At 36.8% G+C, this 532,563-nt stretch overlaps 13 protein-coding genes and 3 long non-coding RNA genes across 21 annotated transcripts in view; 12 read left to right on the top strand and 4 right to left on the bottom strand.

Annotated features, from left to right (window-relative positions):
* LOC132121705 (disintegrin and metalloproteinase domain-containing protein 12-like) overlaps positions 1-93,801 on the bottom strand; it is a 104,169-nt gene extending 10,368 nt beyond the window's left edge. Inside the window, exons 1-17 of the mRNA XM_059531416.1 lie at positions 93,410-93,801; positions 64,904-64,989; positions 59,550-59,623; positions 33,396-33,474; positions 29,449-29,525; positions 23,312-23,498; positions 22,297-22,362; positions 21,346-21,417; positions 20,324-20,493; positions 20,005-20,089; positions 16,898-17,046; positions 4,884-5,061; positions 4,003-4,092; positions 3,196-3,391; positions 2,982-3,090; positions 1,345-1,543; positions 531-608 (exon numbers count right to left, since the gene is read on the bottom strand). Of these exons, the coding sequence (XP_059387399.1) occupies positions 531-608; positions 1,345-1,543; positions 2,982-3,090; positions 3,196-3,391; positions 4,003-4,092; positions 4,884-5,061; positions 16,898-17,046; positions 20,005-20,089; positions 20,324-20,493; positions 21,346-21,417; positions 22,297-22,362; positions 23,312-23,498; positions 29,449-29,525; positions 33,396-33,474; positions 59,550-59,623; positions 64,904-64,989; positions 93,410-93,512 (1,998 nt within the window). The 5' untranslated portion in view covers positions 93,513-93,801. The remainder of the gene's footprint in view (positions 1-530; positions 609-1,344; positions 1,544-2,981; positions 3,091-3,195; positions 3,392-4,002; positions 4,093-4,883; positions 5,062-16,897; positions 17,047-20,004; positions 20,090-20,323; positions 20,494-21,345; positions 21,418-22,296; positions 22,363-23,311; positions 23,499-29,448; positions 29,526-33,395; positions 33,475-59,549; positions 59,624-64,903; positions 64,990-93,409) is intronic.
* A 4,445-nt stretch (positions 93,802-98,246) lies between these two features.
* Positions 98,247-104,082, bottom strand: LOC132121699 (uncharacterized). The gene is made up of 3 exons (XR_009426297.1): positions 104,017-104,082; positions 103,437-103,557; positions 98,247-98,674 (listed from the first exon to the last, which is right to left on the bottom strand). It is a non-coding gene; the product is annotated as an uncharacterized LOC132121699 (long non-coding RNA).
* Positions 104,083-105,312: 1,230 nt separating this feature from the next.
* On the bottom strand, positions 105,313-108,702 carry LOC132121168 (uncharacterized). The gene is made up of 5 exons (XM_059530352.1): positions 107,746-108,702; positions 106,935-107,051; positions 106,519-106,688; positions 105,535-105,658; positions 105,313-105,398 (listed from the first exon to the last, which is right to left on the bottom strand). The coding sequence occupies exons 1-5, from the start codon at positions 108,563-108,565 to the stop codon at positions 105,313-105,315; spliced, it is 1,317 nt and encodes a 438-aa protein (XP_059386335.1). The 5' UTR covers positions 108,566-108,702.
* An 18,768-nt stretch (positions 108,703-127,470) lies between these two features.
* LOC132121715 (dedicator of cytokinesis protein 1-like) lies at positions 127,471-343,914 on the top strand. 3 transcript variants are annotated; one of them, XM_059531438.1, is made up of 52 exons: positions 127,471-127,714; positions 155,187-155,270; positions 156,241-156,281; positions 156,361-156,416; positions 158,453-158,549; positions 158,899-159,047; positions 161,690-161,825; positions 163,214-163,371; positions 163,704-163,785; positions 165,620-165,755; positions 168,533-168,605; positions 170,979-171,058; positions 173,318-173,443; positions 173,902-174,026; positions 175,346-175,444; positions 175,979-176,051; positions 178,333-178,436; positions 178,928-179,108; positions 185,707-185,804; positions 191,803-191,892; positions 192,167-192,267; positions 192,350-192,478; positions 194,906-195,014; positions 203,146-203,216; positions 205,314-205,420; positions 209,689-209,816; positions 212,944-213,039; positions 271,979-272,080; positions 272,624-272,718; positions 297,864-297,942; positions 299,086-299,186; positions 303,037-303,095; positions 304,151-304,299; positions 309,087-309,172; positions 310,147-310,303; positions 310,948-310,988; positions 311,684-311,774; positions 314,423-314,542; positions 317,112-317,201; positions 317,834-317,938; positions 320,724-320,865; positions 320,969-321,050; positions 323,334-323,418; positions 323,820-323,906; positions 326,596-326,772; positions 327,060-327,143; positions 334,068-334,205; positions 336,139-336,284; positions 339,063-339,261; positions 340,612-340,777; positions 342,305-342,456; positions 343,714-343,914. In XM_059531438.1, the coding sequence occupies exons 1-52, from the start codon at positions 127,486-127,488 to the stop codon at positions 343,807-343,809; spliced, it is 5,787 nt and encodes a 1,928-aa protein (XP_059387421.1). In that variant the 5' UTR covers positions 127,471-127,485; the 3' UTR covers positions 343,810-343,914. The 3 variants fall into 3 exon arrangements, with proteins under 3 accessions (XP_059387421.1, XP_059387420.1, XP_059387419.1); XM_059531437.1 differs by having other exon boundaries at positions 170,919-171,058; positions 336,139-336,275; XM_059531436.1 differs by having other exon boundaries at positions 170,919-171,058.
* On the bottom strand, positions 222,278-260,983 carry LOC132121112 (inhibitory synaptic factor 2A-like). Its single transcript, XM_059530285.1, has 4 exons — positions 260,539-260,983; positions 249,243-250,464; positions 235,573-235,644; positions 222,278-223,431 (listed from the first exon to the last, which is right to left on the bottom strand). The coding sequence occupies exons 2-4, from the start codon at positions 250,457-250,459 to the stop codon at positions 223,248-223,250; spliced, it is 1,473 nt and encodes a 490-aa protein (XP_059386268.1). The 5' UTR covers positions 250,460-250,464; positions 260,539-260,983; the 3' UTR covers positions 222,278-223,247.
* A 14,874-nt stretch (positions 343,915-358,788) lies between the features above and the next one.
* Positions 358,789-361,717, top strand: LOC132121111 (uncharacterized). The gene is made up of 4 exons (XR_009426243.1): positions 358,789-359,568; positions 359,763-359,840; positions 361,487-361,538; positions 361,618-361,717. It is a non-coding gene; the product is annotated as an uncharacterized LOC132121111 (long non-coding RNA).
* Positions 361,718-365,508: 3,791 nt separating this feature from the next.
* On the top strand, positions 365,509-368,427 carry LOC132121167 (sushi, nidogen and EGF-like domain-containing protein 1). The gene is made up of 6 exons (XM_059530351.1): positions 365,509-365,670; positions 365,775-366,053; positions 366,197-366,292; positions 366,407-366,563; positions 367,960-368,042; positions 368,134-368,427. Exons 1-6 carry the CDS (start codon positions 365,509-365,511, stop codon positions 368,212-368,214), a joined length of 858 nt encoding a protein of 285 aa, XP_059386334.1. The 3' UTR covers positions 368,215-368,427.
* Positions 368,428-380,423: 11,996 nt separating this feature from the next.
* LOC132121166 (uncharacterized) lies at positions 380,424-389,609 on the top strand. Its single transcript, XM_059530350.1, has 15 exons — positions 380,424-380,783; positions 381,633-381,734; positions 381,841-381,861; positions 383,310-383,437; positions 383,542-383,820; positions 384,772-384,867; positions 384,955-385,105; positions 386,441-386,476; positions 386,589-386,615; positions 386,988-387,121; positions 387,219-387,497; positions 387,605-387,700; positions 387,814-387,967; positions 389,130-389,206; positions 389,303-389,609. Exons 2-15 carry the CDS (start codon positions 381,677-381,679, stop codon positions 389,381-389,383), a joined length of 1,617 nt encoding a protein of 538 aa, XP_059386333.1. The 5' UTR covers positions 380,424-380,783; positions 381,633-381,676; the 3' UTR covers positions 389,384-389,609.
* A 3,210-nt stretch (positions 389,610-392,819) lies between these two features.
* On the top strand, positions 392,820-444,994 carry LOC132121165 (uncharacterized). The gene is made up of 15 exons (XM_059530349.1): positions 392,820-392,984; positions 405,715-405,816; positions 412,174-412,200; positions 413,197-413,330; positions 413,470-413,748; positions 413,893-413,988; positions 414,103-414,259; positions 431,371-431,571; positions 432,115-432,519; positions 441,346-441,479; positions 441,582-441,860; positions 442,624-442,719; positions 442,836-442,986; positions 444,639-444,721; positions 444,811-444,994. The coding sequence occupies exons 2-15, from the start codon at positions 405,759-405,761 to the stop codon at positions 444,889-444,891; spliced, it is 2,181 nt and encodes a 726-aa protein (XP_059386332.1). The 5' UTR covers positions 392,820-392,984; positions 405,715-405,758; the 3' UTR covers positions 444,892-444,994.
* LOC132121717 (uncharacterized) lies at positions 418,350-431,475 on the top strand. Its single transcript, XR_009426300.1, has 3 exons — positions 418,350-418,446; positions 431,105-431,254; positions 431,371-431,475. It is a non-coding gene; the product is annotated as an uncharacterized LOC132121717 (long non-coding RNA).
* A 5,129-nt stretch (positions 444,995-450,123) lies between the features above and the next one.
* Positions 450,124-451,781, top strand: LOC132121164 (sushi, nidogen and EGF-like domain-containing protein 1; the record flags this gene model as incomplete). Its single annotated transcript, XM_059530348.1, has 7 exons — positions 450,124-450,160; positions 450,269-450,402; positions 450,498-450,797; positions 450,881-450,976; positions 451,062-451,197; positions 451,277-451,359; positions 451,438-451,781. Coding segments are annotated over 7 exons (867 nt in total), but the record flags the coding sequence as incomplete, so codon positions are not given.
* Positions 451,782-468,975: 17,194 nt separating this feature from the next.
* On the top strand, positions 468,976-473,006 carry LOC132121698 (sushi, nidogen and EGF-like domain-containing protein 1). The gene is made up of 9 exons (XM_059531409.1): positions 468,976-469,105; positions 469,735-469,855; positions 469,954-469,977; positions 470,083-470,216; positions 470,295-470,573; positions 470,667-470,762; positions 470,845-471,001; positions 472,714-472,796; positions 472,889-473,006. The coding sequence occupies exons 2-9, from the start codon at positions 469,804-469,806 to the stop codon at positions 472,967-472,969; spliced, it is 906 nt and encodes a 301-aa protein (XP_059387392.1). The 5' UTR covers positions 468,976-469,105; positions 469,735-469,803; the 3' UTR covers positions 472,970-473,006.
* A 1,560-nt stretch (positions 473,007-474,566) lies between these two features.
* On the top strand, positions 474,567-476,963 carry LOC132121697 (serine/threonine-protein kinase pim-2-like). Of its 2 annotated transcripts, XR_009426296.1 has the most exons (8): positions 474,567-474,731; positions 474,889-474,983; positions 475,108-475,158; positions 475,250-475,628; positions 475,711-475,887; positions 476,027-476,115; positions 476,197-476,436; positions 476,578-476,963. XR_009426296.1 is itself a non-coding variant. In XM_059531408.1 (7 exons), the coding sequence occupies exons 1-7, from the start codon at positions 474,593-474,595 to the stop codon at positions 476,206-476,208; spliced, it is 942 nt and encodes a 313-aa protein (XP_059387391.1). In that variant the 5' UTR covers positions 474,567-474,592; the 3' UTR covers positions 476,209-476,963. The 2 variants fall into 2 exon arrangements, 1 of the variants encoding a protein (XP_059387391.1); XM_059531408.1 differs by having other exon boundaries at positions 476,197-476,963.
* Positions 476,964-488,687: 11,724 nt separating this feature from the next.
* LOC132121696 (serine/threonine-protein kinase pim-2-like) lies at positions 488,688-491,565 on the top strand. Its single transcript, XM_059531406.1, has 7 exons — positions 488,688-489,230; positions 489,371-489,465; positions 489,590-489,640; positions 489,732-490,110; positions 490,193-490,369; positions 490,509-490,597; positions 491,038-491,565. The coding sequence occupies exons 1-7, from the start codon at positions 488,888-488,890 to the stop codon at positions 491,296-491,298; spliced, it is 1,395 nt and encodes a 464-aa protein (XP_059387389.1). The 5' UTR covers positions 488,688-488,887; the 3' UTR covers positions 491,299-491,565.
* An 8,645-nt stretch (positions 491,566-500,210) lies between these two features.
* LOC132121693 (serine/threonine-protein kinase pim-2-like) lies at positions 500,211-503,118 on the top strand. Of its 3 annotated transcripts, XR_009426295.1 has the most exons (8): positions 500,211-500,753; positions 500,893-500,987; positions 501,112-501,162; positions 501,254-501,632; positions 501,715-501,891; positions 502,031-502,119; positions 502,201-502,456; positions 502,603-502,697. XR_009426295.1 is itself a non-coding variant. In XM_059531403.1 (7 exons), the coding sequence occupies exons 1-7, from the start codon at positions 500,411-500,413 to the stop codon at positions 502,861-502,863; spliced, it is 1,395 nt and encodes a 464-aa protein (XP_059387386.1). In that variant the 5' UTR covers positions 500,211-500,410; the 3' UTR covers positions 502,864-503,118. The 3 variants fall into 3 exon arrangements, 2 of the variants coding, with proteins under 2 accessions (XP_059387386.1, XP_059387387.1); XM_059531403.1 differs by lacking the exon at positions 502,201-502,456 and having other exon boundaries at positions 502,603-503,118; XM_059531404.1 differs by having other exon boundaries at positions 502,201-502,732.
* Positions 503,119-504,752: 1,634 nt separating this feature from the next.
* LOC132121695 (forkhead box protein I2-like) lies at positions 504,753-506,446 on the top strand. Its single transcript, XM_059531405.1, has 2 exons — positions 504,753-505,488; positions 505,605-506,446. The coding sequence occupies exons 1-2, from the start codon at positions 504,864-504,866 to the stop codon at positions 506,117-506,119; spliced, it is 1,140 nt and encodes a 379-aa protein (XP_059387388.1). The 5' UTR covers positions 504,753-504,863; the 3' UTR covers positions 506,120-506,446.
* Positions 506,447-532,563: the final 26,117 nt, after the last annotated feature.

Genomic DNA, 532,563 nt, shown 5'->3' with positions numbered 1-532,563 from the left:
GCATCTACGGTAGGCGATATGTACCAAAAAGCTTTGACAGGATGTCTTCTAATAGCACTTCGTTTTGGCGACGATGTTTTCTTCTCCTGTGGCGCGGCATATGTATGGTCCATAATAAGAATGCAATCCAGACTTTTAAACTTGCCGGTGCAGTTTCAAGCGCCTCTCACTGCTCTGCACCTGCGTTTCTGGCTCTGACCGAAAACGCGTTGGCTTAGTACTTTTTGTCCCTCTCTGCTATTATAGTTTTGCAAGATGGCGAAACTACATGGAAGCCTCCGTCGACCTACCCGTCCCATGTATATAAAGATAATAAATTCTTCATTTACGAGGATTAGTTTAAACATTGGCATAGGTATTTGTACACCATTGAGGGCATATTTATGAATAAAAATATTGATTTTAGATAATAAAATACCTAAAAAGTTACTTATTGACCCTTTAAAGTCGACATGAAACGCTATTCACCGAGCATTCAGATATATTATATGAGTGAAACTGTAAAGACAGTCAGACAGGTGCAAACTCACCCCATGTCCGCTGCACTTGGCCGAACACTCATGAACCCCGAGCACACTGATATTCTGACACTGTCTGTTTATACACATCTACACACACACACACAGAGAGAGAGAGAGAGAGAGAGAGAGAGACTTCATTTAGTTCTGTCAGTCAGAGATGATTGACAGCTCAACGCTCATCAAACACACTGACGTGATCCATCCAAATCTCCTCACAGCAGCAAACGGCATGGAAAAGTGTCTCATGCTGTGTGTGCATCAGACGCAATTCAGCTTTATTTATGACTTTGTTTTATTAATAATGTGATGTCAGGGTAATTTCCAATCATGTCAGGCTGTAACCAATGAGGCCATTCTTTCCTTAGTTAACATCCCTGATTTCATTCATGACTCAGTTCTGACTAAACATTATTGAATTTTGCCTTTGCATAGCACCAGTGACTTCTATAGATTTTGATTTAGAAATGAATTAAAAGACATCAGATCAGGGTCAGAAATATGGATTGCGGCAAAATGCCAACAGTGTGAACTCCATGAGTTTTGTGACATGCTTGCAACATCCGAACAGTATTTTTTTTCCCTACAGTGGAAGTCAATGGTGCCCATCAACTGTTTGGACACAACGTTTTTCAAAATATATTCTTTTGTATTCCACGGCAAAAAGAAACTCATACAGTTTTGGAACAAGTGGAGGGTGAATAAATGATGACAGAATTGTCATTCAGGAAGTGAACTTCTCCTTATAATCCACACATACGCTCTAGTTTCACTCGAAATACCCTTGTGTTAAATAAGCAATCTTCTCTTTATTTACTCTCTTTACCATGTTTTCACCACATTTGGTGCCGGTGAGCACGAGGCCCGGATCCGGCATGTCGTCTCCCAGGTACACATGAGTCCCACGGCAGAGGATACGCCCTCCTTCCTGGAGTGGGATGTTGGTTTCTATGGAGACAGCATTGGTGCCAATCACCGGCCGGTTGGCTCCGCCCTGACACTGCATTTTCCCACATTTAGCATCTCTGGAAAACAAGAGGAAGAAACCATTTAAAAATATGGGTCAAACTTTATTTTAGGGTCCAATTCTCACTATTAACTAATCATTAACTATGACTTTTGCCTCAATTAACTCCTTATTTGATGCTTATTAATAGTTTATAAGGTAGTTGTTAAGTTTAGGGTATTGGGTAGGATTATGGATGTCATGCATTATATGTACTTTATAAGCACTAATAAACAGCCAATATGTAATAGACATGCTAATAAGCAACTAGTTATTAGTGTGAATTGGACCCTATACTAAAATGTTACCATATGACTTCTAATAATAATAAATATAATGATTGATAAATTAATAGTTAATTAGTAATTTATTTGTATTAAAAATATATTACAAAGATTTTCAATTAACATACATTTTTATTATATTTTTTGCATTTTTTTTTTAGTTGAGGTAAAAATAATAATTATATAGTAAAAATAATAAAATAAATATAACAATTTATATTTGTAAATTGATGTGTTTGTGTGTGTGTTTTATATTTGTATTTTATTTTTTACATTTAGCCTTGCTTTCATCTTTTTATTGATTTGATATAATAATAATATAGAAATGTTAAAAAATATATATATATACTGTATACATATATATATATATTGTATTGAGGCATCCTCTCCACTAAAGACCAATTACTGCATTCAGAGGGCAGATTCTCATGCAGCTGCATCCAAAAAAAGAAAGAAGGGGACAGACAGACAGACAGAACATGGCTCGAGTCCCTTTGGCCAAAATAAAGAGTCATTAGCGGCTGAAACCGTTTCTTTCTCCGTCTGTTCACCTCAGTCATTAAAGTAATTACTACATCGAGGATGTGATCCGTGAAGCCCTTAATAAAGCAGCCAATCTGAGCTGAATTAAAACAAAATTTATGAGAGGTGTAACCTACAAATTACTGTCACTTTTTCAATAGTCTTCTGTTCTCTTTCTTTTAAAGAATTGTGTTGTTATTCTTCTGTGTGTGTGTGTGTGTGTGTGTGTGTGTGTGTGTGTGTTAGAGAGAGAGAGAGAGACAGTCAGTCAATAAAGAACAAAATGGAAAGAACCTAACGAGAGAAATTCATTTAAGATTTAAACCCTAAACTGTAATTTTAAGTGAAAAACACTTTTAGTAAATAAACATTTAAAGTCCTTGGAGGTTTTTGAAGGTACAATTGATTTTCTGTCTTCCTGAAGTGCACCAACTAAAAGCTACATTCTTCCAAAAATCGGTAAGATACAAGAATTAATTTTGCAACAAATCAACAAACATCTGCTCAAATCAGGGTGCTATTTGTAAGCAAACCAAGTGTTTATTTTTTTTTTACATTTCTTTAAATAGAATAGAACCATAATTTCTTAACGACGATCCATCAGTCAATATTACGTGACTGATCTTTGTCATTTTTGATATTTTGTCTTACCGTGCTTCACATTTGGCGAATGATCCCTTTGCGTCTTTTCCACAGTTTCCATACGGATCTCCCGCTGAGTTGACTCTTTCGAAACAGATTCCTGGAGCTGGCTTTGCACCTGTTAAACACAAACACAAAGTTTTCACGTACACTGAACACACAGATGAGGTATAGACCGATGCAGTAGCTGTTCCTCCAGGCCTGCGGGTGGCGCTGTCCTCACCCTGTCCCCACAGTGTGATGCACTGCTGCTCGTGTGTCTGGCAGATGCCGTTGTAACAGTGTCCATCCACACCTTGACAGGCGTGTCCGTCGTGCAGGTAGACATTAGCGGGACAGTGAGGATCGGCGCCTGTGCAAAACTCCGGCAGGTCACAGGAGTTACCGGTCTCACGGCACGGAGTCCCTGCAGGCTTCAGCTACACAACAAACACATCATGAAATTTGGCAAATATATTAATGAGACAATATTTTAATATTAATAAGGCAATAACACAATGAAGTCCTTTCAGTCAATACAAATTAACTGTTTACTTTTATCTTAATTTATTTATGTTCCTGGTTTTATTGTGAATGATTCCTCAGTCCATGTCCATGTTCTAAAGAATAAAAAAAATTGATTACTTTAGAATAATAAGCACTTTTACTTACTAATTTTGGTTGCTTATTTCGGCATATAGTGTTTTAATAGCCAACTTCTGATAAGATTATTACTATTTACAAACACGGAAAAAAATAAGCATAGTGAAAACAGACATGATTTAAGAAAATATTAACTTAAAATTTTAAAAGTTAATATTTAATTTAATATTTTGTATAATATTTTACATTATATTAAATAACATTATCTATTATATATTAAATTATTATAAAATAATGCAACATTTAATAAATGTTTCTGAATAAATGGCATCCTTAAGTTAAATTCATAAATTAATTTTGCTGCACATTTTTAATTTAAGTACATAAAATTAGCAAGGTATAAAAGAATCAACAAATAAAGTGAATTAGGCTGAAGGTCAAAAGTTACCTGACAGTCTTCACAACACTGTCCATGTGCACAAACGGCCTCCTGTTTCAGTGTGCATGAACTGGCATTACAGCAGGGATTCAGACACTCCTACAGAGACAGAGATTTAACACTCATAACAGCAGAAATATTTCTAGAGCAGCATATTAGAATGATTTCTGAAGATCACGTGACACTGAAGACTGGAGTAATGATGCTGAAAATACAGCGGCGGATCACAGGAATAAATTATATTATACAATATATTCAAATAGAACACACTTATTTTAAATAACAATAATATTTCATAATTTTACTGTTTTTACTGTATTTTTGACCAAATAAATGCAGCCATGGTGAGCAGAAAAGACATCCTAATTTTTTATTTTTTTTTTCTAATAGAGATGTGACTCTATATTTGCTTAAGCATACAAATCATGTATTAATTTCCCAGATGTTTTTCTCTGACTGCTGGCTGGGTGGAATTTCATAAATTGTACATGAGCATTGTTGTTGGACGCTGAGACACAAACAATGTACTTTACAGCACTGCCAGCAACTTTTCAGCAAAGACATCATTGAACAGATTTAAACCCTCAGGAAACACCTGAAGCATTCAGACACTAACAAAAGCTTTTCTCTGCGGTCCTCGCAAAATCTCCTGGTCCAACGTGACAGATGCTTCTCATTCTTGTGCTTCCTCTCACAACGTGGTTGCAGAAAACACTCGGTTGTTTATTTCGCTCTTGTCACAGATTTGGAGGAGCGACTGCTAATGATGCACGACTCACTGGAGAGTGTGAAAATCGCAGCACATATGCAGCACTTAATTGAATCATGTAAATGTCTGCATGAAATATGTTTGCAAAAAGCGAAACATACACACACGAGCTCCGACGTACCTCCACATCTCCGCAATCGCATTGCTCTCCCTCCTCGACATATCCGTTTCCACATTTCTGGCCTCCGTAGAGCACCTTCACCTCCGGCATGTTGAACAAACACATGCCCACACCCTTCTCCAAACTCGCAGCGAGATCCTTCTTGCTGCATGTACTGAAGACTGTAGGGAAAGGGTACCTGAAAGAAATAAGATATATTACCTCAGTAATGATTTTTAAGAAAACAGACTGTTCAGTTTTGTGACATTCAACATATGGACATATAAATGGACCAATCAGGCAGAGAAAGTCTTGCCAAGGAAATGACATCACCCTGTAAGTGCAGACTGGCTTAAGGACCAATGAAATGAGTCCCAGAGGAAAGAACAGCAACAGATAAGATATATTTACAAGTTCTGTGTCTGTAAGAAATCACACTGACTGGATTCACCAGACTGTAAATTGGAGGCAGCGGGAAGTCAAGTGTGTGTGCAGGATGACACAGTATATTAAACATGGTTTCACTTGGACCAAATTATCCAACAAACCAAGATTCTAATAGAGTGGTTTGTGTTCATTTGTAGTTTTTGCTTATGCAAATATCACTATTACAACCTAGAAACTAAACAGCAATGCACACACAAAAACAATTAGGAGAAGACTTTAGCAGTTGTCACGCAACACCCTAACACAATTCCCTAGAAACCACCAATAGCACACAAAAAAAAAAAAAAAAAAAAACACCCTCCAAAACATGCGCAAGCAGCCAAGTATAAAAAAACAAAAACAAAATAAAAACCCTTAGAACACCATAGCAACCTCCAAACCAACATTCTAAAAACCACTATAGCAACCACTCATAATTTCCTCACAATGGTATATCAACATGTTAAAAAACACTCAGAACGCCATAGCAATCACAAAGAAACACACCAGTAACCACCAGTGTTGCCAACTTAGCAATTCTGTTTCTAAATTTAGCAACTTTTCAGACTACCATAGCAACTTTTTCGTCCAAAAACACCTGGCAACACATATAGCAATTTCAACAATTTATTTGGCAACTTTTAGCAACTTTTGATATGTGACTCAGACAATAAAAAGGCACACATTTTTCATCCAAATTACACAAAAAGAGGAAGCCAAAGATGCCTAGCAGTACACATCATGTAAATTGAGTTAGCTGCTGTATGCAGTTGTCCAATTTAATAATAATAATTTAATAATTGTTAATTTACACTTTGTTAGTACCTTATAACTGTGATTGTTGATCAGTTGATCTGTAACCCCAAAACACAATGAATAATTTAAAATGCAGGTATAAAACCAATACGGAAAATTATTTCATTCAGCAACAAACATAACATGTAAAAATTAAGCTAGAACACCAAAGCAACTCCCTTGCAACCACCCACGTGTTAAAAACAAGCAATCGTATAACATTACCCTGTAATTAATAGCAACATGCTAAAAGCATTTTAAATGCAATAGCAACTTCCCTAAACACCTACACAACATAGTTAACACCCACAATGCTAAGGAACATACAGTCATGGCCAAAAATAGGGACACCCTTGGTAAATATGATCAAAAAAGTCTGAAGATGTATCTGCATTGTTAATCCTTTTGATCTTTTATTTAAAAAAAAAAATCACAAATATCTAACCTTTCATTGGATAATGATAATTTAAAATGGGGGGGGGGGGGGGGGGGGGGGCGGGTATCATCATGAAATAAATGTTTTTCTCTAATACACATTGGCCACAATTAACAGCACCCTTTTATTCAATACTTTTGGAAACCTCCATTTGACATTTTAACAGCTCAAAATGTTCTAATATAATGCCTGATGAGGTTAGAGAACACCTCACAAGAGATCAGAGACCATTCCTGCATCCAGAAACACTCCAGACCCTTTAGATTCCCAGCTCCATGTTGGTGCTTCTTCTCTTCAGTTCACTCCTCTAATTCTCTGCAGGATTCAGGTCAGAGGACTGGATTGGCTTTAGCAGAGGCTTGGTTTTGAGGTCAGTGACCCATTTCTGTATTGTTTTTGAGGTTTGTGTTTGGATTATTGTATGGTTGGAAGATCCAAACATGGACCATTATAAGATTTCTAACAGAAAGTCACTTACTGATTTTTTTATCTGTTGGCATTTGATAGAATCAATGATGCCATGGATCTAAACAAGATGTCCAGGACCTCCAGCAGAAATATAGGCCCACAACATAAAGAAAACTGCAGTATATTTCATTGTACACAAGGGGTACTTTTTATCTCTGTGTTCACCAAACCCATCTTGAGTGTTTGCTGCTAAAAAGCTCATTTTTTTGTTTCATCTGACCATAGAAGCCAGTCCCATTTGAAGTTCCAGTTATGTCTGATAACTGAATATGCTTTAGTTTGTTTTTGGATGAGCTAGGAGAATTTTTCTTGAAACCCTCCCAAACAACATGTGGTGATGTAGGTTCTGTTTGACTATTGTTTTAAGGTTTTCTGAACCTGAGACTCAACTATTTTCTGCAATTCTCCAGCTCTGATCCTTGGAGAGTCTTTAGCTACTCAAACTCTCCTCCTCACCGCACATTAGGATGATATTGGCACACGTCCTCTTACAGGCAATGTTTCGTAACATTTTCTGTTGATTGGAAATTCTTAATTATTGCCCTGATGGTGGAAATGGAAATTTTCACTGGTCTAACTCTTTTCTTAAAGCCACTTCACTAATTTGTGAAGCTCAATTATCTTTTGCTGCACATTAGAAATATATTCTTTGGTTTTTTCTCATTGTGATGGATGATTCAGGAAATTTGGGCTTTGTTTTCCCTCCTATTTATATTTCTGTGAATCAGGAAACCATTGCTGGATAATTTCATGTACATAATCACCCTGGAGTGCTCAAAACTGTGAACATAAGAACTCATAAGATTTTCTAGGGGTGCAAACAATTGTGTCCAACGTGTATTTGAAAAAAACATTTATTTCATAATGATATTTCCCCCCATTTTAAATTCGTATTATGCAATGAAAGGTTAGATTTTTGTGATTTATTTTACATAAAAGAACAAAAGGATTAACAACACAGATTAATTTTCACAGCCACCTTTGATCATATTTACCAAGGGTAAATGGTTGTGGGTGCAGAATGCAACAACAACCAAATAACAACTGCCTAGTAACCACCCATAAACATTCTAAAAATCACATAGCAACCACCAACCCTGTTAAAAAATAAAACCGCATATGCTGGTTGGGTATGTTTTGAAACATGGTTTAAGCTGGTCATTAGTTGGTTTAAGCTGGTTGAGCAACTAGCTCCTGCTCAGGGCCAGCACATAACTAGCTCAGGACCAGCTTAAACATACCTAACCAGCATATGCTGTTTTATTCAACAGCATTGTAGAGGAGAGTTTTGAATGCACAAACATTTTATTTTCTTCTAATTCTTAAGTACTTTAGTTCTCCGTTTCCAACACACACACACACAGTAAAAGTGGCCCACAAATCCACTCTGAATAGCATTGCTCCCCCGTGGAGTGTAACACAATGTTTTGCCGTAGCATCTACATGACAAAATCCCAAGTTTATAAACATCCCAAGAGTCAGAGAAATTACATCCCTCGTTTCTGACAGACAGCGACGTGAGAGATCCAAGAGAGAAGCATATGGCACATATTACGAGTCTGGCAGATGAGCTCATGATCATGAACACCATCTGTGATCAGGGAGGGTTTTTAGGAGGATTTAATGATGGTAATCGTAAAACTCTTGCAGGTGTGAATCATTACATTCATCTGATTTCATTAACACACTGAACGCTACATCACTAAACATCCTAATGAATTAAATCAGTACGATTGGTTGAGTTACAACATACAAAGTATTTAACGCAGACATTCTTACAACATATTATAAGAATATTTAACTATTTGCAAAGCATGTTATGCAAAACAAATTACATTTGAAAATATATTACAATATGAATGAATGAATGAGGCATTTATATAGTGCTTTATTATGCATTGCTGTATACCCAAAGTGCTTAAAAATCAAATGAGGGGTCAACCACCACCAGTGTCCCGCATCCACCTGAATGATGCGACGGCAGCCACAGTACAACAGCTACAGGTGAAGAGGATTGAGAGAGATTCAGTGGATGGGGATTATTAGGAGGCCGTGATTGACAAGGGCCAGTGGAGGGAATTTGGCCAGGGCACTGGGGATGCTCCCCCACTCTTTAAGAGAAGTGCCATGGGAGTCAGGCACTCAGTTTAGCGTCTCATCCGAAAGACAACAGAAGACAGTCATTTTGAATAATAATAATTTTTAGCAAAATGACCATTTTTACTGTATGAAATAAATGCATCCTTAGGAGCACAAGGGACTTCCTTACATATTTAATAAATAAATTTATAAAAGACAGACTGGAGTCCCAGCATGCCCTAGTTGAACTTCTGCATGAACAGTAACACAACCAGAGCTCATCTTCAGACCGCACTGCTTTATTAAACTGTCACGCAACATCATGCTTAACTGGCTAAAAATGAAGCACAGCCTAGAAACTTTAATGTGTGTTCTTCAGACGGAAACTCATAACACGCCTGTTGTTGCTTGTTTTTCTTCTGGAGGTTGAAGATTCCTCGAGTCCTGTGTGACTGTGATGAGTTTGTTTTTGAGAATAGCTCTTGAATTACTGAAATTGTTTGGCACAGATGGCTTTGATTGGATCTGATGTGATGGGAAGTGTGTACACATATATATAAACACACACAATCTGAAAATTCATGCAGTTTTATGCAAATTAATATAATATACATAATAAAATATAAATACAAATAAAGAAAATATAGAAAAAGATAAATAGAAAACAGTCTTCAATAAACTTTTTCACAATCATTTCCCTGCTAAATAATTTGAATAATAAATAAAACTTGAAAAAATAATAAAATTACTAGTTAATTATTTTATTATAATTAATAATAATGAAAATAATTAATTTGATGAATTAGTTATTATAATAGTTATTGTATCATATTATTATATATGTGGGAACATTACTTTAACGTGAAGATCGATCCTCTCGATAAAACATTATTATCAAAAAAATTAATTCCATTTTTCGCTGCTGAACAGAACAGCTGTGCTTGTTTACCAGGTAGACCAACTGAAAGCCAGTGCTAAACCAGCACGGACAAGCATGGCAATTCAAACTGGGTTTGTAAAACCAGCTAAATAGCAGCAGAATTTTACACTTCTGTAGATAAAAGTATGTAAAACTCACTGCCACAATGCTAGGATGACTTTTCTTTTCTCCTGCTTAACCGGTATTAACAACAAATGATGGCAGATTTTCCCTTATTGGGTGAGCTATTTCTTTAAACTAAACGAGTAAGAAGTGTTCAATAAATTCACGTTCTAAGCTCTAACTTTGGCAACCATCAGGTAAAGCACTGGGCAGCGTTTACCTCCTACATCCTCAGATCTACAGCTTATCTTTTCAGCATGGACCAGCATTTGGTTCAGAATCCAGTTGGCTTTGCTGTGGCCATTAGTATGCAGCAGAGCCGCCAAATGCTGTGATGTTCACTGTGTTTCTGGCACACATACTGAGACAACAGGGCAAACGCAAGCAAGGAAATCTGGCTCGTGTCAGCCCTCATGCTTGCTGGACCAACTGTACCAGCGACGACCAGTGCCAGTGTGGTATAAGCCTGCGGGAGGGTGAGAGATAAGCAGATGCTTCTTCCTGCCTCCTGATGCCAACCCAGAGATCAGCGCTCAGCGACAAGCCCCAGCGACTCGAGTGTGTCTAAGCTCTCAAACACATCCTCTGGATTGGGCTCAACAGGAGGCCCACACAATAGAGATGCTGCCAGGGGGCACAGAGATCTCACTGTGAGTGGGGTTTGTTCTCTATGAGGGTATGAGGAGCTTCCAAAGACACTATAGTTGCACAGGAACAAATATAGCAGCATTAGGAGCCACAGAAGCTGGGGGCTCAGTGGAGAGAGTCGCCTACAGAGTCCTGCTGTAACACTATCAGGATGTTGTGGCCTAGTGGTTAGAGAGATTGACTCCTAACCCTGAGGTTGTGGGTTTGAGTCTTGGGCTGGCAATTCCATGACTGAGGTGTCCTTGAGCATAAATGGCTGCCCACTGCTCCGTGTGTGTGTGCACTTTGGTTGGGTTAAATGCAGAGCAGAAATTCTGAGTATGGTTCACCATACTTGGCTTTATGACATGTCTCTTTCATTTACTCTTCCTCATGTTGTTCTGAACATGCATGAACAGTAAAAAAAAATATATTTTAAAGAACACTGGGGTCCAGACAACATTGGACCCCATTGTATTTCGCAAGTAACTTTTGTAAGTTTTGATTGTAACGTAAAAATTTGTCTTTGGCCTCTGGCAATTTTTTTTTGTTTCTTACCACAAATTGAAATGTACTTAAAATGAATCTAATGTATATTTTGAAATGAATTGAAATGAGATAAACATACTGCAATTAATTTCTTAAATACTAAATTAATTTGAAGTGAGGTAGCAATCAGGAAGCAGAATTGAAAAAAGTAGAGTTTAAATACCAGAAATGTAGAACCTATAGAAATGTTTAAATGTATATATGTCCAAAGAAATTCAACGCAGGAAATGCATTGTGGGAAATGTTGTTTTCCAGCCTGAAACACAAACATGTATTTATAAAATAAATAAACAATTTATATATCTCAGAATTATTTATATTATTAAATTTCGTGTAATCGTGTATATTTATTTAAAAACAAACATTTGTACTTTACTAAGATGAGGTATGTTTGTACTTTAATATATATGTATGTATGTAATATATATATATATATATAAAAGTACAAAAATACCTCATATTTATTATATATATATATAATAGGGTACAAAATACCCTATATTTATTATATATATATATATATATATATATATATATATATATATATATATATATATATATACATACAACTTAATACATTTAAAAATTTGTTGAATTGTTGAAAGTCTGAATGTTTTTTTATTTATTTTTTCCTAATTTGGATCCTGGGAATACTTAACTACAGGTTTATTTTTTATTTTTAGTTTATGCATTTATGACCTATATGTATATACCCAATATATATATATATATATATATATATATATATATATATATATATATATATATATATATATAAATTATTTATATTTATGCATAATAATTTATTCATAATGCATAATTTATTATTATTATTCATAATAAATTTATAATTTATTCATAATCGTTAAAAAAAAAAAAAAAAAATTAACTTTCCCAGAATGCATTACCTTAAGGTTAAAGGTCTTCAAATTACAATTCAGGAAATTTCTGTTCTTGTCATCCCAATTCAAGTAAATCTATTAAATTCAAATTCACAATCATAAATTCAAAGGAGTCATTGCATATCTACCAGCTCCAAAACATCACATGAAAAACATGAAAATCAGACTGGTGGCTTGAGCTGTCAATCAAACAGTCTCTTCCTGTCTAGGTGGGCAGTGCTTGTTCAGAATAAGCCTTTGATCACACGCTGTGGTGATAAAATCTGGCTACTTGAGATTACATTCATCAAACCTGTAGGAGTGAAGGAGCTGCTTCAAACCTCAGAGGGATCTTCACCCCTCAGGTCTTAATTAACACAATTATATAGATGTGAAGCTCCTAAACGAGCACCTGCTGCGATGTTAAATTCATTTACGCTTTGATCTATGAAAGCTCTGTGAGAGGAGACGCATACTAATGCACTGTAAAGGAAAAAATATCCGTCTTAATTGTCTGATTCAAGATTCTGATTTGTACAAATATGTGACCAATATGTTTCTTTTTTCGGTCTCTCTGCATCAGATCTGTTTTTCTCGCCTGGTCCTTCATGACACCTCTTTATGAGCCCCTCATCGAGCGTCACGTTATGGGTTTTTCGTGGGTGCAGTCCAGCTAAAACACTCATGCGGATGAACTGATACACACTAGAGGATGCTGGGATTGAGTTGGCCGGTGCGCAACCATCTGCCTCATCAGAAATCTAATGCGGCCCGCAGATATGTGATTTACTTGCTGGAATCACACAAGACAACTTTTACAGACTCAAAACTGCTGCCAATCATTTCTTGGGAATGAATGTCTCTACACCTGAAATAGGTGTCATGAGAAATCACATCTGTTTCCATGACAGTACTGCCTCTTAGCCAATCAGAAAGGCCCTCTGCCTGTCAATCATTGTGCATGTTGAGTCTCCTGACCCCATTTCCCATCTCTCTTCTCAATTTCCTGTCAATCACTGCTGTTTCTGTCCAACAAAAAGCCAAAATTTCAACAATAAAGTTGAAAATCTATAAGCTTTTTAGTCTTTTTTAATAGTAGGTTTTATATTTATGCTGTATGTTATTTTTAAGTAACAAAAACTTTTTTGGTTTTGGTTTTAGTTTCAATTAACTATAATATCACTGATATATAAAAAAATATCATTTTTTCTGATGTGTAAATATGTGCTGTTAAACAAGTGACACAGTTTATTCCTAAAAAGAGCTTGATCAAACTTTTAATGTCTCATGAATTTAGTCAATATGTGCTAAAACTGTCTCCATGTTTAGTACGAATAAGTTTAATTCATCACAGGTCTCAGAACATCTGACCATAAAGCCAGCCATCTCGTCTAACAGATGACAGAATGAATTAGCAACAAGTTGCACAAGCTCTGATGTTTTTAAGAAATGAGTCCCAGATGGTTTGTGTGACAGACGTCATGAACCAGCGGGGTCAACTGAAAGCATGCTAATGAGCATGTGGCTAAAGGCTAAAAGCTAACGCTGCCCGCAGGGTGGGGTGTTAAAGTGTGCTGTTGTGCAGATGAGCAAATGGAGCTCATTATGGAGTAATGAGGCAGAAAGAAAGCGAACCACTAACAAACAGACAGAGCCGTCATGTGCCGAGCAGACAGAAACTTTACTGCTGGTAAAGCAAAAATTATCTTATATATACAGTCAGGTCCATAAATATTGGGACATCGACACAATTCTAATCTTTTTGGCTCTATACACCACCACAATGGATTTGAAATGAAACGAACAAGATGTGCTTTAAAGGTCCTATGACATGAAAATTTTACTTTCTGAGGTTTTTTAACATTAATATGACTTCCCCTAGCATTTATGTGGTCCCCAAGTTTCAAAAAATTTTAATCGGTGTAAATCGAGATTTTGCTATCTTTCTCTGCCTTTGAGAAAATGGAATCTCAAACGGTCTGATCTGGAATCTCCTCTTTGTGACGTTGTAAAGAGAAATGTTACCTCCCCTTTCTCTGCTTTGCCCGCCCAAATATTTACATATAATTCAGTCGCAATGTCAGCACAGGCGTTACAAACAGACTTTTATGATATGGATTCGACAGCACCGGCACAAACAGTGAGTAACAGTGTTCATTAATGCCTGATCTGTGATCAGTGATTTCTGATGTGTAGCTAATTATTCAAGTTCACACAGACTTTCTTTCTAAATCGTTTAATACTGTTTATGCATCAGTGAATCAAGCCAGTGACTAAACGATCAACTTCACGTTGTTTCTCTTAGTAGCATGAAACAAATCTGTTATTTAAATTGTGATTTAACTACAGAGAGCGATCAAAGAACGCTCCCTTTTTTCTCCGGAGCTCTCACACATCGCGAGTACATCTGCACACTTGCCCAAACTGCCGTTACAATGAATGACGCTGTTATGCTGCACAACAAAGCTTTTACTGTATTCATGTGTTTGCTGTTAGTTGTGGTGAAAGCATTTTGTGAGAGAAAACGTGTTGCAATAATGACGAGATCACTGCATTCACGCGATAAACAGACTCTGTCTACTCAGCTCATCACTGCAGCCTTTCATGTGATGGGAAAAGATCGAAAAAATAATTATAAATCAACAAATCCACGATTCGTTAATCTCGACAGCTGTAGATATATTTATTTGAGAGGGGTTCCACATGTAATACGCATTTCGAATGCAAAGATGTCAGCCAATCACAACAGTTGTCGTTTACTCGGAGTTTCACAGCAGACACGCCCCTTCAAACAGAGCATTCAAGCCAGAGGGCTAATATCAGGATATAAAAAATGCTTTTTATTTCTAAATTTTAAATGTAAAAATCATATTAACAATATAAGTACACCTAAGGAAACATTAAAAAGCATTTAAAGAAAAGGAAATAATCCATGTCATGGGACCTTTAACTGCAGACTTTCAGCTTTAATTTGAGGGTATTTACATCCAAATCAGGTGAATGGTGTAGGAATTACAACAGTTTGTTTATGTGCCTCCCACTTTTCAAGGGACCAAAACTAATGGGACAGATTAACAATCATAAAATCAAACTTACACTTTTTAATACTTGGTTGCAAATCCTTTGCATTCAATTATAGCCTGAAGTCTGGAACGCATAGACATCACCAGACGTTGGTTTTCATCCATGGTGATGCTCTGCCAGGCCTCTTCTGCAACTGTCTTCAGTTCCTGCTTGTTCTTGGGGCATTTTCCCAAGTGAAATGCATGCTCAATCGGATTCGGGTCAGGTGATTGACTTGGCCATTGCATAACATTGCACTTCTTTCCCTTAAAAAAACTCTTTGGTTGCTTTCTTAGTATGTTTCGGGTCATTGTCCACCTGCACTGTGAAGCGCCGTCCAATGAGTTCTGAAGCATTTGGCTGAATATGAGCAGATAATATTGCCCGAAACACTTCAGAATTCATCCTGCTGCTTTTGTCAGCAGTCACATCATCAATAAATACAAGAGAACCAGTTCCATTGGCAGCCATACATGCCCATGCCATGACACTACCACCACCATGCTTTACTGATGAGGTGGTATGCTTTGTATCATGAGCAGTTCCTTTCCTTCTCCATACTCTTCTCTTCCCATCACTCTGGTACAAGTTGATCTTGGTCTCATCTGTCAATAGGATGTTGTTCCAGAACTGTGAAGGCTTTTTTAGATGTTGTTTGGCAAACTCTAATCTGGCCTTCCTGTTTTGAGGCTCACCAATGGCTTACATTTTGTGGTGAACCCTCTGCATTCACTCTGGTGAAGTCTTCTCTTGATTGTTGACTTTGACACACATACACCTACCTCCTGGAGAGTGTTCTTGATCTGGCCAAACTGTTGTGAAGGGTGTTTTCTTCACCAGGGAAAGAATTCTTCGGTCATCCACCACAGTTGTTTTCCGTGGTCTTCCGGGTCTTTTGGTGTTGCTGAGCTCACCGGTTCGTTCTTTCTTTAGAAGAATGTTCCAAACAGTTGATTTGGCCACACCTAATGTTTTAGCTATCTCTCTGATGGGTTTGTTTTGTTTTTTTTTCAGCCTAATGATGGCTTGCTTCACTGCTAGTGACAGCTCTTTGGATCTCATATTGAGAGTTGACAGCAACAGATTACAAATGCAAATAGCACATTTGAAATGAACTCTGGACCTTTTATCTGCTCCTTGTAAATGGGATAATGAGGGAATAACACACACCTGGCCATGGAACAGCTGAGCAGCCAATTGTCCCATTACTTTTGGTCCCTTAAAAAGTGGGAGGTACATATACAAACTGTTGTAATTCCTGCACCGTTCACCTGATTTGGATGTAAATACCTTCAAATTAAAGCTGAAAGTCTGCAGTTAAAGCACATCTTGTTCTTTTCATTTCAAATCCATTGTGGTGGTGTATAGAGCCAAAAAGATTAGAATTGTGTCGATGTCCCAATATTTATGGACCTGACTGTATATATATATCTTAATGATGTTTTCCAAACCAAAAGGTTTCTGAATATGTCTGTCAACAGACAGTTTTGTCTCAAACTCACACCATTGGTTAAAACCAGAACAGATTAAAGTTCTGAAAGCATCACAGAGCTTCAGTGAAACAAACCTGCGAATGGCCTCATCATAGCACTTTAAACCAATATAAGAATATTTGAACATAAAAACAGCTTTAAGAATCTCATTTGCAGATCTGATGCAGTTTTCTCACCCAGTGGAGGGGGTCATGATACACCCGCCGCGGTCCACGGTGGCCCTGCAGCCGCAGCCGCGCTCCGGAGTGTCGTGGTTCATGCCAAAGTTGTGTCCGAGCTCATGGGCCAAAGTAACCGCAGCGCCGAGAGGGTTATCAGAGTGATCCTTAAAGACAGAGAGAGTGAGAATCAGAATAAGCAATCAATTTTAACTTAATGCAAACAAGAGCAATTTCTTCCTCCGCGAACCCAGAGACTCGAGAGGCGTTATCTGCCCTGTTCCACCTTCCCTCCCCAGATTACATTTATCCCCACATCTCTCGTCTTGCGTGTTTGTATTTCTCTCAGAAAACAGTTTCACATGAGTTCTATAAGGAGCAGACACTAACGGCCTTTCTAATTACTTTTCCACAAATCCATCAGAGCTGCATAACTGGAGATCCGCTGCTGTAATTGCTCGAGCACTGCCAGAACACCATCAGACCGTTCGGCAGGCTTTGTTTGAGGGAGGGTGTGTGCTGATGAGGCAGGACAGACACAATTACAGTCGCTTTGGTGAGGACTTGTCTGCCAAACATGTGAAAATCAAATTAAAACGAAGGAAAACGGCCAGATTCACTTCAGTTCTGAGTGATTACTCGTGTCATAAAATGAGCATGAGGAAAGTTTTATTGCTCAGAATGTGCTCTTTCGGAACTAGAGAGACTTGGAAACCAAATACTGGAACAAAATGATTTTAAAAAGTTTGGGGTCAGTTGGAAATTAATGCTTTTATTCATTAAGGAAGCATTAAATTGATCAAAAATGACGGTTAAAACTTTTATAAAATTTTCAAAAGATTAAATGCTTCTTTTGTCCTTTCTATTCATAAAAAATCCTAAAATAAATAATGGTTTCCACAAAAATAAAGTTATAATAAAACAGATCCTGGAGTAGGTTTGACAAGAAAATACTGTTTCAGTCTTTAAAATTTCATTTAAATTATTTGTGTTACTTTCAGTTTCTTAATTAATTTTTGGTGATTTCTACACCATTTTATTTCCAGTAAATGAATCAATATTGATAATAATAATTTTTTTTATTGAGCAGCAAATCAGTATATTAGAATGATTTCTGAAGATCATGTGACACTGAAGACTGGAGTAATGATGCTCAAAATTCAGCTGCGCATCACAGGAATAAATTACACTTTAAAATATATAATTAAACAGAAAACAGATATTTTAGATTGCAAAAATATTTCACAATATTCCTTTTTGCACAGCATTTTTTATATAAACAAAATGCAGACTTGGTGATCAAAAGAGTCCTTTTTAAAATATATTTTAACCTACCTAAAACTTTTAAATGGTAGTTTATATTGCATGTAAAGTATACATTTAATCAAAAACCCTTTACGATTATTGCTGGCATGATCACGTGGAACTTTTTACTTCTTTAAGCTTTCAATGGACATTTATTACTGTATAAATGTTTATGAATCCAGCACATTCTATAATGAGCTGCATTTGCATAGAAATGATGTGTGTTTGTCAAAAGAATTACTTAATTTAAATATGCATGATGCAATTTGCCTTCACAATAGATCAGCGTTTGACGGACAGGAGTGTGTAAAGCCCATTTAGAGGGTGTTAAAAGAACCAGATCAAGCAGGAATACAGCAAAATGCATTGATTTGGATAAGGGATGCTTATGTCCGAACGCAATGTGGCAAAAGATGTAATTTTCTCACTCGGGGTGTGAGGTTTTTTATTTTGAGTGATGAACAAGACTCGAGCAAAAGTCTCCATTTGCACTCCATTTAATCTCTTTTCGTGTCATTTTGTGAATTTTCTTTCCGCTGGATGTGTGATCGGAGAATTCTGACGGTCCGGGGACCTGAACACAATCATCTATAATCTGCTGCTGTCTGTGTATCTCATTGCATTTTTTAAGAAAGCTTGGGAACTGGTCAAATGAGGACAAAACCTCATCACAACACAAGATGTCATGAGATCGTGCCTTGTTTTCTGTGAAATACTGTGGCTTTTATGGTGGCAACTCCGCTCAGTCAAACGGCGGCCAAAGGAAACAAAACACATCCGATGAATGAGTCAATGAAGAAAACATGCATGTCTGCTGTTTTGACTGACAAAGTTAAAACGTTTTGAAAGAAACCACATGTGACTATAATGATCTATAATGGAGAATCTTCATATAATGGGATCCTTGATCATTTGAGATGGTCCAGTTTACTTCAAAATAGAAGCCAGAAACACAGTCTATTCAAGCAGAAATGATAGCAACAGGTTCAAATGTCTATGCTATGAAGCCAGAGGTCTTATTAGTAAGGAAGCTGGCTATAAATACGTCAAGAGTTTAACTAAATTCAGCTCATTTGCTGAGTAAGAACACATCCAGCGCTTTCCCTCGATCTGTTTCTCAGCGAGCTGTTTGATTTTGTGTCTCAGTACTAGATGTTATGGTGGAGTGCTGTGTGATCAATGTGTTGGGCTGATTTAGAGAAAACATCTCTAGACGGCCGTGCGGAGTGAGTTACTGTCCTCATCAGACAAAGTAAAGAAGGAGATGATCATCTAAAAGTTAGAACCGCAGCAACCACAAGTAACCTCTGTATTCAAGAACTAACGGATGTCTGCAATGAGACTCAAATAAAATACATATAACATAGACATATGACAAAACACACACACACACACACACACACACACATGATTACATCATTACATTTACTGCAGATTTGCTGAAGTTGCATAAGATTTATTTTTTATCCTCAATTTATATATATATATATATATATATATATATAGTACGTACTGTGCAAAATTCTAAGACCATTTGTATTTTCACCACCAACTACAACAACAAAATCTTTTTTTAAGGCAGTTATTTTTAGGTCTTTTGTTGTAGTGTGTCAGAAGAAAACTGTGGCATTGTCTTCAAGATGTTTGAAGAAATGTATAAAATATATAACACTATTTCATATATAACATATATAAATATATAAAATTATTTCATAATATATAAAATTAATATAATTCCTGTATTATGTAAAAGTATAAAATCAAGTACCTTTTTTTGCACTTTCAAAGCAAAACACAAATGATTGACAGATGTCACTCACCATGACGATGCCCCCTGACTGCTCCGCAGTACACATGCTCATAATAGGAGCCATGCCGATGGTGGTGCCCTGGAAGTAAACGCCACTGAAGAGGAAAAACAGGAAGTCGTGTGACACACATGTTCATCTACAGCAGGCTGGGTAAACTTTCAATAGAAACAAAGCATTTTTTATGTGAATAAAACCTTTCTAAATAATAAATAGTGAAGCAATTCTTCCCAGAAGAATCAGCATTTATTTGCACTGATTCTCATGCTGAACAGCGTGCTGTGTTTTCCACCTGCCGACCCTCAGCAGTAAACACGTTTAGCAGTCAAACCTGATGAGCTGAGCGTTATCGTGGGGTCTCTGCGGGAGCAGCTTGAGTTTTCTCCAGTCCAGGAACTCGTGGAGCGATGTGAACGGATCCTGTGTGATGGAGCATTTGTCCTCGTCACTCCACACCTCCAGCCCCACCAGAGCCACACGGATATTCAGAGATCTGTAAAACTAAAACACGCAGCGCTTGCTGTCAGCAAATCAACTTAAAGCAGATTTTTCAAGGGGGAAAACCTTACAAATATTCACACAAGTTACACAAATATTTACCTAGGAATCATTTTCTAGCCGCTTTATTGCAAAATTTTGTAAAGATAAAGATAAATTCAGTATAGATAAGCAGGAAATTGCTGTTTATATATTCAGGATTTTTAAATGTGTATTTCAATTTACACTTATATGTTCAGAGTTATAACTTATTATATTCTTGCATATTCAAGATTAAAAAAATACATCTGAATGTACAATTAAATATGCAGAATCATAACTACATATATTCACAATTTATTTTATAATTATAGTTAAAATATATTTAAGTTTCAACAACATTTTAGGATTTATCTAAATATATTCAGACTTGCAACTAAACTATATATATATATATATATATATATATATATATATATATATGATTTATATGTATTTATTCAGATGTATAAGAATACATTGATTTACTTCTATATTTTCATATTCTGATTTACATATACATATGTTATGTAAACAAAAACTTAGATTTTGTATGTGATTATTCATGATTAATAATTTGACAGCACTAGTATATATGTATAGTATACAACACAGTTCAAACACACACACACACACACACACACACACACACACACACACACACACACACACACACACACACACACACCACACCACACACACACACACATGTTCTTGATGCTTTATTTCATCAAGTCTGGTTAAAATAAGTGCATTTTCCTAAAAAAAAATCTGTTTCGTGAAATTATTATTCATTCATTCTTTCATTAAGCATGTTGTCATGCTTTCCAAGTTTACCTTGTCCACATAGTTTGCTATTTCAGCAAGCCTCTGTTTTACTTTCTCCACATCTTTCCCCTGTCTCTGATACTGAAATGAAAAGAGGACAAAAAAAGTCTTTAAACTGCAGCCAAATGTGCCATTCATTGGCCTGCTGTGGTAAATGTCACATGAGGTAATTCATTTTCCATGGGCAGCGGCACACAGATGTCGAACGAAACACGACCAGCAGTGTTTGAAGTGCAGACTGTCAGTTTTACAACATAAATGCAGACTGGAAATGTGTCACCCATGATTGCTGTGGCTGTTGTATGAGTGACAAAAATCAGGATGAAAGCTTGATTGCTGTAAAATTAGCAAGAGAACAAATGCACTTTTTCTAACTCCTTCTCTAACATCCACCTGGTTTCAGTAGGTGTTTGTTTGTTTGTTTCAGTTTGTTTCAGTAGTAACAAACAATGACCCTCTAATCGCCTTTGGTGAGAATGATTCAAAAGATACACATTTCAATAGGAAAAAGACATGGAAAACTTAAATTCAAATCCCAAAAGCACCATGCACATTTCTGGTTATAAACGAAAGGCTATCAACAGATTCCCTCCCGACTCAAGAATTAAATGTCACCCATGTGTTTAGACATTTGGTTTCTAAATGCTTTTTGTAAATTGATGGTTTCATGCACTTGGCAGCCAATAAATCAGCTTATAAAACACCACTTTGCATGTGAATATATATTTCATGTTGTCTGGAACTCATTTTCTTTTACCTTTTGTAGTTTTGTTCTGGTTTTTGAGGATGAGCGCCATTATATGGTTAGCTATCATTTGTGCTGAGCATCGTTGATGTCTGTGACCCAAGTAAAACAGATCTGCGTTTCATTTTTGGGTCACGACCCACTAGTTTAGAGCCGCTGAATTAGATGATTGAAGGTTGGAGATGTGTGTGAGGTCAAGAGCGTCTCTTCATTACCTCGCGGTTGTCTGCAACGATTATCAACTCCACATGCTTGGTACTGCTCTGGGCGTCTCTTTTAAGCTGCAGAGAGAAGAAAAAAATGAGAGAAAGAACATGATTAAGAGAGAATTTCACCCACTTCTTCTGAAGGACACAGTTAATAGAGCCTGCACTCAAGCAGCTTTTATAAAATCTTCCAAGGCCCATTTTGCTATGAGGCCTTTAAGACACTGAGGTGACGTCTTCAGCTCTCTTCCGGATGTGCCCTTTATTAACAGAGCACTGTGTGATTGAACATCCACTTCTGGGTTCAGCAATGCCCTTAAACTACATCTGATCTACCACAATGTGCTTTCCAGGAGACCGTTCACTTTAACAGGTTTAGGATTGCCTGGCAATCTCATTTACTCAAGTGAAAGACCCACTTGTCTTTTATAGATATTATAAATGTCTCTTTTCAAATGAAGAGTATTTCAAGTAATTCTCACTTAGTCATTCTTCGTTTTCACTATATTCCACATTGTAGGATTATACCGAAGTCATCAATGAATGAAATGACACCAATAGACATATGGGAATTAGTGAAAGCAAATGTTATATAAATGAAAACTAACTTCTAGGTCTTGCTGACTGATTTTCCTATCAAATCTGATGCATCAAAAAAAAAAAAAAAAAGTTATATATATATATATATATATATATATATATTTAAAAAAAAAATATTAAATAAAAAAACAATAATGAAGCAAAAAGATAATATACTGTAGACTGGATAGTGTAAATATTTATTTACATTATGTGATTATTTCACAGGAAGCAGGAAATTCAATAAGTATGAATGAGGAACATTTTTTACACTTAATGTTCATTTGCTAATTTGAGTTGGATGGATAAAAGCCCAGCCATACATGGTTTACAGCTAAATAGTCAGTTTTATTCAAAAATATGTCACATTAGTTAAGCAGATTGCATATGTGTCTGCATGTAAAAAAATAATATTGGATGCTGTTTGAGGTTTTTTCGCGCTCACCCTCCTGCTGTGAGAGTTGAAGACAGTTTCTGTAGTGTTCCTCATCTCTGTAGGGTATGAAATGTTGTGACCGTGTCCGCAGGTTCCCTGGGTGACTTTAAGATGTTCTCCTCTGTAAAGCCGGTGTGTGTTTCCCTCTTCCATTGGCTCCAGTATATATACTTCATGTTCAAGTGAAATCAGTCCCCTGTTGAACGAGACAATGAACAGCATTCAGTTGACATCTAGATTAGTTCATATTACCATTATGCATGTGCCATGTAAACAAAAGAATAAATAATTAGAAATAGCAATAAAATAGAACATTCATGTATTATTTGACATGTAAAAAAAAAAAAATTCGTCATATTTTCATAATTTGTCTGGACAGTGAAAAAATTATTTTATCAATAAACAAAATAATATTAAAATAGTCAGAATTACAATATATATATATATATATATATATATATATATATATATATATATATATATATATATATATATATATATATATATATATATATATATATATATATATATATATCAATTTCATCCTGTCTCATCATTAACAGTGAAATATCTATATTCAAAATGTGGAGAAAAATAATATTTAAATATATCTCATTCATCCATTTTTGATCTATTGTCTGGAAAATGCACATATTGCATTAAACATTTAAGTAATCTACAATATTTTGTCAAAAAGTCTCACACAATCCATTTCTAAATGAGCATCTCCTGGAAATGTTGCTAATCAGAAAGTAAATATGGTGTTTTCAAGCTGTTAAGTTTGAAAGCATAACAATTTTACCTCCTGTTATGAATTAAATTTGTAGCATTTCTGAACCGCATTTCTACTCTCATTATTGTGCTTGCAGATTTCATGGCCTCATATTAATTTAGAGACCATGTGAAATATTTGCACTTGTTTGAACAGCACTTTTCCCAAAATGTGCTTTCAAATGCTGAGATGCACTAATAAATTATGATTATTTGGAACTGCAGACACAGAAAAGGAGCGAGACAGAAGAAGCTTTCACAACATTAACACAAAACGGCGAGAGAAACTCTTCTCTGAGAGGAAGTGGTTTCTCTTTTCCCACAAAATAAGACAGCGTGACGTTTTGGAAAGCAACTTAGTTCAACATCCAAGCCACTGTTGGTCAGCAGACGATCCATTTTGTAGGATATTTGGCTGAATAAATCTTCCCCTGAGCTCTAATATTACCACTCTGTGGTTCTTGGATCAGCATTTGCAAACCTTTCTCACACTTTGGAGTCGTACGCTGAATTTAAGTGACATTCTCCTCAGCTGGGAAACGGCCAGATCTTTGGGCTTTACCAGAAGTTTCAAAACTACATTCTCCACCGCATGAGATCCTCGTGGAAACCCTGGACGCTGCCAAACTAAAGCAGAAGCAATTTGTTTTGGCCGCTTCTGTTGGAGGAGACCTGTGCTGTGCTGTGTCTGTCTGCCAGGTGGAGAGAGACAGGTTACTGCGCCACAAAAACTGAGTCAAGATCAAAGAAAGAGCTGAACAATAAGCGCCATTACTCTAGGGACGCTTTATCACAGTCAAAAATCCTGTATGCCAGGGCCACGCTTTTTCTGTGGTGCATGATCAGTTAATATAAAATTATGATGGTGATGCTCTAACAGAAGCTATTATATGACAATCACTTTCCTCATTTAGAGCGGAATCGAATTTGTTTCGGAATTGATGAGCTTTGCAACATCAACACTGTTACTGAACACCAATCTGACTGTTTTCTGTAGAGCTTCTTTACAGCTGAATTGAGCTTGTTTCTTAATTTGATGAACTTTGCAATATTATTGAACTAAACTGAATCAACACTGAACTGTTGAAGTGAGTTTGCTTTATAATCGCTGCACACTGTTGTTGAACTAAACTGAACCAACTTAACTAACCTGTAAAATTGAAAATAATATTTTCAAATATAATTGTAAATATATTTCAAAATCTACAGAAAAACGGGGAAAAAATTCATTTGCAAAAATTTTTTATATTTGGCTACTTTTTGGTTATTTTTGAAATAATAAAACGGCCTTAGAGGTTTTTGTATCTGAAGTCTTCACATACATATATACATATATATAGCTTCACTGTTTACAACATATATTTAGAATATATTTATGTCACAAAAATATATTTGTTGATGTAATTAGGACACTATTGGCATTTTAGAGCTGCTTTACCACTGACACTTGATTTTTGTTTTATAATTGAAGAACATTCAAACTGGTTCTGGCTTATCTGAAGGACATCACTGGACCCTTACTGGACCCCCTCCAGTTTGCTTACCGAGCAAACAGGTCCGTGGATGATGCAATCAACATGGGATTGCACTTCATCCTGCAACATCTGGACCAAACAGGGACTTATGTGAGGATCCTGTTTGTGGACTTTAGTTCGGCTTTCAACACCATCATCCCAACAACCCTCCAGACCAAACTGACCCAGCTCTCTGTTCCTAGCTCTATCTGTCAGTGGATCACCAGCTTTCTGACAGATAGGCAACAGTTAGTGAGACTGGGGAAATTCATGTCAAACAGCTGCTCCACCAACACTGGTGCCCCTCAGGGATGTGTTCTCTCACCTCTGCTCTTCTCCCTGTACACCAACGACTGCAGCTCTAAAAACCCCTCTGTCAAGCTCCTGAAGTTTGCAGATGACACTACAGTCATCGGCCCCATCCAGGACGGTGACGAGTCTGCTTACAGAAAAAAGGTTGAGCAGCTGGCTGTCTGGTGCAGTCTTAACAACCTGGAGCTGAACACGCTCAAAACAGTGGAGATGACTGTGGACTTTAGGAGAAGCCCCCCTGCACTTTCCCCACTCACCATCATGAACAGCACTGTGGCTGCAGTGGAGTCATTCAGATTCCTGGGAACCACCATCTCTCAGGACCTGAAGTGGGACAATCACATTGACTCCATTGTGAAAAAGGCCCAACAAAGGTTGTACTTCCTTCGCCAGCTGAGGAAGTTTAACCTGCCACAGGAGATGCTGAAGCAGTTCTACTCAGCCATCATTGAGTCTGTACTGTGTACTTCAATAACTGTCTGGTTTGGTTCAGCAACAAAAACAGACATCAGAAGACTACAGAGAACTGTTCGGACTGCCGAAAGGATTATTGGTGCTCCCCTGCCCACCCTTCAAGAACTGTATACATTCAGAGTAAGGAAAAGGGCTCAGAAAATCACTCTGGATCCCTCACATCCAAGTCACCCCATCTTTGAACTTTTGCCATCTGGCTGGCGCCTCAGAGCCGCAAATACCAGAACAGTAAGGCACAAGAACAGTTTCTTCCCCCAGGCAATCTACCTCATGAACAGTTAAATGTTCCCCACTTATGCTTATGCAAAAAAATGTGCAATATCCTTATATTTATTTGTTACCCCTCCTTTCTCACACTTTGGAGTCGTACGCTGAATTTAAGTGACATTCTCCTCAGCTGGGAAACGGCCAGATCTTTGGGCTTTACCAGAAGTTTCAAAACTACATTCTCCACCGCATGAGATCCTCGTGGAAACCCTGGACGCTGCCAAACTAAAGCAGAAGCAATTTGTTTTGGCCGCTTCTGTTGGAGGAGACCTGTGCTGTGCTGTGTCTGTCTGCCAGGTGGAGAGAGACAGGTTACTGCGCCACAAAAACTGAGTCAAGATCAAAGAAAGAGCTGAACAATAAGCGCCATTACTCTAGGGACGCTTTATCACAGTCAAAAATCCTGTATGCCAGGGCCACGCTTTTTCTGTGGTGCATGATCAGTTAATATAAAATTATGATGGTGATGCTCTAACAGAAGCTATTATATGACAATCACTTTCCTCATTTAGAGCGGAATCGAATTTGTTTCGGAATTGATGAGCTTTGCAACATCAACACTGTTACTGAACACCAATCTGACTGTTTTCTGTAGAGCTTCTTTACAGCTGAATTGAGCTTGTTTCTTAATTTGATGAACTTTGCAATATTATTGAACTAAACTGAATCAACACTGAACTGTTGAAGTGAGTTTGCTTTATAATCGCTGCACACTGTTGTTGAACTAAACTGAACCAACTTAACTAACCTGTAAAATTGAAAATAATATTTTCAAATATAATTGTAAATATATTTCAAAATCTACAGAAAAACGGGGAAAAAATTCATTTGCAAAAATTTTTTATATTTGGCTACTTTTTGGTTATTTTTGAAATAATAAAACGGCCTTAGAGGTTTTTGTATCTGAAGTCTTCACATACATATATACATATATATAGCTTCACTGTTTACAACATATATTTAGAATATATTTATGTCACAAAAATATATTTGTTGATGTAATTAGGACACTATTGGCATTTTAGAGCTGCTTTACCACTGACACTTGATTTTTGTTTTATAATTGAAGAACATTCAAACTGGTTCTGGCTTATCTGAAGGACATCACTGGACCCTTACTGGACCCCCTCCAGTTTGCTTACCGAGCAAACAGGTCCGTGGATGATGCAATCAACATGGGATTGCACTTCATCCTGCAACATCTGGACCAAACAGGGACTTATGTGAGGATCCTGTTTGTGGACTTTAGTTCGGCTTTCAACACCATCATCCCAACAACCCTCCAGACCAAACTGACCCAGCTCTCTGTTCCTAGCTCTATCTGTCAGTGGATCACCAGCTTTCTGACAGATAGGCAACAGTTAGTGAGACTGGGGAAATTCATGTCAAACAGCTGCTCCACCAACACTGGTGCCCCTCAGGGATGTGTTCTCTCACCTCTGCTCTTCTCCCTGTACACCAACGACTGCAGCTCTAAAAACCCCTCTGTCAAGCTCCTGAAGTTTGCAGATGACACTACAGTCATCGGCCCCATCCAGGACGGTGACGAGTCTGCTTACAGAAAAAAGGTTGAGCAGCTGGCTGTCTGGTGCAGTCTTAACAACCTGGAGCTGAACACGCTCAAAACAGTGGAGATGACTGTGGACTTTAGGAGAAGCCCCCCTGCACTTTCCCCACTCACCATCATGAACAGCACTGTGGCTGCAGTGGAGTCATTCAGATTCCTGGGAACCACCATCTCTCAGGACCTGAAGTGGGACAATCACATTGACTCCATTGTGAAAAAGGCCCAACAAAGGTTGTACTTCCTTCGCCAGCTGAGGAAGTTTAACCTGCCACAGGAGATGCTGAAGCAGTTCTACTCAGCCATCATTGAGTCTGTACTGTGTACTTCAATAACTGTCTGGTTTGGTTCAGCAACAAAAACAGACATCAGAAGACTACAGAGAACTGTTCGGACTGCCGAAAGGATTATTGGTGCTCCCCTGCCCACCCTTCAAGAACTGTATACATTCAGAGTAAGGAAAAGGGCTCAGAAAATCACTCTGGATCCCTCACATCCAAGTCACCCCATCTTTGAACTTTTGCCATCTGGCTGGCGCCTCAGAGCCGCAAATACCAGAACAGTAAGGCACAAGAACAGTTTCTTCCCCCAGGCAATCTACCTCATGAACAGTTAAATGTTCCCCACTTATGCTTATGCAAAAAAATGTGCAATATCCTTATATTTATTTGTTACCCCTCCATCCTTGTACATCCCTGCATCTTATTCAATCCTATTCCATTATCATTTATAGCACAATTGTTTATACACTTTATTTGCCTACACTTAATTTATTTGCCTAATTTGTTTTTTTTTTTTGGTCTGTGTGTTGTTGTCTCTGTTTACTGGAAGCTTATGTCACTAAAACAAATTCCTTGTATGCGCAAGCATACTTGGCAATAAAGCTCTTTCTGATTCTGATTAATACTGTAATTTTTTACTGCTTTGAAACAATCTGTCTTTTATAGAGCGCTATAGAAGTAAATGTGACTGGACTAGCAGTGTTCCCATGTGACATCACACTCCTTACATCTGAATGTCCCTTCTTGGGTAATGAATCAAACCTAAGCATGCTTTTTCATAATTAAAACATGAAGCGTATCGTGTCTCTTGAGGATGCTGAACTTCACACGCCGTGATTAAAATGCCCTTTCCTCAGGCGCTTCCTGATGTGACTTTGGTTCCCGAGCTCAGTGCACCATGGGAAGGCGGTGAGGTTAACGTACAGATTGTCCCGTACAGAGCAGGTGTGACCGCTAACTCACCTGAGTCCTGTGCAGGTGCTGAGGCTGACCTCTGACCCCGAGTGACCCTCCACCTCGCCATGATAGTAGCAGTGAATCTGAGACAAGAAAGACAGGAAGTTACGAGGTTACATCAGCACACCAATTTTTTTTTAATGCAAATTCGGAACAAATTATCAAATTGACTGCTGATACTCATAAAACAAAAATACAGTATGTTTCTGTTGGCTAACACAATAGATTAAAAAGGAACAGTTTCTGTATTTTCATCATTCTGTATTTCTATTGTTCACATTTTGTCATTAAATATCCCATTAACACTGTAAAGCCTGACATATGAAATAATAGTCTGATTTTTTTTTTAATGGAACAATTTTTATTTAATTCATTTTGATCCACCACATATTTAATATATTGATAAATGAATGAATGAATGAATGAATGAATGAATAATCCTTCAACAAAGTCTATCCACTTCTGTTAACTTATTTAATATAATTCTAAATAAATAAATAAAACATTAACTATTATCAGTTTATTAAAAGTCTTCATTTTTACTCTCTTAATGCTAATTAAAGCTAAAGCTATCGAGTAAGAACATATAGAAATGTCTAGTTTTCTCACCCATATTGTTTTGATTCATATTTGCCAACTGAGATGTAAGCTATTTGTGATCTAAAGCTGAATTTGGATTTCACAATCTCTAGCAGAGCAAATGAGCAGCGAGTCCATGAGGTTTAACAAATAAAAACTTGTCTCACGATCTAAAATGAGTTTGACACTGTTGTTCTAATCGCTTTAGTATGCAGGAGTCCATGAGCGAGTCCAAATGGGCCTCAGAGGAGTTCTGCTTCAGAATAAAATAACGGCAGCACACACACAACCGTAAAACAGACATAATAAAATGCGGAGGAGGTCTGGGAACACAGACACACTCCTCTAGTCTTTCTGGAACAGAACTCCTGTGAATGTATACACTCCATCTGGGCCCTGGATCCCATCAGATTTGCACAATTCATCCTGTTTACAGCTCAAAACATGCCGTCCTGTTGCCTACTGCACAACTGATTGGATGGAGCAAATGCATTAATTAATGTAAAATTTTATCAGTGCTGTTAAATGCTGTATCATGCAATGGTAGAAATGAGTCAAACTCTACATGGCTGATCCTTGGTCTGAGCTGTCGACACGACAGATCTCGTCACAGTTGTTGTTGTTGGTGCGTCCTACGATGTGAATAGAGGACGATCCTTGACGCACATGACCGGCCACAGGTGTCGCACACAAACTGGCTAGATGTTGTTCTAGATGTTAAGGCATTGTGCTTTCTGCGTCTTCGTTTGTCTACAGCAGTAACAATACGGCTGAGCTCAAAGGAGTGTATGGCAGTGTGGCACTGTGCTCGCCATGATGTCCTGTCTGCAACCATCTCTTCAAGGTCATTTGGGTCCATATTGCACAGTTTCAAATTGGCTTTGAGGCCGTCCTTGTAGCGTTTTAGTTGCCCTCCTTGAGAGCGCATGCCACTCTGGAGCTGTCCATAAAAAACCTGCTTCGGTAGGCGTGAGTCTGCCATACGTTCAACATGTCCAGACCAGCGAAACTGCGCAGCAAGCAGGAAGGCCTCAATACCAGTGATGCCACAGGTCTGAAGTACCTCAGTATTTGGGGCCTTGTCCTGCCATTTAACATGTGCAATACGACGGAGACAGCGCATATGGAACTGATCAAGTTTTGTAATCTGCCGGCGATAAATGGTCCAGGACTCAGATCCATACAACAGCACAGTGAGGATGACTGCCTTATATACTGCCACCTTTGTGTCCAGTCGAATGCCGTGCTCATCCCATACTCTCTTGGACAGTCGACCGAAGGCAAAACTAGCTTTTGCGATGCGGGCACTGATGTCGGAGTCCGCTGTTGTATCAGCTGCAAGAATGCTACCAAGGTAGCAGAATTTGTCAACGGCCGCCAGCACTGTCTTACCTGCAGTGATTACCGGTGGATTGGAGTTTGACTTGTTCACCGCTTGAAGCATGACTTCTGTCTTCTTTAGACTGACAGTAAGCCCAAACCTAGAAGCTGCAGTTCTAAAACGATCGAATAGTGACTGAGCTTCGGTAAGGGTGTGCGCCATCAGTGCACAATCATCTGCATATAGGAGGTCACGCAGAATTGCTGAATGTGTCTTTGTATGAGCCTGGAGCCTGCGTAGATTGAAGACACAGCCATCTGTACGGAACTGGATTGGAATGCCCATGTCGCAGTTCTTAAAAGCCACGGACAGCACCATGGAAAAGAAGATGCTGAATAACAGTGGGGCAAGCACACAGCCTTGTTTGGTGCCAGTGGAGATGCCAAATGGGTCAGACAGTTTGCCATCATCCAGAACCTGACCAAGCATGCCATCATGAAATGAACGGACGATATAACAATGTGAAAATACAAATCTGAATGCTTCTGAGTCCCAGTCACTAGGTTTGATTCCCAGTTAATGCATGGACCTTCAATGCAATAGATGTTAATTTGGATAAATGCATCTGACAATTGAAAAATAATAACAAAAACAACAATAATAAACATTTGATATACATTTAGTCATTTGATGCTATATATATATATATATATATATATATATATATATATATATATACACACATATACACACATAGGCAGACTTTTTTATCCACATTAACTTAATTTGCATCAAAAGTATACATTTTAAATGCACAAATGAATGCAAAAATAAATAAATACCTCACTAGAATTCAGAATACTCTGACTTTGTCTATGTACCTCTTTTGAACAATCTCTCAAAACCTACAAAAAAAAAAACTGGAATTTGTCTTTATGTGTATGTGAGAAACATCAATTTCTGCACTCAGGTTGACAGAGCATCAGTCTGATTTTGTGTTCCAAAATCCCAAATCAGTTTATGAAGCCCAAACTCAGCAATGCTCCCTCTGATGACATCCAGGTTGAGGAGTGCTGATGTTTCTGGATGACCTTAACTCTCTTTTCCCATCCAAACAAAGCAGGGGTGCACACTGCTGAGAAAATCTGCTGAATATGCTGAAGAAGTTACAATGGTTAATGAAATCTCACCCTCCGGTGTTGTGAAGTATCTAGTGTTTAACTATTATATCATTACGGAGGTGCTCTGAGTGGTTTAGACCATTGCTATGATGTTGCTTGTTGCTCTGAGTGGCTTAAGATAGTTGCTATGCCATTGCTGGTTTGCTCTGAGCTAAAGTGAAATAACAGCACACCTTTCTTTAGATACCAGCAAAAGCTCAATAAAACAGGTTCAAACTTTGTTTAAATCTCTAATCCTAACTAGCAGCAACAGTAAGATATAATTGCCTTGCCTATTTTCTTGAGCTGTATTTCTAATAGCGCATGTTTTCTTTTCATAAAGAGTTTGGCTCAAATTGTCTGGCGAGGGAAGCCAGCAGTCCACTGGAGAGCAGACTGAGGAAAACAGGTTCAGTGACCCAGAGGTGCTCTCCAGAGGTTTGCTCTTACAAGCCTTCAGGCCTCAATGTGTCTTTTACTCGAAATAGTAATCTGAGCTGCAATCTAAACACTTAAAACACACAGAGGTGCATCATGGGTGGTTTCTGCACTCCCGGTGGCCCTCGCTTGACCACCTCTTCTCTAAAGATTTTGACAGAAGATCATCCAGATGTCGTGAGGGCGGAGATCAGTGATAAGATATTTTAGGTGGGATCTTAACTGCAGGTTTGGTTTAGATAAAATAGAAGGTCTGAAATGAGCACATACAGGAAAGAAATATGGGCTTTGCATCATGAGTTTAAAATATATGCTATGATATGTCTCAAACACACACACACACACACACACACACACACACACACATACACACACACACACATATATATATATATACATATAGGAAGTGCAAATTGTCAAATTTGGATGGAAGCAGCGGTTGCTTGTGCTCTTACCATGACATTCGGTGATGTGGTGATGGCACTTCCATCCTCCAGGTAATGTGTTTCTGTGTAGTGACTAGCAAACAGCCCTCTGCAATACAAATACACACAAAACTTTGTTACTTTCACTAGTTTTTACCAACAATATTTGATAAAGCTCAAAAATATTAAAAGTTATAGACACTAAAGTGCCTTGAATTTTTTTTTTACCACACTGAATTTGTATTTATTTTTTTAGATTAAAAAAATACATGATATCAGTCCTGGAGCAATCTAGAAAAGTAATGGGTTGAAAGCCACATGTCTCATGAGTTTCTATTTCAAATCTGAAGAAGATATCATGAAAAATGAGATTCCTGCAACCATTTTTCTGAGACTATGTCTAGACCCCCACACCCCCCCAAATATAAAAAAATATTTACAAACTGTACTGACGGCTTCTATAAACTATTTTATTCATTAAACATACCACTTCATATTTTTTTCAATTATAAAACACTAGACAGAAACTTGGACATCATATAAGTGATTTATTTGAGCACTAGAAAAATACCATAAGAATAATTTCAATAAGAAAAATAAAAAAGATTTAACTTTGTACGCCAATTACAGAACATCCTGAGATTGCTAGAAATGCAGCAATTACAATGAATTACAATGAAAATATGTGCTGATGTGCTGATGGCCACTTATACAGATGGTAATAACACAAATACGCCATAAAGTCAATAATCCACTTCTCTATTCATATAGATGGAGTTCATCTATAGCCGTGAGAGATGTGCATACACAGTAATAGCGAGCTGATTTGGGCTGATTTGCACTCAAACAGATGGTAATCATGCAGATACATTCACATTCAACATAAAACACACTCTCACATATATGAAAACTGTTGGAAAATAAAACAAATAAAGAAAAAGGCGATCGAAGTTCTGTTTTAGCATATATTTTTTGACTTTTTTGACATCACTTCCTGTTTGTTGTTGGTGGCTGTACTGCGTTTGAGCTCCGTCACTATATTCTTTTCATTGACTATTTTTAACTCAAAAATCAATTTTATACATCATCGTTTCCGTTTATATAACGTGTGAATATATCCTCTATTGTATTCTGCAACAAAAACAATCAGAGCGCCTCGCTATCACTAGTTTTATTTTGATCTCCCGGGTCCGCTATTAGCTTTTAGCCCGTTAGCATCAGCAAGCGTGGTTGCAGCTAACTGCGCTTACATTGCTAATACTCTATTCACACACATTACCACTGCTGTACTCACTGTTACGTGCTTTAATGGTGGATGAATGTCTCCACTCTGTGCAGCTCGAGCTCGAGGCCGTGGGAAAGCAGATTCGTGACCTGGAGGTGAGGCAGGCCCAGCTGAGAGAGCGGAGAGCCGCGCTGGAATCATCCCGGGCTGACGCTCACAAGTCCGGGGTAAGTATACCGCGTGCTGCTAACAGTCCCACCACGTCTACACCGTGTGTTTCTCTGCACAGGCCCGGTGCACCCAGGACGCGATCTTCCCAGATGTCCTTCACTGCGACGCCGGGACACCACGGACTCTGGGTGCATCCCGGGCGACGACTTCTCCCCCTCCTGCCTTCGACATCTCCATCCGGAACCGCTTCGCTCCCCTCCGCGAGACAGGACGCGACGCTGTGATCATCGGAGACTCCATCGTCCGACACGTAAGTGCTACGTTAGCCGAAGGTAAAGTGCACACTCATTGTTTGCCTGGTGCTCGTGTTCTCGATGTTTCTGCGCAGATACCCGCGATCCTGAAGGCCGACGAGAGCCCCAGAGCGGTCGTGCTTCACGCCGGGGTTAACTACACCACGCTGCGGCAGACGGAGACGCTGAAGAGGGACTTCAGCAGCCTGATCGAGACTGTTCGCAGCACGACGCCCGCGGCGACGATCGTCGTGTCAGGACCACTGCCCACGTATCGACGAGGACACGAAAGGTTCAGTAGACTTTTTGCTTTAAATGAATGGTTGTTATCATGGTGTAAAGAACAGAAACTGCTATTTGTTAATAACTGGAATCTTTTCTGGGAGCGTCCTAGGCTGTTTCGCGCTGATGGATTACACCCCAGCAGAATCGGAGCGGAGCTGCTCTCTGACAACATCTCCAGGACACTTCGCTCCATGTGACTGGTAAGACAATTCTCTAATAACTATTATGATGAGTTTTGTTCCACCCGCTTAAATGATAAAAGTACTTGCGCTGTAAAAACTATTAAGACTGTGTCTGTTCCTCGAATAGTGAGGTCAAAATGTAATGTAGGATCTAGAAAAATCTTATCGTAATTAAACCAGAAAAATGTAAAGTAAATGAACAAAAACAGTTTTTAAAGTTTGGGCTCATAAATATTAGATCACTCACACCCAAAGCAGTTATTGTAAATGAAATGATCACAGATAATAGTTTTGATGTACTCTGCTTGACTGAAACCTGGCTAAAACCAAATGAATATTTTGGTCTAAATGAGTCTACTCCACCGAACTACTGTTATAAGCATGAGCCCCGTCAGACTGGTCGTGGCGGAGGTGTCGCAACAATATATAGTGATATTCTCAATGTTACCCAGAAAACAGGATACAGGTTTAACTCTTTTGAAATACTTCTGCTAAATGTTACACTGTCAGACATGCAAAAGAAATCTAATGTATCTCTTGCTCTGGCTACTGTGTATAGACCACCAGGGCCGTATACAGAATTCCTAAAAGAATTTGCAGATTTCCTCTCAGACCTTCTAGTTACAGTTGATAAGGCGCTAATCATGGGAGATTTTAATATTCACGTTGATAATGCAAATGATACATTAGGATGTTTACTGACCTAATAAACTCCTTTGGAGTCAAGCAAAATGTCACCGGGCCCACTCATCGTTTTAATCATACACTAGATCTAATTATATCGCATGGAATCGATCTTACTGCTATAGATGTTGTACCCCAAAGTGATGATATTACAGACCATTTCCTTGTATGGTGCATGCTGCGTATAACTGATATTAACTATATGTCTCAGCGTTACCGTCTGGGCAGAACTATTGTTCCAGCCACCAAAGAAAGATTCGCAAATAACCTGCCTGATCTATCTCAACTGCTATTTGTACCCAAAAATACACATGAATTAGACGAAATTACTGACAACATGGGCACTATTTTCTCTAATACATTAGAAGCTGTTGCCCCCATCAAATTGAAAAAGGTTAGAGAAAAACGTACTGTGCCATGGTATAACAGTAATACTCACTCTCTCAAGAAAGTAACTTCTAGTCTTGAACGCAAATGGAGAAAAACTAACTTGGAAGTTTTTAGAATTGCATGGAAAAACAGTATGTCCAGCTATAGACAGGCTCTAAAAACTGCTAGGGCAGAGCATATCCACAAACTCATTGAAAATAACCAAAACAATCCAAGGTTTTTATTTAGCACAGTGGCTAAATTAACAAATTACCAGACGCCACCTGATTCAAATATTCCACCAACGTTAAATAGTAATGACTTTATGAATTTCTTCACTGATAAAATAGATAACATTAGAAATACAATAGCGAATGTAGATTCTACAGCGTCTAACACTTCAGTTTCATCCGTCGCATCCAAAGATAAACTGCAGTGCTTTACAAATATAGGACAGAAGAGCTAAATAAACTTATCACTGTATCTAAACCAACAAGATGTTTATTAGATCCTGTACCCACTAAATTACTAAAAGAGCTGTTACCTGTAGCCGAAGAACCGCTTCTCAATATCATTAACTCGTCGTTATCTTTAGGTCACGTCCCAAAACCATTCAAGCTGGCGGTTATCAAGCCTCTTATTAAGAAACCAAAACTAGATCCTAGTGTACTGGCAAATTATAGGCCTATTTCAAATCTTCCATTTATGTCTAAAATTTTAGAAAAAGTTGTGTCTGCTCAATTGAGCACCTTCCTGCATAAAAATGATCTGTATGAAGAATTTCAGTCAGGTTTTAGGCCCTACCATAGCACAGAAACTGCACTTGTTAAAATTACAAATGACCTGCTCTTTGCGTCAGATCAAGGCTGCATCTCATTTCTAGTCTTACTTGATCTTAGTGCAGCATTCGACACCATAGATCATGACATACTCATAGATCGATTACAAAACTATACAGGTATTCAAGGGCAGGCTCTAAGATGGTTTAGATCCTACCTGTCCGATCGCTACCATTTTGTTTATTTAAATGGGGTGTCATCTCATTTATCATCAGTAAAATATGGAGTGCCACAAGGATCCGTCCTAGGTCCCCTTCTATTTTCAATATACATGTTGCCCCTTGGTAATATTATTAGAAAATACGGAATTAGCTTCCACTGTTATGCTGATGATACTAAGCTATATATCTCAACGAGACCAGATGAAACTTCCCAATTATCTAAGCTAACAGAGTGTGTTAAAAATGTAAAAGATTGGATGACAAATAATTTTCTCCAATTAAATTCGGATAAGACAGAGATATTAATTATTGGACCAAAAAACACCACACAGAATCTTGTAGATTACAATTTGCAACTAGACGGATGTACTGTTACTTCCTCTACAGTCAGAAATCTGGGTGTTATATTGGACAGCAAATTGTCTTTTGAAAATCATATTTCCAATGTTACAAAAACTGCATTCTTCCATCTTAGAAACATTGCCAAGCTACGAAACATGTTATCTGTTTCTGATGCAGAAAAGCTAGTTCATGCATTTATGACCTCTAGACTGGACTATTGTAATGCACTTCTAGGTGGTTGTCCTGCTTCATCAATAAACAAGCTACAGATAGTCCAAAATGCAGCAGCTAAAGTCCTTACGAGGTCAAGAAAATATGATCATATTACCCCAATTTTACAGTCTCTGCACTGGCTACCTATTAAGTTCCGTATCAGTTACAAATTATCATTACTTACCTATAAGGCCCTAAATGGTTTAGCTCCTGCGTACCTAACTAGCCTTCTACCACGCTACAACCCATCACGCACCCTAAGGTCAGAAAACGCTGGACTTTTGGTAGTTCCTAGGATAGCAAAGTCCACTAAAGGAGGTAGAGCTTTTTCACATTTGGCTCCCAAACTCTGGAATAGCCTTCCTGATAATGTTCGGGGTTCAGACACACTCTCTCTGTTTAAATCTAGATTAAAAACGCATCTCTTTCACCAAGCATTCGAATAATGTATCTCTTAAATTGTGAGTATAGTTGCATCTGCATTTTTATTCTTTAGCTTGGGTTAAACTAATTTTACTTTGTTGGATCAGCAGCTATGCTAATGATGTCTCTATTTTGTTTCTATGTTTTGCCACGGGATTTACATCCCGTGGTAACTAGAATTTACACAAGCTCCAGTCTGGATCCAGAACACCTGAGAAGAGATGATGCTGACCCTCAGAGGACGCCAGATGATCCTAACCTTGAATCAACAAACAGAACTAACAATTATTGCTACATGTGTGACTGCATCATATAATTACTATTAATTAATAATATTGATAGTTCATCGTCTAGCTGACTACGTCTTGTATTATTATTATTTTTTTTTATTTTTTCTAAAATCCTGTCAAACGTGCACAAACTACTAGCTACTACTAAATATTGTAGAAACGTAATTTTCTGTAAAGTTGCTTTGTAACGATTTGTATTGTAAAAAGCGCTATACAAATAAACTTGAATTGAATCTATCAGTTGACAGGTGCGTCAAAGCGTGTCACGAGAGAGCGCCAAAATTCAAATAAACACTTTCACTTTTTTTTTTTTTTGTGGATCGTCTCATTCTGTGTGTGACACTGTACGCTATAAAACCATGCTGTCACACAGATCACCCTATCAACTGCATAGCATCAGTCTAAAATCACTCAGATCACCCTAGCAACTGCATAGCAACAGTCTAAAATCACTCAGAGCACTCTAGCAACAGCATAGCGACAGCGTAAAGCCACTGTATCTTAACGTGCAAAAACTCTTTATTTTCACTAAAAAGTGATTTTCAGCTACAGACACCACAGACACCAGCAGGGAGTTTTACAGTCAGTCCCAGTGTTTTGTATTGCTCCTCTTTTTTGTTTTTTTATAATCGTATTTAGCACGATTCAGCTGCAAATGATCGTGGATCAAAGACAGGTGGCAGAGATCCCTCAGCCTGTAAAAGCATGCCCTATTTCTCTCTCTTCCTCGTCTCCCTGCTGAGATAATATTCTGATCAGACCATTACCAACATCTGCACCCGATCGCTCCTCATGCAGCTGTGCTTTCTTAAGCAGAACCTGAACATGACCAACTCATGAATAGGATTACAGCACTGCTGAGTCAGAGAATAACAACCCCCGGTAAAAACACACACACACACACACACACACAAACACAGACAGGCTTCTGACGGTAGAAAGTCTTGGTCACTTTACTCAGACCATCCACTTCATCAAGAAAAGACCGTCTGATTGGCATGTTTAGGGTGGGTGATGACATTACACTAATTACAATAAAATCTTTTCAGTTTGTGGTCTGCATGTAATGTATATTGTGGAATAAAGTGTGAAATTAATTCTTCTTACTGCATACTGCACATGACATACTAGTTTTCAGCTTCCAGGAGAAACTTGTCCATCTTTCTCTCACCAAACTTCACCCTTTTTCCCTTGAACCTGTACTCTCTTAAATTGAATTAGATTATCTTAAAGCCCACAGTGGGGCTTCATGTGGAAAAATCAATGCAACCCTGCAGCGAATTTACAACAGAGAACAAACATTTGAAACCAAAAAGAGCTTTTCAGATCTAAAGAAAATCGCATAGAGTTATGTCTGAACTATATGCCATGAACCAGAATATGACGGTGATTTAATTGATTTTCAAAAGATTAGACGGCCCTATAATTGAATGTATTGTTCTGACAGCAAGAAAATTAATTTCTGATTAATGTTTATCATAAAAAACAATATATTCTGTCCTGGTTCCCATCCCGAATTCTGATTGGTCACTAGAAATCTTTTGTAACATTATAAATGTCACTGTCACTTTTGATCAATTTAAAGCATCCCCGCTGAATAAAAGTATTAATTATTATCAAAAAACGGATTCAGATAACAATTATGAACTTTAGTTTAAGGAATAAATCAAGGAATCTTAATGAATTTACTCAGTAAAATAGCGTTTGTGTTTCACAATATGCATTCATTGTTTTTTTAAGCAATAATAGGATATGAATATGGGATTTTTAAAGGAGGTGCAGAAACTCCATGACTCATTAATTCTGTAGCCTGACCTCTCATCCCTTTCCATTTATTTACAATGGCCGGCTGTTTAATTGGTCCCACCTCACACTGTTTCACTATGTTTCACATAGTAAATGTGATTAACAACACATGTAACTGCAAAACAGCATTCGGCAGGGGCTTAGTAGTGTCTTAAAACCCAGGAAGGGACAAGATGTCTTAAAATCTGCTGCTTGATCACAGACGTACTGACAGATGAAGCTCTTGTAATCACACATGCAGCAAAAGCAGACTTACAAGCACAAACTTTTAAATCAAAAGAAGCAGAAAATCAAAGTCCGAACTACAATTTGAGGTCCGAACAACTTCCAGAATGATTCTCAAAGGTGTATTTGTAGGCACATGGTTGATTCAGCAGGTTCAACTCAACCTATGCTATATCGTCTACAGGCCAAAAATAGGATTTATCTTTCTTTTTGATCTCTATTTTGGGTTTGGGCTTAGAAACAAAACTGCACAGGGTTTGCATTCCTTTGGAACAATTAACTTCCATGACTTTTCTAGGACTCTTACTGTAATCTTTTTTTTTTTTTTAAAGGATTTAATAGAGAATGCATTTACCAAGAAAAAAAATATATGTACATATATATAGTTAATATAATTTTAACCAAGAGTAACTGGAAAAAATATACTATATAAATTGCATGACCTTTTAAGTCTTTTACAGGCCTTAAAAACCGAAAATGTTAACATTTTGAATGACTGTGGGACCTCTGTTTATAACTATCAAAATCAGCAGTGCATTTCCACTGAAAGGATCATCTAATGCCTTCCAGAAACTACTAAACTAAACTGAATCAGTCATTAATAACGTATAACCATTAAACTGAAGAAGCCGATGAAGACCATGTGTGCATCCTTCATTTGTGGCAGATTTATTCATTTAGCAGATGCATTTATTCAAATCAGCTTATAAATGAGTACAAATACAAACACATTAATCATGAGGAAACTGTGGGAAAACGTCCAAAAGAAACATCCAAATCAGCAAGACAAATACTAAATGCATTCTGCATTTACAAATGGAAAATACATTTTCTGTCATTATATATTCACGCTTGAGGAATATAGTAAATTAGTCATATGGCCCACTCACGGTTCCTTTTTTTACCTTTCTGAACATTACATTACATGTTGGGTGAAGTTAAACCACTACATAACATCTCATCATTAACATCCCAAATCCTCATTACGTCTCAATAGCTCGTCCATTAGCTAGTTCCAAAACAACATACATTCAGTCAAGAAACTGGCTAAAATAGAGGTTACGATTACAAACAACTATAAATATTTCCTCACTGACACAGTATTACAATGTTTCTCTGACCATTTTCTAATTTATTTTTCAATTATTCATATGAGAAGAGACCAAACAGAGCAAAAGATTAGCAATACTTTGTACGAAAAAGAAAAAAAGATAAATAATTCTACCTTTCATGCTGTGGAAAGATGATTGCAGCAAAGCCACAAGCAAAAAAAAACCCTAATCAAATCATCAGTCACTAGGGAAAAAAAGACACAGCAGGGTGCTGTTCATTCCCTATGTCACTTAATGCTTTGTGTTTCTTGCAAGATAGAAAACTAGAAAGGGACACGGCAGGGGTGGACAGAGGAAAAACAATAGCACAGGTTCTCTTAAAGGAATAGTTCAGCCTAATATGAAAATTAGGCATAATTAGGTCCTAATTTACTCACCCTCACGTTATTTTAAAAATACAACAACACCTCAGAATCAACCAAAGAGGACGAAAAACACACCATAAAAGCATTACAAAAGCAGTCCGCACAATGTGTGCTATATTCCTAGTCTTAAATCACTTTAAGACAACATTATGTGATGAACAGACTGAAAAGTACATCTATATTCACTGATAATCTTAAAGCTTGGAATGTTTTGCCTGAATTCATGTCCAACGATTTTTTTGTGCATAATTTTTTTATAATAATAATATATATATATAATATTATAAATAAGATATTTAATAATAATAATTATTATTATTATTTAAATAAAAAGTGGTAATTTATAAATTATTTAATTAATAAAAACTAAAAATTATATTATAATTTTTGTTATTATACAATAATTATTATAAAATAATATTATAATGTATTTAACTTAATTATATAAAATATGTTATATTATTGTATTTAATGTTTTCATGAATAAAAATCAATAACATTTTCATATAAATTATTCTAAAGTATTTAATGATTTCATTTTAAATAATTACAATTACAAATGATTTAAATTACAAATATTTAATACTTTTCACTTAAGTGACATTTACACAAATAAGTATTTGTATAAAAATGTTAAATATGCATTTAAATGATTTTTCAAAATTGTTTAATGTGAGTAAATAAAAATTACTTTGTTTATATATATATATATATATATATATATATATATATATATATATATATATATATATATAAATTAGTCACTAACTCACCTAAGTTACTTCAGAAGACTTGTAATATTGAACATGATAGTTTGTCTGTCTTTGAACTAAAGATCTGTTCACAATGAATGTTTGAAAGAAACTGGAGCTGTGTAAAGATGCTTAAAGAAAATATTCTTCTTTTGTGTTCTGCATAAAAGAAAACAGCATGAAATATCAGTTCGGAACAACATGAGGATGAATCATCACAGAATCAATGATTTCTTTAACACTGCAGCTCTGCCAGCTTTAAATGAAGAGCAAACACACTGGAACACGTGAGCCTGATTTTATTTTCATGGTGAGGTAAGACACATCCAGGCAGGAGTCCAGCCCTTCACTAGAGATAGAAGGATAGACAAAAGAGAGGAACGAATGACAAGGGGGGCTGGACCAAATTATTTTCCAGGCCTTGGCTGACTAAATGTGAATTCAGCTGGAAGTAACTTGTGCCCATCTTGTCAAGGACAAAGCACAGTTTTCTCATGCTTCTTGGGAGAAATCAGGTCACGGCTCGCTCCAGAGCGTCTCCTCTCACGCAGAAATTAGTTCCTCTTTATCATCCTGCACATCTGGTTGTCCTCTTATCTGATAATTGGAAGATGGATTAGTAATGCAGAGTCTGTATTAAAGACCTCCATTTAGCATTCTCCATTGATAATACCTCAAATCATGCAGCCAATGAGGAAAGGTGTGCTGTTACTTTTAGAAGCAATTAGACTTGTGCCAGGTGAAAGATAAAAGAGATGATAAAAATCCCAAAGATTTACATCTAGAGATCAGAATATCCTAAAGCCTTAAGGCTTTTGGATTTGGGCTAATAAGAAAGTGCACACACACCTCAAAGCAATGAAGTAAAAGCTACTCTGAAATGAGTGAGCATCTGCATAACAATGTCCTGGAAACCACCTAAAACAGTGAGAAGATGCATAAGCACAGGTGAGAAGCACATACTGTACATTTTATTCAGCAAATATAAAAAATGTCGTGACGTGAATCAAATACCTTCAAAGTCCACTAAGAGGTCATTTCATCTCCTGTATCAAACATCTGCTCTGGAACTAATGGAAAATCATCAGCCAATGGACCATAAAATAGAAACCAGCACTCATACCAAAACCAGAATTTACATGGAAAATCAATTATTTAAAGTTAAATATTCTTCTGTCTGGACCCTGAGACTCAATACACTGCCAACATCATTTCAGCAATTATAGAATCTATTTTAAGAATTTATAAGCTTTAAAAGAATGTTCTGGGCTCAGTACATGTCAAACACCAGATACATCAATTCAGAAAATAGAAAACTGATGTTACAGCATCAGAAACCAGAGCACACTTTCAGCTTAAAGAGATGGAAAATTCTGCCATCATTGACTCACCCTCATGTCATCCCAAACCTGTAAGAATGTTGGTAACCAAACAGTTGATGGAAGTCAATGTCCACCATTAACTGTTTGCTTACCAACATTCTTCAGAATATCTTCTTTTGTGTAAATGATGACATATATTTCTGGATATATATTTTTGGGTAAACCATCCCTTTAAATGTGATAATGTAATACATTTAGCTATTTTCTAAATTATTTGAACTCAATAATTGAGTTCCGCCATTAACGGAATTTTCCACCATTTATGAATTAACGTTTCCTGCTACTGACTGAAATTTCTGGCTTTCCATGTTTTAACTGATATACAATAGGAGGTGCTGTTACACATCTTCTGAATGAGTATTGAACATCTGGATCAAAAAACGGTGAAGAAGAAGCAGAAACTAGCAATCGATGTTAGCGGATGCATATGAAAATAACTCAGTCATTGCTTCTGAAAGAAATGTCGATGCATGGAAACTTTGGAGGTGTTGATGGAAGCGATATACTCCATCTATTCTCTGTTTATAATTTTAATAATTTTCCCAGCTTTTTGTTCAAAATGTTTTTATTTAATCTGTGCACATTTAAGTGTTGATAAAAAAAGCATGCATGAAGCTAGAATAAAAGCTATAAAAGCAGAGATTTGCTTCTCTGACACTTGCGCAATGAACATCACATACAATGGAAATCAAAAAGCCTTTTTAATGAGTCCAACTTTATGAGGCCTGAATGTCAAGCCGAGGCTTAAACCCCTGTGATGCATGTTATCACCTCAGTCCCAATCCAGATCCTGGAAGATCTTTCATCTGCTTCTTGTATTTTAAAACTATTGTTGTTCTCCCTTCGGGGCTCTGTGTGTTCATTACATCTGTTTGACAGAGCATTAGGATGGTCTACATTTCAAACGGCCTCACATCTGCTAAAAGTAGCAAGAATATGATGAAAATAATCCTGCTGCATGAGCCAGTCACAAGTATCTGGGAATACTTTATTTACTGATCCATTTGAAGAGCATACAAGACACGCCAGTCTTGTCACAACTGTTCATCTGGTGTCTAATAAATACAGAATAAAAAAATATATATCTATTTTTTGAAGTGGTAAATAACACAAAGATTACTGTATGTTTTACAGGAAAATATTTCAATCTTTTTACTTCAAACTTTAATGTTTAATATAATGTGTCATTTGCCAATTCTCTGTCATTTTATGGTAAATTTACTAGCAATTTCTGAGTGAAAATTATTTCTACACCCATTTTTTTTATAATTCTGACTAAAAAGATATATATAAAAAAAATCTAATAAATTAAATAAAATTCTATTTATAAGATTAAGATATAATAAATATTTATATTATTTTGTTATATTTTAATGTATAATATATCCTTATATTATATACTGCTACAATAATACTAATAATTGTAAAACTAACTTTTATGTTATGTTTTTTACATTTTTCGAAATTGAGATTTATACATCATCTGAAAGCTGAATAAATAAGCTTTCATCCATTGATGCATGTTATGTTATGTTATGTTATGTTATGTTATGTTATGTTATGTTATGTTATGTTCATTAAATATGTTGAATCAAAATTTCACGTTTAATTCACTTGTGTCACTTGCTGATTTTCTGAAATTGTTTTTGCAATTTGCTAGCAATTTCTAAGTAAAAATTGTTTCCTGGAAATTGTTTCCTTGATTCCTGGAAACCCCTTTAGAGTGCTGTCTAAACAAGACCTTCGCCTCAGCTGGAAAAATTGTGTTTTGTCCTCATAATTCACCAGAAGCCAAATGAACAATGCATCGTGTCCAGAAGCACTCGAGTGACCTTCACTCCGGCCCTCAAACTAAATTTCATTTGCACTCAAGGAGTCTGTGTTTGTGTCTAAATTACAAATCTTTCTATAAATGCAAACACGTATTTATCACAGCATCTTTATTAATGAAAACGCTACACTGGGAATAATTGCTTCAAACCTTCAGCCTCATTATTCTTCGGATGCAGCAAATGCAGCATGCATAGGATAATGATCTCTAAATAAAAGTATTAATAAAACACCCATGTGTACGGTGGCCGAGAAAGCTCAACACGCTGCAACTTAAGAAAACACATGCAAATTGAAAAACGTCAGCAAATGAAGAAAACATCTTCATCAGCTTAACAACACAAGTGTTGCAAATCATCACAACACATGCAAATTAAGAATCAATTAATGAAGCATTGCAAATGTATTTTCATTAACCTTGAAATTATATTTAGCTGAGGATAATAAAGTTAGCCATCTTAAGTAAAGTTTTACATGTAATCATGTAATTATTCATCTTATTCAGGCTAATAATATCCAAAAGATAAAGGAATCATGGTGAAAAAAACTCATCTTTCAGTTCACCAACAACTCCCTGACCAGTAGCCACTGCACGATAAGCAAATCCCAGCCGGGTCCGACACTTTTTGAGGTTTCCTCGAAACATTTCCATTGTGGTCAGTGCTATTTGCAGCGCGTTTGTTAATTACATGTGATGTGAGGATTTGCAGCACGTTTCGTTATATGCATGTGTTGTGAGGATTTGCAGCACTTGTGTTGTCAAACCGATGATGTTTTTTTTATTTGCACATTTATTGATATATATATATATATATATATATATATATATATATATATATATATATATATATATATATATATATATATATATATAAAAGTATAATATTCATATTATTTTATTACTATATTATATTATGCTAAATAAATATATAATTGAATGCATAGAACAATACTGAACTAATTACCATACATATTAGATTATATACAAATAAATAATAATAATACTGTACCTCTTACAGCTTCCATAAAACACACACACATTGTATTTTACTCAAATGCAAAATCATTCTTAAATACCAACAGTACATCATCTCTACAACTCTACATTTAGATCTATTTAATTTCCTCTCAAACTGTCTTTCTCAGCTCCACACATCCAGCACTTCCTGCAGCTCGAGTCTCTGTAGTTCAGCTTTCATCGGCGTCCCTGTAGGGAACTCTCACAGTCATCCGTCTGAAGCCAAACCCCAGACTCATGCTCATCACCACACGGCTGAACATCTGCTTTCTGCATGAGCACGAGGGAAAGGCTCCCACAATTCCCTGCTCCTCTTTTATTGTGCTTTAAAGAGCACGAGCGGTGGAAATGCTTCTCGAGAGCAACACGCCGCCTCAAACCGAATCCCCTGAAATTAGCCAACAAAAGGAAAATCACTAAAGCAGGATTCGATTTCCTCAGCAGATCTTCAGGACTCATGGGTGAACGCTGGTCAGATGAGGCGGATGCAAGAGGTTTTGTTTGCTTGGTGTTTTTTTGTAATCTGCACAGGATAAACCCCTCCAGACCGGCCCAAGACAGACTGTCTCTTTCAAACACTTATTCAGCACAGGCTGTCAGACCGACGGGCCACTGCACCAAGGTCAAAAGTCAAGAGTCTCTGCTGAGCAACAGGATGCTCGGACTGAGGTCAAGCTGAGTGTCAGAACGAAGACAGGATGTGGGATGAGCAAGTGAGGAAAACAACAACACACTCAAACACCTCCACAAATACAGCTAAAGACACAAGCAAATAAAAACAGGCAGATATAATTGAAATATTTCTTTGTGGTAGACGGAACATGAAACATTTATGAATTTAGCAGCCATTTACATTCATGCATTTATTTCAAAGTGATTTAAAAAGAGGAACAAAAGCAATCCATCAAACAATGACAGTATTTGTAATATACAATGCCAGGTTTATTAGACTACAGAAGACTTTGCTGTATATTTTAAACAATAATTCACCACCAAATAAATAAATAAATAAAATTGCCATCTTATTTATTTTAACATAACTAATAATTTTTATTTTATTTTATATCCTTGGTTCAATGGGGCTTTTTTTCTCAGCATGTAAAAATATTTCAATTTAGTAATCTATTTATTTTAACATTTATTTTTTTTAAATAAAATGTTTAATTGTAATACAAATATAATAATACTAATAAACCCGGAAGTAAACGGCCACTGCAGAGTCGGTGGGCGGAGCTAAACAGGCAGTAATGTATAATTGGTGGGCGTGGCTAAACAGGTAGGGATGCTAGAAGCAGGCGTTGATTTTCTTCAGTGAAGGCAGGGTTTACCCACACTATTACATCATAAAGTGTCACAATCTGTCGTCTTGGCAGATTTGCTTCAATATAAGCTGTTTTTAGACTAACAAGAATTTTTTTTAATTCTGAAACTCACATAATGCTTTTATGGTACAAACAAAGTACCAATGTCGTAAAAAGATCAAAAAATTTAGATTTCTTAGTTCATGAACCCTTTAAAAAAAATGCAAAATCTAATTTCATTGGCGGTAAGAGCAATTCATGGGCAGTGGTTTTTCTGGATTCCCTCACTCACACCAAATATGTGCAGATCACTAGGCTTTGAAACAGAGCTAATATTTTTGTCTATTACACTGATGACTCATTATACGGAACAATGTACATGGATCCATTTCAACTCTCAAAATCCATCTTTTGATTCGACTGGTTCATGCGTCCACCTTATAAGGACAAAGAACTCGAGCTGGTCAGTAAAACATGAAGTCACTGTACAGAACATAAATATGGAGAAATGGTAATAAAATCTGTATAACGGCCAACTGACATGAGTAATGCCTGAATGCCATTCTATTCAAGTAATTTAATGCTTTTAAAATGAAATCTATTATCAAAAGAACAATACTGTGTTGTCTCTATGGACCTCTGTGTCTTGAATAAAAAGTTGATTGAATTCTGCACATCTGTAATTCTGCCAGCATATTTAGTGCTAAATAAAAGAAGAAAATGCAACTGAGGCACGCACACCACATCAATTAACCCAGTTTGCAACAACTCCAGCTGTTCCTTTTATGCACAAGTCTAGCACTAGAATATAATATCGCACAGTGAAATAGTCAAATTACTACAAACCCTTCAAATTAATAAAGTACATTGTGCACTATATTTACAGTTTCTTTAGAGAGTAGATAGATAGAAACATGGATATATATATATATGTATTCTTAATACATAAAAAACATTATTAATTTTACATAAACAATTATCATAATGCATTAATAATAATTTAAAATAAAAAAGTTATGTGTATATTTATAAAAAATATATTTATAATGACAATAACTATATATATATATATATATATATATATATATATATATATATATATATATATATATATATATATATTATAATATTTGTGTATTAATAATGATTTAATACAATTATATATTTTTTCCACATCTTTGAAAACCTGAAAGTTTTCCCTTACGTTACTTCATTACAGGCAAGTGATCTGATTGTGGTAATAAAGTCTTTTGTACCCTTACCACTGCTAGCAAATGATGCAGGACATGACTCCAGCTCTTTATTAGTGCAGATGAGTCTGGAAAAACAAGACCTTCAAGTGCTGAGTCTCATAACAGTGTTTCAGACGGCCTAATCAAGAGCTCCAGTTATCTACAGCTCACAGCGGTCATTATCGCAGGGAACCGGCTCCTTGACATTACAAATTAATTAGAGGGGAAATGCAGAAAACATCTCACAAACCCTCAGGAGGAGGTGTGTTTGTCGCAGTCTTCGGTCTCTTTAAGCATCATTTTCTTGTCTTTTGTATGGATGTCTTACAAACACACTCTCTCCCTCAATCTCTATTACACCACGAGCCTCATTGTGCTGCTCTCTTGTCTTTCCAGCTCTGCACTTGCTTTTTCAGAGTTTTTTCGAGTGCCAAATGCTTTTATCCGTGCCCGATTCGGTCAGAAAGTCATATTGCAGTTTTAGTTGTGACATGATTAACATTCAGCATCGCATGATGCTGCTGCTCAGATATCAAGGCTAATGTCTTACTGAAACATCAGCTATTACAACAATGAGTGAAAACTATTCACACTTGATTTCTTTAAAGGAACCAAACTCACACTTTTTTTGTCGACTAAAAAATTTGTGCAAAATAACTCAGTTCATATTCAATTCACAGTAGATCCACTTAAAAGTCGAATCAGGTCTCTTTTGTGTAACAGTCTCAGTTGACTGCTATTTAACACAGATATTTTTTGGATCCAGGTCAACATGAATCACGGCCTGTCCGCTCTTCTCCTCTTCTCTCTGTTCATCACATTACAGCTCCAGTTATGTTGAAACTCTTTTCCAGATGAGTCCGCTTGTCTCTGTGGACGTGCTGCTATAAGCATCTTTCAGTCTGTGCAATTGAGTGGGTTTGTAAGATTATAATAGAAATGGCATTGCTGGATTAAAGTCATAGTCTGTATTTAACCTCATGTTCTTCCAAACCTGTATGATTTATTTGAAGTGTGTTTTTACTGCTTTTTCGGATAAAAATTACATCATTTACTGAGCAGAGACGTTCGGTCTCAAAAAAAAAAAAAAAATTAAGTAGTCGATGTGACAAAGTATTTTGAAGAGATATGATTTGTATGAGAAACAGGTCATTGTTATTTAATAAATATTTAAAATAATAATAATAATAATGAAAGACCTTCATCTAGGGTCAGAAAATAATCAGGGCTTGATATATATATATATATATATATATATATATATATATTACATTTACATTTATTCACTTAGCTGACGCTTTTATCCAAAGCGACTTACAATTGCCACATATGTCAGAGGTCGCACACCTCTGGAGCAACTAGGGGTTAAGTGTCTTGCTCAGGGACACATTGGTGTCTCACAGTGGATTCGAACCCGGGTCTCTCACACCAAAGACATGTGTCTTATCCACTGCGCTAGCACCACCCCTATACCAAACCAAACCACACTTATATATATATATATATATATATATATATATATATATATATATATATATATATATATATATATATATATATATATATATATATATATATATGAAAAAAATATTTATAATGCAAAAAATATTTTAGTTTTTATCATATATATATATAGATATCAATTATTATTCAAAACATATATATATACATATAATTAAAAAAAAAATTGCAACAAAATTCCTAATACAGTAAAATTGTTCAAAACTATTCCAGTGATTGTTTTGTATAGTAAAAGTGTTATTGAATTACTAAATATATATTTTTAAATATAGTTTTGGTATGGTGTTTGGTTGCCACTTGTAAAATCACATAAAAACTGTGCCCTAGAGAAAAATTCAATTGAGAACCACCGGCCAGGGTTTTTTTTTTTTTTGAACTCTTGAATTGTATCTTCTCTTCTCTTCTCTTCTCTTCTCTTCTCTTCTCTTCTCTTCTCTTCTCTTCTCTTCTCTTCTCTTCTCTTCTCTTCTTATGTTCCTCTGAATTAGACTCTGTGCTCCATCTGAAACACTTTCCAGGAGTCTGTGTTAAACATCCGCTTGGGTTTATCGCTTCATGATAATGTGAGAAGGTGTGGAGATCTTGTTTTCCTGTCTGGCACATGGAAGGGTCATGTCTCTAATAATAACACGTCTCCAGCGCTCATGAGAGGTGGTCTCCTCTCAACCCCTCTGTCTCTCTCTCTCACACGCCCCTCACATTACCATGGGAACAGTTCAAAAATCACTTCCGCTCATCCTGAGCATAGCAGGCTTTGATTTTGCTTAAAAATATATATGTTACAGGTCCAATAAAGATTGCAACATGACTATGTTGAAAGCGTTAGCACTCGTTAGCTTGTCATTAGCGTTTTCATTCGAACCTATAGCTGTTTTCTTTTCTCCTCTCGCTCCAGTTTTTCACAAGTTCATCAAACAACCGCAGTAAGAATATTTAATCAAGCACGGTGAGTAATGGCTTCTCTCATCATTGTTACTTGCACCTCTTGCCACATGTACAGTTTATCTATCTCTGTCGCTGATGAGGGATTCACATGTGATAAATGAAGGGAAATAGTTAGGCTGACAGAGAAGATTTCAGAATTAGAGACACGCATCCAAACTTTAATTGAGGACAGTAAGAATGTTAGGGCTCTAGATACGGCTTTGGATGGGATTCCTGTACATTGTTCGGCTCCGGAAACAGAGCCCCTGCAGCAGGGCAACTGGGTGACGGTGAGGCAGCGTAGTCGTGGGTCAAAACACCGTTCTTCTGTTCCGATCAAAACATTAAAAAGGTTCTCCCCACTCAGTGATGCACCCACTGAGAAACCTGATGAAAGTGCTCTAGTTATTGGTGATTCTATTGTACGGAACGTGAATATAGAGACACCAGCCACCATAGTCAAATGTTTACCGGGAGCCAGAGCGCCTGACATCTTGGCAAATTTAAAAGTGCTGGCTAATGCTAAACGTAAATACAGTAAGATTGTTATTCATGCCGGCGCTAATGATGTTCGACTTCGCCAGTCGGAGATCACTAAAAATAACATTAAAGAGGTGTGTGAACTTGCAAGCACGATGTCAGACACTGTAATATGCTCTGGTCCCCTCCCTGCTTACCGTGGTGATGAGATGCATAGCAGATTGTCATCACTCAATGGCTGGATGTCTAAGTGGTGCCCACAGAATAGCATAGGTTTCATAGACAATTGGACGAGCTTTTGGGGCAGACCTGACCTGTTGAAAAGAGATGGTCTTCATCCCTCCTGGGGTGGCGCCACTCTTCTCTCTAGAAATATGGCAAATAGTCTTAGTGTTTATACTTGACTAACTGGGGCTCAGGTCAGGAAGCAGACAGACTGGCTAAACCGACCGTCTGCTAGCTGCCTCCCATCACAGAGGTCAGTTAATTCTCAGCACATAGAGACTCTTTCACCTAGATATCACACTATAGAGACTGTGTCTGTTCCCCGAACTAGAAAAAACAAAAAACGTTTAAAAAAAATTATAACAACGTTTTCAGGATTTCTCAGAGGGCAGGCTTCAAGTATAACTCGTTTGAAGTAATGGTGCTTCATATAACATTATCCAGAGAAACAAATGTTAATGATAAATCCCCTGTTATGTTTGTACTGGCTACTGTATACAGGCCACCAGGGCACCATACAGACTTTATTAAAGAGTTTGGTGATTTTACATCTGAGTTAGTTCTGGCTGCAGATAAAGTTCTAATAGTTGGTGATTTTAATATCCATGTTGATAATGAAAAAGATGCATTGGGATCAGCATTTATAGACACTCTGAACTCTATTGGGGTTAGACAACGCGTTTCAGGACCTACTCATTGTCGAAATCATACTCTAGATTTAATACTGTCACATGGAATTGATGTTGATGGTGTTGAAATTATTCAGCCAAGTGATGATATCTCAGATCATTATTTAGTTCTGTGCAAACTTCATATAGCCAAAATTGTAAATTCTACTTTTTGTTACAAGTATGGAAGAACCATCACTTCTAACACAAAAGACTGCTTTTTAAGTTATCTTCCTGATGTAACCAAATTCCTTAGCATATCCACAACCTCAGAACAACTTGATGATGTAACAGAAACTATGGACTCTCTCTTTTCTAGCACTTTAAATAAAGTTGCTCCTTTACGCTTAAGGAAGGTTAAGGAAAACAGTTTGACACCATGGTATAATGAGCATACTCGCACCCTAAAGAGAGCAGCCTGAAAAATGGAGCGTAGCTCGAGGAAAACAAAACTAGAGGTATTTCGTATTGCTTGGGGGGAAAGTAACATATCCTACAGAAAAGCATTAAAAACTGCTAGATCTGATTACTTTTCTTCTCTTTTAGAAGAAAACAAACATAACCCCAGGTATTTATTCAATACAGTGGCTAAATTAATGAAAAATAAAGCCTCAACAAGTCTTGACATTTCCCAACACCACAGCAGTAATGACTTTATGAACTACTTTACTTCTAAAATCGATACTATTAGCGATAAAATTGCAACCATTCAGCCGTCAGCTACAGTATCACATCAGACAGTGCACTATAGACCCCCCGAGGAGCAGTTCCACTCATTCTCTACCATAGGAGAGGAAGAATTGTATAAACTTGTTAAATCATCTAAACCAACAACATGTATGTTAGACCCTATACCATCTAAGCTCCTAAAAGAGATGCTTCCAGAAGTCATAGATCCTCTTCTGACTATTATTAATTCCTCATTGTCATTAGGATATGTCCCCAAAACCTTCAAACTGGCTGTTTTTAATCCTCTCATCAAAAAACCACAACTTGACCCCAAAGAACTAGTTAATTATAGACCAATCTCGAATCTCCCTTTTCTGTCCAAGATACTAGAAAAGCTGGTATCCTCACAATTATATTCCTTCTTAGAGAAAAATGGTATATGTGAGGATTTCCAGTCAGGATTTAGACCGTATCATAGTACTGAGACTGCTCTACTTAGAGTTACAAATGATCTGCTCTTATCATCTGATCATGGGTGTATCTCTCTATTAGTTTTATTGGATATTAGTGCTGCGTTTGACACAATTGACCACAACATTCTTTTGCATAGACTTGAACACTTTGTTGGCATCAGTGGAAGTGCATTAGCATGGTTTAAATCGTACTTATATGACCGCCATCAGTTCGTAGCAGTGAATGAAGATGTATCCTATCGATCACAAGTGCAGTATGGAGTAGCTCAAGGCTCAGTACTAGGGCCGCTACTCTTCACGCTTTATATGTTACCCTTGGGAGATATCATCAGGAAACATGGTGTTAGCTTTCACTGTTATGCTGATGATACTCAGCTCTATATTTCTTCGCAGCCCGGTGAAACACACCAATTTGAAAAACTAATGGATTGCATAGTCGATATAAAAAACTGGATGACGAGTAATTTCATACTGCTAAATTCTGAAAAAACAGAGTTGTTAATTATAGGACCTAAAAACTCCGCTTGTAATAACCTAGAACACTGTCTAAGACTTGATGGTTGCTCTGTCAATTCTTCGTCATCAGTTAGGAACATAGGTGTGCTATTTGATCGCAATCTTTCCTTAGAAAGCCACGTTTCTAGCATTTGTAAAACTGCATTTTTCCATCTCAAAAATATATCTAAATTACGGCCTATGCTCTCAATGTCAAATGCAGAAATGTTAATCCATGCATTTATGACCTCAAGGTTAGATTATTGTAATGCTTTATTGGGTGGTTGTTCTGCACGCTTAGTAAACAAACTACAGCTAGTCCAAAATGCAGCAGCAAGAGTCCTTACTAGAACCAGGAAGTATGACCATATTAGCCCGGTCCTGTCAACACTGCACTGGCTCCCTATCAAGCATCGTATAGATTTTAAAATATTGCTTATTACTTATAAAGCCCTGAATGGTTTAGCACCTCAGTATTTGAATGAGCTCCTTTTACATTATAATCCTCTACGTCCGCTACGTTCTCAAAACTCAGGCAATTTGATAATACCTAGAATATCAAAATCAACTGCAGGCGGCAGATCCTTTTCATATTTGGCGCCTAAACTCTGGAATAACTTACCTAACATTGTTCGGGAGGCAGACACACTCTTGCAGTTTAAATCTTGATTAAATACCCATCTCTTTAACCTGGCATACACATAACATACTATGTGTGGTACATACATACTACATTCTTTTAATATCCAAATCCGTTAAAGGATTTTTAGGCTGCATTAATTAGGTAAACCGGAACCGGAAACACTTCCCATAACACCCTATGTACTTGCTACATCATTAGAAGAATGGCATCTCACTAATATTTGTCTGTTTCTCTCTTATTCCGAGGTCACCGTAGCCACCAGATCCAGTCTGTGTCCAGATCAGAGGGTCACTGCAGTCACACGGATCCAGTACGTATCCAAACCAGATGGTGGATCAGCACCTAGAAAGGACCTCTACATCCATGAAAGACAGCGGAGACCAGGACAACTAGAGCCCCAGATACAGATCCCCTGTAAAGACCTGTCTCAGAGGAGCACCAGGACAAGACCACAGGAAACACAATCTTCTGCACAATCTGACTTTGCTGCAACCTGGAATTGAACTACTGGTTTCGTCTGGTCAGAGGAGAACTGGCCCCCCAACTGAGCCTGGTTTCTCCCAAGGATTTTTCTCCATTCTGTCATCGATGGAGTTTCGGTTCCTTGCCGCTGTCGCCTCTGGCTTGCTTAGTTGGGGTCACTTCATCTACAGCGATATTGTTGACTTGATTGCAAATAAATGCATAGACACTATTTAACTGAACAGAGATGACATCACTGAATTCAATGATGAACTTCCTTTAACTGTCATTTTGCATTATTGACACTGTTTTCCTAATGAATGTTGTTCAGTTGCTTTGACGCAATGTATTTTGTTTATAGCGCTATATAAATATAGAAGACTTTGACTTTGACTTTATGCAGGAAAATAATGCACTAAATAACCTGCATACTAATATACCAACATACTGAACATCCCGATGCACCCTAGTCAGTGCAGCATCTTAACACAACCGCAGAAACTACAGCAGTGATGCCACCCCACTGTTTGCTAAATTATACTTCTGTATTTGACTAGGCAGAAGAATAATGCACTGTGTTCTGACTGTGAAGAGAGAAAAAAAGAACCAATTTTACCTCCATTTCCACTTCAGGGTTATTCACAGAAATTAAATTTACTCGTACAACTTAATTAGGGGCTTTGATTAAAATCAAGAAGATTAAATTGAATTCATGTTGTTATATAAATGAACAAAGACCATTTAATTTAGCTTCATGTCTTGTTACTTTTCTGCCGAACACACACACACACACACACAAAAATATGTTTTGAAGATTTACCGGTAGCCATTGAACTGCATAGTATTTTTTCCCTACAGTGGAAGTCATGGTCTACCGGCAACTATTTATTACTGTATTTCTTACAGAAAACATGCATTGATATATTTCAGTGCACATCTACTGCTTTGACTTGGTCATAGTCTTACAGTTACTAAACTGTGATCAAGCATTCATAGATTAAAAGACTAGGAACATAAAGAACATAAACTGGTCATCATGTGTTTCACTGCTGCTTATGAAAGGAATAAAAATCTTTGACCTTGTAAATCAGTGTGCTGAGCACCTCCCACAACATTTTGAACTCCTTGTGCTGAAATCAGAGTTTGAAAAAAAAAATCCAAGCTTTCAACTTTGATAATTTCATTTGATGAATGTTTTTTCTACTCCACTCTGCTTCATCCAGTTTCAACAACTGGAATTCATCAGCTTCACTGGAGCGGGAGACTCACACGAGATCTCTCTCACTCTCTTACTTATACAGTATAACAAATGCTGGATTTAATTTCCACATGACACTGTCTGACCACCACAGCCTCAGCCAAAAGCCACAATAACAGTGAAGCTGAGGTTTTCTGGAAAACAGGCTCTATGGCAATACTGGTGTTCTGTCTATAAAACATTTATATATAATGCTTTTCAAAACTTTGGGGCCAGACATTTTTTTTTCATTAATTGCTCATTTAGTAAGAATGTAACTGATCAGAAGTGACATTTATAATATTACAAAATAATTATATTTCAAATAAATGCTGTTCTTTTGAACTTTCTATTCAACAAAGAATCCTGAAAAAATTAAATGTATCATGGTTTCCACAAAAATATGAAGCAGCACAACGGTTTTCAACACTAATAATAATTAAATGTTACTAAAATAACAGCAAATCAACATCTTAGAATAATTTCTAAAGGATCATATGACACTGAAGAGTAATGATGCTTAAAATTCAGCTTTACATCACAGAAATAAATTACTTTTACATTCAATAGAAAACAGTTATTTTTAATCGTAATAATATTTCACAATATTACCGTTTTTTTTTTTTTTGATCAAATAAATGCAGCCTTGGTGAGCAGAAAACACTTTTTGTGTTTCCTGTCTCATATCAAGATCTGGGCCGCATTTAGCAGCACTGTGTATGTAGCCTACAAGAAATCTATAACGTCAAGGTCACTTACGCCGCAACTTTAAATGCGCCACAAATTTTGAATGTTTTTTTTAATTCTTCACGCTCTGGTTCACATTCACACATGCTCTGTTACCAGAGACCTGAATATAAAATCAGAAGCTCACGCAATGAAGTTACTCTCCCACCCTCTCGCTCTCTGGATGATATACAGCAAAACAAATGAAGAGCATGGAAATCAGCAGATTCAGTAATTAGACTCTGTTTTGTTGCCTCCGGCATGAAGCTGTCAGAGCGATTGTTCATTTGCATTCAAAAACAGCACAGGCAAGGGTTCGTTTGACAGGAGCTTCGTTACGCCGACCTGATTGACTGCGTCACACTGGTCTAACACTTCTGAAACACAGAACATCAGCTCAGCCTTCAAACGCAAAAAATAAAGATATACTACAATGCCTCATGTAGAAATCAAACACCAACCGAAAATATGGACTGAATGAATAGCTTCTCTGCTATTCTATACAATATAGACAATGATGCGAGAATGGACAAACCCATTAAATATATACTCTAAATAAGCAACTAACTGTGGCTACATAGCATGTCCTATTTAAGTAACAAAACACAGCTTTTACGCTCTTACAAACATATCACTTAAAAACATATCACTACAAAATATGTTTTAGGTTTATTAAAAGTCAAAACACCCGATATTACAAATAAATATTGATAAAAATATTAATAATAAACTGTTGGACAAAAGAAACTGCCAACACAGATGTCATGCATAGAAGCGCTAGAGAGTCTGTAAAAATGAGTAACTAATAATTATAATAAAAAGTGAACTAAAACTAGAATGAACGAACAAACAGTATATTGGGGGTTAAAAAAAAAACTTAATGTAATAGGAAAAAATAATTTCCAAACAATATTTTTCACATATTACATTAGTTTATATAAAATACAAACTAGGTATTTATGCATACAAACACATAGCTCTTTTTTTAATTTTATGATGGGTTCCTTCACAAGAGGATGATCATATTTGGGGTCCGTGGCATTTAAAAGACTAAAAACCCCTGCCATAGTATATCAGCGTGCCATGGTTTTACTTATTGTTACCATCATTGTTCTGTGGTACCTTGTATGTGGTAAAGTGCCAGAATAAAGACGGATTTACTCATTTTTCTGCAGATCAAGTAGCAGCTGCTCTCCATCCACTTCTATTAGCACCTTCAGTGATCCAGGATGACCCTAAAACCAGACAAAAGAGAATGAAGAAATGCATGATCTCCTAAACTGAAAACAAATGTATTAAAACAGAAGACACACAATTCACATTTTCTAAAATCACTCCCCATAGTCTCCACATTAATGGATGGTGAAAAAAAACAAATAAAAAAGAAAGTGAGTTCAAAAATGACGTTTTACACCAAATTAAATAGATGTTCAGAATCATGGCAGATACTGATCATCCATCAAAATGGTCACAATAAGTGCATTGCATTGTGGACTGCATCGTGGGATACAGCTGGCAAGTGTTCAGTGGAGTAGTACAGTAGTAATATGCTGTTACGAACACAGTGAGAAACTTTTTATTTTTATTGAACACAGAAACCAGAGGTTGTCTTTCGATAGGGAGATAAGAGGGTCTGTATTACTTACAATTGGAGAAAGTGTAACAGTAAACTTGCATCATTAACTTGGAATATAAAACTGCATTTTTTTTTCAGTGTAAACTCTTAAAAAAGTATTGTTTAATGTAAAACATATTGAAGATTATCTGATAGGCTGTCGATTCATTAAACAATAAGCACTTTCCTCTAAAAAGCTATTTATTCAGCATAGTGAATCCATACCTCCATTGACATCAATTTAAAAAAAATTATGCTTTTTAATAATTATGCCATTATGCTTAAGGTTGCAGGCTTGCCTTCTAGTGGCTTCGCAAGAAACAAAATTAATGATCAACCTATGAAGATTTGAAAAATTAGACCAAATCCTCTCATTAGACACCTGTAGTTTTATTAGCATTTCATCTGCATCCACCCATATACTCTAGTACAGGTGTGCCCAACCCTGCTCCTGGCAATCAACTGTCTTGTGAAGTTCAGCTCCAGTCATAATCAAGCACACCTGAAGCAACTAATTAAGGTCTTCAGGATCACTTAAAAATTAAAGGCAGGTGTGTTTGATTTGGGTTTGACCCCTGCTTTGGTAAATATAACTGGTTGATTGCCACTTGAAGAGATGACAGCTGATTGATTGATTACATTATTACACACACCTGTGCCAAATCTGGACCCTCCATAACCACATACCACACTATGATTGCAAACCTATCTCATCACACTTCAATCCGTCTGAATGCTTTTACTTGGTTTTGATTTACGGATAATAATTTGAAATGTTATGTTAGAGTTTATGATTGCATGACATAAGTAAATAAATTGCTGGTTTATTCATACAAGTCAACTATTAACTGGTTAATTGAACATATTATTAGTGGTTAGTACAAAAACACATATTCCCAATGGATTGAAGAATTGTAATGTGGTCGCACATCTTTATTTGCGTTAAGTATTACGGTTCATCCCGAATGCATCAAATTATGAAAGTAAAATGGGTTGCAATAGCTGTTTCTTGTTTGCTTAACTTATGTTAGTGGTTATATTCATGGAAGACGAAGTTCTAACCACTGTATTTAAGACAATGTAAGTCCTCAGACCAATAGACAGCGAGAGAAAGCATATTTCCAGATTTGAGTGGGCTTTTGTACAGGATAAAATTAATCCACCATTGTGTCGTAAGTCTGTAGCTGTCAGGATTAGTTTTATGTTTCAATTCTCTCTGACAGTAATTCACTTCACGCTCTGTAAGTCTGAAAGTTCGGCAGATTTACTCCAAGGCTCTAAGGGAAATGGATTTAAATCAGCCAGGCGTTGACAAAATACAGCAGAAATAAGCATGAATCATCTGTCAAACATGAAGAGGCCCATGCATCATTGCATATGCGTGCTAATGCATGGCTACGACCGTGACACATACACACTGAGGTAGACGGTGGGAAAGTTAAATCTTTAGCACAAATTTGACCTAGAATATGGGCTGACCTTCATCCAAGTGATGGAAAAAAAGAAAAGCAGATTAAACAAAAGCCAACCCTTACAAAAAAGAAGTTTATTCAAGTGTACGATTAGTATACTTCTTGTAAACTTAAAAGAGGAAAGTATGCTTTCATTCTACTTTTTAAGTACTTCTCAGAAATATACTTTAAGTCACATTTAAGTATGCCTGACTTATACTTAGAAGAAGTCTAAATATATTTGAGCTATACTTGTGCTCCGGGAATCCATGGTTTCATTGTTATCAGGTAGGGGGCGCTATAACACATTTTCTGTACAGAATTTCCAAAACATAAACAAAGAAGAAACCGAAACAACAGATGCATAAAGCAGCATCAAAACTGTGTAACATTATGGAATAAAATTTCGACCCATGAAGAGCTTTGGGGTGTTGATCGACTCCATCTACATTTTGATTATCATTCTGAATCCAACTCATAGTCTTTTTTCAGCTTTTTTTCACAAAATATAATGTATTTATTTATTTATCTTTAATGTTTTCATAAAAAAGAATGCATGAAGCTAGAATATAATGTTTTTTTGTTTGTTTGTTTGTTTACCAGCAGATACCTTGTTCCTTCTTTTGATGTTTTGTATGTTCAGATATTCATATAACAAAAATACAAATTAATATCTAAATATGGACATAGTATACTGAGTATGGAGTAGTATACTTAAAGTTATGATGTAAAGTTCACTTAAAGAAAATTAACAAGTATATTTGCAGTTTAAAACTACTAAACTAGTAGTTTACTGAGACTATACTACAAAGTGTACTAAAAATACTAAGTTCACTTTTAGTATAGTTGAAGTACAAACTAAAAACATAGTTGTGTACTCAAAGTTTGCTACTGTTATTCTTAAAGTATACTTAAAAGTATATACTAGAAAGTGGGCCAATTTAGTCCCAATGAGTATTGAAATAGTACACTTACAAGTATACTACTAGAACAGTGATTTTTGTATACTTAAAATATTTTTGAAATTTACTTAAGTATACTTAAGTAATACTTAAGGGAAATGAAAATACATGGTTTCCCATGGTAAAATCACTGTAACATACGTCAGCCTGTGGCCTATTACTTTATTAAATGCATGGATGTAGCATTCACTGTATTTGTTTGAAAAACTATTAAACCGCATGGGGTACATTGAGAGTTTGTGGGTTTGTGGGAGTGCATTTATAAATCTCTGATGAAAAGACATTTAGGGGTTGATGCTCTTATGGATGTAACTTGGTTAAAAAACAGCGCTAACACCTTTGACCTCCACTAATCCACAGTAAAGCAAACAAATGGAGCAAATGTAACACCCTTGTAAGGGTTCTGCAGGGACATTTCAAAGTGACATCACTGCAAGAGTGTAAAACAAAAGTGTCAAAGCAAGAAGTATGAAAGAACTTTGTGAAGCTCCCAGAGGTCTTCAAAAGTAACTGGCATTGACTTTTGTCGGCTTTCAGGTATTAATTCGCCCCTACTGGTGAAAGAGTCACTGAACGAATCAGTCAACTAATCTTTTTGGTCATAATCTCCATCTCTAGTTCATAAATCTATTGAAAAGGAACAAGAGAGACTTGCATTGCCGAATAATCTCTGGTCTCCAACAATAATATTACCTCCCATTTCGATTTTATCAAAGACCACCTGGAGGATCCAAACAGCCATTGCTGCATTGGAGCAAAAGAAGCCAAGTGTCAGTATCAATTATTAATGTCCCACAAAAAAGAAACACAGCATTTCGGTTGAAGAGCTTCATCCCAGGCTTGACATGTGGTGTTGGGAGTATTAAGGGATGACCTTTCGCTGCTCCAGGAAACTTTACAGGAGAATGTCATTGTGTCAGACAGTGTGCCTGTGCAAACTGGGTAATAAAGAAGAACAGTGGTCTGAAAAACAGATGTAAAGAGATGTGGCACGGCAGGTAAAGCATGTGCTCATTTTTTGATGATGTGAGTCCAGCTAATACAGTTCCTCCACTATATTCCCAGAGTTACACCCTCCATTGACTGTCCAGACTGTACAGTGTTAATTTTGGTAGCAAATTTTGATTATAAAATTAGTCATAGTCTTTTGACTAAAATGCCATTTAGTTTAGTCATATTTTAGTAATCTGAATTGTTTTTAGTTTAAGTCTAGTTTTAGTTGACTAAATATCATAAGACTTTAGTCTACAGTATATCTACAGTAAATCTACAGTAATTTTACAAAACACTTTTAACTTTCAAAGGCCAAGTGGACACTGTAAAGTTTCACTGTAAACCCAGCCATATTTAAATACTTGAGTTAATGCCCTAAATTACAGTTTTGTGTGTGAACAGAACTGAACTTACTATCGAAACGGCAAAGATTGACACCGTGGTAACCATAGCAACAGTATGCCATCTTGCACATTTGGTATCCGCAATTTGTGTTGTCTAATAAGTAATATTACAACAACCAAAACCTTTTTATGTTAGGTGTTGCCAGGTCTGCATGCAAAAGTAGCCAAATGACCATATCCCAAATATCAAAATATGCAATTCCCATACCTAAAGTTCATATTTTACAGACACTGTTATGCTATTTGAAAACCAATATCGTTGTGATCATAAACACAACACAAAGGCTTTACACCAGTGGCTTTCCTTCACAAAATAGAACATTTAGCATCTAACACAGTTTTATCATTGGTAGAATATAACATATTTGGTACAAGCATTTCAGTCAAATGTAATTTATGGATTATGTCAAACCATAAACCTGCAGGGGGAAAAAATTTACCCACGGCAGCCATTTAAAAGTAGCTAAATTCCGCGGGAAAACAGCAGACTTGGCAACCCTATGCATTATGTGTGCTTGAAGGGTTGCCATGTCCACTTATTATAATTGTGGCTTATTAAGCATCTTTAAGTTTGATGTTTGGGCTCTGCTCTTGAAACAATACAAATTATGGAGTAAATAAAGTAGGCATTATGGAGTAGGCATATGCAGGTCACTATATTTTTGTATGTGTCTCACTTCCAAGATAACACGTTTGGATATGAGCTTATTATGGGCTTGTTCTTATTGTTTGTTTGTTTTTGTTTTTCAGGCAAGCTCCGACAACACTAAGGAGTCAAAAATTTACCCCTGTGATTTTCTGCACTGCACATATATAAAAAAAACTCTTTAAAAACAGCATTAACAACCAATTATTCAAGTTGGTATGAATAGTGCATATAATTTCTTTAAATGCGGTTGTCAATTCCTGCATTGTTCGGGAGTCAGTGGTTGTAGAATGCAGTTTTCACTCCCATGAATTACTGAACTATGTATACAACAGGACTAAGCACTAAAAGGTGAACTGACAACTGAATTTAGCTGCAATGTGTATGTGGCCATAATGTGTTTCTGAGAGAAAAACTGGGAACTTGACTTTACCAGTGACTTACCATTGACTTTATTAGACTGACCGGTCTCTGCTGTCCTCCGATGAGCAGGTGTGGTTCAATTACGTCATAATGCTCCAGCGTGTCAGCTGAAAGAAGGAAAAACAAGTAAGTGAAATCTCCACAATAGCACAGACCAGTGATCTTTGTTCTAGACATTTCATTGACTGACGACATCACTAAAACACTGACTAAGCCTGCTGAGCATTACTTTTTTAAAATCACTCACAGATAGTCTTTCTTCAACCCATGCTATTTATAAATCTCTTTTGCATTCGCAGCCTGCTGAGGTGACGGCATGAACACAACATTGCTAATCAATGCTTTTAAACAGGCTTGCCGTGACAACTGTCTCCCTGGAAACTGCATCTATTTCAGGTCTGATTCGATTTAAATCAGACCTTTATAAAGACCCTAATGAAGCTCTTTCTTGTGGCCCCGTCTGTTCTATATGCTATAACAGTGATATCATATGTACATATCATACATTCATATCTGTATAGTGCAGCTTATCTCAAGCAGATAGCATGAAACCACATGCAGACTTTAAATTAAAATAGTTATTTTATGTTATATTAAAACTAAACTGCAATATTTTTTTCCATTCAACATTCATTTACAATTTCTTTCCCATGTCAAAATGACATACTGTAATTATATATATATATTTATTTTAATGTATAGAGACAGAATACCACCCAAAAAAATCCAGAAAAAAAGCACATTATATAAAGGTTAGAAATTGATTTGCATTTCAGTGAGTGAAACAAGTATTTGATCCCCAAGCAAAACACGACTTAAAGGGATAGTTCACCCAAAAATGAAAATTCCCTTGCGAAAGGAAAATATATTTACCAATATATTTCTTAAAATATATTGTGATATATTGTAATATATTATTTTCCATTTTTATTTTCTAATATATTATATATTTGAATACACTGAATAATATATTGATGATACATATATTATATTATATATTGCAAAATATACAAATGATTGCCGCTTTCAGTATATTGCAATATATTGGAAAAAATAAATATATATATATAAGAATATATGCCTAATATATTACATGATATTTTCCAATATACTGCAATATATTTTTGTTCCATAAGGGTTATGTCATTAATAACTCACCCTCAAGTCGTTCCAAACCAGTAAGACCTCCATTTATCTTTGGAACACAGTTTAAGATATTTTAGATTTAGTCCGAGAGCTCTCAGTCCCTACATTGAAGCTGTGTGTACGGTATACTGTCCATGTCCAGAAAGGTAAGAAAAACATCATCAAAGTAGTCCATGTGACATCAGAGGGTCAGTTAGAATTTTTTGATGCATCGAAAATACATTTTGGTCAAAAAATAGCAAAAACTATGACTTTATTCAGCATTGTCTTCTCTTCCGTGTCTGTTGTAAGACAGTTCAAAACAAAGCAGTTTGTGATATCCGGTTCGCGAACAAATCATTCGATGTAACCGGATCTTTTTGAACCAGTTCACCAAATCGAACTGAATCATTTTAAACGGTTTCGCGTCTCCAATACGCATTAATCCACAAATGTGTTAAGCTGTTAACTTTTTTTATGTGGCTTACACTCCCTCTGAATTCAAACAAACCAATATCCCGGAGTAATTCATTTACTCAAACAGTACACTGACTGAACTGCTGTGAAGAGAGAGATGAACACCGAGCCGAGCCAGATAATGACTCGTTCACGATTCAAGAACCGGTTGCATCGGTTTTCGGATCACCAGAAGTTCTTTCTGACAGTTTGATTCAATAAACCGGTTGAAGAAAATGGTTCACCGGTTCTATTGCGCTCGACGTAATGACGTCAATGGCGATGATTGCAAGCCTTCGGTTTTCCTGGGCTCATAACATTAGCACAGAATCAGTTCAGAATCAATCACCAAAAGAATCAGTTCGGTTCAGACGCTCTGTGTGTCGGTTTGCTTCACGGTGAATCACACATGCGCAGTATCATCAGCTCCTCGGTTCTCGAATCAGACACGTCTGACAGAAACGGTTCTTGACTCGTGAACGAGTCATTATCTGGCTCGGCTCGGTGTTCATCTTCAGTTCTCTCTTCACAGCAGTTCAGTCAGTGTACTGTTTGAGTGCATGAATTACTCCGAGATATTGGTTTGTTTTAACTCAGAGGGAGTGTCAGCCACATTAAAAAAGTTAACAGCTTAAGTCATTTGTGGATTAATGCGTATTGGAGATGCAAACTGTTTAAAATGATTCAGTTCGATTTGGTGAACTGGTTCAAAAAGTTCCGGTTACATCGACACGGAAGAGAAGACAATGCTGAATAAAGTCTTTGCTATAAATAAAGTTTTTGCTATTTTTGGACCAAAATGTATTTTCGATGCTTCAAAAAATTCTAACTGACCCCTCTGATGTCACATGGACTACTTTGATGATGTTTTTATTACCTTTCTGGATACGGACAGTATACCGTACACACAGCTTCAATGGAGGGAATGAGAGCTCTCGGACTAAATCTAAAATATCTTAAACTGTGTTCCAAAAATAAACGGAGGTCTCACGGGTTTGGAACAACATGAGGGTAAGTTATTAATGACATAATTTTGCAAATTGGGCGAACTAACCCTTTAATACTTGGTGCAGAAACCCTTGTTGACAAGCACTGAGGTAATAAGTTTTTTGTAGTCCCCAGGTTTACACACATCTCAGGATTGATTTTAATCCACTCCTCTTTACAGATCCTCTCTGAATCGTTAAGGTTTCATTTTAGGTTAACGTTTGGCAACTCAAAGTTTCATTTAAGGTTAACGTTTGGCAACTCAAAGTTTCAGCTTCCTCCACAGATTTTCTAATGGATTGAGGTCTGGAGACTGGCTAGGCCACTCCATGAACTTAATGTGCTTCTTCTTGAGCCACTCCAATGTCTCCTTGGCAGTATGGTTAGTGCCATTGTCGTGCTGGAAGACCCATCCATGACCCATCTTCAGTGTTTTGGGCTGAGGGAAGGACGTTTTCGTCCAAGATTTTACAGTACATGGCCCCGTCAATTTGTCCCTCATTGTGTTGAAGTCGTCCTGTACCCTTAGCAGAAAAACAGCCCAAAACATAATGTTTCCTCCTCCGTGCTTGACTGTAGGGAGGGTGTTCTTGGGGTCATTAATTTCTCTCCCTCCAAACACGGCGAGTCGATTTAATGCCAAAGAGCTCAATTTTGGTCTCATCTGACCACAGCACTTTCTCCCAAACCTTCTGTGAATCATTACATGTTCTTTGGCAAACTTTAAACAGGCCTGCACATGTGCCTTCTTGACCAGGGGGACCTTGTGGGCTCTGCAGGATTTCAGTCCATTGCGGTGTAGTGTGTTACCAATGTTTTGCTGGGTGACTGTGGTCCAACTGCCTTAAGATCATTAACAAGCTCCACCCGTGTAGTTTTGGGCTGATCCCTCACCTTTCTCATGATCATCCTCAGCCCATGAGGTGAGATCTTGCACAGAGCTCCAGACCGAGGCAGATTGATGGTTATTTTGTTATTTCTTCCAATTCCGAATAATCGTACCAGCTCTCTCCTTCTCACCAAGCTTCTTGCTGATGGTCTTGTAGCCCATTCAAGCCTTGTACAGATCTACAATCTTGTCTCTGACATCCTTTGACAGCTCTCTGGTTTTGTCCATGGTGGTGGGAAAGGTTGGAATGGAAGATATAGATGGGAGCCAGAGTTCTTGCTGGTTGGCAAGGGATCAAATAATTATTTCACTCACTGAAATGCAAATCAATCTCTAACCTTTATATAATGTGGGGTTTTTTCTGGATTTTTGGTTGGTTTTCTGTCTCTGTCCATTAAAATAATCCTACTACAACCCGAATTACGAAAAAGTTGGGACGTTTTTTAAATTTTAATAAAATGAAAACTAAAGGAATTTCAAATCACATGAGCCAATATTTTATTCACAATAGAACATAGATAACGTAGCAAATGTTTAAACTGAGAAATTTTACACTTTTATCCACTTAATTAGCTCATTTAAAATTTAATGCCTGCTACAGGTCTCAAAAAAGTTGGAACGGGGGCAACAAATGGCTAAAAAAGCAAGCAGTTTTGAAAAGATTCAGCTGGGAGAACATCTAGTGATTAATTTGGTTAATTGATATCAGGTCTGTAACATGATTAGCTATAAAAGCTTTGTCTTAGAGAAGCAGAGTCTCTCAGAAGTAAAGATGGGCAAAGGCTCTCCAATCTGTGAAAGACTGCGTAAAAAAATTGTGGAAAACTTTAAAAACAATGTTCCTCAACGTCAAATTGCAAAGGCTTTGCAAATCTCATCATCTACAGTGCATAACATCATCAAAAGATTCAGAGAAACTGGAGAAATCTCTGTGCGTAAGGGACAAGGCCGGAGACCTTTATTGGATGCCCGTGGTCTTCGGGCTCTCAGACGACACTGCATCACTCATCGGCATGATTGTGTCAATGACATTACTACAACCCGAATTCCGGAAAAGTTGGGACGTTTTTTTAAATTTTAATAAAATGAAAACTAAAGGAATTTCAAATCACATGAGCCAATATTTTATTCACAATAGAACATAGATAACGTAGCAAATGTTTAAACTGAGAAATGTTACACTTTTATCCACTTAATTAGCTCATTTAAAATTTAATGCCTGCTACAGGTCTCAAAAAAGTTGGCACGGGGGCAACAAATGGCTAAAAAAGCAAGCAGTTTTGAAAAGATTCAGCTGGGAGAACATCTAGTGATTAATTAAGTTAATTGATATCAGGTCTGTAACATGATTAGCTATAAAAGCTTTGTCTTAGAGAAGCAGAGTCTCTCAGAAGTAAAGATGGGCAGAGGCTCTCCAATCTGTGAAAGACTGCGTAAAAAAATTGTGGAAATCTTTAAAAACAATGTTCCTCAACGTCAAATTGCAAAGGCTTTGCAAATCTCATGATCTACAGTACATAACATCATCAAAAGATTCAGAGAAACTGGAGAAATCTCTGTGCGTAAGGGACAAGGCCGGAGACCTTTATTGGATGCCCGTGGTCTTCGGGCTCTCAGACGACACTGCATCACTCATCGGCATGATTGTGTCAATGACATTAGTAAATGGGCCCAGGAATACTTTCAGAAACCACTGTCGTTAAACACAATCCGCCGTGCCATCAGCAGATGCCAACTAAAGCTCTATCATGCAAAAAGGAAGCCATATGTGAACATGGTCCAGAAGCGCCGTCGTGTCCTGTGGGCCAAGGCTCATTTAAAATGGACTATTTCAAAGTGGAATAGTGTTTTATGGTCAGACGAGTCCACATTTGACATTCTTGTTGGAAATCACGGACGCCGTGTCCTCCGGGCTAAAGAGGAGGGAGACCTTCCAGCATGTTATCAGCGTTCAGTTCAAAAGCCAGCATCTCTGATGGTATGGGGGTGCATAAGTGCATACGGTATGGGCAGCTTGCATGTTTTGGAAGGCTCTGTGAATGCTGAAAGGTATATAAAGGTTTTAGAGCAACATATGCTTCCCTCCAAACAACGTCTATTTCAGGGAAGGCCTTGTTTATTTCAGCAGGACAATGCAAAACCACATACTGCAGCTATAACAACAGCATGGCTTCATCGTAGAAGAGTCCGGGTGCTAACCTGGCCTGCCTGCAGTCCAGATCTTTCACCTATAGAGAACATTTGGCGCATCATTAAACGAAAAATACGTCAAAGACGACCACGAACTCTTCAGCAGCTGGAAATCTATATAAGGCAAGAATGGGACCAAATTCCAACAGCAAAACTCCAGCAACTCATAGCCTCAATGCCCAGACGTCTTCAAACTGTTTTGAAAAGAAAAGGAGATGCTACACCATGGTAAACATGCCCCGTCCCAACTATTTTGAGACCTGTAGCAGAAATCAAAATTGAAATGAGCTCATTTTGTGCATAAAATTGTAAGCTTTCTCAGTTTAAACATTTGCTATGTTATCTATGTTCTATTGTGAATAAAATATTGGCTCATGTGATTTGAAAGTCTTTTAGTTTTCATTTTATTAAAATGTAAAAAACGTCCCAACTTTTCCGGAATTCGGGTTGTAAATGGGCCCAGGAATACTTTCAGAAACCACTGTCAGTAAACACAATCCGCCGTGCCATCAGCAGATGCTAACTAAAGCTCTATCATGCAAAAAGGAAGCCATATGTGAACATGGTCCAGAAGCGCCGTCGTGTCCTGTGGGCCAAGGCTCATTTAAAATGGACTATTTCAAAGTGGAATAGTGTTTTATGGTCAGACGAGTCCAAATTTGACATTCTTGTTGGAAATCACGGACGCCGTGTCCTCCGGGCTAAAGAGGAGGGAGACCTTCCAGCATGTTATCAGCGTTCAGTTCAAAAGCCAGCATCTCTGATGGTATGGGGGTGCATAAGTGCATATGGTATGGGCAGCTTGCATGTTTTGGAAGGCTCTGTGAATGCTGAAAGGTATATAAAGGTTTTAGAGCAACATATGTTTCCCTCCAAACAACGTCTATTTCAGGGAAGGCCTTGTTTATTTCAGCAGGACAATGCAAAACCACATACTGCAGCTATAACAACAGCATGGCTTCGTCGTAGAAGAGTCCGGGTGCTAACCTGGCCTGCCTGCAGTCCAGATCTTTCACCTATAGAGAACATTTGGCGCATCATTAAATGAAAAATACGTCAAAGACGACCACGAACTCTTCAGCAGCTGGAAATCTATATAAGGCAAGAATGGGACCAAATTCCAACAGCAAAACTCCAGCAACTCATAGCCTCAATGCCCAGACGTCTTCAAACTGTTTTGAAAAGAAAAGGAGATGCTACACCATGGTAAACATGCCCCGTCCCAACTATTTTGAGACCTGTAGCAGAAATCAAAATTGAAATGAGCTCATTTTGTGCATAAAATTGTGAACTTTCTCAGTTTAAACATTTGCTATGTTATCTATGTTCTATTGTGAATAAAATATTGGCTCATGTGATTTGAAAGTCTTTTAGGTTTCATTTTATTCAAATTTAAAAAACGTCCCAACTTTTCCGGAATTCGGGTTGTATAACAATTATAAATAAATAAACAATAAGGAAAAATTACGCATTAAGGGGTGAAAACTTTTGAACAGGATGAAAAGTCAACATTTTATTTGCATCCTGGAAGACAAATTAAGTACAATATACCTTGTTCTTCAAATTCAAAAAGTTTTCACCCCCAGTCACTACTGGAAGGGGTCAAATATGCAAAAGATGCTGGAAAACTGATGAATCTGCAGGAGCTGGAGCATTTTTCTGAAGAAATAGTGCTCAGTTTAACTGTTCAGAACAAACAAGGAACCCATTAACAACCATCACAGAACAAAAAACAGTCGTGGATCATCCAGGTAACCACACACAGTATTAAGAACCAAGGGTTCCCAAACTTTTGAATCAGGTTAATTTAATAATTTCAGCTATTTTTTTCTTGTGGACTAAATTTAAACATAGTTTATGTAAAATATCTTAGGACAGAACTAAATAAAAAAGAACATGCATTTTGAAAGACCGCTCTTTTTTTGCTAAAATTATTTAAATTTTTTACAGGGGTTCCCAAACATCCGCATGCCACTGTATGTCATATAATATTTTAATTATTATTATTATTTAGTTAAAAAAAAAAAAAAAAAAAAAATATATATATATATATATATATATATATATATATATATATATATATATATATATATATATATATATATATTAAGGAGAGTCACTCAGTCCCTTTCCTGCTCTTCCACATTTGTATTCATATGAATTTAAGACAAAAAAACCACAAAGTTTAGTGACTTCAGCTTTCACCAAACCACTCCAGTACACAGCTTAGGCTGTATATCTGCAGGGACGTGCGGTCAGGGTAGGCAGGGTAGGCAGTGCCTCACCAAAGGAAATGTTGACATTACATTTATTAATTCCAAGAGCTTTATTAATTCACCACATTATTAATTGCATTAATTTTATTCCAAATATTATTTTTTGTAACAAACATTTTCAGGAATACACATAATATACTCATTTTGCCATTGTTTGCTCCTAAAAACCGTTGTTTCATGCAGGAAATTCAAAAGCCATGGCCATTGAGGCAGAGGTGAGCGGTGCCTCTTTGGTCCATAGAACGTAGTTTATGTAGATTTGCGCATGCGCAGTCAGTTCTCATGCTGTCTTGAATTATCAACATTGAGGCAGAGACCGAGCTTGCTTCATGTCACGTGATCTACTCGCTCTCACTCAATCCGCGCGCTTCCCGAATACTAGCATCTAGTATTGCGTGTCGGTGTGTGCGCCTAGCAGTTTGTAGGAGCGAATAAGCTGTTTTTGTACTTTAAAGCTGTACTGCTGACGCAATGTTTTCTGACTGTAGCCTGGTGCGCCGTCACCAGACCAAAAGTGTGTGTGTGTGTGTGTGTGTGTGTGTGCGCCGTGGCTGTCTGTGCGCGTTTGCGCATTTTGATGGAGTGACTAGGCTGTCGCGCCGCCTCCTTCTCTGTGTCCCGCACAAAACATTTGTTTGTTGTATAAGTCATAAGATAGATGTGTCCATTAATTTGATTATTATATTTGATTGTGCATTAGCCTCACATGACTGACTTTGCTGAATGCAGGCAGCGATCTGATGATGCCTGATATGAACTTGGGTTGCTAAATTAACTGAATGAATATATGAACATATATTCCACACATTGATAGGTCACAGCCTACCCATGACAAGATTTCACCGCACGTTACTGAACGGCTGATATAGAATTAGCCATAATTTCCATGGCAATAAAACTGATCCTAAATAATCAAGACCAGAGCCTGACAGATCTGGCTCCTGAAAGAGGCCTAATCCCGGCAGAACGGAGGTTTTGAGGTTAGTTTGGGTGACGGAATGGCCGGGTCTGTGCTGACATCACCTTTTTACGACCGCGGCCGATACACACATGGAATCACCATCACGTTTGTAGCAGTTTCATTTTGTTGGGCCTTTGAAGACGCCGCACACCTCTATGAACGACAGCTGAGGGTGAATAGATGATATTGTTAGCAGTGCTTTTAATGTTCACTTGTAAACGGGGTAACAGAGGGAGAACTGGAGCCAAAAACAAGCAATAATTGTTCATTTTAGAAACTCTTGCCTGTGTGGTGGAGCCGTTTAACAGAGTCAGTAAATAATAAAGTTACAGGAGATGCGGTGAAGGAGTGAGGCTCCAGTGCTTATTTACATGCTCAATAAAGCAGAGCGAGAAACTTTAGCTATTACACTCTTCACCCGCGCTGTTATTTATACATCTGCAGTCAAGTCAATAAAGCAAGCGTGCAGTTGAGAGTGTCGATGTTATATGTGTTTGTTCTTTATTGGCTGATCTTTTGTACTAGATTTATGAGAGTAAATTATTGAATAATAAAGGTATAAAACTTTGAAGCGGTGGCTCAGAAATCACGTGTCATCGCCAGATGCAAATCAAATCAATCCTTTTTTCAATATTTGAAGCGCTGTGGTAAACGTACACACTGGGTTTGTGTGAATAAGGAACAGTTTTCTGCTTTGATCTGTGAAACACCATCAGAAACTGTAAAATCTCTCTATATAGATGCTCTAGATTTCATTACTTAACTGATCTCCCAATCTGGTCAGGCTGAAATATTGATGGTTTTAAAGAGATTTTGGACACATTTTAGGCTGCAAAATCAGCTAAACTTAAAAAATAAGTAAATAAAATAACCATGAAAACCATGAATTACAATTATAATCATAAATGTTATTAAAATATAATAAATTATATGTGTGTGTGTGTGTGTGTGTGTGTGTGTGTGTGTGTGTGTGTGTGTGATTGTAAATTGCTCAATTGATTGTAAAGACATTTATTAGTTGAAGACCAGCTCAGCCTAGCTATACACTCTAACATCCCTGAGTTATTTTTCAACACAAATCCTGGGTCGAGCCTTTTGGATCAGTTTTTTGGGGTATTTTTTCAGTGTTTGGGTAGTTTTTGTGTAACTCATCTCCTGGGTCAGACGTAATCCAGTGGTTGAGTTATTGCGGTTTTTGCGTCCTCTTAGGAGACAGCGAATTTATGCATTTCTTGAATAAAATACAGGTTTGTGTACATTTTATTTGATCTATAAAATTGTAGCTGTGCTGTATAATGTTTAAAATAGGCAATAAGATAAAGGAAGTTATCATGCAAATCAGTGGTTTACAAAAGTTTTAGGATTTAAGTTAATCTGTAAACATTAATTCATGTATGAAGTAAAAAAAGAAGCTAGTGTTATAGTTAAAATGAATAAACCTATTATACTGGGTTAAATAAACAACCCAGTTTGCTGGGTAAAATTAAACCAACGTGTGTTCCGTCCTATATTTACCCAGCCCTTGGGATAAACATTACCCAAATTGGGTTGTTTTTAACCCATGGTTTTAGAATGTAGCAGAGCAGTTTAGCCAAGACCATCTCAAAGAAGATTTCCCAGAATGCCTAAGTTGTTTAAAGTCAGCATCCATCAGATCTTGTGTTTCAGTCTCAAGATTTTTGAACATTTTGTTGGTCAGAGAACTTCACGACATCAAGATGCAACAAACAGCTAATCTAATATAATCTCCAGTGGGAGTCTGAAGTAAAGTTCACATGCAGCATCTTTGTCTGACATCTGGACCTGAGGGGATGTCAGGGAAAACATCTCCAAAAATTAATCATTTTTGGCCCACAACCACTTCAATATAAAAACCACAAACCCTTTCTAAAGCCTCGGCAATACATCGCAAGCAAGCTCCCCCCACACTCCTCCTGAACACCCACCGGCCTGTTTTCTGTCTTACACAAGCCCTCGATGTGACAGCCTGTGCAATATGAACCATTTCCTCACAGTCTTGGAGCACCAAATCTTTCATCCACCGCTGATAAAAGACCAGTTTTACTCAGAGCAGAGTCTTTCCTTCATCTAAAGCAGACAGATCCTTCTTTTGTCTCTCTTCCTGCTGAAAAAACAACCATATGTTGACATTTGGATGCTATGCTAGTTTGACCTAACTAAACCAGACAGACTACCTTACTTGACCTGCTTAACTATCTGTAAGAGCATGTCAGATTTTGTTATGATCTGACCTCTTGAGACCATAACATTTCAAATAAAAAATAGGTCTCAGGCCCAATGTCAGATGGGGTCTCACTCATAAATGTGCATTTAAGGCATGACAAGTATAAACTAGCCAGTAAATGAAGGTCTTAGCTGGTCTTTCCAGGAAGGCTTCACTGTCCTTCTACTACAGTAAGTTGTTATCCAGCATGCAACCTTAGTATCCAGGTAAACACTAATGGTTGTCTATAAAAAACACCTGTGGCTCAGTGACAGCATCTCTCTGTGAGAAAACCACTGAGCATGTTCACATCCCGCTGCTGTACTGTATTTGATGAAATATGAAAAACACGGCCGCAGGCGACATGCTGATGACTCTTCACATGAACAAAGAGAAAAATAGAAGAAAGTTCAAACAGACACTGTGTAGAAAACATGGGCCGCGGTCCAGATAGAGAGTGAGAGGAAGATGGAGGAGAGAAAAACACGGTTTGCGCCTCAAGCGGTTTTAGAAAACTTACTCAATGAGAGCATGAAGGTCCCAGCGCTACACTAAAAACTATCCTTACATTGGAAACAAATGTGTGACAGAAGAAAACACAGGTTTTGAGGGGAAAGAGTAAAGCAGGGATTTCATCAGAATTCAAGTTAATCTGAGACAGATGATGAGGAATACCCAATGACAGGCCCGCCTCTATCTTTACTGGGACAAAACAGGAAATTGTCCGTCGGGTCGGTGAGTGCAGGCTGAATAATGAAATAATCCACTGATACAGATGAATGTAATCAGTGGTGCTGCTCACATCATGTTGAGATAAAGAAGGAAAATCTGCAGTGAAAACACACTGGGATTTACTGAAATACCACCCAAGAGCCTTGTGTTTCTTTGAAAGGGTTCATGTCAGTTTGAGGTTACAGATCTTACAAAGCAAAGATATCTTAGTAAAGACAAACATGTTAAATATAGGCAATACGCTTCAGAAATAAAACCTTTAAAAGAAACAGAGAATGGAAATAAGAAACTGTTATTTCCAAAAAGAGAAAAAGAGAGAAGGTTTAGAAGAAGAAATGACTGAACTGCCATAAATAAATCAATAACTAAACACACAAGCAAACACAAGTAATACAGTCTGGCAGATGAAGTGTTTATACATCCTGTTCCACAAAAGCTAACTTGTTAAAAATGAAGAAATACATTAACTAAATACAAATGTATAAAGGGGACAATTCAAATATGTCTCTATCCATATTGTTCAATTCTTTTAGTGAAAATTCTCTTTGCTCCAACCTGACAAATGTTTTGTGAAGCCAATATTCAATGTTTGCCTAGATAAGTTTTGCTTTTCTAGTAAAAAAAGACAGTTGCATTAACTTCTTTGTATTTCTGCTTCTTCATATTTAAATTCAAAATGCAATTCTGCATCCTGTTTGCCACCTTTATTCAAATTAATAAATTGAACTGGAGTTTAAAGTCATTCTCAATATAATTCAAATGGTGCAAAGGAGTATTCACATCTCCACGTTCAGTATGAGAGATAAGAGTGATGCTGACTCTGCAGCAGAGCACTATAAATCATCTCTGAGCATCATTCTTATCTCTTATCCCGCCTTCTTATCTTATCTAGCTCAGACGACACTAAACAAACACACAAAGGGCTCCGCTGGTGACATCAGGGTCTGATGAAAGACTCAGAAAATCAGCCTACAGGACTTGTGATTTCTGTTTGCAGAAAAGTAGTAGGTTACTCTTAACAGCCTATTTCAACTGAGAGAGAATCAAAAGAGTATATGAGGAGTAATAGAAGGTTACTCCTCTTAAAGGGATAGTCCACCTAAAAATGATTTACTCACTCTCAAGCCATCCAAGCTGTTAATGAACAACTTATTTTCAGGCAAAAACAATAAGAGTTGTATTAAAAAGTTTACTGACTCTTCCAAACTTTATAATGACAGTGAATTGTGGCATTTATACTCAAAAAGTGCATCCATCCATCATAAAAAGTGCTCCAAAGTGCTCTAAAGGCCTTCTGAAGCAAAGTGATGCATTTGTGTAAGAAACATTTCTATATTTCAAACTTTATCAACCGTAATCTCTAGCTTCCACTAACTGTCATCCGCTCGTTCACAAGACAGTGGCGTTCCAGCAGATGATGTAGGAAGTGGGCGTAGCATAATTATATTTTGAAACATATTTTAACAAATATACATTTGGGCATTTTTGTATATTTTGAAATATATTTAACCTATTTGAAAATAGTTTTTTTTTTTTTTTTTTGCTGTATGGTTGGAACTGACTGTAGGCCTCATCGATCTGAGTTTATTTAGTCATAATATAGCATAGAGCATGAGAGACTTACAAGAAATGTTTAAAAAGCTGGTTGTTTTTTACACCAAATTAAATGAATTTTCAGGACTTTTAAGGAATAATATATATTATTGGTCTTATTGTGCACAACTAGTGCACATCACTACAAAAAGATAAATGTTTGCCATCATAATCTTTCATCAACATAACTTTTCGAACTCCCTCAAGGCTCAGATCTAACACACAACATCCACTATTCACACAATTTCAGGATCAAAATCAAAAAACAAATCAAGCCCTGTTCTATTTTTTCTAATTGAATATCTTGTTTTGCTCAGAAATGCGTCAGATTGCAGAAGTAAATAGGGTTGCAAATGTTTTATTTTGATCTTAAAACGTTCTTGATGTTATGGTAGAGATTCTTCAGAACCATGCATTTGCTACTGGCATCATCTGTTAACACAAAAAAAGCTTTAAGATCTTTGAAGAACCAGGATGTAGATGTTTTATAAAGAAAAAGTGCCTCCTAAGGCATCAAGACATAGAAAATACTTTTTCTGTTCCAGCTGAAACCTTTATCATGACAAAACTTTAAAACTCCCGCATGCTCTTCAGTGCATAAAAGTGCTGCACCATGCAAAAAAAGTGCTGATAGATCAGAAAGAACAGAGAATAGAGAGCTGATGTCTTCTTATGTTTTCCCTTTGCGCAGGACATGTCAACATCCCCGGGCAGGACGTAGTGAAAGTGACGCCCCCTGCTAGGCGGTCAGTGTGACCTCTGTGCCTGCTGGCTGTTATACTGTGCATTTGTGTGTAATTTTAGCATATGCCAGCTGTTTCACATGTGTGCCACATGCTCAAACAAGAAGCAGAGGAAGAGTAGGCCTCCACAGCCCCATTTAAAGTTCACAGTTGTGGGTCCATATCACCATGGCGGATCCACAGCTGATGTTTCTATACTCAGATCCTAAATGGACTTCCTGGGCACTTAAAGGGATAGTTCAACCACAAATGAAAATTCTCTCTTCATTTACTCACCCTCAAGTTCTTCCCAAGCTGTATGACTTTATTTTGGTGAACACAATAGAAGATCATTTGAACATGCAATGTCATTTACAACCTTTTTTACTTCTAATATGGCATGCAACAGGATATTCAACAAACAAACTGAATATTAGAATGTTAAAATTAAAATTAAGACAAAATATGCTGGCTTATGGCCAATATAAAGACATCACACTATTTCATTTAAAGTAAAAAGTAAAAACAAATGCATATCAAATGCTGAAATAAAATGTAAATATATTTTTTTTAAATTAGAAATAATATAATATATATTATTAGAAATAATATAAATTTTATAAATATTAAAAAAATGGAAAATTAAATCTGTAAATATCTCAGCGTGATTCTGACTCTTTAATCCCAGTATAGTGGAAATAAAGAAATTGCTAAAAAAAAATCCTAAACCAAATAAATCTGGTATGTGTGCACTCAAAAAAAAGAGAAGGTACAGCTAATTTTACACACAGTACACAGTGAATGTGACATGAATACAATGCAGTGACAATGCAGCATAGCTTGAAATAATTTTTTTCAATTGTGTATTTCCAGTGACAGCTGAATACTCAAGTTTGCTTTTACTAGTAATAGAAAAGCAAGTGTTGTAATAATTGTTCTCTGAACACTGTCAAAATACAAGTTCCTTTTCTGACATATCAGCCAAACAAACAAACAAGCAAAAAAAAATAAATAATAATTTATTAGTCTATGCCGATAATGGAAAAAATTGCCAAAATATAAAATCTTGGCCGATATATCGGCCTTGGGAATATGTATCGGTTGATCACTAAACCTTGTACTTTTGGAAATCTACCGACTGTTGACCATATTTTTGCCTTTGAGAAGTATCTACACGCAGTAGAAGTTATCAGGTTTTTTGACAGGAAGTCTGGTGGGCTTTCTGTATTTCTGAGAGCTCCAGAGCCACCTGTTCTTGGCAAACTGATCTACCAGCATATGCCCATTGAGAGGATCCAGAGCCACGCAGAGAAACTCATGTGACCTTTATACAAGGCCAGGTCACATGGTCAGCTCTGATGCCCAAACACATCATGACATCATCTCTACAGAATCAACACGATCCATTGCTCCTTAAAAACAAATACAGAGCCCACATGTCAAGCACTGATGTCTGTTGCTTTTCTCTGATTTTCAATAGTAAGGTTGAGAAAAATAATTTCAATCATTTCATACTCATTCATTTTAAGCAATCCCTCCATGAAAAAGACATCACCGTTTTTGTTCCAGTGTTTCCTTTCCATCCCTATAAAAGGATGGTTCACACAAAATATTTCTGACAAATATTTTTGTGTTCTATGCAGACTCACTCCAACAAAATCACCCTAATCATTCTAGAATTAATTATTTTCAAATTAAAGTTATCTATTTAGTTGTGAAAATACCTGTATTCTTTGATATTGCAGAAAAGAAAAATACTGCAACGTTTTTTTCCCCAACATCGTGAAGCCCTAAAAGACTGCAGATTTTACATGCATATATTTCCTGCTTTTAAGAGTGCTCTAGCATATTAGCTTAAAACAAATGGACTAAAAGCCAGAAAATGTGATTTCAGGGGTCTGTAGTGCATTACTACGTCCCTGCTGTGCAACTGCTCTACTAAAGATGTTCAAGACCGCACATGACGGATTGGTCATGCACTGGATTAAGCTCACTCTCAGTCCGTGATGGATCACCAGCACTGGCTCCATGGTCACACCTGTGTACGTCGTGAGCTTCACTCGTGCATGAAGACCCCCTGAGACTGACTAAACCGAGAGCAACAGACCTCAGCATCACAGGATCCAATGATCCGTGATTCCAGACACAACTTCACGGACGGCTCAAGGAAGCCAGGGGAAATTAGCCATGCCGAAGCCTCAGTTTAGGTATGTGATGTGGCGATGAGACTGATCTCCTTCAAAATGGGGCAGACGTCGTATTAGGGTGTTTAATCCCAGAGCGGGTCCCTAATGAAGGGTGAACATGCACAAACTACATGATTCATCACATCACAGGCCTTGATTCTCCACATCAAGGGCACCACAACTACATCTTGAAAAATCTGGGATGAAACGCAATTATTTCCATCAGATGCCACAAAATGTTTATTGCAGCACTAACAGTTGTTGAGTTTGAATCACAGTAGAGCATATGAAGGAGCCAAATGTACACTTATAGACTACTAAAGGTCAGTGTGATCTGAAGAGTCTTCATACCTTTAAGGAAGTCATTTAATGATGTGTTAATGGCGCTGTAAAAACAGGGGGTTCAATGCAGGGTTCAGGGACTCATGGAAAATGTCAGTCAAAAAAAGGAGTCAAACTTTTGAATTTAGTGAATTTGACGCTGTGTTCCATTCTGTTTTAAATGTAAGGAATTATTATTATTATTGTTGTTGTTTTATTCCATAGACAATAGGAAATAAAAATAAACAAAATTGCTTTACCCTGCCTCTGAAATCATAAGATAATAAAGACAAATATTTGTTAATATTAATTAAATAAATAGTAGTATTTTAATTCTATAGTTGTGCTATACAATTATCCAATTATATATAGGCCTATATATATATATATATATATATATATATATATATATATATATATATATATTATAATGTTTTTACTTAATAATCATAATAAAATATTATTATTATTATTTGTCACAGTGTCTGGGTTGTGTCCCTGGGTTTCCACTAGATGTCCTCCTTTCTCACGGTGTCTGTCACCTTATCACTTCCTGTCTCCTTATTTGGTCACCTTCCTCCTTGTTTAGGTAATTGATTGTTCCCCACCTGTCTCCTGTTTCCCCATCATCCTTTTGTGTATTTATACCCGGTCTGTCTGAGTCTGTGTCACGGAGTCCTTGTGTATGTTTCATGCTTTCCGTAGTCTTGCCCTTGCCGTGTGTTATTGTCTGTTTTCATGTTGTTTGGATATTCTGGTTTTGACCCTGCCTGGACTGTTTATGCTTTTTGGATTGCCCCTAAATAAACCGCATACCTGCATTTGGATCTCTCCGTGTTTCTTGTATCACCGTACGTGACAGAAGGACTCCGTCACCTTGAGATCCAGCGGTATGTCGATTAACGCTTCTTCCCCAGCCACAGAGCGGGAGAGGAGCAATCGGTTTGAGGGAACCCGCCTGGTCGTGTTTCGCGGGACCAGGGGAGGTCGCCGAGGAGGAGGTGGGCGAGAGGAAGCTCAGCATCGCTCTCCACCATGGCCCCTCTTCGACTCGGGGCTCACGTGGGAGGGACCAGAGCCGCCGTTTCACCAGGGCAGAAGAAAGAAGCCAGCGACACTGCCCATGATGGCCGCTGGTCCAGCACCACAGCACAAGATGGCCGCCAACCCAGCGCCGCTGCGGTGCATGGCCACCAACCCCGCACCACGAGGCCAGATGGAAGGCCTCACACCACAGTGCAAGATGGCTGCCAGCTCAACACGAACGCCTAAGATGGCCGCTGACACCTTTCTCGATTACTTCGAGATGTTATCTAAGATCCTAGAGATTCCCAAGACTGTTCATGTCATGGCTGCTGAGCCAGCACCACAGCACAAGATGGCCGCCAGCCCAGAGCCACAGCACAAGATGGCCGCCAGCCCAGAGCCACAGCACAAGATGGCCGCCAGCCCAGAGCCACAGCACAAGATGGCCGCCAGCCCAGAGCCACAGCACAAGATGGTCGCCAGCCCAGCGCCACAGCACAAGATGGCCGACTCAACGCCTGAGTCTCCAGACAAGGTATCACCGGTTCGCCAACATAGAGGGCGGAGGAGGAGGAGACAGGCGTCTACCGTTCCTCAAGGCCCAGAGGACGTTCCCGAGGCGGTGCCCGATGCTGTTCCGGAGGCCGAGGCGGTGCCCGATGCTGTTCCGGAGGCCGAGGCGGTGCCCGATGCTGTTCCGGAGGCCGAGGCGGTGCCCGATGCCGAGGCGGTGCCCGATGCCGAGGCGGTGCCCGATGCCGAGGCGGTGCCCGATGCTGAGGCGGTGCCCGATGCTGTTCCGGAGACCGAGGCGGTGCCCGATGCTGTTCCGGAGGCCGAGGCGGTGCCCGATGCTGTTCCGGAGGCCAAAGCGGTGCCCGGAGACCGAGGCGGTGCCCGATGCTGTTCCGGAGGCCAAGGCGGTGCCCGAAGCCGAGGCGGTGGCCGATGCTGTTCCGGAGGCCGAGGTGGTGCCCGATGCTGTTCCGGAGGCCGAGGCGGTGCCCGATGCCGAGGCGATGCCCGATGCTGTTCCGGAGGCCGAGGCGGTGCCCGATGCCGAGGCGGTGCCCGATGCTGTTCCGGAGGCCGAGGCGGTGCCCGATGCCGAGGCGGTGCCCGATGCTGTTCCGGAGGCCGAGGCGGTGCCCGATGCCGAGGCGGTGCCCGATGCTGTTCCGGAGGCCGAGGCGGTGCCCGATGCCGAGGCGGTGCCCGATGCTGTTCCGGAGGCCGAGGCGGTGCCCGATGCTGAGGCGGTGCCCGATGCCGTTCCGGAGGCCGAGGCGGTGCCCGATGCCGTTCCGGAGGCCGAGGCGGTGCCCGATGCCGTTCCGGAGGCCGAGGCGGTGCCCGATGCCGTTCCGGAGGCCGAGGCGGTGCCCGATGCCGTTCCGGAGGCCGAGGCGGTGCCCGATGCCGTTCCGGAGGCCGAGGCGGTGCCCGATGCCGTTCCGGAGGCCGAGGCGGTGCCCGATGCCGTTCCGGAGGCCGAGGCGGTGCCCGATGCCGTTCCGGAGGCGGTGCCCGATGCCGAGGCGGTGCCCGATACTGTTCCGGAGGCCGAGGCGGTGCCCGATGCCGAGGCGGTGCCCGAGGCCGATGCTGTTCCGGAGGCCGAGGCGGTGCCCGAGGCCGATGCTGTTCCGGAGGCCGAGGCGGTGCCCGAGGCCGATGCTGTTCCGGAGGCCGAGGCGGTGCCCGAGGCCGATGCTGTTCCGGAGGGCGAGGCGGTGCCCGAGGCCGATGCTGTTCCGGAGGGCGAGGCGGTGCCCGAGGCCGATGCTGTTCCGGAGGGCGAGGCGGTGCCCGAGGCCGATGCTGTTCCGGAGGGCGAGGCGGTGCCCGATGCCGTTCCCGAGGCCGAGGCGGTGCCCGATGCCGTTCCCGATTCGGTGCCCAAGACCGGTCTAGAGTCAGGGCTAGTTCCTGTTGACCGTCCAGAGTCGAGTCAGGTCCCAGTGGACTCTCCAGAGTCAGGGCCAGTCACTGATGACCTTCCAGAGTCAGGGCGGGTCACCGTTGGACGTTCAGAGTCAAGTCAAGTCACTGGGTGGGCTGCTGCTCGGGCCTGTTGGACTCCGGCATCGACCACAGGGGGGTGGTGGTCTTCTGCTCCGCCCTGGGGGACTCTGGCGTCGACCACGAGGACGTGGTGGTCCTCCGCTCCGCCCTGGGGGGCTTCCGCTCTGACCACGAGGACATGGTGGTCCTCTGCTCCGCCCTGGGGGGCTTCCGTTCTGACCACACGGACGTGGTGGTCTTCCATTCCGCCCTGGGGGGCGTACGCTCTGACCACGAGGATGTGGTGGTCTTCTGCTCCGCCCTGGGGGGCTTCTGCTCTGACCACACGGACATGGTGGTCTTCTGCTCCGCCCTGGGGGGCGCTTGCCCTGACTACACGGTTGTGGTGGTCTTCTGCCCCGCCCTGGAGGACTCTGGCCTCGACCACAAGGACGTGGTGGTCTTCTGCCCCGCCCTGGGGGGCTTCATGTTGTTTTTTGTTTGTTGTTTTTGTATTTACTCCTGTCCCTGTTCCTCTCTGTAGTCTGGCCCTCCATCCCTCCCCCTGAACCTCCTCCAGTCCTCCTCCCTCCTGGTCTTCCTGTTTTGTGGTTACTTTCTGGTGCCTGTTTCCAATGTCTTTCTTTTCTGGCCCTCCATCCCTCCCCCTGAGCCTCCACCTGTCCGCCTCCCTCCTGGTCTGTTTTGTGTCTGTCGTGGAGCGTCTGGGAGCCGCTCCGTAGAGGGGGGGGTTCTGTCACAGTGTCTGGGTTGTGTCCCTGGGTTTCCACTAGATGTCCTCCTTTCTCACGGTGTCTGTCACCTTATCACTTCCTGTCTCCTTATTTGGTCACCTTCCTCCTTGTTTAGGTAATTGATTGTTCCCCACCTGTCTCCTGTTTCCCCATCATCCTTTTGTGTATTTATACCCGGTCTGTCTGAGTCTGTGTCACGGAGTCCTTGTGTATGTTTCATGCTTTCCGTAGTCTTGCCCTTGCCGTGTGTTATTGTCTGTTTTCATGTTGTTTGGATATTCTGGTTTTGACCCTGCCTGGACTGTTTATGCTTTTTGGATTGCCCCTAAATAAACCGCATACCTGCATTTGGATCTCTCCGTGTTTCTTGTATCACCGTACGTGACATTATTATTATATAAAACATTATACTTACAGAGAGACACTGACTGTTTTATTCTGCTTTCTAAAGACTTGAAATATATATATATATATATATATATATATATATATATATATATACAACCCGAATTCCGGAAAAGTTGGGACGTTTTTTAAATTTGAATAAAATGAAAACTAAAAGACTTTCAAATATCATGAGCCAATATTTTATTCACAATAGAACACAGATAACATAGCAAATGTTTAAACTGAGAAAGTTTACAATTTTATGCACAAAATGAGCTCATTTCAATTTTGATTTCTGCTACAGGTCTCAAAATAGTTGGGACGGGGCATGTTTACCATGGTGTAGCATCTCCTTTTCTTTTCAAAACAGTTTGAAGACGTCTGGGCATTGAGGCTATGAGTTGCTGGAGTTTTGCTGTTGGAATTTGGTCCCATTCTTGCCTTATATAGATTTCCAGCTGCTGAAGAGTTCGTGGTCGTCTTTGACGTATTTTTCGTTTAATGATGCACCAAATGTTCTCTATAGGTGAAATATCTGGACTGCAGGCAGGCCAGGTTAGCACCCGGACTCTTCTACGATGAAGCCATGCTGTTGTTATAGCTGCAGTATGTGGTTTTGCATTGTCCTGCTGAAATAAACAAGGCCTTCCCTGAAATAGATGTTGTTTGGAGGGAAGCATATGTTGCTCTAAAACCTTTATATACCTTTCAGCATTCACAGAGCCTTCCAAAACATGCAAGCTGCCCATACTGTATCCACTTATGCACCCCCATACCATCAGAGATGCTGGCTTTTGAACTGAACGCTGATAACATGCTGGAAGGTCTCCCTCCTCTTTAGCCCGGAGGACACGGCGTCCGTGATTTCCAACAAGAATGTCAAATTTGGACTCGTCTGACCATAAAACACTATTCCACTTTGAAATAGTCCATTTTAAATGAGCCTTGGCCCACAGGACACGACGCCGCTTCTGGACCATGTTCACATATGGCTTCCTTTTTGCATGATAGAGCTTTAGTTGGCATCTGCTGATGGCACGGCGGATTGTGTTTACCGACAGTGGTTTCTGAAAGTATTCCTGGGCCCATTTAGTAATGTCATTGACACAATCATGCCGATGAGTGATGCAGTGTCGTCTGAGAGCCCGAAGACCACGGGCATCCAATAAAGGTCTCCGGCCTTGTCCCTTACGCACAGAGATTTCTCCAGTTTCTCTGAATCTTTTGATGATGTTATGCACTGTAGATGATGAGATTTGCAAAGCCTTTGCAATTTGACGTTGAGGAACATTGTTTTTAAAGTTTTCCACAATTTTTTTACGCAGTCTTTCACAGATTGGAGAGCCTCTGCCCATCTTTACTTCTGAGAGACTCTGCTTCTCTAAGACAAAGCTTTTATAGCTAATCATGTTACAGACCTGATATCAATTAACTTAATTAATCACTAGATGTTCTCCCAGCTGAATCTTTTCAAAACTGCTTGCTTTTTTAGCCATTTGTTGCCCCCGTGCCAACTTTTTTGAGCCTGTAGCAGGCATTAAATTTTAAATGAGCTAATTAAGTGGATAAAAGTGTAAAATTTCTCAGTTTAAACATTTGCTACGTTATCTATGTTCTATTGTGAATAAAATATTGGCTCATGTGATTTTAAATTCCTTTAGTTTTCATTTTATTAAAATTTAAAAAACGTCCCAACTTTTCCAGAATTCGGGTTGTATATATATATATATATATATATATATATATATATATATATATATATATACACAAGAAGAAGAAGAATTAAAAGAGATCAAAGTCAAATGTTTATTTATATTACATTTTTGCGCTGATGATTAAAAAAATGCATTAAAAAGGAAATAAATAATATCATGCTGATTTCATGCTGACTCTCCATTAACAAGTGGGAAAAAATGACTTTTGCTTCTCAGAAATGTGAATTCGTAATGTTTCTTTGAAACACATTGAACATTTATAATTAAAACCAAGAGCCAGTTCAAAAATATTCATAATTACTTCATGAAAGATCCCACAGAAATGTCAGTGATGCTTAAACTGACTTTTAGGACAGAGGTTAAACAAGTTAAATTCTCATCCACTTTCTCCACAAATAAAGTATTTTTTCAATCAATAATATATAAACCATCCAACACAGACCTACTTTAGTAATGATATGCTTCTGTAGAAGCCACAAATCAACAAGATTTCATCTTAATTTCTACAAAAAAATTTAATTACCAAATTATAGGACCTCAGCAGCCACTACTCTGCCCTAAAATACAAGCCACAATGAATATATTACAGTATTTTGCTATTTAAATCTTATAATCAATGACTTAAAGTCAATATTCATCTATTTTTAATTAATTTATACAAGTTAATGGCATTCCTGTAGCTCAATCATGGCACTAGCAATGACAAGGTCATGGGTACGATTCCAAGCTAATGCATGGACTGATTAAATGCAAAACTTGAATGCAAAAAAAAAAAGTCAGTTTGGATAAAAGTGCTTGAATAGTACGTACATTCTCTCGATATGCAAACAGTTTTATACTTTTGTCTTTTTCTCCACATTTCTTCAAAATTCCAAATAATTAAAACTTTAAATAAAAAAATGAGCATTTATATTTATTCATTTAGCAGATGAAATATGGCGATTCATCTCAGAGCTGGCTGGTTTGCTTTAAGTCTTTAAATTCCCTGTGGAGAAAATGAATGAGAAAATCAGGGCTGTTCAAGAGGTGGGCTGCCACTGTTGAGCTTTATTGAGAACATAATCGCCTCTGTCCTTCATATTTAGAGGGTGAAAGGTTCTGGATGGGGTCAGTTGAGTTTAAACTCTCTCTCTCGCTCTCATGCATGCAGACGTCTTCTGTAGTGTTTAACCTACATGTGTGCAACTGTCTGTCACTGCACAGGATCTGTCTCTCTCTTGTCCTCTCCGTCTGTCTTTCATCAACCCCCTACACCTTAAACAGTTTGTTTTTCCAGGGTGTCTCTTGCTTTCTCTCTCTCAACAGTCCAGTGGCATATGAACAGCTGCCGGTTCGCCTGAAACTTTTTCTGTCCGTCATGCATTCACAAGCAGATACTCAATCCGATTCAGCTGTTTTCAGCTTTGCTGATATATTGCTGGCAGTGTGGATAAGCGCGTACTGTACACTTAAACTGTCATGTGAAGACATGAGGGGACAGAATGAATATTAAACTCTACATGGAATGCATTCAGAATGCATTTTGCCATTGTATTGTGACTGAAAATATGATTAAACAAAGTGGATGTTCCATGTATCAAATCAGAACTTTACTTGAATGGAAATTCTACATTACTGTTGTATTAAATGTTAAAATTAATAACAGAGATATTATATTAACTGCTATTTGTTTTCAGATATCATAATTACACTCAAATAAAAACTGAATTCTCTGTGCACAACTCAGTTGCACATATTGTTTTCATAAACAACTGTCTTCATGCCAGATTTATATATAATTAAATGTAAATGAGCTCCTTTTTAGTGTTTATGTGAACAGTTGATTACTTTGCTGAGGTAAATGCAACGTTAAGTGACATTGCTCACAAGCTGTTTTATTGGGGTCATTCCATGTTTGAAATGCTGAATGAGTGATTACATGAGATGTGATACATGTTCCATAAGATGTACTGTATCTTTCAACATACCTTTATTTTGCACTATAACTTGTGTTACAGTGGAAGAGACTCCACTTGAAATGAAGATGCTACACAGTGATCCGTCATGGCATATTAAAAAGCATCAAAATGGAATTTATTGTATGCATTTCGGGACAGGAGTTGAAAAATTAGACTTTGTAACAAAGCACAAAACTCTTTGTGCATCATTTTCATCATCAGTACTCCAGTCTCCAGTGTCACATGATCCTTTAGAAATCATTCTTATATGCAGATTTGTCAATGTAAAATGTAAATGAGATTTGCTGCTCAAGAAACATTTATGATTATTATCAATGTTGAAAACAGTTGTGCTGCTTCATATGTTTGGTAACAGTGATTTCCAGGATTCTTTAATGAATAGAAAGTTCAAATGTTTTAACAATTGATCTGGAACAGAATGTTTTTTGTAAAATTATGAATGTATTTACTTTGACTTTTGAGCAATTAAATGCGTCTTTGCTGAATAAAAGTATTACTTTCCTACAAAATAAAATTTTATTGACCCCAACCTTTCAAACTGAATGGGAAACAAGGAATTTTCTTCATTACGACAGTGAGAAGTGGATGTTTCACATCAGAATGGAACCAAAATGGAAAGAAAGTTAGACAAAACATTGTCTAAACAGCCATTTACAGCTTTTTAGTATTCAGCCAATACCTACAAATTCTTAAAATGCCAAAAATAATCCAAATCTCAACCACTAAATGACATAGAACCATTCATTTGGTTACTGGCCTCTCTGCTCTCTAGATATCTTCATCTACATCGGCTAATGAAATGAACAAACAACATATTGTCTGACGAAGAATAGTATGCAATGATGAATCATATACAACAAGACTAGAAATATGCAAGAAGGAAGCAAATAGGGTCAGTCAAGATTTCCTGTTAACTTTAATAATGTGAAATAACAGATGCTTCTGAACGGCATCTCCACGACCCTCATGCATTTAACAACTGATCATACCCATAAACCGAACAATCTCTGCAGACGCCTGCTCATAAAACCATGCCATTAAGGATTTCCAGTCATTTTCAGCCTCCAGTGCCCTTTATGCAGGACCACATGCTGGACTCTGAGAACAGCCGCGTGGATGCATTCAGACCTCGTCAGACCGCGGGGAGGCACCTGTTCTGATAAACTCTCTCATTAGCCTTTAACAATCGCAGCCAAGTAACCACTTCCTGTCACAGACGCGCTGTGTTTCGCAACAGGGGGGAATTGTGGGAAGATGAGTTGCTGTGTTTTTTCTCCAGAGCAAGAGAATGCATGAAAATCTTAAAGCTACAGTTCACCCAAAATGTATTTTCTTTCTTCTCTGACACTTTTGTTGTCCATGCATTGAATGTGTATGTAAAAAAAAAGCAGCACAGAAGTAGTTTATACAACTCGTGAACAATGTTTCCAGACTTCTGAAGTGTTGCGCTACTGGTTTTCACATGTCATTACATACACTATCATTATGAAGGTTTAAGATTTTTCAATGTTTTTGAAAGTTATGTTCACCTAGGCTGCATTGCTTTGATCAAAGATACATTAAAAAGGACAAAAATGTTAAATATTACAATTAAAAAATGACTGTTTTCTATTTGAAAATATACTTCAATCTAATTTATTCCTGTGACGCAAAGATACATTTTCAGCATCATTACTCCAGTCTTCAGAGTCTTAAGAAATCAATCTAATATGCAGATTTCTTGCTTAAGAAACATTTCTGATTAATATCAGTTTTGAAAACCATGATTTTCATAAATCTTTGATGAATAGAAAGCTCAAAAGAATAGCATTTTTTTTTAAAAGATAAATCTTTTGTACCATTCACCATTAACTTTTTACTGTCAATTTTGATCAATTTAATGCATAAACGTATTCATTTCTTAAACTTTTTAATGATAGTATGTAATACGGACTACTTCTATAATATTCTAAAATTTGGATATTTTGCTAAACATCTGCTTTTGTGTTCCACAGCAGAAAGAAAACCAGGCACATTTGTAATAACATGAGGGTGAGTAAATAATGAGAGTTTACATCTTCTGTTGAACTTTAACTTCAAACAGGCCACACGCTCACAGAAGTGGGAATGAACTCTCTGGTTTTCCCATACACTGTGTCTGGAGGGAACGGGAGTGTTTGTGGCAGACTCAGGGACAGTGTTCACACGCAGTAGTCGACATCCTCTCTCAAACACATGTTGGGGATCGGCGCTGCTTTGATCGCGTGTCTCGGTAACCTTGTAGTCACATCAACTGGTTTCTGGTTTTACACCTTGCAGTGACGGGCTCATTTCTTCCTCATGTCTTCCTCTCTGTTCTTTCTCCTCACATCTTTCCAAACTAATTTTTCTGGGTTCATCTTCCCTTCCTTGCCTATGTCTCCCTTTAATGACTCACACATGACTGAGAGACTCTTCTTTTTAACACATCAAACAAAAATAGAATCATTCTGGAGATCAACAATTACTCAGTGCTTTAAGTGGCCCAAAAGAGGTGCCGGTTCTCTATTATAGCCTATATATATATATATATATATATATATATATATATATATATATATATATATATATATATATATATATATATATATATATATATATATATATATATACATACATACATATATTTACATATATATATACATACATATACATACATATATATACATACATATATATACATACATATATATACATATATATATACATACTTATATATATTTTTTTTTTTGAAGATGACTCCCCTTATCCCCTGAGGTAACAATAACTATATTGAAGGGGTTTTGGCGGAGTGGCGGTACTGAGTACCGGTGCGTACCGGCCCACTTAAAGCACTGCAATTCGCCTACTGATATAAATCGATTTTAGCGTTTCTTGAGAATAAAAAAAGTAACTTTTTACATCTCATCTGAATAAATCTACATGCTGCATTTATCCAATGTTAACAAATTATACTGTAAATGACGATGTTACATAATGCTCCACATCTCGCACCCCCCTCTAGCACACCTGTTTTGTATAAGTGCTCTGATTTAATGAGAGTATCTGTGGCTGATCAAGTACCATGTTGCTGTAAACGCTGCTTCATTTATCAAATCTGCCTGAGTTGCATGCAGCAGGTTTGTTTCATTAGCGCTTGCATCATATAAATCATAGTGACTGCGTCCACCAGACCAGCATGGGTCTCATTTTATATCAGTAACCAGCTCTATGATGAATGAGCCTGCTATTAATCATCATCTGCATGCAATGAACTCAGCAGAGCACACACTAACATAATCATCACTCGCTCACACAAATACATTTAGCATCAGGAGGCAAAGAGAGACTGATTGTTTTCTGTATTAATTAAAAGCACTTTACCAATGATGATGTGTTCAGAGACACATACACACACACACACACAGAAAGAGAGAGAGAGAGAGAGTAAAACCTCAGTTGTTCAGGTTTAGTCTCACACTGAATTGATACAAACTCTATGTGGGTGAATAACGCAAAAACGAACCCATCATATCTTATCCCCAAATTTTAAGAAAAAACAAAAACGTTTTTTGCAGGAATTTTACATTATGGTATTATTTTTATGTCAATTAAACATATTTACCCCAACAACTATCATTTTTCTAATGCATCTGGGCATGGCGAGATGTAAAAATTCTCTACAATTAAAAAAACTGCATATACCATTACTGAAATCAGAGTACAAAAACATAACGAAAATGTAGGAGAAAAATTTACAAATGTTTCTAAAAAAAATAATTCAGACAATGCAATAGGCTAAATAGGTGTGCAAAATACCTAAATTACCTGTGCAATCAAAACATTTGGATTGAAGTTTCAGATCAGACAGAAACCCTGATTTAAATAAATAACTGTGCAGTTTTACTTTTGCTTGTCCAAAAAGCTGTTTGCCTAAGTAGGCAGCGTAGGTTTTGAGCCGCAGCCGCACAGTCATGTGAAAGTTGTAAGTGCACAAAGCAATTCTAGTAAAATGTGTCTTACCGGCTGTAAAGAGCCCCCCGGCGCAGCAGACAGTCAGCACGGACACAACATGCGCGCAGACCGCGGGCAGGAGCGCACGCCTCGAGCTGTACCGGGTGGACATGGTGCCCGACCGGAGATCCACACGGACGATCCACGCGGATCACGGCTGCGCGATCATAATATAGCGCACGGCAGACGGACAGCAGCTGAGGACTTCCGACACTTCCTGAAATGTGAGAGACTCTCAAAAGCGTTTGGACGCGCTCGCCACACATCAACTCTCCACGAGCGCACGAGCCATTTGAACTCAAGCAACGGTTAGCGCGCGCCGCTGACCAGACAAGACACCGGGTTAACAGCTAATAACAACGTTCATTAACATTCGCTATCAAACAGTATGGTTTAACAGACAATCCTTGCCCGGTTTACAACGTTAATTTGAAGATTAAAAAAAAGTATACAGTGCATGCCGTAATATATATGTAGGTTATATGCACACAGTTTATTTATTTTTTCCAAATTACCAGAATATAAATACCTGTGGTTAGATTTATAAACTTTAAATCTTCTATTAAAAAAAATCTACTTTTCAGCTTTATGCATGTCTTAACCCATGATAAGATGTATGACTATAAGATAAGAGTATAATAAAATATTATAAAAAATATACATATATATCAGAAAATCATTGATTCCAATGATTCCAATGACTCTAGTTTTGTAATTTTTGGTGGCATTTTTCCCCATAGCCATGATTACTTGTATTAAGTCTTGTAGCTGGCCTCTTGTGACCTCTCATGATATCAATAAAGAAGTAAATTAATAATGCAAATGGTCTACCCTGTTTATGCCACGATAGAGTTGAGTCTTTATGTGCAGTGCATGCTGGTCCGAAACTACTGCACTGTGAATCTGCCCTGATTTACTGTAGCACAAGAGCAATAGAGCAGGAGTGAAATCACCACAACCATGATGAACCTGTGCATTACTCAAAAGCTGAAACCCATAAAGAACATGCAAAAGGAGAGATCTGAGCACAATCACAACATGAGTGAAAACTCGTTTCGAAAGAGCAATATACTGTGATTTCATCATTCTGTTCTTGCATTACCCCAATTTCAAAACAGCAGACAGGAATGGATCCAACTTAAAGAAACAGCAGAGATCCATTTGAAACATGTCCTCGTTTCAAAGACTGTCCTGCTGCATCGAACATAGAACCCCCATTTAAACAGCGATTAGCTTTTCCTCCAAGAACGATTGAATGAAATATGAATGCATGAATGAGTGTCTGATTGAGAGAATGAGTCACAGAAAGGATTTTACTAAATGTACGTCACTGCTCACAAGGATTCTTTTCATGAGTGATATGAGTTCATCACTCTTTACAATGAGTGATAGATTTTTACAAAACAATCATGATAACGGGGTTAAAAACAACCTACTAAAGCATCACATAAATAATACAAATTAACATAAAGTAACTCGATTTCCGTGTGTTTAGGGAAACCTCAGTAACAGCACATACTGTAGGTAAAGTCTATAGTCATTTGGTAGAATGGTCCTCCTCGTGGACCCCGAGCTCTTTGATGTAATTCAGAGGCCTGGGATCGTCCTGGAGTCATGTTCCAGCTGTCTCCAGGTGTGAAACAGACTTCAGACGAGCTCCTGTGATAAAGCAGGGTCAGTTTTCATCATATACATGTCCTTTAAACCTCACTGCATGCTTTCACCTGTGCTGGCCATTACTGCAGTGGGGAAAAAAACAAGAAATGCTTTATGATCAATTAGCTGTGGCATCTCCGTTTCACTTGATGAAGTTATCCTTCAGTTCTGCTATCAAAGAAGGTGTTTGGTTCATATATCTCCAGGTACGGACCCATCTTTAGCCCCTCAGCAGGGGTGATCAGATCCAAACTATCAGAACAGACTCTCCAGTCCCAGACAACAGGGTTTCCAGTTTCACGAATGCCTTTGAGAGATCCTATTCCTCATTCAGCATGTCTTTTAAAAGTTTGTAAAAACCCTTTTGTATCTAAGGAACCACAATAATTCTCAGAGAAAGGGGCGGTTTATTGGTTTATGCGGTTCGCTCTGATTCTAGGTCAGTATTTTGCTTGTAGTAATCAACATCCCGCTATGATTCATCACGGCTATTCATCCGAGGCCAGAAGAAGTTTCTCAAGAGCAGTATTCATCCATCCATCCATCCAGCCCAAATGCATTCGATTTCCTGTTATTTAGGACTGTGCTTTTAGGATTCTGTCATTTTTATTAGCATCAAACTCAGAGCCCAGAATACTGAGAATAGCCTCTTGCAAAAACACATCAATCTATTCGTCATGACAGTAGGAACAGACTCTAAATGTATATGGCCTAGAAGACAAAATCTGCTGAGATTTGTGCTAAAGGTTTAGAAGAGAAATAAGAAGGTATAAAACAGGGTTTTTTTTTGAAGCACAAAGCTGAATTGTCAACACTGACATATAAAAGACTCTCGGGGGCCTTTTGAGCAGGAAATGTTCAAGTGTAATGTTTGCTCTGTTTTCTGTACCCATACATCAGATGGATGTCTCTGTCTTGTGGAGGAACCAGGGTTATTACAGTTAATTAAAACTACATCCATAAAAAAGAGAGAAAGAAACTTTTGTTATATATATATATATATATATATATATATATATATATGATAGGTAAAAATTGATAGCCTGAATGCACTGTAAGTCGCTTTGGATAAAAGCATCTGCTAAATGCATAAATTTAATTTTTAATTTAATTTAATATATATATATATATATATATATATATATATACACTTTATTTCAGCTACCAAATAAAATAAACATTTTCATTTAGTTTAACTTGTACTAACCTAAAATAAACTACAAATGAATAAAACAAAATATTTCAAAATGTATACATATTTTGTATATTTTATTTCAGCTAGTTACCAATGCAACATTTCTCATTTGTATTTGGTTTAACTTGATGTACTAAAACTACTCAAATTGAAATAAAAAGTAATATTAAATCAAATGAATAAAAAAAAAATGTCAAAATTTTTTTTGACAAAACTTTAACTAAAAAAAAAAGAATTGAATGAAAATTCACAATAAAAACTCATTCAAAATAGTATAGTAAAATCTATAAAATAATATGATCTGATGTGATGAATGTTTGCTTTTTAAGATGGGCATGTCAAGTTAAAAAGGGTTTCCCAAAATGTGGGGATTTTTGAGTTTATGAAAAGACAATAATTATTAAATTGTTTATTAATTTTTAAAGTAATGAAACATAATAAATAATAAAAAATATAAAAAAATGCAAAAAAAAAAAAGATTAAATATTTTATTTTGTTTAGTACCGTGTCATATGACTATTAACTGTCATTAGAGAACTGTGAACATCCAATTGTATTGTTAAATTATTAAAATATCAGGTAGACTTCAAGCAATTATATATTTAATATTTCAAGTATATATAATTTATGATATTTTAGGTCAAACGGTTTCAGTTTACAAAAAAGTTTAAAGTCTTTAAAGCCAACATATTTATAGCTATTTCCCTAAATAACATATCCAGAAGGAAATTCGAATGCACCCTGAGTAACCCTGTAAATGCACGTATAAGAGCAGACATTTGTATTAAACCAAAGACCTTAGCAAATGCTTTAGATCAGAAATGTCAAAGTCAATTCCTAGGGGGCCGGAGACCTGTAGATTTTAGATTCAATCCTAATTAAACACACCTGATCCAACTAATCAAGCCCTTCAGGCTTATTTGAAAACTACAGTACATGGAATGTGTGTGGGAACAAAACTCTGCAGGGCTCCAGCGCTCCAGGAATTGAGTCTGACACCCCTGTTTTAGATATACAAAGAATCTAAATTTTGAGACAGTTGTCAGATTTCATTGGTGATGTCAAAAATGAAATTTAATACGAAGTATGCTGCACCGTTTCACATGCATTACTGGCGTGAAATGACGTCTTACAGGGATTTTGATCATTCGTAGTTGGTTGAGCATTTTTGTGCCTACATTTCTATTCTGGGTTTTTCTATTCTAGTCTGGCCTAAACTGCATAATTTTATCATATTCACAAAGCTACGTTATGAGACTCCACTCTACATCTATTAATTTATTTATTTTTATCTTCTGGCCCATTGTTCTGATTCAAAAATGTAAAGTAGTTAATATACCAAACACAATAAAAGGACATAATAGAAAGTTATTTGAATCAAGTTTTACTGCAAGACTTGGGTTTATAACTCGTCGACTATTGCACAGTCATGTCCTGTCTAAGCAGGCACATGTGGGACAGCTTCGGCTTGGTCGGAGAGAGGACAAAAGCCTCTTTCACCCCGCGCAAACGCTCAGCTCCATTAGTGATGCATTCCCATTCAGACGAGGTCAAATTCCTTTTGCTCCTGGCTAATGGCTCGGAGAGACACGGACAGAGGAAGGCTACTGATGTCATAATGAGCACTACGACTGCATGAGAGCGGGACCAGGCCCTTAGTGTGACATGGATGTCTTCAAATGTTGGATTTTAGGCTTTTACAGATGAGGACCGGAGGCACTGTGTGCTCTTTTATGTTTTTCTCTTACATAATGTAATATGACTGGGGCAGAGGCAGGGCAAACAATCTGTCTTTATGGCAACTGAAACAACTCTAAGAAGCTAAAAGACTATCCTGTGATTATCAGTGTCATTCAATACTGTTCAGAGGATTGGCAACACTGAAATGCAAAGCTTCCACAAAAATATGAATCATCACAACTGTTTCAACATTGATAATAATCAGAAATGTTTATTGAGTAGCAAATCAGCATATTATAATGATTTCTGAAGATCATGCGACACTAAAGACTGGAGGAATAATGCTGAAAATACAGCTGCGCATCACTGGAATAAAGTACACGCTAAAATATATTCAAAGACAAAACAGTTATTTTAAATTGTAGTAATGTTTCACTGTTTTTCTGTAATTTTGAGCAAATACATGCAGCCTAGCTTAACATTAAAAAACTTTAATTATTCCAAACTTTTGACCAGTCTTGCATGTATAGAGAGAGAAGATGTAATCCAGAGCCACAGAAATAAGGCTGCAGTCCATGTTTAAGAGCACATTCAATCTGAAAGGAAATATTTTATATCATTTCTAACTAATGTCAAGTCGTGTTTTTCAAGGGACGGCATGAGAACTGTGGAGTGAGAAGAAACACGGTTCCAAGGCAGTATCATTGATTTCCTCCTCTCTGCAAAATCTGCTCCAGAAGTTTCTGCAAAAAAAAAAAAAAAATGTAAAAGCCTTTGGTCAGTTTTATTCCAAACGTCCATCATTTGTGGTCAGGAAGAGTTGGACTCACTGAATGTTATTGTTGAAACCCATCATAATTAATACTAGATGTCTGGGTGATTCTTTAATCCCAAACGGTGTTTTAAAGAAAAAATGCTGCATAAAAAACAATCACTAATTTTAAGAAAGAGATTGAAAGTAGCTTTAAACATTTATTGTTTCTCATGAGTGTGACAAGTTTTTTTTTTTTCAGCATTTTCTCTATGGCTAGTTCCTCAGCAGGATTTCCTTTTCTGTAACATTGACAAAATGTGTTAAAGGAATAGTTTACCCAAAAAGAGAATCCTCTGGAACAGGACATCCAAGATGTAGAAGTGTTTCTTCATCAAATTTGGAGAAATGTAGCATTGCATCACTTGCTCATAAATGGATGCTCTGCAGTGAATGGGTGCCGTCAGAATTAGTGATCCACACCACTCCAGTCCATAGTTAACATCCTGTGAAGTGAAGAGCTGCATGTTTCTAAGAAACAAATCCAATAAGACAATTTTAACTTCAAACCATCACTTTCAGCTGAAATGAGCCCATAATAACGCTTTCTCCATTGTAAAAGTCATCTTGTCTGAATCAGGAAAGAAATCTGCACAGATCAAGCACCTTTTACAAGCCAAAACAGCTCTAAACAAATATGTCAGTTGATTTTGATGTGAAAGAAGATGGACTTTCTCACCGGAGGAAGCGATATTATGGACAGAGGGCTCATATTTTACTTTGAAGTTAAAAGCTTCTTAATGATGGTTTTGTTTCTTACAAACACCCTTTGCTTCTCAAGACATTAACTGATGGACTGGAGTGCTGTGGATTATTGTGATGTTTTTATCAGCTGTTTGTACTCTAATTCTGACGGCACCCATTCACTGCAGAGGAGCCATAGATGAGCAAGTGATGCAAACTGCATTTCTCCAAAATTGATGAAGAAACAAACTCATCTAGATTTAACCTATCCTTAGGGTAAGTCAGTTTTCCAAATGTATTTGATCAAGGACAGGCTCAGATTTTCCAGTGTGTGAGATAAATGTTCATCTCAACAGATGCATGATGAAGAATCACCCATATAAAGAGAGGCGGAAACAGAGAGGAAATATTTGAAAAATCTCCAGCCTCATGACAGACACACACATACGGGCAGGCAATGATTACATAGTCTATATTTGTGTGCGTGTGTGTGTGTGTGTGTGTGTGTGTGTGTGTGTGTGTGTGTGTGTGTGATTGTGTTACCGTGTGCATGTGCAGTGGTTTGATTGGCAATGGATGGGTGTTGGTTCCTGTGAACAGTGGCTCTATACACACACAGCACAATGAAGCTCTTTACAGCACAGCCAACCAGACAGCATTCACAACACACACACACACACACACACACACACAGAGAATATTTTCCTATTATTCGTCTCTCACATGCATACCTACATACACACACCCCCATCATCATCAATAACTGAATGTGATCAATACATAATGATGTTAGAACAAGAAATATCTAAATAAAGGATGAAACTTTTGCCATGTTCAGAACAGCATACTATCATAACTAACCTCATAATGAAACTGATGAAAGAGTTTATGATGAAACTGTTGAAAGAGTTGCCATATGACAAGAATGCAGAATACATGCACATTTCCGTGTGTATGTGAATATGTTGGAGTAAGTTTCAGTGATGATTTTTTTGACGAACCTACACTGATATTCTGGCCTATAGCGACATCTGGTGGCCAGAAAGTATGACATGTACCCTGATTGTAGCATTATACAAATCTAAATATATAATATTTTATACATGTAACAATTTAAATTTAAAATGAAATCTTAATATCGAGATTTTTAACAATGTGGTCCATCGATATTTATCAGATTTTATAAATTGTTGCACCGGTTTTTTTTTTTTGTTGGTTTTTTTTGCACTTACTTTTTTATGGTAGTGAATGATCATGACTATTTTCTTGGCATTATATATCATGGTATTATAGTACTATGTCCAAAACCATGATACTTTCAGCATTCAGAATAAAGTATTCCTGATAACACACACACACACAACTCTGTTTCACTTTAATCAAAAGCCCAGAGGTTTTAATTAACCCCAGGATCTCATCAGAAATATCACACTATAATGCGGTGTCAGCAGGAGTCTGACATGGCTCAGCTCTCTCAGAATAATGACTCACGACAGACACAGGTGTGTCTCCCATTAATGCTCACAGCACTGGACTCTGACCCTGACGATTTGGGTTTCAGGTCTGCTCTCAAGCCTTCAGCCTTCACAACTGAGAGACTTTCAAAAGAGTGTCACAGATTCACACAAATGTCATGCCATTGTGTGGAGAACAGGGTTTATGAATCAAAACAACATGAACCAGCGTTTCCCTAACTGGAGTGCAAGAGTTGATAAAAAAGCTATTAATTAAATCACAAAAATAGAAATAATTTAAAGAATAATAAGTGAATAATAAAATGCAAATAATTAATTAAAAAATCTAAATAAATAAAAATATTACATGAATTTATATATAAAATTGAATTAATAATATTTTATTTGTTTTCCTGCATGCCATGTGATCATCAGATAACTGTGAATATGTAGATATGTTGTTATAATATTAAAACAGTAATGTGAAATGTCAAGAGGTACTTCAGGGAAATATTTTAGGTCAAAGTGGTTTGGCTGACAAAAGTTTAGGATCTATTCATCTATTCAAGTACAGTCAAAGCTGTTATCTTAACCATAAACTGACAAACAGCATGACATTTTGTTGATTGGTTACTATTATTATCATGAACAAAAACATTTTTATGAATTGAAATAAAGCTGAAATATATATACACATAACTGTTAATTTTTTTCTAAATAGCACTAAAAGGAGCAACTTTTTATTAGAAAAAAAAAATTAAATACAACTAAATTACAACTAAAGTTACATTCAAATATACAGTACAGACCAAAAGTTTGGAAACATAACTATTTTTAATGTTTTTAAAAGAAGTTTCTTCTGTTTATCAAGCCTGCATTTATTTGATCAAAAATACAGAAAAAAATGTAATATTGTGATATATTATTACAATTTAAAATAATTGCTTTGAAATGTATTATACCTTAAATTATAATTTATTTCTGTGATGCAAAGCTGAATTTTTTAGGCTCATTATCACATGATCCTTTAGAAATCATTCTAATATGACGATTCATTATCAAAGTTGGAAACAGTTCTGCTGCTTAATATTTTTTCAGAACATGTGATACTTTTTTAGGATACTTTGATGAATAAAAAGTAAAAAAAAAAAAAAAGAAAAAAAGAAGCTATGTTTTTAAAATATAAATATTTTGTAATAACAATATACACTACTGGTCAGTTATTTGGGGTCAGTCATTTTTTTTCTTCCTTTTTTTAAAATAAAATCAATACTTTTATTCAGCAAGGATGTGTTAAATTGATAAAAAGTGATAGTAAAGAAAATATATTATTAGAATATATATTATTAGAATTTTTTTTAATTTTGAATAAATGCAGTTCTTTTTAACCTTTTATTCATCAAATATATTAGACAGCAGAACTGTTTCCAACACTCATAATAAATCAGAATATTAGAATGATTTCTAAATGATCATGTGATAGACTGGATGTTACATGTGACACTGAAGGCTGGAGGAATGGTGCTGAAAATACAGCTTTGCATCACAGGAATATATATATTTTAAGTATATTCAAATAGAAAACTATTATTTTAAGTTGTAATAATATTTCACAATATTACGTTTTTTTCTGTATTTTTGATCAAATAAATGCAGGCTTGATGAGCAGAAGAAACTTCTTTCAAAAACATTAAAAATAGTAATGTTTCCAAACTTTTGGTCTGTACTGTATATAAAAAATATTATAAAAAAAAAATAACAAAAGCACATAATTGCTAAAAATGAAAACTGAAAATACAAAAAAGGCTAATTCAAAATCTTAAAAGCTATTATAGTATATAAGTAAAATAACACTGCTGTGACATCACACTGGGTAGCCCCGCCCATTGTTAAATCTCATTAGGTTATAATCTTATTCCTCATGAATATATTAAACAGCAAATATACTGTGATTGACTGTGTGAGCCTGGTTTGGACATGGTCAGGATTTATTAAACTCACTAAAAGTATGAACAGCATTAATAGTGATGCTTGACACCACAAATAATATCATAAACAACCTTAAACAAGCTGCTATTTGAAAGCAACATTCTGAGCAGAGATGATTGTTACCAGTCGCTATGATGTGTGTGATGTGAAGACAGGCCTTGAAATGTGTTGAATATCACTCTCCGCGCTCTGTATCAGGTACTAGTCTATATTTGGGGTGAGTAAGACGTGTTTAGAAACAAAATGCATTGGCCAAAATCTATTTCTTCTGCAAAAGCAGTGGAATGGGTTTAGAGAAGGCGTCCTTATCCGGTCCCATTGAATTAGGGGAATTTTGATAAGATAACAGAACACCTTGCAAAGGCGTATTGGAAAAGCTTCACTTTCAGGATTAATGCTGAGAATGAATCTAATTTGTTGAACCAGTTAACGACGACTCAAAAATCCAATCCCACACCGCGAGAGAGAGCCTCTGCTGTAATGATTACCGATGGATCTCAGAGCTGATCTGAACTCCTCTAAACTGCTCTCAGATCAGTCTTACATGTCTGAAAAATATACGTCTACCTTTTTAAAGAGCTCTGCCCGCAGCCTGTTGGTCCGAGAGGCCAGTTTTTTTTTCTCTTCTTCTTTTTTCCTCTTTTCTTCCTCTCTCCTCTTCCTCACTTCAGGGAGCTGGTTATAACTCCTGTCAATCAAAGCTCACGGTCAGCATGTGTGACATACTGTACTAGCTGCAGTTTATAAAGGAGCATTGATGCACAGAGTAGCTGGAATATATCAGAATATATTCAGAGTCAGAATTAAGAGATAAAACGTGATTTTTTTACGCCGTTATCTGACATAACCGCCCGTGTTTTTCAGTCACACAACACATCAGAGGCTTAAATCCAACTTCTGAACACAGGCTCTCACAGAATCCATGCAGTCGTGCATCAGGGAGCTTTAATTCACAAGCACAGTGAGACCAGATCTAATCGGAATAGGTTTCATTCAGAGGCAGCAAAACAAACAAGCAGTGAAAAGCACAGACACACACAACACCTTCAATACAGATAGAGCTGATACATCTATCTGTGTGTGTGTCTGAAAGACAAATAAAGCAGGAAAGGTGTTTCTCAACACAGGAACTGGCATGTTCTTTTACCTCCTGGACCACAGCTGTAGACTCTTTCCCATGATGCTCCTGTCTTTGGATTTCACAAGGCATTCTGCAGTACAAACATACACACAATAAATGGGGTTCCTGCAAAGGTAAACTCTAATTTGATGCCAAAATCATATTAAAGGAACAGCAGAATCTATGATTAACTATCATAGAACATCAGCTTGCTATGGATCCCCAAAAATCAGAAATTAATTTGATGCACCCTTTTTATCATTAATCTCATTTTGAAAAATGACAAGAAGCAAGCTTTCTGTCTACAGTATGTCCTCGCAGTGAAATACAGGAATAATCATGCCCAAGCTGAATTTATGCATGCAAAACGTGCCACAGATTTTCGACATCTGTTATTTAAGATACAGACATACCTTTGCATGTTTATGTAATATTTTGTCTAATCTGATTATGCATTCAGCTGTCCATGTTTACAGTTATTCAGATTCTGTCTGTGTGCCACGTTAAATAATGAGAGGCCATGTGTTACAGTGATTTTATCACAATTAAGAACCCTTAAACCAGCCTAATGTGGTTTGCTGTTCTCAGCTGGGCGTCAAACTGATTTCTACTGGTCAGGTTTGAGGGTTTTAGATATTTGGACCACAAGCAGAGAAACAGCAGCTAGACATACAGTTAAACTACTTTTCTTTTTTTTTCACTTTGATAATATCAGTGTATGTTATCACCTTGAGTGAATAGTTCTCTAAGAAAGCAGCTTTAAAAATATGGAAATTATTTATATGCAATAATAATAATAATAATAATAATAATATTGTGACAATGATGCAAATTTTATATATATATATATTTTTTATAATTGTTTATAATTTATAATTTAATATATATTTTTTATAATTTGGTATATATCAATATGTTTTATATTTTTAATAATAATAATATAGAAAAATAAATAAAACAAAATAAAAAATGTATTTGAAAAGTGCTTATCTATTTACTTGTAATAATCATAAATATGATTGTTGATTGAAAAATATATACAAATAAAATATATAAGTGTCTTTTTACTTTGTATACATTTGGTATATAATATATTTTACTATATATTTTATTTTTTTAAATAATAATAATAGTAATCATAATAGCTAATCTATATATATATATATATATATATATATATATATTTAATTGAAAAAAAAATAGTAATTTTACAACATCTTTAAACATGACTCACCAAATAAATTCAGAGTCAGTAATGAATTTTATAATGTTGCTAAAACACCTAAAGCAAGTCTAATGTTAGTGATGAAGTTTTAGCAGTGTTCAGATGGGGGCGATATTTCCTGTCTTTAAACAGCCACTGATCTTCTCTCCAGTGTTCTGAACGATCCCTGCTCTCATTTCAGATGCTGAATTGATAAACAGAGTCTGTCTGAATATTAGGGACCTGAAAGTGTTGTTTATTTCGACTGCATCTGAACGTGTGTGAATGTCATGATAGTTTTACAGCCGCCTGCCGCTGAGAGTGTGTGCCGCTCGGCTCACCTCCGCTCTCAGATGTCTGCAGTGAGCTGTGGGAGTTCTGCCTCTCCTGTGACCTCCTCTCCAGGGCTCGAACTCTGGCCTGAGAGCGCTGGATGAAACCAGGCCGTCTGATCGCTAAAGCCTCCTGCACACACAGCAGCTTTCAATAAAGAACCAGAAGAGCTGTTCAATTCAAAGTTGAGATTTAAAATCTGACTCAGAAATCAAGATGTTCATAGCTGTGTCAGTAAAATCACAAATTACATTTCTTTGACATTGTATTTGTGGTTTATGGGGACTTTTCATAAGCATAATGGGTTTTATATTATACTCACTTTCTCCTGGGAAAAAAAAATATTCAAATTTTTACTGAAGTAAAAAATATATTATTAAAATATTATATGGATTTTGTATTATTAAGTATACATTTAATTATTAATTAATTTGTAACATATATATATATATAATTTTTCAAGTGTTAATCTAACATTCCTATCCATTTATAATTTATAAATGGATAGGAATGTTAGATTAACACTTGAAAAATTATATATATATATATATATATATATATATATATATATATATATATATATATATATATATATATATATATAAACCACAAAATTAATCACAAATGTAAGTTTTTTATTTCCTACTTTTACTAAATATATGGATTTGATAATACAATTGTCATTATTTCCAACTTTAGAATTCTGCAAATTATAAAAAATAAATTAAAAATATATTATTTTAAAAATCCTGAAATCCTTAACTACCCTGAAATGTACTAAATGATCAAACTAATTTTTTGAAGTGAAAAATTTCCTTTTTAAATTATAAAAACATTTTCTTTTAGAGGTAGGGTTAAGCATGAGTTGGTTCACAGTAATTATAAATGGCTTCATTTGTAGACATCTATTGCATGTCCCCGTTTACATAACAACTAATATTATTTTGGTGCAGAAGTACCTGCAAACAACAGAAGAGAGAAGAGTAACTCACGCTAAGGGACAGTGGAGCCAAAGCAGTTTCACTGAGGTCATTTTGGGACTCAAATGGGACAAAATCCACACATTGTTCTGCTGGACATATTTTGTCCTTTCCATTAGCACCAGCAGCCTCTTCTTTGAGCTCTCTGTGTTCACTTTGCCCTCTAACCTCTGTTAAACACACTGATAAAGAGCAACAATATTCAGTCATGACACCTCAAGGGTATAGGCAGATATTCTGCAGCTCACGAATGGAAGAAAAACTCCAACTGTGTGTTGAGCTGCACTAATGCCAGCATGTCCAGAGTGTAAAGACATCAATCTCTGTCTGTTGTCTATATAAAATCCCCTTCATCTTGCTAAAAGTCAGTGTGTTTCAAGTGAAGTTTTTATTTGAGGATGCCAAAAGTCAGGAGAGATCAGGTGTACCTGCTGTTGCTGTGTGGGATGTAGTTCGTCTCTGCTGGGCCCGTAGCTTTATGTTGGCGATAACTGCAGCGGTGTTCAGGGCCAGGACGGTGTCTGCGCTCAGATCAGCCGAGTTATCTGAGAACAAAGAGACTGTGCATCATCCAGAGTCTTTACTAGTCCTGAAACACACTGCACACAAGTGTCAGACTGCAAACGCTTCTGGCTATGCAAGTGGGATTTTTTTCATTCTAAAATCCTAAATTGAAGGGGAAAATGCCTATAAAATGTCCTAAAAAATAAAAATGAACAAAGCATAAGCATATAAAGTAAATAGCTTTTTTTTCATGTAAAAAATCTATGTGTTTACTTTCAGAGGTGTGAATTAGTCTGACTCTGAACTAACTATAAATGACTTTATTTGAAACAATATTCATCTCTGAATGTCCTCAGATAATTAAACCTGTGTGTATGCATGTATTTCGGTGGCTGTCAGATTTCTTTCTGTGTGTAGCAGCTCTAAATTCCCACGGAAGCTCAAAAACCGGTATTGAAAGCAGGGTAGAAATAGATTATGCATGCAAAGAGATGTGTGGGAAAATGAAAAGATGAGAAAACGTGAGACAGAGAGAGAGAGACAGCAGAGAAATCTCTCATTTCAGGGCCGTCCACTGCTACTGTGCGTATCTGCCGTGAAAAGCTTCAATTAAAAACCTCCGGTCTCTCACACGATCATACTCATCCATTATACATCAAAGCAGCACAGCGCGGCCTCAGCCTGCAGTATGTTCTTGTACATCTACCGCCGAATATCCAGAGGTTCTGCTATTACCTGCTGCTTTTAGTAGCATGAGAGGTTTGATTGCTGAAATAGGCTCCTCAGGCCTTCGATCCCACTCCAATCCCTCTTTCCTTGCGCTCCTGTCCTCACCACTGGAGGCTGAGCACCTTCTTGCTTCGCTGCTGAAGGAAAGAACAAGGTCAATATTTGTCTTCTGGGGAGCAGGAGAGATCTTGTTGTGAAACGCTGGATGTGTAACTGCTTTAGTGCAGTTAAACAAGCTTGTGTCGCAGCTGAGAGGCCTTCGAGGTGGCTTGTATTTTTGGGTGTTTTTCTCCCCTGCTGTGCTGCTTGTATTTAGGTTGTTAAGGTAAAGAGACAGGCTAGATCTGTGCTGGGACCTCCACTGGTTTCCTCCTGGCTCTAAAGATATAGTGAGTGTTTGGTTCAATGGTGAGGGATTGAATTTAGACTCATTGGTTAACTGTGCTTGGTTGATTCCTTCAGTGTAGCTGTGTCTGTATTGTGATGGACTGAAACGCTCTCTCTGTTCGGTCATTTTCACAATGGTTGCCTTTCTCCTCAGTACCACACCGTGGTCGATCTCTTCATGATCAGAGCCAGAGTTCGAGACGATGGGACGGCTGGTGGTGCTTTTCGTCCTCTGTTCGATGACTTTGACCACTAAGGCTTTTCTTCGTCCATCGGCGAGGTCAATCATCGTCGGACACAAAGGCTTGGAAATCTGTGTGACCTTCCTGGAAGTGATAGTGATGGATGATATTGAGGAGCTGAAGGAGTCCGGTGCACTTTCACGCCTGCGTGTGGGATCTCTCAACACGGGATGAGGTCCAGCATGGCCAGTGTCCATCTCGGCTTTTGGATCCCAGGCTTGCGGTCCATTTTGTCCTCCCTCGGAGCTCACAGATCCTGAAGCCTGGAAACAAACAAATGAAATCTCTCGAATTGTGCTTTGTGTGGATGAAAGAGGTCTTCTCTGCCTCCTGCATGCACAGTTATTCTTTCGGAATCCACATTGTAACAGCTCGCATCATTCTGAACTGGTGCATTCCACCGTTTCCATAGCAACCATATCAGTTTTGGGGGCAATTCGGTTAAGTTGGGATTCGAGGCACTTCTTTATTATATTAGGAGAATCACAGAAGTTTTTTAATCTTTTAAAAATAAACACCTTACTTTCAAAAAGCCTCAATGGATAAAATAGAGATTTGTGCATATGAACATGGCCCCATGGAATGACACTCATAGCCAATTTAACTATAACTTTAAATATTTCATTTCAATGTCTGAGTGTAAATTTGGATCTTTAAACTATAAAAAAATGTAGATGATTCGATATATCGGTACAAATCTAATAGATATAAGACCAGAAACATGCATTAAAATTTTTTATAATTTTGAATTTCATGTTGTTTTTAGAATAGAGAGAAAAACAGTAAAAACTAAAGCAAAAAGACAGAATAAAACTGATTTCAAAAACTTTGATATCAAAGGTCTTTCCTGACTTCAAACTATAAAGAGATCAGTATCTGATGTATGATTTGTATTTATTTATTTTTTTACTTAACTTTACTTAAATTTTAGGAATACAAAATATTATTTTTTCTTATCTTTTTCTTCTTATCTGATGTATATATATATCAAGTACTGTACCTTCACTTTGCTGTTGTACCTCCATGAACTAGCATTCATAAACAATATTCCTTCTGCACTATCTCATATTTGAGAGTAAAACTGGATTTTTAAATAGAAAAAAACATAGGTGAGTGCTTGATTTTATACATCTGTATAAATCCAATTGATATACGACCAGGAACATGCATTAAGATAAAATAGAGTCAGTTGTGGTTTTATTTTGTCTTGGAAAAAAGGGAGCATTTCTGTAGATACTAAAACAGTTTATACTTTCTTCAGGCCCACAATTTCCCATCGGGTGGCATAAAATGATAAAAAGTTAAACAAAAGGACAGAATAAAAATAGAGAGATGCAGAAAAGCTGCCTGGAGCAAATATCATAAGCAGCACATCAACAGACTCAGAAAAAGATTTATTTAGAGAACACCTTTATCTGATAGAAACGATCCATACAGTGTTCATTTGTGTGTAGGTCATCTGGAATTATGCATGTAAATGATTACAAGATGCTTTTAAAGAGCATTTACAGTTTTTCTAAATGAAAGACTGCTGAGGAACAGAAGCACAGTGCAGACAAACTATTTGTTTAGTTCTTCATGAACATTACCACTTCAGATCTGCACAACTTACACTATACTTACATTTACATTTATTCATTTAGCAGATGCTTTTATCCAAAGCAACTTACAAATGAGGACAGTGGAAGCAGTCAAATTCAACAAAAGAGCAATGATATAGAAGTGCTATAACAAGTCTCAGTTAGGTTAACACAGTACACGCACGGTTTTTTAAAATATAATAAATAAAAAGAAAATAGATAGAATAGAAAAAGAATAGAGCAAGCTTAGATAATAATCAGAAATGTTTCTTGAGTTCAAATCAGCACCTTAGAATGATTTCTGAAGATCATGTGACACTGAAAAATCAGCTTTGATCACAGGAGTAAATTACATTTTAAAATATATTACAATAGAAAGCAATTATTTCAAATGGCAATAATATTTAAATATATGACTATACTGACTGTATTTTTGAACAAATAATTGGATCCTTGATGAGCAGAAAAGACCTCCTTAAAACAATTTGAATGTTTTCATATTATTTAAACATTTTAAAAGAATAATGATAATACAAAATTGCATTTGTACAAAATTAAATATCTAAGAAATACGGGTGGAGTTAGTGAAAATATCCTTTGTCCACAAGGTTGGCTATTTGCACTCAGTGTATATAGACACTGACATTATTCAAACCATGTGCTTTTGAATCACAAGTTTCTATCAAGAGCAGCAAGGCTTTATGAACCATATAATCATACAAATCTATATTAGCAGTGTCTTTTGGGTCAATTTTGTATTTATAATATGTAGGGCAACAAACAGGCATCTCTCTCAACAGACCCAATGCACAGTCTAACAGCGTGGAGAATATTTAACTTTAAAGCATCAGGCTCATACTTGTTGACATTTTCTGATTTTAAGCAAAATTACAACATAACTCATTTTATGTGGCCAAAAATATTACATTATTTCTGTTTTGGCTGTCAGAGACCCGAGATATAAAACATGAATACATGCAATGGATTTATTTTACTGTATCGTTCTGCAATAGTTTCTGCTGGTGTCAAATTGACCAAAAACAGAAACTGTACTGTATAATAATCATTTTTTCTGAAAGGTGCATCATGCATAGTTTATGATACATGAGCTTGTTGAAACTTTAATAACACCTGCCTACTGGCCTTTGAGTATTTCAGACAAACATACATTATTTGAATGATTAGTAATTAAGACACTGAGAACAAAACATAAAGCAAACTAGTCTCACCTGATGGAGGACGGATGGTGTGTTTTCAGGTGTCCTCCAGTATCTGAAGCCAACAGGTTCAGGCCTCGCAGCTTCCCTGTCTGAATAAAACAAGAAAAGTCCACGTTGAGATGCATTTTCCATGTTTTTCATTGAGAAATGGAACTTAAAGCCAATTAAAGAGTGTATTTGTGCGTGTGATATGAATCCAGCGGCGTTTCCTGCCACTCCTGTGTAAGGCCGATCTTCCTGTTGTGTGTGTTTACACTGTCAACAGAGGTCTGCTTAGACCTGAATCACTTACAGGTGTCAGGAAGACAGAGATTTTAATCTGACAGTCGTGCGCCACCCGGGTGTGATGGACCATTCTCTGTCAGCGTTGTCATGGAGACACGGTCATGGCATCGTCTGACAGCTAAGGTGCAAGCTAACTATTTCTTGCAGTCGTTTTTTTAGCACTTCACACTGGCAGCTTAAACCTGACAGGCAGTTATTTTCCCAGCATGCTCCTGGTTCACGGGACATTGCGGCACGCACTCTTGTCAACCGCTCAGGTGTTGTGTGTCAGCCAGGTTCTGAATATCTTAGAACAGCATATGACTGATAAAATAAATTATTATTAATATACTAATATTATTTGGAAACACAACGTGCACCCTGCAGTTTTCCACGAAAAAAAAAAAAAACATAAAGAAATTAAGACTGAAAAAAAGTTCCTAAATACTCAATTTATTTTACAGTGAAATATTGCAATAGTAATATTACTCATTCATCATAATTTAATTTAGAAATAATAATAATAATAATAAATTAAAATATAATAATAGCTATAGTTATAATTGTATTTTATAACCGTTGTAAATGTTATTATTAGTTTATAACATGCTGATTTACAATTTTACTGTAAAATATCACTATTTAAATTTTTCTAATTTTTAAAATATTTTAATAATAATAATAACTGAATGATTTTACAATACTACTACTACTACTTATAATAACAATAATAATAAACATCATTTTAAATCCCAATCACAATTCTCATATTAAAAATTTTACAAATGAAAAAGAGAGGCTGGAAAATTTATTTTCCCAACGCTTTTCTTTAAATCCCTTCAAAATCATGCAATTGTCTCCAGAATCAAAGAAGAATTCATCTCTTTTTTCCATCACTTATTTTGGGATTCTGGCAACACAGTGTGATCCAGAATGACAGGCAGCAAGTGTCTGTCATTGACCCTTTGAATGAGAACCAGTCACTCATTCTGTGTTTACAACCGAAGAACGGCCTTCACACACACACACACACACACACACACTGATCAGCATTGCACTCATGTCCTGTCAGAGTCTCACACCATCTGAAGCTGGTCAGACAAAAAAAAAAAAAAAAGAGAGAGAGATAAATTCCCAAAGATTTCTGTTGTAAACACTTATGGACGAGTAAGTGCTCCGTGTTCCTGCACTGCTGCCTCCCTCCTCCTCCTCCTTCCCCTCGACTCGGTCCTGCTCTCACGGCTGTAATTACAGTGACGCTGCGCAGCATCATTATACGCTCATCACCTGCTGACAGACCCCAGAGAAAAGATCCCTGCAGCAGCAGGAGCGCTGAGAGGATGACAGCACTGAGGGAACCACCGCATGAGACTGAAAACCTAATACTGCTCTGTCCCTGACTCCAACCAATCTGCTTCTGAACCAAAACCATCCGTTTCTGAGTCCAGACAGTCTTTCCTTGACTCCAAACAATCTGTCCCTGGCTCTAAACAATATGCACGACTACAAAAACTCATCCCAGACTCCAAAAACTCATATTTGACTATAGAAACGCTACAGTAAAAGAATGACATTTAATCAAACTATTGTTACAAATGGGTGTAGTGCTAAACGAAAGAAAGTGCTAGAGGAGGATCGGGATGAAAAGATGAGTTTACTGACGATAACGAAGAAGATTAAGTTACATTTACATACAAGTCACATTTACATACATTCAGGTTTACATAACGATAATCACGGACAAGGGAGAACTAAACAGACCAGGTATTTAAACACACAGGTGATGAGGGAACTGGAGACAGGTGGGGATCATCAATTAACTAAAACAAGAAAAGGAAGGGGACCAAATAAGGAAACAAAAGTTCATAAATGTGACAACTATAAAGAGATCAGAATTTGATGTATGTTTTTTGTTGTTTTTGATTTATACTGAAGCACAATAATAAAAAAGAACTAATTAAGAGACAGAATATATAAATAATAAATATTATCTCACTTTCTCAGTGTTTCTTTTTACAGAGTTACTTGGCCCATACAAGGGCCGGACAAAAATCTTCTTAACTGGCATTTTCTTTTTATTTTCTAACTAAGAAGATTTTGTATATCACCAAAAAAACTTCTTAATAAATGTCTTAAGTCTGTTCTTAAGACAAAACTCCAAAAAAGACCTCAAATCTTGAAGTTGCAAAAAACTTTCAAGAACTTTCAAGTTTTTTTTTTCAGCTTTCAAATAGACACATTTGAACATATATATTTGAATGCACATATATATATATCATAAAAAATAATTAAGTAAATAATTAAGAAGTTTCCTTAGGAATGAAATGTTTTATTCTTCTTAGGAACACTTTTGTAAAAATCAAAGGCCTCTCAAAATTGCATCACCCTCTTTTCTAAACCAATGGACATGAGGCAATCATACATAATGAATAGGATATCCCTATCCGACCCAAATCCAACCCAAACTACTCCTGATATAAATCATTATTGTATCATACCATAGAGTATCACAGAACACTGATTGTTTCATGTACTCATTCAATAATGCCATTTATAAAAATATATTACCCCAAAAATGTTTCATAGTGCAACTTTAGAAACATTAATTATATACACAACTTGGATTTCTGCATGAAGCAATTCACTGAATTTACTGAAAACTGTATTTAATACAGCTGAGTTAAGCTCAAACCTCCAAACATATTTCACCAGTGGCCCCTTTTCAGAAATTTCATATGCTGTCTTAGTTAGTACGCACCATTTGGTCTTGGTCCTTTAAGTTTGGCAGGAGTGCTGAGCAACACTGGAGTGATGGGAGACTTCAGTTTCTGCTAAAACAACACACACAGACATTAGATGTAGGTAAAGACTGATAACATCAATGTCCTGAAGTCTTTCCAAGCACGTGCCACTCTGTTTGATATCTTCTGATCTAATCAATGCCATTCAGACATTTCAAGTTTGACTTAAAGGAATAATTCACCCAAAAATATAAGAAAGTTGGCTGAAAAGGTATTCGCTGTCCAGTCCTCTAAGATGTAGATGAGTTTGTTTCTAGATCACAACAGATTCGGAGAAATGTAGCATTCCATCACTTGCTCATTATTGGCTCCTCTGCAGTGAATGGCTGCCGTCAGAATGAGAGTCCAAACAGCTGTTAAAACATCACAATAATCCACAAATAATGCACACAAGTTAACATTTTGCGATACCAAAAGCTGCGTGTTTGTAAAAGACAAATCCATATTTTTTTATATCAAATTGTTTTTTCTGATAAAATATGAGTCCTCTATCCATAATATTGCTTTCTCCTGTTAAAAAGAAATTTAGTCTGAATCAGGAGAGAAATATGCAGAGATCAAGCACCATTTAAAAGCAAAAACAGTCTAAAACAGGTCTTAACGAATATGCGGGTGGATTTTGATGTGAGACGACAACAGGAGATGGACTTTTTCACTGGAGGAAGTGATTTTTTAGTCAGAAGCAATGGTTTAAATTTAAAAACATCTTAATAATGGATTTTTTTCTTATAAACATGCAGCTTTTCTCTTCACAAAACATTAACTGATGGACTGGAGTGCTGTGGATTATTGTGATGTTTTTATCAGCTGTTTGGACTCTAATTCTGACGGCACCCATTCACTGCAGAGGATCCACTGTTGAGCAAGTGATGGAATGCTACATTTCTCCAAATCTGATGAACAAACAAAATCATCTTGGATGGCCTGAAGGTGAGTCAATGATCAGTCAGTTTTCATTTTCTGATGAACTATTCCAAGTTATCAAATACTACTAAAGCTTAAACATAAAATGACTGAAGTGAAAAGACAGAGAGATTTGAGTATTCACAAATGCTTTTGGATTCGTTTCTCTCCTCTGGGCCCTGCGGCACTGTTGTGATCCTGTTGTTGGCTCAGATACGGTTGGATCTATTTGTTCCTAAATCTGTTCCGAATGGATCCAAGCTCCTGCTGACAGAGTGGTTTTATTTTGACTTCGTGCAGCACCCAAACAGCCACTGAAGTTCACATACTTGACAGTCATCCAAAGATTTCTCTCTTTCCCTCCTTTCAGTTTTCTCTTGCTCTCTCTCTCTCTTTCTGGCATCAGCTGGCACTGAGGTAAATCAGGTCTGTGGTTTGCTCTCAGCAGAGGTGAGAGTGATTGTTGTGTGGTGTACAGCGGTGGCAGAAAGTCTGGGACTCTGAAGGCTTTTATCTCCAGTCTGAATGACTCAATCAATCTGAACTTCTGGGCAAACAAAAAGTTTTATACTGTACACTCTGTGGGATACAGTGAAGCAGTCTTATGAAACTCTAACAGATCTTTTTTTTATTACATTTTCTATCTTATTTTCATTTAAAAACTGAAATGTAAAAAAATGAAGGCTGAATCTAAATGATTTAGTGGATATCTGATAGTCGGATTACTATGCAAGAACAATTTTCCTCTCCAAAAAGAAGAGAAGCCATTATCCATGGACACTTTAAAATGATTTAGAAAGTAATTAATAACTCTCTGTCAGAGAACGTGATTGGGAACCACTGGGTTTGAGAAGTAACAGCACATCTCTTCCAAAAAGACACATGATTTGAGGAATCATTCAGCTCTTTATCCATAAATATGAGCAGTAGTCAGTAATGATTGTTTTAGAAAGCACCATTAATGATATAATATGTTAATACAGTAGTATATTGTTCTCACATGACCTCATTAAGTTGCATGTGTAATTCTGCAAGTAGCATCCAGTCTTGGAAATTTATTTTGAATTTTTTATTTAATTTTGAGCAAATATGTCTTTAGTCCAGGCTAATAAAATAATCTGGCAAATTAAATTAAAATAAGACAAGTAAATAAAAAAATAAATAAAAAGACTACAAATAACTAATAAAAATATTATTAAAAATACTTCAAATGCATTAGAACTCTTACAGCACTATTAATAATAAATTAAATATGTAAATAAATAAAATATATATTATTGTACAATACATAAATAAAAACCAAAATAATTCAATACAATTTTAAAATGCTTCCAATACATTAGAAAAATCTGAAAAAATTGTCTGAAAATAGTACACTACTCTGAACTTCCTGGTGTGACATCACTTCCCTTTTCTATTACTCTTTCTTACCTGGCACCTGCTGTTGTCATGGCTGTTGTTAGAGATGTCTGTCAGCATCACATGTCTTTGTATGGGTAACCAGCCGAAGCGAACCGGAGCGAGAGTGCAGAACTGAGCTCTTTCTCCAGCGGGAGCAGCTTTAATGTGAACAGACTCCAGGCTGCTCAAGGAGCTTTCACACATACTGGGACAGACGCTAGGGGTCTGATTCCTCCTGCAGAGAGAGGAAGCATCAGGACACAGAGGGTTACTTCCCGTCGTCTCATTTGTGAGAACCGGCAGCGATACCGTCCTGTCCACAAACTGAGGTATTTGATTCTGAAGTCGATGTGATTGGAGTCTCTCCAGTGTCTGAAGCCATTTGTCCATCCTGCCACCCTCTATGCAGCTCAGTGGACGAGCTCTGCGAAGGGGCTCATTCATCTGCACCGCAGGGCCCTCGTAATAACCCTGTTCTCCAGGTCTCCTCCATGATGAGGACCTGCGAAGGAGACTCGTGCTGTTTTTACCAGCTGCACCATGGGGCTGAAGTAGCTGGCGCCAGCCCTCAGGCTTCACATCCTCCATCATAAACTCTCTGAGAAAGACATTGAAAATGGATCTTAAAGGCATAGTTCAGCCAAAAACGAAAATGTGCTGTTCATTTACTCACACACAAACCAAAACATTGGTGAATTATTTACTTGAGTAGAACAGTAAAGACGTTTTTAGCTGAAACTGTGGTCCTTGGTGATTCATAAAATATTCTCCCGTTTTTGAGAATAAAAAAGCATATCAAGTAAATCAAAATTAATACCTGTGGCTTCTAATGATATATGAAGTGAAACGATTAGTCTGTGCAAGAAACTGACCATTATTTACTCTTTATTTAACATTAACATTACAATCTGTATTCCAGTGTCTCAGGCAAATGGGGAAATCTGATTCAAACTGGTTCTTTTGGACAGTTCATTTCAATGAACTGGTTCAGTTCAATCATTTATTTATGTAATCATGCAATGACGTAATAATATATACACAATTATATTATGAAAGCACCAAATAATGATCTAAATGTCTAAAGCATATAAAGTGTCTTTATCAGCTCATCTTTTTGCATAAACCATGAGAAACCATAAAAACGTTCCTTTCACCCCTTCATGTCTCATTTCGAGTCAGATGTCTGAAAGTAAGTTTTGATTGAGTGACTTGTAGATCTGTGCTGCTCAAGCCGTGAACTGGTTTAGAAGAGTCCAATTTGATGAACTGGTTCATTCAGTTCTCTAAAAAGAACCAGTTCAAAAGAATGGTTCATTGTGAACCGAACATCTCTCCGGACTGTTTACCTAAACTATGGATTATAGGAAATAATATTGTAATGTTCAGTTTCTTGCACAGTCCGATCATTTTGTTTCAGAAGACACCAAAACACCTCTAAATTCTCTGAGCGGTTCAGATCTTTCTATTGCTTTTGCCAAATAGTTTCATAGATTTTTTTAAAGGGACATCCTAATTGAGCTCAGACTGCTTAGTCAATACAATCCTACACAAACACACTTAAAATCTCCAATGCTCAACAAGTTGACATGATAGCATCCACAATTAGCAGAATACTTTACCTGCGTCACACGGCTCTGAAGAGGATGACACAATCTGACTTCAAGAGGCAATAGCACTGAGACAATCCAAGCTTTCCTTCCATGTCTCTTTCTCTTGTGGTGTGAAGAAGAGCCACTGGTGCCGTCTCCTCTCAGCCATGACTATAAATGTGTGTGCTAGTCTGAACGAACAAAAGACTTACAGAACAACTTCTGTTTCACTGAAAGAGACATGTGTGTGTGTGTGTGTGTGTGTGCGTTGCTTGGAGCCAGCAAATACCCCGTTTTTCAACCTGGACATGTTGGCTTGGAGTTATTTTGTTTACTCACAGAGATGCTTTTAACATTCATCTTGTGGTCACAAAGAACTGTTTAGTTTAACACAGATAACCTGAAGTGAAACTGCATTATCTGGATAAAATCCTCACTTTGTACCACTTGCATTTTCTTCTCTTTCAGTATTTTTGAGAAAACTAACATTTTCTCAGAACTGCATAAATAGTGCAAAACTCACTGCCGCAATGGATTTTGTGGGTGGTGTTAATGAGCTAATGAGTGGGTTGTTGCTCACTTAGCCAAGTCAAAACCTCCAACTTTTAAATTTCTGTGGTGTAATATTTTGGTCTCTAGATATGGCTCGGTTATCTCCTTCAAAATGATTGATTGGATTGTTTCCAATTATCCACCAGGCAAGAAACTTTGAAAATCACCCAGAAAAGTAAATGCAACACTTTGTTAAACAAGCTGCAAAATATAAACAATCAATTAATGTATTTAGCACAAACTTAGCATAGCAACATACTAAAAACAGGACACCATAGCAAGTGCATAGCAACACACTAAAACCCCAAAAGGACACCATAGCAACTGCACAGATGTCTATGTCAGTGAGTTTTTCACATGCACACAGAAAATCTTCAGAAACTGTGAAAATCAAAGTGAGATCTTAGTTAGAAGTGTATCGTGTACACACTCGGAGCTGCTGCTGTCCCGTGGTTTGGAGCAGGACATGTGATTGCCTTCAGGCGATTAGCACTTCAGGGAGTTGAAATAGATAATGAGGCTGTTCATGTTTGTGTCGGGACACCCACATGATCTCCCAAGTCCACAAAACACAATCTCCGGTGTGAGGACACATGTGAAATATTATTATACCAATGGACTATATGCACAGAGCGTTCTGAAGATATTTCAGCGGTTTCTGTAAACAACCCATCAGTTCTGCTGCATCAGGGTCATCTGCAAAGTTCAAAACAGCCCTTTGACTTGTTAGAAAGAGAAATCGCAAGTGAGATATCTGTGAAGGTGCTGCTGTGTGTATTTTGGACTGAAATGTTGTTGCAATCATTTTGTTTCTCAGTTTCTTAAAATAACAAGGCAGGAGATGTTTCTATGAGTGTCTCAAGAGTCTCTTCCTATTCACACCACAACATCAAGTGATGCTTCACTGGAAGGTTACGAGCTGGCTTTTCTTAATGCGGAAGATCTACAGAACACTCTGTGCATAGAGTCCATTGTTTCTCTGACAAATAAATAACATTAATAGGTTTTGTTCAGTAACACTTTTTACTTCAGATGTTCCTCCCAAGTAAAAGACATATAAATTAATGTCTCAGTAATGTCTCCAACTGTGCTCAGATTTGTGACCCTGGAGCACAAAAGCAGTCTTAAGTCTCTGGGGTATATTTGTAGAAATAGCCAAAAAACATTGTATGGGTCAAAAATATAGATTCTTCTTTTATGCAAAAATTATTCGGACATTAAGTAAAGATCATATTCCATGAAAATATTTTGTAAATTTTCTACCGTAACTATATTAAAACTTAATTTTGCATTAGTAATATGCATTGCTAAGAACTTCATTTGGACAACTTCAAAGGTGATTTTCTCAATATTTAGATTTTTTTGCACCCTCAGATTCCAGATTTTCAAATAGTTGTATCTCGGCTTAATATTGTCATATCCTAACAAACCATACATCAACGGAAAGCTTATTTATTCAGCTTTCAGATGATGTATAAATCTTAATTTCGAAAAATGTACCCTTATGACTGGTTTTGTGGTCCAGGGTCACATTTGTCTATTATCAACTATCAGTACGATATAATATGATATATGATAATATAATATATATACAGTACAGACCAAAAGTTTGGACACACCTTCTCATTCAAAGAGTTTTCTTTATTTTCATGACTATGAAAATTGTAGATTCACACTGAAGGCATCAAAACTATGAATAAACACATGTGGAATTATATATGGAATTATATACATAACAAAAAAAGTGTGAAACAACTGAAAATATGTCGTATTTTAGGTTCTTCAAAGTAGCCACCTTTTGCTTTGATTACTGCTTTGCACACTCTTGGCATTCTCTTGATGAGCTTCAAGAGGTAGTCACCTGAAATGGTCTTGCAACAGTCTTGAAGGAGTTCCCAGAGAGATGCTTAGCACTTGTTGGCCCTTTTGCCTTCTGTCTGCGATCCAGCTCACCCCTAAACCATCTCGATTGGGTTCAGGTCCGGAGACTGTGGAGGCCAGGTCATCTGGCGCAGCACCCCATCACTCTCCTTCACTCACCTTTATTTATATAGCGCTTTAAACAAAATACATTGCGTCAAAGCAACTGAACAACATCCATTAGGAAAACAGTGTGTCAATAATGTTAAATGATAGTTAAAGGCTGTTCATCATTGAATTCAGTGATGTCATCTCTGTTCAGTTAAATAGTGTCTGTGCATTTATTTGCAATCAAGTCAACGATATCGCTGTAGATGAAGTGACCCCAACTAAGCAAGCCAGAGGCGACAGCGGCAAGGAACCGAAACTCCATCGGTGACAGAATGGAGAAAAAAACCTTGGGAGAAACCAGACTCAGTTGGGGGGCCAGTTCTCCTCTGACCAGACGAAAACAGCAGTTCAGTTCCAGGCTGCAGCAAAGTCAGAAGAAAAAGCAAAAGAATCATCTGTTTCCTGTGGTCTTGTCCTGGTGGTCGTCTGAGACAAGGCCTTGACAGGGGATCTGTATCTGGGGCTCTAGTTGTCCTGGTCTCCGCTGTTTTTCAGGGCAGTAGAAGTCCTTTCTAGGTGCTGATCCACCATCTGGTCTGGATACGTACTGGATCCGGGTGACTGCAGTGACCCTCTGATCTGGATACAGACTGGATCTGGTGGCTACGGTGACCTCGGAATAAGAGAGAAACAGACAAATATTAGCGTAAATGCCATTCTCCTAATGATGTATCAAGTACATCGGGTGTTATGGGAAGTGTTCCCGGTTCTGGTTTACCTAATTAATGCAGCCTAAAAATCCTTTAATGGATTTGGATATTAAAAGCATATTAGTATTTTATGTGTAAGCCAGGTTAAAGAGATGGGTCTTTAATCTAGATTTAAACTGCAAGAGTGTGTCTGCCTCCCGAACAATGTTAGGTAGGTTATTCCAGAGTTTAGGCGCTAAATATGAAAAGGATCTGCCGCCCGCAGTTGATTTTGATATTCTAGGTATTATCAAATTGCCTGAGTTTTGCGAACATAGCGGACATAGAGGATTATAATGTAAAAGGAGCTCATTCAAATACTGAGGTGCTAAACCATTCAGGGCTTTATAAGTAATAAGCAATATTTTAAAATCTATGCGATGCTTGATAGGGAGCCAGTTCAGTGTTGACAGGACCGGGCTAATATGGTCATACTTCCTGGTTCTAGTAAGAACTCTAGCTGCTGCATTCTGGAGTAGCTGTAGTTTGTTTACTAAGCGTGCAGAACAACCACCCAATAAAGCATTACAATAATCTAACCTTGAGGTCATAAATGCATGGATTAACATTTCTGCATTTGACATTGAGAGCATAGGCCGTAATTTAGATATATTTTTGAGATGGAAAAATGCAGTTTTACAAATGCTAGAAACGTGGCTTTCTAAGGAAAGATTGCGATCAAATAGCACACCTAGGTTCCTAGCTGATGACGAAGAATTGACAGAGCAACCATCAAGTCTTAGACAGTGTTCTAGGTTATTACAAGCGGAGTTTTTAGGTCCTATAATTAACACCTCTGTTTTTTCAGAATTTAGCAGTAAGAAATTACTCGTCATCCAGTTTTTTATATCGACTATGCATTCCATTAGTTTTTAAATTGTTGTGTTTCACCGGGCCGCGAAGAAATATAGAGCTGAGTATCATCAGCATAACAGTGAAAGCTAACACCATGTTTCCTGATGAGATCTCCCAAGGGTAACATATAAAGCGTTAAGAGTAACGGCCCTAGTATTGAGCCTTGAGGTACTCCATACTGCACTTGTGATCGATATTATACATCTTCATTCACTGCTATGAACTGATGGCGGTCATATAAGTACGATTTAAACCATGCTAATGCACTTCCATTAATGCCAACAAAGTGTTCAAGTCTATGCAAAAGAATGTTGTGGTCAATTGTGTCAAAATTGACCACAACACAAAATTGACCACTCTACAATTTTCATAGTCATGAAAATAAAGAAAACTCTTTGAATGAGAAGGTGTGTCCAAACTTTTGGTCTGTACTGTATATCTTATCAAATTCTTCTTAAACCAAATGACCTGAACTGCTATTGTATAATTGTATTGCTCTGTATCACCAATCTGTGCTCTGTACACAAATGCTGATCCACAAACAATACATCCGGCCAATTTTAACATTGATTTAAATATTCAGCTCAGCTTTAATTCACCATTAACATTATGTTTACATTCATCTGTAAAATCATATACTGAGGATTCATCTTTGCTGCGTGAATTGGGACAAACCGTTTTCTTCTCAGTCTGAATATAGACTATATTTTTTATTTCATGTGAGACACAGAAATGCAGCTTTTGCTTTAGGTGACTGCACCTAACTTACATCATTATTGTAATTATGATGGCTCTTGTGTTTCCTGTCGGGCCCTATGGACTAGCAAAGAAAAATTATGTTCAGAATAGTATACAGTACTACCATACTGCTCTTACATTTCTGTAGTATGCATAGTGTGCATACTGTGTTTATATAAATCTTTTCGTCACATGGCACCTTGGAAATAAATAATTTTAGTTTGCATTTTCAGTACAAATGTCTTTAACATATCATGCATTTAAGATATATGCATCCTATTTAGAGTACATAATACTCTTACTATGTTTGCATTATGTATACTATGCACAATGTGTAGTTTTTACTGAAATGTCACTATAAATTTTATCGCATGGCATCTTGGAAATAAAAATGTGTCTTTTTAGTAAAAAAAAAAGTATTTAAAAGATGCATGGAATAAACAATATAGGCATATTATACACTGTACTATGTTTGAAATAGTATACTACTGTACCTAACTATTATATTTGCAGTATGCACATTGTGCAAAGTGTGTATTTTTTTCCGAAATGTTCTTTTCTAAATATTTTCATTACTTGACACCTTGAAAATAAAAAAAAAGTTAGTATTTTTAGTAAAACAAAGTCTTAAAAATATAAATGTTGCACGCATAAGAAATAGGCTGCATGCATACTATATACATACTGTTTTTATTATTTTTGCAGAATGCATACTGTGTGTGCGCAGTGTTTAATTTCTACTAAAATGTTTCTATAAATATTCTCATCATATGGCACCTTGGAAATACAAATTAGTATTTTTAATCTTAATTTAAGTCTTGGGATCAATGTTGCTTGCATAAAGAATATATTCATACTATACATCTTATATATAGCCTACTATGATCAGTGTACTACCAAACTGTCCTTACTATTTTTGCAGTATGCATACTGTGCACAGGGTTTAATGTCTTCTAAAATGTTTCTATACATCTCATTGCAGGGCACCTTGGAAATAAAGATTTATTTATCATTTAAATAAAGTATTAAAAAGGTCAATATTCAATGTATAAGCAATTAATGCATACTATACAGAGTATGCATAATGCAGAAATAGTAAGTATGATCGTATTTCATTCTGAACTCAACGAGCAGAACTAGCAGCGCCCCCTGCAGGCAGATGATGTAACTGAGTGAAAGTGCCCTGCGTTCTAATTAGGGGAAGACTGATTTGAAGTATAAATAAACATGTTAAGGCAGATTGGTGTGTGTCTGGTCCATTTCTCTGATGTTGGGACATGTCAGCATTCTTCTGCTGGTAATAAGACATCTCTTTATCATTAGAGAAGAGAGATAAAGAAAAGATAAATAAAAGCTTGTATGACTTGGACAATCAAAGCAGTCCTGTCCTGCTCTGTACATCTATTTCATGTTTATTCCCTGTCATTATTTTCCTGTGATCGATTTGGCATTTGTTTTTAATTTTAAGTGGGTAATTTGCTGTTTTGTTCTCTGTGCTTTGGGCCGTGACTCATGCCAAAGCATGGCTTACTCTCTGTATATACGGAGGGATTTCCTAATTAAAGCTGTCAAATGTCTCAGAGCTTTAGCACAAACAAATAAGAAAGACACAGGAGAATAATTAAAGGAATAATTTACCCTGAAACAAAACTTCTGTCAGCATTTACTCAACTCATGTCATTCCAAACCCATTTAATGCTACTTACTCTCTAGGAGATATTAGGATGAGATGTTCATGATGCTCTTTGAAGCTCAAAAAAGCAACAGACGGTATCATAACATCACTTTTTCATCTCTGAAATTTAGGAAAAAAAGCTTTTTCTTTTAAGTATGTTCACACATATGTACATATTTACATTTAAAATTGGAGAAAACGTTCAGGTACCTGTTATTGGTGTTATCTGGCACCTCGTGCTTATTTCCTTAATCATCTGAAAAATCCTATTTAAATCAACTAATAATAAATAATCATACATAAAAACCTAAATAATGTGAAAAGTGACAAAATAAATTAAGAATATATTTTTAATGCTACCTTCATATAAAAAACAATACAAAAATAAATCTGCTTAACAATAGTAATAATGGTACTTGGGTAAGCAAACACCAATAAAAAGCCAAAGAAAAAAATTCTCTTTCAGATGGGCATTTCACTGGGTAATGATGATGAAGTGTTTGAGCTCTATTCTTCAGGCTGAGAGAACGAGAGAGAGGTGTTTAATGTGACAGAGTCCACACTAAACTAACAGACCTCGGATATACACACTGATTAATAGTAAACAGCCTCTTTTACTCTGCTGTGGGGCCAGAAAGTGCTTACACTTGGAGAATAAATCATTCATTTCTCATAAAGGAATGTATCTGTGGGCTAACAATGAAAGCACATTTCTGTAACATTTAAACCGAAGCTTCAGATGAACACACAGGATGAAGGAGCTTCTTTTAATGTTGTTTTAGTCAAATTCTTAAAACATTAACTGCAGGCTACAAAACACAACAACAAATGAACAACGAAACTTTGCATGCATACATGTCATCTAAAAGGCTCATTCGTTGTTTTGTATAGAAATGTCTTTGTTCCACAGAGCAGCTTTAAATTGCAAACATCTGGGGATGGTTTGTGTGCAAAGTAACATACTCTTACAGAAACAACAATTAACCTCAAACGGAGTAATAATTTTGCTGGAAAAGCAGGAATTAAGTGAAGTTGGTGGCTACGAGACAGTATCCCAGAGCAATCTTTTCTAATTGGTCCCCATAATCAAATTTTCAGCAGTTGTCACAGTCTGCAGCTATTTATGACAGTGAAAATTGTCTCGTTATGTGCATTAGAGGATTCATAATGTATTATGGTGTGTTGTTAATTTTGTTTTCCATATTTTGATTAAAAATCTTTTTTACTTGAAAAATGGAACAGAACCAGCAGTGGAAAAACAGATTAGTCAGTCCATTTAAACCCCAGTTATATATACATATATATATATATATATTTATATAAACATTATAAGACACTGACCATATGAAAACGACATTACAAGCAGTTTCATCATGCTCAGTTTAAACTGCAAAAGATCTGGACTTCTCCATCACAATAAGCCACCATAAAGTGGCTTTAGGATCTCTGTTCAGATTCAGATTTTATATAAATATGCATGCATACGCACACACACACACACACACACACACACACACACACACACACACACACACACACGCAGACATGTATATATATATATATTTATATATATATATATATATATATATATATATATATATATATATATATATATATATATATATATATATATATATATACTCACACATCTTGTGATATGTATCAAATGATAATGTATAATGTATCATGGTTCATGGTAATGAATTTGAAGCTACACAACTGATTTTAACATTGATAACAATCATTGTTTCTTGATCAGCAAATCAGCATATCAAAATAATTTATGAAGGATCATGCGACACTGAAGACTGGAGTAATTATATTGAACTGTACATTGTATTTTTTATTCAATATGACAATATTACAAATTGATTACAAATTATGTAAAAACTATTCGATACATACTACAATTGTTGGTCACATAAGGAATGATGGCACAATTAAGGGACAGTCGTGTCTTCAGAAAAAAATTAGCAATTTTCATACAAAATATACCAGCATTGTTTATTTCACGTCTTTAGATTATAATTTAAAACACATACCCCAAGTTTCACAGACAATGCTTAAGCCTAGTCTCAGACTAAAATGCATGTCTGGGCTGTTTTAACTGAAAGAAACTTGAACTGACTGATCTTAAAATATGTCAGTGCCCTTGTTTTGTCCCGAGATGAACACAAGTAATGTTATTTTCTAAGGCAAGTTTATAAATGATAATTAAATGTCCTTATTGACCTATGGCATCATCCGCCCGGAGAAGCTTCCATGTACAACAGTGAGCGCAAGCTAGATTAAATTGATTAGTGCATTTTAAATATGCTTATTTTTCTTACAAAACACATCGACTGGCTACAGGAGGACTTTGTTCTACCCCCAGAGCTGTGTGAGACACTTTTTTTTATTAAGAATGGGCACTTTTTATTTAACTTCTTTTGGATTGGTGCACTACAACACACTTAATATACAACACACTACAATACACATAGAATGACTTGAGGGTGAGTAATTTATGGGCTATTTTTTTTTTTTTTTTTTTGGTGAATTAACCCTTTAACCTAAACCCTGTCTGTGAAACCAGGCCATAATGATTCATATTTACTAACTAACTAACTAACTAACTAACTAACTAACTAACTAACTAAGAAAAGTAACAAAAATAAATTCTAAAGACATGTCAAGTTCATATAATAATTATCTCGACACATTCTATAATACCGTCAGTGCTTTTACTTTACTCCGGTATATTGGTACATTGGTAAATTGTAGTTCTCATGGTATATTTGTGAGGGACGGCCGGTCGTCCGGTGACGCTGGTGTCCCACATGACAGAAAGTTTCTCATATCTCCCCCTCGCGGTTCATGAGTTCAGTGATGGTGGAAAATGGCGGCTAGATGAGTCTCTCCACTCCTACAGAGAAAAGAAAAAGTGTGTGGAAAAACTCTGGTTACATCTTTGGAATATCGACAGCAACACTCAAGGGCGTCTCACAACTCTTTCATCAGTGACGATGTCGCGCTGGGTGCCCACGAAGAAGGAGAAGTATGGAGTCGGTGAGTACAGAACAACCAAACTTCTTCATGTCCCATTACAAAAGTTTTGGGAGAAATTGTGATTCCAGTTTCTATGTTTCCCGGCTGGCTTGGCTTATTTAAGGAGGTTTGTGCTGATGTGTTTTTATGATTGTGGGTCAGTGTGTATTCATTGCGCTGTTGTGTGTTTGAGATATATATATGTGTGTGTGTGTGATTGACACACAGACGCGCCTAGTTCCAGTGTTTCCTGCGCTGCGGCCTGAATGGAGCTTATGGATACATTGTTGCTCCTTGTTAATCGCGCGCTGATACTTTGTAACAACTTTTCGCGCCGATACGTTCTAAAGATTCGTTGTCTATGTGTTTCGCGCGGAAGATTCTGAACGGGCTTCATTATACCAGCCCCTGCTGCTTTCAGTCGCCCGATTGTTTTGTGTGTGTCTCAGGGATCCCACTGTCATGAAAACCTGGAACTGTTAGTATATTTAAAAACCGTGATTTTCATTCACACAGGTTTCTGTAGTGAATATCCATGGCCTAAAATAGGACACTCAGTGAACTGATGTGCTTTATTAAATCCGCATCAACCCTAATGACTGGAAAACTCATGCAAAGTTATTGGTCGAAAGGCGTGTGAAGCCTGATGTAAACAAACTCGTTTTATTGGGCTACTATATATGTGTGTTTGCTCCTATCTGGTTTTTTTTTTAAGAATTTAGCGAATTTTGCGTAAATATTTTGTAAAATCATTAGTATTTTGTGCTCCTATCGCATTCAACTCTCTGAAATACTTCAGTCTGATTGGTTTGCTTCATTGGCCAGCATGTTTGTGTCATGATTTCAGGCGCTGCTTACCTACATATCTGAGCAAGTTTCATTCCTCTCCTTCCACCTGACTTACTTTAAATCATAATAAAAAACTACTGTTTCTATAATGTGTCCAAATATGTTTAGAACTAGTTTTTAATCAAACACATCAGCTGTAAATGAAAGTTGAACTCTTTTCCTGCCGTTTCTTCCTTCTGGTGTGTAATGATAAACTGGATTGTTTTCATGCTATTGGTTGTGTTGCGTCATTCCTCCAGCTGTGATTGACATGGCATGATTAGGAGAGAAGTATTGCACTGGATTATGTGGAAGCTTGTTCTTATTATCAATGGGACAAAATGTTATATGAAGTCAGAATTCTGAATAAAATAAAATTGTGAAATAAAATTAATATTTAGAAAAAAAATTGAAGTGTGAGAGAAAAAGTCCCAATTTTGATATTATTATTATTATTATTATTGTTGTTGTTATTTCTATTTTATTTATTGTATTTCCTGGCAGAAACCTTCTCAGGCAGATGCTGTTGTTGTTTTCTAACTGAACTGTTTCAATGAATACCCATAGTAGTAGTTAATATATCTAAAGTTCACATAGAAAGTCCCTGAGAAGATCTGGTTTTAAATGATTGAAGGATATAAAAGAATCTTAATTCCATCTCAACTGGACAAGAACTTTATTAGTTGCATTAAACGTTGGATCAGTAGAATCTTCTATTGGCAGTAAACTCAGTCTATCCCATAATTCTGGTTTTATCTGCTCTCCTTGATGGAGACTCAAAATATCTCCATCATTCATGTTGGATAATGTGTGTTCTGCTCGCAGGAGGAGAAAAGAGTTGCTCAGCTCTTTTGAAATATTGTGGTTAACTCATTGAGTTTGTGAGTGAAAGGTTGCTCTGTTTGTGTTGCTCAGTACTTCCACTCTGAGCTAAAAGGAGCACGAGGCGGTGTGAGAAATGTCTGGTCTGTGTTGTGTGTATTTTTACCTTGAGGGTGGTTCATTTTTACTCTGTAATATTGAAATAGTTTTGCCTCTGTATTGGTGTAATTTAAATTCTCAAGTGCACTAGACTGAGGTGAAGCCTTTTCTGACTACGGCAGGTAAAAGAGGAACATGTTCAAACACATTTGTGTGTGCTGCTTCCTTGATAGTCTAGCTGTTGAAAGGGGCATACTTTTCTGATTGTTTTCAGATTAAATATAGCATTGATGGATATGCATAATTGCATTCTTGAATACATAGTCTTATCTTTGTACCTTGTTCTTTAATACACATGTACGTTCAGAGTGGGCAGATTTTGTAGTTGTGTGTGTGTGTATATGTATGTATGTATGTATATATGTGTGTGTATGTGTGTATGTATATATGTGTGTGTATGTGTGTAATATATATATATATATATATATATATATATATATATATATATATTATAAATAAACTTATTTCATCTAGTCGCCGAGTCAATAATATTTTTCATTTTGTTTAGTTTTTACTTGAACTAAAATAACTAGGAATAAATATCCTAATAAAATTCAATTTAGATATTGCTGCTTATATGTAAATTGAATTATGCAGTGATTAATATACTATTAATACTAATACTATTAATATTACTAATATTAATATATTTTAAATAAAACCAAGATTATTGGAGTATGTTTTATAAGATAATGTTTAATTCAATGTAGTGTTGTCACGGTACTAAAATTTCAGTATTCGGTACCGATACCAGTGAAAATCCACGGTTCTCGGTACCAATTTCGGTACCAAAGCAAAACACAAAAATATGCTAATTAAAAATAAAAATAACTTTTTAGCACTAAAAATAAAACCAATGCCATTCTTTATACTTATTTACAACTGTGTTTAAAGTTTTTCTACAAGTTATATAATTATGAAAAACAGTAAACAAGTTTCACCCAAATTTAATTTGTCTTTTATTTTTTTTAAATTTAAACACATTTTATTTTTGGTAAATAAAGGGGATTTGCTACTAAAATTAAAACATGGAAGAAATATTGTGATTTATTTCTTTAAAAAATAAAGTATTATAATTTTTTTCAACAGTAGTAGCAGTATCACATACATTTTACTAAATAATAGTAATATTTCTAGCACAATGCCTTGATGTAAAAATTAACTTTTAGGCCTAGCTAATGAATGCATATTTGTCATTTTAACTGAACTTAAGACTGGTGGTGATGCTTAAGATATTTTTGGTCATTGAGGGTTTCTGTAAAAAATTGTAATAGATCATATTAATTATTATTAAAAGACAATACTACTACTAATTCTACTACCATACTAATGTATATACAATGCACTATGAATTGATGAGGTGCTGGGTTCATGAATATTAATCACGTTGTCTGCGTTCGGTCAAAAATGATTTGCTGAAATCAAAACAGGGACGGTAAGAAATCAGCGCCAGCCAATGAAATTGCCATTTGCGCATTAGCTCCGCCCACTACCGGAGAAACCGGTATGTCTTCTGCTTGTTCGAAAATAAATTTGAATAATTCTATATGAACTCCATTATTTTGACTGGAGAAGACAACAAAGAATAGTTTACATATAGCGTGTCGATTCAGCGTGGTAAGACTCTCGCTCTCTCTCTCTTTGCATGTGTGAGAAACAGCGCTATCAGCAAAGCGACGGTGAGTCGTGCGTCTTCACAAAGAGTTTACAGAGCATCAAATACAGGTGCGCTGTGCGTCCATTGAGATGAACTGAAAAGTTCAGATCGCTTGATGGAGAGAGAACTCTGAAGCTCAGATGCTGAAATTAATGCAAGCGTCATGCGCTTCGGTCTATGTAGTAAACAAACCCGCACGTCTCTGCCATTCATTAATTCACACAGAGACGCGCAGAACACATAGCGCGGAAATCATAGCGCTGAACCGGGTTTGAACGGGACCTCGGTACTACCGGTACTTAAAGAAACCTGGTACCGTCACATAAATTTTTTTTTTAGTACCGACTTGGTACCGAAGTACCGGGTCTTTTGACAACACTAATTCAATGTGTTACTTGACATTTTGTAATCAACTGTGGAATTTACTAGCAGTTAGTAAATAGTTAAATCGTAAAAATAGTTCTCAAACTTTATTTTGGTTTGAATGATGCATGTAGTCCCAAAATCATAGTCTCTCCACTCAAAATCGGATCTCAAGCACTCAAAGGAGACACATTTAAGATGCTTGGTAATAATGTTTAAACGGTGAATCGTTTCGACCAGCTTCTTCTGAGCAGACCGCCTGAAATATTTGAATGAACAGGGCCTGAGAGTCTGGTGAGAAGGGGTTTTGTGTCTGTCTGGATCAAAGATTTCATGACCCCAAAAATCAGTTATAACTCTGTGAACAGCTCTGTGGTTTCAAAGTCTTTCATTGATGCTGCAATCAAATAACTTATACTAGAATGGAGACAGTGACTCTGAGATAATTAAAACGAGCGTTGGATTTGTAATCCAAATTGAACTGTATAAATCAAAACACACTAGCTGTAGTTAATGCTCACCCATGTCTTCTCAGCATAATTCTGCATTCATCATGCTTAAAACACAAACCAGTCACATCTGTCAGTTTACGGTTTTACGGACAGCAATGTGTTCATTTTCATGTCCTCTTTTTTTGGATCCTCCGCACACCTCTGTCTCTCTGCATGAGTAAGTCTTGTGGTATTTGAGGAAGTGTTCTCTGAAAGAGGTGCGCTGCTTACGCACTGCCGTCCCATCAAAGTTTCCAAAGCAACTTTAATAGGCTTTGTGTGTGTAGTTTGTTCCGTTCATTCAGGCCTTGAGCAGAACAGCAGTGAAGTTTGCTTTGAGAGCTCTGCACAAAGATGACTGGCTGAGAGAGACGAAGGCATTGTGTTGTTGGATGAACAATAAAATTACTATTGTTCATTAAAATTACTATTTCCCACATTAAATTTCTCAGATATGCATGCATGCATATTCATCATTATAATAATCATAGTATTTTTCAGATTTTTTGGATCTGCAGTCGGTCTTGTCATTTATATATTTTGCTCAGCACAGTTACTATTTAATTAAACATTGATGTGTACAATTTAAGTGAATCTATATAATGAATACTCATTATTTTCATGCATTATGTTTGCTGCATGAATCATTTCTGGGGTCCTGTTTCCTTCTCTTGTTGTGGTTAGTCATTTTAATAACCTGATTCCTAATTTAAAACCAGTAAAGCTGTAACCTCTTTTCTCAGGTTTGGGTTGTGCCTGGCAACATTTGCATGTGAACCATTACGTTATAATGTGCTTGCCAACAAATTAATGCTTGTGTGTTAATTTGGATGATTATATGCCTTTCTGAAGGTGTGGAAATAAACATTTGTGGATAGATTTAATGAAAATCAGCCGTTTGGAATTGCATCCTGGAAGGCACCTTGGAAAAGGTGCCAGCTCTGCACTTCCATAAGAAGTTTGGCACATGCTGAAATTCAGTTTTTCAGTGTTTTTGTGATTTGTCTTTTGAAAGGTCGTCTCTGATCTGGAGCTTTTTTGCTGTCAGGCGAGATGCTCAGCTGAACTTCCTGCATCCTGTAAATATTCTGGCATTTCACAGACATTTTTGGAATATTTGCATGGCGCACCAAAAGACGAGACTCCTCAGTCACCCACAGGTCATCTCAACAGCAACATGCACTTAAAGGGACAGCTTTTTTATTTCTCTTTTCATCACAATAATCCACAAGTAATTATAGCACTGTCACAATGAAGGAATTTCCCTTGAGATAATTTTGAGTGGCTCAATAGCGCAGTATGTGGTTTTATATCTCTCTCTCTCTCTCTCTCTCTCTATATATATATATATATATACACGTGTGTGTTAGTATATAACGAGGTCATATTCAGAAACCACCAGCATGTTCTAGACTGCTGTCAGTCAGTCTTTAATTAATTCAACTACAGGGTCAAAAACGCTGATTCAAGAGAGATGTAACCAGCAGCCATATCACCCTGAAGACCGTGACCGGTTGCCCACTGAAGCTAAGCAGGGTTGAGCCTGGTCAGTACTAAAAAAACTAGGTTACTGCTGGAAGAGTGAGGCCTGCAGGGGGCGCAAACCCTGGGGTCTGTGTGGGTCCTAGTGCCCCAGTATAGTGAACTTATTCAGTACACATGCACTAAGTGTAAAACGAGAAGGGCATAAGACTATGAAAAAAGAAAACATGAAAAAAATCACGGTTGCAGCGGTTCTTGCATTCCTCTTCGGTTTGCTTGCCAATAGTGCGTTATTGTGATATTGCAGTTATCGCAGCAGTCTTTAGTAATCCACATCACTCCAGTCCATCAAATTGCTTTGTGTTTGTAAGAAACAAATCCATCATTAAGACATTTTTAACTAACCATTGCTTCTGGTTAAAATAGAAGTCGTCTATCGATAATATTGCTTGCTCCAGTAAAAAAAAAAAAAAAGCTTTCTTTTCTGAACCAGGAGAGAAATCTGCACCAAAATGGCTCTAAACAAATATGTGGGTGAATTTTGATGTGAGAGACAACAGGTGTTGGACTTTTTCACTGGATTGTGGCTTATTATGGTATTATGGATAATAAACTTGTATTTTGGCCCAAAACTACATTTTGAAGTTTAAAATGTCTTAATGGTGGATTTGTTTCTTAAAAAGATTCACAAGATGTTAACTGATGAACTGGAGTGGTGTGTATTATTGTGATGTTTTTATCAGCTGTTTGGACTCTCATTCTGATGGCACCCATTCACTCCAGAGGAGCCATTTGTGAGCAAGTAATGCGATTCTACATTTCTCAAAAAATCTGTTCAGATGAAGAAACAAACTCATCTACATTTTGGATTGCCTGGGGGTACATTTTTATAAAATTTTAATTTTTGGATGAACTTCTTTTTAAAAACCTTGCAAAGCAACTGCTTTGCAACAAGCAATGGGTCTTTTCCAAAATGTAAATTTTTTATTTTTGTGCTTGTTTTTCTTTTTATTCCTTGTTTTGTTCTTTCTCTTTTATTCTTTCTATCATAACTTCAGATATGTCATCTGGCATAATAACACATCATTTGATTGGTGACATTCTCACATTTGTAGATTTATTCTTCATGCTGCTTGTCTTCACATAACAATCTTGAAGACAGAAGCATGCAAATGTCATATCTGGTACCCCATATTTGCAGTCACAATCAAACAAGTGTTTGGAGTTTGACTCTGCTCATTGTGTGCATATGAGATGTGCTGAGCTGCAGGGAGATGCCACCGCTGTTCTCCTGTCCTCATGTTGTCACTCTAATCCCTTTTGATTAAAGCTGAAGTGTTGTGTTGTTAACGCAGCAGCATTAATATGCCATAACACATAGATGAGAGGGATTCCTTGAATTTGGAGAGGAGGATGAAAGACTTCTCTTCCGCTTCTTACTGTTTGTCAGTCCTTTGAGACTTTAGCTAAATAACAGCTGAAAGATTTTTCTTGCTTTATGAAAGATTTATTTTTGTGTGCCTCTGTAAAGTCGGCATGTGCTTTTTTCATATTGACAAGCCTAAATCAATTCAGCTCAGAGAAACAAGAGATTAGTCCAAGAAGTAGATTTTCTGAACAGCTGTAGCCTGTCCAAAACTTTATAGGGTGTAGTCACTTTGTTTTTGTGGTTACTCAGGTTTTGTGGATATTTGCTTGGCCATTGCCCTGCTTAAGGTGTTGTGGGTAGTTTCTAGGGCTTTGCTATGGTGTTGCTATGTTAATAATAATAATAACAACAACAACAACCAAATAAATTTCACTATTGCAATATTTCAATGTATAATGAAATCAAAGAAAATATGTGATAAACATGAAAGTTGACTTAATGTAAGTTTATCCTAAGTAAATGTGCTAGATCTTATTGTGAACGATTCATTAATACGTGCAAATCTTTTTTTGTTTTTAACTTACTGTAAATTTTAATCAATGTCATAACTGGACCTTCTGGTGATGTCTCTAATCATTTACTCCACTTAAACCCCACCCTGTGCAAGCTCACATTCATCTCTTTTCAAATTCAAATTATGTTTGTCACATGCATAACCATACATCTGCCTCCATTTTTGATTCCCACACCCACATCTCAAAATACAATCAACAACTGATGCATAGAACCAAGTCCCACCCTACAGTCGTGGCCAAAAGTTTTGAGAATTACAAAAATATTGGAAATTGGAAAAGTTGCTGCTTAAGTTTTTATAATAGCAATTTGCATATACTCCAGAATGTTATGAAGAGTGATGAATGATGAATTGCATAGTCCTTCTTTGCCATGAAAATTAACTTAATCCCCAAAAAACCTTTCCACTGCATTTCATTGCTGTCATTAAAGGACCTGCTGAGATCATTTCAGTAATCGTCTTGTTAACTCAGGTGAGAATGTTGACGAGCACAAGGCTGGAGATCATTATGTCAGGCTGATTGGGTTAGAATGGCAGACTTGACATGTTAAAAGGAGGGTGATGCTTGAAATCATTGTTCTTCCATTGTTAACCATGGTGACCTGCAAAGAAATGCGTGCAGCCATCATTGTCTTGAATAAAAATAGCTTCACAGGCAAGGATATTGTGGCTACTAAGATTGCACCTAAATCAACAATTTATAGGATCATCAAGAACTTCAAGGAAAGAGGTTCAATTCTTGTAAAGAAGGCTTCAGGGCGTCCAAGAAAGTCCAGCAAGCGCAAGGATCGTCTCCTAAAGAGGATTCAGCTGCGGGATCGAAGTGTCATCAGTGCAGAGCTTGCTCAGGAATGGCAGCAGGCAGGTGTGAGCGCATCTGCATGCACAGTGAGGCCAAGACTTTTGGAAGATGGCCTGGTGTCAAGAAGGGCAGCAAAGAAGCCAATTCTCTCCAAAAAAAAACCATCAGGGACAGATTGTTCTTCTGCACAAAGTTTAGTTAATGGACTGCTGAGTACTGGGGCAAAGTCATATTCTCCGATGAAGCCCCTTTCCGATTGTTTGAGGCATCTGGAAAAAGGCTTGTCCAGAGAAGAAAAGGTGAGCGCTACCATCAGTCCTGTGTCATGCCAACAGTAAAGCATCCTGACACCATTCATGTGTGGGGTTGCTTCTCATCCAAGGGAGTGGGCTTGCTCACAATTCTGCCCAAAAACACAGCCATGAATAAAGAATGGTACCAAAACACCCTCCAACAGCAACTTCTTCCAACAATCCAACAACAGTTTGGTGAAGAACAATGCATTTTCCAGCACGATGGAGCACTGTGCCATAAGGCAAAAGTGATAACTAAGTGGCTCGGGGACCAGAATGTTGAAATTTTGGGTCCATGGCCTGGAAACTACCCAGATCTTAATCCCATTGAGAACTTGTGGTCAATCCTCAAGAGGCGGGTGGACAAACAAAAACCCACTAATTCTGACAAACTCCAAGAAGTGATTATGAAAGAATGGGTTGCTATCAGTCAGGATTTGGCCCAGAAGTTGATTGAGAGCATGCCCAGTCGAATTGCAGAGGTCCTGAAAAAGAAGGGCCAACACTGCAAATACTGACTCTTTGCATAAATGTCATGTAATTGTCGATAAAAGCCTTTGAAACGTATGAAGTGCTTGTAATTATATTTCAGTACATCAGAGATACAACTGAAACAAAGATCTAAAAGCAGTTTCGCAGCAAACTTTTTGAAAACTAATATTTATGTAATTCTCAAAACTTTTGGCCACGACTGTACACTACTTCTTCAATAATCCATTACTTTTGGATGTATATGAAAATAACCTGTATTAAGACTCCACTGAAAATTAGTGCTCGACTGATGTGTTTTTTGATAGCTGATGCTGATATCTTGAAAAGCAGGGGGCTGATAGACGATATAAAGCCGATATATAAAAAAAAAAATATATATATATATATATATATATTATTAATATTTAAGTCCCACCTCAAACACATCGACCAAGCAGAAAAACTTATCGGCCGATATTTGAAAAAATGGCAAATATCAACCGATATATCGGTCGACAACTACTGAAAATGAACCGTACTGTTCTGAAGAGAATGAGAGCTGAAAATGACTGGCTGACTTGAGTCCTCACAAACGAATACTTACCTCTGTTGTTATCACTCTTTCTCCGGCAGTAGACAGTTTTGTTTACATGGGTATTCTGGCGGTTTCTGCAGCGGTGGACCGGATTGCTGTCCCCAACACGTTGTCTCCCCAGATTAGGAAATGCCACTTCCTTTGGCTTCAGTAAAACCGCCAGTGAGAAGTGCAGCTTGACTGAAGACAATAGTTCTGTTTGTACTCTCACACACAAGCGTATAATCTCTCATTATCTCCAGTGTGCTCCTGATTAACCTCAACCATAGACTGGTCTGTGTTTGGACCCTTTCGGGTGAGAAGTGTCAGGACGACGGGGCGGGAGATGAGTGTGAGTGCTCAAGTACAGTGACAGCAATGATCAATCATGATGACACAATTTTGTGGCTTTACTGCTTTTTTAACTTTGAAATATTTCACACCAATCAAAGTTTATAAGATGTGCCAACCAGATTGGATGCAGCATAATTTCCGGCACTGTAATTTGTCAACTCTGTACACTAAAGTTGTGTGCTGTAAAGATACTAAATTTAACATTTAATTTAGTAATTAATCTATATATCATTGAATAAATAGAATTTAATTTTGATTGAAACCTGCTGAGTATTAATGTATTTGTGGTGAGCATCATTGTGAAGTTTATACAGCAACATAAACTTAAGTAAAGCAGTAAGTAAACAAGTAAAGCAGTCAGGAAAGTGAATGACATTTTTAATTACATTTTATTTTATTTATCATGGCAATGTGGCATTGTACATATATCGTATTGAATAGTTAACTTTTTTTTTGTAATTTCTTTTAAATTAAATCATGATAAAAATGAGCTTTTTTATTTAGTTATTTTGTCTTGGTTGTGTGACATTGCACATATATGGTATAGAATATGTCACTTATTAATCTAGCTGATCATATATTTAAATATTATTATTTAATTTTATATTCTAATTTTCTTTCTTGGCTTGTTGCATTTTTATGCAGTTTGAGATGCAACAATTTTTTATTAATTATTTTGTCGATTTATCTTAAAAACGGTTTTAGGTTCCCAGTCCATGTTTGAACTGCTGGAATCCAAAGGGTAATAAAAGAGGTGTTAAAAGCTCATCTCCTGTTGAATGTGTTGCTCTTATAAATCTGTACATCTCCCTTTACAGTCTGACTAGTTCAGCATCATTTTGTCATTTCATCTTTGTTGTTTTTTTGAGCAGAGGACAACTTCTCTGAGCAGGGTTGATAAGGAGCCTGTTTTAGCCAATTAATATTTTTGTGTAGTTTGGCAGTTCTTTAAAAAATTTATAGCAGTGCTTGTTGGTTAACTAACTACTTTCAGTTGTTTAAGTTAACTGTAGTTTATGTACTTCAGGATCAGATTATGTGTAACTTGGCGAACTACATTTTGAAAGCTTCCTCTGCATTGATGTTAGTATTGTGTTTGGCAGGAAATATTCTGTGGTGTCACACGTCCTTGAAGGACATTTCCACAACCATTTCAATGAACACACTCACTCATCTGAAGATAAACTTCTCAAATGCACTATATGCTCTATTTTAAAGTCTATTTTTATAGAAGCAGTACAGAAATGCATCACTCCAGACTGTTTGTCTGAGACTCTGGATTACAGGTAATAATGTCGTAAATAATTTTCAGACCTATTGTTTCACAAAATGCTAGCGGGACATTTTTTACATTTCAGTTGGTACTTCCTACACTAATATATATATACAGTATATTATAGGGATGCTGCGAGCATGATTTTTGAGGCAGATCCCTGATCACAGAATGTAGTATCTGCCGATACGATCACCGATACCGATCACCGATACCGATCACCAATATCAATCTTTTTAAAGGCTTCTTTTTATGATTTATAACTATATATACTGCATATATATTGATACTCCAATTAGGATTTTTAGAAGTGTATTCAGGGCCTGAATTTCATTTTTGAAAATGGGGTAATTCCTCTCTTAGGGACTCTTGTGAGAGCGGAAGCAGCACGGACTGTGCTTTCACAGAAGAGTCCACTACTGATACGTGGCTGTTTACTACAAAGGCACAAACACAACATTTATCCTTTATTTTGATTTCAAATTCCAACATGGTTACTGAAAATGCTTTTCCAGCATTGCAGGTTTTTTTTACACAGTACAGTAATACAATCTTTAACTGACATGTTTAAACACAATAAATATAAGCAACACATTATTCAATACTTTTGCATTTACTTCTAGATTTATATATAAATTTGCTCAAGCAAGTGGCAAAACATTAAAACTTATTTTTCTTACGTTATCACAAACTTGCATTGACAGAAATAGTCAGCTCTTCTGCCTTTTCTTTTTTTATATTTATTACAAGCAATCCTTACTTTCATACATAACTTTTTTTCTTCCTCCACAAGTGCCATCTTATTGCCTTGTTTATCTAAAAGTGCTCTTTCCCTTTAAACCTAACCAAAAAGACACAAGTGTTGACTGTGAAGACTTGCGAGAGAGAAAGAGAGAGCGCGTGCGGTGATTCACTTCCCACACAAGGTTTTCATATTACTTTAGAAGTTATTTAATGAAGAAATATAGCTTTATAATTACTTCACCTGTGCCAGACCGATACTGAGACGCTGCTGCTGCACGTCATGCCAAACCTCACTTGATGTCACGTCATCTGCTTGAGATCGTTTTTTTGCGATTTACCTTTTTAGAGACCGCCGATCAATCGGAGCACCCCTAGTATATTAGTGCTAGTCACATATTATGAATCACCAAGTACAACAGTTTCAACTGAAAAACAAAAACTTTTCCATTAAGTCATTTGTGGTGGTTTATATCGAGGTTTATATCATAGCTGATTAGTTTTTAAGGCACTGCATCAAGTTAAAAGTGATTTAACATTGAAAATGTGTGCTTTTAAGAAGTTGATCTTGATAAATTTGTTTAGAAGTACAATATTAAGTAGTGACATATGTTCTGTATTAGTTCTTTAGAGCATATCTTTCCCTTCCTCTTTCTTCTTCAGTATCTTGAATGAAGATATTATCGGCCGATATAAGCTAATTGCATTTAAATCGGCATCGGCATTTATAACGGCCGATGAAACATGAGAAACAGAGTCTCATGCTTCACTCATGTTATGAGTGTTGCATAGTGTGCCCACCAGAGGGAGCTCTGCAGCTCCGGAGTTAACAACAGCGCCAGAAGTCCACTACAGAAGAAAGCGATCAACTGTTTTGACGGTGAGTCTGTCGTTCACTTACAGCCGCTAATGCATTGCTATATTAGATTAGCCACAAAGCTAATACCATGTTTATCAGTGGAAGAGCGCGAACGTTAATAGGAGGTCAAACTATAACGTTAGCGTTTAACTTATTCTTATTCTATTGCGGTGTGTTTCCCACATAATGACCGCGTAATTGGGCCTTTCACACAGGACGCGGTATGCACGGCGCTTGCCGCTGGGCTCAGCGTTGCCCTTCAGATACAACGCGATTTGCGCTGCGCTATGGCATAGGCGGAGTTTTAAAAACGTTTAGCGGGAGCTCTTTCATAGTCTGTTCCTCCTCCTTTCGGTCAGCAGCCAACATGTATCTGTCCCGTTGTAAGAAGCGAGCGATAGCGCTAGTCCTGCTGATGAGAATTAAGAGAGAAGCAAGGAAGAAGAGGCTACCCTCAGGTCCAGAGAACAATTTGGTGAATTCAGGCTGGTTACGTTACTCTAACGCTAATAGCTTCCTTTTTAGCAGGCCCCCTTAAATGCTTGCTATTAACTTTTTTGAAGGTGGTTCTTCTCAAAATTGACAGCGGTGTGTTCATGACACTAACGTTAACCATTCAACTTCGAATTGATTCCGTAATCTTCCGGTAATAGTAGGCAAGACGATGTTTTGATTCAGACTGCACAAAGAGAAGAGGAGAAGATATACGGGTCTGTTGTGAATGTGTCTGTGAGAGCAAATATAGTGTAGTTACAGTAACTACAGTAGGTGCGTCAGAAATGATTAAACCAGAGGGGACATGTAAATAAATGTGAGCTGAACGAGCGCTTTTTTTTCAAAGCAGCTTTACAGACATAACAGGAAAATGTTGAAATAATATTGTTAAATATAAGTAGGTACTTTAAGAAAGTAAAAGTGTTAAATGTTTTAAACCAGACTGTTTTTTGATCATTAAAATATATATACTTTTGATGTGCAATTGTTTAGTCATTGAGATTGTAATCTAAGGCTTTTTTTTTTAACATAGTCCATTCTGGAAAATGGTTTATACAGCCCACATACATAGAACAGGCAGATATTTTGCTATTGAATGTTGTGTAAATGCAGTTTATAGGAAATGGGTCTAATATCCAGATTATTTTTAAAATCAAAATATCGGCTCTTTTCGAGTTAATATCGGCATCGGCATCGGCCCCCCAAAAATCCATATCGGTCGGGCTCTAGTTTCAACCTAAACCAGTGTGTATGTCCTAAATCCAGGTCTCAGGTGTATGTGGATGTGTGTTATCATTTTTAAACGTGCTTCTGGATGGTGTTTGTGATGTAATACCTCTTTAGAGTTGTATTTCTCAGTCTGAGGCAAGTCAGTGCATGATGCTGGTCTGGAGATTAGTCTCCTTTAGAGACGTTTGAGTTATTCTTAATAGATTTTCAACTTGAATTTTAAATAATCTGGGGATTATGGAATCGAGTCACTGTATGTGATATTATGAGCTTTGGTCTGAGAAGATGTGATAACTGGATTTCTCAGAGGGGAAACGCTCGGGGTTTAGGGTGCAGGAATATTGCTCAAATATAAAATCCCTCCCATTTAAAATCTTTTTAATACATGTGTAGTGATCCAATAAAATGTGTAATGCATCTCTCTCTTTTTATTATTTTTTATTTTTCTCAGTCACATGGGGGGAAATTACAGCGGTCTGTAGAGCACAAACAAAAACATGAAAACATAATGAAAATTTTGTTATTTCTGCTGTTTCGTGGCTTAATCTTGTTGTAGAATATTATGCATTGAATTTAAGGTTATTTGGTTGTGATACAAATAGCTTTCAATAAGGCCTCATTGCTGTTTTCACTCCATTTTCAATTTAGTTCTATAATCTAGGTATTATGGAAGCGTATGGGTAGCAATATTCAATTTGGGATGTAATATGCAAAATGACAATGCAATATGTAAAATGACAATGCATTTCTGTATTTACATTTACATTTTCCAATACATTTGTGCAACGTTTGGTGCAAAATTAAAAATGAAAATTAAATTACATAATTTTCATTTGCCATTTCATACACCAGTTTTAATATGTAAAATGAATACTAATTTTAAAATGAATCATCTATTTTAAACCTGTGGTATTGACTGAGTTTTAATGTTGATCTATTTATCACACTCAGCATTTTTTCAGAAAGCGTGTGTGTGTGTGTGTATTGATTGTTTTTTAAAGGCCTCAGTTGTCCTGCTGGTGTCTGATCTAAGTCTCTCCTCTGGACAGATGGTTGATGCTGTGCTATTGACTGTGAAATAAAGGGTCATTACCCTGCAGGACACACACACACACACACACACGGTTAAGAAGGCTGTTCTTACCCCATTCATTGTGACAGATGGGCAGATATGAACATCATCTCGCTGTCATATTTAACACGCCCCATCCTGTCAGCAGAGATGACTCTGTGGTCTTTGTTTGGATCCAGTTCAGCTACTTCAGAGACCAGACAGAGCAGAATTAAAGTGAAAACCATGTCAGACCATTAGGTCAGACGTAAAAGTGCAAATGTCCTGGAGACTTTCAGCACTGAATTCATAAATCTGTACATTAACAGTTGGGAACAGATATCTTTGTGTCCATCTGTCATGTGAGTACAGAAGAATATAGCACAGAAGTTACATGGATCAATGTTATGGTATTTTTTTGTCATGTTTGATGTTCAGCAGCACCTTTAAGTTTCTTTGTATGGATAAAGAGCAGGATGAAGAATAAAAGTCATAAAGCCTAGGTTTGGAAAGACATGAGGGTGAGCAAATGCCAGTTGTCAGACTGGGATGCTGTCGGTCATTTTGAATGTATAATCAACTGTGCTTCTGTTATTTTGAACTAATGTTTCACTGGCTAAACAATGAGGCCCCCGTGAGACCCCTGATAGCATCCTCTATCAAACATGCTCCAGCTTTGGGCCTGTCAGAAAGCACCATGCAAGTAAATGTCAAAAGTGACATGACTGTGTTGGCGTCTTCATGACTGACAGAGACTAATGAGTCCTCTCTGGGCTTCAGAGGCGGCTCGTTCTCGTACCTGTCAGAGACCGAGCAAACAGGGATGTGCTGTAATAGTGCTGTTTTAGTGAGATTTGTTGAGTGAGTGTGTGTTTTGTGTGGTTGATTTGAGACTCGTCCTGTCAGTGGTGTTTCATGAATTGGTCTATTGTGTGTGTGTGTGTGTGTGTGTGTGTGTGTGTAGATGCAGCAGACCTGTGACGTCTCTTATAGCTGCCCAACAGAGCTATTGTTCCTACCTTCATCCTGATTAACATATGATACACTGCCACATCAGCTTTATTTTGACATTTACCTGTTAAATTTGTTTGCTTATTTATATAATGTTTATTTATTTTTATTAAATTCATTTTACTTTAGTTTTCTTACTATTATTAATTGACTTAATTATTATCAAACGATTGTCTTTATTTTTACATTTATTCATTTTGTTCGTTTATTATTTATGAAATGATACATTTTTACTAATTATTTGTAATTAAACAAACACTTTTTATATAAATATGAATTATTTAGTAAATATATTTATCAATATATTTTATCAATATTCTTTCAGTTAATTAAATAAATTCCTTAAATTACAAGATTTTATATATATATATTTTTATTTTTTTTTACTTATTGTTTATGTAATGATTATTTACTTTCATTTTAGCCTTTAAATAAAGAAAAGGGTCAAGTCAAAATGATAAATGATTAATAAATGATCATATGCATTTTATATGCTCTATAATTAATTCTAGATACCTTTTCTGAATTGTTTAAATGTGTAGAATTAAAATCATCTTGGTTTACATCAACCAGTCAAAATTTACAGCAGAGCATGCAAATTCAGTCAGTTTTTTTTGCCAGACAAAAAGTGCACACAGGCTTCATGATGCTTTTATGCTGGGTTTTGCAGATGGTGGTTGATAGTTGTGGTCACTACTGGTTTGAAATGAAGGTGAGCAACTTCCAGAATGATCATTTTTATGAGACTGTAGCTTTAAAATGAGTGGGTCTATTATGAGATTGTGACGTTGTTTTATTGTGTGCAGGCCTGAACTGAACTCTTTGTTGTGCACTGAACAACGATTGCTGATGACTCAGGGCTTTGAGCGAATCATCAAAATGTGTGCTTTACCTCCCCATGTGCAAAACAGAGCTGCAGCTCGCACAAATACACTGCTGTTTAGACCAGATTTCATGACCAGGAGGGTTAACAGTCTTATTATGTGTGAAATATCGATCAGAGATTCTGTTTGTGAGTGTTTGGGTCAGGATTTTCAGTTCCACGCTTTCTTTTTTGCCCCTTTGACTTTTAAAGAGGCTCTTGAAAATGTCCGAGGGCTGTTCAGAAGTGTTTGGCCTCAAGAGCCTTTGTTTGCTGCTGCTGCTTTTGAACGGTTGTTTGTGTTTTGTGACTTCAGCTTTTTATGAAAGTTTTGAGTAAAAAAAATAAATAAATAAAAATCTCAATTTATTTTGTTTACTTGAAAATATTCTTGTTTTTTATATTGATTGACATATAAATAATATCATCATGGCCTGATTTTCATGATCTATTCAAAAGCTGATATTCAGTTTCCCTCAAGATATGTTGCATTATGGTTAGTTAGTTAAATATAAGTTTTACAGTTTTAATGCTTTGAGTGCGATGTGTGTCTACATCAGTTTGTGTGTCTAGCACTAGTTTCCAACAAATTTTTTAATTAAAAAAAAAAAAAAAAAAATCATTTTCTGCGTTTATTTGCGCATCATCTCCGTTAACAACGGCTCTGTGTAGTAACAGCTGCTCTATGTGAAATCACGCACCTGAGGGAATTTACCGCTTATTAGAGAATCGCTTTACTGACGAGATGCGCATCGGCCGATCGTGACCGGAGCACCCCTAGTGTTATCTTTTGTTATTGGGCGCGCCAGAAAATACATCAGCAGCGTCGTGAACGCACTCTGTAGGAGACTCCAGACAGATTTATTCATTAATATGTAATTTTTATTTTTAATTTTTAAATGGACTATGAAAACTTAAACACAAGGAGCTCAAAAAGACTTTTAGATTTTTTTTTTTTTTTAAACAGCTCTTTTGCTTAAGACCATCTAGTAATGTTAAATCCACAAATAAAATGTTAAGGTTTTATTATTTTTTTTCCATTTAAAAAAAAAAAAAGAACTTCTGGAATTCAAATATTTATTTTATTTTTCGCTAAAAACTAACCAAGATGAACATTTATGTGTATATAATTTTTGCACAGGACAGTCTTGTTTTAAAACAAAATGAAATATCCGTCCATCCGCCCGCCAAAATATTGGGTTATCGAATCAAAAATCTAGTATTGTGTATCTCTAATAAAAAATATTATTTATTTATTTGATATAAAATAAAAATAATAAATAAATAAATACAATAATTTAATTGACTTATTTACTGTATGCTTTTTTAAAAATTGTTCATTTAAATAAATTAAAATACTGCCAGTACCTTAATTGACCTGAAATTGAAAACTAGTTGTAGATGAATAGTTATATGCTAACGTTCACTATCGTGCTTGATAAGAACACACTGCTCGTTCGCCATACGTTACATGTTTCGTAAAGGAGTGACGTGTGAAACCTTTATTTACCGAGTGACAGTGAAGCTCATTATCTCCCAGACTTCCCTGAGCTCATTAAAAATGTGCTTTTGATTGGCTGACATGATGATAAATGTCCAGTATTAACCCCTTCCTCTGCCTCTCTTCATCCTTCTTTTAAAATTCTACTTGCTGCTTAACTGGGATCCAGGGGCCAGAATCCATTAAGAGAGTTTAAGAGAGAGTGGCGCACTGTGAGGATATTGTTCTGGTCAGGATGGTCACTCGCTCTCAGCCAGGGGGTTTTCTCATGTGGCATTTACACACGCTGCTATAAAAAGACAAGGTTAATTAGTATCATCGGTGTTTCGCTCCCGTCTCATTAATGCAGGATATTCTGGAGAGACTGCCAGTAGGAGTCCACAATTACCTCTTCTGAATTGTTTTTCTTTGTATAATGCAATTTTTGTCTTTACACGTGTTGACCTTTGATTGACCTTTTCATACCATACACATAATTTAATGTACAGGGACAATAAGTGGATTTACCTGCCTTAACAGTGTAATGATTTCAGTGTAAAGGTGTATTCGTTCTATTTTATGATGTTTTCTCTTCTGCTCACCAAAGCTGCATTTATTTAATGAAAAAAACACTGTAAAATTATGAAAAAGTATCACAATTTAAAATGTCAGTTTTCTATGTGAATATATCGTAAAATGTGTTTTATTCCTGTGATCAAAGCTGAATTTTCAGCATCATTACTCTAGTCTTCAGTGTCACATGATCATTATAGATGATCCTGTGGTCCCTGACACTGTCTGCATGATCTGAAACCTGAAATGTAACTGTAACTGTAACCACAGTATAAATATGTGGCTATAAAGAATCATGACTGCATGCTAGCATACCTATTGTATATTTCTCAGACACTTTTTGCTAACTTCTCATAAGTAAATCTCAAGTACAAGTCATTTTATATCAATGACATTAGCTTGGCTGCTAAGAAAGCATACTACAGATCAGTGTTAGAAATATGCTCAAAATGCTTTCTGTTATGAAATGTCATCAGGTGGATGAAAGTGTAGTGTTGAAAAAGCAATTTGTAGCATCTTATTGTCAAAAAAAATGAAGCTATACGAACTGATGTTTCACACAAGAGTTACGAACTGTGATGAGAGCATCTGTTAACCCAATAATAATAGAGCAGCTCACCTTTGCAAACACCGATGAAATAAAGAAAGATTGTTTATGGGCTAACGTTTTGATCAGGTTTTGCTGTATGCATTAATGAAACCGATCATTTTGCTTGGCTGATATTGAGCTGTGAGGAAGCAGCGTGGTCTCTCTGCTGGTGTTATTAGCGTGGGCGTTTGCTGCTGTCTGGGCCCTCTACATTATACCCACAATCCTCTCTGCCTCAGTAGCGCTGACCCTCTCGTTCAGGGAGATTCCTGCTGTTTCTCACCTCCGCCGACCTTCTCTTCACTCATCTCATTATCCTCGGCCCACACAGAAACCTGCACAGGACACCGTCTTTAAGCACACATTGTACACACCGCGGTATAAATGCGTGGCTAATTGCGTGTCTCCACTTCAGAAGGAATCGATCAGAACTGCACATGGTATTTTAAGATGATGGATGTTTTCTCCTTGTTGACTGTGATTTGAAGCTGTTTACACACTGATTTCGATTGCACAATTTGATTCGGCCCCTCTTTTCTCTTTTTTTTACATTGTATTAGCAGTGGGTGGAATGAGTAAAAGTAATTTCACAACTACTTTTTGTTAGAAATTCAGCCCAAAAAAATGTACATATATTGTGAATGTCCAGAAATGTTCTTCCTTCCTTCCAAATTCACCTATTTTGTTTTTAGTTTAAGCTAATTTATTTTTCAGTTTATTTGAATATTTCATTAATTTAAATGTATCTTTTAAAATGTAATTGACAATTGTGTTATTTCTAATTATTTAAATTCACCAATTTCAATTTCTAAATTTTCAGTTTATTTATATTTATTAAAAATGTTTTTAATCAAGTGTTAATTTAAATTTACCTGTTTAAATGTAATCATATTTAAGTGTATTTTCATTTATTTAAATGTATCATTCAAATTTATTTTAACATTTTATAAAAAATAATTATTAATATAAATAAATTTACCTAATTTTAATTTCAATAATCTGATGTTAAATGTTCCATATTTTGTTTGATATGAATTAATTTATTCAAATAATTGAAATTTTAATATAGATTTTAAAAAATATATTTAATTAAATCATTCATTTATTAGTTTTTTTTAATCTGTGAATTACATTTCATTGGAGTTGATTTTTCCAGCAAATATGAGTGTACTGACGTTTACATTAATGTATAAAAATTTGATCCGATTTTTTTATGCAATATAATTAATTGGTGCAATTTGAGTCTGATGTTGCACTTGATGACTTCTTACATATTTCCTACATGTGTTCGAGTTTACTTGACTCTATTATACTAATTCTCCAAACAGTCTGGAGAAATAATTTTCCCATTATTAAATTTGGGGCCTGCAGAAGTTCAAGTGTACTTGGCCAATTAAAATGAAGCAATTAGACAGCAGGACTCTAGGTATGTTGGCATCACGGACGCTGACCCGCTGCTGTGTGATGATGATGATGAACGGCGTGCATCTGACCCGCTTCTGATTGGACATGACAGAAACAGTCTCCGGGTCGGGTTTTCAGCAGGTTTCAGCGGCGTCGCTGTGTGCTGGCGGATCTGTGCTAGATGCAAACAAGATAATTAGTGCAAGTTTTCCTCCCTTCATGATTGTCCTCCCATCAGAATAATGAAGATCTTTAGAAACACTTTGTGGAAATGTGCCTGGGTAATAATTAGTGTGATATGAAGGCGTTGCGATATGAGTGTTACCAAAACAAAGTTCACAAACAGTTGAAGATGGTTTATTGATGAATGGTATTGATGAATAAAAAGCAGATGGGTTTGTTTTGTTTTTTGTTCAGAAAATGTTGAAAGCTGCTTGAAACATTTTTGAACTATAATACAGGAATACATACAGAGCAAATATAGTCTCACCACACACAAAGCATCATAAAGGCTGATTTATTCACTTGGTGAATTGTGCTTGTGACAGACATTAATGTATGTGTTTTTAAATATATATTTGTATCAAAATATACTGGATATATGAGCACGGAACTCAATTCAAATGTGTTAAGTCAGTCACTGAATTTCAGGCCATCATTACAGATGTTGTTTTAATGCAATGTTGTGGTATGTTTTTTGTCTGTAGTTATCTTCAGCTTCATCAGGCTTGTTTCTACCTGTTAGCTGAATTCGTAGTAGACAAACTGTCTCACCATGATGATATCTCATCTCTTCATCAGTCTCTTTTCCGCATTCTCCACTTCTACAGTATATTTTAAACACTTCTCTTTCTTTATTTCTCTCTCTCTCTCTATTTTATGTGATACTACTTTCAGATAACCATAGTATGTATGCTAGTTCTGCAATATGCATTCATTTCCTGTATGCATGTAGTATTCAGATAACCTAATACTTTGTTTTAGGTTGTGTTAGATGTGCTGTATTCAACCAGTGCACACTGCATAAAAATAATGTATCCCATAATACAATGCACGTAACTTCACCTTTTATAGGTTTTTATTGTCTTGGTTAACTAAAACATCCCTGATATGCAAATAATAAGGTGAAATATAATTCAGCAAATATTAAAATATTTAGTGTCTGTGTTAAATTGCAGGATAATTGTAGTCTAAGTGCACAACACCCTGTCTTCTAATTGAAAGACTCATGTGCACTCTGGTGTAAACAAGCATGCATGAGAAGCGCATGAGAAAACACGTGAGATGAGCTGAATGAAAGCACATTCACTCTCTGACAGCCGATGGCGCTAAACTGCAAAAAAAGCCTTTACTCTGGAAACCCCATAAATAGAGCAGCTGTGCTACTTTCTTAAATGTATTTAAATATCCATTCAGATTTGTGTATTTGATATGAAGTTCACAGTGCCAAATACTTAAATATTTAGAGTTAATATGCTATTTATTTTCAAATCTTTTTTTCGGTTTAATCTGGCCTACAACATACCCTAGATATTGTTTAAGTGTTTTGATTCTTTATTGTTCATTCACACTTTACCTTAGGGCTTCATTAGTTAATTCATTAGTTAACATAAGATTAATGAATATTCAGAAGAATTATTCACTGGCAGTTTTAAGTATTCCAATATTTAATAACACGTTGTTAAAATCTAAAATTGCAGCTGTGTTATTTAATGAGCTTACTTGAACGAAGACTTGTATTTTATTAACAAAGATTAATAACTTCTGTAGCAAATGTAGCTATTGCTCATTGTGAAAGCTTTTTTTGTTATTAAAAAATATATTTAACCTATTATACTGTATTGTGACCACTTAATTTCTAAACCACTGAATTTCAATACCGTTTTAATCGCAACAGGAAAATTCGATACCGTCATAATCCTAGGTGGAAACTGTTATTTCTGTATCACTCAATTAAATTGGGAGTCTCTTTTGTTTCAGCCCTGTCTAAACGAGTGTGATCAGAGCGCGAATCCCAATTAAACATTGTTACAGGAAAAGAAGCTCATGCTGGTTTGGCAGTACTTTTGCTTAAGTTACCAGGAAACCCCAGTCCCATGTCTCTGCCTTACTAGACCCTCCTTCAGTTGTAGGTTTATGAGCTGTGATTTTTAATAAGGTGAAAAATGTAAGTTCAGTTGTTTAGAAGCAATAATAGTAAACTAGACCTTTTGGTCTTTAGCACAAATGGTTTGGAGCAAGATGCGTGGTGAAGTTTAATACTCAGGGTTCAGGGTTTGTCCAAACACCGCTAATAAACTGCAATATGGACCAGACTTTATAGCGACACTGAAATGTCTGTCTAAGTGAGACAATAAAACCCTTTATTACTCTTCCAGACCTCAAAGAGAAGCTGTCAACCCACTCTTATTTTATAAAACCTTTCTGGCTCTCTGGAATTGATTGAAGTTTTGCTCGAGCACCTTTGTTGTGCCATCTGTTCTGTTAGAAATGGTTCAACTTCTGCCTTATTCTCGCCGTCGTGAAGTATACCAGCTCTCCATGCTATGGGCGGCTCACACAATCTGGCTGTAATGGCTGGTTATTTTCCGGCTGGAGTAACACCTCATCACCTACAACCAGATATCTAAGATTATTTTAGCATTCTTTTTGCGTGCTTCTGTGCACATCATTCAATCATAGCATGCTTGAAAATGCCCATGCTTTAGCCCTTAGGACTGTTCAGACCGTTTTTAAAAGCGTTTCTGCAGCTCTGCTGTGAACCACAGTAAAAGGTCTCGCTGATTAGTTTTACCGTTTCATATTTCAGTGATCATTTAAACCAGATTTGATTAGAAAAACTCTGTTTTCTTCACGATAAAGCACATGAATGCTGAATCCAACAGTTTTGTGTATCACTGCACATCACCCTTAACAAGATGATGATAATAATAATAATAATAATAATAATAATAATAATAATAATAATAATGCATAAGAAAATCAAATAATCAATATGAAATCATATGCTGCGAATCGGTCTCTTTTAAACTAAAACTTCTATATAAAACTTCTTATTCTCTGTTTGTATTTGAGCCACAAGATGAGGCATGTTACACTGGAACATTCACTTCCCATTTACAGTCAGGAACAAATTTTTAGCATAAGACTGGCAAAGAAGTAACATATCAGTACATACATTGATGGTTGTAATAACTCTTTAATTACAGCAGTAAGGTGGTCAAAGCGTGCTGCATTGTGACTTGCCTACGCCCCTTCAGCCATGACTTTATTCACAATTCGGCACAGATGACAGACTTAGAGAAATTATATGAATGTATGAATTCCATGAATGCATAAAGCCTTCAGAAAAGCCTAATGAAGCAGTGTTTATGAGCACAGTGCTTTGTTTACAGTGGTTACCATGGAAACCTCTCTATTTCTGCAGTTCCATAAGCGCCACTTGCTGCCAGAAACTGGAATTACATTTTCATTCAGCCTGTCGACTGTTTTTTTTTTTTCTCGACTAATTCGGAAACCATATATTTTTGTATATATACATTTTCAAATTTCATAACATTTCAGCCTTTTACTAAATTTTAGGATAACATGTTCCCAGTGTTTCATCTCTAGCCTGTGGTGTAGATACAGGTGTGGAGTTGAGGCGAGTGACTGCTGCAGCTGGTGTCCGTGTCCAGCTCAATGGGCTCCATTCACTCAGAGCCAGGCTGGAAGAGAGGCGACTGAAGCGTCTGCTTTCTCTCTCGGGGGACACGGGCATCTCTAGGGGCCTGAACTTCCTGTCAGAGTCTCTCTCACACACGGGTTTTAAACACTGCTCTGATCCTCTTTGTGTGTCTCCCTTCCTCTCTTCCTCTCTCTGTTTAGTCTCCTTCCTTCAGCTCTGATCTGAAACCTAGTGAGCTGCACAACTGAAGAATGTTTTTATGCATCACATGCACATGAAAGCTGTTACAAACAACTGGCAGTGAAATCATTCTGCTTTATACCTTGTTTTAGTCAGCATCACATTTCATTTAGTTTCATCACAAGGCTGCCAGGAATTATTTTTATTTATTGATTGATTGCTCAATTGGTTATTTCAGTGGCATCAAGATGGTAATATTCATTTTATATTTATATAAAAAAATAAAATAAATGTATTGATATTTGTATTTTATTTGCTCAAGTGGTTATAAGAGTAGCATCAGAATGGTAATATTGAATTTATTTGATATTTTTCTTTATACATTTGATATTTTTTATTTTATATGGTTTTTATTTGTCCACATGGTTATCACGATATCATTTTTTATTTATTTATTTGCTTGCTTGTTTTTCTCAATAGCATAGAATCAGGGTGGTAATATTAATTTTATAATTTTTTTTTTTTTTTTTTTAAATATGAATTTTATACATCTTTTTTTTACATGTTATTTTACTTGCCCAATTTATTCCTGTAGTTTCAGGGCACTAATATATATATTTATTTGTCTGTTTATTTTTTATTTATAGTTTTATTTTATTTACTCACTTCTCAATAGAGTCAGGATTATTATTATTATTTTATTGCTAATGTTTTAATTTAATATTTATTTGTTTGTTTTTCCTCTGTTCCTCTCTTTCACATTCTAAAGTTCTGTTATATAATTAATAACCTGTAGCGGTTTATTATGGTGTTTAGCCACCTGTTTAGACCAGGCTTTGAAATTCCAATCACAGCAGACTGAGCTGAGCTCCTGTGATCATTTCCTCGAGTGTGTGTGTGAGAGAGAGCTCAGAACGATGTCATCTGGTAAAGTGTACTTCCTACTAAGATAAGAGCTGGATCTGTGGCAGTTTGTTACTCGTATGCTCATTAGGGACGTATTCTCAACCATTTCCTTTTCCTCTTTTCTCTAGGCATTGCTCTGCTCTGCTATCATGGCTCTCTCTCCATGTATTTTTTTTTTTTTTTTTTGTGTAATTGGATTGGCTTCTTGTGGGACTATCAGTGAATCATCTCATGTGCAGACGTGATGTAGGCTGAACAAGAGATTCATTGAGTAGTTTTTAGAGCTTCATTGATTCTAACAGAACTTTGTGAAATCATTATGAACTGAAATGAGTGATGCATTTAGTGATGATAATGGGAATGCAGTTTGCTTGATTTCTAGACTATAATCCATTCCGAATTTGCATGAAAGTTTTGTTTTTCAGACATATACATGCTGCAATGTTTCGAATTACATTGGCATATTTATTAGTAAAAAGTAAATGAATTCTAAATAGTATATAAAATTAAAAACCAAATTAAGAAATATATAAAAACAAATAATAATGAAAACGAATTACTAAAACTTAAAAAAATTTAATGATTAAATAAATAAAAAGAAATGTAAGTCACAAAAAGTAAAGGCTAATTCAATTTGAATAAATAGTCATATTCTTAGTGTAGGAGCTCTTTTAAACAGTTGATTTAATATTCAAATCTGAAATGTCATGTGGCAATTTTTTGCTTGTGTTTTATCTGGTGTTTTTTTTAATAACATTTGATTGTTGGTTTGCATGCGTGTTATTGCAGGTACACAGAGTGCCATCTACAAGGATGTACATTGAAATGTTTTTGTCATGTAGTGCTGCAGAGGTGTTTAATCCAGGTTCAGGGAAAGAGAGAAATGACTGCTTTGTGTGTTTGGGTGTGTGTGTTTGGTATCACAAAGGCCTTGGAATATTGTGTAATTACACTCTCTCTCTGCCGAGAGACTCTGTGTTAGCAGACAATCAGCATGTGTGAGACCGAAATAGAGACAGTAATTAACCCTCACAGGTCTCGCTCCCTTCTCGTCCTCTGCTGTCTCTCGGTCACTGGGTCATTCAGGGTCATTCAGGGTCACTGAGAAACCCTGTGTGGAACGTCATGGGCAGCGGCCAGAGCAAAGCCAGAAAAATACATTCAAGTACCATTACAGTAATTAAAGTGGTTCTTCACTGAAAATGTAGATTTGAAAACATTCAAACACTTCTGGGTTCAGTCATGATCTTTTGGGTGCGTGTGTGTGTCAGAGTGGAGCCGCTGTTTGTTGCTGAGCTGCTGCTACTGTTGTGTAGTCAGTTAATGCATTGCTGCAGCATCTATAACTCTCTCTCTCTCTCTCTCACACACACACAGCAAGCAGAAATTGATTCCATGTGTCTCAGTAAAGTGTTTTATGTTCTCTGTCTGCAGCAATCTATAACTACGATGCTCGCAGTGATGAAGAGCTGTCCTTACAGATCGGAGACACCGTACACATTCAGGAGACTTACGAAGGTGACACACACACACACACACACACACACACACACACACACACACACACACACACACACACACACACACACACACAGATTCTTATGTTGTAACTAGATGTGACACAGCAAAGCATTAATATGAAAAGAAAATTATTTAAGCCTTCACCAAAGCTATTTTAAGAAAAATATTTATCAATAAGGATTTATTTAAATTATGGAAAAAATATAAATAACTACAAAGCAAAAAAAAAAAGTTTTAAATGTAATTTATTTTTTAATTTAATTAAATATATTTTTTAATTTAAATATATTTTTAAATTTAATAAAATATATTTTATTTATATATTTTTTTATTTTACTGTATTTGATCATCGTTTTATTTTTTATTAAATCTTTTTTATCTAATTTTAGTTTTATCTTATTTAATTTATTTAGTTTTCTCTTATTATTTAGTTGTATCTTTTATTTATTATATTATCTTTTGTTTTATTTCATGTGGAATGTCTCTTTTTATTTTTGAATGTTTATTTCATGTTTACTCCTTGAATATTACAAAATCACACACAGTATTTTTTAATTGTATTTCAGTTTGAGAGTTGCAATAATTGCAAACCTCATTTAAAAGAAACCTAAAACAGTTCATATTATTAATATGAATTAATTAATATTTAAATTATCCTTGATATTTTCTAAAGGTTAAGTACCACATCTTAGTTTCACACACTACATAGTACCCCATTTCTGTGAAATCCTCTGTGTTGCCCATTCATTTCAGTCACCTTTCACCTTTTTAGGACACAGATGTGTCATCATCAGAGCTTTCCTCTCTCTGATCTCAATAACACATGTTGAATGATTTGTTTGTACCTTGCAGACACCTCACTTCATTTCAATCTCAGAATATTGTTTTCTAGATGTGCTATAGGACACAGTGGCGTCTCTTTGTGATCTAACCGTTTGACTGCTGTGATATTTCGTTCTCTTCTCAGGATGGTATCGAGGGTATCGGCTGAGGAGAAAATCGAAGAAGGTGAGTTACTTTATGAAACGCTTCCAGAGTACAGTCAGTTTTCTTCTTCAATACACTCATTTGTTTCCTCTATGTACAGGGTGTGTTTCCAGCTTGTTACATACATCTGAAGGAGGCCTCGGTTGAAGGCAATGGGTCAGTATGTTCATTTAGATTCCTGAAAGTTTGCAGTTAGTTGAATATGAAATAAAGCATTAGCAACATCTTAGCAGACATTAGCTCCAGATTGCAAATTCTTCATGGAGAAAGCAATCCTAGGATTTGTTGTGACGAGCTCAACGGGAGAAATGTTGACTATAAATCTGCTTATGTTTCATTCACTACTCAAACGTATCAGAGCTAGATGTAGTTTGTTTGTCCAATTAAACATGGATTAATGACCAGTGCAGAGCAGTGCAGATTTAGAGTATTGTGACATTAGCTTATTAGCTTAACCACTGTGAGTCTCCCATGTGCAAAGTAAAGCATATTTGTGAATTATTTAATTTAATTTTTTAATTTTGTTTTTTAATTTATTTTTATTTTTTTTGTGTTTTTATTTAGTTTTGTTTTATTTAATATTATTTTTTTTGTTTATACTTTTTGTCAAAAAATTTTATCATTGCTAAAAAAAAAAAGATAAATTCATGCAAATAATGATTTTAAAATAATATGTTGGAATAATGGCAAACTTCGTATAAAATGAGTATTTATATAATATTTAATTTATCCAAAAGTTTCTTAAAGTTACGTAGCATTTCTCAGTGATCATTTGTTAAAAATGTTCCTCTCTTATATAATTCATCATTTTTTAAATATCGTACATTTTTTTTAATAATTGTTTATTTTGTTGTAGATTATATTTTGTTTGTTTTATGCTTATAATATTTTTTTTCTATATCTTTTTATATGTTTTTGTTTGTTTGTTTGTTTGTTTAATGTTGCTAAAAAAGGAATGCAAACCATGGTTTTAAACTGTCATGAAATTAATTTTATATGAGGGTTGCCATTTCTTTTCATATTCAATATTTATATAATATTTAATTTGCACTTGACATTTTCTGAAGATTAAGTGCTATCTCTTAAGTGCTCATTTGCTAAGAAAAAAAGTATTTTTAAGAGTTTCACACTCTATTCCTGTAAAGACCCTTAAACTCCCTGCTCCCCCTCCATTTCTGTCACCTCTCACCATTTTAAGACCTTTAAACCAAGATATTTTCTTACCTGCCCTTCTGAGATTCTATGACGTTTAGGATGCAGTTTTTGAAGGAAGTTCACTATGTAGGTATAGCTTACTACCGCATTTTCCGGACTATAAGTCACACTTTTTTTCATAGTTTGGCTGGTCCTGCGACTTATAGTCAGGTGCGACTTATTTATCAAAATTAATTTGACATGAACAGTGAAAAATGAACCAAGAGAAATGAACCAAGAGAAAACAATACCGTCTCCAGCCGCGAGAGGGCGCTCTATGCTGCTCAGTGCTCCTGTAGTCTACACTGAAGACATAGAGCGCCCTCTCGCGGCTGGAGACGGTAATGTTTTCTCTTGGTTCTAAATAAATGCGACTTATAGTCCAGTGCCACTTATGTTTTTTTTCTCATCATGACGTATTTTTGGACTGATGCGACTTATACTCAGGTGCGACTTCTAGTCCGAAAAATACAGTATGTTTTGGAACATCTTCATTAAACTTTACTCTCCTTTGCTGCATCTGAAGATCCTGTTACTTCTGTTATTCTTCTAATTTGATCAGCGTCGCTCCCTGAAACCAGCCTGAGTGTAGTTAACAGTATTTTTCCCTAGACGTCTTACCAAGTTAGCGCCCCAGCAGCCCGTTCCTAGCCTAATGGGAGATTTTGGAGTTTGAAATGGATTTTCAAGCGTGGTTCAGGAATATAATACGCACGAGTGAGTGCTGGTTTGGTGTGCGTGTGTGAGTAATTGGAATCGTGAGCAAAGCCCAGCTCAGATTCCATAACAGCTCTTTTGATGACTGATGCTAGTAATTAGTTTTCATTGGCATGAAGGGATCTGAATGACTCTGGGTGCTCAGGAGCTTGGAGTAAGCAGGAATTACTGACGCGAATGCAGTTAAACAGTATATTGTTTCCCCACACAAGCAATATTCTTGGAAAACTCCTTCACTTATTGTGCTTTTTCTGTTTTGCACTATATCACTGTTCATTTAGACAAAAGGAGACGGTCATTCCTTTTGAGATTCCGCTCATTCATGAGGTCACCACTACTTTGCGAGAATGGGCGTCAATATGGAGGGACCTATATGTGGTAAGCTTGTTTTCATTCCAAATTTAACTGTTGCTTCCCAAAAGTTGCACACACTTCTTCTGCACAAAGAGTACACTGTTATAAAGCATGTAATAAGTGGACAAATCAGGACAAGATTTTGAAAAGATCTGACATGACATAATTAAAAAGTAAAGTTTGTTTTCAAACCTTTTTGAAAAGCATCTAACTGAAAGTTTGTAAACCCTTTTAGTTACATTATCCAGCGATATGACCCTCTGGGGCTGTATGTCTACAGAGATTAAGAGCATCCTTTATGCTGCAGCATGTGCTTTAACTAATTAATTGACACGCATAGCAGGGTTTTAACCAGACTTTGTGTTTCCAACAGGGCGACAAGCGTGAGATGTTCAACACGGTCCGAGACATGATCTACGACTTGATCGAATGGCGTTCCCAGATCCTGTCCGGCACGCTCCCGCAGGACGAGATGTCCGAGCTCAAACAGAAAGTCACCTCTAAGATGGACTACGGGAACAAGTATGAACACACACACACACACGAGCTGCTGACTCGTGCTGATCAGGTCGAGTTGGAACAGAGAGAGCGTGAACTAGAAGTCACGACTGCAGTCAGTTTCATAAAATCAGTCTTTTAATGAGAGCGTTTTATTGCTCTTCATTTTGATTCGTGATCTGTTTTTGCTATGAAGGGTCATTGTGAAAGACTTTGGATTTCAGCACTTTATCCGCTTTCATTTGGGGAAGAAAATAAAAATAAAAGATGTTCTTAATCAGCAGTGTGTGCTGTTATTTGGGGTTAAAAGTTTAAATTCCTTAACCCCAAGTATTAAATGGTGATGCTATTAGATAATTCTCATCTGGCAAGCAATAAAACAAAAGTAGACTTGCATTGAAGGACCAGTAAGTATATGCCTAGCAACTGCATAGCACCTCCCTGGCAACCATCCACAATGTTATTTTAGCATGTGCACTTAAGGCATTTTCTGAAAATCTTCAGGAAACTCACAAAAAAACAACAAACCTAATTTAAATGGATAGATCACCCAAACATGAAGACTGGCGGTTTAATTTACCCTCAGGCCATCCAAGATGTAGGTGACTCTTCTCTTCAGTAGAACAGTAAAGAAGTTTTTAGCTGAATCTGTGGTGCTTGGGGATTCATAAAATGCAAGTCAATTGCTTCTTGCACTTTGAGAGTCAAAGAATACATATCAAGCAACACAAAATGAATACTCGTGGCTCCTGATGATATGTTGAGGTCTTATGAAGCACAACAATCGGTCTGTGGCAGAAACTCAATATTATTTACAACATTATTACCTGCAATCCAGACTCTCAGGCAAACAGTCTTCGTTCTGCAAAAAAAGTCTTTGTTAAAGTGTTATAAGCCATGAACCAAACCATCCAGCTACAAGGTCAATCACAACGTTAGTGTTTTATTTGAAGTAAAAGAGTATTTTAAAAGTATTTTAAAATCAGCCAACAAAGTAAAAGGTACAAGTCTGTGTAATGAGGGAAAGAACTATCCCAATCCCATGATGCATTGCAAATAAAGTAATTGAATTTAAAATGGAGAAAAATTCTTATCAATAGAATTATATCTGTAGAAACAATGTATTTTTTAAAGTTGATTGCTAACCATGCATTCATGTAGAAATATTAAAATATTTTGTCTTTACCTGATTTGCTTGCTGCATCTCTCTGATTGGTGGGATTTCATGTACAGCATCATGGATAATGTCATTCAGTTGTTACATTTTTTTGTTTTCTTTTGAAATGATGTGAACTGACACTGTGACAAAAGCAGATACCATAATTTAATTACATCAGAACTCAACAGTTGTGTATGTGTATATATATATATATATATATATATATGTATATATGTGTGTGTGTGTGTGTGTATATGTGTATATATATATACAGTACAGACCAAAAGTTTGGACTCATTTAGGGATGGGATGGTATGAAAATTTAATATCACGATTATAGGGACTAAAATTATCACGATTATCAATATTATCATGGTTTTGTTGAAACGAGATGAAAGTGTTCAAAAATAGTTGATGCTCACACTGAAAACATTTCAGCAAGTTTTATATTTAATAATCAACAAACAACTAATAAAACAAGCAACTCTATGCACTTAATTTAAAGAAAGATTAAATTCTGTGGCATTTCCTTCCTTACAATGAAAAGTGTAGAAGCATAGAAAAGTCACTGACTTTCGCCATTCCTTCTCGGGGAAAAAAAACAAAAAACCATTGTGCGATGCGCTTGTGTCAGACTGTTGCTGGCTGGAAATGATTTAATGGCGAGTTATTAAAACCGCAATAATCAAACATGGTTTTAATGATAATTCATTTTTAAACAATATTACTAACCTTCAGCACATTTTATCACGGTTATCGATAAAACCGGTTATCGTCCCATCCCTAGACTCATTCAAAGAGTTTTCTTTATTTTCATGACTATGAAAATTGTAGAGTCACACTGAAGGCATCAAGGGCTATTTGACCAAGAAGGAGAGTGATATATATATATGTATAAAAAAACCAAGCCCTGCATGTGTATAGATATACATATAGATACATGCAGGGCTTATTGTTCAGCTGCTCAAAGGAAGACATGGAAACCAGTTTGAATGTTTTACAGTTAGTTATTCTATTTGCACACTTACAGACTTTATTTCTGCTCATTGAACACATTCAAAATCGTCTAATAGCAGCAGGTTTATTATTACCTCTCTCTCAGAGCGTTTTAGTGTTACTGTTAACTTCAGCAGAAGGAAGTGAGCATACAGTGGGATGATAGAGCAGCTTAGGTGAAAAAGTCACTTGTGACACACACACACACACGTACAACTCTCACTTCTCAGTTCTCTGTCTTTGTCAACTTTAAGTGAAGTTTTTTTTTTTCTCGATAGAAATCCAGAATGCCCATAGTAACCGCATAGCAACATGCTTGAAACCATTGATAACACCTGCTGTTATTTCTTGAAAATCAGTGTAATCGGTCTTATTATTTTTCTCTTATGCTCATTTTCATTTAGCAGGTAATGTCCAAATAAAAGTATTAATTTGGATTAGTAGAACACAGATCTTCATCTCTTTCAAACAACTGTGTGTTTTTCCTACACTGTTTTTGTGTGTTTGCCAGGTATTTAGATCTGGATCTGGTGGTGAGAGATAGAGATGGGAATATTCTGGATCCTGACCTGACCAGCACCGTCAATCTGTTCCGAGCGCATGAAACCGCATCCAAGCAGATTGATGCTCGCATCCAAGAGGAGAGGGTAAACCATATTAGACTGTTTTATCCATCATGGCACTGATGTCAACATGCTGCTTTTTTTGTCTGTAATTCATTTGGATTGAAATATTTGAATGGGTTTGTAGGTGTTACTGGATTGTGAATGTGCGAGGCCCGAGAGCCGACGGCAAACTCACGTTTTCTCATCACACACTTGCTGTGATGTTTAATAAACTCCTTGAATGTTAACTTCATATTTATATTTGGATGTGACTAGCACAACCTCTAAACCACATGAAAAGTCCCTGACCGCTGTTCTGAAACGCCACCGCTGATGTGTGAGAGGTTACACAGGAACAGAGAGAGCGTGAGAGCGCACCATCTCACTTCCCATCTTAACTGTGAGACGCAATGTGACACATGGCTGGGTGATGGTCTCAATCAGAAGAACCATTGCTTTCAAACAGCCATTGGAAAGGCACACGTTTTGTGCAATAAATAAAACACAGCAAAAAACTTCAAAGATTGAAAAAAGCAATGAAATGTATGTATTTTAATATATAAATAATATAAAAAACTATTTAGTTTACTGTCCAGTTCTCTTTATTTACTATTTGTTTGTTAGCATGCATATTACTAGGATATTGGCTGTTAATTAGTACTTATAAAGCACATATTAGTGCCTTCTGCATGACATTAATCCTCCCCATACCTAAACTTAACTACCTCACTAACTAGTAATAATTAAGAGATTGAGGCAAAAGTCATAGTTAACAGTGAGAATTGGACCCTGAAGTGTGACCAAACAAAAAAACTATTGTTCATATACATATTTATATAAACAATAATTAAAGCACGTTTTCCATGCTGTTTTCACTAAATGAAGAGCGAGAGGGCGCTCTATGCTGCTCAGTGCTCCTGTAGTCTACACTGAAAACATAGAGCGCCCTCTCACGGCTGGAGATGTTAATGTTTTCTCTTGGTTCTTGTTCCTAAATAAATGCGACTTATAGTCCAGTGCGATTTATGTTTTTTTCCTCGTCATGACGTATTTTTGGGCTGATGCGACTTATACTCAGGTGTGACTTATAGTCCAAAAAAATACGGTACTGTGTGTCATTTCCTGGATTATCCACAACTGTTTTTATGTTTCGTAGTGGTTGTTCATGAGTCCTTGTATGTCCTGAACAGTTCAACTTCCTGCTGTTCTTCTGGAAAATCATCCAGCTGCTGCACATTCTTTGGTTTTCCAGCATCTTCTGACCCTACCCAGATGTTCACTGTCCTTGAGTCTCTTAGGTTTTATAGATTGTCGGTAAAAAGAATCTATAGTTACTAACACCTGTGAAATTAGTCTTGCTGACTGTAAGACTCAAGTTTGAAAGAGTGTGTTCTCAGATGCCATCATTTTTTATGTATTTATATTTTCAGTCTCAGAAGCAGAACATGGATTTGAGCCGGCAGGCCAAGTTTGCCTCCACACCCTCGTTCGCCCTGTTCGTCACACTCAAGAACGTTGTGTGCAAAATCGGAGAAGATGCTGAGGTGCTGATGTCACTATACGATCCGATTGAGTCCAAGTTTATCAGGTCAGTGCACACACAAACTCAAACTTATAGATGTGAATTCACATCCTAAACATTCCTGCTGAACTTTGTTCAGAGATTACGATTGTCACTGCCTCAGTGACCAGTAACTCTGATGTTCCACATCCTCAGTAGTAAGTCAACCACAGCGTTTGTACCATGCACACAGATCTCAGTGGTTTGTTTCAGCAGTAAATGATCTCGTTGTTATACTCAAGTATACTTGTTATACTTGAATATGTGTTCATTGGGAATCAGTCCTATGTTCTTGACATTGCTGCTGTGATGTAAAAATACTGCCATTTTTAATATCTGTTGTTTTTACTTTCTTGCAGTGAAAACTATCTTGTGCGCTGGTCCAGTTCAGGTTTGGCGAAAGACATTGATCAGCTTCATAACCTGCGTGCTGTATTCACTGTATGTATTATTTTGGGCTTTACTTTTGACACTTTATATACAGAATTATCATAGATGGGGAAATGATATTGGGACATGATGCAGACCTGTATTACCCACATGACCACCATGACTCATTGATAACTACTTTTTAATCTGGAACTCAAATGCAACTACATAAATGATTGATTTAAAACTCTACATAAGTATTAATACCAGTAAGGTGTGCATCACATAATAATAATAATAATAATAATCACATGTGAGATGACCAATGCTAACTTGATGATTGTAGTTCTAGCGGGACAAATTCAGTACATGTAACATTTTAACAAATATTGGGTTAAATAGTTAGTTAAAATATTTGTATCTTTTCATTTTTTTCAGTGTTATAGTTTTATTAATATAACATTATATTTTTTAATTCACCCCCCCACTCCAGATTTTAATTTAATAATTATATATATATATATATATATATATATATATATAATTTTTTTTTTAATTTTAATTTTTTAGTTTGGGCTAAATTTGTGTTGTTATTTTTCCAGTTAGTTATTATAGTGCTTTAACTTAACGTTATTTCAGTGAGTTTCAAACGCAGCATTTTTTAATTTTAATCCCTTTAATTTTTTCATCTAATACTTATATAATTTTATTTCACCTTTATTATTAAATGACCACTAAAATGTTTTAATAGTTTTCGTTAACGATAGCAATCCTGTTCTCTGCTAAAAATGCGTGCAGTGCTGTATTAAAAGTTGGCTGAAAATGTGAGAGGCTGATAATGAGATGTTTTAAAAATGGTATCTAGGTTATCAGCTAACTAGGTTTCTAACTGTGCTCATTTGTGCCACCTGTACAAACCACGGGACCACACAAAATCCTTTACATGCATGACCTTATTGTTTGATTTGAACACTTAAATATTTCCTCCAATGCTTCAGTACCAGCTCGTTCCTAGAAACAGTGTCATGTAAATGACTCATTTACGGCTTGATTCCGTTCATCTGTTCCTGTCTCTCGCTTTGTTCCTTAATGAGTAATCACGGTATTATTGGGTGACACTGTAATTCGTGTTCATCAGTCGTATTGCAGAATTGGTAATTAAAGTGTTAGAGAAAGCAGCAGCATCATTAAAGCTGTAAAGGGTAACGAGCTAACGGTTGTTAGAGGAGGAAGCTCAACAGAGACGCCGCTTGGTTTGCATTCTTACATGTATTGTGTGCATCCATGTACCTGTGTTGGTGTCTATAGGTCATTTAACACAGAAAAAATAATTATCCGTGCCGCGAAAAACACATAATGAATGTGAATTGTGTTGAAGTTATTGTGTTTCTCACACACACTGTTAGCTTTATCTGTTTGTTTTTAATTGCATGCATTTTGTGTATTTGCATGTGCGTGCTTTCATTTTAGAGCATATGCACTGGTTTGTTTGTTACGAGTTGGTGCTTGTTTGCACCCATACGTTCTCATTTGCTAGAGGTCATTTCTTTAATAGATCCTGGGCTGGTGAGGGTCAATTTATTTCCTCAGAATCCTCTGCTCTTTGCAAAAAACCCCAGCGGGGAATGAGTTGCTGCCCCTAATCAAAAGCTGCTTCAGCAATTTATCCTTCATTCAGACAGTGTACTAACAGTTTGTGTACACCAAACCAATCCATGCATCATTCGTTGCCTTCCTGGATAGTTGCTCAACTAACGAGTTTGAGTTTAACTTGATGATTGCAGGCAGAAACACCTGGTGCATGGCCGGTGGTTCTTGAGGGCTCATAATAATATCTGCTGTTTGAGTTCATGATTGTGCATGCTTTTTTACACTCTTGCGTGTGTGTTGGTGCGTTTCTCTCCAGGATCTGGGGAGTGAAGACCTGAAGAGGGAGAAAATCAGTTTTGTTTGTCAGATCGTTCGAGTGGGCCGGATGGAGCTCAGAGATAACAACACTAAGAAATTAACGTCTGGCCTCCGCAGACCCTTCGGTGTGGCAGGTAGAGCCTCACACAGAACACCATGCACACTTAGCATGGAAACCATAGTGTCCATTAAAATACCACCTGGAATTTACATGGATGCATTTGGTGGATGCTTATATCCAGAGTGATTATAAATGACCCATTCATCTACGGAAACCAACCATACAGCCATTCTTATTACTGTACATATAATAAGAACTAGATATTTTTATTAGATAAAACTGAATTTAACATTCACATTCACTGTTTTTTTTACTTACTTTTTTAGCATTTATATTTTGTTTATATTTTATTTTTTGAGTGTTTTTGTTATTTTTATTTTACTTATTTTTATTCTGTTGTTATTTTTTATATTTAATTATTTTATTCTTTTATATTATTTCATTTCATTTCAGTATTAATACTGTAAACCCATAAGGATCACATATTTATTAGACGATGCTTTTTTTATTTAGTCTTTTTTTATGTGTTTTTTTTAGTGTATGTCATATTATTTTTATTTTTGTTTAGCTTATTTTAGTTTATTGACAATGACAGCTAATACTAAGTTGCCACAATTTTGCTGAAAAATGTATGGGTCTTTTTCTTGTTTTAAATTACAAGTGGCAGGTGTTCTGTGTTTTTTATTTGTAATATGTATTTGAGTGATTGCATATACCTTCAAGTAGTTTAAGCCTTGTGTGAAATCAGCTGTAATAATATATTGCATATGATCTTTGCTTAGTTTGCTATATGCGATACAGAAGGTGGTGCTACAATCATACTGCGTTCATGCATTTTTAATGACATCAAAACAAACATGGCCTTTGCACTGATTTTGTCTGCCTGGAGTTAAACCTCATTACATCTACAACCACAGTATACATTAAAAGCCTTGATCTGGTTGGAGTGAAGCGACCCTAACAGTTGTGTCTTCTGTTGGCACTGTTACTGTTGCTAAATCCTGATGCTAAGGATGATTATTGTGCAAGTTTGTTGTCTGTGGTTGTGCACAAAGGGGTTCTCCCTTAGTTTCATGGAAAAACGAAAATCTGTTCTTCAGTTGTAAATAAATAAATAAAGAAGGCCGAACAGGAGAATGAGGGCAGACATGCAGCCTTTGGTTTGAACATCAAACGGGTTTTGAAGTTGGAAAGCATCTGTCTCTCTCTCTCTCTCGCTCCCTCTCTCTCTCTCTCTCTCTCTCTCTCTCTCTCTCTTGCCCCCCCCCCCGCCTCTCTCTCTCTCTGTCTCTCTGTGTCTCCCTCTCTCTGTCTCTCTCTCTCCCTCTCTCGCCCCCCCCACTCTCCCTCTCTCTCTCCCCCTCTCGCCCCCCCCACTCTCCCTCTCTCTCTCCCCCTCTCTCTCTCTCTCTGTCTCTGTCTCTGTCTCTGTCTCTCTGTGTCTCCCTCTCTCTCTCTCTCTCTCTCTCTCTCCCTCTCTCGCCCCCCCCCACTCTCCCTCTCTCTCTCCCCCTCTCTCTCTCTCTCTCTCTCTCTCTCTCTCTCTCTCCCTTTCTCTCTTTCTCCCTCTCTCTCCCTCTCCCTCTCTCGCTCTCCCCCCTCCCCCCCACTCTTTCTCTCTCTCCCTCTCTCGCTCCCCCCCACTCTCCCTCTCTCTCTCCCTCTCTCTCTCTCTCCCCCTCTCTCTCTCTCCCTCTCTCTCTCTCTCCCTTTCTCTCTTTCTCCCTCTCTCTCCCTCTCCCTCCCTCTCTCTCTCTCTCTCTCTCCCCCCTCCCCCCCACTCTCTCTCTCTCTCTCTCCCCCCCTCTCTCTCTCTTTCCCCCCCCCTCTCTCTCTCTCTCTCTTCCCCCTCTGTCTCTCCCCCCTCTCTCTCTCTCCCTCTCTCTCTTTCTCACTCTCTCTCTCTCTCTCTCTCCCTCTCTTGTTCTCCCCCTCTCTCTCCCTCTCTCTCTCTCTTTCTTTCTCCCCCCCCCCCCCTCTCTCTCCCTCTCTCGCCCCCCCCCCCATATATATTAGCGGTATGTCTATATGTGGGTCAGGTCAGGCGGGTAGAGGCAGAACCTGTATGTGCGGTGTCACCTTTAATGCGTCACATTCAGAGACAAGCTAACGCTTCCATTATGGCTCATCAGTTTCCTGTTGCCTGCCGTAAACCCAATCTCACACCAGGCCAAATGGCCATTTAGAGACGATGTTTATGTGTTCAGTCAGTAACAGCTGCTGCTTGACAGCTTATCTCAAAAGTTTTGCCTGCTCTCACCCTTATAAACCACAAATTTAAACTTCCAGGAGTTTCTCTTACCAAATTACACCCCAAAATAAAATAAGAATAAATTCAATTTAATAAATATTTTCATGACAGATATAATATATATATATAATTGTATTTATTTTAAATATGCATAATACATTGCAAGTAATATATCACTTTTTGCATCATAGTGGGAATCTGGACACAGTGATTATTAATCCGCATATATTTAAGTAAATTGAATTACATTTTTGCATGATTATATTATTAATAAATAAATAATATTCATATAATACAATATTCATATTTATTTTAATGTTATTTAATAATTTAGTTTTATTACTGTATATCAAATAGAATAGATTACATAATATACTTTTATTACACCTTTTTTATAATTACTTATTTGAGGTGTATGAAAAGGTATCATGCATTAAAAATGTGAATTTGCTCAGACCGTCTGTAAAGTAAATGGGAAAAACTGTTAGAATACAATGGTCATCTGGGATGGGTTATTCTTCATGAGATTCATCCACAGTTGCTGAGATATTATGTGTGATTGTGCAGACATTATTCTCATCTCATTCTTCTCTCTGCAGTAATGGACGTCACAGACATCATCACGGGCAAGATGGACGACGAGGACAAGCAGCACTTCATTCCCTTCCAGCCGTAAGTATGACTTCATGACCTCAACACAACAGCCTTCATGATGGTTATGACGAAAAGGACAGTTTTGACCTTCAGTCAGGTGCATCAGACACTTGTAGTTTGTTAGGTATTGTGTAGTCATGCATATGAATGTCTGTTTTTTCTGATTTCTGCTGTATCAGCTCAATAATCAGTGTATTTATTCATTAAAGACAACAGCACACAAACTCACTCTTACTCTGTAGGGGATGCACATGTGCCTCACAGTCACTCCCTCGTTCATTCTGTCACTCAGTAAGACTACACTTCAGTCTTTCTGTGCTTTGCCGCTCTCACAGCCCAGCCGGGTCACTCAGAGAGGAGTCCAGGGGTTTGCTGGAAATTGTGGGGTGTTTAAGATGCGAGTTCTCGCTTCAGGGAGGTTTTTACTTTGTAGCAGCTTATTTGTGACTTTAGATTAGCTCTGGTCCAAAACCTAGGGTACTGTCTTGCTGTCTGCTGCTGTCTGCTGCTGCCTACATAGGTAGCTACATTTTAAGACAACATCCTCAACTCAAGTAGAACCTTGTGACTGATTTGAATGCTTCTTATGGGCAGCAACAAATAGCAAGTCAATAGTAGTAATAGTAGTAGTAGTAATAATAATAATAATAATAATAATAATTATTATTATTATTATTTATAAATTAAACAGTATATATTATTATTAAAAATAGATTTCTATTACAGTTTGTACATATATATATATATATATATATATATATATATATATATATATATATATAATATAAAATATTTTAATAAGAATTTTTTCTTCTAGTTGAATTATTTGATCAACAATAATATAGAAATGGTTAAATAATAATAATAAAATATATATTTTTTTACATTATAATATGCAAACGTAAATATCTAAATAATAAATGATGATAAAAATTAAAAATGGTGTATATATATATATATATTACTTAAAAATTACATTAAATGTGTATGTTCTATATAATAATACTAATATAAAAAGTTTTTATATATTTTATAGGTGCAAATATATTTTAATATTAATATTATGCAATAATATTAAATGGGCCAGACAACTATAATAAATTAATATTTTAAAACATTTTTTATATTATAAGTAAAAACATTTTCATATAATTAGGGCTGGGATAAACGATTATTTTTTTAAACGATTAATCTAGCGATTATTTTTTCAATGCATCGATTAATCTAACGATTAATTTTTTCAGACCGATTCGATTTCGATTATCTCCCCATTAATTGACTACTAACAATTTATACATGTTGATTTACATATCTGAATGAAAAAAAACATGAATTCCTTAACATTGCAATATATATTTATTGCTCTTAAAATTACAAAATAAAAGACTGACTAAGAATGCATTACTTTGCACTTGTATAGAGATAGCATTCAATAAAACTTTGAAACCTTGAAAACACATAGCTTACTGAAACAAGCTTACTGAACACATAGGGCCTAGCTTACTGAAAAAAAGTTCTTCTTTCAGATGAAAATAACAACAACTTGATGTCTATCATTCAATAAAAAAGGTCACCCAAAATACTTGTTTAGAGCAATTGAAAGAATACAGTAACCAATGTAAACTTTAGGGCTTTAAGCTAATACAGAGAGAGAGAGCAAGAAGCGCTCGTGTTGTTTGAAGACTGTGAGTGCGCGCGCACAGCTCGGGGCGTCGACGTATTCCCGACGAATCGATGCGCATATTTTATGTCGACGTTGTCCCAGCCCTACTTATAATACAATAATCATCTAATATTTGTTATTTCATTGTACTATATCAAATGTAAGTACAAATGTATTTTTAAACTACATTTTATTTATAATCCATACATTTGACCCTGTCCATCATCAATTATGTACTAGAAGTACTTAGCTTTATTATAATTACTATTGTAATTAGGCATCATTCATCTGTAGTGCGCCTTTTTCTGTCTTTGTTATTAAGGCAGCTCACTAGGTTTTGTGTCTTTTATAGAGGCAGTGGCTTCATCTGTGTTTGGGTGAGATGAGGGTCATTTCTGAAATTACAGCATCTCTCTGTGTCTCTCCTGTCACCCATCCCGCATCACTGTTTGCTAACAAAATGGCTTTTGTCCCTGTCATGGTATCTGTATCACTGTTTGGTGTCTTCCCTCTCACTTTCTTCATTCTTCTGTCTTTTCCTTCTGCTCATGTCCACTCTTATCTGGCTCTCTGTGGCTACTACTCTTCTCTCTTTCTCTTCCTTCTCTCTCTCTCTCTCTCTCTCTCTCCTCTCCGTTGGCGTGTTGCCTGTCGCGTGTGAACTCCAGGCTAGCGTTGGATGACGCCATTCGCCACAGGCAGCTGAACATCTCCCGTTTTTCACCCAGGGTGGCGGGCGAGAACGACTTCCTCCAGACCGTCATCAACAAGGTCATCGCCGCCAAAGAGGTCAATCACAAAGGTCAAGGTAAAGGTCACAGGGTTAAACACCTTTCATCTCCAAAGCTGCTTTGAGAGTCACTTAACCAAAAGAAAAACCCTATTATCATGTATATTATGCTGTTTCATAAAGGTCTCCGCACCAACCCGTCAAAATAAAAGTTTGGTTCAGCGTCTAGAAATTGCAACAAATATATGACTATTGTTCAGTAGAATGTTCTTCTTGTAGTAATTATAAAATAGCTCAAAGATTTTTTCAAGGAATATTGCGTTAAGTTTTCTTTTCATGCTTTTATTTTAACCAATTTGTTTGTCAAAAATAAACTTAATTGAATAGTTTAAAGATCAATTCAATTTATTTGATTAGACATGCTTTTTAAATTATTGATATGCAATTAAACCATTAAAATGTAATCCAAATAAATGAAAACTGAAAATGCAAAATAAAATGGAATGTTGAAAAAAAGTACAACCGATTTCATAGGGCTCAAAAATAATTTCGGTTAAATTTTTATCATTGTTATTAAATTGTATAAGTTTCATGAGTTCAGTAAACTAGACACAACACTACTACATTTTTAAATAACTAAATCAGAATCATTGGGCCCTATTATTTAAATAAATTATTAAATTGTTAAAGTTTCATGAATTCAATTTATTCGACGTTTTTCATTATCAAAATTTAATTAGACAATTAAAACATGCAACACAGAATTTGGGGAAAAAAAAAATCAAAGCTGATTTCACAGGGCCCTAAAAATGTAACTTAATAAATTGTTGTGGTATTATTGTATGTGTCATTTCAATTAATTAGACATGCTTTTTTAATTAATTTTTTTATAAAAATAAAATAAAAAACTATTTGGGAAATATAAAATTTCCAGAGGGTTTCTCTAATGGCGAGTCTTAACCTAGAGTAAAAATGAAATCTGTAAGGTGAAGAAATGTTCCTGATTTGAGTTATTTGGCTTGAGTTAATGATCTGCAGCTTCGTTTTGTAGCCTAGTTAAAGTGTGGGAAGTTAAAAATACAGGAAGATAAAACTGATGTGAGGAGATGGAGAGCCACACTGTCCCAGATACGATCAAACGGAGTTCCTGCCAAGAGACTTTCACAATTTAAAGGGGCCTGAATCTTACAAATGACAGAGTTAATGAACAAAATTAGTTCAAGTTGAATTGGGTTTAACAAGCATGAGAATTGGTTCATGCCGAGGAGAATGGGAAGCGAACATGTCTGGTTGCACTGCTGTCAGATCACATCACAATCCATCACCACAGACATAATCCATCTTTCCTGTGATTCCTAGCATTAGAAAACCTGCTATCACCAGTTCAATATAACCTGAGACCAGTCAGATATGACCAGGTCCTTCTCGTTTATGAACAAGGTTAATCAGGAACAGTGAAGGTTGAAATGGCAATTAAACACATATCAGCCTCAGATTTCTCTTTATTTATTCATTTTAAAATGGCACAGCTTAAATTAATACAATAAACACGATCATAATGTATACTTAACATTTATTAATTATTCGTTTATTTGTTTGATTGTCCTTTTTTGTCCTTGCTGTTTTTATTATTATGGAAATAACTTGATATACACTTAATGTAAAATATGTATTTTTATGCCATCAAAGCAAGCATAACTCAAATTCAGCACAACAAATCACGATGTAAACTTTATTTATTTTACCTTTTATTATACAAATTTAATATACACTTAATGTAAATATTAATATTAAAAATATGAATTATAAAAATTTGCATAAAATAAGCATCACTTAAATTAAGCACAACAAATACATTCATGATGTCTACTTCAAGTTTTTATTCTGATTTCAATAGGATTTATTTTGCATTACAACAATGAGAACTTGGAGATAATATAGAAAATGTATATATAATATAAAAATGCTAAAACAACATTTATGTATTTACGGATTTTGGGGTGAAATTGCTCTTGAGTGTTTTGTAAGTTCATCTGCAGACACATTTTTCTTCATTTGTTTTGAACTGCTCATGTTATTGGCTCAGATTGCTCAATTGAATCTTAAGTGTATTAGTATGAAATATTCACAGCACGATTCATCTGTAAACTTTGAATAACACAGTCGTTCTGCTTCCTGCGGGTATTTTCTCAGCAATTAAATTAATCCGGTGTTCTTAATTATTTTTTGTAGATCACTAATAATGAGATATTAAAATGAGCTAAGTTCCTGTGAGCTGTAAAGCACAAATAGGAAGTGTGTGTGTGTTTAACTGCAGTCTGTTCCTCCGGTCCTCAGGTTTGTGGGTTACACTGAAGTTGCTTCCAGGTGATATTCATCAGATCCGTAAAGATTTCCCTCACCTGGTGGACCGCTCCACTGCTGTCGCTCGCAAAATGGGCTTCCCAGAAATCATCATGCCAGGTATGCATCATCAAACTGAATGTATTTACAATAAAAACAGGATTTTATTGCTCCTCTTTGAATTATAGTTAACATACAACAGTGACAATGAAAAGTTCAACCAGACCATTCATGAAAACTACACTGCAGTAATGAGGAACTCATCATGAATGACATTAAAATACGACTTTCCACATTCACATATCAACATCCTCTCTGTTACATCCTGATATTCATTTCACATGCAGAAATAATCAAATCACAACATTTAGATTTAAAACTCTTAAAGGTACAGCAGCTATTTTTTTTCTCCACGTATAATCAACCCTCTAAATACTGATTGTGAACTATGGATGTGCAAGCAGCACTCGCCTGAGCTGTTTTTGTGTGTTTTCCTAATTAAAAGCTAAGGTCTGTACTGCAAACAGTCTATTTTTAGCTCTAGATCACACATGGAGACCTTGTGCATGTTTTTGTAGGTGATGTTCGGAATGACATTTACGTGACGCTGGTTCAGGGGGATTTCGATAAAGGAAGTAAGACGACACCTAAAAACGTAGAGGTCACCATGTCTGTACATGATGAAGATGGAAAGAAACTGGAGGTAATCTATAGTGTGACACACATTTGAATGAATGATCCAGATTTTTTTCTGTATAAATGTATATGGCTATATTAAATTAGCAATGTAGGGGTTGTTAAAGTAGTTTTTTTATTTTTAAGAGAAGCCTCTCCAGGGACCTGAGATGCAAATTATCTTATGCTGTACTCTCTATGTATAAAGCATATTATTTATGTTTTTCTGGGGGGGCTATAATTATTTCTACTTTTTTTTTTTTTTTTTTGTACTGTCCCCTTGTAAATAAACCAATACAAATATATTAATAAAAAAAAATCAAAGGCTGTAGTTTAAATAAGTTACTGTATATTCATGCAGCACATTTTATTATTATGATTGTCAAATATTATTTTTTACAGTAAATTTGTAATAAGCAACAATATTATTATATATAATTAAATGCATTACAGTAATAATGGTAATAATTATAACAATAAGAAAATGATCATTTAAATTTTCTAAATCATCAAGGAAATATTTTATGTGTAAGGGATTCGGTTGCCAACATTTTTGGGAGCTGCTCGTGCTTTTTTTTTTAATAATTTTTTTTTTTAACCTTTTTATTGAAAAAAAGCAAAAATAATTAATACATAATTTAATAAAAGACACAAGACAAGTAGTTGCCCGTCAGAAGGAAGATTTAGACACAGCTCTAAATATATAAATATAATAATTGAAGCTGCCTTGATGTATTCACTTTTTAAGTAACATAATAAATACTAATATCCATTATATCAGTCATTATATTATTAGCAAGTTGACATGTATTTTTTTTGTTGCTTTTTTGGTTTACTCCCCACCTTCAAACCCTTCTTTGTGCTTTTGTTTTTTACTGCCCACCTAATCTTTCTTTCTCTCATTTATTCACTCACTCAGTCCTGTTCCTGTAGGGTAGCTGGTCACTTATTGCTCATAATTGGTGGCTGTCAGCTGTAGCATGCATGTGTGTTCGTCAGGGTTTGACAGACCAGCTGTGTGTTGAATGCATGACCCTCACTTTGTGCAATGAAAAGAAAGAAATAAAAAATACAATAAAGCATGCCAGTTTCTCCTCACAGCATATGGGCACCTTATGGTTTCCAGCAGGTAGAACAGAGTTTGTCATTTAATATTTCATATCTCGTATCTTGTCATCTTAATTAGTTTCTGAATTTAGCATGGAGTCAGATTACATGAATCTGTGCAACAGATTGTGTTTGACTGGTCAGTATGAGGGTGCAATGACAAAATGATCAATATTGTAGCCTCAGGCTCTTCTAATGTTTTAATAGTATTTTTTATATGTTTTTATTTTTGCCATCTAGAATGTGATATTTCCAGGAGCTGGTGATGAAGGTATTCTGGAGTACAAATCAGTAATTTACTACCAGGTCAAACAGCCTCGCTGGTTTGAAACCATCAAGGTGAGCAACACTTACACACTGTCAGATGTAATGTCTACTACATTAAGCAAAGAGTCAAGCAAGTAGAGGCATAATACTCAGGACAAATATATTCTGGGAAAGTTTAGCGGTGCAATTTCTTCCAAAGTCCATATTTTACTTCGGACACTATAAACATTTTTAGGTGTCTGAAGACCACACATTTTAATTTTTGTTTTGTTTTATGCTAATATTGGTTTTTTTTAAAAATGAGCTTTAGTGGGGTATTTTTGGCATTAAAATACCATATATTAACATTAAACAATAATCAAGCCTCAAAGGGGGAAAATGAATGATTTGACCCTTTTAAATATTTAAAGTCTTAAAAGAGGGTTACACGGTTGAAACTGTTTAAACAGTTTAAATAAGAATAAAGTTCAGTGTAAAGGTCACAAGGATTGCACCCTTTGGATCCATATTCATGTCTTTATTAATATTCAAGACCTTTAAGGTGTTTGCTAGTCTTAGTTTATTTCTAGGCTAATTTCATCTTTTTTGCGATATGCTGTGTTGCAGGTTGCGATCCCGATTGAAGACGTCAACAGGAGTCACCTGCGGTTCACCTTCAAGCACCGATCGTCTCAGGACTGTGAGTTGAGCACACCTTCACACAGGAGAGCACTTTCAGCGCCGGTCTGGAAACTCTCTCTAGTAAACCTGAAGTGTCGTTGAGGTCACAGCATGTGTGAAGAAAAGCACATTTCACTGGTGCCGTTGTGCTTCACACCTCTTAAATAATATCAAGCGTTCTTTATCTTGGTATCTCAGTGGGTTATCAAAATATCTTTCGACTATGATAGTCATTTGCATCTGAATGAGTTTGCAGTGATTGGATAGACTGTCAAGTGTGCATTAGTGCTGCTTGGTTTTACTGTTGCCCATACATGGGGTTACTTATTTAAAGACATGCTTTGATACACAGCTCACCGCTTACCATTTGTGCTACAGACATGGAATTAGACCTCAAATCATCCTAGCAACTGCTCAGAATTCCCTAGCAATGAACAGGAAACATTATTAACACATTACTAACTGCATAGCAGCACCCTGACAACCACCCCGAATGCCAAAACAAACATCTTATTAGTTTTTTATTTTTAATTTGTTAATTTTAGCTTATTTCTTTATTTAGTATCTTATTTAATTTTATTTCATTGCATCTTTAATGTTAATATTGTGATTAAATACCATTATTTTAACATTAAAACCCAAACAAAACTCCAAGGAAATAATGCGTAGTTTGTAAATTAAATTAAATATTTTTTTTATAAAAATAATATTATTCTATTTGTTTTTTCTCAGTTTGTTTTTATTTGTTTATTTTTTTTTTAAATAAACAATACTAATTATTTTAGTTATCTGAAAACCAATATTCATAATATTTTATTTTATGCTTGTTTCATAAATTGTTTTACACATTTTTGTACATTTATTTATTAAAAAAAATTCTAACCAATACTAAATATTTTAGCAATCTGAACATTTGAATTGGTGAATATTCTGCTCTTGGAAGACTAGTATTACACAATACACGCAGTGGTTTATTTAACCCTTTATACTGGCAGTATACACTCATCCAAGACTTGTTTAATGTGAAACATTCCTGTGCCCAAGCGACCACCCACAATTCCCTGCACACTGTAATATTTTGAATACCTTAAGTAACCTCATGAAATGGCATGACAGCCACCCAAAATACGTTAGCATTGTGATGAGTTTACCATGAGGAAACACCAGTTATACATTTTGAATAACTGGAGTTTATTTTGCAGTTCTGAAGTTGTTTACTAGCTGATTCAGTTTCTGAATCACATTGGCGTGTTTGTGAAGCCTGAGAGGTTGTTTATGGGCCAAGAGGCGTCTGGCGTTCGGCTGCGGTCATCACACTTGTTCAACTTTATCCTGGCAGTCGCGCTGCTCCATCTGCCCACCACATGGTCTCGTTGTCAGGCTCTGGTTGCCAGGCACTGGGTGGAGGATGTAAAACAAATCAGTTAGCACAAGCAGACAAGGGGAAATAAACATCTCATCAGGTGATCTGAGAAGAAACGTTATGACAGTATGAAAGTTTCACACGCCGGCTGCTGATCTCAGCACAGTTGTTGTCTATAAAGTGCTGAAATGTCACTTTTTTTAAACAAGCTGTCATTTTGAAGTGTGTTTCTGTGGCAGATCTGGACTCGGCTAGTGTGTTCAACAAAAGAGTTAGCCCACAGTTCGATACATAGCTCTTGGTTTGGAGCAGGTTACGTTCAGTTGCTGTAGCTACTTACATAGCCTGAAAGTTACCTTCATCTTTGGAACCGGATGCTGAGTTTATCCACTTACTTACCCTTAAACACACCCGGGTTTGTCACACAACCTGCTTTCTGGAAAACCCCCAGATCGCAAAAGGAAGTTATTTCAGTAAGTTAGCTAGTTTGTGTTTGGTAAGATTTTTTTCTTTTTTTTTTTTAAGAAATTAATTGTTTCATTAAGCAAGGACTCATTCGATTGGTAGAAAGAGGTATTAAAGGAATATATCATATCACAAAATATTTAAAATCCAAATAAATGCTGTTCTTTTATACACTCTATTCTGTTTCTGTTGAAAAGACCCCGAACTTTTAGCACATTTGAAGTTGTTTGCCTATTTAATGCGGTTCTCCACGTAAATGTGAACGAGAGAAGGAAGTAAATGTAAAACTTACAGATCTCTATGGTCACCTGACCCTCATGTCCAGTCTTAGTTCAGTTCAGATTCAAAACAGTTTTTGGTTATTATATAGGCATGACTCTCTTTTCAATGCATTATAGAACAAAAGAACATTATAAAGAGGTCAACTATTAAAAATTATGAATTCTAAATATGCAATGTTCTTTCTCTACAGGCAAGGATAAATCAGAGAAGAACTTTGCTCTGTCATTTGTGAAGCTGATGAGGTACGACGGCACGACGCTGAGGGACGGAGAACATGATCTCATCGTCTATAAGGTGAAACCAACACAATTGCCAGTAATCTCGAAACACACACACACACACACACACACACACACACACACATATATGTGAGTTGTGTACTGATGCTGCTTGTCCTCATTTGTCCCATTTAACCTCTGACCCCACATCACAGTGTAATAATTATGCAATTAAGCTTTGTTCATGTATTCAGTCTTTCTTATCTGCATATGAAAGAGCTTCATTAATGCAGAACGTTGCCTGGTCAAGTCCTTTCTGAGCAATTCAAATTAATCTTTATACAAATCATCGCTTCATAACTGATCTGATGTTGGTTTTACTGCTTGTGCAAAACTGTCTATAAAAGTCAAATCAAATGTATTTAAAAATGCAACATTAAAGAAAATTCGAATATAAACAAGCATTAAGAATGTGTTTACTGATTGACGGCTGTCAGTCACTGAATGCATTCTTCGGTCTCATGCAAACAGGTGTTGTTCTCACGATGTGTGTTTCTCTATTTGTAGGCCGAAGCCAAGAAACTGGAGGACTCCAGCATGTACCTGAGCTTGGCCTCCACCAAACCTGAGATGGAGGAAAGAAATCCGTCGTCCGGGAAGAACGCACAGAATCTCGGCAGCTTCTCCATCAGTAAAGACTCGTTTCAGATCTTGACGCTTGTTTGCTCCACCAAACTCACGCAGAACGGTGAGACACGTCCAATTCCATCATGTCCTCTTGTTTCTCTGTCCTTCTGTCAGTAAAAGTGACCACAAAAAGAATCATTGTCATTGTTTGCAACCAGTTTACTGCGGCGTAATGTGGGGTATTTCAGACTCAATCTATATTTTTAACTTTATCCAAAAATGTATCACATTTTAAAATGTAGTTTTTATGATTTAGTTGAAAAGTAAGAGCTTGCTGATGTCAACCAGTGTTATTTTAGTATCACTGAGATGCTATTATAATTTGAATCAGGTTTTGTTTTTATACATCCTGTTTTCATATTAATTTGTTTTTATCAAACAGTTATTCATCAAGTTAACATAAATGATAAACTAGCTGCAATAAAATGTAACTTTTTCTATTGGATTTAAAAAAACAAAACAATTTAACATTTATTTTAGTTCAAGTAACAATTAGAAATTTTTAAGGTTTTAGTTTTAGCAAACTAGCATTTTTAAAAGATTTTAGTTTAGGTAGTTTTTACATTTTTATAAAGATTTTCAATTTGAACAACAAGCATAAGGATTGTTCAACCAGGAACGTCTAGTATTTCTTTATTTTTTTATGTCTAGTGTAGTTTTCATCGCTTAGTTATTTCAGATGGCAAATATATATATATATATATATATATATATATATATATATATATATATAAACAGTATTTTCATTGGGAATAACAATCTTCAGGGTTAAACAAAAAGAAATGTGTAGTAAGCAAGTGAATGGTCTGTTTTGATTGATGCCATCTGTTAGTTTAGTGTGAGATGTTGTGTGCAGATCATTACAGTCGGATCACATACTGGATGCAGTGAAGTCCACCGCAGTCCTGACGCAATCTCTCCTTTACACCCTCCTCTCCTCTTTAAGCATGTGTGTGTTGCTCTATGAATCTCACAGAAACTGCTTACCCATCAGCCTTTGGGCAGGCGTTAGTATGTACGGCCTGCGGTCGTAGATCTGAGGAGAGGGTTTCAAATGCTAAAGTCAGAGATGTATATCACAGGGAGAAAGTGCAGTCATCCAAGCGTAGGACAATGAAAATATATGATAACAAATAAAAGACAGAAATGAACCAGTGTTTCGTTTTCCACAGCGCCATTGCAAACAGCATCGCATCGGAGTTGTGATTTTTAGATGACAGTCAATAGACAACACTGTTTTAAATTACGTTGTCTTCTAGTGTCAAATGATTCATTTGAGCCATTTTTAATGAATCTTTGAAAAAGACTCACAAGTTTGAATCAGTTGGAAGAATGGATACTGAATTAACATCAGACTCGTTCTGATACGTTCATATGACAATGTGTATTTGGGAGCATCCTGATACAACAACATTAGCATGAGTTTGGGGGCGGGGCTACATGTTTATCCAACCAATGACAGACAGAGGGAGAGTCAGGAAACTTGAAATCAGTTATTAGTTTATTAGTTATTGCATGTTCTCCAGCTCACACACTGGCGAGTTAAATCTAAGAATTTATTAGCAAATGTCTAATACCCCCCTAGTATTGGTAGGTTTAGGATACAGTGTGGGGGAGGGGTTAGGATTAAGCAATCAGGAAGTGACTTCAGTGAGGGGGATCGAAATTGGGCAAAACACCAGAAATGAAGATGGAGATGCATGAAGTCACATCAGAGAGCGTGCTGGCCTTGCCACCGCAATGATGAAGACAAAATAGCTTTGGTTAGTGGTCGGCATTTGTGCTTTAGACCAGAGGAGGTCTGAGGACGAGACGGACCACTGAAAAATGAACAAGAGAACGTGCAGAGGTCATTACGAATGCTTTTTGATGTCCTGTGTACGACTGGAACTGCCCCCATTTTACAGCACAGATATCATTGAGATACTGTTATAGTTTTTAGTAAAGTTAAAAATCTAGTTTTATTTCTAGTTTGAATTCGTTTTTGTTTTTAGATTTATAATGTTCACTTGTTCATTTTAATTTTTGACTTTGGTGAAAGGTTTATTTTGTTTGTGCGATTTTATGTACATCTGTGTAGTTTTTAATTTGTTTCAGTTTTAGTGTTGTTGTAGTTTAGGTTTATTATGTTTAGTGTTATTTAGTACAAATGAAACCAAATGCAAATTAGAAATTCTTTGAAAACTAGCTAAAATAAAATGTTTCATTTAAAAATGTATAAAAATAATAATAATAATAATTCACGTAACAGTTTAGTTTTAGTTAATTATAATAACTCTGAAATACACTCAGGGATGCAAACTCATCATGAATGAAACATTTTGACAAAGATGAGCCTAAAATTTGATAATCAATTTGCCTTTTTAATATTAAAATATATTTACAGTTTGTGAAAATTAGAACATTACGTATAGAAAATATTTAAAATATATGTGACCCTGGAGCACAAAGCCAGTCTTAAGTCTCTGTGGTATATTTTTAGCAATAGCCAAAAAAAACATTGTATGGGTCAAAATTATCGTTTTTTTCTGTTATGCCAAAAATCATTAGGATATTAAATAAAGATCATGTTCCATGAATATATTTTGTAAATGTCCTACTTTAAATATATCAAAACCTATTTTAAATTGGTACAAATTTCAAAGGCAATTTTCTCTTTTTATTTTTTTTTGCACCCTCAGATTCCAGAATTTCAAATAGTTGTGTATCTGCAAAATATTGTCATCCTAATACACCACACAGCAATGGAAAGCTTATTTATTCAGCTTTCAGATGATGTGTAAATCTCAATTTTGAAAAATTTATACTTAAGACTGCTATTGTGGTCCAAGGTCACAGATTTATCTTATATTCTCTTCAGGGTTATTATTATAGTTGACTAAAACAAAAACTGTAAAAAAGAATAAACTGAAATAAAATGTAAAAACACTATATATAATAAAAGTAATGCAAATATCAAAATTACTAAAACTTTTACAAAAAAAATCTAAACAAAAAAAACTGACCTAGGAAATGTGTCGGGTTTCCATTTCAGAAATCTGGTCACATTTTTCACACCTGACTTGCAACAAGTCCCATTCCCAGACTCTAATAAGTGGTGAGAAATAAGTGCGATATCACTCTACTTCACAACAGTTGCTGATCTTTGATGTAAATCAGCTTGTGCTTCAGAGACACTCCAACCTGGAGCTTGTAAACACTTCATTGCTGTCAGAATGCCAAGATGTTTTCTACTCTAATCTCAAAGTGCGATCTGAGCGGTTGAAAGTCTGTTTATCCCCGCCGGACGACAGCATAATTCCCCTCACATCGCGTGTTATGAGGTCGGTCGTGCTTGTGAATCGATTACAGAGGTGACCTGCGTTACTAGAAGCGTGTTTCAGACGCTGCTTTAATGAAGACCTTTGTCAAAAATCAGTGTTTGGCAGGTAGCAGACGCAGTAATGAGGTCGCTGAGGATTCCTCAGATCAAGGCATTAGCATATAAACACAGGTTTTTATTGTTGTGTAGGCTGTTTTTGTCCCTTGTGAGACCTTGTCCATCAATGCCAGTGTGTTTTCTGTCTCAAAAGTGAAATAGAGGCTCTTTATCGCACAGAAAATTAGCATATTGAGCTGTGGATTCCCGCTGTTCCTCTACACCAACTATTTCTGGTATCTGTGTCAGAAACGCAGGTGGAAATCGATGTGACATGCAGGAGTGCTGTTTGTGACTCAGGTTTTGTTTAGATATTTTATTTTTGCATCCCGTTTTTGTGAAGCACATTTCCTGGATGATCAAGCGCTTCTCGACCAATAGGACCGAGAGATGAGGGGTTTTTAATAAAGAATGACAGCGCCGCTCTCCTCACTCGTGGCCTGACGGCTCTTTCTGTCTCTCTGACGTGGTTTTTATTAAACCCACAGGCTTGGCTCGTAAGTGTCGGGATCTTTAACTCTGAATCGTCTCTCCCACACAGGCACACTTCCTGCTGATGTGATACGATGATATGAAATCACAGCCTACGCTCTTCTTCTGCTCACATTCTCTGCCTTAGTTATGTATTATGCAGCTCTCTGGAATACTTGATTCTGATTGGTCAGTCGTGGCATTTTATTTTTTGTTTCATTTGTTTAACCACATAATTGATCAGGAAGCAGTAAGTGTCAGGGTCCTGATCACGTTTTGGGGTTTGTTTTGCGAGTACGACCGGTCGACTGTACATTTTGTCTTGGCCAAATAACATTAAATCAGTTCAGTGTATGGTTTCTTTTTGATTCGTTTAAATAATTTAGAAAATGTTAATAGATTTACATAAAGGTTATGTATTTCCATTGATTATTCAAATCTACAATAATCACAACACAATCTACAAATAATGTTAGATATAAATATTGTGTATGCAATGATGTATGTATGTATATAAATGTATGAAAAGCTATTATTATTATTATTATTATTATTATTATATATTTATATAATATATATTATTACTATATATTTATACTTATCATTAAAATTTATGCAATGTATAATTGTTCAAATTTTATATATATATATATATATATATATATATATATATATATATATATATATATATATATATATATATATATATATATATATATATATATATATATATATATATATATATATATATATATATATATATATATATTAGTGCTGTCAACGTTAACGCGTTAACGCATGCGATTAATTTTTGTCTGGTTTAACGTGTCAAAATATTTAACGCAATTAACGCAGCATCCGTATTTTCTGCCATCCGTTGGCTAGCTTTACATTATATGATCACGCTCTTATTCATTTAAATGCTTTTAAACATTTCAAGCGCGGCAAGACAAAAGAGAATGCGTTGTCTGTGAATGCCCTTATGTGACACATACACACGTACACACACGTACACACACACACACACACACACACAGACACACACACACACACGCACACAATGCATAGACAGGGCACCAGAATCCAGTTCTCTTAAGCGCTTGAACTAACAATAAACATACCAAAGTGCCAGTTTTGTCGATTATCCTCATAAGAGCAATCTTAAATGATTTATATAAAGTCTAAAATGAACAAAAAGAGTTGTGAGAGAATGAGGCGAGATCCATAGACAGTATATAAACGGTTTAGATCCGCGTGTCTGTCTGCTCTTAAAGGGACAGCAGCCAATAAAGCTTCCTGTCAGTAAAGTTAAAGAACAAAGGGAACAGAGAAAATGACTCGCTGCTCTTGACTAAATAACTTTTGTAGCTTTAATAAGGATTAACTATTTAATTTATAGTTTATGCAGTGCAGACTGCATATAACTTTGATAACTTTATTAAATTTCTGTATATTTCCTAACTGTTAAGACAGGAAGGGCAGGAGTAAACATGACATTTATTATGGGTTTATGTTAGCATTGTTTTAAGTTTACTTAAATTAAAAACTGTTATATTTTTGAAGCCTAATAATAAATGTAAAAAAAATCAGTAGCTGTATTAATATCAGTAATACTGGCCTTCATTCATAAAACGATGTCATTTAAACAAGTATTTAAATTTAACTGTGAAATTATTACACTAAAAAATATATTAAAAATGTACAAAAACATTTCTTTTTTTATTGCGATTAATTGCGATTAATCACAGAAAAATGTGTGATTAATCTAGTTAAAGTTTTTAATCGATTGACAGCACTAATATATATATATATATATGGCCCTTCGAGAAACTCTTCACTCACCAGGTTACGTCATTTCACTTTGGTTTGTTTCCAGGTGATTGTTGGAAACCTTGTTTCAGGTTAAAAAGTCAGCCGCTCATGTTGTCATGAGTAAGGGTGGCCATATGCGCCGTTCATACGGGACACGTCCCAGCCAGGATCTTAATAATGCCTAAAATATCCAGGTTTTGGCTATTTGCACTGTGCAGGTTGATCGTTGTGTAACATTCATGAGAGCTATAAAGAGCAGAGCAGACGGCTCCTTATGCTTTCGAATCTCTTTCACGTGTTTGTTCGTTCGTTTGACTTGAAGCATTGTGGCGCACTTTGGTTTTTTGGGGATTTGTGCGCAGCAAAGCTTCAAGTCAGTTGAACGAACAAACACGTGCGCATATTTTCATCGCTTTGATAGTTTCTCTAGATCTCACCTTCTCACACGCAGCCCACGATTGGTCGATTGTGTACAATACCTGCATGTTATTGGTCAAACTATTCTGGATGTTTTAGGCAATATTAAAATCCTGGTCGGGACGTGTCCTGTATGAATGGCCACCCTACCGTGACTATCACAATGGGAGCCGCTCAGGCGGTGATGTGAGTCCTAGAGGGAACTCTCCGTATCCTCCAGTCCTCAAGAGTGTTTTCCAGAGTTCCTCCATTTGACAGTCTGATTCATCAAATCGTTTAAAGAGTGTTTGTTGCCTCATGAATTATTGTGGTTGAATCTGATTGAACACTGATTGATAAAGTGCTTAATAGCTTCATATTTGTGCAGATTTTCATTTTCTTCTATTATATCAACTGCAGTGAAATCCATTCCTCTCATGGCTTAAGGTTTGAGCAGTCAGACTGAGAGCTCCTGTTACTCCTATGTCTCTGTATAATGAATGTTTCATGCGCAGGATGGAGAGGTGAATGTGTTAATGTGGTTTCCTCTGCTCTCCTGTAGTTGATCTCCTGGGGCTGCTGAAGTGGAGATCCAACACCAGTTTGCTCCAACAGAACCTCCGTCACCTGATGAAAGTGGAGGGAGGTGAGGTGGTCAAGGTACGTGTGAATCTTCTGACGGACAGAAACACAAACTTGCAGTTTTCCTCTGTTACCTCCGTTTGGATTCATGCAGGCGTTCATGCTGCTAATGTGAATGTTTGAAGTTGGTGTGAAGACTTGCGCTTCGATTTACGATATGTAATTGTGAATGAACTCTCTGATGCACTTCAAAAGCTTTTTGCTTATTAGGTTTTTTTGGAAGGCAACAGCAAAACATCCCAAGATATTTTTTAGAAATTGCATTTCTGTAAGTGCTGCAGTATGGTGAATGGTTAAGGCCTCTGAAATTATAGAAATTTTCAAAATATGCTTAACTCTAAATAAGCGTTGCAATTTAAACGTTCAGAAATTTTTTTAATTGTGTTCTCCTAGATTGAAATAAAATAAAATAAAAGTTGTTGAACGATTTGAACAAATAACTCACATTGACTGTTTTTATTTAATTTTTTTTGTCGTTAATAGGATAGAAAGTGTCAAGAATAAGTCTGTTATCACTTTAAATGATCTCACTCACTAAATCGGTGAACTCAAGTCATTACTTTCATCATATCTAACTCAAAATAAGCTTACTAAGGTTTGAAAATAAAATGTTCAGGAAATGTTTCAATTGTTTTGCAGGCCTGGAAGTCAGATTATTGTAAATACAATTCATTGAATGAACCAATGAACTGGTTGTGCATATAACCAATTTGCTGGTTGTTCTTGTAATTAAAACTACACATTGAGAATTTAGTGATTTTCGTTGTAGTAATTTCTGTAATGAGGAAGTGGAATTGGAACCACATTCATTGAACGTCTAGTGATTTCTGTCTGTTGTAGAGTGTTATATTCACATGGCTAATATAATGTGGCATATGGTTTAAAAGCCCTTCTGAGATAAGGCCGATGTGTTTGAATGGCAGTTTGCTCCTGAAGGCGGTGTGTCTCATGCAGTGATTTCTCTGGCCGTGTTTGAAGGCAAACACACTCGAGCTGTCAGCTTTGAGAGAGAAAGATAGAGGCAGAGACATGTGTGCTGTAAATGTCCCCTCACCTCTCTCTTTAACAGATTCTGTAGCCTCTCTGTCATGTCTCTGCCACATAAATATAAAACAGCCAAGCAGAACCTTATGGCAGGTGTGTTTCAGATAGCTGCTGAAGACCTTCACCGCTTTACCTCTTAGTGTATGTGGCAAAGGTCTGGCAAATGTTTCAAGTTGACATCCATCCACCCACCCACCCATACATCTATCCATCCATCCACCCACCCACCCACCTATCCACCCATTCACCCACCCATCCACCCATTCACCCACCCATCCACCCATTCACCCACCCATCCACCCATTCATCCATCCATCCATCCACCCATCATCCACCCACCCATCCATCCATCCATCCACCCATCATCCACCCACCCATCCACCCATTCATCCATCCACCCATCCATCAGCCCATCCATCCACCCAACCAACCACCCATCCATCCACCCAAACACCCATCCATCCACCCTTCCATCTATTTTTTATACAACATTTAAAATAACGTGTAAAATAAATAAGAAAATATCTAAAATAAATGTTAACTTTTAAAATATTTCCAAATAATTTACAATAATTCATTGGAGGAACCCTGATGCAAAGTCATTGTTTGTTCAAATTATTAGACTGGATTTGTTGTAATAAATACTGTAATCAGTATGTGGAATTGGATCGGTGATCTTTTTACAGTATGTGTAAAAAGTAGATTTAATTTGGGACAAGGCACCATCACAGATATACTGCAATTTTCCTCAACCACACGAATACTATTGAAATCTGAGTTGTGTTTAAGCTTGAAAGTAGTCTCTGGGTGGCCTGAAGGAAGATGTTAATTCAAACAGCTGTTAATATGCAGAACACACACTCACAGGACGACCTACAATTACAGTCGTGGCCAAAAGTTTTGAGAATTACATAAATTTCAAAAAGTTTGCTGCAAAACTGCTTTTAGATCTTTGTTTCAGTTGTTTCTGTGATGTACTGAAATATAATTACAAGCACTTAATACGTTTCAAAGGCTTTTATCGACAATTACATGACATTTATGCAAAGAGTCAGTATTTGCAGTGTTGGCCCTTCTTTTTCAGGACCTCTGCAATTCGACTGGGCATGCTCTCAATCAACTTCTGGGCCAAATCCTGACTGATAGCAACCCATTCTTTCATAATCACTTCTTGGAGTTTGTCAGAATTAGTGGGTTTTTGTTTGTCCACTCGCCTCTTGAGGATTGACCACAAGTTCTCAATGGGATTAAGATCTGGGGAGTTTCCAGGCCACGGACCCAAAATTTAAACATTCTGGTCCCCGAGCCACTTAGTTATCACTTTTGCCTTATGGCACGGTGCTCCATCGTGCTGGAAAATGCATTGTTCTTCACCAAACTGTTGTTGGATTGTTGGAAGAAGTTGCTGTTGGAGGGTGTTTTGGTACCATTCTTTATTCATGGCTGTGTTTTTGGGCAGAATTGTGAGTGAGCCCACTCCCTTGGATGAGAAGCAACCCCACACATGAATGGTGTCAGGATGCTTTACTGTTGGCATGACACAGGACTGATGGTAGCGCTCACCTTTTCTTCTCTGGACAAGCCTTTTTCCAGATGCCCCAAACAATCGGAAAGGGGCTTCATCTTAGCTGCCCTTCTTGACACCAGGCCATCTTCCAAAAGTCTTGGCCTCACTGTGCGTGCAGATGCGCTCACACCTTCCTGCTGCCATTCCTGAGCAAGCTCTCTGATCCCGCAGCTGAATCCTCTTTAGGAGACGATCCTGACGCTTGCTGGACTTTCTTGGACGCCCTGAAGCCTTCTTTACAAGAATTGAACCTCTTTCCTTGAATTTCTTGATGATCCTATAAATTGTTGATTTAGGTGCAATCTTAGTAGCCACAATATCCTTGCCTGTGCAGCCATTTTTATGCAACGCAATGATGGCTGCACACGTTTCTTTGCAGGTCACCATGGTTAACAATGGAAGAACAATGATTTCAAGCATCACCCTCCTTTTAACATGTCAAGTCTGCCATTCTAACCCAATCAGCCTGACATAATGATCTCCAGCCTTGTGCTCGTCAACATTCTCACCTGAGTTAACAAGACGATTACTGAAATGATCTCAGCAGGTCCTTTAATGACAGCAATGAAATGCAGTGGAAAGGTTTTTTTGGGATTAAGTTAATTTTCATGGCAAAGAAGGACTATGCAATTCATCTGATCACTCTTCATAACATTCTGGAGTATATGCAAATTGCTTTTATAAAAACTTAAACAGCAACTTTTCCAATTTCCAATATTTATGTAATTCTCAAAACTTTTGGCCACGACTGTACAGTATGTGTGTTTCTCTCTCTCACTCACACAGACACACACACACACACACACACACACACACACACACACACACACACACACACACACACACACGTGCTTCTTTTGGCCAGACACAGAGTGAATGATTCAGCGCTCACCACCCAGAGCGATAGACACACAGACTTCTCTTAATGTTTCCTGCAGGCGTCCCACTCAACATGATTATCTACTTTCCTCACGCTGTGTACTAAAACACCTTCCTGCACTGCCAAGTTTGGAATTGGATTTCAGCGGACGACGCAGGTGTGCTGCATAAAAGCTGTGAATGTCGTAATAATGCCGCAGAATGGCTTTTGTGTTCCTGATAGGGGTTTCTTCAGGAATCTGCCCAGATCACGCTCTTCACTATAAACACACTGGAGAAAACATCTGTGGAGTGATTCAAGGGCACCGCAACTTTGAAAAGAACTGGCAACTTTTACTCCCGGTTTATTTGTTATCTGGCATCTGGAGGATGAAACCTTCTTTCAGAACACCTGAGGAGGAACTTGACATGACTTTGAGACACATTTAATAAAACTATATAAATAATACTTAAAATAATATAGAAAACAAACAAAATGCATATATACTTAAAATGTTGAAAGAACGAAACATAAATAATAAATTGTTTTTTTAAATTACTGTTTTATACTGTATACCGTTTTATTTTTTAAAACGATAAATAAATACATATTTTAAATGTGTAAATATTTATTTATTCATTAAATATTTGTTTCTATAATTAGTGATGCATTTGTTATGCAATACAAATGAAATGACTTGTCGTTCTTTTCACCACTGAATCATTTAGTTTTATTTTAGCTGATTTGTCTGAATTGAATGTGAGAAGCAAAGCCATGAAATAATATAGGAATACTTGACAACATTTTTAAATTCCAATGTCCTCAAACGTTCATGCAAGAATGAACATAACAAAGTTCACATTGTACAGTGTGACTCACGAACAAATGATTCAAATGAATCAAGACTCTCCCACTCGGAGTTGATGCAGTTTTAAATATTGTAGACATTAATTTTCTGTAAAGTTGCTTTGCAATGATTTGTATCGTAAAAAGCGCTATGCAAATAAAATTGAGTTGAGTTGAATTTTAGAAAATAATAAAATGTTGTCATAAAGCATTATTGCTTTTTAGTGTATTTAAATATTCTTAAAGAAGAATCATCAACCTTAAGTCCAGAACCTGAATCATTAAATTCGACATTGGCATTCGTTCACATTTCCATTGCCTGCAGCTCGGTGAACAAATATCCTGATAGATATAGAAAACTGACTCTTCTCAGGAAGAATCATCTCCACCATGTCCTTTCATCAGAATAATGTTCTCTTCCTCCATCTCTTGCAGTTTATTTATTTTTTGATTGCTTTCTGAGGTGTGTGTACACCTGATGTGAGCGAGGCACCTTTAACACTCAGACTGAGGACAGATTGATGACTGTTATTGACTTAGACTTTCGTATCTGTTGTGACCTGTTCTGTCCTGAATATACGGGGCAGCCTGAACGCCGTAAGTGTGAGCAGTTATTTATTTCCCCTCAAGGACACATTCTTCCTCTCCTCGCAGCAGATGTGCCAAACATAAACACTCATCCTCAGGTTGAGCTTTTCAGTTTTTAAATTAGTTTTCACACTGAACATTTGTAAGTGCAGAAATGGAGCAAATGTGCGAACAATCTTATTTATAAACCTCAAAGTGTGTGTGTGAAATGTGCTTTAACAAGATCCTTGGCAACACTTTCTAGAAACATGAATCATGCATTTGTTTTCATAATGCAATATAATACACTTTGCTTTTAGATGAATACAGTATGTGGTTCTCAGGGAAAATTTATCATGTTCATCATTTTGTGGTTACACATTAGTGATGTTTCAGTGTATAAATAAATAAAATTAACATTTCTTTGTTCCAAATGTTTTTAGTTTGTTCATTGGTTTTATTTATTTTTTTTCACTCGTATAATTATTTTTTTTTTGCTTCATTTGTATAATTTCTTATTTTTTTGAAAAAAAAAAAAAATATTTAAACTTTTCATTTTTTAATTTGTTTGTTTTTGTGTTTAATTATTTTACATTTTGTTATCTTGTATCTTCGTCACCTTAGTATTGTCAGTCTCATTTTAAATGAGAATAATTAGTTCTCACATAGTTATTATTCTTGGCACTTGAAGGGACCATAATCTATTTATAATCCTTAAAAAAAATCTTTGCATGCTCTATGGCATTGAGAACTAATCTAGGTATCACACAGATACATTCAGTTAAAGTGAGCCGAGAGAATGAAAGGGCTGCTCCTGTATCTGAATTGTGGCACATCTAGGTCTGTGGAGCTCGATTCAAGCTCTAATTTTCTTCCTGCTGTGATGTCCTTGGTGGATTGTCACTGAGCATCAACTGAATGACGGCAGACATAAAAGTGGACGGCATGTGCTTTAGACTGACAGTCCATGAAGCTGACAGCGTATCGGTTTACACATTTATGCTTTTTCAGTAATTGATTCAGAGCAAAGCACAGAGCTTTTAAAATCATCCTGTTACACTGACCATCACACTATGTTGTGTGTATTCCTGTTTCGTTTTATAATCTGTGTGTGTGTATGTGTGTGTGTTTAGTTTCTGCAGGACACTTTGGATGCCCTCTTCAACATTATGATGGAGAACTCGGACAGTGAGACCTTTGATACTCTAGTGTTTGATGCTCTGGTAAGATAATCATGGCCTGTGCTTTAATAAATCTGCACAAATGTAAAAAAAAAATAATAAAAAATAAATATATATATATATTTGTTTGTTTCAATCTAAACAGCTCAGTATGAGTATTGTGTGTTGTGTTTAATTATAGTAATAGCATAGTTATCTGTACTGCTACTCAATAATAATTAAAAGTCGAAATAATATAAAAATAATAATAATATGCATGTTTAATTTTCTGATTTTCTTTATTTTTTTTAATAATTTTTTTTTCTGGTTCTGAAAGGTCTTCATAATCGGACTGATCGCAGACAGGAAGTTCCATCATTTCAATCCGGTTCTGGAGACTTACATCCGCAAGCACTTCAGTGCCACCCTGGCCTACACGTGAGGGGCAAACTCTGCCGTCTCAGTGTTAGTATGTGCCTTGTTTTGATTTGTAACACCCTGTGTGTGGATATGTTTTCAGAAAGCTGACAAAAGTCCTGAAGAACTATGTGGATAACGCCGAGAAGCTGACAGAGCAGCTGCTGAAAGCTCTGAAGGCTTTGGAGTACATCTTCAAGTTCATCGTGAGATCCCGCGTTCTCTTCAACCAGTATGTTCTTCGTTCATATTCAGAGCTCTCAGATCTTTTATTCATCTCACAGCTGAGCTTTAAGCATGTCATGCCCAAATCCGAGGAGTTGTGCTTGAAGTCTGAACCAGGGAATGAAGGTTAGCTTGACTTGCTTTGGCAGTAGAGACTTTGGGGGCTAGAGGCACCATTATCCATTGAAGTCATTGATGACCATAAGAAATATATAATGAATATGTTGTGATTTTATATTGGTGCTAGCAAAAAAAATTAAAAATATAACAGGGACTGTGTTTTTTGTGTCTTTGTGTTATTATTTTTAAATTATTTTTTTATTTTATTTTACAGTGAAGTATGACAATAATAATTTTTTTAGTGCTTAATTAGTTATTGTTTAGTCATGATTTATTTATTATAATACTTATTTGCATTTATGCGTTCACTTAAAAAAAGAGGAACACAGCAATTTGACAGAGCCAACAATATTCGTATTATAGCCAACAATATTAGTTATTTTATAGCCATATTGATATATGATCTCAACTTTTTGGCCAAGTTGTGCTGCCTTACAAAAAAAAAAAAAACGGATAAATTATTATAATTTTTTTTTAATCGCTCAGCTTTAATATCTGTATTGTGAAGTAGGTGATGAGTGGCAGAAAGCTAGCAGATAATAAATGTTGGCGTATCCAGCATATTCTCTAAAACGTATTTCTTTTCCTCTTTCGTGATATGTGTTTTTCAGCCAATAAGCTGCAGTTAAGGCTAAGAGATGTGATTGGTTGATTTACTGGGCAGATCTGAAATGCCACACCTTCAGCAAACTGAAGTACCCTTGTTTCCTGACGGATGGAGGATGTGTTTGAGGCAGACAGGAAGTGGAATGAGCAGCGGGGCTGATTTAGGGAGACGGTGGACATGTTGAGTAATGAGTTAGCCTAAATGAAGTTCAGCGCTGGTGATTAGCTTGTTGTCTGCAGGTGAAGTATATGATGGTCTTTCACGGCCTGAGCGCTCCGAGCGTCTGACACCGCAGACCGCTGTGAAAGACACTAATGAGCAGAGTCTGATCTGATTGACTTAGCCCAACCCGACCGCACACGTCCTGAGTCAGAGATCAGCTAGACAGGGCTGCACACCGCCATGGAAATGATGAGAAATATGGCAAAAAATAACAATTATCATAAGTTTAAATAGCTATCAGTGTCAGACATTAAAACTGAGTCGATATGTGGTTTCAACAAATGTTCATCAATTTCAATGTTTACTGCAGCCCTGCTCAGGATCTTTCTATTGCATTATTCTCATTCAAATGAATCTGATGACAACGCATATGTATGTATGTGTGTGTATGTATACAGTATGTAAGATGATCTAGATCATGTTCCATGAAGATTTTTGGTAAATATCCTACCGTAAATATTTCAAAACTTAATTTTCGATAATATGTAATATGCATTGCTAAGAATTCATTTGGACAACTTCAAATGGGTTTTTCTCAGTATTTCAATTTTTTTACATCCTCAGATTCCAGATTTTCAAATAGTTGTATCTCAGCCAAATATTGTCAGATTCTAATAAACCATGCATAAAAAGGAAAGCTTATTTATTCATCTTATAGATGATGTATAAATCTTAATTTAAAAAAAAATTATACTTAAGACTGGTTTTGTGGTCCATGGACACACACACACACATTATTATATTATTATTTTATTATTTTAGCGAAATATAATTTATTTTTCTTTTTGATTTTGAGGTTAAGACCTCAAAATTTCTTATAATATCTTTTTGTGTTTTTTTGATTGACTTGAGTTTTGCAAAATATAATTTCTTATTTTTCATTTGATTTTGGAGTTACATATGACAGAGAAACTGTAAAATAAAAAGAATAAAATTCTACCATATCTCCCCTTAACTGTAGTAATGAATGGTCAGCTGGAGCGTGAAGAATACAGTTTTTCGGTATATTTGACAGTCCATTAGCTAAGCGTGTGTTTGTGTTGATGGAGGGCCGGTCTAATGTAAACGCTCTGGATGAGGTGGAGAATGTCTGACCCTCACCAGAACCAGAGCACAGAAAACCAGCTGGCACTAATCTCATCAGCAAAGGCCGCTGGTGAGCATTTAATGAAAGCGTGAGCGCGGGAATCCTCCTGGTGTTTGTGTGGCTCTTTGGAGCAGAGCCGAGACGGCCCGTCAGCTCTCTGCCCTTCAAACTAGATTACAAAGCAATTCATCAATCTGATCAGCCTGTGATCAGGAGCTAGTTTAGAGGTGCCAGTGAACAGGTGTGTGTGTGTTTGTGTCTGGAGTTTGAGACATTGCTTTTGATGTGGATTTATGTGGCTCTGGCTATTTTGGTGTCATGGAGCTGCTTCCTCTCTGATGATTTAGATGAAATGATTCGAGCCCCTGATCATCTGCTGTTTGTGTGTTTTCCGTCAGGCTCTACGAGAACAAAGGCGAGAGTGATTTCATGGAGTCCCTGAGGATTCTCTTTGCTTCGTTTAACGGCATGATGAACAGCAGTGCTGAAGGGAGCAGCGGGGTGAAGGTGAGAACGCTCTAGGAGCCGCTTTCTGATGAGCTGGACGTTTAAGCGCTGCGCTAATAGAGCAATACGTTTTTCTAAACTAAAACATTTACACATTTGTGCCTGGTGTGACTTCAGTCCACACATGCAGCACAAAAGGAGATGTTTCTCAAAATGTTCATGCTGTTCTTTTACGTATAACAAAGGCCGAAAAAGGACATTAGACATAGGATATATTCCAATTCTTGTAAAGTAGTATGATGCTTTATGAGAGGAACAATCTGATTTGACTGCTATAAAAGCCCCTCTCAAAATGAATTTGCACACCTATATGTTGTATATTACCATTTAAAAGTTTTGGATCAGTGAGATTGATTTATTGATTGAAGAAAATAATGCTTTTATTCATCAGGGATGCTTAAAAAAGGTCAAAAGTTAAATTGAAACATTTATGATGTTACAAAATATATTTTTTCAAATAAATGCTATTCTGTTCATCAGTTCTAGTAAAAAATATATCATGGTTTCTGCAAAAATATGAATCGGCACAACTGTGTTCAATATTGATGATAATCAGAAATGTTTCTTCTGAAGGATCATGTGACACTGAAGACTGCAGCAATGATGCTGAAAATTCAGATTTGCATAACAGGGATAAATTATATTTTTTAATATATATTAAAAATAAAACAGTTCAATTTAAATTCACAATTGTACTATTACTGTATTTTTGAGCAAATAAATGCAGCCTTGATGAGCAATAAGAGACATCTTTAAAAAAACATGAAAAAGTTGAACCAAAATCAACTTTTTGAATGGTAGTGTACAGCAAAAAGTGTCTCTGGAGGCTCTGTGTCTCAGGACGTCTTCCCAGAATGCTGCTCTGTTTCTTCTGTTGGACATGAATCTGTATATTTCTGTCTTTGATGTGTTGAAGTGTGTGTTTGTGTGTCTCTCTCGTCACCTGACCTCCTCCTCTGTCCACTGTGGCTCTGGCTTCACAATCTTTAGCTTCTCCTCAAGGTACTCTATCTGTCCTCCTCTCCTTCCGTCTGTTTCTCCGCTCCACCTCCATTTGTGTGCAGTTATTTATTTATTTTTGTCCCTGACCTTTCCTGTCACTCCTTTTTTTGCATTAACACACCTCTGTTCCATCACACACATGCTCAGCGGCCTTGTGGACGGGTCATGAGTCGGCCTGGAGCGATGCAGGTCTGTCGCTGACTCAGATCTTAGTGGTTTTGTCAGAAAGTTAAAAATTGATCTTAAGACGCACTGTCAAGGGAAGGAATGTGCTTTTCTCTCCGCTGGCCTTGTTGAAACAGGAAAGCTAGAGACGACGTGAGTGAAACGGCGTGTCAGCTCGAAGTACATTGTGTTCACATGCCCTCACACTTATTATTTAAACAGTATGACAGTTTCAGCTTGTGCTGCTCTGTTTTTACTGCACATGTCGGGCTTGTTTTTCTCTTTTCTGCTTTGTTGAGTTGTTTTAGGGGGAAATGAAGCTCAAGTGTATCATTTTTTTCACCATTTATGTTAACAAACTAAATTGAAAATAACATCTGTCTGTCAGTTTGTCTCTTTATTTCACATTCTGACACATTTATTACATTTGTATATTTTTTTTTGTAAATTTTTTTTATTAATTAGTTTATTAATTCATCTATTTTTAGAAAATATTTTTTCCACACTGAAACTAATTAGTTGATTTTTTTACATTATGAAACGTTTTAATTTATTTATGCATTTATAATTCTGACTGATGGAACTTTTCGAGGCTTTAATACTTTTTTCGTATATTTTATATATATATATATATAATTTTTTTTTTTTTTTTTTTTTTTTTTTTTTTTTTACATTTATTTATTTAGCAGACGCTTTTATCCAAAGCGACTTACAGATGAGGACAGTGGAAGCAATCAAAAACAACAAAAAGAGCAATGATATATAAGTGCTATAACAAGTCTCAGTTAGGTTAACACAGTACATGTAGCATGGGATTTTAAATAATATAATATAAAGAAAACAGATAGAATAAAAAAAGAATAGAGCAAGCTAGTGTTCGAGGTATTTACACATACACACACACACATACAATTGCATAATTAATGAAAAGAAAATAGAATATAAAAAGATTAGAAAGGTAGTTAGATTTGTTTAAAGAATAGAATTAGAATAGTGAGTGTTAAAGTTAGAGGGTCAAATAAAGATGGAAGAGATGTGTTTTAAGCCGATACTTGAAGATGGCTAAGGACTCAGCTGCTCGGATTGAGTTGGGGAGGTCATTCCACCAGGAGGGAACATTTAATTTAAAAGTCCGTAAAAATGACTTTGTGCTTCTTTGGGATGGCACAATCAAGCGACGTTCACTTGCAGAACGCAAGCTTCTAGAGGCACATAAGTCTGAAGTAACAAATTTAGGTAAATGGGTGCAGAGCCAGTGGTAGTTTTGTAGGCAAACATCAATGCCTTGAATTTTATACGAGCAGCTATTGGAAGCCAGTGCAAATTGATAAACAGAGGTGTGACATGAATTCTTTTTGGCTCATTAAAAATTAATCTTGCTGCTGCGTTCTGAATTAATTGTAAAGGTTTGATAGAATTGGCTGGAAGACCTGCCAAGAGGGCATTGCAATAGTCCAGCCTGGACAGAACAAGAGCTTGAACAAGGAGTTGTGCAGCATGTTCCGAAAGAAAGGGCTTGATCTTCTTGATGTTGAATAAAGCAAATCTGCAGGATCGGACAGTTTTAGCAATGTGGTCTGAGAAAGTCAGCTGATCATCAATCATAACTCCAAGGGTTCTAGCTGTTTTTGAAGGAGTTATGGTTGATGTGCCTAACTTGATGGTGAAATTGTGATGAAACAATGGGTTTGCTGGAATCACAAGCAGTTCTGTCTTGGCAAGGTTGAGTTGAAGGTGATGGTCCATCATCCAGGAAGAAATGTCTGTTAGACAAGCTGAGATGTGAATAGCTACCGTCGGATCATCAGGATGGAATGAGAGGTAGAGTTGAGTGTCATCAGCATAGCAGTGGTATGAAAAGCCATGTTTCTGAATGACAGAACCTAATGATGCCATGTAGACAGAGAAGAGAAGTGGTCCAAGAACTGAGCCCTGATGCACCCCAGTAGTTAGATGTTGTGACTTGGACACCTCACCTCTCCAAGATACTTTGAAGGACCTATCTAATAGGTAAGACTCAAACCATTGAAGTGTGGTTCCTGAGATGCCTTTTGCCAGTGGGGTTGATAGGAGGATCTGGTGGTTAACCGTGTCAAAAGCAGCGGACAGATCAAGCAGGATAAGTACTGAAGATTTGGATTCCGCTCTTGCCAGTCTTAGAGCTTCAACAATTGAGAGCAAGGCCATCTCAGTTGAATGTCCACTTCTGAAGCCAGATTGGTTGCTGTCAAGGAGGTTTTGTGTGTGAGAAATGTAGACTTGGTTGAACACAGCTCATTCTAGTGTTTTTGCAATGAAAGGAAGAAGGGAAACTGGTCTGTAGTTCTCTAAAAGAGATGGATTGAGGTTGGGTTTTTTAAGTAGTGGAATTATACGTGCCTGTCTAAATGATGAGGGAAAAACACCAGTGTGGAGGGATGTGTTGATGATGTGAGTGAGTGCAGGTACAACTAGAGCCCGACCGATATGGATTTTTGGGGGCCGATGCCGATATTAACTCGAAAAGAGCCGATTTATAAGCCGATATTTTGATTTTAAAAATAATCTGGATATTAGACCCATTTTCTATAAACTGCACTTACACAACATTCAATAGCAAAATATCTGCCTGTTCTATGTATGTGGGCTGTATAAACCATTTCCCAGAATGGACTATGTTAAAAAAAAAGCCTTCGATTACAGTCTCAATGACTAAACAATTGCACATCAAAAGTATATATTTTTTTAATGATCAAAAAACAGTCTGGTTTTAAACATTTAACACTTTTACTTTCTTCCAGTTGAAGCTGGTTTTAACAGTCTGTGTGTTTACTGTAAATAAATTATAATACTAAAGTTAAAGTATTTGCAGAAGTAGTCCCACACTTTGCTGCTACAGCATTCACCTTTTTCAGCCATCTGTAGGCAGAAAGAGAGACAGAGAAAGAATAAGTATGTGTATTAATAATATCACCATGTATCATTACTCATGTCATCATTAGAATTATAATAATAATAAACTGGGATCTCCTACATAGGCAAAAATGAGAAATATATATATTTTTTTATTTGTCAAGTAATAGGTATTACCTACTTATATTTAACAATATTATTTCAACATTTTCCTGTTATGTCTGTAAAGCTGCTTTGAAACAATATGTAAAAAAAAAAAGTGCTTGTTCAGCTCACATTTATTTACATTTCCCTTCTGGTTTAATCATTTCTGACGCACCTACTGTAGTTACTGTAACTACACTATATTTGCTCTCACAGAACATCGTCTTGCCTACTATTACCGGAAGATTACGGAATCAATTCGAAGTTGAATGGTTAACGTTAGTGTCATGAACACACCGCTGTCAATTTTGAGAAGAACCACCTTCAAACAAGTTAATAGCAAGCATTTAAGGGGCCTGCTAAAAAGGAAGCTATTAGCGTTAGAGTAACCAGCCTGAATTCACCAAATTGTTCTCTGGACCTGAGGGTAGCCTCTTCTTCCTTGCTTCTCTCTTAATTCTCATCAGCAGGACTAGCGCTATCGCTCGCTTCTTACAACGAGACGGATACATGTTGGCTGCTGACCGAAAGGAGGAGGAACAGACTATGAAAGAGCTCCCGCTAAACGTTTTTAAAACTCCGCCTATGCCATAGCACAGCGCAAATCGCGTTGTATCTGAAGGGCAACGCTGAACCCAGCGGCAAGCGCCGTGCATACCGCGTCCTGTGTGAAAGGCCCAATTACGCGGTTATTATGTGGGAAACACACCGCAATAGAATAAGAATAAGTTAAACGCTAACGTTATAGTTTGACCTCCTATTAACGTTCGCGCTCTTCCACTGATAAACATGGTATTAGCTTTGTGGCTAATCTAATATAGCAATGCATTAGCGGCTGTAAGTGATGTTACAGAATATTTAGAAGTGATAATGATAGGACCGTTAGCTAGAACTACCACACAGTTTTTATATACAGGGTATGAACTAAATCTACAATCATTTCACAGGACGAACGACAGACTCACCGTCAAAACAGTAAGTTACATCTCCGTGGCTTGGCTAATCGCTTTCTTCTGTAGTGGACTTCTGGCGCTGTTGTTAACTCTGGAGCTGCAGAGCTCCCTCTGGTGGGCACACTATGCAACACTCATAACATGAGTGAAGCATGAGACTCTGTTTCTCATGTTTCATCGGCCGTTATAAATGCCGATGCCGATTTAAATGCAATTAGCTTATATCGGCCGATAATATCGGCCGGCCGATATATCGGTCGGGCTCTAGGTACAACTGCAGGAGAAATGGCTTGAAGGAGATGAGATGGAATAGGATCAAGCGGGCAAGTTGTAGGGTGATTAGAAAGGATGAGTTTTGAGACTTCTGCCTCAGAGAGTGAAGAGAAGGATGTAAATGAGTGTAAGTTTGCTGGTGATATGAGCTTGACTGATTGTGGTGTGGAAAATTGTGCACTAATGTGTTTAATTTTATTAATGAAAAACGTTGCAAAGTCGTCAGCTATTAGAGATGAAGCAGGAGGGGGAGGAGGAGGACAAAGAAGTGAGGAAATGTTTTAAAAAGCATGCGAGAGTTAGACGAATTGTTAATTTTGTTATGGTAGTATGTCATTTTAGCAGTGGAGACATTAGCAGAGAAAGAATATAGGAGTGACTGATACATATTAAGGTCAGTAGTATTTCTGGATTTGCGCCACACCCTTTCAGCAGCTCTAAGCTTAGAACGGTGTTCGCGTAGAACATCAAATAACCAAGGGGCAGAAGGGGTGTTATGGGCTGGCCTGGAAGATAAGGGGCAAACAGTGTCTAAACAAGCTGTAAGAGTGGGGCAGAAAGTATCAGTAGCACTGTTAGCATCCAAAGATGCAAACAGTTTAGGGGAAGGAAGTGAAGATGAAACCATTGCAGATAGCCGGGAGGGTGAAAGTGTGCGTAGGTTACGTCGAAAGATGACATGTGGAGGGGTAAGTGAAGTGTCAGGGACCATGTTGAGGTTAAGAGTGAGGAGGAAGTGATCTGACTTGTGCAGTGGAGTAACCAGAACATGATCAGTAGAGCAGTGTCGTGTATATATATAAAAAAATAATAAAAATTTTTATTTAATGCATCATGCATTTATTACACATACATACAAATATACATACATATGTCTTGGTATTATTATCATCTTCCATCTTACAGTTCTTAGCCATAACTTAAGAACTCCAGAGGTTTTTGTTTCCTTGTGTTGCTTGTGCGCTCCTTTTGAAAATATGTGTAACTGGGATCCAGACTTTCCAGCTTTCTAAAATGTGGGCAGTCGATGTGATGTATTCCAGCAAACTGACAAACTTTCAGTGAAGCCACTGCTGTAAAAGTCTTGGCCTGACTGGTGTTACAATTTCAAAACACATCAAATCTAAAGCAAGTCATGGCCTCAGATATTCACTGTCTTAGTGAACACTTGAACTCCAACAGCTCATTTTGCAGCGAACTCTCAGGTTAAATCAGACGCTATGTGGGCTGCTGGGAAGAGAATATTTATCAAATGGGAAACTTCATAACCCATCCATCACTGCCTGTGTTGACTCTTGTTTCACTCTGCTTTCAGATGCTTTCTTTTTTCTTTTAAATGATTTCAAAGTACGTCAGAATTTGACACCATGATGAGGATCAAACAGGAAGGAGCCGCTTTAAATCCAGATCTGTAAACTCTCAGGACTCACACATCTTCAGGTGTGACTAGAATAAAACCAGGCATTTATCAGCTGAACAGCAGTAAAGCTGTTATAGATAGAAGCTGCGAGTTGAGTCTTTCCTTAAACAAGGTTCTTAAAGCTTCCCAACATTTTCCTGTTGTTGATTGTGTAACACGATTCCTGTCAAACTTCATCAAAGACAATTGTAGCTACCAATACAAACCAGAAGGCTGTTGAAGCCCCAGCCCTACAATGTGACCCTGGACCACAAAACCAGTCATAACGGTACATTTTTAATATATAAAAAAAAAGCGATCAGTAGACATTCCCATTAGTGACCGATTGTCAACACTGACCTGTCACTCTCACAGATTCTAGATATTTGACTAGTTTCATAGAAGAAATGTTTTTATTTGTTTAACATTCTTAAATTTTTATTATTATTTTTTTTATTTTATTTATAATTTTTTTTTTTTTTTTTGAAAGGCTGTATTTCACATTCTGAAACTTGTTTGTTTGTATTTATATTTTATTAACCGTTTGGTTGGTTTTATTTATTATTTAGACATTGTAATTAACATTCTTAAACTTTTTTTTTTTTCATTTTTTACATTTTATTTTGCATACTGAAACGTTATCTAAATTTTTTCTTTTTACAGACTTATGTTTTTCACTTTCATATTATTTCATATTATTTATATGTCAGGCAATGAACAATTTCTATAGTTTGTTGTGTTTTATTTATTTATTCGTTTATTTATATCATTACATTGCATTATGATGAGTGTTAGTTGCTTGTTTGGAGAGTAAGTTAGTTTGTCAGTGTTAAGTGTTTACAGAAGCAGTTAGAGGAGGAAAAAAGCGTGTTCATGGCTCATCTGTGCTCTCTTTATTGATCGGTGTGCTGGAGAGTATTTTAGTATTTGTGTTTTGTGACCATCTTCTCTGCTTGAGGTGCATCTTTCATTGACCGTTTGCTTAGCACATCTGGATTTGCTCTGAGCGCAGAGGGACTGATGAATTATCAGCAGCCAGCGTCTCCGATGATCATCAATTGAGGCTCTTGACACCTTCATGTCAGTCCTTAAACAATGTGAAGTCACTCCGATTCCTCATTGTTCATCCTTACAGAGTTTGAACAGCACAATTCAGCAGAAATTAACACAATCCTCTAAAATGCTTCTTTTTTTTAATGCTGCCTAACTCTTGATTTTCCCATCTTTTTCCATTTATTCAACAGTGTTTTAAAGTATTTTTAGAGCATTGATTATGCTTATCTATATTTCTTGTGAATTCTAGGGTGCTGCACTGAAATATGTCCCAACTATCGTCAATGATCTGAAACTGGTCTTTGATCCGAAGGAGCTCAGGTGAGTTTATCAGACATTGTTCATATTTATATCTTTTTGGAATAAAGACTTTTATTAACTGTTGTTGTCAGTAGCATGTTTTAAAACTGGCATGTTTGCACATGGGCAAAAGTAAATAATGAGTTTAAGGAAAAGTGAGTGTTTTTCAGTGTTGTGTCATTGAAGAATGAGCAACAAATTGAAAACCTTTTTATTTTATTTAGTTTATTATTTTTATTTTGGTTTCATTTTGAATTGTATTTTATGTTTATTTTTATAATCACATGAGTCAACGTCTATGAAATTTTAACCCACAATTTCAATTCTGAAATCAATTAAAATAAATGAATAAACACACATGCCCTTCATCTCCTCCGGTGTCCGTCTCCATCTAAGTGACTCTGAGAGGCTGCTAATGAAATCAGGTCTGAGTATAGTGGAGCTCTTCACACAAACACATCATCATCATCTTTCTGCCTGATGGAGTTCTGTTCATATGTCATTACAGTTACTTTATCACTTTGCCGTTCAATTCTTTCTCGCACGCTTTAGATTCAATACACAATCGGTGCAAAGTGACTCGTTGCTGTGGAGATGCGGCGGTCACTCGCCCGTCCTATCTGTTGGTCTGGATAATGTGTTCCTCCCTGAGTGGCATTATAATGGAGTTAGGCGGCTCATGTGATGGCACACACACACACACACACACACACACACACACACTTACATGTGGTGAGAGATGATGGCAAGAATCCTGCTGCTTCTCAGAAGTTTAGCTGACAAAAGCCTTTCCACACCAAGCCAATTTTCCTAGACGTGACATTTTGTAACAGCGGGATTCTTGTTAGATTCCCAGAGTAATTTGTGATGTGCTTGTGTTTGGCTGCAGATGTTGCTGTGTAAGTGATGTTTCAGACTGAGAGCTGTTGAATGATTGTGTGCATGCATATAAAGTAGTTACAGCCAAGTACAGCTAGTGGTCAGCTGATATGGGTTGGTCAGTAGCTGATGGTGTGTTTAGTTTAGTGGTGTATTTAACAGATGTGCCAGATAAACACTTCTGTGTGCTGACTGAAGTGACCTCTCGCTGTAATTGTCTTCGTTCTGTTCTTCTCTTCATCGCTTGTTCTTTAATCCTGCTGTTGGAGAGCTTGGTGTGGTTAAGAGGATTTCAGCTCCTCCTGTGCTCGCTTCAGACTCCTGCGCTTCTCTTCACTTCCAGAGAATAAACCTGGCCTCTTTTTCCCACTGTCATTTTTCCTCATCTTGTCTTTTCCCTTTCTGTTCTTTTCCCTTTTTTCACCGTCTTTTCTCCTTCATCTTTCTCTTTCTGTTTGCTTTCCTTCCTATTTACATTCTTGTGATTGCAGTGATGGGTAAAAGGCACTGTTGGGCATGACAAGCATCACATAATCTTTTTTTCACAGTTTAATATGCAAAGACGAAAGTAAGGAAGTCATTTATCTGTTGATTCTCCTAAAAAGTTAAACCACAGATTCTGAACAGGAAGCATCCTGAGCAGTATTTGGGGACGGGACTTTTGTTTGGCTGACCAATGATGGAAGAGCCAGTTCAGGTGCTTCAGGAAATGTGTTTGCCACTTTTGACTATGATTGAGTGAAGATTGAAAAAATGACTGGAGGCCTGGTTGGCACACACCGTGCAAGCATTGTGTTGTTTGCTCCGAGTTCATTGTCACGGAAGAGTGTTTGCCCAGCAGAGAGGTTGCGAGTTCCACACACACACACACACTCAGACCAAACAAATGCTGAATGAGGCCATCTCTGAATTCTGTCATCGTCTGCCAGACCTCTCTCATCCCGCTTTCTTCAAGTGCCAGTTCTTTCCACAAAAAGAGCCGCTGCCGTCCTGTTGTACCCTGGGCTCAAGCGCGTGTGTGTGTGTGTGTGTGTGTTGAGATGAGGACAGAGAGGTGTAGCCCTTGGCACTTAGCATGTTTTAGAAATGAGCTGTCACTTCAACAGCAAGTAGAGATGAGAAGAGAGGCATGCACAAACACTCTCACACACCTGTTAGTGTTAACTAAGTTCTAGTTGTGCAGTGCTGACCCCCCCTCTCTCTCTCTCTCTGTCTCTCTCTCTCTCTCTCTCTCTGCAGTAAGCTGTTCAGTGAGTTTATTCTCAAAGTTCCTCTGGGGCGTCTGGTGAAGCAGAAGTTGAACTGCATGATTGATGTCGTCCACAGCGACCTGTTTACTCAGCATGGTACGTACACACACACACACACACACACACATTCTCTCTAAAGGTCACTTCATGCTGTGAGCTGCATGAGACGCTGCGATTGGTGCGTTTGGTGGAAGTGCATCTCTTCTGATATTTCTGATGGTAAAATGAGGCCTTATGTTTACAGTGCAGTGGTAGAACCTTTTTATTTTATTTTACTTTGACTTTGACTAAAAAATTATCAGTACCCATATTGGTCTCAATTTTCCCATTTAAACTTTAGTAAAATAAAATAATTTAGTTAACTTTAAATGACCTGGTCAGTATGAATTTCATTGTATTGCATTAAGTATTAGCATGAATGAAAATTAAATGATACAACATTTTGATTGATAGTTAAGAATAAAAAAAATATATGATCAGTTAGTAACCTTTGTCAACTTATGTTTTTACATCACTTACAGCAGTTTCAACTTTTTTTTTAAGTTACATGAGATTCAACTTGATAATTAAAGTCAATTTAATATAAGTTAAGTTGAAATAACTTAAATTTGATCATACCCTGAAATTTAATGCAGCAGATCAACTTCATTTTTGTAAGCTTTAAATAAGTTTGTTTTTTTGCTGCTTGCAATAAGTTGAAACTGACTTTGCACTCATTTTTGGGTTGCAGCTTACTAGTTAAGAATCATTTCATTAACGTCTGATTTAAGAAGCTCATGTAATTGCTTAAGCACTCTTTGATGTGATACAGTTGTCAACAGAAAGTTCTGCATTGGGGCATTTCTTGCGGAAATCCAGGTAATACTCATGAATGTTTGTCAATGGCATGTATGATGCAGTGTGTGTGTGTGTGTGTGTGTGTGTGTGTGTTAAAGCAGTGACATATGGCAGCTCTGTGGGTAGATTGTAAGAAGATGCACGTCATTCAGCAGTAATTATCTGTGGATGTGTCTCCTGTTCTGATTTAATTAAATCACTCATCACTCGTCCTTGCGCTCTGTCATGCGCTTCAGTCTCTCTCGCTCTCGTAAGGAACGACAGAAAGAAATCAGGATTTAATGAATGAGACCAATAAATACTATGATTAATTTCCAAATAATCTGATTATTTGGTAAATAATCCACAAGTGTAACTTGTTTGTTAAATTATAATGAATATTATTTTTGTAAATTATTACTCTTTTTTTGGAGTTCCCATGTACAGTGAATTATTATGATATAATATAATAGAAGTTATTTTTGTAAGCTGGTTAAATAATAGTTGATCCGATTTTTTCTGCGTTTGTCTTTTCTTCAGAGCTCTGTCGCAGTGCTTTGAATGCAGCTGCTGCTCTTTCTAACTCTGCCAGTGTGTTTGGCACCAGTAGTAGTGGTAAACTGAGATTTGAGAAGTTGTTGAGCTGTAGTTCTTTTTTTCGGGTCTCACTGAAGGCCGGCTCGTCTCAGAGTGTGTTTGTGGCTGCTGATTCCTCCAACACACGCTTTCCAGTGCCAACAGATCCACTGGAATAAATTGCCCTCAGATGGGCCTGTCTAACCTGAACAGAAGTGTTGAGCGCTCGCGGCTGGTGTCACTTGTTGTTTTTCTGAGCAATGTGTGTGTGAGTGACTGTGTGTGGTTCATTGCACTACAGCACAAATTTGTCAACTTCCATTTATTCATTTATAACAGATTTAGCTAATGTAAACTACACATGATTGTTGACGCAAATGACGTGTTTCCAGAGGATTTCACTTTTCATTTCTGTCTAATGAGCGTTATTCTGAAGTTAATTTCTGAATTCAGTTTGACAGCATGCTAATATGCATTTTTAATGGTTGTTTTTCCAAGCAGAGTGAGCGTGACTATTACTAATGCTCATTCTTGAGGTCAAGCACCACTCACGTTTTCTTCAGAAAATGTCAAATGTGGTGTTGGTGCCACACATCAATATGAAATCATGGACAGCATGTGATTAAATGCTTTCCACTTCTGTAAACACAGACTGATGATTGGTTTCATCATCATCCAATTCATGAAGACTGTGCCTTTTGACTTGGAGCATAAAGACTTTATTTATATTAATGTTTATGGATTTATTTCTGCCCTTATTCATGCATTCATATAAGGATTTATTTATTTTAATTTATTTTAAAGCATTTGTACATTAATGCATTTATACATTAATTTATTCGTTTAATGCATTTATGCATGCATGCATTTGTATGAGGAAAAAATGTATGCATGCATTATTTTATTTTATTATTTTTATTTATATATTATACATTTTTATTTTTGTAAAGTGAGTAATAACTCTGATGAAACAAATTAAACTTTCCCCCTGGTTTTCTGTCTCTTTGGTGTCGCGTGGAGCTGACCGTCTCTGAGATCGGCAAAACACATTTTTAAATAGGCGCTGTCTTTATAAATAAACCACAGATTTGAGTTTTAAACAACTACATTCTGAAATACTTTTTAAATTACATTTCATGACACAATAACAGTAATATTTTGAAAATGTTGATCCGAATAAATGGTGGTTGAACTCAACCAATGCTGCGTGAACTCAACCAATCAGGATGTTTAGCGGCCAAGTCCCGCCCCCGAAAGTTCCGGTACTTTGGAAAATACCACCTCGCCAGCAGGGACTTTCTGAGGGGCATTTTTTTACCCAGAACTTTTAGTTCCAGGCCAAAGTCCCTAGTTCCTGGGTAAAGTTCCTGCGTTGGAAACGGGGCATTTGACTTTGTTGAGTGAAATGAAGTAAAGCAGAAGTCAGGACTCATTTAAGGAATGCCGTCTCGCTGCTGATGTCGGACGCTGTGATTAATTCTGCCTGGTAAAGTGCCGTCTCAAAGTTCACGGCCAGGTCAGTTATTTAATGCAAAAGCGTATTGTAAAAGGATAGTGTGGATTTATTTGTACGAGTTTAAACTGGCCTGAACAGCATGATAAATGAGCTCTCAGGAAGGCCAGCGGGAGTTTCTGTGTGTGTTTGCTCCAGTAATGAGTCATAGAAGAAAAACTGATTTACATTGATTCAGCTCTCACACAGAGACTCACCAAACCCCGCCTTCCATGCGGATTGACAGATTGTGTGCCACGCCCACTTCCTGTTTTATTGGATTTATGGCATTTGCTTTCTTTCCTTTATGGAGCAGATGTCAATCTGCACTTTCAAGTTTTGTGTGTGTGTGTGTGTGTGTGTGTGTGTGTGTGTGTGAGAGAGATAGGGATATTAGAATAGAGATATTTTGTTGAGGCTTTTTAATCAGAAAATATTTGGCCATTTGGTTCCTTGACAATTCATAGCACACACACTGTATTTTTAATAAAATATAGTTGGTTCTTTTAATTTTAGCATTTTCACATCTATTTTCATTTACTTTCTTTTATTATAACAAATTATTGTTATAATCAAAGATACTCATTATACTCTCATTTGGTGAGATGTTAATACCATTTATTTGTTTTGCCTTTTTTATTTAAATCTTGATTTTATGGTTTTAAAAAGATTTAGATTTTCACATTTTCAGTATGATCTATTCATTAGTTTTTTTTAATTTTCTATTTATTTTGAATTTTGAATAAAACGGTTTTCTTCAGTGCTTTCAACATTTTGATTTTTTTAATTAGTCATCTATAAATGGAGAAGAAGCTTAAATATTTCTTTTTTTTTTGCTTTAACTTGATTTTGTGGTTTTAAAAAGATTTAGATTTTCACATTTTCAGTATGATCTGTCCATTTAATTTATTTGTTCTTTTTTAATTTTAGAGCTTTCTAATAAAATAATTCTGTCATTTTAAATGCAGCTTTATTTTTATTACATATTTTCTTTATAATCATTGATGCTTATTTACTTGCATTTGTTTAGTCACCTACATTTTTTATTTATTTAGAATTTTTAATAAAAATAAACTTCTTTTAAGTTCAGAATTTACAAATCTTTTATTTTATATAAATTATCATGATGGATATAGATTTTCATTAACTCATTGGCTTACATTGGTTTAGTTGTAGTGCAGAAGATTCTTTCTTGTTTTTTTTATGTAATACAATTTATTTGTTAAAATATTTGTTTTTTAACAATGTAACGAAATGTTTTGTTAAAACATTTTTAAAAACATATTAAAAATGTAAATCTAGATTTTGTGGTTTTGATAAGATTTTCATTTCCATGTCTTCACTGTGTTATATAGTTATTTATTTAAAAACCGCTTGGCTTGTAGGCTGATATATTTAATATTTCAGGTCAACGAGGTTGCTCACTTCAGCTTGTAAAGAGATTATGTCACCTGTTGTGTGTGTGTGTGTGTGTGTGTAGACTGCAGAGAGATCCTGTTGCCTTTGATGACGGAGCAGCTCAAACTTCACCTGGAGAATCATGAGGAGCTGGACTCCTGCTGTCAGCTGCTCAGCAACATCCTGGAGGTGCTTTACAGGAAGGATGTGGTGAGAAACACACACACACACACACACAAACACACACAGGTCTCTGCTTCTTAAAGGAGTATTTCACCCAAAAATGGAAAAGCAAAGTCTCCTAAAGTGAAGTATTCACTGAAAGGCAAATCTCTTTATGTTTATCTCCTGTCACAACCTTCATCTTTCATGACCTGTATGTGACCCGCTCAGAGATGTGAGTTTATTGAAGTACAATTAATTAATTTTTGGCTCATGTTCTGACTGTTAATTGGATTCTATGACGCACGACTGCAATTTACCCGGGCAGATATCCAGATGCACTGTTCTCACTGTTCTCCGTCATTTGATCAATTACTGCCGTCGTGATCAATAGAAAACTTCATTAACGTCTCTGTTAAAGGAAATGTCTATTAGCACTACTTTTAGAATATGTGCTTTTTCATAAATGAAAAGTAATTAACTATAAAAACCTTAACTAAACCTAAACTAATTTTCATTTAGTTTAATTTGATGTACTAAGTTAAATAAGAATTAAAACAGAAGTAAAATTTATAAAAACTATACAGAAAACTAAAACTATATAGACTAAAATCTAAACTTTATACACTTAGTTAAAAAGAGGAATAAAAGTGACAAAACAACTAACATTTAAAAAGCAGGAAATATAACAATAAAAATAACTAAAACGGATAAAAATTTATGCAAACGATAGACATTAAAACCACTAATAAAAATGACAAAAACGCAACAAAATGACTAAAACTTAAAATGACATAACTAACAAACTAAAATAACTAAAAGTGAAAAAGCTGTATACATAAACTAATAAAAAAGACAAACAAAATTAGTAAAATTAACAAAATTGAATAAAATCTGAAAATGTAAAAACATGTACTAAAATAACTAAAACTGAAATTAAAAGTTAAAAAAAAATAATAATAATATAGATACATTAAAACTAGTGTTTTTTTTATGAAAAACAACAACAAAATTACTCATTAAACCCACTAAAATTAAAAAGAAAATCAAAAAGCAAGAACTAATTAAAAATATTAATAAACACTATAATAGTATCTTGAAGATACTAAAATAACACTGCTTTACACACGTATGTATGTACATCACTGATGTCCTCACTTCCCGGTGTTGTGGGTGACACTTTGAACCATTGTGCGAGTGTGTGTTACATAATCACATCAAAGTCTACAGCTCTCTCTCGCTCTCTCGCTCTCTCTCGCTTTCTCGCTCTCTCTCTCTCCCTCTCTCTCTCGCTCTGTCTCTCTCGCTCTCTCTCTCTCTCGCTCTGTCTCTCTCTCTCCCCCTGTCTCTCTCTCTCCCCCTCTCTCTCGCTCTCTCGCTCTCTCTCTCCCCCTGTCTCTCTCTCTCCCCCTCTCTCTCGCTCTCTCGCTCTCTCTCTCTCTCTCTCTCTCTCTCTCTCTCTGTCTCTCTCTGTCTCTCTCTGTCTCTCTCTCTCTGTCTCTCTCTGTGTCTCTCTCTCTCTCTCTCTCTCGCTCTCTTTTTCTCTCTCCCCCTCTCTCTCGCTCTGTCTCTCTCTCTTTCTCTCGCTCTCATTGGAGATCAGCAGCATCCTTTGAGGAGGATCTTGGAAAAGATTGTTTAATAATTGATGATCTGCTGTGAGTGTATCAGGATGCCCTCTAACAAACATACACACAGCTCGCAGTGGTGGATCTGATGCAGATTGCTTTTACACTAGTGAAATTTGAAGAAATCTGTTATCTGTGCTGACTAATATATTATATATCTGTCCTTGTCTAGTACACATGACTCCAGCAGCGTTCACACACCACGATCACACATTCCCTGCAGTGATGCAATTTTTCTACTCAACATTTCACATTCACAAGTCATCGAATAGACCAAATACATTTAAAAGTGAATTTGTTTATTTTATAAACACAAGGTCATGTTCAGCGTGTCTGAAATTGACAATTTAATAAAAAGAAAAATATGCATTACAGTCACTCATGTCACTTATTTCAGAGAGGTTAAGATTATCATTCATGCTGCTTGATATAAATTATGTAATATGTTGCCATCCTAGATAAATGGTAAGAAACGCATGATATTTTTTTTAGACCAATTAAAGGTACAGATTGTTGGACCTGCCACTAGAGGGTGCACTACCAAAACAATAACAATCGCGTGGCTTGATGACGCTAAGGAGGAGCGTGGAATGATGGGATTTGTTGTCTTCTACCCAACCGCTGACGGCCATCAATCAGATGATATGAAAACGATTACCACTTGTTCAACAAATATATAGACTCATGTACATTCAAACACAATAATTGGGCTTACATAGCACACGCGAGTTCAGCGATTTGCGCGAGTAGATTACATACAAAGTCAATGCAAAGATCAGACTATGAAGCAGACGCGTCCTCGTGCGGGTCTAGCGACGCGATGCCCCACTTTTGGCGTGTATGCCCCATAATACTAATCTTGTTGATCGTTATAATAGCATACGTTTTCTGTAAAGAAACAAATCAAAACAACTCACCTGTCGAGTAAAACACAAGCGAGATCAGCATCTCTTTCTAGTTGAAGTTTGTCGCAAAGCTCTCTCCATCTAGAAAATGCAACACAGATATTGATCATCGCTCTTTCTCTCCTCTTGTCCTCTATGTTTACGGGAGCTGTACTTGTCGACAGAACCAGCGGCAGATGGTAAACCGCAATTATGTTCCATAAATAAGTAACACAATCCACCATAAAACATGCAAGTAGTAGTAAATAAGAAACTGGTTGAAGCAAGCTAGTGGTTTGCTGGATGCTAGACACTACTTACGCATTTGTCCACAACACTGTTGTCATGTGGTTTCTACGTCAGTAAAGGCGGTATCAAAGGGTAACTAACGTCATTGACAGGCGACTGCACTGCCCCGTGTCACTGTTTAGAATGGGAATTTTCTCATAATTTACAAGTAGTTGAAAACATTAGAGATATTGTTAGTAATCAGCTGGACAAAATATATAACACTAGCCTAGTGGTTTTTGGATATTTTACTGCAAATATCTTACAAATTGTACCTTTAAGGCCACTGAAATGGCGTTTGTCAATGTTTGTTCTGAAAATGTTGTCTTATGTGGATAAATCATTTATTAGTGGTGTATTTCTGTGTGGTTTTAGGGCCCGACGCAGTGGCATGTTCAGATCATAATGGAGAAGCTACTGAGGACGGTAAACAGGACTGTGATCTCCATGGGCCGAGATTCTCCTCTCATAGTAAGTGTTTCTCTCTCTGTCACAGGTTTGTTCCTCTGGGATGTGCTGAGATTTGGGCTTTCCTGTGTCTGTGGTTAGTAACAGTGTGTTCTACCACAGCAGTGCAGTTGGGCTGCTGTCTGCAATCCTCTAATATCTCCACACACACACACACATACACACTCACAGCCTGGCTTTGTTCAGGCAGGCAGAAAAAAATCAGATTTCAGATTTTTTGGCATATCCAACTCAAATCCTTGTGGTCTTTGTGATCCAAACAGAAAAATAACACATTAAAGCTGAAATGTGTCATTTCTGACTGTTTTCAAAAAGGTTTCCCCAAACTCTCTCATCCTCATTGGTCATCAGCTCATAGCCCCTCCCCCTAACTCACACCTTTGGTTGAGCCAGTGCATATATTTGTACAAAGCCGCTCCACCTGATGTGTTTGTAAATATTTTTCAGTATTTTGTTCACTGTTGGTTTGTTGGTGTCTGTGTTTGTGTTCATTTGATTTTGAGCAGATGGCGGAAACTCAAAGCGTCTTTTGGCACTGCTTTTACAGCTCCTGTGATCACAGAAGCACACATTGCTTTAGTTTGCAGTCCTCCTGTCCGAGCTGATTTGAGATCAGGTGTTAGGATGTAGTTTAATCAGAGAGCTCCAGGCTGCCAGAAGTGCAGAGATGCTGATAGTGGCCGTCCTTGACTTTTACATCTCTCCATATGCATGCTAAACATCTCTTTTCCTCGCCCTCTATACTCAGTCTTCATTTTTTCCAAACCCTTTATGCAATTATAGTTAATGAAGAATAGAGCTTTCAATTGTTCAAAAATATGCAAAAGCACCAAAGATGGACCATGAATTTTGCGAATGCACCAATATTGAAATTCTATTATATAATTTATATTAAATAGATTTTAAAATATAAACCTACTATTCCATTTTATTTATCCATGGCACATGCATTTTTATATGTAGCCTAAATAATGTTGTCCAATGACTTGTTTGCATTTTTTAGGCATTGTTTTATTGTATTTCATTTTTTTGCAAGGCAATATATTTTTTTTTGGTAATACATTTTATAAAGCAACAATTTTTAAAGTCCCTTATTTCTTAGAGTAATATTTAACGTGAACTAACAGAGAGCAATTAAGTTAAAAGTAGTGCTGTCAACCGATTAATTGCATTCAACATAAATGTTTTCGTTTACATAACATATATACTTTATTGTCCTTAACTGGAAATTTGTCTTGGACTCAAAAGCTGCAGACACACGCGCACACACACACACACACACACACACACACACACACACACACACACACACACACACACACACGTGGATGTTTGTGTATTTATATATTTATAATAAATATACACAGTACACACACATATATATTTTGTAAACAAAAACTTTTATTTTGGGTGTGATCAATCATCATTAATTGTTTGACAGCACTAGTTAAAAGTGAATCTAGTATTCTTTAGCATTGCTGGTGCCATGTCATGAACCCTGCCCTGACAGCGAACCGAACCGGACCGAACTGTGGCATTGGTGTAGCGTTACACCTCTAACATTCATGAGACTTTGTAAAGGTCTCTAGTGACTGACGTTTGAACATGTATATGCCACTGAAGTACTTTCCTGCCTTTCTCAGTTATTACCCCTCTATCATTCTCTCTCCTGTAGAGTTCAGGAAGTAGCTCTGCGCTGTGGTGTTACTATAGAACGAACCTCTGATTTATGCCTCTTCTTTCTACTGAGCTTATGTTAAAAGGGTTCTAAACTCCAGATGCTCAAGTCCTGATGGTCGAGTCACATAATGCCCATTCATCACTCTCAGGGTACACATACTGTACTCTTTGCTGACCTTTGCAGTAAATCCCTCTGTCTTATGCGGTGCAATCGTACGCCAACTGAGCACATCTGCCAGCAAGAGGGTTGGGCGAAATATCCAACATTAATGAGAACAGAGTATTAGACTGCTATTAAACTAGTTTCATTCTGACTGGAGAATGAGAGAATTAAGACTTTTTAATATCTTTTTTATTATCTTTTATAAAAAAAAAAAACCCAGACCCTGCTTTTAATTATGCAAACATGTCATTATTTAATGATGCATTTCAATACTTGAAGTTCTCAGATTTAGAGATTTGACTGCTTGTGATTTGAAGCTATGTCTGTGTATGATTTTTTTATGTATAAGTATGTTTAAGAATGCATGTGCTGCAGATTCAGTTGAATTGTGTGTAGATTAGTGTGTGTGTGTGTGTGTGTGTATTTTCTCTCTGTGGGCTGCTCTTTCACGCTGACCTTGTTCGTCAGGGCTCTGTTGCTTGGATTCAGATTTATGCATTAACTTTTCTCTGTGGTTATGCTGGATGTGAGTGTAGAATTTAAATGAGACTGATCAGTGTGCGCACACACACACACACACACACACACACGCCATGTGCATGCAGATGTGTCTTACAGTTAAGAAAGTCTTCTTAAATTTCAAAAAGTCTGAATCCTACAGATTGTATTGGATTATTAACTGTGGATGACACATCTCATCATGCAGTGGTTGAGGAGAGGCTTGTATGTACTATTTAACAATGACATAAGAGTCTAAAGATCCCATGGATAAAGGAGGAACCCGATTATGAATTAACTTTGAGATCTGAGGGAGCTATTTGGCTATTTTTCTCCTAATGTACTGTACGTAAGCAACCATTTAGAAATGCAATGTTAACCATCTAGTGCATCTAACACATTGAGTGCATAGCAATATGCTAAACCTTCTCCGAGCAACCTCTGTAGCATCATATGTTGCATATATAATGAGTTTTTTCATGATCAGACAAAAAGATTTGGAGGATCATCACTCCAGTATTTTATGATTTGCTGTTAGTGTTTTAGTCTTTTCTCTGCCTGTCTTGTATTTAAGAGCCTTATAAACCTCAACTATACCATACAGGAGGCTTTTTTCTTTGTCAGGATCAGTGCTTGTCTATATTCAGAGTTTTTAGGCCCCTCCCATTCCTCTGCAGTAGGAGGGGCAAGGTGGAGTAAGTAGGCTTTTGATTGGCTGCTCTGTTTGATTGACAATGCATGCCTTACGTCAGGTGCGGTCTGCAGCATCAGTGCAGCAATATCCTCTTAGATTTACATTCTCACCACATTCTCTGTGCATTAAATATACATTTGTGATGATAGAGAGGCTCTTCAGATTGATTTTTTTCTCTCTGTAGGTTTTTGCTGACTGTCCGCCTTTAAGTGCTTTTCAGATGAGTTTTTCAAACTCTCGCATGGGAAATACCGAACGTTTCCCTCTGCAAGCCTGCGTGGGAATTCCCTGCTTAATAAACATGGAAATGCACACACACTCCTTCACTGTGACCTGGAGAAATGTAATAACTCTTAGTCTCTTTTGATTTGCTGCTGGGAATGAGAGGGAGGTATCAGTTATTTCTTTTTTATTGTTATTATTAAATAATATATTTGCTCCAAAACAGTTTTATTCATTTTGTTTTATTTTATTTAAAATTAAGGTTGCACAAATACATCAATATCCACATAAACTATTTTTTCCCACTCAAACTAATGAAAAAAAAAAAAAAAAAAAAAAAAAAAATATATATATATATATATATATATATATATATATATATATATAAATTCTTTTTATTTTTATTTTTTATGTAATTATTGACAGTTATTTTTAACAGTCTGAACTTATTATTTATTAAAATTACAATATAACACAAAGCTACTTTTAATTTATTTCATTTAGGTTTTTTATTAATTTATTATTGTAGGTTATTTTTATTTAATTTAGTTTTGATGGTTATTCCGCCTCAAATGCTCTTCTGAAACTCTCTTCCTCTACACTGTTATCATGATCCTCAGAGCAGGCTTTGTACTAATATTAAATCATCCCACAGAATCAATCCCATGATCTTGCTGTTGCCATCTGGAGTGAATCGTAGTCATCGGGTCTGTATTTGTACTTGATTGATTTATTTTCTCCCTGTTGCTCCCAGATCACTGCAGTAGGTTTATTCTTGTCCAGTGTAATCTGATGATAGGGAACAGATCTCACATCCTTTCGAATCTAAAGCTGCTATTCACACATAATTACACATTCCAACAATTAGCATCTGCACCGCCACAGTAGGGTTCCTGATATCAAAACTGCCAATTTTCCAGTGAAATATGACATTACACAATTCTGATACGAGACCACCATTGAAAACTCACCCTCAGGCTAGTTGAGCTTAGTAAATGTCAGCTAACTCTCATTTATTTACCTCATTTACAGTGATTTAGGATTATTTTTTCTTTCCCTCATAAAATTTGATAAATACGTTTTATGTTTTATGTGTGTAACATTAATTTTAGGGGTGTGCACGGATAGTCGAACATTCGAATATTCGTTCTGCTCTAATTATTCGATAAATAAAAATGATATTCGAATTTCGCAAAAAAAAAATTCACAATAAAACCTAATTTGGTCACTTTCTGTGATTCTCCACATCATATTTGAAGATGTATGCAAGCAAAATTTGTGCTCTCTCCATGAAGACGTGGAAATTTCAGCAAAGGATAAATGGATTTGCAGCACAAAAAAATCGCTTTCAGTAGCGCTGCTACTAAATTTATTTCAAAATGGCAATACATATGCAGCTATGATCAGCTGTTCCTTCATCTTGGCTGAGCTTTCAACGTTGTTACGGGAAAGGATGAAGCTCAATGTTTAGTTCTTGTCACATGACCTGCGGTGCGCTTGCGGCATTCTGAAAAGTTGAGATGTTTTTAACTCAATTCGGTGCCGGCGTGCCTGGGAAAAACGGGCGCATCGCACCGCGTCGCTTCCATTATGAGGGCTCATACCGCACGCCTCCATTGGAAATAACAAACTTGAGAGCGCAAAAGACGCGATATATGAACGGCCCCTAAGAACTGCGGTCTTCTACAGTACTTCAAATATGCCTTGGAGAATCACAGAAAGTGATCCAAGAACATTGTTGCAGCATCTCTCAAGCAACGAATAAACACTGCTAACTTGGAGAATGCAGTGAAAACTCCTCTTCTCGCGTCTGCCCTAGACCCTCGGCACAAACATCTCAGGTTTCTCGATGAAAACATGAGAGAAGTAAGAAAAAAAAACTTTTTTGAACATTATCAGAACATTTTCCTTGATGCGAGTGGTGTGGATGCAGTCGCCGTCACCAACGATGAAGAGGATGCAATGCACACTCGTCGGAAAAGGCTGAGCCAGTTCTTCAGCGATGATTACAGAGTCCAGCCAAGACGAGTGGGAACAGTTCTTGCTGGAGCCATGTATTCCATGTATTCCACCAGATGAGGATCCCATTCAGTGGTGAAACGAAAACACGAAGCGCTTCACAAAACTTATTCACTTAGCACACCGTTATTTGTGAGTCCCACCAACATCTGTGCCTTCAGAGCGTGTTTTCTCCGTGGCCGGCCTTATTGTTCACAGACAAAAAAAGATTTGCTGACAGTTTAAAAGTTTCAAAGTTAAGTGTAGGCTACTTTCTACAATAGCCTAATTGCTACAGGCTGCTTTGTTTTTCGGAAATGACGGAAACAATAAATTTTGCTGAAAAATAACGTCTGTCTCATTAAACTTAATTTAAATAAACGAATATACGAATATTCATTTTTTTGTGAGCTCAAATATTCGAATGTGATATTTGCGGAAAACGCCCATCCCTAATTCATTTATCATTTGTTTTTAGCCAAATACTATTTTTGCATTGAATAAAATGAATGTAAAATGTATTTTACTCGTATATTTATTTTTAATGCCTGTGGATAAAATAAAGCTGTGAAATGCATGATCCAAGAAGTGTCAGAAAGACTCAGATAACGGAGCCACTCTTTGTATTTTTTATGTTTTATTTTGTATAGTAAATAGTTTTAAAAACTGTATAAAATACACAATATTGCACATAATCAATTGCACTTTTTTTAAAGAACAGAAAACAAGTAATGGTCTCTTTAGGCTACAGTAGAGCTATTGAGAATCACAGCCGTGGTGAAACGAGAGGAGTTTGAATTGTGTTTCTTAATTTGCCAGCAGGGAGAGAGTTAATTCAGTGGAGATGTTGTGTTTTTTATCAGTCAAGTGGATTATTTTGCCCTTTCTTAAAAGACTTTGGCATGTATGGACGGGGTGCTGCGTTTGGCCTCTGCTGTCACATTCCCAGAATGCTTTGCTCTTGTGATGTCATGAAATCTGTATCACTGGAGATGATTTAAACCCGGTTTTGTTAGATATTTTGGTCACTGAAATGTTCTTTCATCTAAAACCATCTTTGATGTTTGATCAGTATGGCTTTCGCTCTGGTTCTGGACACACACAGGGTTCTTTTCATTGCATTTCACTCCAGACTAACCAACTAGTTAATGCATCTGAGATGTGCGTCTGGCTTTTCTAGATGCAGTGGTAGTAAGTCACGCAGATGGCAGTACGTGTCTAGATTAATTTGATGAATAAACGCGTGTCATTTTGCGGTGTGTACTGTATGTGGCCTAGGGTTGGGCTGACTGACAGTGACAGATGATCCTGATTCCAGCCCCAAGCTTTCAGTTTCCACAGTTACATCAAATCATTTCAACATAACATAATGAACTTGTTCCCGATCACAATACCAATTATAACACAATTTAACCATTAATGATTGTATTGTGTAAAAAACACCAAACTAATTATAGACTAGATGTTTTACACAAACTACACAAAGCATACAAAAACAGCAACAAAATTCTTACGTTTTTAAATTAGATTAGGCGAGAACATTTGGGTCAGATCATGAGTGTTGGATAATAAATATATTTCATTAAAATAATAATTCAGTTTAATGTTTTAATGCTCTCCGCACAGTGTTTAAATTATACTCAAGCGTGGATGGATGAGCTCGACACAAGTGCTTGATTTGCTCTGTCTCGACATTTACCAGGTGGTCACAAATGTTGGGCTGCACTCCACGGACACTTCTGATGCCGAAATCCACCCCCCCCCCCCCACCCCATCATCCATCGTGATGTTTCACTTTAGGCATCATCCGATGGGAATTTTTTTTGGTAGACATCGCCCAACCCTAATGCGGCCTGTATGTTGTCAGGAAAGAACGAGATGTTTTCTCGCTGTGGACTGTTGGTGTGTGAGATGTTTAAGCATCGCAGTGCTTGTAGAAATGACTTTAGGTTGTGTGGGATTCCTTTTTCATCTCTCTCTGTGTTTGGCTATATGAGTGAATTTGAATGACAAAACACATGTAATATTCTCTCCAAAATCAAGTAAAAAAAAAGTATATTTTGCTTAAAGAAAATGTAACCTTTTGTATGTTCAAGATTTTTTATACCGACACTTATTTTACAAGTTAAGTATATTGCCCCATTCAATACTCATTACCATAATGCAAATAACTCTCTTCATTATTTCATCACTATAATGTTGAAATAGATATTCTAATAAAATAGAATTAAAATAAATAAAAAAAATATATTAATGTGTATACACACACATATTTTTATTCTATTTTATTTTAATATCTATTTCTATGTGTGCATGTATGTAATAATAATTGAATAAATAAATTAGACTATATATATATATATATATATATATATATATATATATATATATATATATATATATATATATATATATATATATATATATATATATATATAATTATACAATTATACAATTATATTTTTAATTACTAATATTATTTTGTAATTTAATTAGTATATTTGTGTGTGTGTATTATTAGATATGATTAATTAGATTAATTTGTTCCATTTTATTAATTAGGGTAATAAGAATTCGGAGCATTACATTACATTTACATTTATTCATTTAGCTGACGCTTTTATCCAAAGCGACTTACAATTGCTATATATGTCAGAGGTCGCACACCTCTGGAGCAACTAGGGGTTAAGTGTCTTGCTCAGGGACACATTGGTGTCTCACAGTGGATTCGAACCCGGGTCTCTCACACCAAAGACGTGTGTCTTATCCACTGCGCCAACACCACCCAGGAAGGAGCAAAATCTGTTTAATTGTCGTAAAATAATGTCATAAAAAATTGGTTCTGAGAGCCATTTCATTTACATTTTTCACCTTTTCAATTTTCTTTATGCAGTATATCTTTTCTTTTTCTCATGTTTTCCTTCACTTGTGACTATATTTCTTCTCTCCGTTTTCAACGGTCTTTCTGAATGCTGGCACTGCTCTCATTCCTCTCTCAGACCTGTGACACACACACACACACACACACGCACGCACACACACACACACACACACACACACACACGCACACACATGCTCCAGGATATCTTATTTGCTCTGATGTTCCTTGTCATTTTCATAACAGGAACATTGTTTGATTCAGTGCAGGTGTAGAGAGTGCGGTCGCACTAGACAGGATGTGATGTCACACTCTAGGTTTTTAAGTAAAAATAGATTTAAAATCAATAAAATATTAATGTAATCTACATTCCTGCAACAGCTTATTTTATATTGGACCACCAGCTCAGTCTATGAAATATGTTGCTCCTGTACTGGCTAAACATCTTTTTCCATATGCAGATCAGAGTTCATCAAGTCTAGTGTGACTGCAGCTTTATGGTGACTGTATCACATGGTGAGTGTTTACAGTTGTTTCCGTGGTTACACCTGTAGTTGTAATAGTGTGCAACAGTCGGGTTCCGGAATGCCATTTATTTTCTCCATAGGGAAGTGCATTTTTTAGCTAGAACTGACCTACTGTAAACGCCGAGGTTGTAAATAGGTGAAATATGCTTTTGAGCCATCAGTCTGCAGAATTTCAACTTATGTTTTAAATAATCATGGTAAAAAGTGGAGATTTCTGGTATGTGTATATATATATATATATATATATATAAAAAACTACATTATCCATGATGCTTTACAGAAAATTCCAATCATAGAATCACAACGAGCAAATCTCGCCAGAAGATTGCAGACTATATTATATTGTATATTAAAATATATTATTTCTTATCAACAACTTCAAGTGGATAGTTATTTATTTTCCATTTTAATTTGATTATCTAATTCACAATGCTTCATGGGATTGTAGTCCTTTCCCTCACTAAAGCCATTAAGTACACACATCTTTGCCTTTTTGTCCGATTTTCAAATATTTTATTTTTTCAAATCAGAGTTTGTAATGTTGTGATTCTTCTCGTAGCTTGATGGTTTGTTTCATGACTTGCAATGTTTTAACAGACTTTTTTTTAAATCCCTATGGGAAAATGAATGGAAAAATTGCTTCCAGAACCAACATTGCTGAAAAAGTGGATGACACTAATGCACTCTATAGAAGAACATTAATTGGAATTAAATGATTTCAAATTAACAGAGTTGAAAATGCTTCCTAAAATTCCAATAATCCAATAAGTGAGAGAAGTTTATACATATAGTGCATCTAGAAAATCTTTAAATATGATTATTACGAATCTACAAAAATAAGTCACACTTTTCTTCCTTATTTTTTTTCCTGGTAATAATAGTTAATGAAAGTTTATATGAATTCACAGAGGCTAGTAAGATTATTTCTGTATAAATCCTCTATAATGCGTTTGTTGTGACTTCACCGGTTTGGGCTGTGGATATTCACATCCTCGAGGAAGTTTTCCGTTCTTGATATCCGGTAAGATCCATAAAGTCCTCTGTGAGAAACATCATCCAGTGCATCTGAAGAGTTGTGCTTCCATTTAATGCTGTGATTTCCGTGAGGAAGAGAAGACTGAAATGAAAAAAAAAAAGTTTGTGTCCTGTTTGTGTTTTAAATCCATCTGATTTTCCAAACCTTTAGCAGGATAAAAAAAAAAAAAACTTTTGCAAAGCAAGATTTGTTATCGATCCAGTTTCCATGAGAGAAATAGTCTCATTATTCCTTTTTTTCCAGGAGAAAATTCCATTATTCTGTTAAATAAACATATATATATATATATATATTTTTTTTTTATTAATACTAGCTGCAATATTTCCAAACTTAGTTCAGTACTTGCATCCATAAAGTACCAAAGGGTCAAAAACCAAAATCAATCTGACAGGATTTTCCTGAATCATCCTGATCGGAAAACAAAGCAAGTGAACAGATGCTCCTGTAGTGATGCATTCTGTTGCTGAACTCCTGTACTGAAAATATGATGGGAAGTTGTGTATGTAATCCAACGGTCACAGAAACCAGAGTTTCCAGCACGCGTGTTTCTTGGCCTCCGCTTTGGACTTGCGTTTGGGCGTGGAGCCGATGGTCTCCTGAGGATACGTCAGAGGGGGAAACGGGGACTCCTCGGCGGGACACAGTCTCTTCATCAGAGGCTGGAGCTTATCTTCCTGCAGTTTAAAGTCCAGCTCCACGCTGCAGCACAGAGACAAAAGAAATGCAGATTCACAACAATAATACATGCATACTACAGAGAGAGTGAGTCAGATGCCCTGAACGACACAGAATACATCTTGAGATCAGTCTAAAAGTATCTTCACTGTTTGCATCTGTATTATGTAAATTCTGAGGCAATCGGGATATTTAATCAGTAAAATGCATGGTTTTGGACCTAGAGTTTTATCCACTGAGAATTTGTTGCATCACAAAAAGTAGCTTTTGCATAAAAGAATTGAGGCAAAACTGAATGCAAGTCTGCTGAATCTGTGTCTAAATCGATACTTGGTTATTATTTAATATGAACTTTTTAATGAGATACACAGGTGGCTTGTGCACAGTAAACCAAGAATGTGTTTTTACAAGTAATTGAAGACTATGTTTATTAGACTGATGAACAGTCATACTGACTTAAAGATAGATAATTAAATAAATAATACAAAATAATAAAATTCTATAAAATACCTTCTCATTTCACCCCAATATCCAAGCATAAATATGTATGCATTTCAGAAAAAAACTAATAATTTAGACAACAAAGGTATTATTATTATTATTATATTCCTTATTATTATTATTAGTAGTACCACTATCATTCATTTTCAAGAAAATTTCTTAAATCTAGCATAAATGTATATATTTCATAAAGAAAATTAAACCCATTTTAGACCATAAAGGTGGTATTATTATTATTATTATTATTATTATTATTATAAATAATCGTAATAATAATTGTATTACTATTAGTCATTTTTATAAAAAATAGTCTTACATTTAGGCTTCATTCTCTAATTTACTTTTGATTTTGGTGTGAAAAAAAAGAAAGTTATGAGCCATATTTTTTTTTTTACTTCCATGCTTTGGGCTTTACTGCTGACAGCTTTTCTCAAGCATTTTTGTTTATAATCTTCATATTTATGGGTTGAAGGAAGGTAGCGGTGACACAACCGAGTTTCCAGATGATCTAAAGCCTCTATTTTGTTGTACTTTCCTTCGAGGTAAAGCAGTGAATTAAGAGCTTCAGGTTCAACAGATGAGAAGCTTAATGATCTGTGATGCATTTTTATGCTTTTTAAGAGTATAGTTTGTGGAGTTGATGTTGCTGACTGTGTAAAGATGAGTGTGGAAGTGTTCGGTCTCTGCGGGTGTTGCATTGTAGGATTTATCCTCTGGAGCCTCCGTCTTATGTGCCAGAGATAATCCAGTGTCCTCAACACATCTGATTCCCGAGATCAGTCACATTAAACTCCACCATTAGAGAGCAGAGATGGAGAGATGAGGGTGAAAGAGTGAAAGTGTTGGAGAGAGGGATTATTTCACTCTAGCTGACTGGACAAACGTCAGAGTGTTTGTGTACTCACAGACCTGTACACTGGATTTGATCTGCTCTGTTTAGTTGTAGTTCAGGATGAGCCATTTTCAAAGGCCTTGGAAAAATAGTTGTCAACTAATATGAGTTTTCCAAAACTCCATAAGTTAGCTTGAGCTGATTGTGGCTGATGGTTGGTATAATGCTGATATCTGTGTAACTTTTACACGATATTTAATCATTTTGCATTTGCATTATCCAGTGTTGGTAGATTTTAGAAGTGAACTGAACAAGGGAGTATGAAAAATACCGGATAAATGTAGAATATATTTTATTTTTGATATTTTATATATATATATATATATGTGTGTGTGTGTGTGTTCCTGTAGCTCAACTGGTAGAGCGTTGCGTTATCAAGCGCAATGTTGGGGGTTTCGATTCCCAGGGAACACATGATAGGTAAAAATTGATAGGCTTAATGCACTGTAAGTCGCTTTGGATAAAAGCGTCTGCTAAATGCATAAGTTAACAGGCTTGAGAGTGGAAGGTTATGTAAGGTGTCTCTGTGTGTGTGTGTGTGTGTGTGTGTGTGTGTTATTGAAGACTCAGTGTGTTTGTTCATTGTGTGTCTGGCCTTTGCATTTAGGCATACTGCAATGCAGCAATTAGCAAATTAATCGCACGGCACAGCCTGCTAATTATGCCCTTATCAATATGACCATGTTCTCACTACAGACAGACACGTACAAATCACTCATCTCAATAAGTCTCAAGAAGCGCTGCTTTGAGTTTCTCTGAGAGCGACTAATAATTTGGTGGTAAAGTTTATTGCACTTTGTAGTTCAGTAGTGCATGAGAGTTGCTGTTGATATGTGAAAGTGTCAATCAGTGTGCCATCACAACAAATGTTTATTATTTATTTAATGCATTTTATTTTTTATGTGTTTTTGTGGATTTGATATGCAAAAATAACAATTATAAATAAATGTAATTATATATATATATATATATATATATATATATGTATATTATATCTTAGAGCTGACACTCTAGATCTGAAGAATTAAACCCATTTTCGACTCCATAAGATAGCAGTAATTTAGTTCTCTGAATTGACGTGCAGTTCTTTTTCTGCCGAGGCATGATACATTTCAATGCTCAGTATTTTTAGCTTTCAAATCACAAATCAATGTTTAATATTTCGCTCTGGATCAATACAGTCCTCCATAAAATAAACCAGAGCATCATTAGGAACGCAGTGAAGTGGCTGTCCGAAGAGTGTCAATGTTTCATTTGCATGAGCGAGCCGAGCGCGTCGCAAGCACAGCTTGAGCCAAACATGACATTGTTGTCATCTGACAGGCCTAGATCTCTCTCTCTCTGCCGTCTCCTGATTGTCTCCTGCTCTCCACCCACAACTGTTGTCAGTCCTGACGCTTTTCTCTGTTTCTGAGCTGCTAATTAGAAACTGAAAGCTGTTGATAATCCCCACTCATTGCCCCCGCGTGCAGCTCAGCGCTGTTTTCTTTCATGTGATATACGCTTTCCTTCCCTTCATCCCTGAGGATGAGGAGTGGTTTGATCTGGCTCTGCTCCTCCTGTTTAAGCTCATTAACGTCGGAGGTCTTCTCATCTCAGCGTTTACACAGGAAACGCATCACTGTGTTGGTTAAGTGCTCGCAGTGACCCGATGTTTTTATGTATGTGTGTGTGTGTGTGTGTGTGTGTGTGTGTGTGTGTCTGAGAGGTAATGAAATCAGAAAATACTGGAGAAACATCTCACCCACATCTCCAGCTCATTGGTGTCAGTTTCCACCGTGTCTTGTCTGTTTTCATGTTGATGTCTGATCATTTAAAAAGTCTCGGAACTCTTTTTGTTTTCTTGACCCACTTTCAACTTTTGGTTGTAAAAAACAAAAAAAAACAAAAGATACATAAGAAGTGTTGCTGGTTTAAATTTCTTCCACTTTAAGAACAACACCTTAAGCTTGAGTTTGAGTCTAAATCAGTCAATGCATCTGTTTCTTTCCTAACTAGCAACTTTATCCCCCTGTAAGAGCAATATATCAACTGATTGTTTGTATCTTTTTTTGCCATATTTTTAAAGAATCAAAAAATGCATCAATTAATTTCCTTCTTTCAGTTTCATTGATGCGTCTGCAATGCATTTTCCTTTTTTTTTTTTTTTTTTTTACATTTCAATAATGGATTTTTTTTTTAATTAAGGTATATATGACTTCATACTGGTGTATGCATGAATGAATTAATATATTTTACATGTATATTTAATATATGTTTTTAATCATTCATTTTTATATATGTTCCTGAAACATAACTTCTTTCAGTGACAATATTTGGTGGCTTGAATGTTTGAGCATGTTTGATTTGAAACAGTCTTTCAGTGATCAAAAATAAGCAATGATTCATTTGTATTTTTAGTAGATACTTTTTGTTATGCATGAATTAATCAATAATCTTTTTCTTTATATGTATATTAAATATATATATTCTCAAATATATTTATTTGCTGCATTGCCCAGCCTTGTTGCCTCTTGTGTATTTTAGTATAATGTTTTCTTAGCTGTGAAAGTTTGTTAGCTTAATTAGTTGGCTTGTGTCTTGAGAGATTTGGAAGGATTTGTAAACGTGTTGTGTTTGTGTCTGTGTGCGACTCTCGCTTTAGAAAGGAAACACGTCCGTGCCAGAGACAACAGACTGACACCCCAGTGAAAGTGTATGTGTCTCTCATTAGTAGCAGATGCCCTCTCATCACTCACACCAGCGCCGATCTGTGAGTCAACAGCGTTTGATGCCGACCGCTGGGGGATTCATGAATGCACCAAATGCTTTTCTGAGACGCTGTGCCGTCTGTCATGTTTCTCAGCGCTCATCCGACCAGATCCTGCAGGCTTGCCGCGCGTCACTGACACTCGTTAGAATGGAGAGGAACATGCAAACACACGCCGAGATGAAGAGCCCAGGTCGAGGCCTTTCAGCTCGTATCTCAGCCTCATTAGCAGAGCCCAGATAATCATCTGAATGAGAGAAAACGACTCAGAAGAGCTTTAATGAAACATTCATTATTCTTTTTCTCGCTCTCTGTCTGTTGAGATGCCATGCACTTATAACACACCTTAAACATGCTCCTTTCATTTGTTGTTGCCACAAAGCAAGACCTGAAAATGAAGACGGTTTCTTTTCCGTTTTTTTGCATCGGTTACGTCACTTTCATCTGTAGTTGAGACTGGTTGTTTTAGAGAGACTCACTCAAACTACAGTGTGTTTGTACTCCGAAAACACTGAGAAACCTTTCATACTGATAGTCTAGCTGCTAATTAGTGTTTGACAAAACAAGTGTCACTTTTCCTTGCACTTAGACCAGAAACTAATTTTATGCAAGTAGGCAGATGTTTGATCAATACATTGGAAGTTATTTAATTTTTTAATATACACATTTTTTTTATTTACTTGCTTTTACTTACATACTAAATGTATATAATGAATTATTTTATTCATTCTAAATAATAATGTATTTAGTTATTTGTTAATTTCATTTTTAAATAATAATCATTATTATTGTAAACTGTTTAATTAAACGTTTATTATTGAATTTATTTTTAAATGTGTATACTAGACAAGTGCCGGTATTCGGTAATGTGATATATCATGGTAATGAATATGTTCAATATTGTTCTCGTGGGCATTTATTATGAATAATTATATATTACAAATTATTCAGAATTTGGAATGCATTTTAAGAATATTATTCTCATAAACTGGTCAAAATGCACAACACCTGTATGCTGAGAGAATGAAAGCACATTCACTCCCTGACAGCAGATGGCGCTAAACTGCAGAAAATGCAGCCCTTACCCTGGAAATCCCATAAATGAAGCAGCTGCTCTTCTAAAACATATTTATATCATTTTAAATAGCCATTCAGATTTGTGTATTCACTATGATGTCCATCACAGTGCAAATACTTAAGTATTTAGACTTAAAAGGCTATTTATTTTCAAACTTTTCATATTAATCTGGACTACAACATTCCTTAGATGATATTTGAAAGTGTTTTGATTCTTTATTGTAAATTCACACTTTACATTAGAGCTTCATTAGTTAACATTAGTTAATTCATTAGTTAATAAACTGTGAATGAAAAATTCTTCTGAACATTCATTAATCTTAGGTATTCCAATATTTAATAATATTGTTAAAATCTAAAGTTGCAACTGTTTTATTTAATGAGCTAACATGAACTAAGACTTGTATTTTTTAACATAGATTAATAACTTCTGAGCAAATATAGCTATTGCTCCTTGTGAATGTTAATGGTTAACTAATGAGGTCTTATTGTAAAGTGATACCTATGGGTCTTTATAGTTCTTTTGCACTTTAATCTGTGTAAAACTTTTAACTTTATATATTTTTCATATCTTTATATAGCTTTATTGTATTTAAATGTTCAGTTACTTTTGTTATAAGAAAAAAGTTATTTAAGCTTTTATACTGTATTATGACAATTTTTTTTTTTAAAACTAAATTTCAATACCATGATAACACAGTATACCGTGATAAAAGCATTAGCAATTAATCGCAACAGGAAATTTGATACCGGCATATCCCTAGTGTATACATTTATTTACATTTGTTTTTACTTAATGGGTGTATACTATTAACATTTATTAATTATTTTTTAAATATTGTTTTGCTGTTGTTTATTGAAATGTTTTAATTATTTTTTATTTATTTTTATTTATTAATTCATATAATTGTTAAACAATAATTAGTATTGTACTATTAATTACATTTTGAAATATTATTTATTTGTTTTTATTTATTTATTTATTTATGAATGAAAAGGCAGGTACTTTTATTCTAAAGAATGGAACTACAGTTTTCCATCAGAATGCTTTATCAGCTGCCTAGCAACAGCCTAGAAACCAGTCAGCACATTTTATTCTAGCCTCATGGTGCTGCGTTTTGCACATTTGTAACGTAAAGCTGTTTTAGATTTGAAAACCAACAAGATGTATATATGAGGGTGTATAAAAATAATAATTATATATATATATATATATACTCAGTTATAAATGAAAATAACAAAATATTAATATTGCTGATAGTGATGTATATCCAGCAAATCCTGTTTTGCATTCTCTCTCTCTCTCTCTCTCTCTCTCTCTCTCTCTCTCTCTCTCTCTCTCTCTCTCTCTCTCTCTCTCTCTCTCTGTCTCTCTGTCTCTCTCTCTCTCTCTCTCTCTCTCTCTCTCTCTCTCTCTCTCTCTCTCTCTCTGTATGGTATTAATACAGCTGTCCATCATACTTTGCTTTGCTCTATCTACAGATTAATCCGCATTTCTCGAAAGAGCACACACACACACTCTCACAATACACTCTCAATGCCCGCCAGCTTCACCGTGGTATCACTGTAGTATCTATAGCAACCAGCGGCTTTGTATGAAGCCAGAGTTTGAGTGTTAGCATGGAGAACGTCATTAGTCCAGCAGAGAGAGAGATCTGCAAGTGTCTCTCCACTGAGTGCTTAAACATCTCTATAATGTCATCAGCTGTATGTTCCTGCTGGTACTGAGACTCGAACCTGCGACCTTCGGGTTAAAAGTCTTACCATTAGGCTATGACTATAGCATAAGACTGTAATGTTCGTGTGAAGCACTCAAATTCAGTGAAGAACTCAAATCATTGTGTGATTTAATCTAGTTTAAAGCTGGATGAAACAGACAGACAGGAGAACCATACAGTCAGAAGTCTCTTCAATCTACAGATCGCAATCATTTACTATGGATTTACCTTAGTAACACTAATTGTGGCAGAAATGTGGGATATCCGTATTGAATTTTATTATATTATTAATGAAGACATATTAATTATTAAAGGAGTAATGGAATATAATTACAGTATTTTTCTATGATTAAGCTATGGTGTTTATGCATTTATACTAAATTTAAAATATTGTTTTTCAGATAAATACCAGATCACATAGTTAAATTTTTAGCTTAGTATTGAGGTGCTTTATGTCTGGTTTTACCCTTGGTTGTCTTGATCTAAATGTTTGCTACTGTGGAAGACCAATGATTAAAAAAAAAGAATAAAAAGAATAATTCTACTTCACCTTAGAAAAATGAGGTTGGTACAATTTTTACAGATGTTGCTGCTTTTGGTAATGAACAGAAATGTACATCTGCATCATAACTCAAACTTCTGTCAAATGTGCATTTCTAAGAGACAAAAATACGTCTTAATATTGAATCCTGCACTGCAGACTGTGCTGAAGATAGACATTTAAAGTCAGGCAACACGTGATTTGAAACCACATCACACATAGAACATGCTGAAACAAAGTTTTTTTTCTTTGTTCTGTCATGTTTGTGTTCTATCTTTCACTTGGACTTAAGTTGCACTGAACAAATACAGCTGGATAAAAGAAAAACTTTATATGAGTGAAACAATATCTTAATGGTAAGAATCAATACTATTGTTGAATATTTTCATTGTTATTTTTATACAAATGAGTGTGAAAGTGAAGCAGAAACCCTTCAAGCACTGACTATTAAACCGTTATCTGTCACCAAATAGACTCTAGAGATCTGTATCCCGTGTGGACGGTCACATTAGGGAACGCAGTCTAGTGAGATGAACACGATGACATGGTCACCGGGAGAACAAAGATGTATTTATATTGTATCTCTTCCTTTTCATGAGTTTAACCATCACCCCAGGGAGGGAAAAAAAAAGAAAAGTAATAAATTGAAATTATCTGTGTGTATTTTTTATATGAATAACATAAAATGAATGGTCTGGGCTGAATAGAGATAATTTGCACCCCTCCGAAAAAAGTTTGCAGGTACAGTAGGGCAATATGGATATTATCTAAACAAATTTACTGCTGAAATACACACACACACACACACACACACACACACTATTTTTTCATTTGTCATTTTCATTAATGTCAAATCATATATAACAAAAATGTGATTTCTTCCTTTAAACTCTGTAAGTTTACTTTAGGTTTTATCTATTTTGGTACTACTTTTTGTATCTTGTCATTGTATTATTTTGTTAAATATTTCTATTTAGATTTATTTTTGTTATTTATTAGGTTATATATATATATATATATATATATATATATATATATATATATATATCAGTATTGTAATCCCATTTCTGAGCTCAGATGGGAAAGACTGTATACCTATTGTTGGTTTTTATATAGATTACTTTATCAAAGAATATTTGTTTTTTGAAGATTTGTTGTTCTTTATTTAAAAGACACTTCAGTCTTTCTGTAGATATGTTTGTCACGTCTGTGTGTGAAGCATTCGCTCCATATTTTACGGAGGAGTGAAAGCATCTGGAAAGGGGTGGAATGGGACACAATATATATAAAACTATTATTGTGACCCATTCCACACCGTTCCAGTTTTCATAATCGTTGGAAGCTGAAATTCAACTTAAACCTATTTATTTCTCAATAAACTGATTTAAATTAACTAAAAAAAATAAAGCTTCATATTTCAGCCTGTAAGCTCTCTGGATGCTGGTGACATGCACAATATACGTCAAAATTATGGAAAAACCGACTTCATGGTGCAAATGCTGTCGATTGAGCTTTACTCGTATTGATCTGGGAACGTTCTTTAAGAAAGTCAGCCTTGGGAAGATCCTTCAGAGAGACTGAATGCCCATCAGAGGAGTAATGCGGAGTGATGGAGGGATAGTGATGCAGGAAATGAGAGGTGGAGAGATGCAGAAGGTTAAACTGAGAAACTGCTGTTGGATAGGTGAAATACACCCTCATGAGCAACCGCACACTGTGTTTAAAACGCTTGCTGTGCATTAATCTGTTTCCTTGGAATCAAGATATTGCAAGAAAAGTCAGTGTTTTTGTTGATTTGTAACGCTCTGCATAGGCTGCATCTCTGGACGCCACACAAATAGTGCACTGCATACGAACCTCGCTTCACAGTTAATTATAATAGAGTTTGACATTAGATGATTAATGCGCGATTCTCTACTACATACAAGCAGAAAAAGAAACGCATGAAACATAGTCATGTTAATTAGATTTAACTTGTTTTTAGAATAATGCATATTCAGTTATTACAGAATATTAATAATCAGCATTTCTCTCTACTTGTCTGCCATATTAGATGACTGATTGATTGATTTACATTTTTTTGGTAAAGTGTCCACACAGTCGTGCCAGATTTATTTGAGCATTTCTATGAAATTATAGTATTTATTCATTTTTAGTTCTTTTGTCCACTAATTACTTTTCTTTTGTATTATATTTATATTATATTATTATTTTGTTTATATAGTTTTCTATTTAGCTTTAAATAATTGTATTGTTCAGCTGATATATTTTAGTTAGCTGCTAAGGCAACATTTTTCATTTTCAAGCTTCTCAAGTGTACATTTTGCATTCAATATTCTGGTTTATTTCATTAACAAAAATATTTTTGGTTAACATTATTGTCTTGTGCATCATTATTTTTTAAAAATATTATTATTTTTTAATATCTTTATAATACAACTTTGTTTAAAATTGTATTACATTTTATTTCTGTTGTCAAATTTTTTTTAATAATTTTAGGTAACACTGCCTTTTTCTAAATTCAGTTAATTTCTGTTCACAACAAATCATTTTTTGTGAATCATTTGGCTTCAGTTTGTTCAGAAGTGCTTCATGTTGCACTCACTGAAGAGCAGTGATCTGAGCTCATGAGATTTCTCCTCCCTAACATATTATGCTAAGTAGAACACTTTAGCTCCTTCAGACTGAACTCTATTAGCATGATTTATGTGGATGGGAAGCCATTCTGGAGATCATCGTGTAAACGAGAAAAACACATGCACACAAGAGACACAGATAGCAGTGTTTGACAAGCAACTTTACATTTGAGACTGTTCAGCTTTACACATGTGAGGTTGTCATCAAAGATGAGCATCAAAATATAATAATAATATCAAATGCATCAAAAACATAAATAGAAATAACAGTGATACATTTAAATAACAATTATAAAAATATATGATTATAAAGTCAAAAAAGTGTATTAATATGAATATACTGTAAATCAATAAAATATGAATACGATATTAATCAATTTTATAATTAAAATATTATACTATACATTTTATAATGTAGTATTTCATTGTATTTTAATATGTATTAATGTGCGTGTAATTATATTAATTTATATTATATTAAAACATGAATTAAGTTAATGAATTACAATACAATATTATTAAATATAATTACATTAATTGTAATTTCACTCACACACACACACATACAATTTCAATATTTAATATCAATATTTATTATATATATATATATATATAATATTATATTACATATAATATATTATATTATATATATATAAATTATTTAAAATGTATTTATCATAAATGTTATTTATGTTTCTATATATTTAGAGTTTTGTCTCAGATACATTTTGCCTATATAATATAGCGCTATATTTGATTATACCTATTATCTAAAATTGAAAGTGAAAGTGAAGTGACATTCAGCCAAGTATGGTGACCCATACTCCGAATTTGTGCTCTGCATTTAACCCATCCGAAGTGCACACACACACACACACACACACACACTGTGAGCACACACCCGGAGCAGTGGGCAGCCATGAGCAGTTGGGGGTTCGATGCCTTGCTCAAGGACACCTAAGTCGTGGTATTGAAGATGGAGAGAGAACTGTACATGCGCTCCCCCCACCTACAATTCCTGCCGGCCCGGGACTCGAACTCACAACCTTTCTATTGGGAGTCCGACTCTCTAACCATTAGGCCACGACTTCCCCTTAATTAATAACTAACTAATAAACATGATATGAACTATCCCAAACTCACCGGTTCACTGACATGAACTGAACTGCTAGCTGAAGTAATGATGTGTCCGGCGTGTTTTCACTGGGGTGTGTGTCCTTCCCTGTGCTTCAGATACAGCTGCTCAGTTTGATTGTTTGAGTCTCGTTCTGTCTCCAGCACTGCTTAGCTGTCCTCTGAGACGCTTCTCACGTTGATTGTCTTATACATGACGTCACAATGAAACCGCTCTTTTTTTCTTTTTTTTTTTTCAGCTTTGCATGCATGTTAAATGGCTAATTCTCCCAAAAACAGAACAACAGGCATCATGTAAGTCGATCGCGTGACTCATGTGCTTTCAAGTTTTGTGAAACCTCGCATAACACATTTTTGCTTTCCACACAAGAAGCTCTCTTGGCGATTGCTACCTGTCAATTACCCAGAATCCCTCATGCACGAACTTCAGCTATCATTGCTCCTTTAGAGACAAAAACACAGCCTGACCTTCACACACTCACACATACTTTTCAGCTGTGATTCCTTGGTCTCTACAGGTGACTCAGATGCTTTGAACTGATAGGATGGTGCTCGCTGATTATTGTTGGCGTGTGAGTGAGTGTCCAGACTCCCGTTTGTTCAGGATCTTTAAGAACTAAACTATACCTTTAAGATCTGCAGGTGTGGAGTGTGAGTAAATAATGACTGCATTTGAATATTCAGATGAACTCTTCCTATTCCACATCCAGATAATGTTGTTCCGGGCTCTGTGATGAGGGTGTCCCACTAAGGTCCTTTGTTGAATAGCCTACACCTTCCTGTCAGCAGGAGTATTTCCTCTCTTTATCTCGCTCATTACTCACACAATCTGTGATCAGGCTGCAGTTGAGCTTTATTAGCGCAGCATGCTTGTGTATCTCACTCGCTTGGGCTGGAAACAAAATACATCAACCAACCTGTAAATAATGCATGCGCTGTTCCGACACGTGTCGCAGTTGGCCGTGTCCTGTCCGGTCCGATACGAGAGCCTGTGAGGAGATAAAGAGAGAGAGGACGAGTTAGTACACAGGCGGTTTAGCCGCTCCGCCTCCCCGTTCACCCTGTCGGCCCTCATTATCAGCTCACGGTCAATACACGCGACAGGAAAGATATGTTAGCATTCCTCACACCGGCGTTCTGCAGAGGACACGCGGGACACCGGCTGTGTTTGTGAGTGTAATCAGAAACCAGAGAACAGAACGGCCTTGAAATCCTGGTGTTTTTTTGCACGGCAACGCTGCAGAAATGTCAAATCGTGCTGCTTTTGATGCTGTTTCTGTCTGCTTATAGGAGCTAAAATGTGCTGATAGATGTTGCATATAGCTCTGCTCCTTTGCACTTTGCCGTCTATATAGGCAGCTGCCCTTTAAGGTAGCACCCTGGTTGAAATAAATACTGAACAAAAGACTGAATTTTACAATGAAATTCCAATAGTTCATGCCAGCTAATTATGTACTAACAATAGATTGTTAGTGATTGTTGATATTTACTCTCTAGATTTCAATATTGGCTTTTTTTTTTTTTTGTGGCAAATATAATGTCGAGACAACAGGTCTTTTTATTGAGCTTTCTTTGGGTCGGTAAGATTTTTTAAATGTTTTTGCTAAATAATACATTGGTATATAATAAATTTTCTTCTCCCTTATTTGCAATATTGATTGTAATTTTATTTATTTTATTTTTATTTTTTTCCCCCAAGTATTAGTTTTCTTATTATAATTATTGTTATTATTTTCATTCAACATAGACTGTAAAAAAAAAAAAACTATTTTACTGTTACTTTTCGGCCAAGACATTTTTCATTAATTTTATAGAAATTTCTGTTGAATTCCTTCATTTCAGGTGTCTCCTCTTGTCTTTTAACCCTGTACAGAGTGCGCAGGAACATAATTAGACATTGCCCAACAAGAGAAAAATGCAGCTGTGTCCATTGTACATGTAGTCTGTGTTCACACGAGCCTCCGGCCAGCAGTGAACAAGGAATATGACCAGATAGGAGAGTTCATGTGTGAATTTAGACCAGTGGAGACTAATTCCTTCCCAAAATCCACTGGGTTCGTCCAGACGGGCGTGATATCATTTCTGCTGATTTGATCATCCTCACCTAAAATAGACTGAGCTCAGGGGGACAAGGGAAGTTCATTAACTAAACCAGAGCTTGATTTCAGAGGTTTCTCATTCGTGAGATCTTCTCGGTTGTTGTCCTCTAATTTTTGGCATTCACTTTTATCCCTCTTTTTTTTTCAGCTGTAGAACTTTGTATGTAAATATTTGATTCACGCAAATTATGTAATGTGTAATGTTTGTTGAAGCGCAGAGCTGTGTGTTCCTGAATTACTTCATCACTGTTTTGTAAATCAGCAATCAGCTTCACGTCGGCGCTCTTAACAGCATGAAAAACACAACTGTTATTCAAATACTGAATAAATTATACATATACTAGAATGCATCTCATTATAGTCACTTAACTGTCAATCACTGGAGGTTTGCTCTGTTTCAATTGACCGTTTGAGCCTTGTTTTTCAGTGCGAGCTCACTGACTTTAGCATCATGGTAAAATCTGTATTTTCTCTAAGATTACTCTGAGTTTGCAGTGTAATTTAGAAATGATGACACGAAGTGATTGCATGCAAAAACACACAGGCAAATTTTAAATCTTAGGATGAATTGCCTTGTATTCCTCATTTAGATAAAAGCATCTGCAAAATGAATGCATGTTCTCCACTGCTGAAAAATTAATTTGAAAGAACTGCTCAGCAAGGCTGCATTTATTTGATCAGAAATACAGTAAAAACAATTAAAGTTTTAAATAACTAATTTCTATTTGAATATATCGTAAAGTATAATTTATTCATGTGATCAAAGCTGAATTTTCACATGATCCTTAAGAAATCATTCAGATTATATTTAGTGTTGAAACTAGTTGTGCTGCTCAATATTTTATTTTTTAATAAATGTCGTTACTGTCACTTTTGATCAGTTTAATGCACCCTTGCTGAATATAAGAATGCATTTGATAAGACTGAGCGTTTCCTTAACATCTCCTTCACTTACTAAATTGCTAGTTATTAATCTTTGTGATTTATGTCTCTGAAATGAATAATTAGAGTTTTGCGTATTGAAGGTTTGTCAGACTCAAATGGTTTATGCAAACATCATGACAGTGTAGCAAGAGTATAAATCTTATTTACATCATATTTAATTGAAAATACCAAACTTTGAAGCTCTATAATGTCTGCAGTTTGGGGATCTTTCGCTCTGAAGCCAGTCTCAGTGTACAGTATTCTGTGTTTACATCGGATTCCTAGTCTCTCGTATGTGTTTGTTCGGTAGCTTTGACGTTGTCCTGTTTACTCCCTCCAGCAGGATTATGCTATAGTCTCTAAGATGAATATTTCTAACATAAATGCTAAAACAAATAGCATTAATCTCCTTTCGTCAACAAGTGTTCACTGCAAGTGTCCACAAATGAGAAGCTTTATTTTCACTGTTGGCTGTCATTAGTAATTACTGCCTGTCGTCGTAATGATTGCTTTGCTGGCAGGAAAGAGGCGACCCGTTGCCCCGTCCGACGGTCCTGCGATGGAGGGCCAATGTCAGACTGACGGGAAACCAACGGAGTGATCGATAGCTCTGATGATCTGTCTGTCGATCTGAATCTCCAGCTAAACTCTGTCCGTCTCTCAATGCTGGAGTATTAGGGGTTGAATAGAAGTTAAGCTGTATTGACAGCATCTCTGGCATCCTGTTGATTAGTACAGAAAATAGTTTCAATTCATATCACAGTTTTCTTAAACATACAAAATTGTTTTTGGGCATAAAACAATGACTAGACTTCCGTTAAAAGAGCTACATTTCAAGACAGAGTTATATAGTTTGGTAAATGTTGGTAGTTAAACCACTGTTTTGCTCTTGGTTGTTTAAAGGGTTACTCCACCCCAAAATATACATTTTGTTAATAATCGCTTACCCCCATGTTGTTCCAAACCCGTAAAATCTTTGTTCAACTTCAGAACACAATTTATGATATTTTTGATGAAAACCCGGAAAGCTTGTGACTGTCCCATAGACTGCCAAGTAAATAACAGTCTCAAAGTCCAGAATAGTATAAAAGACATCGTCAGAATAGTCCATCTGCCATCAGTGGTTCAACTGTAACGTTATGAAGCGACAAGAATACTTTTTGTTTGTGAAGGAAACAAAAATAAGGACTTTATTCAACAATTCGTCTCCACTGTGTCTCTCCGCATCACATTTTTGCACAATATGAGCTGAACGCAGGCAGCGTATGCTCTTCTGTGTCAGCCACGCCACAAGGATGTACTGTTTTCTTTCAAATCAAAGAGTAAATAAATGTAGAAAACACATTCTTGTGGCACAGCTGAAACAGAAGAGCGTTCACTGCCTGCCTTCAATTTCAGCTCATATTCTCCATGTGGCTCATATGGCACTACGCTGATGTGGAGAGAGACCGAGGAGACGAATGGTTGATTAAAGCCATTATTTTTGTTTTCTTCATGTACAAACCATATACTCATCACTTCATAACGTAACGGTTGAACCACTGATGACAGATGGAGTATTCTGATGACGTCTTTTATACTTCTCTGGACCTTGACAGTGTATTTTAGTTGGCAGTCTATGGGACAGTCACAAGCTTCCCGGATTTCATCCAAAATATCTTCAATTCTTTTCCGAAGACAAACAAAGCTTTAACGGGTTTGGAACGACATGGGGTTAAGGGATTAATGACAAAATTTTCATTTTGGGGTGGTGTTATCCCTTTGACCCAAAATAATCCCTTCTTCAACACTTTTAGTGCTGGGCAATGACACATTTTAAATTGCATGATTTTTCTGTTGTTAATTTTTTTTTTAATGAGCAAAATTCAATAATTAATTCAAAAGTAGTCTATTGTGCAATTTTATTTTTAAAATACAGCTGTATGATCAAAAGCGCAATAACATTTGGTTTGCAAACACATTAAACAAGGTGCTTTTTGTATTCCCTGTACATAGTAGCAGTTTAAATATTTCTTGTAAATCTCAACTTAAACATTAATGTAAAATTCAAATTCAAATCTCCTTTTCATTAATCTCGTGGATTCTTTTTTTATGATAGTGCTTCTTGTGATGGTGCATGAGAGAGGCTCATACATTTTCCCAGGAGGTCTCCCATCCAGGTACTGACCAGGCTCGACCCTGCTTAGCTTCAGTGGGTGATTTTGAATAACCAATCACCGGTCGCCCAATGTTTCTTCATTTTGTTTATTTTGTGTTTGTGTTTTTTTGGCTATTCAGTAATACTTATTTTTAATAATCCAGTGATATCTGAAATGTATATGTTTTTGAAATATATAAAGCACACAATTTCATTTGCAACGAACTATTTAATTGTGCCTGGACTGTGCAGCGAATGGTTCAGTGTGAGAACGGTCTGCTTCTCTGATACTCAGAGAGACTCTGACTCAGTTTTTTTGGTCCGTAACTACAGTCCAGAGCTCATTTTGGGCAGTCAACAGCGGTCTATCTGCATCTCAGCACCACCTCTCCTGAGCTCTGCACCGGCCTCCTTAAAAGGTCAAACTGCGTGTAAAAGAGCAGCACACCAACAGCCATTTTGGCTCTAATGAGAGCATGTGATGTGCTGTTTGCTGATGCGTGGGGTTCGTCTGAGGCTAGTTCCCGTGCCTAATGGGGACAGTGATGTATAGCACAGTTGCTGGGAGCCTGAGGTTGGACAGGAGGGCAGGAGGAAGGCAGAATAATGTCTGTCACAAGGCTCTGGCTGCCGGCGGTGATCAGGCCGAACCCTCCGGAGCAGCTGGCACTGCACGGGAGGTGATGTGTTGGAATGTAAAAAGGAAGTCAATTATGTTGTATCCCAAAAGAGAGAGAGAAAGAAGACCTTTCGGACAGAAGTTGAATTCTCCCACGAAGGACCCTCTGTTACTGGGCTGCATATCATTTGTGCAGATTTAAACAGATGCACAGAGAAACAGTTATTGTCAGAAGTAATTATTCTAAATAACAAATGTTTTAATGTCTAATTTTCAGTATGGATGAGTTCTGCCCGAATGTATTTTTTTATTTTTTGTAGGACTCAAAGTATTAATTTTATTTTTCACATTTTAAAAAAATAATGAGGGTTTTTAGAAATGTCAACCGGCTGAGATTTTGCTGCAAAATAGATATTTCAAATGTTCTGTAACATAATTTTTTTACCAAATTTTTAAATAACAATAACTTTTAATAACAATTATACCTATTTTTATATCCCTTTGAATCAAATATTTGTGAATAAATGTTGTTGTTATTGTAATCAGTTAATTCATATATTTTTATATATTCATATATATATATATATATATATATATATATATATATATATATATATATATATATATATATATATATATATATATATATATATATATATATATGTATGTATATGTGTGTGTATGTTTATTTTATTTTTATGACTATTTTGAATATATTGTAATGCCTATATCTATTTTTTGATAATCCAGTTACTTAAATATTGTCTAATTCTTTATTTCTTAATTTCATTTTTAGTTTGGATTATATATTTACAATTTAGAATTTCCAATTGTAAAACAATTCTGTTTGTTTTACCTCGTTATGTCTGAAAGTATTATTAATATTGCATATATTTACCACATTTATTTATTTATTTAATTTTTTTATTGAATGTTTTAATGCTTTTGATAATCTAGTGAGTTAAATGTTATTGAATTGATTTAATTCTTGAAATTAACGATTTCAAATATATTATGGATTAAATATGCAGTATAAAATGTTTAATTTCTTGTAAAACTAAATTGGGATGGATACCTTGACTTATACCTTCATAGCTATATATCATTGAGGAAAGAACTTTCTCTCCTTTGAATAATAACAATATAATATTTGATATTTTATTTAGAACTCATGACCAAGACCATGTCTAAAAGTATGTTTTATGTATTGAAAATTATAATTATTATTTTTTTTTTTTAATAAAGAAATGATTAGGTTGGTTTGTTTCCACAAATCACTCCATGTTTGTTTTTGATCATTATCTACTGCACACCACACTTTTTACTGTGATTAGCTACACCACCACATGTTTTTGAGTCAAACGCCTCTGTGTATACGTCTTTGTCTGAAGCATGCTTTTGAACATATTGAAAAGTAACATCACGCCGGCGGTAATGTAGCAGATGTAATTATGAATACATTCACCTACGTCCTCTAGTCTTTTGTCATGCGAAAGACATTTCTGAGTGTGTGGAATGAGACTAATGTTGCGTATCCACACAAGCATTAACTCTTTCTGCGCTGAATACAGGAAAATACACTTTCTCAAACTTGAGCTGGGGAATTGAAAACTCACTGCATTGCCTTGAGAACACATTAAAATATGACTTGAAGTGTAATATCTGGAAAAACAGTATTCATACGGAACCTCTGTGGCGTTTACTCGGGCAATGCTTGAAAATTCCCTCTCTGCAACCTAGGGTGAGTATCATTTGTTTTTGTGTCATGGCTTTTGTGTAAAGCGGGCCATTAGATGTGTAGATGAGCGCTTTATAATATCAGGCTAAAATTAATAATTCACTGGATAATGCCACTCTATTATGTGGTTCTTTGTCCCATGATTCTCAGAGTTTGTGCTTGAGCGGATCTCTAATCATCCTCGTGATGATGATGTCTAGTTTCCTGATCATCCTCTGGATCAGTTATTTACTGTTCTTGTATATATTCAGCTGTTATGTATGTAAATATCCTGCTTGTGTAAATTAGTCAGTGTCTATTTTATCTAAATATACTGCGGAATGTTCTCCTCTGTGGGTTCCTTGTACATTTTATCGCCTTTATCTACTCTCTTAAAAAAGGTTTGTCATTGCTTAATGTCTCTGCCCTGATTTGGAGTGGGTTCAATTGTTAGATTAAATCGGTGCTCTTGAAAGTATAAGGCTTTTGGCATCATTAAATAAACAGTATTTAGAAGGCCTCCAGCAAATTTCCCAGGTTGAGTCCGTGGGGATGAAAGTCAATATGAAAAAATATGCTGCCCTGAAAGTCTCGCTAACCAACCAAAAATGCACTTATTTATCCTAATTAGACCTACTATAGCAGTAGGACTGGGTGATTTTTCCAATTTTATTGATTCATTTGAATGTAATGTTTTACCAGGATTTTTTTTTTTTTTTTAAATCGAGTAATTACAATTTTGAATAGAAATATTACCAAACGTTAGAATTAGACATTTTGAAAATATGCCAGTGTTTACAGAAATAAGAAAACAATGATCCATCCGCATGTCAGTGCATGTGATTAACCTCTCACGTTACACGCTCACACAGAATGATGCTACCTGAGCAGTGGAATAGGGAAAAAAATACCTAGAAGATATCTAGAAGTGGCGCCGATACAGGATGGCTGCCTCCGTGACGTGCTCTGCAGTTGTTTTTGTGTTTTTGTTAGTTTGTCCTGTCTTTAGTTATATTCCTGCAATCAGTTTCACCAGGGACGAATTGCTGGATATTCGGCAACACACATCTCCCGATATTTCACCGGTTTTCGACTATTCTGATGTTTTGCTGGACATTCTTGTCGGCGGAGCGGCTGCGCTGATCACACGCTTCAAGAGGACGCGCAGGCGGGGAAAGCGAGCGGGAGCGCTCGTGAGACTCAGAAAACGCGGATTTCGAACGCCGTTGCCTAGCATCCATCTGGCAAATCTCCGCTCTCTACCCAACAAAACGGACGAACTGCTTCTGCTCTCTCGGACAAATAAAGATTTCTCCCACTCTGCTGCTCTGTGTTTCACGGAAACTTGGCTGAATGACACCATACCGGACAGCGCGCTCCATCTGCCGGACTTTCAGCTGTTTAGAGCGGATCGCGACGCAGAATCAACGGGGAAATCGCGCGGCGGCGGGACATGCTTTTACATCAGTGAACGGTGGTGTACAGATGTAACTGTGTTAAAGAAGACGTGCTGCTCAAATCTCGAAACGCTCTTCATTAACTGCAAGCCGTTCTATTCGCCGCGGGAGTTTCATTCGTTCATTCTGGTGAGTGTTTACATCCCTCCTCAAGCGCACGTGAGCTCAGCTTTACAGAAACTCGCTGAGCAGATCACAGAGACAGAACAACAACACCCAGACTCTGTTTTAATCATTCTTGGGGACTTTAATAAAGCCAATCTCTCCCGTGAACTGCCAAAATACAGACAGCATGTTACTTGTCCCACAAGAGACAGTAATATATTGGATCACTGTTACACAACAATAAAGGATGCATTTCACTCTGTTCCACGAGCAGCTTTGGGACATTCTGATCACCTTCTGGTTCATCTTATACCGACCTACAGGCAGAAACTAAAATCAGCTAAACCTGTATTAAGGACTGTAAAAAGATGGACTAATGAAGCAGAGCAGGATTTACAATCTTGTTTTGACCTCACTGATTGGAGTGTTTTTGAAGCTGCTGCCACTGATCTGGACGAACTCACAGAGACGGTAACATCATATATCAGTTTCTGTGAGGATATGTGTATTCCTACCAAGACTCAACTAAATTACAACAATGACAAACCGTGGTTCACTGCAAAACTCAGACAGCTCCGTCAGGCCAAAGAAGATGCTTACGTGAAGGGGGACAATGTCTTGTATAAACAGGCTAAATACACACTGGAAAAGGAGATCAAAGTGGCAAAGAGGAATTATTCTGAAAAAATAAGGACTCAGTTCACTTCGAACGACTCCGCATCAGTGTGGAAAAGCCTAAAGAAGATCACCAATTACAAGACACCACCCCCCAGCACTGTGGAAAATCAACGACTGGCAGACGATCTGAACGAGTTTTACTGCAGGTCTGAAAGAACACCCATCACCTGCCCTGAACACCTCACCACACAACCGTTCACACCAATAACAACTCCTGCAACCAACCCTGAATGCCTCTCCAAACAAACGTTCACACCATTCACAGCTCCTGCAACCAACCCTGAATGCCTCTCCACACAACCGTTCACACCATTAACAGCTCCTGCAACCCATCCTGATCACCTCTCCAATCAACCGCTCTCACCATTCACAACTCCTGCAACCAACCCTGAATGCCTCTCCAAACAACTGTTCACACCACTCACAACTCCTGCAACCCACCCTGAACACCTCTCCAATCAAGCGCTCTCACCATTCACACCTCCTGCATCCCCCCTCTCCCCCACACCTGCAATACAGATCAGCGAGGATGCGGTGCGCCAGGTCTTCAGGAAGCAGAAAAGGAAAAAAGCACCAGGCCCAGATTGTGTTACACCAGCCTGTCTGAAATCCTGTGCTGACCAGCTGGCCCCCATCTTCACAAAGATCTTCAACAGATCGCTGGAGCTGTGCGAAGTCCCTTCATGCTTCAAACGCTCCACCATCATCCCCATCCCAAAGAAATCCAAAATTACAGGACTAAATGACTACAGGCCTGTGGCTCTAACGTCTGTAGTCATGAAGTCATTTGAAAAACTGGTGCTGGCCCACCTGAAGGACATCACTGGACCCTTGCTGGATCCTCTTCAGTTTGCCTACAGAGCAAACAGGTCTGTGGACGATGCAGTAAACATCGGACTGCATTATGTTCTGCAACACCTAGACAGACCGGGGACCTATGTGAGGATCCTGTTTGTGGACTTCAGCTCTGCCTTCAACACGATCATCCCAAACCTCCTCCTGCCCAAACTAACTCAGCTCTCCGTGCCCACCTCCGTCTGTCAGTGGATCAACAGCTTCCTGACAGACAGGCAGCAGCTAGTGAGGCTGGGAAAATACACATCCAGCACCCGTACAATCAGCACCGGAGCTCCCCAGGGCTGTGTTCTCTCCCCACTGCTCTTCTCCCTGTACACTAACGATTGCACATCTAAGGACCCCTCTGTCAAGCTCCTGAAGTTTGCAGATGACACCACACTCATCGGCCTCATTCAGGACGGTGACGAGTCTGCTTACAGACAGGAGGTTAAAGAGCTGGCTGTCTGGTGCAGTCTCAACAACCTGGAGCTTAACACGCTCAAAACAGTGGAGATGATCGTGGACTTCAGGAGAAACCCCCCTGCACTCCCCCCACTCACCATCATGAACAGCACTGTGACTGCAGTGGAGTCATTCAGGTTCCTGGGCACCACTATCTCTCAGGACCTGAAGTGGGACATTCACATTGACTCCATTGTGAAAAAGGCCCAGCAGAGGTTGTACTTCCTTCGCCAGCTGAGGAAGTTTAACCTGCCACAGGATCTGCTGAAACAGTTCTACTCCACCATCATCGAATCCATCCTCTGCACTTCAGTAACTGTCTGGTTCAGCTCAGCTTCTAAATCGGACCTCAGAAGACTACAGAGGGTAGTCCGGACTGCTGAGCGAATTATCGGTACAACCCTCCCATCTATTCAAGAACTGTACTTATCCAGAGTGAGAAAAAGGGCTGTTAAAATCACTCTGGACCCCTCACATCCAGCACACTCCCTCTTTGAACTGTTGCCATCTGGTCGACGCTACAGAGCACTGAGCACCAGAACGACCAGACACAGGAACAGTTTCTTCCCTCAGGCAATCCATCTTATGAACAGCTGATAATAACTGTGGGACACACTACACTATTTATATTTATATACACTACACTTTTTATCCAACACACATACTTAGCGTACACGTAAATCTTTTGCACATAATATACATGTACATACATGGAACACACTATACTACTTATATTTATATTTATATAGACATACACTTATTTATCCAAACACACATACTTAGCGTACAGTTACAATTTTTCCACATAATATACATGTACATACATAAATGCTCTTTTTAATATACCTGCCATACATTGTCAATTTGTATATTGTCAATCCTTACCCACCTATTTGTATTTTTTTGTATTTTTTATTCCTTATTGTGTTTTTTTTGTTCTGTCGCTGTTATGTTGCACTGCGGAGCTCTGTCACGAAAACAAATTCCTCGTATGTGTGAACATACCTGGCAATAAAGCTCATTCTGATTCTGATTCTGATTCTGATACAGGAAGATGGGAGTTGAACTTTTAATTTTAGGTTTTTAGAATGCTGTTTCCTGTATGAGGCGCTGCAAGAGACGCGAGCTGTTTACTTAGATAATACAATGGAAAAACAGTGCAATCGAATAAATACATGTAAAGTACAACTACTGTGTGTCTGAAATTTCATGTTTGCATCATGCTGTCAGGCTGAAAGCTGTTGTTCATTGTTTTTACAGAACATTTACTCTACTGGTGTATTTACTACCTTCAGTGGTTTTGAACTTGAATTACCTTGTCTTGAGATTTTTTTAAAAAAAAAATTCTGGTATTTCTGAACATATAATATGTATAAGTCAAGTTTGTACAAGATGTAGTTGTAGTTCATGCATCTTTTTGCAAATATATTTAACAAGTGATTTGTTTAACATTTACATCATGTTAACTTCATGTCTGGTGCACTTGGAATAGAACCCGGAATTTCTTTAACTAGAGGGTTAATAATGAAAGTTACACAAATCATGATGTAGTAACATTTTCAAGTCGACTAGTTAAAAATTGTAAAATCTAGAATCGGTCAAACATTCTGAAAAAAAAAATACAGTTCTGACATTCAGTTCTGCTTGGTGCAGTTCTGTTGGCACAAAAATCTATTCTTATTCTTTTGTGATTGCTGCTCTTAAAATCTTACTAACCAACCACAGATGCACTGATCTATCCTAATTAAACCTACAATATCTATAGACCCAAACGGTGGTTCTCAAACTGATGTCATGCTTTTGTTGTTGGAATAGTTTTTTTTTTATCCTATGCATAAATGCATAGAAACAACCAAGGTAATCCGTCTTTAAGTCAACTTTCCAAACACTGTGCTTTGTGATTCATTGGCGTTTTCAACACATTGTAGTTGGCGTGCATTGGTGTGTGGATGTTTGGGGAAACCTGTGTGGAATTTCAATTGTTGTCACAGAATTTTATATTTATGAATCTGAGTGCTCCCCTTCTTACTAACCAACCAAAAGTCTTAATAACCAACCAAAGCTGTATTCATCTATCCAAATTAGGCCTACTATGGAGTTTGAGAACCAAACAATAGGTCAGACTGAAGTAATGTTTTCTGTGTTGAAATGGTTTATTTTATGCATTAACGCACAGAGACAACCAAATTAATCCATATTTAGGTCAGCTTTCCCGAAAAATTTACATTGTGGTTTGTTGGTGCATTCAAAACATTGCAGTTGGCATGAGTTGTGAATGTCTGGGGAAATGCAATTGTACTTGGTGCAATTGTTTTGGCACAGAAATTGAGTCTTGCTAACCAAGCAAATATGCATCCATCCTAACTGCACCTGCTATTGCACTTTGAGAACCAAACAATGCACGGGACTGACGTAATGTTCAATGTGTTGGAAATAGTTTCTTGTATCCCATGCATAAACGCATAGAGATAACCAAAGTAATCCATCTTTAGGTCAACTTTGTGAACAACGTGCATCATGGCTTGTTGGTGCTTTCAACAAATTTGTTGGAAGCCTGTGGGGAAGTGAGGAACTCCTTGGTGCAGTTCTGTTTGCAGAGAATTGTATTTATATGAAATCGAGTACTTCCCTTAAAGGGGTCATATGCGATTTAAATTTTTCCTTTCTCTTTAGTGTGTGACAAGATCTTGGTGCATGAAAAAGATCTGTAAAGTTGCGAAGACTAAAGTCTCAAATCCAAAGAGATTCTTTAAAAGTTTTTAAAAAGTTTGATAAAGATAAATTTAAGACTTTGCCACACACCCCTAAAATGGCTCATTCAAACATGCACCCACGTGTCTACGTCACCATGTGGAAATATTTGTGTAATGCCGCCAAAATGTTCACGCAAAGAAAGAAAGCTTCATCACTGTGACTGTCACGCCACTCTGTTCCCCTTCTGGGCTTGAACTGATGGGAAAACTAAGGACTAAGGTCTTTACATTTATTTTGAAAGATGAAGCTCGCGATTATGGAAATGGGCGTTACATTTCTAAAGAGTGCTTGCGGTGTTCGGCCAGTCACAATGCACTGGGTCAGTTGGCCAATCAGAGCAGACTGCGCTTGACGTAATGAGTTTTTTTTATAGAAAATTATGTGTTTGAGAGAGGCGGGGGATAGAGGACCTACAATAATGTAAATTATTTGAAAAATGTGTGTTTTTTAACATTAAAGCATGTCAACATATTCTGTCACACCAAATACACAAAATAATGATCTTTAAAAAAAGCATCATATGAACCCTTTGAAGTCTTGCTAACCAAACAAAGCTGTACTCATCCATCCTAATTAGAACTACTATAGCAGTTTGTGAACCAAACAGTATGTGGGACTGAGGTCATGATTTCTGTCTTGGAATAGTTTCCTGAATGTCATGCATAAATACACAGAAACAAGCAAAGTAATCAATTGTGGTTCAACACATTGCATTTGTTGCAATTCTGCTTGATGCAGTTCTTTTGGCACATAATTTTATTGTACACATTGCATGCTGGTTAATGTACTTCTTCTTACCCTTCTCGATGAGCTTCTCCTTTTTCCAGCTCCTGAATGACACCCAGCAGCACTTTGATGGTTTCCTGGCTGGAGCTGATCATGTTTTCCATGGCTTGGAGCTGCGCTTTAACTTCCCCATCCTGATTGACAGGCACTATCTGCTTGCACACCTCATTATCCGTCTGTAGAGTTCCTGATCCTGTGCCGCCCCTGCATGGAGGCACTGGCATGGGAACGGCTGTCGTAGAGGCTGGGGTCAATGGCACTGCCGCCTCCACGGCCCCCAGCGGTCGAGCGGACAGCGTGCCCACGTGACACTGGACCTGCGTAGTGCAACTGGTCCGTGGCAGTGTCTGTGACTGCAGACCATTGAGCTGAAGAGTCTTCTTGCGTTTGATCCGCTCGGATGGACTCTCCAGGCACTCCACCTGCGTGAGGGAGTTCCATGCGATGGGTCCTGTCACTTTGGAGGAGGAATCCTCTAGAATATTCCCACCACTCTCCCCAGAGTTCAGCAAATGCAGCTTGCCTGAGCGATCAAGAGTTTCAGAGTCTCTCTGAAAGCCCTTACTGTGTTTACTTCTAACGCTACAGATCTGATAGTCCGAGTTGTCCGTACTTGCTGTGGACCCATCTGTCGGACAAGGGAGAACCAGAGTGTCCGAGCAAGGCCCGTCTGTTCTCTTCAGATAGTCCCTGGCTTGTGGATGCTGCTCTATGGTTGCGTCGCACTTGCTGGTGTGCATTAATGCTCTGGTTTTCCTCACATTTTGAGTGGGTACACACTCCCTACCTGCCTCGGTAGCTTTCGCCCTCTTTACATCAATTACAAACCCATCATCCTGATCCTTACAGCTCTCCACCACAGCGGCATGCTTGACCGTATGTCCTTTCTTCCTCTCAAATGGAAAAGTCTGGTAACGCTTCCTAAGGTCCGGTGATGTTTGCACTCCGGTGCTTTTGGTGACATTGGGGATTGATCTACGAGCTGGGACAGTCATGTACTTGCGGTATGCCACCTTGTAGACCGGCTTCCCCCCTCGGGCCGCAGCAGCCTGTTCATTCTGCGCCTCGCAGATGTCCTTGAAGCGCACCTGAAGGGCTTTGTTGCGCTTGCGCACCTGCCGGCTTTCATCCAATGATCCTTTGACCTCCAGGGCCATGGATGCTGCCGTTGCCTCCGAGTCTGACTCAGAGTTGGTGAGCGTGCATTTACCAGCGTCCTTGCTCACCATGGTTCCTGCGAAACACAACCGGTTGAGATTTTATTAGTTGGGAAAAAAAGCTTGCTTTTAGCAACTGTATCTTGCATGTAATTGTATTAGTAGATTAGATTTATGTGCTTAAATGAACTGACACAAATGTGAAAATAATCAGTCATGGAACCAGAAAAGGGAACAGCTGCAACATCCTTGATCCTCTGTTTCTATAAACGTTTCATAAAGTCAATTAGTCTCCTTTCCTCCACTAACCTGCTTGGCTTGTTTGCGGTGAAATGTATGGAGCAATCTCATGAGTGTTGTCTTAGCCAATGACTTGTTTGTCTTTGACAGTTAATTGCATTTCTTGATCTTGTGTGTTCCTGTAGTGACGGCATGCAGGGAGAATGATAGGAGTGAAAGCGCATCATCTGTCTACCTCCCTGGAGTTCACCATCTCTCAGCTAACTAATAGAAAGAGTGACACTGTCTGCCCTGTGATTCAGCATCATCACCCTGACAAACACTCCCAGCTTCCCTCTGAGGCCTTTGTGTCAAATTGCCTTTCTTAGTGTTTTGAAATGTGCGTCCTTTTCTGGAAATCTAGGAGTGTGTTTGATGCTCTGCTTTTTGAGATTATCCATTTTATTCTAGAAAAAAAATATTTACTTGTTGTTTGTAGATATATAGATAAATATATAGATAGGCATCATGACTCCACTTGTGTAAAAAATTCACAGCTTTCACCGATATATTTTAAGACCGTTCCTTTTGAACTTCTCTGTGATTGCCATCTGTTGTGCATAAGGTCTGGTTTTTGTGTGGTCTGTGATGATTTTGTGTAGTTAAAGGATAGCCTTTTGTGCACTTTATAAAAAAAGCTTTAAAAATAGTAAAAAAAAAAAAATGCATTTTGAGACTTGCTCTGTTCTGTTGTGCTTCATTGAGCTGTTATTGAACTCAAAAATGTGTCATAATGCTGTGTGTTGGACATGAGTCAACCTCATTATACGAGGCTTCCTTAAAACCAACTAGACTTTCACACAATCCACCAACATGTCCATTATGGCAAGATGTACTTTTGCACATCTGTAGGTTTTTTTTTTTTTTGACTCTGTTATAGATTTTCTTCTTCCACAGAAAGGGAAAGACTGTTATGAAATGAGTTACAAACAGAAGAATGACTCTTTCTTTAAGGTCTCAAAGTGATTTTTGTGAAGTTTTCAGTGACGGCTAACATTATTGAAGCTGGGTGATATCCAAACATGGTAGCCCAGAACTCTTGAACCAAATCTGATTTCTGCTTCAGTAATCTTGTCTTTCAAATATGAAAGATTCACAACAACTGATACGAACCGTCTGGGGCAGCAGCTGTAAATCTTTATTGTGGCACAGGACATCTTTTGTCTTGTCTTGCAGAACAACCTTCTGGTCTTGTGTTCCCTTCTTCACTATTCAACAGTTAGTCCTACAATCTTCCCTATGTTTTCCCTCAAGTTTCTGCAATTGTCTTGTCTTTCCTTCAATTTATTATTATTATTTAGTTTTATAAGAAATGCATTCTTTTATTCAGCAAGGCACATTAAATTGATCACAAGTGACAGTAAAGACTTTTATGATGTTACAAAAGATTTCTATTCCTTGTATGTGTGTATATATATATATATATATATATATATATATATATATATATATATATATATATATATGTACGTATGTATACATGTATATGTATGTATATATGTATTACAATTTAAATTGTAATGTAAATAAAGTGGTTGTAATTTAATTATTATTTGTTTTAAGTCACTGATCCTATGTATAAGCCTTATGTAACACCACTAAAATAGTCTCACACTAGTTTTCTTCTGCACATGTGTAGACAGCATGGAATAACAATCCATACAGGAGTGGCATATGTTCTCAAAATCTAATAATAATAATGTGTAATCTAATGGATTCTGGATTCCTCTGTGGTTTAGAAGCAGGCTGATCTCAGAGTTACTTAGCTGCACTTCTGTAGGCGTGTCATGTTGAGTATCTCTAACGCTCTCTGCTCTATTGTATTATGTCTATTACTCTAAATCATTTGTTAAGGATCTTTATGAAGGAAAGATAAACTAGTGGTGACAGACCCTCGGCGACAAACCGTCTTCAAGACCCATTTGGGATCGATGTGAACTGCAGACAACATTACAAACCTTCAATACGGCAGCCAAACACATGCTGTCTGAACAACACGCAACAAGATCGATACCACTGCTAAGAATCATGGGATTGTATTAATACTTTAAATCAAGTCGGTTGAACATTGTAGGTATCTCTCCTCCTCCCCGTACCCACTCACTTCTGAGTGTGATGTATTACTAGTGTAACCCGGTTGTCAGGGAAAGCCCATCCCAAATGCATTTCCAACTCATTAATCAGAAAGGGTACTGCCGACGGCTCAAGTCCCCCAAAGAAGCATTAGCAGCCCTGGGATTATGTAAACAGCAAAGCGCGACTTTATTTACATAAGACTCTAAAGAATTAAATGATCAAATTATATTTTCACAGTTGCCTGGTGTTTGATATTGTGGTATCATAGCAACAGCTGAGTGGTTTTCTCTTCCTGGTCTTGGTCAACCTGAGCTCTTGAAAATCATCTTTATCTTTGAAGACCCTGAAATGAACGGTGGAAGATGGTGAACTAAATAAAGTGCTTTTATTTGCACACTGCTTTCATTAGTGCTGCTTTATATGGCCAGACTAACTATTGCTATTGGGCATGTTTTGAATAAGCCTTGCTGTTTAGTTTTATATATGAGTGGGACCTCAAATCATGCAACTTGAGTGACGGAAGTTTTGGATGGAAAAACTGTCTAGCGACATATAAAAATGTAGTAAAAGAAAGTAAACCCATTTTTGTAAATTGTCCAAGCACAAGTGTTGCTGCTGTTTATGTGTCTTCAATTAAAGAGCCACATCTGTTCAGTCACACATGTGTCTCAGCAGGCTTTGGTTATAAGACGGTCCTTGGCTATGAATCGTAACTCATCAACAGTGCCTGAACTGATAGTACCTCGCTCAGGTGAAGCGTTACAGCAAGGTCTTCTTTTTCTTGGTGACAAGTTCATCTGCCTCACACTGCTATTTTCTCATGCCAGCACTAACATACAGTCTTCTGAGAGATCACACTCTGATGGATGAATGCACATCCTGTCCTCCTTCCTCTTCAGTCCTGAAAACATCATGTAAACTTGCTTCTGAGACCCTAGCCTCTCTCCATGCCTTAATTTTCTCTTCCTACTATCCTAGATGCACTTGTCTTTTAAATGGGGAAAAAATGTATAGAGATTTTTTATTTATTGTTATTTCTTATATTATTACTAATAAATTAGTGTGATTGCACCACATTTGATGCAATTTGACCACTCATTGGTTGTTGTAGTATTACATCTAATGAATCACTTCAGAAGGTTGCACCACATTTGATGCCTTTGACCAAAATTGTAATTGAATTAATAAAATTGAATTGAATTTATTTTTCATTGAACTTTTAAATTTAGGTCATTTCTTCACCTGAATATTAAAATTGTAATTTTTATATTGTTATTACAAATTTAGTTAAACACTGACCTTCTGTTTGTTTTTTTGTTGTTTTTTTTAGTCAAAAAATATTATATTATTACATTTGCACTTAGATGTAATGTAGTGTGCCACATTTGATGCCACTGACCATTTGAATGATTTCCTTGAATAACAACCTTTAGTTATTTTCTTCAGATTTGACCTGTGGGCTACTTTTAGGATGCTTTGTGTCATTTTTACACATTTCAGAAATGAATGGAAAGAGCAGCTTGGAGATTCTTCTGTTGCTTTGTTTCTTTTGTATACTGAATACTTTTATATGGTCCTCTCAGCTTGTGTGTGGTTTCTGATTGAGCCGTTTAATGTGTTCTGACTCTTTTCCACAAGTGCAGTCAGGATGAGGTGTTTTAACATGGCCATCTATTAATGTGCATGTAAAGAATGCGCTTTCGGGTTTGATAACAGATCAAATTAAATGTGTTAATACTAATAACATTGTACAGGAACCTGGGGTCATATTTCATATTCATCCTCCTACATCTGCGGGCTTTAATAAAACAGAAGATCCCTCCACTGGTTGATGTGTCTTTATTTGCTGACAGGAGTGCGGTGGTGTTTGAGCACAGGGTGTCTTAAAACACTGCAGGAACAAATGAAAGTGTGGCACTTGTAGAGAGCATGTGGAGGCCGAGAGCTCACCCTAATCCGGCTTTAGCTGCTGTCTTTATTTATTTATCTGGTTTGTCTGCTGGGTTTTCTCCTGGTGATTTCCCCTGCAGGATATTATTAGTGTGCTTTCTCAGAATGTGGTCTGTTCACATACGACACAGAAAAGCATTCATATGCATGTGTAATATGACCAGGATATTACTTTTGTCAATCGTTTCAACCAAACCATCAATTTCTTCTCTTGTGTCTAATATCGAGATTTTTTAATAGCAGATGAATCTGTTCATTACTAGTCTTCATGTGGCATTTTTATTTGCATTAAAATGTTTTTGTAAATGTATGTGTGGTAAATATTGTTAATTATTTTTGTGGTGCAGTAATTGTATTATCTACAGTCGATATGACTCTACATTTAATGAAAACAAGCAAATGTCATTAAGTTCATTAAATGTAAAAAGGGGGGGGGTATGCTTTGATAATTTTTAATAGTTTGCATCTTTTGAATTTTAAACGGTTGTCTTTTTGAAATTTTCTATTTAAGATTCAGATCATAAGTCTTTTTTGTTGTTGTTGTTCATCTATGCTACTTTGAATGTTTTTGATTCAGTAAAAATAACTGAGATGGATAAAAATAGATAGATTTGATAGATATTCTGAAGTGGCATGATAATTTATCAGTAAACCTTCTGTCCCAAATCCTAAAACTAGTTAGGAGAAGAGAAAGTCACAGGCATTTTACCCATTTCCTTTTTGCAAGATCTCTTTAAGGAAGTGGTTTGGCAGGGTCTCGGATGTATCTGATTCATTTAAAGAGAACAAGGTGGAGGTCTAAACATTGACAGTTTTCCATACCACCACAATTGCAAAAATGACTGTACTAAATTGAATGCATGAATGTTTTAAAGAAATTGAAATTATTTTTTGTGCATTAGAATGCATTTGTATGCACACTGGACTATAAATTTGTATGACGCTATGTTTGTGATGGTCCGGAGGATATTTTGTGTTTGATCACTGCTGCATTAAAGCCAGTGTATGGAGTCAAATCCTTTGTCTGTTAATCGTTTCTCTAATGCCATAAGATGAGGCCGTCCATCTGACAGCTGCTATTAGAGGATTGTGCTTCTAATAACTGTGGCTCTCTGATGCTAGAATGTTTTAATGATGCATCGCTGTCATTTCATCTAGAGTTAGTGAGCTTGCTGTCCTTCCATTAGATGCGTCTCTTTAGCCGGTCTGTAAAGCGTCACGCTCCGGTAGAGAGAGGACTCTTTAAACGGCAGCTTTACTGCTGCGAGAGCTCCGAGATCATCACATCTGCCCTGCTAGTTAGTCCTTTAAATGCACATTCATCAAGCATTAGAGCCGGCCACCTCACTGAAACTCTGATGAAGAACCATTATGATATTTCTGACTACTGCTGTGAACATTTACTAATGATAGCATAGTTGGACGGCTCGCTTTCAGTCATTTACAAATTGTAGATCATGTACATTCAAACATGAAAAAAATTATTTGCTGTGAAGGATTCATTTGACTAATTGTTTCAGGATGGTAATTGATTTTGTGAGTCTTTTGATATGTTACTTAAAAGAATCAGTTCATAAGAGCCATTTGTGATATGGATTGTGTTTAATTCGCTAAAGAATAAACTCTGATTGCCCTGAATAATTTTTTTTTATTTTTTTTATTTACTAAAACGAATGGACTCAGAGTCAGTAGATGGTTAGATAGATAGATAGATGATAGACTGATAGATAATAGATAGATAGTTGGATAGATAGCTAGATCTAGATGGATAGTGGAGTCATTTGTTTGTGATAGATAGCTCACAAAAAGAGTAAAGATTCAACAGTGTGATGCAGAAAAACACGCATTTCTATAATATCAGATCACTGTACATCCAGATGTGCTAATTTATGAAGCAAAGAGTAAAGCAATTTACACTAAGTTTTATAAGAACTATATGATCTAATAACATGAATAATGAACGTTTCAGATGAAAGTGTCAGTTGACTGGAAATGAATGATCTGCGCCGCTGACCCTGAACAGATTTCTTCTCTGGCTTTTACTCTATTTAGTATTCAGCTCTGATAGACCTGCAGTATTTTGAGGAAGTGGCTGTACTCATACTCTGAACTGTATCTGACTCGACGCCGAGTACCGTAGTAAAACATCTCACCCCAGAGCTTTACACAAACACACACATGCAAAGCCAAAGTTCTTAAACGTTTCTGAATAAGGTTCTTGTAGATGTTTACCAGAGACTTGCTCAGGTTAATACTGAATGATTTTTAACTCTTCTGCAGTGTATTATCTATATCTCTGTCTCTCAGTTAATGTCATGGAGAGGCTCTCTGTGGCTTTCAGACAGCGGGGGGCAGCTTCTATTACCCACACCACTCTTATTTCCCAGAAAAGCAGAGAATTGAGAATGAGTGGAGAGAAGCATTGTCTGTCTGTCCTCCAGCTATACATCCAAACAAGACTAATTCAGCAAGCAAGCATTAGTGCTGATGTTTAATGTGCAGTGTGGTTTATGTAGGCGTGCAGTGGTGCAAAGGTGGCGTCTATAAATTGGTTGCTCCTGGAGACCAACTAGGCAGAACACACACACACACACAAACAAACACACACTGCACCCAACACACGTGTGTTTGTTCATGTGTGAGATTGTTGTTGGATGTGCACAAGATGTCCTTGGTAAATACTTTATCTTTGAGGTGTTTGTGCTCTCCTTTTTGTACTGAGAAAAAAATAAGATGTAGTGTTTACTTTGAAACAATTTGCACTCAGAAATTAATAGTAAATTTCAATAAACAATAAATATTGTTAAATGATATTGTGAGTGGATGGATGTCTGGATGGCAAGAAATAAAAGATGGATAGATGGATGGCAGTAAAGCGAAAGATGGATGTATTAATGGATGGATGGATGGATGAATTGAGGGAAAGAAAAAAGATGGATGATGGATGGATGTCATGAAAGAGAAGGATGGATGGGGAGGGAAAGAAAAATGGATGGAGGGAGGAAAAGATAGAAGGATAGATGTACATATGAACTGAAAGACGAATGGAGGGAAAGAAAGAAAGATGGATGTATGATGGATGGATGGATGGAAATAAAAATAAATGGAAGGATGGATTGATTGATGATTGTGAGAAATAAAGAAAGATTGATGGCAAGAAATAAAGATGGATGCATGGATGGATGGCAGCAAAGAAAAATGGATGGATGGATGTCAGGAAAGAGAAAAATGATTGATGGATGTCAGGAAAGAAAGACAAATATATGAATGGATGGAAAAATGGATGAAAGGAAAGAAAGACAAATGGATGCCAAAGAAAGATAAATGGTTGGATGAAAGTAAGAAAGATGGATGAATGGATGGACGGAAAGGGGAAAAGATGGAGGAAAGAAAGATGAAGAATGTGTGGATGGATGGATGGATGGATGGAAGGAAGGAAAGAAAGATGGACTGATGATGAAAGGGAGAAAGAAAGATTGGTGGGTAAAGAAATCTTATTAACAGGCTTTATGCATTTCTCAGACTCATGTTTCCAGGCTGATTATTGAGTGTTCTGAGGATGAACCAGGTACGAAACACAGTTTGGATTAAAGTTCAGATGTACAGAATGGAAATCAGAATTTAGTTTGAGGCACCTAACAGCATGTAAATTAGATGCCTGTACAGTATGTTCAGGGTCTGAGATTCCTCTTAGTTGCTCATTTTTACATCGGTCAGATGCTTCTTCTTAAGTGGGTGATTCTTGGCCAGAAGAGCTCCAGTGTGGACCAGAGATTTTCATTTCAAATACCTTGTCTCATGTGACTCTGTGAATCTTTTCAATATTCCAGGCATGATGTGATCTCTCTTCTTCTCTGCATTTGACTCGTAATAAACCCATTACCACATGAAAGACAACACCTGGCTTCCTCACGGCCGGGGCCGCTGTTACTGTGTGTGGACAGGTGAAGAGCAAGACAGTGTCACGATCCGATTCCAAAATGATTTCTAATGCATCTCAAGTGTTTAGCTGCAGCATAGGGTTCGCTTTCTTTGCCAAGTTCTGTGACCTTAAACTTTGTCACTCAGCATATATTGATGCAGAACTGCCTTTACTGCTGCTGCATGCTTTAGTGTTAGTGCCTTAAACTACTGTATGACTTGTTCTTGACTTCTGAATGAAGTAACATGCATTTATTAAATAATAAATATCTGTAAATAAGTATTTATTTTAATAATGATGCATTTATTCCTACAAATCTAGTTGATAAATATTTATTTATTTTGACCCAGATATTTCTGTGTGCTCCACCCAGTTATACTGTAGCAGTCTGACCATCATAATGCCGGTCAGCATGCAGTATGCATCTCTCTCTGTTTCTGCTGGTATCTGGTTAAGGAGATCAACTGAGTGTGGGAGTGTTTCAGATGGAGATGACGTGTTCACAAACCAGCCAATTAAAAGACAGTCATGATACTTCAGGTAGAACCCAGATAAAGTCTCTCCCTTTTTCTTCTCATGCTCAGTCTCTCTCTCACAAACACTCGTGCAGTGTTAGTCTGAGCAGAGTGTGTGCTAGTGAGTGTTTTCTTCACGTGTGTTGGATTGGTCTCTAGCAGGCAGTATTTATCTTTATTATGCTCTTGCTACGGGTCTTTCATCAGGTCAATTGAGCCTATGACACATCACCTAACAATCAACATCCTGTCATCGTTTACTCGCCTTGTTGGAAACCTGTATGACTTTGCTTTCTGAAACATCATGCAGAATGTGTACACAACTCTTTCTACAATGAAAGTGCAGTGACCGCTGTAGCTCTCAAACCTGATTTGTGTTAGAAAGCATGCAGTTTGTCACACACCGAGTCTTGATATCTGGTACATGAAATATATTTCAGTACTACTCTAAGATTTTGTAGTGCTTTTATCTTATATGCTCACCAATGCTGCATTTGTTTGGTTAAAAAAAAAAGTTTTCAGCATTATAAGAAAGAAATATTTCTTGAGCAGCAAATCAGCATGTTAGAATGAGCATATTTCTGAAGGATCATGTGACACTGAAGACCGCAGTAATGATGCTGAAAATTATTTCTATCACTGGAATAAATTACATTTAAAATATAGTCAAATAGAAAATAGTTAATTTAAATTGTAAGAATATTTCATAATTTTCCTGTTTTTGCTATTTTGTTTTGTTCAGAATCACATTTTTTACTGATATTGTACAGTAAAGGGAATGACTTTTAGTAAATAAGTTTAAAGGTGGGTCACAAAAAAATTACATTTGACTTCAGAAGACTTTTATAGTATAACACAGACCACAACAAGCTTAACGACTTCTGTTCCTGTTCATTTTCATTGTATGGAATAGAGCTGAGTTGACATTCCGCTAAACATCTCATTTTTTGTTATTTACAGAAAATAGGAATTTGAACGGGTTTGAATCGACATGAGGCAGAGAAAATGATCCACAAATGTACATTTTTCACCAAACTAGTCCTGATTTAACCTACGGCCTGAAAACACAGTTTCTAAACTCAGTGTCAAGCCAATCACATAAGCTCTCTCTCTCTGCGTGGGTTGAAAATAAAAGATTATTATAATGCTAAACGAAGCATTGCGATGGCCGGTTGAAACACCACAGGATCAGATGATCTCGGTGTGTTTGTTCTGATGAGCTTCTTCAATGCAGCACTCGCCGTTTTGCCTCAAGTCAACTTTGGTGTTCAAGTTTCTCGTGTATTTGTATGTTTTCTCAGCATTAAGATTGAGAATTTGCCAGCTGAAATGACTAAAAGTACATTTCCGGAAGGTTAAAGGTGATCACGAGTCCAAACATGAGCTCAAATGAAGAGGAAGAGACTCACCTCCAGACACGGATCAGTGGTGATGATGATGATGATGAAGGGGAGGGAGAGATGACCAGCACATGTCTTCCCTCTCAGTGCAGCTGGGGTCCGTCAGGGCGCGAGAACTGATGTGAGTCTGGAGAGAGGGTCTGCCATGCTGGAAGTTTCTCCGTGTAACACGCGTACGGTCAGTCAGTCCTGCTGTGATCCTTACACATCCAGAGTGAGAGATTCCAATGAGATCAGCCCCAGAACACACACACACGCGCAAACTCACATGCGTCTTTACATGACCGGTGCTCCCCCGCAACTCTCACTCACACAACACACACACACACACACACGCATGCACGCATGCACGCACACTCACACACTCACGCGCACACTGCTGACAGGATACAGCGGGGTCCGGAGCTCAGCGATGGCATGTGTGCATATGAGACATCCATCCTGAACCAGCCGCTCCAAGAACTGAGAGACCTGAGAGCCACACACACACACACACAGAGAGAGAGAGAGAGAGAGAGAGAGAGAGAGAGAGAGAGAGAGAGAGAGAGAGAGAGGAGGCGGGGTGGAAGACAGCAAACCAGAGCGAGAGAGAGAGAGAGAGAGAGTGAAAGAGAAGGGGAATTGCCAGGAAAATCCAGCTTTAGGTCATGTGATGACCTACTGATGTACATAGTAGCCGTCAGATCTCTTTTTTTTTTTTTTCTATATAGACATTATTATATGATTTTTTTCCAATCATTATTTAAATATTAAAAATAAATTACATTTATTCATTTAGCAGACGCCTTTATCAAAAGCGACTTACGAATGAAGACAGTGTATAACATAATAATAATATTTATTATTTAAATAATAAACGTATTAAATGCATATACAGTCGTGGCCAAAAGTTTTGAGAATTACATAAATATTGGAAATTGGAAAAGTTGCTGCTTAAGTTTTTATAATAGCAATTTGCATATACTCCAGAATGTTATGAAGAGTGATGAATGATGAATTGCATAGTCCTTCTTTGCCATGAAAATTAACTTAATCCCAAAAAAACCTTTCCACTGCATTTCATTGCTGTCATTAAAGGACCTGCTGAGATCATTTCAGTAATCGTCTTGTTAACTCAGGTGAGAATGTTGACGAGCACAAAGCTGGAGATCATTATGTCAGGCTGATTGGGTTAGAATGGCAGACTTGACATGTTAAAAGGAGGGTGATGCTTGAAATCATTGTTCTTCCATTGTTAACCATGGTGACCTGCAAAGAAACGTGTGCAGCCATCATTGCGTTGCATAAAAATGGCTTCACAGGCAAGGATATTGTGGCTACTAAGATTGCACCTAAATCAACCATTTATAGGATCATCAAGAACTTCAAGGAAAGAGGTTCAATTCTTGTAAAGAAGGCTTCAGGGCATCCAAGAAAGTCCAGCAAACGCCAGGATCGTCTCCTAAAGAGGATTCAGCTGCGGGATCAGAGAGCTTGCTCAGGAATGGCAGCAGGCAGGTGTGAGCGCATCTGCACGCACAGTGAGGCCAAGACTTTTGGAAGATGGCCTGGTGTCAAGAAGGGCAGCAAAGAAGACACTTCTCTCCAAAAAAAAACATCAGGGACAGATTGATCTTCTGTAGAAAGTATAGTGAATGGACTGCTGAGGACTGGGGCAAAGTCATATTCTCCAATGAAGCCCCTTTCCGATTGTTTGAGGCATCTGGAAAAAGGCTTGTCCAGAGAAGAAAAGGTGAGCGCTACCATCAGTCCTGTGTCATGCCAACAGTAAAGCATCCTGACACCATTCATGTGTGGGGTTGCTTCTCATCCAAGGGAGTGGGCTCACTCACAATTCTGCCCAAAAACACAGCCATGAATAAAGAATGGTACCAAAACACCCTCCAACAGCAACTTCTTCCAACAATCCAACAACAGTTTGGTGAAGAACAATGCATTTTCCAGCACGATGGAGCACCGTGCCATAAGGCAAAAGTGATAACTAAGTGGCTCGGGGACCAGAATGTTGAAATTTTGGGTCCATGGCCTGGAAACTCCCCAGATCTTAATCCCATTGAGAACTTGTGGTCAATCCTCAAGAGGCGGGTGGACAAACAAAAACCCGCTAATTCTGACAAACTCCAAGAAGTGATTATGAAAGAATGGGTTGCTATCAGTCAGGATTTGGCCCAGAAGTTGATTGAGAGCATGCCCAGTCGAATTGCAGAGGTCCTGAAAAAGAAGGGCCAACACTGCAAATACTGACTCTTTGCATAAATGTCATGTAATTGTCGATAAAAGCCTTTGAAACGTATGAAGTGCTTGTAATTATATTTCAGTACATCAGAGATACAACTGAAACAAAGATCTAAAAGCAGTTTCGCAGCAAACTTTTTGAAAACTAATATTTATGTAATTCTCAAAACTTTTGGCCACGACTGTATAATGAAATCCATTTTTATTATATAATTTGTTTGATAAAATGCTAAATGAAATATGTGTGTGTGTTTATGATACTCTCATTGGTCAGTTGTGGTTTGACATTATGGCATGACGATGTTGAATGCTTGATTCTGATTGGCTGTCACACATTCTAAGATTATTATATTTCTGCCACTGAATGACTGAAGTAGTTCCAAGCTCGCATTATAGTTTCACTTCACATCCCCACATTTTTTTCAGTTATTTCAGATAAACTTACCCTGTGACTGCAAAAGAAAATGTTTTATCAGTCTACTGGGAAACAAAGTTGCTTCAGAGCACAAACTGGTATTTGAGGAAGTTTATGAAATAGATTCAAAGTTAGTGTTTTTTGAGACATTCAAGCCAGAACTCCTTGAGAACATCTACTCACCCTCACGTCCTATCAAACCTACATGACGACCACTCCTTGAACACAAAAGAAGAAATTTTGAAGTGCGTTTGGGTCGAACAGCTTCTAAGACATCCATCTTTTGCATTTCAGACCATCAGTTCGTCATTAATGTCTTCTGTTTTTCCCTGTATTTTCTGTTTATCTTTGTTCTGTCTGCTCTCATAAGAGGAAAGTAGTTTCTGCTGATTTGATTGTCCTAGTTGCTAGTAAGGCCACAGCATCTCGTGGCGTCCTCCAGAGGGACATCTGTTGACTCAGCATCCAGAGTTATTATTTTCTTCAGGTTCTTTTGCTCTGTTATCCAGTACGTACGCACACGTGACTTTTATTTTCACACTTTGTGTAACCCGCAGGATCTGTCAGCCTTTATTCCCACAGGTTTTGTCCAACTATCATGACTGAAATCAAACGTGTGAGTCTCAGTTCCCCAAACAAACGGCTTTGAACTTCCATCTCCTGAGACACACTGCAGAAACACTCCGAGTTTCATACTCTCAACACTCGCACCTGTCAGCACCGCTGTGTTATCTGTGCTGATGCTGAGATCCTCACTTTTCTGTGCCTGCAGAATTCACGTTCTCTCCGCCTTCTCCTCATGTTTCTGTACCTGCGTCATCTCCTTTTTGTTGGTTTATTAAACCGTTTGGCTAATTTGATTCAGCTTTCAGTGTGTAATACTCTACACTTATACCTTTGACTTTGTTTTTTTCCTTAAAATCAGCAATGAAAATCGAGATGAGTCAGCAGATTGCACTAGCACTAGCTTGCTCTATTCTTTTTCTATTCTATAGGTTTTCTTTTTGTTATATTAAAAAAAAAACGAAAACTAGCTTGGAAGCCAGTAATTTGTGATGAATTGTCTGGTCTTTCCCATTAGTTGGTTGAACTGGTTCACAGATTGGTTCAAATGATTTGTTAAAGCAGAGGAGAGATCCTTGGAAAGATGGCTTATTGAGCCTCTTCAGTGTTATCATAGTTAACATACATTTTTTTACTTGAAATATGTTAACTCATATTTTTCATGTAATTGCCAAGGCAACATTTCTTATTTAGTTTAATTTGAGAAAAAAAAAAATTAAATGAATAAAACTGTTATATTGCCAAAAAAGAATAAAGATGGCACAAATACAATAAATAAATAAATTACAAATTAACACGAAAAACTTAAAGAGAAATGAAAAATACAAATAAAAATACATATTAGAAATACTAAAAACTATAATAGTATTTCAGTCATAATAAAATATCATTGGATGTATGCTCCATCACTGTTGTGCACTTGAGTAAGACACTTAGCATCTGTGAGTTATTGTGCTTATAGTAAGTGTTCTGGAAGTCACTTTAGATAAAAGCATGCGCTAATGAAATTAGGCTTTTAGATGTGTCAATAGTAAGCTAACACCGTATGGGTGTGATGTAATAATGTAAAGTCTGCAGAATGGGACTGGATACATGAGAATCTCTCTCAGCTCTGTATCCCTGCTGGTTTAATTAAGACCTTAAAACACCAGCTGCTGAGATCTGTCCTCATGCCAGGCATCTTTCCTCTCTCTGTCCGTCTCTGTTTGAGCGAGTGTCCGCACGTCTTTCATTCAGCCTTGTGTCTGTAGTGTACTAATGAAGCATTTATTAAATATTATTTTAGTTAGATTTTTAATTATTCCTGAATTAGTTTATTTTAATGTATTCCAATCATGTTTTATGTTATTTTGAACAAAAGTACATAAGGACAAAGACATCCACAGGTTTGCTAATAAAAGCATGAACTTTCTCTGAGCTGTAGCTGTAATCAAGTTGAAATGCTGCCAGTAAGTACACCGATTACACTCCCTTATAGCTGGCAGTGTGTTGAACTGCTTTGTCTGTGGTAATAAACTTCATTAAGCTGAACACCAACTCACACACATGCAAATGTCTGAAGGACTCTGGAGCAGTTCTGGCTGGACTTGATGAACTCGCACAAGACTCGGTCACATGTAGTCATGCAGAGACTCACAAATGAGTTAGTCTGTAGTTTCTGTAGATACGCTGTGATGTTCCATCTAGATTATTTAGCTGAATATTTTGGTCGATACAGCCATAAGATGCTGCTGTATACACACCAAATGTGCATTACAAATTCAGTACCTCATATTCTACATTAACATTATTTGTTTTCCCCCTGAAGTCCAATTATAGTAATGTAATGGCTTCTTGCACCAAAACAGGCATCATTTTTATTGTTCATGACCATTTTTCCATCCTTTTTCAATCTGTTATATTCATTCAATGAGAATTCTAGTAGCAAAGTATTAATCTGTTTTAATGAGCTGGTTCAAAAAACTGATTCACTAGATGATGTAATCACGCAATGTATTGATGTGCAGTTATTTATATTAGTAAAGCACCAACTGAAGATGTGAAACGTGAATGTTTTACTTGTCTAAAGGATATAAAGTGAATTAACTCCTCTTCACCAGCTCATATTTTTACATAAACCATGAGTAAACATTCAAACTTGAATTTGCCCCCTTCATTCAAGCTCTCGGTTCACACATGTGCATATCAGCGGCTCATCGGTCTGAGTCGAGCTGTTTCTTCAGTTCTTCGAGTGACTGTCAGATGTCTGGAAGTCAGTTTTGATTGAGTTACTTGTAGATCTGAGCTGATCGAGCTGCAAACATATACCCGTAACAGGCAAAAGATTCAAAAATATAACGACTCGTTTAGGTGATTCAGAACTGACCCTCTCTTTTGAGAGACACTATTTTTATTTATCATGCACTTTTTTGATTAACGACTTTGCAGATTGTTTTTATTTAAGGATGGCTACATTATAAACTGCAAAAGAGATATTTTTCAAAAATCCATATGACCTGCTCTCTCTAAGACCTCCATATATCATCAGGAGCCATGGGTATTCATTTTGTGTTCCTTGAAATTATTATTTGACTCTCAAAGTGAAGGTAGCCACGGACTTGAACTTTATGAATTACTTATCTTCTGACTGTTTTACACACACACACACACACACACACACACACACACACACAAAGTCACCTGCATCTTAGATGACCTAAGGGTGAGCTAACAGCAAATTTTCATTTTTGGCTGAACAATCCCTTCAAGTTTGCTATTGTTCTTGCAGCGCTGCATTTCTCCTGCTGCTGCTCCAGATGTTTCCAGGCTCCTGCTGGTGTCTCTTTTCTTCTGTTATGCAGACAGGGATTCGTTCTTAGCGGCTCCATTTGTAACTGACAGAGCCATTATTTAATTAGTGTGATTTAGCTGTAAATGAACACGCTCCAGCGCTGTAATAAAACTGACTCGACCTGAAGCAAGAATACGAAACCATTAGATGTGAAAGATGTTCAGCCAGGCGCATGTTCTTTTCTCTTGTTTTTTTTTTCTTCTCTCTCTCTCTCCATTCTTTCTTTTTTCCCTGCTATTGCATCTTGAAAGCCAGATTGCATTTGCATTGCAGTTGAAGTCTGCATGCAGTATATATGCTTTTTTGGGCTGATACTGCATTCAAAGGCCGGTTTTCCTACTTGATATTCAACTTCTGACCGTATAAGCTGCAACATTAATTGACAGACATTTGCCCTGCAGGTGTTCGGTTGACAGCAAAGCACATCACAAGTGATGCTTACAGTGCCAGTTTTTGCTCCGCAGGTGTGCGCTAATCACCAGCGGAGGTCATTTATTTGTGTTTTTGTAACGGTTTCTGCAAAAAAAAAAAAAAAATGACACTTAAGACTGGTTTTGTGGTCCAGGGTCACATATTAGAATGATTCTAGAATAATCACGTGACACTGAAGACTGGAGTGATGATCTTAAGCCCTATTCGGACGGAATTAGTTTAACATAGGGACGTAGGGTAAAGCAATTTTTATCAGAGCTTCTCAGTGATTTTAGTCCCGTCCGAATGCTCCATGTCAGTAATCATTACGGACAATGTCAGTAAAGATTACGGCGACTTTTACCTTCTGTAAAAAGGTCCGGAGAAATTACCTCAGGTAATACTAGTCCTGTGCGAATAGACCATCTGAAAATATACACGGTAGTATTTCGTCATTTGCTGTAATTTTGCGCGTTTTTTTAAATATGGAAGCGCTTGAAGAAGCATTCACTTGCTATCTAGGCGGTGGAACAAATCAATGGCAAACCTCAAGTTTATCCTGCATACGACGACACAGACCATTAAAGAAAAGGTCACAAGCAGTTCTCAGAAGCACGGAACTTCTGTTTGTATTAAGTTAATTTCCAATTACCAACAGAATCCAATCATCAGAATGTAATGAATTGCATTAATAAATCGTTTAACTGGACCCAAATCTTTGTTTATATATCTTTATTAATATTATATAATATATATCTATTATTATTATTATTATATAATGTATAAGGTACGTGTGTGTGTGTGTGTTTTATATATATATATATATATATATATATATATATATATATATATATATATATATATATATATATATAGTCAACCTTAAAAAAAATCAGACACCACCATCAGGGGCGTCGCTAGGCACGTGCAAGTTTAAATTTTAACAATTTACTGTAATTGTTGGTGTATTCATTTACATTGATTGAATGTGTATGCATTGCAGCATAGTATTAACATTAGAAAAACTTTTGCTGAGAACACAAAACTGACGGAGAAATCAATGTCGCACGCGACTGTGTGTTGCCAGGTCCGCGGCCTTCAGGCGGAGTTAATAATTGTGCTACTTTAAAACGACTTTTTGTGACTTGATTTTTTCAGTGGATTAAAGATGGAAGGATTTCGCTCATTATTTGTTGGTATTTGGGCTGTGGGTGGCCATTGGGATGGTTTTGGGATAGTTTTTAATGACCATTTGGCTAGTTTGGTTACGCGGATCTGGCAACCAAAGCAGCGCACACAAGTGTAGGTGCGTGTTTGAGACGAGGGAGGTGACTGCGCTGCGTAATAGTGTTACCCCTCCCACTTCTGACTGTTTTACGGAGACTTTCTAATCCAGTCCGAATAGGACATCAATATTACATACGTCCTGTGGTAAAGTTACATTACTCCATCTACCCCCGTAAAACTAATCCCGTCCGAATAGGGCTTTAGTGGTGTGCTGGATTATTTGCTGTTGTTGTGCAGAATGAAGCCGCTGCTGGATGGAACAGACTGACCTAGAGGAATCTCTGGAGCTGAAGGCAGGGAAACTTTTGAGAAAGATCTCATTCTTTCTCTCTGACTTTTATTTGATCGACCTCCTTAAGAAAACAGTTTCCATGGCAACGGGTTGAGGAGCACAACACAGATGAGATGAACCTTAGAGGATGCAGCCTTTGTCTCTGTCTGCTGAGGTGAGAGTGAATCGGCTGCAGGATTCCCGGCCGCTCGGAGAGAGAACCTGAACCAGCACATGATCTAAATGAAAAGCCTTTTCCATCAGATCACTGTTCATTCATGATGTTCATTTCAAAGTCTGAGAGCTGCACATCTACATCCTTTCAGTTTCATCTATCCATCCATCCCTCTATTGTTTTCCTTCCTTCCTTCCTTATTTCATCCATCTTTTTCTTCCAATCCTTCCATTTATTATTTTATTTTATTCTATTTGATTGTCTGTTTTTTCTTTCCTTCCTTTCCATGCATCCATCCATCTGTTTCTAATTTACTTGCACTTAGCAATCCAGCCATTTTTCCATTTGTTTTTTCCTTCCTTCCTTCCGTCCTCTTAACTTTCTCCCATCCATCCATCTGTCCATCCATTTATAGATTTTTTTCCCCATCCGTCCATTTGAGTTTCTAACCATCCTCTCATCCATCCATCTATTTGTGTTTTCTCTTTTCATCCACCCATCCATTTGTTTTTCTTACCATCCATCCATCCACCCACCTACCCATCCATCCATCCATCCATTTTGCTTTCATTCTCCATTTATTTTTATTTTCCTTGCAACAATTCATTGCTCTTTTTTTGATTCCAACCATTTTTTTCTTTTTTGTTTCCATGAATTTCTCATTTTTTTATTCATTCATTTTCCTTTATTCATTCATCCATCCATCTTTTCTTTGATTCTTTTTATTTTCTCTCCATCTATTCATTGTTAATGTAGCTATTTTTCCCCTTTCAGTCTGAGTGAGATTGGAAAGCTTGTACTGTATGTAGTTTTCTCTGGCGTCAGGTCATCTTCAGTTCATCCCGTCTCATCCTGACACATTTCTGAAGTGACGATGGGGTCTCCATGTGTTCAGGTGATTTGAAGGACTCCACTGCAGAGCAACTCAATCATGTGTAATTCCTGCATGAGCAATACACAGCAGGAGTCTGTTATCTTCTTGTAAAAAACAGGATCCTTCATCAGGAGTAATGGCACGCCTCCACGTGCAGAATGAGTGAGTGAGTTATTACTCCTCCCTTCAGATCTCTCAGCAGGAAACCGTATCTGTACGTCACTCATTTCAGACGTGAACGGCTGCTGGTTTGGGCTCATTTGAAGCCAGCGTTTACTGGCACTTTCAGATTTGGCTTTGTGCAGAAGAAACATTTCTGTCTCTGAATTACTGAGGCGTTCAGCCAGCACTTCAATTCATGAATTTCATCTGTCCATCACCCAAATCACTTGTTTAATCCTCAATTACTCTTTAAATATTAATATAAGAAGAACTGAACTGTCACTTGTCCTTCACGTCATTATATCTTCTCTGCTTTTAGGTATCAGTATAAGCTGTCAGCACTCTTTTGCTGTAAAAGGTATCATATTCGCAATTTGAGTCTGAAATGCACTTCATGTTTTTAGGAATATAAATTCTGAGAATAGTTCACTCAATAATAACAGTCTTTCCTCATCGTCATTTTTGATTATGAAGTTAATAGTTAGATGAGTACATGATATTAGTTATCTTGACTTCACGGCATTGACATTGTGTTGTGTGTGTGTATATGTGATGACAGTGTTGTCTGTCATTATGAGTCCTGTTCAAACACAAATACTCAGATTGGATGTTCAGTAAACATAAATATTAGCTATTGAACCGCATTAGCAAAAGCACGAGGCGCTAATCTCTCTCTCCAGGCTAACTGTGTTTGCTGTGTCTTTACCCAGCCAGGAAAATAAACTGTGTCTTCAGCTGACAAACGTGTTGAAGAGCATGAATATTTCACTGAAGACCTCAGTTGTTCCTCTTCAGTCTCAGCCTCTCCAGTGTTTTCTTCATAAGGTGAGACGGAGAGAGAGAAAGAGGGGAGTTTGTCTGGAACATGCGCTGCGTTGTGTTTCTGCTGAGTTATGTAGGCCAGACCTAATTAGCGCTGCAGGAAAGACTTGCAAATGAAAATCAAGGCGAACGTGGAATGGCCCCGGTCACACTTTCAAAGTGCAAAGGCTTCGCGTGCGACTGGTTTCTATTCGCAGTGTTTGCTCATGTGGAATCTGATGGAAATTTCCTTCCTGCTTTCAGATGGCTGCAAATTAACGAAGATGAATGAAGTGGCTTTTAAACTAATAGGACTCCTACGCACTGTCGTATTTAATTATTCTTTTTTTCTCCCTCAAGTCCACTCATAATGTCAGTCAAGGTTTCTTCCATCAAAAACGTAATTTTCATTTCTTCTTTTCTTTCTGACCCTTTTTATTGAACTGTTTTTGGAAAAGGCTATTTTTGCAAGACAAGATAGAGAGGGAAAATGGATAATGCTTGAGGACATTTGAGGTGTTTTGCTGTAATAGCAATACAAATCATTAGAAGAAAAATGCTGCATACTTTAAATTGCACTTTACAAATGTTCTTCATAATTTGGTTTTATATTATAGTTTATATATTTCTATATAATCATATTTGTTTTTAAAGATCACAATGTGGTATTAAGAAATTGGTGATTAATGGTCTTAAAAATAAGTATAAATTCATTTAAAACACGTAAAAAAAAAAATCTAATGTTTGATTTAAATTTTGCATTAAAATTACTAAATATGTGAATCTATTTTACCTATGTAAAATGTCCTCCGTAATAATAATAATAAAAACTATGACTTATTTTCAAGTTTTATAGTGAAAGAGTCGTTACACTATAAGTTATGCATGAGTTATTAACTTTCTCTGTAATGTTACATAAATGCCATTTCAATAGCTTCTTCAGCAGGTAATGTGAAATTTTTCTAATACGCTGCACAGATTTGATTCACACTACTTGTTCGAGGTGTTTCACTGCCTTTTTGTTGTGTTTTGAATCTTAAATGAGTTTTCCCCTCTGTTTCATTTCTTTAGCAATTGGTTTCTGGTTAATTGCATGTTAAATTGGTCTCAATTCCCATATGTGGGAAAGTGAAAGTATCATTAGATTCCTTCAGTGTGTCTCTCACTGCTTTAAATATTAATATCAAACGCTCACTGTTCACCACATTACTCTGTCAGAAATGCTGTTAATGGAATTGCTGCACGTCTTCATGTTGTTCGGTCTCTCGGGTGAAATTTCTCGTGGAGTGGCTTTGTGCGGTTCAAGGCTTTGAAGGGTTTGTGGCCCTTTAACAGCAGCTCTTAGCTCCTGTCAGTGTTTGATTGACAGGTGCTCGAGGTGTTCTGCTGTCACTGATCAGCTGTCTGTCTGTCTGTGTTTGCAGGGCAGTTTTGTGGCGTGTATGACCGGCACTCTGCGGCAGATGGACGACTATCACTACACCCACCTCATCAGCACCTTTGGGAAGATGCGCACAGACGTGGTGGTAAGTGTCCCGCTCAATGCCAAGACACTTTACTCCCACATCTCTGAACCTGTATTCTAGCGGGACAAACAACATGTATGGGTCAAAGATGAGACGTCCCATTTTGTGTCTACATCAAATTAGTGTTTTTATGTACACAGAAGCAAATATTTCATGCAAGTAAAGTGTCTACTTTAATGTTTCAAATAACTTTAATAAAAATACAATGTCAAAATATGGGCGAATTAATGTTGCTTCGTCATTCAGCGTAACTTATTTGGGTAAAAATGAAAGGACATACTTGTTCTGATCTGCACTTATCAAAATATTAATATTAATGAAATGAATGAAAAAGTGAGCTTATTAAATTTGATTATTTAAAATGACTAAAAACGTCTTGCAGACATATGGGTAAAATGTATACAAAGATTATGTAGGCAAAGATATACATATTTATAATCATAAAATCTATTAAAATTGTATAAATGTATTAAATGTTGGTTACATCAACCTGCATGTTGTTGTCATGTCTGGTTCATCCCAAACATTGTGACTCTCCTTTAGGATTTCCTCATGGAGACGTTTATCATGTTTAAGGATCTCATTGGGAAGAACGTGTATCCTGCCGACTGGGTCATAATGAACATGATGCAGAATAAGTAAGTAGACGTGCTCAGTGCTGTTTGCCAACTACTGTTCACTATAATGCAATGTTTCTATAGGTCAATCACCAGAGCAGAAACCAGTCTGTGTCATCTGTTAACATGATAGTTACTGATCAAACTGGAAGTACTGATGCTTCTTAATGTTAACTTGTTTGGTTAGGGCAACTTTTTGCCAGCACTGTTTTCTGGAAGTCAAATGAGTTGCCGAGGAGGGTTCATGTTGACTTCTAATGAACTGATTGAAATGCTGTTCGTTCATTTAGCAAGTTTATTTCCACGCTGTGCTTTGAGTCAGCCTTCTGTGCAGTTTTTCTGTTTTTGGTTTTGCGCTGGAGCAGCATCAGAAATGTGCAGTCGTGTAGAGCGAGCATCGATTACATTAACTCTCTGTCCCTTTAACACACGCTGCTGTTGCTTAGAAACAGCAGTCAGAAATGGCCAAGAATGTTTGCAAAAACATTTTTTCTTCCATCAGTGCAACATCAGTTTGTGCATGTGTTGGGCATTTAGCGTTTCTCTGTGCACCTGCGTGTATTCGCTCAGTTCTCGCTCTATCAGAAGTGTGGCGGCTGCTGAAATGAAAGCCATGAATTATGAATCCAGAGAGGTGTGTGTGTGTGTGTGTCTCTTGTTGTGTTTTGTTTTATTCATGCCTCTCTTCTCAACTCCTCTGCCAAACCACGTCCAGCGTGACTGTGAAGATGAAGGTTTAGCACGCTTTCACAGCCAGCAGGAAGTCAGACCTGAGTTTCCTGTCGCAGACTTGGAGAGTTTTCTGAGAGTCCCTGATCTGAGCCAACTGTTTTCTTGTTTCACAGCGTTATTGTCATTTTTATGTTGAGGTAGGAACAGTGCTGGGAAGTAACTGATTACAAAAGTGAAGTACTTTTAAAATACTTGTAATCAGACTACAGTTACTTTTGTATTGCACATGATTAGTCTTTGTCTTTGGAAGGCTTGTGTCTCTCAAACACATTAAAATGCAAAAATTCACGTTATTTCTTATTTGCATGTAAAGCAGGTATGCAAAAACGTTTTTTTAAGCTAACAAGTTAAAAACACATTTGCAAGTTCATGATTCTCTGACATTGGTTAATGATCATATAACATGCAGTTAAACAAAATATTGAAGATTTTTTAGTGTTTTATTTTGATTGTTGTTATTTTAAAATTGACATTTTTATGATTTCATTCATTATCAGCATTTCATTAAACTCACAAACCCCCTGACATATCAAATGTTTAAACTGAAAAAAAAATTAATTTTAAGGGAAAAATAAGTTGATTTGAAATTTCATGGCATCAACACATCTCAAGAAAGTTGGGACAAGGCCATGTTTACCACTGTATGGCATCCGCTCTTCTTTTTATAACAGTCTGCAAACGTCTGGGGACTGAGGAGACAAGTTGAGGAATAGGAATGTTGTCCCATTCTTGTCTAATACAGGCGTCTAGTTTCTCAACTGTCTTAGGTCTTCTTTGTCACATCTTCCTCTTTATGATGCGGCAAATGTTTTCTATGGGTGAAAGATCTGGAGTGCAGGCTGGCCATTTCAGTGCCCGGATCCTTCTTCTACGCAGCCATGATGATGTAAATGATGCAGTATGTGGCCTGGCATTGTCATGTTCGAAAATGCAAGGCCTTCCCTGAAAGAGACTACGTCTGGATGGGAGCATATGTTGTTCTAGAACTCGGATATACCTTTCAGCATTGATGGTGCCTTTCCAGATGTGTAAGCTGCCCATGACACACACACTCATGCAACCCCATACCATCAGAGATGCAGGCTTCTGAACTGAGCGCTGATAACAACTTGGGTTGTCCTTGTCCTCTTTAGTCCAGATGACATGGTGTCAAAGTTTTCCAAAAAGAACTTCAAATTTTGATTGGTCTGACCACAGAACAGATTTCCACTTTGTCACAGTTCATTTTAAATGATCCTTGGCCCAGAGAAAACGCCTGCACTTCTGGATCATGTTTAGATATGTTTAGATATTTAGGGGAAGTCGTGGCCTAAAGGTTAGCGAGTCGGACTCACAATCGAAAGGTTGTGAGTTTGAGTCTCGGGCCGGCAGGAATTGTAGGTGGGGGGAACGCATGTACAGTTCTCTCTCCACCCTCAATACCACGACTTAGGTGCCCTTGAGCAAGTCATCGAACCCCCAACTGCTCCCCGGGCGTCGCAGCATAAATGGCTGCCTACTGCTCCAGGTGTGTGTTCACAGTGTGTGTGTGTGTGTGTGTTCACTGCTCTGTGTGTGTGAACTTCGGATAGGTTAAATGCAGAGCACGAATTCTGAGTATGGGTCACCATAGTTGGCTGTCAGATATGGCTTCTTTTTTGACCTATAGAGTTTTAACTGCAACGTCGAATGACATTGTGGATTGTGTTCACCGACAATGTTTTCTGGAAGTATTCCTGAGCCCATGATGTGATTTCCATTACAGTAGCATTCCTGTATGTGATGCAGTGTCGTCTAATGGCCCGAAGATCACGGGCATCCAGTATGGTTTTTCGGCCTTGACCTTGCGCACAGAGATTGTTCCAGATTCTCTGAATCGTTGGATGACATTATGCACTGTAGATAATGTTAACTTTAAACTCTTTGCAATTTTTCTCTGAGAAACTCCTTTCTGATATTGCTCCACTATTTTTCGCCACAGCATTGGGGGAATTGGTGATCCTCTGGCCATCTTGACTTCTGAGAGACACTGCCACCCTGAGAGGCTCTTTTTATACCCAATCATGTTGGCCAGCAGCCATATCACCCTGGAGCCCAAGACCGGTTTCCCACTGAAGCTAAGTAGGGCTGAGCCTGGTCAGTACCTGGATGGGAGACCTCCTGAGAAAACTAGGTTGCTGCTGGAAGAGGTGCTAGTGAGGCCAGTAGGGGGTGCTTACCCTGTGGTCTGTGTGGGTCCTAGCGCCCCAGTGTAGTGATGGGGACACTATACTGTCAACAAGCACCGTCCTTCGGATGAGACGTTAAACCGAGGTCCTGACTCTCTGTGGTCAGTAAAAATCCCAGGATGTCTTTCGAAAAGAGTAGAGGTGTGACCTCTGCATCCTGGCTAAATTCGCCCTTTGGCCTCTGACCATCATGGCCTCCTAACAATCCCCATATCTGCTGATTGGCTTCATCACTCTGTCTCCTCTTCACCAGTAAGCTGGTGTGTGGTGGGCGTTCTAGCGCAATATGGCTGCCGTCGCATCATCCAGGTGGATGCTGCACACTGGTGGTGGATGAGGAGATACCCCCAGACTATGTAAAGCGCTTTGAGTGCCTAGAAAAGCGCTATATAAATGTAATGAATTATTATTATTATTATGTTGCCAATTGACCTAATAAGTTGCAAATTGGTCTTCCAGCTGTTCCTTATATGTACATTTAACTTTTCCGGCCACTTATTGCTACCTGTCTACTCTTTTGCAACTCTTTTGAAATGTGTAGCTCTCATGAAATCCAAAATGAGCCAATATGTGGCATTTCAAAATGTCTCACTTTCAACATTTGATATGTTATCTATATTCTATTGTGAATAAAAAAAAGTAGGCTCCAGCTCTTCAGAGGAGCAAATGTGAGGAGATGTTCTGGTGCTCAAAGAAAGTGAGTTATTTCCCGTCTGTCTGTGCCAGTATTGTAGACATGTGGCAGGATTAAATGCTCGGATTCTGGAGGAATCACTCTGGAGGAACACTGCTGAGATTGTGTGTTGGGGTCTGATTGACGCAGAGGTCATGGGTCAGACTTTCATATTGGAATTCAGACATAGTCTTTCAGCAGCCACCTGCGTGCTAGAGACCCTTCACCAGCAGGTGCACGAGAGCCCAGGAACACACTGTGCAGTCTCCCTCTCTGTAACACACTCAGTGGGCGTCTCTTATGGAGGCTGATAAGTGCTTGTTTGATGTGCCCTACTGTTGTTGTTATATGCTACATATTGTTTATATGCTACAGTATATATTGTAGTATTGTATGCTGTAACTGATTTTTTTTTCTGGGTGTTTGGATGTACAAACCACACTGTGAAACTGATTGAAAAATGTGCCACTTTCTCCACATTTAGCACGTGGCACTTTGAATATTCACGCTCTGGATGTGTTTCTGGGTGGGTGAATCTGTTTTGGTATAATATCTCGTCATGGTATAAATATATGCTCTTTATGATCAGGCCTGTACAGTCTACTGCTGGGAATCAGTCTAACGTTCCTGAAATAGTGTTTCTATTTCTTCCAGATTGCGATTAACAGCTTCAGTCACATTCATCACAGAATGCAGGCGATGCTGAATGAAGACATTTGTGCTCCGTTAAAGTGCAGTGCTAGATTAGATGTCACTTGATGCTGATGTGTTTATGCAGGTGCATTAACACTTATGTTAATAAAGTGGCTGGATATGGTAGAGTCCCATTATAACAAGTGCAATATTGAAAATGGTGTGAAATGCCAAAATCAACCAGTTGCATAAATACAGTGATGATCTGTGGATTTCAGATTTTTTTGGTGTGAATGTGGATGCAGTTTTCGAGCGATCAGTACATTGCTTTGTTTGATCTGGCTTGCATAAAATCTAAAGATGATGCCGTCTTCACACATCACAAGATCTCTCGTTTCCCGTCTCGATTAACTTTGCCAACTCTGAATTCATTTTAAAATCAGTTGATGTTTGAGCTGTCATCTTTGATGTGTCTTTGATAATCTGTGTTTCATAAAAGAGTCCCAAAGTAGTCTGAAATGTACACATTTTTTAACCCAAAAACCATCTTTCCAGCACATCTCTCGTTGGGAATGAACCGCACCTGCTGATAGTGTTGTCTTTGCACCCAATTAATTATAGTAATTATGCAAATCAGGTAATGCCATAGTCACACCCACAAATTCACTTGATATTCATAGAACTCTGCCAAGACATTTGTATAGTTATATCTTTATATATAACTGACCACATTTCTATGACTATCATGTGAATTTGATAATGTAATGTGAATTATATATTAAAATATCAAACTTTGTACTACCTTTCAAAAGTTTGGAGTCAATAAGATCCTATATCCTATTTCTTATGTATTTTATTAATGTGATGGCAAAGCTAATTTTTCAGCAACCAATTTAATGCACATTAATGAATCCTTGCTGTATAAAAAGAATAAAAATGTAATTATTATATATACATATATACATACACACACACACACACACAAACACACACATACACACACATATATATACATACATGTATACATATGAATCGGAATGTATTCATAATTAAAAAAATATATACTTAAACTAAAACGGAGATGATAAAAAAAAAATTAAGAATGCTGAATAAAATTAAAAATAAATAAGAATGAAATAAAATAATTTTCATATAAAATAAATAGTTTTTTAATGTAATGTTAAATAAGTGAATTATGCTTAATTGAATGTATTTTTCTGTGTGTAAAAGACAGTTTGGAGCAGTGAAGTGCTGAAGTTGTGTGATTGTTTTGTAAATTCGTTTTCTCTCGTGGTGAGAGAAAGAAACGTAGCTCAGGATAGTATTTTATTATAATTTTTTTTTAAACCTGCTAGATTAAATCTGGTCCTCTAGAGAGCTGGAGGGGCTTTCGTTGTAAACTGCAGTTTTTATGAGTTTGGTTTCGGTGTAAAAGTTAGCAATGCATTATTAAGAGCACGTCTCTGCCCTGCATAAAGTCTCCTAAAGTTTGTGATTTTTCCCTCCAGAGATTGGCTTTTGTGATGTCAGCGTTTCATCTGCTTCTAAAACGGTTGGGCTGCTTCTCCTCGTGCTGCCCGAGGACATCATGTCTCTCTGATAGGAGCTGATTCTTGCTCTTGTTTCTCAGTCTCTCTGTGTAGTCTGGTGTGCGTGACCTTTGTCAGGCTGAGAGCTGCTCTCCATTCAGCCAGTGCGACTCAATTTGCACATGACATTTGTTGTTCACTTGTGCTTGCTGTTGTTGCAAGCCTCTTGTAAGTCAGAATGAACTTTATTTAAAAAGAAAAGAAACAGGGTGCAAAAGGTCCCTTAAGATGCTCCATTCTGTGCGTGATTTCAGGGTTGACCTGTTTGAATGAGTGAATCACGTGGTCTGAAGTGTTTTGAATGAGCTGTTCCTCATGCCCCTTTTGTAAAATCAATAAAGAGTTCTGGGCTGTGTTTCTCAGACGCATCGTAAGTCTAAGTAGATCACTGAACCATTGCCACCAGTGGTTTCTGCAAAGCCCCGATTTTTGTCAGAATGGAATTTTTTTTTTTTTTTTCATTTTACTTACAATTTGAGTGATTTTGAGTATTATTTATTTTATTTTTTTAAAGTGTGTATATTTTTTTTTTTTTTTTTTTTTTTTTAATTTTTGTTTATTTCAAGTAATTATATATATATATATATATATATATATATATATATATATATATATAAAAGGGATGTCAAATTCCGATTATTTTCATGATCGATCGTCGTTTAAATTAACAATCAATTAATCGATTAATCATTAACAATTCTGTTGCAGAATGCATCTATTGCAGGCAGCAGTCACCGGCATGACAGGAAGTGCAAAAGCCACACACACACACAAAATCAGGTCATTTACTTTGTTAACTTTCCTATCCCGCACGGAGACCGCTGAACGAGCCTCTTTAAATGGTTTTGTGGTGCTCGTTGTATTTTAAAACACAATTGCAATGTTTTCAACTGACATTTTGATATTTAAAATAAAATGATCCCAAACGTAGCTGTTTAATTTAACACATTAATTTGATCCTGCTGGATTCTGTTCTAGAAAATGTCAGATTTAGAATTTTTGCATTCCGGTAGGCATATTTGTTTTAAAAAATCCGGCATACAGTGCATTAGCTCGTTACAGTGCATACCAGGACGAGTGAACGTGGCTTTGACTAAATTTGTTTGGAGGTTATTGCTCATGTCTCATTCGGCACAAATCCAAATGTTTCCATATTCACAATGTATTTGAATGTTAAACTGTTATTTATAATGTAAACTAGGCTTGTACTTACCATGCATTCACATATAGAGAACCTGTGCCCTAGTTAGGTCCATGCAGAAACCTGAACGATAGCGTCACCGTTTAGGGACATCACTGAATGCTCCGGGAAAAAGTATTGTCAGGGTCAGTTATAGCTCCCATCAATTGCTGTTTTGAATCCAGTGATTATTTACACATTATAAGCTCTGATTATGACGAGTGTGGTATAAAAGCTTTGTTTATTAGAGGAATAAGTTAACTGGACAATGTTTGATCGTGACCATGCCTCTGGATAACCTTAGAGATATAGGCTTCATTTATGTGTCTTTTGTTCTGGTTCGCCGGGTGGTCATGAATTTCAAATTCAATAACATTTAGGCATACTTTTTGTCCCTAATTCTTCAGTCTAACCCTCTCATTTCCCAGGTTTATTTTATTATCTTTCACTTTTAATCACTGTTTTCACATCTCTTACTGTGGTAAACATGGGAAGGGAAATGAAAGATTTCATGAATTAAGATTTCCTTTCGATTTATTCATTTGTTCCCTTATTTGTGTTAAATCATGGGTTATTCAGGGAACAAAATTAATGAAACATGGACAATTGCCACAAATGAATTAGTCGTAGGAATGAATAGTCTATCTGTCCTGTGTCCCGCAGCCCTGCAGAGCGCAGTTATCTGATCAAATGACTTAGTTACTACCTTTCTATTGCTTTTCATGTTGAAGAACTTTTGTGTTGTTCATGTACTTTAAAGTTTAAATCACAATAAAAGCTTGATTTGTACACTGTGAATGAATGATGATGCATTTATATACCGTCACCGTCACTCACAGCCGCTCGCACGTGTTCTGCTCATGAGCCGCACGCAGCCCAACATTACATCAGTTAACTGACCTTCGACAGCCTCAATCTCTTATTGATAATTAACCGATAATAGATTAATCGTTGACATCCCTAAATATATATATACAACTATAATAACCCTGGTGTTATTATCTTGTGTTTTATACTTTTCACACTTTTTGTGTACTATTTAATTCAAATTGTATTTAATTTTATTTTGACCATTGCTACTGCCATTTCATTGTATTGTTTTATTTATGTATTACCTTTATTTTTTAATTTTATTGATCGTTTTAGTCTAGACCAACCCTGAATCAGAAATTAAACTGTCTCCCATAAGAAAAGGATTGGCAAGATTTAGTTATTTTCATTTTTGTATTACATTTGTTTTATTTCTGTACTTTTATTAAGAATTCACACACACACACACACACACACACACACACACACACACACACACACACACACATCTGTTATTATATGTATATATGTAAAGGTTTTTTCTTTTCTACTAGTTGCCAGTGAGAAGCATGAAGAGCACACAGAGCTGTGCTGAAATGTGAAGCATTTATTGATGAGCTGAAAACAGAAGAGGAGTGATTCTCTGACCCCATGACCCTGATCATCGGTTTCTCCCAGTCTCATGAATATTTCTTGGGCACATCACTAGGACTGGCCTGACGTCAGTAGCCGTGTTTCCACTGTCAGGCTTAAAGCGGGCGTGCTAGTGCGTGCCAGGGCCAGTCGTGTTTCCACTGTCACTTCCGGGGCTTGATTGTGCCTCGTCGAGGCTTCTTCGGGGCCAACGGCCAGGGTTTTTTGGCCCGACGAAAACCTTGGGCCAAAGCGGGCCAGCTGGGGCTAGAGGAGGGGTTATGAACAAAGGCGGAGTTTTTCCGTGTCTGGAGAGCGTCAGCCGCGGATCATTACAGAAAGATTACAGCTTTAACACCAGCATTAAAGACTTTTTAAAAGTCAAAACTCACTCTTAGTCAGCAGCGAGTGTTTGAATAACTCGATCCAATGTGGATTACAATCACTAAACAAGGCAGAAATATTTATAAGCGATGCAAAATACTATGCACGATAAACATTAACATTACCATAGTAAACATGGTAAATGCAACCACTTGGAGAAATCAGACGTCAGCTTCTTATTCTCTATCACAATTTTTTTTATTTATTTATAACACATTTTATCTGTCGTCTTGTCTGAGAGTTTAGCTCCACGTAGCATAGCCTATCATCAAAATATAATAGCCTAATGATTTTTGTTTCGGGAGCTTTTGTAAAAATAAGAGAGTCTGCACTGCAGATCATTTCAGAAAGATAACAGCTATAACACCAGCAATAAACACTTTATTTATTTATTTTTTTTTTTTTTTATAAATAAGTTGAGCTCAAAACTCACTTTCAGTCAGCAGGAGTCTTTGCATAACTTGATCTGATGTGAATTATAATCACCATACAAGGCAGAAATATTTATAAACGATGCATTAACATTACCATAGTAAACATGGTAAATATGACCGCTTGAAGAAATCAGATGTCAGCTTCTTATTCTCCATCACGATTGTGTAATTATTTAGTAACTTGTATTTTGTAAGTTTAGCTCACGTTGCCTATCATAGAAATATAATAATGTTTTATGTTCGTGAGCTTTTATAAAAATAGAGATATTATCATTCATTCTAAATGTGACTACAAATAAACAGGAACAGACTCGACTGAATAAGCAGGCTATTTTCATAAGCGTTAAAAATAAATAAATAAAATATAAATACATTTATTTCTGTGTGATTAATTTTGAGTCCTGATAAATTAATTCATTACGATCAATGTGTCACGTATTCTATAGTAAAACATCAATGCTTTTGAATTTAAATATTTAACAAAGCATGCAAACAAACGGCCGCTTTTATTATGTTCGTTTTGTGATCGCGCATGTTCCAGTGATTTATTTATTTTCTGAAAACTTCTCTTTGTTGGTGAAATGATTTCGTGACGTTGTTCTGAGAGGTGTGTAAAGGGCGTGTATTAGAGATGCGCAGCGGAGCTTCAGTTCCTGACTGTGGAAACCCTGCGCTATTCTGGCCTCGGTGCTACTGGCCCGAGGCTATGAGCCCCACCAGGCCCGCTTTAAGCCCTGGCTCGCACTGGCCCGAAAGTGGAAATGTGGCTAGTGTCATTGTTTTGCTCTCTCTCTGTCCCTGAATGAGCAGAGAAGGCCCTGCACAGCTCAAAGAGACCTCTTCACACCTAGCTGCTCATTTCTAATGCAGGTAGTGACATGAGTTGCTCTGTCAACTTCTCTGACAGTTTTGAACTTGAGATATGTGGTTTCATATAAGAAAAAAATAACACATCAGAATCAGACAAACACAAAGCTGATGTGTGAAATCGATCCTATGTAGCTAGAAGCGCCACATTCACACACACACATAGAATATGTGTCCAGCGCTCGCTCTGTCTCTCTCATGCTTGAGTAAGTGTTGCTTGTGTATTGTTGTGCTGTTTATCTTCCGTGTGGTAGAGTGCTGAAGTTATTCACTTGTAGTGATTGAAAGGCTCTGAGGTGTAATGTCTTAGATGCCAATCTTATTATGAGCCAGAGAGCTCTGGCAGTGTGAAGATGCTCTCCATCAGCTGGGCCAAACCGGCTCGCACCTAAGACATCTCCAGCTGTGGATCAAATGAACCTTTCAGGCCTCTCAGATTCATGAGTATCAGAACATCGGCCCTTTAATCTCAGCGAGTCGTGTTTGCTTTTCAAAGCTCTGATAGGCTGATGGTATCAGCCGTAATCTCAGTGTTGCTCCTCTGCGTGATTGTTCATCTTTCCCTCCATCAGCTCTCTAGCTTTGAGCCGTATTGTTCTGAAATAAACTCTTCCAAATAAGAATCAGAATTTTTGATTCTGGTGTTTGAGTTTTTTTTAGAGTGTTATTATGGTGTTTGGGTGTTGCTATGCGGTTGCTAGGGTGTTTCAAGTGTTTTAGAGTGTTGGAAAGCAGTTGCTTTTTGCAGAGTTTGCAGAGCAGAGTTTTTGATTGTTTTTAGTGTTGTTAGGGTGTTTTGAGTGTTGCTGAGCAGTTGCTAGGGTGTTTTAAATGTTGTTAAGCAGCTTTTATGAGGTTTTGAGTGTTTTTAGAGTGTTGCTATGCAGTTTCCAAGGTGATTTTAATGTTTTAATGCTGTTGCTAAGGTGTTTTAGATTTCAGAGTATTTTTAGATGCTACTATGGTACTGGGATGTTTTACAGTGTTTCTATGCAGTTGATAGGGTGTTCCGACTGTTTTAGGGTGTTGTTGGGTTGTTTTGTGTGTTTTGAGAGTGTTTCTATGCAGATGCTAAGGTTTGATGAGTGTTTTTAGAGTCAAATGTGTAACAGAGCAAACATGCTAGCATCAAACTCCACTGAAGTTGATTGCTATATGTACAGTATGATGCCGGTTCTGAGCCTGTTAGCATGCCTATGTAGGCCTTTGACATCACGGCAGCTCAGTATGTTTTGGAGTGGAGTCTGAGAACTGTTGTATTCCAGTGATGTAACCCAACAGCTGGACAGATGAGTTCCACTCACAGAAGAACAGTAGAGGAGACTGCATCTTCTGAGCTAGAACATAACTTATGCTCTCTTCTGTTCTGTCCACCAATGGATTGCTGATGTCTGTAGAGCTGTAAGAGATCATCATGGAGATGCTGTTACTTTTCTCAGTAAACTATATTCAGACATGATTCATTCTCAGTAGGTTGTACAGTCAGGGCTGAATTCACTAAATTAATGATTATTTACAGCTTTAGATGCCTAGAAATCCATGGAATGGTTGTATCAAAATGCATTTATGTAACTTATCAATCACAGAATTTATACAGCTGTGATAATTATGCTGGGGATAATGATGAGCATGTTAATATTAGTCAGCCTGTAATCCTATAATACACTGGTGAATTGAAAAAGCAGGCAATCCATTCATGTTTCATGATTTTATTCGCCTTTATTCTCTCTTTTTTTTTTCATTCTGGGAAAACTGTTTAAAACGGCTGAATCACAAAATTACGTGCTTGAGTACTTTCATCACTTTCCTAACCAGAAGAGAACACCATCATGTGTTGCTCTTTTACATGAGTAACAAATGTCATATTAATTAAAGAACAACATCTCTCTCATTTAACAGCTGTTTTAGGTTCATGGTCACTGTGAAATATTCTTACTATTTAAAATAAAAGTTTTCTGTGTGAATGTATTTTAACGTGTATTTTATAGAAATGTATTCCACTCCAGTCTTAAGTTTCACATGATCCTTCAGAAATCATTCTAATATGCGGAGTTGGTGCTCAAAAACACATGATTATTAATGGAAAACTGTATGTGTCTCACTGTGTTTTTTTCAGTCTCATGTGTTTGGTTTACTGGACTCTACGGTGTACGCAGTATTAGCTGTGACTCCTGGGTAAATTAAAAGGTTCGGCAGATTTAATTATGAGCTGTTCTTCAATTTTCTGGATTATTACATGGCTGCTTTATGTCTTGTGGAAGGTGGGATGTGTGATGGAGTCTCAGCTCTCGTTCCTCTGAGCCCAATTACCCATAATCCAGAGCTTCTCCTCCAGAGACGTTGTGTAAGGTCTCAGTCAGAGAGGTGAAGCATCAGTAGAAGAACAAACTGAAGTATAGCACAGTATATCAAACACATGCAGACATGTCTGTGGTTGAAGCTCTGCTGTAGAATTACGTCACATTTATCAGAGTTTTTTATGAAAATGTGATTGCACTTGCCAAACTAGCCATCACAATGCTGAGGTTTGCTAAGGCCTTGCTATGTGGTTGCTAAGGTGTTTTGAGTGTGATTTAGAGTAGGGATGCACTATTGGCTATTGGTTATATCCTGTATAATTATATCCTGTCAATCTAAATGGGGTGGAAAAACATGTCAGACAGCAATGTATCAGAGTAGATTTTTTTTTCTTGGGTTGAATTAAGGGCTCTCCATGTTTAAGCAATAATAACAAATTAATGCAGTGCTGTTAATGCGGTTCTATTTTGGATTCTATGAATCACCCGTAGTTCAAACCAGGGTTGCCAGAGCCACAGTTTTCCCTTCAGCATGCATTATTTGTAGCACATTTCCCATCCAATAATCTCAAAGAGCTTTGTTGCTTCTCATAAGAAACAAAGACTCAGCTTTCAAATTATGTACATTTCATCACAAAATTAAAACACTAAATCCATTTTGGCTCTCTTAAATGTGGTGTAACCGATCTCTCTGTAGATGCTCCAGGTCGATGCACTTTAATAAATAAGTTATCCACCTTATTCTTTAACACGGAAGTAGAGGGCTCGCTGTATAGTTTATAGCATTAGTTGGGAGAGATTTTTTTTTTTCCTTAAGAAAACGACATTTTCGGATCGGCAGATATCAGTCTGATCTGCTATTAGTATCGGCTGGGGAATTTAGTATCAGTGCATCTTTGATTTAGAGTTTTGTTAGGGTGTTTTGAGTGTTATTTAAAGGGTTGCTAGGATGTTTTGAGTTTTTTTTTTTTCTCAACATGTTGCTATGCTGTTGTTGCTAAGCAATAGCAAGCTAGCTTAGAAAGCATGGGATCCCATCCTCCCTGCAAATCACTCTCCAAAGCCACACCTCCTCCAAAACACATGAACGTTCACCGAGCAGAGGCTAACCGTTGAGAGATGCCGTTGGTGGAGGATTGAATGCAATGCTGTCAGAATTACCTCATGTTTCATTCACCGGTGAGAAAACATTACCGTATAAAGGGGCTGATATTACAGTGTCTGCTGTTATTTAGTTTTACTCACTTGTCTGTCACATTTTGCCCTTCGGTTCTGCTGTATTTACTCAGAGACAGACAGTTATGCTATCAAAGTTCCCTTTTGTACCATTTTTGTGAGTCCTGGACCTCTATCTGGGCTTGGTGACCTCTGAAATGCACATGACGGCTCTGTCGTTCAGGTAAAGGTCGAGTTATTTCCATCCCATGACATGTCATCTCTGCTGTCATTTAGTGCTTTATTTTGGTATTTCAGAGTGAGAGGGCCTTAAAACCAGACGCTGAGAATTCATTTAGAGAGCATTTCAACTAAGTCACTAAAGGTTAAAGGAGGAAGTCATCCCTAAAGAAAGATGGAAATACTCTGTGCTGTGTCATTCTCAGCGGTCAGTTTAATTATGGCAGCACGTTTGATATGAAGAGCTGGCACTGATCTCAGATGAGTGTGTGTTGTTGATTATTTCATGTTTGTTCTTTCTTATTTAATGCTCCTCTGAGGTAGTGTAGATTCCTGGTTCATTATTTTCATGTACTACATCGGTAGACATCATCTGACTTTCTATGCTCGAGTTTTGCAGTCTTCTCCGAGTTTACTTTTCTTCTATTTAGATTTATTTCAAAGTTTTATTTCCTTTATTTTTCAGTCTAAAGAAATAGACCCTTTTATAATGGAAACTCTCAGAAACTCTTTTTCAGAAAATAGGACTTTAATTTTTGTCAGATTTATACTGTGAAAATGTAAAAATACAATTTATACTGTAAAAAATGATTTTTTTTTGTACTCACTATAGTACTTTAGTGTTAGATTTAGTATTATTATTGTTCTCATTAAATGTATGTAAAATATTATTTATAAAAACCTTTATTTTGAATTGCATTACATTCTTACAATTTTGTTGTGCTCTCTATGGTATTGTAGCATTAGATCCTTTAAATTAAATCCATTAAATCCTTTTTCCAGTTTTTTTTCTTCCTCAAAACCCTTAGTAGACTAGTCAGTCTTCTTAAGCAAGCCTTGTATGATCAGGTTTAGGTTGACCAGCCTGACTATCTTTATGAGTAGTGTTAACTGGATTGCTAACATTATGTCTGAACGGTAGCATGGGACATTTCTAGTGGATTCTAGCATTCAGGTGATGAATTTCCTTCATGCTTTATCTGCAAAGGTAATTATTTATCAGATCACAAATGCTAAATTGCAGTGATATGAAGATTAATCGGTCCGGCGGTGGAGGGTTTGACCTCTTTTATCTTTATGCACAAAAATGAGCTGGAGTCTATTCATGCTAGCATGCTAATAGATGCCGATCGCTATCGCTGCCGCTTTCTGAACTCAATTAGCAGCGTGATTGTGTGATAAACTCTCATTAGCATTAAAGCTAGATGAGCGTGCAGATCATCCAGCATCCAGAGAGCGGCTACGGGCTAAATGAAGACTGAGAAATGCATAAATTTAGTCGTTAATCAGAAAGAACAGGCTTATTCGTTTGAGGGTGACAAATTCATCATGATTGACTTAGCATAATGTGGCATGATGAGGTTTCCAAAAGCTTAAATTTAGCGAAAGTTGGGAACATTTTCTTAGCGCTATTTATGCAGCTTGTATCATTAATATTTTTTCCCTTGCTCAAATCTGAATGACTTTTGTGTGCTGTTTTCAATTCAGGACTGAGAATGAGAAAAGAATAGTGCCCTATGTAGGGCAGAAGGTGTTGTGGATCAGTGTGGATGTGTGCGGCTCTCTAATGGGTTTACTGGAATCACTTTAGGAAGGGTTTTATCCCGTGTGCCGTTCTGACCCATCTATCCCACACACCCAATCCACCACTGACACCGCAAACACTAATTAAGAACCATTTAGCAAGTGTGTGTGTTTTTCAGCTTTAGAGAGCTGGCTGGAAACCAGCAGTGTAGGACCTAGTGTGATACTGTATTAAACTTCTTCGACTTCACTCATGTTTATGTGAAGTTTTGTCTTAAAAGTTATTATTTAGTGCCTAAAACTTGTTTTACGTAATATAACATTCCCTGAATAATATTAAAAGTCTAGTTTTAAACTAAGTGTATTGTATTTTATTTATTTGACATTTTATGTAAATGGACTGCATTTATATAGCGCTTTCAACAGACCCCATGGCCATCCAAAGCGCTTTACAATTTGCCTCACATTCACCCATTCACACACACATTCACACACCAACTGCGGTGTCAGCCATTCAAGGCGCCATCCAGCTCGTCGGGAGCAGCTGGGGTTAGGTGTCTTGCTCAAGGACACCTCGACACTTGGTCAGGTGGAGCCAGGGATTGAACCACCAACCTTCCGGTTTGTAGACAACCTACATGAGCCTACAATCACTGAGCCACTGCCGCCCCACTGTATTTATTTATCCATCCATCCATCCATCCAGAATTCATGCAAGACTGGAAAAGTGTGTAAATAAAAAAAAAAGCTTTAGTTTATTGATTTTATGCTACAGCAATGTGATGAAAACATTAATAGGTGATTAATAGTTAACATTAATAATGAAAACTTTTTTTTTTTTTAACTTTTAGTTAGTCTAAGGTTTTTTAGGGCTTTTATTCCTAGCAACATGAAGTATTAATATAGCATGTCTGTTTATTGGCATCTTACAGTATGTGGGAATCAATAGATACGTTTACCTGGAGCATTGTGTTCCAATTACAATTGGTTTAAAAGTCCAGTCTGAATGAAAATGCAATGACATAGAAATGGCATAATGACACATGGAAGTAGCCAATATTGTTTTCATTGCATATAATAAATGACCTTTCGTCTAAAATTATTTTCCCACTCATCTTCTGTGAAGTGGTGCATGATAACCTTGTGCCACGAGGGCTTGCTTTGAGCTCTCATCTTGTTTTAGGTGAGAATTCATGTTTGTACTCCTTGATTAATACAAGCATCATTGCACAAAACATTGTGTGCTTGTCGTCTCCTAATTAGGATCCGACAGATAAATATTAAGTCTAAAACAAAGAAAAGGAGGATGGTTAGTAGGGCTGGGCGAGATATATATATATATATATATATATATATATATATATATATATATATATATATATATAAATTATATCTCAATATTGTCAATTTTTATGATATTCAATATATATCTTGATATGTTTGCATTTTCATTTAAATAATAAAAAACATGATTTTCTTTTGCCCATTAAAAAAAAAAAAAAAAAAAACTTGTTTAAACTGCTTAAACGGTTAAAAAAAAATCTACACCAAGTGAACACTTACTGCTTTTTATTAAATGAACACATGTAGGCCTATGTGTAACTGAAGCAGTGCAAAACAAGTACAGAAAGTGCATTCTGTCAACTTTTTAGTGCATGCAATTCACAATTTTAACTATGCAACTGTGATAATTATATTTTTAAGTTTTTTTTTTTTTTTTTTTTTAAGTCAACTGTCTGCGGTTTTAAGAGAAGCTCTGTGGCATGAAACTGTTCCCACTGACACTAAAAACTCTCTTAGATGGGGAGCTAGTTGCTGAAGCACATAGCTATTTCTTATATATAAATATATATAAATGAATACCAGAGACTTTTGCACTCTCTCTGTCTATATTATGAAAACTGGTAAATATAATAGTGAAATTCCCTAATAGTAATTCCAAATGACCATAGTCTGTTTCTCTATTCAAACATCAGCGTTCGAGTAAGTGTGAACACAATCACAAATAATCCAGTCGAGATCCCATGACAGAACACAGACCGGCTGAACGACGCTTTCATCAGATCGCTAAACTCCAGCTTGTTAGTGTTTTCAGATCATCATCGGCATCAATCCGATCACTTTACTTAGTGTTCGTATAAACTGAAAGTTCAGATTCATCAGTTGAAATGATTTCAATCTGACTGAAACAAAAAATGTCCATATAAGTGTGTCTATAGGCTGTTTCTGTACTTCCCACAGTGTCTCGTCCTAAGTCTTGCTATGGCCATCTCCAGGGTTTTTGGGGAAGTGAACACTGTGTTTCTTTGTGTATTCTCTGTGGTGTTCCTTTTGGAGAACGTCTTTCCTCAGCACCGAACGAATCCTCTAAAGAACCAGAGCTCTGTGTGTGTGTGCGTGCGTGCGTGCGTCACGCGTCCAGCTCTTCACTGGATCATGGTGCTGTGTGTTCACTGCTGCAGAAAATTGCCTGAGATGAGGAGAGTGAAAACCAGGAGTTTAAGAAACTGACAATTTGCTCTCCTGAAGGGATGAGGAGCAGCAGGTGAAGCGCTTACTGCAATTAGTGCTGTTTGCTAAGGCTGTGATTTTATTGTATTTGATATTTTATTTTATATTTTTACATTTTGTGTTAGAAATTGTTTTATCTAAAATATCTGTATTTTAGATTTTATTTATATTTATTAAAAAAGTTAATAAACTTAAGCTTTTAACTTTTAACTAATTAAATTAAAGTTAATTTAATTTAACTAATTAAAAAAAAATTTAACATCATTGATTTATTTTTTGATATTTAAGTTATTTTTAGTTTAAGTTATTTATATAACATTTGTTAGTTATGTATAAATGTTTATTCATTCAATCATTCATTTATTCCCAGTCAAAAGTTTAGAATTTTTTTATTAATTCATTCATTACTAGTCAAAAGCTTAGAAAAAAAAATCTATAATGTATTGGTTAAAAACCTTGGATTCCTTGGAATCACTCTGAACACCTTAGTAACATTTTTTTTTTTTTTTTTTTTTTGTAATTTAAATGTAATTTTAATACTTTTTCCCAGGCAGGACTTAAAGAAAAATCAGTAATTGATTGATTAAAAAGCACAGAATCCCTGAAATCACTTGGAATACCTTAGCAGCCACATAGCAACCACTTTAAACACAGCATATGGGCAACTCCACTCACACTTCCATTTATAATGTGCAAAAATCTATTTTAGCAATCATTATTACTCATTATTGCTGCATATTTGAGTCGGTTCCATTTTGGCGGTCGTCATGTTTTGTCTGGAATATTTTCCCTGCGGATGTTTAAGCGCCGTTACAGAGATTCTTCAGTAACAGAAAGCGTGACTCAGGGACAAAGCAGAAATGTGAACGGTGAAGTAGTCTCTCTCTGTAAATGCAGCATCGGCGCAGGCCAAATCTCTGTAACTGACAATCACACTGCTCGCTAAAAGCCCCCCACCGCTCTTAATTATTAATATTCATTTCCTGTTAGACAGAACTACCTCATCTTCCCGACTCACGCTAGAATCATCGTCTTCTCGTCTCCCGCGTTCTCTCATCAGTCAGCTCTGTCTAGCCATGTTTAAAGACACACACCGTTTGCAGGAGACATTAGCAGACAGAGCCGAACCGAGGTTTAGCAGAGGAGCTCTTAGACCTGAAACAAGCTTCTCTCTTTCTCTCTCTCTCTCTCTCTCTCTCTCTCTCTCTCTCAAGACTCAGAGCAGCATTATTTTAAATAAAACCTTCGTGAAGTTGTGTTGCACGACTGCACACTTCTGATGGTGAAAATGGGAAATTTCAGCTTAGCTTGCCAGTTAACAGATCTACATTTCATCATTTCAACTTTGGCTTGCTTAGTGGGTTTGTGCAAACTAAAAAATGGAATTGAATTAATTATGTATGAATTTGTACTGCACAAAGCAGTACAGTTTTGGAGAGACTCCTTTGACTGTTCACAATTTATTTGTTATTTCTTTTATGGTATATTATGTCTGCCAACTGCAACAGTTTAACTGTTACTCAAGTGCGCATTTCTTATTTAATTTTATTTTCATAGTCATGCACCATATTAACTTGTGAAACACTAAGTTTTGATTGTTCAGAAGAAAGTGAAGCCCTTTGGAAAGTTCATCTGATCCCTCTGAGCTGGAGATTTATGAGGGGCATAAACTAGAAGAGAGCTGAGATTTCACTTCATAACGGCCATACGGAGGCCCGCTGTGGCCAAGCATAATTATTTGTCTTAAAGAGTTAGTTCACCCAGATAGCAAAATTATGTCATTAATAACTTACCCTCATGTTGTTTCAAACCCGTAAGACCTCCGTTTATCTTTGGAACACAGTGTAAGATATTTTAGATTTAGTCCGAGAGCTCTCAGTCCCTCCATTGAAGCTGTGTGTACGGTATACTGTCCATGTCCAGAAAGGTAATAAAAACATCATCAAAGTAGTCCATGTGACATCAGATGGTCAATTTTTTGAAGCATCGAAAATACATTTTGGTCCAAAAATAGCGAAAACGACGACTTAATTCAGCATTGTCTGCTCTTCCGGGTCTGATGTGTGAGAGAGTTCAAATCAAAGCAGTCTGGATATCCGGTTCGCGAACGAATCATTCAGTTCACCAAATCGACCTGAATCGTTTTAAACGGTTCGCGTCTCCAAGACGCATTAATCCACAAATGACTTAAGCTGTTAACTTTTTTAATGTGGCTGACACTCCCTCTGAGTTAAAACAAACCAATATCTCGGAGTAATTCATGCACTCAAACAGTACACTGACTGAACTGCTGTGAAGAGAGAACTGGAGATGAACACCGAGCCGAGCCAGAGAAGGCAGAACATTGATGTAATGTATTATAAAAAAATTTGAGATAATAATGGTGTGAGTCTCATCTGTCACATCTGTGCATGTGAAGTTTACATAAACACAAATTTATAGTTAATAATAAAAAAATAAAATAAAAAAATAACACACAGATATGATAAAAATATAGTCTGACTACTTTTTGATTACTTTTAGACTACTTTTGACCTTACTCAGTATATTATGAATAATATGTAATCATACTTAACTCATAAAAAAGTAACTGCAATCCGATCATGGGCATTTTATAACATACTGTAATCTAATTACAAGTAATTATTTTTTAGAATCTGATTACAGAATGCAGATTGCTTTTAATCAGTTACTACCCAAAACTATATGTATGCTATGTATGTTTATTTATTTGCATGTCAATATTTGTTTGAAAGTTCTGTATACAGTTGCAGCATGCAGTATCATGTTCATGCGATGCGATTTTAGCGGCCTGATCTCAGTTTTCTGCTAGAAAGATGTAGTAAATTGATGTTTAGAGTCATTAGATCTGACTGCAACACAAACACATGCATCTGTTACTGAATCTATGAAATCTGAATGTGTGAAATCTGTTGGCGTTTCTAGTGTTTGCCCTGCCGTGCTCAAGCGTGCTGACTGATTGGCTTTAATTGTGACGGGATGTTCGACTCTTGGTGAAAATCAGGCTTGTCTTTGCTCCGGAGATCAGAGCTCAGCTGCTGTTTGTGTTTGGCTCTCATCACTGCGTCTGCATGCATTGATTCCTCATGTCAGAGCGCTTGAGGGATACAGGGGTCATTAAAGTGGGATCCGTTTGACCTCGTGGCCTCATATTGAGCAGCTGCTGCATTAGAGGAATTGTTTGGTCTTCTGATGAACAGATAACTGTGCATTGCTGGAATCACAGAGCAGTTCATCAGCACTCAAACACAGTCACATTCATCAGTGCTACTCATGTTAGAGACCAACAGAATGTGCTGGTGCTGTTTTTCTTGGATTGTTGACCCAGTTTATTTATAGAGTCCAAATGAATTGATGAAACGGATTGAGTTTGACTGAAATTGATTGGGTGATCTACATTCTAAGGCGTCTTGAAGCCTCTGTATAAAGTCCCATGTGTATTTGATTTTAAAAATAGCCTAAATGTGTTAATACAAAACTGTCATTTACAGACACCTATGACGGAGGTGTCTCTGAATTTATTTAATTTAATTTATTATTTCACTTTAATTTTATTCTATTTGAATTTTATTTTTAATTTTATTCTGTTATTGTATTTTGTTTTATTTTGTTTTATTTTTTATATTTTGCTTTAATGTTATTTATTATTTTTTTTATGAAAGTTTTTTCCTTTATCAGTTACTCTCATTTACACACATCAATAATAGAAGTTTCCATGACCTTATTTGATCACACACAACAAAACAATTAATAATAAATAAAATAAATAAAATAAAATAAATCAAAGTCAAATTTACTAAATAAAATGAAATAAAATAAGATCAAATAAGGTCATGGAAACTTCTATTATTGATGTGTGTAAATATGAGTAACTGATAAAGGAAAAAACTTTCATTCTGTCAGATCTAATGACTCTAAACATGCATTTACATATATATATATATATATATATATATATATGTGTGTGTGTGTGTGTGTATTTTAGTTTTTGTTTGTTAAAATTGCAGTCTTAGCATCTTAGCAATCACTCTATCCTTATATTGATGATGATGATGATGATGATTTTTGCCATAATGGCAAATAATGCAAATGCATGAACTGTGTTTAATATATGTAATTAGTCCGGTGAGTTAGAGGAGTAGTTCATCCTAAATTTGTCATTTACTGATCTGTATGAGCTTTTCTCCAGGAGTCTGAGATGTGCTTTACAATGAGACGCAGTAAATCTTTAGTGTTCAGTAGACTAGAATACACATCTCCTGTCGATCTGTAGCAGTCTGTCCTGATCCTGCAGATCCTGGCAACAGTTTGTTTTGAAAGAAATTGATGCTTTTATTCAGTAAGGATGCCTTGAATTCATCAAAAGGAATTCAGCAGCAAATCAGCATATCAGAATGATTTCTGAAGGATCATGTGACACTGAAGACTGAAGTAATGATTCTGAAAATTCAGCTGCACATCACAGGAATAAATTTTTACAATTCATTTAAACCGAAAGCAATTATTTAAAATTGTAATAATATTTCACAATATTACTGCTTTTACTGTATTTTTGACCAAATAAATACAGCCTTCGAGAGCAGTCGAGTTTTCCTTCAAAAAAAAAAATCTTCCCCCGAACTTTTGAATGCTAATGTAGATTGACAAACTGATGTCTGTCAGTTGATGACAGACAGAGTGATGTTTAATGTCACAAAGTACTACAATATTACACTGTTACTTACAGTTGGCATACTTACAGTTGTTTCTGCATATTAAACTGAGATGGAAATTATATAAAACAAAAAATTCTGCTCAGGAAACGATAACTTATTTGCCTTCCAGAAGATGACGTTAAGCAGTGATTTGTGTTATAATGTCAGGCGCGGCATTGAGCAATCTATCATTTTGACACAAAATGTTTTTTTGACTGTAGAAAAGAATATTCAATCAATGAAACTCAATGTATGTTATGAGCTGCTGTTGCATTTCTATTTTCTTCCCTGTTCTTCACAGAGAGTTTTGTACTGCATGTTTGGAAGCTCATTTCTGATGTTAAAATGACTTCAAATGTCACTGTACTTCAATATTCTAGATCAGTTATTATGAAAGGCGTTGTGCTCTCGTGTGCATCAAATTTCCACAACATTAGTACAGAAACATGGGTAATGTTGAGGATGAGTAATTTAATATCACAGTAACGGTTAGCTGTTTTTCATGGAAAAGTAATTAATGTATAAATAACCCTGTGTTTTAATGCTTAATTACACTACTAATTTGTTTGTTTTTGGAAGTGATTTTTGCTCAGCAAGGCTGCATTTATTTGTTAAAAAGTATAATAAAAACAGTAATAATGTGAAATATTATTACTGTTTTAAATAACTGGTTTCCGTTTGAATATATTGTAAAATGTCATTTATTTCTGAGATTAAAGCTGTATTTTCAGCACCATTCCTCCTGTCTTCAGTGTCACATGATCTTCAGAAATCAGTATAATATACTTATCTGCTGCTCAAGAAACATTTCTGATTATTATTAATGTTGAGCACAGTTGTGCTGCTTGCACATGAAACATATTTTTAGGATTCTTTGAAAGAATATAACGTTTAAAAGAATAGCATTTATTTGAAATATTTCATCATTTCTGAATGAAAGTATTAATATCTTCAAAAAAAAAAATCTTGCTGACCCCAAAGCGTATGTATTATCCAGTTAATTATCGCAATAATACATATTTTATTTTATGCAATGCTATGCACACAAACCAACAGATCAGACACATCCCACTCTATATTTTCATATCTCTCTGTTTTCATGTTCAGTCTCACATTTAAACATTAAAAAGCAGTTCTACCCATTGAAAGCAGTGCATATACCGCGGTATCAACAATATAATAAAGGTTTCTACAGCATCATATTGAAGCGACTGCTGCTTTCATACACATGCTCATTTTCATGCGTGTCAGATTCAATCTGCCGTCGGCTGTGACTAAAGTCTGTCGTCAGTCTGTCTGTCCATCTGTTGATTCAGTTAAGCTCACTTACATTATTAATATCTCCAGTCTCATTAAGCAGCTATTTTTCAGCAGCTCATTATAAACAGATTGTATCGGTTGGCCCTGATGAGAAACTCTCCGTCTCTCCGTTACAATGATGGAGTCAAATGTCCTCCAGATCCGTGATGTTAGCGCTCGCTCACACTCTTTATCTTCGTCAAGCAGATATTCATTCAGCTCGTATCTCCCCAACCGTTCGAGATTAAAGGATGATTAATAAGACTTCTGATGCGTTTACACAGCCAGAGCCTTTTAAGACGACTTACAATTCAGTCGCTGATATGCAGTGGTGCTAATGAGATGTCAAACATCTGACGGACACTCACACACACGAGAGGTCAGACGTTAACATCGCTTTCATGTTGGAAATTAATAATCCAATCTACTTCAGCTGGTGACTTTGACACTTGATACTGAAGCACTGGCCGATGTTTCTCGAGTGTGTCCGCGTCACAGTTTGATGATGTTGGACATTGGACCACCTAGTAGAACAAGTCAAGTCAACATGAAATAAAAATTGATTTTTATGTATTTTCAATTATTTCGATTCTTAATACACGTTCCTGGTGATGCTGATGTTAAATGTTTTTTTTTTTTTTAGAAGTCACTATAGATTGATTGCATTATTTGCATCTTATGCATCTTGAGACTCCTGTTGGGAAATGTTAGGGGAAAATGTCAAATCTGACAGAGCAGAGAGTGAACATGACTGCTACTCACATTACTGTACTGTATGTCACATTACGGATGTGAATTGATCTGGACATGCAATGCTTTGAATCTGTTCATCTCGATTTGATTGCTGTTTGTCATTGTGCAGTGATTTGAGTCTCTCTGCTCTGTTCTTCCTCTCCATTTGCTCTTTTCTTTTCTTCAGCAGTGACACAGTTAGATAAATTTCTTGTTCTCTCTCATAGTTCATTAGCAATGGCCTTTATTGAGCTAAGTGAATAGAGCGTCTTTAAAGCTCTCTAATATCCTCCTAATGTGGTCTCAGTGTGCGGAGTTAAAGACCTGTGATTAAGTTTATCATCTCTAGTTCATGTGCTTCTTTGCTGCACGCTGAACGTAGCTTTAGTTCTGTGTCAGGAACACTAGCTGTGTTAATGCTTCATTTACAGGCTGTGGTTAAGAACAAACATGCTCTTTAAATATGATAATAAATGAAAATGAATGGATAGAGTATGGATATGATCTCATTGCACTAGTTTTCATTGAATTTAATTTTTCTCTGATTTCAGAGTCTTCCTGCGAGCCATCAATCAGTACGCCGCTGTACTCAGCAAGAAGTTTCTTGATCAAACCAACTTTGAGCTGCAGGTGAGACTTCAACAAATCTGTTTGACTTTACTGCTTGGAACAAACAAGGAGACAGTCCCCATCCACTGTCATTATATAAATCCAAGTTGATGTATTCCTGTTGCATGTGCATTTTTATATATATATATATATATATATATACTGCAGTATTTATTGAATGTATTTATTTTATAAATGCATGTTATTCATTTATTTTCCTGTTTGTTTGTTTTCTTAATTATACAGTATTTGTTTAATGTTTTTTTTTTTTTTATATTTTCAATTTCCATAATATAAGATAATATTCACTGGCTGTGATGTTTATAATCTGTTTATATTGGGTTTTATATTGTAGTATATTGCAGTATTTATTGATTTAATTTATTTTATACAATTCATTTTCTTAATACATGTTCCTGGTCATACGCTTGTTGTGTAATTAATATGTAATTGATTTAAAATAATGTATTTTAATATAATTAATATATTTAATATAATATATTAAACAATCATGATTATCGTGAAGTGTTTACATCTTCGATGCTTTCAGAATTTTATTTGTTGTCATTTAATTATATTACTTTGTAAATACTGGAATAGTACCAGCTAAATTGAGTCTAATTTTGTGTTCAATGCCAGAAAGAATATCAGTTTGAATATTTGTAGGTGAACTGTTCATTTAATATCTGTATAATGCATGAAGACTTAAAGTGCTACTGAAAAGCAATGAAATCGGATGTATAGTTTATTTATGAAAAGCATGTTTTTAATCGTCACTTTCGGCCTTGAGTTAGAGGAAGTTCCAGCAGGGATCATTCCATTTCTCTCATGACAGCCTAATATATTTGAATATTTGAAGCGGCTCTTCTCTGAGCGTTGTGCTCGTGTTGGTTGTTGGCGTTTGGTGGTTATTCTTATCCCAGTCCTCGTTTTACCTACATATGAACCTCTGGTGATGCACACTTTGGCTTTCAAGAGACAATGAATTCATTTGAAATAATTGAGTTCTTCTTGAGCTCTTCTATAGTAGTGTGTGCACAGACTGTTCCTCATACTTTCTGTTCATACATCGCTCAAATCTTTCACAACAATTATTAAGCTAGTCTGCATAACCCATCCCTCTTTCTTTGTGTTTTCCACCTCTTTCTCCTTTTTTTCTCTCAGCTGTGGAATAACTACTTCCATCTCGCTGTGGCGTTCCTTACCCAGGAGTCTTTGCAGCTGGAGAACTTTTCGAGTGACAAACGGGCCAAGATCTTTCAAAAGTAAGCATTGATATCACATACACCTACCCACAATTGAAGGCATCGTTCATTCACCCTCAGGCCATCCAAGACGTAGATGAGTTTGTTTCTTCATCAGATTTGGAGAAATGTAGCACTGCATCACTTGCTCAACAATGACTCCTCTGCAGTGAATGGGTGCCGTCAGGTTGAGAGTCCAAACAGCTGATAAACACATCACAGTAACCCACACCACTCCAGTCCATCAGTTAATGTCTTGTGACGTGAAAAGCTGCGTGTTTGCATGAAACAAATCCAGCAATAAGACGTTTTTGAGAACATTTTCAGCAAATGTTCATGCTTGGGTGAACTGTGCCTTTAAGGAGAACAGTAACACGAGAAAAGTCAGTAATACAAAGTTGTAATAAATAAAGAATGCCTAGAAGTTTCGTCTGGTGGGGCTGAGAAGGTGAAGGAAATTGGCATGCTGTTTAAAGGCTTGGAGAGCATGAGACAGCAGGACTGAGTGATGGAGAGCAGTGAAGAGCCTGTTATCAGCTCCAGGAGCTTCCGTCTGTGTGTGCCTGTGGCCTGAGCTCATCTCCTGTAGAAAGTCTGTCAGGATTCTTCGGCCTCTCCAGCAGCTTCTTCTCAGGAACACGAGCAAACGTTTCCAAAACCATCCCTTTCTCAGGACATGCGGTGCTCTTTCACTTTACTGTTGTGGGTGAATTCACAGGAATTGAATAACCAGCGACCAAATTATTATTTTTCTCAAGGGGGAAAATATCATTACATATACAGTATTTTTCAGATAAATGGAAGTCATACAGTATTAGATCGGATGATAACAGCCTGATAGCAGTCGTTTTCATATCCAATTATTGGATATGGATTATTATTATAATTGTTATTGCTTATTTCCCATCATCTAGCACAAACTTAAAAAGGGAAATTGAAAGAAGTAAACTTTAAAGAGTGTCTCTTAAAACAGTCTTGTCTAGTAAGAGCATATTTGAGGGATTTGCTAAGAACACACAGTGTAGTGAGGGATTAAAGTGTTTTTATTTTTTTTAAACATCAAATTTTAAACAATTAATTTATTATGCCACTAATTTTAATCAACCAAAAACAATTTATGGTATCTTTTAGTAATGTATGGTGCATTTTTTTTTATTAAAAATAGTTATTAGAAAGTAAACTCTTAAAGGGCATCTCTAGAAAAACGTGAGCATCGTGTGTGTATGTATATATATGTTTTTCATACATTTATTTGTAACTGTTCCATTTATTGTTCTATTTATTTATTTGCTCCTTTTTTATTATTGTGCATTCATTTATAATTAAGAATCATAGATTTTAAAGCAAGTCATTGGTTAATAATAGTCCATAGCATGAAAATAATTTAAAAAGAAAAAAATAGTTCACTGAAATATATAATTTGTGGCACGGAAATGTCAACTCGAAATATTCTAATATTCTACTCTTCTTCAAACGAAAACTGTTTTGAGGATGAACAGCTGATATTTTTGGCTGAACTGTTTAATTTTAATACCAAACTTGTGCAAAAAGCGCACAGAGCTCAACACACTGTCAGCTGTAATGGAGTTTAATTTGTTGACTTGCTGACAGCATTTCAACCTGACTGCACTTCATGTCCCAAAAAGTAAAGCAGCACAACGTTGGCATTTTGAGGGCTTTCATCAGGAAAAAGTGCTGATGTCTTGAGGACGCTGTATAACAGTGTTGCGCTGTTCTGTCTTTGTTCTTCTGTGCTGTTTGCCCCCCGTCGGGCCTCTTTCAGAGGGCTGGTTTGATTGGTTCAGAGCCGGAGCCGGAGCTTTCATCTCTGCGTTCTCGCTGCATTCTGCTGGAGGTGTCATGCTGACCTGAGAGAAGCTGCTGCTGCTCACTCTTCTTTCACTGGCTTCACAGAAGAGGAGCACCAGGCCGCTCACTTCAGTCTCTCAGAAACACTGTTTCCTGGAGAACCTGTGAGCCGTGTCTTTCTGAAACGCAGCAGCAGATGCTGGAGTGCTGTGGATTTGTCAAACCATTGTTATACTGTTGCTAAGCTGTTTAGGTCTTCTGTATGGTTTCTGGGTGGTTCTAGTGTGTTGCTAGGGGGAGTGGCTGTTGGGTGTTGCTACACTGCCAATAGGTTCTACTACGAGTGCTTGCTTGGTATTTTGGGTGGTTGCCAGGGTGTTCTGAGTGTTTTTATGCAGTTGCTAAGTGGTCTCTGACCTAATTTAAACAAGCCCACCCTTGAGTCCATATAACAATAGTCTGCTCTGTAGTTCTGATGGATGCTTTGCTCAGTGTCTCGAGTATGAGCTGGAGTCCACAGCACTAATCGTACAGGAGCGGGTGTCCCTCTGTCACTGTGTTCTGTTAGCGTCTCTTTCAGCGATCTCGCCATGGCCTGACAAGGGTGAGTGTTAACAGACTCTGCTTCCTCTTCTGTATGAGTGTGAGGACACGCAGCCTCGCTGTCTGTCTGTCTGTCTGTCTCACTCGTTCTGTCACCGCGGACACTACAGACACAAATTATAGAGCATGAAGGAAGGAGGAGAAATAATTAAGAGAGCAGTTCTCAATGACACTATAATAACACTGGCTGTTACAGAAATGCACTGGGTTCAGTACTAGTTAAGCTAGTTAATCAACAGTATTTGAAATAATAATAATAAAAATAATAATGCTCTTTGTGTACAATATGGTTCAAAATAGGGCTGCTCTGATCACGATCGGCCGATTGTTAATGCGCATCTCGTCAGTGTAGCCGTGTAGTAACAGCCGCTCTATGTGAAATCACGCACCTGATGGAATTTACCGCTGATTAGAGAACCGGCTTTACTGATGAGATGCGCATAACGATCGGCCGATCGTGATCGGAGCAGCCCTAGTTCAAAAGTTGGGGGTTGGTGAGATTTTTAAAGATTTGTTTAAAAGAAGTGTCTTTTGCTCACAGAAGCGGTTTATTTGACCCCCCCCCCCCCCAAAAAACTGTAAAAAAAAAAAAAAGTGATGATGTGAAATATTATTACTGTTTTAAATAACTGGCTTCTATTTGATTTTTCTTTTTTAATTTATCTAATTTATTCCTGTGATGCACAGCTGTATTTTCAGCATCATTCCTCCAGTCTTCAGTGTCACATGATCTTCAGAAATCATTCAAAGATGCTGATTTGCTGCTCAAGAAACATTTCTGATTGTTATCGATTTTAACAGACAATGCGGTTTCATATTTATGTGAAATGCTGTTTAAATCAGGTCCTGGTCAGACTCGAGGTGAAGTCACATGATGTGCTAGCACGATCTGTCACAAAACTGATTAAACCTCAGTAACGAGGGTCAAACTGAAGGAATGAAGACAAGAGTTGTGAGCGGCTTTACTGAGTGTTAACTGTGCTCCAACGAGCCTCGTCCTTGTCATCATAAATTGCGACTGGGTGAGAGGATATTGAAAAAGCAATCAATAGTGGCTCAGAATTCAGCCGAGGGCCACAGGCATCCCAAAATGTCGGCGTGTGATGCCAGCGCTAATGAATGGGCGTCAGGTCTGTGGAGGGATCCGTCGTCATGCTGCTTACTTCACACTTTCTTTGAATTAGAGCACCGATTCGGGACGAGCCTGCACTCTCATCTTCTGTCAGTTTCCTAAACTCATTTGACATTGATTCTGAACAGCTTCTGCTCCTCTTTCTGAATCACAGATCATCCATCCGGTCCTGTTAAAACAGTATTATGAAAGTTTGCAAGCTGAGACTATCAGTATCAGGAATCATTTAAATGTTCTGTCAGATATTTTGTGGTTTCATACCTCTCTGCCTTTATGAAGTCATCTTTCTAAAGTCTTTTCTAATATCTTCCTATTTCTGTTTTACAGATATCAAGACATGAGGCGACAGATTGGTTTCGAGATCCGAGACATGTGGTACAACCTGGGTGAGCCGATCATTATTAAATCAGACAAAAATAGATGTGAAGTACACAAGGGTATGTCTATCTGTAAGTTCTTAACACAGCGAGGAGTTTATTATTGCACAACTTTCTCAAATGCTTTTATGGTTTAGCAAAATCTGCTTGTTTTTGGATCATTTTATATACAATGTAATGCCTAAGATTTTTTGATACATAATTATAAGAACATAATTTATTTGAAATAGAAATCTTCTGTAAAATTGTAAATGTCTTTACTGTCACTTTTGATCAACTGAATGCATCCTTGCTGAATGAAAGCAGTAATTTATAAAGAAAAAATCAAATCAAATCAAAACACATTTAAAATATGTAGTTTTTATGCAACCCTTGTGCGTCCCGAAACAAAAAAAAAAACACCAAGAAAGGTATCATTTCTTTTTGTAAGGCTTATGTCTGGCACATTTGTATTGCTTACAGCTTTAGCACTGATTTAGGTGGGTTATTTTCCAACCGAGACACCTTGCGGTTATTTTGAGTCGTGCAAATGGAAATGCTCTGAAAGTGAAGGTGCTAATTAGTGGCAGGACAGTTGAGGAAGAACCGCTGTGAAAGTATTTTCAGCTACCACGTTCCTCTTTGAAGGAGTTTTTGCCACCTCACGCTAGACGTGGTTCTCAGCCGCCTTTGGATGTTGATTAGCTGGCAGCGTTTGATAGCGGGTTTAGTCACAAACACCAGAGATTCAGAGATGTTTGGCTGCATTCAGCGCTGTGATTGCGCGAAACTCTGAAGATTAGCGGAGCTCAGATGAAAGTCTGTCTTTGGAGAGCTGTAGAAATCGTGCCTCTGAAATAGAAGTTTTACACAGCTCACAAAAATACATAAAAGTTGTTGTTAGACACAAACAGGCAGTGCAAGGAAGTAGCTGAGAGTTGATATTCCCTGTGCTGTTGCACCTGCTGGCAAAAATATCACAAACAAATCTTATTTGTACTTCACAAAACACACAGAAAAGATCTTAAATAAACTTAAGAATTCAGGCATGCTAACTTGAGAATTTTCTTCTCAACATCCTGCAGGTCCACACAAAATCAAGTTTATCCCTGAGATGGTGGGTCCGATTCTGGAGATGACGCTGGTTCCTGAGATCGAGCTGCGTAAAGCCACCATTCCCATCTTCTTTGACATGATGCAGTGCGAGTTTCACTTCAGACGCTGCTTCCAGACGGTCAGTTCTCACAGACATCAGTAGCTGTGTGATTTCTGTGATCATTGCATCCTAATTTGCATACTAATAGTACAGTTCATGGGAACGTACTGTATGCTGCCATTCAAAAGTTTGGGGTCAGTTGGATTATTATTATTTTTGTTATGTTTATTTCTCTTGTGCACACAAAAGATGAATTTATTTGATTAAAAATACAGTAAAAACTTTGAAATATTATTATAATTTAAAACAACTGGTTTCTATTTAAAACTGTTTTATAATGTAATATATATCACTGTGATCAAAGATATTTATTTTTAGCATCATTACTCCAGTCTTCAGTGTCACATGATCCTTCAGAAATCATTCTAATATTCTGATTTGCTGCTAAAAAAATCAACAACAGTTTTGTTTTTATTATTAATGTTGAGCACAGTTGTGTTTCTCAATTTTGTTATTTATTTGTTTGGTTTTATGTGGAAAAGGTGATACTTTTTCTGCATTTTTTTAATGAATAGAAATAATACATTTGAAAAATATTTTGTAAAATTATAAATATATTTACTTTGATTATTACTATTACTATTTTGATATTACTGATATATTACTGATTGATTAATGCACCATTGCTGAATGAAAGTATATATATATACACAGTACAGACCAAAAGTTTGGACACACCTTCTCATTCAAAAAGTTTTTTTTTTATTTTCATGACTATGAAAATTGTAGATTCACACTGAAGGCATCAAAACTATGAATTAACCCATGTGGAATTATATATGGAATTATATACATAACAAAAAAGTGTGAAACAACTGAAAATATGTCATATTCTAGGTTCTTCAAAGTAGCCACCTTTTGCTTTGATTACTGCTTTGCACACTCTTGGCATTCTCTTGATGAGCTTCAAGAGGTAGTCACCTGAAATGGTCTTCCAACAGTCTTGAAGGAGTTCCCCGAGAGATGCTTAGCACTTGTTGGCCCTTTTGCCTTCTGTCTGCGGTCCAGCTCACCCCTAAACCATCTGGATTGGGTTCAGGTCCAGTGACTGTGGAGGCCAGGTCATCTGGCGCAGCACCCCATCACTCTCCTTCTTGGTCAAATAGCCCTTCAGTGTGACTCTACAATTTTCATAGTCATGAAAATAAAGAAAACTCTTTGAATGAAAAGGTGTGTCCAAACTTTTGGTCTGTACTGTACATATGTGTATATATATATATATATATTAGAGCTGAAGATCTTTGCCCGAACCCGATGGGTCCCGACGTGTTCGGTCGGGTTCGGGCTTAATTTATATCATCTTACGCGGGCTCGGGTCGGGCTCGGGCTTGCGCTCCGGTTTGCGAGGTAATCGAGCGGTCATGTGATGTGTTTCAATTAGCGCGAGAAAGATGCGAAAATATATGCAGAGAAGGTGTAACGGAGGCTTGCCTTTGGTGATTACGTTTTGGTGGCACCAGCAACTAAAGCAAAGTCTGAGGTGTGGAAAAGTTTTGACCGTGTTTATAATGAGAATAATGAGTGAATAATGACGCCCCATCAGTGAGCGCAGGAACGCGCTGAAGACATCTACAGTGGATTCAATCATTTTCCTCCACAAAAACATGTAGACCTAGCCTAATCTCTGTGAGTAAAGGTTTTTCAAATGATAACTAAATATTAATTGAGGCTTAAATGCATAATGTGGACAGAGTATTTACGCTAATGTTGGCATTATTCTTTTATTAAATGTCATCTGCTAGTGCGAAGCAAATCCGGTGGAGCCTTTATCTTAATTTCGTTATTGCCAAATAGCCATCTTAATTTTAAATTTATCTTAATTTAATTTGTTAAAAATGACTCGTCTTTATTGGTGCGTTGGTCTATTTATAGGTTAAATGAGCCTATGTCTAGAATTCTGAGATGTTAGGATCTCACAGAGGACTTATTTTATTTCTTTATTCCAACTTCCAAGTGGTCTAGTCTACGTTAGTTAGGAATAAATTGTTAAAGCATGTATAAATGACTCATTCTTGACAAAAGGCAAAAGAGCTGTGTGTGTGCGCACATTTGAATAATGTCGGGCTGTAAATGGGTTCGGGCTTTTAAAAAGCTGTCAATCAAAATGTACTTGTCGGGCTCGGGCCGAAACCTGTCGGGTTCGGGTCCTGTTGGGCCTAACTTTTAAGGCCCGATTACAGCTCTAATACATATATATATATATATATATATATATATATATATATATATATATATATATATATATATATATATTAAAAAAGAATATAAGTATATATATATATATATATATATATATATATAGAATTTTTTAATTTTTTTTTATGACCCCAATACAGGGTTGGATTGGTTGTAATGGTAATTGTAAGTAGTAATGTCACGGGACCAACATTTCAATAGTAAATACTAAATGCTTTTAAATACAAAAAAATAAAAAAAGATAATGTCTCTTTATTACCACATGTGCTTTTTAAATTTTAAAACCATGTTTAAATATTAAAATACTAACATATTAAACTGAAAATGGTCTTCAGGTGTTTCTCAGTAATTAAACATTGCTTGATTGCTTTTTAAAGTAATTATTGAAGTGAACAGGCTGTTGAAGAGCTCTTTCCAGAGCATGTGTGCAAATACACATGTGCACAATCAAACACAGCCGTTCATGATGTTTAAAAACCGCTGCTTTATGTTCTTATTTTTGTCTGATGGACAATCGCAAATGCAGTGTATTGTGGAAATATTAGTCCAAAAAAGCAGGCATGGGCACACATTTTTAAAGTTCATTTGCATTATTTTTAACATACTGTAGTTTGTAGGATTTGCTAGTTCTAATCTTGCATCGGATCTAGCTTTTTAACAAACACTCCAGTCAGGGCAGTCAAAGCAAACTTTGTAAATCCCACTCTGCTTCAACAGTCCATCTTTTAACAGTTCTTAAAACAGGTTGAGCTGATTTTAGTTTCTGCCTGTAGGTCGGTATAAGATGAACCATGCAGTGATCAGAGAGTCCCAAAGCTGCCCCGTGGGACAGAGTGATATGCATCCTTTATTGTGGTGTAGTAGTGATCCAATAAATTACTGTCTCTGGTGGGACATGTGATGTGCTGTCTGTATTTTGGCAGTTCACGGGAGAGATTTGCTTTATTAAAGTCGAAAATGATTAAAACGAAGTCCGGGTGTTTATGATGCAGTCCATGTTCCACATCCCACAGAGATCTTCATCTACCTCAAAGTTCACTGCTGGAAGGTTACGGATTCATTGCTTCCTCTCATATGCTTTGCTTTTATGATAATCTACATACAGTATGTGAGAGTATCTTTCAAATACATAATACTGCAGTAGAGCAAACTGCAGCTTTAATCTGATCTAAAATCTCTCTCACAGAATCAGATTCTCAAAGGTGTATTTGACGGACTGCATGTTCAGATATGCCAGTCCTATGGGATGCACTAGTACTCCATTTATATGAGACGTGTATTGAACATTAATACAAGTAATAGCATACAGAATGTCACTCACATCCGTTGAGAGTTCAGTTCATTTATGCATCAGAGAACCACACTTGAGTCTATATGAAAAGGTAATTGCTGTTCTGACTGGTTGATCAGGAAAACTGGCAGACAGGCATCCTGTGTGTATAAATCCGGTCATTTCCTCATGCTTTGGTCTCGTTCATCAGGTGTTGGTCTGGTCTTGTAGTTTGAGAAAACATTTCATCAATGTCAAACATTTCATGTTGTTATTATATGCAATGCAATGAAATTTAATGTGGCAAACCTTGGAAAACCAAACAATAAATTATTACATACTTTATTTTATTTTATCTTTAAAATATAAGTTAAAAAAAGCTGCAAATGTATATTCCACATTTACTATAGATCAGCTTTTCACATTTGTGTTTTATCAATTCTCTGTATTTTATTTATTTTTCATTCATTTAAAATAAAACTGAAATGATCTGTGAATGTATATTGCACATTTAACAGATACAGTGTACCATCTGCTTTTCACGTTTTTGTTTTTGAAATAAAATATATTTGTGCTAATTCCGCTGTATTGAGATTGTAGCAAAGACAGTCCAGTCTAAAGCATGGAAGTGAAGCACTATTAATGATGTCTGAGATTACGGAGTGTTATCCTTCACCAGGCGGCAATTGCATCAAACTTAATGTAGTTAGGGATTTTTTAAGTAGTAAAATTGATGCTAATTATGACATCTACAGTAAGTCGCCGCAAAGCTTCGTTGCAATTTCTTTCTAGGAATGAAATGCTTTCTCTGATTCTTTAAAGCCTCTCTGCGAGGAGCAGATATATTTGTGCCAGCTCAGCTATTCGACACTCCAGTGTATTCAGGAGATGCTGTTCTGTGCTCGGACCTCCATAGACCTCACGCTTTTTCGAACTGCAGAAAAAAAATTCAAAATGAACTTCGTTTCGGCCTGATTTTGTTCGAAATGACGTCATATGAGTTCGTTCTTTGATTTCATTTGAAGTATATCGGGGCCTTTATTCCTGATGGGTAGGTTTTAGGGTAAGGAGCTAGAGATTGCACCGTGTCAATGAATGTCCTCCCAAAGATAGCTATGCAGAGGTGTGTGTGTCTCCAGTGAAGCGCAGTGATGGTAATGAGCAGATAAAGTTGAGCTCACAGTCGGTGTGACTGATAACGGCTGATTACACTCTTGACACAGCACAAGAGAGCGAGAAAACCCAGGAGGAGGAGAGAGAGGAGGGCTGGGAGAAATGACGCTAATGAAAAGAAAAATTAGCCACACTCGTTATTTATGGCCGCTGTGTGTAATTGCAGTTTGAGAACGAGATCATCACCAAGCTGGATCATGAGGTGGAAGGCGGCCGAGGAGACGAACAGTACAAGATCCTCTTCCAGAAGATGTGAGCGCAAATCACACACACACGCATGTTAATATAATTGCTACATGATGCTACATGAACCGAGGAGAAGATATTTGTGACAACAAACAAACAAAACAAAAATCAAAACTGACCCTAATTTGTTTTTAATATTAAATATTTGTATTCAATATTTAAAGATTGTGTGTGTGTGTGTGTGTGTGTATAAATAACTGTCCATATTTAATATTTGTGTTATTACCATTAACAAACAAAATAGGCTTTAACTAAACTAAAATACTATAATATATATATATAGCCAATATATATAGCTAATAGCCAAGGCTACATTTATAATTGAGTGCTAAAATAACTAAAACTAAATAAGCGAAAACTAATAAATACAAATTAATAAAAACTAAAGGGACATATAAAAAACACTTATAAAAATGACTGTAAAATTCAAGTGAAAAAAAAGTCTCAAAATAAAATCTAAATATTACCAAAAATTATGACAATAAACACTGGTATTTAATATTAAATATTAATATAAAATGTTTAATATTATTAATTATAATATTATTATTAATATTATTATTTTTTTTGTTGCATATAATTGTTCTTAGTCTTATTGAGCTTCTTATTGAAAATTTTCAGTGCATTTTGTATGAAATGTTTATTTTTACTGGAAATAATTTACTGGAAATATTTTAATGGAACTTACTCTGATTCTCAAATAATTTTTTCTTCCTTTCAATGTAATCATTGGCACATGCGCAGATCATTAACCAATTACATAATGTCTAACTTGTCAAGTCTTTACATTAAAAAGTGAATTTTGCTTCGATATTTTATTATGGTCATTTATGTTGACTTTCGTAAGGAGTTTAGGGACATTTAAGTTGAGCATGAAATCAGATTTGCTTTGGTGTTGACTCTACATACATTGCATATGCTGTTTCATGTCTCAAACAGCAGTGTGACTTTCACTATTAATGTATATATGTCTGTGATAGTCTGTTGGAGCACTGCAGGAAGCACAAGTATCTGGCTAAGTCAGGCGAAACCTTCGTAACTCTGGTGGTCCGTCTGTTGGAGAGACTTCTGGACTACAGGACCATAATGCACGACGAGAACAAGGAGAACCGCATGAGCTGCACAGTTAACGTGCTGGTGAGGAGAACATTTAATTTCTCGATGGAGCATTAATGCAGCAAACCCTTGAGTTTCTACAGTGCATCTTCACTTACATAAATGCATCCAGTATTTCCTGAAGGAGCACGCTCTAGGTGGACTGTGTAGGCGTCCTGATGGCGTGGAGTAATTGCATCAGCTCCTTTGTAACTTTATAATTGGCTCAAACTCTTTATACATGCCCACAAGCATTAAAGTTACAGCTTTCTTCAAACGCTGCTTCAATGAAGAACGTGAATCTGACAGTACTGCATATCAAAAATGATCTCTCACTGAAACAATGCTATTAACTCCACGTCGGAAGACTAGGTTTGTGTGATTGGCACATATAATTTTCACACATATAATCACTAGTTTTACAAACGAACTGAACATTGTTTTGGTAGACACGAGTGCACATTAAATCTGAACATGCTGTTGGAGTCCTCGTGTTAAACATGACTCTCACTTCGTCTCATTGGTCGGTGCACGAGTGCACAGGGGCAGAAGACATCACAGGGATAGTGATGGATTCTTCTACAGCCCATTATCTCTGAAACACAGATTTGTAGGTCTTTGTGAACTGAGGCCAGGAAGTGTTTAGCATGAATAAGTGATCTTGTATGTGCCTGTTTCTCTTGCAGAATTTCTACAAGGAGATCGAGAGAGAAGAGATGTACATCAGGTGAGTGCCTTATCTCTCTCTCTCTCTCTCTCTCTCTCTCTCTCTCTCTCTCTCTCTCTCTCTCTCTCTCTCTCTCTCTCTCTCTCTCTCTCTCTCTCTCTCTCTCTCTCTCTCTCTCTCTCTCTCTCTCTCTCTCTCTCTATATATATATATATATATATATATATATATATATATATATGTGTGTGTGTGTGTGTGTGTAAGAACATGGAAAAATGAAAGAAGAAAAGAAAAAGAAAAAAGATTAAGCTGTGAGAATTCCAGATGCAGGTCAAGTCGTACTTTTGGAAGGAAGGAAAGATAAAGCCTACCATCTTTTCAAATGTTTTTTCAAAGAAAGTTATGCTTTTGTTTAGCTAAGACACACTAAATTAACCCAAAGTGACAGTAAAGATAATTATAATTGTATTTCAGATACAGTAAATGCTGCTCTTTAGCATTTATCTTACCAAAACAACTTAAACAAAAAACAAACTAAAACAAAAAAAACACAAGAAAATGACTTGCTGCATAGCTAAAATTAAAATAAAAAGTTATATATATAAAAAAAAAAATATATATATATATATTGTGAGTCTGTTGTTAAAGTTTTTTTGTTTTGTTTTTTTGTAATGGAGTTTGTGTTCAGATTGTTAATGTCAGTGTGTGTGTGTGTGTGTGTGTGTGTGTGTGTGTGTGTGTGTGTGTGTGTGTAGGTACCTGTATAAGCTGTGTGACCTGCATAAGGAGTGTGATAACTACACCGAGGCCGGATACACACTACTGCTGCACGCTAAACTCCTCAAGGTAACTCCACACACGTTTATCTCACTAGGTATGACTGTTATCTTGGAAGATGTCTCCAGTAAACACTACATTGATTCTTACTCATGTCAATAAATGAAGGTTCAGAGTACATGTTATAGTGATGATCATACACTCGTTCAATGGCAGGATCTATAGTATCTGGTATGATTTAATTAGAAATCTCACTGTTGAAGGCTCAGACAGGAATAATTCATGCACATTTACATTTCTGAGTGCTGATGTTCTGCAGAAGGATGTTTTTTTCTCTGCTAAGGTGAACAAGTGTGTGCCGCTCTCACCTGACATTTAGAAAGTCACCTCAAGTGCAGATTTGAGAACAAATCTCTGGTAGAAAGACACTTAAACTTTGCCAAAGACATGATTGCGGAGCTTGCCAGGCTTGAAGTATTAAAATTCATCAGTATTTAGCATAAAACTTATGAAACTTAAGGTATTACATTTAATACCCAAGTAATAAAACTTCTGTAATTAATTCATCCAGAATCACTTAACGTACAGGCGCCCTTTTTGGTTTTTGTATAAACTGACAGTGATATTTGCATAATAAATTGCGACTGATTAATTAATTTGCATTTTATATCTGTTTAAAATATAGTTCACCCAATATTTGCTTAAAATGTACTCCCCCTTAGGCCATCCAAGATGTAGATGAGCTTGTTTATTCATCAGATTTGGAGAAATGTAGAATTCCATCACTTGCTCACCATTGGCTCCTCTGCAGTGAATGGGTGCCGTCAGAATGAGAGTCCAAACAAGCACAAAGCATAGTCATATAGCCAGTCTGCATTTCTACGCACATCAGATGCGTTTCATGACAAGTGCAAAGCTCTGATGTGTCATTTAATTGGCACATTTGCATGACCGAGAACCTAACCTTTCCCAAAGCATTAACATTGTATTATGAGGCTGCTTTGCTAGCATTGCTGTGTCCTTTAGGAAATGCAAATTTATTCTAGTCAATCTTGGGAGTTAGTCTTGATAATTGGCATTAACTGTTAGTTGAGCAAATGGATTAATATGTATATTGGCTTGCTGTTTAATCACATCTGCGTTTGGGCTCAGCGTGTGTTCTGTAGTGAATCTCGGCTTTACAGAAGTAATTCGATGAGGGAATTGGCTGTCATTGTGAGCGAGGGAACACCACGTTCTCTCGAACCCACGCAGCTTGTTTTCATAAATAGCTGCCATCGTTCGGTTTGCTCCTACGTGCAATCTAGTTACTTATTAAAAACATGCGTTTTCAAAAATGAAAATACCTGCTTAGAAATTTGTGTTTTGTGTATGGATGCTTGTTATTTACATTGTAGAACAAAACATAAAATATCCTCAAGTTATGTTTACCACAGGCTTTACTTGACTCATTAATTGAAAAAACCCCATAGGGAAATCTGTAAGGAACCCGTGGTGAATTAGACTTCAGGATTCTGATGTCATAGTTCCACCACTCTATTGATGATGATGATGACAGAGTGCTGAACAACTAGTCCAACAACCTTCTGGTTAAATGCCCCAGAACCACACATGCTGAAGAACGGACACGTGGCTCGGATTCTGTTCATCCTCACACCGATGATGCACTTCCTGAGGTGCTTGACCTCCGCTGTTAGCATAGCTCCATGAAATGTCAATTACGTTCATACTACAGTGAATCATTCCTGACAGAGCCTTTAGCACAATACAGTAGCTCAGTGTGACAGCCAATCGCAGAGCAGGACAGTCAGCTGACCCGCTCTAGCCAATAAGATCGCTCATTTCCCTGTGTGTGTGTTTTTATTCCAACTTTGAACTGAGTAGTCCACAAAAAAAACCAAGAGTTCTTAATCTGCACAGTTTCTCCCTATAATCACTTGTTTAGAGGATCAGGCAGCATCTGTAATGAATATTACAGTGTGGCCACATAAATCAGCGTTATCAGATGGGCTCTAGACGCTGGCACAGGAATACAGCCAAAACCTTTCAGATTCTCAGCACAACAAAATTAATATCGCCAGCAGCTGCGATCTGAAAGTGGGCCACACTGCTCTATAAGTGTGTGTGTGTTTGTGCACCTGCATATTGCAGATTTTCATTTATTGTTCAGTGGGGTCACATAATTTTTTGTTTCTTTCATTTAGTTTTTTCCCTGTGGTCCACTTATAATGCTTATAATAAAGTTTTTTTGCACTAAAAACAGTCAGTTTTTCATAACCACTCTCTCTGGAGCTTTGAACATGGGCTTTTTATATCACATTGCTTGAATGTGTCATTCAAACTGTTCAGATGAGACTGAAATCATCAGGGATATTGTTCTGAAGTAGTATTATCTTTATTACCTCACCTTGACTGGACAAACAGGTGCCTTTAATGTATATATGTGGGCGGTTGTGTTAATGAATTCACATATTGTCACTTTGATGGATGTTTTGCAGCTTTGCTTCTCACTTGTGTGGGAAGGTTTGAGTTTCATTAGGTTTTCATCATATAATAACTTTCTTATTTCAAAAGATGAAGGAAAATATAATTATACACGACTCCTTTAAAGTTTCATGTTGAGTCGTGGTTGTATTAATGTATATAGACTCTCGGCAGGTCAGTGGCAGGTTAATGTGGTGTATTTGAAGAGTGTAATTGTGCTGTTGTTTTGTCAGTGGTCTGAAGAGGCCTGTGCCGCCCACCTGACGCAGAGAGAGGGTTACCAGGCGAGCACTCAGTGTCAACTCAAAGACCAGCTGTACCAGGAGATCATCAATTACTTCGACAAGGGCAAGGTAACGGCTACTAACAATATTTACTTTCACAACACCTGCTTTAGTCATGTTGATCAGTTATGAACTTCAGGAAGTGTGACTGTTTTTAGAATAATGGAGCTTTTTAGCTGTATTGTGTTTCAACTAATAATAAGCTGGTGAGATGCAACTCTATGATGAATTGATTAAAAAAACAAACAACAATTATTCAGATGTTCAGATGTCACAAATGGCCTGCATGAACCTCTTAAGATGCATCCTGCATCTGCAGTACTGAGAGAATCTGCAGCTGTCTGTGTAACGGACAGGTGACCTGCAGAGAGGCAGATTATTGGCTGCTACATCTCTATTAGTCTGACGGGCTGGACAGAAGAGCCGAGGGGATTTGAGGGTTGTAAGGGTCCATGCCAAGATCTGTTCCCAGCCTAGAGGTCTCTCAGTGGGGGACTCTTAGCGAATCTGCTGCCCTGGACTGGACCCCATTACTGGGCTCAGCAGCTCAAAATCTTGACCCAGTGTGTCAAATAGAGAGAGAACACAAGAGAATCGAACCGGAAAGTGTGTGTGTATGTATGTGTGTGTGTGTTTGAAGGAGAGCGGCAGGCAGGAGGCTGTCAGTCCTGGAAAGCGAGCTGAGGAGCAGCTCTGGGCCGTAGTTCTTCTGTTCTACACATTTTATGGGAAATAATTCCAGCTTTTCAGAGAGTCTATTTTGAACTGGCTCAGACTGCTGGGACATACCCACATGTCACGACTGAACGTCTCCTGAGAGCTGAGACTGGAAGACGTAGTCACATAAACTGCTCCTGTTTTCCCTGCCTGCTCTCTCTGTACTTAATTCAAAGGGAAAACAAGATTATTTTCACTATAGTAACTATAATATAGCATGACCACAATTTGGTTAATTTCAGACTATTTTGTGCTTGTAAACACAGTCAGTGATTGCAATTGATGCAAAAAAGACAATGGTTCTTATGTTTGGAGTAACCAAATTTTAAATCTAGATTCAAAGATGGACTCGAATTTATTTGGAGGAATGGAGAATTATCAGTGCATAACTAAATGTAAATTTAAGTCTGTTTATCACAGGCTTCAGATGACTGGGAATTCAAGCACATAACGTCATGTGGACTAGGCTTATAATGTAGTTTTGTAGTCTTATTTGGTGTTTTAAAAGCCTTTTGTATGGAAAGAGATGCTTCAAAATGTTCTCCTTTGTTTTTCCACAACCGCGTGCGGTTTGAGACGTCGTGAGGCTGTGTAAATAATTCTCATTCTGAGGTGAACTATTTTTTTAGTGCTCTGCAGTCTTGACAGGAAAATTGAGGAAAGTAATTTTCATGCTGAACATGTGGTCCAATCTTACAGTGCAAGTTTCACTTTATGCACCGTACTTGCTTTATTCTTCCTCCGGTCTGAATAACTAATCCATGTCGTCTCCTACAGACCGCAGATACTATTACTGGCAGCTTTCTCAATAATAATGCACTGCAGATATTGATATATAATCGCAGTCTCTCTCTCTCTCTCAGTGCCGCCAGGATGCACTCAGAGTTTCATTTGAAGAAGAATTAGTTATATATCAAATCCTGTGCATCAAGAGTGTGATGCTAGCTTGGGTTTTTATTTACACTTGGCATTTGAAGTTATAAGTTTGATATGAGAGAATGTCAGAGTCGTGGAATATCCATATTACTGTTTAAAGTTTAGATGAGGTCATGGAGTGTGTGTGTGTGTGTGTGTGTGTGTGTGTGTGTGTGTGTGTGTGTGTGTGTGTGTGTGTGTGTGTGTGTGTGTGTGTGTGTGTGTGTGTTGACAATTTAAGGCCTTCAAAGGTGATGGTATTAAATGTAAGTCAAATGCAATAAAAATACATTTTGACTTGTTTTCCAGTGCAAATATGAAAACGTTCTTATCTCAAGATACATTCACTTGAGATGCAAAATGAAGATATCAAATCTTGTTTCTTTGAGAAATTGCCCAACATGTTTATGCTTAATACCTAGAACAGAAAATGTACAGTGTAGGACACAATGCATAGTAAATTTATTTCCGTGTTCTAGTTAATTTATATATTGAAGTATAAAATAAGTTTGAAAGTAATTAAGATCGGCTGGAAGTTGTGACTCATTGTGTGTTCTCCTTAGACGGGGTCTTAAAAAGTCTAAAATTTACCTTCATAAAAATTGCATGAAGCCTGATTTAATATTTCACTTTTCTGTACAAAACAATGCATTAAAAATGCAAGCATTTTCAGCCTTCAGTTTAGCCCCATTGACTTCCAGTGGGACGTGCATTACACAATTGTTTTTACAGAGGTATGGGTCATAATAATATTCTATCTTAAAGTTCTATCCCGGAACATTCTTTTAATGATCTCTTCAATATTTAACGCGATCAGCATGCTGCAGCTGCATAATCTTTGCATCCGTTTCAACATAAATCTCAGAAAGCACCTTTTTTTTTTTTGACAGTCAACTCCCAGCGCATTGTTCACAGATGGTTAGAAGGATATCACACCACTGTGTTTTGACATAATAAGCTCCAAGGATGACGTCTGATTTGATGTGTGTCGGTGCTCTGTGTTCAGATGTGGGAAGAGGCCATTATCCTGGGGAAAGAGTTAGCCGAACAGTACGAGAACGAGATGTTTGACTTTGAGCAGCTGAGCGCTTTACTGGTACGTACAAACTTTCTCTCTCAAGCTTTTACAGTGAAACAAACAACTGATGAGTCATTCAGACTGTTAAAGTTCACCAAAGTAGCTAAATTGGCCTAATATAAATGGTCAGAGTTGAATGATTTTCTGTATTTTGTTCATTAATTGGGTTTGGTTTAATTGCCAACACATTGATCCGTTCAGACAAACAACCATTTGTGGTCTGATTTGATTTGAAATCAACCTTTGGCACCTTTTGCACAGTCCTGAACAAAAGTTTGAGACAAACTTTTATTGGATCCCTTCACATATTAATCTCGACCTGTTTTTATAAATGGTTTGCCTTTCCAAAAATGTGAATGTGTTTTATTTAAACGAATGTATATACAGTACATATAAATGTATCTGATTTATTTTTTTATGTAATATAAATAATATTTACATATATAGTAATACATACAATTAGTTGAGCTAATCATCAGTGCATTTGTGAAAAAGTACAATTATTTTGCTTTTTATTAATAATAAACAACCCATACTAGCAACACCCTGGCAACCATCCATAACAAATATCAGCATGGCAACAACTGTTGTACAGGAATTGTATTTTTGTAACGGAGCACTGATGATCTGATCGTCTCTGTGTCTCTCAGAGGAAGCAGGCTCAGTTTTATGAGAACATCGTGAAAGTGATCAGACCAAAGCCGGACTACTTCGCTGTGGGTTATTATGGGCTGGGCTTCCCCTCGTTCCTGCGGGTGAGAATTCCTCTTAGAATTGTGAATCTTATCATATTTCATATTTGTCTGTTTTTCTGTGTAAATGCATTGCATTGTGAATTTGTCTGATATGTATCGAAAGTCCTGGAAATCAGTTTCTGGTGTTTTTGTGTCAGTGGTGTCTCTGAACTCATCAACGGCTGTCCTCAGTACTGCAGAAACCTGCACTCAAACATTTTCATGTTCCAGGGCTTGATTTTTATTCAAACTAACAGATTTATTTTCCTTTTGAGATAGGAAGGTCAATTTTTACCATGCCTTCACCGTTATACTTTTCACTTTTGTGTATTTATTCTTTTCACCTTTTTGTCCCAGACATAGACATCCAATCTCTAAATATAATCATCAATTTCAAATTTCAGTTCTATTATTAGTATTAGTGTTAGCATTAGTATTGTTATTAGCTTATTCCCAAATCTATTTCAGTTCCACTTTGCCCGCTCAAAGCCAATGTTTTCAAGGCTTTTAAAAACTATATAAAAACATTTTATTAAATATTATTTGTTGAATTCATTAATTTATTTATATTTTTGATTCAATTCTAATCTTCAGTTCAATTATTCTATTATAATTTGTTTTTAAATTATTTTACTACCAAATCTAATTCAGTTATTAATTATTAAACAAAGGTATTTATTTAAATTCAATTTACTTATATTATTCATTTTTTTAGTATTATTATTATTTCAGTCTTTATTCTTTTTTTTACCAAATCTTTTTTTTTTTTTTTTTTTTTTTACTTTGCTCATGTTTTTAAGGTCGCTATTTGTTTTTTTTTTATAAAACCAAAAACAACCTCAATATTTACTAAATATTTATTATATTCATGATTTTTTTTGTTCAATTCAGTTATACTGTTCAATTAATTCCAATTAATTAATATATATATATATATATATATATATATATATATATATAGCTATATATCATGCTTATATGCAGTAAAAATGCAAAGTTGATCAAGTTTAAAGGTCCGACAGAAAAAGAATTACAGGAAAATATCAATGTTCTGTGGACTTTGTGTGACTGTGGAAGTGTTTGCATTCATTTTTTATTTTTTATATATATATATATATTTCCCTGCCAAAATCTGTCATTCATGATGAAACAGAATCATTCACCTTCCACAGATCATGTGTGTTTAAGCCTGTGTTTGTGGCACTGAATCACCTCAGATATATTTGTAATTCTGTTAATACTCTTCCAGCCGCCTGCAGTCACACGTCTCCCATCAGCCATCCTGGGAACAAAAAATGAATCGGCCAGTCGCCTCCTGCTAGTGTTGACATGTTGCTCCGTGGAGAGAAGCTTTGCCTTTTAAAACACAAAACGTCTTGCAATCTCCTCTTTCTCCTTAAAGTGGCACTTCTGTATGCGTGCAGAGTCATGCGAACACAGCCGGTTTATTCCACCGTGCTTGGAATCACCAGCAGTGTGAAAACACCCGTCGAGAGCTCAGTCCAATTTGTCACCTTATCGCTCAAAGCAGATTTGAAAACAGCCCTGGGCATATTTCACCTCCGGTTCACATTTCACTAATTGAGCAGCTGAAATGTGTGTGTGTGTGTGTGTGTGTGTGTGTGTGTGCACCAGTGCATCTCCCAGCCTGTTTTCAGATCGAATACAAGCATGCTGCTTTCTACTATTGTTAAATATTAAATGTGAGCATGCATTGTTCAGCAATAAACACTTCAATTCCACACATATTGACAATTTAGTGTGTGTTTGGTTGTAGTTGTTCACACAGACGCTGTGAGTGGAAACATATTGACGGAGTTGTAGGTGGGCGCAGATGATTGACAGTGTCTTTATGGGAAAGTGCAATAATCGAGCGTTTCCAGACTGCCAAACGCATCTGAATTACAGTCACAGTGGCTATTCTGAGATTTTTAACGTTAAAACTCTTATGAAATACAGAATGAGCTTCTCTGATGATGAGATGCGTTTTTCTGTGGCATTTTACTGTTATATATCATAAAATCCCTGGATTCATAGATAATGATGATGATAATTGAACAATCTAGATTTGTGGTTCTCAACTGGTTTTCCTCAAGGAATCCCAACATGCTACCAAGTCTTTATTACTGTATTAATAGCTTTATAAACTCACAATTCTAAGAAAAAAGTCAGAATTGCAAGTTTGTAACTCTGAGTTTATATCTCGCAATGCTGCCATTTCAAAACACTGTGGAGTTTGTGTGGACACACAGCCTTTGACATTGACAGCAAAGCATTTTGTTTAAATATTTCATAAGTCTGTTTATTTTACTAGCTGAACTGCATGATTACGTATGTAGTTGCATTTTATTATTCGGCAATGCTAAAACTAAAATGACCCCGAGAACCCTAATCATATTTCTATTGGCTGTTTAATGCATTATAATAATATGATATTTTTTCATTATTGTTTAATGTTAAGTTCTTGTAGACATGCTTCACTGATAGATGCTCCAGAAAACCTTTAGTTATTTATTTTTTGGCCTGTTTTTCCATGTAAACTGCTGCTGTGAATCACATCTGGATTTGTTAGTACTTACAGTATCTGTGGCCTTTGTGTATTAGATTTTTTTTTGTTATATTTCTGTGCATTCATTTAATCTGATGTGTTAATTAAATAGTACTGTTTTTAGAAAACGTGATGCTTTGAAATTCATAACATGCTAATAATATTCATTAGGACGGTGAGCGCAGAGAAGTCATCAAATAAATCCGAAAAGGACTGTTTGCTCTCAAGATGTGAATGTCTGTTGCGGGTGTTTTTCAGAATAAGATGTTCATCTATCGAGGGAAGGAGTATGAGCGGCGGGAGGACTTTGAGGCCAGACTGCTCACTCAGTTCCCCAACGCTGAGAAGATGAAGACCACGACGCCTCCCAGCGAGGACATCAGGAGCTCCTCTGGACAGTGTATCCTCCAGACGCACTCACAGCACACGCATAAAACTGTGTTTAGTTTGACTTCAGATCTCCAGATTGTTCCTGTTATTGTTTCTTAGTTTGCTTCCACCAGACATTCAGTGTTTCACAGTGAAGCCCATCCTAGAGCTGCCACCAAAGTTCCAGAACAAACCTGTGTCAGAGCAGATCGTCAGGTGAGAGCCTCTGTCTCTCTGACTGTCAGTCTGGCTCTCACTCTATATGTCTGTTTTTGTTCTGTCTGTCTGTCTAGTTACTTGTCTGTTGGTTTATCTTCTGTTCTAATTACGTCTATCAATCTTTCTCATGTTCTAAAGATGTTCTATATCTTCTGTTTTTCTGAATCTGTCATTCTATCGGTCTATCTAGATCATTCTGTTCTATCTTTAGTCTTACTGTAAGATCATTTGTTTATTTGTCTCACATTATTTTCCATCTGTCTGTTGACCTGTGTATGTGTGTGTGTCTGTGTGTGTGTGATGGGTCAGTAAACGGTAGCAGGCAGATCTCTGGGGTTTGTGTGTTTCAGAGCGACTGATTCAAATGGAAATGTGCAGTGAGCAAACAGTGTTTGACCTTACTACACTCCTCTGTGCTTTAATAAATCACATGCACACACACCTGCAGCGGAAGCATAATTCTGTTTCAGGCTAAATTCTGTGCCATGGGGTAAACACTGTTATCACCGATCTTGATAAAGCGTCAGAGGCGGCTTACCAAAGCCAATCAGAGCTGCCAGTGAGCATGACAAGCAATTAAAACTCACTATTTACCCACAATTCTGAGTAAATAAGCATCAGAGCCAAAGGTCACATTTCTATGAGCTTACAGGAGCGTGCATGTGTAGAGGAGCTTAAGGGGTGGATAACTTCAGTGATTGAACATTGGCCTGATCCTTCATGTCACAGTTGAGGTTAATTTTTGTGTCTCTCCTCTCATGCCCCGGGCTGGATCTCTCTCCCCTGCAGCTGATACATTTGTAAATATTGTAATTGGATATCTGTGTCTTTTTAAATCCGATTTAAATCTATTGATAGCCCAGTCCAGAGGCATGACTCTAAGCATGCTCATATAAGGTGCGTTGCACAAGTCTGACTGAACCTGGAATATATGTTGATTTGTGAACTGGGAAGGTCAAATGGTCTAAATTCTCACCTTATTCCCTCTCTATCTTTTGCTTGTAATAGCAAAGCAGATATTTTTTGTGTTCAGGCATAACAGAGCCGAGAAAGAGGACACCATGGTTTGGCTTCTCTGTTGACGAGTTTGTGGTTTCTTTGATAAAGTTGGTGGTGTAGTTAGGAAATCTAACTCACGTAACCAGATCTTTGACTAAAAAGCAGTAGGTCTGGTCCATTGCAGCTTGTTCTTACCAAGAACCAACAGAAAGAGACTAAATGACTGATATGTAAAGCAACTATGTTCCACTTAAGAATGGGTTTATTTAAAATGCATGACACGTTTTTTTTTTTTGGTTGTTGTTGTTTTTTTTTTCTAGAAAGTTGTTAACCAACCAGTTTTGGCTCCAATTTTATGGTTAAAACTGAAAATGTCTCTGTTATGATCTACAGTAGAAAGAACTATCCTTTAAGGATCCGTTCATTGGTTCGTTCCTTGACTTTGTGTAGCAGTTGAAAAGTACATGACTTCATGTATTGTTGTTATTCAGTTGTTAATATAGTTTGTGAGCTGCTTCACTCAATCATTTTTCTCAACAGGAGCACCACCGAAATTGGCCTTATTAACTTTTATTATATTTCAAATGTATGCTGGTCTACTGAGAGTCTCAAAAGAGAGTCATGTTAAGGGTTTTCTGTTCTCAATTTTCCTTAATTTTGTCAAATGTTTACATTTTCATGTCCTTCATTTTGTCAGATTGGCAAAAATAAATAAATTATGAGTTTCACTTCCACTGCTAGGAAAGCTACTTATCTGTTTTGTTCAGTTTGCACAAAAGCAGTGCAATGCCATCAGGCTGCTCTCAACTGATGTCATGTTAATTGTGTATAGTCATCAGTCATCAGTCATTTACACTCTCACTCAGCATCTTGTTCAGACTAAAAACAGCATTTCGTTCAATGGCAAGCGTATTTGTTCAGTAAATGTGTCCAGTCAATGATATAAAGTTGTGTAGTCGTGTTATTGTCAGTCTTGAAATGCACAAAATCTGCAAAGCTGTCAAGTTTTTTTTGCGGGAAATTTGCACTTTGTACTTTTTGTGACCAAATTAGCCCAACATATCCAAGAATGATCAGCATTCAAAGATTAATTTAAAAAAGCTTGTCCAGTGTTTCAATTTCCTCTTTTCAAGCACGTCCTTGAATGGTTCATGATTGTTGTTCATGGTCAAGGCCGCTTTTAGAAGCATGCTCATGTATCTCCAGCCTCTTGACCCAATGCAACACTCTCAAAACCACCAAACGTTCTGGGAATGAATCATTCACATTTTATTTTTTCAGCTTTTACACCGTGAATGAAGTACAGAAATTCCAGTATTCACGGCCGGTCCGGAAGGGAGAGAAAGATCCGGACAATGAGTTTGCAGTAAGTTTCCTTTTGCTTTTCTGTGACTAAGGCGTTTCTCCTTTTGTTATTTCACTCAGTGCTTGTGCTCTGCAGTTCCTCATTTAGAAGAACTTTTCAAATGGCTAGATGTCTAAAAACCTTTTAAGATGGTTTCACGTGGAGTTATTATAGCATACATCAAACCTGAGAACACGGGACCTTTATACTAAAATACAAAGTCTGTCCCACCTCCATGGCTTCCTCTTACATCTGCTATTGGTAAACATCAATTAAAATTCAGTAAATGGAGGCTTAAATTGAAGAAGAAGAAAAAAAGCACCACCCAGGAATAAATTGTGGCCGCTCTTTACCTAAAATGTGTCCCTTTGCTAAAAGCCTTCATTCTGCTAACTGTTCTCTTTTTCCCATTTTTCCAAAAGAACATGTGGATTGAAAGGACGACTTTCGTAACTGCCTATAAGCTTCCCGGCATCCTGCGCTGGTTTGAAGTGCTGTCCGTCTCAACGGTGAGTACAACAGCTTTAGCATCTGCAGTGATTCATTATATCAGCCATTCTTGATGGTTTGAAGGAAAATGAGCAGCCTTTACCTGTCTCACTTCACCTTGAATGAACTCTGATTCAGTAGATTCGACCCGTCTCAACCTCTTCTACAGTCTGAAGTAGAACTAACCTGTTTCACTCTCACCATATTCTAATGAAGCATGGGCATTTATTAAAGAGTGGAGAAGCTCCAAAGTGTCAGTATTGTAGCACCAGCTTGTCCATAAAACATATGGTCTTGGTCTTTCTGATTTAAAAGTTCATTTAAAGAATCTTTTATAGAATTGTTTGTGCAAATTCTTGTATTTTTTGTTCTAAGTTGAATTTTATAGGATGTTTTGTTTTTGTTATATTGTATTTATTATATAGTTGAATTTAAGATTCAGTGAAGAATGCATTTAAATACAAGCAAACAGCACCACATTCACTAAATTCTTCTAAAGAAAAAGGTACATATTGAGAAAATATGTGAAAATTGAGAAGAAGGTAAGAAAGTCCCTAAGTGCAATTTTTGAAAAGTTCTTAAGTTCTCAAAATATTTTCTTAAGAAAATCTTATGTAAAGAAGAAAAAGACAGTCTTTGGTGTTATTTGATGGTATTTCCAAAGACTTGCTGATCAAGATGAAAAGCTTCAAAAGCTTTTTGTTTTGTATTGTTTTGTTTTGTTTTTGAACTGCATGATGGGAGTTGCTTGACAGGAGTTCAGGACTCAATGTTCAATTTTAATGCATTTTGTGTTTTAAGTAGATATTTTTTAAGGAGCTTGTCTCAAGATGTGATCTGTTGCAGTAAATTTGCAATGTCTTTCTTGCACTCTCTACACGTCTTTTTGTTGCAAAATTAATCAATTACAGAATTCAGTTCAGCTATAAACCGCTCTACAGAAGACAATAGCATCATTACTCAGCTGAATTTAGTTCAGTGTTGATTCAGTTGTGATGTTGCAGAGTTCAGAGGGTGACCCTTAGCCCTCTTTGTTCTAGATGGGATTTATATATTGCCTAAATGTCCAAGTTTTAGCTTTGTTTTTCTATTGACAGTCTCTCTACAGTCCTCATTTTATTCATATGTGTATTTGCATTGCTTTCACCAATCTCAGTAGATCCTGCCTTCTCGATTATGTACAATGCCTGCATGCTATTGGTCAAACTACTTGTCAGCCATTACCTTACCCCAGCAAGTATAAAAACAATCGAAAAACAAATACTAGTAATAAACTTTATTTTATATAGTGCCTTTAAAGTAGCTTCTCAAGGCACTTTAAACAGAAAACAGAGGAATAAAAAACATGCAAAGGAAAAACGGTAACCTTTGGTAACCTAAAAACGTATTTTTTTATATACCTTTTTTTTGGACTATAAGTCACACTTTTTTTCATAGTTTGGCTGGTCCTGCGACTTATAGTCAGGTGCGACTTATTTATCAAAATTAATTTGACATGAACTGAGAGAAATGAACCAAGAGAAAACATTACCGTCTACAGCCGCCAGAGGGCGCTCTATGCTGCTCAGTGCTCCTGTAGTCTACACTGAAAACATAGAGCGCCCTCTGGTGGCTGTAGACGGTAATGTTTTATCTTGGGTCTTGGTTCTAAATAAATGCGACTTATAGTCCGGTGCGAATTATATATGTATTTTTTCCTCATCATGACGTATTTTTGGACTGATGCGACTTATACTCAGGTGAGACTTATAGTCTGAAAAATACGGTAAACGCTTTCCTTGTCATGGGAAGGGAGTGTATTTCAGAGTCTATTCTGGACAAAGCCAAAACCTGGACATTTTAAGCTGTTTAGAAATCCCAGAAAGGAAAAAGAGGAAGTTTGGTGACCCTAAGAGTTTGAGTCATCTATAAAGCGACTCTACAGAAGACATATCATTACTTCAAGTGTTGTTCTTATCCAATATCATCAGTGCAGTCAAATAAGGAATATTACTGAATACTTAGTTTTTTAAACCCCAAAACGAAAATAGACCTGTCTCACTCTTACCACACTGCGTTATAGCAGACGTGACCTATCTCTCTCTCTCTCTTTCTCTCTCTCTCTCTCTCTCTCTCTCGATCATGCTATTCTGATCATGTCGTCCTGAATCCGTCCTGCGCTGAGGGAATAGGCTGCGTGTGCTGGCACGCTGCATGCAGATATTTGACTGCAGACCGGCTCTAGCATCATGTGATACCCAGACTGCATGCCTTGGTGTTTGTGTTCTAATGTGTCTCTTTTTAGCTCTCCTTCTCATGGTCTCTCCACACACTCAGATGCGATTGTTTTCTCTGACGCTTCAAGTGTGCTTTCGTTCTCATTAGCCTCGCTGGCACGAGTTTCCAGAGATAGATGCATTGATTTCAGATCCCATCACAGATGCATTAGGGGAGCCAGATATTCAAAGAGAACACGTTAACCCGTTCATTAGTACTTCAGTAAATGGTTCAGTGTAGGATGTGACACACAGTTTGACCTGCTCTTGTTGTTTCGCTGCTCATTAGTGGAGTTGGTTTGTTGGATTGCAGCTTTGGTTGTTGAGTAACAGTAACATGTAGACAACCAGTTAAAGTAAGAGTCATCATCTGCTAGTAAATTTCTGTAAATGTATTCTGCTTGTTTTTTTTTGTTACATTGTTACATAAATATGTTTTTGCTTCTGTATGCAGGAGGAAATCAGTCCGCTGGAAAATGCTATGGAGACAATGCAACTGACCAATGAGAAAATCAACAACATGGTCCAGCGCCATTTAAGCGACCCCAGCCTTCCCATCAACCCCCTCTCTATGCTCCTCAACGGCATCGTGGACCCAGCTGTCATGGGCGGCTTTACTAATTATGAGAAGGTATGAGATTATTCTGGTAATTATTGCCAAACTGTGTCAAGATTAAACACCGTGAAGCAACAGAAGTTGATTGCATGAACAATTTAAACCATTTTATATTATGAAAATATTTTATCATGCTCATCAAGTCTGCATTTATGTGATCAAAATAATTGATAATAATTGTAATTTTTCCTGTGATGCGCAGCTGAATTTCAGGCATCATTCCTCCAGTCTATATATATATATATATATATATATATATATATATATATATATACTTATAGTTGTTGTTTTGTCATCTTTAGGCATTTTTCACTGAGAAATACATCCAGGAACATCCAAGTGACCAGGAGAAGATTGAAAAGTTAAAGGATCTGATTGCCTGGCAGGTAATAATATAATCATGCATGTCTAAACAGCAGTGCTGGAGGATATATTGAATATTCATGAGGTATTTGTCATTATTTTGTTGGAAATATACAAATAATAGCAATAATTCCGAATCACACAAGTATTGCTGCATTAAGTTTCAGTATTTTAATAGAATATTTTATTTAAAATTCAGTAGCAACTTGCTGTTAGTATAATATATATATATACATATATTTTTTTTTATCAATTCAAGCTGTCCTTTCTTCAAAGAATTGATTCAAAAAATCAAAAGCTGTATATAACTTTTTTGTCCAAAGTTTTCTGACTAGCATGAGCGATGTGAGATCTGAGTTTTTCAGAAGATCTTAAAGCATCTGTCATGCTGTATAAATATCCAGTGTGAGGTTTTATTTAAAGCAGAGTCTTCTGGGGATTCACTGATGTACATCCACATGTTTGGGTGAAGCAGCACGTGTCTGCTGCTGCAAACTGACTTTATCATCAAATCTAAACGCTTTTATCTCTCTCTACTCAGTCAAAACAGAGATGATGGTTACAGGGCAGAGCAGCACATCAACTCCTCCTGCTGTCTTGCTCGTGAGATTGTGTATGTGTGTGAGATAGAGATCTACAGAAGATGATCTTAACGCTGATGAAGCTTAATTTATAGCTGTTTAGTGGGAAATATTTCCCATGCCAATGACAAATACGTTTTTTTCTCTCTGAAAACGACATCTGCTGTGTGTCATTCAGCACAATAACATCTCTCGCTGACGGCTCTTTTTTCTTTTCTTTTTTTGTGATGTGCTGAAACTCCTTTACTAAACTGCTTGTTAATCCCCCATTATACTTTATTATCACCAATTCCTGGATTTGATCTTTTTGTCAACTTGTTTTCTTTCGGTTAGCATAGCTGTCTTTGTCTAGAGATGGAAAACAAACCTGTTAAACTCTCTCGGCTACAGAAAAGTTCTAGATTCACACATCTGCTGATGTGTGTGTTTGCTGGATAAACTTGATTCTGTATCTTGCTGCATGTCAGTAATGTGTGGGGATTCATGGTTGTCTCATCTTGAGAGAGTTGACAGCAAGTTGTGATGCTTCTGATTAGCTGTCACCTACAAAATACTAATGGGTCAATAAACCGGTGCCTTTCATGTTCAAAAAGATTTTAAATATTATACAATACCAAGCATATTATATTACATTAGGTCATATTTTTGGTGCAGTTTGTGAACAATTAATGCATTAGCAATCACAAGGTAAAACAAACAACAGCTATTTACTCTTTTTATTTATCTAGATTAATTAAGTGATAATGGTAATTTATAAAAACACAATAATTTATCGTTAGCACTAATACAGAAAATGTCTTTGTAAGTGTGTTTTTAGTATGTTTAATGCAGCAGTTATTATAGTTAAAACCATTAAAAAAAACATTGTTGTTACTTCTAATAAAATAAACATTAACTGAAATAAAATATCTATATATATTTTTTTCAGTTAGTTTCAACATTTCTTATTTAATGTAGTTTAACGTGATTTACTAAAATAAACTAAAATTAATAAAAAAAACTAAATAGCCATTAAAAAATAAAAACTACAAAAAATAGCAAACATTCACAGCAAATTAATACATTTTCATTAAAATTGAAATGAAAATGGAACATATAAAATTAAAACCAATTTAAAATATTAATTCATCAACTAAATAAACATTAATAAACTAATACGCCATCTCAGTGATACTAAAATAACACACAGCTACAGAAGTTAGAGAACAACATATTCAAAACCAAACAAGCATTTTTGATATTCAGTTTAGAAAAAATGCTTTTGCTGATGGTAAAAGTCATTATTCACACATTAAAGAGAGACCATTTTGTAAAACAACCCGAATGCATTTCTGACGTGATATGAAGGCTGTTTGATGCTATTTGTTGAATGCATCAATCTTGTATTATTATTATTATTTTTTTACTGTAGCTTTTAATGTTTAGTTTTTTCTCACGTATTCATGTCAGGTCAGGACATTTGCATGAGATGAGTTACAGCAGCTGTCATCCTGTCAGAGAATATCTTACATTTTAAAGACGTGTTCCTCCACAAAGCCGATGACAAGCTGAGTCGCACAAATCAAGTGTGGAGAAACGCATGAAACGCAGTTCAGAAAAGCTCTGTCTTTATTATATAGACAGAGAAATGGTTATGAAATCCTGTTTTCTCAGACACATGTTGACGCAATCTTAAATGTTCAGTTGTTATAGATTTGTCAGTGTCCAGTGTTTTTTTATGCAATGTGTATTGTTTATGCAATGACAGGCAAAGAGACAGAGTTTGTGTTTGAACCCAAAGCCACTTTTTCTGTTAGATATGGCGATCGATACATCTCTTGTCCTGAAGGTAGAACAGGCCACGTGTACATTTTTCACACGCCTCTATCAATGCTCTGTCAAACCGGCTGACACTGAAATCCTGTAAACAGCGGTGAAAAGGCAGGACAATCCCCCTGCAGATTTCAGCTTTTGATTACGTTTGCTTTGTGCCGTTTGGTCTCAGAGCGCCGCCGGGACTCGGCTGATCTGTGTGAATGTGCTGCTCTCTCGCAGAGCCAGAGCTGTTATTCACACAAATCAGGTGCTTTTGTTTGCTCCGCTTCGTTCATGTTAGCCTGAATCTTTTGCACTGAGAAAAACACTTACCTCAAGCAAGTACAGAAGCTTCAGCTGGTAACGTAGCATGAGGATCTGGTGAGTTTATTGTATGTTAATGACAAGCAATTCATCCAGCACTGTGTTGATGGACTGTGTGATGGAGCATATGAAAAATCAAAGCATGCATATCTCTCTGCCACCTTGCATTGTCATAAATGGTGCAAAAACATTAGTCCCACTCACTTTTAGAGCCTTTAGTCTATCTGATACTTAGTTTCAGGGCAGATCACAAGAATTTAGACTCCAGATGAACTCGGATGTCACTTCACTCATAAGTGCTCCAGTTTAACTTTTTTGTAACCTTTAGAAAATGGTACAAAAACAACCGTAAGCAGATTTGTGGACAATTTCTTCCTGGTTAATTACTAGTTTTTATTTTATATTTTACTAGAAACTTTGTCTTACTCATGACCTTGGGTGATTTTAACCGCACATTCAACCATTTATAAGAGGAAGTATTCTTCATTCTGTGTCCATATATGCTTATCTGTTTTATTTTCAATCAGAGTTCACTGATGAGGTGTATGAGTAGTTGTCTTTGTGTGATTTTAAAGCAGATTTATTGCTCTGCCACCTACCCAGAATTGGCTCACTCTGATCATGTTATAAAGCTCTGGGTTTCCCTGGAGACACGAGTGTGCTGCTCTATCTGTCTGTATCTCTGACTCTTTCAGAAATTCCCTGCAGTGCTAACAGCCCTTATTAAAGCAGGAATCCTCTCTGTCTCTCGCTCTGCTGTAGTGTCACGACTGTTGGACTGCAGGAGGATCCGCTCACTCTGTGTCTGAGCAAACCCTGCATTATTTCTAGACAGATTATACATTTGTATAATTAAATGGTAAAGTTGGAGAGATCGTGCTACAGTACAGTGTGAATGTAATCAGAGCTAAAGGGCGCTTTAGAGTAAATTAGCAATAATTTTGTTAATATACAATTGTTTTTGTCTTTCAGGTCAACTGTGTTCATGGTAATGAAACTGTTCACATGTATACATTTTTAAATGATTAAATATTAAAAGGTAAGCATTTAAAATATTGAAATATTTAAACTAATTATTAAAAATGAAAACTATTTCAACATTTAAAATATGTATACGTTAAAATATAAACGCATTTTAAATATTTAAATACATAATTAAACATAAAAAATGTTAAATATTTTAAATATTTGTTAAATTAGTAAATATTTCAAATATTTAAATAATTAAACATTAAAATTTTAAAATGCTTTAAATATTTAAACAAATAGTTAAAACATTAAAAATATAAATATTGTATTTATACATGACAAATATGTAAAGATGTTTCATATTTATACATAATTCAACAATAAAAATAATTCAGATTTGCACATCTTTAAACATATGCATTTAAAACATTTTAACATTTTAAATATTTAAAGTTTAAAATACTTAAATATTTAAACTATTTTAACAAGTGCTTAAACATTCAGAAATGAAGATTTAGAATAGAATGAGATTTATTTCACCAAGTGTGTGCACAAACACACAGGGAATTTGTTTTTTTTTCAGGAGCTCTGCTTTTTTTTCTGGCATATATTCTTGTTTTTAGCATAAACTCACTTAATTTTGATCAGTTTCTCTGAGTTCAAAACTTCTTATTTCATTTTGCATCTCAATTAAATGCCTCATCATGAACATATTTGTATTAGAAACCAAGACAAAAATACTGAGGTAGAAAATTGTTCTTTCAGAGATAAAACAAAAGTTAGTTGTTGTTGTTTTTTTTGAGTGATTGCTTAAAGTCTGAAGAGAAGCTTGATGTTTTAGGCTCATGGTTGATGACCATTTCGACGTGAACATGTCAAAGAAAGTGCTCCTCTCCATCGCATTGCACTGCATTGCATCAGTTAACGGGAAGCTTGTTGGAGTTTATTTGGTTAAGAAATACTTCATCTTTGTAGTGCTCTGTTTTACTCTCATAATGTAAGCTCTCCTTACAATTAGCTGAGCAGTTCAGAATGTGTGTGTTTGTGTATCATTCTGATGCATTATACATTATTCTGTACATTCAGATCAGCAGGAGACTCTGAGAGAACACAGTGCCTTGTGTGATGCATGCTTGTGCACAAAGGTTTGTTTTTAATCCTGTGTAACAGGAGCCGTCTTTCACAGTAGCTTGCAAATAAACCCAGCGCTGGTGCTTTAGTGGCTGTGGCCAGAGGTTTTACATAGAAAACAGAAAATTGAACCTCCTCGTGATATTTCAGGCCGAGGTGAATCACTGCACTTGAGGCTTCAGTAAATCAGTCCAGAAGAGCTGCAGGTTACATCTCACTCCAACAGCAGAAAGACATCATGGGTCAGATGTTCTACAGAGACTGTTACACCACAATAAAGGATGCATATCATGCTGCGTTCATGCCATGTTGTAATTACCAACAGTCAGCAAAATGAACCTGCTTGAAAGAATGTTGTAGGCTGCTGTAAAACACAACATTATATTACACTTGTATGCTACTACTACATATTGCAGAACACAGAAAGCACATCAAGTAAAAATAATTACTAAACATTTGTTTGTTTGTTTTTTGGTTATTACTAACAACGACAATGTAGATATGTTATTGCCAACATTAAAAAAATAGTATGAACACTTACGTAACACTTAGACTTACATTTATATTAAAGTACATTATAGTATCTATATATACATCTGTATTCCCCTTTTTTAGAGCAGCAATAGCTTTCTTTGAAAATAAAAGGGCATTACCAGCAGTGCTGAAATCAGGCTCTGCGTGGATGCCAATTCTTGACAGGAGCCCGAGGATGTTCCAGAAACACCTGTGATTTACAAGAACACAGTTTGAGCAGTGTAGTGAGCTTTTGAGACAGCAAGGGCTGGGTGAGGAACCTGGCACTGCTGAAAGAATACCTTTAATCCAAAAAGTTGTGCTCTTTCTTTGGTGTATGGAAACCAGAATTCAGTCACAGAAACTGCAGACAGACTCAACCGCTCTCAACGTGGCGCCCACAAAACACTTTTACAAGTCTTAAAAGCAATGTGAACTGGCAAAAACTATATGACACAATTAGAAAATGCATTTCTAGAGAATAATGACATAGTAGACTTCAAGATTTTATTTTTCTGTATTATTTTGCAACCAAAATTCTTTATATTTTTCAAAACCGTTTTAGAAGTTAGAGTTTAGAAGTTTAGAAGAAGAAAAAAAACAGTAACACTTTAGAATAATGGTCCATTAGTTAATGTTAGTTAATTCATTACTTAACATGACCAAACAATGAACAATACATTTATTACAGTATTTATTCATCTTTGTTAATGTTAGTTAATGAAAATACAGTTATTCATTGTTAGTTCATGCTAATTCACAGTGCATTAGCTAATGTTAACAAGCTCAACTTTTGATCTGAATGATGCATTAGTAAATGTTGAAATTAACAACTAATATTAATAAATGCCATAGGAGGATTGTTCTTGCTTAGATCATGTTAACTAAAGTAACTAACATTAACAAATGGACCATTATTCTAAAGTGTTACCAAAAAAACTATTGAAAACCCATTTAAAGTTAGGGTAGGTAAAGTACATTTTTGGGGTTGGATTTAGAAAAATGACAAATTCTATAGTAAAAGTCATTATTTACACATTAAAGATTGAATTTCAGGTTGAATGTTTGGGGGTAAATGCTTCATGATTTTTTATTTAATGTTTTATTTGGTTTGTTAATGCAGCATTAGTTAATACATAATGCATAATAAATAATACATAATACAGTTTTTCATTGTTGTCCTTGATTTTATGTTTTATTTTTATATATTTTATTTTAATTTATAGAATTTAACTACATGGCTACATATAAAAAAATTCATTTATAGGGAATAAAGACATAAGACTTTTAATTTGCTATATTGTTTTGTAACAAAGAATGTGTATATTTATTAATACAGCAATAGAAGTTGTAGAAGAAACTAGATGTAAAAATACATTTAAAGTTATTTTATTTAGGTACATGTTTTTGTACTGGCTTTAGATAAATGCTTGACCTACCACATAATAAAAGTCATTATTTACACTTTGGTTTATTTGATGCCGTTTGCTGAATGTTTCTTTTTTTTCTCACATATTCATGTCAGGTTGATATTTGGGGTGAATGCATAATGGGTTTTTTTCGCAAGTTTCAACTAACTTTGTAGCATTTTTATGTAGTTTAATTCCTTTGCTTATGTTTGTGTGTCTCATTAAGATCCCGAACCTGGCTGAAGGAGTTCGTATCCACGGCGAGAAGGTGACGGAGGCTCTTCGTCCGTTTCACGAGCGTCTGGAGGCATGTTTCAGACAGCTGAAAGAGAAGGTGGAGAAGCAGTACGGCGTCAGAACACTAGTGAGTCCCTGCAGACACTCACTTTCCAAACACACTGAGCCTGAATCATCACTCACTCAGCCATAACCATCAGCTTTCATGCATTCATCTCTCATTCTTCACAGCTCGCTTGCATGCATCACATTGCCTCTGGATGGACTCTTACCTCACAATACAAACAGATCACTATGAACTAATACACATTCTCTCTCATATTCTCTGATTTGTGTGTTGCATGTTTGTTGGATCTTGGTTTCCTCTCTTGGTTTCTTCTTCACTATCTTGGGACCTTGTTTTGTCTTGCTCACTGGGGAATGTAATGCATTATTATTTAAATATGCTGCTTTATAAAGAGAAGCTGCTTTAGAATATATCCTGTGAAAGCACTACAGAAACTGTGAACTGAATAAAGTCATGGCAGCTGTTCGATGTTTATGGAGCTGATTTTTCAGTCAACTATAAAAATCTTAACAGTCACTCATAGTATTATCAGGCTGAATACTTTTTTCTTTCCCGCTACACCATGATAATATGCATGCATGCAAAAAAAAAATAATAATAAATAAATAAATAAATATATATATAAATATATATATATATATATATATATATATATATATATATATATATATATATATATATATATATATATATATATATATATATATATATATATATATATATATATATATATATAATATTTTTTTTTTTTTTTTTTTTTGTAAAACAGAATCTTTAACAACCTTATGTTCAAAATTAAGTCAATTATTTTTAATAACATGAATAAAATGACACCATTTGGGTGATAAACTTTTTTTGTAGAAGAAAGATTACTTATGACCTTACTTCATGCAGCATAGTTTTAATATATGATTGAGTCTCGCTTTCATAAAACTTTAGTTTGAAATGCTTTTGCAATTGTAGTTTAAAACATCTCATCTTTTCCTTTACATCTGGTTGCTGTGGAAAATCATGTGTGTAGCACTAACAAATATATTTTTAATTGTGTTAAAGGTATTAATAATTGATACATTTAAATAGTTTTAAATTATGATTTGACTGCAGAGCAAATAAATGTTTATACATTTATATATATATATATATATATATATATATATATATATATATGCAAATTTTTACTGCATTTGGTGCCAAAAACCTTAACCTACATGAATGTAGTCTGGCATTACATTGTCTTAAGTGAAAAAAAAAATTCCAGTTTCCTCAGCTGTATTTTGAGACGCCCAGAGTCAGTGCGAGTTTTATAACCGTGGGAGAGACGTTCCCAAACACACTTGTAGTTTTCACACCTGAGATCCCTGACAGGAATGAGAGATGGGGACAAAAGAGTACGGCAGACAGGTAGAGAAAGAGAGCAAACGTGTGTGAGTGAGAGAGAGAGAGAGAGAGAGAGACAGTTGCTGTAGCTGGCATGTATTGATCGGCACACTCTGAGAAGGCGCTAGAATTAACAGCGAAGCCTCCTATAGTGTGTGAAAGTCTGAGAACGTCGTCTGTGCTGCATATCTGTTTCAATCACAGCTCAGGACTGTGTGATCGAGAGGAAGAGGATAAGGAAGGTATGAGTGATTCATACAGTGTATTCACACACATGAGATTCACACACAGAAAGCAAGAACTGTACTAAAGCAATGGGAATAAGCAAAAACACACTCACACTGTGAGTTTGGCCTTTGCAGCAGGAATCTACTATTATATTGCTGTCTGTCGAGTCAGTGAGTGGTCTGAACTCTTAAGGGCATCTGAAAATGAGTAAATTAACATATACTGTGACTGATTTCAGACGGACAGAGATTAGGCAATCACAAGACTGTGTCAGAGAGAGGGGGAATGGCCATCAAAACTTAATTCAGACTATTTTGGGTGCAAGAAAGTGTTAAATATGGCCTCTTTTAAAGAACTGAATGTTGTGATGTGTTCCTGTGTGTTTCAGCCTCCCACGTCAGACGAGCGACGGGGCAGTCGGCCGCGGTCAATGATTCGCTCCTTCACCATGCCGTCATCTCAGAGACCGCTGTCTGTCGTGTCTGTGACCTCCGTATCATCAGACAACTCTCCCTCCAGACCGGGGTCAGACGGGTAATCACACACACACACACACACCATCCAGACTACTGCTAGAGCAATACATCTGCAGATATTTCACCCTTCTTTCTTTATACTGTTTATACACATTTTTGGGAAATAAATAAATGCTTAGAATTTTTTATTTATTTTCTGCCCGTCCAAGATTCCTGAAGAATGTCACTGTTTCTACAAAAATATTAAGCAGCACAAATGTTTTCAACATTGCTAATAACCAGAAATGTTTCTTGAGCAGTAAATCAGCATATCAGAATGATTTCTGAAGATCATGTGACACTGAAGACTGGAGGAATGATGCTGAAAATACGCATCACAGAAATAAATTACATTTGTAAAGATTTCAAATAGAAAAGTTATTTTAAATTGTAATAATACTTCACAAAAATACTATTTTTAATTTATTTTTAATCAAATAAATGAAGCCTTGGTGAGCAATAAGAGACTTCTATCAAAAACATGAATCTCACTGATCCCAGACTGTTAAACAGTAGCATAAACACATAGTATTTCATATTCATATTAAATAATGTTTAATGAAAAGCATATGAAACATATTTTACGATGTGTTTAAAGCTCAAATAATAGTAATTTTCATTCTATATTTATAATATATAATTGTTTTTTTTTTTTTACTATTGCAAAGTGTAGAACTTGTTTAATGAAAGAACTAAATGTAAATGTTTAATCAAAAATATAGATATAAAGTATGTTTTTGAAATATTTTACAAATGCAACACATTTTATTTAAACTATATATTCATATTTATACATCTAAAATAAGAAAAATGTTAATTGTTAATTTAAAATAAATATTTTAACGGTTAATTGAGCTAATAAGTACAACTAATGTCTGAATGTAAATCTCTCTCTTGTGATATCAGCATGATCACTGGAACAGCAGTATTAGTGAGCACTGATGCAGACCTCTGTTGACACTGATGTATTTTCTTCTTATAGCCGTTGGAGGACTAGTACAGAACATTTCCTCGGTTAGAGTGACTTTTCTGGTTTCCATAATGCAGCTCTTTGTCATTTCCATCTCGTCTCTCTGTGGGTGTTCTGTTCCCATTCACACTCTTACAGCCGTAATGCACCGAATCACCTGCTGTTTCTCCAAGAAGATCGTCTTATTGCACTTTGAGAAGTTCCTTCAGTTCAGACAGAATCAGCTGATCCAGTCAGATGGGTTTAGATGTGTAAAATGGATATAAATCCACTGTAAAGCACGTTGTGCTTACCCTGTCTGTCAGGTTAGTGGCACAGATGCCAGCCAGAAGCATCATGTTTGAAGAAAGTGATTGATTGTAGCAGCGATGCCCTCCGCTGGTGTTTTAATGTGAAGGGCAGCACTTCATGAGAGCTTTCATTTGATTACTTAATCCAGCTCATTAAAGTGCTTTGATTCGCTTGAGCCAGAGATTCTGCTTCGCTTTTTCATTGCTTCGCACTTTACAAAACTGCCTGCGAGTCTGATTATCGGCCAGGTCAGCAGATATGAAAACACACTCTCACACACTTTAAATGCAGCGATATTCACTTTTACCGGCGTGTGTTTTTGCATGGATGATGTAAGATTTCTCTCCAGCATCGCTGCGTTTTTAAGAAACTAGTTTGTTCTGAGCTTTGGACCAGAAATCCAATAGTGATGACAGTTTTTCTGTGCAGAGGCGAGCTGTCTGGGTTCTAACAAATACACTTACTGTGGTTTTCATTTACTTTCTGAAATGGCAGATAAGGATGGATTTGGTGTGAGAGCGTTTCGAGTCAGTGCTGCTGCATCTTACCTTCATCTATCATGTGCTGCTGTGCTTTGCAAACTTGAACATTTGGTTTCCTGTGATTTATTAAACACTGTTATTGCAGATTTTTGTGGATTTAAATGTTACTTGAGTATCATTAGCTTGGTTTGCACAATGTTTTCCCAAAAAAGGAAAATTTATAATTGTGTGTTAATGCATCATTTAGACTAAAAAAACTTGTTTAATGGAAAAAATGTATAAATATTTTATGAAAAACATTAAATAAAACATACTAAAAATATTTCTGCCGATTTTATTTATTATTAAATTATTTTGTTTTAATTACTTTAATATTACTATATTCAAATTACGAAATTCTTTCTTCAGAAAATGTGTTTAAAGAAAAAAGAAAATATAAATGGTATATTAAAAATATATAAAATATATTTCAGACATATTTTAAAAATGCAAAGAATTTAATTTCAGTATAAATATATATAATTAATTTTGTTATACTAATAAAATGCATATGAAAAACTGTTGTATAAAACTAGAAAATGAAGATTTTCTTATATAAAGTTATTTAATAAGTAAATAAGTTTATTTAAATTTGAAATGTATTTTCATTTGAATGTTTTTATTACTCTTTTTCATTGATTGGTTGATTTACGGTGAGGCCTGTGAAAACATTAGCTAAGTACAAATATGAACAGCTCATCTGACCAAGCCAGCAGAAAAAAATAATATCCCTAAGATTGAGCCCTGATCTCTGAAATAACATGTTATAAAAATAGAATGTATCATTTTCAGTTAATAATCACGGTTGGTTGCCATGACACTTCAGACTGTACACCAGAAACCTGCTTTTGAGTTTAAAGTTGGAGCTAAATGTCAAATGAGTGCTAATATTTGCTCAAGACCTCATAAGAGCTTCTCTGTGATATTAAAGAGCCCAGCAGTCTTCTCCAACACAACACAGTTTTCTCTGTCCTCCTCTCCTCCTCTGATTCTTCTTCTCTCTCTCATCTGATAGATTTGCCCTGGAGCCTCTCTTACCAAAGAAGCTGCACTCCAAGTCTCAGGATAAACTGGATCGAGACGAACCTGAGAAAGACAGGAAGGAGAAGAAGAAAGAGAAGAGGAACAGCAAACACCAGGAGCTGTTTGATAAGGAGCTGAAGACGGCTGAGATCCCGCTGCAGCCCAGCGAGGCGGTCATTCTGTCAGAGACCGTGAGTATCTGTCCACACAAACACAAGTAAAGACTTGACTCCAGAATCAGTCACTGAAAGTAGACCTACTGCATCAAACATCCAGTCACAACCAGAAGTAGAAACCGAAGACAAAATGTTTGCTTTTGCAACATATCTGGCTCGCATTTAATATTAATATTTACTAAAATTAAAATGAAAACAGAAAATGTCAAAACAAAAGCTAATTCCAAATCTTAATAAATACTATAATATTAATAGTAAATATGATAAAACAGTAAAATGACACTGATTTCCTGAAACGTGATGGTGTTCTTGACAGTGTGTGATGTTCACATGATTTGATGCAGTGTAAACTGAAAGACTCATTTGTGTGCTTTCCATTTGAATGAATCCTTCCTGGAGCAGTTCTTCTCATCTTTTAGTTTCTGTGTTTGAGGCTGTGTGTGAAATGAGGCACGCGTCTGAATCAGCACTTCAAGCTCTTTGATTATGAATACAGAATGTGCTCTTGAACAAACAGCACATAAGAAGAACCAGTTGACCCATTAAGAGCCTCTCTGAACTGTGTAACCCCACCGCTCTGAATAAAGAAAAAACTAGCCCTGGACCTTCTGCATAGTTTGTCTTGTATAAATCATCATAATGACCTTGACCCTTTCTATAGTCTGCTGACCTCTTGGATTCACATTCAGCCGATAAAACACGAGCTAAATAATCTGATTTACTGCCCGATTAATCTGTCATATGGATTACAAGCCCACCTTCTTCATATTTGACATCTTTAACAAGCGTTTTTTATTTGTTAATGTCTTGATCTGATGAAGGACAAAGAATATAAATGTTTAAATAAATGTATGTTGTTGTTTTGTTTTTTTTACATTTGTTAATATTTTATTTTCCTATTGCAAATGATTTTTTTTTGTATAAAACTTCCTTAATGAGAAAACTAAATAGAAATGTTTAATACAAAATATATATGAAGTATATTTCTGACATATTAAAATATTTATTTTAATTTCATTAGCGATTCTGAGCAGCAGTTTACACTGCAGAGGGGTTTCTAAATGTTCCAAATTTGTAAGAATGTAGAATTGGATGTTACATTTTAATGCACATTTAATGCACAACTGTAATAATTCATAAGCCTGCTGAATCATGCATTAGATAAACCTGTATGCTCATGGAACAGGACCTGAACAGTTTGAATTGCTGTTCTTTACTCGTTACGCCTTATTATTGTATCCATCCATTTCACTTTCTATTTCCATGGTCACGTTTAGTCTTGATTCATGGAAACATTTCATTAGTGATCCTCAGAAAGCGCGGTTCTCTCTGTAATGTTTATCGGTCATGTTTTCCTCTCTCCAGATCAGTCCGTTGAGGCCCCAGAGGCCCAAGAGTCAGGTGATCAACTTGCTGGGTGAGAAAAGGCTCTCTGTGTCTCCAGCAGCTCCTGCCAACCCGTCTGTGCCCAGCGTCCCACCTCCCATCACGCCCCGGGCCAAACTGCACTTCAGCTTACTGTCTGGATCCAGTATGTCATACTTCACACTGATCTGCCATTTCCCCCTCGAGTTTTATTTCGAAACATGATGAAACTAGGCCAGTTTTACTAAAGCAAGCAGGGATAAATAGTTGACAAGTTGATAGCTGATAAATTTACAACATTAACTTAAATGTACAAAAAGATCTGCCTATTTTGGGAAGAAAGCCACTCCAAAACATTCATATATAATTGAAGATCCAGAGCTGACGTTTGAATAAATGAAGCTGGAAGACTGCTGTAAATAGGAGAAAATCTGCATGGAGATATCTAATCAATCACACATCTGCTCACCTGCATGCCTACAGCAGTCGGCATATCTGAAATAATAATAAATAAAAACAACTGTAATGCAGCAGAAGTAGTTTTGGCATCACATATTGTCCTCTGGTGTTGTTTCATCAACAACAACAACAATTCATTATATTTTAGCTTCTGGAACAAATAGAGCTCTTGATAATTATCCAAGACCTTCAGTCTGATTCACATTTATCATTTAAAAGTTTGGGGTCGATAAGATTCTTTACACGTCTTTGGGAGAACTTACTTATGCTTACCAATTAATTTGATTCTTAATACAGTAAAACGATAATATTGTGAAATACTAGCATTTAAAAAAAAGTTTTGTATTTGAATACATTTTTAAAATGTATTTTAAAACTTTCTCTGATGAATAGATAGTCCAAAAGAACATAAATTATTCTACATTTCTTTACTTTCATTTTTGATTGACTAAATACATCATTTCTATTAATTTCTATAGAAACATCTTCCTGATATATATATATATATAGTTTAATTTGCATACTATTTATTTTCATTTTAATTTTAGTTCTGTTTATGACTTTATTTAATTTGTAAACAAAAACAAAGAGTATTTCTCTTTCTATAAATTTTTTTTCTTCATTTTCCCCATGGAAATGAAAGGCTTGCTGTGATCATTTATTTCTCCCACATTACCGACTTGTCTATAAAACATATATCAGGACAAACTTTCAAGGACTTATGGACCCAGAAAAACCTTTACCATTTTTATCATGTAAAGAATCTCTTCTAGAACTGTACTCAATCTTGTCTTTTGTTTAAGTTGAATTTGATCAATTGTTTAATTTGTGTCTGCCATTTAAATACAACCAAACATTCTTGCACAGTAAAGCACTCCCTGAGAATCCGCGATCTGCTCTGTAGTGTGATGACACACAAGCGTAACGCAGCGGTGTGAAGCGCAGGACTCTGGGAGGCTGCAGAGGTGTTAAAGAACGCATGAAAGCATGTCTGAACAGATCTCCCACTCGCCGCGTGTGAAGATGTGTAATGGATTCAGGCTTTGCGAGGCATTTGCTCTCCCATGGGTTCACCCACTGTCTGGATTAGGAGTTTGCATCGCATGTCGTCATCTGTGCTCGAATCACTGCGCAGGCCTCCTCAAACAACAGATTGAAGTGTTTTAAAAAGATTGTAACAATGTCAGGCATCATAATATTGATCTCAACAGAGCTTTGTCTTGTTTCTAAACAGATCTGGAGCTGAATGGGACGGGTTATGTAAATAAGGGCGAAACTCCGCCTCCACTTCCTGTCAAGAGCAGCATGGGTGACTATGGAAACCTGATGGACAACTCAGACCTGGCCAGTCCGACCACGCCCCCTCCTCCACTGCCACACCAGCGGGTATAACACATCACCCATATCCATCAAAGACCGTCATACATATTCCTGAAGCGGTTTACTGCTTGATCTTCATTTCCATTATCTGTACATGATCATTAGTGCTTAAAAATCCATTAAGAAGACGTAAGATTAGGATCGTCAGGTGCCTTCAGAGGCCAAACAAGCAGAAGTGTAGTATTATATTGAGGCTGTTTGTCAGTGTTCTGAATGCTGCCAGTGTGAGACTCTTCTCATCATGAATGGACAGTGTGTGAAGAGGGCAGGATGTGTGTGACGGTCCAACAGAGCTTGATCAGCTGCTCGTCTCTGTTCTCTCTGCTGGCTTTTGCTTTTTCAAGAAATCCCAGACACGGTTTAATGACTCATAACCTGAACTTCTCTGCAGCTGCTGGAAGTTCTGTCAAATGACAGAAGATCTTTGCTCTATGACTACTATTTTATGATACACTTATTGTTCAAAAGTTTAGGTCAGTAAGATTTTGTTAATGTTTCTGAAAGAAGTCTCTTATACTGTTATTGATCACATAAACAGTAAAAAAAAATTATATAAAAAATAATATTGCTCTTTCTATTTGAATATACTTTAAAATGTCATTTATTCCTGTGATGCATAGTTTAGTTTTCAGAAATCCTTCTGATGTGCTGATTGGGTGCACAAGAGACATTTTTTAATAATTTTATGGAAACCAAGAACAGCATTTATTTGAAACAGAAATCCTTTCATGTCTTTCAATGCATCCTTGCTGAATTTAAATAATAATTTCTTTAAAAAAAATACTGAACCCAAACGGTAGTTTATACAAAATGTTTCAATTTTCCTACTTTTTTCTCTTTATTTTATTTTCTTAGTATTAGGTCTTCTGTATTATTAATTCAATCATTTATTATCATTGCTCATAGTTACTTAAAGTTGAAGATTAGACAGATATTTAATAAAATAAATCTTTTACATTGATAATTTATTAAAAATAACTATATATTTGTGTGTGTGTGTGTGTATATATATATATATATATATATATATATATATATACACACTTATTTCATTCATTCATTGTTGCTTTCATATATCAGTCATATCATAGAGACTTTATTTTACTTTTATTGTTACTGCTTAAAGTTAGAAAATATAACTTTATTAACATTTTTCTATACAAATAAAGTATTTTATATTTATATTTTTCTATGTATTTATAATAAAATATAAAAATCACTCAAGTGTTTTAAAAACGTATTCTCTTTTCCTCATGTTTCCAGAACCTTCCGCCTCCGTTACCCAGCAAGACCCCTCCTCCTCCCCCTCCAAAGACCACTCGAAAGCAGACCTCCATTGATTCGGGAATTTTCCAATAAGCAAGAAGACGGCATTGTCAAACGGAGACATCCGCATCGGCCCTCTTCCAACGATTTTCCGTCAACCTCCCTGACAGTATGGCATGATGAATACCTGACCTCAGCCCGATCTGACCTCTGAGCCTCCACCCCGGTGACAGTACACGCTCACCGCAGAGAAGCAGACCTCTGCACACATAGATGCAGAGGAACTGGAGTCAGGGAATTCTGGGTATTTTTGGCAGATGGTGCATGTTTAACTAAACCTCCACTTGAGATGAATCGAGGGTTTTCTCTCTTTAGGCAGGAATGCACATTATCTTTGAGACACGTGACCAATTCAAACCATTTTGGTGACGCGTAATTTCCTCTTTCTCTCATTTTTACATGATATTTTTATCCTCAATATATACACATTTATGTACAGAGGTTTGTATATATGATTTTATTTTATTGTTTTCTTGAAAGTAAATTTTATCCTTTAATCGTTTTAATTCACCGTTTATAAAAATTGGCATTTTTATCCAAAAAGGAAAATCATTTAGTTTTTTTTTTTTTTAAAAGAGGGACAGTAAAGATATTCTTCCATGCATCTTTTATTGTTTTTATATTGTTGTTGTTGTTCATTCTCATTTGGAGTGATAAATGTCATTGTACCAATCAAGCATATAAACCACATAAAAGTATATCGATAACATTGACTGCTCCAAATCCACTACTGACTTCTGAATAAACCCAATCTATTTGTAAAGTGCCTCTCGTTTGATAGTAATTTAATCCAGTGCAATGTAGACATTTAGCAGATATCAAGTAATGTGATGTTAACCAGTGCAAAACTGCTCAACGCTGTCTGGATAGTCAGGTAAGTTGAGTTGAGTTCATTTATTAAATCACTGCTTGTTGAAACTGACTCATCAGCTCAGTGATCAAGTCCTTGAAACATGAAAATCTATGTTTTCCAATTAGGATTTCCAACTGGACTCTCATTCTGACGGCACCCATTCACTGCAAAGGATCCATTGGTGATCCAATCACATTTGTGAATGGGACATGCTAATGTAGTGCACGGCAGGAACGACCCGTGTGTGTTTATGTAAATGTGTGTTTGAGATGGTGCTGTTGGGTCACTGGGAACTGAAGAACGTGTGAAATGATCGAGAACGAGATAAACAGTCTCACGGTGTCTTTAATACCCGACTGAGCCAGTTTGCCACGATTCATCCCTGATTCATCCAGCTGAAGACTTCCTTTGAAAGGAAAGGACAAATTCAGGCGTTTCATGATCAAATCCAATCAGACTCTCAAGGCTGTGCTTCATATAAGTAGCTTAGTTTTTTCTTCAAAAGATATTTTCTGTTCTTTTTTTGTACTTAGTATCATTTTAGTCACACTGCTGTCAGAACTGAAATAAACCCAAAGTTATATTTTACGCTTCATTGAGCAGTAGAGCTGCATTCATTTAGAAGATGGTGCTTCCATGAAACAAATGACTTTGTTTTTATTTATTAGAGGATGCTGGGAAAATATCCTGCTGGACTGGCAGTTGTTTTTCCTTCATGTTAATTACAGAGTTATTGAGGCCTAATACAACAGCGGCAGCAAATTAAATTTAACTTTCTATTTAAACCAGAGGCAGAAAATAACTTAACTCAGTTATTCCCAAAAGATTTCCTTCTAAGTGAGAACTAATGTGATTTGCTCCTTGAATAGTCCAGTGAAACAAATTGCATGTCTTTACAAGTTTTTAAGAAGTTAATAATATTTTCTCATTTTCGTTTAGTTTAACTTGATCTAGGCCTACTAAAATAACCAAAACTGAAATTGAATGTATATAGATGTTAAAAAATAACTAATATAAATTACCCCCCTCCAAAAAAAATGAAATTACTCAAACATCAACAAAAATAAAAATGAAAAATATTAAAACAAATTCAAAATATTAATAAAAAAAACATAAAAATGCATTTTGTTGCTTGAATTAATTGTTAAGAATAAATAAAACTTATTTTATTTTTATTCTTCATTTAGTATAAATTGATGTACAAAAAATAGCTTAAATGAATTACATAGATATAGCTAACAACAAAACAGTGTTAATTTAAAATCAACTAAAATGAAAATGAAAAATATCAAATTAAAAACATTCAAAAATATTAATGAAAATTATAATATCTCCATGATAGAAAACAATGCTGGTGCAACTTTGATTTAAATGAACTAGAGCAATCTTGTTTTCTTGTGCCAAATATCGTGATTGTACAGTATTTGTTATTTTGTCTGGATCCACCATTGTTTAATGTTCTCTATAGACCGTTCTTAAAGCTCAAATGTTGACCGAATCTTGTGCCTGACATCCATATCGGTTCATCTTCAGAAATCTTTAGTGCCTCATTTTAAGTGTGTTTGATATACGTGTCAGATCCCAGGTGATGAAACCATCACCTTGCGAGAAAAGCTGATTACATTTGCTTAAGCAATTTACAAGGCCAGCAGTGAAATAGACATGGAGAACAAACCCAGTGTCATTTATGTGCTGAAATATCATCTCTGGTCAAGAAATCAATAACAGGCCGTAAGTCAGTGTGAAATGATGTCCTGGCACGGCTGATTGAGTATGCCACGTGTAATGTATTGCCTTCACTTCTGATTGACAATAAACAATAGTTGTAATGCAAAAGCAGAGCTTAGTCCAAAGCTGCACGCTAACCGTTTCAGACGTCGACCCGTATAAACATCTTATTACTGACAGATGCTTCGAGTCTCCTTTATTGAAATTCTTTTGCTGTTCTATGAATCACTTTGTGCTATTCTGATTTTAATATAACTGATATATATTCATACAGGAGGGGCCGAAGGCTAAATTGAATCCATATTTCACTGTGATTGTGTTTGGTCTCTGTGGTGTGGTGTATCACAGCCGGCTCTGATTGGAGGGGAACATCCTCCATTGAACCTCATCCGCAGCGTTCTCATAAACCTCGTCTGTGTACAGATACAGATACAAAAATTGGCTCGCTTGTGTAATCCTGGGGTGAATTTAGGTTGGCTTTTTGCCAACCGTCTCAATAAATCACTCACAGACCCAAATTCACCTTTCTCTAAATCACGAAAAAATCTGTTCAGCTCATATTTCTCCATGAAATTAATCCATTGATTGACTGGATGACATGCATGTTTTCTTCATTTATTGATGTATGCGTTTATGTATTATCATTATAATGTAAGTAATAATTGATGAGGGGCTGTTGAATTATTAGAAAATAATGCACAGCCCAGGTGATTCTTTTTCTTCATTATTCTAATAATGCACCTACCCGTCATCCGTTACTATTCTTTCTCTTATCGTTATTTTTTTATACATATTTGGGATTTGAAAGAAACATTTCTTATTCAAAAACTTTTTATTTACTATTTAATTTTTATTATATTTTAGATATATTAGTAAACACTGTCAAACTTCTTTTTTTGTGCACTGTTCTTTTAACAGGGTTTTCAGTGAAGTATGTCATTTTGGATAAATATTGTTTATGATTTTATTAATACTCTGAGTTAAGCCATTTGTGCTCACTCAGTTTTCTTCTGTATCAGTGCTGAATTATGAACGTCTGACATGGTAGATTTTCTCTTGTCTTGCAGGTATTGATCACCTCGTGGTGTTTTATGCAGGTCCCTTTACAGCAGCAGATCAGTGAGAAAAGCAAAGACAGACTCGTTTCCACAGCAGATCTCACTGTCTCAGCCGGTGGACTGAGTCCTTGGAGGGCCGAGGCCTATTTCTGAGTCATCTGTCCATTCTCTCATTTCCAGCAAGAGCTCAGCTTGAGCCTGAGGTTTGGAGAGCTTGAAGATCCCAGGGTACAGAAATAAAGGCCGAAACAATCCCACACAATCGTTTGTGGAATTTACCCAGAAAAAAATGTCTTAACGTCTGCGTTTTCAGAAGCTCTGCTACAAAACCTATTGAGCTGACTCGGTGCATACTGCCAACAGATGTTTTCTTAAAGGAGTAGTGCATTCAAAACCTAAATTTATTAAAAATATACTCACCCTCAGGCCATCCAAGATGTAGATCAGATTTGGAGAAATGTAGCGTTTTATCATTTGCTCCCCAATGGATCCTCTGCAGTGTATGGGTGCCATCAGAATAAGATTCCAAACAGTTGATAAAAACATCAAATACATTTTTTTTGGCTGTACTGTTCCTTTAAATGGAATGTAACCTCATAAATGAGTGATTTGTAATGTTTTATATTGGCAGTATTAACATCAATATACAGTATAGGTGACAAAATAGGAAGAATCGATGATTAAGGTGCATGCATTTACATCCTAAAAGTTAGCTAACTAGGTTTTAGAACAGCTCTAATGTTAGGCGTTCTGGCTGCCATAGTAGTTTATTTATAGTGTGATTCTGTTCTCAGGGATATTAATGCCATTTTTAATTTCTGTGGCATTTAAAGGGATTGTGTTTATTTAGCAAATTGCTCTTGGTGGTTCTATTGCAGTGATTAATAGCTTAAAGCAAACACTCATCCCACAGAATTCAAGAACAAATGTAATGTTTAAGTTGTGTAATGTTTATTAAATTGTGAGCAGAACTTCATGCTCGTGTCCACACATGCTTCTCAAGTTTAACTAACGAAAGGCTTCTGCTCGAGGCTCAGATGTCTGGAGACCTTGAGGCCCAAAGCCAGAATGACATGATAAAACTGTCTCCCGCTGCCTGGCTTGTGTTGTCATCTTTTCTTTACAGTTTATCATGATGTGCAACAAAACACAAAAGGTATTAATGATCAAAAAGTAAAATAAAAAAAATGCATAATCATCCCTACACATATCAAGTTTCTCAGCTAATTTCACTTGGGTTCAACTGGAATTATTATAAACTTGATTATATAAACTATGAACTTAGTATTTGAATTCCATTTTTTAGTTCTAGCATTTATCATTTTTGTTTGTTTTTATTTATTACATATTTCTAATTAGAAGTTTTTTATTTCAGTTTTAGTAATTTTATTTAATGAATTGTGAAATGTTATCAATTTAAATGTATAAGATTTCAATTGAAGAACATAATGTTTAATAGTCATAGTTTACAATACACTTTTAAAAATAAAGGTGCTTCACGATGCCATAGAAGAACCTTCAACATCTGAAAAACCTTTATGTTTCTCAAAGGATTCTTTGTGGCAAAAGAAGGTTCTTCAGATTATAAAAAGGTAAGAAAGAGATGGTTCCTCTAGAGAACCTTTGACTGAATGGTTCTTTGTGGAACCCAAAAAATGGTTCTTCTATGGCATCACTTGAAGCACCTTTATTTTAAAGAATGTAGTTTTAATTCACAGTAACATCACTGATTAGAATGGAATGGGATTGAAAGGAATATTAGGTTTTGTTTACTGTTTTATATATATTTTATGTAATACTCCAATGTTTTCGCAAGTCAATGTATTTATTGATTGATTTTTTTTTTTTTTAGTAGGGCAATAAGTGACCCACTGAAAATGGAAATATTTTAATAGGACCAGATGTCCCAGCCTAAACTGGTTGGCTGGTTTAAGAGGGGGTTTGGACACATTTCAGCTTGAGAAATAAGACTTAAACCAGCTATCAAACCATCTTAGGCTGAATTAGGCATTTTCAGTGGGGTATTAATATATACAATTATATCCCCTTTATCTGTTAGCACTGTGCAAATGAAGATCCACTTTGTCTCCCCGCACATTTTGACAAAAGAGAAGCCTTTTTCATAGGGTTAACTTACTTTCTCACATGACTGTATCATTTTTACACATTTTCTGTGTATAATTTAATAAGACTGTATTATGTTTTCCTACAAATTTCCATTATAGATCCTGCTGTGGCTGAATCTGAAAACATTGTATATGTGGGAACTGATAAGACTGCATCGATTTGCTGCGTTATAAAGTCGTCCAATTACCATCCCAAACTAGGTGTGTGTTTCTGATCGATTTTATGTAAATGTTGTGGGCAAGCCTGCCAGTGAGACAAATATACAGAGGAAAATCATCCTTGTCCTATTGATCCTGGCTCATATAATCACTAATCTATGGTCGCAGTCGAACACATCGATCAGGGCACTCGAGTGACACGGTGAACAAACACAAGTGGGTGATCAGTCTCTCTTGGATTCCTGTATCAATATTAGTCAGTTGCTTTAGCTCTGGCTTTCTTGTGTTGATGTCTTTTCTAAACAGATACAGTAGTTGGGGCAATTTTAAAATGGCAAGCAGCCTTTAGTTTTACACAAAAGTCATGAATCACGATTTGTTTCTTGCTGTTGAAAGTCAGAGTCTGGTGTCTATTACTTAATGTGTAAAATGCATCACGGTTTCCACGAAAATATGAAGCAGCACAACTGTTTTCAACACTGATAATACAAAAAGGCATATCTTTCGCATCAAATCAGAATATTATAATGATTTCTGAAGGATCATGTGACACTGAAGACTGGAGGAATGATGCTGAATAATCGAAAATAATTTTAAATGTATTTAAATAGAAAACAGTTGTTTTAAATTGTACTGTTATTATACAATTTTACTTTGCTAAACATTAGCTTCAAAAACATTTAAAATTGGTCAAAAGTGCTGTATTGTAGCCAGAAATTAGCTGTGGACCAGGCTTTATGCTAATAGTCAAACTACTATTTCAGTAAATCTAGAAAGCGATTAGGTCAAATAAAAGTGTGATGTTGAAGAACAGAAGCTCGCCAAATATTGAACTGCTTGAAAAATACTTTAGTTCTCTCTCAATCCATTTTAGCATGCGCAGAAATACTTCACTTTATTAAAACCAAAGAGTTTCTGTAACTCAGAGGCACATTGATATTCGGTTCATATCGCACACATCAGACATTTCACAACTGATTTCAGTAAGATTAGCGGTGGCAAGCTGCTAAAAGCATTCAAATGCACTTTACAGACAAATACTGTGTAAGAGAGTTGATTTTTAAGTAGACAATTAACTGTTTTCTTTTATAGTAAGTACAGTATCTGACTATTTAGCTATTTTCTCAGTGTTTATCAAAATCAGTCAGTTAAACAGCTGATAAAAACATCACAATAATCCACAGCACTCACTCCATCAGTTAACGTCTTGAGAAGCCGGAAGCTGCATGTTGGGTTTTATTTTAAACCGTCATTCAGGTGTTTTACTTTAAACCATTCCTTGTGACCAAAATATGAGTCCATAATCCATAACACCACTTCCTCCAGTGAAAAAGTCCATCTCCTGTTGTCTCGCACATCAAAATCCACCAACATGTTTGTTTAGAGCTGTTTTGAACCGTTTTCATTTGTAAACGGTGCTTTAACAGTGCCATATTTCTCTCCTGATTCAGACTTTTTCACTGGAGAGAGTAATATTATAGATAGAGGACTCATATATTAGCTGGAAGCAACAGTTGAAAACATCTTGATGGATTTGTTTCTAACAAACACGCTGCTTTTTACTTCACAAGACATTGATGGAGGATGGACAGTTACTTGTGGATTATTGTGATGTTTTTATCAGCTGTTTGACTCCCATTCTGATGGCACCCATTCACTGCAGAGCATCCATTGTGTGGCATCTACATCTTGGATGGCCTGAGGGTGAGAAAAGTTTAAGGACATTTTCATTTTTGGGTGAACTTTTCCAGTAAAATAGAGCATATAGGCCACTGACTGGGTTTTGAGCAGTGAAATGTGTTTACAGCATGTGACATGCCACTTTCATTTATCAAGCAGGCTGTGCATTAGTGCCGTGTGTGTGTGTGTGTTTCCTATTAATACATTTTGGTTTGTGTGACTGTGTGAAATGAACGGGGTTTCATCTTTTAACGCCTCTCTTCACGTAAGCGCACACACTGGCTGACATGAATTATTTGTCAGACAGTTAAATTCACTCTCGCTGCACAGGCTTTCCTAGTTCAGAAATGTCACAGTTGAAAAATTCACTAAAGATCTTTCGTACATAATTCAGTGATACTGGATGTTTCATGGAAATAACCTGTTTGTACATACAAGAATGTGAAACTTTTTGTCTTGTTCAGATAGGTGGCAAAATACAATTTATTTATATATGTTGATATATCAGACTAAAATCACAATTTTTCTGCAGCCCAGACACACATGAAATTTAATGTTTACAAATCAGATCCAAACCTGATTCCAAACTTAACATTTGCAGTTTAGAATCTGATATATATATATATATAGATTTTATTATATTGTTATATAATTATGCATGCTTACGTTTGTTTTCTGATTATTATATATTATTATTTAGTGGATATATGAATGCACAGGTGTCCTATTTCAAAAAGTATGTTGTTTCATGGTTTAAAATTGACATGAATTGTTGCAAAACTTTTTTTTTTTTAATCCTAATATGCTGTATATATATATATATATTAGCAAAAGTTCTGGTTTACCCTCAGTGATGGGATTTATTAAATACTGTAACAGATGCATTGTATTATTGTCATTAAGTCTCATCTCTTTCACATTTCTCAGCACCCATCCAGATACTCTGATGGTCTGTTTAATAAGACAAGTTTAGCAGCCGTGATAATCATGTATTCATTCTATAGTTTTGCTGATTACTTGGAATGCAAGGTGTGTTTGCGTACATGTTTGGTGTGTGTATTTTGGGGGGTATTTTTAGCTGATTTTTGGTGCCACAAGTAATGCAATGGAAATTACACACTTCATCTTTAAACTACAATGTAAAAATATTTTTCAAAGTCGTATATAGATTATTGTAGTACATTTTATTTATATACTGTGTGTGTATATATATATATATATATATAATATGAAGGAAGGAAGCTTTTGAATCAATTCGGGTCAGGCAACAAAAGTCAGTTTAAGTCTTCCAAATTTTGACATATTTTACAGAGCCATCAGGGCTTTACAAATCTCTCAGCACATGTATTATTTGCACTGTAATTTCCTCTGTTTGTATTTCTGTCTTCACACACATACTGATGTATTTGGCATCATCTATCACTCCTTTTCTTGGAGGTTTTTCATTCTGCTTTAGTCTGTGACCTTATCACACTTTCCATGTGTGTTTGTTTCTCTCTCTCAGTATCCAGAGACTACAGTAACATAATGGAGAGGGCAAAGTCATTTCCAGTCCTTGAGCAGGTCTGAAGAGGTTTATAAAGACCAAACAAACAAACAAAAGCCACTTGAGCGGCGGTCGGGATGGAGGATGTGGGTCGGGCCCTGATAATCTCTCCTCTTCCACTTCCTTTCTGGCAGAGGTTACCAAGGCAACCATCAGCACATCGATCACTCCATGCTCATGATTAAGGAATGCGAATCAGAATCACAGTGCATTTACCGTACAGCGCAGGTCTGTGGAGTCATTTGTAATACACTGCGGTTTATGTGCACTCATACGGCAGAAGGGCTGGTGGTATGTGTATCAAAGAGCCTGTTCGAGATCACTCACCCTTCTGGGATTCGGCTGGAGGCGAGTGCTGAGGTTGCGTTTCTGCTGTGTTACCATTGTGTCCTTAAGCGAGAGACTTTCTGCTACAGCGGCCCATGCTTTCAAGCGCTTCAGTGCCTTTCTGCTTAAAGCATCTGCAAAATTAGATGCTTTTGAATAGGCTGCACATGATATTAAAGAATTTTAGAAGATAAAAGTTTGCTCATTTTACACTGCATGCTCCACAGCTTCCATTCCAGAAGAGAAGAAACACTCACATTAAGCATTAATTCTTAACCTTGCTTTTGTAAAATCATGGTTTGATATTTTTATTGCTTCTTTTAAGAGGAATTTTAAGGAAGAGTTTTCTGAGGGTTTACATGATTGACGAATCGAGAAAAAACAAAAACAACAACAAAAAAACAACAACGTCTTTTTCCTTATGTAGGCACTTGCCAGCAGAATATGGTTTTATAGAATGCGACGGTTTCAAAATTAATTTTTTATATTCTTATTTCATTTTATATAGGTGTTATACTAATTGTCTTTCTGTTGTATTAAAACAAATATTTCAGAGCATGAAAAAAACGTCATATTCTTATTTCAGAAAGAACAAAAAGAGATTCTTTTCACAAAAGTGATTTGTGGTGTTTCCGTTATGTTAGTTAACTTTATAAAAAATTATATGACATTTTAAAATGTTTAAGATCATGCAAAACTCAAATTTCATATTGCTAATTTTAGAAAAAAAATCTGTATTGTTACATTGTATTAAATTAGTGAAATATATTGTATATAATCTATTTTTGTTAATATTTATATATTTTCTTTAAATATAAATATGAACAAAACAACAAATTTCAAATCCATATAACTCATTTCAGAAAGAAATAAAAAAGTGTTTTTATATAAACAGCTGTAATTTGTGCAATTTGTTAGTATAATATAATTTTTTACAAATATATTTAAGATCACAAAAAAAAAGAAATTTCAAGTTTACATTTTTAATCAAAATGTAATAATAAAATGTAATGTTAAACCATGCAAATTAATATTTTACAAGATGTTTTTGGATTAACAAAATAAAAATAATAATGATAATGCTACTTAATTTAACTAAAATCTCAGACATTTGCTCAGCTGGTTTGTCCATCTGAAAAATACATCTCCAGTCTGACAAAAACATTCATCTGTATTTATGAGAGAAACGGGATATTCAACCAAAATTCAACAATGTATGCACCTAAAGTTGATTGGATGGTGAAAAGTGAATCTTACCCAGCTGACTGAAAGGAAGAGGTTGAAAATTAGTTTCAGACTCTAAAAGTCATTTCAGCTGTGGATTAAATAATTACATTTTGATAAAATAAATTATTTTCATTGGAATAACGTGATGAATCATTCATTATAAGACCAGAAATGTTAATAGGGTCCATTCTGATTTCATCTTCAAAACATTTTTTTAAGTATAGTGTGTGCTACATCAGTCTGTGCAGTGCTGAGTGTGTAGACTTATTCACTCAGTGTGTCTCTGACTGCAGAAGCACGGACAGTGATGCTAATTCCTCCATGCTCTGATTAAAGGAATTCCACATTTGCATCAGTACCGGCATCATTAGAAACCACAGGTGCTTCCAGAGCAATAACACGCCGTGGAGCGTTGCTAGGAGACCGGCCATAGACACGAGATGTAAAGATGAGAGCTGAGATACAGCGGCAACTGCAGCTCAAAATGTAGTTTAGTCAAAAAAGTCTTTACTGTAAGTTAATAAATAAATCTTACCCTAAACTGCTGAATGGTACCATATAATGCTTTCCAAAAAAATATGAATCAGCACAACTGTTTTCAATATTGATAATCAGAAATGTTTCTTAAGCAGCAAATCATCTTATTAGAATGATTTCTGGAGATTGTGACACTGAAGACTGGAGTCATGATGCTGAAATTTCAGCTACGCACCACAGAAATAAATTACAGTTTAAAACAATCAAATAGACAACAATTCTTTTAAATTGTAGTAATTTTTCCCAATATTTTTACTGTATTTTATTTTTAATGATTGATTAATTGATTAATCAAAGAAATGCAGCCTTGGTGAGCAAAAGAGACTTCTTTTAAAAACAATCATAATTATTCCAAACCTTTGACTGGTAATGCACCTGACCTTCAAACTAATTGTTTATTACAGTGTGCAGGATGCACACCAACTATTCCCTAAATGTAGATGTTGAGACTGTTTGCTCTACAGATGAGAGAACATTATGAATCTCCTGACGTGAGCGTTTAGACATCTGACATTACACCAATCTGATCTGGACAGCATCTGACTGACCTTTGAAGAACAGAATACATTTCCTTCCAGGCAGCCGGCAGACAGATACGTTCATTAATCTAATGTTAATTACGGGCCAAAGTCACAAAATAATGAGAATATTGTTATTCCCGGCATGAAAAAAGACGAGAGATAAAAGTTCTTGACAGTGGCTCGCTTATTAGAGCCATTTACAGATAACACAACATTTCTCATTGTGCTGAGGACGTGTTTCTCTATAGATGTGTTGAAGGGTCTCTCTGAATACTGTTCCCAATTAATTAAACTTTTACTGCTTATATTATAAAGTGATGAAGTCCCCACTGGTCCTGAAGTGTTTCTGTTTCATCTCTACGCCCTTCAGGAGGGTAAGTATCAATAACTCTCATCGGTCATCTTTCCTCTGTGATCACAGGGCATTTCCTAATAGTCCGACTCCCGCTCATCTGAGCTTAAAGCAGGGAAGCGATGAAGCCCGCCAGTTAAGAGCCCTGGATACATGTTAAGGGAAATCATGAATCATCCTTTGATGTGTTTCTCTGGTTCAGACCTCAGCTGCTTTTGCCTGGAGAAGTGGCCTACAAAACACAAGCATACTGGATATGGAGTAACACTGACCCAGTCTGGTGGCTCATTGCAGGTGCCTTTTACCAAAAAAAGCTCATAGAAATTAACAAAATAACGCTTGGCCTTAGCCATACTGATGCTTGACTAATATATAGCAGATCATTACTGATTAATGTTAAAGTGGTATATGGTTTTTCTAAACATATAATCTAGTAATGTAATGAAATGTCTGAATTGTGAGCATATAGTTGGAATGACTTCTGAAGGAGCATGTGGCAATGCGAATTTAATTTGTTTTGAAATTATATAAGATTACGGTGGCACTTTCAATGATTATATTTTATCCCAGACATATATTGTCTTTTATGTGTGTATTTGCATATTTGCAATATTGTTTGTAAATCACACAATCGCACAAAGTACGACAAGCCCTCAAAATCTTATAGTCTGTTTTCCTCATAAGAGATAGAATGTCAGAATGAGGAAACAACAGACATAAACATCCACCTAGTGAATGAAGGTACTTCCCCTGAATGCTGACACAAGAGTTAAATGCTTTACCATTGTGTGTGAAAAATTCCAGACACGCAGTTGTCAAAAGTTAACATGCAGCTTGCAGAATCTGCAAAATGTTAATTTTATGATTTGGATCATACAAAATGCATTTTCATTTTTATTTAGTACTTTAAGGCAATTCTTCAAATTTTCACAATTTTCACTCAACTTTTTTTGCACAAAGAATAGAGGACATCCCAGTTGAGGATTTGTACCATGGGTGAGGTGTCTAAATGATGTTTCTGGATGACCTATTGCTTTAATGTTTTGCTCTCAGGTTAAGAAGTGCATATAATGTTGACTGCATATTTGTGGGGGGGGAAATATGAAAGATTGTTTACGTGTTTGAAAGAAGTGTTTACTGATAAATATGCCACTCAACAGGAAAGGAAAGTCCCTTTCTGTCTCTGGCACAAATAGATACAAACACACACACACAAACATGCATTCATGCATGTTATCCATTTTAGTATAGGGTCCAATTCACACTAATAACTAGTTCCTTATTAGCATGTCTATTATTAACATATTGGCTGTTTATTAGTGCTTATAAAGTACAAATAATGCATGACATCCATAATCCTACCCAATACCCTAAACTTAACAACTACCTTATAAACTATTAATAAGCAGCAAATAAGGAGTTAATTGAGGCAAAAGTCATAGTTAATGGTTAGTTAATAGTGAGAATTGGACCCTAAAATAAAGTGTGACCAAATATTTTAATAAGAATGAATTTGTATTTAACCTGATCACGTTTAATAAAAAGACATTGTAAGTTAAATTAGGCTATAACACCGCATGCCTACCATTATTCAAACAATGAACAAATTATACAGCAGCAGAGAACATTTACATTATCAAAGAATAGCCGATCACTGAATTCAGTCTAGCGTGAGTGTAAGAACTCTAAAAAAGCTATGTTATAATCAGTGATGTTGTCTGATGAGATGTGTGATGAATGAATCTCTTTTTACACTGTTCGTTTTACACAGATATGTTTTGTTAAAACAACACAAGTATATTTAGTTTTCCGCCAAAACACAATTGTATTGTGCTTAATCAACTTAAAATGTTTCATTTTCAATTCTACTTAATTATCAATCGTTAAACTAACGTAAAGTGTTTAATTTTGTAATACAAAAAAAAAAATGGAAGTGACGATTTCCAACGCATTTGATGACGGTGCGAAGGAGAGCAAGAGGTACCAGTCAGGTAAGAAAATCTAAAGTTTTTCTTGTGTTAAGTCAAAGTCTTTAATTTCTCTTAGAGTTTCTGTTTTGGGGTGCTTTTGTTTTGCAGTCTAGTATTGTGTAATCGGTTTACTGCACCATTAATAGATGATTTTGAGCGGTTGGGAGATGTGAAAGCGCACGACTCTCTGTAAGGTATTGACTTGAGTATATATATATATATATCGAACGATAAAAAAAATTGTCGGCAAATGTTTTTGAGTAACGTTAGTTGTTTGATCTCGTATGCCTAATGTGAAAGCCTCCAATAATGCAGTTTGACCAGTGTGGCGCTGTAGAGCAAGATTGTAATACACTCTCCTGATTCAATTCAAAAGAAGAAGATAGCACTTCAGTTTGAGCAAACCGAGTCGATCCGAACCTTAAATGAATATGTAAATATATACTGCACGCCTTGCTCTCAATAACTGCATAAACATAACAAAAACTAACCGCGATGTAAAAGCAGCTCTTAAGAACATATTTGATTACAGCGATGTGGATGTTTGCACGAACTCTGAGGTTCTCCAGCCACTCCAGTAAAGAAATGTCCAGTCACGTTTATTTATATAACAGTCCTTATGCAATAGATAGCTTTTCAATATTAAACATGAAAATACAGAGTCAGTGTCGCTAGAATTATAACTTGATTTCCTGTTATAAAGCAGCTCTCCAGTGTGGAGCTAGCTAATCATACATTTAATTTATTATTGTGGGAAATATTTCATTAAAGTTTTAGTTCTGCGCTAGATCAAACCAAACTGTTTTAAATATCATAACCCAATAAGGTATTTTAACCACATCAACTCTGGGGACCCACCGGTGGGTCCAATATTGCATATGCCTAATTCTCAAAAAATCAAAATAACAGCTGAAGTGGTTAAGAGAGATTGTATTTATTAGTAAAATGTTTATCCAAAAATAAAACGTCCTATCACTTACCTTTACTTTTATTATACATATGGCTTACAATAAGAGATGTTAAGAGGCAGAATGATTTGTCATTCAGCTACTTCCTCCTATAGCTAATCAAATGGTGAATAGGAGTTTCTCTCTTTTCTCATTTTGTGAGCAAAATATATTTATTTGTATAAATTAATTGTATACTAGTAATACATAATGACTTTCAAAAGCGGAAGTAATTCCCTTTATTTGTTAGAATATGTATATTTTAACTAATTGCAAAAGCTAAATAATAAATAAATGTCTAACCATGTAATGTGACCGAGTTTGGAGAGCCCTGGCTCAGCACAGTGGAAGTATTTGAAGCTTTGTTTATGAACATGGCGGTGTGGTCATACAATGACTTTAAACCGGACACTACTCTGAGCTGTTCACATTATACAAATGCTCCAGATGTGTAATCAGGTTCACCCTTTTGGAATGGTAAACATGACACTATTCATCACTCACACAAATAAATAACTTAATATTTTGATAATTGAATTGGTTTTTGCTGTTAAAACGTTTTTTTTTTTTTTTGTAACACATTGCACTTCATGTGTTTACAGATTTGTGCAGAATTTGAGACATACAGAATTACCATAGGCCCATTAGAATCAACAGTCTTTGCCAAACTGGATCCGCACTACAGAACTTATGAAGATGTTTGCATACTGAAGAAGAGTGCTTGGACAAATACTGAAACCCTCTTGGTGCCCACTACACAGGTAAGAACAACTGCACTCAACACAACCTTGTATTAAAACATTATTCTCTCACTGGCCACTGGAAATTGACAAAAAAAGACAGATGGATTAAGATTAGGTTTATTAATACAATAAATACAAAATATGTGGTATTACCATAAACTGACAGATTATGAATGAATTTGCCTCCCAAAAACAATTCATTTTGATGCAAGGCAGGGGTGTCCAGACCTGCTCTAGGAAAGCCAGTGTTCTGTGGAGTTTAGCTCTAACTCACCTGCCTGGAACTTCTAGTAATACTTTATTGTTTTAAAATTCCCAAGAACGTTGATTAGCTGGTTCAGGTGTGTTTAACTGGCTAGGTCACCCAAAAATAAACATCTCATTAATTACTAGGGCTGTCACTTTTAGTTCGAAAATCGATTGCACAATCGATCGGACCAACCAAAAAAAGTTTCGAAAATGAAAATAGGGAATCGATTTTAACCATGTACACTATTCATTTTAAAATAATTAAACAATGGAAAATATAGATGTAACAAAACTCACAAACAAGCAGAAAAAGAAAATAAAGAATTCCGAAAGTGCAGTATGCGTTGCGAAAGCTAGACAAAAAATACCAGCAATTTTCGCGCCTATAAGACCCAGTGACGTCGAAAGCGACCTCTTATGCTGCGTTCACACCAAACGCAAATAGAGCGTCTGGAGGTCTCGCGGCGCGGTAGACGCGAATTCGCCTCATTCGCGCTTCTAGTTACAGGAGATTCTGAGTCATGATATAGCAAGCTGACAGTGACCGGCTTCTGTGGTGGAGAATTGCGCAGCTGTACCTGAGTGTACCTGGGACATCAGTGCGGGGACATCAGTTAAATTTTTTTGAACAGTTGTTTGAAATGGATTGAATCATTATTTAAAATAATCTTGGAGATTTTTGAATTGCCTAAATCATAAATGCAGCCGGGTTGAAGCCTGCACTGATGTTTTTCTTTTGTCATGGCAGCCGTCCCCTCTGCACATATATTTTTTGCTGTTTGTTATTCTGCACGAAACTTCATGCCAATAAATAAGAAATATTGCTGCCTTGTGCGTTTCCAGCACTCTCTTTACGTTCGTCTGTTATTTGACGTTGAAACGTTGATTGATGGCGGGTCAATCGGTGCATCCCTAATATTTTTATGAAAATGTGAGAGATTTCTGAACCTCCATAAAGGCTGCAATGCAACTGAAATGTTCCCAGAGTCATAGTAAGGACATCAGTAAAACAGTTCATGTGACATCAATGCTTCAACCACACTTTTACAAAGCTACAAGAATACGTTTTTGTGCAAAGACAACAAAAATAGCGATTTTATTCAACAATTCTTCTCCAAATCACATATGCCGCCATTATGGAGAGTAACAATATATAAATCATTGCTCTTTTTGTTGTTTTTGACTGCTTCCACTGTCCTCATCTGTAAGTCGCTTTGGATAAAAGTGTCTGCTAAATGAATAAATGTAAATGTAATGTAAATGTAACAAGAGGCATGAACATTGCTTTCCTCTGTGTGTAATCAAGGCTCAGCGCATGCGTGTTCTAGGTCAGCAGCACCATGCGCATGAATTATTTACGTGCTGTTGATAATGGTGGAAGATGCGATTTGGAGAAGAATTGTTGAATAAAGTCGCTGTTTTGGTTTTGTTTGCACAAAAAAGTATTCTTGTAGCTTTGTAAAATTATGGTTGAACCACTGATGTCACATGACTGTTTTACTAATGTCTTTACTATGTTTCTGGGTCTGGGAACATTCCAGTTCTGTTGCTTACCGTGCAGGGTCCAGATGTGTGTACCATTTTCTGCTTGCCTGTATTTCCCATAAGGAGATGAATGACTGACTTTTTTTTCATGTAATTTTAGGGGGAAAAAACAAAGGCTGAATTTTGTTGTTTTCATCTTCAGACTAATGAAATTGAAGTATCCAAATGAAGACCCTAGCAGTATGGAGTATATGGTGAGTTCAAGGTTAATAAATGATTTTTTAAAGTTAATACACAAGAATTTGAGTTCTCCATCCTTTTAAATACTTCTAGGATACAGACGTTGGCAGCAATCAGGAGGTGATCCAGAAGACTCGTGGGAATCTATTTGAAGCTGCATCATTGAAGACAGTTCAGCAGAAGTTGGAGTTTTAAAGGTCAGTTCCTGTTCCTGGAATAAGGTTTGATTGGTTACCCATGAATGCCAATTAGAAAATGAGTAGTTTGATATTTCTGCTATTTTGTGTAATTTTTTTGTAATTCTGTAATGTGGTTTAAACTGTATTTACTGTAACTGTGTGTAATTATTTATTGCTTGTTTAACAAATACACTTTGATCATTTGTGACATCTTGTCTTTTGACTTATTACAAGACAAATCACACAAAAAATGCTTTGTTGAAGGGGGTAACTTTAAATAGAAAATATTTAGTTAAAGTAACTAGAACTAATTGTGTGGAACCACTGTCAATAATTGAAATGAGTAATTTGAAACAAACCTCCTTATGTTGATAGAGTGAAACAAAATTAGCTAGATTGTAATAAACCAAAACATGTTGAGTTAACTTAACCGGTTTAAGTTGAAGCAACGTGAATAAATTGATTTGGTTGGACATTACTATTTCAGATAGATTCTACCTCATTCAATTGTGTTGTCACAACACAAGGAGTTTGCGTATATTCAACAAATTCCATTAATGTTATCAAAACACAATTTTGTTGTGTAGAACCACTGTCCATAATTGACTTAAGTTTTGAGTGTACATCGCATGCTCATCTGCACTTTGTTGTTTCTGATGAATTCAGGGAAATTGGCAAAGTGCACTGACCAATAATTTTGCATATTACAATGTTAATGTTTAATAAAATCCCTTTAAATAATAGAAATATTAAAGAAAAAATGATTGAACTAAAATCACACAAGCACAAATATATATTAGTTTGCATATAACTCTGTCTTCGTGTGTATGTTAATCTAGAAAAGTCTGGGCTGTTTAATATTAGGATTTTGGCAAAAATCCCCCACCATGGCCCTGCCCTGCAACATCAAGCCCCGCCCCCTGCATCCCTCAGATAAAATATGTTCCCACGGCTATGCAAACACACACATATAAGTACAAAGAATTAACAATTTAAAAACCAATAAAAGCATCTTAAATGGAAATTGTGCAATTCTTTAAAAAAATGATGAACATTTCTCTTGGTCACAATCTAGACATCTTCATTTAAAGTCGGTTTTAAATGTTATATTGCACTTTGTCTGTTTTAAAGCAGTTTCACAGAAATTCAGGATGTTGTAATATTTATATCTTATGCATTATTGTCCACTCTTAGAAGAGCTGGGAAAAAGCATCGTTTGTTGAGATATGTAAATTAGTATTATGAATTCTATATAAATAATTCATAGGACTTTTAGATTAAGATTGTTTGAATGTAACTAACTCTAAACCAAATCTGAACCCCAATGCTATGTTGGTATTACTCTGTACTATATATTTAATTACATTTATATGAAATATTTAGGTATCTTAATATTTGACTTGGTAAGTGGATCAAAATAGGACATTAATTTTGTTATATAAGATTGTTATATATTAACTAGTTTAACTCTTTGCTGATATTTGCAGTGGACAGATTAGTAACATTATAATTAGGCAAAATGTGTTGCCGTCACTTTGTCATCTGATTCATGTAAATTAAAGCTGGTATTATTACACTGCCATTACTGTTCTGTCTCAGCTCACTGAAGGGTTTGTGACGGACACTTGTCATGTCACCTAATCTAAAGTCTGAATGTAAGATCTGAAGTGAAGCACTTTTCTATTTTGTAACTTACTGGAGGTGTTCCAAAAAATAAATTAAAAAATAAATAATAATCATTCCAGGGGATGTTCTGCCTTTTCTATTTTGTAACTTTCTGGAGGTGTTCCAAAAAAGAAATTAAAAAATAAATAATAATCATTCCAGGGGATGTTCTGCCCTTGAGCAAAGGCAGGGACAGATTAAAAACCAGTGCAAACTTCCTGCTAACCCACTGCAGGTGAAAAAGTGTCTGAGGTAAGTGAAATTATTATCTTTAATGTAATGCTCCATGAGCTATGGGCTGATACTCTTGGGTCTTACTTGTGTAAGGAATTAGTAATGAACTAAAACATTACATTATAATGGGGTATCTTTTATCTCTAAAGCAAGTTATCTAACCTTTTAATCCACTAGATTTTATAAAACATATTATTTATCATTATTTCAAACTAAAGAAATCTGAACCCGCTCTGAGGCTACTGAATTTTTCTTTTGAGACAATTCTGTCAAATTTGATTCACTCTAATCCAGTTGAATGATTCTTTCGCAAATTGGACTGATACGTTTGCAGCTGTTTTTTTGAGTATACAAAGCGGTCACATTTGACACAAAAAAGCAGCCTCAAAATCAAATAAAAAAAAATAATAATAAATTGATAAGTGTAACTTGAGTAAGTGACAAAAGGGTAATACTAGTGTCAAATTGTACTATTGATTATTGTAGATGAAAAGCATATTAAGACTGACTTTGTTGTTTGTAAAATAATTATTAAATGTGAATAAAATGAAAATGAGTTCTTTTATGAGTAAACCATGTTGGTTTATCACGTATCCTCAATTATAATGGTATATGTTACTATATACATTAGAATGCAAATGAATTTGCATATTTACAATATATCAGTGTAACACATATATTTACACTATATCACATAGTAGAAATAAAGGAAGACCTGAAATGTTTCAGTGGCTTTGAATGACTCTAGTAACATTTGGCTGTCATCTGATAAAGGGTTTTTGTAAAAGACTTTGGTTTACCTGTATTTATAATAATGCATGATGCTCTAAAAACGCTGTTTGATTACAGAAGAAGGACTCCTAAATTCTGGTTTTATCTCTGACGTCATCATCATGAGATTGTCTCCAGTTTCACAACATCTGCTGGTGTTCATATCAGTCCTGTCACTTGGTAAGGTTTTGTTTACCATCTGTTTGATCTTAATGTGGCAAAGACAGCATAAATATGCAAATGTGTGTTTCTGGACTACATTTCCCATAAACCCTTGCCTAGGAACTCATTATTGAACCTCACCTGTTTCCTATCAGTGACACTATAAAGGTTGCACTCATCCACACTCACATGGTGAAATCTTGTTTAGATCTGTCTGGCATTTCCGAGTGTTTTCCCTGTGTTTGTCCCCTCCGTGTCTGATCTTGGATTGTTTATACCAACTGTGATTCTCTGCAGCCTGCCCCGACCTCTGCTTGTTTCTGTTGCTGATTCTGGATATCTCTGACATACTTGATGCTGTGCTCTGATTACTGCCTGTCTGACCATTCTCTTTATTAAACCACTGGGTAAGGATCTGAACGTCTGTGACTCCCAGTTACAGTTCTACACTTGCTGTCACATTCTGGATTAGTTGCAGAGTTTTGATAGAATTGGCTGGAAAACCTGAAAAGAGAGTTTTGCAATAGTCCAGACTGGACAGATCAAGAGCTTGAAGAACAAGAGCTTGAGTTGTGTAGCATGTTGTGTAGCTGATCTTTCTAATGTAGTATAAGGCATATCTGAAGGACCAGGCAGTTTAAGCAATGTGGTCTGTGAAACTCAGCTTATCAACAGTCACAACTCCAAGGTTCCTGACTGTCCTGGAAGTTGCTTTGGTTGATGTGCCTACCCTTAGCTTGCTGGAGAAAATGGCCTATCTTCAATACTGAAGGCAAACAAATATGCATTATTTCATCAAAAAACAAACAAACAAACAAACAAAAAACATTTATTTCATAAGATTTCCCCCATTTTCAGTTGTTTTGCTTTACTACTGTAACATCCACATGAGTTGGCCACCAAAGGGCATCACTATCTTGCTACTGATCACAGCCGCATTCAAATATGAGCCCCCCTAAATCTGTGAGAAATAATGTCCGAATTTTTTTTTCTTTTGGTAGCACAAGCAATATTCTACCCATTTGGCTCAGCAGCAGGAGACACAATAAATGCTGCTGTTGATGATGGGAGCTCCTCAGTTATTCCGCTGTCAAATCCATTTCTGTTCTTTGGCCGCACATACCAGCAGATTTATGTAAGAATTTGATTCCATCTTCATTCTAAGTCTTAATGTGAGTGGTGTATGCTTTATAAACTCATCTGTGATCAGTGATTTTCACAATATTTCTCATGTTGCAGGTTAATAATAATGGATACCTCACATTTAACCAGCCTTCATCACAATTTGTCCCCTACTCATTCCCCGCTAGCAGAAGCCAAGATGTAATTGCTGGTCTCTGGACTGATCTTGATAACCGTCTGAGAGGTGTAGTTTCATATCAACAGTACACCAGTGGAAATGTTCTCACACGGGCCACTCAGGATATAAACACACATTTCTCAAATCTGTACTTAAATTCTTCTTGGGTCTTTGTTGCAACATGGAATAAAGTCGCTTACTTCAACTTAAACAACACAGTAAGATTGATGTTCTTCTGAATGCGACTGTTTTCACTTTGTTCATGATTCATTTTCTGAATACTAGGCCAAATGAATACAGTAGACCATAAAGACAGCAACCAAAATATAAGCTTAAAGTGTTTATCTTTTAATTTTTGCAGGAAACATCGTTTCAAGTGGTTTTAATTTCAGGCCGTAATTTTTCATTTATTCTGATGAATTATGGTGACATTGCTGTAACAGGACATCCAGTGCAGGTGAAAGAAACTTGTTTTCTGTATTGAAAACACAATGTTACTATTCACTACTCTATAAAAGTTCATGTTCTCTATATATACTGTTCATATGAATAATGTTTTACACACTTTCAGGCTGGTTATGACACGATAAACTCCACACACTACTTTGTGATTCCTGGATCAATCAATGGCAGCTTCGTCTCAAACCTCAGGAACTCCAGTAATGTTAATGTTCCCGGTCAGTGGGCCTTCAGGGTGGACGGTGGACCAGGAAACAGCAAAAGTAAAAGTCTTATCTATAGATAACGTTTTGATCAATTTCATATAATACCATTGTAATGATAAAAGACTTCCTAGTCATCGGGAAGAAGGAGGCGGGAACCGGCGGACAATCAAAACAACATTTTAATACAAAATAAACACAAAACAGCGCACCAACCCCTCACGGACGACTGGTGCGCATAAAATGAAACCAAAACACAACTAAAAGCCCAGGCCTGGTCCTCTCTCGTCCTTCACTGTCGTCGCTCCAGTTTTATATCCTTCCATCTCCTACGTGGGACTCGAGACCGGCGGTGGGCCGCAGGTGCCACTGATTTGCCCAATCACTGCCGGCCTCACTCGTGTTCCCACGTCCCTCGGCCCCGCCCCACTCGCCACATACCCCCATCGCCCCTCGCAGGCCGGGGGGTACCCACGAGACTGCGCTCTACTTCCCCCCCCCTCCCTCAGGGGGGAACCGCTCACGGGAACCTGGGGGCAGGACAGACGAGGCGAGAGAAAAGGAGATGGAAGGAGGAGCGACAGAGATGAGAGAGGGGAGAGAGAGAAAAAAAAAAAATTCCGGTTCCCAGACACACTGCTGCTCGGCCCTCCACCAGCTGGGCGATCTCCTCCGCGGTGCCTGGCGGTGGCACTGGACGGCCCTCGGCGGACGGCACGACACTCCTCCTCCGCCCGGTGGACGGCGACGGCTCCTCCGGTTTTGGGCAGCCGGCAGGAGTCCCCTGTTCCCTGCTCCTCCGGATACCTTCACGGAGGCAGCAGGCTCCGGCTCCCTGGCGAACGGCGCCGACTCCTCCGCTCCCTCACGGAGGCAGCCTCCCCTCCCTATCGTGGGCAGTCGGCAGCGAGCTCGCCCGTCCCCGGCAACTCGCTCCAGTCCACCGCCTCGAGCGTACATGGCGGCACACTCCTCGCCAGCTCGATGGCACCGCGGATTCACCACAGCGGCGAGGGATCTTCAGCAGCGCGTCCCTCCTTCTCCCGGGCTTCGGCACCACTGTAATGATAAAAGACTTCCTAGTCATCGGGAAGAAGGAGGCGGGAACCGGCGGACAATCAAAACAACATTTTAATACAAAATAAACACAAAACAGCGCACCAGCCCCTCACGGACGACTGGTGCGCATAAAATGAAACCAAAACACAACTAAAAGCCCAGGCCTGGTCCTCTCTCGTCCTTCACTGTCGTCGCTCCAGTTTTATATCCTTCCATCTCCTACGTGGGACTCGAGACTGGCGGTGGGCCGCAGGTGCCACTGATTTGCCCAATCACTGCCGGCCTCACACGTGTTCCCACGTCCCTCGGCCCCGCCCCACTCGCCACAACCATATTGTGTTTGTATGATTAGTGTCAACAAATACAAATTAGTATTTAGGTGTTCCTGTGTGTTTCCCTTTAGACAATGTCGTTGGATTACGAGTGAGACTTTCCTCATTTATGGACTTGACACAGAATGGCAGCACTGAAATAGTTTTACAGCAAGTACGTCACGCTTACTATGAATATTTAAACCGAATACGGTTCAAATAGATCACATGGGGAAATTCGTTCTGTTTGTCCATCTGTGTTTCAGATCAAGCAGGAGCTGGTCAAATACGGTCTGCCAAACAGCATCGAACTGAAGTTAAGAAAACTGCAAAAGGCAAAGCCGTAATTTCATCTTCTTTCAGGAAAAGAAGTAAAACCAGTTTGTTTAGCATCTGACAACAAATGTCACTGACAACTGATGATGTAATAGCTTCAGTTTTTCATTAAGGTAGTTTAATATAAAGGATTACAAAGGACTCTAACCAGCATAAAAGTACAATAGAACAGGTCCAATGGATTGGTATTAGTCATGTGTGTGTCAAATGTCAGCTTCATAAGTTTAAACTAACTAGAGCTTTACTGAAAGTAGAACTGAAAGTTTTTCCTCATTTATCTTCATTAGAACTATATCTTATTAGGATACAAACACTTGTCTAGGACAATGTAGAGTGTTTGTATAGTTTGAATGTATGTTGCTTTGAATAAAAGTGTCTCCCAAATGCATTAATGTCATATCCCATCTCAGTACATGATTCTTCCTGCTCATTTCTGTCTGTAAAATCACTTAAGCATTTTTAATATGGGCATCTAAATTTGAGGTTTAATAAATATAATAATGTTTGACTGTATCTCAAGTCACCTTTATTATTTCTATACAGCAGAGATTCTTTCAACGCAGCTTCCCGGTTATAAACAGGAAAAAATTCATGGAAACAAGACAGTAGTGTGATTGTTCATCTCAATTCAGTTTAGTGTTAATTTAGTTCAATTCAATAACTGTCAAGTTCATCAATTATGAAACGAGTTCAGCAATAAGCAGTTCTACAGAAGGCAGCAATGCAATAACCGGTTTAAATGTCTGACAGTAAATATCCCAGTGATTAAAGATTTCAAATGACCAGTTTTCATTAAGTTTCATTTAAAAGATTTAACCTTAAGGTCACAAAACACCATAAAAGTGGTCAGTGCAATTTTACAAACCCGATTCCAAACAAGTTGGGACACTGTACAAATTGTAAGTAAAAAAGGAATGGAATAATTTACAAATCTCAAACTTATAGAATCTAACATATCAAATGTTGAAAGTGAGACATTTTGAAATGCCACATATTGGCTCATTTTGAATTTCATGAGAGCTACGCATTTCAAAAAAGTTGGGACAGGTAGCAATAAGAGGCCGGAAAAGTTAAATGTACATATAACGAACGGCTGGAGGAACAATTTGCAACTTATAAGGTCAATTGGTAACATGATTGGGTATAAAAAGAGCCTTTCAGAGTGGCAGTGTCTCTCAGAAGTCAAGATGGGTAGAGGATCACCAATTTCCACCTTTACTGACGTAGAAACCACATGACAACAGTGTTGTGGACAAATGCGCAAGTAGCTTCGCGGCGAACTTCAACTAGAAAGAGATGCCGATCTCGCTTGTGTTTTACTCGACGGGTGAGTTGTTTTGATTTGTATCTTTACAGAAAACGTATGCTATTATAACGATCAACAAGATTTGTATTATGGGGCAAACATGCCAAACACGGGGCATCGCGTCTCTAGAGCCGCACAAGGATGCATTTGATCCATAGTCTGATCGCGTTAAATCCATGATTTATCTTTTCGTCTGATTGATGGCCGTCAGCGGTTGGGTAGAAGACAACAAATCCCATCATTCCATGCTCCTCCTCAGCGTGATCAGACCATGCGATTGTTATTGTTTTGGTAGTGCGCCCTCTAGTGGCAGGTCCTACAACCTGTACCTTTAAGGGTCAAGGCCAGAAATCCATACTGGATGCCCGTGATCTTCGGGCCTTTAGACGGCACTGCATCACATACAGGAATGCTACTGTAATGGAAATCACAAGATGGGCTCAGGTATACTTCCAAAAAACATTGTCAGTGAACACAATCCACAAGCCATTCGCCGTTGCCAGCTGAAACTCTATAGGTCAAAAAAGAAGCCATATCTAAACATGATCCAGAACTGTAGGCGTTTTCTCTGGGCCAAGGCTCATTTAAAATGGACTGTGGCAAAGTGGAAAACTGTGGTCAGATGAATCAAAATTTGAAGTTCTTTTTGGAAAACTGGGACGTCATGTCATCCGGACTAAAGAGGAGAAGGAGAAAAACCCAAGTTGTTATCAGCGCTCAGTTCAGAAGCCTGCATCCCTGATAGTATGGGGTTGTATGAGTGCGTTTGGCATGGGCAGCTTACACATCTGGAAAGGCACCATCAATGCTGAAAGGTATATCCGAGTTCTAGAACAACATATGCTCCCATCCAGACGTTGTCTCTTTCAGGGAAGACCTTGCATTTTCCAACATGACAATGCCAGGCCACATACTGCATCATTTACAACATCATGGCTGCATAGAAGAAGGATCCGGGAACTGAAATGGCCAGCCTGCACTCCAGATCTTTCACCCATAGAAAACATTTGGCACATCATACATCATAAAGAGAAAGATGTGACAAAGAAGACCTAAGACAGTTGAGCAACTAGACGCCTGTATTAGACAAGAATTGGACAACATTCCTATTCCTAAACTTAAACAACTTGTCTCCTCAGTCCCCAGACCTTTGCAGACTGTTATAAAAAGAAGAGGGGATGCCATACAATAAACATGGCCTTGTCCCAACATTTTTGAGATGTGTTGATGCCATGAAATTTAAAATTAACTTGTATTTCCCTTAAAATGATACGTTTTCTCAGTTTAAACATTTGATATATCATCTATGTTGTATTCTTTATAAAATATTGAAATTTGAAACTCCCACATCATTGCATTCTGTTTTTATTCACAATTTGTACAGTGTCCCAACTTTTTTGGAATCGGGTTTTGTATCTTTTATTTTTATTTTATTTTTTTATGAGACTTATGATAATTTTGTGTGGTGAATAAACTAAAATGTATATTGTGATTGACTTAAAAACTTGTAAACTTTCTTGCACATTCATGACATTATCATTATATCATCAATATGGTCAAGTCATTTATGAACGAATCGTTTTTTTGAACGAGAACTTTTCAATGAATCCTTGATTCTGTAAACAAACCTGGTCAGACTGATCCAATCCTTCAGTTCAATTCATTAATTCAGTCTCTGTAAATTTCTGTCTTTTCCTCATGTAAAGCTATCACTGTTACTGATGCCGTGACAACGGAGCAGCAGATCCACGTTCAGGCTTTATTAAACAGATATTGGCAACACAGGCAGGGCCTAACACCAGCAAACAATAACATCCAAGACAAGACAAGGATAACAAGGGTAACAATGATAGAAGGAAACGCTTAGAATAGCTAACGCAAACACAGAGGGTAATGACGGAGACCCAGGTGGAGCAAAACATAGACACGGGAATGTCCTTTGGTGGTCTTGGGCACACCAGCTGATGACATCTGCAACAACAACACTGGCAGGTAATACACACATTTATTAGAACCAGAACCCAAATTTTCACAAATTGTTTATCCATTTGTGTGGGCCAGTATAACATCTTCAGCTGATTTAAACTTTAGGGAATTCAATTATTGAATTAAAAATGGAAAATTCTGCTACTTTCTTTTTGCCATTTCCTAATTTGTGTAGCTCAACAATCTTTTGTCACTCATAATTCCTGTATTCTCAGTCATTAGGAATATTTTGAATGTTGAAGATTACATTGTCACTCTGGAATTGCTTTAATGACTATTACAATGGCATGGTCTTTTATCAGCAGTACACAAATGGAAGTGTTCTCGCTCGTGTCACTCAGTATATAAATCAGTATTTCCCTCAGAAGAGCTTCACTGCTTCTTGGGTATTTTTTTGTCACTTGGAAGCAAGGACCTCAGCAAAGCTTGGTATTTTTGTATTTTTTATGTATTCAGGCCACACACTGTATAGACTATGAATCAAGATCTTGTTTCTTTTCTTTTCAGACAATCCTGTTACAAGTGGTTTTAATTTTAAATGGCAATCGTTCTTTCTTTCTGGTGAATTATGGTGACTGCGCTGTGCTATATGGTGGAGTGGAGGTAAAACAAACATCACAGGATTGAAGTAGTATTATATTTTGGGATTTCTATTTTGGGAGTGTGTAAATTTGCAAAATACAGACAAATTTTGGGCACAGCTTATGAAATAGTTCCGTAAGCTCAACATTTTACAACAAAATAGTGTTGTTGTCAATCTTTTATTAGTACTTCATGTGTTTACGTACATGCTTATTGTGAAAATAAAATGGAATTTAATGCTATTTTAGCTCACAAAATAGTTTTACATTGTATTCATTAGCCTACTCATGACATGTTTCAGTTTTTGGATACTGTTAATGGTTGTTATGGTTTTTGGATGTTTGGTTTATTTTATCAATTTCATTTGACAGTGATAAACAAAAGTTTCTGTGGAAACCTTAGTAATCAGACATTAATACTATTACCACTGACTAACTCCTCTGTTCATTTTGTTAGTGTCATATGCTAACGTCATTTTCTAGCCCTAAAGTGATGGTTAAACTATTGAATATCTATAAATCCATATAAAAATCTTTAGGCTATAGAATGATTGTCTTTCCATGTCTAAACTAAATGTCATTTCATTCACTTGAACAGCAGGTGACCATAAAGTCTGTCGCAATAGAGACACATTATTTGTGATTCTCATTAAAGGGATACTCCATCCCAAAATGAAAATGTTGTCATTAATCCCTTATCCCCATATCATTCCAAACCCGTAAAAGCTTTGTTCATCTTCGGAACACAATTTAAGATATTTTGGATGAAAACCGATAGGCTTGTGACTGTCCCATAGACTTCAGAATAAATAACAGTGTCAAGGTCCAGGAATGTATGAAAAGCATTGTCAGAATAGTCCATCTGCCATCAGTGATTCAACCGTAATTTTATGAAGCGATGAGAATACTTTTTTTTACCTTTGTGTCTCTCCAAATCAGCATAACGCCATTTTGACAAATCAGAGCTGTATGCAGCATGCAGATACACAATTTAAATATCTTAAATTGTGTTCCAAAGACGAACAAAGCTTTTACGGGTTTGGAACGACATGGGGGTAAGTGATCAATGAAAAAATGTTCATTTTGGGATGGAGTATCCCTTAAAGGACATTATTTGCATATTTAATTTTTCCATTCCCATTACCTGAAACAGCAAAAGAAAAAAAAACACTATTAGGTTTACAAAGCTTTCAAGAGGGGGAAAAAAGATTATGGCAGTCAGAAGATAAAAATTATATTACAAATAACAATCACTCCCTCATCAGCTGAATTAAAACCCCCAATTTTGGAATTTAATACAACAGTATATTTGTTATAAATGTACGTAAGCATTTTTGTGAAATGATAATTTGCCAAATGTATGTTTCTATTATTTTTGCAGAAATGTTTCATTATAATGCATGTGTGAAAAGAGTCCACTGGAGCTCTAGGAAAGTAACAGGACCTGGGGCATCAAATCCATGTGCATAAATAATTATTACTAAAGTAATAATATTGTGCTAATAAATAGGTGACAGAATTACATTGCCATAGCTGAATTCCCTTAAGGAATATTCTGTTCAGATACATTTGTAAAAACCCAGAGTAAAGAGTGCTGTGGTATAATGAAAATGGGTAAAAATGTTATTTGAGATATAAGATATGGTACTGAATCTTGCACCATAGTACTTTTTATAAGATTTTTTTTAAGTGAGACCTATATAGTTCTTTATGTAAGGTATACAATATGTGTGTGTGTGTGTGTGTACATATATATATATATATATATATATATATATATATATATATATATGATAAGTGTAAATTGATAGCCTGAATGCACTGTAAGTCGCTTTGGATAAAAGCGTCTGTTAAATGCATAAATTTAATTTATATATATATTACATTTACATTTATTCTTTTAGCAGACGCTTTTATCCAAAGCGACTTACAGATGAGGACAGTGGAAGCAATCAAAAACAACAAAAAGAGCAATGATATATAAGTGCTATAACAAGTCTCAGTTAGGTTAACACAGTACACGTAGCATGGGATTTTAAATAATATAATAAATAAAAAGAAAACAGATAGAATAAAAAATAAAAATAAAAAAGAATAGAGCAAGCTAGTTAGAGGTCTTTGCACATACACACATACACATACACATACAATTGCATAATGAATGAAAAGAAAATAGAATATAAAGAGATTAGAAAGGTAGTTAGATTTTTTTAAGAATAGAATTAGAATAGTGAGTGTTAAAGTTAGAGGGTCAAATAAAGATGGAAGAGATGTGTTTTAAGCCGATTCTTGAAGATGGCTAAGGACTCAGCTGCTCGGATTGAGTTGGGGAGGTCATTCCACCAGGAGGGAACATTTAATTTAAAAGTCCGTAAAAGTGACTTTGTGCTTCTTTGGGATGGCACAATCAAGCAACGTTCACTTGCAGAACGCAAGCTTCTAAAGGGCACATAAGTCTGAAGTAACAAATTTAGGTAAATGGGTGCAGAGCCAGTGGTAGTTTTGTAGGCAAACATCAATGCCTTGAATTTTATGCGAGCAGCTATTGGAAGCCAGTGCAAATTGATAAACAGAGGTGTGACGTGTATTCTTTTTGGCTTTAAAATTATTTAAAAATAATCTTGCTGCCGCGTTCTGAATTAATTGTAAAGGTTTGATAGAATTGGCTGGAAGACCTGCCAAGAGGGCATTGCAATAGTCCAGCCTGGACAGAACAAGAGCTTGAACAAGGAGTTGTGCAGCATGTTCCGAAAGAAAGGGCTTGATCTTCTTGATGTTGAATAAAGCAAATCTGCAGGATCGGACAGTTTTAGCAATGTGGTCTGAAAAAGTCAGCTGATCATCAATCATAACTCCAAGGCTTCTAGCTGTTTTTGAAGGAGTTATGGTTGATGTGCCTAACTTGATGGTGAAATTGTGATGGAACGATGGGTTTGCTGGAATCATAAGCAGTTCTGTCTTGGCAAGGTTGAGTTGAAGGTGATGGTCCATCATCCAGGAAGAAATGTCTGTTAGACAAGCTGAGATGCGAATAGCTACCGTCGGATCATCAGGATGGAATGAGAGGTAGAGTTGAGTGTCATCAGCATAGCAGTGGTATGAAAAGCCATGTTTCTGAATGACAGAACCTAATTATGCCATGTAGACAGAGAAGAGAAGTGGTCCAAGAACTTAGCCCTGAGGCACCCCAGTAGATAGATGTTGAGACTTGGACACCTCACCTCTCCAAGATACTTTGAAGGACCTATCTGATAGGTAAGACTCAAACCATTGAAGTGTGGTTCCTGAGATGCCTTTTGCCAGTGGGGTTGATAGGAGGATCTGGTGGTTAACCGTGTCAAAAGCAGCGGACAGATCAAGCAGGATAAGTACTGAAGATTTGGATTCTGCTCTTGCCAGTCTTAGAGCTTCAACAACTGAGAGCAAGGCCGTCTCAGTTGAATGTCCACTTCTGGAGCCAGATTGGTTGCTGTCAAGGAGATTGTTGTGTGTGAGAAATGTAGAGACTTGTTTGAACACAGCTTGTGCAAGTGTTTTTGCAATAAAAGGAAGAAGGGAAACTGGTCTGTAGTTCTCTAAAAGAGATGGATTGAGGTTGAGTTTCTTAAGTGGTGGAGTTATACGTGCCTGTCTAAATGATGAGGGAAAAACACCAGTGTGGAGGGATGTGTTGATGATGTGAGTGAGTGCAGGTACAACTGCAGGAGAAATGGCTTGAAGGAGATGAGATGGAATAGGATCAAGCGGGCAAGTTGTAGGGTGATTAGAAAGGATGAGTTTTGAGACTTCAGCCTCAGAGAGTGAAGAGAAGGATGTAAATGAGTGTAAGTTTGCTGGTGATATGAGCTTGACTGATTGGGGTGTGGAAAATTGTATATATATATATATATATATATAGTCATGTGAAAATGTTAGGATACCTTATTGAATTCCATGGTGTTCTGTATCAGGACATCATAAAAATTATCTGGTCCGTGGCAGGCCTCGAATTTAGGGGAAAAAAAACCTCAGCTGAAGAACAAAACTGCGCTGTGTCATTGTTTATGTAACAAAAAATGGAAAAGCCATATGTGACAAAGTTAGATTAGGATTGTTTGAATAATGTGACAAGCCTATCATTAGTATTTCAAGTCAACTTTATACAATACTAGTTGTGTCAAAGCAAAGGAAAATAATTTGTTAATAATGAAAGAATAACAGAGTTGTTTTTTCCAGCTAAAGTCAGTTCACTGATGATTCAGTGATGTGAAATGATTTGTATCACTGCCACAAATCAATGACGTATGCAAATGATAATATTTTGGTCCTATCTCTGTCACGTTCGGGATCCAATGAGGCACGGAGATAGAACCAATTGCAGGTATGATATTTATTATGGGGTAATCCAAAAGGGGTAAACAGTCCAGGCAGGGTCAAAACCAGAATATCCAAATCCAACATAAACAAGACACGAAGACAAGGCAAAGCAAGGCAAGAAGCGACGGACATGAATTAACTCTCAAACATTAAACAAGGACTCCGTAACACAGACTCAGACAGACCGGGTATAAATACACAGAAGGATAATGAGGGAACAGGAGACAGGTGGGGAACAATCAATTACTCAACAAGGAGGAAGGTGACCAAAAAAGGGAACAGGAAGTGATAAGGTGACAGACACCGTGAGAAAGGGGGACATCTAGTGGAAACCCAGGGACACAACCCAGACACTGTGACAGTACCCCCCCTCTACGGAGCGGCTCCCAGACGCTCCACGACAGACACAAAACAGAGACCAGGAGGGAGGCGGACAGGTGGAGGCTCAGGGGGAGGGACGGAGGGCCAGAAAAGAAAAACATGGGGAACAGACACCGGAAGTGTGAACACCAAACAGGGAGACCAGGAGGGAGGAGGACCGGAGGAGGTTCAGGGGGAGGGACGGAGGGCCAGACTGACAGAGAGGAACAGGGACAGGAGTGAACACAAGAACAAAAAACAAAAAACAACATGAAGCCCCCCAGGGCAGAGCAGAAGACCACCACGTCCTTGTGGTCGAGGCCAGAGTCCTCCAGGGTGGGGCAGAAGACCACCACAACAGTGTAGTCAGGGCGAGAACCCCCCAGGGCGGAGCAAAAGACCACCACGTCCTTGTGGTCGAAGCCAGAGTCCTCCAGGGCGGAGCGGAAGACCACCACAACCGTGTGGTCAGGGCGGAAGGCCCCCAGGGCGGGGCAGAAAACCACCACAGCCATGTGGTCAGGACCAGAGCCCCCCAAGGTGGAGCAGACGGCCGTGTGGCCGGACCAATGGGATGACTAAACTCTGGTAAACCCCTGGTGTCCTTACTGGACTCCAGAAGATCGGTGCTGGCCTGACTCTGCTCTCGAAGATCATTGGTGACTGGCCTTTGTTCATGAAGACCATCGGTGACTTGCACTTGTACCTGAAGATCATTGGTGACTTGCCCTTGTTCATGAAGATCACCGGTGACTTGACTCAATCCTTGAAAATCACCAGAGACTTGACTCAGTCCTTGAAAATCACCAGTGACTTGACTCAGTCCTTGAAAATCACCAGTGACTTGACTTGACTCTGAAAGGTCAACGGTGTCCAGCCTAGTCTCTGGAAAGTCCATGGTGACTAGCCCTGACTCTGGAAGATCAGCGGTGACTAGCCCTGACTCTGGAAGATCAGCGGTGACTAGCCCTGACTCTGGAAGATCAGCGGTGACTAGCCCTGACTCTGGAGGATCAGCGGTGACTAGCCCTGACTCTGGAGGATCAGCGGTGACTAGCCCTGACTCTGGAGGATCAGCGGTGACTAGCCCTGACTCTGGAGGATCAGCGGTGACTAGCCCTGACTCTGGGGGGTCTTCGGTGACTAGCCCTGACTCTGGAGGGTCTTCGGTGACTAGCCCTGACTCTGGAGGGTCATCGGTGACTAGCCCTGACTCCGGAGGGTCATCGGTGACTAGCCCTGACTCCGGAGGGTCATCGGTGACTAGCCCTGACTCCGGAGGGTCATCGGTGACTAGCCCTGACTCAGAAGAGTCCACTGGGACCTGACTCGACTCTGGAGAGTCCACTGGGACCTGACTCGACTCTGGAGAGTCCACTGGGACCTGACTCGAGTCCACTGGCACCTGACTCGACTCTGGAGAGTCCACTGGCACCTGACTCGACTCTGGAGAGTCCACTGGCACCTGACTCGACTCTGCAGAGTCCACTGGCACCTGACTCGACTCTGGAGAGTCCACTGGCACCTGACTCGACTCTGGAGAGTCCACTGGCACCTGACTCGACTCTGGAGAGTCCACTGGCACCTGACTCGACTCTGGAGAGTCCACTGGCACCTGACTCGGCTCTGGAGAGTCCACTGGCACCTGACTCGGCTCTGGAGAGTCCACTGGCACCTGACTCGGCTCTGGAGAGTCCACTGGCACCTGACTCGGCTCTGGAGAGTCCACTGGCACCTGACTCGGCTCTGGAGAGTCCACTGGCACCTGACTCGGCTCTGGAGAGTCCACTGGCACCTGACTCGGCTCTGGAGAGTTCACTGGCACCTGACTCGGCTCTGGAGGGTCAACAGGAACCTGACTCGGCTCCGGAGGGTCAACTGGAACCTGACTCAACTCCAGAGGGTCAACTGGAACCTGACTCAACTCCAGAGGGTCAGCTGTGACTCTCATCCTGTGCAGCGGCGCTGGACAAGCAGCCATCTTGGGCCATGACTCTGGACAGGCGGCCATCTTGTACTGTGGTGCTGGGCTGGCGGCCATCTTGGGTTGTGGCGCTGGACTGGCGGCCATCTTGCACTGTGGTGCTGGACCGGTGGCCAATTTGGGCTGTGGCGCTGAACCGGTGGCCAATTTGGGCATTGGCGCTGGGCTGGCGGCCATCTTGGGCTGTGGCGCTGGAACGGTGGCCAATTTGGGCATTGGCGCTGGGTTAGCGGCCCTCTTGTGCTGTGGCGCTTGGCTGTTAGCCATCCTGGGCAGTGGTGCTGGACTGGTGGCCATCTTGGGTTGTGGCACTTGGCTGGTTGCCATCCTGGGCAGTGGTGCTGGGCTGACGACCACCCCGCCGGAAGAGACAGAAGTGGCTGGGGCATCCCACCGAAGCCGATGCTGAAGGTAGCGCACGAATTCCCAGAATTCCAGTGTCTCTAACTGCGCCATCTCCTCATGAGACACTGGATCATCCAGCCCGCCATTGAAATAGTCCTTGAGGGCCACATCGTTGTAGCCCATGCCATCGGCCAGGGACCAGAACACCTGAGCCAGGGCACCCACTTCATTGCCCTCTTGGCGGAGGGCGGTCAACCGCAGGTACTTGGTTCGCCGCTCCGCCATCTTGGCTGGGGAACGGAAAAATGACATACCGCTGGTTCCTACTGTGACGGAGTCCTTCTGTCACGTTCGGGATCCAATGAGGCACGGAGATAGAACCAATTGCAGGTATGATATTTATTATGGGGTAATCCAAAAGGGGTAAACAGTCCAGGCAGGGTCAAAACCAGAATATCCAAATCCAACATAAACAAGACACGAAGACAAGGCAAAGCAAGGCAAGAAGCGACGGACATGAATTAACTCTCAAACATTAAACAAGGACTCCGTAACACAGACTCAGACAGACCGGGTATAAATACACAGAAGGATAATGAGGGAACAGGAGACAGGTGGGGAACAATCAATTACTCAACAAGGAGGAAGGTGACCAAAAAAGGGAACAGGAAGTGATAAGGTGACAGACACCGTGAGAAAGGGGGACATCTAGTGGAAACCCAGGGACACAACCCAGACACTGTGACAGTAACAAGGACTCCGTAACACAGACTCAGACAGACCGGGTATAAATACACAGAAGGATAATGAGGGAACAGGAGACAGGTGGGGAACAATCAATTACTCAACAAGGAGGAAGGTGACCAAAAAAGGGAACAGGAAGTGATAAGGTGACAGACACCGTGAGAAAGGGGGACATCTAGTGGAAACCCAGGGACACAACCCAGACACTGTGACAATCTCCACATCTCTGAAAACATTTGTTTTAAGAAAGCTGAAAAAATGAGGTATGACACCTAACCCTAACCCTTATTAATTACTACTAACATTTTTTGGTAACACCTTATTTTAGTTTCTTTGTTATGCATAGCCCTTAACCAAATCTTAAACCTATACATTTTGTTAAAATACTACTATGTACTTAAATATATAATTACAATCATATGACATATTTAAGCATCTTAACATTTGACTCTGTAAGTGGATAAAAAATAGAAAATTCAGTTTTGAGCACTGAAGTTATATTAAAGGTTTGCTGATTTTTGCAGTAGACAGACAAGTGTTGTATAGTAGCTTTGGCATCTGATATAAATTAATTGGTGAAGAATTACAGGAGCAGTGGCATTAAATCCATTGAATCCTATTATTATTCAACTAATGAATATGTGAGAGTACAACACTCCCATTGCTGTTCTTTTTGAGTTCACTGAAGGAATGTGTGTACGTACTGTACCTGTTATCTAATCTAAAATCTAAATGAAAGGTCTGAAGTGAAACCATCTTCTTTTTTAGGAGTTACTGGTGATTTTCCTAAAACAAAATAAAATCTTTCATTACAGGGGGCGTTCTGCCCTGAAGCAAAGACACACAGGCTAAAAACCAGTGCAAACTTCCTGCTAACCCACAGCAGGTGAAAGAGTGTCGCCGGAGCAGCTGTCTGAGGTAAGAGAAATTATTATCTTTAAAGTAATGCTCTGGTTCTCTAGGGCCTTACTTTTGTAATTAATTTAACTAAAGCATTACATTAGAAGGGTGTATCTTTTATTTTCAAAACAAAATATCTTACCTTTTACTTCACTAAATTTGATAAAACCATATGATTTATTTCAAACTGAAGAAATCGGGACCTACCCTAAAGTGATTTTTATTTTTTATTTTGAGATAATTCTGTCAAATTTTGGTTTACAAATCCTGCTGAATGATTCATTAGCAAATTGGACTGATCTGTTTGCAATTAACAACGTGGTCATATTGGACTGAAAAAAAGGCAGACTTAAAGTAAATGTAAAGTAAAAGCTATTAGCAAAACTCAAGTGAGTGACAGAAGAGTTACTAGTGCTGAATTTTACTATTGATTTTTATAAATGAAAAGCATATTGAGAATGTGCATGACTTCATTGTTTTTAAACTAATTTTAAAGGATGAGTACTTTAAGCTTAATTTAAGTGCTTGAATGTGGATAAAAAGGAAATGAGTACATTTAAAACTGTGTTTGTATATCATGTATCACTAATTATAATGGCATATGTTACTATACATACTGAAATGCACATTTCTATAGCATACAGTTTAATATGTATTTACACATATGCTCACTATAGTCAATCTTAAAGTAATCACATAGAAATAAAAAACCTGGAATTTTTCTGTGTTCCAGCGGCTTTGAATGACTCCAGTGAGATTTGATTGAGTTACCTGAGTTTTAATAAGTGTGTTTTGTAAGAGACATTCCAGAGACGTTGGTATAGACTGTGTTTATGATAATGCATGATGTTTTAATAATGCTCTAAGATTACAAAAGGAGGATTCCTGGTTTTATCTCTGACGTCATCATCATGAGATTGTCTCCAGTTTTCCAACATCTGCTGGTGTTCATATCAGTCATGTCACTCGGTAAGCTTTTTTTTACTGTTTGATTATCAGTCTTAATGTGTCAAAGGCAATAGAAATATACAAATGTGTGCTGGTGAATTTAATCATTTCTCTTTCTACTTGATAGCCAGAGTACAAACAACAGCAGGTAATACATTTATTATTATTATTATTATTATTTTACTGGAACCACATGTATTTTTCTCACAACCTGAATACGCTACTTTGGTGTGAAATGAACAAATGTCTTCTCAAGCCATCCTCATCACATTGTGTGATTGTTAAAGGGATAGTTCACCCAAAAATGAAAATTGTCATTAATAACGCACCCTCATGTCGTTCCAAACCTCCGTTTATCTTTGGAACACAGTGTAAGATATTTTAGATTTAGTCCGAGAGCTCTCAGTCCCTCCATTGAAGCTGTGTGTACGGTATACTGTCCATGTCCAGAAAGGTAAGAAAAACATCATCAAAGTAGTCCATGTGACATCAGAGGGGTCAGTTAGAATTTTTTGGAGCATCGAAAATACATTTTGGTCCAAAAATGGCAAAAACTACGACTTTATTCAGCATTGTCTTTTCTTCCGGGCCTGTTGTGAGCGCGTGAGCACGATTTATTAAACATTATTGCTCTGATAGTAAAATATTACCATTTACCAAATATTACCAACATGTCCTGATTTGAGCAGCTCAACAGCCTTTTGTCACACATCATGACTGGATTCTCATGTCTTTACAATCATGTACATCTTCAGGAAGTAAAATTATGTGTCATCCTCTTCACATAAAAAAACATTTAGTACAAATGAAATATACTTCAGTTAGATTTTACTATAACTGTCAGCATGAAATGAAAATGTATTTATTTCAGGTTTATTTGACAGGGACAATGTAAACCAATAATACATAAATGTACAATGTGCCAGAATTAGTCAAAAGGTTTTATCATCTGCAGGCCCCTGATTAATCTGTGAATTTGCATGTTATTGATAGCCTATTGCTGTGAATTGTTAATTCATATATATTTTTTCTTTTTTAAAAATTATTATTATTATCATCATTAGTATTATTTAATTTGTTAATCAAAATGGCATAAATTGATGCATAGAACCAAGTTCCTGTCATACGTTTGGATTATCTTTTCAATAATCCATAACAGGATGTTATCTGATGTTACTTCCTTTTCGTTGCAATGAATTTACTGTCAATAACTGTAACAAATGTTATGGAGAAATATTTATTTAATTTATTTTACATCATTTGACTCTATTCTGATTGGCTGGAAGGTGTGTGTTTAAGCAGTAATGGGTAATTAATTAAAATGATTTGCAGTTCCACTGTTAACAGAAGTTCACAGACATGGAAAATTAACATGTGCAATCTCTCTCTCTCACACACATTAATTTAAATAAATGTAATCTTACTACACTGCGTTATCTCTGTCTCTGATTTAAAGCAGAGAGAATGCTACTAACTACTAATCACAACCAGATTCCCAACACGAGTCATGTCTTAACAAACATGAGAGGAAACCAATCAGAAATGTAAATGTCAAATCTTTTGTATTTTTTTTCTTTACTCTCTCATCACCACCAGAAATATTCTACCCATTCGGCTCAGCAGCAGGAGACACAAACAATACTGCTCAAGATGATGGAAGCTCTCCAGTTATTCAGCTGTTGAGTCCATTTCTGTTCTTTGGCCGCACTTACCAGCAGATTTATGTAAGAGTCTGATTCCATCTTCATTCTGAGTTTAAATGTGACTGGTAAATGCTTTATAAACTCATCTGTGATCAGTGATTTTCACAATATTTCTCATGTTGTAGGTTAATAATAATGGATACCTCACATTTAACCAGCCTTCATCACAATTTGTCCCCTACTCATTCCCCGCTAGCAGAAGCCAAGATGTAATTGCTGGTCTCTGGACTGATCTTGATAACCGTCTGAGAGGTGTAGTTTCATATCATCAGTACACCAGTGGAAATGTTCTCATACGAGCCACTCGGGATATAAACACACATTTCCCAAATCTGAACTTCACCGCTTCTTGGGTCTTTGTTGCAACATGGGATAAAGTCGCTTACTTCAGCTTAACCAACACAGTGAGTTTGTTTTCCCCTTTATTCTTGACTCAATTCTATTTAAAAAATATCTAATTTACATGATAATAATGATAATAAATCAATTTCCACATTCCCAGTTCCTGGCTAAAAATTGTTGCATTGTATTGAAGAAGGACATGAAGAACCAATCTCTAAACAGATATTAGGTTATCTTTAGTGCTACCTGAGTTACAGTTATTTTTTCTATTTTTTTTTTATGGTTATCATTTCCATTTCCATTTAATCATTTAGCAGACACTTTTATCCAAAGTGACTTACAAATAAGGACAATAGTAGCAATTATACCACAAAAGAGCAATAATATGGAAGTCCAGTGACAAAACCTGGTCAGTCTAACTTCACACAGCAAGGTTATGTATATAATAAGAACAAAACAGTAGCTAAAATAGATAGAGCTAGTATACAAGGGGAATACAATAAATATTAATAAAGAGTATAATAAATAGAATAGAAAAACAATAGAGAATGCTAGTGTTAATAAAAAGATAAAAAGATCAGTAGATAGAATAAAAATAGAATAGTGTTAGTGTTAGAGGGTCAAGTTATTTTATAATAAATAAAAAGTAAACGTGGATAGAATTGAAAAAGATTAGAGAGCACTATTGTTAGAGGGTCAAAATGTTCTTTTTAATAAATAAAAAGATAAGTAGATAGACTAGAAAAGAATTGAGAGTTTTAGAGGATCAAGTTTTTTTTTTTTTTTTTCATATATGATATGGCCTTTGGTCACTATTTTTAGTTTGTCTTTCATCATAAAAAAAATAGTAACAAAATCAAAACTTTGAGCCAGGAAAGTTTCTGAAATTTGGTTGATTTGAATGACCCAACAACATTTAATAAAATAAAAAAAATTGTAAAATAGAGCAAATACACAAAACATTCAACAATGATCAGTTTAAGGTAATTACATTTTATTTCTGATCTTTGCAGGAAACATCCTTTCAAGTGATTTTAATTGCAGACAGTAATTTTTCATTTATTCTGATGAATTATGGTGAAATTGCTGTAACAGGACATCCAGTGCAGGTGAAAGAAACTTGCTTTCTGTGTGTATTGTGTATTTTATATATGTATATATGTATGTGTGTGTGTAATTCTCTCTTGGTTGTACAGGCTGGTTATGACACAATAAGCTCCACACACTACACAGTGATCAATGGATCAAACAAAGGCAGCTCCATCTCAAACCTCAGGAACTCCAGTAATGTCGGTGTTTCAGGACGATGGGCCTTCAGGGTGGATGGTGGACTACAAATCTCTGAAGGTAAAGTTTTTACCTTTTCTTAAATACAACCGCAATTCCAGAAAAGTTGGCATGTTTTGTGAAATTCCATAAAATCAAGAATAAGTTATGTTATACTTAAATTTTGATTTTGATGGCTGCAACACACTCCAAACAAGTTGGGACATATCCACATTTAACATTGTCACATAAACTTTCCTTTTAATTAAAATGTTTAATTGTTGAAGTTTTGCAAGCAAAATATTTGTCATATCTCGCTTGATACAACACTCAGCAGTCTGTGATCGTAATTGTCCGTTGATGATGAAAGTCACATGGTCATGGTTTTTTGGGACTGAGAACTTGATGCCCATTTTTCCCAGAAACAAGATGAAATGTGAACTCATTTAACAACAGCACACATTTTCACTATCTTTCTGAGATGAGCTCGCAGTGATTTGCATAACTGCCCAAATGTTCACACAAAGAAAGGAGGCATAGCTTTGATTCTCACAGTAGTATTGTTATGCAGTGCCACCTGAGGGCTCAAAAGTCCTGTTCCTGGATTTCTCTGGATTACCTGAATATTCACACAATATTATACATGGTAGTTGCTAGTTGGTAAAAATTAAGTTATTTGCAATCTTGCAGTGAGAAAAGTGATTTTGATTTGTTAGACACTTATCTCATGAAAAGTGATGAGCCATGATCCAGCTTTGCTTGCAAAGACTGAGATGCTCCTTTTATACCCAAACTTGATACCCTCACCTTTTACCAATTCAGCTGCTTTCTCTTTTATTTGGTCTCTGTCCCAACTTTTTTTGTGTGTGTTGCAAAAATGTATACATTTAAGTTGGTCAGTGAAAACTTTGAAAATATTTTCTTAGTACTTTTTGTCAATTGAATAAAAGTTAAAGAGAATTAACAAATCACAGATTCTTGATTTTATTGCATTTTACAAAATGTCCCATGTTTTCTGGAATCGGGGTTGTATATTAAATAAATAGGTTTTGTTTTACAAGCCAGTGTTTTGATAACTATAAATATTACATAACCCCATATAATGTATTTGCATAATTAGTTTAAAACATGTCATTTCATAAATCCAAGTGAGTGTCACAGTATCAGTTTAACTAGTCTACTCCTAAAAGTAAACACAAAATAATCTTCTAGCAGATATACACATTCAAAATGACACTCTTTCTCAAAAATATTTTAGAAAATCTTGTACTCGTGTATAATTATGGATCAATGCATGGTTCAGTTGGTTGCCGCAGTATGTGCTGCCATAATTTCCCTTTTCAGTAGAAAATATGTAAACAGAACAAGAAACCTGTAAGAAAAAGTATTTAATGGTGTTTGTGTTCATTCTCCCAGTAAACCTCACATTGTCAACCACCACAGTCTCAACAGGTAATAATGCTGTGAAGACTATAAGATATATATATATATATATATATATATATATATATATATATATATATATATATATATTGTTTTCTTATCTCTTGATATTTTTTTACAGCCATTCTCCCAGTGACTGCAAAGCCAGGTAATTTTGAATGAAGAATATGTTTATGTCAGAAACATGCTATTACAAAGTTCATGTTATGTACAGTATAGATGCATATCTTCCTGTATAGATGCATATCTTCCTCCAGTATGATTGTTGCCATCATAAACTTCTTAATTATTGACCTGATAGAAGAAAAAGTGTCAATTTTCAGCACTTTATTTTCTTACAGCCACTTCTTGACTTGTGCAGCTCTTGAGCTTTTTGTCACACGTCATTACAGTATTATTTGGTCTTTTCCACACTTTCTATTGGTGCTAATTATTGTGATGCATATCTTGAAATATAAACATCAGTCTGTTTTTTTATTATTATTTTTTTTTTTAATTTGTATTTTTATTCTCTTGACAGCACCAGCAATATTCTACCCATTCGGCTCAACAGTAGGAGACAAAAGCAGTCCTGTTGATGATGAAGGGAGCTCTTCAGTTATTCAGCTGTTGAGTCCATTTCTGTTCTTTGGCCGCACATACCAGCAGATTTATGTAAGAATTTGACTCCATCTTAATTCTAAGTCTAAATGTGAGTGAAGGGTCTGTCATCAGTCGAACCTGTAATTTTGACTGATGTCTCTTATTACAGGTTAATAACAATGGACATCTCACATTTGACAAGCCTTCATCACTATATACTCCTTACTCATTTCCTGCTAATAGAAGCCAAGATATAATTGCAGGTCTCTGGACAAACCTTAACAACAATGTGAGAGGTGTCATTTCATACCAGCAGTACACTTACGGAAATGTACTTACACGTGCCTCTCAGGATATAAACACACATTTCCCAAATCTGACTTCCAACGCTTCTTGGGTCTTTGTAGCAACTTGGGATAAAGTCGCTTACTTCAACTTAAGCAGTACAGTACGTATGATATACTGTTTTACTCTTTGATATACTGTTTTCACTTCATGAATGATAGAACACTAAGAGATTTTTTTCTTCTTTCTCTTTTTTCTCAATATTTTCAGGAAACATCTTTTCAAGTGGTTTTAATTTCAGATGGAAATTTTTCATTTATTCTGATTAATTATGGTGACATTGCTGTAACAGAACATCAAGTGCAGGTGAAAGAAACTTGTTTCTGTCCTAGGAAGAAAATGTTAGTATCCAGTACCATAGAACAGTATATGTATGTGTCCTGTCTAAATTTTCATTTGCTTTTACATATTTTGGACAGGCTGGTTATGACACAGTAAACTCCACACACTACTTTGTAATTCCTGGATCAAACAATGGGAGCATCATCTCAAACCTCAGGAACTCCAGTAATGTTAATGTTACAGGCCGATGGGCCTTCAGGGTGGACAGTGGACAACACAACATCTCTAAAGGTAAACACTCTCTAGATTGGGGTTTTTCTACAACCAATGTTTTAATCAGTTTTTATAACCCTGTGTGATGTTTAAAACAAATAAAAAATGTAATTAAAGTGAATATTTTATTTGTGTGGCTTCACACAAGGAATCACACAAGGAATTTGTTTTTCAGGAGCTCTTGATACATGCATATATTTACATGAATACCAAAACCCAAACCAAAACAACAGCAAAAGAGAAAGCACAGGACAGAATATTGCACCTCTATTTTATTTTAATATTGCAGGAATTTGTTTTTCAGGAGCTCTTGATACATGCATATATTTACATGAATACCAAAACCCAAACCAAAACAACAGCAAAAGAGAAAGCACAGGACAGAATATTGCACCTCTCGAGTTCATGAGGTGTTTAACGGTGTTTGTGTTCATCCTTTCAGAAACAGCCACCACAAACTCAACAGGCAATAATGCTGTGACTGACTGAAGATGCACTTATTACCATTGTAAATCCTGATGTGAAATAATAGTCTAGTTAATAAAAAAAAAAGAAGTTTATTAAACCTAGACAAAAACTAAAAATATATGTACACATGTATTTTAAATGTTATTTCATCATATGATGCATCTGGCTTTAATGGCTTATATAGTCTGATATTGTGAGAATATGACGCTCATACACCTCAATTTTAGTCTAAAGCAGAGTATATGAATTTTGGTGCAGATGCTTATATTTATATGGCCAAAAACTTTAGAAAATTCTGATAGCATCCAATGTAAATCATCTGATTATTATAAATGTATAGCAGATACTTACATAAAACTAATGCAAATATCACTATAAATCTCCCAATAATTTGTCTTGGTAAGATATTTAAATGCTTAATTTCTTTTTTTTTTTTTTTTGTGGGGAGCAAAACATAAAATGCAATGCAATTCATTGATAATTGAGAGATATAGAAAACAAATAAACATTCGTCAAAAAACTGATGATCACTTTTGTTACACACATTTGAAAAGGATTTTTCTAAATAATTATGTATGGATAATCAATTAAACCTAAGTTGCTTCAGTCCAGTAAATGTTCATCTTGAAATATAATTAACAATATACAAGTTAATCTTATAAAATAATTAACGATTTCACAGTTTCACATTTTGAGTGTGTTTTCTCTTTAGTTATTGGATTTCGAGTAAGACTTAAATCATTACTTGATCTAACAAACAGTACAAACACCAATACAGTTTTACAGCAAGTAAGCTACACATACAGCTCTTTATACATTCAGTCTATATTGCTATTGGAGGACGACTACTGAAAAGTCTGATCTGTTTGTCCATCTGTGTTTCAGATAAAACAGGAGCTGGTCAAGTACGGTCTGCCAAACAACGTCGAGTTGAAATTAAGAAAAGTGCAAAGGATAAAGCCATAATACCGGTCTCCTTCAGGAAAATAAATAAAACCAGTTAATTTCTTAAATGTGCTCAGCGAATATCCCAATAATCATGTACAGATTTAAAGACACCAGTTTTCATTGAGATGATTAAACACAACATCAGCCAGTCTACATTTCTGTATTAATCAGCACTGATTTTGATACAGCCTTCATGTAGCCATAAAATTTTTTAAAGTTAAATTCCCAGGTAATGCATGAACTGAAAAAAGGGGAAAAAAAGAATAGAAAAATAATGTATCAATTGAATGCAATGTACAGGAAGTTTCTCTTGAATAAAAGCTTCTGCTAAATGCATTAATTCAGTATATATGATATATGAAAATCAGTATATATATACATACATACATACATACACGCACGCACGCACGCACACACACACACACACACACACATATACATATATATATATATATATATATATACACACACACACACACACATACATACGTCTGTGTGTGTGTGTGTGTGTGTGTTTGTATGTATGTATGTATGTATGTGTACAGAATCATATATACATGATTCTGTCTGCTGCTTTCTGTCTGTAAAGTATTTAAATACAGGCAGACCTTAATCAGGTTAAACATCATATTGAATTTTACATGAATGAAAAAGGGGCTGTTGGGGATACATTTAATGTTTTTACAATAGCATTATCATCATAGCTTTATAAAGGTACTAAAACGTGTAATTTTCAAAACTCCCAACTATTAAAACTGTTTTATGTAGTTCTTGTCTACTGAAAGTTATTTACAGAACTATGTTTTTTGTGAGCTGAACAATCTTTATGTTCACAAACAACAGTACAATCCATTGAATGCACTGTACTACTGCTATACTGCACTGTAGCTTTGATTTCATTTTCGTAAAAAAATAAATAGGCTATGGCACTATGACTATGTATAGAAAATGTATGACAATAACATTCAAGGATAAATGTATTAATATTAAAACTGCAGTGTAGCAAAGACAGTTATATTCAAACCATTTTAAGGCAAATAAAATACTTTCATGGGGAAAAATTGTCAATGGTGTCTTCAGGGGACTTTAAGGAGAAAATGCTCAGCAATGACATTAATGATGAATATCCCCATGTTTATTTTATACGTTTTATCTGTCCAAATATTTGTTTTAATTGTGCTTCATAATCTTTATTTATATAACTCCCTCTCCCTCTTGGAGCGACATTTCTTTTCTTCTCTAATGTTCAGACAGGACAACCTGTCACTCTCGTGAGATCAACCAATAGCAAACCACAACCATCCAGTCAATTCTGGATAAACCCATTGAAGTCCCGTCCTACATTATTTTCTTGTTCGAAAATCCATTTCACTTGGACAAAGACTATTACAACGTTTGTTCATGCTGCCTTTAAATAGAGAACAAGAATTAAAAATTGCAAATTCGTTGAATATGCCATGTTGATGCTTATTGCTCATTATTGATTAGTTTATGTTAAATATAATGGATTTTGCAATTCAGGACCCATGTTTCTAATCAGTCTTACAAAATGATGACTAACTGGTCATAAATTAGCTGTACATTACTGAAAGATGGTTAGCAGAAGTTAATACGTTGAGGATGGCACAAAGTGGGAATCCTTGAACAATGGTCAAAATCACTGCAACACAAGGTCTTATTGATTTTATTACAGTGTCGACAAAAGCAATATGATAAAATACATTTGCATTTATTAAAGTTAATAACATGCAGAATTCTTCAGCCAAGTAATATAAAATTATGGCAGCAGTTTACAATTTAGAGGAACATATTCATCCTGACATCATTAGATAGCAAGTTATCAAATCTGACAGTAAAATAGAAAAACACTGTCATGTGACGTAGATGTGTGGGGGCGTGTTTAAACAAGGCTTTTTAAGGGGGTGTGGTTGACTATTAACTTTTGTAAAGAATATCTCTTTGGATTTGAGACTTTAGTCTTTGCAACTTTACAGATCATCTTTATGCACCAAGAGTTTGTAAAACTCCAAAGACAAAGAAAAAATTTAAATCGCAGCAAATGACTCCTTTTTAGTTGATGGTCTGTAATGGTATTTGTAGTGGAAGCCATTACAATTTCTGTGATGGTTTCTATTGTTTGTTGTTGTTTTTTCAGTAGGGAAATATTACTTAATGGTAAAACATTTTACATAAAAAAAGATTTGATGTTGATGTTAATCATTCAGGGGAAGAACATACAGTACATTCACTTAGTGAATGTTTCTTTCTGTTGTATCCTCATTCTTTACATGCTTGGTTTTTTTTATCTGCTGTTCTCAGTTTATTCCTATGAATACAGCTACATCATTCTGTTATCCATTATTCAGTTCAGTAACTTGAGCAGAAAGCAATATTATGGATAGGGGACTCATATTTAACTGAGATGTTAACTGATTGACTGGAGTGGTGTGGATTACTTGCTATTTCTACATAATAAAATTGTGCCAGGGTTCACAAATCGAACCAGTGTTTTTTTTATGAGACCAGGTTTGGTGTAATGCTACATCTGTCCCCCAAATCTTTTTTCTTATAAAGAAACAAACTCATCCACATCTGATGGACTGAGGGTGAGGGAATTTTAGCAAATTTTAATTTTTGGATGAACTATTCCTTTACCTGAGTTTATGGCAGTTTGGCAATTTCTTTTATTTTTTTAAAGCCAATCTAAAAAAGCTGAAAAATAGCTGCTCGCATAAAATTCAAGGCATTGATGTTTGCCTACAAAACTACCACTGGCTCTACATCCATTTACCTAAATTTGTTACTTCAGACTTATGTGCCTCTAGAAGCTTGCGTTCTGCAAGTGAACGTCGCTTGATTGTGCCATCCCAAAGAAGCACAAAGTCACTTTTACGGACTTTTAAATTAAATGTTCCCTCCTGGTGGAATGACCTCCCCAACTCAATCCGGACAGCTGAGTCCTTAGCCATCTTCAAGAATCTCTTCCATCTTTATTTGACCCTCTAACTTTAACACTCACTATTCTAATTCTATTCTTTAAACAAATCTAACTACCTTTCTAATCTTTTTGTATTCTATTTTCTTTTCATTTATTATGCAATTTTATGTGTATGTGTGTATGTGTAAAGATCTCTAACACTAGCTTGCTCTAATCTTTTTTTTATTCTATCTGTTTTCTTTTTATTTATTATATTATTTAAAATCCCATGCTACTGTAGGTGTACTGTGTTAACCTAACTGAGACTTGTTATAGCACTTATATATCATTGCTCTTTTTGTTGTTTTTGATTGCTTCCACTGTCCTCATCTGTAAGTCGCTTTGGATAAAAGCATCTGCTAAATGAATAAATGTAAATGTAAATGTAAAAACAGCTGTTCTGTCACACTGACTTGCACAATCATGTGTTGTAGTTTAGTTTACATGTCAACAACAACAAAAAATGTTTGGCTCTGGTCATATCATGCTGTGATCATACAGTGTAAATGTTCTGTGTAAATTCTTTTTTCCCCATTCCAGTGGATGTTTCCTCTTAAACGCAGGTCTGGGACACATTTAAAACCAATGCCAAGTTCCTACTAACCCACAGCAGGTACAAGAGTCTGTTAGAAGCTGTCTGAGGTAAGTCAGATCTTTTTCTGTTAAGCTACATAAGCTTTATTCTAGGTTTTATATTTTATTTTAGTCAATTAAATGAGTCCTTCCTGAATAAAAGTATTAATTTATTAAAAACAAAAAATTATTCGTTACGAAGAATATTATCAAAGTATCCACCAGATCCTCGAGTGAGTAGATCATTTGACTGATGGCATGAAAGGTTCCTTAAAATAGTGTATGTATATGTACACACTGAAAAAATGGCAATGGGCAGATTGTTGAATTTGCACAAATGCATTTCGTATTTACTACATGATTATTTTATGTTTCTCATCTAAACATATTTTAGTCTTGTGCCATTCATTTAATGCTGAAGGATGTTCAACCTTTTAGAAATAATCATGTTTAAATGAAAGAAATTAGTTATGTTTTCTCTGGAAACTCCGCCCCCTGCGAACACGTCACGCAAAGGTAACTGCTCTTCTGCTTGCCAGTCCACCATTTTCTCTCTCGCTTTGGAAGGTGGAATCTGCAAGTTATCGTGGTGGAACGTTAAACCCTGAAGGTAATTAATATTTTGAACTGAAATGTCATTTTAGAAACAGTTAGTAGTCCGTTTGAACGTATTTTCACTTGGGTAAACGTTTTTATGTAGTTACCTTACTGATTTTATGGAAAGGCAAAAGTTAGTGCGAATGTTAAACGCTGGTTCGCGTTAACGGTAACAGCAACCCCTGTTTTACATCATGACTTGTATGAACGTTTTTCAAATTGTGCAAGTTACAGTCCTTAAGGCATATGTTTTCGTTTTTTATTCTGTGTATGACAACTAATTCGCGTCAGGGAGGGATGGCGCCAAATACTTTTGGGTGGGGGAGGGAGGGGATACTTACAGAACGTTAAAAGGCCGTTTGGCTGAACTGTATAATATTTTAAACTTGATCAAAAAAGAAAATAATTGTTATTCTCCGTTTATTGCGAATTCTCCTTCAAAGAAAGTAATTTCACTTGACGCCTTAATTGCAACGAATGGAAAAATCCTGTCAGGGAGTGAGTTGAGCCAAAGGGGTGGGGGAGGGGATGTTACAGAACGTAATCGACTTAAATTGGGAAATACTGAAATCTCATAAAATGCTTTCCACACTCAAATTTATTGTCATATTTCAAATCCTCACAAAAAATCTTACATGGTCTTAAAATTGTGTTTTATGCTGGGAAAAAAGTAAAATGTAAAAAAAAAAATGCTTCAGGTTGGCCCAACCAATACCCATGCGTGACTCAGGACACTGTTTCTATGGCAAATGAAGCCTCTAGCTCCAGTTGCAGTGACATGCTTGGCTCTCTAATGCTGCCTTCACGTGCTATCGAAATTGAAATAAATAATAATAATCATAATTTTGTGTGTCACATCTATGTGTGTGCGCCTCTGCGGCTGTGCGCGCGAGTATTAGGAGGCGAATTCTCTTTTGCCTCTTCCAGCCCAGGAAGGGTTTAAAATCTATTGAATGTGTAATCTATCAAAACAAAACTGGCGGTTAAAATTGCAATTAATCCGCAAATCACATGCGTGCTGAAAGCCTAGTCAGTACGAATCACGGATAGACTACGATCTGTTAAAAACTAATGAAAGCTCATTTTAAGACTTATTGTCAACACTGTTACAATAAGAATTTATCAGTTTTTTTTTTAAGTTAAGAAGGAAATTGCTCAATTCTCTAAAATCCTTAACTAGCCTACCTCTGGGGAGATGTTATTGCTTTAAAACTAATGCATTATTTTTTATATTTTACAGAGATCAGATTCATCTAGTCAAGTGCAATTTGACTGGCAAATGCTCTATAGAAGTGGTGAGTATTTTTGTAAATCTACTGCAAGTATATTTGATTGCTTTTTTCTATTTTCAGTATTTCTCTCTATTAGGGCTGGGTAAAAAATATCGATTTCTTGATTTTAATTGATTCTAATTTTTACGAACCGATATCGATTCCTAAATACCAGGATTCCTGTTTTCAGTTGACGAATGAATGGAACATTGTAGCGCACATCCCATCCAATAACTCACAATAATCTTTGTGCTTTGTTATTATTGATATAAAAAAAAAGTCTCAGATTTCAAATACGTCCGTCTTCTTACGAAACCGCACCCCGAGCCTCCGCTGACTGCGCGTGCATTTCCCCAAACGGACAAGGCATTGACACGCTCGCCATTGTACTATTCTTTGAAACGACAGGGGGCAACTCAAGTAATTGTCCTCTAAACCACCAGGAATCAGCGGTGCGGTGAGAAGTAAGAACACGCGTGACAATGTTTATTTTAGTACATCCACAAATATCACACTAGAAAAGAATCGTGCAAAAGTAAAACCCAGTAAACCTTGAGATTATTAGTAGAACAAAATATATGGATATGAGAACATGTACAGCTAATAACAATCTGTTAAATGTTTTCTTATTTCACTAAACATTTCGTTAAGTTTCGTGAACGTTTTTATTAATATGTTAATTAAAAAGACTTATAATGCTATTGTAGGCACATTTTGTAAATATAAGCAACTGATTTAGATGTGCGAACTGGGTGCCGGTGTGATGTAAATATATGCACCATATTAAATATTCATTATAATTATTTATGTTCTTCAATATTTAATGCATGTTTGAATAAATCTGGCAAGTTTTTATGACCGCCACCAATGCAGAAAAGTTGCCATGTATTGTACCTGATGTCCAAAATAATCGATATTGAATCGAATCGAATTGAAAGCTTGTGAATCGAATTTTGAAATTTGTGTCAATACCCAGCCCTACTCTCTATGCAAATGTTAAAATTGATTATTATTATTTTTTTGTCTCTCTCTCTCTCTCCAGTGAATGTGGCAGTGTAAAAGGTGCTCAGTAGCAGTTCCAAGTAGATTGGCATTACTAAACCATTATAAACTCAAACATCCACACTTTGGACGTACAAGCCATTATCCATGTACGTATTCAGAATGCCCATGCACATTTAAGACATGGAATGCTTTAATTGTACATCAAAGTAGAGTGCATTCTACACAAGAAAGTCAGACACTAAAAGATTTGTCTATATTCAGCTGCCACTTATGTTCATGCAATAACCTAGCAAATGAAAGGGAGTACTTTGTCCATATCAACTCGCATCTGAAGAAAAATGTAAATGTTAGTTGTATGTTTTCTGGTTGTAGTTTTCAGACCTGTATTTATGGAACTTTTAAAGCTCACAAGAGTCGCAGACATACACCTCACACCCTAGCTGATTTTAAACCAGGTATAGTGAAAACAACTACAGTAGCATCTCTGTCAGTAGATCATTCCCTTCCTGATGGTCTAGATGAGGACTGTATTGAGGAGGACTCATCTGGTACATCCGTTAACTGGAATGAGGACAAGGCATTCTCAGGTGCAATTGAGCAGCAGTTTGCAGCAGCCTTACTGAAGTTGGAATATTTGGTTCATGTGCCAGGCACAGCTATTGATGAATTCTTACAGGAAGTTTACCACTTAATAAGCTCTGCATCAGTCCCAGTATCTAGAAGTTTTGTAACTGATATCTTAAAGCGCAACAACATCCAAGTTGCAGATTCTGTAGTTGAAGAAATTACTACTGCAATTTGTGCATCTAACCCTGTTCCAAAAGCAATTGAAAAAGGAGGCCCTCTTGCTACTTCATATCAACGCAAACAATATTACAAAGAAAAATTTAGTGTTGTGGAACCAATTACCTACATACTTGATCATAAAAAGAAACGATCCTTTCAGTATGTCCCAGTGTTAAAATCATTACAGCAAATTTTAAATAGAAAAATCATTCTTGACAAGGTAATTGAAAATCATAGAGGGAAGGAAGACATTAATTTTGATCCATCTTTTGAATACACGTCCCCTAAAGATGGTTGGCATTTTAAAAATAACTGCTTCTTGAATGCTGATGAGTTACGAATATCACTTTGTCTGTATGTGGATGATTTCGAGACTTGCAATCCGCTAGGCACCTCTAGGAAAAAACACAAACTTTGTGGTGTATATTGGATATTAGCAAACCTTCCACCAGGATCTCACTCATCTTTATCATCTATTTATCTAGCTGTGCTTTGCAAAAGTGATGATGTAAAAACATTTGGTTATGACAAAGTTTTCGAACCTCTTCTGAAAGATCTTAAAACTCTGGAGGATCACGGTGTGTATGTCCCTTTATTAGGTGCATCTCTTAAAGGTACAGTGCATAGTGTTGTGGCTGATAACTTAGGAGCGCACAGTATTGCTGGCTTTACTGAGAGTTTTTCTGGTGATTACGTATGTCGGTTTTGCACAGCAAAAAGTTGTGATATTAGGTTTCACTGTGTTGCATCTGGGTTTTTTAGCCCGAGAACTCAAGAGGTCCACTCAGACCATGTTAAAATAGCTTATGAGAACAGCAAACAGTGTTTTGGAGTTAAACGAGAGTGTGTTTTTACCAAAAATCTGACTCATTTTCATGTTGTCTCTGGTTTTCCCCCTGACATTGCTCACGACATATTTGAGGGTGTTGTGCCGGTTGAACTTGCTTACTGCTTGGCGTTACTGATATCAAAGAATTTTTTTACACTTGATGACCTAAATAAAGCTATATTGTCATTCCCCTATAAATGGTCAGACAAAACAAATAAGCCACATGTTGTACCAAAGAGTTTCTCAGGTCGGAAGACTATTGGAGGCAATGCCCATGAAAATTGGAGCTTGCTGAGGTTGCTCCCATTTCTGATTGGACATTGTGTGCCAGAAAATGAACCAGCATGGCTTGTATTGATGGATTTAAAAGATATTGTTGAGCTAGTAGTTGCTCCTGTGCATAATGATGAATCCATCTCATACCTTGAAAGTAAAATAGTGGAACACCGACAGAGGTACTTAGAGCTGTTCCCTGATGTGAGACTTCTACCAAAACACCACTATCTTGAACACTACCCTCAGATGTTAAGGTATTTTGGCCCTCTAACGGCTGTCTGGACAATGCGATTCGAAGCCAAGCATGGTTTCTTTAAGAAGATTGTGAAACACACCAGTTGCTTCAAGAATATACCTTTGACTTTGGCTTCAAAACATCAGCTGATGATCGCTTTCCACATCAACTCACCATCCTATGGTAAATCTAGCCTAGATGTACCTAATGTGTCCACAGTCCCAGTTGATGTGCTGAAAGATGAAGTGGCTTTGGCTATTAAGTCTAAATGCCCTAATACATGTGAAGTGCATCTTGCAAAGAATGCAAAAATTTGTGGCATAACCTACAGCAAAGGTATGATAGTTGCTCATGGATCAGCAAGTGGCTTAGCGGAATTTGCTGAAATTATTCAGATGTGTATCATCAATGAGAACTTGTTCTTCATCGTGAAAGTGCTGTTGGGGTGGTACAATGAACACTATAGAGCCTTTGAACTGAACCTGTCGCCTTCAAGAGAAGTCAAGCTTTTGGCACTCAGTGAACTCACTGACACCTATCCTTTGGCCGATTACATGGTGGGATCAGACCGTATGGTGACCTTGAAAAGGCATATCCTCTTAAAAGGTTGGTTAATTAACCTAGTGGCAATTAATTTGTTTTCATGTATTTTTGGTATATGCATGCAATATGTTGGTTAAGTTTGGCCTTGAAGAGATACAAAGTCATAGTGTGCATGCTGACAACTAATTTCAAGGGCTCTGTCTTAGTCTGTCATTGACTTGCTAGACTTGTATGAGCATGCCACTTTATATTCTCAGTATATTTGTTGTTGCATATTGAATTTAGGAGTTATTGTGTAACAAATCAATTTAACTTTAATTTACTAACTTCCATGTGGGCCATGTTTTTTTGTCTTTTTCAGGCACCAATGTAAATTTTCAGGTTGAATTTGAAATGATGTAGAGCTACAACTAGTCATCTGTTTGGATGTAAATGGTATTGTTTTAATGGTTTTAAGAAAGAAAAAAAAAGATATAGGGGTTTTCCCCCACAATATTTGACCTCTTTGGTAGTAAACAACAAATTGGTAAAATAATAATCAGTTTAATGAAAATAATCATTAGTTGCAGTCCTAAAATTATTACTGTTTGATTTCCCGTTCTATATAGCTTAGTTATTTGAATTGACAAACCTGCTATCTCTACATACATGTTAACATTAGAAGAAAAAATGAAGATCAACAAATTAATAGGCCTTTATCACAGTGTGCGTCGTCACTTCCAACGGCGAATAGTAGCATAAACCGACTCACGGTCTAGTCGCAATGTAGCAATGGCAGCGAGTACAGTGAGGAATTGTTGTTGCATTCCTAAATGTTGTAATAGTTTGTTTTCGGTTGCGGGCAACACTTCACAAAATCCGACTTACGATTGGCTGTTGACGAGTAGTCAGATTTTGTGAAGTGTTGCCCGCATACGTACTCCCTTTTAAAACTGCAAAACGTTTGCCTTCATCCCGCCGAATAGCATGAATCCACATTTTCTTCGCTTTTTCATCAGTCGGAAAAGAATGCAAACTGAGATATGACTGTTTTGTAGAACTATTACAACATTTAGGAACAAAACAATTCCTCGCTGTGCTCGCCACCATTGCTACAGACTAGACCAGAAGTCCGTTTACCCTACTATTCGCCATTGGAAGTGACGACACATGCACTGTGATAAATATATATATATATATATATATGCAAAAAAAATTTAAAACCTAAATCTTTTTTTCATCTTCACAGATTGAGACAGACAATGACGGCCCCAGCCATTCTTAAAGTGATCCTTGGAGACAACAGCAGTCAAAGAATGAACTTTCAAAATGGACTTCCAGGTTCTCTCAGTGAACTTGTTACCGAGGTACAAAGACAATGTGGCGTTAAAACTAACTTTAGGCTTCAGTTTATGGATGCACTATTTGGAAACGAGTTCATGAACCTCATTTCAATTGATGAAGTTCAGGACAGAGGAACAATCAGAATTATTCCCATGACAGAGGCCTCAGCTCCACAGTGTGCTGATATCCCTTCAACTTCAGAGACTGCTTTCTGCCATCCCTCTTTGGATGAATCCTTATCCATGTCTAGTATGTGCCTTGAAACTGACACACTCTCCACAACAGAGTTAGAGACATCCAGTTCTAGACAATTTTGGCCCACTGTCTTCCGTGTCCCTCAGTTGTCCTTTGATGCAGAGCTGAAACTTGAGCGAGGCAATGCAGCATACAAAGAGAAGGGTACATTTCTTATTCCCGATCCTAAACTGAAGTCGAACATTCTTGAAGGCCTGGTTCAAGAAATTGTGAAATATAAAGTTTATGTCACTGATAAAGAGTTTAACGCCGTTGGGGAGGCCCTCACCTCGAAACATCCTTGTTTAACCGAAAAAGGCTCCCTGACAGGATATGCTGGTTGGAAAGCTAGCTTAAAGAATAAACTTGCAATTTACCGCACTCACTTGAGGAAACTGGGATGCCCTGAGGTAGTTGTAAACTCTGTTAAGCATAAGCCAGAGGGCAAAACAAGTGCTGCTTCTGCCATCAAAAGACCACGGCGATCGGAAGTTAACTACTGCCCCCCTCATCCCACCGGAGAATCTGATGAGAGCCTTGAGAATCTGAGAGTGGCGCTTCTTTCAGATGTGAAGAAAACCAACAACAGGAAGGTGATTGGGATAAAAATGGACAAGACATTTTCATGTAGAAGATTTGAGGTGGTTCGTGACACACCCATGATCCAAGACTTCAGGGCAAGATGGCCAGCTCTTTTTGATGTAAGCGAGGTATGTCTTTAATGAAAACTGTTAATGCTAATAGTTTTTAACCCTTTTTCAGTGTATAGCTTTACAAATTGCGTTTCAACTGTATTTTGAAATGCATTTATTTATTTATTCTCTTTTCAGATAAATGCTGAATTTAAGCGTATTACCACCATATCCCTACAGTCCAGATTTTTGTCACAAATTGATTTGCTGTCTGACAAACTTCTAAAAGTCTTTCAAAAGCGAGGAGGGCAGATGGGAAGAAGACTGCAGACCATCATGGAACCCATGGCTCAAGTATGTCAGGATTTGCTTTGTGTATACACATTTTATTGGGGAAAACACTGATATATAATGGAGAACTGGGGCTGGTTGCACCATCTGGATGCACACCCAGTTGTAAGACTAGGTTGTACGTAAAAGCATATTAAGTCAGTTGGGAATAGCAATATGGCCACTCGAACACTTCGGGTGGCTTAACATCGTGCTTTTTTTGAGTTTAGGATTCCATGAGCAATCCAGTCATTTGTATAGATCAGTGGGGGTAAAAATGTATTAAAAAAAACCTCTGCTCTGCTTGTCACCCATGGCCAGGATGATGATGTCGATATAGGCCGAGAGTGTATTATCAAGGGGCTCTGCGTATACCTCAACGAGGACCCAGACAATTTAGTGAAAGAGTATGTGGTAAGTTCAATTTATCTTAAAAAAAAAAAAAAGCTCATTAATCAACCTGCTAGTTAGATAATTGATCAGTCCCTTTCACAGGATTTTTTTTTCACGGTTTAAAATGACTGAATTTGCTATGAAAATATACCACAGATAACACGTTATTACTTTTATTAACCATTGCAAGTAGGGATGTTCCGATCAGGATTAATAAGTAATACTTAAGTGCTCTGTTGAATGTCAATGCTCTGTTTTTTTTTTTTCCTCAAACAAGTAATACTACATTTTATTTACAGTAATGCTATAGATTGTGGTTTTAATTGAGAATCAAATAAAAAAGCACTACAAATATTTTTACAATTTAATAGGCCTTTAAAAACAGGCCTTATGGAGAACACTATCCATATTATGATTAGGGCTTTGACTTTTGCCCAAAAATCATATTCGAAGTTCGTTTGTATATTAAAACGAATATCCGAATATATTCGAATATTTATTAATAATATTTTGACCATTAAAATGCCTTCTAACACAGTCACGACTTTTTTTTTTATTTATTTTGATAAAAAATCAGACCCTGGATTAAACACAAACAGTATGCTTTCGACAGGTTTTATCCACTATTCTTATCAAAAATAAATAAAATAAGCCAGTCAGGCTAAGTAGGCTACTGAAAAGACAAAATAAATAAAGTTATGTCCTATTCGGTAGACCTCAAAACAAGCACATCCCACCAGCCATTATGGCCCATTAACAGATTGTTTCCCTCACATATTCTACCAGCCAGCCATTACCATAGAGGCCATTACTGACACATTGTTCAGCGATCTGACAGCAATTACCAAGAGTAGATTTCGAACTCCTCGTCAGACGCGATTGTCGTAGGCGCTGGTGCGCGACCATTGTTTTTTTGTTTTGTTTTTTATATATATATATATACAAAATAGGCGCTAATGTCTGTTTGTGGAGGTGCGCGCCATAGACGGTGCGTGCCGCAGTCTGCAGATCTAGGCGAAAGTATAAACAAGGCTTCACGTCACCTACTGGAGCCCAGATGGCCAATAATAGCCTTGCTAATGAGCTCGCGATTCACAACTTCACCATGCGTGAAAAAGCCTCGCAATCTGAATCGAAAACAACGTTTACAAGCAAACACATTTACATAAAATAATGCCCATAAAAGGATTGAATATTAAAGGCTGCCTAATATTCGTTCAAATATCATAATTTTTTTAAATATTCGAATTATATTCGAATAACGAAGTTCGAAGTCTAAGCCCTAATTAGGATACTCTGGCTTATTAAAGAGCCTACAAGATTTAATGTCAAGCTGAACTAGGGGTGTGCAATATGACAATTTTTGATCGTGGATGATTAAAATGTCTCCACAATCTGCTTCTGAAGAAATATCGTAGTGTCGTGCATGCTGCTGGCGCCTCTGTCCCAACATACTGAACAACACAACGTATATTCACATTAAATGTTAACGCAGAGGAACGGAACACTGCAGTTCACAAAAGTTCATAATTTGCATGTGCTTTAATGCCTTGTCGGTTAAACATTTAATTTGCGCACTGATGCACTGTTCTAACGTGTGAAGCTCACGCACTAACAGCCTGTCTAATAGCGCCTGGATACTTGACTAAGTTATCTTTCGAGTCTTTATTGTGCTAATACGGTCAAATACACACAAGGTTAGTTCAATTGCATCCTCAATTTTCAATTTTACTTCACAAAGTGATTTGTGTGTGCTTGTGTTCACCTGTTCAGGAAGTCGCAGTGACATAGACAGTTACATTGCAGTTTAAGTTTCAAGGGTGTAAAGCCTGTTTATGCCATTAGGAAATTAAATTTGGTCAAATAAATGTTGTTTTAAAATAAATTTTCGTTTAAAAACAGTGCTCATTCATCAGTGTATTACGTTACCATTAGAGATGCACACAAAGGTTGAATTTCCAGGTATGTCCCTCTTTGGCCATTCGAACGATTCACTCGTATGTATTTTAAATGGCAACTTATACACTTACGAGAATACTTAATTAGTTGTTTGAAGTGATAACACATTAATGAGAACATAATTTTGGAAGAACAAAGTTTTTTTGGCAAAAAAAAATCAACTTAAACTATTACACATTGTTGCTTTAATTACTCGCGTCTCAACTCCCTCTGCTATTGTATGCTACCGCGACAAAGCACGTCGGTACATTATTATTGGTTATGGTCTGTTACTGAACTGATACCAAATCGTCCTTGTCTGCATCGCGATGCATCGTAGAAACAATTAATTTCGACACCCCTATTGCATATGGACGTATATTTTGAGAATTATTCCACATCGTCAAATAGCATGTTTTATTAAGTTAGGTGCAAAAGATACTAATAAAGTTTCAGAAAGGACAGATCCAACAAACCATTCTGTGATTATCCATCTGCCTGCGGTAAGGTTGCTGACCACTGCACAATTGGATATCTTGGATCTAAACTTGTAGGACTACCATCCACAATCCTAGAACTGAGGTCTATCAGTAATCTGTAATCAGTCATCTGTCTTTCTTGGTCTTGTATGGTTATGTACAAGTTCAAATTTTTCATGATATCTACATTATTAAATTATTGAAATTGCATTTGTTTGAATGTTACTAGAGCAGTGCCCGGTGTTCTGTCGAATCTTATTTTGTCTGTGCATTCTGCAGGATGGTGACGAAGACTTCCAAAAATCAACAGAGGAGACCACAGTGGGAATATACATTCTCAAATTGCGTGACAGATCAGACGACATCGGGATTGTCCTGGAAGGCCAGAACATCTTACAAGGCTTAGACAACTTTGCATTAGCTACAGCAATGCTTTTTGGCCTTATGTATGCCTTGAATCTGAACTACCCACCAGAAATGAAAAGTACATTTGAGGTACTGCAGAAGATAGTCATGGAGCTGGATGGCTCCACTCTATCTAAGAAAGCACAAGTTCTCAGAAACAGACTCTATGAGTGAGCTGTTTCCATGGTCTATTGGTTAAAAGGACACTCTGATAGGAGTCAAGGTATGCTTTTGACTACTTGATACTGTTCACTTCTGTAGGACATACATAAAAATGAGTTGTACTGTTCAAAGAAATGCATCAATTTGACATCTCATATGATTTTAAAATTGAAAACAAAAATGTTATGTTTTTGACTACTTGATACTGTTCACTTCTGTAGGACATACATAAAAATGAATTGTACTGTTCAAAGAAATGCATCAATTTGACTTATGATTTTAAAATTGAAAACAAAAATGTCAAGGTATGTTTTTGACTACTTGATACTGATACTTTTACTCTACTCCTGTTTGACGGTGTATTTGTCTTTATGTTTGTTTTGTTGCAGTTTACTGTAGGAATGGTCATTACTGTTAAACTTTTACACAACGTGTTTGACAGTGCCTTGTCTTTGACTTAAAGTTATGAGTAAATTAAATGAGTACTGATGTGCTGTCATTGTTCATTGACATTTGTTCATGGAATCTAAGCTATTTTTAACTTCAAAAATGTTCTAATAGCACTTAGTGTAAAAAAATGTAACTTTAAAAAAAGAATACAGCGATTTGATTTAAGAAACGTGTTTGCTTGTCTTACTGCTTTTAAGCTGTACAGTAATGTTGTTAATGTACTTAAAACTAGTGGATGTAAAAAATACATTTATAGATTAAAGTCAGTTTATAGTATTCTAAAACCTAATCAGGTTAGTTTTATTTATATATGAATGGAAAAATATGAAAATCATGTTTATTTAACATGCCCAAATTATGTATCTTGAACATATATAAATCATGTTTATTTAACAAGCACAAATTATGTATCTTGAACATATATAAATCATGTTTATTTAACAAGCACAAATTATGTATCTTGAACATATATAAATCATGTTTATTTAACAAGCACAAATTATGTATCTTGAACATATAAAAATCATGTTGCGTAAACCTAACTTTATTATGTGCAACCGATGTACATATTTTTTTTATGTTAATCCAACAGGTTTTTTTTTTCAGTGCATGTATATAACACTGTGGTGCAAATTAAGGTGCATATTTACATTAGTAGCCTACATACAGTAGTGTATAGTGTAACATATGAATGTACACAATTTGTATACTGTAATTAATCTTAAGGTAAACACCTAGAAATAAAGATCTACTGATAATTGAATAATAATTTTATATTTTATATTAGCTGTTTTCATACGGCTGTGAATGAATCATCTGATTTCTATTAAAGCTTTCATTGAGAGCCATTGGTTTATTTTATTTACTTTATTTATAATAATGCATTATGCTTTAACGCTGTCTGATTACAGAAGAAGGACTCCTACATTCTGTTTTTATCTCTGACGTCATCATCATGAGATTGTCTCCAGTTTCACAACATCTGCTGGTGTTCATATCAGTCCTGTCACTCAGTAAGGCTTTGACCTTGATTGAACTTAAAGTGTAACTAAACCCCTGCTCAGAGCCTGACTCCACCCACTGACAATATATGAAAAATGCTGAAAAGTGGGCAGAGCACAGCGGAGATAGAGGGGACGAACCTAGGGCGGGGCTGAGCGAGTGCAGCGTGATCCTGAGACTCGCAGTGACGGGTTGATTGACAGCTGCTGTCAGAGACGCTAAAATGGAGAGTGACTGTAATGACGCAAGTAGCTTTGCAACAGAGCGATCATTTGAAGTAGAGGACTTTTCTCCCCCACTTTTACCTGAAGTGGAGGGTGTCGATGTGTCTGTTCATATCAATTCGAGCCGCTGGTTCAAACTGCGGTCTTAACTCCCTCACCGCATCGCTTTTCAGCGCGAGCTGTGTGGAGAAGCCCATTTCCACCTCCATTGCGTTGGAGAAGCAATCCCGTGTAAAACGCAGTTTGCACACTCGAGCTCTAGGCGGGAACTTGCGGTCTTCCAGGCCAAATGCATGCAACCACTGGCGCTTAATTTTGAAGTCTGCTGGTAAACTATGCAGTCCAGCAGTGCTGTAGCAACCAGCAACACACATACGTACCATCCTGACCACTGTACTAATTACAGATAAATCTACGCTAACTTGAAGATCTAAATAACTATATAATTGTTATGCTAAGTAGATGCTATAATAGTCTATCCTGGTCGTTACCAATACTCGCAATTCCAGCTCCTGACTCACTACAGTGATTTTGATGGTTTTATACTGCCAAGGGCGTGGTAGCTCATACCAAGGGGCGTGGAAATAGGAAAAATCCAATAGGAAAAATCAACTGCAGTACCACCGTTCAACCTGAAGAGGGCAGCACTCACACGTTGTTACACCATATATTGTCGAATTAAAACACTTTATACTCAAATGTCAAAAAAGTTACTCGAATCAATGAACAGCACTAATAAAGCCCCATTCTTATAGATCATGCAAAGTCAACTGGCGGCCCGCGGGCCAAATCCGGCCCGCCAGAGATTTCCATCCGGCCCCCAGAATAATACTGAATTCAGGAATAGCCTTGTAAGAGGAAAAAGTTTAGGGCTGGTCCGAATACCATTTTTTGAGCTTCGAAGCTTCGGTAGTAATTAACATATTTTTCTCTCTAATAAAGGCAGGAATCTGTGTCTGTATGTCCGTTTGCATTTTTTTTATTTTGAGAACCGTTCATCCAATCGGCTTCACAAGGGAGTGAGTGCAGTGTCGCATTTGGTGCAATATAGATGGACACGCTAGACGCGACACATTCAGAATTAATTAACTTTTAGTAAACTACAATCAGAACAGCGCGAGCGGGAAGCGGCGCACCTCACGCGGGCAGGGCTTATGCTCCAAGAACGGACACTGCACTAGTGATATAAACGCACACAAACAGGTCTATTAAATTAAGCAATACTTTTAAGGTAGTCTTATATTTTTCTGACTAACAAATTGGCCCAGTAAGGGTAGATTTAAATAAAGAAAAAGGAAATTTAAATAAAGAAAAAAAGAAATTTACATAAAGAAAAAACGAAATTTAAATAAAGAAAAACGAAATTTAAATAGAAAAAACTAAATTTAAATGAAAGAAAAAACTAAATTTAAATGAAAGAAAAAACTAAATTTAAATAAAGAAAAACGAAATTTAAATAAAGAAAAAACTAAATTTAAATAAAAGAAAAAAAAAATTTAAATTAAAGAAAAAACGAAATTTAAATTAAAGAAAAAACGAAATTTAAATTAAAGAAAAAACGAAATTTAAATGAAAGAAAAAACGAAATTTAAATAAGAATTTTTTTTTCCTATTTTTCTATTTTGTTTCTATTATTCTATTTTCCACAATGTCAAAGCAACAAAACACAAGCTCAGACATGCACTTCGGTCCATAATAACTCCGCTGTTCTGCGCTCTAGCCAGAGAACACTCCCGTTGCTGGAACACGCGTCGGTTCTTTTTCTAGCATGCACGCATTTTCCGCGTGGCTCGAGCGCGCCTGAGACGCGTGTCTCAGTGTGCAAACTCCAACCTGTTAAATGGGAGCCGAAATAAAAAACGGACACGCCACGCAGCTGAGACGCTCACACAGCCAGTGTGTCGCCGGCCTTATTTAAGGGAGAATGAGAACCGTTTCGCGGGGGATCCCAAATGTGCAAAAAAATAAATTAAAATAATAATAATATTCGAATGTCAAATTTTCAAATCGAATACCAACCCACCAAACGAATATTCGGGTCCGTTCCATATTTATTTATTTTTTAAATCTAACGAGAAAAAAAGCAAATGAGGCACACAGGTACAGCATTTCTAACTGTAGGCACTATGAATACGTACTTATCAGTCAATTCTTCATTAAAACTACGGTTCTCTGAATCAACTTTTCGCTTAAGGCTCTTTGAGAGTGCCATTTTTTCATTTATATATATTTAGAAGGCCTTTCTTCTAGTGTTCTCCACAAACTACGACCTGCATGTTACAGTGATGGACAGCATGACAGCCTCACAAATATGAAGCCTAAAATATCGCTATCGCCCCCTGGTGGCTCGTTGCAGTAGAGGTAATATGTAAAAAAATAACATAAATTTGGAATTAGAATTAGTATATCAAACAATAACATATTAGGATACAATTCGAATTGTATTTTATATTACGAGTATCTGGCCCTTACAGTGTCTGCAGAGAAAAATTCTGGCCCTTTGACAAATATAGTTGATGACCCCTGTTATAGATCATTATAATAGGTAATAGTGATCATGGGCGTGGTAGTGGGGCAATTGGACCTGACTACCCAGGGCCCCGTCTAGGGAGAGGGCCCTTTGAAATCCCATCAATTTTTTTATTTTATTTTTTTTTGTACATTTTTTTATTTTTTTTGTAGCCTAATTCGAATTAATTGGGCCCTCTAATTGATGTCATTATTTCAAAATATATTGATAACACCAACTGAGAGAATGAACTAAAATAACGTTTCTCCTCTTTAGTGCACTTCTTTTCAGGATTTAAAAAAAAAATAATCATAAATAAAAACCAATTACTGTAAATACAAAATATAAAAATTAAACAACACCCAAAGCCTTCAGTTCAAAGAAATACTCCCAGAATCCCCTGTGGTCCCTGTTCCCCTGTGCAGAAAAGAGGTTTTGGTTAGAGGTTTTTGTTCAGGAACAGAATCATGTTCACATTTTTTGCTTTTATTGCAGATCGCCTGTGACTAATTAACTGTCCTGCCTTTGAAAAAATCCTCTCAGCTGGCACTGATGTTGCAACCACTCCCAGGTTTTTCTTCGCAAGTTTGCTAAGAGAGGGGAATGTTTGTGCATTGTTTTTCCACCAAAGTAGTGTATCCTGATTATGAGGAATTGGCCTCTCTTCTGAGTACCTGTGCAGTTCAATTAGTGCATCTGTGCTAGTTGTCCGATGCCGCTGTGATGCAAGGACCTGAGAGTCAAAATTTTCCCATATCCCACCTTTTGCTGCAGGTGGGGATGCAGGAGCCCCTGCAGACAAGCTTGAACTAGTTGTAGGGGCTGAAGCAGAGCTCGTGGCAGAGCTTAATCCAGATGTTGAAGGTGCTGAGGTCTCACTCATTGACTGCATTTCTGTAATGAGTCGAGCTTTTACAGGCTCAACATTTGCAGAGTCACGGAATCCCAGGTTTTTAAATCGAATGTCCAGATAGGTGCTGACAGCAAGACCATAAAATGTCTCAATAGACCTGAAACGATGATGGCATTGTGCCATCTCAGGAGCACTGAAACCAGGGGAATCACCTTCGAAACTGAAACATGTTTTTTAGTAGATACCTCCCTGGTTGCTTCTTCAAATGGTCTCAGTGCGTCAATAGAGAGACTGATATCAGACCATTGCTCCTCATTCAAGCAAAGCGAGCTCTTGCCAAGTAGACAGAGAACTGTGGTAACTGCCTCTTTTTGCTCCAACAATCTCTCCCACATGTAGAAGACAGAGTTCCACCTTGTCTCAACTGCTTGAAGGAGTTAATGTTCAGGGAACTTCTGCTGCTTTTGGATTTCTTTTAGCTTGTCTGCAGCTCTAGTGCTGTGGTGAAAGAAAGTAACTATAGCACTACTTCTCTTCTGGAGTTCTAGTATGTCAGGGTGAGCCTTGAGAGAGTCTTTCACCACCAAATTTAAAGTGTGTGCGAAACATGGGTAGTGTGACCAACCAGCTTTACGCACAGCAGCAACCATGTTGGCGCCATTGTCTGTTACTACAGCCTGAATCTTTTCTGAAATGCTCCATTCTTCCGCAATTCTGGTTAACTGCGAACAAATATTGTCTGCAGTGTGTTGTCCAGAAACAGAGCACGTTTCAAGCACGTATGCCAGCATATGCCAGTTTTCATCTATGATGGGGCATGAGACTGTTAAATATGCCTGTCGCTGTTGATGTCCACATGTCAGTTGTCAGCAAAACATTGTCCACACTGCTTAATGCCTTTCTGACCTTAGAGGAGCACTCTTCATAAAGTGCAGGTAGTTTCCCCTCCATCAGAGTTTTCCTACTTGGAATTTTGTACCGTGGCTCAAGTGTCTTTACAAAATTCCTGAAGCCGACATCTTCCACTATTGAAAGAGGCTGCAGGTCCTTCACAATCATTTCTGATAGGCGCCTTGTAATATCCACTGCTCCTGGAGAATCAGCTATTGATAAAAAAATAAATAATAAAAATAATTAAGTCTGGTGCACATCTACGTGTAGTTTAAATATAGAAACTAGTATCCCTTTCACAGCTAACACAAAAAGGGTAATTATATTCAAATATCAAATATGACCTACATTATATTCAGTATATTTGTTTCAGTTCCAGTAAATGTATTCATTTAAATAAAACGCTTCAATGGAATTAATGTATTACTTCTAGGTCTTAGCATAATTCTTAAGTTGACTAAAGTAACAAATGACCAGTTATTAATTATTATTAACTAATGCTGAAGATGACTAAAATATGTCTTTCATCAATCAATCAATCAATCATTGGGTGGGGTAGGGGGATTTTTCTCCTCCTCTCTCCGTTTCTGCAGCTCTGCATTTTCTGGTCCGTGATTTTTCATATGTTTGTACAAATTAGTTGTATTGCCACTGTATTTTAAAGACTTTCTACAAATGGTACAAGTCGCTGTTGTCTCATTTTCGGCCTGAAAATACAGCCATACAACGCTCCTCTTTCTCTCTGCTGCCATTCTCCGCCTCTGACTGACTGCTGTTAGAAATACGCGGCTGAGCGGCGCGCACGCCTGACTGCTGATAGTAGCGCTAGTGGTGAGTCACGTGCACGTGACGGTACAACACAGGAGAGGGGGAGGAGAGCAGTGTCGAGCACGAGCAGCACTCTTGAGAGCTTGCTCTGCTCTGTGACAGCAGCAGCATTTTGAGAAACACGGCCAGGTCGCAAAACGACAGAAACTGAAACTTAAGTATCGATATTTTCACGTTTTATTTTAAAAATTCTGGGAATTTTCGAAGTTGGAAAATTTCCATGGGAGTTAACAGGAATATAAGGGAATTAATGGGAATTTACAAAACTGAAAGGTTATTCCTTATATAGTTGACATTTTTTTGTTCATTATGGCAGGCTTAGCTTAATTTGATTGGTTTCTGAGGGTACAGTTGTCTCGTGTTCTCCTGTTCAAAAATAAATGTTTTTAATTTAAAACTTGCATCAATATCATGGCTCAAAATGTTAGCACACAAACGAACCCGATTTAGCCTAAGGTTTAAAGGTATTTGAGCACAGGTAGGCCAAATGCATCAATTAAGGTGGTGAATGAAAGAACCATTACTATAATCTGATTTGATTATAGACTTAAACTCTATTTATACTTGTTTATATATATAAAAAAAAAAGAATTCAAAATTAAATTTTCATTTTGCTAACCCGCATCGTACAATGGCATGTGTAGGGGGCCCACTGACATTGAGAGTATACAGGGCCCAGAATTTGGTGCTACGCCCCTGTCATGTAACAAGCTGTATGATTTTTCCTTGATTATAATTTAAAGACATTATGTTATTGTGCTGTAGCTTATGTGTGACTGTGAAGGATTAGTTAACAACTTTGCAAAAACCAAACACAAATACGCCTGAGAGTCCAAAGGCATTCACTGTGAGATGAAGCCTGTTAGAATACAGTTAGAATGTCCTTATAATTCAAGCAATGAAAGAAAAGAAATAGCCTATACCCATTAAAAATTACACATATTTTGTAATCATTATGTAAAATTAGCTACAGAAACAGCATCAGCAATAAACTGATAAACTGACTTGATTTTCATGTACAGTAGAACTGTTTTATAATTGAATGTTCATTTTTCTTTAATAGGCATTACAACAGCAACTGCATGGACAGGTAATTATGACCTTTAAATTAATGGTATATCAATATCACCACAATTATAAGATCGCAACTTGTAAAAGTTGATCTTTAGACATCACAGACCTGATTATTTCCTGTGAACGACAGACCAGGTAGGAATTTCATCAGGATCTGTATTATCCATTCTGTGCAGCTCTGTCTCAAACATATTTGCTTGAATTCCACCTGTTGTCAACCATAGTTTTGAAAACACATGTATTGATGGGGATATTGATCATTTCCAATGCTGAAGAAAATCGAAACAGTGGGTGTTTACATTAAAGGAATTAATTTGAATGAATAATAATAATTAATGCTTAAAAGATGTAATTCAGCAAATGTAGATGAGTATTTTGTTTGTGCTTGTGTTTTGCTTTTAGTTCGTAGCTTTGAGCTCAACTATAGTCCTGATGCTAATGTGCTCTAGTGTTGTGTAGTTTAGCAGATAAACAATTTAAAATTGTAAAATCTCTTGACAATACTTGAACGTTTCGTTGTACAACGTAAACTATTATATAATTTTTTAATAAACATAACAGCTTCAAAAATTGCATTTTAAAAATATGGATGTGTATTGTATGTTGTAGAGCAGACTTTATTTTATCCATAAATTTGAAAAACCCAGAGGAAGATCTCAAACCAACCCATGGTGAATTAGCCAGCTTTTGACATGCACCACTCTGTAGCACCAAATTATGGCAGACCCTTTTTACATTTATGTTGGATAAACTTTTAAGCTGAATGGAAACTACAACAAATATGATTTTTGCATTCCTATTTGCTCCAATAGCAAAAGGGGGTGGGGGGGAATGGGATTCCATGATAGCGTTTTTATGACTTTCCAAAAGAGGAAATGAGATTGATTATGTTGGTCAGAGGAGAGTAATAAGATGTTATATTTACTGTCACACATAATACACCACAAGAGGTCATCATAGTCCCACTATGACAGTGAGATTCAGTCATATCTTTTGTTTATTCTTTTGGTAGCTCCAGAAATATTCTACCCATTCGGCTCAGCAGCTGGAGACACAAACAATGCTGCTGTTGATGATGGAAGCTCCTCTGTTATTCAGCTGTTGAGTCCATTTTCATTCTTTGGCCGCAAATACCAGCAGATTTATGTAAGTTTTTATTTGATTTTGATTTTTTGATTGATTTTTTATTTAAGAATTTGATTCCATCTGAGTTTAAATGTGACTGGTAAATGCTTTATAAACTCATCCGTGATCAGTGATTTTGACAATATATCTCATGTTGTAGGTTAATAATAATGGATACCTCACATTCAACCAGTCTTCATCACAATTTGTCCCCTACTCATTCCCCGCTAGAGGAAGCCAAGATATAATTGCTGGTCTCTGGACTGATCTTGATAACCGTCTGAGAGGTGTAGTTTCATATCATCAGTACACCAGTGGAAATGTTCTCACACGGGCCACTCAGGATATAAACACACATTTCCCAAATCTGAACTTCACCGCTTCTTGGGTCTTTGTTGCAACTTGGGATAAAGTCGCTTACTTCAGCTTAACCAACACAGTGAGATTGATGTTCTTCTTAACTATAACAGTTTTTACTTTGTTCATGATTCATTTTCTGAATACTAGGCCAAATGAATACAGTAGACCATAAAGACAGCAACCAAAATATAAGCTTAAAGTGTTTATCTTTTAATTTTTGCAGGAAACATCGTTTCAAGTGGTTTTAATTTCAGGCCGTAATTTTTCATTTATTCTGATGAATTATGGTGACATTGCTGTAACAGGACATCCAGTGCAGGTGAAAGAAACTTGTTTTCTGTATTGAAAACACAATGTTACTATTCACTACTCTATAAAATGTCATGTCGTCTATAAATCCTGTTCATATGAATAATGTTTTACACACTTTCAGGCTGGTTATGACACGATAAACTCCACAGACTACTTTGTGATTCCTGGATCAATCAATGGCAGCTTCGTCTCAAACCTCAGGAACTCCAGTAATGTTAATGTTCCCGGTCGATGGGTCTTCAGGGTGGACAGTGGACCAGGAAACAGCATCTTGAAAAGTAAAAGTCTTATCTAAAGATAATGTTTTTTTAAAAATTCCTATAATCTTATACAGTGTTTATATGATTAGTGTCAAAAAATATAAATGAGTTTTTAGGTGTTTGTGTGTGTTTCTTTTTAGACAATGTCGTTGGATTACAAATTAGACTTTCCTCATTTATGGACTTGACACAGAATAGTTTTACAGCAAGTACGTCACGCTTACTATGAATATTTAAACAGAATACGGTTGCAATAGACCACATGGGGAAAGTCTGATCTGTTTGTCCATCTGTGTTTCAGATCAAGCAGGAGCTGGTCAAGTACGGTCTGCCAAACTGCAAAAGATAAAGCTGTAATTTCATCTTCTTTCAGGAAAAGAAGTAAAACCAGTTTGTTTAGCATCTGACAACAAATGTCCCTGACGACTGATGATATAATAGCTTCAGTTTTCATCAAGGTGGTTTCATTTAAAGGATTGCAAAGGACGCAAAACCACATAAAATTATCATAGAAGAGGTCCATTGGTATTCATCACTGAACCTCCTTTTTCTTTGCATATCGATCAAATATCAACTGTCAACTGCAGAAGTTTAGACTTTATTGTAAGTAAAACTGTTTTTCTCATTCACCTAAATTAGAACTATATCTATAAGCATACAAATACTTGTCTTGATGTACAGTAGCCTATAGTTTGAATGCAGTTTATGTGATTAAAAGTGTCTGCCAAATGCATCAATGTCATATTCCATCTTATTGCATGATTCTTCCGTCTTATCTCTGTCTTTAAAATCACTTAAGCATTTTTAAAATGGGAATCTAGATTTGTGACTTAATAAATAATGTTGTTTGATTATATATTTCTTATTATTTCAGTTATAAACATGAGAAAAGCAGAAACAGTGATGGAAACTTGTGCTGTATATAAACTCTAATAAGACTGTAGTGTGATTGTTTAACGCATTCTCATCCCAAGGCGTCATATACTGACCCTTTTGACATTCCGTCAACATTCTACGCATATGGCACCCTTTAGCGTCAATATGAGACACAGATTATGGGTTAGGGTTAGGGTTAGACCGCTAGGAGGCGCCTTCTGGCCCATATTTATCTGCGTCTAATATTGACGCTAGAGGGTGCCATGTGCGTAGGATGTTGACGAATGTCAAAAGGGTCAGTATATGACGCCTTGGGATGGGAACGGTCTGTCAGCTCAGCTCAGTTCAGTTTAGTGTTGATTTAGTTAAATTCAATAATTGTCAAGTTAAATTATTTAAACTATAAAGTTTAGTAAAGTCAAGTTAAACTATAAGCAGTTTAACAAAAGGCAGCAATGCAACAACCGGTTTATTTGTTAAGTGTCTTACAGCAAATATCCCAGTGATTAAAGATTCCACATCACCATTGTTCACTAAGGTGGTTTCATTTTAAAAGGTTTAAGCTTTAAAAAAAGGACACAAAACACCATAAAATTGATCAGGTGGTGAATAAATTAAAATGGTGGTGAATAAATTAAAATGTATATTGTGATTGACTAAAAATCTTACATGATATTATCATGATATCATCAGTGTGGTCAAGTCATTTGTGAACAAATTATTGGTGGTTTTTTTTTTTTTTGAGTGAGAACTTTTCAGTGAATCATTGATTCTGTTCACAGACTTGGTCAGACTGATCCAATCCTTAAATTCAGTTCAGTAATTCAGTCTCTGTAAATTTCTGTCTTTTCCTCATGCAAAGCTATATTGTGGCTACGTTTACATGCAGCCAAATAATCCGTTTGTAATCAGACTGAAGGCTCGATCGGAATGAAAAGCCTTCATGTAAAAACCTTAATCGATCTGATTGAGCTCGATCGGAATGAAATTTCGATCAGATTGAAGGGGGTGGTTTATTCCTCTTCTAATACAATTGAGAGTTCATGTAAACACTTGATCAGATTGAACCACGAAACTGAAAGGACTGAGTATGTGCAATGATGCAGAAATAATGTAGTTGCTGGGTGGCACTAAGGCTCAAGTGTCCTGTCATTATAAAATTCTTCTTTCACTTGGCAACTGTGAAGTAGAGCAGGAAAACCTGTTTTTGGATAATCGTCCACAGGAAACTTGTTTTGGGCACGGGGAGGGGCTTTGTTTGCATGATAAATCGTAGCAGCAGGCATAGCAGGATAAATATTAATTCTGCTTTTAAAAACAAATAAAGACACCGTGTAGGAGAGTGCATATTATGTACAAACAGTGAGAAAATCCCCCTTCAATACAACCCAGAAGATCTACAAGACATCAAAGACCAGCACAGAGACTCACCTACTCACATTTAGGTCAGCCATCATTACAAACACACGCAGCAGTTAACACTTTAGGGTTTTATGGGACACCAGCCATGCCAGCAAGCAGTTATTCCCAATACTACACTTCTTCAACACCAACATACATACCATTATTCTACATATCTGCTCCTTTCATACCATACAAGACAATTACACCATTATACGTCTTTTGAGAGATAAAAGATACCAACAAGTTAATATGGTTATTTAAAGAATATTTGGAGGCATTAGCTTCTTTGTTGGGGAGAGTGTGACCACCCTACATATAGTTTGGGTCACAAATAAAATTATTTATATATATTTCCTTTTTATTTTTACACATTACTTTCTATTTACATGTGTGTATATATATATATATATATATATATATATATATATATATATATATATATATATATATATATATATATATATATATATATATATATGTGTGTGTTTTATTTTTGATTACTTAAATATATGATGAGTTTGCACTGTGTAGTTCAGCTGAACTCTGGGTGACAGTTGAGAGAGTAGAGTTACCATGACGATTGCAGCGCATCCTCAGACAACAAAGAGGACCGTTAAGGAAACAACTAATACTTCTCTCTCTCTCATTTAATGTCAAGGTTAGTTAAATTAATTAATTAGTTAATTAGTCATACCAAACTGTAATTTACATGTTTTAATGTTCAAACAATTTGTTATTATTTATTTTATTATTAATTTTAAGACACTTACAATATGTCATAGAAAAGTTTACTCAAGTATCACTTAACTGAAATATTTTCTTGAGTTGTTTTCTTAAGATACTTACCTGAATTTAGGCCAGTTGTAAGAATTAGGGCATTTCTGTACATTCGGTTAAGGTTGCTATCATTTATATATTGTTTATTTGATCTATACAGTGTGTATTATTTTTTACCAACATGTTTGAATCATTTTGTGATTCAAAGTGTCTTACTGACTCTGAAATACAAATGTGTATGTATATTAAAAGACAACAAAGAGGACCGTTAAGGAAACAACTAATTCTTGTCTCTCTCTCTCATTTAATGTCTAGTTGATTACTGCTTACAATCTTCCTGACTGCCCTATATATATATATATATATATAGATAGATAGATAGATAGATATATTTACTGTGCGTTTACATTGAGTGTTCACAGTTTAGCAGCCAAACTTTAGTTGTGGGCACAATTCGCTTGCATAGTTTTTGTATTTATGTCATTATATGAACGGATTGAAGTTCTAGCTATATTAATTTATGTAGCTAAAGGTGCTTTGTCAATGGTAACACTGGCTAACTGGCTCAACTGAACGAATCATTTTGGAATCATGGTAAATTACTCTAATAAGAGTGGTTGTAGGGGATTCAAACACAACATTAGGAAACTTTAAAATACCATATATGACCTGCTCTTTAACCTACAAGAGATGATAATTTGATGGATGATTGAAAAAATATATATTCCTGAATCACCTGTTTGTGGCTTATTCATCCTAATGTAATCTTAATGAAACATTTAAGCATCTTAATAAGTTGATACAAATTGGAAGAAATTATTGTATAGCATAAGTTTATTTTTTATTTATATTTATATTTTATGTATTTATATTTTGATTATATTTATATTTGACACAATTTAAATACAAAAGCCAGGTGAAAACAGCTGTTTTGACACACTGACTTCTGTAAACATTTGTTGCATTGCTGGTTACCTGTCAACAAACTTTTGTGGTTAGAAGAAATGTAACCAGGCAGGCAGTCATTCACATTTTTTTCTTCATTCCTGGAAATGTTTCCTCATAAATGCAGAGACACATTTATAACCAATGAAACTTCCTACTAAACCACATTCGGTACAAGAGCAGCTTAGAAGAAGCTGTCTGAGGTAAGAAAATTATTATCTTTAATGTTAAGCTCCATAAGGTATATTCTCGAATTAGACAATTTATATTTATTATGTCCTTCATGAATACAAATTAAATTTATTTAAAATAAAATCTTACTGATCCCTTAAATTCTATCAAGATACGACGGATATCATCTTCCGAGCTTAAGTAAGTGAATCATGTTGGTGCTATGAAAAGTAAAAGATTAGCAGTATACATATTGTAATCATACTAAGGTCAAATTAAGTTTGTTACACTATTTTAAAGAGAAGTTGAAGAGAACTGAACTGAAGACAAAGGTTTTATTTATTTATTTATTTTAAGACGTCAAAGAAAAAAAATCACTAAAGCCTTTATACTTCTGCATTGTTCGCTTTGACGTGCAGTACACATGCAAACCGCTATTTTGCAGTGTCCACGGGCATGTTGCTGGTGTAACCCGCAGTACCACGACAAAGGCCGAAGAAGCCGCCGGCAGATAGATATCAAATCATTATTTAAAACTACAAAACAAGACAAAAACGCAACAGGAGAAGATGACAATCTTTCCGTCTTCACAAGGACTTGTACCACGGCAGATCAACATTATTTTTCATGGAAAACTACTGTTGTGTAATGCTATTTAGTATAATAAATGATAAGAAATGTTTGCTTTGTTTTATGTTGTATAAGAAGGTGTAACATTAAAATATATTGAAGTGTGCATAAACACACACAAAACTCATACGGAGTGAAGAATTCTAGCAGACCAATCACAGCACTTGCAGTCTGCGTAGAATTGTGGAAACAGTCCAGAGCGGCAAACAAACATCTTGGCATTTCGTTCCCTGCGCCTACACTAAATTTAGCCTATAGACGTAACTTACAGAGTTACATTTGCTTAAATAAAAATTAACAAAACTTTATAAAACTGAACATAACTTTTTGAGAGCACCCGTCCATCAAAAGCTCACTATCCAATCAGAGTAGATCACTGTTAAGCCTGCCCCCACGAGATATTTGTGTCAAAACACCAAATGAAAAACTGCGAAGCATAAGCAAAATCCGTGGCAATGCATTCAGAATCCAAGATCTTTGAAAAACATCAACAAAGAATGAAGCAAATTTGAAGAGCCTGTTAAATTTGTGCAACTGAGTTAATTGTTTTTTTCTTCTTTTGTAATGGCATATTTTTTATATTTTCTGAAAAAGTTACGTTCAGTTTCATAAAGTTATGTTCATTTTTATTGAACCAAATGTAATTCCATAGTAACTGTGCACAAAAAGTGCATGTGGGCACTGTTCTTTCACACAGGCCCTCACACCCCCTTGCTGCTCACTCATACAACTTGCGCCGTCATTTGTTTGACAGATTAACTTGGCCTCTGGGTTGTACTTCTGAATTACTTTTATTAACACTTCAAAAAGTGATTTGCTGTCTCTGTCGGTGCTAACGTCGTGGAAACCCAGAAATCTCTCACAAATAGTGCCACTGACAGAGAATGACGGACAGCTGGCATTTGCATGCACATGTATAGGTCTCTGCAGGAAAGTAATGGGAGTTACCAGATCAGGGTGTTTATAGCCCATGATACCTGATTGGCTGACGTCATAGCGATGGTAGGTTTATGGGTGAGGTTAGTTAAGGGGGATCATTTTGATTGTATGATATAGAAACACCTAGGGCTGCAACTAACGATTATTTTGATAATCGATTAATCTGTCGATTATTTTTACGATTAATCGGTTAATGTACTTATATTTTAGATTTGCCCATTTTTTCCCCAAGTAAATTATTAATAAAGGGTCTTTATCATTCAGCATAGATTTTTAAAAGATTTTAACCATTTTGCATTGTCATATCCTCATCAAAAATATACCTGGAGTTGTTTTATTATGTGTTAGTAATCCTTTGTCGAACTCTTCTGCAATCAAAACACTGAGCCATAGCAAATTTCGCAAGGAGATTTCAAATAATGTTTTCACCATGGCAGTCCATAGAGCTCCTAAAGTAGTTTAACATCCCGAACAATGCTTAAGGAATCTTTCAGAACATCTTTTCACGAAGAAGAAGGATAAAACAGAATAAAATTGCAGTACATTTTATTTTATTATTTACTGGGAAACAGCTTTATAGCTTTTGCTGTGAAATTGTAAACAATCCTTCGAAAAAAGTGCCAATGGCATGAAACCTGAATGGAACTCGCATTTTAAAATAAAATCCATCAGAAGGTTGTCCAGAAAAAATAATTGGACACACACAAAAAAACTGCTGTGTGAAAAAGTGCATTTCAAATATATTTAAACATTTACCTCTCTCATTCAGTCATAATTAGGCTGCAAGACTGAATTATGAACTGGTAAACGACAAACTGATCACAGAACATGTTTGTAAAGCTTTAAATGTTAACTGTTAAAAAGCAATGTTATCAGCTTTTACGACTAAACATTTGCAAACAACATTGTACTGGAGAATCTGCACAAATAAAAGTCTTAGGGGCCGTTCACATATTGCGCCTAAAAAAGCGTGGAAAACGCTAGGCGCGCCGCTTTCTCCTTCTTTCCAAAGCGCTCGGGCAGAAGCGCGTCTGCCTTTGCTAAGCAACCATGACGTGCTCTCTCCAAGAGGCAGAAATTTCAGCAAAGGATAAATGGATTTGCAGCTCTTAAAATCGCACCCGCGGTGCGCTTGCGGCTCTCTGATAGTGATGTGTCGTTCTTGAACGATTCGTTCATTTTGAACGAATCTTTAATGTGACTCGGGAAGAACGAGTCGTCTCGGGGAGTGATTCGTTCAGTCGCGTATGCGCATTATTCTATAGGTTCTGTTCTATTAGTAGTGATTCACCATACATGTCTATGGATTCACCTGTCAGTCAATGGAGTCTTGAGCCGGAAAGAGAATTGATTAGTTCATAGTTCGGGTCTATCGGGTTTTTGACTCGTTCCTTAATCACGTGACAGCCCCATACGCTAACCCAATGCAGTCTGAGCCGGAAAGAGAATTGATTAGTTCATAGTTCGGGTCTTTCGGGTTTTTGACTCGTTCCTTAATCACGTGACAGCCACATACGCTAAAACCAATGCAATATGAGCCGGAAAGAGAATTGATTAGTTCATAGTTCGGGTCTATCGGGTTTTTGACTCGTTCCTTAATCACGTGACAGCCACATACGCTAAAACCAATGCAATATGAGCCGGAAAGAGAATTGATTAGTTCATCTCATGAGTCTTCGGGTCGGGTCGAGTCATTCCTTAATCACGTGACAGCCCCGTACGCTAAAACCATAGACAGTAAAAGAATGCAGTATTGAGTCGGAGAGAGAATTGATTAGTTAATCTTTCGGTTCTTCGGGTTGTTCGTTCTTTTGTCCCGTGATGTGACAACATTGGCTAGAGTAATTATTAAATCAGATTGTCTGTATAAACCATACTTTTGTAACATATGACACTTTATAAACATTAAAAAACACTGTGTACATACTTTTGAATTGTTGTTTATTGTTTATTTTTGTGCCATTAAAGCTTTGTAACAAAGAGGACAACTATTCTAAAATAAATCAAAATAATAAAAAAGTATAATAAAGATAAAACTAAAAGATAATAAAGCCACAGGGTCTAATAACCTTAACAAATGAACTTTAAAAGTACAATATAAAAAAAGAAAAAAAAGAAAAACTAAATATTGCACAACAAGCTTTGCTTTTTTATATATAATAATTTAAAATGAATACATTTTAAAATAAATAACACTTTTGTGCCAAAATAAAAACTTTATATCAAAGAGTATAACTATTCCCCAAATAATTTTAAACCATTTAAATAAAAATAAATGAAAATGAAGAGATACTAAAGCTACGGAGCCTTATAACAATAACAAATTACCTTTAAAATCACAACAACAACAAAAATATTGCACAACAAGCTAGTCTTTTTCTAAATAAATAAAAATAAATAAGCTTTAAAATAAATAACACACTGTGGCTATATTTTTAGGACTTGCTTTAAGGCATGTTTGCATAAAAAAAAAACAAGCTCCCTGACCTTGGATGGGCTGAGTCTGTTTCTTCTATCTGAGATAATCTGCCCAGTTTTAGAAAAAATTCTTTCAGATGGCACAGATGTGGCCACAATGCAAAGTCTTGTCTTTGTGACTTCAGAAAGGCTTTTGTATACTGGTGAACATCTCCTCCACCAGGCCAGAGGGTCTGATGTGCGGGGTAAGAGTGGCTCTGCAAGGTAGGCCTGCACCTTTATAGCATCTGAGGTCTTAGAAGAGGTAGCAGAAGGCCTCAAGCTTGCTACCCTCTCGTCAAAGTCTTCCCAAAACATGGCCCCTGCACTGGCAGTAGCACCAGGATCTGAAGTATCCTCCTCACTCTGAGCTGGGTTAAAACTGTTAAAGCTGAAGTTATCATAACCTTAATGTTTTAAACTAACATTAATAATTCAAAATTTTATTTGCTTTTAATGTATATGTCATTGTCCTTTTTTGAGCAATCTTCTTATACATATATTACACCAATATGTCAAGTCTGCCTAGGAAAAGCAATTATTATACTAGCAAATTCAAAATTGGAGTAAAAATGAACAAACTAGTATAAATACTTTTTATTGTAAGCTTGAATTATTATATTATTATATAGCCTAGTGTTTATTTACCGATAGACAGTCAAAAAGACAAATTAATCAATATTTTATTTATAACAGGGTTTTATTTATTTATAAAATAATAACAAACCACAGATCCTCAACAAACAGTAACAAAAACACAGTGACAGAAATGTCAGAAATAGCGTATGGGTCTGTCACGTGATTAAGGAACGAGTCAAACTCGACCCGAGACCCGAAAGACTCATGAGATGAACTAATCAATTCTCTTTCCGGCTCAAGACTGCGTTAGTTTTGCGTATGGGTCTGTCACGTGATTAAGGAACGAGTCAAACTCGACCCGAGACCCGAAAGACTCATGAGATGAACTAATCAATTCTCTTTCCGGCTCAAGACTGCGTTAGTTTTGCGTATGTGGCTGTCACGTGATTAAGGAATGACTTAAACCCGAGGACTCTTGTCAGATAAGAGGTGAGGTGAGCTAATCACAGACTGAAGACCCAGGTAAAGAAGGAATTTTCTTTTCTGTATCTTATAGCATTTTAGTTTTGTATTGTTTTTAGTGGGATCAACGTTTGCGTAAGTACTAGATGTGTTGGGGAAGTAACACATAACATTTTCATTACATTTTGCTAAAATGAACGAAATGAACGAAATGACTCGAAAAAAGATTCGTTCATTTTGCTGAACGAGACTCAAAAGTCCGAGTCGGTAAAATGATCCGAACTTCCCATCACTACTCTCTGAAAAGTTTAGATGTTTTTAACTCGGTGTGGACGCGCCTGGAAAAACGGGCGCGTCGCGACCGTGTCGCTTCCATTATGAGCGCGCATACAGCGCCTACATTGGAAATAACAAACTTGAGAGCGCAAAAGACGCGATATGTGAATGACCCCTTAAACATTTCAGTAGTGCAGAGTTTACAGGTTACTCTTCTTTTTTTGAAGGCTCAAAGTAAAGTACTCCCACATCCTGCTGAATGCTGCAGAGACGCTGTTCGGGAAGCACGTGACATAAAACGAGGCCAGCTATTGGCTATTCGCTACTTCTCCTGCTGTACTGGCTGAGTAAAACCTCCGGTGGCTCATTACTGCCACACTTTGGTCACCGCAGATTTGAAATATGCACGAAATGAGTTGCTTACAGCAAATAAAAGTTATTTAGCAACTAATCGATGACTAAATTAGTTGACAACTATTTTAATAATCGATTTTAATCGATTAAATCGATTAGTTGTTTCAGCTCTAGAAACACCCAGCAGTTTGAAAACACCCACCCACAAGGTCATAAACGCTCACTTTTGCTCTGCAGAGATCTTTACATGAGACATAGGTAGTGTCCTCTGCTTGTATGGCAAAGAAATCAGGTGACTGAATTTCTTGATCTATTTCATTATTTACAACAGTGGCTATACTGTCAATTGTCATTTTTTGAATTGACTTCGAAGTGGAAATGGTGGATGTTTTCAGATGCTCTGCAAGTGCTGGGTAAAACTCTGAAAAGATTTCTAGAAGTTGTACACAATTCCCTTTGTTTTTACTTGTAGCAGACTCATCATGATGACTAAATATGTGTTGTTATTGGCCAAAATATAGAACAGCTATGATCAGTTTGCGCATAAGATCACGTTTTTTCACCACCTGCCACATGCCGCAGTACCCCAGTGGCAGTGGCCTGACTGAGTGCTTCATTGATTTTACCCGCCCGAACAACTTCAGCTTAAGAGTGGAAGATATATGGCTCCGAGACTTTACATGTCTTTCCGTAGCTCTTGCTTAATTCTTCATATCGTTGAAACCATTTGTAATCCATGGATTGAATCCTTTAGTTGATTCGTCAAATATAAGCCAAGGCAAGCAGAAGAGTTTGTTCAAGTTCACTGAGCCTGTTAGCCACTGGGTTCTCCTAAATAATTTGTTTCTAAAACAGCACATTCGGCTGCATAATGAAGATTGTTTTATGTCCAGATTAGGCATGGGTCTTCCTTAATTTTTAATTTTTTAGCCGCTGCTCAAAAGGGAGCTTTGCAAATTTATCGTGGGAGTCGTGGCCTAATGGTTAGAGAGTCGGACTCCCAATCGAAAGGTTGTGAGTTCGAGTCTCGGGCTGGCAGGAATTGTGGGTGGAGGGAAAGCATGTACAGTTCTCTCTCCACCTTCAATACCACGACTTAGGTGCCCTTGAGCAAGGCATTGAACCCCCAACTGCTCCCCGGGCGCCGCAGCATAAATGGCTGCCCACTGCTCTGGGTGTGTGCTCACTCTGTGTGTGTGCATTTCGGATGGGTTAAATGCAGAGCACAAATTCTGAGTATGGGTCACCATACTTGGCTGAATGTCACTTCACTTTCACTCACTTCACACACTTATTTGCAATAAAATATTCAATATCTTGTCCCTACATATTTTCTACATTATAGGCGCCACAGAGTCTTCAAGCATATTACAATGTCATTGAGATCTCAATGGTGATTGGTTTATAATTCAACGGAAGCTAGCCTCCTCTTTTAATTTTGTAAGACATGGTCGCATAGACATACTCGAGGCTGACTGGGTAATTTTTTATCAACGCAGGCCAGAATCTCCATTTTTGGATTGTGCTTCCCCGTCCCCTTCAATAATCTCTATCCACAGACACGTTCACGGGGAATACAGCAGCGGTAAAACAGGGGATTCCGACTTAAGTAATATTTATTGTTTGAAAATTACAATTGAAATTACAATTAAGAAATACACATAATGAAAAACATTAAATATTATCTTGAGATTTCATTAACATTCAATTGTATGATAGCCTACTATAACTATTTTTATACCTCAAAATTTTGCGTAGGCTGTGCCTCCCCTGACGAGCTGCCACTGCTTATTATATGGTATATGTTACTATATTTTTGTTGAGCAAATTAAGATGCACATGTTCAATAGTACATAAAGTGGTGTAAAGTGTAATGTATGTACACAATATGTACATAATAATTAATAATATTGTAAACACTAATTTAACCTCTGGAGTTTTAAAATTTTTACATTTTGAATCTTTAAAAATCGTAGCTTCATTAGAATGGTACGGAACTTGGTGACTTTCATGGCACTTGGTATGTGAACACACAAAACAAGTGTGGGCATGATTCTACAAAGCTAAGTGGTGTTAAAAAAATGTAATGGTTAAAATGACTGCCATAATTAATACAGTTGTAGATTATAATAGGCCACTCAAACTGTAACTCAAACGCTCTCTGCCCTATTAGCATATACACAGCCCTGATAGAGCCTTGCACGGGCCTCAGATTTAGGCCCTAGCCTGGCCCTAGTCCAAGATGGTCAAACCCTAGCCTGGCCCATGTCTGATAGTTTATCAGAATTTCTTGAGCCCAACCCGAGCCCGTTTTTTTCCTCTTCTCCCAAAACTGCTTATACTACTAAGTGTTTAGTGCTGCGGGACACTAAACACTTTCGAGACGCTCTTGACAGTTGCGGTAGCAAGTCTTGTGTTGTAGCTGCTATAGATACAATGTCAGTGATAAAAAGCCATTAAAAGTGTTGTGTGTTGATGCACCAACAAACATAGGCATTTCCATAGACCGCTGAGGAAATGGTGGTTGACATTCATTTTCGAAGGACCCCGGAAAAAAAACAGGAGGGTTGACAGCTAATAACTACACTTTTCAAACACCTAGTTAAAAGTACATGTGTGAATGGTTGTTAGAACTAACGTTTACTAAACTAGCAGCTAAGTGGAGCGCAGTTTACCTTTGTCCGGATTAATTTACTGTATTCCCACTGTTTGCCAGCTTTATGATCTGCAGCTCCTGAACCCATCCATTTGTGAACTGCAAATGAGACTCCAATGACTTTAGCTTCGGAATTGTTCAGGCGCTCACAAAACAAACAAGGTAGCCGAAGATATCTGTAATGCAAAAGTGCTGCGGCAAGTCGTCGTCGGTGGTCCACTCTTTGTTGGGAATTTCATATGGTTCCAAACAATTAATAGTGCCGATTTTCTCCACATACTGGTCCCTGGCATCCCTATTTAGCGTATCCCTGTAAATCCCACAACCTTTTTGCGTTTTTAACATATTTTTTCGTTCTCCCAACTGTGCTTCTTCTTGTTCGACTTGCTGTATGTTTATATTCGTGAGGCCCTCAACATGGATGCCACGTCCCAGAATGCAACACAGTGCCCATGCCCTATAACATAGTTTTTACAAGTTTACATCATAATACAAAACACAAATCAAAGATCACAACAACAATTCACCAATGGGTAAAACACACAGCTTGTTAAAAGTAGCTTAAATTCATGTAATTATGGAAACACGGTCAGCTTTAGAATGCTTTGTAGATAATTCCATGCCAAAATAGCATTATATCCAAATCCCTGTTCCCTAGCTTTGTTCGAACCAGAGGGACATTAAATTATAACAGATCGTTTGAGATTGTAGCGTACCTTTTGATTTTAGAAAAACTCAGGGACAAGTAAGATGGAGTTAGACCACAAATAGACTTAAACAAAACAATACCAATTAAAATGTCTTCGGGTATACAACAATGGTAACTCAGCCTTCTCATATAAAGTACAATGATGTGTTGGATAACTACAACCACTAATAAAACATTATTGGGGTCGCATTAAAACCACAGACTTGGACTTGGCAACACTGACAGATAGTAATGTCTACAACAGACAGACAGCAATGTCTCAGCGCAACCACAACAGCTTGAAGCTGTCTAATGTGGCATGGTCTAATAGTAGAACAGCTTTCCTGTGTGTACATATCCTTATGTAGCACACCCGCCATCTGACTGGAGGTGCTGCAGTTTTCTGTTTAAATAAACAAGGAGAGACACCGTTTTGCTGCTTTTAGTCATGGAGTCGCTCTTGTAATGATTTATTATAACAATTCAAAGATTGTATCATTTTACATATATTTGTTGTATAATTTAATCACAATGTCTTATGTCACCTTACATGTGACTCAACCCAAACACTAATAAACGTGTTGCATAAGGCTTGTACAAGTTTTCTTACACTCAATCTGTATTTCTGTCATATAACTCAGTATCTTCTTCCTTTACATCACTATACATTGCAGTCTCCCTTGTATGTGCAAAAATGTTATAAGCCACTGTATAACTAAAAAGTTGAGCGAACCATTGATTAGATGATATAATCATTGAAACTGAATTACTATATAGAGCTAATATAGTTAAACAGAAGGAAGACCATTAAACATTATCATATCAAAACATTAACAGTATATAATATTCAAAAATTATATATAGATATTTTAACATGTATGGCAATTGCTCAATACATCACTTTACATGCTACAAACACAATTATAAGGCTGTAAACACAATAAACATTACATTACTTTGGGTATTCAGTGTGTTGGAGCCTCTTATAATTTGGATGGTATTATATTAATACAAGGCCTAACGCAAAACACCCGCGAATGAATCAGCTTTTTAATAAACACAAACAATGTCTCTTTTAAGCATCTTAACTAAACCCAGGAAATGTATATTACCCTCATGCAACCACATACACATGAAATCGACAATTTCTTTAATGTTTTATATCCTTAGTGATCGATTTCACCCACCTGTTTAAATAAACAAGGAGAGACACAGTTTTGCTGCGTTTAGTCATCGCTCTTGTAATGGCCTCTTCTCTGCGACTCACCTTTAATCACACTGTACCTAATCAGCACAGCGTCTCCCCCTACTGTCCACTAAGATTACTACGCATCACCGTTAACCCTAATAACAGCAAACAATGTTATAAACAGAAATTAAATAATCAAACACATGGGAAAATAAAACAAATTATTCCTGTGACTACACGTACAGGGTGCCACACTTACGAGTACATTTTTGCCTGGATTATTTGTGTGCCCCCCCCCAAGTGTTAGATAAAAAATGTTAGATTAAATTTACATCCCTGCCTATGTCAGAGAGTCAGTAGTAATATCAATGCGTTCCTATTGGTCACTGTTAGAGGGGCTCAGCTTAGCCTGACAGTTAGCCTACTCCAGTCCAGACCAGGTTAATTTCCCAGCATAAGTTGCCACAGTGACTAAGCTTGAGCTATGGTCATTTTGCTTTATGAATCCCAGTGAAGTGAACATATCATATAACAGATAACATTCCGAACAGAAGGGCGTTTACGCTTGTCTTTTCAGTATGTACGTATGTGGACAACATCCGAATACAGGTCACATGTTAATGCCAACTATAAACGCAGCTGAGGATGTGTCATTTGATCTCGGATGTAATAAGCGACGTATGAAGAACGAGCCCCTGGACTTTTTGTATTTTGGTTCTGTTTATGTGCGGCAGTCACCGTGAGGGGCTGTCGCGGTATTTTGTGATGGTTTATTTTATTAAAGTTTTGTTTAAATGTTTACTGTTTCCCGCCTACTTTTTCACGATCTAACAACATTTGTTATAATTTAATTCAGTAACATCATTATTGTGATTTTCATTTTTTTTTTTTTTACTTCAATTAATAGGACTGTGTATTCAGAAACAGGTGCCGTTAGTTTGCGTCGTCAGTCGCAAATATTACAAAAATATTTTTTTGTTTGGACAACAGGCAACACCTTCTCTTAAATTCTTTATACACCACAAACTAAACAGGTTTAAACACCAGTTTTTTTTTTTTTTTCTCACAGAATTATGTATCACTGCTGTTTTTCTAACATTTTCTATAACACAACTGCAGATTTTAGGCTAACTGATTGGGTGAACACACAAATTCACAGTCACGACATAATTGATAAGACTGCTGAAAAAACACATTTATATTTGTATGTTTGAGATGTTAATAGTTTTGTAATTTTATTAAAATAGATTAAATAATTATTTAACAAATATTACACTCTATCACGTACATACACAATTATACACACCTCAATGAATTAGTATAACCAGAGGCGGTTCTAGACCCTTTTTAGGTGGGCTTCAGTCCCCCATTTGTCATCTCAGTCCCCCTAAAACTGTAATCAGCTATTTGAACGATCAGGCGAGTGCTGCTTCCTAAAGAAAGTTTATCGTTCTCAATATCGTTTTCACATGCTATTATAGATCGTTGATGTGTGTGTGCACATTTGAAGGAAGCGTGTTGGGAGTGAGAACGTGTTGCACTGAGAGGCACTACACGGACAGCACGCCTGGTCCCATGAAAGTGCGTTTCAATGGCACGATTTTCTGTTTCTATTTGGTGTAGAAATAGTAATTTGTGCCATTGAAAAGCACTTTCATAAGATCGGGTCATTCACTTTCGCATCTTCTCGAGCAAATACGCAAATACACAAAATATTGTCACAATGACTGTCTTGACATGTATGGAAGTAAATGCAGTTGGTTACATCTTAAATACAGTACATAAGCATTTAAGAAAATATTGGATGTCAGTATTACGGATCCATGCAACTATAATAGTTATTTATTGTTAATCAAACATCAAAAGAAAACAACTTCTGTAACTTTAATAGGCAATTGTGTCTAATTACTTAATACAGTAATACAGTTTTCATAAGCAAAGTATAATAATGTTTATTTAGGAAATTTTGTACCTGATGGTCTCTCTGAGGGCTAAGCCCTCCTAAAGATGAAATCCTATAATGCCCCTGGCTATATCTATATAGTCAAAATGAGTCAGAGGTCAGAAATAACAGTTTGAAATCAGATCAGACCCAAATGGATTAAGTTCTGATAAAGCATTACTATTCATTTTTGTTACATTGTTGTATTGCATTTTAATGTAATGTGTATAAGAATGCTTGCTTTGTGTTCAGGTTTGTCTATAGTAATAAAAAATGAAAAAACTGACAATTCAAATCAAATTCAAATCAATATTTTTAAACGTGTGTATGTATATATATATATATATATATATATATATATATAAACCTTTGACCTAAAGTGGCCCTTGAGAATGTCTAAATATACTTGTCAAATCCATAACATGTCTAAAAACAACACAAGCTTTTATAAAGTGCTATACAGGTATCTAGTGATTACACCATGAAATGACATGTTTTTCTATCTTTGCTCTCACCAGGTGGTGCTAATCTGCCTTCAAAAATTGGATTTAAAAAGGCTTAGTCTCTGTTTATTCTAACCTACATTCTGGTTTTTCCTGACTTCATCATCATGAGACTATCTCTGGTTTCACAACATCTGCTGGTGCTCACATCAGTCCTATCACTCAGTAAGGCATTTTGTTCCTGATTGATTTTCAGTGTTAATTTGTTTGTTAAAATACACACATTTCTGATTTTTTTTTTTCTTTTTCTGAATGTAATAATCTCTCTTTCTCTTTAACAGCCAGGGCACAATCAACAACTGCACAAACAATATTTCCATTAATAACAACACATTCTACACCCGAGACAACAACAACAACAACATCTGCACCAATATCAACAACAATACCTGCAACAACATCTTCAGTGACAACAGCACCTACAACAACATTTGCACCAATAGCATCTCCATTAACAACATCTGTATCAACAACACTAGCAGGTAATTATGGACCTTTGTTTTAGAATATGATCTGTGGTTTGAACTAAACAAACCCAAGAAGAACCTCTGCCACATTTATTATGTATCATATAAATGGTTTATAATTTAATGTCAGCATGAAACAGAAGTTGTGTAAGCATTTCATCAAATGTAGTGACTTGATTTTTTTCCATTGGGAACTGATTGGATGGTTGTGGTTTACTATTGGTCGATCTCATATGAGTTACAGGTTGTTCCGCCCTCATGCCTGTAAACTTTATAAGATTTGCGATTGTATGTTTGGCTAATTTTGATCCATTAAAAATTATAAAGAAATATTAGGGGAACATTACCATCATGCAAAATTGTTAGTAGGGTTGTTGGGTTGCATTCTCAATTGTTTTGTATTCTAAATGAAGAGATGTTTTACAGTTTGCTGTGTAACTTAAAACTCACGGAAAGAGAGAAAAACATTTTTTTTTGACTCCACTCCTATGTACAAGGAGGTACATTTGAATAATAATTTCAATTATTACATTTTTTAATTGTTTTTGTTTTTCACAGCCCTCCTCTATGATCCCTGCTATAACTACACTGTGCTGGATGATTTACGGAGAGCCACCGACAATCAATTACAATCATCATATTACGGTCAATATACCTCTAAATTACTGTGTGACACTTATGTCAACTGGGTCGGCTGGTATCGTCTCTTCATTCAGGGTCAGAGTGTTCAGATGCCTGACACATGTGTTGATCAGTTAAGCTGTGGAACTCATGCCCCACTGTGGCTGAACGGTCAACACCCAAGAATTGAGGATGGGGTGGTGACCCGAAGTGTCTGCGGTCACTGGTCGAATAACTGCTGTTATTTCCAGTCGAATCCCATTAAAGTGAAAGCCTGCCCAGGAGGGTATTATGTCTATGAGTTTGTCAGGCCAGTTAACTGCTTTTTGGCATACTGTGCAGGTAAGCATATTTAGCATTTGTGTAAAGTATTACATTTATGAGTTTGTTAGATCAGATCATCTGTCTGTTTTTTTGCATAATGCAGAATAAACGTGCCTTTTGTACATATGCAATCAATGAATTTGATAATTAATATTCTTTTTTTTTTCAGACGTTAGGAACATCAGCATCAATAATCATACTGTCACTCCAGAGTCGTCCTTGGCAGGTAAATGTAGTCTGCTATACCTTTTACAGTTCTACTGATTGCTGAAAGTAGGACAGAATGTATCATGAAAATCAGTGTCATTTAGTAGGGGTGTGTTTGTTTCTCATGTCTTGTGTTTGTGATTTTACTTATATATTTACTATGTAATTTGTTGAAAACAAAATTATGTAACAATGGTCAACTGATTCAGAGTTCCGGTTCCACTAGCGAGAGAATGAGAGCCTGAGGTGCGAGCTCCCGACGGTTTTTCTTGTCTTTTTTCTAAAATAACCCCCAACGGTAATCTTTTTGCCAATATTGAAGTTTGTTTATGGAGATGGAGAAGGGGGTCGTCACAAGAAGTATGAAATCGACAATTTTGACAGAAGATGACATGGAGGACAGCCAGAAGGACCGAGGCCACGCATCTGTGCTAAATTTAGCCGCGAAGGGCGTGGAAACACCTGAGCCCACACTGCTAAATATTTTAAAAGAGCTCCTAGATTTCAGAAAAGATAACAACGATCAGTACTCAGACATTAAGCGTGAGCTAAAGAGGGTAAACGATCGAGTGGAAGAGGCAGAATGTCAGATTGAGGAGTCCGAAACGGTCCTACAAGCAGTATCGGGGCTAATCACGAGGTTAACAGAATGCCAGGTTGGCCTAGAGGCGAGGCTGGTCGAGCAGGAAGGCCGAGCGCACAGGGACAATCTTCAAATATACGGAATATTTGCGCTTGGCTTTTCCAACGACTTGTCACTTGGGATTGAAAGAGCACATCGCGCTCTGACTGCAAAACCAGATGCCCAAGCTAAGCCCAGATCCATCGTGGTGAAGTTTGGGAGTTATCGAATGAAAGAGGAGGTTCTTCGAAGAGCGTGGCAAAAGAAAGAGTTTTTTTTGTGAAGGTGTGCGCTTCTTCGTGGATCACGACTACCCTATTGAAGTGCTCAAAAAACGTAATGAATATAGAGAGGCCAAGAAGATACTTCGAGAGAAACGCATTAAGTTTCAGACCCCGTACCCGTTCAAGTTCTTTATTTGTTCTTCGGGAGAGAATCTAATTGTGCACAGGGCAGAAGTGGGGAAAACGTGTATGTTTTTATTTTTATTTTGGTTCTATTCTTACATTACATTATCTAGGATATTATGATCATGCAAGACATTAAGAAGTTTCATTTAATGTGAAGGGGATTTCAAACCCAGTAAAAAGAAGTAAAATACTATCAAAAGTAAAACGGGCAGGAGCGCAAATTGTATTATTACAGGAGACACATCTCTCAGTAACAGAACATTAAAAGCTAAGAAGAATGGGTTATACAAGGGCATATTTATCATCTTCTAAAAAAGGACGAAGGAGGGGAGTTACAACATTAATATCACAAAAAGTACCATTTGAGTTTATTTCAGAGGAGTCTGATAAAGAAGGGAGGTGTATAGTAGTTTCAGGGAAGATCAACAATGAAATAATAACCATTTGTAATGTGTAAGTTCCACCTGGAAGTAATTTTGTCTTTTATAGAAAGGTCTTTGACTTGATGATTGGCGCAACAGGAATTGTAATTTGGGGAGGTGATTTAAACCTTCGTCTTAACCCTAACCTTGACGCATCGAAAAATGTACACAATTGCTCTAAACAACCCCCAGTTTGTGGCTTTGATGAGAAAGGAGATCAAACAATTTCTAGAATTTCTAAAAGCCGTAATTCGGGGAAAAATTATATCATGGTGTGCATATAATAAGAAAGAAAAACAATTAAGAGGGTTAGACCTTAATAAAAAATTGCGGAATTTAGAAATGCAACATAAGAAGAAGCAATGCCCTAATTTACTCAATGAGATTAAGAAAACACGAAATGAAGCCGGCCCTAAAGCTTCAAAAATTCTCGCTAGAAGACTACAAAAAGAAAGACCAGATTGCACAATTTACAAAATTAAACATCCTGATTCTGGAATTATACTGTATAAACAAGAAGAATTACAAGAAGCATTTGAGAAGTATTATAAAAGTCTATATACTCAACCATTTTTAGAGAGTGAATCCCAAATGGAGGATTTTCTCAACTCACTTAACTTACCTACTCTATCAGAAGAACACTATGAATAACATATTAACAGCTGAAATATCAGAGAAGGAAATAAATGCCGCCATTTCTAGACTGAAAGCTAATAAGACACCAGGCCCAGACGGCTTTCCCTCAGTTTGGTACAGAACATTTTGTAATGAGTTATTGCCAAGCCTTCTAAGGGCTTCTAATACAGTTCTAAAAAAATCAAAAGTTTGTTTATTGTTTATGCCACCTTCATGGAGTGAAGCAGTTATATCAGTTATCCCTAAGGAGGGAAAAGATAAAACAGAGTGTGGTTCTTACAGGCCAATTTCAGTGTTGAATGTTGATTATAAACTGTTCACAGCTATCCTTGCTAAAAGATTAGAGAAGTTACTTCCGCATATCGTACACACAGATCAAACTGGTTTCGTTCTGGAGAGACAAACTCATGATAACATTAGACGCTCTTTACATATCCTACATCATATTCAACAAAACAAATTGGAGGCTCTTTTGGTGAGCCTTGACGCTGAAAAGGCCTTTGACTAAGTCAGCAGGGCTTTTCTTTACAAAGTACTGGGAAGACTAGGGGTACATACCGAATTTGTTCAAGTTATTCGTACACTATATAGTAAACCATCTGCAAGAATAAAAATTAATGGACACCTGTCAGAATCTATTGTACTACAGCGTGGTTCTAGGCAGAGCTGCCCTATTTCACCACTCCTTTTCGCTTTATATATTGAACCACTTGCAAAATGGTTGAGACAAACTTCAAGTATTAAAGGCATTTCTATAAATGGGGAAGTCCATAAAGTTGCTTTGTACGCAGATGATGTCTTGGTATATATTTCGGAGCCTACTGTCACGTTTCCTGAGTTGATGAACATTTAGCAGAAATTTGGTCTATACTCCGGCTATAAATTAAACATACAAAAGACCCAACTCTTAACATTTAATTACTCCCCTCCTAAACAGCTTTGTGAAACTTTTCCTCTTAAATGGGACCAACAATCACTGAAGTACTTGGGTATTTCTCTACCAAAGGACATTTCTTTATTGGTAGAAATTAATTATGGCCCCTTATTAACTAAAATTAAGGCGGATATTACAAGATGGAATACAATCTCATTTCTTACTTTGTGTCAAAGAATTGATAGTATCAAAATGAATGTGCTTCCACGGTATCTGTTTTTGTTTCAGGCTCTTCCAGTGGAAATTTCCCAGAAAGAATTCTCAGAAATTGATAAAATAATTTCTAGATTTATTTGGCAGGTTAAAAGACCCAGGGTCAAATATAAAACATTACAGCTTCCAAAAAAAAGAAAAGAAATGGGAGGCATCGCATTACCGTATTTCAAAGGATATTTTTATGCAGCTCAGATCAAGCCACTCATTTATATGTGCTCATCAAAATTTCATGCTAGATGGAAAGACATTGATCTCTCATTAATGAAGGATCCGCCAATCTATGCTATTCTTGCTTATACAAATTTGGATAAACATATCAAAATGATTCAAAACCCTTGGATTAATACACAATTGAAAATATGGCGTAAAGTCAAGGGAGAATATATTTTGGATGACAAAATACAGATATTGCAGTGGTGTGCATTTGACCCTGGGTTCAGTCCCAACCAGATAGACAGCACATTCAAATACTGGATTTCAAAGGGTGTGACGACCTTTTATTCACTCACTCATAATGGGAATATGAAAGATTTTGACAGTCTTAAGAGTGATTTTAAGCTTAACAATTTAGATTTTTTTTTAGATATCTCCAATTGCGGAACTATTTCCAGCAGAATATTATCTCCAAAACTGATATAGATGACCCAATTTTGACAATTTTTCTGAAGGCTTTTAAAAACACTATGTTAAAGGTGCTATCGGCAAGTCCTATAAAGGGTTTCTGACAAAAAGGTCGCACTCTACGGACTACATAAAAGAAAAATGGGAAAATGAAGGACATTTCTCAATAACTAATGAAGAATGGTATGAAGTATGTGAATCCTCTTGGAAATGTACGAATTCCCATAAATGGCGAGAGTTTAGCTGGAAATATTGAGTGCGCTTTTTCCTAACACCAAGGCAATAGGTACACTTTGGCACAGGCACGGCAGGTTGTGTGGGACTCGGGATGCAGGGCATTGGCATATATTTTGGGGATGTCTAAAGATTAAAATCTTTTGGCTTGAATTTCAAAAAGCTTTAATTAGTATATTTAAGGTTAACAACATACCATTACAGTTTTCTACAGTTTTTTGGGGAAATTTAGCAATATGCATAGACATGAAGATAAATACCTGTATACTATTTTGACAGTAGCAGCCAAAAAGGCAATTACTAGATGCTGTCTCCTTCCCAAGCCCCCCGCGATGACTGAGTGGATAAACATAGTGAATGAGATTTATGTAATGGAATCCATAACATTTTCAATTCGCCTTAAAAGGAGCACTTTTGTTAAATTATGGAGCAAATGGGTTAGAAACATTCAACCCTTACGACCAGATTTTGTAGAGGTTAGAATATAGAAAATAATCCTCTTTTCATGTATACCTTTTTTCTTTTCTTTTTTTTTTCTTCTTTTTTATCCCCTTTTGTACTTGGTGTCAGATATGTGCATGTTGTTTATCTCTCCCTAATTGTTTAGTTTGTTTTACTTTTTTTGTGCAAAAAAAAAAACGAAAAGAAAAGTGGATAATGTTTGAAAATGTCTTATTGTAACATTTTGTTATGCTCCACTTCTTGAAAATAAAGAATTAAAAAAAAAAAAAACAATGGTCAATTGAATCCGAAATCATCAACCTGTTGAGGGTTGGATTCAAAGTCACACCAAAAATCTAAGTTCAAATTGAAATGAATGTGTATGAATTTCATCAAAGCAACTCATAATGTAAGTCAGTAGTGTGTATGGCCCCCATATTGTCACAGTGTCTGGGTTGTGTTCCCTGGGTTTCCACTAGGTGTCCTCCTTTCTCACGGTGTCTGTCTCCTTATCACTTCCTTTTCCCTTATTTGGTCACCTTCCTCCTGTTTAGTAATTGATTGTTCCCCACCTGTCTCCTGTTCCCTCATTATCCTTCTGTGTATTTATACCCGGTCTGTCTGAGTCTGTGTTACGGAGTCCTTGTTTAATGTTTGATAGTTAATTCATGTCCGTCGCTTCTTGCCTTGCTTTGCCTTGTCTTCGTGTCTTGTTTATGTTGGATTTGGATATTCTGGTTTTGACCCTGCCTGGACTGTTTACCCCTTCGGATTACCCTTTAATAAATGACTTACCTGCAATTGGTTCCCTCTCCGTGTTTCCTGTATCACCGAACGTGACAGAAGGACTCCGTCACACTAGGAACCAGCGGTATGTCGTTTTTCCGTTCCCCAGCCAAGATGGCGGAGCGGCGAACCAAGTACCTTCGGCTGATCGCCCTCCGCCAAGAGGGCAATGAAGTGGGGGCCCTGGCTCAGGTGTTCTGGTCCCTGGCCGAGGGCATGTTTTACAACGATGCGGCCCTAAAGGACTATTTTAATGGCGGGCTGGATGATCCAGTGTCTTGGGAGGAGATGGCGCAGTTAGAGACATTGGAATTCTGGGAGTTTGTGCGCTACCTGCAGCATCGGCTTCGGTGGGATGCCCCAGCCACTCCTGTCTCTTCTGGCGGGGTGGTCGTCAGCCCAGCACCACTGCCCAGGATGGCTACCAGCCAAGCGTCACAGCACAAGATGGCCGCTAACCCAGCGCCTATGCCCAAATTGGCCACCATTCCAGCGCCACAGCCCAAGATGGCCGCCAGCCCAGCGCCAATGCCCAAATTGGCCACTGGTTCAGCGCCACAGCCCAAGATGGCCGTCAGCCTAGCGCCACAGCACGGGATGGCCGTCAGTCCAGCGCCACAGCACAAGATGGCCGCTAACCCAGCGCCAATGCCCAAATTGGCCACCGGTCCAGAGCCACAGTACAAGATGGCCGCCAGTCCAGCGCCACAACCCAAGATGGCCACCAGCCCAGCACCACAGTACAAGATGGCCGCCTGTCCAAAGTCATGGCCCAAGATGGCTGCTTGCCCAGCGCCGCTGCACAGGATGAGAGTCACAGCTGACCCTCTGGAGTCGAGTCAGGTTCCAGTTGACCCTCCAGAGTCGAGTCAGGTTCCAGTTGACCCTCCAAAGTCGAGTCAGGTGCCAGTGAACTCTCCAGAGTCGAGTCAGGTGCCAGTGAACTCTCCAGAGTCGAGTCAGGTGTTCGTGGACCCTCCAGAGTCGAGTCAGGTGTTCGTGGACCCTTCAGAGCCCGGGCTAGTCACCGCTGAACCTCCAGAGCCAGAGCTAGTCACCGCTGATCCTCCAGAGTCAGGGCTAGTCACCGCTGATCCTCCAGAGTCAGGGCTAGTCACCGCTGATCCTCCAGAGTCAAGGCTAGTCACCGCTGATCCTCCAGAGTCAGGGCTAGTCACCGCTGATCCTCCAGAGTCAGGGCTAGTCACCGCTGATCCTCCAGAGTCAGGGCTAGTCACCGGTGATCTTCAAGGACTAAGTCAAGTCACCGGTGATCTTCAAGGACTGAGTCAAGTCACCGGTGATCTTCAAGGACTGAGTCAAGTCACCGGTGATCTTCAAGGACTGAGTCAAGTCACCGGTGATCTTCAAGGACTGAGTCAAGTCACCGGTGATCTTCAAGGACTGAGTCAAGTCACCGGTGATCTTCAAGGACTGAGTCAAGTCACCAGTGATCTTCATGAACAAAGGCAAGTCACCTCTGATCTTCATGAACAAAGGCAAGTCGCCATTGATCTTCATGAGCAAATACAAGTCACCAATGATCTTCATGAGCAGTGTCAGGCCAGCACCAATCTTCTGGAGTCCAGTAAGGACACCAGGGAATTACCAGAGTTTCGTCGTCCCGTTGGTCCAGCCGCACGGAGGTCTGCTCCGCCTTGGGGGGCTCTGGTCCTGACCACATGGCTGTGGTGGTCTTCTGCTCCGCCCCTGGGGGCCTTCCGAACTGACCACACGGCTGTGGGGGTCTTCCGCTCCGCCCTGGAGGACTCTGGCTTCGTCCACAAGGACGTGGTGGTCTTCTGCTCTGCCCTGGGAGGCTTCCGTCCTGACCACACGGTTGTGGTGGTCTTCTGCTCTGCCCTGGGGGGCTTCCGTCCTGATCACACGGTTGTGGTGGTCTTCTGCTCCGCCCTGGGGGGCGCCACATGATGTCCTTATGGATTTCTGTTTTGTGTTTCTTGGTTTCTGTTATGTTTCTGTCTGTTCCCCTCAGTGAGTCTGGCCCTCCGTCCCTCCCCCTGAGCCTCCACCTGTCCGCCTCCCTCCTGGTCTGTGTCGTGTCTTGTCGTGGAGCATCTGGGAGCCGCTCCGTAGAGGGGGGGGGTCCTGTCACAGTGTCTGGGTTGTGTTCCCTGGGTTTCCACTAGGTGTCCTCCTTTCGCACGGTGTCTGTCTCCTTATCACTTCCTGTTCCCTTATTTGGTCACCTTCCTCCTGTTTAGTAATTGATTGTTCCCCACCTGTCTCCTGTTCCCTCATTATCCTTCTGTGTATTTATACCCGGTCTGTCTGAGTCTGTGTTACGGAGTCCTTGTTCAATGTTTGATCGTTAATTCATGTTAGTCGCTTCCTGCCTTGCTTTGCCTTGTCTTCGTGTCTTGTTTATGTTGTATTTGGATATTCTGGTTTTGACCCTGCCTGGACTGTTTACCCCTTCGGATTACCCTTTAATAAATGACTTACCTGCAATTGGTTCCCTCTCCGTGTTTCCTGTATCACCGAACGTGACACATATACCTGAATGCACTTCTGACCATGTCCTGCTCCAGATGAAACAGCATGGTGTCCTGGAGATCTCCAGACCTGGATCAGTGCATCAGGGAGCTCCTGGACAGTTTGTGGTGATACTTATGGATGCTTTGATACATAACATCCTAGAGGTGCTCATTTGGATTCAGGTCTGGGAAATTTGAGGACCAATCATTGGTATCAATGCATTTTTCATCCAGAAACTGCCTACACATGGGGCCAGGCATTGTCAGAATGAAGAACCCAAGGCCCACTGCACCAACATTAGGTCAGACAAGGACTCTGAGAATGCTCTTGAAACTCTGTAATGAGACACACCAAACCTCCTTACGATTGCACATATGGACTTACTGTGCAATCAATTTTGGTTGCAAGTACTGCCTCATGCTACAAATAGTCACAAAGACCCAAACAAAACTAGAGACAAATTAGTCAGGAAGGATAAGGAAACAGCGGTAAGTGGCCACTTCATACAAAACCATTACATTTTTGGGGGCTGTCGGATCATTGCCTCTCCAGTGCATCTGTTGTCAATGTAATTTGCATTAAAGCAGGAGGAACAGATTCAGAATAACTTATGATTCCTAACCAGGCAGACTGATTTTTTTATATATATATATTTTTTGCTTTATATTTTTATTATCTTTATATGTATTAAAGATTATAGTGGTTGAAACATTTACTGTCACATCCACTGCCCCAAAGGTCATCACCATCATCATCAAAAGTGAGCCTCATAAGTCAGTGTTAAAATTTTTTTTTTTTTATTTATTCTCTTGGCAGCACCAGCAATATTTTACCCATTCGGCTCAGCAGCAGGAGACACAAACAATACTGCTGTTGAAGATGGAAGCTCCTCAGTTATTCAGCTGTTGAGTCCATTTCTGTTCTTTGGCCGCACTTACCAGCAGATTTATGTAAGAATTTCAGTCCATCTTGAGTATTAGTCTAAATGTGTGGTCATTTATTTATAAACACATCTGTGATCAGTGATTTTCACAATATTTTTCATGTTTCAGGTGAATAATAATGGATACCTCACATTTAACCAAGCTTCAAATGAATATGTCCCCTACTCATTCCCCGCTAGCAGAAGCCAAGATGTAATTGCTGGTCTCTGGACTGATCTTGACAACCGTCAGAGAGGTGTAGTTTCATATCATCAGTACACCAGTGGAAATGTTCTCACACGTGCCACTCGGGATATAAACACACATTTCCCAAATCTGTACTTCACTGCCTCTTGGGTGTTTGTTGCAACGTGGAATAAAGTCGCTTACTATGCTTTGACCAGTACAGTAAGTTTGATATTCTTCTGAAATGTGATTGCTTTTACTTAATCCACAATGCAATTTCAAAATGCTTTGTTGAACACCTTATGTTTTCATTATGTACATTATGTACATTTTCACTTTCACTTTTAACTTTATCGAACTTATAACATGACTATATGCAACATAAGTAAATAATTAGACATGGAAAATTGATTTGAGTTTAAATATTTTAGTAGCTCTTTAATGCAAAGCTTCCACACACACACACACACACAAATGTCTTTAACCTTAGACAAAGTTTAGACAAGATGGACATTTAAGGCATTATGTACAGTCCCATCACTAATTATCCAGCTTTCCAACACAATAATAAAGACAAGGAAATAAAATGTTATTCGAGAAGAAAGCATTTTAAAAACTTAAACACAAACCGAACACCTCAACAATGATACTGCAGGCCTACTATTAATACTTAATTAATAATAAGTCCTCCTGTTTCAATTTACAATAAATGCAGTTTATAACTTAAGCACAAGATAATAGCAGTAACCGATGATTGAAACTAGACACAGTTTGGTGGTGTGTATGAGAGATGTGAAATAAGATACGACCTCAAATACCTGGATTACTGGTGAGTTATTCAGCGTTGATGATGACAGTTGTTATCAGGGAATGACAAACCTCAATGTCACAACTGACCAATCAGAATCATTCCAGAGAGCTGCGTAATAATGTTAATAAACAGTGAGCCCTAAGTTTAAAGTGATAATCTTTTTCAATCTTTCAGGAAACTTCGTTTCAAGTGGTTTTAATTTCAGGCCATAATGTTTCATTTATTCTGATGAATTATGGTGACATTGCTGTAACAGGACATCCAGTGCAGGTGAAAGAAACTTTGTTTTTCTGTATTGAAAACACAATGTTACTATTCACTACTGTGTAAAAGTTCATGTTCTCTATATATCCTGTTTATATGAATAATGTTTTACACACTTTCAGGCTGGTTATGACACGATAAACTCCACACACTACTTTGTGATTCCTGGATCAATCAATGGCAGCTTCGTCTCAAACCTCAGGAACTCCAGTAATGTTAATGTTCCCGGTCAGTGGGTCTTCAGGGTGGACGGTGGATCAAATTCAAACAAAGGTAACCTTACAACTCACAAATAACCACCAGTTTGTTCATCATAATGTGCTATACCCAGAAATTATTTTACTATGGTGGCCAAGAGGACACAACGTGCTGCAAATGGAAAAGAAAAAAAAAACATATTCAAATAGAAAAAAAACACAAATTAAGAAAACATCTTTTTGACAGCACATGCACTGAAAATACTCACAACAAAACCAAACACAGAAACATGCTGCAAATACTCACAACACAAACAAATACAGTAATATGCTGTTAATATGCACAGACCACAATGGAAATGTTTAAGGGGAGAGCAACAAGTGACGAATGTTTATCAATGTCTGCTCTCAAATGTGAGATTTTTGTTTATTTTACACACTCTGGGGTCTCATTTATAAACGTTGTGTACACACAAAATAGGCATAGAAATTGCATACACATTTTCTTACACATATCAGGATTTATAAAAAATAAACTTGGCGTAAATATGTACGAACCATATGGACATTATAAACCATGCGTACGAACTCTTTTTCATGGAGTGAGTAAATTAATGAAGTAAACAACGACTTTAAACTCTGTTTTCATGTCTATATACACATTTACATTAAATATTCCACTCGCATTAAAAGAGATTAATACTGAAATTACATAATTTTACAAACAACATAATTGCATAATTTCATTAACAATAAACAATTTTCCTGTGACATCTTATTTTTATTCTGCACGGAGGTGTTAATGTCGTGTAAAGTCATCTCTACTACATTATGAAAAATTCCACTATATTTGAAGGACATAACTAGGAGAAAATGGTAAGATTTGCATGTTTCCTTTTTACAACGCTTTGTCAGTGAAGCGCCGAATCAGACACTGTAATAAAATATGCATTTATCTGTTTCCACAAACATAGCTAAAATATGTTTATTTTATCAGCAAAACTGGATATACATTTAATTTGAAATAATCTAAATTCTATTTGGCCAGTGTAAAAGAATGAGATCATCTAAAATATCTGAGAACTATTTGAAACCATTTTGTTTTTATGGATATTTTTATGTTTTTATTCTAAAACATAGCAGGGATACTATTTCCCTACTGTCTCTGTGTTAAACATAGTGTCATGTGCATGGGAATTCGCATGTAAATGATATGCAGATGAGGTTATGCATAGTAAAACAAGGCTTTGTAGGCTCCATCTATGGTGATTTCGGGGAGGAGATGAGGTGGAAATGCACGTACGCACAATCTTCCCCTGACTGGGATTTATAAAGAGATTTTTGCGCAAACCATGGTTTATTTTTGTAAGAATTGTTGGGGCCCTCTTGAAACATTTCTGTTGTGGTCTGTGCTACTTGCAGTGCTTTTCTGTATTCGGTAACATTGTGATTATTTGCAGCACATGTGTTGTCAAACTGATGAAGATGTTCTCTTAAAACTTTCTATTTGCATATGCTTAAGTTGCAATGCATTGAGCTCTCTCTGCCACAGTATTTTACAAACCAATGTTATGACGTGTCCCAACACAGCAAACAAGTCAAACCTGATTTCACCCACATATAACTTGTTTTGTTTGGCTGTACTAGAAACCAACACATACGTATGTACAATATATACACATTCAACAAAGAATTCAGCAGTCTGTGTATATTTGTGCTTCCCTTTAGAGTACATCACTGGACTTCAAGTAAAACTTTCATCATTTTCTGACCTATCAGATACTGGAAACATTCAGATCGTTTTACAGCAAGTACGACACAAACATGACTATTCATACAAAATGTGGTGCTAACGGACAACATGGGGAATGTCTGATCTGTTTGTCTGTCTGTGTTTCAGATAAAACAGGAGCTGGTCAAGTACGGTCTGCAAAACAGCATCGAGCTGAAATTAAGAAAACTGCAAAAGATAAAGCCGTAAAAAATATCAATCTGCTTCTGGAAAAGAAATAAAGCAGTTCAGTTCACTTAGCACCTGACAGCAAATATCTAACTGATCATCTAACTGAAGACTGAGATTAATGTGGTTTGTATTTGAAGCTTTAAAAGGTAGATGAAAAACCCAAACAAAATGATACTTCAGTACAAAAAAACTGCTAAACTTTGACAAAGTCATTTTTTATTATTACTATAATGATATCATAATCTCTATGCATAAATCTAAATAAAATAAAAAATAAAAAAACTTGTGAAAAGGTCTATACTTATGTGGACCTGACAAATAAGTAATTAAGTAATTATCTACTGTAGCTGAAATTTCATATTTTTCTAATTTTATAAGTGTTTGATTTCAATTACATGGAAACTGGTTCCCATTATGTTATGGTACACTGGTCATGTTATCCCCATGAATTAAAATTAGAAATGTGGGTCTTTCATAAAAATTTTTTTCATAAAACGTGATTTTTTTAATGTTTTAATTTATTTATATAAATGTAAACAAAATACAATAAATCTTCCAAAAAAAACTACACAAATGTAGAGTAAAATCATTAATAAACTGATTAAAAATACATTTGTTTTTTAAAAAGCTTTATCATCACATTTTGTTTTTTGGCCCAAACAAACAGCACATAAGAGTTAAAGTGGTCTTATATTATAGGTACAGTATAGTGGTTAAGATGTATAATATACTGACATCCAGCCCAGGTTACCTACGCTTATAAGCCTTCACATTTATGTGACAATATCCATTTAGAAAAATCTTTGTTTTTTTGTTGTTGTTTTTTCAAATATTTTCAATGAATTAGTTGATATCAGATGCTATTTCAAACCTAATCTGAAAGATTTTAGCACAAATGGACCGTTCATCAAGTTAAATTTTGGCTGCAGTGACCTGATTCATAACCAACAACAACCAACGCATGTATTCCTAATTTCTCTGGACTCTGGTTTTAGGTGAACTATTTCTTTTGCATCTACTATCAGGTTAAGAACTGCATTTAATGTCAACATATGTTTCTTGGAAACCAGTGTGTTCTGAAAAAGGGAATGTCACTCAACAGGAAGAAGCAGTCTTTATAAATCCAGCAATCATATACTCTTTAGCAATTATCTTTGATCCTCCTCTTCTCTTTGTCTCATTCTTCTTTGTGTTATCACTTGTTAGCTAATTCTTTTGTTTTCAAAGCAAAAGCAAAAGTATGTAATGGTATGTTTTTTTTCTTATTGGTCTCAGCCATGAGAACATTCAGAAGTAGATTACAATACAGAATGTAAAATGTTTAAACATCTTTGTAAATATATATAAAAAATAGACGTGAAGCTTAACAAGAAATAACCTAATCATCACTCAGTACCACAATATTATAAACCTCATTCTGAAAGGTTTAAAAGCATGTTAATACTGTATATGGGCTAATAAGTGGAAGATTACATAATAGTTATAGATATTAACATAAATACATGAGGAAACTGCCTGTTCTGATATGCCAATCTTAGTATGCATTTACTTTTTTTTTGTATCGCTGGTTGTACCATTTTAATCTCAATAAAATTCCAATAATCAACTTTGAGTACAAATGTTTCCAGTGTCCACTTTTATCTGTTTAGTGCACACTTGCTTCATTTAGAAATACAAGCAATTATGTAATAATTTCCAAGTTACAAAAAAATTGTAAGTGCTTAAATTACATTAAAAATAATAATTAATTTTTTTTTAAATTAGCTTATTTCCTTATTTTTTTCTTTTCTTGATCTTATTTAATTCAGCTGAACAGGAACTGATTGTAATCTATTTTTGAATTCTGAACAAGTGGAAATAAATCTGTCAGAGCAGGGTTTTTGTTTTATTTTTTGGCTTTATTTGGCAGATTATGACATTTTATCAATGTATTGCAATCATTCAGTTTCTGACCAGTAATTCACTTAACTAATGAAATAATTGCATTTGTAAAAATTGTGTTATTTAAATAGCATGTGGTTTTTAGAGAAACCTGTTCATGTGTCAATTGATTTAGTCTGTGATACGCATTCTGTACATTCTTTGTGAATGTAGTCACTCTCTACTGATATAAATGTTCTCATAATTCATAATTACATTACTTATGATAAGTAATATTTATAATAATATATAACTAATATTACAATTGTTTTACTAATGAAGGCTTGTAATAAAGTCTTTTTAATGGTAAAACCTAAATTATAAACATTATATATTAAGTCCCTTTGTTTGAATGCTTTTGTGATAATTACTGGCAGTGTTCCAAAGAAAACATATTTTCTTTTGAGGAGATGCTCTGTTGTGGAAACAGGGCTGGGACACATTTAAAAGTCAATGCACTCTTGCTGGATAGTAATTTAACCCACATCGGGTACAAGAGGTTGAGAAGCATAGGTAAGAAAAATCTCTTTAATATTACGTTTGATAAACTGGATCCTCAGTTGTTTTTTTGTTGTGGTTTTGCAAAACAATCATAAGAATTTACATTTTCTGCTGTCAAGTTTAAACACACTGTTTATTCACTGCCTATACGGTAGACATATTAATACATGAAAGTATGCTAAAGAAAAAAGTCTCTGCATAATAAAGTCCTTAGAGCTTATATACAGTGCATGAGGGTACATATTAATATTCTTATTTTAAATAGTAAATACTGTATTGTACAAACCTCATGTACTGTATCTAGCTACACAGTGTCCACTGCACTGTAAAACCCGACAAGTAAACTTAACTCAAACCATTTGAGTAAACAGATTGCCTTGATTTAAACCATGTAAGTTTTAAAACTTTGCATTCAAGTAATTAAGTGATTAACTAAGTGCTGATTGAGAATTAGTGATGAACAGCTGCTGTTAACAAACAGAATCACTGAAGAAAAGAGAAACACAAGAACTACTACAACTGACTTCAGACACAGCCTTAGATGAAATCAACTGAAATAAAATACATGAAATCTCTCAAGATCTGATTAAACAACCCCACAAACAGCATCACCAGCTCCACTTATTAATAACCAGACTGACTTTATTTCTGTCAGACGTCTACAGAAGATCTTATTGAGAATGAACTAAGGTTTAGATGTTGATTTATTGTTTCATTTGAAGTAACCATGTTAGAGATCAGTGTTTGCTTTAGTTGGGCTCTTGACCCTTGACTTCTGTCTTTGTGTTATCTCTGGCTGTTATAACCGTGTGTTTCTAAAACACATTTGTTGTAATTCAAAAGCCCAGAAGAAATATCATCAGGTGTTAACCTGTACCTAGGTGTATGTTGTTGTACTTTATATTGGTGATGATAGTCATCAATTATTGAACTGTACGGAGTCTAATCTCTGATGAAATAGGCTTTGTGTAATTTGATTATAGTAAAAGTGATTCTAAGAGCCAGTGGTTCTGTGATAACCAGTTAATCTGAATGACTTTTCAAATAGTGTGGTCTTCTACGGTGTCAAACAGTCACACAAAGACATCAATAATCAGAATATGAATCTAACAATGGTGACCATAAAAAAACATGCTGGGTACTATTGTAGTACAAAACTCATCCATGGCTCCCAGCATGCTCTGCAGCTATTTTTTTTATGGTCACCATTGTTGAGGTTCATATTCTGATTATTGATGTGTTTGTGTGACTGTTTGACACCGTAGAAGACCACACTATTTGAAAAGTCATTCAGATTAACTGATTATCACAGAACCACTGGCTTGAGAGATTTCATGTATTTTATTTCAGTTGATTTAATCTAAGGCTGTGTCTGAAGTCAGTTGTAGTAGTTCTTGTGTTTCTCTTTTCTTCAGTGATTCTGTTTGTTAACAGCAGCTGTTCATCACTAATTCTCAATCAGCACTCAGTTAATCACTTAATTAATTGCAATGTACATCTTCTTTCAGTGAACTCAACTGAATTAAGTTCAGATTAATCATAACTGTTAGTTTTTTTAACTTAAATGGTTTAAGGCAATCGGTTTCCTCAAACGGTTTGAGTTAACAACTTGTCAGGTTTGAGTGAGGCTGTGTCTGAAGTCAGCTGTAGTTCCTTTCTCTCTTTTCTTCAGTAATTCTGTTTGTTAACAGCAGGTGTTCATCACTAAACTCAATTATCACTCAATTAATCACTTAATTACTTAATTGCAATGTATATCTTCTTTCAGTGAACTCAACTGAATTAAGTTCAGAGTACTCATAACTGTGAGTTTTTTCAACTTAAACGGTTTAAGGCAATCGGTTTCCTCAAATGGTTTGAGTTAACATAACTTAAGGATATCTGTTTACTCAAAACGTTTGAGTTAAGTTTACTTGTCGGGTATTACAGTCAAGGCAATCGGTTTACTCAAACGGTTTGAGTTAAGTTTACTTGTCGGGTTTTACAGTGATAGATTTTAAGCTAAGCACATAAAGCTGCCCAGTGTAATGTGATTTCATATTGAATATACGCTTTTTCAAAACCATAGTTGGAAATATCTCAAATGTAATATTAATAATAATAACTAACTTTTAAATGGTAAATGGTAAACTTTAATTAGAATAAGATCTTTTTAACTGCTTTTTTTTCAGTGAGAATAATACAGCTCTCTCTGTTTACAGACGGACTCTTATAAAACCTGGTTTTATTTTTGACTTCATCATGAGGATTTCACAGCATCTGCTGGTGTTCATATCAGTCCTGTCATTCAGTAAGGTTTACCAGTACTGCTTGGTTACCAGTCTTAATGTTACAAAGATGATGAAAATATACACTTTTGTGTTTCTGAATTGAATAATTTATTTCTTTTTTTAACAGCCAAGGCACAAACAGCAACTGTAGCAGGTAATTATAGACCTTTGAATTAGAACCAGATTCGTTTTTAAAAATGTTGCCTGTGGTGTCAGCTGAACAAACCCAATATGAACTCTAAAATCAGTGAGCATCTCCATCAGGACAGAAAACTGCACTCAAGCTCATTAGGTATTTAATAGTGTTTCTATTTGTGTTCATTCTTTTCAGCCACTGCAAGCACTGTAGTGCCAACAGGTAATGATGCTACCAGTAATGAAAGCCTCATAAACGAATAAACATCTTGCCTCAACTTCATGAGGTATTTAATGCATTTCATGTGTTTGTTCTTTCAGAAAGTGCAACCACGTCAGGTAATAATGATGCAAATGATGCAAGACCCATCATACACTTATGCAAAGTACTGTAGAAGAAAATCTTTTATAATTTAAATCTTGTTTTGCCATTGCACAAACAGCTGCAGAGCCATGGACGGGTAATTATTGACCTTATTGAGCTTATTATTGAGTTAATGGTATGTTTATATCCTTAATCATGAACTTTCTTGTAAAAACTGCTCACATCTTCATTTGTATTCTGGCAGCACCGGCTATATTCTATCCATTTCGCTCAGCAGCAGGAGACACAGAACATTTTCTTACTGGCGATGAAAGCTATGAATCTGTTGCCTTATCCACTCCATATACATTCTTTGGCCGCACATACAACAGCTTATATGTGAGAATTAATTTCCACTGTCAATCTACAGTTATGCAAATTTTGTGATGAGCAATCCTTTTCTAGTGGATTTGACCTAATTTCTCATATAACAGGTTCATTATAACGGACTCCTTACGTTCAACCAACCTCAGCCAGCATCTGGACCTAACTATAATCCCACCAGAGGAACTGAAGACTTCATTGCTCCGTTCTGGAGTGACCTTGATGACATTGGATGGATGGGCATGTTCTCGTATCAGGAGTACACAAATGGAAGTGTTCTCACTCGTGCAAATCAGGATATGAACCAGTATTTCCCTCAGATGAACTTCACTGCTTCTTGGGTGTTTGTCGTCACTTGGGACTATGTAGAAACGACGGATATGAATTTATTTATTCGTCACTCAGCACAGGTAAGTAAAAAACAATCTAGCATAAGGTCACAGTATAGACTGTATAGACTATGATTCATGATAATATTTTCTTATTGTTTCAGGCAATCACGTTTCAAGTGGTTTTAATTTCAGATGGTAGTCTTTCATTCTTTCTGATAAATTACGGTGATTGCGCTGTGATTTATGATCAAGTGGAGGTAAAACAAACATCAAAGGATTTAAATATTATTCTATATCGGCTCCATATGTGTTCATTTAATTTGTTTTTCATGATTTCAACAGGCTGGGTACGACACAATAAACTCCATAAACCACTTTGTAATTCCTGATTCAATTAATGGCAACTACCAAAACCTGAAGAACACGAGTAATGTAAACGTTCCTGGTCGCTGGGCTTTCACTGCAAACAGTGGATTAGGTAAGAGTTTCATCAAGATTACGTGTCAGTTTGCTGATATCATGTTATAATGGGTTATTGTGTCTGTGTGTCACTTTAGAAAGCATCATAGGAGTTCAAATGAGACTTTCATCATTTTCAGACCTAACTCAGAGTGAAAACATTGAGGCTGTTTTGCTGAAAGTAAGTCAGTGGAGCACTGAATGTTTTATTCAGTAGAAATAAAATGCATTTTGATCCATTTATCCATCTTTGTTTCAGATAAAACAAGAGCTGGTCAGTCATGGACTGTCAAGTAACATCAAGATAAAGTTAAGGAAAAATACAAAGATACAGCCGTAACATCAGCCTCTTTCATGGAGGGAAACTGAAGTGGAAACTGGTTCATAAAGTCTATGATGATGAATTTCACTGCTATTATTAAGATATAGAAAGGAGGAAAAGGAACTTGTATAATGTCTCCCTCTTCAGTTTGTTTTCCGTTTCTCACTCACATAAAGTCATCTACATACAAACATAATTGAGCATATACAATGGGGGGGAAAAAATCATCAGTTTTTTTCTTTGTCACATCATGCTTTGTATATTATCAGGTCTTTTTAATTGCTTTACGGTTTTAAACTCTTCAAACTTAAAAAATTGAAGTCATTGAAGTAAGTAATTTTACTAAAACACAACTTTTATAAAAAAAGACAAATATTTGATCAAGTTGTAAAATATGTGTTTTGCGTTTAAAACTCCGAATGGTCTTAATGGTGACCAGTCTTTTTATTTAGCTATTTATTTTTTGTGTGTGTGTGTGTGTGTGTGTATTGATTACCATAACCACAGTTTTACTTCAAATACCATGGTTAAACTATGGTTAGTGTAGCAAAACCAAGATTACTTAGTAGTTACCATGGTTTAACTACAGTAACCAAGGTTTTTTTTTAATTATTTCTTTATTTTTTTTATTTTTTTTCTTTAATTTAATTTAAATTTTATTTTATTTTTTGTAGTAAAACTGGTTAGTTTTCGTAAGGGAGGGGAAATAATATTTTTCTTTATTCACCTCTAGAGGGAGACAACAGCTTAGTGACGATGAGTGAGATACTTTTAAACAACTCTGTTTTTACTCTTTAATTTTAATATTAGTTTCAAAATCATTCTGGTGGTGCTCTGACTTATAACAAGACGAATGTAAGTTTGCAAAAAATACAATTTTGCCCGGTAAACACAATAGTATTGTTGTCGTAATTCTTTAATATGTAACATGCTTATTGTGAAAATAAAACAGAATTTAATGCCATTTTAGATCGCAAATTAGTTTTAAGTTGTATTCATTAGCCCACTCACGACATGTTTTAGTTTTGGGTTATGTTATGGTTTTGGATGTTTGGTTTATTTTATGGACAATGATGCATATAAATAAACCATTTTCTGTGGAAACCTTAATAATCAGACATTAATACTATTACCACTGATTAAATCCACTGTTCATTTTGCTATTGTCATACATTTGTCATGTTCTAGCCCTAGAGTGATGGTTAAACTAAAGAATATCTGTATTTCCAAACTAAAATCTTTAGACTACACTGATTCTCTTTCTGCGTCTAGAAACTCTCATCTAAATTTCATTTCATTCATTTGAACAGAAGGTGGTGATAAAGTCCATCAAAAAAGAGACACATTGTGTTGTTTATTTAGCATTTAGTGAGATCTCATCTGATATATCGTCATACAATGACTGATACTGAGATCGTTCAGTCACTCACAAATAGTTCAACTAATAATTAATTATGTTATAAGTGTTATGAAGTTTCTGTAAGTAGCCTACTAAAATCTATGAAAACAGATTAATTCAGTCAGAATATAAAAATATATCATGTTTTCAGTCACTCCCTCAGAAGCTGTATTACAAACCACATTACACACTGTATTTATTATTATTATTATTTGGACTTTAATACCAAGGTAATATAACACAACAGTATAATGAAAATTTGCCAAATTTACGATGCTATGATTGCTGCAGAAATACTTCATTATAGAGTGTGAAAAGAGACCACTGCAGCTCTAGGTCAGTAACAGAACCTGGGGCATCAAATACATGTGCAATAATTATAATATTGTGCTAATAAATAGCTGTGCTATTAAACAGTATTACATTGCCATTGGTATATATATATATAGGTGCTGGTCATAATTAGAATATCATCAAAAAGTTGATTTATTTCACTAATTCCATTCAAAAAGTGAAACTTGTACATTTTATTCATTCATTACACACAGACTGATATATTTCAAATGTTTATTTCATTTAATTTTGATGATTATAACTGACAACTAAGGAAAATCCAAAATTCACACATTGTGTGTGTGTACAGGTTTACAATGATATTTATCTAACTGTAAGATTATATCAGTAGTGAAAGACCTTTTTTTTTACTTTTTTTTATGAAAACATGTTATTTTTAACCGTTTTAAATCAATGTTAACTTCCTGACCACATAGGGTACAATAAGCTGTCTGAGGGAAAGGCATACCTTTATCTTGAAAGTGTGTCCTTCCTTGTGTAATGGATCGGACTAAAAACATAACAATGACTATATTTTACCTTTTTTTTAGAGGATAAAATTGAGAAAGCAGAGGCTAATAAAACCACAAACCAATCAAGTAGCTTAATTCTTTCATTATTTTGTAAAACAACATTATGATAAGACACCAATGAATATATTTCTTAATTATAGTCAAATAATGAGCATAAAGTGTAATCATAGGCCAAAGTGACAGGGCCAGATTAAGGTGGGTGCTATTGATGCTGCAGCATTAGATCCATTCCTGAAATAGGCCCAGATGAAAACAGACGAGACATTTCGGACGCGTATACAGCATTGGCCTACTTATTATACAGTTACTATTTTTCTATATTCTTTGCACTGTGATAATTTCGGTTATTTTTTCCTTAACCGATTGTTAACCGTTTACCGACAAGATTATTTTAAATTAGAATTTAGTTAAATTAGAAATAAGTGTCTGTGACCCGTTAAAAACACTAAAAGAAAAACATAATAAAGCTAGGCTATATATATAGGCCTATATAAATATAATGAATAAAGGCTTACACCAGAAATATATTTTTACTTAAATTATAAATTAAGAAAATGAAAGAAAAACTGTGCAACAAGTAGCTGAGTTGTGCTGCACGAAATGAAGACAGCAGAAAGTGGCATCTTATTTTTCTTTAGGCTTATTTTACAAAAGCACAGAGATTTGTTTTTATTGTGAATGTACACAAATAAAGGCAAACCTTTTACAATTCAGATTATCTTTATGACTAATAATTCAAATAAAATAAAAAGACTAATAAAATAAGTCATAAAAAAAAAATCAAGTGATTGCACCGGTGCAGCATGCGCGCACACACAGTTGACAGTGCAGCCTGTTTATCATAATAAAAAAAAAAGGTGCGGTTCGTTTGGGAAGGTGTGAAAGCAGCAATCGCACTCGGGTGAACACCAAAAGCGGACCAAACAAGCGTACCGAGACCTGCTTGAAGAGGTGGTCTCGGTACGCTTTCAAACGAACTCTGGAGCGGTTCGTTTGTGGTGAGAATGTGATCCGACCTCGAACAGACCCAACTGCAAAAAGTACTGATCATTTTTGGACTAAACCAGCTGCCGTAGTCAGCTGCGCTGTGCATTATGGAATGAGGAAGTGTTTGTTGACAGTTTGCACTTTAGCATGGCAGCTCGTGGACAAACTTGGTGTAGTGTATTTTTTTTTATTCAGTTCCATCACACAAAGACTTAATGTGAACAGAAAAACATTGCATATCTCAAAGCATGCAAAACATAACTGCAGCAACAACAAAAATGACAATTGAATACAAACGTACATATAAACAAAGACAAATAAAAATAAGAAGACAAAAAAATATACAAATTAAATAAATAAAAAATAAAAACTGCATTAGGGCAATTACATAAATTTGAAAAGCTTTAGAATTTGTATTGTTTTTAAAAGCTTCTTATTTTGTGATCTTATATTAGAAAGGGTTTTAAAATATATTTTAAGATCAGTGTTACAAAATGTAATATATGATGGTTTCTTTTGAAATACTTTTGACTTATGAATATAAAACTTTGCTAAGATAATTAACAGATTAATAATATACATATGTTTATCAGAAAAAGATGGGTTTTGATAAAGTAAAATATCGTGAGGTTCTAAATTAAGGACTTTGTTTATTTTTTTTTTGTTATGTCTATTTTAAAGTCAACCCAAAAAGAAATCGACAAGGGGCAATAGAAGAATAAATGTTCAATATCCTCAAAAGATGCTTTACAAAAGGTACACTTATCACAAACACTATGAATATATCTGCTAACCACTGCATCTACAGGATAACATCTGTGAATAATTTTGTAAAGTACTTCTTTTACTTTATTAGAAATAACATCTTTATATGGCAGCATCCAAATGTTGCGCCAAGATATACATTGAGGTTTAAGCCATTTTGATTTACATGGAGGACTGGATCCAACATTAAGGGAGTTTCTTATAAAACTATTATTAAAACGCTTGTTAAAAATAGAGAGACAATTTACAAAAAGTTGGAAATTTTGTTGGCTTGTATTATTGATATTTACATAAGAGTATTTGGTTAAAATTAGTATGCCACTAGGAATAGCCTTGATTACTTTAAATTCTTTTTCACTTACAAAAAAGCCATATTTAGTAATAAAATTATGATAAGTGTATAATTGTCCATTATTGTCAATAAGCTGGTTTACAATTAATATGTTATGCCAAACCCAATTCTCCATATATAATGACTTGTTACTATGAGTGATATTACCATTGTTCATTATAAAACACCTACTAGGAGAAAAATTATGTTTGTACAAAAGTGACCAGTAAAGCAATGCTTGTTTGTGATAATTGGCCAAGGCAATGGGGAGTTTACCAGTTATATAAGGACACTGCAGCAAAAAATGTTATCCACCAAGTTTTTCAAATAAATAATATGGTACAATGTTGAAAATACTTGTCTGATTTTTTAAAAAAGTTTTTGAGCCAGTTAATTTTTAAAATTTGGTTGAAAATTGTAAAATTAAGAACCTTTAACCCACCATCAGATTATTAATATATTAATATATATATATATATATATATATATATATATATATTATATTATAATATATATTATATAGTTTATTAATAAGGACACTTTTTTTTATTTTATGAGGCTTGTTTCTCCAGATGAAATTAAAGAGAATTTTATCCATTCGTGAGCATATAACCTTTGGGGCATTAAGTGAAGACATGAGGTATGCTGCTCTCGAAAGACCTTCTGCTTTACTTAATAAAATTCTTCCCTGAATAGAAAGATCTCTCGCCAACCATGAATTATACCTCTTTTGCATTTTTTCGATAACGCGTATAAAATTTGAGTTGACCATTGCATCAGTATTTTTAGAGATTTTGATACCCAAATAGTTTACCATGCTCTTAACAAGAATATTACATACAGTGGATAGGTTGTTATTTTTGAGCTGTAGGATCTCACATTTAGATAGATTTAAATTCAATCCAGAGAATTTTGAAAAATTATTAATGATATTCAAAGCCAGAGGTACCTCAGAACTATCACTAAGAAAAATTGTTGTGTCATCAGCAAGTTGCGATATTTTGATTTGTCTTTCATTAACTGAGATACCTTTGAAGGAATGTTGATTTATCATATTACTTAAAACTTGAGCTACAACCAAGAAAAGGAATGCAGAAATTGGACAACCTTGTCGGATACCTCGGTTTATTTCAAATCTAGGAGATGTTCCATTGGCAAGTTTAATAGAACTATTGCTACCACAGTACATAGTTTTTACACTTTTTATGAAATATTGTCCAAAACCAAAGAATTTTAACGAATCAAAAATAAATGTATGGCTTACTGTATCAAAAGCTTTTCTAAAATCGAGAAAAAGTATTAAAGGGTCTCCATTTAATAAATTACTATACTGCACTAAATCAATAACTAAATGAATATTAGAGGAAATGTGACGACCTTTTATGAATCCACATTGAGTTTCATCAATAATCTCATTTAATGCATTTTTCATACGTTTTTCAAAAATGGATGTCATTATTTTATAATCATTATTTAATAATGAGATAGGACGCCAATTTTCTAATAAAAGGATATCTTTTTGATGCTTAGGGATCAAGGTGATAACACCTTGTTTAAGTGATGTAGGTAAGGATTCCTTGTTGATGGCCTCTTCATATACTGCTAACAGGAATTTAGATATATCATTTATACAAACTTGGAGTAGTGAGGAGGTGCGGAGCCTCATAGAAATTTGGTCAGATGACCATGAGCATGTCAGAGTTAAGAATAATTAATGCACGCCTCCGCTTGAAGTTACGAGCAATTCCCGCTCGCCATTTGCAGTGCATTAGAACTTTGTTTTCAAGCCGCATCCGCGCTTCATTATAGAAATGTATTTTTGCATATTGTTGTGTATACAAACAATGTAATAGATTATGGCCAGGGACAAAACCAGCCCGCGCAGTCGTCTCTCTATAGTTGTGTTGTCTCCGTGTTGTTTGCTGGCTTTTCCTCTTATGTTGGTATTTTCCCGCACGTAAATTCTGACCAATCGAAAAGCAGTTTAGGGAATACGTCATGGCCAATGAGTGATGTAGATGTTGTCATGTGACTGCATTTTGGTTTGTTTCAACTGACACGGACCAAAGCAATCAGTGTGGTGTGAAAAGGAACCAAAAAAGCTGAAAAATGCTACAGTGTATAATTATTTGCCCTTGGTTCAGACCAAATGAATCGAACTAGAGATGTGAAAGCACCCTTAGTTTTACATTGGAACGTGAGTGAAGTACATCATAAATAATAATTTGGCATTCAAATACTTCGAGAATACAGAAACATTTGATTTTGTGTCGAATGAGAGCCCCAATATTGGTTTCAGTTTCGTTTAAGCCTAAATTAATTCGTTTGGCTTGTCATTAATATTGCTGTAGCTTCTTATATTTTTCATTCTTGTTCTTTTCTAAATACTGTTAATTGAAAGGATTTGTTGTGGAGTGAGGGGAACTAAAATAGCCTAGCTATGTCTACAGCGTTTATTAGCCTTAACATTTTGTTTCTGCATTAGGTCTATTTCTGAATGAAATAATCTTTTTTTTTCTCTCTAAAACCTATTTTTAAATACACGTATAGCGTATTTTAACCTTGCAGCAGACATTTTTAAACATTTAGATAAATTACTGAAAATAAATAAATAAATGACTTTTTAAACAGTTTAACTTATTATTAATCAGTCAAAATTAGCTGATACAGTTAGCTGCATTTGTGCACTCAGAAACTGCTTGTAGAAAGATTCATTGATTCTTTCCCTTACTTCACTGACACGATCGAAGAACTCACGCTTGCTAAGGCTCGAAAAACAGCAATATAAGCAGCAGTAGTAAGAGTGACAATATTCTTAGGTTAAGTTTATCTGGTTTAGATTTAGTTAAATCTTTCAGACAATTGCTATTGAATGTTGATGTTACATAGCTTGGTGTTAATCGTGAGTTATGATAATAAGTCATTTTTATTATTCATGTTCAATAAAGGCTGGCTGTTTGCATTGATTCTTGGTTGGTTTGAGTGCACATGTACGTTGAGTGTTGAATTCACATGCACCAATCTACTCAATCTGTGCATGCTGTTTTGCTAAATTTTCATAAGATTTCCTTAAGGAAAAACTCCTCAGTTATAAACAATGGATTTTAATTTTTAGTTGGAGGGTTTGGGTGCACAGTCTATAAATAAAGTAGGGTAGACACGCAGTTATTTATTAGTAGATACTTTTTGTTTCCATTCCAACAGGTACAGTACAGATTCATAACTCTGACAAACATTTGCAGTGAGAGCAATAAATAGTACAATGTCTGTGATTACAGAAGGAGGAGACTTTGGTTTTATATCTGACTTAATCATCATGAGATTGTCTCCAGCTTTCCAACATCTGCACAAACTTAAACCTGAGAAATAAGTGAGCATCTTCATCATGAAAGAAAACTGCACTTGTCAGTTGATCAGGTATTTAATGGTGTTTGTGTTCAGTCTTACAGAAACTACCACAGTCTACCACTACCAGATAGTCATGCTGTGACTAATGGAAGACACCTGTGCAATGTTTTATGTACTTAACAAGTGTTTTATCATAGGCATCTTAATATGTGGCATAATAAGTGGATTCAAATAATATAATAAGACATAAATAATGGATAAACGACAGGTTTATATAAACATGTTTTCTAAATCATTTGTTGAACTCTATTAACATCCTCTTGGTGGAAGTAAAATCGATTCTATTCTAAATGCTGTTTTTAAGCTCACAGAAAATGGGATCTAGGACCTTTAGAAAGTCCGTGCTAATTGACAGATAGATCTTGCACTGACTGATATTGATAATTGATATTATCATCTTCATTTTCTGTATCAGTATTAAAGTCTTCTGAACACAAATATCAATTCTGGTTTATCACCTGTTCATGTGTCAGTTGATATTTATTCTGTGTTATCCTCATTCTGTTCATTCTTAACATTCTGAATACAGTCATTTCCAAAACATTAAAAAGGGTTGAAAAAAATGTAGAATTATGGATTATGGCAGTCAGAAGAGGGAGAGATATCAAATTACGTTAGTCCCTCAGCAGTTTTAAGCCCCAGTGTTTACTAGTATTTTATAAAAAAATCATATGGCTGTTCTTTCTGAATTCCCTTAAGGAATGTGTGTTCAGTAATTCTCAGGTTTTATAATGTGTAAAGCCTAAAAAAAATCATAGGAATTGTATGCCAGGGTTATGGCATATTTTAATACAGTATGTTACAGGTACTGCATAATGGGGCATAATAGTTTTTGATACTTATTTTTTAGTAAATCGAGTATGTGAAGTATACAGACCAATATAAAGAATTTCTATTTTTATATACTGTAAATGTGAGAATATATTTAAAGGAAAGAGTGATCAAGAGCAGAAAACAGGGGTTAAAGTGGAAAAAAATCCTGAGCCTGAACTTTTTTTTTGGGGGGGGCGGGTGTTGGAGAGAAACTCCACAGGCAGACTTAATTCAAATATTGACGATAATAACAAAAATACAGTAACAAGAGCTTTAAGTGCTTAAAAAAATGGTAAACAGAGTGATTAAGCAAAGTAACACGCCATGTACTTTGCATTCCTTTGGTTTATTATTATTATATAATTTATTAGGCTATATAGCCTAATTATTATAGGTATATATTTTTATTTACATTTCTTACTTTTTTACTGTATTTCTATGTTCTAAGATCCTTGTTCATGTTCATACTTTTAATTAAACGCAAATAAAACGAAACATTTGTTTATTTTCCGTTTCTTTTTTAAATTTATATTCAACAGGGGAGCAAGTGAAAAAAAAACAAAAGAGTAGCAGGCAGAATATGCAATGTATTAAAAAAAAGAAAAACTATACTGATTTTGCGGGCTGGACGAAACTTGATTGTTTGCGGGCGGGAGCGGGAGAAAATAACATATTTTTGCGGGAGCGGTGAAGGAAGGAAAAACCCTCTCTACTCCCGGCAACGTCGTGGCAAGTTTGAGTGCACGGGCAGCGGCTCTATGACCAGAGTCTGGTGCTGCGTTCCAGGCAGGTTTTTGAGCTCGTAAGTCACTATTTCAAACCACGACTAACGACTTTGTACCGTTCCAGGCAAGTCATGCCAAACTTTCTGAGCGCAAGGAAATGTAGCTAGATTATTAATTTTATTGCAACGTTACGTTGACCTAAAATCTATTTTTCAATGTGTACCACTTGCATAAACACTGCATCCGTAGGCAGTGTTATCCGTAGGGGCTGTCACTGTTGTTTCGCGTGCTGTGTGACCTCGGAGTACATCGATCTAGTACGAGTTCACGGGTGGGAAGTCACGGGTTTGACTGCCGTTCCAGTGCACTTTCACGGGTTTAAGGTTGGAAAAACAAGGGTTAGGGGTTGCCTGGAACGCGACATAAATCATAACGAGCAAGCACTTTCTTACCGCTGCTGGCATAACGTTACAGTAGCTTCCTCGAGCAAATCAGGCAGAAACAAGCGGGCTCTCTCAGTTTCTAGCACCAACTGCCAAAAAGCGCCATTTATTTTTGAGTCCTTTATCTATTGCTAGGAGTCTAGGACATCATCCCCAGGCTGCATAAACTTGCGCTCCATTTTTTTTTCTCCGACAACGCTAACGTGACATTGACGTATGGGCGTCAATCATACTGTATTGCAAGGACACGCCCTTCTCTGCTTCTGTTAGGCTTGCAACGTTAGTTAAAGCTGCGTTCCTCTCATATGATTGGTAGGTGAAATAAATTGGATCGAAAATATTAAACTGCATGTGCAGGCTCTCAAATATTATTAAAAAAAAATTTCCGTCATGGCCACATGCCGGAGATCCGGCACGGTGCCGGAATACTTTAAGCCCTGAGAAAATCTGTTTGTTTTTTGTTTTTTAATACTGGCAGTATTTTTTCTTCCATTCTGGAGATGTTTCCCTGTAAACGGTGCCAGGACCTGCTTAATAACCCATAAAACCTTCTAACTCACAGCAGGTGCAAGAGCAGCTCAGAAGAAGCTGTATGAGGTAAGTCAAACCTTTCTATTTAATATTACTAAGATATATGCTCTTTCAGTTTATCCTTACATGTAATGGATTCTGCAACTTAAACATTACATAATGGGTATATTTTGCAATAATTGTTAAAAGTTAGGAAAAAGTTTAACAAAATTATTAATTATAGAAGACAGATCAGGTTAGGTCGGATTAAAAAAAAGAAAAATTGAAAACGTTTTCACTCAAATATTGCTAGTAAATTACACAAATGATTATAAAAAAATGGCAAGAAACACACTGAATTAAACATGAAATTTTTAAGTAGAAAGACTGAAATTATATTTTCTTATAAAACATACTAGTATTTCCAGGAAAATGTGTTTTACAAGAAGACGTTTGGTAGCACTTTATTTTACAGTCCTGTTCCTCATGTACATACTATGTTCTTATTATAGTAATTTCAATAACTATGTATTAACTAGGTACTAACCCTGAACCTACCCCTAAACCTAACCCTACCCCATGTAGTTACCTTGTATTACCAGAACTTTCTTAGATAAATACACTGTAAGTACACTATAAGTACATGTTAGTACACGTACTGTAAAATAAAGTGCAACTAGATGTTTTCTTGTAAAACAACTTTTGTTTATTTAAAACTTTGTAAAATCAAACTTGAAATGGAATAAATCCATAAGATTAATAATTCATGAAATAATTAGCATTTAAAGATGCCCAATATAAAGTGGGACCTTTTGATTATTGTCTGTTTTTTCAACATCTTCGAAGACAGGTCCCCCAGTCAAATTTCAAAGCTGGAAATATCTAATTTTCTAATAATTATTATTTCCGATATTCTAGATTATCATCGATTTAGTGAAAACAAAAATTCTTTCTGCTTACAGAAGAAGGACTTCTACATTGCAGTTTTATCTGTGACTTCATCATGAGATTGTATGTGGTTTCACAGTCTCCGCTGGTGTTCATATCAGTCCTGTCACTGAGTAAGGTTTTGTTATCGGTTTGATTATCCGTCTTAAAGTGAAAAAGACATGTGACAAACAAATGTGTGTTTCTGAACTGAATCATCTCTATTTCTCTTTAACAGCCAGAGCACAATCAACATCTGCACCAATAGCATTATCATCAGTAGGTACTTACTTTCCTCACAGAAAAACAGTTCCTAACAAATAGCTTTAAGCTTAGACAAAGTTCAGACAAGATGGAAATTTAAGGCATAATAAACAGTTGTATCACTAATTACGCAGCTTTTCACCACATCAAAGTACATACAATTTTATTTTAGAATATATATATTTTTTTCAGTTTATTACATTAAATGTACATAATAATCATTTTGGCAACAAGATTTGTATCAGGGAATAACAGACCTATTCCAGTCAACTATTCCAGAGAGCTGTGTATAAAATGTCATAATGTTTTTTCTTAAACAGGCATTACAACAATACCTGAACCAAACACAACAACACTGGCAGGTAATTATGAACCTTTGAATTAGAACATGATCTGTTTTTTAAAAATGTCTCCCATTATGACCCTAAGAAATCAGTGAGCAGGAGAGATTATTATATATATTTTTGCACTCAAGTAAGTTCATAAGGTATTTATTGGTGTTTATATTTGTTTTCATTCTTCCAGAAACCAGTATATTAGCTACTACATCAGTCATGCCAGGTAATAAAGCTGCGAGTGATAAAATAATTATCTTAATGCTATGGAGCATTTTTGGATTTAATTTCTTTCTTATGATTTTTACAGAAACTTGTTGTAACTTTATGCTCTTTTTCTTTAATAGAAATTACAACGGTTGTACCAACACCAACACCACCACCTAAAACAACCACACCAACAACAACACCACCAACAATGCTAACAACACTACCACCAACATCAACAACAACAACAACACCACCACCAACACCAACAACAACAACACCACATCCACCAACAACAACACCACCAACAACAACAACACCACCACCAACACCAACAACAACACCAACAACACCACATCCACCAACACCAACAACAACACCACCACCAACACCACCAACAACGCCACCACCACCACCACCAACAGCACCACCACCAACAACAACACCACATCCACCAACACCAACAACAACACCACCACCACCAACACCAACAACAACACCAACACCACATCCACCAACACCAACAACACCACCACCACCAACAACGCCACCACCACCACCACCAACAGCACCACCACCAACAACAACAACAACAACACCACCAACAACACCCCCACCATGAACAACAACACCACCACCACCAACAATGACACCACCGTCATCATCACCACCACCACCAACAACAACAACACCACCAACAAAAACACTACCACCACAAACACCATCAACACCACCACCACCACCAACAACACTACAAACACCACCAACACCATCAACACCACCACCAACAACAACACCAACAACAACAACACCACATCCACCAACACCAACAACAACACCACCAACAACAACACCACCAACAACAACAACACCACCACCAACACCAACAACACCACATCCACCAACAACAACACCACCACCAACAACGCCACCACCACCACCACCACCACCACCAACAGCACCACCACCAACACCAACAACAACAACACCACATCCACCAACACCAACAACAACACCACCAACAACAACAACACCAACAACACCACCACCACCAACAACAACACCAACACCACCACCACCACCACCAACAGCACCACCAACACCACCACCACCACCAACAACACCCCCACCACCAACAACAACACCACCACCACCACCAACAATGACACCACCGTCATCATCACCACCACCACCAACAACAACAACACCACCAACAAAAACACTACCACCACAAACACCATCAACACCACCACCACCAACACTACAAACACCATCAACACCACCACCACCAACAACACCAACAACACCACATCCACCAACAACAACACCAACACCAACACCACCACCACCACCAACAGCACCACCACCAACAACAACAACAACAACACCACCAACAACACCCCCACCACCAACAACAACACCACCACCAACAATGACACCACCGTCATCATCACCACCACCACCACCAACAACAACACCACCAACAAAAACACTACCACCACAAACACCATCAACACCACCACCACCACCACCAACACTACAAACACCATCAACACCACCACCAACAACAACAACAACAACACCACCACCACCAACAATGACACCACCATCATCATCACCACCACCAACAACAACACTACCACCACAAACACCATCAACACCACCACCACCAACAGCAACACTACAAACACCATCAACAACACCACCACCAACAACAACACCACCAACAACATCAACAACACCCCAATGAAACAGTTAGTACTTTGAAAAAGAAAGAAAACCACACTTGTCAAGTGAGTTTATGAGGTATTCTATAGTGTTTGTTTTTGTGTTCATTCTCACCGAAACCACTAAAGAAACCACATCAGGTAACAAAACTGCAAGTGTTTAAAACATTTTTGTTTACATTTTACAGTTTACAGAAGATTGTTGTAATTTTCTTTAGTATATATTGAATTAAACGTTCTTCTCAAAAACTGCTATTTACTGATGCAAGGCAGGGCAAGGCAAGTTTATTTATATAGCACATTTCATACACAATGGTAATTCAAAGTGCTTTACATAAAAGAAAGTAAAATAATAATGAAGAAAAATAATAAGAATAAAACAAGCAATTTTAAAACTTTTAAAATTATTAAAAAATGTACTTATTTAAAATGAATTTAAAACAGTTAGAAAATGATTTTACATAAAATAAAATTTAAAAAAACAGTGAAAATATAGTGCAATGTATATTTTATATACATATTTTATATAAATATAGATGCGGCCAGTAAAGCCCACTGCTTCCAGTGCAAACCTTAAACATCAATAAAGTGGAACCAATGGCATGGATATTTTTATGCTTGTAAAGCTAGTTTCTTTAAACATCTTAGATTTTCCTAACTAAAATGTGTGTGGATTTTTGTTTATTTCTAAAGTATGGGACATCTGAAGAGTGGAAATAGGTCAAATATTATAAACCCATGTAATGATGTTATGTATTTTACAGAAGTCTTTTATAATTTAATACTCTTTTCTTCAACAGTCATTACAACAACACCTGAACCAATGAGTGCTGTCATATAATGTAATTAATTACAGTCAAATGCTTCCCGTTTTAGTAGGAAATACATAAAAACTGCACCCATGAAGTGAGATCATGGTGTACAGTATTTTACTGTGTTTTTATTTGTGTTCATTCTTTGGGAAACCACCACATCAACCACCACAGCCTCAACAAGTAATAATGATTGATTGAAGACTCATCATATGACTATGCAATGTGTTTTTTATTGTTCTTTACAGAAGTGTTTTATAATTAAACACTATTATTCTTTAACAGCCACTGCAACAACAACTCCATGGACAGGTATTTATCGACTTATTCATTATTTTTGTCAGAACCACCATAATTACAAGATTCAGATTTCTGAATGTGTTCATTCTCTCATCAGCACTGGCAATATTTTATCCATTTGGCGCAAAGGCAGGGGACATTCTTGAAAATGGTGGTGATTCCTTTAAACATGTTGTCTTCGCCACCCCATTTACACACTTTGGCCACACATACAACAGCATATACGTGAGAATCCAGTTCTATTGCCAGTCTAATATAAATGGAAAAAGGTTGTGATCCACCAGTTCATAGTCTACTGCTGTATTTGAACTGATTTCTCTTATATCAGGTTAATAATAACGGACTGCTTACATTACAACCATGCTTTACCAGAAACAAACCTGTGGCAGGGGGGGCGTGGTTTAGCGAAGTCTGCAGCAGGAGAGAGAATCAGGAGACGAGCGGTAAGTGAGTGGTTTGGGCAGAAATTATCATCACCTGTTTCTTGTTCCAGTAATTGGCGTGGAGAGAGTATAAAACGCCAGGGGAGACGGAAGCAAGTGAGAGAGAGACGGACTGCTGACGCGAAGCCGGAAAACGAAACCGGAAGAAGTAAATCGGAAGTGCTGTGACAGCGTGTCATAATAGAAGTCACCGTTTGGTGTTTGCAAAGTTTAAGTTATTTTCTGTTTAATAAATACGTCAGCAGTCCTGCCGACCCCTTTGCCCTCTTCCTTGCCCACACGAACTTACTACAAAACCCTTACCCTTTTCCCGCAAATGGAACTGAAGATTACATTGCTCCGCTCTTTACTGAACTTGATGACCTTGGTATAGGTATATATTCGTATCATGAGTACACCAATGGAAGTGATCTCACTCGTGCCACTCAGAATATAAACCAGTATTTCCCTGGAAGGGACTTCATTGCTTCTTGGGTCTTTGTTGCAACATGGGACTATGTGCTTACATGAATGTATTCAATCAACACTCAGGCCCGGTAAATAGTTTCTTTTTTGTTTTTCTTTTTTCAGAGACAAGACCGAAGGCTGTATAAACTATGAATCTGGATATTGTTTATTTTCTTTTCAGGCAATCACAGTTCAAGCAGTTTTAATTTCAGATGGTGGTTTTTCTTTCATTCTGATACATTATGGTGACTGCTGTGATACCAACTGCAGTGGGGGTAAAACAAACATTACAGTATTGAAGTAGGCTAATGATTTACTAGCTCTGTATGTAATAACATTTGATTGATTTTGATAGGCTGGATATGACACAATAGGCTCCACTGACTACTATCAAATTCATTATGATCCATATGGTCCAAACCTCAAGAACACGACTAATGTAGGTGTTCCGGGGCGTTGGGCCTTTCTTGTGAACAACGGATCAGGTAGGACTTTAAACAAAATGATGTTTTACCATTATCAGTTAGTTTATATCATGGTGCAATGTCTTATTATGTGTGTGTGTGTCCTTTTAGAAACCGTCATAGGAGTTCGAATGAAACTTCAGTCATTTTCAAACCTAACAGAGCGTGGAAACATTGACGCTGTTTTGCAGAAAGTAAGTCACACTTTTCATAACAAAAATTATTTGGAAGTCATTGGAAGCCCTTTTCTGTCTTTGTCTCTTATCTTACATATTTGAATTTGTGTCTTTCTCACAATGGCCTTTTCTATTTTTTTTTTTACTCTGAGAAATTTGACCAGTAACTATGACCAGTAGAGCAGAAAAAAAAAACACATTTTGATTGGTCTCTCCATCTTTGTTTCAGATAAAACAAGAGCTGATCAAATATGGAGTGTCAAGTAAATTTGAGCTAAAGTTAAGAAAAGTCCAAAAGATATATCCTTAAAACATGGATGGGAAGTAAAACTTGATCTCAGTGCCGTTGCCATTGAAGAAACTGATGTAGAAATAATAGGAATGTCACTCCACAGGAAGGGACCCTTCATGTTTTCATGCCCTTTTTTTCTCCATTTTATCTAATCAATCTGATCTGTAGTATATGAACTATGAAATTAAACCTGTTTTTCTACATCTCCATGTACTAGAAGCATTACTCAACCAAAATTCCTTCACGTTATCCACTTACTGAGAAAAGGATGTTACCAGTACTTTAGAACCGCAGTTTTCGGCTGGTTTTGCACAGATGGCAACATAACATACAAACTCTTCATATTTAATGTAGTCTGGGTCATCATTTTAAAGTTTTGTTTATAGTTTTTGAAGATTAATGTGTGCCATACGACCTGTTTATGTTGGCACCTGTCTAATTTGTTTTTCTTCTGCTTAGTTAAAGATGGGTTGATGTCAAAATAGTGTAGAGTTTGATTTGATGCCCAGCCTTTGACTTTAGTCATAAACAGTACATTAAGCTTTTTCTTCTCTCTTGTTCAAAATTCTGCTGTTCTGTTTCAAACTGCTTTTATTATCACTCATAAATGACATGCTCAAAACACTCCACTATAAGACTATAACACTCCACTATATGTTTTTCTTTGCAAATTACAACATGACCTTTATGGTTTCTTGATTTAATCTAGCACAAGGAATTCACCGAGACACAATTTTAATGGGATGAATGATTGACAAAAGAAAAAACAAAACAAATAAGTCAATGGAGACTCTTATTGTTTAGCATTAGTAGAAGAATGTAGAATGTTGAGTTTTATTGTGAAAAGGCCAGTCTTTGTTTGCCCCAAACATGTCCCTCCCTTTGGTGCTATGATAATTAGGGCCAGATTTTAACCTACAGCAAGTGTAAGCACAAGAACGTACACCAAATGAAGACGTCCGAAGTAAGTACTATCTAGCTTTTTGTCTATATGGTTTGTTTTGATAACTTATATTCTGATGATATGTATGTATATCAAGGTTCCTACATGGTTTGAAAAAGTATGGAAATCGGATTTGAATAATTTCCAGCCAGGTCTTGAAAAGTATGAAAAAAAAAAAGAAAAGAAAATGAAGAAAGCAGAGCATGGAAATTTTTTTTATGAAAATAAAGGTATCATACAAAAAGTGTTTTCATGGCAGCAGTTTAGTGATTTTTCAGTGATTGTCAAGCATGACTGAATGAATTCAGTTTCATTATACAAAAATGCAAGTTACAAGCATTTTGGGTTTCATCACACAATATTCTTAGCACTGTATTAAATAGCTTCTAAAATGACACTGAGCCACATATAGCACCAGCATCAGACCTAAAAAATATGATGTGTTGCCCTAACAAAATGGAACTTTTGAACACTTTTTTTAAACAGTACAAGTTTGGAAATTTGTGTCTGGAATTTTGAAATTAAAAATTTGTGGGAACCCTGTAATATGATATCGTCTATGATATTGTTTTCAATCTGATGAGACAAGTGTTTTTCTAACTTTTAAATCGAAATAAGTACTAAGATGGCTTTGTTCTCTTGTGTTCTAGTTGCTGTGTATGAATTAATAGCAGTGGCATTCTGATATCTCTGACCTTATCCAAATATTTGTTGTGGCAATGTCTCCAGTCTCATGTTATCTGCTGGTGTTCATATCAGTCCTGTCATTGAGTGAGTTTTAACATCCATTTGAATAATGTCCTTCATTATATGGCAAAGACTATACTGTCTATATGGAATCGTATTCAAATGTAATCTTTCTTCAACAGGCATGGTAACAGAGGGACAGACAGGTATTTACTGACCTTAGAACTTAGAACTAGAACATATAAAAAGTCAAATTGAACTGTCTGAAGTTAATATGTCCTGAGCTTAAAACTGTCAGTTTTTACTTGCAGCACCAGTGATATTCTATCCATTCGGCTCAGTGGCAGGAGACACCGTTAATATTGCCACTGAGGATGAAAACTCCCAGCTTATCGACCTGTGGAGTCCTTTTGTGTTCTTTGGGCGTGCGTACAACAGGACATATGTGAGAATCTAGTTCTGTTAATACAAACTGTGAATGATTCAAATGTGGCATGGACAGCTAATATCTACTATTACCTAGGTTAACAGTAATGGAGACCTTACATTCAACCGGTCTTCATCAGAGTTTATTTCTCAACAATTTCCCATCAATGGAAGCGAAGACATCATTGCTCCCCTCTGGACTGACATTGATGTCAGTGAGAATGGCATCATCTCATATCAGCAGTACTCAACTGGGAGTGTTCTCACGCGTGCCACTCAGGATATAAACCAGTACTTCCCTGGTCTGAACTTCATGGCTATTTGGGTCCTTGTTGCAACTTGGGATAGAGTTGCGTACCATTACCACTCTGGCACAGTGAGTTAGTTTGTCATAACTCCTCCAGGCTCAAGGTTTAAAATGTGATTATTTCCAGAGATGCATGACAATCAATGTTCTCCAACTTTGCAGGAAACATCGTTTCAAGTGGTTTTGATTTCGGGTAGTGATTTGTCTTTTATTCTCATGAATTATGGTGACTGTGCTGTGACATATAATATTGTGCAGGTAAGACAAAACTTCTGTATCAGTGGAACAAATAAGACTCGATAATTTTTCTCACTAATTAGTGTTTGCCTTTTTTGCACAGGCTGGTTATGACACTATAAACTCCACAGCCTACTTTGCAATTCCTGGGTCAAACAATGGGAGCTTTATGCCAAACCTAAAGAACTCCACCAATGTCAATGTTCCAGGCCGATGGGCCTTCAGGGTGGATGGTGGACCACATCAAAACAGTCTACAAGGTACACAATAAATTGGTAGTTAGGTATGGCATAATGACATGGTTCCTGTTGCTCAGCATGTATGCTACAAGCGTCTGCCAAATGCTACAATGCACCCAGATGCAAAATGTACCCAGTGAACCCAGGAACAAGCAAATAAACAAGATTTAATAGTTTCACCCTCAGGCCATCCAAGATGTAGATGACTTTTTTTCTTCATCAGATTTAGAGAAATGTAACATTCTATCACTTACTCAACAATGGATCCTCTGCAGTGAATGCCATCAGAATGAGAGTCCAAAGCTAATAAAAACATAACAATAATCCACACTACTGTAGTCCATCAAATAAGATCTCGTGAAGTGAAAAGTTGCGTGTTTGGGAGAAACAAGTCCATGATTAAAAGCAGGGTAGGTAAAAAAATTTGTAAATCCAAATTTGTTTAAACTTTATTTATATATCAATACATAATTAAAATGTAAGTACTCTGAAAAAGAAAGTATAAAAATCGAGTGACTGTAAACCTCTCACGACTGTTTTAAAGACAGCTCATTATTTCCATTCACTCCACCCCCTCCCTTCTGGGCTCCTTCCAAAGCCTCTACTACGGCTCGCTAAGTAATGTTATGTTAGCTATATTACGCAGCTACGTGTGCTAATGACACATGCTTCATGAAAAAAAATATGTATGATCAAAATACAAAAATAAAGATTTACCTGTCCAGCAGAAATAAAGCCATCAAGGAGTCAATTTTCAGCCCCTTGAGTTCCCTCAGTTCTCGCCATCGCTGGAAAGCCACGCCGATATAAACTCGCGTTTTATTTCTTTGTTTATCCAAAGACTTTTTGTTCATTGCCTTTTCTTGTACTGTTACTGTCTTCCTTCCTTCACTAACTGCATAGGCTGGTTCTGTGAAATTTGCTTGCTGTTTCTCTGCCATTGTTTTGGTATTCTTAGGATCCGTGCCTGTTGAATTCCTCAAATCAAACGTGCACGTGCAAGTGGGCAGGTCATGTGTGGCAAAAGGGTGGTTGCCATGGTTGCGAGAGAGTGACAGTCGCCTAAGCCAATCCTATGTTTCGTCCCGAAATGGAAATAATGAGCTGTGTTTAATACAGATTAAACGGTCTAGAGTCACTCGATTTTTATACTCTTTTTATCAGAGTACTTACATTTTAATTATGCATTGATATATATAGAAAGTTTAAACAAATTTGGAAGAAAGTTGTTTATACATGTATTACCTACCCTGCCTTTAAGGAGCTTTAACTTTACACTGTTGCTTCTGAACGGTTTCAAAAGGTGCTTGATTTGGGCATATTTCTCTTCTAATTCTCAATCAAGATGACTTTTTTTAACTGGAGAAAGCTATAATTTGGATGCAGGACTTTGAAGACTAACCAAAGGCAATGGTTTGAAGTTAAAACACCATAATGATGGATTTGTTTCTTGCAAACATGCAACTTTTCGCTTTACAAGATGTTAACTAAAGGACTGTAGTGGTGCAGATTATTGTGATGTTTTTATCAGCTGTTAGTACTCTCATTCTGACGGCACCCATTCACTGAAGAGGAGCCATTGGGGAGCAAGTGATGCAATGCTTCATTTCTCTAAATTTTTTTCAATGAGAAATAATTAAATTAAATTGTAAACAAATTGTCTTTTTTTTTTGTTGTAAAATATTCCTGTGATTAATTAAACATATTGTTTATGTGTGCATTGTTTCTCTTAGAAAATGTCATAGGAATTCAAATGAGAGTTACTTCATATTCAGACCTAAGAGACAGTGCAAACATTGAGACTGTTATAGAGAAAGTAAGTTGCACTTGCTTCCGAACATAGTATGTTTTTTATGCAAATGATGGTGCTAATAGACATTCTGATCTTTTTGTCCATCTTTATTTTAGCTACAACAGGAGCTGATCAAATACGGTCTGCCAAACAGCGTCAAACTGAACCTAAGAAGGGTGCAAAAGATTCAGCCCTAATATCAGCTTCGTACAAGGAAAGAAATCCTAACAGAGAAGCTGGTGTCTGCAGGAATGTCACTCTACAGGAGGGTGAACATTCATGTGTTCTCAAATGCAAATGTCATGTAGCAGGAGTTTAACTGAAGTAAACCTGTTCTTCCTCTATGGCTCCATTCACTAGAAAACCATAATATTAACTGTAATACCAATCTTTATTGTTGAGATATTGAAGCAAGAAGCAGTTTAGCTGTTATATAGTGAAGCATTTTTCTATTTCGCTTTAGCATTAGTTTTTCTCCTCAGAAAAGTTTGATATAACATCCTGAGGTGTGTGGTAACTGTAAAAGCAAATTTAAACTGTTTATAATGTGAATTTATGAATATAAAATATAATGTATATGTTGTCATCTGGACACAGATGCTTATTGAGAGTTAGGGAGATACTTGCGCTTTAAAGATTGTCCATAAAATACTACTCCAGGCTTTCTACTTTAAAATGTCGTACTTAACTCAGATACTGACTGTTTCTTTATAATTATTTGTGAAATTTTCTAGTCACTTCTGAGTGAAATTTGTTTCTACACCATTTTTTCCCCACTCTACATGAAATGCTAAAACTTTGCAATACTTTGCAATAGAGGTAATATTATGTGCTCAGACAGTTTAAACTTAAACTGTTTCAACTATTATCTGATCACACACAGGTCTTTTTTACTGACATGGCTTAAGATTGACATTGCCAGTGTTAATAGTCCTACTGTACACACAAAAAGCCCAGATACGAAGCTGTTTCAGTACATGCCGAGTGGTCTGTTGGGTAAATTGAATCTCACGATATGTCTTGTTTTTTATTAAAATACACCTCGTTTTTACTGTAAGTTACAATGTAAACAAGCATGTAGAAGTCTTTTATAACCGTGTCACGGTTTTAGGTTGGTGGTGATGTCTCAGTTTTTTGTTTCTTTAATATTTCCCCATATATCTGTACTTTTATTACAGTGACGTAGAAAGTGCCACTGTCTCAAACTAAGCGATATATATAATATCACAGTGAGATATCAGTATCAAAGATCATGATAAAGTAATGTCTCCATCTGCTGGTCAGACTTTAGAAACACATAAGATAACATACTGACCTATCTTTACCCTATTTTATAAGTTCATTTAATATAGTTATATTTAATATGGAATTTCACACACACACAGATATATATATATATAGTTGTATGGGTTTATCTAATATAGTTTAACTTAACTTTATTTTACATAACTTAAGTCATTATCATCGAGGCAGTGCGGTGTCCATTATTATGATGCCATAGAGCGCATTTCAAAAGTTTAGAATGTTGGCGCGCGGTATATAAAGCCATGGAATTCTGTGAAACATTTTGTTGGTTTGTAGTAGTGGTCGAAGACGAGAGTTATTAGCGGTTATCAGTGATGGGACAGCGAATTTCTCGTATTATTCCGGTAAATGATGGCGCGGTGTACGATCACCATCCCAGTACACCCCCAACACCCGACACCGACAAAGCGGACAATGAGCCGCCTGTCGATGCCGGTGAGGGAGACGCCCAGAAGAAGGAGGAGGAGGAGCGGAGGGAGGCATGGGGTGAGGAGGAGGAGGAGGAGGAGGAGGAGATGAAGAAGAAGAGGAAAAAGAAGTTCTGGAGGCTGCCCTCTTTCCTCAAAGCTGCCAGAAAACACCTCAAGGTGATCCGACCGAGTCAGACTGAGGTGCAGCTTATTGAGTCACCATCGCCAGCCAGCAGCGCTGATGGTAAATGATATGACTGTGTGACAAAAAAAAAAAAAATAGATATGAGTATCCATGAATTGCATGTTTTTTTCTTTGTGCTTTCCTTCAAACGATTTAATGTCCCCTTGAAAATAGCCATATAAAAATGCGTCAAATACAATAATTTCTTTTTTAATAGATGACATTATGTGCCGCTATGAGCTCGGTGATCGTCTGGGGGTAGGCGGGTTTGGAGTCGTTCATGAAGCGAGTCGTGTGGAGGATGGCCTTAAGGTCAGTACAAATAAATGAGAACTTATGTTTTTTCTCATCCTGTCCACAGTCTTCAGGTTTAATGAGTGGGATTGTATGACCTCTACACACATGTGAACTGTTTTACTTATGTTTTGTTGTTCAGGTGGCATTGAAAGACGTCATGAAGACGCACGACATGGAATATCTAACTATTGTAAGGCATCTCACTCATTATTTTGATTTAAAACATCTCAATTAGAGACATTTTTAGTAAACAAACCATTTTAAAACTGTCCGTCTTCTAGCCTGGTCATCCAAACCCCCTACCAGTGGAGATCGCCCTTACACTCTTGGCCAACAAGGGACCCAGCGCACCAGAGATTATAAAGCTGCTGGACTGGCAGGACCAACGGGACAACTATGTCATGGTCCTCGAGTGTCCGTCACCGTGCGAGAACTTAGTCAGTTTCTTGGAGGGCCATGGAGGAAGACTCGATGAAGGTTTAGTTCGACACATCATGCGGCAGGCAACGCGGGCGGCTCGCACGTGTTGTCGCCGTGGGGTATTCCATGGAGACATAAAGTTGGAAAACTTCATTGTGAGCAAGGACACGCTGCAGGTCAAGTTGATTGACTTTGGGTGTGGGGACCTCATGAGAAAGTCTGCCTACACGACATTGTATGGTATGTTTTATCCCTCAAAGCTGACAGAGGAAATGCTTTGGTAATGCAAACTTGCATACGAGATGAAATCTCTTTCCTCCAGGCACCATGGAGTACTACCCTCCTGAGTACAGGGCTAAGGGCAAGTACCATGCTAAGTCTGCAATGTCGTGGTCTCTTGGGGTCATCTTGTTCACAATGCTGTGCGGCCGTTTTCCAACTGGCAATGACCTGCAGAAGACCGAACTAAACCTTTGGTCAGAGCCTGGACTGTCAAAGGGTGAGCTCTTCAACACATAAAAAGAAGTCTGATTCCAATGATCATACAAATGCTTTTTCAGATTTGATCTCACAACTGAATAGTGCAGATGTAAAGGCTTCAGGTCATAATGAGATGTTGCTTCCATGTTTCTGCACAGACTGCTGCCGTTTGATCTGTAGTCTCCTGCAGCATAAAACTAAGCGACGACTCGGTCTGGGGAAGATCCTTCAACATGACTGGTTTCAGGTACTGAGCCTGAGATCAGCCACATTTGCTTTTGTAGTGTGATGTATTTAGGCTAATGCTTTGTTTGGTGTGCTGTTTCAGGTCTCCATATAAGTCGTGGCGAAAAGGAGATTCAACCCCCGACATTTCCCAGTCTCCTGTCAGCTTTGCATCTTGACGGCTGGCAGGAAGACTGTTCATTCCTCTGTGAATCCTCTGCATCTTGCATGGTTGCATCTTATGCTATGGTCTGAAGCAGCAGTATTGCATCTGCCATTACCGCTTGCTTGGGGATGTGTATATATGTATATAGTTTTTTCTCTGAGCCTGCATGGTCTAAAGGTTAGATCTTCATTTTTAAAAAAAATACATCTTATTCCAATCACAGTGCATTTGTTCTTCCAGAGTAGACCTCACATATAGATAGCGCAAATGTAAAAGCTGCAGGTCATAATCAGATGTCTTTCCCATGTTTCTGCACAGAATGCTGCTGAACCAGAGGTTCCTGCCATGGACAGCTTAAAGGCATGTAATGCGCTTCCTCATCTCAGAGCTCCACTCTACTGGTTCCTCAGTGGTTCCTCTCATGGCTACCCACAAGTCCAAAGTTTGATGTCCCAGAGGTTCCTTCTACGGTGCTCCAGGTCTCTCAGTCTTGCTGCTCTGGTACCAGAACTTCCTGTAGTGGCTACTGTTCTTCAACTCCTTGTCATGACTGCACGTTCTCAAAAATTTCCCTGGATAATGAGGTCCCTGCAAAGTCAGCTGGGTCCCAGAAGTTCTAGCACTGGCCACTCAGAGAGGTTCATGCCATGGTCCAGTCTCAGATGTTCTTCTCATGGTTGTCTCAGATGCACTGCTCTATGTGATATGTGACCCCCTGTGACCTAATGACCCCCCCCCCCCCCCCCCTTGAAAATATATATTCCAGACTTTTCAAGGGCCCTCTCTTCCTTTGGGGCCCTGGTAATCAGTACTTTTCTCATGTCAGAAAGGAAGAAAAACAGCTTGCATTTGAAACTGGAAAGATTAAAAGGTCTACTTATCACCTGTGGTTTTCTGTCATTTTCTACATCTTGTATTTTTATTGTGACTGCATCCGTCACTATTTTTCACAGTTGAAATGTTCATGTCCTCCAGAAGGTGGCGATAGAGAAGCATCTCTGTGCACCTCCACCAGCCCGTAATATACTTTAATCAGCTTTATCACATTGTGAATGATATGCACATGATGTAAGCTAATAACATAATCAGCCATAATTTCCTTCAGGTATTTTATTGTTATCCTAAATAAAGGCAAATAAACAAAAAATTTTTCAAGAGCAATTTTTGAAGGAGACACAAATAATCCAGCTAAAATTGTACTTGTATGGATATGTGTACACAGAAGAAAAGCCATATTACTATTAGTGCAGCCGGGAGACCGTACCACATTAACCCTTGTGGATTGTTCAAATTCACTACCCTTTCGAGTTGTTCGGGGTGAAAACATCCACTCAATTAAACTGCTGTAAAAATGTATCAGATTCATATTTTTTTTTTTCAATTTTTTTTGCATAAATCTGTTAATCAACCTCAGTCCTGATCAAAACTACCAAATGTTTTTAAAAAATCCAAGATTTTAACTCTTTAATTGCCAAGTTCATAAATGATGTCACTGATTTGGGGAAAAAAAAACACAAAATGACTTATTTTCAATATAAAAGTAATTGTGGCTGGATTTTTTTTTTCTTTTTATAACAGTCTTGGGCATGTCAAAGTTTAGTAGCAACATTGGCTTTGATGCATTTTTAGTTTTTGTGCAACATTAGATTTAATTTTTTTCTCCCTAATTAGTTGTTGGTGGCTGTTTTTGCCCCATTGACTTCCATTATAACGACATTTTTTGATTGCAAAAGCATGACACCATGTAATCATGCATTCTTAATTGTTTGTGGTTTTCCCTTTTGGGAAGAGGTAAAATTTGTTAATTTTACAGTTGATCACTAGGTAGGACCATTAACCCTTTAGATAGGCCTGTGCAAAAAAAGGCTTAGTTTCTGGCTTGTATATGGAGTTATATGGAGTATAACAGCAAATTATAGTGTTTGTGTGTGTGTGAGATTCTTGATTGTTGGTGGTTTTCCCTGTTGGGAAGAGTTAACATTTGTTATTTTTACAGTTGATCACTAGGTGGGACCATTAACCATTTAGATAGGCCTGTGCAAAAAAAGCTTAGTTTCTGACTTGTATATGAAGCTATATGGAGTATAACAGCATATTATATTGAGTGTGAGTGTAAAAATAACAAATGTTACCTCTTCCCAACAGGAAAAACCTCCAACAATCAAGAATCTCACACACACACAAACACTATAATTTGCTGTTATACTCCATATAACTCCATATACAAGCCAGAAACCAAGCCTTTTTTGCACAGGCCTATTTAAACGGTTAATGGTCCCACCTAGTGATCAACTGTAAAAATACATTTTTTTACCTCTTCCCAAAAGTGAAAACCACAAACAATCAAGAATGCATGATTATATGGTGTCATGGCTTTGCAATCAAAAAATGTTGTTAAAATGGAAGTCAATGGGGCAAAAACAGCCACCAACAACTAATTAGGGAGAAAATTTTTAAATCTAATGCTGCACAAAAACTAACAATGCATCAAAGCCAATCTTGTTACTAATCTTTGACATGCCCAAGACTGTGATAAAAGGTAAAAAAAATTCAGTCCACAATCACTTTTTATATTGAAAATAAGCAATTTTGTGTGTTTTTTTTCCCAAATCAGTGACATCATTTATGAACTTGGTAATTAAAAAGTTAAAATCTTGGAATTATTTTACAAATTTGGTAGTTTTGATCAGAATTGAGGTTGATTAATAGATTTGTGCAAAAGAAAATAGAAAAAAATATTTATCTGATACAATTTTACAGCAGTTTAATTTAGTGGATGTTTTCATCCACGAACATCCCGAAAGGGTGGTGAATTTGCCCACAGTGTACCGTTGAGTTTTTGAAAACTTTCAAAGCATTTTCCCAAAATATGGGTCAAAACAAGATTTGTCACCAAAAATCATTCCATTAGCTCAAACACAGAGAAAGTTGTGGCCAAAATAAGACTCAACTTTACCCCCTAGTGGACGAAAAACGTCCCCAACAACCCACAAGGGTTAAACAACGTTTAGCTGTTGTGGTTGCGCCGTGACAGCACACGAGTCCGTTGTAGACATTACTATCCATTACTATAAAAGTGCATCTAAAAGTTCATCGAAAAGTTATTTATTTTTTGTAATTTAATTTAAAAAATAAAACTTTCTTAAATTCTAGATCCATTGCACACAAACTGAAGTATTTCAACAGTATTTTGTTTTAATTCTGATGGTTATGACTTACAGCTTAGGAAAATTCTAAATTCAGTATCTAAAAAAATTAATTTTTTCTCAAAGATCAATCAAAAAGAGATTTACAAAACAGAAATGTTCATGATCTCCAAAGCAGGTTTAATTATGCACTCAATATTTGGTTGGGGCTCCTTTTGCATGAACTACTGCTTCACTGTGGTGTGGCATGGAGGTGGTCAGTCTGTGACACTGCTGAGGCCTTATTGAAGCCCAGGTTGCTTTGATAGTGGCCTTCAGCTCCTCTGTATTGTATTTCAGATGTTACTTATCTTCCTCTTCACAATAACCTAGATTCTCTATGAGAATCAGGTCAGGTCAGGTGAGTTGGCTGGCCAATCAAGCACAGCAATATCATGGTCAGCAAACCACTTGGAATTGGTGTTGGTACTGTGGGCAGGTGCAAAATGAAATCAGCATCTCCATATAAAGCTTGTCAGCAGATGGAAGCATAACATGCTCCAAAGTCTCTTGGTAGATGGCTGCCAAATCATGACTGACTTCAGAATCTTCACACTGGACTTCAAACAGCTTAGATTCTGTGCCTCCCCAGTCTTCTTCTAGACTCCAGACCTTGATTTCCAAATGAAATTATACACTGTAAACCCGGATAAGTTGAATTTACTTTAACAAACTGAGGTAACTCGTTGCCTTAAAAAAAGTTAAGTAATGAAGCATTAGTTGAATAAGTGAAGTGGACTACGTTCAATGTACTTAAGCCCATAATGGAATGGTATAGAACATTTAAGTTGAATGTACTTATAACTGAGTTACAGTAACTGAAGATACTTAGTTTAAACAATCATTCCCCACCCATTTATTTAACTCAGCTTGTTAAGTTAGCATTACTCCATTACCAATTCAGCTAAATTGTATATTGTAACTGACCCAACTTAACTTTTAGTTCCTGAAATTTAAAATATCTTTCAATCAATAGAGCCATGTAAAATAAATACATACACCTGCAACATTACACTGATCCAGTGACGGACTGGCCATTGGGCAATGTGGGCAAATGCCACTGCGGCCGCCTGGTCTCATCACTTGTTGTGGCCGCATCACAAACAAATAAATAGGCTTAATAAAGCGAGGAAGCGGCCGCCTATTGGTGCAATGGCTGCAAGCGGCAGCACCACCAGCGGCTCGCTCGCCGGTGCTCATCACAACTTGTGGCGCACATATAAAAAGGCTAAATAAATAAATAAAGCGGAGATGTGGCCGCCTTTTGGCGGATTGGCCGCCCGCAACCGGCAGCACAACCATATAAAAAGGCTAAATAAATAAATAAAGTGGAGTGTTTGCAACAATAGGCCGTCGCAAATCAACAGACTAAGTATATGAACTGACAAAATGTAAAAATGTGTACCTTGAATCAATGCAATAGTCGCTTTGGATAAAAGCGTCGGCATGCATAATGTTAATGTAAATGTAAATATGAATAAAATAATAATAAATTAAGCGGAGCTGCAGGCGGCCACAAAAAAACAAGGAAAAATATATGACGCCCTAGGATGAGAACGGGCTGGAATGTCTCGCGATCATTGACCTGATGAGATGATGGATAATGACAAGTGAATGATGGGTAATGACTAATGAGAACATATCAACAACACGGAGTGAAAGAAAATGGATCGAGGAATGAGAAAACGGCGAGTAGAAAAGGGTGGAGCAGAAAAAAAGAGAGAGAAGAAGCGTAAGTCTTTATTGGCTGAAAGTGTGAAAAGTGCCAATATTGTGGAGTTATTATTAAGATATAACCTCAAAAGATCAGTGCAGTGTTGTAGTTCGCTATGTAACAGACAGCAGCATTCAGGAGAAGCTCCTTGCAGTTGTTGAATGCAAGTCATCAACAGGGGAGGATTTTCTTAAAGTGCTCAAGGAGACGTTGGCCACTTGCAAAATTGATGTGAAGAACTGCATTGGAAACTCAACTGATGGGGCTGCAAATATGCAGGGGCAATACAGGGGGTTCTCTGCCTGGCTGTCAAAAGAAGTCCCAACCCAAATGCACGTATGGTGTTATGCCCATGTTCTAAACCTGGTTATGTCTGAAACCACAGGCGTTGTGATAACAGCAGCATCATTATTTGGGTTGATTAATGAGATTGCAGTGTTTCTTCGTCACTCATATCAGAGAATGAATGTTTGGGAAGGTGTAAGTCAGGACCCCCAACACAGAAGAATTTCCCTGATTGGGGAAACAAGATGGTCTTCAAAGGATGCTGCATTAAAGAAGATCTTTGGATCCTTTGCCCAGCCAAAGAATGCTTTGTATGTGGACTTAGTTGAAACATTGTCCAAAATTCAGGACAATTCACAGTTTAAGCCAGCTGTACGTGTAAAAGCACATGCCTTCATTGATTTACTCCTCAAATATGAGACAGTTCTCACTGCACAGTTGTTCCTGCTTGTTTTCACACTCACATCGCCTTTGTCAAAGTATCTCCAAACCAATGCCATGGATCTCTTGACTGCCCATCGCATGGTGACAGAAACACACCACAAACTTAAAGACTTTATCAGAGACTTTGACACAGTGAAAGACGCAGCAGACAATTTTGTGAAATGGGCTAATGGTGGATTCCAAAATGTGGATTCTGAGATGGAAGTGCAGGCTTCACTGCCATAAAAACGGATGAAAAAAAGAAAAACAATGCCAGGAGAGTCTACCGATGAAGAAAACACAACTGAAGACTCACTGACAGCTTACAGGATCAATGTTCACAACATCATTCTTGATACAGTCTCTGAATGCATGCACCGCCGCTTCCTGCAGCACGGGAAACTTTATGCTGACTTATCACTACTTGATCCGCTTCATTTTCCAGAAATAAATTAAAATGGACTCCCTCATAATGCACTTGAGGACATAAGTAAATGCCTCATTCCATTTGATGAAGATGCAACAGTTGAACATTTACAGTCTGAGTTGTGCAGTCTGGCCCTCCACTGGAACACTATTAAAAGTCCCCTCTCAGTGAGTACACAACCAGAGAGTCGCAGTCTCTTACCTCTGAGGAAGAAGACAATCAGGAGGACATGGAGGAAATTGATCTAGTTAGCAAAAGATGCACAGCCTGCAGGAACTGTGCTGTGTGTTGCTACTTCCTCCTCCAGCAGCTGAAGTTTTTTTCACATGCATACCACAAAATACAGTTGGCCAACAAATTTTTGTTGACCCTGTCCTGCACACAAGTGGCATGTGAAAGAAGCTTCTCGAAACTGAAGTTCATCAAGAGTCGTCTAAGGAGCAGAATACAAGAGGAAAATTTGGAAGCCTTCATGTTGATGGCAACAGAGAAGGAGATCCTCATGAGACTGGATACAGATGATGTGATTGACAGAGTGGCAGAGAAAAGCAAATTATTGCGCAACCTGCTACTGTAACCACATGAAGGTAAAACATTTATTTTTTATGTCATTGGTTAAGCTATTATTGGAGTGTGTTGTTTGTGTAATGTTATGTTTCTTTGTTGGTTGCAGATGACTTGAGAAGACAAATGTGGCCTCTCTGCTAAAATTGCCAGGGCCTCTTTTTGGTGCCAGTCCGCCACTGCACTGATCAAATTGTATTTATATTGAACATGTCTTTTTTTAGCAACAAAAGAAACAAAGCCATGGCCTAGGTTTCTAGTGTGTAGTTTCCTCAGTGATGGCACACAACAAATTTGAAATCTCAAATTTAACACCAATAGTTAAATTTAACACTTTCTCAGCGTATATATGGATACCACCACACGAGTGTTAAATCAACACTTTCAAAAGTGTTGACACTTGCAACACCAATACAGTGTTAAAATGTAACACTATTGGAGTTAAATAACAACACTGCAATAAGTAGTTGATATTGCCAACACTATTATGGTGTTAAAATGTAACACTATTAAGAGTTAAATAACAACACTGTAATAAGTGTTTTAAACACAACAACAAACAAACATTGTGTATATATATATATATATGTGTGTGTGTGTGTGTGTGTGTGTGTGTGTATAACATATATATATATATATATATATATATATATAGAGAGAGAGAGAGAGAGAGATACATTAATTCACAAAATGAGTATAAGTGAATAACTCTGTGCATGAATATGTGTTCATGAGAATCTATTAGCAAAGCAATTCAATCCAACTCAACTAGGAAAAGCACACAAGTTTTGAAAAATGAAGATTAATAAAAACAAAGCATGAAATACAACATATGTGCTTTTTTCACTGAGATAAATACATCTGCTGTGCTCGTTGCAACAGGAAGTTATTACGTTCATCTGTCAGCTGTCATTTTGACAGTCATAACAACCGAAGCTCTGGTCAGGAGTCAGTGAAAAAGATTCAACTCAGTGAAGAAAGTACACAGTGTTTTTCTTTTTTCTTGTTTTTTTTTCACAACTTTTGTGCAATTCAGAGTGAACTAAACTAATAGTGTCTCATGAACACACAGTCATGCACAGAGACCAACAATCTAGTCAGGATATTTGTTAAATAATATGAAAAAGTTCAGTATGTTTCTGATTCTTTCTACGATTCCTGAATTCCATGCTGATCTCACTGCGCTGAGGGCTCTATTAAAATGTATGCGCATAAATGGGACAGCACATAAACAAATGACAGTACCAAAAAAAATAATATCTAATCTGTAGTTCATGCTTCCCATGTGTCATACTCCAAGTCTTGTGAGGGCACAAATTCACTTTGAAGGGTGAACAATTTAACTCATGCATTTGAGTATATTGAAAAGTTATTTTCAAATATATACAAATGAATATATATATATATATATATATATATATATTCATTTGTATATATATATATATATATGAAATATGAAACATACACATACATACATATATATGGAAAAAATATTTAAAATAGAATATACTGAAACTCAACATTATGAAAACTCATTAAATTAATGCTTAGTATAATGACAAAAATGACAACATTTGGTCAGGACACATGCAAGAAACAATTCACATTACTGATATTGCTATTTTGACATCAAATTTAATCTGTGAGAAATGTTTCAGATCGTCTAGGCACGCACAGCATACAAATAGCATTAACGTTACTAAATAATATTATTTTATGAAATAACGTACATATAGTAAATGAAGTAAAACTTACTTTCCGTGTTTTCCTTGTTAAAACCAACTTCCCCGTCTGCTCCGCTTTGTGAGTGAAAGAAAATATCTCTCTGAGGAAAGTGTAGGAGCGCACAACATATTAATGTCCCAATAAATCAATATGCTGTTATAAAATAGATATTTTAAATGAGGTAAAACGCTTACTTCTGGTCTTTTCCGCGTCTGCACCATCATGGTCTGCTGCACAGCAGTTCAAATCTGTGAGGAACCGTTAGGCTCGTTTAGGCGCCCAGAGCATTTAAATATCACCATAAAGTAATATCATCTTATAAAATACATGTAAACGAGGTAAATCAATTACTTAAGGTGTTTTCCTTTGATTAAAAAAAACTAATTCCCCGTCTTCTCCCCAACGCGAGTGGAAGAAAATATCTCTCTTAAGAAAAAGTTTTGGAGTAAAGCACATAAATATCGCTAAAAACCAGTATGATGTTATTAAACACATTTTAAATGAGATAAAAACACTTACTTTTAGATTTCCCATATAGAAATTAAGTCTGTTCCGCATCGTGAGTGAAAGGAAATGTCCTTGAGAAAAGTTTATGCGCACACAGCAAAATGTCATTATAAAACGATATGATATTACAAACCCCATTTTATGAGTAACATTATACACTTTATTTCGCCGTATGCCGTCCTCATACGAGCCACGTCGTGATCAAAGAAAATGGCGTCTATGAAAAGGTATTTCAGATCAGGCTTGTGCAAACGAGCAAATGTCCCGGATGTGACTATTAACACTCAAAGGTAACTCTGATATTTACACCGGCCAGAGGGGGCTGTTTACACTAGCTAAAATTCAACACCACAACTTTAACACTTTACTCTAAAAGTACCCAACACTAGGATTTCAACACTGGATAATTTGCTGTGATGAAAAAAACAAATATCTTCCTCTTTACCTCCAATCATTACAATATTGTACAGCACCTCTTCAAGTTTTCATCAATTTACGTTAACATCAGGGACACAACAATAAAATCCGGAAATCACAAATTTACCCGTGACTCCATGGAAAATAATTCGCGATTTGTTTTTGACCCTATGAACCATTGGACACGCCTCGGCATGAGACGGGAAGCGCCAGGCTGCAGCCAGTATTGTTAGTAACAGGCAAAACTTGATGATATTGAGTTGTTTGAGCTCAAACACATAATAACAACAAGATAGGCCATAAAAAGTACAGTTTACTCAGAATTCTTAAGTAATGTGAAGAAATGACACATGCTTAAGTAATACAAACTCAATTTGTTTGAGTAGAAACTACTGATTGGACTTAAAAACACAAGTACAATAAGAAAGGACATGAAAAAGTTCAGCTTACTCAGAATTAACAAGTAATGTCAATAAATTAGAAACATTTAAGTAATATGAACTCAATTTCTTGAGTTGAATTAAAATCTGGGTTTACAGTGTAAATTTACTTTCATCTGAAAAGAGGTCTTTGGACCACTGAGCAACAGTCCAGTTCTTTTTCCTCCTTAGCCCAGGTAAGATGCTTCTGATGTGGTTTCTGTTTCAGAAGTGGCTTGGTAGCTCTTTTTCCTGAAGATGTCTGAGTGTGGTGACTCTTGATGCACTGACTCCGGCTTCAGTCCATTCCTTGTGAAGCTTTCCCAAGACCATGAATCTGCTTTTCCTGACAATCTTCCCAAGGTTGTGGTCATCCCTGTTGCTTGTGCACCTTTTCTTACCACACTTTTTCCTTCCAGTCAACTTTCTATGAATATATTTTGATACAGCACTCTGTGAATAGCCAGCCCTTTCAGCAATGACCTTCTGTGGTCTACCCTCCTTGTGGAGGATGTTGATGATTGTCTTGTGGACATTCCCAAGTCAGTAGTATTTCCCCTAATTGTGGTTCCATGTTCTAAATTAGCCCAAGACCTGGTATTTATACTCAAAATTAATTAAGTTAATTTTAATCAAGCTCTAAATGGAATCTTCAAATTTTTTTAGATACTGATTTGTTTATTTTCCTAAGCTGTAAATAGTAACCATCCCAAAAAAAAAGAAATATTTGAAACATTTCAGTTTGTGTGTAATGAATGAATATCGAATATGAGAAAGTTTGCTTTTTTGAATTAAATTACAAAAAGTAAAGACTTTCCATGATATTCTAATTTTTTTTAGATGCACCTGTACTATCTACAGTTTTGTCAAGTCAGTGGTTTTCCCCGTGAAATTGGGCCACATTATCTCTGTTGCCGCATGCTGTTTTTCATGTCCACCCGAGGGTTTAAGCCACCCCAATAATGTGTATTTTAGCCCCTGGGAAACGCGGTTAGTTTGGGCTAGTTTTGAGTAGTAACTGGGTGGGTTTTGTTGTGAAAACCTGGCAACCCTTTCCGTCAAGCAGGTAACGTTATTATTAACTAAAATAGCGGACTCATCAAAAATACATTGAATGATGTATTAAAGAGAAAATAATCTGTTTATCCGATGTTTAAGTAAAGAAAATATCCTTGACAGGCTTACTGGAGTTCCTCAATTGGTGACTCTCTCACAGGACTTGAGTGTCTCACAGGACGTGTGTGTGTGTGTGTGTGTGTGTGTTTAGGTGATGTAAAAGAGCAAAGCAGGCATTTGGACCAAAGCACTGTGAGGCAAGGGAGGGGGAGACAAAAAATCTTTCTAAACTTAAAACACATTTTTGCCCCGTTTGTGTTGTTTTACTAACACAATTCTTAAAAAGGATAAGACATTGTTAGCCTATTTACAATTCACAGCGTGTTTTTTTAATAATAATTTTTTTTTGGGGAGGGGGGGTCCTGTACCCCCGGATTTATGCCTACGTATATCCATAACAGAGTATTTTTCTAGCATTATTTGTGAAATTTTCTAGTAACTTCTGAGTGAAATTTGTTTCTAAACCATTTGTTTTTCCAGTGAACATGAAATGCTAAAACTTTGCAATACAACCAATTGTTTCTGATTTTATTAGATTAGGAGATTATTTCATTTATTTGTATTATTATTTTCTAGTGGTAATATTATGTGCTCAGACAGTTTAAACTTAAACTGTTTCAACTATTATCTGATCACACACAGGTCTTTTTTACTGACATGGCTCAAGATTGACATTGCCAGTGTTAATAGTCCTACTGTACACACAAAAAGCCCAGATACGAAGCTGTTTCAGTACATGCCGAGTGGTCTGTTGGGTAAACTGAATCTCACGATATGTCTTGGTTTTTTATTAAAACACTACCTGCACTCAAATACACCTCGTTTTTAAGTTACAATGTAAACAATCATGTAGAAGCATTTTATTCCCTTGCCAATGTCACGGTTTTAGGTTTGTGGTGAGATCTCAGTTGGTTGTATTTTTTTCAATATTTCCCCATATATATGTACTTTTATTTCAGTGACGGAGAAAGTGTCACTGTGTCAAACTAAGCGATATATATAATATCACAGTGAGATATCAGTATCAAAGATCATGATAAAGTAATGTCTCCATCTGCTGGTCAGACTTTAGAAACACATAAGATAACATACTGACCTATCTTTACCCTATTTTATAATTCATTTAATATAGTTTTAAATAAATCTTTATTATTATTGAATTTATTATTTTAGTCTTTAAGCATAATATGTTTACTCTTTACCTAACTGAATTAAACAAAAAATAATAATTTTAATTTTTATACATTATAAATGGACTAGACTATTTCATTGCAGGTAGACAGGGCAGCTTTAGAAAAGTTTTTCTACACTTTTTTTCTTTGTCCTCTTTCATTCATTTTTTTACTTTTTATTTCATTTTTAAGATAAATATTCACCGTAAATAGTGGCAACAACCAGTCTACTTTATCACACATTTTGGAAAATGTTATGCATGACTACTCAACATCTGATCCAGCAATAGTAAAAATAATTGTAAAACAAATCCTGTAATTTCCAACAACAGTATGATTTTTCATTTGGGCCGGAAAAATAAATAATAACGATTCGAATATTTTTAACAAAATATATTTAATATGGAATTTTTCACACACACACACACACACACACACACACACACACACACACACACACACACAAACATAGTCGTATGGGTTTATCAACCTTAATATAACTTAACTTTATTTTACATATCTGAAGTCATTACCATCGAGACGGTATCCATTATTATGACGCCATAGAGCGCATTTCAAAAGTTTAGAATGTTGGCGCGCGGTATATAAAGCCATGGAATTCTGTGAAACATTTTGTTGGTTTGTAGTAGTGGATTTATTAGCGGTTATCAGTGATGGGACAGCGAATTTCTCGTATTATTCCGGTAAATGATGGCGCGGTGTACGATCACCATCCCAGTACACCCCCAACACCCGACACCGACAAGGCGGAGCAACACTTCCATCCGTGCGATGAGCCGCCTGTCGATGCCGGTGAGGGAGACGCCAAGAAGAGGGAGGAGGAGGAGCGGAGGGAGGCATGGGGTGAGGAGGAGGAGATGAAGAAGAAGAGGAAAAAGAAGTTCTGGAGGCTGCCCTCTTTCCTCAAAGCTGCCAGAAAACACCTCAAGGTGATCCGACCGAGTCAGACTGAGGTGCAGCTTATTGAGTCACCATCGCCAGCCAGCAGCGCTGATGGTAAATGATATGACTGTGACAAAAAAAAATATCCATGAATTACATGTTTTTTCCTTTGTGCTTTCCTTCAAACGATTTAATGTCCCCTTGAAAATAGCCATATAAAAATGCGTCAAATGCAATAATTTCTTTTTTAATAGATGACATTATGTGCCGCTATGAGCTCGGTGATCGTCTGGGGGTAGGCGGGTTTGGAGTCGTTCATGAAGCGAGTCGTGTGGAGGATGGCCTTAAGGTCAGTACAAATAAAAGAGAACTTATGTTTTTTCTCATCCTGTCCACAGTCTTCAGGTTTAATGAGTGGGATTGTATGACCTCTACACACATGTGAACTGTTTTACTTATGTTTTGTTGTTCAGGTGGCATTGAAAGACGTCATGAAGACGCACGACATGGAATATCTAACTATTGTAAGGCATCTCACTCATTATTTTGATTTAAAACATCTCAGTTAGAGACTTTTTTAGTAAACAAACCATTTTAAAACTGTCTGTCTTCTAGCCTGGTCATCCAAACCCCCTACCAGTGGAGATCGCCCTTACACTCTTGGCCAACAAGGGACCCAGCGCACCAGAGATTATAAAGCTGCTGGACTGGCAGGACCAACGGGACAACTATGTCATGGTCCTCGAGTGTCCGTCACCGTGCGAGAACTTAGTCAGTTTCTTGGAGGGCCATGGAGGAAGACTCGATGAAGGTTTAGTTCGACACATCATGCGGCAGGCAACGCGAGCGGCTCGCACGTGTTGTCGCCGTGGGGTATTCCATGGAGACATAAAGTTGGAAAACTTCATTGTGAGCAAGGACACTCTGCAGGTCAAGTTGATTGACTTTGGGTGTGGGGACCTCATGAGAAAGTCTGCCTACACGACATTGTATGGTATGTTTTATCCCTCAAAGCTGACAGAGGAAACGCTTTGGTAATGCGAACTTGCATACGAGATGAAATCTCTTTCCTCCAGGCACCATGGAGTACTACCCTCCTGAGTACAGGGCTAAGGGCAAGTACCATGCTAAGTCTGCAATGTCGTGGTCTCTTGGGGTCATCTTGTTCACAATGCTGTGCGGCCGTTTTCCAACTGGCAATGACCTGCAGAAGACCGAACTAAACCTTTGGTCAGAGCCTGGACTGTCAAAGGGTGAGCTCTTCATCACATAAAAAGAAGTCTGATTCCAATGATCATACAAATGCTTTTTCAGATTTGATCTCACAACTGAATAGTGCAGATGTAAAGGCTTCAGGTCATAATGAGATGTTGCTTCCATGTTTCTGCACAGACTGCTGCCGTTTGATCTGTAGTCTCCTGCAGCATAAAACTAAGCGACGACTCGGTCTGGGGAAGATCCTTCAACACGACTGGTTTCAGGTACTGAGCCTGAGATCAGCCACATTTGCTTTTGTAGTGTGATGTATTTAGGCTAATGCTTTGTTTGGTGTGCTGTTTCAGGTCTCCATATAAGTCGTGGTGAAAAGGAGATTCGACCCCCGACATTTCCCAGTCACCTGTTGGTGGCAGGAAGACTGTTCATTCCTCTGTGAATCCTCTGCATCTTGCGGAGCCGGCAGGCCATGGTTGCATCTTATGCTATGGTCTGAAGCAGCAGTATTGCATCTGCCGTTACCGCTTGCTTGGGGATGTGTCTGAGCCTGCATGGTCTAAAGGTAATATCTTCATTTAAAAATAAAAAAAGACATCGTATTCCAATCACAGTGCATTTGTTCTTCCAGAGTAGAGCTCACATATAAATAGCGCAAATGTAAAAGCTGCAGGTCATAATCAGATGTCTTTCCCATGTTTCTGCACAGAATGCTGCTGAACCAGAGGTTCCTGCCATGGACAGCTTAAAGGCATGTAATGCGCTTCCTCGTCTCAGAGCTCCACTGCCCTGGTTCCTCAGTGGTTCCTCTCATGGCTACCCACAAGTCCAAAGTTTGATGTCCCAGAGGTTCCTTCTACGGTGCTCCAGGTCTCTCAGTCTTGCTGCTCTGGTACCAGAACTTCCTGTAGTGGCTACTGGTCTTCAACTCCTTGTCATGACTGCACCTCTCAAAAGTTGCCCTGGATAATGAGGTCCCTGCAAAGTCAGCTGGGTCCCAGAAGTTCTAGCACTGGCCACTCAGAGAGGTTCATGCCACGGTCCAGTCTCAGATGTTCTTCCCATGGCTATCTCAGATGCACTGCTCCATGTGATGTAAGCCCCAGGTGCCAGCAGTTTCTGTAATGGCTGCATCTGCTCTTTAAATACTTTTCTCATGTCAGAAAGGAAGAAAAACAGCTTGCATTTTAAACTGGAAAGATTAAAATGTCTACTTATCACCTGTGGTTTTCTGTCAATTACTACATCTTGTATTTTTATTGTGACAGCATTCGTCACTATTTTTCACAGTTGAAATGTTCATGTCCTCCAGAAGGTGGCGATAGAGAAGCATCTCTGTGCACCTCCACCAGCCCGTAATATACTGTGATGAATAGAAATAAATGATGGGAATTTAGGGGTAATTAATGTACACGCCCCCCTTCATCGCAATGAATGAGTGTTGCGTAATTAAATGAGTGTATACAGCTGATGTGGGAGGAGATGAGGATTATTTAAGGACGTTTTGAGTGCTGCTCGAGAGAGAGAGTCGGGGAGCTCTCACTTGTGGGGACACGCTAGACGGCCGCTCGGGATAATTAGTGTCTCCGGCGGTGAAGACAGACAGTTAGTGGGGGGTAAATGTGTCAGATAGTTAGGGAACGACTGCCGGCTAGGAGAGCTCCTGATCGATGCACCCATAAACTGTACACTACAGAGAGACTGGAGAGACTGCTTGTGTCTGCCGAGACTGCTTGACTTGTGTCTGTCGAGTGACGCAAACGTGGAAGGGGATTTTCTGTGTCTCCTCCTCGTCGGACGTTGAGCTCGTCTGCTTGTGGACCAATACACTGAAAAAGGGGGGTAACGTGTTTCTATGTGATGGTGTCCTGTTTTAACAGTTAATAAAGAATTGTGTGTTACTGACATCTGAGTGTGCTGATCTCTGCCCCCTGAATTCCGTGCGGTTGTTACACTGGTGGCAGCGGTGGGATTTAATCCCTAACGGTAATAAAACAACCGGACGATGGAGGGCGGAGATGAGCACCGGGGTGTTTCAGTGGCTACCCCATCTACCTCAGCAGCTGTTACTGCATCTTCGTCTGTAGCCACAGCGCCATCATCAAACGTGTCTGTGGCACGTCCGGTACTTATGCCGGAGACCTTTACCGGCACGGGTCGGGAATGGTCTGATTGGAAAGAACAGTTTGAGATGGCAGCTGTGGTGAATAATTGGAATGACGGAATGAAATTGAAATTTATGGCACTTTTATTATCAGGGCGCGCTCGAGATATTTACAGTGGTCTCTCGTTAGAGGCCAAGCGCAGCTATGTTTTATTGAAAGACGCTTTAGGTAAATGTTTTGAACCATGTGAAACCGCAGAATGGAATCGTGTTAGTTTCTCGTCTCGCAAGCGCATGCCGAATGAAACTTTACGTGAGTTTGGTAATGCGCTGCGGAGATTGGTGACTAAGGCATATTCTTCAGTAGGTGCAGATACACAGGATTTATTGGCTAGAGATCATTTTATTGCACATGTGGGAAATGCGGAGACTCGTATTCGATTGCGCAGTATTAAACCTATCACTCTAGAAGAAGCAATTAATATTGCAAGCGAATTCGAACTTATTCAGGGGTTAGAACAATGTACGATTACCCCTGATGCTCGAGTGCGTGGTTTACATATTTCTGCGGCAGAAAGTAAAGTAGATGCACTGACGGAGGTGGTGGATGCGCTTCGTAATGAAGTTCAGACGTTGCAAAAATCTGTACAACAACTTTGTGAGACAGTTCCCACATTATTAAGAAATAACATTGTTGAATCGTCAACTATAAGTGGGGTCGGAAAAAGGCAGGTGCAACCTTTAGGGGGTGGTTGCTGGGAATGTGGATGTAATCGGCATATTAGGAGAGACTGCCCTTATGTGCAGGGAAACGGGAGGGGGCAGGCATCATAGGCCGAATGTCTGCCCCAATACAGGATAATTTTTTTCAGTTGGCCTCATTGGTCCAAGGCAATCCTGAGATTTACCTTGCTGCAAAATTAGGTGGGTGTGACGTCAAACTTTTGGTTGATACAGGCGCCCAAGTCTCAATAATACCGAAACACAGGTGGCTTACTATTACGAATGGCGGGGCTCACCTTGAACATCATGAGGGCGTGGTTAGAGTGGCTAATGGGGGGAGGATGCCGATTTTGGGTCGTTGGCAAACGGTATGCCAATTTGACTCCCTAACTGTCATTACAGAGTTTCTTGTGGCAGATTTGGAGCCGCAGGAAATTCTGCTTGGCTCTGACTTTTTGCTAAAATATGGCGCTATTATTAATCTCGATCAAAAGAGCTGTCGATTGATGGGAAAACAGATTCCCCTTTTGTTTGGCAATAATAATGGTATGAAGCCCTGTGATGTGATTGTGCACGTTGATACACCGGTTCCACCTCGTAGTGAAGTTTTGATTACAGGGGCGGTGGAGGGGGCGTCTGATAGTTTACAGGGCATGTTAGAACCTTCTTCCTCCCTTTATAACCATTGTGATCTTTTGGTGGCAAGGGTAGTGTGTAGGGTGGAACAAGGTATTTTGCCCGTTCGTGTAATTAATGTCACTGATGACACTCATATTTTAAAGCATGGAATGAAAGTGGGTAAGTTATTTTTTGATGTTGTGGTAGAGGGAGAAGACGGGGTTATGGATAATAAGCCCACATTTTCTGTGGACACGCTTATAGATCGACTGAATTTACACGAAAAGGGCTTTGGAGAGGCTGAAACGCGTGCAGTGCGTGAGTTATTGTGCAAAAATGTATCCGTTTTTAGTTTAAATGATGCAGATTTAGGGCGGACACAATTAATAACGCATCAGATCGAGACGGGGGATGCCAAACCTATTAAATTACACCCGCGTCGTGTTCCCCTTCATCTGCAAGATGAAGTGACTGAGCATATTAGGGATATGCAGGTAAACGGAATTGTACAGCCGTCGTGTAGTACGTGGGGGGCACCTGTGGTTCCGGTACGGAAGAAAGACGGGACCCTTCGATTTTGCGTTGACTATAGGCGGTTGAATGATGTAACACGGAAAGATGCGTATCCCCTACCGCGTATTGATGATGCGCTGGATAGCCTTGCCCATGCCCAGTGGTTTTCTACCCTTGACCTGGCCAGTGGATACTGGCAGGTCGAGGTAGACCCTAGAGATAAACATAAGACCGCGTTTATAACACGACAGGGGCTATTTGAATTTAATGTTTTGAGCTTCGGGTTGTGCAACGCACCGAGCACATTCCAGCGTCTTATGGATTTGGTGTTGGCAGATTTACAGTGGACCACTTGCCTTGTTTATCTAGACGACATTATTGTTTTTGGGAGAACATTCGGGGAACATCTACAACGGCTGGATGAGGTCCTCGGTAAATTACGCCGCGCGAACCTGAAGGTTAAGCCATCTAAATGTACATTGTTTGCTACCCAGGTCCGTTATTTGGGGCACGTTATAGCGGCTGAGGGAATACGAGCGGATCCAGTTAAAATAGATGCGGTGAGACAATGGCCTGTACCAAAGAATCAAACTGAAGTTCGAAGTTTTGTGGGGCTGGCATCTTACTATCGGCGATTTATTGAAGGGTTCGCTGAGATTGCGCGACCATTACATCGCCTCACTGAGAAAGGTCGGAAATTTAAATGGGATGGGGAGTGCCAGCGGGCGTTTTTACAGCTTAAAACAGCCCTTGTGACAACTCCAGTGCTTGCGTATCCCGACCCGCACAAGGCATTCATTTTAGACACTGATGCGAGTGATATGGGCATCGGTGCTGTGTTGTCACAAGAGGTGGATGGCTTGGAGCGGGTTGTGGCGTATGCTAGTCGAGCTTTAACAAAACAGGAACGCAGGTATGCCACCACGAAAAAGGAGTTGCTTAGTTTAGTAGTATTTACTAAATATTTCAAGCATTATTTGCTTGGGAAGGAATTTATATTGCGTACTGACCATAGCTCCTTAAGGTGGCTTCATAATTTTCAGGGGCTGGAAGGACAGCTGGCTAGATGGGTTGAACAGTTGGCCAGTTTTCAATATAAAATTGTGCACCGCCCAGGGAAAAAGCATGTTAATGCTCATTCGCTTTCACGCTTGCCCTCATTTGGTGCCAAGTGTGAAGATTTTTCAGATTCATGTCTGGAGGTTAGTGCTTCTGTTTGAGCTGTATGTGAAACGGCTCCTTCGGGGGAAATTGAGGATGATATGGTGGGGGCGCAGAAGAAGGATGCCGTTTTACAGATTGTAGAACAGTTGCTGTCACGGGGGGAGGAGGGGCGTGTGGAAGCACAGATACGAGAAGAAGTCAGAGCGTTTTTGCCCGTGTGGGAGCAGCTGGAGTTTTGAGCGAGGGCGGTTAGTGCGTAAACCGCCCCTTAATACAGATGCTGCATTAAAAATTCAGGTGGTCCTTCCGAAGGTGATGGTTCCAGAGGTTTTGAAAATGTTGCATAATTCTGCTACGGGTGGTCATTTAGGTGTACAAAAATTGCAGGCGAAGGTGAAAGATCGGTTCTATTGGCCTGGGTGGTTTGGGGATGTAAAGAAGTGGTGTAGGGAATGTACGGAGTGTGCATCTCGTAAATCTTCAGCACTGGGTGCTCGTGCCCCTTTGCAAACTTCTTTTGTTTCTCGGCCCTTTGAACGGGTAGCGGTAGATATCTTGGGCCCTTTGCCCTTAACTGGAGAGAAGAATAAGTATATCCTGGTAATCGGGGATTATTTTTCAAAGTGGACAGAAGCTTTTGCGCTTCCAAATCAAGAAGCAGTGTCCATAGCTGAAGTTTTGGTGCAGGAGTGGGTGTGTAGATTTGGGGTCCCACGCAGTATTCACTCGGATCAGGGTAGAAACTTTGAATCAAAGTTATTTACAGAGCTGTGTGGCTTGCTGCAGATGCATAAAACAAGAACTACAGCTTATCATCCGCAGTCGAACGGCATGGTGGAGCGTTTTAACCGTACCTTACTGTCCATGCTGTCTTTGTTTGTGGATAGTAACCAGCAGAATTGGGACACGCTTCTGCCTTACGTTATGATGGCTTATAGGAGCAGTACACATGCTACTACAGGGTTTTCGCCATATAAGGTTCTGTTTGGGCGGGAGATTGTTTTGCCTGTGGATGTTGTGTTGGGAGTGGGGGAGACGGAACGTTTTGATTCGGCAAATGATTATGTGGAGAAAGTAGCTGAAAGCTTGTCTACGGTAGTAGAGGCTGTGAAAGCACATCAACTAAAAGCATCAGGGAGGCAGAAACGATATTTTGATATAAAGGTTTCCCATCAGTTTTATACAGAAGGGGAATGGGTGTGGGTGAAAAATAGGGTGCGTAAGCGTGGGCTGTGTCCGAAGTTACAAAGGCATTTTGTGGGGCCGTTTGTTGTCATTGAGCGGGTTACAGATGTCTTGTATCGAATAGCGCCAAAAGAAAAAGGGCTTGAGCGAGTTGTGCATTTTAATCGTCTTAAGCCATATGTTTCTAATGTATTTGCAGGAAGGCCGGAATTGCAGAGTGCTGGGGGGGATCGGATGTCGGTTGGGGAAAGGAGTACGCTGCATCCTGACCCCGCGCTACTGGCTGATTCCGCACCGTATCCTGACCCTGCACCACTGGCTGATTCTGTACAGCATCCTGACCCTGCACCACTGGCTGATTCTGTACCGCATCCTGACCCTGCACCACTGGCTGATTCTGTACCGCATCCTGACCCTGCACCACTGGCTGATTCTGCACCGCATCCTGACCCTGCACCACTGGCTGATTCTGCACCGCATCTGGACCCTGCACTACTAGCTGATTCTGCACCGCCTTTTGATTCTGCACTACTTCCTGACTCTGCTCTGCATCCTGATCTTGTGTCGGATGCTGTGATGCCTTCTGTTTCCAACCTGTTGCCTGCAGCCCTTTCTGGGGACAGCTCTGGTGTGGCTGTGCCTAGTGGACCCGTAGGCCGTGAGTCCTGGTCTGGGACAAATAACGGAATTGCTGAGGGACGTTTGTCGTGGCCCAGGAGGGTACCGGCCCGGTTGTTGGACTACGAATTATCTGTTTGACTCGAGGACGAGTCTTTTTCGCTTGGGAGGGGGGTAGTGTGATGAATAGAAATAAATGATGGGAATTTAGGGGTAATTAATGTACACGCCCCCCTTCATCGCAATGAATGAGTGTTGCGTAATTAAATGAGTGTATACAGCTGATGTGGGAGGAGATGAGGATTATTTAAGGACGTTTTGAGTGCTGCTCGAGAGAGAGAGTCGGGGAGCTCTCACTTGTGGGGACACGCTAGACGGCCGCTCGGGATAATTAGTGTCTCCGGCGGTGAAGACAGACAGTTAGTGGGGGGTAAATGTGTCAGATAGTTAGGGAACGACTGCCGGCTAGGAGAGCTCCTGATCGATGCACCCATAAACTGTACACTACAGAGAGACTGGAGAGACTGCTTGTGTCTGCCGAGACTGCTTGACTTGTGTCTGTCGAGTGACGCAAACGTGGAAGGGGATTTTCTGTGTCTCCTCCTCGTCGGACGTTGAGCTCGTCTGCTTGTGGACCAATACACTGAAAAAGGGGGGTAACGTGTTTTTATGTGATGGTGTCCTGTTTTAACAGTTAATAAAGAATTGTGTGTTACTGACATCTGAGTGTGCTGATCTCTGCCCCCTGAATTCCGTGCGGTTGTTACAATACTTTAATCCGCTTTATCACATTGTGAATGATATGCACATGATGTAAGCTAATAACATAATCAGCCATAATCTCCTTCAGGTATTTTATTGTTATCCTAAATAAAGGCAAATAAACAAAAAAAATTTCAAGAGCAATTTTTGAAGGAGACACAAATAATCCAGCTAAAATTGTACTTGTATGGATATGTGTACACAGAGGAAAGCCATATTACTATTAGTGCAGCCGGGAGAACGTACCACATTAAACAACGTTTAGCTGTTGTGGTTGCGCCGTGACAGCACACGAGTCCGTTGTAGACATTACTAGCCATTACTATAAAAGTGCATCTAAAATTTTTTTAATATCATCGACAAGTTAATTATTTTTTGTAATTTAATTTAAAAAAATAAAGCTTTCTTGAATTCTAGATCCATTGCACACAAACAGTATTTCAAAGGTATTTTGTTTTAATTCTGATGGTTATGACTTAGCCTACAGCTTAGGAAAATTCAGTATCTAAAACTGGGTGGGTTTTGTTGTGAAAACCTGGCAACCTTTTCCATCAAGCAGGTAACGTTATTATTAACTAAAATAGCGAACTCATCAAAAGAGAAAATAATCTGTTTAGGCTATCCGATGTTTAAGTGAAGAAAATATCCTTGACAGGCTTACTGGAGTTCCTCAACTATTGGTGACTCTCTCACAGGACTTGTTTGTGTGTGTGTGTGTTTAGGTGATGTAAAAGAGCAAAGCAGGCATTTGGACCAAAGCACTGTGAGGCAAGGGAGGGGGAGACTAAACATCTTTCTAAACTTAAAACACATTTTTGCCCCGTTTGTGTTGTTTTACTAACACAATTCTTAAAAAGGATAAGACATTGTTAGCCTATTTACAATTCACAGCGTGTTTTTTTAATAATAATTTTTGGGGGGGACAACCCTCAGATGGGGGGGTCCTGTACCCCCGGATTTATGCACGTATATCCATAACAGATTATTTTTCTAGCATTATTTGTGAAATTTTCTAGTAACTTCTGAGTGAAATTTGTTTCTAAACCATTTGTTTTTCCAGTGAACATGAAATGCTAAAACTTTGCAATACAACCAATTGTTTCTGATTTTAATAGATTAGGAGATTCTTTCATTTATTTGTATTATTATTTTCTAGAGGTAACATTATGTGCTCAGACAGTTTAAACTTAAACTGTTTCAACTATTATCTGATCACACACAGGTCTTTTTTACTGACATGGCTTAAGATTGACATTGCCAGTGTTAATAGTCCTACTGTACACACAAAAAGCCCAGATACGAAGCTGTTTCAGTACATGCCGAGTGGTCTGTTGGGTAAACTGAATCTCACGATATGTCTTGGTTTTTTATTAAAACACTACCTGCACTCAAATACACCTCGTTTTTAAGTTACAATGTAAACAATCATGTAGAAGCATTTTATTCCCTTGCCAATGTCACGGTTTTAGGTTTGTGGTGAGATCTCAGTTGGTTGTATTTTTTTTTAAATATTTCCCCATATATATGTACTTTTATTTCAGTGACGGAGAAAGTGCCACTGTCTCAAACTAAGCGATATATATAATATCACAGTGAGATATCAGTATCAAAGATCATGATAAAGTAATGTCTCCATCTGCTGGTCAGACTTTAGAAACACTGACCTATCTGTACCCTATTTTATAATTCATTTAAAATAGTTTTAAATAAATCTTTATTATTATTGAATTTATTATTTTAGTCTTTAAGCATAATATGTTTACTCTTTACCTAACTGAATTAAACAAAAAATAATAATTTTAATTTTTATACATTATAAATGGACTAGACTATTTCATTGCAGGTAGACAGGGCAGCTTTAGAAAAGTTTTTCTACACTTTTTTTCTTTGTCCTCTTTCATTTATTTTTTTATTTCATTTCTAAGATAAATATTCACCGTAAATAGTGGCAACAACCAGTCTACTTTATCACACATTTTGGAAAATGTTATGCATGACTACTCAACATCTGATCCAGCAATAGTAAAAATAATTGTAAAACAAATCCTGTAATTTCCAACAACAGTATGATTTTTCCTTTGGGCCGGAAAAATAAATAATAACGATTCGAATATTTTTAACAAAATATATTTAATATGGAATTTTTCACACACACACACACACACACACACACACACACACACACAAACATAGTCGTATGGGTTTATCAACCTTAATATAACTTAACTTTATTTTACATATCTGAAGTCATTACCATCGAGACGGTATCCATTATTATGACGCCATAGAGCGCATTTCAAAAGTTTAGAATGTTGGCGCGCGGTATATAAAGCCATGGAATTCTGTGAAACATTTTGTTGGTTTGTAGTAGTGGATTTATTAGCGGTTATCAGTGATGGGACAGCGAATTTCTCGTATTATTCCGGTAAATGATGGCGCGGTGTACGATCACCATCCCAGTACACCCCCAACACCCGACACCGACAAGGCGGAGCAACACTTCCATCCGTGCGATGAGCCGCCTGTCGATGCCGGTGAGGGAGACGCCAAGAAGAGGGAGGAGGAGGAGCGGAGGGAGGCATGGGGTGAGGAGGAGGAGATGAAGAAGAAGAGGGAAAAGAAGTTCTGGAGGCTGCCCTCTTTCCTCAAAGCTGCCAGAAAACACCTCAAGGTGATCCGACCGAGTCAGACTGAGGTGCAGCTTATTGAGTCACCATCGCCAGCCAGCAGCGCTGATGGTAAATGATATGACTGTGACAAAAAAAATATCCATGAATTACATGTTTTTTCCTTTGTGCTTTCCTTCAAACGATTTAATGTCCCCTTGAAAATAGCCATATATAAATGCGTCAAATGCAATAATTTCTTTTTTAATAGATGACATTATGTGCCGCTATGAGCTCGGTGATCGTCTGGGGGTAGGCGGGTTTGGAGTCGTTCATGAAGCGAGTCGTGTGGAGGATGGCCTTAAGGTCAGTACAAATAAATGAGAACTTATGTTTTTTCTCATCCTGTCCACAGTCTTCAGGTTTAATGAGTGGAATTGTATGACCTCTACACACATGTGAACTGTTTTACTTATGTTTTGTTGTTTAGGTGGCATTGAAAGACGTCATGAAGACGCACGACATGGAATATCTAACTATTGTAAGGCATCTCACTCATTATTTTGATTTAAAACATCTCAGTTAGAGACTTTTTTAGTAAACAAACCATTTTAAAACTGTCCGTCTTCTAGCCTGGTCATCCAAACCCCCTACCAGTGGAGATCGCCCTTACACTCTTGGCCAACAAGGGACCCAGCGCACCAGAGATTATAAAGCTGCTGGACTGGCAGGACCAACGGGACAACTATGTCATGGTCCTCGAGTGTCCGTCACCGTGCGAGAACTTAGTCAGTTTCTTGGAGGGCCATGGAGGAAGACTCGATGAAGGTTTAGTTCGACACATCATGCGGCAGGCAACGCGAGCGGCTCGCACGTGTTGTCGCCGTGGGGTATTCCATGGAGACATAAAGTTGGAAAACTTCATTGTGAGCAAGGACACCCTGCAGGTCAAGTTGATTGACTTTGGGTGTGGGGACCTCATGAGAAAGTCTGCCTACACGACATTGTATGGTATGTTTTATCCCTCAAAGCTGACAGAGGAAACGCTTTGGTAATGCAAACTTGCATACGAGATGAAATCTCTTTCCTCCAGGCACCATGGAGTACTACCCTCCTGAGTACAGGGCTAAGGGCAAGTACCATGCTAAGTCTGCAATGTCGTGGTCTCTTGGGGTCATCTTGTTCACAATGCTGTGCGGCCGTTTTCCAACTGGCAATGACCTGCAGAAGACCGAACTAAACCTTTGGTCAGAGCCTGGACTGTCAAAGGGTGAGCTCTTCATCACATAAAAAGAAGTCTGATTCCAATGATCATACAAATGCTTTTTCAGATTTGATCTCACAACTGAATAGTGCAGATGTAAAGGCTTCAGGTCATAATGAGATGTTGCTTCCATGTTTCTGCACAGACTGCTGCCGTTTGATCTGTAGTCTCCTGCAGCATAAAACTAAGCGACGACTCGGTCTGGGGAAGATCCTTCAACACGACTGGTTTCAGGTACTGAGCCTGAGATCAGCCACATTTGCTTTTGTAGTGTGATGTATTTAGGCTAATGCTTTGTTTGGTGTGCTGTTTCAGGTCTCCATATAAGTCGTGGTGAAAAGGAGATTCGACCCCCGACATTTCCCAGTCTCCTGTCAGCTTTGCATCTTGACGGCTGGCAGGAAGACTGTTCATTCCTCTGTGAATCCTCTGCATCTTGCGGAGCCGGCAGGCCATGGTTGCATCTTATGCTATGGTCTGAAGCAGCAGTATTGCATCTGCCGTTACCGCTTGCTTGGGGATGTGTATATATATGTATATAGTTTTTTCTCTGAGCATGCATTGTCTAAAGGTTAGATCTCCATTTAAAAATAATAAAAAAGACAACTTATTCCAATCACAGTGCATTTGTTCTTCCAGAGTAGACCTCACATATAAATAGCGCAAATGTAAAAGCTTCAGGTCATAATCAGATGTCTTTCCCATGTTTCTGCACAGAATGCTGCTGAACCAGAGGTTCCTGCCATGGACAGCTTAAAGGCATGTAATGCGCTTCCTCGTCTCAGAGCTCCACTGCCCTGGTTCCTCAGTGGTTCCTCTCATGGCTACCCACAAGTCCAAAGTTTGATGTCCCAGAGGTTCCTTCTACGGTGCTCCAGGTCTCTCAGTCTTGCTGCTCTGGTACCAGAACTTCCTGTAGTGGCTACTGTTCTTCAACTCCTTGTCATGACTGCACCTCTCAAAAGTTTCCCTGGATAATGAGGTCCCTGCAAAGTCAGCTGGGTCCCAGAAGTTCTAGCACTGGCCACTCAGAGAGGTTCATGCCATGGTCCAGTCTCAGATGTTCTTCTCATGGTTGTCTCAGATGCACTGCTCTATGTGATGTAAGCCCCAGGTGCCAGCAGTTTCTGTAATGGCTGCATCTGCTCTTTAAATACTTTTCTCATGTCAGAAAGGAAGAAAAACAGCTTGCATTTTAAACTGGAAAGATTAAAATGTCTACTTATCACCTGTGTTTTTCTGTCAATTACTACATCTTGTATTTTTATTGTGACTGCATCCGTCACTATTTTTCACAGTTGAAATGTTCATGTCCTCCAGAAGGTGGCGATAGAGAAGCATCTCTGTGCACCTCCACCAGCCCGTAATATACTTTAATCAGCTTTATCACATTGTGAATTATATGCACATGATGTAAGCTAATAATATCATTAGTCATCATTTCGTTCAGGTATTTTATTTTTATCCTAAATGTTTGTATACTCTTCAACTTGGTGTATAGTTAACAAAGACTATAGACAAGATAAAATACAATTTTCTTTTATTTAAATAGCCTATATAAACATAATAAATAATTATGCATTTGTTCATATATTCACCAGATATGTATATATTTGACTATTATAAAATTACAATAGTTATAGTGAAACAAATATTTCCAGAGTAGTCCATAATAGATTATTTTTCTACATGTTTGTTAGTTTTTTAGATGTTTTCGTCAGATGAATGTCTTGTGCATTTTTTTAAATAAATAAATAAATACATAAATAATGGAAAAGAAGCAAAGGGTATAAATCATGATGTAACAATGATATTTAGCATAACTCATGCAAAAGCTGAATAACTGAACGCCTTTACCAAAATGCCCACTTTTGTTTATTTTGAGTCGTCTGCCGTATCCGTTTAATTCAAGCGAAACTTCACCGAGTTCGCGTGACAGCCGATAAGATTTACTGTAGTACATTTACATATGGTGGGGGTGGGTCAGTTTCGTCCAACTAGACTAATTTCATGTTAAGTGATGATTATACATAATTACCATCTGTCCAAACTAAAGGTCTCATTTCATTGATAAACACCACAATTTCCACCAAAAACATGTCCACACACAGGGGAGAAGGTTGTCATAAATTATGAGATTTAGAGTCAAATGTCCAGTTACACAAATACTTATTTTCTCTAGCAGCTGTTTTATATTTTGTTTTCAGTAGGTTAATCGACTTAAATTGTCTCAAATAAGAATAAGGTTATAGCTGCTGGATGATGACACAATAAAACCACAGCGTAGCCTATAGGTCTATAGAGAAGGCAGGTTTTAGGCTATAAATAAATGAGCTTGACAAGTCGTTTTTAAATGAATGCAATGTAGTGCGTTTTTATAAAATAATGTTTCTATGCTTTAACCTTCGTTTTACATTTTTCGTTGTGTAACTGTTTTACTTATATTCTGCTAACAACCTGTTGTTCCAATGGCAGATTCCACCGTAAACATCTACTCCATTACAATGTGATAATAACCCCGGACATTAAGAGTGAAAAAGTTTTTTTTCTTTTTAATTTATGTATACATTTTTGTAGTTAAGATTTTAAGGTATGTATCTACACATACCTGAGACATTTAAAGTTTGACCACTAGCCGCTTATCTAGAACCTATTATTTTTATTTTATATTTAACATCTTTTGTTAAACACTTTTTCTTTTTTCCTTCTTATTGTGTGTGTGGGGGGCTGGGGGGGGGGGGGGGAGTTCAGCTTGAACCTCAAATGCTTATCACATGAATGATCTCGACGCCAGATTGATGCATATTGGATGAAGTTACCTGGGGAGAAGTGTGACAGTAGGAGGGGTTGCCAAGCAGCAGTTCATTCACTGCATGCTCCCCGGACAGGTTAAATACCCCTCCCCTGACGCGCACTCGGGCACTCTCGAGTAAACCCTCAGAAACCAGCACACTCAGCGAGGCTGATCGGTGAAATTCATGTTTCTAGAGGGAGAACGGATTATGAACGTGTTTGGGCAGCAGCCGTCGAGCCAGCAGACCAGTCCTCTCCAGCACCACAACGCGCAGGACATCCTGGACATGACCGTGTACTGCGACACCAGCTTCAGCATGTACCAACAGAACCTCCACCACCACCACGCGCAGAGGCCACCTGCGCATCTTTCCAGCTGCGGCCTGGGCGAATACACCTCACCCACAGCCAACCCTTACCTGTGGATGAACAGCCCGGGTATCACCTCACCCCCCTACCTCTCAGGCCCGAACGGAGGCTCTTACATTCAGTCAGGATTTGGGTCGAACCAGCGGCAGTTTCTTCCTCCTCCCACGGGCTTCGGAAGCGCAGATCTCAGCTGGCTGTCCATTTCAAGTCAGCAAGAGCTTTTCAAGATGGTCAGACCGCCTTATTCCTATTCAGCGCTGATTGCGATGGCTATTCAGAACGCGCAGGATAAGAAACTGACGCTCAGTCAGATTTATCAGTATGTGGCGGACAACTTTCCTTTTTATAAGAAAAGTAAAGCCGGATGGCAGAACTCAATTAGACACAATCTGTCCTTGAACGATTGCTTCAAGAAAGTCGCGCGGGATGAGGATGACCCTGGTAAGTTTGAATGTTCTTTATTCACGTATCAAAAATCCGACTTGGTTACGCGTGCATGATTATTACGCATTAGATTTCAGTGGTATGCTAACACATCCCCCCGTTTTTCTTTAAAGGGAAAGGAAATTATTGGACTTTGGACCCCAACTGTGAGAAAATGTTCGATAACGGCAACTTCAGAAGGAAGAGGAAGAGAAGAGCTGACGGAAACGCCAGTAACCTGTCTGTAAAATCCGAGGACGCGCTCAAATTGGCGGACACTGCTAGTCTGATGAGCGCGTCCCCGCAAAGCCTCCAAAACTCTCCGACCACTAGCGACCCCAAATCGTCCCCTTCACCATCCGCAGAGCACAGCCCGTGTTTTAACAACTTTATCGGTAACATGAATTCAATAATGCCTGGAAACAGCAACGGTATCAGAAGCAGAGACGTCAGTTCTGGACTCCTGGGAGATTTTACGCACAGCATGTCAGGACATGAAATTGCCCCTCCATCAGAACCAGGTCATCTCAACAGCAACAGACTAAACTACTTCTCAGCATCCCATAATAACAGTGGCTTGATCAACTCGCTCTCCAACCATTTCAGTGTCAATAATCTCATATACAGCCGGGAGGGAACGGAAGTTTAGAGTTTGTGAACCTCTAATGTGCTCTGTGAGTACATGGACAATCTGTTCTTATATTAGACTTTATTTCTATACACGTTCACCTCATTCGCAAAGTCCATTTTCATTCAGACTGCCTGGTGTTTTGGAATGCATCAGCAAGTGGATTTGCAAAGTGCATCATTTACATTTATTCTGTTATTGTTGCACCAAACTGTGATACTTAACAAGTCCACACATGTCTATTTCCTAGGCCACCATAGAACAAATGTAGATATATTTTATTTAAATGAAATGTTTTTGATTTTTTTTAAATAAACATGCATTTATCTGAATTGTCTGTAGCATCAGCTTCTGTTTATTTGCTGTTTATATGCATGATGTTTTCCCATTATCTGCTCAATGGCACAACAAACACAAACACCTAGTGCATCTCAGTGTTCCCACGCAATCAGTGGGTGGCCACATAGATGCACAAGACTGTAACAGCAATTAAGACATGTTTGTACGTTTATGTTTGTTTACAGTAGCTCGCAATTATATATTGTTTGTTTGTGGATGACTGCAATCAAACAGGCAGTTTACTGACAACTTTTAATTAGCTTTTGCACTAAAGTACAGTTTAGTTTTAAACCGAAAGATCGGATTACTCTTGAAATTTGAGTTAAAATGTGTTGATGTGTTCAAAAAAGGCTATTTGAAACCCTACATTTCAAGGTAATTTAACCAGCGCACATCTTTTTCCCATAACCGCTCAACTCCAGCAAACATACCGAGTTGACAATTATTTATCAAAAAGAATTTAAGGTTTAATCGAGCATTTGAATTAATCTGTGCCCCCCGCTGTGTCTTTTCCTAATTGCTTTCTGCAAAAAGCCAGACACATTTAACTCTTTAATGTCCTCATTATCCCAGGGAAGTTTTTCAGCCTGTTTATTTACTGTACAAGCTCTGGTGTTGAATGGCACAGACTCATTTGGGTGATGATGTAAATAGCCTTATATCATCCACTGGTTTATCTAGAGATTCAACTTCCCGTTCTACCATTAACTCACATCCAGGCTGAGCTGCATGAAAACAGTGGGACTGAGACATTTTACGCTTGTCGCTTTGCATACAGCTGATTTTGATAAGTCATCACAGTTTCATATCTGGAGAATTCAAAAGTTTGGCCAGTTATCTGTGAGCTTTTATCTTAAATTATGTTTCAGAACGTTATTGAAATCCAGATAACCAAACTATTTTTTTACTTTAAAAAGATTCCACTATATGGAATCTATATTAACATGACTGTTAACACCTTTTGTTCTATTATGAATCTTAGGAGTGAAGTTCACTTTTGAGGGTTGTGCCACAAACTGTTTTTTCTGGCTTTTTTGGTTCTTGCTCATTCTGATCTTATTTCAAAGTCAGTCTATACTTCAGATTCCATATCAAAGAAAGAACATGAAAATAAACACAGGACTGACTGCAATACAACTAATTTGGCTCTGTCATCTGGGATAAAGCAGAACTGACAGGAGATTCGTGTCCACGGTGCTGGAATGCAAACAGATCTGGCATCACCAGAGACACCCTGCTGTTCAGTGAAAACACAGAACAAATGAAAGCACTCAAAGTGCATTTCCCTCTATGTGCCTTCATTCTAACAAAGGACATTGTTGCTCCACTATTGCAGGATGGATTATCAGTTAGAATATATTTGTGGTAAGAAGAACAAGCAATCTCAGGAGACCAGCTCATCACTGATAATGCCTAAGATGATACAAATAAAAAATAAAACACTCAAAAATAAAAATTCTGTCATTAATTACTCCCCCCTCATGTTGTCCAAACCCATTACACCTTTGTTCATCTTCAGAACACAAATTAAGATAATTTGTACTCATACTCATAATCACTGCTTTCTGTCCATTTGCATTCATTATTGTGAATCATTATCGATACCGACAGGGATTCATCAATAGTCGATGCTAAAATAAAAATAATATTAATTTGCAAATGCTCATGTGACATGAAGAAGGTTTGTACAGCTGGTTCATACAGGTACATAACATGGTTCACTTACCTCAGATTCTGTGATTTCTGTCATCAAACAACGGCCACATGAAATGAGCATTTAAATAATTATTTGTGAATTCTGAACTCTAAAATTCAAATAGTCTGTCATCATATTTTTTTTTCAGGCTAGCTGTCTAGCAAGTAGCTATATAATAAATTTGACATTAGCCAGAAGGTTTGTCATTGTATTACAACAATTGTCACGTGTTTTAAATGATAGGCCACAATTTTAAACAATTCACAAATTACAATATTTGTTGGCCAAATTAATAATTTGATGTTTTTATATTTACCCCAGTTAGTGTAACAGTTAGGGGCACAGATAGATAGATAGATAGATAAATAGATAAATAAACTGTGAAATATTAACTGGAGTGATATAATAGTACATATATAATGCATTTAAAATTATTGTATAATATATAATAGTATATTTTATGTTTATATATATATATGTATATAGACCTTCACCATTATGTATCATGTTGTAAATCCTGAATATTTTACCCACAGATGGACACTTCAAGCATGCTGAAGGTCCAGACTGTTCACGGGGGCCCTGGGGACCCTCACCTTTCACCTTTCTCAGCTTTCAGGTTCCAGGCTTCTGTATGTGAGGTGAGGATGCCCTGGGGCAGGGATTGGCCAGCCTACCTCTCTGTGGGGGTCTCAAAGGGTGCTGATGTTCTTCTAGTCCTCCTCCTGACGAAAGACCATAATCGGAGGTTTAAACTCAGCAACGTAAACTAGAGCTTCATCATAGCATGGGATGTTGAGACTTCAGTGCAAGAGGTTTGAAAAAGATGATTCTAATCTAATCTAATCTGCTAATCTGATCTAATCTAATCTAATCCTGTTTTCCCAGAGCAGGAAGAGGAAATATCACTTTCTACTGACATCTGACACCTAATCCTTGCACAAGAATCCCGGGAAAAGGACATTGTGTAAGGTGAGGGGTTTGTGGCACCAGAAATCATGCATAAAAATCAATGCATTTATCTATACAATGCTGACAGGATGTTGAAAACATTATTTTTTTGGGTGCCTTTATGCCTTTTAATTCTCAGATAGTTCAGAGATCAGGTACTAAGCGTAGGTTTGTAAAGATCAACAGTGTTTGAGGAGTCATGTTACTGATAAGACTCGGCCTGGGGAAGTGCAGTCACTCAGTGACTCACAGATTGAGACCGAACCGATGCGTAACTGGAGGATAGTGTTGCACTCTGGGATGTGTGAAACACCATTGCCATTAGCCGACAGATGCTTTTACCTGTTAATGACACAAGAATGGGAAAAAGTATATCCTAGGTCAAGACAAAGATTTGAGATGGTTATTCTGGACTAAACCTGTTGACTGGCATTCATAGGAAGTCAATCAATGAAATGTACAAAATGCAATTAGCAGTCAAAGCTTAAACCAACCTGCTCATTCCTTTTTATGACTGTTTTCTATATTTTAGAATAATAATAAATGTATTTATTTAATTGGCCAAAATATATATGTGAACAGCTTTGAATAACTTCATTATAAAACATACAATTTTTTTAATCTTTATTTACACATCTCCTGTAAATATATATATATATATATATATATATATATATATATATATATATATATATATATATAGTTATATAGTTATAGAGGTGATTATAAAAAATTTGTTATTATATGTTTAATAATATATTTAATTTTATTCATTACATTTAATTTGACATGGATGATTCCAATGGACAGACCATATGCATTTGCTTGAGTGTTTTAGCACACATGTAAATTTTAACCACCTGTTTTTTACCAACATTAATTATAACAATACACATAAAAGAAATACGTTGTAATAAGAATTGGCTGTTCTATTATATATTGTATATAATAAAATTGAAAATATTAATACATTGTTGTTATATTATATTGTTGTTAAACGGTAATATTATTTTATGTTTTAAATAAACAAAAAACGGTCTTTATAAAATAATTTTAAAAAAGTTACAAATTTTAATTCACACTATTTTTATTTGACCTCACAGCTAATCATAATGATGAAAACACATTATTAGATCTGATAAAATACATCCAGTAAAGCGTGTCCAAGCTTTGGTATTGTATCAGAGATCTTGTGGCTCAGTGGTAGAGCATTGTGTTAGCAGCGTAAAAGGTTGTAGGTTTGATTCCCAGGGAACACATGTTTGGTAAAAAATGTTAGCCTGAATGCACTGTAAGTTGCTTTGGATAAAAGTGTCTGCAAAAGCAATGAATGTAAATGTATCAGAGGTCAAGAAAAGACACTGATATAGAAATTAACAGTTCCACTAGACTAAACCTGTTCCATTGCATTAATAACCTCTCTGAAGTATATCAATTTTAAGTAGATGATAGATCACTGATAAAACATTAATCTATAGACTTTATAAAGATACAAATCTGTGTGAGATTTCAGGACCTCAGTGGAAAGACCTGACTTGATTGTTTTATCTTGCATTTGATGAACATGATACCATTACTGCCCAGTCAGCTCTATCAAAACAGACCCATAACTTACATTAGTGATGGTTCAGTCATCTTATGGTCTGTTCATCACTGCCAAACCCGTAAATGTTGTGTCTGGATCCTGGGCAGAGTGTCCAGCCTTGTAACTGAGTTTTATCACCAAACGAACACGCGATATGAAAACCGCCCCTGTCTGACCTGGAGAACATGAGAGTTCAGACACTTAGTCTTCATTCAACCTGACGTTCAACATCTGCTTGTAGCAGTCAGTGGGAATTAGGAGGCTAATATCTCATATCGTTGCGAGATCTCTGGAGGAAGCTTAATATTTAAGGCCACAACAGTTCTGTAAAAAACATGAAACATACATTTGATATCTGAGGATAATGCTCATCTAATGGCATGACTCTGGTATGGTTTCATCAGTCTCCTTACTGGGCCCATAAAAAAGGTAATGTATGGGCTGATAATGGCATGAGATCCAGAGAACAGTTCACCATCCACCATATGGATGCGTTTTATAGAGGCAGACCCGAATAAGCTCTCAGAGCTGTCAGCGCTTGACATATAAAAAGATTTAAGGAGGATTCAACCACTGTGTTGGGAATATTGGTGTGATATATGGCTACTGGGAAATACTGTGTGCATCAGTGACTAGAAGAAAAAATGGCTCTGGAAAAAGGCAGTGAAATGCAGTTTCAAAGTATTTTCACACCCTCATGCTGAGCTTTTCTTCGTTTTGCTGTGGAAAAGGTTTTTTTTTTTTTTTGATTGATTGATTGATTGATTGCAATGAGTATAAAGTTTTCATTGACTTTTCTACAGTTGTGAGATCAATTATTCACTCTCATTTATTTTATAATAATTTACCATATTTTGTGTTAGCAACATGATATATTTAGTTAGCCAAACCTTATTATTTTTTTATAACACTTTAAAATAAAGTTTGTTTCATTAGTTAATGCATAAAAGGATCAGTTCTCAAAATGTACTCACCCTTAGGCCTAGATGCAGATCCGTTTGTTTCTTCATCTGAACATATTTGATTAAATTTAGCATTGTATCACTTGCTCCCCAATGGATCATTTGCAGTGAATGGGTGCCGTCATAATGAGATTCCAAACAGCTGATGAAAACATCACAATAATCCACAAGTAATCCACACCACTCCCACTCCAGTCAATCAAATAAGGCCTTGTGATGCAAAAATCATTGTGCTTGTAAGAATAAAAATCATCATTAAGATGGTTTTAACTTTCTAGTAAACAGATGTACAATTTTCAACGTATGCATGATAAAATATGCTGAAAAATCATATCATATCTGGACCAGAATGTAATTGTTTGCAGTTACGCATGCAGTAATAAATTAGAAACCTCATAGCAATGCATTAAACACCACTTCTTAACATCATGGTTACTTTGCAACACATTTTCTTTGCGAAATTTACGAATCCTTATTTTTGCCATTAAATATAATAATCCAGTGAATTTTTTTTTTTTTTTTGCACAAGGAGTCTGACAACAGCTAGTTAGTAAATTAGAGTAAATCTCACTGGATTATTACATTTAATGGATGTGGAGTTCCTGGGCTGGTGTGGTTACACGTGGTCTGCGATTGTGAGGCCGGTTGGATGTAGTGCCAAATTATCTGAAATGCCTTTGGAGACGGCTTATGGTAGAAGAATGAACATTCAATTCACGGGCAACAGCTCTGGTGGACATTCCTGCAGACATCATGACAACTGCACGCTCCCTCAAAACTTGCAGCATCTGCATTATGCTGTGTGATAAAACTACACATTTAGAGTGGCCTTTTATTGTGGCCAGCCTAAGGCACACCTGTGCAATAATCATGCTGTCTAATCAGCATCTTGATATGCCACACCTGTGAGGTGGATGGATAAACTTGGCAAAGGAGAAGTGCTCACTAACACAGATTTAGACAGATTTGTGAACAGTATTTGAGAGAAATAGGCCTTTTGTGTACATAGAAAAAGTTTTAGATCTTTGGGTTCAGCTCATGAAAAACTGGAGGCAAAAACAAAAGTGTTGGGTTTATAATTTTGTTCAGTGTAGCTAGTTATCAGTATTGTCACCTAATCCTAACAAAATTTAGAAATAATAAAAATAATAATAATAATAACGCATTTTTAATCCCTTTTTCTTCCCAATTAACAATGATAGTACACAAGTATTTTTTTTAACTCTTAAAAATATTTATTTAGTTTGTTTTTATACTTTTTTTTTATTATTAAATGAGAACATCACCCAAAATAGCTTTAGCAGGATTTTCTCAGGTTTAGCTCACTCTGGGTCCAAATTTGTCCCCAAAATACGGTTAAGTAGGTATACAGACACAAATAAATGTCATGTTTTCACAGTGTTAACTGCATTCCAGCACAGGTAGAATAAGACCTCCACCCCCAACCTTTCCTTGATGCCATGCATCAGTCTGAGAGTGTTGTGTCCTCTGCCGGCTTGTGAAATCCTTTAGATGCTGAGGGGACTAAAAAGTGATACCCTTTCAAAAGAGGCCAGACATGCCTCTACCACACCACAGCCTTTGTGATCTGGACTAATCCAGCCTGGGCTGGGCTGGACTTCTTAGGAGTCTGCTATCAATCTAAAGAAGAGAAGAAAGAGCCTTAAATGAGAGACTGGCCAACCCCCCTCCGTAAATTACTGTGCTCACCCTCATAACACTCATTATTATATATTTGGTGAAAAACAATCTGTGGTCAACATCAAAGAGCATGCTGAATTTCAGGAAGAACAAAAATCTGATGATAAACTGATTATAAAACTGAACACAATCGAAATGTTAAGGGAGTTTTTACGTTTGAGTCTTGCTTAAAAGAACTAAAAGTGAATTGAGTGAAAAAGAGCCCAGTTCTGTTTGCATTCACATTGTTCTACTGTTGTGTAAAAAATAGCATTATTATTTGATCCTAAGTACAGTAAAAACAATAATATAGTTAAATAATTTTACAGTTTAAAATAAACATTTTCTATTTAAATCCATTTTAAAATATAATTTATTCCTGTGATGCAAAGCTGTATTTTCAGCATCATTACTCCAGTGTCACATGATCCTTCAGAAATCATTGTAATATTCTGATTTGTCGCTCAAGACAAATTTCAGATTATTATCAATCTTGAAAACTTGAAAACACTCTTGATTCTTTGATAAATAGAAAGTTCAAAGGAACAGTGTTTATTTAATATTTCATATTTTGTAACATTATAAATGTCTTTAATGTCACTTTTACTGTAAACAAATTAATGTCTCTTGCTGAATAAAAATATTAATAAAAAATCCTAATTACCCCAAATTTCTGAATGAAAGTGTATATATATATTTTATAGTATATATTTTTTTAAATAAATACAATAATGTTATTATTATTTAGAAATTTAGATTTTTAAATAATTTATTTAGTTGTATTTTTTATTTATTTTTTTGACTTGGGGTTAAAATTTAAATAAAAAATAAAAAATAAAAAAAATCTCTGCATTGTCACTTGTCATGCATGACAATCTGAAATAGCCAAAAGTATTACGTAGTGACTATGTTACTTTTACAATTATATACTGTGGAATTAAATGCAAAATATGGGTTAAATACACCTTTTTGCACACATCTCTGTCACTGTTTACGACACTGTGTCGTAAGTGTTGTTATGGTACACAAAACAACATAATTTCCTGCCATTCTGGCAAAGATGTTGTCATGTGGCCACATTCCATTCCCTTGACATCATATTGGATGAGTGAGTGAGTGAGTGAGTGAGTGAGTGAGTGAGTGAGTGAGCAGTGACCGAGAGAAGGGTGATGTCGACAGATCATCCCACAAATGTTTTGCATGCCCACACTTCAAATGGGCCATGCTCAGCTTTGATGAGTGGCCTGTTTTTAGCAGCCCATAAAAAAGCGTTATGCACTGGATGACTCACAAACAGCAGACTGAATCTTCAGATAGTACTGAGTGTGAAGGTTTGTCCATGAGGAAGGTCAGAAATGACCTTTCAATCTTTCTTCATCTCTAAATAGAATAACTGATTGTTCATGATTTGTTTGTTGGATTGCTTTCACATCATACTGTGAAACTATTGCCCTGTTCCAAAAATTAGTAATCAGTCTGATTAGTAATCATACTATCTAGACAGCTGCTTTCTAAGGGAGCATTCTTAATGAACAGGAACCTCATAAGCAGGGCCATAGCTGGGGTTTGCGGGGCCCCGGTGCAGGTTGTACCGGTGGGCCCTGTTTGAAATTGTTTAAATTATGTTCATTCTATTTATTTATTTGTGCTAATTGCAAAGTTGTTTCATGTTTGTAGGTGTACGGGTACAGAAAACAAATAATTAAATATAAAATAGCACTGCATAGTCTTCACTGTACAAATTTAATTAACTGTCAAACCAAAATGTATTCAGACACCTTAAACATTTCTTACGTTATCACAGTTTATTTGCTCTAGTTTATAAAATGGTAATAAAGTATGATAAGAAATCAGAGTTGAACTGTCAGAACAAATTCATCTTGATAATATCAGATAACTTTGATAAAATGATATTTAATGGATAACAATCAAACCAAACTTCAGACAACTGTTAGTATGGCAATATTACACAACTATCAATACTTTGTTGAACAATTTCCAAGCAATGCTTAATTCTGTTCAGTCTGTGGTGTGAAAAGGTTGCATTAGCAATTAAAGAAAAAAAACATATAAGCAAAACATGAGGTTAAAGTGTCTGAATAATTTTTGGTCCCATTTTTTTTCTATCAATTTCACTAGTTGTCCACTGTATTAAGTTTTTTTGGGGGGGTATAATATGTCACTGTTCGCTTTATTTTGCTATACTCACTTACCTAAATTAATTATAGTGTCCTGCACCAACTATTAAAACTTTTTTTTTTTTTTTTATAATATATGGTGTCTGAATAATTTTTGGTTTGACTGTGCACTCATCCTTGTTAAAACTAAGGAGTAACTCAGTCAAGAGCAGTGAGTGATTTTCTCTCTTTCATTTTCTTGGATTAACATTACAGCAGCTAGTAGCTAAATAAGGCGCAGTCACTTTAAGAGACGATGAACCATCCAATATAATACACATCGCATTTTCTTCTCAACTGTTTACTTTCACTTAAGACATAACCAACTGTTTTTTCGAACATACTTTCCAAGATGGGTATTTTGACATATTTTGTATGTGTTTGTCGGCACAAGAGCAAAAAGAGGCAAATTCTGTCTTCAAGTGTTTTGAGACGCCTTTCTCTGCTTGAGCCCTAAACGCCAGAACACCGCGGTGCTGAAATGGGCTTTTTCACATCCTTTTGTTTGTTTAAACTGCGATTTGTGTTTGTTCGTGCAGGTGCAGGAGAAAGTTCGAGGAGAACTTCTTAAAGGAGAGCTCGGTTCAGTGTTGCTGTCTGTCAGACGCGGCTCTGAGACTGTGAGATGCGTGCGCACCGAACACAGTGCGCGAACTGAGATTTTCCGCGTCTTGTGTTTGAATGATTTAAACTCTTTTGAATGTCTAAATTGGAAAGTGGCCAGGCTTAAAAACGTATGAAAATGATAAGCTTTCGTGACGACACGCAGCAGTGGCCTGTCAACTGTCCTGATCGTCTTTTTAGGCTAGCCTCAGCCAGACGGTTGAGATCGCCGGGGGCCCCCACTCATCCGTGGGCCCCTATAATCGTCACCACCTTTCACCCCACTTGCGACGGCCCTGCTCATAAGTGACTCATTTGAACGCTCTATGCAGTGTTATTTTGTATTATTTACATATATACGATTATAATATTTATTAATACTTTAAATTAACAATTTTCAAATTTATATTTTATTTTATTTAAATTATCGAAAACAATTTGTAATAGTTTTCATTTCAGATAACAATACAATAAAATAAATAATAAACAATATTTTACTGCATGTATATTATATATATATATATATATATATATATATATATATATATATATATATATATATATATATATATACACACATTTGGTACTGAGTGCAATATATTGATAAGTATTTGTCTATCATCTTGGATTAATTTTTTCACTTAGCTCTTTGAAGTGCATTGTAAGATGCTAAAACAAGGTCTCTAAGAAGACAGAAAAATTATGCTGCCTACCTTTTGACAGTGGGAGTGCATCTGTGTTCCTTAAAATCTTCCGTTCACTATGTTTTGGACCAGAACACATTACCAAGTAAGATTTTTCTGTACATTTGTGAGTGTGTTTGTGTCATTCCTGCCCAGTTGTGCTGTCGTACCTTTAAATCTGACATGTGAGAGATCTTTTAAGGTCTTGTAGTTGTTTTAACTCCTGCTGCCTCTCAGCAGGTTAAGCCTATCCAAACATTCATCCTGTGGGTCAGCGACACCATCGACAACTCGCTTTAGTCTTTTCACTGGGCTCATCCCTACTGTGAGCTACCTGACAGGAACGGCCAGCCTCAGAAATCCAGCTCATATATATATATATATATATATATATATATATATATATATATATATATATATATATATAATTTTACTTTCTCTATAGGATTTAGTTGGTTTTGATATCTGCTGAATAAAAACAAAAATGTGAATACAAATACAAAATATGAATCAAAATTAAAAAGTAAATTGATTGACAAAACAATAATTGAATTTGGATAATTAAAGGATAAGTAATGAATGCACAAGTTTCATGTTCAGTGTAACTTTTGGTTCTTGAAAAAAAAAAGAATAAACTAAACTTAACTAAATCCCATCAGTGATTACTAGATATTATTATAGTTTTGATTGATTATTTTCATTTGTCTGTATTGTTATTATTATCATAGATATTATCATTATTATCATATTATCATTAGTTTTACTTCTCCTTTTTTTATTATTATTATTATTTATTATTATTTTTTTTTAATAGGCCTAGTTTATTTATTTATTTATATTCAGTTTTAGTTAATTTAGTATATCAAGTGAATAACAATGAGAAATGTTTATTTGGTAACTAGCTGAAATTCAATAACAACCAAATACCATCAAATTATTGTATGTGTGTAAAAACTGTTAAGACATCTCTCATAGCCAGTATGGATTCTTTATTGCTGAATGTCAACTGCATGTTGACAGATCTAACAGCGCTGTATTCTTAAGCGTTGTCTGTGCCCCTCCTTCACTAAATGGAGTAATTATTAGCCATCATTACCCTGCCCTCTGCCCTGATGCAACTCAAAGAGAGGCGTCACTATCTGATCACTATGTAAATGTGTTAGCTGCCTGCAGTAATGGATCAATGGAGCGCTGGACGACCTGTGTGGGGGAGACCAGAGACTGCCTGCCTGTCTGTCTGTTCCCAGCAGGTCCACTGTCCCAGGCGTCTCCGAGGGCGGTGGGCCAGGGCACGTCTACCAGCTTGGAGACATAGGAGGAAAATGCTAGAGGGGTTCGGGCCCAGGCTTGTTTGGAGGGCTTGGATTGCCGGGGCCTCTAGCCCCAAATTTGAATATGAAATGAATGCAAATCTACAATGATTCAGGCAATTCAGTGGATCCACTCTCTTTGATATGAGGGTTTACAATCCTTATGATTGGATTTCTTTCTGATATACTGCATCTGTAACTAGTGGTTCAATAGAAGCTAAAATCCATGTTTATTGTATTTCAAACAGAGCTAAGTTGGAGTTTTAACATTTAGAAAAGAAATAGATTTGAATGATTAATAAAAAATTAAAAAAATATAATAATATGAAATTAAATGATATATATACATCTACACACACACACACACACACACGCACACACATATATATATAAAGTAATTTAAAGTTTAAAAATATAAATAATGTTTTTGTGACAAACTTGAATTTTTTTTATATTCTGTTTCTAATATATCTATATCTATATACTGTATTTTATAAATAATATAATAATAATAATATGATATCATATCAATTTAATAATATATAAATACATAAATTTGTTGTTTTCCCCCCCTTTATCTATCAAAATAAAAAAGTTACATTTAAAAATGTGTAAAATATATGATATATATAATTGACTTGGCAACTGAATATAAAATCCATATTAACTGTATGAAGTGGAGAGCGAAGCTGAGTTTGTCCTTAAAGAACAGGAACAGCTCTGCATGAATTAGACTCATTTTAGGACAGACTCTGTGTCTCTGGTGGTTGAGGGACTGGAGGTGGGTTGTGTACATGTCAACAGCAGCAGAAGTGTGACTGATGCTCTTTCTGAAGTGTGCAATACACTGCTGTTTAGCCACATTAACTTTATCTAATGCCATCAAAAGGCACATTATCTTCATGTTGTCATTGTAGTGAAGTGAAGTACATGCACATGTAGATTAGAATGCATACATTGATTTATTAAAGTGGATCTGCTTCAGTTTCTCTCGCGAATGATGCATCTATGTTGTTTCTTGGAGTTAGCAGTAGTATTGAAGCATTTGTGCCCTATGTTCATAATGTCAATTCATTAATAATGTACAATAAGTACAGGCCTTATTGTTCAACAAATTGAAAACCAATTTTGTGGTCTTTAGTGAACACAGTTCTGCAATGTTGTATTCACTTCTTGCTGGAATTATATATAAGTTTGTTTTTGTGAAAAGTGGGGGACATCCCATAGGTGTAATGGTTTTTATACTGTACAAACTGTATATTCTATGGCCCTACACCAACCCTACATCTAACCCTAACCCTCACAGGAAACTTGTGCATTTTTACTTTCTCAAAAAAACTCATTCTGGATGATTTATAAGCGTTTTGAAAAATGGGGGCATGGGTTATGTCTTAATAAGTCACCCTCTCCTTGTAATACCTGTGTCATACCCAGAGTGTCATTATACAGAGTTGTGTCCTGATATGTCACAAAAACAAGAGCACACACACATACATAATTAATATGTTTAATTAGTTAAAAAACAGTTTTATAAAAAAATACACTACCCTTGAAACTAATAATTTAAACAAAATAATTTAATTTGAGTCTAAGCATATATATAAAGCTCAAGGAAGAATCAAATTACTGTGATTCTGAAGACGCCAACCTCATGTATGTTCTGTTATTCACATTTCTAAACTCTCGTATAGTCAATATGATTTTTAGACCTATTCACTGGTGGCCTGCTGTTAAAAATTCATTTTTGGCTTTGGCTGTCTCTGCATTAACAGATTCAGAGAGATGCAGGCCTGTGCAGACTTAAAATTACTCTGACCTCTGGAATCGCTGGATGATTTTAAGCTCAGCTGGGGCAAGTATGTATGGTATGATTTGTTTCAGCCAGCGCAACATCAATCAGTTTCTAGATTCAATAAATATAATGGCTCTGAATCAGGGGTTGAGCACTTTTAATGGGTCATAATAGTAGGAGGTCTGACATGGTAATGGCTCAATCGCTTCAGCTCTTTTATTAGGCCAGTGCTGGAGGCCTGCATGTTCCTGAACACACACACAGCAATCATCTCCGTCACATATTGCTGACCACAGCGGCGAATGGCAGTCACCTTTAATAAACAGAGCAATCGCTGAGCAATTACACCTAATGAAACGGCATGCAGCTGACAGAATACCTTCATGTATAACACTATAATCTTTCACGCTGCTTTAGTTTTAAAGGGTTGTAAGCGTAAAATGTGTGTGTTATAGTCCCTTTGATTCTATCAAATTAATGAGGTTTAAAAGTATATATGATATAAACAGTTTTACCAATTTTTCACAGTTTTTTTTAATAATATTTACAGAAAATGTTTTACTATGTTCTAATAAATAAAAATGAAAAATAAAACATTTTAGGGGTCCTGGCCAATCTGAGAACAGTTTGAGACATTGTTGAGACATGGATGACATTACTGGGGTCTTTTTTAACGGGATGAGCATCTGAGAAGCAGGACACTTTCCTATGGGAAAATATGATATCTTTCTTACATTTTATGAACAAAAAAATCAGAATATTGCTTCAGTTTCAGCTCAGTAGTAATCAACCATGCATGAAGATTATGAAAGATGTTGTGTTTATTGTTTCTCAAAAGTGGGAGGAAGACCCTAAAATAAAGCTGTGATTGTGCTGAGCATACCTCTTTACTTATAGGGAATCTTCTTTGTTGTTTCTGACGCTTTGCCAGGTTTCGTCCTGCTGTGGCACAGAAAGCTCTGTGATAGGTAAGGGTAAGGGAATACCTCATTTACTCTGACGCCTTTGCACAGGCAAGATCAAATAACTAGACATTTGAGGGACAAAGCCATCGATAAGCTGAACCAAAAAGAACAGGCACTTTGCTGCTTGAGCGAGACCGAGAGCTGCTAGAGAAACCTGAAGCTGGACGCGTGTGAATCCTGACTGACAGCACAGTCATGTTTAGGAGCTGTGAAGCATCAGTCACTGCTTAAACAAAGGAGCTTTATCTGCAACTGCTGTGGAAAGATGATCAGAGCAGATCAACAGACTGGTGATCTGAATCAGGAGTGTTAAATAAGATATGCAGAGTGGCTGTCCGCGAGGACTGGAATTGAGAACCACTGCTCTCTAGATTCATTAGTCTAATGTTTCAATAGGCCATACTGACTCCACACAGAATCAGTTATAGAATGAGATTGTTTCTAGAAAGTGACTCCTGGAGCTTTCAGTTCTTTTATTTTAGTTGAGTTACATGTGGGTTGACAGCTAGAGCGGGTTCCCCGCGGCCGAGGAGCCATTCCAACCCAAAGAGCTGCTGTCAGTCTAACAGGATTAACCATTACAAGAACTAATGTTTGGAGTCACCCACTGAACTCATTTCATCTCGACATGAAGAGGCCCTTTAAGACTCTGATGAAGCAAAACAAATAAACATGCAGGAGTCATTGCACACATTACTGGAGAATGTTATTGTTGCTGGCCTGTAATCAAAATGTCCCATCCAGTATATATATATATATATATATATATATATATATATATATATATATACACACATATGTACAGTACAGACCAAAGTTTGGACACACCTTCTTATTCAAAGAGTTTTCTTTATTTTCATGACTATGAAAATTGTAGAGTCACACTGAAGGCATCAAAGACTATTTGACCAAGAAGGAGAGTGATGGGGTGCTGCGCCAGATGACCTGGCCTCCACAGTCACCGGACCTGAACCCAATCGAGATGGTTTAGGGGTGAGCTGGACCGCAGACAGAAGGCAAAAGGGCCGACAAGTGCTAAGCATCTCTCGGGGAACTTCTTCAAGACTGTTGGAAGACCATTTCAGGTGACTACCTCTTGAAGCTCATCAAGAGAAAGCCAAGAGTGTGCAAAGCAGTAATCAAAGCAAAAGGTGGCTACTTTGAAGAACCTACAATATGACATATTTTCAGTTGTTTCACACTTTTTTGTTATGTATATTATTCCATATATAATTCCACATGTGTTAATTCATAGTTTTGATGCCTTCAGTGTGAATCTACAATTTCCATAGTCATGAAAATAAAGAAAACTCTCTTTGAATGAGAAGGTGTGTCCAAACTTTTGGTCTGTACTGTATATAATATATATATTGTTCGTATGTCGAGATAAATCACCTGTACGCTCTGAAAGATGATCGCTCCCATAGCTCTCCAGTTTTATAGTGTTTTGTATTTTTTGCAGCCCTACTGTAACAGTCCTGCTGCGTCACACATGCTGTGACCCGGAGCTCAGCAGGGCCCTCTGCTGGTCTTTTATAGCACTGCTTCAACCATAGCATGAGATGCAACGTTTCTTTTGAGCCTTACAATCATTTTAGGCAAAATTGTGTTCTTTTGGCAAAATTTCTTGCTTTGCGTGCATTTTTTTTTCTTTGCAGTTGGTGTAGGCCTAAATGCTGAGCAATTCAAATATTGACATAATTCAGAGGCTCACCATCTTAAGACATTGACTCGTGGCACAGCTGCCTGTCACTCAGAAAAACATGAATGAACACAACAAGAGGGAGTGTTTACATCCTCAGGCATGGAATTCTTACGTCTGACACTCTTTTTCATTCAAGTGTCTCGTCTATTTATTCGTTTCCATTCTTTTCTTCAAAAAAGACAAATATAGAGACAAAGCTATGCAACTAGTATTTGTAAATAAATAATAATAATAATAAATCATAAATAAAATACATGATTTGTTGCAGATTATCTCATCCATTGAGTTAATGTGATTTTAATGATAAATCATGCAACGTTTTGACAGTTGTCTCATGTTTTAATGTGCCTATAAAAATGCACATTTTAAATAAAACGGAGAAGAATTTGCATTACTGTTGTCTAGAATTACCACTCAGTCAAAAGTGTCAATGATTTTGCAAATATTTGAATAATTTGGTTTGGTATTGTATATCTTTTGAGCTACTTTCACCTATGTAGTTCAGAAAAAAAATACATGTAAATAAATAAATATATAAATACAATACAATTTTAAATTAAAAATAAAATAAAGACAATAAATCTGCACAAAAGAGATACTTCATTAAAATCATAATTTTAATCATAAAATCATAAAAAAAAAGTTTTCTGTGGTTCCATGAAGAACCTTTGACTTCCATGAAAACTTTTTATTATTATTTTTATTATTTATATTTAAACACTAAGAAATAAAATGATGTTTTCTGAAACTGATGACTGAAAGGTAAAAATGCTGTTAAAACCCTTTTTTGTTTCTAAGAGTGTGTTGTTTAAAATTGAGATTTGTAATAAAAATCTATAGTAAACTTTATACTAAAAAACTCTGAAATGCAGTTGATCTCTCAAGTGATTAATCTCAGTTGGAGTGATTGGCATGTTTGCAGTGAACACCAGTGGCCCTTATAGAGCACTGAGGGCCCGCGAGAGGCTGGAATGTCTCTGTATCCCTCATCCCTCCTGCAGGTCAGGTTACAGTCTTCATAGATCACGCTGACACCGCAGGATGGGTGCTGTGGCCCTGTCCTGCCCGGAGAGGAGGCTGCAGGGCCTGGCAGGGCTGTCCGCTGCATACCGGTCGCAGTTTACACCCACATCTTTGTGACAGATACATGGTAAAGATGCAGCATCTGCCTGGGCCATCAAAACACATGTACCTGTAGCACATATTGTTTTGTTTCAGCACCTGGCATTTATTTCAAGAGGAGCAGTTGAAAATTGAATATGAGATGAGAGAAGGGAAGCTTTTTCAGTTCTTTAGCACTTTTAGACAACCGTCTATGTGCTGGTGCTTCAAAAAACCCTGAAGTAGTTTAATTCGACATGAAGAATCTATAGATCATAGCAGTGACCATCCACTTTTTCAATTTTCTTGGTTGTGTATTTTTTTAAAATGTACACACACACACACACACACACACACACTTATATATATATATATTTGAAATGTGTAATTTAATTATAAATAAATAAATTAAAATAAATTAATTAAATAAACATTCTCAATTGAAATGTTAGTCTTTTCATCTCTGTCTGCCTCTCTTTCTTTCAGTTTATAGTAAATAAAATAATAATAAAATAATAATATTTAATATAAACAGAGAGAGATAAAAGAGAGAAAGAGACAGAAGATATACAGATTTAAGTACATATTGTTATTTTCATAATATTTTAATTAGTTTTTACTTATACGTTTATTATTATTATTATTTTAAGTAGTTACATTTACTTTTTAAATGATTTAACTTTTTTAAATTATTTAATTAAAATTATTTAATAAAAATATTATTATTATTTTAATTAAATGTTTTACATATAAATCATGTTTATATTTAAAATTCTACATTTACATAGAGAGGGAGAGACAAACAGAAGATATATGTATAAACAACCACACACACACACACACACACACACACACACACACACACACACACACACACACAGCTCAGAGTTTATATTTATCAATATTTTATTCAGGGTCAGAAAAGTATATTATTGCCATTTTAAACGTGGCAATTGTTGACAGATCTGTCCGTTTTAGTTTCCTGAAGATGAATTGATGCCCTTCCAGATGGGGGTCAGATCTGAAGACATGGATACTCAGGTGAGCTGTGGGTCCGATTGGGGCCCTCCTCATGAGGGTCTTTTACGGAGCGCAGTCAAGGAGAGAGGAATGCTGAGGAAGTGACTGTGCTCCAGGCGAATATCTGAGCACGGGGCTGAGAGACCGACAGAAGGATAGAGGGATGACAAAAGACAAGAGCTGAGTGTGGCCCCGGGGCCGAGGCGACACGCCCACCTGTTGACTGCAGTCCTGTGTTAAGTGCACGGTGAATGGACGCTTACAATGGCCATGGCAAGACGATCCGCTCTGTCTGTCTTTAGCAGCTCTCTGATCGTCTCTTCCTCTCGGTGTTGACACCGATCAGCAGGTGATAGATCGTCACAAACCATGAGAAACTATCTGCTGCTCATTCTTACCATCTGCCTTAAAATCTTCTCAAAACCTTCGAGTGGTGTTTAATCCTTGTGTATGAACATGGTTTGTGCCCTTGGTGTTGTGTTGCTGAGGTCTTGAGGCTCACTGTTTCACACTACAACAAACTCTGATCATCAGTCATCAGACGGTTGGCAGCCATTGTGAAATACAACATCTTAATCAAAGAAAATTTGCCAAGGAGACTTAATAGAAATCTCAGTTGTGTTTTATCTGCTTCTCAGAAGAATGAGAAATTGATTGGAATCTCCTACGCTCAGAAAAAAAGGTACAAAAGTTGCCACGGCAGTACCTTTTCAAAAGGTACAAATATGTACCGTTTATGTTTACGTAATATGTACACTTGTATAATATGTATTAATTAGAGGTAAAGGTACAAATGTGTATCTTTGAAAAGATACCACCCATGTGCTTTTGTAACTTTTCTTATGTGGGAAAAGTAAAAATAGAAGCAAATGTGACCCTTGTTGATTATAGACATTTAAATCTTTTTTTATCTTACAAGAATTTGATAAGAAATATTTGAATTCATATTAAGATCTCCGACATTTGATTTCAAACTTTAGTATCTTGAAAAATCTGAGCACAGTTTGAGACATTGTTGTTATATTTAAATAAATAAATAAATAGATAAATAAAAAAATAAAATAATATATATATATATATATATATATATATATATATATATATATATATATATATATATATATATATATATATATATATATGCATTTATTATGATAACAAATCATTTATCACAGCACAACATGTAAGGCAGCACAACTTTTTTTTTCAAAATTGTATATTTATAAATACCAAAATCCAAATCAGCATATTAGAATAATTTCTGAAGGATCAGGTGACACTGGAGACTGGAGTAATGATGCTGAAAATACCGTTTTGACCACAGGAATAAATTATATTCTAAAATATATTCAAATAGAAAACCTTTATTGTAAATTGTAATAATATTTCACAAGATTACTGTTTTTACTAATCTTTTTGTTTGTTTGTTTGTTTTTTAACAAAATCTATGTGGGGAAAAAAAACCCTTGCATCAAACTTTAATGTTAATACTTTTTTAAAATATACTTGATAAAATATATATTTCTAAAATACAACATATATTTAAATAAAATCAAACATTTTAAACAAAGAATGAAAAATAAAAGAATAAGAAATGTTTGATTTGCAACTGATTTTGAGAAATGTGTAAATGTGTGAAATTGCAAGTTTTAACTTGATTGCAGTAGCACAGTTTGAGACATTATATTCATTATATAATTATGTAAAATATATTTATTTTATATATTTATATTGATATTGTCTTCTCCAGTCTTTGAGCAGGAGACTGAAGACTCACAGCATCACTGTATCACTCATCACATCATCTTTCCAAAGGTGCAGTTTAGCCACAAAAGCCAGCCGTCTGCTTTTCAGGCTTTCAGATCTTCCTCTGTTGACTAAGATGCCTTCATCGCGCCTTTCTCAGCCATGGACATGACACAAACCTGCAATTATCCGCAGACAACACGACAAATTACAGCTCCATCCAAAAACCACCTCACGTTAACTCGGAGGGACAGGGGGAACCTGATACAGCTTTTCCTCAGAAACCTCTCAACTTCTGTGTCTCAGGCGTCAATGCGTGAGGTCAGGGCAGATTCAGGGCCACAGCAGTGCTTTCTTTAATGTGCCATTATTGCATAAATTAATGCTTTTTTTTTATAATCCTAAGCAATTAAACTTTTTGTTTAACCATTTTTGTTTTAAAACACCTAAGAAAAAAAACACACCCAGAAACCACCCAAATCATCCTAGCAACCATGCTTGAGCAAAATTCTGAATCATTCCATGAATATGAATTTGAACTTCGTTCATTTGAAAGACGTTCTGGAATGCAATATGGCTTATTTAATTATAATTAAAAATTCATTTGCAATTTATAGAGGACACATGTAAAATTAGTGGGGTTAGATTTATATTTGTATATTTATATTTGTACAATGCATAATTGTTTTTGCTCCTTGGTCCCAAAAAATGCATGAAATTTGATTAATAATACATTTACAAATAATAATAAACATCAAGTCAAAGGAAATAAATACATATAAAATAAAATTAACTAATAGAATTACACACACACACACACACACACACACACACATATATATATATATATATATATACATAATTTGAAGTATTAAGTATGAAATATAAAAATAAATACATTTAAAATAAATCTAATAAACTTACTATATAAAATATACAGTACATAAATATGTAAAATATCAAATTATATAATTTACTATTAAATATGATTAATAATAAATTAGCATGATAAAATAAATACATTTAAAATAAAATACATTCTTAAAATCTGTTTATATGTCTGTCTGTCTGTCTGCAGAGATGGATGGATGGATGGATGGATAGATAGATAGATAGATAGATAGATATTATATTATATTATATTATATTATATTATATTATATTATATTATATTATATTATATTATATTATATTATATTATATTATATTATATTATATTATATTATATGTGTTATTAAATATGATATGTTATAATATATTAATATCAGCTTTACTTTGTGTACTTGTACTAAAACCAAGCTTTTTCAGGATGGAGAACACATTGGTCTTTTATCCATGTGCTGAGCGTGAACCCTGAGAGCTGTCACAGTCTATCAATCCTGACATCACATTGAGACGTCAAACTGTGCTGATATGTTTTATGGATTTTATGGACCGGAGATGTAGCATGAGAAACCAGAGCGGTCGGTGCACCAACAGTATTTCACCGAACTGACACCTGTGCTGAGTGTGAAGAGATGCCTGCTGCTGGAACTGTTGAAATGCATTCAAAATGGACCCCATGATATCGCTCTGAGATCGTAGATGGGATCGTCCCATCGTTTGAGATCTGGGAGAGTGAGATCTCGTGTGTTACGGCCGTGTGGAGGAGACAATCTTGGAATCATCCTCTCAGTTTCACCGTCAGGTCTGTGATCTCTGAAAGAGCGTCTCGCTCCAGTGAAGACCTCGACTTTCATCTCAAACGCCAACCCATCACCTACAGCTTCGGTTACCGCTGTACTGACAGCTGAAAATGAGTAAAGGTGTGCTTCTCCACATACAAAGATGGTTTCTGAGTGGGAAATGAGGGCAGTTTTCACAGTAAGCTGAAGGATCAATGTCAGTTTAAGTGTGTGCAAAATGTTTGAAAACCAGAGCAGTTTAACTCAACTCATACCAAGCAACCAAAATCTAAAAAACTTAAAATAAAATATATATATATATATATTCACAATTGAATTGAGTTTGCCTTTTCCCCAGAATTTGACGTGAATTTGAATCAAGGTAGCAAACAAGATGCTAAATTGCAAACTAAATAAAAATAAATAAATAAGGAAGTAGAATATAAACTGAATAGAAATTTAAAGAAATGCATATGATAGATACATTTCTGAGAATTACAAATTGTGAGGTAAATTCTTTTTTCAATTCTCAGAATTGTGAGATAAAAACTTGCACATCTGAGAAAAAAGTCAGAATTGCTACTTTAAATTGCAACTGGAAGAAAAAGTCAGAACTGTGAAATAAAAAGTTGAAATTAGCTTTTTTTTAAGTGTAAACTGAGAATTCACAGAAAAAGTTTTCTGAGAAGTCTGAGTTTATATTTAATGTGTGTGTGTGAGTGTGTGTGTTTGTTTCTAAAATTGTGAGATAAAATTTGCACTTTTTTAATGGCGGAATCTATAGATAAGCATTCATCAGTGAGGATGAAAATGATGGAAACTGCAGGCTTGAATTACTAGTGCCATTTAAAGCTATATTTAAGTGCTGGTTGCATTGTTATGTGGTGACTAAGATGTTTACTATCTTGCTTGGCTGTTGCATTTATGTCTGTAGCACAAACAATGCAATACACATAACAAGTTACACTCCGAATTTTAATACATATGATTAGAGGTTTTTCCTGAGTGTGAGAAACATTAAGCCCATGCATTATTTACCCAGCCATCTTCTTCTTCTCTTTTTTTTTTCTTCAGAAGAGGGTCTTGTGTAGATAAACAGAAGTAAAGTAATCTTACACAATTGCCCATGCTTATCCTCTTGACAGTTTTATGTTAGTCTTGGTAGTGTTCATTTGTAGACCCATTTCCTCTCATTTGCAGTCCCTCGGGCTGTGTGTAAATACAATAAAAACTGTAAGAACTAATTTTCTCCTGCCATGGAACTTTTTTGACTTATACAATCATAGTCTTTATCCATCAAATGGTCAATTCAGAGCTCAGCTCAGAGAAAGTGCACTGGACTCTGTTTATAAATCACAGCAGCCATCAATGTGGCGTGGCGTTCACTGGCCTGCCGAAGGGGACAACAAACTCATAACTGGGACAGATTAACCTGTGATTGCACCAGACAACCTGTGGCTCTGACAAATCATGCCTCGTGATGCTGATCTGGGGTCAGATCTGCTCTTAATCATAGTGAATTGTAAGATAATTGCTGGGGAAGATAAGCTAAGATGTGCAGTGGAGATTGGTGAATAGGTGGAGTTTGACAGGTTAACTTCCAGCTCCTCGAGTCGGGAGCTCTTTTTCAGGTCGTCAATGTGTAAAACTGGGTTTTCCAAACCCTTGTGAGTTGCTTACTTAGGGAACATTTAAAGGCATTGTAAGTTTATTCACAGTGCAGATGCCTTATATTGTTTCATATCTATTTTCACTGAAAAGACAGATTGAATTGCAACAAGCACACTGCAAAAAAAAAAAAAAAAAAAAAAAATTTGTAATTTTGACATAACATGTGAGAATATATATTTAATTATATGAATAGCCACTATTTATCTGACATTTTTTACAACTGTAATACCCATTTTGCATTCAAACATACATATATGTTTGAATGCAATATATACATATACATATTTACGTATATACATACATTAAATTCTGTACAGTTAATAATAAAGTTAATAATTATTATTATTATTTAGCCTATATTTGAAACAAGGTTTGTCCAAAAAAAAAAAAAAAACTAAAAATAACTGTAATAATAATAATATACAGTATATATTTTATTTTATTTTTGGTGGAACTTTTAAATATATGTGTGGAAAATTAAATAATAAATAGTATAATAAATAGTATAAAATAATATATATAAAAAATTATATAAATTAAAAAGCATTGCATCATTAGCTTAGCAACATGACAGTTCCACTGAAATTAATTGTGATCTAGTCCCTTAAGTGCCATTTCAATCAAGATGCTGTCTTAGAAGACAGTTGCCTATATAGGCAGTATACAGCTGAGTAGGAGCACAGCCGCTATCTCTATCAGCCTGTTCAGGTGTGTGAGAGAAAAAGAGCAGGCTAAAGTGGAGAAATAGCTTGAGGTGTGATTTTATCTGATGTTAACTGAAGAATGACTCCATAATGGAACAGCAAGGGTGTAATTATTCTCTTCTCTACTTCTCTCCTCACTCCCTCCTTCTCTCCACCCCTCGATGCACTGCTCTCTCTGACAAATGAAGATTAATGGCAGAGATAAACGCTGGTTCCTGCCTGTCTCTGCTGCATCCAGTCGCAGGCCCAGTGTGTGAATGGGAATCCCTGTTTCAGATCACGTCTCAAGGTGTAAATCTTGCTCAGGGTGCAAGGTTTGGAATGTTGGATTATGAATGTGTGTGTATGGTGGCCAAAACATTCATATGGATTTGGCATCAGCATGTTTTTGCCATCGTATTTTATGTTCAGAGGAAGAGACTGGCGGTCTGAGCCCCTTAGCTAAGGTTTGAACATCATAAATATAAGTTAAACCTAAACATTGGGGATTTATTTATTTATTTATTTTCATTTTAATTTTTATTATATTTTAATTAGATGTAATTAAGTTAATATTTGTTCATATATACAGTACAGACCAAAAGTTTGGAAACATTACTATTTTTAATGTTTTTGAAAGAAGTTTCTTCTGTTAATCAAGCCTGCATTTATTTGGTCAAAAATACAGAAAAAATTTTAATATTGTGATATATTATTACAATTTAAAATTATTGTTTTTAAATTTATTATACTTTAAATTATCATTTATTTCTGTGATGCAAAGCTGAATTTTTAGGATCATTATCACATGATCCTTTAGAAATCATTCTAATTTGATGATTCATTATCAAAGATGGAAACAGTTCTGCTGCTTAATATTTTTTTCAGAACATGTGATACTTTTTTAGGATTCTTTGATGAATAAAAAAAAAGAAGCTATGTTTTTAAAATATAAATATTTAGTGATAACAATATACACTACTGATCATTAATTTGGGGTCAGTCATTTTTTTTCTTTCTTTTTTTAAATAAAATCAATACTTTTATTCAGCAAGGATGTGTTAAATTGATAAAAAAGTGATAGTAAAGAAAATATATTATTAGAATATATATTATTAAAATATTTTTTTTATTTTGAATTAATGCAGTTCTTTTTAACCTTTTATTCATCAAATATATTAGACAGCAGAACTGTTTCCAACACTCATAATAAATCAGAATATTAGAATGATTTCAAAATGATCATGTGATAGACTGGATGTTACATGTGACACTGAAGGCTGGAGTAATGATGCTGAAAATTCAGCTTTGCATCACAGGAATAAATTTTTTTTTTTTAAGTATATTAAAATAGAAAACTATTATTTTAAGTTGTAATAATATTTCACAATATTACTGTTTTTTTTTTCAAATAAATGCAGGCTTGATGAGCAGAAGAAACTTCTTTCAAAAACATTAAAAATAGTAATGTTTCCAAACTTTTGGTCTGTACTGTACATGCAAGAGTTTGTTTAAACTATGATTTCAAGTGTTTTTTTTTTACCTGTAAATAGTGATTCATGAACAGAAGTCATATATATATATATATATATATATATATATATATATATATATATATATATATATATAGATAGATAGATAGATAGATAGATAGATGGATGGATGAATTGATGAATGAAAGACTTGACAATAAAGTATACAAAAAAATAAATAAATAAACATCTTTGCTAGGTGGACTGGTATGCATGACCTTAATACATTGCAAAAACCTCCTTAGAATATTTTTAATAGCAAAACAATAGATCTTTAGTTGAAAATGAAGACTAAATTATTAGTGAAATTATTGTATGGTATTGTATTGTATTGTATTGTATGTGTTTTTGCAGCAATATGGTTATAGTTTATGTGATTCTCTATACCTGTGGTTACTCTGCTAAGACACCTATGAAAATCAGAGTAGAACTGACTTCATGCATCCACTAAAAATCACCATCTAATTAAATAACACTGCATTAGCAAAAATAAAGTTAGTGCAGAGAAAAGATCCTTCAGCGTTCGAGAGCACTTAAACTTGATCTTTTTTTTAATTATTGCAATAATATTTATACATGTTGAATGTTGAAATACTCTTT

Source organism: Carassius carassius, chromosome 39, assembly GCF_963082965.1.
Source record: "Carassius carassius chromosome 39, fCarCar2.1, whole genome shotgun sequence".
Lineage (NCBI taxonomy): Eukaryota > Metazoa > Chordata > Actinopteri > Cypriniformes > Cyprinidae > Carassius > Carassius carassius.
Note: the sequence above shows the minus strand (reverse complement) of the source record. Positions and strands in the feature narration are given on the sequence as shown.

Excerpts from the sequence above, each read along its gene's own strand:
- LOC132121168 (XM_059530352.1), bottom strand. The coding sequence starts at position 108,565 with ATGGACACTGGCCATGCTGGACCTCATCCCGTGTTGAGAGATCCCACA. Across the intron at positions 106,689-106,934 it reads ATCCCACACAGCAACAGCAG|TGTGTTTAACAGAGGTTAGA; the intron begins GTACACCTGATC and ends GCTCTTTATCAG. Across the intron at positions 105,659-106,518 it reads TGGCTCCACTGTCCCTTAGC|GAGGCTTTAGCGATCAGACG; the intron begins GTGAGTTACTCT and ends CTGTGTGTGCAG.
- LOC132121715 (XM_059531436.1), top strand. The coding sequence starts at position 127,486 with ATGACAGAAAGTTTCTCATATCTCCCCCTCGCGGTTCATGAGTTCAGT. Across the intron at positions 272,081-272,623 it reads AGATGCGCACAGACGTGGTG|GATTTCCTCATGGAGACGTT; the intron begins GTAAGTGTCCCG and ends ACTCTCCTTTAG. Across the intron at positions 304,300-309,086 it reads TCAGACGCTGCTTCCAGACG|TTTGAGAACGAGATCATCAC; the intron begins GTCAGTTCTCAC and ends GTGTAATTGCAG.
- LOC132121112 (XM_059530285.1), bottom strand. The coding sequence starts at position 250,459 with ATGGTGAGCAAGGACGCTGGTAAATGCACGCTCACCAACTCTGAGTCA. Across the intron at positions 235,645-249,242 it reads GGAGAAGCTCATCGAGAAGG|GCTCTCGTATCGGACCGGAC; the intron begins GTAAGAAGAAGT and ends ATCTCCTCACAG. Across the intron at positions 223,432-235,572 it reads AGCGCATGCATTATTTACAG|CGTGGAGCTGGACTTTAAAC; the intron begins GTTGGTTGATGT and ends TCTGTGCTGCAG.
- LOC132121167 (XM_059530351.1), top strand. The coding sequence starts at position 365,509 with ATGTCCGAATTTTTTTTTCTTTTGGTAGCACAAGCAATATTCTACCCA. Across the intron at positions 365,671-365,774 it reads GCACATACCAGCAGATTTAT|GTTAATAATAATGGATACCT; the intron begins GTAAGAATTTGA and ends CTCATGTTGCAG. Across the intron at positions 366,054-366,196 it reads ACTTCAACTTAAACAACACA|GAAACATCGTTTCAAGTGGT; the intron begins GTAAGATTGATG and ends TAATTTTTGCAG.
- LOC132121166 (XM_059530350.1), top strand. The coding sequence starts at position 381,677 with ATGAGATTGTCTCCAGTTTTCCAACATCTGCTGGTGTTCATATCAGTC. Across the intron at positions 385,106-386,440 it reads TGGACTACAAATCTCTGAAG|TAAACCTCACATTGTCAACC; the intron begins GTAAAGTTTTTA and ends TCATTCTCCCAG. Across the intron at positions 387,701-387,813 it reads TAACAGAACATCAAGTGCAG|GCTGGTTATGACACAGTAAA; the intron begins GTGAAAGAAACT and ends TATTTTGGACAG.
- LOC132121165 (XM_059530349.1), top strand. The coding sequence starts at position 405,759 with ATGAGATTGTCTCCAGTTTCACAACATCTGCTGGTGTTCATATCAGTC. Across the intron at positions 405,817-412,173 it reads CATATCAGTCCTGTCACTCA|GCATTACAACAGCAACTGCA; the intron begins GTAAGGCTTTGA and ends TTTCTTTAATAG. Across the intron at positions 441,861-442,623 it reads ACTATGCTTTGACCAGTACA|GAAACTTCGTTTCAAGTGGT; the intron begins GTAAGTTTGATA and ends TCAATCTTTCAG.
- LOC132121698 (XM_059531409.1), top strand. The coding sequence starts at position 469,804 with ATGTCTCCAGTCTCATGTTATCTGCTGGTGTTCATATCAGTCCTGTCA. Across the intron at positions 469,856-469,953 it reads CATATCAGTCCTGTCATTGA|GCATGGTAACAGAGGGACAG; the intron begins GTGAGTTTTAAC and ends TTTCTTCAACAG. Across the intron at positions 472,797-472,888 it reads TTGAGACTGTTATAGAGAAA|CTACAACAGGAGCTGATCAA; the intron begins GTAAGTTGCACT and ends TCTTTATTTTAG.
- LOC132121697 (XM_059531408.1), top strand. The coding sequence starts at position 474,593 with ATGAAGAAGAAGAGGAAAAAGAAGTTCTGGAGGCTGCCCTCTTTCCTC. Across the intron at positions 474,732-474,888 it reads GCCAGCCAGCAGCGCTGATG|ATGACATTATGTGCCGCTAT; the intron begins GTAAATGATATG and ends CTTTTTTAATAG. Across the intron at positions 475,159-475,249 it reads ACATGGAATATCTAACTATT|CCTGGTCATCCAAACCCCCT; the intron begins GTAAGGCATCTC and ends TCCGTCTTCTAG.
- LOC132121696 (XM_059531406.1), top strand. The coding sequence starts at position 488,888 with ATGGGACAGCGAATTTCTCGTATTATTCCGGTAAATGATGGCGCGGTG. Across the intron at positions 489,641-489,731 it reads ACATGGAATATCTAACTATT|CCTGGTCATCCAAACCCCCT; the intron begins GTAAGGCATCTC and ends TCTGTCTTCTAG. Across the intron at positions 490,598-491,037 it reads TTCAACACGACTGGTTTCAG|AATGCTGCTGAACCAGAGGT; the intron begins GTACTGAGCCTG and ends GTTTCTGCACAG.
- LOC132121693 (XM_059531403.1), top strand. The coding sequence starts at position 500,411 with ATGGGACAGCGAATTTCTCGTATTATTCCGGTAAATGATGGCGCGGTG. Across the intron at positions 501,633-501,714 it reads TGCCTACACGACATTGTATG|GCACCATGGAGTACTACCCT; the intron begins GTATGTTTTATC and ends TCTTTCCTCCAG. Across the intron at positions 501,892-502,030 it reads AGAGCCTGGACTGTCAAAGG|ACTGCTGCCGTTTGATCTGT; the intron begins GTGAGCTCTTCA and ends GTTTCTGCACAG.
- LOC132121695 (XM_059531405.1), top strand. The coding sequence starts at position 504,864 with ATGTTTCTAGAGGGAGAACGGATTATGAACGTGTTTGGGCAGCAGCCG. Across the intron at positions 505,489-505,604 it reads GCGGGATGAGGATGACCCTG|GGAAAGGAAATTATTGGACT; the intron begins GTAAGTTTGAAT and ends TTTTCTTTAAAG.